The 533,846-nt window shown below is 40.5% G+C and overlaps 4 protein-coding genes and 1 long non-coding RNA gene across 13 annotated transcripts; 3 read left to right on the top strand and 2 right to left on the bottom strand.

The window, feature by feature from the left end:
- Positions 1–7,596: 7,596 nt before the first annotated feature.
- DNAJC15 (DnaJ heat shock protein family (Hsp40) member C15) lies at positions 7,597–33,704 on the top strand. Its single transcript, XM_056328577.1, has 6 exons — positions 7,597–7,759; positions 15,993–16,044; positions 18,474–18,547; positions 25,560–25,636; positions 30,276–30,346; positions 33,488–33,704. Exons 1-6 carry the CDS (start codon positions 7,658–7,660, stop codon positions 33,556–33,558), a joined length of 447 nt encoding a protein of 148 aa, XP_056184552.1. The 5' UTR covers positions 7,597–7,657; the 3' UTR covers positions 33,559–33,704.
- LOC130144611 (uncharacterized) lies at positions 7,771–10,295 on the top strand. The gene is made up of 2 exons (XR_008820195.1): positions 7,771–9,728; positions 9,967–10,295. It is a non-coding gene; the product is annotated as an uncharacterized LOC130144611 (long non-coding RNA).
- Positions 33,705–73,194: 39,490 nt separating the features above from the next.
- On the bottom strand, positions 73,195–442,962 carry ENOX1 (ecto-NOX disulfide-thiol exchanger 1). Of its 4 annotated transcripts, XM_056329606.1 has the most exons (18): positions 442,679–442,962; positions 367,429–367,502; positions 329,004–329,081; positions 226,785–226,895; positions 211,287–211,421; positions 210,311–210,448; positions 176,429–176,602; positions 174,494–174,700; positions 167,611–167,844; positions 155,539–155,751; positions 140,055–140,161; positions 136,669–136,786; positions 117,916–118,100; positions 102,162–102,269; positions 97,377–97,433; positions 80,128–80,230; positions 77,068–77,153; positions 73,195–74,149 (listed from the first exon to the last, which is right to left on the bottom strand). In XM_056329606.1, exons 5-18 carry the CDS (start codon positions 211,294–211,296, stop codon positions 74,018–74,020), a joined length of 1,872 nt encoding a protein of 623 aa, XP_056185581.1. In that variant the 5' UTR covers positions 211,297–211,421; positions 226,785–226,895; positions 329,004–329,081; positions 367,429–367,502; positions 442,679–442,962; the 3' UTR covers positions 73,195–74,017. The 4 variants fall into 4 exon arrangements, with proteins under 4 accessions (XP_056185581.1, XP_056185582.1, XP_056185579.1 ...); XM_056329607.1 differs by lacking the exon at positions 226,785–226,895 and having other exon boundaries at positions 211,274–211,421; XM_056329604.1 differs by lacking the exon at positions 226,785–226,895.
- Positions 442,963–464,551: 21,589 nt separating this feature from the next.
- CCDC122 (coiled-coil domain containing 122) lies at positions 464,552–474,307 on the bottom strand. Its single transcript, XM_056329290.1, has 4 exons — positions 474,182–474,307; positions 471,462–471,860; positions 470,175–470,291; positions 464,552–465,673 (listed from the first exon to the last, which is right to left on the bottom strand). The coding sequence occupies exons 1-4, from the start codon at positions 474,293–474,295 to the stop codon at positions 465,509–465,511; spliced, it is 795 nt and encodes a 264-aa protein (XP_056185265.1). The 5' UTR covers positions 474,296–474,307; the 3' UTR covers positions 464,552–465,508.
- A 984-nt stretch (positions 474,308–475,291) lies between these two features.
- LACC1 (laccase domain containing 1) lies at positions 475,292–488,030 on the top strand. Of its 6 annotated transcripts, none has more exons than XM_056328250.1 (6): positions 475,295–475,528; positions 480,572–481,188; positions 482,451–482,632; positions 482,985–483,150; positions 485,390–485,615; positions 486,052–488,030. In XM_056328250.1, the coding sequence occupies exons 2-6, from the start codon at positions 480,624–480,626 to the stop codon at positions 486,224–486,226; spliced, it is 1,314 nt and encodes a 437-aa protein (XP_056184225.1). In that variant the 5' UTR covers positions 475,295–475,528; positions 480,572–480,623; the 3' UTR covers positions 486,227–488,030. The 6 variants fall into 6 exon arrangements, with proteins under 6 accessions (XP_056184230.1, XP_056184225.1, XP_056184229.1 ...); XM_056328254.1 differs by lacking the exon at positions 475,295–475,528 and adding an exon at positions 476,244–476,377; XM_056328252.1 differs by lacking the exon at positions 475,295–475,528 and adding an exon at positions 476,248–476,401.
- The last annotated feature ends 45,816 nt before the right edge of the window (positions 488,031–533,846 follow it).

Here is a 533,846-nt window from a genome sequence, read left to right as displayed (position 1 = left end):
TTTCTTGTTTAAGGGTGTTTCAGGTTGGTCTGGGCAAAGGGTGTCTCCTCTGCCAGTTGTCTTCAGGAATTGCTGAAAGAGCAAAGGGCATTACAGCCTTGGACTGGATGTGGGCATTTATTCTTTACTTCTGCTCTGTGGGGAACACAGACATTTTGTCCTGGATAGTGATTGCACTCTTACCAGAAATCAAATGCATGGCACTTGACAATCTGAGTCATCCCCTAAGTTGTCCAAAAAGGTGTTCAAGTAGGCCAGAAGGCAAGAGGTTTGCTGTCCTCCTTCATGTGAGCTGCCAGGCACAGCTAAATGCAGGCCCTGAGGAACAGCTCTTAAGCCAGGTTCCCCCTCCCCTCCTCTTCGCAAATGTATGTGTGTGTATATATATATATATATATATAAATATATATAATGTACAAGGTGTTGGCAAATTAAGCATCAAGCTTAGTCCTTTATGTAGGACTGCAGGATAAATACATCAGGCGCAGAGAGACCAGAAGCAGTTCAAACTGATAGCAAAGTCATGTCTGAAGACTGCAAAGATTTGTGGGATAACAGATGTGCCTACAGACAACCTATTTGGTAAAAATCCAGCTTCAACATCTGGATTCTTCTTAACCCATGCAGATTTATGTATTAATAACACAAATTTAATGACAAAAAATTGATCATAATTAAAGTGGCCGCTGCTGCTCTATCTTCAATCCCATATTGTTATGTCAAATTCAGATCTAGTATCCGTTGCCTCTTGAAATGTAGAAAGTTATGGCTGCAAATAGTAACTGTACAATCTAAATAGTTTACATCTATATTGCTCAAAAATAGGGATGTAAAATGAACCCAAGCACCAGAAGCTCAATCGCTTACATCACTTCAATGCTTTTTTATTTCTTAGCTCTGTTGTAGACAACCCAAACTACCCTTCTCCAGGAAAACATCCAGGCCTGGCTCTGAGGATGTTTCATGCCAGACATGACCCCCTAGAAAATCAGTATGAACGTGACTGCACCAGATTTAGCTTCCTCCACCTTAAACATCCCTCCAACACCGTCCCAGCAATCTCTGCATCTCAAATGCATCCAATGTACCTCTGTGCCATACTCTACAGTATGTCACTCATCAGCCCTTCAGTTTCATGCTACTAAAACACAACTTTTCATGGGCTGCCACCCATCCCTCATACTGCTTCAGACACATCGAGCTGAAATATCCCCCCAAATAATAATTTTCAGGATCACAGCAATACCACCTAGGGCTCTCAGGACACTTGGAGTTTAAGTGCTGTGTAGTAAGAACATGCATATTGCCTCTACTACACCTCTCCTAGCCAAGTCGAGGCTGGTCTTAAGCAACACATACATAAGCAATCTGTGCTAGCTGGATTTATGACAAAGGATCAGCCTCTGGCCCTGTTTTGTTTACTGTTGTAGATGCTAAATAGATGCTAAAGTATCTGTGCTTCCAAAGTATCAGAATGCCAATGTATTCAGCCTCCTGAAACATGTAAACTCCACCCAATCTCAACCCTTCCCAAATCCTCCATAAGAATTTTAATTCAGTACTTAACATTTTTCTAGACCCACTAAATACTGACCCTCTATTGTGTCCAATGGTTTATCTTACATCCCTGACTGGGTCTGATGCCGTGGCATTGGCCCTTGGTAGCAGGCAAGTGCCCACACAGCTTCTGGGTCCCTCCCTCCCCAGCAGTGGAACAGGGAAGAGAACAGGAGGAGTGAGAAAATTCATCTGTCAAAATAAAGCTTTTTTGTCTGTAAAGCTCTGTTGATTCCAGCTGCTAACAACATTTTTTTATTATTATTTTGTGGGAAATAGATAGATAGAAAATTATCTTTCTTTTGCTTTGAGAAAATCCTTCAGTGGAGATGTGAAATACTAAGAGTCATCATATTCCCTCCCTCATCTACATTTTGCATGAAAACACGTGTTCTTCTGTAGAGGAACATTCTATATTGAACCTTTATTTCCAACTCAGCAGCACCATGAACTATACCAAAATGAGAGATACCAGAGATCCTTTCTCACTATAGAGGATGCTGAGAATCCTGGTCAGCTACCTCATCCTTTGGGAATGTCCGATGGGATAAAACCTTGTTCTATGAAAGAAACAGTATTAAAAAAAAAAAGAAAAAGCAAAGTGTTTACAATGATGTAATGTACCCTACCTTTCCTTCCCAGAAAACACCTATTCCTTCTTCATTATTTCACTGTTTATGGTTTATGGATGTTAAAGTTTTGAATTTTAAAGTTTTTTTCTACAACCACAGACATTTTTCATTAAAAGCTAGGATTTTAATTTAATCCAAGGAGACTAGAAGTCTAAAGTCTGAAGAAAATCATCAAATTGCAGGAGACACTTGAGAAAGATAGCCAGGACACACTAGCTTTGCTACCGCCCACCTCTCTAGTTTTCCCAGGAGCCTGCAAATGGTATCAGAAGGCCTTGACTACTGGATAACTGCTTTTTCGTTCGCCGTCAGCTGAACTGCTTAGTCCTACAGCCGAGTGTGATGCTCAAGGGTTAACATACATAGCTTTTTCCCTGGATCTTTTGGCTAAGCAGGTAAGACACATAGCTGAATACACTGCACAGCATATACATGTCATTGATCATTGGGAATATCTCCCTACATTTTAGGGCAATGATAAGGGATGGCAAATATACCATCTATAACTAGCACTGCATATGGTGTTTCTATAGCATAATGACACATTAAAAATTGAATTTTTGAAGACACATTTTATCAAGGTTTTTCTGGCTGAGTACTCTAGTTTCCTGTACAAGTAGTTGTGAACAGAAAACCTTAAACTGAACAAGTAATGTTCAGCTTGACTTTTAAAATACTTGATCTGAAATACGCTTATGACAAGCTAAATATCTGAGCTCACTGTAGACCCAAACCAGAAAACATTAATATGAATGAAAGCTGTAGTATTACCTTTAGGTTTGTGCTCTTCACAGATAATGTTGCATTAGGAGCAAGATTACTCTTTTGTGAGGACAGTCTGTTCTGCAGCATTGGTAACAATAGTATTACAGCTCAGGGTGCTGGAGAAGAGAAATTTCTCTGCTCCCTGGAGAGGTAGCCCCAGGAGGGTGAAATGTCAACATCTGGCCAAGATTTATTCTTGTTTAGATTTAAGAATGGAGTTTGTCAGGCTCAGCAGAAAGAATGCCATTAACTTTGACAAGTGTGTGTGTGTGTCTGTGTTGGGTAATCTATTTAGGAGATGTAAAATGCTGCACAGACTTCCCATTTTATTGCAGAAAGCTGAAATTGACGGTACCTGTCAAAAACTATAATCTACTCTCTAAAAGAAAATTGACCCTTGCTTTCTCTGCAGTATCCTTCAGCACTACAGCAGGTCCACCTCTGCTTTAGCTAATATTATGCAGTGAAAAGGAAGTGGAGGCTGAAAATATAATTGACTTGATGTCCAGAACTTGCTAACTTGAGATCCTGAAAATTATCACTACACTTTAAGAGTATTTTTATGCCTGGAGAGTGCTATGCATATCTTTATTGCTACACAAATAGTATTAAATACAGGGCTATTTTAAAGGCCTGATGTTACAAACACAATCAGAACTACAAATGAATGTTTCATACCATTAAAAATGCCTGCAAAAAAATCTATTGGAAAAGGCAAAGTTAACTGGTAAACTACACAAATGCTATCAGAAACAAAGGACTCTTACACCTATTGCTCCAGCATTGTGACCAGAAGGAAAAAGTCCTTGAGAAGTCTGACAGTATTAAAATAGTATTTTGTAAAATTCCTGAATATGTATTTTTCTTAACAGTTTCTAAAGCAAAGGAGATTTACTTGTGAATAAATAATTTTAACCCTCTTATTCCTAAAGATACCTGAGCCTTTTGCCATATATACCACCTTCTCCAAGGAATAATTGTACACCTGTAATTCCTGAAGGCCATGGTTCATTTCAGTTTAGGATTTTGTATAATATACTATTCTGTGGTACCTAGTCAACCAATGGTGTCCTGCAGACAATTATTATAGTATCTAGAAAGAACATTTTTTTTGTTTAACGTTTCAGATTATGCTACTTGAAATATGTAGAAGTCCACAGCTCCTGCCTCTTTTTGCTTTTATAGTATATTACAGCAATGAAAGAAATATACAGATGCTTTTAGGAGCAATGAACTCTTCCAAACCTCTAAGCCTGGTGCAGTGGCTGGGAAGATTTATTCTTTATTCATTTGTATGCACATGACAATTCAGCAAAGCTCAAGTACTCACTCTACCAGTTTTATATGATACGCCTTATGACTTCCTTGATAACTCTCAATTACACTCTCTTCTCTGCCTGACCTCAGAAACTTTAATCTTTGGCATGAAACTTTATTCCCTGCCATTCTAACACCACTGCTCAGGTGCTACACTTACAGATACTTTGGAAACTCTCAGTGGTAAAGAGTAAATCTAAAAGCACCCCTCACACTCCCACCCCCAGCCTTGTTATCCATTTCACAAGCTTTAATCTGGTATCTGTTTCACCCGTTTCTAGATTCTCCTTCATTCCTGACAGATTCTTGCCAGCAGTGATCCTGACTGCAACATGGAATACTGCAGCACAGACTGTTTAGGAAAGTAATTTACAGGAAAAGTATGCAGACAATTAACTTAAATGGCATAACAAATCTGGACAACATTGCTACACATTAATAGTGACAATATGCTGGAACATACCAGTGTTTAGGATTAAATTAAAATAGTAATGGCCAGATTGTCTCTACCAGCACCATCCTGTGCATAGTGTAGCACACAGCTGTGCCATGCTGAGAGGAGCTTTGGGAGAGAGCTGTAACCAAAGACCCAGCTGCTTTCACTCCTCCCCTCCTTGCTTCCAAGGGAAACAACCTACAGTCTTTCATCCCTAGCAAAAGATGTATTTTCCTTGTGTTGATTATCTGGTTTGCTCTGCTTAATCTATATGCCCTCTGAGTCTCACTGTCTCAGAAACAGTAGTAGTACCATTGCTGATGATATGAGGAAGACATTTGGAGGAGTTGTTTTCCAACTCAGAGCTTGCCTAGATGTATTTGGATGGACCATAATAGTATGACCCAGTGTCTTTAAAGGCCAAATTTTGCTACCCTTACAATGACATGTTTCCTGAGTGCATTGATGGTAACTTCCTCGCAAAGGTGATCAAGGAGCTGACAAGGGGAGATGCTCTTCTGGATCTGATACTTACAAATGGGGAAGAACTTCGCTGCAGTGACTGCGAGACACTGGAATTAGGCCAAAACAGCAGAATCACAACCTTTAATGAGTGCAGATTTCCACCTATTCAAGGGTGTCAGGGATTAGCTTGGAAGGATCCCATGAGATATAGGACTGAAGAGAAGTCCAGGGCAGTTGTCTAATTTTCAAGGATCCTTACCTAAAAGCTTACGAACATTGTGACAGCAGGAAGTCAAACAAGAGTGGCAGGAAGCCTACGTGGATGAACAAGCTGCTCTTGACCAAACTCAAATATAAAAAGGAAGTATCCAAGAGGTGGGAGCAGGGGCAGGTAGCCCAGGAAGAATACAGAGCCACTGTTTGAATGTACAAGAAAGAGGATCTGGGGAAAATCAGGTTGTTCAGCCTCACCTCGATTCCAGGGAACATTGTGAAGCAAGTAATTCCTGGTGGAAAAGTTGACCATAAGCCAGCAAAACGTTTGGGACTCCTCACACTCCTGTACTTCACATGGTTTTTATATGGTACCACTTAGGCAGATTTTAAATTATGGTTGTATACCTGGATATTATAGAAATTCTTGTAAACTGCTTTGCTTTTTGCTGGTCCAGAATTACAAAGCACTGTTAAAATTCATTACTCTTGATGCTCTGCTGATTTTTGTCCACTGAGTCTTTTGAAGTTTTCCAAAGTAATTCAGCTATTAGTTTAGAGCCAACCATGTGTATTTCCTACAGTTTCCTGTCCAAACACACATGGTGGCTAAAATGAGTAACTCTCATTCACTTTACTGTCCCATTGGACTCAAAGATGTTACTTTTATGAGTAGGTACTTTTCAATACAGGTAAATGTTGCAGAAGCTGGAAAAATGGGGTATTATTTTCTGCAGTCTTTCACTTCACAGATTTGCCCGTTACCTTCTCCTAGTTGTACTTGTTTTGCTTCTTTTTATTTCCTGCCATTTCAATTTTTCCCCCAAAGCAATGTTTCTTCTGTTATGGCTAATTATCTTTTAACAAAGAACATTGTGTCATCAGGAGAGGCAGATTTTTTTAACCAAGTTGCAATAAAATGCAGAATTGAAAAAAAAAAATCTTTAAATACCAATACTTTCTGCTTACTATTTTTTAAACTGAGCCTGCTCATCAAAAAAAAGTAGTTACATGCCATTCTACATCATCTCTATGCAAATCAATGAACAAAAAATGATCAGTTGGAGGCATTTGTATTGTTATTAAAATAGGTTTTAAGATTACAAGAAGTTCAGTTCCACTGAAGGTTTAAAAAAATAACCATATATGATTGTATGTTATGTGTTCAGTAAGGAAGAAAAAAAGTTTCTTCCCAAATGGATCACCATACAACTTCCAGTGACTTCTATGATGTAGAAAGTTAAATTTATACGTCTGTCTGAGATTAATGAAATGCTATATATGGTCAACTCACCTTCATGGTTAGTAGCAGCTGTACTTCGAAAAGATACTTAAGAGCTGAATTAAAGCAGTTGCTGTTTGGTATTATAGGATTGATGAATCTCAACCACATACACAAAACCATGATATGTGCTCAGAAAGATGCCTCAGAAGAGCAACTGTCATCTGAAATAGGAGGTAAGAAGTGTAATTCTCTTTGTTGAGTCACACCGTTTAGCAATCTGCAGACGATTCAATTCCATTGCCAGTACTACCAAGTAGGAGAGAAGGAAAACCGCCGTAAGGGCAAAAGAAGAGCTGCTACACTGCTGTACTGGAACAGAATTGAGCGCTTCACATTCTGCAGTACAGGGCTAATGGTGACTGACAGCTTCTGCACGTGACGTATCACTGGAAGATTTTCAGAAGAGTGAGCTATAAACCCAAGTGTCTGCATTTTAAGGAAATGAAAATTTAAATATACGGGAACATATACAGACATCAGCTAAGGTGGAAACATACAAATAGTAAAAAGCATTTTTTGTGGTTTTGTTCATGGGGTTCTTTCCCAAACTTTTATTTATCCTTTCCTTTCTGCCTTTTCTGCCTTCTAAAAATCCTATATTCTGAAGACGGCCATGAATAATTTGTGCGTGGCTTTCTCCAAAGTGTTTTCTCTCCTCCTTATCCTATTCTTTTAATGCACGCATTACCTCACACCCCTTCATCTCACTCACACACCCACCCCTGGTTGTCCTGGGATTTAGAACGAGCTGCCACCTCCGGTCTTCCAGCGCCTCAAGACAGTCAGGAGGACAACAAATGACGGGGACACCAGCCCCCGGCTTCGGCCCAGCGCCCCACCGGTGGCCGAGCGGGGCTCCCTCGGGGCCGCCTCCCGCCCCGCCGCGGCCGTGACGCGCGACCGGCGAGGGGAGGGGCTCCGCCGTCCGCCCCGGCTGGTTTGTCTCTCCGGCCGACCCGTAGCGCCCGCCCTGCTGCCCTCTCCAGCATGGAAGGAGCGGCGGCCTCCTCCGAGGGCCTGCGCTATGCCGAGTACGCCAGAGTCCCTACGGGCGCCGGCAAGGGCCATGCCGAGCTGGACCGAGGGCTGGTGAGCGCGCCGGGGGCTGGGTGGCAGCGCATCCCGCGAGTGGCGGCCGAGGGGAGGGCAGGACAGCAGCCGGCTGTGCCCCTCCGGCCCGCGGAGCCGGGGCGGGGGCCGCTCCTCCGCCCGGGCCCGGTGCCGCCGCGGGGTGCCCGCCGCGGGTCCGGCTGGCGGTTGGGCCCTGCCGGGCCGTGAGGCCGCCACCTGCCCTGTTTGCCAGCCCGGGGCTTTCACCCCCCGGGTGCGAGCAGCGGGACAGCGGTCGGGGGACGGGGCTGTGGGGGCGGGGGTGCCCGGGGCGGGAAGGCGGGCGCCTCTCGCCTCAGGCGCGGCAGGGCCTTCACTGGCGGGGGCGAGCGGGCCCGAGCTTTGGTTCCCCTGCCGTACAGACACGATACACTTGTGATGTTTCCACGTGCTGTGCAAGCTTTGTTACGGCGGGTTTGGGCGTTAATGGTTTTGTAGAGCGCTGTTTCAGGGAAGCGGCTCTCACCTGGTGCTTTGCAATGGGAGAGAGGCCGGGTGGCTCTGGAGTGGAGCCAAGGTGCCGCCGAAGTGTCCTGGTGCTGTGCTGTGGTCTGGAGGGAAGGGCACTGGAACTTCATCCCTCTCCTTGGTTCTGGTCACTGTGACTAGTTCGTGAGACAGCGAGTTCCCTTTAGAAAAGGAGAAGTGCGACAAATACTTGGATCGCTGCTTAAAGCACTGGATGGTGAAGTTTCCATGTTTTGAGAATGGCTTTAAAGATGTATTTGCCTTACTTCATTGTGTGTGTGTTGTTATATCTACTTTTTTAAAAAAAAACATTTTTTATATCGTAATTCTTTATAAGTTATTTATTCATTGTTACTACTGTCTAGGTCTAGGACTTCCCCCCCGACCCCCAGGAGAGTTTTTCTGTGTATTTAACAGCAAGCTGTGTAATCTTTAGACACTGAGTCTTAAACTTACTATTGTCAAGTCCATGTACTCTCCCCATGGAATGCTAGCAGGGAAATTCCTAGTGAATTTTGTGGACTCTTTGGGTCATCTTACTTGTTTGGGCTAAAAATTGCACCTGGGGTTACCACGGCTTGCTCTGTTGGTAGGAGTTATTTTGTCAGATCCAGAGATTGAGGTAGGTCTTTAGAAGAGTAGAATCTGGATTGCTGCAATTGTCTGTTGAAATTTATTCTTTAGCCAGGCCTTTCAGTGGAGAATGCAGTATTTTTCAGGCATATATACATTGTAAACTGTTAGCGTACAGTTGGCAGTAGAAGCTCTTTTCACAGTTTCTCTGGATGGTGTCGTGTAGATGGATAGTGGAAGAAAGGACAGTTATTACTTCATTCCTGGCTAAGGAATTCAGAAGGAGGTTAAGCTATGTATAAGCAAATTCTAAAATTTGCCAGAGAGAAATAGCAAGATCAACCGTAGTGTTTTGCATCTGTTCCTCTGACGTCCTACAGAGCCCTTCTTGCCACAGTGGAAGGAAATAGTAGCAGAAGTCAAACAGCAGCATCCGCCTCTGGGGGCTGAAAGAGCTACCCTGAATCTACCTACCCTATCTTACCCTGAATCGTGGTTGTGAGCTGTCCAGGATGTTAGCTGAAGTCACTTGATCATGATCACTGTTACTCTGGTAGCTGGTTTACAAAAGCGTTCGCAGTTTGAAGCGATGAAAGAGCAAAAGTAGAAGTATAAAGAGTCTGTTCTCACAGATAACAGCAACAGGCCATTGTTAACACACAAGAGGGTTGATTTGAATACTTTATGGTAATGCTTCTGTTAGTGAATCTGTTGCTCAGGTACCATTTCCTATGAAAAAATAGCAGAAACTGTAGGCATAGCTTTATATACAAACCAAAAAAGTTGCTCTGAAATAAATGACACAAGAGAATTGGGTGAGTACAGAGAACAGCATCTAGCTGAAATTACTTTTAATTTGCTGTTGGAAAAAAATTCAGTCTCATAGGAAGGTAAGATTGGAAGGAAGGTAAGATTGGAAGGAAGGTAAGATTGGAAGGAAGGTAAGATTGGAAGGAAGGTAAGATTGGAAGGAAGGTAAGATTGGAAGGAAGGTAAGATTGGAAGGAAGGTAAGATTGGAAGGAAGGTAAGATTGGAAGGAAGGTAAGATTGGAAGGAAGGTAAGATTGGAAGGAAGGTAAGATTGGAAGGAAGGTAAGATTGGAAGGAAGGTAAGATTGGAAGGAAGGTAAGATTGGAAGGAAGGTATTAGATTATGAAATCAAATCTGTTGCAGATACTTCATAATATAATCCCACTTCAGAATGTATTCAGCTCCATATAATTAGGTGGTTTGCTCTGAAACAGTCTTCCAGTAAGTTGTAGCTACTTCTCTGATGAATACAAGCATTATTCTAGCTTCTATGCCAAACAATCATTTATTTCAAATCAAGAATTTTTATTTAAGGAAAAATTTAGATTCAGAAATATTTTTGTACACTTGGTTAATATACTTGTGAATCCTATTTCTTAGAGTCATACAACACTTAATTAAAAAAAAGAAACAACAAAAAACAACAAACCACCAAACAAAACCCACCACCCAACAAACCAAACCTCCTTAAAATGAAATCTTTGGTCAAGCAATTTACTCTTCTGTACTTAGTTGAATGTAAGAACACACTTCCTATTTTGCTGATCTGTGATTAAGTATGGACTAACTACAAAATGCCATCAAACCCATCAGAACAAATTACTATTTTCTCAGCTTTTTATTCTATTACACTGTATGTTTCTGAGGCAAAAGACTCTGGAGCTCTTGCTGTGTGTCTGAAAGCTAGTTGTGAGAAGATCAAAGTATTTTTCATTTGACTGAGAAGGGAGTTTTCACTAATTGTGGTAGAAGAAGCAGTGTGTAAAATCCAAATCCTATAGAAGCAGATAGGTTTTGACATTCATAATGGTGATTCCTGTAGCCTGTAGTCAGCTGTAATAGTGTTGTGCTGAAATTTTAAAATTGAAAAAATTTAAAAATTGAAATTCTACTTCTGTTTATAAGTTTAACTTTTTTGTACTTCATAGAGAGGCTGCAATGCTAAGAATTACAGAAGTAGTTATATTTTTTTGACTATGGTTAAGTTAGCAGAGCACTGTGGATTAGAAATTTGCAAAAAGAATATCTCATTCTTCCCTGTTTCTTCTGCTAAAAAAATAAGGCTACTGGCAGATCAGATATTAAAAGATTAAGCCACAGATCTCTGTATGCTAACAGTATATGAAGTAAACCTCGGAACATACTCTATGTTAATTAATATGTTTTAACCTCTTGTTTGCCAAACACTTCGGGAAGTCAGGTCTTGCAGTTGCCTTTCTAAAGTTTGTGTTTTCTTACACATGTTTCTGAAAAGAATATTTTAAGAAAAATACCAGGTTTTGCAGTTTTAGCAAAAATTCGTTTTATTTGTTTTCTGTATCTAAGAGGGTTTGTTACTGAAAACTGAACTATATAGTAAAAGTAAAATACTGAGATCAGCAGAATAACATTGGGTTAATGACTAACCTTTGGGAGCTGATTCACTGAATAAATAAAGGGAAAGGTGTTGCTTTTTAATCTTGTATTTCTTTATTTTTCCCTCTTGGAACTTAACAGAATGCTTTCATTTAAAAAATAAGTCTTAGAAATTTCTTGATGGCATTTTTCTGAGGGAGGGGGAGGTCAATTCTGTCCTAATTGAAAGTCAGTAAATATTTAAATTTTTTAGCCTTTATGAGTCTGAAATAAAATGCATTTTCAAGCAATGGGAGCTAAAAAATGGTTGTGGTGGTAGCTGTATTAGCATGCCATAAATTAACTGATCCCTTTCACAGTGATGGTGAGTTGCTCTCATTTAATATTGATAGGAAAAGAGTGCATTTAATTAAAGCTTTGAACATTATACTTTACACTTCAAAGCACCAGAATAAACCTGGATTTACTGTTCTAAATAATCAACTGAATTTAGTGAGCATGGCAAAGGACGCGGAGTCAGGCTGGACTTAAAGGGCTCATTGGTTAGTACTTGAAGCTGCCACTTATTTTATAACAGTGGCTGCGTTGGTAAAAGAACCATGCAATCGTTCTTACATTGGTTCAAATTCAGTTTTTATCATGTGTGTAGCTGGATATTTTCACACACAACAAACATTCAGGGTGGTTTGGCATGACTATCAGTTCCTTGCTACTATGTGAAAATTGACTCTAATCTGCTCATCATGCAAATAAGGTGAGTTACCATAAACCAGTATTTCTCAGTTTTTCTGGTGGTTGTACCTCACTTCAAAACATGGACAGCCTTTCATGCTTCTCTGGCTTGAACTTTCCATCACTTTTACCTTTTTTCTGACTTGTGTTCATATTCCTGTTGATGCTGTGTACTGCTCCTATTCTAGAGCTGCTGCCATGCTGCTTTTTTACCTGCCGTTTTCCAGGCAGCACTAGCTTTCTACTAACTGCTGGTGCTTTCCACTGAGAATGAAATAATGCATCCCAGTGGACATGGCTGACTCTATCAGAGGCCCGAAGGGGTCCCAGACATTCTGTTCCTAGACTACTGTGCGCACCAACACTTAAGCTATTTCTAAACTGAACTGACAGAGTCCAGGTATTATTTATTAGCCTGGTCTCAGTGCTTGGCCTTACCCGTGATGAGGTGTCTGCTGCTTAATGCCTTGTTGCAACCTGGATAACTTGTTGTAAACTGCTGACTTAAACCACCTTTTTGGTGGCAAAGCAAGTATAACTTAATTTGGACAAGTGCAAGCTAATAAATATTATTTCTTTTGCCAGTGTGATCTATTTCACACATTGTTGAGCTCTTAATTGACTGTAATCACTTAGTAAAAGATTCTTGCTGTCACTCTGAACAAGTCAAGGAAAGAGGCATGGTTTAACACCAGCTGGCAACTAAGTACTATGCAGCTGCTCACTTGCTTGCCCCCCTGCCCCAGGATGGGGACAAGAATTGGAAAAAGGTAAAACCTGTGGGTTGAGATAGAAAAAAAATCAATAATTGAAATAAATAATAGTAATAATTATAATGAAAAGGGAGATAACAAAAAGAGGAATAAAACCTAAGAAAAAACAAGTGATTCACAATGCAATTGCTCACCACATGCTGACTGATGCCCAGCCAGTTCCCGAGCAGTGATTGGCACCTCTTGGCCGGCCCCTGCCAGTTTATGTACTGAGCATGACATTCTGTGGTATGGGATACCCCTTTGGCTGGTTCGGGTCACCTGTCCTGGCCCTGCTCCCTCCCGGCTCCTTGTGCCCCTGCCCACCGGCAGAGCACGGGAACTGAAGAGCCCTTGCCTTAGGGTAAGCACTGCTCAGCAACAGCTGAAACATCCCTGTGTTATCAATGTTATTCTCACACTAAATGCAAACCACAGCACTGTACCAGCTACTAGGAAGAACAATTAACTCTATCCCAGCCAAAATCAGGACAAAAAGTCTCTTGAATATAAATCCATGGTCACAAACCACAGAACAGAGTAATAGAGAATTGCTATAGGATTATGATATTTTCAGAAATGTGTTTGTTTCTGGTTATTGTCTAAGCAAAAGAATTGGAGGAAATTTTTAGAAGATTCGAATACTGAGAACCTAGGGAAACAGATTTGTGAGAAGAAGTTAGAAGAGTTTTAGTTTTGTGAGGAGATGAACTGTATGCTTTGCTATTTTACATCTTCTACCATTTAAGGTAATGTACTTAGATTTTTTTTCATGGTCCTGCTCCTGTACTTAGATTTAAGGTAATGTACTTAGATTTTTTTTCATGGTCTAAAGATGAGGGGAAATTTTGTGGAACTGAAAGAAACAACAGACATAAACCTACTACATTATTTTTACATTCAGAAATGAATGCTAATATTGAGACTGAAGACTACGCCGAAATGAGAGTTAGGTTACTAAAATGGGATAGACAGGCAGACTTTTTAAGGCCGGAACACCCCTAGTCTTAACTTTGCAGTGCCACTTTCACTATGTTTAGTCATTTTTTTTTCTACTAGAAACCCCTAGGCAATTGCAGTATTATGTTATGCGAATAGCTAGAATAGCCCCATCACAGGTAGTTGCGAGGTAGGTACTTAAAACCATAGGATCCAGAAGCTAGGTACAGAGGAATACAGCTTTTTTCTAAATGAAGTCAGAGCATGTGCCCGGGTTCTGGCTGGGACAGAGTTAATTTTCTTCCTAGTAGCTGGTACAGTGCTGTGTTTTGGACTTAGAATGGGAATAATGTTGATAACACAGGGATGGTTCAGCTGTTGCTGAGCAGTGCTTACCCTAAGGCAAGGGCTTTTCACTTTCCTGTGCTTTGCCCATGGGCAGGGGCACAATAAGCCGGGAGGGAGCAGGGCCAGGACAGCTGACCTGAAATAGCTAAAAAGATATCCCACATCATAGAATGCCATGCTCAGTTTATAAACTGAAGAGACTGGCCAAGAGGTGCCAATCGCCACTCAGGAACTGGCTGGGCACGGTGAGCAATTGCATTGTGAATCACTTGTTTTTTCTTCAGTTTTATCTCCACCCACCCTTTCATTACAATTGTTAATAAATATGTTTTGTTTTATTTCAATGATTAAACTTTTCTTAACTCATTGTTTTTACCTTTTTTCCAATAATTCTCCCCATCCCATTGCAGGGGGATGGAGGGAGAGTCACTGAACAGCTGCGTGGCACTTAATTGCCAGCTGGGGTTAAACCAGCACAGTAGACTACCACTTTTTTCCATACTGACAGTGATCACAGCCGATTGCCTTCAAAGCTGAAGCCATAGGAGCCACTGGGCATGATGGCAGTGCCTACACCTTGTACAGCAGTGCATTTCCTGGGAAAGTTGTCAACCTGTGTTCTAAACCCTATTAGCCAGCTCTAGAAGGCTTTAAAACCAGTGTTTCCCAACTCTTCCCCTACTCACTCTGTTTAGAAGTGAGATTGGGTACAATCAAAGACAGAAGATTTTAGCCCCAGGAATCTCAGTAGCAAAGGCAACTTGGCTCCAAATCTCCAAACCCAGTTATTAGGACACTCACATTGAAATTTGGGCTTTAAGTCTTACTGTCAGGCTTGTTGGTAGAAGACTTATAAACCAGTTATTGGATAAATGCAGAAGTCAGTCATATATAGAAGTCACAGTCTGGTGATAAAAATCACTTTCACTATCATTATGTTTTGAATTCAAGCTAAACGGGCCTAATCTGACTTCTTATGTTTCCTGGGGGAAAATTCAAGGCATTATTGAACTATCATTATTGTGCTATCGCATGATAAGACAGATAGTACCACGTATGACTATTTCATTTGTTTCCAAGATTGCATGTAGGCTTTTTTGAAGTGGAACTGAAGCCCCAACACTTGCAATGATCACTACCCTTCTTGAATTCTGCAAACGTGTGAGGTCAATCTCTCCTTCAAGATCCAATATGTATCTTTCAGCAGCTTTTTGCTCAACACAGAGATACCTCTTATTGTCCTTCTTGAGGTGCCTGACTTTCTTCAGGCACTGTGTACACCTAATCTGAGGGTTCCAGTCTTTTTGGTGGGATTGCTTCCAATAAGCGCAGTTAGACTTAAAGCAGATTTTGGCTGCTGATAAACATTGTCTGAAATCTGTCAGAAATCAGCCTATTCACGAATATTTGTACTATATGATAGAGTGTAGCCAGTGATTGACACTAATGAAAAGAGGTTACTGGGCTTCATGTATTTATTGGGGCTTCCATGAGTCAATACATGAAAGATGGAAAACACTAATGTACATTTGTGGTTGTAGCATTTAAGTTAATATTCCAATACAATTTTGAAGTAATTTTATTATGAGATTTCCAGTGAAGGACTTAGCAAAATAATATTGTTTGTTTTAGTTCTTTATGTTTTTCTAATGAACTGATACTTTCTGTTATGTAATGTGTTGACTTAGTCTGCACAAATAATTTCAAGTAATCACAAATAGTTGTCTGCCTTGTATTTTTATCATGACATACTGTGAGCTGCTTTGTCAGTGTTCACTGATTTGCTAATGGGTGGTTCCAGGTTACACCTGATGCATTGGCATGGGTTAATGGGACTGAACTATAAAATCTAACATAGCCTGTGGAATACAGAACTCACTTTTATCTGTCTGGTAAATTATATATGAAATGTCTATGTCAGACATCAGAAATACTCACTGTTAAAGTAAAAGGTGCATGTATTTTAAATTAGAATTTGCATGTTATTCTGATTCCTGTTTTTCTGCTTTTAGGCCAGGACTATGATAGCAGTTGGGCTTGGTGTTGCAACTGTTGCATTTGCAGGTAAGCTAAATTACCAGCTTAGTGTGGAATTACTGCTTGTGAGCTGCAGTTTCCAAAAGGGTTAATGAAGTTTTTATGAATATAAATAGTGAAAAGTGGAAGGTCACTTGAGAGTTCTCTGGAGAATTGTGTTCAGTTACAGTTCCTGTCCCTTCAAAATCCTTGACATATTTTCCAAAATTTTTTGGGAAAAATCACAGCTATTTTTGTCGGCATCAGCTAAAAGGTTCCATCTGCTTTTTGTCTTCAAAATGTAATGTGAAAAGTTCACTTTGTTTATTTAATAACATGGAATCATAGAGTCATTTAGCTTGGAAAAGACCTTTAAGATCATCAAGTCCAACCATAAACCTGTATGCTGCCAAGTCCACCACTAAACCACGTCCCTAAACACAACATCTACATGTTTTCTAAATACCTCTAGGGATGGTGGCTCAACCACTTCCCTGGGCAGCCTGCTCCAGTGCTTGATAACGCTTTCAGTGAAGACATTTTTCCTAATATCCAGTCTAAATATCTTTTAGATAGTGAAATTTTGAGACTGTTTCCTCCAGTTTTATCACTTGTTACCTGGGAAAAGAGACCAGCAGTTTTATAGATTACTGTTCCCTAGCTACTTGTTACTACCCTGAAGCGCTGAAGAAACTGGTCTTGCACTGAAGTAGGTGGAGTACTCACAAGTTAGAAATAGTAACTTTAGAGTCCATAAGCACCTGTTCAGACTAACCTGAGTGGTCTGACAGTGATGCAGACTGAAGAATCATCAGTTGAGTCATTTGCCTATTTTTGGGAACAAGAGCAAATCTATTGCAAGGTGAGGGCTCTGTAGTACAGAAGAGTGCAACAGGATCTTGTGATGTGAAGGTGATGCTCAACAAATTCAAATACAGAAAAATGGAAGGCTGTAGTGGCTGTGGTGGTTTTATCATACTAAAGTGTTTCCACAGTACATTGTTTGTTATCTGAACTCTTTGCTTCTGGACTGTATGTTCTTCTGAAAAATAGGTTCTAGTCTGAACATCAGGGCATGGGCTTAAAATAATCTGTACTCTGGGGTACTCAGACCAGGTAACTGTGGTCTGTTCTGGTTTCGAAGTACACAAATCTATTTCCATTTTTTTCAGCATATATGTGGAAATGCATACACCAAATGCAATAGATGAACAAGTTGCAGCAAACATTAGCAGGTGTTTAGTGGGTACAATTCGGGGGGGGGGTTTGGTTAGGGGAAGGGAAGACAAGATCTTTGGTGATGTACACCCATTAAGAAGTTGGTTTATCTATGTGTTTGTATAGAAGCAGAAGAGGAGTGCTGTTAAAATTTCTGCTGGTTGAGCTGAAATATTAATGGCAGCTAGCAAAGGAGTAGTAACAGCAAGCATTAAAAAGAAGGTGAGGTAATACATTAGTACATCACAGCATGGCAACAGTGATACTCTAACTGATTTTAACGTCCATGTTAACGTAGGCACAGGTTTACATGACTAAACATATGGACACATTGCATATTTTAAGAATGAAAGCAAGATGGTGTTTGAATGAAGCAGAGCCACATTTAATAACAAGTTTTTGCATTGTGTATAATAGTACATTACATTGCTAATGAATAGTTAATCAAGCACAGTAATTGGGGAGAGGGGACTCACAGGGAAATCCTGCAGTAACATGGTGCAAATCTTGGTTCTGAAGTTGATAGACCTGCTTTGTACTTCTGAGAACACAGTCAGTAGTGTTCCTTCTAGTCTTTACTAGCTATAGATGTTCACTGCCGGTGGGGAGTTGAATGGTTCTGAATCCCAGAGGATCGTCTCTTTGTAACAAAAAATACCAGTACTTACAAAATGTGTGATTAAGCATACAACATCACAGCAAGAAATGTGTAGTACATAGATTTCTTTTTTGAAGTTGCAACCTTTGAACAGTATTTAATAAATAATGTATATGTAAAGCTAATGTTTTATACTACGCTTTTTTCTTAAAGTTCACAAGGCAGATATCTTCATTTATCATATTGAAATGCATTTGAATCTATTTCTTTTGTCAGCAAACACAGTGGATCGTTGCAGTCCATGACTAGGTTTTTAGATAAGGTATACTAAACCTCTTCCCCTCCCTTCCCCAGTAGTGCAAAGATTGAAAAATGTAAACCATAGCAAGTTTACTGTGGAACTTTGGCTGGGCAAGATCCAAAAATGGCTGTTGAGGGAACATCTTGAAAAGCAGTAAAGTGCAATGTTGCTGTACAGAATATAAATGAGACAAAAAGATTAACAAGGAAGGATTTTTATTTTTTCTTTTTTTTTACCCCAAAAAATCATGTGTAAGCTAATGAACATAAGTTGGAGACTTTTTTCTTTTTTTTTTTTTTTTTTTTTTTTTACTTTTAGTGAATGTTGGCTATCATTTCCATTAACTTCAATCTGTTTCAGGTCGTTTTGCTTTCCACCTTTGGAAGCCATTGGAGCAGGCAATTACAGAAACAGCAAAGAGGATTTCAACTTCTGTAAGTTTAGAGGTTACTTTCTACTATGTGTTTTTAGATTTCAAGTATTTAGAAAGGAGAAGTTTTATATTAAACATGGTAAGTGCCACTTAAGTTATTTTTTTTTTCTCTAGGATAGGGGTGCTCCTTACTTGTGTATGTTCTGGCGTATTATCTGGTATATTTTAAACCCCTGTGGATGAAGCTATATCAGAAGATGTTTATGAGTTTGATAAACAGTTCTGATTTTTGTGGTGGTGTTCCATGTTTCAGAACTCTTTGCTAGTAAATGTATGATAAATTGTTGAAGTGTGCTGTAAGAAAATAGCTAATTTCTAGAGATTACAAAGGAGTGACATGCAGTTTCATTTCAGGAAGCTAAAACTGAAAGAATTTAAAGTCATTTTTCTTTCAGATACAGTGTTAAAAATAAAGAAGACAAATTGATAGACTGCTAGGAAAGGTTGCCATAGAGATGGGGGAGCTTATTTTCTTGTGCATGCGAGAGTTGCCTTTTTTTTTTCTTCCCCATCTAATCTGAACTTTTAACCAAGTTTTTGTTCTTTGTTTTGCCCTACATATTTTACAAATATATTAATGAGGTAATAAATCAAGAGGTAGAGTGTTGTGAGAGGAGCATATGCGGGGAATATTCGGGAGCATTTACTTTCTGCTTCAGTGGCTACACTGTCCTCTGGTAAATAAATAAGTACGTTCCATTCCTGTTTGATTAAAGTAATTCCCAGAGAGGTATATGTCTGCTTGTGGCGGTGTATTCTTTCAGGGTTCATAGTCAGTGAATGCTTCACCACAGTGGAAGGAGCACAATTTCCCTCTTATGCCGATGGGTGAGGGTGTTGAGGGAGTAGTTGTTGCAGATTATTATTTCCTGAAAAATATATTTAAAGTAGTTGGTGTTTTTTTTTAAAAAAGTGATCATTAATATTGTTCCTGTTAATGTGAGGCTGGTTGCAGCACAGAGCCTGTCTGCAGTGTATAGACAGATCCTAGGGTCCAAATTCATTTGCCATCAGTACTTCATGTTCATGTGCTGAAACTCCAGTTTTCATCAGTGCAAGCTTCCTGGGGAGGAAAGGACTCGAAACATGGGCTGTCCTCTTGGGGATGGTCCACACTTGTTCTTAATTGTGATGTGTATCAGCCAGAAACAGGCTTCCTGGATCAGTTTTTGCTTTCTGTCACTCTATTGCATTGCTGTTGTGAGACCAACACCATTTTATTTTCCCTTTTCAAAGTAAATTTTTGAGAGATTCCCAAGCTGCCTGCCAAAACAGCAGAGGAGACTTTAGGTACTGTGAATTAAATTGCTTTCACATGATACAGATCCAGTCTGACTTCAGGCTTGCTAGAAGTAGCTAGCGATAAGGACATGTGGCTTCAGAGTAGGGAGAGCTTCAGTCTTCACCTTCCCTCCCCAGCAGTTTTACGCTAGCATTTCTCCTTCTATCCATTTGTAGACATAGGCTAGAGAATCTAAATTCAGACGTCTTCACTTAAGAAAGCAGACGGTGACTCTTTTTATCACATTGAAATACGACATGTTGCTGCACAGAGAGGTGTCTGTTCCTAGGAAACCGTACCCTTCAATACTGGTATACTGGCTGAGCCAGGGTCATTACAGGCCTATCGCATTTTTACCACAGTGACTTTCAGAGTCCTGCAGAATTCATGAACAACATAAAGAGCAACCAGGAGCTTCTGCACTTCTCGGTGTTCCTAGTCCCTGGAGCTGCATCCTCTGTTTGCCTTTGCATCCTGCCTCATAGCCCAGAATTATATGTTGATTTCTAGTAGAGTACATGTCTTCTATTATTCTATTTCTGAACTTGAAACTATGAGTTTTCAGTGTAAGACGAGTTCTGCTGAATACAATAAAAATTCTCTCTTATTTGCCATTAACTGTATGTATTTGTCAGCTTTACATTTGTGAGGGTAATGATAATGCTTTTCTTCCACGGTCATAGTCCATTTTAGGATACTTGTGTAATTCTTAGCCAAAATCAGTTGTTCTTTACTACTCTACAGCTACTACTTTCTTGGACTGTATTTTTTTCCAAGTATTTTTCTTCTCCCCTTAACAATCAGTTATTATCTATTTATAATTTTTCATTAAACAATACAGAAAATACAGGTCAAAAGATCCTCTGTAAGGGCTTATTGTCCAGACTTCTTATTTCAGTGGCTTTACATGATTTTGTTTGGAGAATTTGAAGCTGCTGAGTATTATCTGTGGATTAGCACTTTCATCACGTTTTACAGCATACCCTCCTCTAAACTTTACTGACAATTGAAATCAAGCAGTTAATACTTCTATCTTTGCTTACTGGAGGAAGAATCTCACATTAAAAGTTAGTGCCTAGGCTTACTGTTACTTTGCTGGTTTCCTATGGTATTTAGAGGTACCTAACTTTCAGAAGTTACTCTAGCTTTCTAGAATCAAACCCTGTCCCTCATCACCTCCCTTTTTGTTTTTTGGTAGGTTTTTTTGTTTGTTTGTTTGTTTTTGTTTGAGAGAGACTGTGAAGCAGCTGTCTGTTTCAAAGCTAGCTTGTTCTCTCTGTAAGCCCCCATTCTTCCTCCCCTCATTTGCAACTGATGTTGTGTGTCCTGTCCCCGTCATCCCCCTGTCCCCCAACCCCCCCTCCCCGTTTGAAGTAGAAATCACAGTTTGTGTTGGTTGTAGTCACACAATGTAATCCAGATGCCATTTATGCTTTCTTCCTGCTCACTAATAAATGATTTGGGTAAGGTCAAGTTGAGCAATTCTGAAGGGATGATTTAAAATGCTTGCTTGCTCTGTCTCGGGTATTTGACACTTCATATTTACTTACCTAAATAAATAACATGTACGGTCAACAGCTGCACTCATCTTTTAGTCACAAATAGTAAGGAAAGCAAGTAAAAGTGGTACGTTTATTCTGAATTTCTACCTCTCATTTAACTTTAACTTACGGCAGTTAAACAGGTATTCTTAAATATGACATGTAAATGCTGCTGTAATTTAGCTCTGAAATTCTGTACCATCTTTTTTCAATGGAGAAAGACATGAGAGGAAACATTGTCATTTCCCCTCTATGACAAGTCGTAATGCTAGTTTCCAGAGAAACGCTTCTTTAGTTTGAGCCTAGTTTTGTTACAGGTGACACAAATGCCAGTGACACTGTTTTGTTTCTGTGTGTAGTGACAGGAGTCTGTTGCCAGTAGAAGGTGCGTAGCACCAAGTAGTCATTTGGCTTTTCTTCCTTAGGCAGACCTTAATGCTGTTAATTATAATAATATTTCCTAAAATGTGGAATTTAAAAAAAAAAAAAAGGAAGAATTTCAATAGCGTTCATTACTTTTCTTTGTTGAATCACTGATATTGAAGGTTGGAAGTTAGAAGATACTGAAGATAGAAACAGAAAATCTAGGCAAAATGAACTGTCAAAATACTTAAATACCACAATCCTGAAAATTCTGCGTTCCAGAAGAAAATGGTGTTTTCTATAGCACTTAATTAGAGATTTTTGCACTGCATTTCCCTTATTGGATCTGATTCTGCTCAGACTCACAGTGTTCTGAATTGAGAGGTAAGGGTAGCAACCATCTCTCTTGTCCTTCATTGAAAATAGTTTCCAGAGAATAATGCAATTTGCAATCCTTTTTATTTTTTTTTTTTTTCTTAATAACTGAAGTTAAGGAAGTTGAAGTCGATCTTGGCAAATTATAGGTTATACTATAATACAGCTTCTAAATAGTTTGTTATTATAGTTTGGGGTGTTTTTTCCTTCCAGTGTTTGTTACCATTTCAGTGGAGAAGTATACTGGTGGTGGAACAACACATACAGTTTTCAGAAAAACTCACTACTTCATGTTACATGATGGATGAAAAAGTCTCAGTTACGGAGTTTTGAATCTCTTACCTGGCATTGAAACAGTGATTATGCTTTCCCTGTGCTATGCCAGGAAAAGTACCTTGAAAACGTCACGATCCAAATGGGTTGGATTTTCTTAGCTGACTGCTTTTGTGAAAATTTGCAAGAGTGAATAGACATTTGCAGAGCAAGTCTAGCCATTTTCTGTTTCCCCACACCCACGCTCCCAAATCTATGAATAGTATTTGTTCAGGAAGCAGAATTTGCTTCCGTAAGTTGCTGAACATAATAATATATAAGGATAGCATGCAAGGAAACAAAGTAAATGAAATGATAGGCTGTCCCCTCATCCCAAATAGTATAAAGAAATGGAGAGGTTATGTCAATGTCTTTTCCAGTACAGACTTCGTTTGCAATAGCCAAAGTTAATAAATAAACCAGTGTCTTTGTCTGGAACTGCTTGCTCATCGAGAAGTTTTCATAACAGAAAATATCTTCAGTATTGTTTCATTTTATTACGGCCATTGCTTAGAATTTACAACTGGGGGTGGGGAGGGGCGGGCGGGCAGGGGGAAGCTTTGATTTTGATAGCGTACAAAAGTTGTTTCATTAGGGAACTAGAAATTTGCGAAGACGTTTCATAAAACAAAGACTCAACGAATCTTCACCCTTATTCTAACCAATGGGAAAAATAGCTTTTATGTCTAATTTCCTTTAAATTCTGGTTAGGATCAAAATCTTAATTTAAGAATTGATTATTCTTGTTACATGCTTCACTTCTGAGAAGAAAATGTTTTTTCTTAATGACCAGTTCAACAAACTGCTTTTGTTTGTGTGCCAAAGGGCACATACAGAAATTTTTTTCATTCCTCTTGGAAGTGAACTGAATCAAGGCTTCCCAAGGTTAGAACAGTGTCAAGGAAGTGGGCTTTAAAAACATGAAAACGTATTTCTGAATGGAAGCCTGTAGCCATCCCTCTCTATTCTCTTATTTTAAATAGTAGATTTTATCTAAAATACCAAGAACAGAGATGAGCCATGTTAGAGATAATTCAAATATTGCTCTTCTCGACATGAACAGTGGACCAGTGTCCTCTCCTCCTGTATGAGAGTTGTATGCCAGAGTTGAAGGGCAGAGAAGAATTAACCTTTTCAGAACTCCATCTGTACCTAAGCTGCTTTGGGAGAAATTCTGGAAGACCTTTTAGAGGACATTAAAGCATACTTTTCTCTCCTGGCTGTAGTTATTGTACAGCATCGTTGCAAATTTTTGTGCAGTTTTGCCTCCTCAAGGGTGTTATCTGGTGGTCATTAAATTATTGGCATTGTTTCATTGTAGAGGACTGGAGGAGCCCTTGTGTTACATACTATTAACCCGTAATGTCAATGTGCGCTGTTACAGACCTGTTTTGTGTTACCCTGCGGCTATAGAAGGGGTTCCTCAACAGATTTTTCTTGCAGGTATGACACGTGCACAGTTGCTTCAGCTTTGATACCTGTAGTATGATTTTGTGTATGGTTTAGGGTGGGAAGAAGGAAGATAAAATCAGTTTCAGATCACAGCAGCACACTAGAAAACCTTTGCTGTGGCTGTGTGTGACTTAAGGGTAGCAATAGGTGAGGTATTTCTGACCCATACTTTTGGGTGAATGTCACTCCTAAGCTTAATTAAAGGCTTTGCTTAGATATCATAGGCAGAGCCCTTTAAATGCTTTAATGCTTTTGAAGTTACATAAGAGAGAGTTTGTGTAAACATAAGTCAGAATTCTCACTGAATATAAATAGATTCGTTTAGTGAGAAAACTATTTTATTAAGGGCTAAACACATCTTTACTTGAGGGTAAAAGGAACACTTCTAAATAATCTCAGCTCTCAGGCCAGACTTCCCTTTGATAGCAACAAAACCAGCTTATTTTTTCCCCAGGTGATAGGTTTTGCATTGAGGAACTTCAGTCTTGTTGAGTGATTTCTGTGTGGCGGTCCCCAAAGGCAGGCTGTCTTGGAGCTACATCTGCTGCCTCTGGGACTTGTGCAGCTTAGACTATTATTTGTGTAGCAATGGGCTAGTCTCTAATCCTTCTCATAGAAGCATTTACATTGAGGTCATCACTGCTAACCGTGAGTGGTGGTTCAGTAACTTTTGTTCATTTGGGTTTCTTTTAAATTTAAAATACATTTATGGTTGACAAATACACGTGCAACCCATTACCTATGAAATTAATTGTAATGATTTACTCTCATATCCACCTCCTTCTTTTTAATGTTCTTTTCCCACTTGTGTTTTTTCTCCCCTTCCTAAAACAGTGGCTAAAGTCCTTCATGCCAATGAGTTTTAAAAAACTCACTCCAGATCCTTTGTCTTCTACTTGTCATCAGTGTCTGGGAAAGGATGTAAAGGCAGAAGCTGGTTAGGATTTCCCCATATAGTCTGTTACTTTCCAGTGTTCTGCTGAGTGATTTCCTGAAAGAGAGGTTGTGGCTTGATGCTAAGCCTTTTTTTGGTGTTGTGGGGTTTGGTTTTTCTTTTTGTTTTTTTTTTGTTTGTTTCTTTTTGCTTATTTTTTAGGGTTCCTTCAAAGAACTGTTGATATAATTTTTGAAGTAACATTCCTTCATGTGAAAACACATACTGACTCAGTGTATTACACTTATCTGTCCTTATGCTTTTATAGTTGTTTCTACCTACTTTCTTTGTAGAAATATCTGGACTTCAGAGTGATTATAATTCCTTGGATGCCAGAGTATTGTGACTTTTGTCGTTTTCCATTGTGGTGGGACCAAAGCTGTTCTAAACAAGTTTCCTGCTTTCTCTTCCCTGCCCTCCCCAGCACACACACTGTACCACTCTATGCTAGTGTGTACTTCCATTGTGGACTTTTTTGCCCAAAAGCAGGATTTTAATGGTTGTAGCTATTAATATCTCTTACTAGCAATAGAAGATGGAAAAAACTACTGATAGTTATTTTTAAGTTGGTTTTTATATGTGTTAACACTCAGGATAAGTCCTTTCATATTATCTGGTTTGTAACCATTCCATACCTTCAAAATAAATTATAGATAAATGTAATGCTCTGAATGAGGTCATATAAATACGATTTAGGTCCTGGGACCTTGTAGATTAAACTAATTATTGCTTGTTTTCCCTTTCTTCTTTTTAGAGTCTTTCATTGTACTACAAAGGAGGATTTGAACAGAAAATGAGTAGGCGAGAAGCTAGTCTTATTTTAGGTGTAAGGTAGGTGTGTTGTATTAATATATTTTTGTTTGCCAAGTATTGAATGAAGATGCATGTTGTGAGAATGTGGAATATTCTTGCCAAAATAATAACTTTTAAAAAAGGACTTCTGATGACTTGTAAACCATGCTAATGTTCTGCTTAAGCTAAAAAGCAAACAAAATGCTAATAAAACATGCAACTTCTGTTTGGCTTGAAGGCATAGTAACATATTGCAGTGGAGAACTGGTGCTCTAGAAATAATCAGAATAGCACATACTGTGCTAATTAGTGTGATCACATGGCCTGGTCTCCAAAAATACCCCTTGAGATAAGTAATATTGTAGATTATATTAATAAACGAGGAAAACAAATCAATTTTGCTCATTTTTTTCATGAGTCAGTAATACTATTTTTTTCTTTCTCCCCTCTGATTTGTATGGATTTAAAAAGTTGCAGCATATTCCAAACAAAAATACTTGGAGAGACTTGTCATTTAGAGGAGGTATGGGAAATAATTTCCAAGCTGAGTATTCAATGGATTTTTTTAATAAACATTTGGATGGCCAATGGTACCACACACCTGTTTTCTGTGAAGCAGGTGGTGAGTCTGATGGCTTTCCAGACGAGAGGAGCAGATCTGACCCTAGTAGATTTCTTAGTTAAGGTTTAGATTAATTTTTAATTTTAAGGTTTAAGAGAGAGAAAAAAAAAAACAACCATAAGGAGAATGGTTTTAATTATCCCCAGAAGAAAATATTTCAGATGGTGAAAACTGGGACTCAAAATGCTGTTCAGGGTGCTATTTGTGTTTATTTTTAACATAATGGAAATTATGCAGTTTTAGTATTCATTTTAAGAAGTTGTATAATAAAACCATTACATTTATTTGAAATGCTCCATGCTTGCACACTGAAGAAGAGATTTACAGGAATGCTCTTCAGAAATACTTCCTTTGGCCTTTGAGTTTGATAATGTATTAACACTTTCACTTTATAAGAGCAAATTCAGTGATATTCCAGAGTATCATATGGCAGCTTACAAAAGCACGTATACAGTGGCGATGCCTAGCTTGGACACTGCTAATGTAAATGTCTGAAGTTTCATCACATCGTTAATCAATACACTTGTAATTTTTAATTTTAATAGCTTGAGTCTGCACTGGAACAGTGACACTGCCTGTTGTGTTTAGACTGAGTCTTGCAAACATCAAGGCTTAATCAGACTTAAGAAATGTTCTTCTTTAGGCTCAATCCTTTATAACATTTAATTGTGTAGAAGCATGGCTGATATCTTTATAGGAAATAGATTGTTTAAACACGCTTTTCTAGACCAGTTTTAACTCACTGCTTGCTGCATGACATATATATATATAAATGCCACCAAGAAGAAATAAAGAAAGAAAGATAGGTTGTGTTGTTTTTTGGGGTTTTTTTGAGTTATGGAAAATGCCAGAGTATGCACAAACTAGATCTGTCTAGGCCCTGATCTTATTATTGTAACACTTGTCCTCTGTGTCATCACTTCCAAGTCATATTAAATTCTGAGGCAAAGACTTTCTTCAGTACTTCAAATGCTGAGTATGCATGGGTAGTATACATAATAAATACAAGCCATGATAAAGGTGACCATTTAATGGTAGCTTTTACATTTCAAATATTATTCTCTAACAACCATCTTGTGAGATTGCAGGGGTTTCGGTAGAAACATGCACGTGAATTACTTGTATTTAAATGATATAAAAGGTATCCAAATCTACCAAATACTGTATTGGAAATATTGACTTATCTTAAGTTCTTGCATTAGTTCTTATGAAGCAGCACTGATTACTGAAATTCAGTGTAAACACAGCAATAATATTAATTATGTACTCTGTACAAGAAACTGTTGATGGGAGAGATGGCAGAATGAGATTACATGGGAGGTGAAAATGTTAGGAGTGTTTTACAAACATTAGACAAAATAATGTTAGCAAAATATGGCTGTCCTAAGTATAATGGTTTACAACTATCAAATTCCTACACTGAACTTCTGAGCTTAGAAAATATGTCTGAAAAGTGTGAGATAAAATTTTCTGTATTACATGATTTACTCTTTGTAACAAGATGCATACTTTTTCTTTCCACAGGAAATAGTTAATTGTTAATGTATGAAAATATATATGTGCATTAGTTAAAAAAGTTTAAATAATAATTCTTAAATGACATAAAAAAAATTAGGCTATCACATTAAAAAAATAGTACACTGTGTAAGTGTACAAACATAAACATACTTAATGTTTAATCCTAGTGGCTTTGAGTTTCTTTGTTTTTTAAAAAACTTATTTTATTTCTAAACACAGCTTATTGCACAGGTAGTCATGTGATTATAGTGTTTACATGATTTCTAGGACTATAATTACATGATCATAAGACCTTTCAAGTTGGTGCAGACCTCAGAAGGTCTTTGGTCCTACCTGCTGCTCTAAGCAGGGCCACCAGTGGGGTCAGAGCAGGTTGCTCAGGACTGTCCAGCAGGTCTTGAAAGATGCCCAAGGATGGAGAGTGCACATCCTTGCTGGGCAACCCGTATCCCTGCTGGACTCTCTTTGGAGTTGTGCAAGTATAACACCCAGTTCACACCCCCACTTTTCAATTTGTACCTGTTTTCACTCAACCTCCCACCGTGCATGACTCTGGAGAGCCTGGACCCATGTTCTTCACGGCCTCGCTGTAGGTGCTGAGGAGGCTGCTGTGAGGTCCCCAGGCAGCCCTTTGTTCTTTGGGGTGCATGAGCCCCGCTGGCTCAGCCTCCCCTCGGAGGGCGAGTGCTCCAGCCCCCCGCCACTGTGGTTGGACCTGTATTGCTGGACCTGCTGGGCTGGCCAATGTCTTTCCTGTACAGAGGTCCCACAACGGGAGGCAGCAGCTGGATGTGGATGCTCAAGCAGAGAAGAATAGCTGCTTCCGTCGACCCGGTGACTGTGCTCCCACTCACGCAGCCCAGGAGGCTGCTGCCCTTCTCTGCAGCCAGGGCACCGCTGGCTCTTGTTCTTGCTGCGCCCTGGGCCCCGTTCAGCAGAGCCATTCCGCAGCCTGTAGCGCCGCGAGGAGCTCTTCCTCCCCAGGTGCCGGGCTCTGCGCCTGTCCTTGTTGAAGTCTGTGAAGGGTGCCTGTCACCCCATTGCTGCAGCCCCTCCAGGTCCCCCTGAACGTCAGCCCTGTCCTCCACTGTATTGACTCTTCCCACCAAGGTGATAGACTTCTCAGCCAGTTGGTAGTGTTGGAAGGCAGCACAACGTTGGCGTGACTCAAGTTGTGAGGCTGTACCATTCAACATAACTGTGATTTTGACATTAAAGGTTTTTTGGTAGTGATTTAAGAATCTTTAGGGACTACTTTGTGCAATAAGCAATACCTTACAAACTAAGGAAATTTGATGTAAAACACCATTGTCGCCATTGCTTCTTGGAGCAGCACAGCATGATTTTCCATGATATGGAACTGCAACTTTTCCACAGTTAACGCTCTAGCCATCTGAGTTTCTAAATGTGGTATATCAACTTTCCTTTTTTTATTATTAAACAACTTTACAAATCAAAATATAGATGATTGATATTTTTAGCTGTCTGATAAGAAATACTTCATTTTTGTATTTGTGTAGTTCAAGGCCTTTCACCCTCAGTTTAATTCATACTTTCTGGGTTCCTTTCTGTTCCATTGAAATAGTCTTTTCGTATGCAGTTCTATGAACTATTTTTGCAACATACCCTAATTTCCCTGTGACAGAATAATAATTAGAGGTTGTTTACTTCGGGAATTTAGTTAGGCTGATACCTTGAATTCAAACTGTATCTACAAAAAGATTAATTAATTGAATCATCACTGATTAAGAAGTCACCTGGAGTGGAAAGCACGGCTTCATTTCTGCATGCTAACAAATCACGAGAAACTGAACCATTCAGACTGTCCTTTTGCATATGATAGCCGTACTGTTTTGGCATACTGCATCCATAAGTGGTTATTTGTCTGTTAAGGTGCGTATTTAATTTAGGCCAAGTACATATTTTATGTATCTGTCATTGAATGAAAAAACATTATGTAGCACTCATAAATCAGCGTGTCCCTGAATGTAATAGATTGAAGAGCTTTGCAAAAATAACAAATACAGGTTTTTTTCAGGCCCCAGCAGAAAGAAGAATTATTTATAGCAGCTATAAAAATATTTACAGTAGAACAAAATGTGATAGTATTAAATACTTGTTGTTTTGTCACTGGTCATATAAACACTTATTTTCTAGGAGGAAAAAATGTGTTTTCTGCATTTAATGGTAAGAATAACCAGCTAGAAACACCCTAGAGCTGCCGGTTTTTTTTTTCTTTTTTCTTTTTTTTTCCTAAATTGTTTTAAATGAATGGATGTATTGTGTTTAAAAAACAATAAAAAAATCAAACCCTGAAAGATATTTGTATGTTTCAAATACACAGGCCTTTTAAAAATGTCCTTCTCAGTGTGTTTCACATGCCTTTGTTATTGTTACTTCCTCAGAAATGCAGTTTATGTTTTGTCCACAAGATGGTGAAAATCTCAAGATTTAATTATTTTTGAAGCGCGTATAAACTATAATTTATAGCCTGAACACTGTGGCATTTATGGTAAACACTTTGATTTATTTTTGCAGTCCATCTGCTGACAAGGCCAAAATCAGAACAGCCCATAGAAGAATCATGATTTTGAATCATCCTGATAAAGGTAAATAATTACTATTTTTCTTAACCAGAGCTGGAAAGGAAGTGGCTTAAATGAGATCTTTTAAGTTTACTGTTTGTGTAAATAACCACACTGCGTGCAAATGTATGTTATTTATAGACCTGAGCTTCTGTGTGTCTTCTCTCAGATAAACCAGGCTTTATGAACCACAGTGCTACCCATCTTCCTTTAATATTGTTTTCTATACTTGTGCTGCTTCAGTTAAAACTATGAGCTCAGGGACCAGTCTTCCACACTTTAAAAACTCTACTACAAAATATGAAAATATTAGCTGTAACATTTTTACATTAAACTCAAATTCCTGTTTTGAACTGAGATGGACCAGTCACATGTGTGAAAGTAACTTTCTGTGGGGAAATGTTCTGTAGTCACTACATCATTGATGAATTTCAGACTTCCTGGAATTCGCTTGGAAAAAATGTAAAGCTAGGCACTGTTGCTTTACTGGCCAGGTTTTTAATGTAAATTTATCTTACAGAAAAGCTATTATTATAACTTTAACTACACTACAGCTGGTTGAAAAAGAAAGCCCATATGTTCATTGCTGTTTCTACTTTCAAATAACAGATGGTGAAGAGTTGCACTGTATTTCGGAAGTCAAAAGGGGAAATCGGAGGGTTTTTATATCTTTTTGACAGAATTACAGGGCTCCCTGCCAGCACCCCATTTTAAGAAAATGAAAAAATAACTGTGACCACTAGCCATGGGAAGTATTTGGTCGATTCTTTTCTTTGCTGTCTTAACCCTCAGTTTAATTCAAAAATTGTCCTGCTTATTCGATTGCACACTTTGTTTTTACACTTTCTATAATGTATAAGCTGCACAGACATAGAAGAGAAATTCTCTTCTGTATTTCTAATGTGTTAGGATGGCCAAAGGCCTCTTAACCGCTAGAGTACCTATTAGGTCAACATTTTTTTTATAATTAATTTCAGAGTTTGTTGTAGCAGTACTTGGAGACTTGAGCCAGAACCATGAATCTCTGTGTGGATTTTGAGTAGACCTAGAGAGGCAGCTCCCGTTGCAAAGATCATACATTTTAACGACCTGCTCTTACAGCTGTAATGCACCTGCAGCTGGGCACAGTGTATGTTTGGATGGATGTAGTGAGCCCTCCTGTGTGCTATTAAGATGGAGCATTTTCTCAGTAGGAACACCAGTTGAAGGGATTTGTGCCTCTGTGCTGCCCCTGCAGCTCTTCTGGCATGGCTATAGAAAAAAAGCTTGTGTAATGTCTTCAGCTACAGAGCAAGAGCCTGGAGTAATCTTGAACATGTGGCATCACAGAGAGACTTGTTTGCTTATGTATGTATCTTGATTTCTTCTGGCTGTGTGTAGCACAGATGTGCTTTTAAAAATAATATTCAACATTAAAATGTTATTTTAAAATAATAATTTACCAGCTAGATTTGGTAGAAGAAAGTGCAATAATTACAGATGTTAAAAGTTACAAATTATCTGAGATCCAAAATGTTGAAAAGAAAATTATTAGAAATAAAGAAGAAATATACAGGAGTTTGCATAATAACATCCCCAGTGAGCACTACTAAAATGGTTGCTTATTAACCTTTACAGTTCAGTTTTAAAGTGTTTTTATATTGATACATTGTATGTTAATTTATCATTTACTAGTTTTATGAAAGAATATTTGCTCACAGAAAAAAGAGGCAGAAATGCCTTTTTGGACTTGCCCTAATTACAAACACTTAGGCAATCATGAGATTGAATTCTCTCTCATTGGAGGGCTCCAAAATTAATATGGCACTTAAGGATGTAAATGTAGTGAAAACACTTCCAGCACATTTGAATTTACTTTAAGATCCTCCACTCTAGACATGCAGAAAATCAACACACGTTTTAAAATTACTTGGGATACATTGTTTATTGCAGTTTTTAGTCTTTACTGTCTGTTTGATGCTCTCGTCTACTCTTTGAAGGAAGCATTACTTAATGTAGTAAATCCTATTCCTGACTAAAAAGCCAGTTGGTTTAAAAACAAAGAAGAAAAACATTTTTGTTTTCCAGTAGTCAATTCTCTATCTTTCCCCTGCCCTGCCTCGCTTTCCTCCAGTGTGTCTTAGTTATCAGGGCTACATTTAAACAAAACCAAAACTTGAACAAAAGAACTCCATTACTCTTTGCAGTTGTTTTATTACACCATGAAATTACTTCATAATTTGGATTCCTACAGGTATGTTCTAAAGAAGTCTTTAAGAAAGCCTTGCCTTTTTGTTTTTATTTACATGTGTCTACAACTAGTTCTGTGTGCTTCTTCTATCATAATCCTTTCTGATGAATAGAATAGAATGAATGAAGTGATGAATGGAAAAATGATTGAACAGATGCCTTGGAAAAGGCTATTCCGTGCGCAGTACTGCTGGAAACACATTTTCCTGTAAAAAAAATATAGGTGTATTATTGTGAGTGGTAAGTTACTGATACAGACCTTGTAATGTTGGTTTTGGTGACTGTAGGCAGATGGTTGACACTCAGGGGGAGAGTAAAAAAAAAAAACAACCCAAACACAAAAAGACCGCTGAACTGTAATCAGATTGTTAGATGGAGCGTAAAGCAATGACAGTATTCAGGACTAGAAGTTAGAAGGCGTACCATGTTTAAATAGCTTTAATGTGATGGTTTCTGGCTGGTGATTCTGGCATCTAGCGTAGGAGAGGCTTGTTGTGTGTGAGTGTGCATGTGCACACACTTCCTGATTTATTTTTTTTATGTTAAATTTATATATAAAATTTTACCTTTTAGTTTTTGGGGTCAGTGGAGATAATAGATGTTAGCTTTGGATGAGTGTTCGAGAGAGCTGACCTTGCATACATTTGCAGCAGCATTTTACTGCAAGTCTGAATCACACTGATGTAAAGTGATTTCAGATTTCAGTCTTCTCTGAGACAAATTGTTCAGCATTATTCTTCAGTGACTTCAGTTTTGGTTGCATGTCTCGTGTTTCCTTATCAATTAGTTTATATCAATGCCATTTTTTAAGCAGTTATATGGAAAGGATGTATTTAGGAAGGAAAAGCTAATAAAAGTGAGTAATAAGGGGATGCTGCAAGTTATTTGGTACTTAATAGTGATGTGTAAATGGTATTCCTTTCCTCTTCTTCTCAGGTGGATCACCTTACTTAGCAACAAAAATAAATGAAGCAAAAGACTTGTTGGAATCCAGTGCCAAAAACTGAAATCCGAAGCCTTGGGTCATAGGAGATTCAGCAGATACATCGTGCAACAGCTTTCCTATCTACTTGCTCTGCACAGTTCCTAACACCGCATTGATTGTTCCTATTTATTTTCATAATTAAAAATTTAATATTATTTAAAACCAAAACTGAATCTTTTATAGTTATGTACAGTTATGCTTCTGTGAGGAGCAGGGAGTTGGACTTGATGATCCTTATGGGTCCCTTCAAGCTTGAGATACTCTATGATTCTATGTCTCAATTTTAGTGTATTTTTACTGAATTATGATCCATTACAAGTTTTAAAATGTTTTCTTACTGTCTGTGTTCTTCCTCATAAGTAGTTGCCTCTTTCATTAAACTTTTGGAGCTTTTTCAAATTAAAAAAAATAGTCCTAAATATAGGGTTTTTTTCTTCAATGATGAAGACTTCACAGAATCATAGAATGGTTTGGGTTGGAAGGGACCTTAAAGATCACTTAGTTACCAGCCCCTCTTGCCATGGACAGGGACACCTTTCAGTAGAGTGTGTTGCTCAAAGCCCTGTCCAAAACTAGTCTTGAACCCTTCCAGCAGGGATGGGGCATCCACAATTTCTATGGGCAACCTGTGCCAGTGTCTCACCATCCTCATAGTGAAGAATTTCTTCCTTATTTCTAATCTAAATCTACTAGAAAATATGTGACAATGTATTGTGTCACAGGAAATAGTCAGATCCCTTACAGCAGGTTTTCAGCATCACCTTGCACTTAAATCTGCTAGTGAAACAGTAGGGTTTATTCATGAGTGCAGTTTCAGAGCTGCAACTCAGAACAAAATGACTAACGGCACTACAGACTGCAGTTTCCATTAGCTGTATATATGGCGTTTGGAGATACAAAGGAAGAGGCTTGGGTTTGGTTAGTTCTTTTGCATATTAAAAGATGTCTGAAATTGTCAAGTAATTATTTTGACGTGGTTTTACTTCAAGTCACAGTGTATGTTTGTTCTGTAGCAGCTGGGGTGTTGCAGGGGTTTTTAATGGCAGTGGAACTGAATGGAGTTCAGGTGGATTTTATAGGCTGCAGTTGTCTAGGTCAGTCCGGTCATGTCAGGCTGGTGTAAAACTGTTGCAGCAGGGAACAGACAGGACTATACCCCTGATGACAGTTCCTTTGGTTATGGCTCTGGGTGGACTTACTTGGTTAGTTCTCAGGTAATTCTGACAGCTCTGCATTATGCTTCATATCCCAAAGTATCACGCATACCTCCTTATGTGGCACCCTAGCAACCTAGTGCTGACTTTGGGGAATACTGGAGCTGTGAATGTCTGATTTAAAAAAGCTATAATTGACAGTTAAGGGTAGGTGCCATTTGGGGTACTTGGCTGCTGCAAATTTCTACTTGTAACTTGGCTGCAGGTGAATTAACTCTCCTAAGAAGATGATGATGAGATGAGACAGTCTAGTAAGTTCAGTGCAAGACTGAAAAACCTTCTAGTATCACTGCAGGCTCGTATCACTTGAAGTGCAGCAAACAACTTGCTGAAGTGCTACCAATGTAAAATTTAGATATTCTGTTCCCGAGGTTATTTAGCCAGAGAAAAGTAGCTAAGAGCAGTTAAATAATTAAAGCATCCAACCTCATATTATCCACTAGAACATGTGTTTATCTTTACCCAGTGGTGGGTGTCCAGTTTATATGGATTTTTCCTTGAAAGGAAGAAAACACAATTATTTTTTTTTTGTCAGGTTCCTCCCACTTTGTCACAATTTCCTTTCATTAAAGAGAGAAGAAAAAAGGTTTAAGATGACCCTGGAAGAAAACACTAACTTTAGGTGACTTAGAGACTTTTCTACAGTTAGGGTGATAAGGCATCCGACACAACTTGACGGGAAGTCAAGAAAAAAGGCTGCAGGGAAGAACCTGCATGGGAATGGGCATACACTATGTGAGTACTACACTTGTGTCATTTAACTAATGCTTTAATGCAGGCAACTTTCATTAGAAGATAATGGACTTTATTCCTATGCAGTAGCCTTAATTGTGGCGTTCTTTTTAAAGGAGTAGCCACCAATTAATGCACATTTAAGGTTAGTTATTCCTTTCACTGGTATATCAGAATGTATTAGAAAAAAAAATCATAAAGGTTTTCATTTCGGGAGGAGAGAAGTGAGGTGGTGGGGTTGTTTCTAATTTTCTTAAGTGGAATCTGTAAGTGATCTGAGTCATTGTTCAAAAGCAAAATGGATGTGTATGGTAGGTAGCAAAACCCATTAATTTTGAACTGACTAGCTGTTGTTTTCATACGATGCCTTTTTTCCCCCTGAGTAAAATGAGGTATAAAGAGCTATTCTAAAGTATCAGTTGAAACAAATGCATTAAAAATATCATCTTGTTTTGTTCTTAAAAATTAACTTTCCAAGTCTTTGTAGAAGTATGGCGTTTATTGTTGTGAGATTGTGCTGTTGATAATTTTCTTCCTGATCTAATTATTTATATTTGATTATTTTTGCCAAAACACTTTTTTTCTGGCTTTCAGTTATGAGAGAGATTGTCCTTCTTAATAAAAAGAAATAAACCCAAGTTCTAGTTCTGCTTTCTCCCTCCTTTCAGAGCAGACTACTGATCGATTAACAAATTTGACAAATTAACAAATTAAAAAAATCAGGAGATTAACTGACCAGTCATATCTGGAAAATGCTGTAAAATGAGTGAAACTAATGAGCAGTGGTTGTGAAAGTATCATTATTGTATGTCTGGTGCCACAGCATCACACGTACAATAGCATTAGTATGTATCCGTGGAAACAACTGATTTTTTTCATCTGTTTACTGGCAAGGCATTGCTTTACCTACTAAATGATGTTTGGAAGGATGAAGATAGGACAGTGAAAGGAAAGACGTAGTCAAACAAATCCTGTAAATACTGCTTAATTTGTTGTCACTGATAATCAACTTTGCAGGCTAAGGGAGTATCTTTGGAGACTGCCTTGCAGAACAATACATGGTTTGGTGCTCAACTGGGCTAGGAAGAATAGGATAACTACTGGTTTTTAACAGCATATCCTGTTAATTTAATCTTAAATACATATTTAGCCTCTTGGGACTATTTTCTTCTCAGATGCAGAAGTCTTTTGTGTAAGAAAATTGCATAGTGGTTGATATATTCTGGTGCAATTTCTGGTCGTCCATAACACCAGCAACAAGCAAACTCATTTTTTTGTGTGTGTGCACTTTAATGTTCAGAAAGTGTTCTGTAACTTCTTATCTCAGGAATTCCCAGTAGTTTTCTACTTGTATGGTACCAAGCCTGGGCATCCTCTGTGGGTTCAGAAGGCAGGCAGGACAGGGTGCATTCATTTGGCATTGCTGTAGGTGATTCCCGGTTTATTTAATGAGGCACAGCTTGCTCATCTGCCTGGTTTTTGCTCTTAGTCTGTGAGAGTTTTCTTTGAAATTTCATTCTTTACCCTTGCCACAACAGATTTAGGCATAGGTCTGCAAAAAGACCCAATGGAATCTGGTTATCTGCCTGCACGAGTGCAACTTGCCAAACCTTTGCTGGCCTGGAATGGGGCTTGGGTAGAAGTGAGTCATAAATGCAAAGGTACAATTCACAAAACTTTTGCCTCATCTCCTAGGTATTTTTAAAGGTAAAAATCCCCTATGTGCTTAGATGTAAAACTATTCTTGCCAGGTCTTTGCTGGGTTTCACACCTTTCTCATCCTTAAGGCAACAGATTAGGTGCCCGATGACTTTCAGTTCCCTAAAAAGCCTGATCCAGTAGCTGTGGTTGTAGGGTGCCTCATCAGCCTTGGTGTGCAAATCCTGCTGTCTGACCTGGTACTCGAAGGAGCCTGGTGATTAAGCTGGGCTGAGGGGGTGGTGCTTAACTTCTTGCTGGAGTTGTGCTTTGCTGCGGAATGGAAGGTTTGTAAACCCTGCCAGATCCCAGGGTCAGGGTGCTGGGCTCCGGTCAGTTTAAAACTTCTGAATGGTGTCAAAACAACTTAAAGCTGTTCACCAGCAAAGGTACTGCTAACTTCCTTAGGAGCCTCACTTTCTACATTTTGGGCTTTAGGATTTTTCTTTTAATTCACACTCTTCTGTGAGCTTCTGTCTGTCCTGCCTCTTTGTTCTTGACAAGCAGCATGATAGACCAGCATTAAATTGCCAGCTACAGCTTCCAGAACTTTTCAGTTGAATGGTGATAAAATTAACGTTTTCTTTGGGTCATAAAGAGCAGGTTTTGGAATGTAGGTTGAAAAGACATATTTGTGAATGGGCATAGTCAGTGATGCCAGCACAGTCTTGGGGCTTTTGAGCGTTGTCATTTCAGCGATTGCTCTCAAACAACAGAATGTGTGTCTATGTACATGCATGTGTAAGCCTGTGTGTTTATACACATACATACTTCTTTTTAGGATCCTGTGAGGAATTTTGCAACTGTACTGGGGCTCATTTTTAAAAGAAAAGTTTTTTCTTGAGTTCTTTTTACTTGGTTTTCCAAATCAGGTTATTGAATATTTTTATCACTCTCAAATTTTCTCTTCATGGGTGTATGCAATTTCTGACATAGTCTCATTCTTTTAAAGACAAAAAAAAATATGCCAAAGCAAATTACAGGTTTTTATTTAAATTATTGTTGCATAAATAGGGAGCCAATTTAAAAAAAAAATCAAACACCACACCCCACCCAAACATCTCCAATGTATGTTCCTTATTGACTTTCTTTCTACCCAATTTCACTCTGGAATGAAAACATACAAGGTAGTTATGAGTCTTTACAAGATATAATGGCACTGTACTTCTGCCATCATCATTCTGTATTTATACAAGTTATATTTTTACAGATCCATGTTCCCAATTTTATTTTATTTTTTAGATGAGAATATAAAACTTTCTGGGAAAAAAAAAATGCTAGAGCCTTTTGGGATGTTGCCCAAATAAAATTTTCTATTTGCAAATGATTAAAATTTTAGCTACATGTGAAATATGCTTTTATATTTCATTTTCTCCTGTCTTGTAAGTTTATTCGCTTGCTTGGGACATTGAGTAGGAGGGAAGGTATTGTGATCTGATGTCTTACTGGCTGTTTGTGATCCATGAACCATGGGATGAGAAACTGTTCTCATGAATAGCTTGAATTGTCAGCCTAGATAGCAATACACCTACTTCCTTTAATACTAGGAAATCACAAAAATATACTTAGAATGAGAAGTACCATTTTGACAGTGGTAGCATCATCTGATTAAATATTCTTGAGAGATTTCAAGAGTTAGTCATGGTACACGGAATAACTGCTGTACAGCTTCATGTGACAGTAATAGACCCCTACTGTGCTATTACAGTTTCCTTATTTTTATGCTAACTTATACACAGAGAGGTTAATTAGGGTGTTGGGTTTTTTAACATAGCAGATACTGCATCTAATAAACTCTGGTTTTAAGTAGTGGCAAAATTCTTCTCCAGAATGGTTCCTCTCCAAAGTGGTTGTATGATTTGAGCATTGCATAAAGCCTGCTTCTGGATGTAGTGATTTCTCATGACTGCTGTAACTGATGTGGGGAACTTCTTACATCTGGCAGGTGAGTGAACAGTTCATGCTGCAAAGATAGTAGAGATGCTTAACATGGTGTGAATACAATTTAAGTAATATAACATAAGGAAAAAAAACAAATCAAAATTCTAGTGGACAACTCAATGCATAAAAAGTTGTCTGGATGGCTGGGATCAGAAGGTAGTGGTTGAGGGGTTATACTCTACACAAAGCTTGGTTTGTCTTGGGCCCTCTCCTGTTTGACAGTTTTGTCAGTGACCTGGAGAAAGGAGACTGAGTGCTCTCTCATCAAGTTTACAGATTAAGCAAAACTGCATGAACCAGCCACTACACTGGAGGACAGGGCTGACGTTCAGGGGGACCTGGAGGGGCTGCAGCAATGGGGTGACAGGCACCCTTCACAGACTTCAACAAGGACAGGCGCAGAGCCCGGCACCTGGGGAGGAAGAGCTCCTCGCGGCGCTACAGGCTGCGGAATGGCTCTGCTGAACGGGGCCCAGGGCGCAGCAAGAACAAGAGCCAGCGGTGCCCTGGCTGCAGAGAAGGGCAGCAGCCTCCTGGGCTGCGTGAGTGGGAGCACAGTCACCGGGTCGACAGAAGCAGCTATTCTTCTCTGCTTGAGCATCCACATCCAGCTGCTGCCTCCCGTTGTGGGACCTCTGTACAGGAAAGACATTGGCCAGCCCAGCAGGTCCAGCAATACAGGTCCAACCACAGTGGCGGGGGGCTGGAGCACTCGCCCTCCGAGGGGAGGCTGAGCCAGCGGGGCTCATGCACCCCAAAGAACAAAGGGCTGCCTGGGGACCTCACAGCAGCCTCCTCAGCACCTACAGCGAGGCCGTGAAGAGCATGGGTCCAGGCTCTCCAGAGTCATGCACGGTGGGAGGCTGAGTGAAAACAGGTACAAATTGAAAAGTGGGGGTGTGAACTGGGTGTTATACTTGCACACTCCAAAGAGAGTCCAGCAGGGATACGGGTTGCCCAGCAAGGATGTGCACTCTCCATCCTTGGGCATCTTTCAAGACCTGCTGGACAGTCCTGAGCAACCTGCTCTGACCCCACTGGTGGCCCTGCTTAGAGCAGCAGGTAGGACCAAAGACCTTCTGAGGTCCGCACCAACTTTAGTTGTCCTATGCTATGAGATGCAGTGGGGAAGACAGGTGACAGGTATAATAGCAAAATAGTCATATCTGAGAACTATCCTGCAGTAGTTTGTACGTGTGGTTTTTGTTTGCTTGCGTTTTATAATGTCTGAGGTACAGCTGAACTTGGAATCTTGGTTAAAATAGCCTTGAATGTTTGGAGAGCTACACAATACTTGGTATTTTAATTCCACTCGGAGGTGGTGTCCTGGAGCCAATGCTCCAGAGGACTCACGAGTCCAGTCTTGGTGTCACCAGTCAGGTCAGCCCTTTGTTCTTAATACCAGGTGGTGGGAAACTTTGTCTCCACTGGGCTGAGAGCAAAGACATTCTGCCTTGTGAAACTGCCAGTGACCTAAACAGGCAGAAATATTTCTTCAAATCATGAGCACCTAGTTACCAGGTTCAGCAGCCAGCCAGCCCATAATTGTGTAGTGCTTCCCTCGCTGGCATCAGTGGGAATTACTGCAGTAGGAACTGCTGTAGGGGACAAATTGATCAGCTAAGAGAGGCTTAAAGATCTGAGCACTGAGGTTACTGACAGCAGTTTGGGTTGCCCGAATTAAGTAAAGGGTACCACATTCCCAGTTAGGTTTTCTTTACTTGCAGCTAGTGAAGAAGCAGTGGGATTCCCCTTTGAGAAAAAAGCCCTTTGCAAGCTCCTATTTGTTGTTTCTCCTGATCTCTGCATTATTTAACCACCAGCCCACATCGCTCTTAACAGCACATAGGTACCATTTCAACAGGGGCCTTAAGTACCTGGGAGAGCAAGCTGGAAGCCAAGTGCTGTGCCACAAAGCAACACCTGCGACTTGCTCACATGCTCAGTTGGCATCTCCGTATGCTGATGTTACACAAATATTTCAGTCTTTGCTGAGTCAGCCTTGGTCTCTTCCACTACCCTCTTCATTAGGAATACAACCCTGCAGATGTTTCCGGGGCTCCTGCCTTCCCTTCAAGCCATCTTCGCAGTGACGGTGAAAATGGCCTCGCTAGTTCATCTTTTTCCTGGTACAGCCACTCTACCTCCAGTCTTCAATAATTCATAATCTTACTGGAGGTGCACCAAAATGATTTTAGCTAACTCAAACTTTTTTGGACTGAAGGATAATAAAAATGATTTCACACTAACTAAAGTAAGTCAGTTCATTGGTGAAAGCACTTAAATATAACTTATTAGCTATTCAGGAGGAAGGTTTCATAAAGGTACAATGCATTTATGTATTGAAGTGCAGCTCAGCTCTGGAAAAATGACTACGTAAATAAGCACTTGTCACATTTTTTTTTTTTTCTCCTTCTAAATTTGTTTTCTGCTGCTAACTGGATTGCTGTCATGATTTTAACCATGAAGTAGCTGAATCCTGGTCCTAGTGGAGTTAATAGCTAGTGACTTACACTTGTGTGTTGCCACTGATGAGGCAGTGGTGACAGGTATTTGTTCAAGACAGAAGGCACAAGTCAGTGTCACCCAGTGCACAGTCTGACCTCAGAAACTTTTTAAGTGTGGTGTTTGAGATTAAAAGATCAGGCTGGGGCCCAGTTCTGTAAGCCTAGGAAAAAACTGTTCGCTGAGAATACTGAACTGTAAAATGTCTTAAACTCTTCTGCTGGACTTAACAATGTAGGAGCCAGCATGTCCAGTGGGGGGTCCAGAATCTCTTTGGCTCCAACAGCATCTGTAGCTCATCTAATTTCCTAGTTTCTTGATGGCTGTTCAGCATAGGGGCAGTTAACACTAATAGACTTAATTCTACTGTTGTGCAGAAGCAAAACATAGTTTTGGGGAACCAGAGGTTAAGTCAAGCAAAATTACAGCTGCAATGCTTTTCACAACTTAGATGAAGAAGCAGGTGTGGATGGGTCTTTAGACTACAAATCTGACTGCAGACATCAGAATTCAAGTTACTCAAATGTTTGGCTCCTTTTATCTATTCTGGATCTGGCTGTTATCACCTTGGTGCTTGTATACAAAGAATACTTGATAGCACAATCACAAAAGCAATAAACAGCCTTACAAAGGCATAGGTCTAAGGTGACTCCTTCAAGTGGAATCTTTCTTTAAGCATGATTTCAATGTCACATATCATAATTGCATCTAATAATATTAGAGACTGACTTAACGCAACGCAATGTCAATGACAGTATAAAGGCAATCATGAACAGAGAACATAGCTTAAAAATGTTTGGGGGGATGGAATGAAGGTTTGCACTACAATGAAAACTTCTGTAGACTTTTCAAACCTTTTTCAGCAACACTCAGAGGGATTATTTTTTTCTCTTAAGCTTCTGGACATTTTGTCCCCGTTTCCATTTTGATACTGGAATCTGCCTGGAATCTCTAAATGTGATTTATTTTAGGGTTTTTTGTTGGGTTTTTTTTTTCCACTTCCTAGCACTTGTGAATCTGTCTACTGCTAAGCACTGAAGTGGCAAACATAAAGCTGGTTAGCATGTTGATTAGATTACCAGATTACCACCTGCTGAGAATCACATAGGAAAGGGGTTTCTTCTTCTCAGCAACACACGCACACCCAGGTCCTGTCATGTGTGGTTCTCGTTCCTTCCCCTTGGCCAAAAAAAAAAAAGAAAAAAAGGATATGTCTTACAAAATGTGACACTAGACTCTTTTGGCTATATCACAGTTGGAAGGCAGAATGAAAATGTCAGACCTTCCTAAACAACTAGGTGTCTCTATCAGATTTTCTGTGGTTGCAGCTTGCAGCAGCATGACCTGCTTATATCAGCTTAAAAGCAGGTAGCTACTGAAGCCCGCCCCCCCCTCCCCCAGCTTGCATGTGGTTCCCCCTTGCATTAGTGCTTGTGATGGGGCTGTAATTTCAATGAACCAAGTAACCACATGCACGGGGCACACACAGGTGCTGGAGAGGAGCTGCCTTTGGAAGTGGCACATCTTAGATCTGCTTATGCCAATCACAAACTAGCATCTACCATATTCTTAGGTCTGGCTGGTATGTAATCTCTCCCCTGCTTTGAGTCCTCCACCAGGGTGAAGGATGCTTGCCTATTTGTGCTCAGCTGAAGTGACAAAACTTGAGATAGCACCTTACAAAAGCCATGCAACCAAAGCAAATGAAGAACCTTTGCAGAGGTTAATGTTTTAATTTAATTGCAGCACAGGTGAGAACAGCATGAGGTGCGAGGCTCTGAAACACAGGAGCTTGCCTGGGCTTTTTCTATTCATTTAAACAGCTCTCCCTGCCACTTCAAAACCAAATCAAACCAAAACCAAACCCCCCAAAAAACAACCAACCCGGAGATCCAGACAGCATCAGTCAGATACCAGTCTCACTGGTTTGTAGTGAAAGCCAGGTTGCTGGAGCTGAAGCTGAGGAAAGCTTTAAAGGTGACCCTACTGGAGCCTAACAATGCCTGAATTGTCAGGATCTCCATAGATACAAATTCTCTTTTTGTTTCAGTGGGCTTTAATTCTAATAATGCTTTGAATGTCAGCAGTGATAACTATTCCTAATTAGTCCTTCCACTTCTGGGAGGAAGGAAGGAAGGAACCTGTAACATGAAATGAATTCTAAAGAGGGATGACACTCTCCTCCTAAGAAAAAGTTCTCCAAGAGCTGCAGAGGCTCGCCCCACTGGGACCTGGCTGACACTTTAGCTTAACACTTGAGAGTTCAAGTGACCCTACAGAATACGAATTAGCTTATGCTACTTCAGCATTAGCTGCTGAGCAGCCAGTGCCTGCGGAAAGTTGACCTATTTACTCAGGTTGACTTGAGGCTTAGCTGGGAAAACACCCTGGTTTTGTTGGGTTGAGAATGGAGACGGAGAGAGGACATTATTTGGTTCTGTATTGTAAAAGTCTTATTTCAAAAGCCTGTCCATGGATGACAAGGAAACAGAAAAAGCAGAGTGCTGAGGTGCCCTTGCTGCCTGGGTAAGCTCATGGTTTGGGATGTCCTCAGGTGAGGATGCTGAACTCATAAGCAAATGACTTTACAGCCCTGAAAATGAGTCTACTAATACAAGCTGATGTTACCAATAGCCCTTAATCAATATGCAAACATAGTCTTTTAAAGCCCAATTTAAAAGTTGAAACAAAAGAACTGCAAAGCTATTATTGATGCCAGTGGCTAGCCCATTTGATTCCAGACCAAAGAAGAAAAAAAACCCCATTGTGAGTGCTTACAGAAGGGTGAGTGCGTGGGGAAGTTAACACCATTAGTTTACAGTATTTTCTAAAATTCAGCAAAAAGTGTAAACATAAATGCTTTCAAATTTTTGAATGGCTCTTTCATAAAAGTACAGAGTAGAAAATGATTTCACAAAAGACACAGACACCCTTCCAATTAAATAACTCATCCATGCCTGGAAAAGTCACCCTCTGATCCATATTTTCCTCTACTGTACCCCTGCAGCAGAGGCTGGTAATGATTCTGGTTGCAAGTATCTAGTTCTACTTTAGCCAATAAAGGTAAACCGAAGAACACAAGGTTTTTTCCATCAACCTTTGTACCTACTTTTGTATCCCTGCTTGCACTTGTGAAAAAGCATTGAACAGGCCTAAACGCTCTTCATCCCCGATACCTGGTAACCTACAGTTATAGCGGTGCAGCCTGGTTGCAAGAAGGCTGCTTTGCTTTTGTTGCTTTATGAAATGCTCTCCTTTCATTTTTAGTTTTTCTGCAAGCAGCAAATTACTAATGCCTCTGATTGGCAGGCGGGATTGCCTGATCCTCATAGCTGCAGTTCTGCTACCAGTGCCCAGGGCTGGAGAGAATTTTAACAGCATGAAAGACAGGCTGAATATGACCAGGCAGTAGATTTAGGTTTGGATTTTTTTTTTCCTGAGGACTTTGTTTCCACTTCTTTCATATCATATGTTATTTCTAGGCTTGTGAAAGAGGCAAAAATAAGTGTTTGTTGTTACTTTGTTGTTTTTTTGTTTTGTTGTTTTGTTTTTTTTTTAAGAGAAATTCTCTTCTCCCTTCAAAAGGGATTGACATGGTAGAACACACTTCCAAGGGGGATGTCTCTTCAGTTTTGTTCATCAACCTGCTGGGCACCTTTGTGGAGGTTCAGAAAACTTCTTTTTCCAGTTAAGCAGCGTGGGAACAGCTGCCTACATCTGGCAATCCTAATAACCCACTACAAGTTACAGAAGCTGAAAACGACAAAAATCATCTGAGAATTAAAGCCATGTCATCTCCCATATTTCAGATCATTTGAAAGTGAATAATTAAATCCAGCAACCGTCACTCCTGACTGTATAAAAAGTGTGCATGAGCAGGTAAGCACTTTAAACAAGAAATACACTGCTGAAGTAATCCCTGCTGTAATGTCCTCAAATTCACTGGAGTTATAATAGGGAATAATTTGCTTCAAAACATTTGAAGAGTGGAGGAAAAAATGAGTTAAAGCTTTCTGACAGAAATTCCAATCGGTGTTGAAGAGGTGAATAAATACTACTAAACATTTTTTTTATTAAAAAACCCCAACCTCCTACTAGGTACTCAAAGGTTTAAATGGATGTTTTAAATCCATTTTTCTTCTCTGTGCAGTGACTTTCCTTAGTGAAAGTTTTACTAGCACAAACAGTTTGGAAAAATGAACTGTACAGTCTGGCCACAAGTGTTAAGATGAAACAAGATTTTTTATTCATAAGTGAACATTTGCATGAACTGTGCAAATGTATATATGCACTGAGACACTGGCAATAGAAGAGCTATTGTGATTAAAGTCAGCTCAAATATTCTGCAGTAACTACTTGTAGAACTATGGAGTGAAAAGAAATATTAGTGAAATAAGTAGGAGAAAGGAAATTGCAGTCTGTTTATAGATACATTTTTGAGAGCAAAAATAGAAACTAATTTGTACACTTGAATTATTCACTGCAAATCACTCACTCAATTCATAACAGTGGGCCAAATCTAAGATGAAGAACTGATATACTGTCATAAAATGTGTGCTCTTATTTGAAATGTATTCCAATCAAAATGGAAGTATTTTGAATTTTTCTAAGCATGTCAGTTATGAAGTCTGTGGCCAGTTGCCTGATGCCAAGAGAGAAACAGGAAACCTTGATGATTAAGCTATTTGTGAGTACAGTACCATAAATTATTCAGCAAAAAAGTTGCAACATCTATAAAGGCAACAAGCCTTAGTTTCTGGCCTGATGCTATGATAAAGAAAGCACAATCTTCTGCATTGTCCATCTCCTACAGATTTCTTTTTCATGACCATAACTGAAAAAACTACTGGAAATTTCTGGGATTGGGTTTTACACCAGTCTGCTGAACAATTTACACTGAAGTGAGTGGTTTCTCTAAATTCTTTTGACCTTTAAGGTGAAATAACCCTATACATAATCTTCAATGCAAATTTCTATAGCCGCTAAACAATTTTCCAATGCAGCTGGCCATTTTTGTGTCTTGAAAAACTAGTAATGATACAAACGGTTGATTATGGTTTACAATGACAATAAACCTCTCAGTATTGGCTGTTACCAAAATAAACTGCCATTCTGTTAAATGTTAAATAACAAGCCATAAACTGCTGAAAACAACCAATTTCTTGTGGATTATTGCCTGAATAAATTTTGCTAGGAAGTGCAGACCATGAAGTTGTGAGCCGCGGATCAGGCCTAATGAAATTTTACATATTTTAAAAAGCTGAAGGATCTCCAGAGTATGATGCAAATGGTAACATACATTAAACAACAAAAAATTAAATTGCCCGATACTTCATTTTTTTGCAAGACTATTGTCATATTCAGACACAAGCTATTGCTGTTTTCCATTGTTTCTTCAGGCGTTGAAAAATCCTGTCAATACCAGCCCCCTGAGCCTGCCAAGAAGGCAGAGAGGAGCCTGTTTAGGTACAAAGCATCTATATGAGAATCTGCACAGAAACAGACCGGTTAGTGTCTGCATTGGAATAATTACTATTGCTAGTCTTGAAAGCAAAAATACCGTCAAGCATTCATAGCACAGGCGCCATCTTCCCAACAGTGAGTGACACAAGACGTCTTCACCATAGCAACGAGTGTTATCTCCTAAGAATAACATTAACCTCCCTTGTTGCTAGTTTTACATCCTCGAGTATAAACAGCAGCAGTTGCAAAGCGTGTGTGCCTTGATTGTGCATTTTCATTACTTAATACGTACAGAGTGCATATTAGCTGCAGCAAGACTAAAAAAGACATCACCAAAAGAGGAAGCAATTAAAGGGCTGAAATACAACCGTTAATAATCCAGGCCTGGAAACATGATGAGGGAGAGGTGTCCTGTTCATACTCATGAAAATCAGACCTCTCCGCAGAGGAGCCTGGTGCAGAGTGCTCTTCAACAGCAGTATCCTCCCCCTGGATCCTCAGGTTGATTTTGAACATCGGAGCATGGTGGAAAAAGAGAACCAAAGGAGAAAGGGAGAGACGGTTCTTTCTGATTCTCTCCTTTCCCTGCTGCTTCCCTCCACACACACTCTTCTCAGGCGGGGCTGAAATCCAGGAAACTTGAACCAAATATTTTAGCTATTTTAAATTGCTGCATTATGCATTTTTTCAAAATGTCACCAAAGCTTTTTCGAGTAAAGCAGATGAAATTCCCCTCATAACAGCCCTGTAGGATGTGGTGATATCCTGGGAGTGCCATAAAAATGCCATTAAGAAACATTTCATTTTGGCCTCCAGTGGCTCTACACTTATCTATTTTGACTTAAACTCTTTCTTCCATCTCTGTAAGAAAGGAACATGACACAGGAGTTGCACAAAATGAACTCAGATCAGGGAAGACAGATTGTAAATCGAGACTTGCTGGAGCTAAATCATGTTCTCTCTCTCAATCTCTTATCTGATAACTTTTATCCAAAAGGGTATTGAGGAAGTTAATTGCAACTGCTAAGATGAATCTTTAGGAAATATTCTCCAAAGCCTTCTCGCCCCTGCTCCCCAAACCCAATGCTGCACTTTTTTCAAGGCTTCAGGTATGAAGTCTTGTGAATTTTAACCTCCTTATCCTTTCCTACAGAACTGTTCAAATGAAGAAGAAAACTGTAGCTTTTCATTTGCAAGATTTAGGAATCCAGAGAAACAGAGCATAAGGGGGAAAAGAGGTGACTTTCTGAATTCAAACACTCACTGTACTTGGCAAGCTGAAGGCAAAGGTAAAAAAGGATGTTTCATGTTCAGAGACTGAAGTACTATAGACAGTCTTGGATTAGAAGCAGGCTGAAATGCCTATTGTAAACTTCTAATTACCTTGCATGGCATGGCTTCTAGATACACTGTCTTCCAAAGATAGTGTAGTTGTGAGTACATGTTAAGACAGCTTTAGCCACATAAAGAACAGGTATCCAGAAAGACTGTGGGAGACCTAGTTACCCTCTGGAAATAGATACCATAAAACTCTTGGTGGCAAAATATTGCCACTTACCCTTTGCCAGTAAGTATTTTAATGTTCTCAGGTCATCAAACTAACAACAGAGCCTGTTGTTACTTAAATGAAAGAGCACAGGCATCAGCTGACATGCAAATATTTGAAGGAAGACAAAAATGTAATCAATTGTTGGGAAAGATCAGGTTATATCATGCTCAAAAGGAGGGCTTTTCCCTCCCAGATAAGACAGGTGGGTAGGAAGGACATTATAGTCCATGCAATGTATTGAAAATTCCATGAGGCTACTGCTGGTTTAAATGTGAGCAAATGACCGTACCTACAATGTAGACACGTTGAACAACATTGAGACAATCCAAGCTTGGATCCTAGAATAAATAGAATGATAAAATGGTTTGGGTTGGAAAGGAACTTAAAGATCATCTAGTTCCAACCTCCCCACCATGGGCAGGGACACCTTCCACTACACCAGAATCCTCTGCTCCACTACTGCTCTGCAGCAGGTGCAAGAAAGCCAGCACGTGGTGGGTTTCCAGCACTAAAGGTCTCTAGTGCTGGAGATGCTGTGTCCAGGTGTGACCAGAATCACACATGCTCTGGCAGAGCTTCGCAGGCTAGCACCAGCTGCTCAGTGGGAAGAGCAGTAGATAGCCTCTACCTTCCCCTTTAACCCCCCATGATTGACCTTGTACCTGCTGTTATGCTGCCCCCTCTGCAAGTGATTTGAGACAGCCTCTCTGCTCTTTCCTCTGTGAGGGAAGTGAAAATCCTCCAGAAAATCCAGCTACAGGGCTGTAAGCTCCTGGCCAGGCTCTGAGTCAGGTGTTTTGCAATACCAAGGGTCTTCACAATGCCTAGTGGATTGGGTGCTGCACAAAACATTTTGGCAGGTGTGGGTGTCTTCCAAAACAAAATGGGAAGTGTCCCCTTGGTCTTTTTATGTTTAGCTCATGGGGACTCAATCCCAGCTTTTGCATGTCTTTGAGGTGTCCTCTAGATTATGTCCCATGTCAAGGAAAGAGGAAATTTTGAGTTTTGTTGTCTCTTCCGTAGACTATTTGCTTTAAACACAGCAATGATCCTTGAAACAAGAACAGGAAGTTCATCTTTCACCACCTGAGGAAAGAGCTACCTCCCTTGTTTGCATTTACTATCTGCACAACACACTGGTATCTCTCTGCTTTGCACGGACCTGCTGGGAAGCCCTGTTTGACCCAGCATGTGTGATAGGGGTTCTCCATGGAGGTTGCAGTTCTGCTACACATAGTGCACATCTATGAAGTGTTTGATTGTGGTGATGCACAAAGAATTTTGTGAAATTAGTTTTGGATAACGAGCAACAGCAAACCCTAACAATATGCACTGGAGTGGCTGGTGTGCATGCAATGAGGCAGGCTAAATGTAGTTCATTGAAAGCAAGGGGTCCCATCTGCTACGACACCAATGCAAGCACAAACACTTCTAACATCTTGCACACTTAAAATCAAGTAAATAACCATCTTGCTGACAGCTTCAGCAGGCTCATCAAAACTGATTGAATACAGGATCTGAATTTATGTGTTATCTGCTTCAATATCCAAGTGATTATATATTTTAATGCATCAGATAAATTGATGAGAGTCTGGATACTGAGCCAGCGGGTGCATAAGGATCTTGATTGCTCAGGAATACCTTACAGTTATGGACATATGGGGAAAGACAGACATTCCTAAAATGTTTCTGTTATGTGACACAAAGAGAGTAGAAAAAATATTCAAAAGTACTACTGGGTTCAGTGATCTAGTTTTCCCCACCATCTTGACACTGTGCAGTTAGGGACAGCAGTTGCACAGGCAAGCATCTGAACTGGCATGAAGCATGAGGGCTGTGAGTCTGTTCAAACACATCACACCTATGGAGAGATGTGTTAATTGTTTACATGAGGAAGCACATCCATGGCATCCACTGATACCAAGTGGAGCTCTGTAAAAGTCATAATTTCTTCCTAGGTGCCACTGTAGTTTGTATATTCACCTCTGGTGGCCAACTCTAGTTGTATCTGGCATAGCTGCTGATGAGGCATTAAGCAAAGTATTATTTTCACAGCACTGCTGGCATTCACAGTACTTTTGGGCAAGAGCATGTAATTGTTTATAAGCCAAGATGGCTAGTCCACAAAACCAGCAACAAGTTGGGAGGGTGTGTAAAAAGTAAGCAGTGTAAAGAGGAAAAAAAATTTTTTTTTTTTTGAAGACTTTTTCTAAAGGAGGAAGAAGATTATCTTGCCTTTATTACAAAGGATTTTCCTTTTGGTGTTTTCCTTTTTGCTGAGCATGGCAGAGTAGCGATTCATCATGAAATCTAGCAAAAGCAGCGTGCTGTGATGAGAGATACATGTCATACTTTGTTTGCTCAGTGTCTCAAGAGCTGTTCTAAGACCAAGTTTACAAGTCCTTAAACAAATGGAGACTCCTTTTGTTTTGAAAACATGGCACATTAAAATGTGCCAACAAAAAGCATAGGCCAGGGTATGTGTGCTTCTACCGCACATTAGCATTTTTACTGGCCAGGCGATGTTTTTTCCTTTAGGGCTCACCACTTTATATTGATATACAAGGATGCTCTGTTCTGTCCCAGTGCCATGCCCTGCAGCTTGTCCAGTTCTAACTTAATCTTCTTATGCCCTGTCTGAGGTAGGTGGGATCCCTTGGAAACTTGCACATCCACCTAAGACTTCTGAATGCATAAACACAGAGGCTGGCAGGGCAGTTGTCCCACCAAACTGAGCCAGGGGTCCTGCCTACCCAGTCCCCAGTAATGGTACAGGTGTATCCCACAGCCACATGCCAGACATGTGGCCTTCCAGCAGGGTCCCAGTAAGCAAAGGGAAGCCAAACTATATCCTTTTTCTTTTCCCATCCATTTGCTCTGTCTACAGCTGTTCTCATTACCTTTATAAACACCCTGTTCCAGTGCTCTGCTGGGTTTCAGAGTGTGGCTACGAAAGTGGTCTGACACATCCTGTGGCACCCAGGAGAGGAGCATAAATGTATCCTCAGGACCATTCCCAAATTATCCTCATTTTGTGAAGCTGTCAGAAACCACAGTAACGGCCTTGATGTGGAAAGGGAGTTTTGAATGGCAGTTGCTGACGCTTAATTTATTTCTCCTCCACTTGGTCTCATGACTGGCTCCTCCTTCCCTCTCCCACTCACTCTGTGCACTGTCGTTCTGCAACAGCTTTCCTTACATTTCACTGTACGCAGCCTCATAATTTTTACCACTGTGAAATGCTTTGGCATATAGGCAGTGAGGAAAAATCTGTGTAACAAGCCTCATGCCTTAGAAATATTTTGTGTGTTCCTCTACAGAGGATAGAAAGTGTAAAAACACAGGGGAAAGTACTCTGTGAAAAAGATGTATTGCTATGTCACATGAACACTGTTTGAGAGTTACAGATTCCTGCACAAAACATAAGACATCATAAACAAATCTCCTGCTATCAACCTATATCAGAAACCAGAGCTCAGCTGCCATGAGGGTTGAGGCTTGGTAGAAAAGGGACAGGGAGGAGAGAGAGAGAGAGAGAGAGAAAGAGAGGAGCCCTCAGACACTTCCAAGCAGATTGCATCCTGCCTTTCTCATTCACACGCTCAGAGAGCGTGAGACCCAGGTATCCCTGCAGCCCCTGAACCCACACTTGAATGAAGCAGCAAGCTGTGATGGAGATGCTCCTGCTTGGCCCTTTCCCAGGTTTTGCTTGGAAAAAGCAGACAAAGCTGGTGCTGAAGCAAGGTGAGATGGTACTTTTGCTGTGTTCCCTCCACCAACTACATGGCCTCCCTGATGGGGATGCCACCGTGGCCACCCTGAAGTGGGGAAGGAGGACTATCTCCTACCTCCCCTCCTGCTGTGACAAGATACCCACCTTTCTCTGCACCATACCTGCCCAAATAGCACTTTCCTCAGAAAAAAGGTGCTGTGGGCAATGGAAGTAGCTGTGGGTTGCCTTTGAAGTGTCCTGAAGCTTAGCTGGTGCATGTGCATGTCTTGCTCACCCATCAAGTGATGGGAAGGGAAGTCAAAATAGCTCAGTTGGAAACAACTGCCAAGGATAGAAAATTCTTACAATTGAACATGCCTTTTGGGAAGCAGGAGGGCAGTGCAATTTTGATGAGAAAGGCCGCTTTCATTTTGGGGTTAATCATGCAGGGTTCTGAACTCCTTCAGTCCTCATTCATGTTGATGGGAACTGACTGTCCTCAGGCTACCTGGCAGGCATGGTCGCTAGGTCAGTTCTCATTCCCCTCTTCCCCACAGTCTGTCACTTCACTTCCTAAAGATTGTCTTATTTGATGTCATCCATAGCACAGGGAATTAATGAGGTTTTCTTTCAGAGTCTTCCCATTTATCCCCAGAAAATCAGAGGAACCGATATTTCCCTCCGCTAGAAAATAAACCTCTAGGTAGATGAAGGAAAAGAGCACGTTGGATGCTTGTACTGTCCCTTTCCCAGAGTGGGGAGGGGTTTGTTCCTGCTCTAGGTCTCTGGAAGTTATGCTGAAAAGAAAGAGCAACTGTTTGGTGTCTGGCTGCCCTTGTGGGCTTGGGTTCTTTCTTGTTTCAAAGCATTGCTAGCCCTCAGGGAGCACCTCTGAGCAGCAACCATGCTGTTCCTCAAGAAATGGATGCAAGGCACACTTAATGCCAATGACATCTTAATCACATAGTCTTTGAAAAGGGAAAAGGCCAAGACAAGTACTTCTATTAGCTTGAGAGTGATAGTATTTGATAAATAGGGCCTGCATGCATCTAGTTAAGATGCTCATATGCTGAGCTGTGCAATTCACAAAATGTAAATGGAGTGCTTATCAGATGGATTATTTTCCAAAAGCACAGGCAAAATTACAGTAATTACTTTTCCACCTGCTACATTATCTGTATTCCCAAGAAACTTTATAACTTCATACAGAAAATAAATAAATATTTACTTAAAAGATTGGAACAGCTGAGTAAAGGTTCCCTTCACTTCCCACAAAATCAGCGTTTTTCATGAACAAAGAGCTGTTCTTGGCAGCACAAGCTTTTCACCGGGGGTGGGGGGTGGGAAAACAGGTACTGTTGGTAGAAACTTTTTTCCAAGAGGATCACTTAATCACTTCTTTTCAGGATGCTATAGTTTCCCTAAATACCCACTTCTTTGACATGCCTTTAGGTAAGACATGCCCTACTATTCTTCCTTCAGCAACTGAGTGCTTAGACACAGGTTCTTAGATAAAACAGCCAAGGTTATTGCCTGGGAATAATCAATATGAAGAACATGCCATTTTAATGCAACATAAAGATTCATCTGCTTTGTCAAACCACAGCACTTTTTCTCCCAATCACGTACAATGCCTTTGTTTATTCTTTCTGAATCACAAAATATAAATCTGAAGTACAGGCTTTAAAGCTAAAAAAAAAAAATCATCTGCCAGGGCTTGTTCAGCTCATCAAACTGTAGATCATGGTGTAATTCTAACACCAACTGGTTCTACGGCATCTCAGAGCTCCACAGACAAGTAGTAAGCCAGCCTTGTAACACTCCCCCATCCATCCCAAATGTAAGCATTTTAATCTGTTTTAGTTGCTGTTTTATCATCACATATGAAAACCAAAAAATGTCTCTGTCAATTGTGTTCTTCATTACTCTAGCATTATAGTGCCCACAGTCTTTAATGTGTTTATCCTCAAAATTCCCCCATGTGGTAGGAAGTGCTGTTCTATTGTAACTGAGAAACTGAAGTGCAGAAAAGTTAGAAGACTTTGCACATTGCCACCTGGGAATGTCATAAGGGGTCAAGAGCTCAAGCCATGAATTCACTCAGGACCTTCTCACTTCCTTTCAAGCTTGCATTTAAGGAAAATTGTTCACAGCACCTCTCTTCTCTGACCTGGAAATAATGCAGTGTCCTCACGGGGCATATCTGGATCTAAGGCAACCTGGCTGGCTGTGCACTGAAACAGCCTCAGAGCAATCACACTGTTCACCATGAGCTGTGAGGATGGGAACGAGCAGCTGGGTGGTGCTACACACTTTAGCAAAAAGCCCAGAAGGACATCCATTCCCTTAGTGCTAGCACCAGGATCTGAGGCTACATCTTCTGATCTCAGCTTCTTCCCGCAAAATGCAAGCGCGCAGTACACGAGTTAACGTGTGCGTGCTTGGTAGCTGGGCAGAGACCTTATAATGGGAGGGGCTATGTCACCCCCCAGACATCCATTTGAGCTTAAGCAAGCAACACAAGTTCAACCTCATCCAGTTCAGTCCATGCCCTAAGTCCACGGAGGTATCAAGAAAAACATTGCTGTCCAGTAATGACATGCACTAGGTGCAAATAGTTGAAGACAGCTCAAAAGATATCAAGTAGCTAATTGAACATCGTAACTGCACCACTACACAAACTCCTTGAAAGAGCAGCAAAGGGTGAAAATTGCTGATGGCAATTTCCACAGTGGAGTAATTTTGCTCCAAGGCAAAGAGAGTGGTGAAGGAGAGAGAGAATATATATGTATGTCAGTGTAGGAGAGGGTGAATTCGTACAAGAGGGAGTGCATTAGAGTATGAGTGAGTGTGGAGGAGGGTTAGAAGCGAGTTTCTCAGAATTAGGGCAAATTCTGCATTTATAGTAGATCTTGCAGAGAAGCTACATGTGTGCATATGCATACACATGGTCATCGCGGGGTCCTTTGTGTTTAAGACTCTTGTTTGGATATATATTTCCAGTTCTTGCAAGTGTAGGAAAAAAAGCCTTGAAGGTAGGATTGAAGGCCAGCTGTAGATGCAAAACCCAGAGGGTGTAGCAGAATTCAATATATATGTCACAAGATTCATTCTTTTTTCAGAGTGGAAAGATGGAGAGGGGAGATGGCAAGGGGGGACTGTTGCTATAATTGCCTGCTGGTAAAAGGCTGGTGCATAGGCAATATTTTTCAAGAGGAAGCGTAGCGTGGATGGACAACCCACCTCCATCACTGGGCAGACAAAGACACGTAGAGGGTCCTGTGTCACTAAAACTAAGAAGCAGGAATTAAATTGGCACAGATTCCTCATTCCTCCCTCTTTCACCATACCAGTGCATTCAGATAAGCGAAAAAAAAAAAAGATGCTGTTTGCTATAACTCAGGGTCATGGGGTGTACACAGGAGCACACTACTTCTACGAAATCAAAGGTTGAACCAGTGAGAAACTATGTTCCATGGCAATTTAGTAGAAAATATCTCTTTGAGATGTGCAGTGCAGTAAATCCAAGGCCTTTGTGCACACTGCATCTCTCCAAAATATATGCCAGGCAAACAGAGTCAGATGTTTAGGCTTTGGTTCCTACTCATTGCTGGTTTCCCTGGTAATCCACTCTAGCAGTATTCCATCTTTGAGACTCCTAAACACAATTTTTTGGGCTCATTTCCAGTCACTTATGTTTCCAGCGGGAACAGTCTATTTCTTACTTCTCCCACTTAGGCACAGCAATTTATACTTCTGATTCACGCTGTGGAGGACAGAGAGGAAGATTTTATAGTGGTAATGCCAATTGTCCCCTATCCCACAGTAACTTTAAAGTGCTTGGCAAAACCTCAGGAGGGGTGGAAATGTGTGACAGGAAAATAAAGTGTTCATGTAAGTATCAGAATTGCACTTTACATTTCCCATAACCCCCAAAAAATCATGTTTACAAAGCCAAAGTCTCTTCTAATTAAGAAAACACCTCACAAGGCAAGGATTTCACCTTTAAAGATGTTTCCTTTACCCCTGTTTCTGAAAGTATCAAAGAGCGAAGCAAATATATTCCCAGCGGTCATTGATTGTAAGACATCATTGATCTCTTGGTCAGTAGCTAAAACACTTTACCATGACTGTATTAACCTATGGATGAATCTAACTGTACATTAAGTTGCCTGTCTTTCCTTTACCCTTGCAGTGGTTCAGTGCAGCATTGGCTAAGGATGAAAAACATTTATTAGGGCAGTTTGTGTGGAACAGATTTATTCCTCAAATTGTCCACAGTTTGAAACTCCTAGCACCAGTAGTCCCTACAGCCAGTGTTATGATCATGTAAAGGATTAAGGAAACCCATCTTTCCCTGAGTCTGTCCTTTTCTATTACTTCTATAAGGGAAATGGAATACAATCCTGAGATTTGGGCTGGCTGCTTGCTGACCTTACAGGGCACAGCCAAATTATTGGAGATGAATGTTTCTCTCAAGATGCTGTTTTCTATTATGGTCTTCTTTAGGAGTGGAAGCCATCTGGGATTGACTGTTCAAATGGAACTTGATTTCTAAAAGCTTTACAGCTTTACTATGTGCATGTGGCAATAATTACTTGAAATGTAAAGGCTGTGTGGATTGTGTTTTACCAAATGATTTAGATATTTGTGATGGGTTTCCACCTGTTCAAGTTTTGATTGCCAATTCACTCTATGCAGAAAAAAGTAGAGAAGGATCAACATTGTGTAACTGAGGTAAACACCTCTTGAGCTCTCAAAAGCTGCTTAACTGGTTCCCATTATTGAAATGTCCTCTTGACTGTGGACTATCACAAACTCCACATATGAATTTTTAAATTGGTTCAAAGCATTAGGCCACAAGCTGTCAGCATCTTTGGAATAATTTAATGGTAATGAAGTTAAAGATAGCATTCAAAATAACCCCTCTAAAATGCCAAATCATTAACACACTCTTGCATAAATCCCACTTCCAAATGAAAGCTTTTACAAGATTCCAAGAAGTTTTGCATGTTAGAGCCCAAGTATGTTCATGCACAACTGTGAGTGATACTGCATAAGACAGAGAAGCGATTGAGAAGTCATCAAGGCCCATAGGCCAGAAACTATAAAGTTCCAATTTGAGTTAAGATGGATAACAAATATCATAATACACCCATATGAATTCATCATCAACAGCTTACCTCTTATGGTGCCTGGTTATGGGTTGCAGGTTCTCCCACTTGTCTCAGCTATGCTAGACACCAGCTGTAGTCAGAGTCCAACTCAGTTGTCCTCACACAGGGCACCAATTGTCACAGCACAAACAAACCAGTAGGCTGCAACAAGGCTTTTACCATCAGTCAGATTCTATTGTCCATCCTAGTTCTCCTTCCTCCAAAGACCAAACCACACTAAACCCCCACCCCCTCCTATAATCATCAGGGCTTTTTAACTACTTAGTGGAACGAGCTACAGCTGCACATCACCCATGTCAATCCACCCACTGCCTCTGAGGCAAGGCCACAGCTGCATGTTATCAATGCTAATCAACCCACTGCCTTCATTCCTCTATACTACAAGAACCTCAAAACGCTTTTTGCATATGGATGATATTGGTATTTTTATAGACTGGAGAATTAAATGGGAATTCTAGGTCTCAATTTTCATGTTGGGTCTAGTGGGCAGATACAATCCACATTAGCCTAAGCTAAATCCCACACCAATGGACTTGTAGGTGTCTGCAATGATAATGACTAAGCTACTATCGTGTTCCTGGTGAGTGGGGTCGGGTGAGCTACTCATCTGGCTGCATACAGGAGTGTGTACCTCTCCCTAAAGCAGACATCTACACCTGGGTAGCTGAATAGCCCTGCAGACTCTCTCAGCCTAGGTTAGTGACTCGCTTTTCCATTGCCTGTAACGGGACTATAGGCACTCTGCTCACACACCAACCTGTACCTTTGGAAATGTAAACTAGGGCTCATCCTTCGCAGAACCTACATGTTTTTGAGCTAGGTAAGCAGAGGCTTCAGTTGTGTCTCTGTGACTGGCTCCTTATAGACACAGATGGGTTTGGACATCACCTGAAAGACGTTGCAGTGCAAGGAATGCTGTGCCATGCAGTCCCCATGGCCTGACTGCTCCTGTGCAAGGCAGCACTGGGCATTAAGGTTCAGGTCCCAAGATCCCTTTCCAAGGAGGAAGAAAGATGCCAACCTGCAAGCCTCTAGTCTTTGTTTCAAGGCTGCTGAGCCGCTCTGTGTTTATTTACCAGTTTGGTTTAGGCAGAACAAGCTGCTCGATGCACATAAGTGCACTGGGCTGCTGGGGAGTCCGTAGACTAGCTCCAGCTCAGTCCTTCAGAGGAGAGCAGACCTGAAAACTCTATTCTGTGTCCTCACACACCTTCAGCGGAAGGTGTCCTTGCCCATGGCAGAGGGGTTGGAACTAGGTGATCTTTAAGGTCCGTTCCAATCCAAACCATTCTATGATTCTATGACTTCAGAGAGCACCATGCCATGAAGATATTTCTGAATTGCTCTTTGACCCTGGGAAGAGCTTCGTGAATTTCTTCCATGGTTCTCTCAGCCCACTCTTTCGATTTTCCTCACTGAACTCAGATACTGTCTTCTATACTGAGGGCAGTGGAGAAGGATACCATCTTCACTGGAGACTAAAGTCTGACTCTCATATGTGGATATATTGAATCCTTACAGAGCTATTTGTTTTACAATTGATTGTGTATTGGTATTCTGAGAAAGGAAACATTCAGTTTATCTTGCACTTTGGGACTAGTTCAAACAAATGTATTGATAATGGTAATGTTGTGATCAGCCTACTTAGGAGGCAGTAAACTGGCACTGGAGTTAACGCAACCAGCTCTGTAATAATTTTTTACATTGACCTACCATGTCTAGTTACATCCAGACCGGCCATTAAAATCACATTCATTGATCAGACTTCTGTTACCTGGGAAGACACTGCTGATGTTGGGTGGTAAACCTTATCTTCACAGGGACGAGTCATTGCTGGTGCACATGTTCTGATGTAGAAAGCAGAATAACCTTTGGCTGAGATGACCAAGTGGAGCAGAAGCTTCTGAAAGTGACTGAAGCCTCTCTGCAGTTGATACATGAGTGGTAAGATTCCCCTCCGGACCACGTCTGTTAATCTATTAATTCTCAGACTGCTGGATGAAGGTGTGATCATCACCCGCTCCTTCCAGCAGCACATCATCAGCAAGTCTCTCTTCAATGCAACAATATCACAGCTGTAAGATCATCATCCTACTGAGGACAAGAGGGCTGTACTTGGGGTCTCTGCTTTTACCAAGAAAAGCTGTACTCTACCAAGCTGTAAAAGGCTGCCCCGGAGCATGAATTTGACACCAGTTCAATGACCAGTCATTATAGCAGATCTGGATAGGTCAACCAGTTTTGAAGTCTTTTCCTCCTTCAGTATAAGTAGGGAATATCAAATTAAACTGCCTGTTCAAAACCAAACTTCTTCACAATAAACAGTCTAGTTGTGTAACACCTTGCTACATGGCACAGCAAATGCCAAAAGTTTGTGTTAGTTCCCCAAAGAAATGGAATAAATTAACAGAAGAAAAAAATCATTAAGGGATAATAAACACGTAAGCATCAGCTCTGGAGGCCCCTACTTGGTATGGGTCTTGGTATGATTAAGATCTGGTCTAACCCATTATGTCTGCTTTTAGAATTCACCCTGCTTCCCATTTTGAGAACAATATTGTCCATAAACAACGCTACATTTTGGCCTTGCAAGATTTTACAGTATACACTTTTTCCAGTTTCCAATGTACAGGAAACAGAAACAAGGGAACAGTGAAGAGTAGCGTTTGCCTGGCTCCCGCACTACAAATCTGTCACTGCAAGGCACAGGCAAAGCAGATGCCAGACTCAGAATTACAGCTGTGCCTGATGCACCAGCACTGCAGCCTGAGGATTAGAGGTGCAGATGTGTGTGTTGATCCTAATGCTGTACTCTTTTTCTGGGAGGACACAGGAGTAGAAAACTGCGACAACTGGAATTATAAAAAGCCTCACTAGTCTGGGTTCAAATTCCTGTTTAACAAACTACATTGTTCTCTTAGGGTTTCTTCATATTTCCTGACCTCCTCCTGGCAAAAAAACCCAACTGTTGGCTGGCATTGAATTTTCATGTGTAAATTTATTTATTTTTTTGTATGTCCAAAAAACCAGCTGCTGACTGGCATTGAATTTTCATGTGTAATTTTTTTTTTTTTTTTTTTTGTATGTCCAGGATCATCTTTGTATATCTGTGGCATTTTATCTTGGGACATGAAAGCTGCCTATGCCCCTTTGGCATCAGCAGTGTTAGCATGTCCACGACTGGTCACTTGACAGCTTCCTCTGCTTACCTTACAGCAATCCCCTTCTTCTGTCAATACTTGGGACAGGTCAACAACTTTGAAAAAAACACTAGATTAAATCTAAGGAATGGGAGGGAGTTTACATGATTTGAGCTAGCACAGCACTGTATAGGTTCATTAAACATCTATTTTTAGAAACTATTTTCTTTTAAGATGCATTTATGATGTGTATCTATATGGCTTTTCCCCCTAAGTGTCTGGGTTTAGAAGCAGTATGAAAAGTCATTTCATGTTTAAAATACCATCACATTCTCCTGGCTGGTGATAAATATGGGATTTGACACTAGGGAAATGCTCTTCTATTAACCTGATCAGTGTTTTTGTTTGTTTGGTTTTTAATTTGTCCCTTTAGAAAAATTCTTGTAACCCCTTGGACATATTTTTTTTTCTTTTCCTCCTCAGAGATCCTGAGATGATATTGAGTTACTTGGGAAATTAGATTTGTCAGCTTTATTTCTGGTTGCTGTCTACATTAATTTTATAATTAAAACCCAAAGATGTGTGTCTAATATGTATGAATCTACAAAAAGCAGAAAGAAGAAGTATGCTTAGGCCCATACAAAAGAAGTAGTTTGACACGTGTCAATGTTACATTTCAATGCAAGAAAGGAAATATTTTTTTGGCACAGAGCTCAGAGAACATGTAGGCAAACCAAGCAAAAACTCATGAATCTGAAAATTAGTCTGTGAAATGTTTGTATTCACAGTCAGCTTTTGCTAAAACATTCAAATACAAATTATTGGATTGCAGATTTGGTATGCACTGCGGGTTTTGCTCATTTGTACATGTATTACTTACATCACATTTTGTATGTAAGGCTGGGATAGGGACGGAGAAAAAGTTTAATCAGGGAACTCCTCTCCTACCCACATCCTCTCAATTTAATTTTCTGCTGATTCTGATCATTCTACAAGTTTTAAGTAAGGGGAAATATATGTTTTCTTCTCCTCTGTTCTGTAATGTCTGGCATTATTATTCACCACATACATTATAGCGAGCTTTGTCTGCAGCATCACGACCTTTGTGTGGCTTGCCTCTTTTGGAGGTGCTGTGAGTAAATCACTGCCTGTGTGTGTTGGCAGTGGCAGCATTCTCTGCTGGTGGGTACTTTCCCACAGCTGGGCTGCTTTCGGGGGGCAGCAGCAGCAGGGTGGTGCTCTGCAGATTTAGGAGCACCCTGGGCAACAGCAATCGCAGTCCCTACCACTGAAAACCCTGCTTCAAACAGCAACATTTACCAGCTGTTCCCCTGTTTCACTAAAATCAGAAGGCTCTACAGAGGCTGACAAGCTGTGGTCTAGCATTTCCAGTGAGCCACAGATGAAGATGGGTCCATGAATTCAGCACACCTTTAATGAGGTGGCATTGCAGGATCCTGGACTGTACTGAGCACTAGATCTGTCTGAGAGCCTAAACTGGGATGAGATACAGTCACTGCCACAGACGTGCAGCAGCTCTCTGTATTTCAGATAAAGTTATAATTGGCTGGATGTTGTAACCCTTGATTTTCTAGCAGCTACCTGTGGTGAAGACCAAGTGCACTTTCCCCGTGTTTGTTCCTCCTCAGCTAACCACAGTACCACACACCTTGTCATGATGCCTGAAAAACAGTGTCCTGAGTGAAAGGTGGAACCTAGTTCTCCTTTGCCAGCATGGCTGGACTGGGAAGACAAAGTCCAGCCCTATTTACATGGGGCCTGTTAAGCAAAGGCTGGATACTGCCCCTACCTGCCAAATGCCAGATGGAGGCTTTGTAGCCGCTTCCCCAGTCTTATGGCAGAAGCCTTGAGTCACACTTGCTTTCTTGAATTTAGGTGCTGTAGTAGTGTCGGTGCCTGAAGTGCAATTCATGGTCTCAGTCAGGCACTATGGTTCAGGTTTCTTGTTTCTCGCACTCGAATAAAAATTTAAGTAACTGGTAGCTTTTGGTCCATCAGAACAAAATGACTCTGAGTGGACAACCTTTCATCTTTCAAGGCTAATTCATATTATGTATTTATATAAATCTTTATGGGTTCTCAGTTGCAATTGCTCATTCTTTACTTCTCTGTAAATTGGACGTGTTGTCATTTACATGTTGATTTGCCATATGTATGAGATTGTCATTACATGTATTTTATTATGTGGTTTGGTAGACATTTTTCTTTTGCGATTCTCCTCTACCCATATGACTTCCAGGAAAATAAAGGGAAATTAAATAAAGAACAGATTAAAAGATGCGATGTGCTGAGGAGATAAAAAGCTGTGGTCGCTATAGCCCACTTGAACGGTCTTGAGACCTCGCACAGACACATACAGAAACCCACACCAATCTGTAGACAAGATGAGAAGGGATTAAGGCTGGATTAAGAAGGCCTCCTTTGAAGCCCATGAAGAATGTCCTACCCATCTACATCTACTTCAAGGCCTGAATTTCTGATGTTTCTTTATGTCACACAGAATGCAAGTGAGAAACTCAGATTTTTAATTCAGAGGACTATGGTTATCAATCATGGCTACACGAAGGCATGCTGCAAAGACATCTGAGGACTAGCTGAAAACCCAGCAGTGGCCTTAAGAGTGCTGAGTGGTGACGTGTGTACCGGCAGCTAGGGGATCCATCTGGCAGGCATCCTTGGAACACGCTGGATGGATAAAACTGTGCACAAAGTGATGGAAACTGGGGCAGTGGGACATCTTGCTTATCCAAGAGTTCATCAGATAAAGTGCTCACCTGGACAAAGAAAAATGTGGCTCTGCTTTCTGACCTATAGCATGAAGTGGTGAATGCCTCCAGCCACAGGATATTCTGTGAAGTTAGTGGAATGGCTAACATTTCTCATGTCTTTAGCTGTATGTCCACATGCTAGTGAAAATCCTGGTACTGATGGCTTTTAAAAGCAAATTCTTGGTAGGAAACATGCAGTGTCTGGCTGCGTTTTGGAGTGTTGCTGAGTAGCTTTGGTGTAGGTTTCAGTCACAGATTCCCTTGCTCGAGTATGTTTGGTGACAGCTATCAGACACTCAGCAGCAGAGAAGGCAAAGGGGCCGCGGCTTAGCCCAAGTCTGTGAATCGTCATGTACTACATCTGTGATTAGCAAGAACTTTTTAGTAGTGAGTTATACTTCCATGACACGGCACAAAGCGTGATCTCTGAACATGTCGCTGGAAGAGCCTTGGTACGCATGCATAGCTTCAAACTTGTCCATCTCCTGCTTAGCTGCAAAACTAAAACTTTGTGTATCAAGAGTTATTTTTTTTGTTACTCAGCTCTTGATGTGTGCTGTTTAGATGAACTCTTGTGGGATTTTGTGTTGATTTTTTTTTTTTCCCAGCCTAAACATTCTCATTTGGTTTACTTCTCAATGCATCAAATAAAGAGAGTTAATGAAAATCGTACTTGAGATTAGTTACACAGAAGAACAATAACACTGATCTTGGGATTACCCGCAAGAGACCTTCTGTAACCTTCCCAAAGCTCTGAATTACTTGCATGACTGAAACCCTGGCATAGCTTTTGCTTTCCTCTGAACGTTGCTGCATGCTTGGATTGGAGCACCTGGGACAGGTATGAGCCAAAGGGGTCTGGGAGCTGAAACCTTATTCTGGTTATTTCTGGAAACCTTTATGCATCTCCATCTCCATTGGAAATCAGTGAATAAAGTTATTTCAAGTGTTTTTAGCAAATTTAGGAAGGTGTCCAGGTTCCTTTTTCAATTAGGAACCAACGACTCTTCCTGCAGATAATTCATAGTTTTCTGTTGAAAATAAAGCTTGTGAACTGCCTGAAACAAAGCTTGAACTACTTCAAAATAAACTTTTCAGAAGAAGAAACCATGTAGAAAGAAGTCCAAAAGAAGACAGCCCAGATGGTACCCTATCTCTTAACCTGGGAGCAGTAAGTGGAGTGTGTTGAGCTGGACAGAGGCTGTACAAACACAGCTGTGATGTCTCCTGTGGCCAAACTAGCCAGTTCACTGCTAGAGTCAGTATCTCTGCGCAGTACTGTGACAGTCACATCACTAGTTAGCCTTTGATTAGGGCTCTTCACCCAGATCCATCTGGTCTACCCTCCATTGTCTTTCTCAAGGCTGTCTATGACAGAAATCTCATCATTCTTGAAAGACAAACAAAAAATTTGAAGTCTGAATCCAGAACATGTCCAGGTTTCTTGCTGGTTGCATGACCAATATACGTCACTGAACTTCTGACCATCTAGCCATGTTTTACTGCTGGAAATAAAAAACTCTGCACTGCAGAAAAGCAACAGTTCAGTGTTGCATAAACAACTGCCCTATTCCATTTCACCCGGGCATGCACCTCCATGCTTTTTTTTGGAAGTATGAACTGCATGGAGCACAAAAATCAAAGAAAAGCTGTAAATCCCATGCTTTTCGTGCACTTGACTGTAAACCTTTGAAACAATAAGGATTTCAGCCTCCACACTGAAATCTCTTCAAAGAGGAAGAACAGTGAAGTGCTCATAAAAGATAATACTATTTTTTCATTGCTGCTCCATTTCCCCGTACTAACCTTTGTTTTAAGAGCATCTCATGGCTATAAACTACAGAGGGTTTTCTTTAGATTTAAAAATCATCTCAAAGTAGTCTCTGTGAACATTGCATGAGCTCTTTTTCTGTCTTTCTAGTAGGATGAACCTCTTTGCCAGATACGTACTTCGAAATCTTCTTGCTCTTTGTGAAGGCTGAGGGGGAAGAATGGGGTCACCAGCGCGGACTTCTTCATTTGTACTTCAAGAAAGGCTGCCTTTGCCTCCTCAGTCATTGGTAGGACAGTAGGATATGCATTTTATAGATCGGAGATTCAAATCCAGCCCTGTAACTAAAGCTCTCTTCACTAGCAGAATTACTGTGGCCTCAAATCAGGGTCAAATGTACATTCTGCAGGTGTCTTCTTCCTCTGCAGTTTGCATGGATGAGGCAAGGGCATCATGGGGATGGAAATGGAATGGCAGGTGATTCTGTTACACCTCTGCTGGGACAAAATTAGATGCCTTCTCTGTCCTGCCCCGTGGACAAATAAAACACCTGTTTCCAGAGCTGTCAATCAGGAACCTCTCAGGGTAAGAAATGTATTTTAGAAAACTGCTGTTGAGCCACCATCTGGCTTCCGTCTCTGACGATATGTTTTATTGTACAAAATGGGCTTCCAGTATCACCCTGCAAAGCAGCTCCTGCCTTGCAATTCTTTATGAGACAAATCAGCCTTGGGCTGGTGGCGTGATGTTTATCCATGGCTCTTCATCTTCTGAAGACAAAAGTATAGATTCTGCCCTGATGAGACTTCAGATTTGTGTCTCCATCTAACCAAGTGATGAGTTCCACCAAGGTGAGAGCCAGTCAGAGCAGAGGGGTAGAAATGACATCCTGAAATGAGTTTTGACTGCCTGGGAAGTATTTGCTTTCCTTGAGTAATATATGTCCTCGCTAGCCTTCAAGGACAAGAAATATTTTTTGCTAACATCACCATTCTTTATCAACCAGTAAACTGTAGAGCTAGAGATGCAAATTTTTCTTGCAGAGGGGCTCCTCTGCCATTGGAAGTTAGTATATTTGAGTAGCTTATTTCTGGGATAGTCAACTGCAGAGTGGTTTTGGAAGGTTCCTCTTTAGAGAGTCTCAGACACAACACCCACCCAAGCTGACTCTATAGGCAGAACCAGCTAATGTAACTCACAAACTCTCATGCATTCAATACCACCATACTTTATAATGAATTTTTTGCTATGAAATCTTATCTCTTCTTCTTCCTTGTTCCCCCTCTTAATTTATAACAGGCTTCTGAAGTGTCTTGGGATTTGTGCATTTTTCTGATGGAACACCAGGTTCTAACAAAATCCCTCCAGTCTCTATTTTTAATCCTATTTTATGGTCTTCTGTTGCTCCATTCCCATTCCTCTCTCAAGTGTACCATGTCTCCCCTCTGTGAAATGCAAGTTAGCTTTTAGTGTCAGCAACCAGATCTGCAGAGTGTACAAGTTTTCCAGCCTCCTCCCTAGACACAAACAGGCTAATCAGCTGTATTTGGTAAGGAGCAGTGATGAAAACAGAAATGCACCAGAGGGCTAATTTTTAAATATAACACCTCTCATATAGGAACTGTCTTTTGGGGCAGGCTTAAAAAAAAAAAAAAAAAAAAAGAGAGAAAATTTACCTAGTTAAGTGTATAATACTATTATACAGAGCTATTTCAGAGCAACTGCTTGAGAATGAATCTCTTTCTGGCCTTGGAGTCCTGGAGTAGCCCTTTAAATTCATCACCTATCTTCTTCCAAATTAACTGGTCTTTCCAGACAAGCCCTTGGCTAACTTATACCAAAGCTCTAAGACAGACAAACCAGTGTCAATGCCAGTGCCCAAGGGCCTAACTCAGCCAGCTTTTCACATTAAAGGCATTACGCCTTGTGTGCATCAGACTTTTAAAATGTATCAGCTAATATGTGCTAATGACGCGCATTTAAACCCTAGTCTAGACAAAGCCTGTGCGATTGCCCTCGAAATGCTTGACGCTATCAGCTAACATCCTGACAGCGGATCTGATTGTGCCATTTTAATCATACAAGGCTATAAACATCATAGAATTATCCAGACTTTCCCTGTAGCAATGAACAAACTCTGAAGGCCATGCATGGGACCTAAGCCCCAGATACCCTCTTGGGGTGAGACCTTTGCCCTTTCGCAAACAAGCTTATCAGCAGGAATGGAAAAGCCAGGCTTTAGCATACAGAAAGGCATCTCTGCAGAGGAATCTGTTACACCGGAAGGATGACGAAAAAAACAATTTACTTGGACTACTGCTTTAACATTTGTGATTAGCTAATAGTCTGATAGAAATAGGAGGCAAAGAGCTGAATCGGAGCAGAGATGTAACTTCATGTTGTTCGTGGACAGTGTTGATCAGACTAATTCACATATCAGCTTTTCTCCACACATTTTTAAACAGGTGTTGAAAAATTGGAAAGGATGTTAAAAAAAGGGATGCAATGATTTGAGGAAGAGAAGATAAATGCTTTATAGTGAAACACTTAAAAGCTCAATCTGTTTAGTTTATGAGAAAAAATACTAAGAAGTAAATAGACTACAATATATAAATATCTTCATGGTGAGAAAATATGCATTACTAAAGGATTATTTAATCTTGCAGAGAAAAGCAAAACTGGCTAGAAGAAGCCAGAAAAAATCAACTTAGGAAGTAAGGACACAATTTTGGCAATGCTAATCTCTTCTAAGAAACTATCAAACAAAAAAAAAATCTTTTCCATCACTTGATCACTTTGATTACAGCTGGATGCTTTTATAGGAGGTGTATTTTCATCTACCATATGCTACTGGGATCACTACATAATTAACTGTGACATGGCTAAGGTACGAGCAGTCCAAGTGGATGATATTTTTTTTCCCTTCAATATTATGTATATAAAAGCACATAAATTGGCAAGAAGTACTTACCAGCCAGACATATGAGCCAATGGTTCTAATATGGATGTGGTAGGATTGCAGAAGTGCTCTCTGCTAGGTCTAAAGGAAGACATATGTTTTTCCTTTTGCTGCCCCCCAACTATCCCTGTTGAGAGGGAGCATGACATTGGAGTCAGTCCATTAAGTCTGAACAGGCTGAAATGTTTAACACCCAGTGTTGAGGCAAAACACTTAATCAAAGGTACTCCCAAGTGTACCCATTTGATTTTGTTTACAAATTAGGATTTCCATGTATTCGATGTAATGGGTTTATGTAGTCAGAGGATCTGTACCTTGTAAACTTAATTTCCTGATTGGGCTGCTTTTTCAGTTGACTTACTTGTTTTTGAAACATTTCATTTTAACTCAGTAATAGTCATCCTTTGTGGTCCTAGCAGTCACAATGCATGTGCGCTCAGAGAGTCTGGAAGAAGGAATGGCTTCCTTTCAGGTTCTGTCCTGCTTTATGGGCACTTAATGCCAATAAATATAGGAAGATTTCTTTTTTCCTGAGCATCTCATCAGTTGCTTCCAGAGGAGATTGACTGCAGAACAGAATCAGAAAGAATTTGCTGCTGTTTCTAGGAAAAAGTTAGGGGAACAGAGCTGCAGATCTTATGAGGGTAACCAGAGTGACAAGCTGAGGGACAACTTGTACCCTTTTATGGGAAGAAGATGATGAAAGTCTCACTTCAAATGCTAAACTCTGAGATGCATTTGTAAAGTGGACATCATTCCTGTATCAGACCTGGCTACTACTGGTACTGGAGGCATAAAAAGAATGTATCTCCCAAACCGGCCGTTCCTTTCCCTCTTCCTCTCCCCAGACCTCATTCCCCAAATCAAATTACATTAGCACAGAACATTTTTGCCATACTAACACCGATTGTCAAAGCCACTCTGATTTTAAATAAAACAATGCTTGCAAGACCAGATTTTTGACTCAAACAAACCATCCTGAATGCTCTTAAGACAAATTTTCTAGCTTTAGGTTCCACAGCATTTACTGTACATGATGCGTAGCTAAATGTAGCGTAGCTCAATGTAGGATTTTCTCTAAATCTCAGTATAGCTGTTCCTTAAGTGAATGTGATGGTCTGGCAGTTGTGAACATGAAGTTTTGCTTGAAACATGCACACTTCAATAAACAATTAGACTCCACTATGTGCAATAGCATGAGGAGATACTAGAAATTTCCTTTTCAGTAATGGGGATAATGCAGTCTTCATCAAACATTGCTATCTCTTGTGGGTATAAAATGCAGTTTAACAGAGAGGTTACACTCGTCTCCCTTGAATGTACAGGGCGAAATGCACATTTGGCCAGGAGGTTTTGCACAGTATATCTCTTAAGCCTTCGAGTGGCAATCAAATACAGTGCAGTAAGAGGCTGGGCCCTCTGAAGTGATGAAAGTCAACTCTGCCACCATTCCAAGACAATTCAAAGCCAAAAATGATCTAAACAGCTCTCCTGGGAGAACAGGAGTTCAGGCCAACTGAGCTTACAGCTCTCTGCACAGTGCCTTCAGCACATTTGGGCAGTTAGAAACCAAATCTCCTGCTCCACTAGTTCCTATTTCAGAAGAGGGGACCCTGCTATGACTTTCTGCCATAACTTGCAGTTGTATGCCAGGCTGTTGCACAGTTTTACCTCTTGAGCTTGTGGTTAGCCTGATGATGTGGTGTCTCTTTGGGCCTTTCCTTCCCTTGTTTTCTTTCCAGCTACCTTTGTGAGCATCCTGCTGACTGTAAATGCCTTTGAGTCTTTGCCAAACATGCATCCTTCTTCTACCTAACTCAACTGGAGAAACTTGCTGCAGGTCTTCCACTGCCTCATTTCACTAAGTACCACTTGGCCGCCTCAACATCTTCCTTGTTCTGGGGGAGAGTGTTGTGGTTTAACCCCAGCTGGTAACTAAGCCCCACACAGCTGCTCGCTCACTGCCCCTGCCATGGGATGGGGGAGAGAATCAGAAGAGTAAAAGTAAGAAAACTCCTGGTTGAGATAAAGACAGTTTAACAGGTAAAGCAAAAGCCGTGCACACAAGCAAAGCAAGACAAGGAACTTATTCACCACTTCCCATCGGCAGGCAGGTGCTCAGCCAGCCCCAGGACAACAGGGCTCCAGCACGCAATGGTTACTGGGGAAGACAAACGCCATCACTCCAAACATCCCCCCCTTCCTTCTTCTTCCCCCAGCTTTACGTGCTGAGCATGACGACATACAGTATGGAATATCGCTTTGGTCAGTTGGGGCCAGCTGTCCCAGCTGTGTCCCCTCCCAGCTCCTTGTGTTCTCACCACCTGTCCCCCTGCCCCCCACCGTCTCCTCACTGATGGGTGGGTGAGAGGCAGCAAAGGCCTTGGCTCTGTGTAAGCTCAGCAGTAACAAAACCGCCCCTGTATTATCAACACTGTTTCCAGCGCAAATCCAAAACATAGCCCCATACTAGCTACTGTGAAGAAAATTAACTGTCTCCCAGCCAAAACCAGCAGAGAGCACACCGACTTCTGCTGCAACTTACCAAGCCTCTGTTCCCAACACCAGGATAAAGTGACACAGAGAAAGGCTAGCCGCCTTTTCCACCTGACTGACTTCTTTTTTTATCATAGCTAACTGGCATCACCTCATGCCATTTTCACAGTTACTTTGCTGCAATGCCCAGCAGTACTAAGAAGTGCGCCGTCACCCACAGCCACGGCTCCACGGGTTTACAGCTGTGCTCCACTGACACACTTCCATATGGAGTACATCCTTCTGGGACATGATGGCATCAGATTGATGGACACTACTGCTCAGGCAAGGTGGCTAAAGGGTGCTTTGCCAAAATTTAGTGTTGGCTTGCAGGCCATCACTGTCTTCACCATATATCTGTAACATATCTGCAAGAGGTATAATACATAGACTATTGACCTTTTCAGTTGGAAAGGACCTACAACGATCATCTAGTCCAACTGCCTGGACCCTTCAGGGCTGACCAAACATTAAAACATTATTAAGGGCATTTTCCAAATGCCTCTTAAGCACTGACAGGCTTGGGGCATTGACCACCTCTCTAAGAAGCCTGTTCTAGTGTTTGACCACCCTCTCGGTAAAAGAAATGCTTCCTACTGGTCAGTCTAGATGTCTTTCAGAGATGGCTTCCTTGATATTCATCCCAATGTATCACTTCAGGACGCCCAGCTGGATCCCCCAAGGGTCAGGTCATCATAAGGACATTTCAGGAGCTAAGTGATGGAGCTGAGCATTTTAATCCCATTTCCCCCAAAGCTACTGAGCACACAATGTTAAAGCCAGTTCTGGGGTCCAACTTGATCCTCATGAGGATCCCCTTGAGTTTCAAGATCTCAGCTGATACATTGTGATATTGCATGATGTCTACATGCAATTTATACTTAAAGTTGAGATCTTCCATGGTGGTATCTGAAGGCCAGTGAAGAAAGTTCCCTTTTAGCTGGTACTACACAAGGACTAAAAAGTCACTTTCCTAAAGCACTTATGGTCTAGATAGACATGAAAAAGCCAGGAAGGAAAAAAAAAAGCCCCAAACAGAAAAGAAACCACACACACAGCAAATATGTTTATTAGGTGACAAGGTCCTGTCAGTTTTAAGATGTTTTGTGGCTATCTGGGATTGGAGCTGTTTTGTGGGAGAGGAGATGAGCTAAAGAGAAAAAAAAGTAGGACACAAGAGAAAAGGCAGGACAGAATATAATGAATAAGTATGGCATGAAGAAAGCTGAGGGGAAAGTTTTCTCACATCTCTTTTCCCCAGCATAAGCGCCATCCATACACTTTTACGTTACAATACTTAAATAAGAGTTGTCAGACCTATCACGTTTTTGCCTGAATAAATAAATCTGTATGATCGCAAGAGAAGGAAGAGTTGTTATTTGGATTAAATTAGTTAATTGTTGTTAACATAACTGGCATATAATTACTAGTTTCACCTGAGGAACTTAACACAGGTTCTGTGGCAACCATAATAAAGATGTACGTTCTTTAGAAAATTTTTTGTGCGTACTGGCTGAAAGCATAATTTTCTCCCATAATAGACCTGCTAAGCCTCTTTCTTTTTCCCTTTTGTAGACAATTAACATTTCATTTAATATTTCTGTATTACAGGTAGGTGCCAGAAAAGAAATAGGTCCTAAAGCAGTAATCACTAACAGCCATGCAGGAGAGTTCGTTCACGACTAATTGCATTTGACACTAATTGCAGTTCATTGAAGAACCTGAGTGAAACATCACTCTGACATCTATCTGGATACTCCCTGCGTCTGTTGCAATTTGCCATATTTCCTGCTGCTGGTGCCCCACTTTATAGGGCTAGCTCTCCTGCAGCTGGCTCCTCTGCCTGCACAGAGGTGTGACTTTCAGGGGGCGGCTGTTTCATATCCAGCACCATGCCAAATAATGTACTGATGCTGTTCTTTAAAGCAGAGCTCTGAGAGGAGTGATTCCTTCCATACTCACCTGCCTGGGTTGATACACACACTTCTTCAGCTTTCGCTGGCTCTTACAGGTGTGCTGAAATGCTGTGTATTTGACATTAAATCCTAAAGGACAGTTTACACTGATGTCCCTACTTAAGGGACACCGACAAGAGTGAGTTATTCCTTTCCTTGGCTGACCAAAGGCCAGAAGCATTAGCTGGGAGTTAGGAGTAACTAATTGGATGCACCGTGACTACCCAACAACACTGACAATGAGAAATTTGAAGGTGTTTGTTTTTAACCTGGCTGCTTGTCTGAAAAAACAAATGAAATCTGTTCAGCTAAACAAAGGTCCATGCTGGTACTTTCTCTACCAATATTTTTAGTTTTTTCAATCTTAGCTAATATTGCAAGCTCTTTTCTTGATTCCTAATTAATTTAACCAAGTTATCTGCAAGTAATAGTTTAGACAGGAGAAAGATAAGTGCCAGGAGACTCTTGCTGGATTGATAAAAATTCAAAAACATCAGAAGAAAAACTTGTACAAACAATATGGTAGAAGTCATATTTATTGATAAAAATTAATATATCTGCTATAAAATTTGTAACAGTAATGCAACTGAATATTTATTTTGATGCATAAACCTGAATGTTACATACCAAATACAATACAGTAACACTGGTTTCCTCCTTATTTACATGTTTATGAAAATCGATATGCAATCCATGTTAAAAGAACTTGTAATGGAGAATAGTTACATTAGAAAAATAATATTCTTGATAAAGCATTCTTGAGGACTCCAATCACATTTTCAGGCCTCTTTCAATAAGGCAAAAATCCCTGGTACAGCATATAACTTAATTTACAAAATACAATAACTTCAGACACATCTTCAAGTTTTCTTTTGGTATGCTTTTCCTCACTGTAAAATTACTCAATTTTCTTACTAAACAGAAAGAACTTTCAATAACAAAACTTAATGAGTTCTACTACATATTACATATACATCGCTGTAGCTTAGCGACCATAACCAGGCAATCATTCTCCTTAAATGTTTGCTCAATGAGCTTTTCTTAGATGTAGGACATGTAGTATTTTGAAATCATTATGACTGTGGTATCTCTCTTCAGTTTTCATAGGAAACAGATCTGTCACATTTTGAAACTCTTTTTTAAAAATTGTATTTTATTTTAGGAACTGGTGCACAACTACATTTCCACTCACAAGAGAACTTCACAAATGTAACTAAAATTAGGCTTGGATAACTTTGAAAACATACTACTATGTGCCCAAACCCAAATCTCTTACTTTAATACTTTATAACCCTGCCATGCTGTAGGAATTATTCTGCATAGCTTCATTACTAGTCACAGTCAGATAGTTTTAATTCCTTCAAAGGCACAAAACTTCCACCTCTTCTCCAGTGTTGCTCCTACACCAGTGAATTCTTGTTTAAACATGCGTGGCAGTCTCATCAAAAGCATTTCTATCTCATTTGCAGAGATCTGAGAAAAAAAAAAAAAGAAGGGAAAATTACAGTGAGAAAGCTGCCCTGTAGATTGGAAAGAGGAAATACGGAGAACATAAATAAGGGGCCAGGAGAAATCCAGGCCAGATGAAAACAACCAACCATTATTATTTTATTTTTTTTAACCTTAGCCTGACATGAATTTCCAGACTCCAAAGCAAGTGCAGATTCCTTGCCAGAATGATTCTGCTGTTGGAAGTGGCATCCTGTTGTAAAAGAAGGACAACTACTTTGTCGGGGCTGCTGCCACACAGCTTGGTACAACATCCATCTAAGAACTACACTTGTGGGGAAACATCTGGTGAGGATGAAGCAAACGGGACCTTATTCTTTCCTCTTATCCCATGAGCTCTTGAATCCTCCTTCTACCTCCATCACTTTTTCTCTTGCAAAAAAGCTAACACAGGGACCTTATTTCTAATCAGCTCACTTCTGTTACTTAGGGCTGACTATCCATGGAGCCATCTTCTCCCAGTTTGGCCCTGTTCAGCAGCCCCAGATAACTCAGCAATAAAGTTTAATAATAAACTCAGCATTGCTCAATGTATTTTCATGGTTTTTAAACCTTAATGACTGGTCACCTTCCTAATGGGAAATATCCTCTTATTGTAGAAAACACTTTCACGAAGGCAACCCTTCTGGTATAATCCGTAGGGAAGTCAAGAAATGAACAGTCACAGAAAATAAAACATTTTTCTGTAGTGATGGTCATGAAGGGAAGAGTAAAGAAATCTATGGGTGCTGCCTTTTATCCACAGGTATCTCCATGGTTTGATAGGCTTCTCTGGCAATGACGTATTTCTGCTTATTCATATTAGTAGGAACCTTCCATGGTGAAAAAATTTCTTTTAAAAATAGTATATATAAACATAAAATATGTTAATTGTACCTCATTCCACCCAAGAGAGGCAAGAAAATTTCTATCAGCTCTTATTTTCCTGAAGAGGTTAGTGTGGCAGAAAGATTAAATGATTTGTTAAAGGTGGTGCCGAAAAATCAGTGTTAGAGGCAGTCTGAAGCCCCAGAGTAATCAGATCCATTTTTTACACACTCTGATGGCAGTAACGGATAGCTGGTTACCTTTGGGTAATGTATCTGAGCTCTATACTGAGCCCTCAGCCCACACGGGTATGCTGACCTTATCATTCCTGTTCAGGTGAGGAATGACAGGCTAACCATGGAAAGTAATTGAAATTCATCTCTGAGATTGCATCTCTGGATTGTGCTATTAAAAAGTAATTTGTTGCTACAAGCAGTTACTTCCAAAATAAACCACTGAGGTCAAATTTTGCAGCTCGCATTTATTATGCAGCAGGTAGGTCCAGTGGTAGCTGCAGGGGCTGGTATGTTGGCACCTTGGAGAGATGGAGACAATGCCCCTTCCATGAAGGCTGTGTTTGCAAGGTTTGATCCTGGCAGCCTCACAGACGCCAACACTTTACTCCTGTGAGTAGAAATCCAAGGACAGAGCCCACAGACAAGCACAAGAAGGGACCGCAGCAGTAACGCAGGAGAAAGTTGAAGTGCTTGGCGGGCAGAAGCAATGAGCAGCAGGGCTGGAGCCCGGGGAGCCAGTATTTTAAATGGTCGGCATTGTTACTCAAGAGATACATAGCTGGAGGGGTTAGCGAGGGAAAAGGCAGAAACTTAGCCATATACTGTGTGTTAAGGAAGGACTGGAAAGATGACTGGGAAGACTGAGCAGACTGGGTGCTGCAGGAAATGGGGATGATGAAGAGAGGTGTACATGTGGCAAAGGCAGGGATCAGAGAAGCAGAAGAGGAATGGTTGCAGATGTGAAACTCTGAATCTAGCAGAACTTGATAAAATTAGATTATTTACTTTTTTTAAAATTGAAATTCATGAGTTTCTCACCTCTTTCTACCATCTTCATTCCTTACTCCCTTTCCATTGTGCGTAGCAGTGGACTGGAAAGCACTAGCAAATCTGAGCTGCCATGGCATGAAAATAGTGCCTAAGAACTTCATCATCCTTCCTCACTTATCCATGCAACCTGTCCTATCTGTAGGGGGCTTCTAGCTCAGGATTTCCTCTGCTTTTAGCTGTATATTTTTTCACAGAAACAGAGGAAGGATCCTCCAGAGGCATAAAGCAGCCCATCAAAGCAGCTGGAAGGTGATCTTGGCTATGGGTGGCATGGGTGGCATGGCTGGATGGTGGCTATTTCACAACTGAGCTTCTCACCTTTGACTGGCTTAACATTCAGTGGAGAGGAATAGGCCCTTTTGGGACTTGATTTCATCTCATCCTACGGTAGATTCTTAAAAGTGAGTCAAAGAATCTTATCCTACAGGGACATATTGACTAAGGACTGCATGAATGACTCATTAAAAAAAACATTTGTAGTATGTTTGCCTCACTTTTGTGTTGGCCACACCTCTGAATTTAATAGGATCAGCCAATTCCTTTATGACAACCTCTCTGCTTCCATGTGGAGACAAAGGGTATGCTTCACGGTCCATTCATGTGTTCATGAAAGTTCATGTTCAGTGTGACCCGTGACTAACAAGTTTTAGATGAATAAGGAATCATTTCCTAAAACTCTGCACAATTTGATGGCCACGGCTACACCTGCTTCTTGTTCTGCTTTCTTTTTCCTCAGCTATATCTCAGGATCATGTATTACAAAATCAGCCAGTAGTCTTTGCTATTTAAAGCTCTGCTCTTCTTTGCCACAAAAAATAGCTAAGCAGCACGAGGCAAAGACCTCAACATAAGCACGTGTACTGCAATTTGCGAATGAATAAAGACTGCAAACCCCCAAGCCCCATATCCCATTATCTTTCTAATGGAAACGCATGAAAAGTTTAACCTGCAGTAAAGAATAATACAATATTTCTATAGAGAAAACAGATTTTGATTAAATTTTTTTACCCTAGAGTCCAACTGCTGCATATAAGACCAAAGATATTCTATATTGGCTCCAAAAGGGTGGACGTGAAGAAATGTGGATATGATACCTGTATTAAAAACAAATGCACACAAAGTATTGAAATTACCTCGGACAATATATCATTAAAACAAGCAAAATAATTCTGAATAGTCTGCTCTTGCAGGTTTTTCAGTATAAATTATGATTCTTATTTTTCTTTACACAACCCAATAAACATAGAAAATGGCACATTTTTAATACAGTCATAATAACATGGTAAACACAATAGCTCATCTTCAGGAATGACAGCAGTTAGCAAGTAAGTGACCAAGATAATATACTGATGAATAAAGGAATTTCTAAACAAAGACTTGCTGGAAGCATTTCCACTACCAATTTTATGCTTGATTTACCAATATAAAATTGTGGATATCGTAATAGTAAAATTATTGCTTTTTTCCCCTTCACTGGATGCTCTGTTGTGAAAACGCTTCATATAATTGTGTCAGAAACCTCACTCCCTCAAATTTTTCTAGTAATTACACTGATGCTGGTTATGAAAACTGTTTAATCTGTATTACCCCTAAGTGCTGCTGAAGAAAACACAAATCCTTTATGACATATTTACTTATTTACTTTCTCTTAAAAGAGAGCCAGTTCTGTCTATCTTCATTGTTATTTACAGGATTGTTGTAAAAGGTATGGGAATAAAAGTGGCTTGGGAGAAGGCAGGATCTAAGTCTAGAGATTTTTTTCTGCAGTGAAATTCAAGTGACAGTATAGTAATGATGACCAGAGAAAACAAGATTTGGTGCATCAGAATCAAAAAAAAAAAAAAAAAAAAAAAGCACTATCCAATTTATCCTCTTCTAAATAAACAGTGAAAATACAAAATGGCATGTGTATTACTTAATGTTTGGGGAGACTTGAAGTGTAAGAATCAGAGCAAATATTTTCAACTCTGTTTGGATGGGTTTCTTAGCTGAACCACCCTAGGGGAAGTTTCTTACATTTAAAGCATAAACACCAGGATTAAAAATGCTTACAAATGACAAAAATGGGTCACTGTATCTTGTGTACTGCAGGCCATTCTTGATGCTGAATGAATTAGGATAATCTTGGATTTCATTTTTCCCCAAATACTGCCCATGGTTGAAAATGATAAGTACAATTTAACTCATTTTAGTCTTGCTTTGCAAAGAACACCTTTTTTCTTCCCTCATTTTTCCAATAACACTTACAAACTTCTGATCTTGCAAAGGGAGGGGTGTGCATTTAATTTTATACTATGCTGAGTCCTAGCAGCAGTTGCCTTCTTTGTGCTGTGTGTGACCATAAGTACACACACAAGAGCTCTTGAAGCAAAAACCAAGACCATCACACTTGGGCGGGTTGACTGGAAATCCAGTTTGTATTCAAATCAAGTTTTCCCAGTGGCATTGCGTTTGTTATGTGTGTTCCCAAGGCTTTTCAATTCAGGATGTTCAAAGCTAGCTCTTTCATATGATGTAAATAAAAGCCATTTGGAAATATTTTGTAGTTATTGACTGGACTTCCATAATAACTTTTTTGTAATTTTTTTTTCTTTTATGCTCCTTTTCTCTAAGACAATATTGAATTTTGTAAAATATAGACAAACCTAGTGAATGGATGGAGGCAAGGCTCGTTTTTCCCTTGCCTCACCTGAACAGGCCTCAGAGGAAAAGATAACATGAAATCCATCTTCTTGAGCAATCTTTTGCCTTTGAATTGTAACAATAAGACAATTCTAGGGGTATCATGACCAGTAATATCTGGGCTGAGATTAGACTGTTTATCTGAGTGTGCCACTGGACATCTGATCGATAAGATGCACTTTGGGACACCGCCACCACTAGTTACAGTCAAATAATGAGTGACCTAGAAAAAGAAGTTTGTTCTGTTCTTAAAATCCCATCCTTGCTACCCTTCTCACGGAAGTTATCTTTGAAAAGGTCCACTGTAATTAAAAGTTCCAAATTTTATTATAATAAGCCAAATCAAATTTCATACATTTCTGTACATCCCGTTGTTCCACTCTCACCAGTCACAGGAAGTTTGTGTACTAAGCCCTTTAAACATTTAAATACATTCTTCACTTTTAAATTACCTTTTTGGTCTGAACTGTCTGAATCCATGTCCCAGCAATAAACCAGCAACTTCCCTGGTGCTTAGCAGATGCAAATGAGTTGCATTTAAACAAATTAAGGTAGTTTTGGAACTGTCACCTACCAGGACACCGCTGATTTTGTGAAAAGACCAAACGAAAGAAATGAAACCTGGTCTTTTAGGTCAGCATTCCTGTGAATGGCAACCATGCCATAGGGAGCACTTTGGACATTTAGGCTCCATGAAAATCTGCCCCACTGAAACCAAATGCAAAACGTGCACAGATATAAATGGGGCATGTTCCCTCCAAGGGTTGCGTGGGTACAGGCAGCGTTCCTGTGTGGCTAAATGCTAGGTACCAGTTAGCTGGCCCACTGTCTAGAAGTTTTAGCTTTTAGGCACTCTTTCGAGTTTATTGTAAAGATTTTATTCTAGGTAAAGGATATGACAGTCCTTGTGGTATTCTTCATAAATATTCATATTGCTAATTCCCTCACCTAATGTAAAAAGCATAAATCTGTCTTGCTTAATACATTCAGTATACATATTTTTTACTTGGTAGTTTGCAAATATTATTTCCATCCCCTTCTCCTTCAACATTTTGTCTAATAATCAGATAACAAGTTATACAATTCTAGCCTGCTATATCTTGATGTAAATAAAGTCTTCATACATTCAGATTGCAAGTCTACATGCAGATCCTGCAATTTTATTCATACCTGAAATCCTTTCATTAAACTCTAGAGAATTTTTCAGAAAGGAAAAGTTCACTTGTATTTTAGATTTTCTCTTACTAAAAGCCATTATGAATACAGATGAAAAATAAAAAATATCTTTTACTTTTATTAACACAAAGATGCGTGTAAATACATATGCAAACCAAAAAACTGTTAAAAGACATGTGTTCTCAAAAATCTTCTTTGGGGTTATCTTACCTATTAATAGTGCCTCTTTCTCTGACTTTAAACCTGGGCTTCGTTTCTCTGAATTTTTCTCTCTGTCTTGGTTGACCAATGCTACTGTCAATACATTGATTTCCTATACAGTTAAAAAAAAAACAACAAAACACAGGTGGTCATGTAGATTTCATTTACTTCAATTAAAGCTGTCTGCTTTCTTTCAACTCTATAAAAAGATCATTACTTTGATTCACATCTAAAGACAAGACAATTATAAATAATTGATTTGTTTGCAGAGTATTAAGACACTTTTTGAAGTACCTTTAAGCCAAGAGCTGCCAAGAAGAGAAATTTTGCTTGTGGAGCAAGTAATAACTTTGTTGCTAGTGCTTCTTCATGATAACAGCTTGAAAGACCTGCCATAAAGCGTGGGGATGGTCAGAAAACTCACATTTTCTAGCTATTAAAGCTGTAAACAAAGACCGCCTCTAGGGAACATGGATGGAAACATTCAGGTACAGCTATAAGAGTAAATTCAACAGTCACTAGCAATGTTTCTAGCTACTAGAGCACAATCACCTGCCCTGCTATACTCTTCGACCAGTGCCTGGCATGGTGTTGGCTTCTGTCCCAAACAATTCCTAGGCACATTTTGGGGGTCAGCACATTTCAGGGACCATTCCTAACAGGTGGTTTGCATAAAGCTACATTGATTTGAGGACTGAAAGACAACCAGCCTTAAGGGCAAAACAAATCAAGGCTCCTGCTTTGAGCGCCTTTTTCTGCAGCCAGGTGGCCTGAACCATCCAAATCTCAGCCAAGCGATTACACGTTAGATGCTCTGTCAGAAGTACCCAGACAGTTACGTGACACAGATTGCTGTTCTCCTGGGTATATGCAAAGTAAACAAATTACCTCTATTTCAGAGGCATGTAAGTGGCCTCAAAGTGCATTGCACAATATTCAAGCATATACACCGGCTGTTTCCATGGAGCAACTGATATACAGTAACGCATTCCTTGGTGAGACAGTGACTCATGCTGCTGCATCTGCTCTGTGAATGCAGTTCCATGCAAAACCTTGGAGGCAGAGAGCATGGAGCTGGAGATACGGTGGTGTGAGGTGGGACTGGGCAGGAATAGTGCTCTTGTCCTGGCAGGGAGAGTCAAGGTAAGCAGCTGGAGGTTGCATGGGTCTGGGAAGCCTTAAATGCAAGGAAATTTGCACTATTTGGTGTAATGATGTGGGCCATATAGAACATGCACTCGGGGTGGTGCCTTATTCCAAAATTCTTGGCAAGAGTTTTTTGCCAATAAGAGAGACACTGGGCTTGGGTCGCTCTAGGGCATTTGTGAAGGTGTGAATAATCCATGCTAAAAAAAGGCAAAACCTCCAAAATATGTAAAATGTGCCTCTATAGATGACTAAAGGCTTCTGTGAGATTGGTAAAAACAGTGACGCACTTTCTCATTCTCAATTAAAAAAAAACACTCCAACACCCCCCCCCCCCCCAAAACCACACTCCCCACCCAGTGATGTACACTGTGTTCCTTATAGACTGGCTCCAAGGAGCAGCTACCCAATATGCAGTGCCTCGTGGCTCAGATGTATCAATGGTTCAAATGTTCCCTTGCGTTGTGAAGAGGAACAAGTTGCCATGTGTCAGCTAAGAAACTGTATGTGCATTTGAGTGGCATACATGCACATGCGTATCCTTAGACTCCAGCAAGAAGGGGCTCTGTCAGACCTTGGCCCACAGTGAAGATGCACGGAGTCACCTGTGGTTTGCTGCAGTTGTAGTGGCCAACTGAGGCATGTCTCCTGGCCAGAGACTGATGTGTAGTTGTGTACGTGCAAGCTAGTCAGCCTTTGCTGCCTTTTTAGTCAGTAGAAATGAAATAACTTTTTAGTCATGTATTTTAGTTATTTATTTTATATTGAAATGAATCGGACCTTAGAGGTGCCTATTTTATATTCGTCATTGGCTGCAAAGGGAAACTTCTAGCCACAGATTTAGACAGCTACAGGTAGGAGGGAGTCTGCAGTTTGAGTTGCAGTGATCCCCTCTTAAAATAATGGTGTGCCTGGGCACTCTGGCAGCTACATCACTTTGACACTAACACTCCTGCAGTGTTGTCATGCACAGGGCACATTATAGCAGCAGGAGTATGCTCTAAGTTGTCCAGTAGTGTTGATTCCCCTCTTGATAGAGCCAAAGGCTAATGCGAATACTCATCTACTTCTGGCCATGGTATCCAAGAACAGTGAAAGCAAATCCAGGCAAGAAACAGAAATAAATGAAGTGTTAACATGCATTTCTCCATAAGGGCAGTCATGACAAGGGGGTTACAGATCAGAAGAACAGAGCTGGATGCCAGATTTCATGATACTGCAGCACTGCAGTAGAAGAGCAGAGCAGCATATGCCACCAAAGCTTGTACAGGTTAAGATGTAACTTTTTACTCCATCAGAGACAGAAAAGCAGTCTAAAAATAACAATTCCTGAGAGGGGAAAGAGAGAGCAGAGAGATGTGTATTTGATATAACAGGCCCCAAATACAACACACTAGCAGTTTCAGATGGGATTAGAAGTTTTGTCAAGCAGTGATGCAGAGAAAGAAACTATATTCCCACTGGGAGCAATGAACAGATGGATTCTCATTTAATGCCTAGATTTGAGCCTGTGCAGAACATTTTGTATGATTTATAGGACAGTGTAAATGGATGCTAAAGGAAGTCACATCAAGTCTTTCTTAACTACGTGTTGGTACAGAGGATAAAAGAGTAAACCATTGGTTATGGGGGAGCCTAAGGAAACTAAGTGTGTCAAAGATATCTACTCAACAAGTGACTGGCTTTAGAAGGTTGCAAGTTCTTGGAGGTTTGGAAAGGAGAGGTTTCTGCCATCCAAAACTATCTTGACTCACAGAAGATGATAAATTAGATGAATCTGATGTATTCAGCTGCCAAAATAAGCTTGCACAGGCCATGAGGAAAACCAGGGTGTGCAGGCTCACATAAAAGACTCAGTAGCAACGTTGCCAGGAATTAATAGTGATTTAAGAGAAATGGGCATAATTGTGTCTAACAAATGAGTGTGAAATTCACCCAGAAACCAGGCTAATTACAGTGTAAGTCAAAAAGTATCTGACTACACACTGCAGATACAAATTGGTACCTATGAAACCTCTACAACAAATCCTCACACAATTAATTTGCACATTTTTAGAGGCACTACTTATGCCAACCCACAGAAATAAGACTTATAAGAGTACAAAGGTGAATTAAGCAATAAATAGTTGGAAACAGTTAGGTCACCTTTCTGACGTGAGAAAAAGCTACTGAACACCAGATGCCTGAGGAAAATTATTTAATATCTACTACATTACAGTAGTTCCTTTCTTTCTTGGAGACCATCCTTTATTTGGCAAATTGTATTTTCTGAGGCCCTAAGCAGTCTCCTTCAGCAGGTTTTGTTCTAAAAGGAATATTTTCCTACCATCTGTCAGTTACTGTATTAAAGGGCAAGAACACAGCTGAGCATGTGCAAATCAGTACTTACTAGAATTGAAATGACCTTGTGAGAACTAAATACAGTATGTAGAAGGCTTAATCCAGGTTAAATCACACCTGGTGATCATTAGGGACCTGGGCCTATTCATTATTCACAAATTATGTCAGGTATCAGAGAACATGGAGACCCAATTTGATGATGACAGCTCCAGAGCTGCTCAGCATGAATGCAGCCATTCTGTGTGATGCTCTCACCATTGTCAGCTTGGACCTTTTCCTGCAAATGACACTTTCATCCATCAGCAGATGATGAAAAGACATGAATTCCCCTTGTGGGCTTGACAAACTCAATGATTCTGCAGGTACCCCTTGGGACTAGCATTTTGATTTGGGGCTCCCTGCTTTTGAACCAGGGAGGGAAAGACAGAGGGAAAGTCTTTCTGGAAACTTTCAGGAGAACTTCCTGGATAAAACAGAGAATGACAAATAACAATTTTCTCACATGGACTATTCATTTCCACAGGCAGACCTCTGACACCACCACTGACATGGAGCTGATGGCTGTGGAGAGTTGTACATGGCAGGTTTTGCACATGGATGTATACCTTAGCCATGTCCTGGCTGTAAGGTGGGACAGAAGCTGGGTTTGTGTCATTCTCTCATGTACCCTGGCTTCTTCTGGAAGCAAATGCAGAGGCATGGGCAAGTGGATTGCTCCAGAAGATGCCTGGTCTCACTGTCCACCATGGCTCACCACAAAGCAGCTGAGTCCCACATGTAGATGCAACAAATTAAGAGTGTGACTCCTCCGAGAGCTGTAGTTGCCAGAGAAAGACATGGAAGTCCTGAAGAGTAGACGAGATGGGGTGACTTTCTACAGAGGGTGGTTGCAGGTACTGTAACAATGAAAGGCTAGCTCTACACTCCAGGGGACTAGTGGATCAGAAAGCCCCAGATGTTTAGGCTGGATGACTTGAGTCTTTCAGCTCGTCACTGGTTTCTTCCCCCACCATGGGAAAGTACAGTATTAAATAAAAAGTACTCAATCCAGACATCACTAATCCTCTATAGGCCAGTCTTGCATCAGTGCAAAAAAGGCAGATAGAATAGAAAATGTCTCCTCTTTCCTGGGGCTTCTCTCTTTAGCAAAAATGGTTCTGTTTAGCCTAAAAGGTTCTGTGATCCTGAAAACATATGCTAGCCAGCTTCCCTAAATATGGAGGGACTGAGGACTTGTCATTACCCATAAATGCTGACCAAATGCTGAGCAGGGCTTGAAGAGTAGCTGCCCTACCTGGAAACTACTCCTGCCAGAGTGCAGTTCCACATTACCCGTTGTTCAGGACTGCTTCAAAGGCAGAATATGGGATTTAATGAATGTGACATTGAAGACACCTGGCATGTGATCAGGATGCAAATGACAAATATCCAAAGAGCTGAAATACTCCCTCTGCTATCTGGGTAATCCAAACATTTGATAATCACCTTTAAATCTAGGGGGAATGATGACTGCTTGCATATTGTCTACAAAGGCCTCATTCCCTTTGTTGTAGTATACAGGATTCTGCAGAATTGTGTGGTGAGGGGGTAAAAATAATATTTCACCTTCTGAAAGGTCTAGTAAAGAAAAAAAAATATCCTACCAGCCTCTGGAAGAGTTTGCAGGATATGTTGGCATTTGTGCTATATGTACAAAGCCAATTGTATGAGGTATTAAAACAGTAGCAGAAGGAAAGACTAGATGTTGGCCACAGCAGGCATACGACAGAGCAAATGCTGAATGTTGCTAGATGTAAGGGATACACCACACTTTCTCATCAGCCAAGGGATTCAAAAAAGAAAATGAGTAGGAGGAAAAAACCCTATATATCTGAAACATAATAAAAAGTCTTGCAGGCTGTTAACAGCAGGGCAGAGAGATGCTGTAAGATTGAAAAGAAGAGGTAATGTTATGATTTTGATAGAGGAAAGAACCATGCACATGTGATACCAAATCTGCAGTCCTTAAGCTCTTGAAAGGCACACATGTACCCGTTCTGAGTCCACAGAACTGAGCTTAGACTTCAGACGTGCCTGCCCAAATGCTTATTGACGGCCAGGCGGGTTTGACAGTTCTGCTGCAAACACCGGTAGAAACTGGCCTGCAACATGAAGACTGCATATTTTTAATTTATTTTCATTTACCTGGAGATCTTTTAAGTCTAGTATAGTTGTGCTTGTTTTGCTGGTCTTTAAATGTACTTCAGGCCCACATCTGAAACTTGAATCTTGCTTTTTTAACCTGAATGAAGCCTAATTCAATTTCCAATCAAGTGAACAGAAGCCTTGCAATAGTTTCAATGTACATCAAGTCAGGCACCTTAAATCTATGGGGACATGCAAGACTGAGGTACAGGGCAAGTTCTGACAGTTTAAAAATGTTGTCAGTTGAGAATGGGCTACTGTCCTTGTCTATGTTCTTATCCATGGTGAATAGAAAATTATTCAGTCCAAGCTGAGCTAAACTACAATGAAAGAACTTATTCAAATTTAACTTAAATCAAATTTCCTTGCAAATGTGGCAATTTATGAGTACACTCACAGACAGTGACCATGACTCAGATGATTATAGAATCACAAAATCACATAGGCAACCTTGGGATGTTTCTGGTCCATTCTCCTGCTCAAAGCAAGATCAGCTGCAGGATCAGAGTGTATGGATGGGCAACAAGGGGTAATGGTCCAATGCCTGGATAAGCCTCATCAGTTCCTCTGCAACATCCCAGTTCTGGCCTTCGTCAAACAATGTGGGAGGTGTCATCACCAGATGGGTACTTCCATTCCCTGCAGAAGGGATTTTCCAACCACTGTCATTTGCTGCTTTCTCCTGATAATTGTAATTAAAGTCTTACCTCCCGAAGCACAAAGCAGGACAGAGGCACCATCACAGATGGAGAAAGCCCAACAACCTAATCAGAGAAAAGACAGCCCCCTGATCCAGCTTCTGCCAGGGCTGTCACAGGAGACTGTCAGTCCCAGGGACTGAGCATGGCACCAATTAAGACCAGTCAACGGACATGTTCTCCAGATCATCTAACAGACTGAAGGGGAGCATTGCCTACAGGGACATGGGACTTGTTATGGGATACAGAGGAAGAGCATCTTGGTTTTGTACAAGACAGTTTAGTGTCCTTAGTGGGGGAACAAAAGGCAGGAAAAGGGACGGACCATGGTGGTTTGGGAAGGGATAAAAGGGACTGGTCACATGTAAACAGGTTGCTGGTCAGTACACCTGTCTCACCATGCATTATATTCATTAAACTAAATTTCTAATTCTTTTCCTGGGTGACTCTCTATTCTGTGTGGTGTGCATGCATGTGTGTGAGGGGGTCTGGGTGCAGCAGCTGGAGTGGGCCCAAAGGTCAGAGGGCTGTGTGTCTGGGGTGCCGCAGTCAGAGAGACCAGAGTGTGTGCGTATGCTGCTCAGTCATCACTGGTGAGCATCCAGCCAGACTAGCCACTGAGTAGGTTAATAAGCTTGGGAGCTACCTTTTGAAATGACCATAGGTCTGGGATGGGTCCAGGAGAGACCAGAGAGACTGCACATGACCTACTGGAGGGACCGGGGGCTCCAAGCCAGCCACTGGGAATGCTGTGGGGTATGGGGAATGACTAAAAGACCTGTTTGTGTGTGTGTGTGTGTATATACGAGGCAGGGGCCAGTTATGAGACAGACTGAGCGTCAAAGGCCAGTTACTGGAGGGATTCACACTGTACACATGTGTAAGTCTGCATATGTATTTTCCACCAATGGACCTTTATCCTGATCAGCCAGAAAGGGGAGCAAGATGAGGCCATCAGTACCTTTTGTTTATAAATGCTGAGTTTGCGGCAGGATTCAGTAACTCCCAAGAGCAGCAATGCTTCATTTGGGCCAAATGGCTCTAATTCTTCCTTTAATGGATCTTGTTCCTTTTCATGGGCTGCTACAGCACTGTGCTGTGCTGTCATGTGTGGAAATCTGGTTGAGTGTCTGAACTCTGAAAGTAACTCAGAATTCTCCAGGAACATCGTGTGTGTTACAAGCTCTTCTTTCAGCATGCCCTCTTACAGTGACTGTTTCTGACTCTCTGCTGACTACTCCTCTAAAAATACTCTAATGACTAGAAAATTGCTCATAATCTTTGATTAATAGAATTATTTTGTTGCTGCAAATGAATTGATCTTGCTAGCAAATTAACTACTTCCTAGAAATATCATATTTTACATGGCCCTGGTCAGTGTTGTGTCATGTATAATAAGAATAAGCCAAGAAACGAGGCATCCAACCACCTGACCAAAACCAGAGCTCTCACAAGCAGCCTATGCTACTTCTACAGTTAGCACCAGGTCAACAATTCAGTAAAAAAACCCTTGGCTGGTGGTGGTTTTTTCCAGGGTCTCAGAGGATCCTTCTCCTTCTACCATCTACCTAGTGATGCAGGACATATTTGCCATATGCTACACTGCTCTTAAATGTGGCTGGTCTATCATTAGAAATTATACAGACCAGGTGTCACCTTTCCATTCAGGTCAAGCCTAAACTTGATAACTTATTTTGTGCTATGCAAGAAACTAGTGTTTGTTTTGCCAGCCACAGGTCATTGTATTTACTTCGAAAGCATACTAATACAGAAATTTACTTCTAAAGTACACTAATATATAATGTACCATGACTGTAAATTTAAGAGTGCACCGATTAACAAATAAACAGTTGACAGCTGGCTTAAAACAATTATCTGGCTTTAAAATTATAGAAACAACGAAGAAAAATTAGAACAGCGAATATAAGATCTTGCAAACGAAGCACTTCAAACACACCTCTATGGATCTAAGATTTGTTTGTCTGATTTATCCTACATGATAGAACTGTTTCCAAGAGTGAAGATTAATTGTATTATGGTGCTCTTGACAACCTATTTTTCCAATCCATTTGCCAGAGAGATGCTTTTAACTTTTTCATTACAAAGCTTTTACTATTATAACTTTCACCTGCTGAGTTTAGGCAACTAGCAATAATATGAAAATGCTTTTCTCATTGTCACTATCTCTTTATGTTGTTCTCATTGTATTTGAGCACATCTATTTTATGGGAAGGTACATATGCAAAATACAGATGACTAATATGAAAGTTACTTCATGCTTATTTATAAAAGTATGATCAGGTTGCTTCATTTTCTAAAGCTGGATTTATGTGTAGGTTCCTGATGACTTACCACAGATGTTTAATGTGATGTGAAGGTGGTTGTTTTGCAAGGGAAAAGGTAATTGTCATTTTGCATCCTTTGTGTTAGGGAGCTGCAGCACACCAATGGTTGGCTGAACGAAAGCATTGCCTGCCCAGCAGCTCTGCTGAAGTCATTGTAGGAGGGGATACTTCATGCGTACTTGAGACTGAGAACTTATGAAAGCGCCTTCAAATGGTCTTTAACACAAATATTGCTCTAGCAATCTCCCCGAGAATGATGCACTTCTAAAAAAAAAGTTAGGAAAAAACCCACAGCTCATTTTCTTTCGGGGATGTGTAGAATTGTTTTGAAAATGCCTTTGTTAAAATAAAAGTAAGCAATTGGAGGGGTAAAGCCCAACCGTAAATGTTTTATGAGAGTGAATGGTTTTCAGCAAGGATTTGTATTTGAAAGTTATTAATTTTAGGTATCTGAAAACTGAGGGCAACCCCCATATTCACAGGAATCTCCACATCTGGAAACATGAAAAGTACTTGAAACAAACATTTTGGAGCTGTCATTCCTTGCGGGTAGATCTTGATTAAGATGATGAACATTCCCCAAGGAGGACTTTGGGGTGTTGGCTGACAAGAAGCTCAACATGACCCAGCAATGTACAACCCAGAAAGCCAACCATATCCTGGGCTGCATCAAAAGAAGCACGGCCAGCAGGTGGAAGGAGGCAATTCTCCCCCTCTGCTCTCATGAGACCCCGCCTGGAGTACTGTATTCAGCTCTGGGACCCCCAACATAAGAAGGACATGGACCTGTTGGAGCAAGTCCAGAGGAGGGCCACAAAGATGATCAGAGGGCTGGAGCACCTGTGCTGTGAAGACAGGCTGAGAGAGTTGGGGTTGTTCAGCCCAGAGAAGAGAAGGCTCTGGGGACACCTTATAGCAGCCTGCCAGTGCCTGAAGGGGGCCTACAGGGAAGCTGGGGAGGGGCTCTTACAAGGGCATGTAGCGATAGGGCAAGGGGGAACGGCTTTGAACTGAAAGAGGGTGGATTGAGATTAGGCATTAGGAAGAAATTCTTTCCTATGAGGGTGGTGAGACACTGGCAGAGGTTGCCCAGAGAAGCTGTGGATGCCCCATCCCTGGCAGTGTTCAAGGCCAGGCTGGATGGGGCTTTGAGCAACCTGGTGTGGTGGAAGGTGTCCCCGCCCATGGCAGGGGTGTGGGACTAGATGATCTTTAAGGTCCCTTCCAACCCAAACCATTCTATGATTCTATGGTCCTTTGAAGATCCTGGGTTTACTGAAGTTCCTTTTTCACTTCTGTCACTTTTTCCTCTCTGTTCCTTGAAGGACTTTAGCAAGTTGGAGGGAGTGTGAATGTGGTGTACAACCCCCAGGACTGCAGTAGCAGGCGTATGGCTGAAGCAGAGGTGGTCCGTCATCCTTCAGGTGGTTGCGGGGGAGCCTGAGTGCTCTGACAAGCCAATCTGCCTTGTACACTGTGTGGGTTAAGCACACAGCTGCATATGTATAAGGCTGAATGTTACTCCTCACTAGAAATGACGGGATGACTTCTGTATACGTGTGCAGTATAAATACTGAGGGAAAATGCTTTGGGATGAAAGGCTGCACATAATGATCAGATATTATTAAAATGTCAGGTAGCTCCGGGCATTGAAGAACTGTCTCCCTGTGGAGCTCATATGAAATTTAAAGTAAAAAAACTTTTGTGATTTGCTGAGTGGGTGGCTGAATGGGTTTTATCATTGTGTCTCAGAGTTCTCTCTTCTTCTCCCTCAGATGACAGGAATTCAGTCCAATCAAAAGCCAAGTTATGATGCCACTCTGACACTTTTAATTAGGAACAAGGGAAGTGATGTGATTTCTTGCTGCACGTTAACAAAGGGGTTATTGCTACAGCCCAGATCTGCTTCAGGTAGCACACTCTGTGTCAGAATATACTTCTGTCTGCTGTAGTCATTTGCTCCCCGTAGGGTTAGATCGTGGCTGAAACTGCAGAGACTGTGATTCAGCCAGCAGAGAGATCTGCACTGTGCTAATGAAACTCTATTGCTGTCCTTTAACATGCTGAACCAGGGCTGGGGCGGCAAAGGGGGGAGCTTAGGGGGACTTGATCTATCAGTGTGTAAGAACTTCTGAAGGCTGAGCAGGCTTTTTGATAACATGGTCCTAAACAGCCAGTTAAACTCCTGTTATTTTTCAGGCCTTGCGGTATTGAATTCATGAGGTGGTCATTCCTCATGCCTGCCGCGGTAAGTAGGAAAGCTGCTGATCTGCGAACAGTCATAGCTGCTTGAATTTATCATACTCCACATGCCTTAAATTGAAGGAAATGAGAAGGAATGAGTGATGGAAGGACTACAAATAAATGCCTGGAATAGAAAAGGCAGGGAGCAAAGAGAGGCACAGCCACTCCTCACCCCCTAGTCCTGGCCCCACCAGGACAGAAGAACCAGACAGCAAACGGGTCCTTGTAATCCCTGGGGTCTTTACATCCTGCTCTGATCAGGTTACAGGGTCCTTGCACCTTCTTCTAATGATGTAACACACCCATAACGAGAAACCAAACCCCACACCTCTCTCTCCTCAAGGGGTTATCCTCACCCCTGCACCCCTGCTTGCCCTCTCTAGACTGCATTTCTTAAAGGAATTAGTTGACCTAATACGGTCTTGCAAAGGGGAGCAGTTACAACAGAGGGGCTGGAGAATGCACGTAGCCCACACTCTTTTTGCAAAATGCAGCTTTGGACCTTCTCAGGTGGAGGACAGAAGCAAACCCCAACTTCTGTCATCCTCTGTGGAGGATGTCACCCCAGAGCTCTCGGGTATGGAAAAACTGCCAGCATGCTCCCCCCACCCTCGGTTGTCATCACCTCATTTTTTGCAGCACCTACTCACTCCCATGTGCTCCAGAAATGCCTGCTGCAAGGCCAGAGGACCTCAGCAAAGCCAAGAAAGCTACTAAGTGACACATGGAAGTTTGCTGAGGCTGAGGTTCGCAGCTTACAAACCTGGGAAGCTCAGACAGAAAAGACACACTCATTTCCTGACATGTGCAAGCCCTGCACTGGGGTGTTCTGGCCTGTAACTTTAGGACCAAATTGCTCTTACATTATCCATGTTGAGCACATTTTTTATCACAAGCCTGTGCTGTTCTGGGAAAGGCAAGCCTTTTGAAGAGTGGGCTAGCTGAAGTCTTTTGAAGAGTGGGCAGAAATGGCTGTTGCACTATCAAGAAAGTGAAGCAAAACCATCAGCAGTCGCTTGGGATCTTCATCAATAAGGGTGACCAACTTTTCTCCTGTAGTCTCAAACCACTGGGATGATGATTTGAGCAGGCATTGCACTCTTCTAGCTCCCTCTCCTCTGCTTGTGTCCAGGGGTCCTTTTCATCTCACCTGGTTTGATGTGAGGCAGTCAGCATGGTAGTGCCCCATCTTATGGCAGGTGTGTACTAACACATACGCTGACATGGGATGTTCACTGCAGGTACCCTTGGGTGCTTCCGTTAAAGGTTTGTGTAGTGAAGTGCAATAATTTAACTCTGATGAGTCTGATGGAATTACAGACTTCTGCAAAAATTGAAGTGGGTTAGCTTCTTAAATCCTTGCCCAGCTTGTTGCAAAAATAAGCCTCATTTAAGAGCTGTCTTTACTTCTCTTTGGTAAAGATCATCAGTGATTAACCAGAGTATGTGAAAAGAGAAAACTAGGGTGCAGTTACAAATAATGTCACTTTCAGTGCAGCATAAAGTGAGCAATTTAGTAAAATGGTGGAAATATTTCACCCTGGATATACTCCTCCTTAGAGTCAGGCATCATCTGGTAACTGCTTGAAAAGCAGATACAGAGAGGGAAAATTAAGGGAAGATTCAACATCAAATGTAAGATGTTTGGTTGAACTTGAGAAATGCTCTGATAACAGCTTCAAGCATTCAAATGGAAAAATGCATCCCTTCTCAATATTATTGATTTCATGTCTGAAGAAAAAACCCACAGAATATTGTGTCCAAGCTGCTGGAGATGCTAACTAGAGGCATGAAGTCAAAGTCATTACTTTGTTCTACGAATAAAACTCAAGCAGAACAAAAAGCTGGTAAAAAACCTTGTGGTGAAATCAGCTTCACCCTCTGAAATATATTTATTTTATTAAGCCTTGGCAATAATGAAGTAACCTTAAAAGTCATCTGGTGAAATCCTTTTTTTTTTTTACCTGATGGTAATTTAATTATTGACTTAAACAGAGTCAGGACTTTACCATGCAATTGCAATCTGGGCATTCAAAATGCCTCTGTGACCATGACCCATCTCTTACTGTGGTCTGACCTTGGAGGACTGATACTCTTGTCTACCATTTTATGGTACTTTTACAAAGGGTAGGAGTTATTCACAGGAGCTATCTAAGGAAGACAGATACCTGTCAAGGGAGAGCACCAAACTCCTAAAAGATCACTAAGTACTTCTAATATGAGGCTTGTGTAAAAATAATCTCCCTTTCTCCATTAGCAATAGAGGGATACCATGGATGTCAACCTTCCCACCCTCAAAACAGTGATAGAATCACCAGGGCTATACCCTGTCTCTGTATGCAGTGCCCTATGTATATTGAACTCAGCAGTGAGAAAAAGGAAATCTTTGATCAAAACAGGGAATTAACCTGTATACAAGAGGCTCCACAGAATGTTGCTGAACCTATAAAAACAGTGAAAGACTAAATTGCCTTTATAGAGTTAGCTGCAAAACATGTGATTAGTATTTTCAGTTTGCAAAATTTCTCTACTCGAGCACACCTCCCAAGCAAGATTTTTTTTTTTTCATGTTGGGACTAATCAGGTCCCAAGAGTCCAGGAACATCCTGGAAGAGGATTATATCTGAAATTATAATTGCCCATTGGCCATTAGTTTTTTCTTCAGTTAAGAAGATGTGAATTAAAGATCATTATATGCAGCAATGAAAAGGAAATTAAAAGGGGGGCAGATTAGAAGCAAGAAGCAATCTTTTCCTGATCACAGGGCTGAAGGAAATGAACACTCATTGACAGCACCTCTGGCAGTCCTGGGTGTCGGAGTCTCTCTTAACACCAGGCCAGGATCTCGGGCTCTGTGTACCGCTTGAGCCTGACACTTGGCCTTTCCTGACATAGAGTATTGCTGGGAAATGTCAACAGCCATAACAAATATTACTACATGTACCTGGCAAATCACTCATGAAACACCCTTAGGACTGTTTACAGAGCCTTGCAAGATGGTTTTGCTTTCTGGAAATAACAGATGTACTGGCAATACACTAAAATTTCATGTTTTCCCCTCCCCCCCAGATTTGTGTGTGAACTGCCATGGCAGAGAGGGCAACACTGCAATTGCTCCAGCCTCTTAGTTAACTGTGTTCAATTCTCCTGCAAAAAAACAAGAGGGGAAAAAAAAAAAAAAAAAGAAGATTCATCCATTTATAGGTTGGGTGCATTTCAGGAGGGATGTTTTTCTTTTTCCAATGGTGTTCAGATCTTTATTTCCCTTTCAGGATGGTCTCACATAATGGAAATGTTGAAGACACACCACAACAGGTCTAAGTATATATTTTTATCTGTATGCTTTTGCTAGGAAAAAAACATTTCCAGGTTTTAGTTTAAGGAACAATATTTTCTAAGGTAAAATACGATGCAGAGCAGTGCCATCAAAAGAAAGCCTGAGGACTGCAGAAAATAATCTTTTTAAGGTTACAGTATGGGCTTTCTTGATGTGTATGCAGTGTGCCTAAAGTTCCTACTGTCCTTTCTAGGAGCCTGATTTTCTGCAGAGTATGTAATCTAAATATGCCATAGTGTGAAGATTAGATTGTGTGTTCAGTGTATAGACATACGTTGCCATTTTTCCTTACCAACACCTCCCACTGTTGCTCGGCATGTAGAGGTATTTCACTTGCTGAATTCAGCCTGCCAACTGTAACAAATATGTCCTAATCCCATTATATGCATCACAGTTCACTAACAGCCACGTAGGAGCCACCAAGCCTTTTTCTCTTTGATCAGCTCAGATTTGCACACTGGCCAAGGGCAAGAACCATGAAGTCTGCTGAGAATAGATGTGGAGAGACAACCTGCAAGGCACACTACCTGAGCACTACATATTTGATATAAATGACAATTGTTCAACTACCATTTTACAAAGTTCATTACTGTAGCAAATGCTTCAACATCAGTTGTTTCCCTCTGTTTCTCTATTTCTCATTGCCCTGCACTCAGCACTGGTGAGGCCGCACCTCGAATCCTGTGTTCAGTTTTGGGCCCCTCACTGCAAGAAAGACATTGAGGTGTTGGAGCGTGTCCAGAGAAGAGCAACGGAGCTGGTGAGGGGTCTGGAGCACAAGTCTGGTGAGGAGCGGCTGAGGGAACTGGGGGTGTTTGGCCTGGAAAAAATGAGGTTCAGGGGAGACCTTATTGCTCTCTACAGCTGCCTGAAAGGAGGGTGTAGCAAGATGGGTGTCAATCTTTTCTCCCAGATAACAAATGACAAGGACAAGTGGAAATGGCCTCAAGTTGTGCCAGGAACATTTATATTGGATGTTGGGAAAAATTTCTTCACTGAAAGGGTTATCAAGCACTGGAACAGGCTGCCCAGGGAAGTGACTGAGTCACCATCCCTGGAAGAATTTAAAAGACATGTAGATATGGCACTTACAGACATGATTTAGTGGTGGACTTGGCAGTGTTAGGTTAGTGGTTGGACTCTATGATCTTAAAAGTCCTTTCTAACCTAAATGATTCTATGATCCTATGATTTCCATTTCTGCTGCTGTGCTTTCTCTGACTTCATGGTGGCATAATTTTTGGATTACACAGCTGCAACTGTTACTTAATAACTGTAGCTGTCTGGTCTCCCTTTTCACCATTATTTTAGGTACTGACTTCTTTTCTTAGGAGGGTAACATTGCTATGAGGTCATCATGGGAAGAGCTTATAGAAACGTGGGACAGAAAATGGAGTTTCTATCCTATGGAAAATTCAGGCATTTCAACAATTCCTACAACTACAAACTGGAACAAAATATTAAATTTTGAAAAATCTACCATTAACCAAAGATACTGAAATATTTTGGTTTAGATATCTGGGAATGATGTACCAAAACACTCTCTTTATGCAATTATAAAGTTTCATTTTAATGCTATTTCAACTTCTATATTATAGGCCTTCTGTTTTATCCAGTTATATATGAGCCTCGTACATATGAGTATATATATGAATATATGAGTATATATACAAGTGGAAGCTGTTAGGTAATTTTCCTTTAAAACATTTCAATCCTTTAAAACATTGTTTTATCCACATTTTTGGAGATGAAGCAAGTTCCTTTAGAAAGTATCTAAGTCTTACATTTCTAAATTCCTTTAGGAAACCTGCAACCAGCTGTTGTACAATGACAAGGTTTTAGGTAGCAAATGTGAGCATTTCAAGATCATTGGTGGATTAATGTCTTTATTTTGGTTTGCAAACAGAATCTTTCAAAGGGGCAATGAGACACTGTGCAGACAGACTGCAATTGCAGATTGGTTGGAGCTATCAGACAGTATTGAATGTCTCCTGTCCAAATGCTGAGAGCTATGAGGCTTTATCGACTTCACTGCGGAAACAGACCACAATGAATGAGATTCAGGAAAGGATTAAAAAAGAGAGGACAACATTTCCTTATCACAAAGCAGCCCACAGAATTTGAGCATTCCATTCAGGTTTAAAATAAAACTGTTTTCCTGGCTGTGCCATTGGACAACACATTGACTAAAATAGATGTTAAAATATATTAGTGTTCAGACTGCTGCTAGTTCTCTTGGCTAGGAGGAAGATACCGTATATAATCAATTTTAATTTTCATATGTTTATGACAAAGCACAAAGCTCGACAGTTTGGATGACAAACATTTCAGGAAAGTTTTCCTTTTTTCTCTTTCCCCTTATCCAAATTGCTGTTGTGACTGCAATTATTAAGGGAAGAACAGAAGCATGTTTTTGGCAGCAGGTTTTAAAAACACATGACCTTAACAAGTCCTTTAACGACTTTGGACAAAATAATCATCCAGTGAATTAATTTAGTCGTCTTGTGCAAATTAACTGTTTCCAAATTATACACGGATATGAATCACTTCACTCAGAACTGAAATCTGGCCAGACTTGCTCAGCTGCAAAGTGGCAGCCACAGAGACAAACAGTGTAACTTTGTAGCTTGAGTAATCCTGGACAGGACACTAAGGCAAAGCATTTCTCTTGTCGTTTCCATGGTATCTTTAACACCCACATACAGCAAGTAGGACATTGGCTGTTAAAGTCTCATCCAAATAAATCCTACAAAGTAAATTGCATGGAACCCAATTTATCTACCTCGAAATGAAGTTTGCTGGGATTTGAACCTATGGCTTCCAGAAAAACAGGCACTTCAAACCTGATGTGCAAATCGTTCATCCATTCTATCAGCTTCAAGACATAAATAGTAAATTGAGACTATACGCATGCATATATATATATATATATATATAAATCTATGCATAGATAGCTGTACCTACATTTGCTTGAGATTCATCATGTTCATTGATTTCTGCTAATTCCTTGGCACTTTTTAACTGCAAAGAGTGAACAAAAAACAAAACAGAACAAAGCAAGCACTTTACTTGAGTATTTCACACTGTTATCTTTGATTTATTTGAAGGAGCATTTTATAAAGCTTGCAATGAGAAAACCAGATGGAGCATATAATTCTAATGAGTTTTTGCTCAAACCATTTTGAAACCAACATACTTAAGGCTTGATAGGTTGGGGGTAAAAAAAAAAGAAAATAATAAGACTGGGTCATTATTTTTTAAATAATAAGATTAGAAAGTAGTTTCAAGGCATAAAAAGTACACAGAATTGGCTCTTAAGAATAATAAACGATTTCATTTCCCATTCTTGTCGCTATTCATTTAAACTTTACAATATTTGCAAGTTGCCACTAGCTAAATAGTGTTTTGCTAATGATTACTTTTGAATGATATATTTTTAGATGTTTAAAATGCCAAAGTGCTACTGTATGTTTCCTTCCTGAGGAAGCATCTAAGTAACTGACATGGCTCCTGGGTATGATGGAAAAGAAGTTGAGAAGAACAGTTCTTTTATTTAACCAGTGGCACGAAGAACCGAGACACTGCCAATTCCAAATATATGATCTGAACCAAAACTTCTTTTTTCCTCCTGAATTAGCTTTTGGGGGGAAATCCAGGATTACACTGGGGGTTGTAAAAATCACTCCCAAGAGATCTAAGTAATGTCCTACCTCATGTCTCCAGCCACAGTGAAATACACAGTCATTCATCCTGTGACTGAGCAAACAGAGAGGAGGAGACACCGCAGCTCTCCTGTGCCTATAAGCCATAGAGGTTTGTACACTTAGACGAAGTCCTCAGAACCATTTGCTCTTTAGGCAAAATCTCTGAAAAGTCATACTTTTATTCCAACTTAATTCAGAGTAGATATCTGGGGGTGGGTAGCAGGGTGGGGGAAGATGGGGAACAATAAGCAGAACTTTCCTCTGCATTCCTTGTTTTTTGCCAAAGAAGCTGGTGTTGATGTAACTGTTGATGATACAACTGTGATCCTGAATGACAACAGTCCAAAAATCCAGGTGAAATTGAACACTATTATGTTTCAATTAGGTGTCTGACCCAGAAGCATTGGTGGACTACCACCACAGGTACCTTCATCATCTTTTTGCCATGGGGCAGCAATGACTGAACTGTGTATGACTCAGTTCCTGGCTTCTCACAGTTTCCAATCTGACAATTAAGGTAAGCAGGACATGGTCTCTGCATACCTTATTATGCAAGGCTGTAAAATGCACCGGTTTAGGAACTGCTGTTCAAGCCACTAAACCAGTCCTGATGGAGAGGGAAGGGGCTAGCAATCCTTGATAAAGTATTACAAAGGATAGCTGGGGACTGCAAACTCATCAGGTCTCCTGGTTCAATTCACTGATATTCATCTTTCAATACCCTTGAAAACTCTGCAATTTATACTGACAGCAGGGTGATGCATTTCCAATGAATGCTACATGTTTTCCCCACACTGGAAAAAATAACCATCTTGTGAAACCACCTCACTGTGAGGATGGCTGGTAGGAACAAGCAGAGATGGCTGCTTCCAGTCAAGCACCAGAATTAGGTATTTCTGTATCACAGTGTGACTGAAAGAGCCATTTCCCGATTCTGCCAATTCTTCATTATAGAAATTCACCTCACACGAGCAGCCCTGTTGAGTTCAGCTGAATTACTCATCTGAATATGAGGTCAGAAGAACATGGTCGGGTATGTAAAATTGTTCTGCATGCTGATGCCACATTCTGAGCACTTGAGGAGTGCTGTTCATTACTTACTTTTTGCCTTTCCTTTTCCAGGTTGATAAAGTGCCATCACCCCTTGGTGACTGCCAGCTCCTTGGGCAATGCTCCGCATGCGTTCTGCTGGTGACACACTACTCCTCCATGAACCACATGTGCATTTGACCGGGGAAGTGGGCTCAGTCTCTAGCCTCCATTGGTCTGGCAGGCTTTCATCCTACCATGGTTTCCCGCTATCATCGCCCTGTCACTGCTCCACCAGTTAATCTAATGCAGACAGGATGCTTGAGCATCTCCATCTTTTGTATCGCATGCCATGCTCTGAACAGGATGCCAGAGCTCAAGCAAGAAGGTGCTAGCATCCACATCTACACTAGGACCACTGCAACAGGAAGCGGAGGTGGACCAGTGGAGATAATGGGGGAAAACTTATGGATAGAAAATGTGCAGCTGCATTACCACAGGTTAAAGGGGTAAAGTCCCTTTTTTTCCAGTATCATTTTTTTCTAAATTAAAGTTTAAATTATATTCTTCTCTCACATCCTAAATACTGAAGTGTTGGAATAGAAACCTCAGAAAAAACATACAATATTGGATAAACAGGACTTGCCTTACCCTCTAGGCCAGCTCCATTGCAGGTTGGTGGTGAGTGTGATGTTACCAGCAGAGAGTATGCTGAGGGAAAACACTGAACTAGTGCCATTAAAAACTAAGGGCCTGCTTGAAAGGAAAGGAGAAGGGCTGAGGAGTCAGAAGTCTCTGATAAGTCTAATGTCACTGTGGGGTAGTTCTGACCCAAACCAGTGGGTGTGAATCTGTCTGATAACCAGAGCTGGCAGGCGTGGGCCAGATCTGATCCAGAAGCCTTTTGGCTACAGTAATGCAATATGGTGCACAAGCAAAGAGGACATCTCCCAGCATGACGTCCCCACCTGGTAGCGGCTGGGTTGGTGCAACTGGATCAGTATAAGATGTGCTGAGCCAGCAGACATGCTCTGACACAGCTGCACCTCTGTGTGAACATGCCCGTGGTGAGGCAATGTGGGATCCCTCTGCCAGCTTGAGATGAAAAGGTAGACTTTAGCTAGCATGTCACAAAATCACGTCATACAGTCAAGGTGGTAGCCCAGTGCTATTTATTTTTGAAATAAATGTTCATATTTACTTGACTCGGCCGGATGATTTTCAATACCCATTGTGGATAAAACACGCAGATGAACTGTGATACTTCTAAAAGAAAGCTGTGAGCTTTGGCAAGTAGAGGTCATTAGTGCTAGGGCTTCTGCTGTTCTGGAAAGTTTTGGAACTGGCTCAGGGTTGTTGGAGAAGCATGCTTGCTGTGTAGCACTCCTTAGGAATTCTGGCTACTTACAGTCTTGGCCTTAGGCATGTTTCAGAGCTAATTCTCAAGAGAAATGCAGATCTATCCTGCCTTTCTTCCAGCTACTGTTTTGTCTGTCTGCCTAGCAGGAGCGCACATTTGATTCGCAATTAGTAGGAGTCTACAGAGATTCAAAAGTCTGCCCTGGTGGTCCCTGCTGGGGCCTAGTATTGTCAGATCTTCCTGTATGTTTTTGCAGCATTTGATTGCTACCAAGATGTAAAATAACTTCATGCAATTTCATTTTTTCTAAGTATTTTATAACGCTATACTTTGAATGCCATGTAAAAATGGAAATGAGATACAATTAACTCAAGAGATTGGGTGAATTCTGTGTTTATAAAGATTCTGTCATTACCAAATTCATTCTTCCTCATGGCATTTTGTGTAATAGTCTTGCATCAGCTCTCATTTAGAAGGTTATCTCTCTAACCATAAGTGCTAAAAACATGTATCTGAACATAAAATATTCATTTTTTTCCAGAATTTACATTATTAGTTTCTAGAATATATTTGTCACTAGATATATTCAAAGAGAAATATTTCAAAGGGGAACAATGTCACAGCTTTCATGATGAGAATTAAAAAAAATCTGAAATAAGCATAATTTATTTTTCCCAATATGTACATTAAATGTATAAATCTGTCTGCAGACATATTTAGACATACATGCTGAAAAATCCTGAACATAAGGATCATCAGCATTTTGAATCTCTGCCATCTAAGCAATTCAGATCCCACAGTCTTTAAACTGCATATACCTAACAAAGTCACCAAATATTTTAGCTCAGAGTTTATATAGAAGGGATTCAAATAAGGTCTCAAAGCAGAGACTGTGCAGTACAGGTGGGGATTGTGATTTCAGTAAATCCAATCCACATGGTCTATACAAGACAAAATATATTTGTGCACACTATGCTTGCACACAATGACCGGCTTCATCTCCAAATTTACAGATTTATCACTAGATTTTCTTTTTGCTGTGTAACTATCCATCTTACCATACTTCTAAAACAATACTATCAAATACACTTCTCAGTGTCACAGAACACCTTAGTATCAAAGAAGGTGTGATAATCAGATTTATAGAGGTTCGCTTCTCACTGCTTGAATATGTGCATTTGTTACTATTTTTTTAGTGCCATAATGATAAAGTTTTTTCTTTACTCATATTTGCATGAATAACAGAGGACATGCCAAGCTCTTTTTTTCTTTTTTCCCCCAATTCTAGTCTCAAAAGAAAGACCTGTTTTATTTCAGGGATATTTAACTCTCACAACATTTTTTTAATTCAGAGCAAAAACACTCATTACTGATATCTATGAAGAACAATGTAAGAGGAAAAGTTACTCAAGACATGAAATTCAGTATTGGATACTATAAAATAAGGGTCCTTTTTCACTGTTCTCTCAAACTCTGTGTTAGCCTCAGCTGCATTCACAAACACTAATCAAAGCGGACACACAGGCTATTTAGGTTATTTATTGCTCACAGCATATTCTGTGGTCAGACTTCTATGGATTTTGGAGGTGAAGCCATGAGTCTTCCATCCCCTTAGCATGCCTAAGCCAGCATTCTTCTGCCACCAGAAACACTCACCTGTTCCTGCAGGACTTTAAGCATTGCTTGTGTATGTGTTTGCTCTTCCTTGGCTTGTTCCAGTTCGGATTTTTTGTTATTTAATTCTTCCTGTATGCTCAGCAATTGCTGCACAAACAAAAGAAGTTTCTGGTTAGCATCATTTGGATCCAAAGTGGTTTTAAATCCTCAGTTTGATAAATCCTCATTTCAGACAATGCTTTGCAGTCTGCTCCCACATTTATTACTGTTGCATATTCTGCTGTGTCTAAATGGACCAGAGGCAAATTATTTTCATCTGCATCTCCTTCTGCAGCAGTGCTCCACAAGTAATGCATCTGTTAATGTGTGTTAAGCTATTTCTTGCATTAAAGCAGAAATTCCTGGTACAGTATATCACCCACAGCGTGACTGTCACATTCATCTGAACCAAAATCTTATTTGTAGAAGTATATGCGGCGGTTTTAATAATACTAGGGTAAACACCATGGTACATAAATAATGTAAAAGCACAGCCCTTTAATATAATTAGACACTGGCCCACAGCCATTTTCATTCTATGCAAAGCAATATTCTAGAAAACTTTCACACTGAGTTGCCAAGAAGACAAAACCTTTCCTTTTTTTCCCTTGCTGTGGTATTTTATTAGATCAGGAAAACTGACACCTTACAACCAATATATCAGCCAGGAAGACTGCCAATCTGAACTGTCAAAACAAAAAGCTATGACCAAAGCCTATTTTTATGAAGACAATTCTGGGATGTAGGGGCATCTTTAAAAGCCCATGTCCCCTGGTCTTGGCTAGCTTTAGGTTATGCATAGATATATTGTGACTGTCAAGAGCAGGTCAGTAGACAATTCTGAAATAATTACATATTTTTGTATTGATGTGATGAATGATAGACATGCAGAACAGCAAGAGGAGATAAACATGAGATTAAACAGGAGTTTATGGTGCTTTCCCTTAATGATCAAGAAAGGAAAATATATTTTACTGGGGCAACATACCGCTTGTAAGCACACTCCTTTTTAAGGACTGCTTGAATGAGGAACTGCTTTACTAACTTGCGTTATTGATCTAACCATGTATCTAAGCATCTACAGCTCAGTTTATGCTTGTGCTTAGGACTGGTAACTCTGACTCAAACAGATGTTGCCGGTGTTCAGCATCTTGGTAAATTACAGATAGCAAAGCTAGAAATAGTCTCTGGCTTTGTTCCACTGCACTGGAAGTCCCAGGCATCAAAGGACTTGCTGCCAGTATTGTTTTCAGAGCTGCTTGGAAACAGATGACATTTCAGGCACTGATGGAGTTATTGGTAGTGTATTTCTGTTGTAAGGGAACACCAGTATGATGGATTAATTCAGCCACTGAAGTAAAAATACACATGGGTATATGTCTGATTATATCTCACACACTCTACAGTCCAGCTGGGTTAGTTTTTTGATGGATCTTGCCACCTGCACTGCTCCCTGGGAGCCTTCAAGAGACATTCAGGTATGTGTATTCACTCTACCATAGCACAAGAGCATATAAAATCTCAAGATTTTACATGAAATAAGAAGGTCTGTTCCACTGAGACTCTTGCCCAACCAACTGTTGTGTGGGAAGCTCTACTTTGGTATTTCTTGACCAGGGATGGATTGCTACCTCAGGTCTGTGTTCATCTTGCCTGTCGGGTATTACTCCCTACATTTTCAGAGATACACTGAATTTGTGTATACTGTTATATTTCACACACTGATACCCATGCAGATCCTTAGCACAGTTAGAGATTTCCAGACATTTCATAACTTTTTAGCCCAGAAGGGACCATTTGGTTACTTCACATAACCTCCTGTTACTACAGACCATTAAGCTTCACCCATGATAGCTCTAGCTGACGCCTGTAACTTAGAAAGAAGGAACTCCAATCCTTGGAAGAGAAGCAGAGCATACAAGACACCAGAAAGATAGCATAAGCCCTTTCAAGGGTCACTAGCTGAGACACCTGAAGTTTGGTAAGCAGATGTGTCACCTAATGAGGGCTTGTGAAATGTCCTCTCCTTCCCAGCTGCAACCTGTTTGACCTTACACACCTGAACATGGCAAGGGTTGTTAAGAGAAAGGAGCTTTTGCCTGCCATCTCAAAGTCTTTTCTGAGCGTTATGTCTCACCACTGTGCCCAGCCTATGATGATTCAAAGGGAGGAGCCAAAACGAAGAGAATGATCTTCATACACAGACAGGAATGCATCTAGCTGATTATGTATTGGGGGAGGAAAGCTCTTCTTTTTGTCTCCAGGCAATCAGCTGAAACCTTGAAGCATGGGACTTAATTATCTTCATTATCTCAGTGCAGTTTTACAAGTACTTGGGAGTCTGAGGGGGATCTCACAAGAGATCTTGTTTGCTCCACAGCCTCTTAAAGGAACTGCATAGCCATGCATATCCAAGGAGAACATCACCACCAGACTGCACCTTCACCCTGGTTCAGAGATTTTACTCCAGCTTCTGGGAGAAACCATACAGCACATTCTTCTGGACAATATAAACTCCCATCTGGGAGATCTCAAGTCAGTTTTCAGTCCTTCCCTGCCCCTGGAAAGCTTTTTCACTCCCAATGACTGTTACACATGGGAAACCAAGTTTCACATCTGGGTTGAACTTGTTACATTTCTGCCAGAACTGAAAACTCCTTCCCCATCCCACCCACCCACTCCCCACGGCTCCACCATGGCCAAGTTTTACATACTGCAGATCAGCTTATAAACTTACACTATTTTATTTTCAGATCTCCCACTGTGATCCCCCAATGTGATTTAGTCTAATTGTATCCCTCTTCCTTTGATCTCAACTTTTCCTGTTTTTTGTTTGAGGCATTTTTTCCAAAACTGACCGAGCATGGGAGCAAGTGGTGTGGAAGACACCCTCTGAGAGCACTAAAGATGTTCCCTGCTCTTCATCTTTGTACTTGGCTCTGGACCAGCCAGGAACAGGAATCCCAGGAAAATTTCCAACATGCTCAAGTTTCTCTGGGTTAAGAGTGAGCATTCTGGTTGCGATATGAGCTGCAAAGCACTTGATATGAGATAAAACCTTCCAGCAGTCTTAATGGTTAAACCGTCAACTACTGTAAGCTTACTGTGTGTGCATAGGCTCCTATTTTCAAAGAGAGCAAATGGGTCTTATTTTCATGGGGAAAACAGTATTTGTAACTAAGGTACTGTATTCCCAGTCACACATAAGGTTTTTCATTCACAGAACTCAGAACTGGGACCTTTCCATCCAACCACAAAGATGTCATAATTGTTTAAACCATGTAGCCATTCCCTGGGGGTTTAACCTTTTTTTTTTTTTTTTTTTTTACTCCCTCAAATTTATCTCTAAAAGCTGCAGAATCTTCTAATTTTGCATGGGTCAGGTTCTGAGATCTTTGTCCTGAGTGACTGATGCCACCACCAAGAAGTTGTAACAAGGAGTCATACCTGCCAAAGACTGTATTTTTCCTCTCTAGTCTCAATTTGGAAAATGAAGAAATAGATTTGACTGAAAAAAATATCAACCTAAGACAGATGAACAGCCTGAAAATTTCAGCAGAAACACGTGATGTTTGGCAAGGTTAGATGCAAATGGGAAGAGGATCTTATACTGGCAGGAATGAGGCAAGTTTCGTAACTGGGACTGCTGACATGCCTACATATAAACAGACAGTCTCTCCATAAAGATTGTAATGAATGATACCAAGATTACAGTATTTAATTTTTCAGAATTATTTTGTTTTTCTCACAAATGTGTTTATTAAAAATTGATCCTATAGATATTCTGCCCTTCAGATTGCTTGCAAGTACACACCATAATCAATTAAAATAAAACATGGTTCTTCTTGGTTTTGACATTTGTACTCTTGATACTATTCCACCCACTTTGCCACCTCACCCAACTTTCCCCCCTGTGCCCACCTACCCATGCAGCATTTGCTGCCCTGCTTTCCACCTGTTATATCCTGCTGGCTGGTCTCACAGCTAATGCCAGCACAGATATCAATGTCCCTTCCTTCAATCTTGTCTCACCTCTCTGGCCATTTCCTTTAAGCCCTGATGTCCCCAGCTTTGTGGCACAGCCATGGCATTCAGCCAGCAGTTCCCCAGTTTCCCCTGGCAAAGGAATGACTTCTCGGTTTCACAGCCAGGAAGTACCTGGCTCATTCTTCTGTTGTCTTCCAACAGTCTTTGAGGGTCCCCTGCAAGTTATGCAAGAGTCTTTTCCCTGAGCCAAAACGCCAGGGTCGGGAAGCAGAAAAGCATCTCATGGTGCTTCTCACAGCTCTGAGGATCCTGGAGAGAGACATCTGTACAGCCTAGAACTCCACCAGCACCACTCCAGATGCTCGGCTGGTCTACGTGCAACCAAAACATGGTTGCCAGGCTGACCCTAAGAGATGAAGCTGTGTAGTAGGTCCAGATCAGACTGGTAGGTATCACTGATATCCTCTTACTGGCATTTCAAGAGAGGAGAAAGGAAAGGAGAAAGAATTAACCTACAGGTTGTGTCTGTCCAGAGATCAATCAGTGCATTTTAGACAAAAAAAGCCCCAAGACATTGCTTGTTGCCAGTGCCAGCTCTGCAGTTGCTCTGTATAGAAATGGTAAATACCACACTCCAGTGTTAAGCTTCCTTCATCCATGAGGACCAAATCCTCCCTGCGTAAGCGGGTAGCTAATTTCTTCATAATGGGGGAAGGGTGTGTGTGTTTTATTTTGTTTTTTCACACATTCCCACCTCCAATGATAAATCTCTGTCAGAGACAGTTCAGTACTACCCATATTGCGTAGAACTCAAAAGCGCAGACAGAAAATTACCATCTTAAACCAATCTTCACAGCTTCTGAAACATTAAATATAGATGGCATTATTGAAGCCATCTGAATTACTCAGACTGTGTACAATGCAGTGCCAGTGTGGCCAAGAATGCTAACAACCAAACAACATACAGTGCCTCGAAATATAGGAGAAGCCCTAAAGGGAAAGTAATAGCTTGCTGTTGTGTACCAGTGTGCAGCCATCAAATACGCCTTCTCTTTCCTCTCCTCCTCCCTGCCCACAGTTCTTCATTGCTCCCCAAAAGGCAGTGTTACATGTGTACATTTAAATATAAATTAGGACATATCTAGAAGTGTGGTCATACACCGAGCCTAGCAGGACAGAGAAGGGTCTCAGAAGGAAAGCATGGTTTCCAGCATGAAACCATCAGCTTAGCATGCCAAGAAAAGAGAGGCAGATCAGAAGAGACCACAGGGCCTGAGGCTGTACTTAAGATACTGTAAGTCTGACAGAATAATGAAAAAGGAAAACCAGCATTTGCCACAAATTTAGCAGTTATACTGCTGAATGGTCCTGCCCCTGCTATTTTGGTTACAGTTTTGTCTACAGCTGCTTGAAATGAAATATGATAAGGTTACAAAGACCTTAAAAGAAAGGGAAGTAGAGCAGACAAAGGAACATCTCTGAGGTGGGAGCGCTGACTTTGATCATGGGTTGTGCAGGCAGTTTCAGCAAACCCAGCCTGTTCTGCCCCGGGAAGGAGGCACAGACTCTCAATCCTGTATCTGGAGTAGCTGCAGAGTGTCCAGAAAAGATCTGTGGCAAACTATTCTGAAATATTAGTCAAAGAGGGATGGTCTCACACAGTTGAATGCCAACTCAGTTGAATGGCCAACTTATACACCTAGTGAAGTTAGACAGACTAAATTCTCCTATCCATACAACGTTTGGGGGCAGCATATTACTCTCCACTTACTATCTATATGGAATGTATCCCTATACAGGAAGAACGGGGGCATCTGGTGCACTAGGCACCTGAAATGAAGGCAAAACTTACATGCCTCAAGTAGGCAGGATGTATCCCAACCAAGGCTAATTTTTTTCAGTCCCAATGAAATCAAGGCTTGCACACTAAACAGGAACCCCAGGAAGTAGTTCTCACATGTAAAAGTGCAGGTCTTTCCCCTAAACTACGCTAGAATCCAAGATCTGAAAAGTATGAAATCACAGGCATTGAAAGGACTGCAGGGTTCACCTAAAACTTAAAACATTCACTTATGCTAGCAATTCCTAAGGTTTTATTATCTTCTTTTTCCTTATGTAAAACTTGCTGTGTCTTTTCTAACTTTATTTTACAGACAGAAAAAGAAGTTAGTTTGCCAAATGGAAAAGGACAAAAATCAGCAAGGAAAGTGTTCCAAAATTCTTAGAAGCTGTTCACAAATACAGAGGGGAAGGATGTTAAATATTTCTTCTCATAATCTTCCTTCGGTAGAAGGAAAAGAATGAATCAAAATGAAATCTCAGGTACACAGGCAATGGCAAAATAAAAATACAAATCCCTCTCCCAGTACGTCCATGGACAGTCTGGAAGAGTGTTTTTCTCTTTTTGTAAAACAGACAAGATTTCATATCACAAATGGCCAGCACATGGCAGGCTTGAATAATGAGAAAGTGACTTCCCAGCTGAGCAAATATGCATTAGTAACAAGACACTGATGAGGCCAGACAAATCACCAAGGAAACAGGAGAATATGAAAGACAAGTCAAAGAAGCTTTAGAAATGAGCCCTCAAGGAAATTAGCCATGTTGCAGCAGTAGGGGCAATACACATGCCATCGTAATGTGTGACAAGGCATTAATAAAATAGAGTATGATTGTGGATTTTTTTAAGGGAGTAAAAAGAAATGCAGTGTAATAGCACAATGTTTCTCAACCCTCCCACCTCTCAGGGACTGCCTGTGTCATTGGGACTACATGGATGGATGGATCACGAGGTTTTCAATCCAGCCCTGACCCCCCAGCCCTGGGCTGGTGAAGAGCTGCACATGGATCAACAGCCCAGCTCCTGCTTGTTGGGCACCCACCTGCAAAGTGGGGTTTCCTGGCTCGCTGGCCAGAGGCAAAGACCATGCTGAACATGTTAGCTCCACAGGTTAACCACCTTCGAGGGGGCCAGGGAGTTGGACACACACATGATGAGTGAGTGCATATAATGGCACTACTGACGAACTCTGCCCAGCTGCTTCCTCAGGGAGATGTTTACTATGCTCGCCTCCCCTGCTATTAGATTGACTGCATAGGTCCTACAGCTTTGCTCAGACTAGGAGCAGGCAGGACTGAACCCGAGAAATATGCCAAATGAGAAAACAGACAGGTGGATACAGACACAGTGGAAGGGAGGTTACAGAGAAGATGGAGTCAGGCTTTTCCTGGATAAGGGCTGAAGGTGAATAGACTCATATTCAACAAGGAACATTTCTATTACATATAAGGAAAATAATCCACCATGAGGTTGGCCAATCACTTGAATAAGGCCTTAGAGAAGCTGTGGACTCTCCACCCACGGACGTACTGAGAACATAGCTGGACAATGTCCTGAGCAAAATTGAGACAACTCCAGAGCTGCCCCTGCTTTGAGCAGAGGGTCGGTGTACGTGACCTCCAGGCATACCTTCTGACTTATGTTATTCTGTGATTCTGAATAATACCTAATAGATATCAGATAATGAGCTCTCAATTTCTTTTTGTTTCTACGAGGCGTAGTAATTCAGCCACATTAGCCACAAAAAGCAGTGTTAGGGGTTGGACAGCAGATGAAAGAACATGGGTGGCACAATGAATGACTTAAGAGCCAGTCCACAGCCTTCCTTTGCCAAGTAATTTTAAAGAATATGTCTTGCTCCTCAAGAAAGACAAGTTCTCTTTAGTCATCTATGGACTTTTGCAGCAAATGAGGAAAAGACAAGTCCTTAGGAACATTACAGAATCAATCCCTCCTCTCAGAAGTTAAATTCTCCCAATTTGCTAATAGATACTTAGCGTTAACATCAGGGATCCCTCTCTGGGATATGACTTTCACAGCAGATTGCACAAGGCCTTTGATTTTGATGGTGGCCTGTGGATGAGAGAGGTCTGAACAAAGTCTACTGCACCTCATAAATAAAGCTCCCTCCCACCTTTGCTAAATGAGATGATGGGCATATTGCATAGCCCTTGACTTTACTGGCAATAGGTGAATAGACAAGTGGGCTTACAATTTGCTCTGATCCTGATCAAAGAAAGAGAGCTGATCCCAGATAAGTGTCATGTTCCCTCTGCCTTCATATCTGTCCTTCAAGGCAACCAGTCTGCACCCACTATGATGCACAGTTGTCCTGGTTTCAGCGGGGATAGAATTAATTTTCTTCTTAGTAGCTTGCTACTACTTTGGATTTAGTATGAGAATAACATTGATAACACACTGTGTTTTAGTTGTTGCTGAGCAGTGCTTACCCTAAGGCAAGGGCTTTTCAGTTTCCCCTGCTCTGCCAGCGAGCACGTGCACAAGAAGCTTGAAGGGAACACAGCCAGGACAGCTGACCCAAGCTAGCCATAGGGATATCCTATAGAATGTCATGTTCAGTATATAAACTGGGAAGGTTGGCCGGGGGCTGCCGATTGCAGCCTGGGCATCGGTCAGTGATGCCACATCTTACCACTAGAACAGCTATCAAGAATAGGTGTTTAGAGCATCTGTGGGGTCTTATTTACACTTCCCATAATATTGTTGAAGTGGTGGTGGCAGAAGTGGGAAATTAAGCAGTATTTTCAACAAGGAAAGGTCATTAAACACAGAGAAGAACCCATTTGGCCTGTCTGAGATCTGGTAAATAATTAGCACTTAATTGCCAGCTACTCTTTTTTTTTAATATAATCTGAAAGAGTAAGTATTTGCTGGAAGTTTGAACATGGACAGTGCTGTACAGGGCCCTGAAAAGCACAAGGGAACAAATTTAATACTTATGGGAACATTTCTCTCTGTCATGGGAGCAGACATATTTCTTAACCAGTTTCCAAATATCAACCGTAAGGGTGAGACAAGAGTAGACAGGCCTTGAAGTGAACATCTGGATATTAGTTGTAGTCCCTCGCACTTATCTTGTACCTGCTCCCTATAAAAATATCAGTGTTGATCAATATTGCCATTACTACTCCAGTGCCGCTTTTACAGGAAAATAGAATGATCTAACTGGAATTCATACCGCAAGAGCAGTAATAAAAATCATTTCCAACTTAATTATTCTGGTCTGTTTATTCAGCATGTAAAACACAAATACAAGGGATAATGTTTTCTTGTCCCTTTTATTTACTCTTCTCTTTAATACTGCATTTGGAGAAGAATCAGTTTATAGTTGTGTGTAAGTACATTGGGTGGGTTATATCCTGAATAGATGTTTGGTGACCAAAAGGTATGTGGATAAAAAAAGACTATAAATCCTTTGCATTTAGGCTGTATTAATAAATACAGACATAATATGCTCCATCTATTCAACAATGATGTTAATATCAGTGCTAAACTGCTACTAGAAGCTGTATATTTAAAGGTAAATAGTTGTTATAATGGTCATGGGTCTCACATGGCACCAGATCTGGCAATTTTTAGCCAACAGCATATGTGTCTGACTTCTGACACTTGAGAAAGTTTGTATGTGAGAGAAAGGAATGGCTGTGACAGTTAACAACATCTGTGAAGGATCTGGGAGCTGCAGACCTAAATGCCAGCTGAGGTTTATTGGAATGTAATAGGTGGTAGTTTGGTTAGAAGAGTCATATGGAAAAAGTCTCACAATGCTTTATCCTACTAGCTGTTGAAACTTCCCAACAGAAACACGCTTTTCCTCCCTGTTCCCACTGAAAGTGAGTGGACTATGGGAATAGTCAGTTCTTCCATTACTTGTATGAGAAAACTACTTTTTGTACAGGATAGAAGAGGAAAGACCTGAGCAATGCCATCTTTGCCTGTAGGAAAAAAAAAAAAAATAATCTGCTAGCTCAGTAGGGACATCAGAAAATGGACTAGCTCTGCTCCAGTAGCTGGGAATGGCAGAAATCCAATTCCTTTTCAAGGCAGCACAGCGAGGCCAACACTAGCTACCTCTGGCTTTTCTACTCAGACTGACTACTAAATATCAAAGGTATATGATCTATATTAAAAAGCCTTGTGCCATCTCACTTAGACAAAAGGGTCCTAATCCAGCTCCTAGTGACCGTGGAAGCTGTGTGCAATCCACAGTCCTCATCACCAAATATGTACCCTGGCCATCCTCCCTCGAGGGAGCAAAGTGTAAGGAGGGAGGTGTGATGCACTCGAGCAGCTCTTCTCACCCTCCAAGTGACAACAGTGAGGCATATCACAGACCAAACTGTCCTTCCCTGGAGGAACACTGAAAGCCTGAAATCACTGCTAGTCATCTGGCATTTATCAGAGCCCTTTAAAAAAGGGTGTATAGGTCTCAGATGCATGTGCTCTTTATTTTAAATGCTTAATGATTAGTAAACTGCAAAAGCTAGTCCTCAGTATGTAGGAAATGTTAGGAGCAATGTGGCCTTTGCAGTAAGACCTTGAGTTGCATATTGAACAGCAAGGACAGGAAGGTATTGAACAGGTGATGATTAACCATGTACTCTGTCTGCAGCATCAAACAGGGCAGGGTCTGTGAGGTATACGGAGCAAAATACACAGTTCTGGCAATTCCTGGCTTCTGAGTGCTCAGGTTCACAATCTGCATTGCTGTTCAAGTGAAACTGATTTTTTTGGGGGAAAAAAGAAGACAAGACAAAAGAGGACTTTATTGATGCTACATCAGAGTGACACCCCAGGCGGGTCATCAGCAGGGCCAGAATATGTTCAGTCCCCTTCTGAGATGTCTTGAGCTAACAGAGTCGGTGGCACCTGCAGCAGTGTATCAGACACTATGTCAGCCCTACACCTACCATCCACAAATGTTCCTATTGTTCTTGCTTTCTACCCTGAGGATTAATTTAGGAGAGGTACCCCCATGCATCCCCTGCTCATGCAATAACCCCATGGCTAGGCTTTAATGCATCACTGCTAACGAAGGGGAGCGAGTGCTGTCGCTGTGTGTTAGGAGTATGAACCTGAGCTCAGCTAATGAATCAGGCCCCTTAGGGGATGAGGGCAATGAGGTGCCTCTTAAATGTCCCAGATACACCTCAGCATGTGCGATAGCAGAACTGTAAGCACTTATGTACATTTCATGGAGAAAACGTAGGTGGAAGCATGATTTAAATGGGGATTTCAGGATGATACCCTAGCCTGCAGGAGCTTAAATTCAGCCGATCAGGGAGTTGTGAGAGGAAAGAACATTATCATACATTTACATGATGCAATGGAGCACTGTGCAGAATTACCAGTCTATTGGCAAATGAACTTGTTCAGGAATCAGTACAGCTATGCAAGCATGGCCCCATACCTTGGCCAATTAAGCCTGATGAAAAGGTGGAACTAACTTGTTCAATTAGAGGGCCATGCTAAAGGAGGTGTGCTCTGTAGACTTAGGACTAGCTTGAGGCTTAAAACATTGCACTGATGGCTGTGCTATAGAGGTGGTTCATGAACAACCCCAGATGACCAGTAAAAATCCCAAATTTAGTTGGATATATGCTAATGAGTGCCATCTCCTACATGGCAAGCTGACATTTTTCAAAGGCTTGTTAACAATATCAGTTTCAGACAGATTTTATAAAGGATATGGAAACCACATCATTAATTCAATAGAGACTCACTGTCAAATTCTGAGTCCTTGTTTCAAAGCATAAAGATGGAAAGTGCAGTTCCTCAAGAATTGTCTTTGGTGGACAACAAAGAAGAAAAGCATAGTTTTCATGCTTTGTTCTTGGAATGATTAAAACATGAGATTTTTTTCAAACGGATTCTGTTTGCACCTCCACATAGAGTATGCTAACCCAAATGGTTAACATTTGGAGATATTAGATACCCACTAAAAACTGAGTCTTATAATGGTAAGCATTAAGCAACACTACCAAGTGATATTTTCTGCATTACCAAAGTCATGTATCTGGTAAAACATTTCAGACCGAGAGACCAGATTTAAAAAATTCTTACAGCTGTGCTGTGAAGTACTGTAAAAATTGTTATAACTAAAACATCCTTCCTTGTGATCACAGACTTTGTTAGAGAATACCAAACACTGCTGGAAAACCAGAGCCATTCAAAAAGTGATCTGCTTGGTATGTGTGTTCTCATATAGAAATAAATTGAAGGCAATACCACCTATGCAGCAGTGACAAGTTAATTCAGTTTCCATCTCAAAATCAGGTAAAGTGTATCTCATTTGTTACCATGGATACAAGACATTATTTCCATTTGTTTGAAATCTCACAGTGGGTATGAAATGAAATGTGACACAGTTTTATGGAGAAAGTTCACTAAACCTCCCATAAGTTCAATGTCATTAGACTAAAGGGTTTTCTTTCTTAAACATAAGGAATAAGCAGGTTGCTACTACTGCCCATAAGGTATACTTCATAGGGAAACATCTGTGTGATTTTGCTCATGCTACTTTGGTTCAGTAGGAATGATGGAAGAGAAAATAAATATTCATCAGTCCTGAAAATGTGGAAAAGAATCCTGAAAAATATCCAGATGATAGAAATGCATTAAAAATACACTGATGTTTTGTTATTTGTTATTCTTTGGCCCAAATATGTTTAGCAAAAAATGTCTTGATTCTGAAAATGCATCCACTTTTTCTCAGATAGATCTGCTTTTCAGGCTGCAGCTCAAATCACTTGTTCTCTAGTTTTCAAAGTTGGAAGAAGAAGACGTGTATGAAAAAGCGGGGGAGAATGGAGAAGAAAGAAGGAGGAGGAATACATTTTTTAAATTTTGACGTATATGCAGGGTTCAGGAATTCAATGGCACTCAGTTTACCTTGTCTGAAATGAATTTTAATATATACAAAAGAATAAAAGGGAATACAGGTCTTCTTGTTAAATTATTACTACTGAGGTCCTGGCTATATGTCTAATATTTCATACGGAGACTGATTTCCACAGATGCTGAGCACCTGCTATACTGATGGATTTCAGCTAAGGTTGTCATCTCTCAACATTTACAAAACCAAGCTGAGATAAAACAGAGTCTACCTAAATCAAAGGTTTATTTCTAAATATTCATGCATGAACGGCATGAAAAGCACAAAGGTTATGGGATGTCATGACTATGGCTATATCATTGAAGCCATAGTCCAGCTGCTTAACGGACTGATAATTTCCCACCAAATATTCTGAATTCCACCTCCTGTGCTTCTGTATTGCTGCCCTCCTCAGCATATTGTCAGACTGGATTATCCGCAGTGTCTTCTCCAGCTCCTTTGGCCATCTCTAATTATATCCCACTGGGGGTTAGTAGGTCTGACCCTGAGATGGCAAACTAGAAAAATTCAGAACCTCACAGCAAAATTGTCATGAACATAGAAACTCTCCGAGGAATAGGGACTACAGTGTCCATTGCTAGCTGAACAGAGAGATGAGTAAGCTGCTCTCTGTTATTGACTTGCATTATTAACATTTACTTGAAGTTCAATAGAAATCTATTTATATTCTACAGACTTGATTATCCTTCATCCAGACCCCAGGTAGGAAATTATACTAATGCAAAATGAGCGTTAGGGCTCTAACATTTTGATTTAATAGTATTTTGTGCCCACTTTTCACTAATTTTAATGGAGAATTAGCATCAGGCTGAAATTTAGCACAATATTTATATATGCAGTTAAATTTAATGAAGCCAGTGATATTTAAGTATCCATTTTTATAAGGATAAGATCAAGAATAGACCTCAAGCATATCTAAAGTATACTGAATCCTCAAGTATTTCTAACTAATGACTTGCTCCTAAGTTCAGGAAAGGTTTTATTGCTGAATTATCAATCTTATTTTATCAAGACTTGTTTTCTATTTTCCAAAAAATTTGTTCAGAATTATTCCACTATACCATAAATCACCCTGATTTTGTAAAACTATGCAGGCTTAAAGGGGTTTATGTACATATAAACACATGTGGAGGCTTGTCTTGTGCTCTGTTATTTGGTGTTAGGCAGGATTTGCAGACTTGTTAGGTTCAATGGGTACCAATTCCTAACCCAAGCAGGAAACTAGTATGTAATGAATGTCTCCTGTTTTTTGTTATAAGAAAGCAGCTTAGTACAATCTTGAAATGGATACAACTTGTTCCCTTCTGGAATCCAATAACAGGGAGTGATCGAGGAGCATACATTGTTTCAGGGCACAGGCAAAGGAGGCAAAGTTAACCCCTGCAGTGACATCTTGAGAAGCTCCGTTTTAGATGGGAGCCCAACCCAATGTCATGGTGAGCCACTGCCCTTGTGCTCTGTCATGTATTAGCTGAATATAAGTGTCTGTGCAGGAAAGATGTTATACACATGCAAGTTGAATGAGGGGTGCTTATGTCAGATGAAGCAGTGGGAGCAGCCTGGATGTGCTTGCCAAGACTTGTCCAGCACAATGTCAGGAGCACATTAACAAATAAAGAGAGAATGCTTATGATAAACTGACTGCCTCTGCAGAGACATATTGCAGTTTCTTGCTGACTGGTGTCAGACAAAAAGCTTTGTTACTGCACTAAACCACTTTAAAAAATGGCTGAATGAAAAGGTTACATCCATGGGTCAGAATAAATGATAGAAGCTCAGGAGACAGCATTGATGTTGCTGTCTACTTGCAAGTTAGCAGGAGGGCAGTCTAGACAAGTTGGAGATGTCTCAGTCATCCTCAAACAAGAGCAGAAAAAAGACAAAGCTGAGAAGCAGAGATGCATCTAAAGGTGCAGATGACTACAAGTGAAGACGCCACAGAATACCGAACCATAGAAACATAGAATCATTTAGGCTAGAAAAGATTATTGAGATCATCAAGTCCAACCATTAACCCAGGACTGCCAAGTCCATCACTAAACCATGTCCCTAAGCACTGCATCTACATGCTTTTTAAATAACTCCAGGAATGGTGATTCCAACACCTCCCTGAGCAGCCTGTTCCAACGCTTGACCCCTCTCCCAGTGAAAAAATTGTTCGTAATACCCAATCTAAACCTCACCTGGTGCAACTTGAGGCTGTTTCCTCTTGTCCCGTCACTTCTTACCTGGGAGAAGAGACCGACCCCCACCTGCCTACAGCCTCCTTTCAAGTAGTTGTAGAGAGTCCCCCCCTTGAGCCTCCTCCTCTCCAGGCTGAACAGCCCCAGTTCCCTCAGCCGCTCCTCACCAGACTTGTGCTCCAGACCCTTCGCCAGCTCCATTACCCATCTCTGGACACGCTCCAGCACCTCAATGTCCCTCTTGAAGTGAGTGGGCCAAAACTGAACAAAGCATTCAAGGTGCAGCCTCACCGGTGCTGAGAACAGGGGGACAATCACTGCCCTTGTCCTGCTGGCCACACTGTTCCTGATACAAGCCAGGATGCTACTGGCCCTTCTGGCCACACTGCTGGCTTACATTCAGCCAGCTGTTGACCCTCACCCCCAGGTCCTTTTCCAACTGGCAGCTTTCCAGCCACTCTGCCCCAAGCCTGTAGTGTTGTATATTGTCTATGCTACACTGGACAAACTTTCTTGAACTTTTGTGCAGTTAGGGCCAACTGGATTAACTGAGGAAAGCAACAGAGGATGTACCGAAATAATTTGCTCCTAACTAGAACATGCATAGGAATTTTCTTGAGTGATCAGTGGGTTTAGGTTTTATGAATGCCTAAAATGAACATCCCTAAATATATCCCAAATGCCTCCTCCCCTTTCGCCCATCTAAAATCTGTAAGATTTTGACTCTGAAAAGAAATCAGGAACTTCATGACTAATAGTCTTGAGTACAGTACAGCCCCATGGTACCACTTCTCTAAAAAAGACCTGGTTTTTCTTCCTTAGCAATACCTGCTGCATGCCTTGCATTGTCTGCTGTAGGAATTGCAGCTGCTGGTCCTTTGTAAGGCTTTCTTCTGTTCGAAAGAGCTGTCCTTTCTCCTGTTTCAGAAGCTCCACTTCATTCCTATAAGCATCCAGCTGCCATCGAAGACTATCGTTCTCTTCCTTTAGCGCATACGCTTGGACAGCTAGAGCTAAGAGAAAATGAAAATGTGAAGAAATCAGTAAAATGGATTGTTTCCTTACAAATAATGCAGAGGACATTGTCAGGGGAGATGACAATACAGCTGAAAGCCAGTGAGACATTTCGGAGCTGAGACAAGAGCCAGCAGAGCTGAAAATGATTAGGTTCTGGCAAAGACTATTGCTGGGAAGTTATTTCCTGGGATGGAAGGAGCCATAAAGCGACCCTGGGTAATTCAAACGCTACTTGCAATCTGGCTGCTAAATTTAGGTTTATATTTTAGGAAGATCCTGGCATGCAGTCCAAAGGCAAAGCAACAACCAACTTTACAACATTTTTCCCAGTGATGTTATAGGAACTGATACAGACGTTTAGTATTTATACTAGTGCAGTGGCCAGATCTTCCAATCGGATCTGTTCTAAGGAATTTTGACTATGTAAAGTTGCTGGATTTAGTCCCATGAGAGAGGAAACACAGAAATTCCTCTCCAATCTCACTATGAACTAGTATGTAGCAATGGTTATGAGGAACCATTTAGACAGGAAAATGATGTAATAGAGTAAAATTATGTAAAATGCAAATGCTCAAAAAAAGTGTTGGCACTACAAGAACATTACTACATTAAAGGCATTGAAAGACACTTAAGTCATTTCCTTAGGAAGCTCCATTTGGCCCCTTTTCAATTTAGAATGGCATTTTTATTACCATAACTGATAGCAGGTGTTTGTGAAGAAATCGATTAGTATGCAGGGATGGAAATTACATTTGCCAAATGACTTGCACAGTCTGCAATATAAGCTAAAATTTGTGTAGCAAAAGGCAGAAGGCTATAAAGCATGTACTAGGAACATTATTTAAATAAATTATCCAAACATAAATACATATAGGGAAGTGTGGCATTCATTAATTTAGGGATGTGCTTATTATTCTATAGGAGAACCTACTCCTGGTAGTATTTATACTTGGCAGTAGCAGTGGTCATATGGCATAGCAAACTGCCATACTATACTGTTTTCCTTCTTGGAACCTGGTAACACAACAACATTACAGAGCAGCTGTAATTAAAAAACAACAATCTACCATAGCCAATTCTATCAACATTTGGTAACTGAAGCACATAACTGATTTACATTCCTGATTAAATGATTTCAGGCTTGGTATCACAGCATTCTTTCTTGCCCACCTACAATAGCAATATGGTTAAACTCCAAATTATAGGAAATCGTATATTAACTCCATTTAAAGTTAGGCCTCCCTTGACTAGACCTTCCACAGAAAAAGAGTCCCCTGTTCTCCATGATAACATGATTCAACACAGTTGTGAAATTATATCAGCACTTAGATAGAATGTCACAATATTTCATCACCAATAAAAATGTTTTGTCTTTGGTAGGACAAATTCACCTTTTTTTCTCAGATAATTGTAACTAGTTTTAAAATAGTACAAATGCATTATCTAAAAAAAAGTTAGCTGCTACACAAATACAGACACGGATTGGTTATTGCGCTTAATTTGGATATTATACAGAATCTCTCTGGAAGATTTAGCAACAGTTACAGTATTGTTACATCAAATTAAACTGTTCTGAAAAGCATGTAATCATCCTTCCATGACAAAATTTACCCTCAAGGAGTTGCAATGATGAGTCCAATGGGCAAATAAGAGGATGAAATCTTTTTTTTTTTTTCTTTGGTAAGAGCCAACAAGCTATAATAAAAAAAGAAAGAAAAGAAAAAAAAAAAAGAAAAAAAGAGGCCAAGCAAATAAAAACTTCAGTCTAACAAATACTCAAGTCAAAATTAAATAGTTTTGGTTGGGTAGGGCTTCTAAAGATCATCTAGTCTAAACCCCCTGCCATGGGCAGGTACATCTTTCACCAGATCAGGTTGCTCAAAGCCGCATCCAACCTGGCCTTGAACACTTCCAATGATGGGGCATCCACAACTTCTCTGGCCATCCTGTGCCAGTGTCTCGCCACTCTCATCATAAAAAAGTCTTCCTTATGTTGACTCTAAAGCTACCCTCTTTCAGTTTAAAACTATTGCCCCTTGTCCTGTCACTACAGGCCTTGGTAAAAAGTCTCTGTGCTATTTGTATGCTCTTACTCCTACCAGTTAGACTCTCCCACAGTATAATTATTATTATTATTTTTTAATGTAATACTCAATTCTAGCTAGAAACTGCCTATCCTTCTGCTCTCTGAGAGCATGGAAGGAAACCATCATGGGCATACTCCAGTTTTACGTTACTTGCTTGGGAGCAGTAATTAATCTCCTGTCTATCACCTAACCCAGCTCTTAAAAAGCTTTTGAGAGCTACTGCATAAGTGGAGGGTGTAAGGCTGATGTACTTGTTAATGACCATCCCCACTGAAATGTGGATTAGGACCCAGATACAGCTGAGGTTCAGGCTGCCCTACCTGGAAAGGCTGCTGTTGTGTATTTTCCAGGTCACACTACAGCCTGCTTGGAGAACACATTCTCCTTTTTGTCTTTCTGGGTGAGTTCAGGCTGTTGAGTGGGCTGGGGACAGCATGAGAAGTCTGCTACAGGGCAGCAAATTAGGGGAAATGGAAAGGGCTATAACATATTGTAAAAGTAAGTAACCTGTAGGCGATGAACCTATTAGGGTTTAAATAATAACTCATCCAAATGGAACACATCACACTATATATAGGCAGAGAGGGTAACTGCCCATTTTTCCAATAGAAATGGAATATAGCTCTTTTACTGCTAAAAAAGTTAGAGTTGCACCTCTGAATGACATTATTTTAAAATTATATTTGGTATACCATATTAAAACCTGCATGACAGTGATTACATTGCACTACTACCAAAAAGTCCCATCCAAGGACAGGTGCCCCGTTCTTCCAGATTGCAGACACTAGAAGACAAAGGCTATGTTTGGAAGGGGTTACAACCTATTTTAAGACAAAATAGAAATATCCCAAACCTAAAATGAGAGAATAAGAATACAGCAGAGATAAGTTTGTGATATTAGGCAGCATTCTCAGAAGTGTACAATTTCTTATCAACACTGTTATACACTCTGGTGATCCTCCTAGCCATTCATAGTAAGCAATTAAAGCCAGAGTCCAAGGTAGAAATATGTCCTTAAATAAGGAGGATGCAACACATATAGCACTACTGTAACAGAATATTAAATTGTCACAAGCTTTTAAATTAATTCATTATAGATAAGAGTCCACAAATGATATGACATTAAATACATGTTCTTCCATTGTTATTTAATTTAAAGCTACAAACAGGCGTTTCCTAATGTGCAGACAGATGGGTTAGCAGAAAAGGAGAGTAAGTCAAAACCAGAAATGTGGTGGATGCCAGGGGCTCCAGCTCATTCACACTGGGTAACCGTTTTAAACAAAATCGGAAATATCCTTTGTTGTTGACTTAACATTACTATAATTTTGATATATTTTTATGCTTTAGTGTACTAAAAATAATTCTGGATTCAGACCAATGTATCTTTTTATTCCAAACAAAATATCTATTCTATATAAACTAATTATAATTTATTTTGAAATTAAATTTCATTTATAATAAATATATATAATAATATGTAATTTATTACATATTATTTAAAGAAAGGCACTTCATTGAATACTAAACTAAAATCAGTTTAGAATTTGGGGGAAAAGGGAATCTATTTTAAAAAGTAACTAATTTCCAAATTTTTGCAGAAATTTTTGCTATGACTTCACTGGCAAAGCTGGTGAATGTAGTTTTAGTTGAAAAATAAAAGTTTATTCAGCTCATCTCAATGCTACTTCTCAAGCCATTTTAAGTTTGGTAGTTATACGCACCTACAAAATCCCTCTCCAAGACATGCTAAAAAGCATTTTAGCATGAAAAGACAACAAATGCTGAAAGCATTTACAGAAGAGCTACATACAAGGAAGCTATATCAAAAGAAAACTGACAGGAATCCCGAATAGCTGCCCATGCTGCAAGCAGAAGGAAATATTCCTACCTAAACAAACACAGCTGGAAACCAGCTCAATATATGCTTTACAGAATTTTCACTGAGGGATGCAAAACGATACCTGCCAGTCTCAGAAAAGCAGCAGGAGGAAGATTAGACATATGTTAGTGGGGGAAACCTCCACATTGATATTTTGAGGACATCTAAGAGGTTACTTGATTTCCTTGTGCTGAGGCAGAAGTGTTATATACAGTTTGGCAACAGCCTCAGTAGCAAGATAAGACTCCGCGTAGCGGACCCAGGCTAGACCCAAATCAAAAAGACACTTTTTTAAAAACAAGAAGTGACTGGCTGATCAGAAATCCACTGAAGTCTAAGGACATACTCATTGACTCATGTCTCAGAAGAGACAAATTATTAACTTTAATTTTCTAGGGCATCTATCTCGGAGAGTTAGGAGCGTGCTTTCTTTATGAGTAGTACTGATCTGTACCTTTTACTTTTAGCTGGTACTCTGTGACTACATTTGTGTCATGGCACTCCGTGACTACATCACCTAATACATCATAATGTCCACTGGAGACAATGTACAGGAAGTCTTCACAGGTGTATAGGGTAACAGTAGTATTTTGTGACTCACATCATGTCATAGTGGCCAGGAAATAGAGTGAGCAACCCACCTCTCTCAATGTATCTATTTATTGAGGAAATTAGGGAGAATTCAGAATTTTCTACAGCTTCTACTAATGCCACCCGCACTACGTATTTCTCATTAGATGATGTCCTAATAACATTACAATTAACATTAGCGGTAGACCACTAATTTGCATACTGGGGACACTCTTAAGTTGAATTGCATAGGCAGTAGGTTATCTCGAGTCTCAGACAATCTTAAATTAAGATCTGAAAAACAAATGAGCAAACGCTAACAATAATAACAGAAACCCTCTGTAAATTCAAGAGCACAGACTTCCCTTAGATCCTCCCAGCAGAACTTTTCTAAAGATTTTTTTCTACAGATTATTCTATACTTCTACATAAATATATCATAATCCTGTAAACTTCCGTGCTTATCTATCTTCAGACTTTTGGTTTAACCTCTTCAGCAGAATTTCTCAGGTTTTTGGAACTTAGCAAATGTATTGATACAGTGATGTGGATGAAAACAGATGAAGAGCATATTTTCCCAAACCTTTCTGCGATCTGAGTTCTACTAATGTCATTAACCTAATTTCCTGACTTCAAAATAAGGTTTTAAATTATATAATGCTTCTTTTGTTAACAGCAACAAAAGCATCAAGACCTGTCAAAATGATGGCTTTTATGGTAATTTTTCGCATCACTCCCGTTGCAGAGCATTTACTATGTCAAAAGAAACCCCACCATCCTGCAAGACACAGCTATTTCTTCAAAGACTTTTCAGCTTGAGGGACTGAACAAATGTGAGAGGACAGAAATAAGGACACAAAGTCCACAGCTACAAATAAAAACAATAAAAGTTATCCCTGGCCTCTAGCTAGCTTTCTTGTTTTTCAAATAGGTAAACTATGAAGCAGGACAACTAGGGGAAAATCAGCAAGGAAAAATGTTTCTGGAGGATCTGGGAGGGCATAAGCTATGTCTTGATGCTGCAGAAAATGGGGTAAGTTACACAATAATGGCATTCCTCATTCATAACAAGATGGTCTTAGCAGAAGTATAGCATGGATGGTTTTAGAAGATGGTATGTGTTATCTGGAGAAAGGGCTCAAGTGAGGGCCAAAGAAAAGTCTTCAAACTCCCAGAAGTCAAACATGAGGTCACAAGGTTTGGGCATGAATTTTAACAGAATAAAGGCAGAGGACAGCTTCTGGGAAGAGCTAGGTGGAAAAAAAGAAAATTTTGGACCCGAGTTCAATATGTGAAGGAAGAGAAAAGGAAGCATGGTAGGACTCCTGGTGGTGGCATGAGAAAGGCGGTGGCATTTTTAACAGTTACTGAATGTAAGGAGGAAGAGTTCAAAAGTGAGTAATGGGTCCAGTTTCATGTTGAATGTGAAACTGTGAGAAGATACACTGGTGTGTGCATGCTGGCATGTGTCAGGAAAGGGTGGTGCGGAGATTGGGTCTGTATTGAAGGAAAAAACTTTCAGAGACTAGATGGGACCACCGGAGCCTCATGCATTTTTACCGCGTAAGGCTCCACTTAGGGCTCCAGCCCACAGGAGATTAAATTTTATGCTACAGTCTGAGGATCCCATCATGGTCACTCAGTGGCAGGAGGTGTGTGAGGTGATGAAAGAGAGTGACCCACACCTTGAGGTGGGTGGGGAGGTTGGGTTTGCAGGAGGTCTGTGAGGTGATGGGAAGGAAGGCACAGCCCTTATTGCAGATGGAAAGCTGGATGGCCTTTGAGGTGGGAGCACAGACTGAGCAACTGGAGAAGTGTTAACCTATGTCTCCACCTTGAACTGTCAAAGCTGACCCTCTCTGTGTTTTCCACTAGTTGTCAGCTCCTGGCAGAATGAGTTGAGGCTGTTATTATCTGTAACTGCCTGGGTACAGATCCACTTGATTCACACCTTGCTTTTGTAAACTCTGCCATAAGAACTGAGCTCCAAGAACAAGTTTTAGTTACACATGCTCTGTGTGCATTCAAAGGCACTGGGCAAAGCAACTTTTTGATGGTATCTGCAAGAAGCTTTCTGGAAGAGCAAGACTAAGGTAAGACCTAGGTCGCTTTGAGGTATCTTCTCAGCCCACTTAACAACAATGTCAGGCTCCTGAATCCTCCAATATCTAAAGTGGTTTTGATCCATTGCCTCGAGTTTCTAGAGGACACTTTCTTTTCTGTATGGACAGCTACTAGATCGGCTGATCACCATCACAAATAGTGCTCGGATGTTAGCAGATAAAGCAACATTATTCTTATACTGCATTCTTTAATAAATGCCTCTTCCATTGCTCTCCCATGTTTCCACAAGAACAGGCTATGTCACTTGGCTTTTCTTTAAAAAATGCTTTGGTTAAAGCTTTGAAAGTAGCTAGCTAACTAGCCTGAGTGAACTCTGAAAACAGAATTAGAATGGTATGAAAGTAAATAATTTGGAGCAATTACAAGCTAACCTAGCCACAAACAGATTTTTCTTTCCCCCTTCAGATATAACGTAACCAAACTGAAGCAATTTCCACATTTTTTTCGAATGTTAGGCACACTTCGTTTGAGTGTCTCAGTATCTGCAAATCTAAACTCTAAGGGCACTAATCATCCTATATGAGAAGGGGTTATTGTCATTAATGTTAGTGGGAGTTAGGGCCTGCACACTGGGAGAGAGATTTACTCTTTTACAAAACTCGCTTTATTCAGGTGCAGTTGCTTGAAAGTCCTTTCCTCACCATGCAGCCTATGTTCAATGCAGAGAAGCTCATTATACAAGTTACATTCATGATGATACCAGATGTTCAAATTGAATACTCATGAGGATTATTTTCAGACTTCTTATTCACATAAAACTTGGTGGTGAACAATTAGTAAAAGGAAGGAAGCTGCCAAAAACGAAAAAAAAGAAAAAGAAAGAAAAAAGACAACTCGTAACATCATTTAACTGCAATTTTATCTATCCCGTCCAGTACAGACAAATGTAACATTTATGAAACCAAAGGATTTCTCTGAAGAGATTTTTTCTCAGTTTACAAAACTTCTTCCTGCTTAGCAGACTTCAGCAATGGCACAGTTCTTTCTAGGTTTACTACACATGCGGCTCACCAGTAATTTATGAAGGCTTATTATTTCTTGTGTAATGAAGCATATCTCTTTGCAAATAGCAGAGATTGTAGGGAAAGAGAGGGCAGATTACAGTGCAGCTGGGCCTAATAACAAAAAGTAGCACACAAATGCTGGCTTTGCGATGGACGAATGCCCCAGAGAGCCGTGCTGCCAACTCCTGTGGTGTTATGATGAGTCTCACGATATCTGACATTTTATTTAAAGCCCTGGGGAGATCATTAACTGAAAACCTCAGCTTTAAGTTTCTGGACTAGTGGCTTCCAAACTTTCTAGACTGTGGATCAGTACCGGCTCTCTGTATTTCACCATGCTCTCACAAACTCTGACTTTTAATTAAAAATGCTAACAAGGCAATTTAATCTCACTGACTTTTCCAGTCCTAGCAATAAGATGCGGATTACTTACTACAGTCTTACAAGTGATCATTACCTCAGGAGCTCAGTTTGGGTTCACTGATCTAGACCTCATGGCTGCAGAAAACCCACTTGAACAATGAACCAGCTTTCTCTAAAAGGTTCAAAAGGCAGAAAGCTAATCTCCCACTTTAAGCCAACCTTTCCACCCCTGTCTTTGTACCTTCCTCTTTTACCTCTGTCCTGGTTCTGTTCAGTTCACTTCTTCCTTCAGCTTCCAATGCATGAGTCCATCTCTTTGCTGATTTGCAATTCCCACTTGTCTGACATTTCCAGATGTTTCTCTCTTCCCTCACCCATACTTGTTTTGCAGTACACAATTCAGTCCCCACTTACCCAGTTCTGTCCCAGGTAAATTGCAGCATTAAGTGTTTTGGACTTTTCCTACAAAGATGTCACATCACATTACTGAAATGCATATTTGGAATTTGGAAGAGACCACCTTGTTACAATATCAAAGCCTGTCACATTTTAGGTCTATTTTACTTGACAGCATCTCTTTGGAGAACAGGAATCTACATAGCTCATAAATGATATTTTGACAGTTGCTAGTTAATCTGCCCCACTGAGATCAGTTTCTCCAGGTCACCTCTTTAAAGCAAAGGGCCCTTTTTTCCTCTCCTTTTTGGGTTGCATTTCTTCTACAGCCACCCATGATATGTACCAAGCCCAACCGAACTGGCAAATGCATAAGGGGCAACAGGAGAGGGAAGAGTTGGCTCTGCACAGACAACTGCGATGAGTGGACTGTTAGTTGGGTTGGTTGTTGTCTTGCCTTTCTTGCTTGGTTCTCCTCTTAACTAGGGGCATAAGAAGCAAGCCACCATAAGAAAACACAGGGGTATAATTCCCATCAAAAATAGTAGCAGTTCTCAAATATTTTCAAAATTCAGTATAAATCACTCCTTCTCACTGCTTATTACAGTATTTGGTTTGTGATTAGGTGAATTTTTCAGATACCTTATGTTTACCAATAAGTGCTGTCTCAATTAAATATAATTAATCAAGTACTGAATCTCTTTTAGAGGTTCTTCTTTTCTTCCTAATTGAGACACAGAACTGTTACAACACTTACAGAGACTGCTTTAAAGATGCCAGCAAAGAAGACTTTTTTCTCTAATCAATGATATTTTAAAAATGGCTGTATTCCTGTAACACTAAAAAAGAACGGAGGAGATTTTAGTCTTGAGGGTGAAGGAGTATGTTCACTCCAGTAAGAAAAGCGCTGGTTACTGGGGAGATGCCAAGTGGCATTGATGACCCTCTCCCACATCTGTAATAGAAAAACTGCTTGTATTAATGGTGCAGACATCTGAACATGCATAGCCCAAGAGATGCTGATGGATGCTCAGTGTTTCATGTATGTTAGGTTAATCTTATATATATTTCAAAAATGGATTGCATGTAGTTGTGTACATGTGATAAATTACGTAGGATATTCAAATGTTGTATATAGGTAAACCTCTGTGTAGGTGGGTTACTGATGGTTACTTCTTAGAAGTCAAAGTAATTGCTGTATTTTTATTCACACTTAAACAATAAAGACTGGTATTTGCAAGACACATGGCTGCATTGCTGCTGTTGGCATTTGAACTAGGAATTGCATTCAGGCCCAGCACCACTGTGACAACTTGGAAAAAAATAATCTGTAAGTTTTACAAAGATGAAGAAACTGTCATTGCTACTTGAAAACAAGCTTGACAGTTTGCACGTGAATCCCTCAATTTGTCACATTCATTAAGGAAGAAAGGGCTGATCTGTGTGTTTTAAGTGACTGTGGTGGTTTGATTTGTCCTGATTTATATGAGGCAATTTTTTTTCATAAACATAAAGTGCTTTCTATAAATGTGAGGATAAACCACTTCTGTACAAAATTCTATTGCACCTTAAATTGCAGGAGAGAATTTCTCTGGCTATCTCTGACCTTGTATTGGATTGGAGGGCTGAACTAATTTTTCTTTTGAAATTGTGCGTAATACTGAAATACTTGTTCAGTTATTTTGGCCTTAGAAAAAAATAACCTTAAATATGGGAATATGTTTCTACCCCTTTAGAAGGCATAAGCAAATGATCAGATAAAACTTGTAATTTCTTGACTCTCACATTCAGAGACAGCATTTCTTGAGCCATTTATCCCTTATGTGAATGGAAGGGTGTCCAGAAGAGCTGTATCTGCAAGCCAAAACCCTCTTTTCTCCCCTCTATCCTGCCTCCAGCACACTTAGTATCTACAAATAGTGGCCACTGTGCTTCTCCATGATTTAACATGTTTAGTAGGTTTTTTCTCAGCTAGAAAAATAAAATGTGTTGCAAACTTGTAGATGACAGGGTTCTACAGAGCTTCCAGTCCTTTCAGAAACAGACATTTTTTTTGAAATTTGCAAAAAGTGTGTAGCTTTGAAGAAGTAACTGTAAAATACTCCTTGTACAGACTTTTTGCGTAAGCCACTGCTTAGGACTTTATATCTGTGGGTGTTGAGTAGAAGGTGAGTGCAAATACTCTGAGCAGCAGAAAATAGCTTGTGGGATCAAGGTCTAACAGCACAGGCATCTCAAAACCTATCAACAAAACATGATGAGGCAGATGACTATCTGATAATAGAACAACATGGGGAGAGCTATTGCTTTTTATCATGTTCTTCCTTGACTGTTAAAAGTGCTCACTTGTCTCCAGAGCTCAGACAAATTTAAGAGGGAAGACAGTCTCTATCTGACACGTGACAAAGAAGCAATGAAGAAACTGGTGTGGTGGACCAGCAACCACCCAAATCTCTTCAGAGAGATCCCTGGTTGACGTGTGAGGTGGGCATTTGGCAGTTGTAGAAGCAGTTCAGCAATCAGTGCATAAAAGTGCTTTGAAGAAATGCTTGGCACAGCTCTTGCACCTGGTGAAACTTGCAATGCATCAAATATGTGGAGGGCTGAATAAATAAACAAAAAAGTTGCAAATTATTTTGCCCATTGAAAGGCAAAAAAAAAAAAAAAAAAAGAGCCAATTAGAATTCCTAATTAAAACAAAACCAACAAACCAAACCAAACCAAACCACCTTTCCTTTAACACAGAAAAACAAATTTACGTCCTTTATAGTTCTGTATGCTGGTGTTCAAGGAGTCACATACTGGAATTAGTGGAGAAGTGGAATAAAATGGTATGGTCTTGGTATGATATCTAGTTCTTCAGTCCCTCATTTCATACCCTAGAGGACTGTTCTTTGTTTTCTCTTCTCTCTGCCATGAATCTAAAAGATTCTAAAAGAAGATCACTCACCTCCAAGCCGCTTTGAATCCACTTGGCTTTCAACTTTATGAACCAAATCATACAATATATTGCTATACTACGGGTATGTGTCGTTAGAAAGAAGCTTATAATCTTTACATGGTCTTTAAGCCAAAACCAAAGAGTAGGACATTATGAAATTCCTCAGAATGCACAATTGAAGCTACAGCCTAATTATTTTCCTTTGTCACCCCTTCTTTTTCTGATTGATGGTTGTATTATTATTATCCTCAGAATCTAGGATTCATTCACCAAAGTAAACCAGCATCACTAACTAGCAGTAGTTTTGAGAGCTTCTGTGGTCATCCAGCTTCAATGATGAGCTCTGTTGGGCCTGTTTTTAACTCCTGGCAGGCAACCTCAACACAGACTGCCAGACAGCTGGACACACAAGGAATAAGAAGCTGCATGCTTTGAAAAGAAAGCTTTAAATGCTTTGGAAACTTCAGCCAGCCTTCCATGTCTCATGACATAAGGATGCTCCTCAAACCTGCAATTATGAGTTTAGAAGCTTGTACTGGCATTGTAAAAGACTCCACTTTCTGATCATTATCTCCTCTGACACCTTGGTAATGGCTGATGTTTCTTGGATTTAACCATGAATAAGCAGGTACCTCAATCTCCACCTCAAGCAGTATCTGCAAGCTTCTCTAAGATGCTGGGGTGAAAAGGGTTTCTAAAAACAACAGGGCATGAAGGGCAGCATAATTAAGAAAACCTAAACCCAAGAGCTTAGTTTAAACAATAATAGAAATGATCTTTCATTGGAGATCCGAAATAGGGTTTAGGCTGAAGCCACTCTTGAAGGAATCCGTTCTTCATGCTCTGCTCAGAATCAACTGTCTTCACTGTAATAAATAGGGCTCATTCTCTTGAAGGCTAAATATAAGAATAAGAGCACAAAGGCTTTATATTGGAGAGGGCACTATAAGGAAGGTCACTTTACAGAAAGCATGAAGTGTCATTTGGAGAAGAATGCTAATACCAGCTATATCAGATTGTGAGGAAGCTGAAAACAGCATATGTTCTAATATTGTCTTTTATTGATTTTGCTGCCAACATCCCACTTCAACAATGTTACAGCTGCACTTCAGGATTCTTAATGGAGGGGGATGGAGAAAATCAATATACAGAGCTTGCCTCTGCTCCCATAGAAGTCAATGCGAATTTCATTATTAACTGCAATGAGCACAGGACAGAGTTCAGACTGTTTTGTCACTTTGTTTGGTTTTTCTTTCCCTTTTTATTTAACCTCCTAAGGGGCAATGTGTAGTGCTATCCTGTGTTTTAGAAAAGTCCCATTTAAATAGGCTGATTCCCCATCAAACTGCAAGTTTACACATTCAGAAATGATGCCTTGCTTTATGAAACCTAATGAAAAATTATAGCCTGTATCCTAAACTGGGAAAGTTATAATAAAAGATATAGGATTCGAAATAAATTCTAATAACAAAATCATTTCATTCTTAAAAATATTTTCATTCAGATATAAAGCAAATAAAAACAGTTTAGCTTTCACTGACTTGTAAAATATCACTTTCAATGTGTATTGTTCACTCTATTACAAATAGAGGAGATGCACCCAAACTTCTTTTCACTAGTATTTTAATGCTATTTACACAAAACGCCATATGCTAAAATTATCTCCAAAAATTATAAGCATCATCTTCATTCCAACAACATGCTGTTAATTTTGTTCTAGCATGAACGCAAAACATATTTTAACATGCTGTCAGAATGAGATACTAAGAATGTCAATAAAATGACACTAAAATAAATGTAAATTTAGATTGCTGTCACAAGTGGCTGCTTGGTTTTGTGAAGATGTTAGGTTGCTATAGCATTTTCCATAGCAACTTTGCATCTTATTACATAAATAATCCCTCAGTGTCCTTAAAGCTTACTAAAAACAGGATTAAATCTATTCTCATATGTAATGATCCTGCATAAAACCTTATCAGTATGAAATACCCAGAAAACGTGATAAAATGTAATCTAGATAATAGTATTTCTGGCAGTTGAAAAGCATCAAAGCACAACAGACTTGTTCTGTAGTAAACGGGACATCCTCCTAAACCCCATATTAGGAAAATTACTTTGAAGTGTTTGTTTCCTCTGAAAATTGAGAGTTTAGTTAACCCCTTCACTGCCATGTCCACAGGACAAGCACAGACCTTCATCCCAAAGCCGATGTGTGCGTATGATCCAGAGGAATTGGCCCAGTACCTGGGACCGGACTTTATTCCTCAGGGAAGACAGGCCTGACAGCTACCTTCAGCCTGATTCATCAAGGCATTTCTGCTAAATTCAGCTGCACGAGAATCACAATTAGAGCCAAACGGACTTAAACCCAGTGGCATAAAATTAGGCCCCTGCCTACATGCTTCCTGAATATCAGCCTATTTTTGTAAAACCTATGGGGAAAATGGAATGCATTTTAAGGCACAAAATTGGATTCTGCCTGATGATAACAGTTCTGAACTGGCACGCTGTGAAAGACACTAGAGCAGACTTTTCCCTGCATAGAGGGAGTAAACATCTTGTGCTGCTTTCTAGTGATCATCTCTGATGGTCCCAGGGAGCAAAGCTGATTGTCTGTTGTGTCCGGAGCATTTCCATTCAAAGGGAGGTTACTCCACTGGCAGAGCTCAAAAGGGTTGTTCAGCTGTCTTCTCTGGCCCGAGAGAGGATCATGTCAGTGTGGTGACAATTCAGAGCTTCAGTTTTTAAATACATTTTTTTTCATGAGATTGCTTATAAAACCTGGTTAGTAGCTTCTATTAACAGGGTTTATTTTCCTCTTCATGTGCCTTTATATGTTCATTACTGCAGGGGTGATTATGACACCAGCTGCTGACGGTTTTGAAATGGTATTGATTTATTTGAGGAAAAAAGCAACGCTAGCCCATTAATTTCTAAAGTAAACACATTTTGTTATTTTACATTATCTTTATCAACAAGTGTTTAAAAGGAAAATGGGCAAATTATGGGCTTGTTAAATACCAGTATCACTTTCACAAAATGTGATGCGAAAAAGCTATGGGATGGAGAAGTAATGCAGAAAAATAAATCAGACTTTTGTTTAAAACAAAATCTCCTATAAACCCCGTAAGTTTAGACTTACAAGAAAGGAAAGGAGAAATACCTGATCTCTGGAATCAGGAGGAAGAAGATCTGACATGACATCTTCTGTGACCCTATTCCAGTTGGAAGAAAAGGAAGAGCAAAGCTCAGCTCCACACAGCTGGGGCTCAGCAATTTCTATTCAAAGTTTCAATAAGCTATATAAAGCTTTCCTACCAGTTTAATCCAGCTATAAAACACAGTTTTCATTCCACGTATGCATCTCTGCATTCACACAAGCCTTAGAGAAAGCAAAAAGAGGATTGAATTGCAGAGAAAAGATGAATAAGCATCACACAGATCACTTCAGTGTTTTTTCAGGCTTTCCTTGAAGACTTGCCAGGCTTGCAACTTTCAAGATAGACTTATGAACAATATCACAAAGCCTGTTTTATGCTGTGTGCATCAGGGTGAAATTTTCAAATACTGACTTTCACAAGGACTTACGCTCTTCTGTGAGATGGACTGCCCACTATTCAGCCTGTCTTCTATGGCAAGTGACTTAGCTGATGCTGCAAAGAAGACAGATCAGTTCAGGAAAGCACCCAGGCTACTGTTCCAGACAGAAAGAGCTTGGATGTTTAAGTTTGGCACCTACTTTAGGTGTGTTTGAAAATCCTGGGTAGAGGATGTCTCTCTTGACTCGCAAAAGCAGTGCCGATCTTAACGTGTTCAAATCAGGCTTGCACTACATAACTTGCAAGTTATGATTTGCATGCAGTCCCTGAGATGTCATTAAGTTACTTCATCACAGGTAACACAATGGTGGTGAAATGCTCCAGGGGCCCAGTAAGGGGGCTACTGCAAGTCTGTTGAGCTGGGAAGAGCCCTACAGCAAGGCGCTTATCATCTACGTGGACAGAACAGGCAGTGGCTGAATGAAAGGAAGCACTGTTGCCTCCATTTGACAGTAGGGAACGGAGATAACACAAATTCATTGATTAATCCAGGCAGGGGGTATGTAGCAGAGCTGGGATTTGGCCCAGAGCTCTGGGATCCCAGTCAAAAGCCTTAATCACACGCCCATCCTTCCTGCACCCCTCTGCAAGCATTGTGCATTTCTTTCTTCTCCATGGTGCCAGCTGCAGACTTCCTGAAGTTGGAGTTGCTAGAATTAATGGCACGTCACTGAGAACTGCAAAAGGAAGAGATTAACCCACCTCCCCTTAAAGTAAAATTACAGGTGCCTTCTAGGCATAAACCAAACTTCAGCTCTTTTCTGCAACATTCAGCTTCACTTCACTAATTCTTAAAATTACTTTGGAGGCTTTTACATGTAGATCCTTACTCCCAGTGCCAGCAGGTGGGAGATGAAGCATCCATAAATCCTGATCATTCTGAAGATTTTCGTATATCCTCTAGACTCCAGTGCTGTATCTTTCTTTTTCCCTTGAGCTAATGCTTCAGTAGCTGCGCCTTGACTTTCAAATGTATTAACTGAGTTGCCAATCATCATTATTATTTTTTTCTTAGCAATCTCCCAGCTTTACTTCAGCAATCCTCCTGTCCCTTTCAAACTCCAAAATCCAAATTGCAGAAAAATCACTGTTTAAAGGCTGAATTTTGAAAATAAAATAAAATAAAATAAATATTAAATTCTAAAGAAATAGCTGGTCCCACAGGTGAGATTCACTGAGTCTTAGGTCAGCTTTTGCAGCTTTCCCTGTAATACAAATGACTTTTAGTCTGTGAAACCAGGAGGATTTCCTGTAAACTAGGCATGTATGATAGTTCAGGCAACTTATTGGATTCCCTGGGGGGCTCTTCAGGGGGTGCTTGCAGCAGTTTGAGACACTCTCCATTAGAACAAGCAGGTAGTGATGCATTCCTTTTCCTTGAAGATTCAGCTTGCACACTATAGCGTAGGGTGCTAAGTAAGCCTGGGGAGAATGACCTCTGAAACAACGGGAGAAGCAGAAGGTCTTTGCACAGGAGGCAGTGCTCCAGTCCTGCAACATGGATTAGAGGGTGGAAGACAGATTCAGGAGACCGGAGGTCATAATATCTTTGTGTTATTCAAGCCTTGCCGTTCCCATGGTTAAGCATTTAGACGAATATTTTAAGAAAAGGGGTTAAAAATAAAGAAAATGTCAATGGTTTTTTGCTGTGCAGAATTGTTTCTTTGTGATAAAAGATTCTTTAAAAGACATTCTTTGTAGAACAGAGGTTACTGTGAATACAAATAGCCACTCCAGTGAGATAAAGAGGTGGTTCTGGAATGACATACTCAAAAAGAAAGAAAAAAAAGAAAAAAAAAAAGGCATCTAACACAAATAGTAATTTTTAAAAAATGCTAAAAGAAGGAAGAATCACTACTCTGTACATAAAAATGAAAAAATCAATGTCCTTCTCTCACTTTCTTTTCATTTACCAAAGTTTTATACACAAGAATTTTGTTGGTTTACCTCCAAATTCCCTCTGTTGTCAATGACAGAAGGATCAAATGCGTTTGCTTTAGTTGAGAGTGTAAAGTTGGAAGAAGAAAGCTATAAAACTAATTTTAGAACTGGATGACTCTATGTATGCAGCAGGCTGGATCAGCTCCACTAAGATCAAGAGGATGATGAAAGTTACAATGGAAAATGATGGACAAGTACTCAAATGGATCCATACTGTTAAATTCTGATTTAGTATGCAACAGTTTTGGGTTTGCTACTGTTATCACTGAGGGGACTCAGATGCCCGCATTATAACAATACGAAAAACCTGAAGTTGTTCAGGGTGGAACACTACAGAAATCTCAGATATCAAAACTTTTGTTAGAAATTTCCCTTTTTATGGAAGAAAAACCCCCATGCTTTCCAATTTGTGATGTTACAAAAACAATCGCTGGCATAGCTCTGCCCTAAGCATGCATACGTTAAACCTAGCTGAATTGATAAGTATGACAGTTCAAAACATCATTACTCCTCATCTGGCGTGCAGGCTGTGGGTATTTCTGGCTCTGCTTTCCTGTTGTTAATTCTAATGACTTCCCTCCATAAGAGGGGACACAGTCAAGCAAAATGATGAGACATTCATGAAAATCTCTTGATTGCTAGCAGTGCTTTGTCTGCAGCGACCCACTGTCTCAGCTCCAAGCATTCTGCTAATTGTGTTGAAATTCCAAACCCACACAACTGGCCAAGTGAAAATTAGGAGTGTCCTTTACAGCTTTTATTATTGCATTTTTCTTCCAGGAAAAATATTAAATCTCCCCTTGAAAGAGATGTAGTAAAAATTTCTTTGCTAGAATGACACTCCTTCCTTTGGTCTTTACTTCTGGAGTCACTTGACCTCACACAGCATCTTGTCACAGAAGGAGCCAAATTTGCTTTCTGAAGATGAGTGTCTAAACAAGCAAACCTTTGTAAGCTACTCACAACTTTATTAGCCAATGTCAAGAAATCAAGCAAAGCATCCATCCAGATCACGTTACCAGTCAATAATTTAGGCAGCTTCTGAGCCACCTCTTGGTGTCCACCCTGGACAGCACAGTATTTGTAGAAGGCTGAAAATGTTGCATTTCTTTACTTAGTTTACATGCACCCTTGTTCTTTCATGACAGCCATCTAACGAGTATCCAATTAAAGCAGTATGCAGTACCACACTGTGAAATATGTACCCTTGAAAGTTAATTCCACAAAGCACACATTTAAAATGGCATGGCGTATTTTTTAGAGAGCTTATACATTATTATGTTTTTGTTGAAAAGAAAGGTAAGGCTTAAAGAATACTGACCAACACGTAACTCCAAACAGTCTCATAATAAGACATTTTTATGAACATGGAATTAGATACTGTCATACAAGACTGCAGACAGCATGCTAAAGAAACGTACTGCTTCCAGTCAAGGGCAGAACTGGAGAATTTTCATCGTTACAGGACATAGTAGGTGACAGACACCTCCTAGAAACAGCTTGCATCATTCAAGTAACTAACTTATGACGGTTTAAAATAAGATACTGTCTTATATAATCAGCTATTAATATGTCACTTCTCACATGTAAGTTTTTGTTTACTTTTTAAAAAACCCCAGTTGTATAGGCTTGACATTATAGAAGGATTTGGCTTTACCTGAATCATCTACTCTCAGCTTTTTACTGGGATTGTCACCACTGTCATCATCAGACATTTCCATCTCCTCTTCCCGGCGGATTCCCATGAGCTGTTCACTGTGAGCATTTCGGAGCTCCTAAAACCCAAAATGACCTTTTGTCAGTATTAGCTTCCATAAAGTCATTATGTATTATTTAGTATCTGTTTTTAATACCGCTCTGATTTTAATTATGCATCATTTATCATTGTAATCATATTTATTTGTATATGAATATTTATAACATCAGTACCACAGGGAATTCTTCCTGTGAAAGAATTGAGTTTATCAAAGATAACACTCAGGGAAAACAAGACAGAAAGTGAGTCTTCATGTTAAGTGATGTTTAGTTCTGCTAAACATAGGAGAATGCTTTAACAGCAAGGACAGTACTTAAATCTGTGTATAAAGCAGACTGATAAAAAAATTATTAGACCGCTTAAGGTAGAGATGATTCTTGCTTCTCTCTGCCACCTGGGGTAGGATTCATCTGGCCAAGCGTAGGTGTCTCCATTAAACAAAGTCATATTAACTGCATCCTAGAAGTGCCTAGTTCTCTCTGCTGATGATAAAGGGAGCCAAGAGCAGCCAGTGCAGATGGAGTGCTCTATATTTTATGTGTCCGCTGCTGGCCAAAGGCATCTCACCCTCTCTCCCTATGCCCAAATCACCTCGGATTTAAAAGACCCAGCCCCATAATGCTGTCCCAAAAATCTCTGCATCTTGATCTAAAAGGAGTGCCAGAGTGGACAGCCCGGTTGCTGCAAGGGCAGGCAGAGAGCCCACACATGTCTCTAGGTAAATGATCAGCAGGCACACAGGCTCTGTAGGAGTCTAGACGGTCTTTGTTCTGGGTAGAAAAGCTGGCGCAGATGTAGCTGCTGGCTTTTTAATGGCAGCACCGGGAAGATTGAGAGGACTCTATTTTGCCCTAATAATCCTGTCAGGTGTAACACGGGGATGCTGCACTGTGATTAGTGCAGGCCTTGTCAGTTCGCAGACAGCTAATTTTTCTGCCAACAAAGAGCTTAATTCCCAAAGAGGTGGTTTGAAATCTTTGAAACAAGGAAGAGTCGTGTGGAAGGAGGAGACAGCATTGAGGAGTCGGACCGCTGCTCGGTGCAATTAACATCGGCTGTCAGAGAGGGACTGTGTGAAAAGAGGGAAGGCGTTTCCCTCGAGCTGTACCCTTGGTTCATTGGCAGATCTCAGATATTCTGGTTAAATGTGTATGTGTCCATTAATCTAAGCAAAGGCAAGGGGGCTAATTAGTAGGCATTTTACAGGAGAATAATTTCAAATTAAAAAAAAAAAGTTATTAAAAAGGTAAATTGCTGACCAGCATCTCATGTAAACAGAGGCACCTCCAGAAGAAATTAGCAAGCCGTTCCTTAATTCCTTACTGGAAAAGGCCACCTGCACTTTTTCTTGGGGAAGCATATTGCATACATAGCAGACATCCGCTTACATTTACTCCCTCTTTAGGGGATAGATGTCCTTGATGCATCAATGTCTACATTATCAGCAAAGTCAATAATCTTCCATGGAGAATGTCTATGTGTATGAGTGTTTGTTTTGGGTTTGGGTTTCTAGCAAAGCTTTCCTAAATTCAGAAAAAAATGGAAGGTGGCCAGGTAATTAAACAAGTTAGCAAATAATGTCATGGTTAGAAAATATGATTTAAAGCAAATATGCCATTTGCTAACATTTCCATCATATTTCACATCTGGAAAACAGGCATTTCTAAAATATATTTTTTCAGTGAGAGTCTTCACATATTTATGAATTGTTTTAGTTGTCCTCTTAGGAAAACAAAGGGAATAATATTTGAAACATTTCTGGAAAGTCCAACTCTTACACATTTCAGTTTATTAAAGATTTAGAAGCCAGCAAATGAATGACACACAACATCCCTGTACAGAAAGTTAGTTTAAGAAGGGATGGTCTCAATATAATTGAAATAATCTACTAGCAAGTCATGTTTTCATACTTCTCTAAATGATAAGACAAACATCAATTCCCAACTCCCAACTTTCAATTGAACAAAGTCTTTACCCACTACTCATATGAAATATTTGTGAACAAAATGCAAAATACAGTTTGTACCAATAAATTATGCTAACATTTTATTTTAAGTGTCCCATTATTGTGAAGTCATTTGGTATTCACCATTATAGCACTGATAATAAAGAATTCATTTGGTATTCATGTGGATGTTACATTTAGTGCCATTGGTATTCAACTGTAATTTAGCATTAGTTAATGGGCACTTAAAATGTTACGCAAATGATTTATATCACAGCACTTCAGTGTTTCTCAAACTAAGTGTACAACACTTATTTTACAAGTGTACTACAAAATAATTAAATAAGTGCACCTTACCTTCTAAAGTTTTTACTCTGAGACAGAGAAAAATCATTTAGAGGACTGTGATAGTAACAATCAACATACTGTACTACATGAAGGTAAACCAAGTGTATGTTAAGTTGCTCATATTAAAAAAAAAAAAAGGAAGAAGAAAGAAAGAAAACAAAGACAGCGGTACTTACTTTTTAAAATACAGGCTCATAGCGTATATACTGAATTAAAAACGAAAGCTGGATGACCAAAACACAGGATGAGGTCTAGCGCTTCCTTTGCCGCCACCGGCAGCAAGGGGAAGTTAGAATCCCATCTCCTCTGTTCATGCCTATGACAGTCACGCATGCGTGGTTCCAAATTGCTAACTCTGTATGGTAGTATGATTACATTTATGCTGGTTTCTTTGCAAGCATAATAATTAGAATCAATACAAGTGATGTGTCTACTTTTTGAAAGATCAACATAAAACGAATGGGAAGGAGTATGTCATAATTCTGGGCTTAATATGCTTAGGTCATTACTTAGGAAAGAAATTCTCTTATTTTTAGGCAAAGTCATCTTATAATGATCATGTGATGGCACAAAGAGAAAAAATATCTGTGCTACAGAATACTTCTTTTAAAAACAGATCACGATGACTCCTAAAAAGATATTTTTCAGAAATATTTCTTAATTCTATCCTTAGTTGAAAATACCGTTCCTAATTTCACTACTTCAGTTCATTATTTTAGGTAGTAAACATAATCCTCCAATGATTTCCCAAATTTTGCATGAAAAATAAAACCACATTGCTCTCTGTCTTAGTGTTATTTAATGACTATTATCATAATGAGAGCAATGGGAGCAATTCATACTGTAGAGGAGAGTATATAATGGCCAGTTGATTAACAGCTAAAACAGTAGCCGTAAATACTGCTGAATACACTATGTCCAGCTACAATCACACTCGTTCTGTGTCAATCCAGCTGTGAGATGATGGATAGAAAGTAATAATAAAATCACCAACCTCAGAATGCTTTCGCCAAATGTCTATGTTCTTTCGCTGGGCTTTCGAGAAATGGTCCCAAGCTTTTTGTCTGGTAGAAGCGTTGAAAACGGCGACAATCTGCTCAACTTTGGTGAACAAGGAAGTCAAACAAGACAAGCAATTTATGTTGTGATCACTATATAGAAGCAAAGCAAAGACACTAGGAGTCTATGGATGATGTCATTACTGAAACAACATCATCAATATCCATCCAATGATGTGTCTTTTGTACTTACATTTTACCAATGTTGGAGATGTCTCCCTTCAAGTCTGTCTCCATAACTTTAGTCTACACAACTTATAACTATGTACCAAAAACCATGCATGCAGCTGCTTCCCCGTGATGTCTGCTACAACCCTCTGCACAGCCATGTGCCTTTGTAGGTGTGTGACTACAGAAATGACACTTGAGGCATAAACCTGACACGTTCCCCTGTGGCAGCTGCATACAGATGAGCAGGCTGTACAAATGTAAGCGTGAAAGACAAGCAGGCTCTCCTTTGAAGGGTGACTATCTGATAGTGAGAATTTGTCAGTAGACGGGAAGGGCTAAACCACACATTAATGCTGCATTCTGTAGCTGCAGCTGCTGTTTCTCTTTTATTTATTATAAATGGGCTCACCTGTGGTAGATCATTCTGTCCTGTGTCCACAGCCTATGTATGTTTATGTACATGAACAGTCACATTTTTTTGCATATAAGATGAAGAAGAGATGTGAAATGGGCTTCCCTCATTCAACTCTAATGAATTTGTCCCGAAGCCAGACGTCAATATTTAGGTCAATTATCTAGGACAATTAAGATCTTACGTTTTTAGCTACTTGTTCATCCTAATTCAGAACCTCTTCTCCCAACACTCTTTTCTTTCTCTTTGCATCAGTTACAAGCAACGCTGTCCTTCCACAACAGTGACCTGCCTAAAAATTATTTGACCAAGATTTAAATTGCCTTGATCCCAGCACAGTTAACTGAAGGACCACCAGGAAATACAAATTTTCTACAAATGACCTGGGCTGTGCTCCTGAGCGTGCACATGTGCTGACCTATGAAGTCAAACTGAAAAATGCCTCAACTCTTGGACAAGGTTCTTGACTATTTATCTCTTTAGATTCCTGGGCTGAAACAATGTCTACTGTTTTGTAACGCTGCAGCTTGAAGCACCTCCTTCCCCTCTCATAGAGAAATGGTGGCAGGAATGCCGTAATGCCCTCTGATCGGGGCTCTCATCGAGCTGATCAACAGCTGCTCTTCTTCTCCCTTCAAGTCACAGATGCAGAGGATCTTATACATAACAACCCATATTTTGTAAAACAATGAGCTCACCTAGTAAGTCAGTTACGTATCTTTCCCCTCTAGATCTGAAAGTTAACCTCACTCACTTGAATAGAAGCACGTTTCTTCCATCCTCTTTTATTACCTATTTTACAGGCTGCTTTCAGATTGAGGAAGCTTACAACATTTTGAATCACAGATGGAAGTTTGTCTTTGTAATCAGGGCTGGTTAATTAACTCCTAAAGCCATAGAAAATAAATTTAGTCTTTTAGAATTAATACTTCTATGTAGTTTATACTAAAGAAGGTGCCTCAAAACTACTGGCATGATCAGAACCATTTGTGATCAAGTTTTAATAGCAGATGTGATAACTTCAGCCTATGAGAACTTGCTTGGAGTGAAAGGTGGATGTATCAAGGAAGTTATGCGGTATATATTCAATTAATTTGAAAAGAATGAAAATGCTAAAGCAATCTATTATTGTGTGTATAGAAACTAAGGCTAGAATTTAATTACTATCATGTTGATGACCCAGGTGCTCAGAAAATTTTGCATAATTAACAATCTGGTTTTAGTTTGCAAGTGGAAATTCAAGTAGAAAAGATTCACAAAAATATGAGGAAGGCTGGTTTGCCATTTTCCACTAATAGGTATTAATAACATCATATGAATTTTTAAAAACATTTGAACTTTAAAGTGTTCAATTTCCATTCTGTGAACAGATGCTAAGATTTATCAAAAGTCATTATATGATTATTTCAGAAACTCTCCGCAATGGAAACACAAGCTAGGAAGATGTCAAATAGTTTTTCTTGCATAAGTGTAGTAGACAAAGTGAGCAGAGAATGGTTCTCCTTCACTTTCAGGAATTAAAAAAAAACTAAAGGAAGTAGGATACTTGGAGTACTAGATGCTAAAAATCAAGGCATTTAAAGAAAGTTTATCCAATAGGCAGCTAGGGATAATTTAAAAAGGCAAATGTAGAGGAGAATAGTAAATTAGTACATATCAAAGACCAACATTTCGCTACCTTGTTCAAAGAAAGTGTCAACACACATGCAACTATTTCAAAAAGCACCAGCAATATAGGCTATGAAGTGTTGCAAACACCCACAGGTAACACCCAACATAAAAGGTCTCCAAGCATTGCATCAGAGATAAAAAGCAGCCAAGGCCATGGTTTGACAGTATAGGAAAGTGGCTTCACATCTTTTTGTACTCCATGATAATCCTGCGTTTATGTGCTATGAGATGGCAATCCAATGTAAAGCCATTCTGCCAGTTCACAGTTTTTCAGTTTCCAGTTTCTTTGCTGGTTAATTCATGTTGCATAAGGATTAATTTGTTCTCCCACAGACACCCTGGAAGCCTAAAACTGGAAGAACTCCTGTGCTCTGTGTAATTGGAAGACAAGACATAATGTACCCATCCCTGATCAGGATCAGATTTGTATTTGTAAATGATCCAGCAGCACACAACCCATAAGGATGGTAGATTCATCCCTAAGAGGAAGCCAGGAAAGTTTATATTAGCTGAGAAACTCTACAGTGCATTCATTTTTCCTCCACATCTAGGTAAGATTTGGCCAAAGAGAGGGCCCAGATTTTGGGCTGTTATCTGCAGAATCGGAGCGAAACCATTGCTCCTGGTTTTGTTGCTGACCATGGTTTTCAGACTATTTCCTGACCTCTAGAAAAAAAATTATAAAATGAAATAACAGTTCATGTCTATCTCCGTAAGGCACCTTTAACTCTAGAATGCACTGTACTGTCAACGATGACTGGTAAGTAGAATTATTAAGTAACATGAAATATTCATTGTCAAACATCTGTTGTTAAGTTCTATGCTATATCAAATTTTCATTGACCATATGCAAAGATGTTTCCTTACTAAATTAGGGCTTAAAAAACTGTATTGTTCTAGAAGGGTCCATACTACATCATTGTTTTTCCTATCAGCATAACTTACCGGATGTAAAAAATTGCATCTTTCCCAATGACTTATTCTATAGCTGGTAATTTATGTGGTGTGTTTCAAAATATTATTATCTAATTGTTTTTCTGCTGAGTTATAAATAACTAAAAAGACCCAAACAAGTAAGCCTAGACTGATATGCAAGTGTCAGTGTTTAACAAATGTGGTGTAACTACAATAGCCTTTATCAGAGGTGCCAGCTCATAGTAAGCATATTAAAAGAAAGTTTAAACCTCAGTTTCTGTTGCCATCAAGTTATTTGTTATCAAATATAAATGTAAATTTATTTACATTTGTTATTGTTATCAAGTATAAATGTAAAAACAACCAGAAAAACTAGGAACAACAACAAAAATCCCTTAAACAACACCTGTAGAAGTTTTATACAAAATTGGATTAAAGGGAAAACTAGAATATCTCCAGGGGAAGACAATATATGATACGGGATATTTGAAAATGATACTACCAGAAAAGAACATAAATAAATGAGAACCAACGCATAACCTCATCTGTAGATTAAGAGGTTGAGAGAACACTTTTACCTTCCATTACATTTATCTAGCAGGCTATTTTAAATACATGATTGAGTGAAGGCTGAAATTTCTCCTTGGGTTCAGGAGACAAGAAGTATTCTATTTTCCTTTGCTTATTACATTTTCAGCTGTCATGAATATGTGATTATTTTTCATTTCTTGTATGCAAAAATAAAGAACACCAGCAACCAAATGCTTTATAATGCATAATAATAATAATAGTAGTAGTAGTAGTAGTAGTAGTAGTAGTAGTAAAAAAAAAAACAAAAAAAGAAACTGCAACACGTGTTAAAAACAAAAGTCTTTGCTGCCAGATAAAATAATCAAGTTTCATGTAGAATTTCTCTCCAAACTACACCAATTAGGGATACAGGATGAAAAGGGCTTTGCACTAAATTACTATAAGTGCAAGAGTAGAATATATGGCAATTTAGCTCAGAAAATTCTGTAAGAGTGCGACAATTGACATACAGGGTAAAAGAAAAATTCCACCCATAAAATTACGGTGTAAAGGAAACTGTTACAGTAAATGTATAACATGCTTTTCAAATATAGATTCACAGCACAGGGAGGATATAGAGTTGGCGTGGTTTGGGTCAGTAGCCTTGTCGCTGAATTCTGACTAAGCTGGAGTCTGCCAATCGATTTGGCTCCAAGCCCAGCAAACCAAGGAATTACAGTAGTCAAGGCTAGATGCTGTAAGTGGATGAATTAGAGTCCCCAGGTCAGTTTTGGATAGGAAAGAGAATGTTTTTGGCAACAGTTCTGAAAGGCATTTGGCAATGTACTGAACAGAAATTACCATTAAGTCCAAGGCTAAAATTGCATGTAGGCAAATGACATGTGACATCAATAAGAGAAACGGTAGACAGATTGCAAAGTAATGAAATAAACATATTTTTTAAATTAATCTCAGCCAAACCTCAGTCTTTTGGTTATGATACTGTTTACTTTCAGAAAAGATTTTTCCTTTCAAACATTTACAGCTAAAAGCCTTCAGCCTCTCTGTTTTACCCAATTCACATGTCACAGAGGGAGAAACCTCTGCAATTGCCATTGACTGGCAGGGGAGGAAAACATAAAAGCTGGAAATATCACTCTGGAGAAGACTTCAGATAATGCAAAGGATGGGTCCTAAAGTATAGCATACCATCAGCTGGATACATAAGCAAAATCCATTATAGATTTGTATAATGAAGACAGCCTATCTACCACAAAGAAATGGCATCTTTGTTTTGGTTTTGATTTTGTGGGGGTTTTCCGTTTCTTTTTTCTTTTTAAATAAAAAAAAAAACAACCAACCAAAAAAAAACCCCAAACAACCCCAAAATGCCCCCCCAAAAATATCTATGCGTATTAAAAAAAAAAAAAAGGTGCAATTCAATCAGATAAGAGAAAGCTACTGTTTGGTCTTCTTGCTGTCTGGGTGGCCGTAGGTTCCTTAAGACATAGTCTTAAGACATAGCATGATAAAGCATAAAACCACAGGACTTCTCTATTATATCCCAAAATTTTGAACACACCGAAAGCATGGTGCCTCCAGTGATTTACCTCCCAAATCGTTTTGCTGTGTGGGAAGTCGGATTGCAAGGCTGCCATTCCTCAACTCATCCTACTGCCAACAACCACATCTGTACTAGTGATCAAAACCAGCCAGGGACCATTCTTGTTCCTTGAAGTCAAATGGCACAATATGCTGAGTGTCCCTGCAGCAGCAACTGTTCTCTCTCCCCAAAAAGATGCTTTTCAGTAAACTACTTGGTCTGCACCGAACTCTCAACTGTGTGGGAAAATGTTAGCTGGCCCAGAGCAACAACCTTCTTACTGTGGAACAGTATGGACAAGCCTGCCCTAGCTCAGCTTAATTTAATCCTATAGGCAGAGTCAGTGGGGTCATCTTTTACTAGCAGTCTCACCTTTTCTGCTCTAGTCCTGACACAGAGGTCCCAGTGTTGCACAGAACCATTACAAGGCTTACCAGAGGAAGAAGGATGTTTTCCTCTTCCGTCTACCCTGCCTCACCTACCTGAATACTGGAAAGAATGAGAAACAAGTCTAAGTGTCATCCCCCTAAATTGCACTATATTATTTCTACATTTCCCTTTGACTAGGCCTACAGTGTTTGAGACCAGGAGGAGGTGTGCCTGGAGTGACGGTTGATCCCTCTTTCTCTTCCATCTGACTAAGACTGGTCTTAGTCAATATACTTGCAGGAGTTATTAAGAGGATGAGTGGATGTCAGTGGTCTACACTTGAGTGACGGAGGAAGAAATATTTTTTAATAATACAATAAGCAGATTCTTCTACATAGATAAAGGACAAAATAAAAAATAATTATACCACAGCACAAATTATAATCCCTGGTCTTGTAAAATCATCAAACCTCAGTGTCAGCAGCTGTTTTCCTTTCTTCTCAATGCTAAGAAAGCCAGTGAGGAAGAGTGAAAGAAGGAGCATTATGGGGATACTGAAAACATCCCATTTTCAGAATTTATATTGAAACCTGCAAAGTAACTTGCCTGAGGTACGTATATCAACAATTAATAGTTCTAGAAATGGAAGAACACTCCTTGTTAAACTCTGAAATAAAAATATACACTCTGATTAAAGAGAGCCCAGTTTGCTCTGCAAGGTATTGCTAGAAGATCTGTCTACAAAATAAGCTTTGAAAATCTTTTAGGTTGTGAACGTGGTTTAATTTACAACAAAGAAACTGACAGCTTGGTGTAACAGCAAGTGCTGGCATCATGCCATGTGATAAATCACTTGGACTCAACAAGACCGCTTCACCTCCATGTCATTTCTCAATGAACAGGAACCTGACATCAGGCCAGCACAACACAGCAGGGCAGGTAAAAATGTACAGTACTTGCTTCTTTAATGCCACCATCTTATATTACAGAACAGATTTTACGGACTTTGCTTGACATCCAGAAAACAAAACAAACAAACAAACAAACCCCCCCACACACAACCACACCCCACTAACTCAAAGGAAGATTTAGTGAATGCTACTTTCTTCATCAGCTTGACAAGATTATAAGACGTCCCCAACACACTGCTCTTGTTCTCGTCATTATTTATGGTTAGGCAGACCTTTTTTTCAGATTTAAAAATAGCAAATGTAGGAACAACTATTTTTGGCAAGCCTGTCCAAAAAAAGAACCCCAAGGGAACTCTGAGATGAAGGAACACAAATGTGACTGAACTCTAGCAGGGCCCAGTAAGTGAAGTTGTAATAATTGTCAAAGTAATAATTGTCCAGGGATCTTTCAGATTAGAATGTTCCTAAGAGTGCTGTGGGGTTTTTTTGGCACAATATGGTTTCTTTTGTTGAAGAAAAGGAACAGAGAGGTGGATGAGGAGGCTTCAAAAGCCATAGCCTCTGCTGGCAATCAAAACAAAAAATCATCTCACACACATTATGTAGGGACATTTACTTCTCCATTTGTTGCCATATCTTATGCTCCCTTGCCTGCCATGTCTTGTCATCTTTTTTTCTTTGTTTACTGCATTCGGTCTCATTTTCCTTCTGTATTTTTGTTCCCTTGTTCACTGTGTGTCCTTCTTTCCCCCCCGCATAATCTACCCCTTTCCAGAACTCTTTTCCTACCCCATAACATCTCTATCATCACAAACTACACCATTTGGGACAAATCCAGTGATCTGACATGAAGCGAAACTAATGCCTATTGTAGGGAGTAAGTATTTCAACCAGACATGGTTATATAGGATTATTCATATTCATATTTATGAAGTTTATTCATTCACTTCTAAGAAGCCTGAAAGGTTTTAGAAGTGCAGGCCACACGATATGCACAGCCAACTCAGAAAATCTTTTTGGTGAAACCTCCATCTTTCCTTCCTTTCTCCAATGTCTTACTCTCATCCCTTGTTGTTCATTTCCACACAAAATTTACAGTCCAGTTTTGCAAAGTAACAGGCCCCTACCTCCATCTCTACTCAGCAAGGGAGCTCAAAACCACACACAGATTTCCACACAATTCAAGCACATACTTCTTGGCTTCAAACCTTGCCTTATCATCTAGGAGATCCTGCAGGATCCAGGAACATGGCATAAGTTGTCAAAATGGGGCCTTAGACTGAAACCTTTCAGGAGGCAGTGCACTTATTTTGCTATAAAACATCATGCATATTTAATGGCCTACTTTAAAAAAAAAAAAAAGGCTTAAAAATAACAGAAGAGCTTCTGTTGAAATTCTGGCCACGCTTAAATCAATACCAAGATTCCTATTGACTTTAGGTGGAGTGAAGGCTACACAATGAAAGCAATGAAGAAATTCAAAGAAAATGAAACACAAAGGAATAAGCGATCTGAAACACTACGGGTTGCAACCACAAAGGCTTATACTGCCATAAAGTGGGGAAGAATTATAGAATGCAAGGTAAAATAGAAATGGAGTCTTTCATCTCTGTTCTCTGGTGTTGCTGCAGCATCCTGGATAGAAATGCTTTTGAGAACATGTGTACATGAGACGGAAAATGGGAGGACAAGTAAAGAATAGAGATACCCAGCTGAGCTTTACTGGACAAATTATCCGTACAGAAGCAAGCAAAGAGCACAACTAAATAAGCTAATCAAAAGGGACTGGATGGATTGTAGAGGTTATTTTGGTTTTGGCTTCTTGTTGTGTTTTTGGTTTTTTGTTGGTTTTTTTTTTTAGAAATACATCAAGGTAGAAAATAATAGTCGCAACTAATGACATGAATGATTAATGTTTTTATTTGTATTATAGTGGCATTCTATGACACCAACTGAGATCTGAGCTGCACTGTAAAAAACACATTATATGACTCAATCTCTTTCACAAAGAGCTTAATGATGACCTAAAAATTGCACATAAAGTAAGCTCATATTTTTGAATTAGTAACTGGCAAATGAAAGAAAGACTCTAAGACTGGACAATTAAAGAGAAGGAAAATCCTTTTAAAAGTTATTAATGCAGAGCAATTGAAAAAATACTTGGAAAGCATGAATGCGTATAAAAAGTCTGACTGCTAAAAGAATTTTAACCAGCATGCTTTCAATATGTGTAATGAAACTGGCTTCATTTTTAGTACTAAGAGAATATACTAAAAAGTGGAAGGATTACTGGGAGAAAGGGCTGCAGTATGGAATTTAAAGCAAATGAGATAAGATGGTGATTTTAGTAATCACTACCATATCAATATAAATTCTACCTTTTCTAAAGTAAAAGAGCAACTTTTGAAGTGAATTTGTAATGAGGAAAAAAAACCCTGATCCAAATCTTTTTTGAAGAAAGCTCAAAAAGGATTTTTAAGATTTCTTCTTCCTTTTTTATATTAAAAATTCAGATTCTATCTGTGAAGGTGCTGATAATGTTAAAACAGATTAAATCACATCCAGAGAGATCAGAGAATGAAAATGAACAAACCTGGAGAGGAGAATTTTATTCAGTCTGTTGAGAATGCATTTGCCTTCAGAATTATTTAACCTCAATTTTTTTTTTTTTTTGGGGGGGGGGGGGGGGGAAGAAATTTTATAGTAGATACCTACCAGCTATTGGATAAAAAGTCAGTGTGCTCTCATACACCACCGAAGTCCTTCAATAGGAAGGGAGGAAAAACTCATGGTGACAATCCTGATCTTCCCAAGGAGGGGGACATGACACAGTCTTCTCTCCAAATCTTTGATTCTTTTTAATGAACAGCCCTACTGAATCATCACAAAGTTGCATCTAGCCTCATATCCTGTGTCATGAATAAAAGACCTAAGATGCTTAGCAACAAGCTGAGCAGGTAAACTGTGTGATGTCATAAATCCATGTTTCTTCAGTTCCAGGGCTTTTTGAAAGATGAGTATCTCTTTGCTTTTGCTTCCATGTACACCTTCACATGCAATGCAAGAGCATACAGAAGCAAACAAGCTTACTGGCAGCAGAAAGAAGTGGCAGGCACCCTGTACATTGATGTGTGGAGTGAAAATTAATTTATCTCCACAACAAGATGAGTAGAATATCCACATGATAGCTGGAACTGGACTACGCAGTTCAGATCTTGAGATCATTTTCAAAAAATCAAAGCAGGCAATGGCAGGTAGAGTTGTCTTAAAATTCTGGTTGATGGTGCCTAATACTCCAGCTGCTCTGGTTGCCTCCCCGCTTCCCTCCTCACCCATATCAGCATAATGCTGCAGTACAACTGCATGGGAGCTGTTAGACTCAGAGCACCATAGCCTACCACTCTGATCACAGCTCCTTGCAAAGCTGGGATACCTCTCACATATAGATGGCTTTTCTTCTGCCACCACCATGATTTTTGTGGCAAAGGTATCCCAGTGACAAAATGAAAATTGCAGTGCTATTGCTGACCCTCTCAAAAGTCAGCTTATTGTCCAGGCAAAGTAGGAACTCGCTCAGATGCTGTCTCTTTCCTTCTTTGCAAGAATTAATAATGCCACTTTTATTCACAGATATGAATCCTTGTATTTCAAAACTTTGTAAGTGGCCAAAAACTATAAAGTTTTGGTCCCTGACCATAATTAGAACTTCACCAAGATTTTCTTTTTAGTTAGTGGAAGAATCTATTTTACAATTTACAAATACTCTAGCATTACTACTGAGGATTGCATCCTGACACTTATCAATTGTGTTAAACTTTGTAATAATTTTGCTTTTACTGCTTATTATGATAGCATGTTATTTAGTAGCTGAAATGAAAAAAAAAACCAAAAACCCCAAAACAACCAACTACCAATATATGTAGCTTGTCCGCAAGGTCCCCTAGAAATATCAAAATGGCTTACTGGTGTATACTGGCCCTTAATACTGAGTGCTGGGGATTGCTACACTGGTTTGCCCCTGGCTTACCTAAGGCCAACAGTAGGGTTGTCACTTAGCTGTTGTGAATGAAATTCAGGATGGCAACCTTTAAATGTGTCTAAGTGATTTAAAGAGTCTATGTTCTGTTTTCAAACATCTTGAGAGTCAATGAGCTAATTAGTGCTTGCCAAGGTAGGGTGAGAACCTGCAGCACATTTCTTCTCCCTAACGCCAGCTAATTCACAAAGGGATTCCAGGGTCACTGGGAACTGGCTTCCCTTTCCAGCAATGTCCTCATGTCCACCAGGAATAAAGGACACATCTGTGATTAGTACACTGGACTAAAGGACTCTGTAGGTTTACATTCCAGCTTGCCTTGTAGGATGAACCATCTGTCTATCCATACCTTCAGACCTGCATTTTGACACTCAGGCCTTTTACACAAGTTCTAAGACCCTGGTGATTACCTGTAATCAACTGTGGTGAGTTAGAAGCTCAGGTATCCTACAAAGCACAGGGGAAGTGCTTCACTCTTGGGAATACATATAAAAGGCACTGTCTTAACTAGCTGCTAGATTGTGCATATGCATCCCCTGGATGGGGATGTGCCATAGATGCAGCTGTTCTCTCTGTTCAGTGCAGCGCTACAGGAGGCTGGGAGACATTTCACTCCAGCTGGCATCGTTCTGGATCAGGTGCCTAAAAGCCATCTATCAGACACTCTAAGGAAGGTCAATATCACCTTCGAGAGCACTGGACCTCACCATTTAGAGCACTCTTGGAAAGAAGGAGGCTTAAGTTCAGCTCCTTCACTGGCATTCAGGGTATTTAAACATACCTTTCCAAAAGATCATCCTGATCACTAGGCATTGAAAATCTCTGAAGTTCAAGGAGAGGATGAAAGTGAAGACCAGCACATGACAAGGAAGTAATCTGGCCAGGGGGTTCCACAATAAAAACCACCCTCCCACTGCTCCCCCACAGGTGTGCAAGAGACTGGACCCTGATGGGGACCTGGTGCCTAAGTCCCTTGAAGAGTCATCAATTAGTAAAATTGACAGAAATGACCAAATAAGTGAGTGTCATAAGCTGCTTGGTACCTAGCCGTGGCGCACTTCTGTTCATTACACTGTGTAACTATCTACTTGCATGTTGGAACACTTCCACCACCTTGTGTGTCTGACTCTCGAGACATCAAATTAATTTCTCAGTATGGGATTTTGGACCTGCATTCACTTATAGGTACTTTTGAAAATGTTGTCATGGGAGACTGCCAGAAATGGTCTGAACCCTCAATAAGAGGTAGACAAAGTTCACAGTGCGTGGAGGAGAAAGTCAGAGGAGACAATTACAGCTTTGGTGTAGTCTAAAAAAACAGCCCAATGTGGATGTCTCAAGGGCTTCCACTTTTCTTAAACATGAAGACCAATGTCTACAAGCCTTAGGCTGAAAAGGTGGATTGGGAGGAAATGAAAGAGAGATGTATGAAAAACAGGGAGCAGCGTCATGTGCAACTCTGCTGTGGAAGCAAAATGAAAGAATTTAGAAATCGAACCAGAAAGACAGAAATATTCAAAATCCTGGAAAACAATCCACATTTTAATCACAGATTCAAATCTAGAAACCCCAAGTAATTTAATAATAAAAAAAAAAAGAGGTGGCCATTTTTCTCTCTTTATCCCTTAAATAACTAAAGTAGCACCATAACAAGGCGAAGACTCCCTGTAGAACTTAAATCAGGGGCTGTAAATCGGTGGTGTGACAGCAGTAATATACTTTATTTCACAGATTATCCTGGCACAAGTATCTTGGTCAGGTAATTAATTCACATGCTGAACACTTGACCCAAATTTTTAAGCGTAATCCATTTGGTAATCTTCTAAATACCTCCAGGCAGAAATTTGTAGCAGGGATTTCAATACCTGTACTTCTTTAGTAGTTGGGCCATAAGCTGAAATGTTCTGGCCACACTAATCCTCATTAATAAGAAAGCATTTCGTACTGAGACTCCTATAGACAGTGTGTGTGTTCCAGGTGAGTGCACTTGAAGGCCATTTTCTTAACATATTTCTTCTTCACTCCCCGTAACATTCACTGCTACAATGATAGCATTTCTATCTAACTTCAAGTTCTTCCCTTATGCTACGTCCTTCTGTATCAAGACTACACACAGTAAGTGGGATTACTCTGCTCTGAACAAGGCTTGTAAAAAGTGGGGCAATTGGTTCTGAGCTAGGCCCCCTGTGAATCCTCTAGGACAGCAGAGAAAATACGGCATCTCCAAGGGATGATTCATCTCACTGGAAGAGCACTATGAGGTCGGTCTGATGACTCATTCCCCAGAGATGCCCGTTTTACTCTCCAGACAACAAAGCAAGCACAGAATGGTCAGCTTAGAGTTGGACATCTGATCTAGTTTGTGACAGAGGAATGGCACATGCTATTTTAAAAAATACTGCAATATTTATGTCAAATGGCCACACAGCTGTAGCATTACACTAGACTTTTGGACCCTTAAGGCAGAACAGCAGAAGTGGTTTTTTTGCTACTCTGCAGAATTTAATAGACCACACACACCTATTTTAAACATCTAGTACTTTCAAATTCTTCTTCATAAAGCAAGTGACATATTGCAGCTGATTACACAAGGCTGTGGGAAAACAATGGAAAAGATGCATGAAAAACATTCCTCAGATGAATTCAAATACAGGAAAATTCTTGAAAAAGGGAAGCTCATTTCACAGTCTCCCTATGTAGCAATCTTAGGCATATAACATGTAAAGCAAAAACATCATCCATCTGTTTGTAACAAGTTTGCAGAGAATTTTAATAAGACACATTAATGCTAATAATGGCCAATGTTTATGATGTTTATAAAATAACCAATGTGAAGCATCTGGAAAGCTTGTAAAATTTGTTCTTATAAAATCCACAGAGTGTAACACCTTTCCCTGAACCTGTTTTTTTGCTGACCTTGTCCTCCTAGGCCAGATCTGTCAGAAACTCTTTTCTTCCAGGCACTGCTGTGACTGTGACACTCTGAAACTCATGATTTGAAGCCAGACCTATTTCTGGTTTTGTAAGTTCAGCATTCAGCACATTACAGGAACAAACCAGATATAGCCAAAACTGCAAGTTTCCACCTGAAACTACAGGGATCTCTATTTCCAAGTGACAGATGTTCTACAACAGTTGGTGACAAATGGGCTAATTTAGACTGATTTAACTAAAGTTCAGCCTGCTGACAATGGGGGATTTTTTTTAATGCAGCTGAAGAAGGCATTTCCAAACGCTAGGGCTGGCTGTTGCACACAAAACTACAGAGCCCTGGTGTGAACTGAACAGCACGGCCATGCATGGTGCCTGCGTCTCTGCTCCTCACACTGCCTTTTAGATGGTGACATGGAAGGCGATATTGCCTAGCAAATTAGCAAGGGAATTAACTGGTCTTTAAAATTTACTCAGGGAACATATGTCCTCAGAAATCAAATGCCTTTGGCCCAGAATCAATCTTCCTAAATTCGGGCATCTATGTTTTTAAATTAGAAGTACATGTGCCCTGGGGTAAATTAGTTTTCTGGGATACAGAGCTCTCCATCATGGACGCAGGAAGCTTCCAGGGGCTGCTCTCCTAACCCAGGCAAGTCCATCCAAGCTTATGCCTTCAGCCCTAACTTCTGAAGGACAACCACTGAGGGACGAGAAAAATATTGCAGAAAAGCCTTTAGGGCTTATTTTTTACTGTAAAGATTAGGGGTGTGATTCAGAAATTACAGTGTAACAGCTGCATTCTTGACTTCATTCTCCTCCATTTGGTCAGTTTTATTGCTTTTTGTTTTTAAATTGCATATAAGAGCTGACTTCGGGCTCCACCCTTCTGAGTATCATAAAGCCTTTTGCTTGAGCAGCCATGAGTAGACATGTTAAAACCCAGCAGCAATGAAATTAGTTTTCTCTATCTTCTCTTCTCTTCTCTTTTCTTCTCTTCCTCTTCTCTTCTCTCTTCTCTCTTTTCTTTCTTCTCTTCTCTTCTCTCTTCTCTTCCTCTTCTCTTCTCTCTTCTCTTCCTCTTCTCTTCTCTCTTCTCTCTTTTCTCTCTTCTCTTCTCCTCTCCTCTCCTCTTCTCTTCTCTTTTCTCTTCTCCTTCTCCTTCTTCTCCTTCTCTCCTCTTCCCTCTCCTCTCCTCCCTTCTCTTTCAAGAACACTTCTAGGCAAGTATCCCAATTATTGTTTTATGAGGAAACCTCATTAAGGTAACTTCATTGATTATATTTCTGTACTAAGGAAATAGTTGCCAGCCCTAAATATTTAAAGGCAGTTTAACTGCCAAATTAATACTGCCATTGTATCAGCCAAGAGATCCCAATGCCAGCAGTAGTACAGCTTATTCTTCTACTGTGGGGGTGGCCTGTATGCTGATCTCTAGAAGTTGCTGAATCCTACTTCCTTTTACCTAAACCCAGGCTAAAAATATAACCTAATTGTCCTCTATTCTGTCATTGGCCTAGTTAACTACCTGCAACACACAGGCTATATATCACTTCCCTCCACAAAAACATGATCTTTGCTCAGAGCAGGGAGGCTTCTGTCTGGTCCGTTCCCAAAGCGTTATGTCTACGCAACAGTAGACGTTATGCATAGAGCACATCTTCATCTATTAATAAAAAAAAAAAACTACTGAAACTTTGCTCACCTTGAGAAATAAGCTCTTAGGAATGGTCCTTGCTTCTCCAAATTGCCATAGAGTATGGAATAGGATATGAAGTAGAATATGACTGCATTGCAACTACTTACCCCCAACAAACAAACAAAATGATAAAAAAACCACTACCACCACCACCACCATTACTACAACACTGGACAAAAAGGAGTTACTTACATTGAGTGAGGATCCCTGTTAAGGCATTTTTGAAACTCTCCTTGGCTTGCTCCATTTCTTGCTCATGAGCAGCCTTTTCATTCATGAGCCGGCGGACGTGGCTGTTGGCTGACTGCACCATCGAATAAAACTGGTTTGCAGAGCGACGATTCACCTCACCTCGCTCAATCCAGGTAAGCAGCACTGTGATGGCCTCTGAAAACTTGCTATCATCTAGAACAATCAAAGCACAGGTTTTAATTGCAGGCATAAATATCCTGCCAAGAACACATTTTCTGCTCCATGTCACATTAAAATCACCATAAATCCTGCTTGCAGTATATCATTTTGGGCAACTTTTGGGTCCTTTGTTCTATCAGATGTAGGAAGCCAGTACTGCCACCTGAAGCTTCATAAATTTTCAAGACTTGTCTTCTGCTTATTTTAATAGCTTTTGCACAACAAAAAGCACCCTCCTTCCCACCCCTTTCCTGTGACCTGACTCCTTGCTTTCACAATGTCTCCCTTAAGCCATTCAGTGATAGTAATGACCTTAGAGCAGGAGGGAGGAGACCTCCCTATTACTGGACCCACTGAGGAAATGAAATGTGTCTGTGTTAATCTGCTTAGCCAAAAGCTCAGTCTTGGACCTTTGGCTCAGCTGTACTTTTGTCAACAGATTTCACTAACATCACATTCTTAATTAATGAACAATGACGAGGCTGAACAATTCCTCCTCAAAGCACTGATTAATTACAAGGAACTGCTTTGAACAGTTGTGTTCCAGTGTTGATGCATCTGTATTTGTTTTGTATCATTTGTCTGTGGTTTTAGTTGTTTGGGTTTTTTTAAAGGATTCCATACGAATCCAGGCAAACACCTGGATTACAGCTTTATGTTTACCATTCAGGTAACTAAAGTTATATTTCTCTGCAGAAAGATTGCCAGAACTGGTGGCTACATTTTGTGCACTCCCTCCCCAAGTAATCTTCTTTCCTCTGACAGTGCTCTCAGCTTCCACAGAAGACTCTTAATGCAGCATCCATTACACTTCTGGCTTCACCAGGATTAAGAGGATACATTCCTTTTTAAATCCTGTGTAGGCTGAACTGCAAGAAAATGCTTTTACAATCAAGTGTCTTCCTGTGGAACCGTTTTTGTGGAATTCTATCTCATTTTTTCCTCCAAGATTTCATTTTATAAAACTTCCATTTCCCAACAAATAATTTTAAACATCTCATCTAGTCCTTGGTAGTTAGTTTACATATATATCTAGATGGTAGGTATACCTTTCTGTAGGACAAGGTACAGAGTTATGGTGGGGAGAAGTAGTACAGTTATAAACAAAAGACATTTAAAGTGAAAACTGGAAAATACTAAACCCAACCAACTTTGTTACAGGATACAGAAATATGGGATGTAGTTCGTCAGACTTTGCTTTCCATGTCCAAAGAATAATGAACTACTAATTCTTCAGTGATGATTTGGGCTTTTATTCTGAATAAGTCTGTAATCACTTCCCTAAAAGGTGAGGAGCCTAAAGTACAGAGAGGACTAGTAATACACTCTGAGCCTGCAGCCTGCAATGAATAGATTTTACATTGCCTGATCTTTAGCATCTTGTTAACTGAAACATGCTTTCAGCTGCAGCAATAGGATTTGCTCTCCACAGCTGGATAGGCATGTTCACCCAAGATCCCTGAAAAAATTTGAAAAATAAGAGCATCATAACACCCTCCCTTTTTATGATGATGTATCTGTTGTGACTTTACATTAGCACGTGATTCATATTCATCATTTATTAAATGTCTCTGGGGAGGAAGAGTCAGACAGACGTGTTTTCTTTCCATATTGTCTCCTTGGATTAGACTCCACTTTCAAGCTTTACTGGTTACATATGCAGCAGGTACATATTAAGTGGCTCTGATGAGTGAGTTTGGCTGAATATGGGCCTCAGAAAAGCCAAATGTAAACAAGACTTGTGCAAAGCCACTTCATTGCAAGAAGACACTAAGATACGTCTCTCCAAAAGGCTTGAGCAAAATCTCCAGCCTGCTGAAATGCATGGGAGCTGGATGTCATGGATCCCAGTACAGCCAAAAACACATCCCTGGAACATAATGTTTGTTATAATTACAGTAGTCAATAAGAATAACCTGTAATGGCTTCTGGCAATGTTAGCATGCAATTTCCAGCAGCCTGTGCAGTCAGGTCACCCTGCAGATGGCACTAGCCTGTTAACACCAAGGATGCAGCTGATTGTGAGTAGAGAGTAACTACAGCTGAATGTGTTCCCCTTTTTTCCTTGTAGACATCATTATCTATATCATCACACACAATTCATCACCCAACACTGAAGTACCATTTAGAGTAAATTATCCCATTCAATCTAGGTCAAGACATGAACAGCAAAGTTGGGAGAAATGATATACAGAAGCACCTCTGAAGAGGGACACCATGACCTGTGAAGAAACAGTGTGCAGAACTGCGCAAAAATGTTTCATGGAGCTGCACGAGTAAAAACAAATTGCACAGAAACATTCTCACTTTTCTTTTCTTTTAATCTCTCCCCAATACATGTCTGTGTGTTGTTTTGTTATAGACTCTATATGACATTAGAACACCCCTCCCTTTGTTTTGTTATCAGGCACAGTTGGTGTCTGTAAGGGATGTTCATAAACATGCCACCCTTCTGCCACATAGATTCAACCCATTTAAAAGGACATGCTGAAAATCTGTTTTCAACACACTATACTTGCAGGGAGCTGCAGAGGTCTGTGGGCCTGTTATAGTTAATTCATGGTTCTGTACGAGCAGAAAAAAATCCTTTCATTGGTAAACATCAGCATCTTCATTGATTACATAATTAGAAGATGCATTAAGGAAAGCTAGAGGGCAATATATGCACAACAGGAGCACATTAGTTAATAAAATCTTTTCTCTACAGTTTTTAAAATTTCCTTATTTCACCTTCATTTCTAACTTTTATATTCTTGCGTTGACTGTTCAGTGGCTGGCATAAGGTAACTCACCGTGAATTAATTTTCTTCATCCAGAGTGCAGTGACTTTTTCTGAGCAACCAGAGGTTCACTTAGAAAATCAGATTTTTATACCAGATTGTTGATGTATTTTTTATTTAGTAGATAAATAGTGGAAGAAATGCAGCAATGGAATCTAATTTAAAGAGAGCATGAACTACCTTATGATTGCAGCCATTCATTAAAAAAAATAAACCAAAACTCCTAATTCTGCCCAAAATTATACCCTTGCGGTAGAATGCATGTAAATATATGCTGTTCAAAAACATACTCTCAAAATAAATTCCTTTATATAAGACATGCTCCCATATGTAATTGTTCTTTTAAAATGAGGAAGCAGCAAATTATTTCTCACACTTAACACTTCTTTTCTTCTCCAAGTTACAGCATATTTTAAGCAAATAAGGTAGGATTCATCTCCTTTATGTCAACATCTGATTAGGAACCCCAGGGTCCTAGTACAGCCAAAGAAAAGAGATGGACAATTGTCAGATGTGCTGTATTATCTGCCTATTTGAGGGTGAGGTAAACTGTGTCCCAGAAGTGCCTGCTTCTCTCAACTGGCTGTAAAGGGAGACGGGGGTGATCTGCTCATATATAGACATCTCTGCCACAGACATCTACATTTGGTCAGAGTAATCCCAACTGTTCCACAAGTGCACCAGTTACGGAACAGCTACCCAGCATTTGTATACCTGTGTTGGGTTTTCAGTTAATACCACACGCTGTGATGCATGCTATGCTGTTTGAATATTACCCACGTATTGAGGATGGCTTGCTAGGTGTCTGTTGATAGAGATTTCCAGGTGCTGCTAGACTTAATCACAGGCCTCTAGAGATAAGATATTTCAAATTCCTCTTATATCAAATGAAGATATTTGGCACTTAAATCCTAGCTCACAACTTAGATGAAATGAAATCTAAGAAAAGAAAATGCATCCCTAGAGCTGCCTGGGAAACTGTCAACAGGGATATTTCCAGGAGGGAAAAAAAATAATTAATTGTTGACAAACGTTTTGCATTTTCCCTGCTTATAATTTGACCACCTCTAAGCAACCCCAACTGAAATAAAACCTTTAATATAAAAAGCTATGACAAGAACTGCTATAAAATGGTATACTGGGAAAAAGTGCTGGAAACAGAGATTTTACTTCCAGTTTATGGAGTCTCCCTGGTGTAACACAGGGCAGAATTCAGCTCAGAGTAATCTGAAATGTTGCGACTATTTACCTCTCATTGTAAACACCTCCATAAGGTGCTTTCACGATTTGGGTGACAGTATCTAAGGTCTCAGCCATTAGGAAGGAGGTAGACTAATCCATGACTCTGAAGCCAGGCATTCAAACACTCTTACTATCATTTTTACATTTATAGATATAGTCCAGATATAGCTAACTTTATATTTCTCTATTTCAAAAGTGACACTGTATACTGGACTTCTAGCTCGGACAAGATCACACATTGGGTTACAGTTGCTTCTAACTTTGTTGGTATCTTCCCAACCCTCGGCTTTCTCAAATATTTGAAAAGTATCTGAGATAATTCACACAACACTTGGTGCCTTTCTAAATCACAGCAATCCTTCTACGTTGTCCAATAGGCCATGGTGCTGTCCACAGTCAGCACATCCCGTATCTTGTCACTAATCGTGCTCACTTAATGCAATCTCCTAGGCTTGCAAGGAGGCGCTGAAAAGACAGAGCTGTTGTTCTTTATCCTAATGGCTACACCTCTGCGTATGTTTTGGGTGGCATTAATGATCTCATTTTTCTTCCTTCTGTAAGATGGGAAGGGGTAGGTGTGCACTTATGCTAAGCTCTGCCCTGACCAGGAGAAATTTAGTTAACTAACACCCCTTGAAGCTGTTCTTGTGAGCACTGAGAATGACTGTGCTGCAGGGCATGTGGAGAGGGGACAAGAGTCCTGGGACATGTCCCATCTATTTGTCTCTGACTGACAGCCTGTTCTCTGTCAGCTGTAGCTGTGCCATAGGAAGATGTGTTCCCTGCCTCATCCCCACCTGCTCAGCACCACTCCTTTGCACACGGTTACACTGCCCTCAGGTCTGCCTGGAGCTGCTCCGCTGATCACACTCCAGTTCCAGTTTGTCAAACTGGGCCCTGTTCAGCTATTACAGGAAAGTGATAGAGGCCAGTTCAGGATGCAGACTCCTTCACTCCATGTAACTGCAGCCAGGGGAGGATGTTTGACCAAGATTACTTTTAATCTGACTTCTGATTTGATAATTTATTAGACTATAACTAAAATTTCTAAACTGCAAAGGCTGAATTCAATACAAAAAATAATAAACCACAGCAGGTGACTGCTGTGGGTGAATCAGGTCAGGGAAAAGGTTTACTAACCTCTCTCATCAGCAGGTTCAGCCCAGCTCCCCTGTGCATCAGGAACAATTTGCTTCTCAGCACATGCCAATTTTGGTGCCACGATGACAACCTATTTTTCTCTTGGCTTAAGAGCTTCTCCTGCACAGAGTGCCTGCCACTGACCTAGAAACACAACTCTTCAGTCTACTACCCCTGCCTTCTTTCTTCCCTGCTCAAATACTTTATATAATTGTGCCATGCAACACACATCTGGTACTTTTGGGATTAATAACATTTTTAACCCAATGGCACTGCATAATAAGTGAGAATCAAGGGATACAAATTTTTACTGCCAAAGGCTTCTTTTAAAGAATGATTAATTCTTACTATTTCTTAAATAGCCTTAACTATGCTATAACCAAGAAACTTTTCCAGTTATGTAATAAATGACTAGCTGAAACTAGGTTTGACAAAAATATGCATATACATTTACGAAAAGATATTTTAAAAGGTACTTTCTTCCCCCTGTTTCATCAAACTCTTTCTTCCAAATTAAATCACACAAGATTCTTCCAGAGGTGGGTGTTTCACGTGAGATACAAAAATCCATTATCTTATCCTGCTGATGCCATTATTTCCAATAAAAAGTAATTATGAGGGTATTGAGTTTCCTCCCTATTTCTCAAAATCACACCACAAACTTTCAGATCGGTGAGCTGCAATTTCCCAGTTCATAGTAATTAACTTGAGTCATTTTGCAGGGCGGTACATTTAATCAAGTGGGTTTATATTAAAACCTTAAAATCTGCATTGATACAATACGGATTAGGCGAGGGAGGACACTTTTAGCAATACACTTAACAGCGAACATACTTCTTGCCAGCTTTCAGAGAGAGGTGCCCAGGGAATTGGGTTACCAGGCTGCTGATAGCTGAACCCACCTTACACTCTTCTGCCAGCAGACAAAACTGCCCTCGCACCGTGCCTGCTCACAGCCCCTGTGCAAGGTTCTTGGTGCCAGATGTATTGTGTCACAGCAGATGTCAGCAGCATATGGGAGAAGGAAGGAGAAAATGATAATCTAAAAACAGGAAGGGTGAGCGAACAGATTTGACGCTGAAGCACTGAAACATGTCTGTTGTAGTGCTCTGTCCTGATATACTACTAATAAAAAAAGATTGTGCTAAAAAAAGGTCTGGAGTCTTTCAGCAGCAATTAAACCTGGCATTCATTGGATTTGTTCAGAGGATCACAGCTTTGCCTCCCCTTCTGACGTAGCCCTGCACTGAATTCGATCCCGTCTGCCTAAGACTTGCCTCTCTGGATAACTGCACCACTTCTGCAGCGCTCCACAAATCTGGCTCTCAAGTGCAGACTGATAATGAAAGCAGCGTGGGTTTCTTCTCAGTGAAATATCCTATTTCCCAAGCAATTAAATGTTGTTTATATTTCAAACGACGTGCAAGGGTTGAGATTGTCAGGCTTGATGTTACCTGAATCTTGCACAAGATATATCCCCCGTTAGTTCATTCTACTGTAACTGCCATCTATTTATTTAAATTTCCAATCTGTTCTCTCTTCAGGGGATAATACAGTGCCTGGCAAAGAAACAGCTTCTCAATTTTTCAAATTATATTTTTTAAAATGTAAAACCATGTGAATAACTTTCCTGTGCTCATAGAGAAACACTGTATTTAAAAGGGAGGTAAATTCCAGGGTATTGTATATAACGTGCACATATTTACGTCTCTTTTGCTCAAAATATTTAAAAAACAGATACTCAGATATAAAGAGATGTCTTTGTTAGATGGTGGAACTATTTAGCTACCTGCAGCAGATAAGACAGATGTAATATTTTAAAGGTGCTTATTTGCAAGAAGTGATTTCTGAAGATGATACCATTAGATACAGATATGCTTGAATTAAGAAAACCATAATAGTCAAAATTCTGCTTTGAAACGCAGATGTCATAAACACACAGATTAAAATGTTTTGTTCCAATGCATCTGACAGAGCAGCGTTTCACTTAAGGATAAAAGGTTCAGCCTATCTCCAGTTGTATGATTGGGGCACCACATTACTCAACCATTCACAAAGCACCCAGGAAAACAGATGTCAGCGTATGCAAATTTGATCCTAAATATCTACCAACACATCCTACTGTGCAGTAATGAAACATTTAATTTGATGCTGAGGGATTAAAATCTCAAAGACACACACCAAACAAAATACTGCAATGAACCAGAAGACAAGAAGGTCACATTTTTGTGATATAATAGCAGAAGACACAATATTCTGCTGGTTTTGTCAGAACAAGAACTCAGGGTCTCAAAGACCATTTCAGGAGGTAATTCACATTTACACTTCACTGTAAAAGACCTTGGTTTCCCAGAATTCACACCTTTGAATTTATTGAGATATTTCCTCAAGGAAAGACAGTTTTTACCTAAGGCAGAAGGATGTCAGAAAGAAGGCCAGAAGTTTCACTAACCTGAATTGTGCTTAGCTGTTATCTTACTCCATGGCAATCAGACATGGTTTGGGGAAACTATTTGCAGTGTCATGACAAATTTTGGAATATTTGGATCAAATAGTAGATTTGGAGTACCTTTTGAAAAAGTGAGATTTTACTTTACCATTTTACCACTTCACTGTTTTTTATTTTGATTTTTCCCTTCAAATATACTTTAGTAGTTTGGAAAGTCAGGGAAAAAGAAACCAAAAACACCACCAAAAAAACCCAAACAAAAATAACTTGTCATGCAAAATTAAATAGCAGTTTTATTTCCCAACCAGCTTGCAAATCTCAAATCTTGTGGTACAAACCTAAAACTGATCAGCATAGCCCTGGTATGAGAAGGAGCTCATGTCCTTCTCCACATTACCCATTTAGTTTGAATGCTGAAGCTCAGCATTCAGTCTGATAATCCAGGCTCCGGTCTCTTCTGTCTTCTATGTGCTGGACTCATGAAGAGTGGGACTGTCTCATGGGAGTGTGTGGGAGTGCATGGAAGAAATTTAAATTAAATATTTTGTGACATCACCTTTCCAATGCAGGAAACCTCATGTTTTATGAACTATCACCTTCCTGGCTTCTCTTTGTTTTGGCTCTGGCTGTGACCACAAGCAAATTATCAATGCAGAGCAGCTCAAAAAATGCTTAATCAATGAGAGTTAGTAGTTTTAGAGCTACAGGCTCAAATCCATGAGATGTAGCCCAAAGATACTGGCAATGTGTCACTGCCACATAGTGAAAAGTGGCTATAACAAAGCACAAAGGGAGAGGAACAACATCACAGGCACTTAAGAGTGAATACACTCTTAGCTAACGACATGAAAGGTGCAGGAAAACAAATATCCACACTGCCAACAAGGAAAAAGTTATGAAAGATTTCATTTGCAGGACCCTGAAGACCTTAATGGAGAAAAAAATAAGGAAAAAGGAAAAAAGAAAAAGAAAAAGGAAAAGGAAAAGGAAAAGATATATACCCATAAAACAGCACTCTCTGCCACAGTCTAAAATGGAAAGTGGTGAAAAATTGCACTGGTCCACAGTTTGATGGGTTTCCCTTATTTCTGCATAAATCAAGTGTTCAAACCAAGTTCTTTGCAGATATGAAGGGATTTGGATAGTCCACAGAGAGCAGGGAATGGAGAGCAAGCCATAAACTCTCATGCTTTTGCAGGTATTCAAGGCCTCATATGCAGTGAGAGCTAGCCCTGGTCACCAGGCAGTGCATTTTGAGAAACCAGTTCTTTTTCTCTATGAAGCTCCATACCAGTAAAGAATATCTGGATGAAATTTCATAATGAACTTTTGTTTCCAACTGGCATAAAAGATCCTCTACACTCTCTCACCCACTCTCCTCTATGGCAGTCAACTTCAGCACAGGAGAGGAATAGGAATATGCTGACAACACTGATACAAGTGTCTCCAGCCAAAACTGGTACACAAAACCAATGATTTCTTTAAGTCTTACGCTGCCATTTGCAGAAAATGAAAAAAGATATTGTCACCTCTGTTCTAGACTCAATAAATATCTAGACCACAACAGGGGACTGGCTGATGAGCCTAGTTCATCTCTGCTCACCGGTAGGATTCTGTGCTGTCAGGAATTTCCAAGGTTATTTTAACAACAAAAGTTGCTTGGATACAGACCAAGTTGTCTACATTTGTGATTGCGAAGCAGTACCTTGGGATGACAGATGTTTAGCTATTTTGGCTTGCTTTTCAGCCAGTGTTGCTCAGTGAACTTCTGGAGGCACTGCAGGAGCTGAAACCTGCATGTTGGGCACCTGCAGCTCTGTCTCATGAGCTGGCAACAGAGCTCAGGAGTCTTTTGAAGTGGGCATCATGGGGAAGTCATGGCTTTCCTTAAGAAAACAACTGCAAAGCATCTGCTCAAAACCTAATCTTTTGAGGTAAATCCTGCCAAAAGCAGATATATTTTGATCCTTCTTTTCTTCAGGATGAATTGTCCAGGCTTTTGCAGCAGTGCAAATCTGGTGATATCCAGGGACCTGAGATTTTAACCCCAGGTTTCACGTGTGTGTGTGTGTGTGTGTACATACCTATATTTCCCGTTAGCCTCACATTTAAAGTCCACATTTAAATTGTGAATGTATGATGACGTGCACTGCCCTTTGCTAGAGTTAAAGAAGTTTCTTTAGTGTTGCTTTACTTCTGTTTTCAGGATATTGCAAAGGGCTTATGGTGAATCCATGTTGCCCAAGGGAGGCCATAACGTTCTGCCCCACTGCCTTACAGTGGCTATGAAGCCATGGGAAATGTAAAGCAGAACAGTAGAATGACTGAATCCTACCTCTGCTTTCCACAGTACCTAGTATAGGAGACAACTCAAGACCAGTGAGAAAAGAGGGGACATCTTTGCATTCTCCACCCCCAACTGTCTATGGAGATCCAGGGCTGGTGCCATTAACCTTGCTACAAGGCAACTGCTAATTAGTGAAGTAGCAAAATTGCAGTATGTTCTTTTGCTGGATTTAAATTATTTTTCAACAAATAAAGAAATAAACTTACCATATTTGTTTCTTAACTTATTATATTTACTTCTGTATGTTTCTGAAACTTTCTCTTTATTTCCAGAGAAATAGTCACATACATGGCGTTTGACTGTATTGTGCTCAAAATATTTCTGTATTAAAATTGTGCATATATGCCAAGCTCTGGTCAAATGTCCCTCAAAAGAACCAAAGATCTAAAACTTGGAATTAGTTTTAATTAAGTATGGAAACTTCACAGAATGAAAAGAAAACCCCTTCTAAATATAGACATCTTCAACATCCTGCAAAAACTCGCATTCGGTTGCCCCAAGGAATGGTTAGCCATACAGAAGAAAGTGTCCAGATTTCTTGCATTTTCTGACTTAGTTCAGGAAACCTCTAGGCCTTACTACATAAAGAAAAACTTCCCTATGAAAGATTAACTCCTAAAATATTCAACTGAAAACAGATTCTGGGAACAGATGGATCTAAATCTCTGTATTGTACTGTATTTTATAACCTCTAGAGGAGCTGGCCTAGAAGCTAGGTAGGAATTAAAAATTTTTATATTTGGGCCTCTTTCCTCCTTTTCTCCTGGTCTATCGATCCATCTGGGTTATTTTACTAATCTCCCAGTTATTTAATGAATTATTTACCAGAGGAGTGCATGTGATGAGAGTATAAGTCAGCCAAACTAATAACAGACCAAAGTAACAGTGACAACTAAGAGCAACCAATGCAGTACTCGAAGAGACAGTAGGGTGCATCTCTGCTCCATGCTCCAAGGATGCAACACTGTGCTGTCCTTCGGCTTCCCAAACATGTTTCATAGTTAAAACAGAGGCCAGTGTGCTGACAGCTAGATAGCATAAGTCTAATCTGGATAATTCTGAAACAGTGGCAAGAATCAGTTTCTTGTGACCTGGCACAGAGTAAAGTAATGTGCTTGGCCACCACATGGGGAAAGAATGCCAAATACAACTGCTAAACACTTAATGAAAACAAATACAACTCTAAGGGGTATGAGGAGTTGAGTTTGCTTGATCTTTTTTTAATTTCTTTACCATGGATAGTTTTATTTCTTTGCTTGTTATTTTCTATGTAAACTATTACAGACAGGAATCCTCAAGTTGCACCCTTGAAAAATACTAACTTAGTAAGTGTACCTAGAAAATAACAAAAACAAGCAAGCAAACATCTACCAAAACAAGGTGCTATCTTGCACAAGTAATTCTAACCCTAAAGAGGGAATGACAGAATGGATGGTGTGTGTCAGAGATAAGTTGTACAGCCGCATCTGTGGGGCATGTTAAAATGCAGCTCACAAAGGCAATTTAAATACCAGGCATTGGGACAGTTACATGTACTGTAGTAACGTATCGGTCAAGGAATAAACACATTTTAAGAATCAGGCCTTTAATATGACGGATGCTTTTAACAAGTTGTCTTATTATGAAAGTATTTCCAAGGCAGATGACGGCAGCAACTGAACAGAGAAAACACCCCCACTGTAGTATCCTGAAGGTTGTGTTTTAGCTGTTAAAACGCAGGTAGATGGACAGATGTTATGCAGGTGAGTATCATTAACATTGGCATAGGAATGGGGGATAGCTAACAGGGCAAGTTAATGAAATACACCAGAGAGAAACCAGCCTCCCTGCTCTGACTTCTGGGTGGCTCCCGCTTTTAAGAAATAATACAATGAAAAGTATTAAATGCTGCTTACCTTTCAATTTCTCAGCCAGCAAAGCAGCTTCATGTTCAGAATAATGCATTATTGCTGGAGGAGAAGGAGGGCGCAGTCTGTCTTCTTCCATTTTGCGTCTGTGGCGTTCTTCTCTGGCCAACATTCTTTGTTTGCATTCCCATTCATAAAAGTCATCTCTTGCCTGAGCGAAATCAACATGAAGGCGACCTGAATCCTTTTTGTCTGTGCTAGATCCTAATCTCATGCGGTAACCTGAAATCAACAAGCAGAACTAACTGTTGCAGGACTTCTTTGCCTATTTTTTTTTCCCCTCAAGTGCAGCTATGTAAAAATATACATTAACAGATTCCCACATATCTATGCAGAATCTATTGATCATTGTGCTTTCACAGGAAGATAAACATTCATCCATTCATTTTTCCTTGCAATTTTCTGCATTGTCTATCCACACAGTAGATGACCTTAAAAGTTGACTCAAAGGTACAGAATGTACAGTCCTGTTTGGAAGTCTCTCAAAATATGTAATTTTTCTACTTGACACTCCCAGCCTTTATAAGAGCAAAGGCCAGGTAAACAAAAACACAACTACTAAAAATGGATCTGTTTTGGTCTGAATGTTGAGTCCTTTCTCTGATCCTGTTGAGATCATGCACTGTTTAGTGCTTTTCTCCAGCCTGCCAAAGGAATGGGAAAGGCTGAATTTTATAAAAATCACAACTACAGATGAATGAGAAAATTGTGCTACGTAGATTCCGGTGCCACAAAGACGTTGGTGTCATAACTACATTGATGCTGGATCTCAGATTTTGAGGCTACACAATTGCAAACACTACTTCCCAATTGCCCACTGGAAATACTCTGGCAGCAAATATAAACCACCTACAAATGAATTGAATTCAGCGTTCTTTAAAGTAACTTTGAAAGTGTGGATGGATTTATTAGACATTTGCAAGGCACCTTCAGAACAAATAATGAAACCTGTTGTGCCTCATCGTTAGTGATGTTCTTCATATTCATTATTTGATCAATGTATCATATGCTAAAGCTAGCAGACTGCAAAGGCTCTTAAGTCAAGGGCTGCACAACAGTACAACAGGGTCCTGCTCTGAAATAAAACCCTTGACTGCTGTCAGAGGACAAACAAATCATGCCAATGCTATGAAAGGAGCTTTTTGTGACTGTACTGTGGAAAAACATATGCCGGGTACCTATCTTTTTTCAAGTTACACTTCCAAGGCAGAAAGATAGCCACAGAGCAGTTTCTCTAACTGTTAAAATGCCAAATCAGAGAAAGTCTATGAAAACGCTACGTAGAAAGCTGCAAACAGCCTTCAGATGCAGGTAAAAATAATCAGTCTGCACAGGGATAGCTCTGACTTCTCTGTGTCAAGCCGCTGCAGTAGCCTCAGAAGCAAAGCAGTCCAGCAGAGACTTCTCAAATCACAGGATGCTGCAGAGATGAGCTCTGTGCTGAGCTGGCACATAGGAAGCTCTTAAGAAACACACACTACTACTACTACAACTGCAACTGAAAAACTCCAGGGACAGGAAATTCCTGATCAAAATGGCAGGAAAAATGGTGTTTGCTGCTTTGGAACAGCAATCCAAGAGAACCTACTGTTCAGTCTCATGTTTTGCCTGTGGTTGAGGAGTTTCAGCACCTTACCACCACAGATAAAACTCAGTTTTGAACTCCAAGGACAGCAAAGCTAAAACTTATGTAGTAGATTAGCTTTGCAAAAATGCCTATCTAGGCATACTCTGCTTGTTTTACCACTGACAAACCAGCCTCCTGTACTACAGCACATATGAGATAATAGCTTCAAAACCATTAGATATCCATATATGTAGTGATCCTTCGGAAAAAAAAAACCAACAACCCAACAAAAAAACCAACAATCTGGGTGCCTTTTGATTTGATATTTTCCTTTCAAACATCTTGTGGAGTTCATTTAAGCAGTCTGTCAGTGGGGAAAAAGTATGACTGGTTTTCCAGCAAGGAGCCCAAACTCAGATTAAATACTCGAGCTAAGTGTTTCAGAGGTCCTTCACAGCCAGAAGGCATCAAAAACTGCCATGGAACCTACCAAATCTGGTCTCCAAGGTTCACAAGCTTGGAATGAAGTACAACTGAATATTGCAAGAGAGGCAAAGGAAGGGATTGCTTGTTATTTTAAAAAGCCCCTTTATTTTGCTCTGCTTTCTCTTGGTCAGAGAAGTAAACACTACTTTTTCCCCCAGAAGGCTTTGTGGTCATATATGTAGCTTTAGTCACAAGGTGCTGAGTTAAAGATACACCATATTCAGTGAGTCATAATAGAAGAAGAGTGCGAGCGACCTTTCAGAGCTGGGCCCTGTACTAATGAGGGGCTAATTATGTGGTTTTATCCACAGAGGTGTAGGCATGAAGAGGTCAGCCAAAAGGGGTCAGTGGTGCAGCTACCCTGATAACTGTGACAAATGTTACGCCCCCCTGTTCAACACTCCAACACTCCAGCTGCATTCCTCACACAGTGATTGTTTTGTGCCAAAATGGCATTATCAGCAATGTGAAAGGACACTGCCAAGGTGCCAGGTCTCGTGTGCCTAAAATTAGACCTCCCAGCCAGGCTGTATTTTCCAGGAAGACACAGTCTCTCTTCTTCTTCCCTCATCTTTTGCCTCTGTTGGCAGAAACGCCTGGGCATGGACAGAGCAAGAAACACGGTGCTGCAGGACACAAGACTGTTGTGGACCTCAAAGCCCCACTTAATCTGCATAAAGGACTGTGCATCTGCAGGTTGTGTGTGCACCAGCAAATTTGAGTTTTATTAAAGTAGCCTTCACTTTTTAAGTAAATGGGGATAATGGGGGGAAAAAAAAACCAAAACACCACTGAGCAGTGTAAATTGCAGTTCGAAACCCAGTACTGTGTGTAGCACTGGACAAATGGTTCCCTTTAGATAACCAGTTTAAGTGCCTCCAAATTAATAGATCTTTGAAACTGCCCAAGAATCACAGTGAAAAAATCTGACCTTGTTAAACTCTGAAGACTGGAGGTAGTCAGCCAGCCAGCTGGTTTCCACCAGCCCAGAAACTTAGAATAACCTGGGTCGGAAGGGACCCTTAATATCACCTAGTCCAATACCCTCTCAGAGCAGGGTCAACTTCAAAGTCAGATCAGATGCTCCAGGCTTGGCATCTTTTCCTTACCAAAAATAGCAAATGCCCATGGCTTCTTGCACCGTCCTAAAACAGGCTTTGCGGACACTATGGGACCAATGGCCTGGTCAGTGAAGAACAGACTTCTTAATGGGTTGGCAGCCAGCAAGATGCTGTGTAGCAAGGGGTGCAGAGCTGGCAGGTCCTGTTTTGCATGAGATGCCAGGCACCCACCTAGGTTGGCAGCTTTGAGCTGTGGGGCTGCTGTGGGGCTTGTTCTTTTCTAATACCATGCCTCCTTATTGAAGTTTGAGGGTATCTGAATGTACAAGAGAACCACTGCCACTGCCTCCCCTTCATGCACGGGCAATGAATTGCCCTCACAGACCCTGTTCCCCATCTCTTTGCTCAGGACTGCAGCTAGCACTAACTGTAGGCCTGGTTTGTCATTTTTAATTTCAGTTTTGCATACAATGGCAGAGGAAAAGACTTTGGGAACTTGTCCAGATCCTCACTTTAAAGGAGCAGCAACAGGAAAAATTAGTGAGGGTGCTAAATAAAAATTAAACACATTATTTCCATATCACAGGTCTAGTCAAAACTCCGTGGCTTGACTTATCTTTGAGTGCTGCTATATTGGGGACAGGCCAATAACTGCTCTCTAACTAAGGATCTAGATCAGAGTGTTGATGGTGATCAGTGAGAACACAAAATAAGTACACTGTACTAAATGGAAACCCACAGAGGAAAAGATCAGCACAGGAAAAACACATACACAGGCTTTTGGGGTATAAACAGGTCTGTCTCAAGCCATTTGTTTGCCCTATATTTTCAAGCCCAGAGCCTTCAATATTTGCAGGAGTTACTGAATTGTCAGCCACAAGAGTAAAGTACATATAGTTTGGAGACAGAGCTGTCTCATGGGCCGGTATGTCGATTTTAGAAAGCCTTTTCCTCAGGAGATCAAAATGTAACTTTCAGGGCTAAATGAAAACAACCCTTTCCCAAGTCAGTTCTTTTGTCATAGCCTTCTACCCATCTCCCAGTCTCCTCTTCATACACATTTACTTGGGAATAGGAAAGAAAAAAATCAATGATTAAACTACTTGACGGATTTTGTAATCACTTGCACTATTCTGATGATAAGCATGGGATAAATACAAAGTTTGATGAGATTAGATGGGGTAGACAGATAAAACTGATTAGGCAGACAAAATTATCATTATATTACCGATATCAAAGGCATGACTTTCCCCTAACATAACACCCATACTATAATAACCACACATTCCATTTGTACAACTCTTTTGTCTCTTACAGGGAAAAGAAAACACCTTAACAATACACTTTATCCCCACCATTTCAGAATACATTATGCTTGAGAATGGAATAAAGACTAGTTAAAACCCCCAGTATTTCGGTACAAATCCAACATGCCCCTGCCCACTGCCAGACCTCCCTGCTCTGAGGTGGGAGGGGACAGTTGGTGCTCTCTGTATCATCTGCAGAGTTCAGCACCAGTGGTAAAGAAAAAAAAAAACAAAACCCAAACAAACCGAAAAACTTGGCTGCAGCATGTCTGCGCTTTTCTTCCTCCTCTCTATCAGCTCCATCATTTTTTTCCCTGATCTGGTCAGTAAAAGAAAAGATCTGGATGAAAAGACAGATGGGGAGGGAGGCTGCAGAGCAGACAGTAAGAGGAAGTGTACACAGCAGTGCGACTGTGACAAAAGGAAATGGAAGAAGCAAGGATGGGTCAGCAACCTGGAAACAAAATGGCGGAAAATTTAAGATGAGGAAGGGAATCTGCTACCTCCATCTCTGTTTGTTTCCCTTATTCTGAATGCACACTAGCGCATTATGAACGAGGACACATGGCATCGCAGGGAATTTCCAACCTCTAATCAGCAAATCTGGTTCTCCAGAATTTAAGGCATATAAAATTAAAATAAAACTTCACTTGGGGTGAAGCAAAGGGTGCAGTCAACTGCTGAGAAGTAGGAAACTGAGCTAGAGGGACACTGGCTCTGGCCCAGGGTGGCAGCCTGTATGTTTCTGAGCTTTTCTTTGCTCTTTTTCTTGCCACTGTTTTGTTTATCAGATACAGTAATACCAGCTCCTACTGAATCAGGGGTGCCCCTCTGATCTGTTACTTGTGAAGATGGGGCGCCCCACACAGAAGTTGGAAGCTGGGAAATGTGTCACTGCTTCTTTTAACTGTGATGCCGGTGATCTGTCCCAATGAACTACAGCTTTACAGAAGTAATGTGGATAAACAAATCAACAGGAAGGATGAAAACTGGGAAGAAAGGATGAGGAGGGAAGAAGAAATGAAGTTAAAAAAAAAAAAAGAAGAAAAAAAGAGGGTAGAAAGAAGATCTGGAAGGAATATGAAAATTCAGCAATATTTCAAAGAAATCTTTTGATAGACCTCATAAAACTCATAAGTTTCTGTAGCTCTTCAAAGAGGTATTTAAAGCAAGCAGCCAAGTTAGACACCTCCCCCCCCCCCAAACACAAAAACCTTTGTGAAACAAAGGAGCTAAGTTTTTCCTGACTGCATATTTCAAAATTTCTGATGTTTTCTTTCCTTTTTCTCATTTTAAAATGCAGTTGATGGTGATTTGAGAGATCACTTTTCCAGCTGTGCGAGCTTCCTATGGATACCTACAGGACATTCAGGTTATGTTGTTACTGCTAAACAGAAAATGGCCAGGATGGGAGCTCAAACAAGGTATCCCTAATTGTTAGCTGCCTCCCAGGCTCCATTTTGGCTGGTCCCAGTGGGTCCCTCTGAGGTCACCCTACACAGGGTGGGCAGCTGTAAGCCAGTCTGTGTCAGCTCGTCTTAGCAAAGGAGCAGCCCCTGGCCCCTGTTTATTTAAGAATACCTTGCAGGTGGGTGAAAGTGTTGCACTAACTTTTGGGGCAAAACAACACTTGTGGTTCACCCCAGAACGAGAGATGAACCAGCCTGTGGATCCAAATACTTACAGAGGATGGGATCCAGCTCAGAAAGGTGAAGAAGGGCTCAGTTAGGAAGCAAATCCTCATATTAAGGAGCCTATAGCCTTAAGAGGGCACTGACAGTCACTGAAGCCCGATATGTGAAAGCAGAACTGGTTTTCATCTTTTTTCTTCTTTCCTTTTTTCTTTTTCTCTGTGAGTTAGAGGGGTTGTTTTTTTTCTTTCTGTTCCTTTGTTGGAAAATAAAAGAGATTCCGAAATTTTACACCTGACTTTCTGTGTCACTTGTCCTGGGAGGCAGCAGACGTAGCCTACAGATGGGGCTCAGAATCTAACCCTTGCAGTAGCTGAATACATGCATGCATAAAGGCAGACTTTATTCAGATTGTGCTGCAAATCTATAAAAATATGCCAATGAAATTGCCAGCCTATCAAAGAAATTGGCACTGGAAAACAGCAGCATTCCTGGCCTAGTGCCCTCCTCTTACCACAACCTGTGAGCAAAACTATATAAACCTGTGTAAATCGAAAATAAGATTGTTCTGTAGTGAATTTCAGGATCTGTTGTATTGTTGTGGGATGACAGGAAATTGCTCCTGGGTAAGCAACGTACAAAACCATGCACAAGTGTTGGCAGACACAGAGAAATACAGAATTGCCCCTTGCCACCCCAAGCTACAGCCACTGAGCTCAAGAAAGACTTGCTGAGATAAAAGCTAAGAAAATAAGAAAACATTAGCATCACAAAATACAAATGAGAAGCAAGGAAAATCCATTAAAGAATGTGAAGTACCAGAAAGGTAAATGGCTTTATCAACCATGAACTCCTCTGCAAAACGAATGTGACAAAAATTCTTCTTGCTTTTCCGAATTGCTGTTATATCTCCACACTGCTCAAAGACTTCCTGAATAATTTCCTCCGTTGCGTTTTCTGGTAATCCTCCAACAAACACTGTTTTGCACCCAGGAGGTCTCTCTCTTGTTGAAGGTGGTGGGAGATCTAAGTCAAAACAGAAATCACATTGGAATACAAAATTTGTCTTTTTATCCATTGGCTCTATTCATTCCCCTAATCAGTTCAGGGCAGGAACAGTTATTTGACATAGCATGGAGGTGGGAGAGAAGAAGCAAAATAATTGAATATTGCAGAGATTGTCCAAAATTGCTTACTTTAATCTAAACCTTTTCAAGTTTTAGGTGGCATTTCAGAGATTAATTCCTGCCAGTATGCGTTATTCTCCAGGACAGACAGTAAGGTCTAAAAGGATCTTTGTTTTCCCTGCACAGTCACACAAAAATAGAAAATATTCTGCTTCAAAGCATGAGAGCTTCTGCAGCTGATTCGACCCCAAGCACAAATCTCAGGCACTGAGATTCAAAGCCTGAACTTCACCATCTCTGGCTTGTACCCATCACTCGCCAAGTGTGTGGGCCCTCTGCAAGCAAGCCCATGCTGTGGACAGCCTGGGCTTTTGGGCTGGATGTCTTTCCCTGGTCTTAGCATAATTTCATTTCTGTCTCAGAGTACAGGAGCACAGCAAACAGAAAAACAAAGTGGGAAACACGACGAAGTGACAGCATGATGAAAATGCTCTGCTGGTTATCTGTTTTGTCTTGTTGCCAGATAATGGAGTGGACGCCAGCACACAGGAAGGATAACCTCGCTGTTTACAAGTGCTCATGAGGTGGAGTGGCTAGAAATTTTATTTTTATATATAGATACAGAGAATATATACACAGTTAAATCAGAAAACTATTAAATTTTTGAAGGCTGTATAAAAAATATACTCTGTCATTACGTTTCGCATTGTTTATATGTAGTTTACTAGAGCATTCCTCTAAAAGGAATTCTCTAAGAAGGAACATGATTGATATGACTTAGGTTTTTGGCCCTTCAACACAGTAAATGGGGTTTAAACATTAAAGTATACATATATATGCATATACACACATAAAGCCAGTTTGATTAAATCATGATCTAAGTACACTGCAAATCCAGAGCACCAGACTATTTGCTTAATTTTCTCTTTTGTCTTCACAGTGATAGTGAAAGCTGCTGGTCTGATGGCTCTGAAACTAAACTTCTGGGGCTAACATACACAAAATCAGGCTTTGTGCCTGAGCTGGTGGCTCAGTGGGAAGAGTTTTCCATTTGCACAAAGTCCCAGGAAGGGGCAGAAGGAAGCCTGGTCTCTGCTCTCGAAGAGAAGGAACTAATCTGCCATGCTGCCCCCCAAAAAAATGGCAGGAGAAGAGCTGTAGCCCCACTTTCCTTGCATCTCCTTTGGGGAGGGACCAGACCTAGTCAGTGTTTGGGTGCAAGGCACTGTGTTCAGGGACACAAGCCCTGACTGGCTCCAACTCCACTGGCTCATGTGGGCACCTGAGGCAGAGCATGGAGATAATCAGCACTGTATAATCATTATATTTTGTGACATTCAGATCTAGGAAAGACAGATTTCTACTATGAGAAGTGTAGATCTTCAGGCTCTAGTAGCTTTAAGTAATTATTTTCCTTTTTTGTACAAACTATGTAGGTTTTTTTAATGACCTTACAGAGATGAATAAATATGGTCTGATACCATACCATGCTTTGCACAAAGAGTAGATCTTCGAAGGAAACACCATGCCTGCCTACAGTCTATTTAAAAACATAATTTTTGTTAGATAAAAAGTATTTTGTGCAATATATTAAGGAAAATAACATTCTTTCATCAGATCCACTTACTTGGGTTTGGAGGGAAGAGCGTGCAGCTTTTGCAATGAATTATTTCTTTGACTACAGGCACATCTGTTGGTGGTGGTGGCGGCACTAACCCCATGCCTGGTATCATTGGGTTAATAGGAGTGATTCCAGTCATCATGCTAAGGCTTGGATCAAAGCCTGGTACACAGATTGAATCTGTAAATGTATAACATAAAATCCTGGCTTATAAATCTTGAAACTATTTGTTACTATTTTCTTGCACAGACAATTTCGCTTTAGGCTTTTTTTTTTTTTTTTCCCCCAAGCATCACTGTTAAAAGAAAAGAGAAGGGAAAAGGAAAAATGGGAAAGGGAAAAGGTAGAGCAACAGAGAGGAGAGAAGAGAGAGAGGGAGCAGGAGGTGCATTTTCAGTGAAAAAAACCTCCAAAACAACCAACTATGCATAAAGAAGGGAATGTTACATAATTTCAAATATTAATATGACTGAGTAAAACAGAGCACATTAAACTGTAAAACCATGCACAATGCATATCTCTTATTATCTGGAATGCAATTTTCTGTTTCATAATGCCACTGTGGTGTTTACGTTGCCTTCTGATCAGCGTACAAAGAATATATTTTAACACGGATATGTCCTCTCCATCTAATTGTCAGACAGATTTATCACAACATAGCCTTCTCACATAAGTGACCTTGATTTATGACCAGCACAGAGAAAGATCCATTTCTGGCTGCTTTATAGAAGCACAGTTAGCCAAGACTTCTAACCATTTTACCCTGGAATATAAAGTTTCAGCTGCACAGAACAGGTTTTTTTTGAACTTTGGAATTGATTCCTTCTTGTCCTGTTATTTAATCAGATTAGTAGATTCTCTTCAACACATGTATTATTAAAATATACCACCACAGCCCCATAAAGTAAAATGCATATTTGGCAACCATTACTCTTTTTCCTTCCTGATCTCTTTGCCAAGACTTCCATACATATTATTTAAAGTTGAAAGATTTACTGGGGAGTACCAGTGCTGTAACACCAAGAACTGTAATAAGCAGATGTTTCAGATGAACTGAGTGCCAACTTCTGAAATTTGCTTTCGTTAAAAACAAGGCTTTGGGTTTCTTGAGGCATAATGAATAAAATATTTTGAGAGACCGATCTCTTTGTTGGCATAACACTGCTGCTATTTGGCATCATCAATTATTTAAAAGAAGAGAGTTACTTTGGTGTTCTACAGGTTTTCTGATGAGTTTTCTGGCTAGCAACTGGAAAGTATTTAATGATACTTGTAAACACGGGGTTTGGTAGCTTGGGAGCTTGTTTATTTTGAAGAAGCAGAGAGGGAAACAACTCCTCCTCCAGGATTTTATACATATATATATATGAAATTTGAGCTGCATTTGCTACAGGGCAGCATGATGAATCGAATGTGACCAGAGGCCTGTTTCTTCATCTTAGGTCTACTGTGGAGAAGCTATGTGGCCTTGGGTCATTCCTCTGACCTTTTTGGCATCTTAATTTCTGCATCTGCAAAATAAGTAAAATAATACTCACACACTGGTGAGGATTAGCTCACAGTTTTATAGCACTATGCAGGTGTAAAGCACTCTGTGGGGGCTGAAAATTAGCATTATTATTCCTGTGAAACATACATAATCATCTTCTTCAGGACAGACAACTGAGGACTGAGAACCTCTACTCCAGTGGCGCTCTTATCTATCTTGGTCTCATGCTCCATGCTCTCCATGCACTGTAAGCCTTCAGCATTTTCAGACAATTCTGTACAACAAGCCTAGCAAGGATTTGCTTTAGGCTTGTTGAAGGCTAGTATTAATGGAAACTCATGATATTACACTACCTTTTTTTAATAAGTGGTCTTATAAAAAAGGATTTGCTCTGGGTGAGATGCTTTTTTTCCCATATTGATGTATATGCATTGCTTTTCAAATTAAGCTTTGAAACTCGGAGCCTGTCATTTATTCCACAGGATACAGTGGTGGCTGTATTAAATATTCATAGTTAGTGGATGCTGGGAGATAAAGTCAGAGGTGAAAGGGCAACATGCAATTCAAAGAAATCCTTAGGCTATGCTAATTTGCTTGATCTCATTTTTAGAAGTCAGACTTCTGACAGCCACAGCAGGCCACCTTGTGCAGCACTCTCCTGCTGCAGGTGGAAGTCCATCACTACTACTTGCTGCTAAAGCGGCCCACAGAGCTCCACAGCACGCAAAGCAGAGTACCACAATAGCACTCAACACACTGTATCATGACAGTCCTCTCCTGCTACCAGGGAAAACTGGTGCTGGAAAGATGCCAAGAGAGGCATCTCATCCATCCCTCTAGACAAATGTAGGGTCAGTTACAGTCCTAGCTAGATACAAAATTTCCTATTAAATCCAATATCTGTAGTAGACCCACAGCATTCAGAGGCTGGAGCAGATGGAGATGTACAAGATGTACAGAAGGCCAAGTTCTCCCTGTCCCGTATGTATCTTTCAGGCCCTGTGTGACAGCCAAGGAAAAACATCATCTGGTGACTGCTAACACAAGTTGTATTTAACCATTGCTGCTCTCTCTTTAAGACAACTACTAGATACATTTCAGCTTCTCTACAGCAGTAGCCAACTGAAAAAAATAGCAAACTCTGCCCAAATCACAGATGCATGCTCTCACCCAGTCCAGTTTTCTGAATATTCCTTTGGCAGTGGTGCAGATACAGAGAAAAAGAAAACTAAGGGACACAACAAGGAAACTCATGTCCACTAACACTGCAAACATGGACTTGAAAGGGAGCTGGGAGGAACAGCTTTTAGGTTGCATGTCAGTCAAAGCCGGTTTGTGATTTAAGTGGAAGAAAATTATTTGCCACTCATTCCTGCCACATCCAGGGAAATGAACTTTTTAAGTAACTTTGCTTGTGTTAAATAAGTACATGGCTTTGTCATCAGTTTCTTTTACAACTAGAATCAATCTACAAGAGCACAAGCAGAGTGTTGGGGGCCAACACTCAGCAAATGTCCTTCTATGTGTGCTCTGACTCTGCCTCCAGAAGGTGACTGTGCTGAGGTATATTGAAGAGGACTCAGTCAATAATTCTTGAAATCTAATTCTACATCTTGCAGGCACTAATCCAAATCCTGCTAACATCAAGAGCAAGACTACTGAAGGCATAAACAGCTTTTAATCAGGACCAGGTTTACTTTCGCTGTCCTCTTGAATACGTTGCTTTCATTTCACAACATGTTGAATTGAGAATGAAATGCTTTCATACATCACAAGAGCCTTGAGAGGATGCATAGGTGCCATTTGTAGAGCATCCTGGAAATGAAAATAATCTCTGAATACTAAAAACTATTACTATGTATTGCAGTGATGGAAAATTCATCTGGGTTTCTGAACAGCTAAGATCTTGTTCAGACCTCCGAAGAGATTGGTGGCACTTGCGTCTACATAGAAGTTGATGCATGCCACCTGCATATCGCTGACAAACCAGGAAAAGAACCTACAGATGGGATGTCCAAAGGAAATACTGGTCTGGAGTCTGAGGTGCAGAGAAAAGGGAACTGATAAAGTCACTGGAAAGGAAAGTCAATAAATTTGCCACATCTGTGATAGGATCCAGAAAAATCCCAAGTTTAACTATATTGATGCTACCGAGTGCTGCAATAATAGAAGTTGGATATATAGCTCTTGTCTAGGGACAGGGGACGATCATCTATCAGCACCACCACTGCAGTCTGCTCCATGTCCTGGCATAATGCCTATTGGAACAGGACCAGGGCACCAGAATTAGAGCTGAAGACAACTCCTATTGAACTTACTGGTAAGTTTGTTGGTCTTCAGAATCAAAGGTACTGATAGAGTTATGAAGAATTACAACAAATGGGAATCAACCCTGCCGATGTATGTTTTTTTGGTAGGTCCATTTGGATACATGATTATTAAGATATTGTAGACATGAATATGCCACACTAAGCACAGAGAAACATTAAATTTATATACTATACATCTGAAGAATTAAACAAGTAATATTTTCTGCTTTCAGTGATCATAGTGTTATTTTTAAAGGGATCTATACATATACTTCTGCAGCTAGGTAAGGGTTTATGACCTTTTGGAACTGTAAAAAACAACCTGGCAGAAGAGAGAAAGTTAACATTTGAAAAATGTTAAGAAATATTTATTAAATGAAATCACGGAAGGCGATCAGAGATGATAAATCACTTTAAGAATGGAAAAGCACATGTTATTCGAGTTAGAGTCCCTGTGGATACTGTCCATAAGGCTTGAATAATCACAGATTAGTGCAAGCAAGTAAAAACACTGAATGTCAATATTTTCAAGTCCATCTTCTGCCTAAATTTGGCAAAATGAGTTAATTCCTGTTTCATCTAATGAAAAAAAATGGCATGGTGGAGATAAATGAAAACCTCTTCTGAAGAACAAATATCTGGAACTGGCAGTCAGAGAGGCAAGAATAAAAAATTTCTTGAAGACTTGGCATAGTTTTTAACGCTCCTTTTTCTTTCAAGTAGAATATAGGAAGAACAGAACATTTCACATGAAATCTCTGAGTCTGGAAAAAATAGGAGAACAATAAAATCCCTTTAAGGATAACTATATTCCAACACAGCATGCAGTGTAAAACAATTGCTTTTAGTCTCCATTTTGGGAGGGCAGAAGCAACTTTGTCATCCATAAAAATAGCCATACAATTTTGGAGAAGCATCCTCCTTTTCTTCTTTGCCAATGGTTACTGTCTGAAAAACACCTTCTGTTTTCGCCACTTTATTGCTCTGCCTAAGTAACATGGACGCATACTCCTGCCAGCTGTGCTTTTGGGGTATGTAATCCATCACCAATACTAAGTTACCATCACGTTTCCACCAGCCCTCACCACAGAGAGAGGTATCTGCTCAATATGACTTTTTAAGGGTATAATCCCCTATATGATTGTCAGTATTAGGCCTTGGATGTGTAATTTGTTTTGCCTGCAGTTGCCAATTGCTTCTGTGGTCTTTCATGACAGCTGTCAAGCTGTATTTCTGTTTGGATGCGTAAGAACACCCATGTGTGCAAACATGGATTTGTTTGTGTGCCCCTACTCCCACGCATGGAAGGTTTCCACCATGGACATTGTCAGCCATGCGGCTCAGACCTGCTGGCTGAACACAAAAAGAAATGGTGAGTGGTGAAAACAATGATCTGAGCACAAAATAACTGACCAAAATAAAAAAGATATAAAGGGTCTGTGGATAACTGGCTAGCTGAAAAGGGTCACATAGACATAGTCCAGCTGGCTGGACAAAAATGCACATCGCTCTCAGCTTATCTGAAGTAAAGCAAAATACACTGTCTTTGGCTGTCCTTGTTACACAATAACAGGAAGATTTTGGTGGGAAAAGAATGTTGCAGGTGGGAACAGAAAACTACAGAAGAGAAACTAGGGGTGGGCTTGGTATTTAGGCAACTAACCAATAATGAGCTTAACTTTTGTAATATGTATGAGCTAATTATAACAAGGCATAAAAGGTGACTGTAAGGGACAATAAACGAAGTCTGCTGATCACTCATATTGAGTGACTGTGTCTTCCCTCCGTCGCGACAAGGGTCTCCATGGCCTGGGAGTGATAATTTGACACCTAAGAAAAAAAGTTTATTTTTTGCTACGGTTGAAACAAACAAAAAAAAAAGATCTGGTTCCAGGAGTGGAGTTACCTGCCAACATGCACTGAAAGGATTAGGACAGTCCAGGCAGCAACTGGTAATAAATGTAGTAAGATGCTCGTTAAACTTTGGTTTCTGGGGATTAAAAAAGAAAAAGCTTCTGAAGACTAGAGATTTGATTGTCTACTTGAGAAACACCATTGATGAGTGTTTTGAGAGTGATCACAGAGTTGATTTCTAAAAGTTGGGATTTAAGTTTTCCTGAAAAAGGGCAAATCTAATAGAGCATCTGCTTCCCTTAAAATAAATACATATATACATATGTATGTATGATATGTGTATATGTATTACTTTGAGTAGCAAAGAAAGAGTAGCTTTTTTTTTTGTCTGAAATGAAGAAAGTACCTTATTAGAATAAAAAAAAAGCTTGTTATTCTAAAATGTTATTGGTTTTTTATCTAAAATTCTCCCACAGAACTCTACAGTCTGCTGGTGTATTTACGCTCATGTCAGTGTCCATTTTTTTTCTGTATCAGCAATTAAGAATTAATATTCAGCTGCAAGATAGGCAGGTAAAGAGCAAACAATTTTTAGCTTGTATACATTGAGTGCTTACATACTGCCAGTGGTGGAGATCACAACTGAACAATCCTTTCTAGCAGGCACCTATTCCACATTACTTGATTTATACCTTTTCACTAAATCCTACTGTGCACCTACTTATATTTTGAAAGCAATGGAACCTGTTTATATCCCTGGCTTTCACGGTGTGCTGGTATTAGGGTAGTAACAGAGTGGGGAAATGTGCTTCCTTTGCTTTGCTAAAACAAGGTATTTGGCAGTTCCAGGCATACCTTCTAGTTTGCATCCTGAGAAACTGTGAATGCCTTATTCACCTTATTCACAAGATTACAGATTTTATTTCTGCTTTTATATTTTGTCATCTGTTTGTCATGTGATCTTTGTCTCTGCAGAGCACAAATATGGAAACTCTGACTGTGGCCCCTTTTAAAATCCTCAGAAGGTAACTGCAAGGGCAGAGATGTCTTTGTAGGTGCTCATCTAGCCCCAAAATTTTGAAGAACTAAATATCAAAGACATGGGCAGATGCACTTATTTAAGCACTGCCCAAATCCAGTTGATGAAGCACCATGTGGGCATAGGACCCCTGCAGGAACAGGAGTAAGGCACGTAGCATCAACAGGCATGTGCGTGTGTGTGCATGCATGCATCTGTATATTTGGAGGAGTGGAAAGAGGGGATTGAAGAAGGGGCAGTAAATCACCTCCTTGACCTCTGGCTTTCTCAGTTGGCCAGGGGATCCATCTTGACACCATTCAGCAAGAGCTATATTCTGTGAAACAGAGCCTGGCCTGTAGCAAAAACAAGTCTCTAGGGGAATTTTGACAAAATGAGGAATGAAGGGGAATCCAGACGAGTGTTTCTTGTTAATGATCAACCAAGTAATGATTTATATGAACTCTACAGTGTCTGCCAGACCCACACCATAAACAAAGCCCTTGTAGCATCATCAAACCACTTGCCACTTGAAAATTACTTCTATAAGACACACATCACTGACAAAGCTTTAGGACTGTGTTATTGTACTCTTGCTTTTTTGACGAAAGCGCTGTGTCTGCATAGAGGAATAGTTTACAACAGACAATCCCAGAACTTTAGATGCTGTTCCTCAGAGCTGGCTATGCTGTAGCTAAAAATGTGAAACGCCTTTTGATTCCTGCCCATAAAATCACAGAACAAATACATTTGGAACTATATTTGGAGCAATATACATGAAAGACTAAATTGAAGAAAACCACCTTCTCTTTTTATAAGCAAATCATGGGGTGAATCACACTTATTTCATCCTTTATTGCCACAGCACTTGGCACAACAGGACCTCAGTCTTGTTTAGAGCTTCTAATGCAATGCAAATAATAGGAGAGAAGAGCAAACAATAATAATACAACAGTGTTACCACAATAGATGCCACTCTCTTCCTAAAATGCAACTTCAATGCTGTTGTGCAAAGAAATCTGCAGTGTCGCTGTAATGTTATTTCTCTTACTCTTTTTGCTTATGGATAGCCATCAGTGACATCTTGACCTCAAAGGGATCTCAGACACTACCTGCTCACCACAATGACTCTATTTAGTTGCCCCTTAGAACAGCTCTGCAAAGGACTACCTGACAGGCAAGCCTGAGAATGAGCTGAAAAAGTCGGGACTTGATGCTGAGGGAGTCTGATGATGGTTTGTCAGTTTTTCACAGCTGACAGCTGCCTGTGTAAAAAGTTAAATCAGAAAAAATCGACTAATCTTAGTCTCCATTCACAATCATCTGCTCTTCCATGTGTAAAACCCATTGTGATTTTAGTGGAAACTTCTGGAGGTGAAAATTGAAGAGTGAAAAAGTAGAAAAATAGGAAAGAAAGAAAAAGGTAAAGCAAAAAATCAAAATAAATGCAGGGAAGGAGGTGAAGGAGAGGGAAAGATGAACAGACAACAGTATTGTCTGGAACTTCTGTGTCACAGAAAGGTCAGGGTTGGAAGGAACCTCTGGAGATCCCTTTAGTCCAACCCCCTGCTAAAGCAGGTTCACCTAGAGCAGGTTGCACAGAGTTGCATCTGGGCAGCTTGAATGTCTCCAGAGAAGGAGACTCCACAACCTCTTTGGGCAGCTGTTCCAGTGCTTTGTCACCCTCAGAGTAAAGAAGCTTTTCCTCATATTCAGATGGAACTTTCCATGTTGCAGTTTGTGCCGATGTCCTGTCGCTGAGCACCACTGAAAAGAGCCTGGCCCCATCCACTTGACACCCTTAAGGTATTTGTAGTTGTTGACAAGATCCCCTCTCAGACTTCCCTTCTCCAGGCTAAACAGAGGAGCCCTCTCAGCCTTTCCCCATAAGGGAGATGCTCCAGTACCCTCATCATGTAGCCCTCAGCTGCACCCTCTCCAGTAGTTCCCTGTGTCTCTGGAACTGGGGAGCCCAGAACTGGACACAGCACTCCAGATGCAGCCTGACTAGGGCAGAGGGGGAAGATTACCTCCCTTGACCTGCTGGCCATGTTCCTCCTAATGCACCCCAGGATCCCACTGGCCTTCTTGTCCACAAGGGCACACTGCTGGCTCACGGGCAACTTGCTGTTCACCAGAACTGCCAGGTCCTTCTCTGCAGATCAACCCCTAGTCTGTGCTGATGCATGGGGCTACTCCTGCCTAGATGCAGAACCTTATAGTTGCCTTTGTTGAACAACATTAGGTTCCTCTCTCAACTCCAGCCTGTTCAAGCTGAATGGCAGCACAGCCTTCAGGTGTATCAGCGACTCCTCCCAGTTGCATATCATCATCAAAGTTGCTTGAGGGTACGCTCTGTCCCTTCATCCAGGTCATTACATCCATTGGGTCCATGCTCTAACCACAGGCTGTTTTGACCAATGCCAGAATTTTGAAGGATTCATGAGTTTATAGCACCCCATGATGTCGAGAGTGCTGACCTTCCCAAAGTCGCTGCTGCTTAAGAACTACTCCACACAGTAGGAACAATGGGTTTCTCCCATCTCCTTATGAATAAAATACTTCTTCATGTGGGGTCAGTCACCAATTCTTTGTGAAGAAAATAATGAAACTGCAAATTCAGCACACTGCCACTTGATCCCCAGTAAATAGCTCCAAAGCCAGTTTGTAAAAATATGGGACCAGCCAATAAGCAAGATAATGTATGTACATATGTAATAACTTGCTTATGCAATTTAAAATGTGCACCCCTGTTATTTCCTGACTTTCAAGTCTCTGTGCACTTACTACGTGCTGCTTGGGACCGTCCTCTCCAGTTTTGCACTTCTTCACTCCATTTCTCCGGTTTTGCACTCATCACGGGGGGCTATTCAGTAAGGCTAGTCTTAGCCAAATGAAGTAGCCTCTCCAAGCTCCCTCTGTTGGAAGCTGTTCAATGTTTGCCTAATGAACTTTGTCCTAAAGTAAAACATCACTATGTTCCTTGAAAAAGAGATCACCTTTCACCTCAAAACTCTAGAAGATAAGAAAAGAAATAAATAAAACATGATTATACCGCCTAGGAATTGTTAATGCATTTTTCTTTGCTTGCTGTCTAGGAGGAGTGTGGTATTCCAGAAATCTGAGAGGCATTTTCATGGGCATAAAAAGTTAAATCACAAGGTCATTGGAAGACATAAGCACCTAAGATGTAAATGAATACTGTAAAGAAGCTGGAGAAATAGGAAAAATTTCAATTCCCAAGCTAGACTAATACTAAAATATAACCCTTGTAACAGATGAAACATAAAAAGCCTCCAATGTGTAAAAGATTTAAAATACCATCTTCTGGATATTAATGTGACCTCAGAGAAAATGGGAGAAAAAAAAGTGAAATTCAGACATTCCATTGGACATTTACCAAATGAAATCAAAAGGGACTCATTTTTCTCATGAATCATGGAAAAATTTCTGGCTATTAAACTGGAGTTACCGTGTGGATAGTTGAATCTGTGGAATGCATATAAACACTCTCCTTGCCTTTCCAGGGTTACAGGAGTAACAACAACCTTGCCAAAACTGGAACGAAGCTGTACAGTCCAGAAAAGCGTATCACCTGCATGGGTAAGTTCTTGCAAAAACACAGTAAAAACTGGGCTCTGTCAGACTGAAGGATCCTTCTGGCCCTCTAGGCCAGAAACCTGCCTCTAACAGCAAATCCCTAATTTGGTTTAGTACCGAACAGGACAATCCTACAGCAAAACCGTAAAATGATATCCCAATCTCCAGCACCCTGCACCTCAGGGGCTTCCTAAACCAGAGGAAGTTCTGTGTCTCCTTCAGGTTTATTTTTTGATGAAAAAACCAAGGAGCTTCATTGCATAGGATATATTTCTTTTGGTGTCATTACTGGAGATGGCAGAAAGCTGTCTGGTGAAATCAGCTGGAAAATCCCAAGTAATGATATTTCAAACTTTTAACCAAGTTATTCTATGTGCATGCTTCTCCTTTAAAAGTGTGAGCAAACATGCATAACAGAGGCTTAAACTCTAGTGTTAAATGATTGTTCCTAGGACTATTTGCCTAGTTTTTTCACATTAAATCATTTAAATAGTAGGGTCCAAATTCCTAAAACCATTGTACCTTTAACCCACAGAGTACTGGAAGGATGGTAAGTATACCAGATATAGTAAAGATTTGCTGTCTATAAATGAATGCAGCAAGAAATCTTGGTATTTTGTATTATCCTCTACTAGAACTGTTTGACCTCGATACAGTTTATGGCAGTAACTTGTAAGACAACATTTGAATGCTCTGTGCATAGGCAGAATACCTGTTGAATTTGAATTTGATTAACTAACTGTTGAGTAAGTAATAAAGTGGTACTTGGTGAATTAATAAATTTTATTGGTTAAGAATTAACCAGGAATCCTATCTTGAGAAATACTATGCTACATAAAACGTGATCTGAAAAAAAGCCAGAGTTGATAGCAGCAAGTAATGCTCCTGAGTGTCTATAAAAAGAGCTGTCTTAATTAAACTCCAATGCACTATGACTATTTTTGTTAGATTTTGGCTTTAAAAGCCATCTAGCACCTCAGCAAATGGAAAACATTTCTATGTGCTTAGCTCTTACTGCAAATACAGACTGTTAGTTATTACAGCTCTTCAGGACCACGAGAAACCCACTAAGCTGCTTTACAGAAGCAAGTGTCCTTGCTAACAGCAGGCTCGGTCCACAGGCAGCATATTTCCACGTAAAACAGAAACATTTGTGATTTCACAGGGGTCTCGGCCAGGTACGGCCTGAGGACTGGGTAGCCATGAGGGGAGGAAAAGAGTGCGCTGTGGTGATGAGAGAGCTTGCACAGAGACATAGATGACAAGGGATGTAAAATCCGACACAATGAGCAACTTAAGTTTTTTTGCATTGAGGAGTATGAGATGAAAGTTGTATAAATCAAGAGAACAGGAAGAACCATCTAAAGTACAATTTCTTCTACATTCAAATGAGGAAGAATGGCAAAAAAGACCATAGAATTGTGACACAGTGCTCAGGCAACTGTTTCTTCTCCAGCTTTGGGCAACTTGCAGCACCCTTGGCTGTGGACTATCTGCAACACCCTCAGGTTTTAGCTAGACACCTACCAGAAGGGAGGGTAATAAAGTGTGCTAGACAAAAATAGAGCACGTTGCTTATGAAACAGAAGATTTTTTTTATCCTTTCCATCCTTACACCTGTGATTTGACCTGTGTTCTTCACAAACAAATAGAAAAGATTATACAAATAAGCTTGTGAATGTAATAATGTGCTTTAACTGAAAGTATTTAGATTGATAATTTTTGAAACATCTCTTCATTAACTAAGGCTTCCTTTGACCACCTCTCCCCTTCTCAGAGTTCACAGGGTTTGAAAATTTCCTGGTGCATTCACTGCAATTCAAGATAACAGTTCAACTTCCCTTTCCATCTATGAATCTGACAGGTTGGTTTTAGATCTTGATGGTACAAGCACAAGCGTCCTCTCGGCTCTAAGTGCCTATTTTAGGCAGCCAGGCACAATAGTCAAATGGCTGGCAATGGTGGTAACTGGAGTACTCTTCATGGCTGGTAGAGAAATCCAAAATGGGATACCCCTAACTTCATAACAAAACAATTCCCCTTCTTCAACACATAATTTGAGTACAGTAATTATTCTATTGACCAATTTAGAAGAGGCTTGACATTAAAACAGTGTCAGAAGACTGTGTGTCATGCTAAGGTAAATAAGGGTAGTCCATATGTCTGAAAGCTGTTATTTCAGCCTTTCAGCAGACTTAGACATGTCTGCATCCTTTGACATCTGGGTCACAACCGTAAAGTTTTCCAGCACAAGTACAATAATTATAACATTATAACTAGCTTTTTCAGCTCATCTCCATTCCTTTTGCATCTCCCACAGAGCAGAAAACCCTTCTCTCCACCATCTGGGCACATCTCTAGTACAAGGAAGGTCAGCAGCAGCTAGAGATGCCAAAGTAGCCAGCTGCTCTGCAGGCCTCCCTCCCCAGGGCCTCAGTACCAGAGCCATTATCAATGGAACGGTGCAGACTAATAAACCTTGATTTTGGCAAATAGCTCAGGGGCAGCCAGCTGGGATGGGTTAAATCATCCTGAGGTTCTTTTAAGTTACTCTGGGACCTGTGCAGGGCAGTGCATAGAACTGGGTTAATGCTTTTGGCCCCCAGTGACTCCTTTTACCTCTCCTGTCTCTCACAGCAAGGGGAAATGCATGCCTCAACTAATAATAAACCAGCACTGAGCATGCAGAGAACACTGTGCCAAATATCAAACAGCTGGGGCTCTCTGGCCAGCCATTAGCTAGCCCAATCACAGCATCGCCTGAAGTCTTCAAGAAAAGAGGTGAAAATAAGATGGGTAAAAAAGAAACTTCCAAATCAACCAGAAAAAAAAAAAATAATCTTAGAACATTTGCATAAAGCTCTTGTGTGTTGTCAAGGAATTTATTATGACATAGCTTTCATTTCCTAACAAACACAAACCTCTCATCACGTTCCTCTCCAAAAAAAAAAAAAAAAAAAAAAAAAAAAAAAAGGACCAAAGGTGAGAAACGCTTACAGTAGAAAGATGAACACTTGCATTTCTGTACCTCCAAAATAGTTTACAATACACTCATTGCTCTTGGCTGTCTTTCAGCACGGTTAAAAAAAAAGGTTATTTTTTTCCTTACAAAGCAGCAATCTTGGTGACATTCTTACAATGACATATTTCATTATCCAGTTTAACAGGGAAAAGATCTTGTTTGAAAAGAAATCAGGAGTCTTTATAAATGTACAGCATACTTCAAGAAGCAGAGTGAGAAACAGTGCACAAAATTAGTTCAACTTGTATCCTGATTAAGGAAGAATTCAGGCTTTGCATCTCTTGTGCGTAACACATTTTAATTTAGATTATATTAGTGGTTGTGTGCAAAACTTGTAACTTAAAATTCTTGTTGCTGGAAAATTTCATCTGTAATTTCTGGCAGCCTGAACCAAAGGTTCATCTGCTAATATTTCAGAGCAATGAACTAAAGGCATAGCAATTTCACACACACTCACACACAGAACCAACCTCACCATTCAGAAATGAAATTAGCCTTTTTGGTATTTACAATTTATTATCAGAACACTCTACATGCGACTCACTTTGACAATGCTTTTAAGAAAGATGCAGGTTTATAAACACCAAGAACAGAAGAGACATTCATTATTTCAAGAAGTACCCATTTTTTTGCACATTTAAGATAAAGCCAAATGATGCCAGACAGTTTGTTTCAAACGATAATGATGCTTTATTCCATTTTTAGGGAAAATGCATTTCTTTGCAACAGTTATGGGCTAGAAAGTGTTATCCATATTAAGATGCTTCTTTTGCCTCAGCATGTACATTTCTACAGATAGGGTTCTGCCAGTAGTTTTTAATAAACCATTTTTTTTCAGAGGTTTGTACATCAACTATAAAAATATGTTCCAATATGAAAATTGCCAGTGTTGGTTCTCAGTTCAAAGATACATGACAGTATTGTTCTTAATATATTTTTAGCATCTTTTTCCAATATGTAAAAGAAACTCCAACCCAAACTTCCTTCACAGGCTTTGTTAAGCACTTTTTTTAAATGTTGTCAAACTACAGTCTCTAGTACTAGAGCAATATAACATCCAAAACTTGTAGCATGCAAATGTATTGGAGAAAAAGGTGTAGCCATATTTGACATTTGATATACAATAGATGCACCATAATTGAGCAATGCTCAATAAGTAGTGTGTAATTATTTAAGCTTGCAAAAAGTCTTTGATAAGGTCCTTCCCAAGAGCTGTCAAAGAAATTGCACAGGCATAAAGTGAGAGGCAAGGTCTTGTCATGACTGATACAGATCAGAAGCTGGCCAAAGAGATAGGAAAACCAAGAATAGGATCAAACAAGCACTTTCTATCTGAGATGAGCAGTGTGATTGGAGGTAGCATGTCAATAATTGTATTGAAAAGAGAGGGACAAAAACCCACAAAAGGCATAAAATTGATTGCCTGGAAAAAAAAAATAATAATCAAAAGGCATTTTAGAGGAACCAAACACAAGGAAGGCAGATGGGCACAAGGATGTCAGTGCTAACAAATCCCAAATGAGGCTCTTTGCAGAGGATGGGCTCAATGGCTCATGCAGTAAAGATCTGGCAGTGTGGCACTGCATCGAAGGGGCCAGGGAAGCCAATTAAAGGTTAGCCTGAAAAAGGGACAAGAGGAAAAAGTATGGGAAAAATACTGCAAGCCTCTTAGAAAAGCCAGACTGTCACCTGACACCTGACACACCACACTGAATTAGTCACCCCACTCTCCCCAAGAAATATAAAAGCACAGCAAATATAGGACAACGAGTACCATCAGGAACATTATAAAGTAGCTCATAGGAACCACTGCTGAAAAAGCCTTGGATTGCTCACTGGGGAGAAGAGGCAGCTGTGTAGGAGCATTACAAAGCTCATGTATTTTACAGAAAGGGGTAGGTGGACAGGTTCTGTGGATTCTGCTCCATGATACAAACTGGGAAGCATTTAGTGAAATAAAGAGATTGTAAATGAAGAACAGGTAGGTGGAAACACTTCTTAGCTGCAACAAGAAATTACTCCCATGGAACTCCATGTTATGTAAAACTTAACTGAAAAAAGACTTTATCAGAATTAAAATACAAATAAAGAAATACAGACAAAACCACACAGAGAAATGCATCACAGACCTTAGACATCAGAAGTGTTCAAAATGATAAAACAGGAGGCAGGGCTGCTAAGTTCATCTATTATTAAAATCATTTGACACTTCTTATTACAACACCCTGTTGTCAGTTGCTTTTAGTTTTGCCAATAATTAATAGTTTGAACTGAAATTTTACCCATTGAATACCTGCCTGAGGCTGAAATACTCTGGAAAATTTTTGTCCGAACAACTGCTGCAGAAGTAGAGCCAGAGAAAAGGACCTTTTTTAATTATTATTTTATTTTTTTAAAAAATGGTGTTCTGTCTTGGCAGTTGTAGCCCCTCCAGACTTTGGAGGGAGGATATGGCAAAAATTTCAGAGGTGAAAAGTTTTCATGCTGTAGCAATAATATTTGCCATTCTCTTTAAACTCTACCTGAAAATTGTGGCAAATAATGCCTTTGAATAAAATGATAGTCACTCATATTCTGAAAAATTGATCTATTTTTGGCTTTAACAGCTGAAATCAAAAAGGATTACACCTTCCATGAATGTGCTGGATTATGTTTGTGCTCCCACGCAGCAACCAAGGAAGGAGTTAAAGCAGAAAGATCTCAGCTATTGTCAACATTTGAAATTATTTGTGCCAGCTTTTTATAACTTGAAACCTAAAGTTGCCTTATACTTCTGTCCTCTTTTTGCCTTCAGTCTGCAAAGTTTCCAGCTTAGCCAGCAAGGATGAATCTAACCTTGTGACACTTGCTGAGATCAGAGTGGTTAAATCAGAACATTGTCTGAGCAGCCTGATTCTCCTAAAAGACTGTCAGGTCTGGAGCAGCTAATTGGGTCTTGCCCAGTATGTTCTGCCTGTGATTTTTCCAGCAACTGAACATGGAAAGCAACAGAGCCAGCACGCAGTTTTTTCCCAAGTTTTGTTATTCTTGTATCTCTCCTCATTTATGTGGGAAAACATCTTTCATGCTGATCCTAGAAGAGGTTTGCAAAGTTCTGGAATTTTGGCTTTTTTTGCTTGCTGGGCATTTCACTTGAAAAATCTCCGCTCTGCAGGAGTCTTGAAGGGAAACAAACTTTTCAGACTATAATCTGCAGTAGGATACATCATGACCAGGATGTATCTAGTCTACTCTGAACCAGCTGCCAGCTCAGCACCCAACACCATTTTCACCAGGGAGGCAGAAAACAGCTTTTCAACCAGTCAGTGAGGACCGGGCAGCTGATGACAGCTTCTTGCGGGTACCCCTGCCAGAGAGAGAGGCCAAAGAGAGAGCAGGTCAGAGCTGACCATATCGCCTACCCACCCTTGTCTTCCTTTCTGTCAGGAGCAGCTCACAGCTTAGCTCGCCGTGTTGCTCTACGATAGGCACAGGAAAAGGCATTTCAGGGGCTGCTGGTGGGAAAGGAGAGAAGGGACTGTGACTGGTGATGACATCAGTTTGTTTGGCATGGGGTGGCTTAAAATCTGGATGTGGCCCATGCAGCTCGGCTGGCTGAATGCACTAGAGTCAGTAGATTTGGGTGTGTGGTTTTTTTTTTTTTTTTTTCTCCTTTTCTTTGTTTTTTTCCTCCCACACCAGCTGAACCGTTTAGCTCTTCGGGTGATGTTCTCAGCTGTACTACAGCTGTATTCAGGGGAGCTTAGAGAACAGGCTTTTAGAACCTGGGACTGCTAGTGACCGCTTTGTCCTTCAATTTGTGCTGAAGTGGCCTCCGGACAGTTTTGAGTTTTGTGGGGCTGGGGTACTTAACAAAGGCTGCTAATGGGCCGTTTGCCCTGCCAGCTCTGCTCTGTGTAATGCCAGCTTTCAACCACCTTTGCCATGCCAGCGAATTTTCAGCCTTTCACATTTAAGGCAGCTTTATAGCTTCTTTGCGCTGATGAAGTGGGACAGAAGGACCAGGTTAGGAAAGGTCCTTTCTAAGTCTAGCATATGCACTTTAAACCCAACTGATAAATTTACTGTTCAGAGAAGTTTCTGACTGGCTCCTTTGGTCTCCAGGTTCCAGCACTGAGAGGATTTATGTTTCACACCACACACTGATATTTAAATCAAGAGTGTACTCATCCGAGCTTCACAGTAAAGTATACTACTTCAGATAGAATTATGGCCAGCATCTTTATGTTTTGTTGTCACTTAAGCATTAAAGAGCTCCATGCCACCTTGTATAATTCTCACAACAGTCAGGTTTCTCAGATTAAATGCCAGTCTCACATTATGAAACAGGTTGTGTTCCTGAGAACTAAATCACAAACTAACTATGGTCATAGGCCAGGAATTCATGTGTATTATTTTTGCACTCACCTTTTCCAACATTTCCAGACTATAGGTTTTATGTTACCATGAAGAGCCACAGTCATGGTACCCCTCAAACATGAATTGACGTCATTCTGAATCACAGATGAGATATAGCCCATCCATCAAAAGAACACCCAATGTGGCAGAAGTAATGCAAAACTTTTCCCACTTTATCTGCCACTTTATAAATCTGGCGGCACTTGTCTGAATCTTCTTCCCTAGGGCTTGTTAAATTTCAGCAAAATTCTCCTTCATGTTGTGAACTGAATATGAAAAAGCAAAGCAACCAAACTGACACTCAGCAAAGCTAAAATGCATAGTAACACTGATTTTAGAAGATGAGCAAACCACAGATTATTAGCATGATTTTCTAAGAAAAGGGGGGATGGGGGGTGGAGAGGTGGGGAGGAAAAAAACCCCTCTCTTCAGGAGAGAAAGAATCTCATATATCTTGAAAAGGAAGAAGAGGGATAAAAGACAGATGACTGATACAAGCAAAGATAAAAATGTAAAACACCCAGCAACTCCTTCTTTGACATTCCCCTTTGAAGGCAGTCTACTGCAGAGCAGAATATTCTAAAATAAATATTTTGGACTGCACTTCGCATCCAGTTTCACCAGTGTGACTCCACTGCTACTAGCAGGGCTGTGCCAGGGTCCCAGGTGGCAAGGATGAAAACAGAAACTCATTATGGAATGAGAAATGTAAGAATGCTTTGGCGGAGAGCACATTCCCTGCAGAGTGCCACACAAGTAAAAAGAACATTTAAATAATACTGGCCCTTGATCCCCTCAAAAGCTGAGAGCACATTTGTTCAGCTTGAATTCCAAAAACCCAACCATGGTTTGTAAAATGTGCTTGATCCTTCTGTAAGACCCTTTGGCATTTTCTTTCAGAGAAAAGATCTCCAGATGTGATTTTTACAGTTCAACTTAAGTAAATGTATGTGTTTAGCTAAACAGGCTTACATGCAACAGCCACCTAAGAGAACAATGATGAAATGCTTGACTTGATTTACGGACCAACTGTCAAACCACTGTTTATGAACATCTGGCTGGGAAGTTGATTTGAAAAGTTTTTCTGTCAGTAAATATCAGCATAGTAAACTCTTCCACTTACAGGCAGCTCTAAATTGTAAATGTAATTAGTGGAGAAATGGCATCAGAGTGTATGTCTAAAGTCACATTCAGCGTATCCATGCACACAAAACACGCATTTTACAGCACTGCTAAAGTGTAATGTGTAATCATTCACAGCTTCTTAATTAACAAAATACAAGAAATACTGGATTTGGAACCAAAAAGTTGCTTTCTCTACAAGCTGCGTGAGCTAGTACAAAGCTGTCTCTCATGACAGTTCTTCAAAGTAACTTCGTCCTCCTCTCTGACAACTTCTCAGCGACCACGATGGCCCGGATTTGGTAGCCCAGCTTTCTCCCACACCCCCATACCTCTTCCCTCTAGCTCTGTCACATAGGCCTAGCAGGAGTTCCTAGGAGAGAGGAACCTCACCTGTCCTCTGCCCACCTCCATCTGTTTGTTAGCACAGTTTCTGCAGTTTCCCGTGAACACAGCAGTTTGCAATGGCCTAAATGCCACAGCAACATTCCTAATTCAAAGGCTGATACTATCTAAAATCTACAAAGCAAGGCTGATCCCAGGAAAATAAATTTTTTCTCTGCTTCTTCCCCTGTTTTGCAACATGACAACTCTGAGATGACACAGTCCAGGAACCTTTCTGTAATTCTATTCTAGTTCTGAAGCAAAAGCCTACTTTCATCCCGGGTCTAATTTGATATCAGGGAATGATGAGGTTTTTTGTGAGGAGATTCTTTGTTCACTGAGAAACAAAGCAGTAGCTGTATTGTAGAAATTCCCTTTCAGCTGAAATGAAGATAAGGCCAACTCAGGACCTCACTATAGATTCAGAGGGATTCACATTACCCACACCAAAACATCTAAACACAGAATCTCAGATAGGAGCCTTTTCACCTCCTCACATGGCCCATGGGAAAGTTGGAAGATTGTGTAGAGTCATTTAGCCCACCCACAGTAATCTCTGCCTTCCCCGAAGGAGATTCCTGTCTCTTTCCAGAAGCTATGACAGAAACCTGCCATCATCACAATACTTTCTTTGGCACTCCTCTTGCCCATCCAGTAACAAGGAGGCAGAACCTCGTACCTACTTCCTTGCTATAATGAAACTGCTGGGAAATTACTGGGGTATCTCATTAAATCAGCAACAAGAAGGAATTAAATTTTGAACTTGGCCTTGGTGGAAAACTTCCTGTGAACCAGATAAGCGACTTAGAGCACTCTTATTTTGGTTGAGTCACATTAGAAAAAAACTGTTATATTCTTGAGTGACTATGCATACAAGCAAATGCCAAGACTGTTTACTGACAAGGATGGGATGTTCAGACATGCTTAAGTCGTTGAAAAGTTTCATCACATGAAAACTACAAAAAAAGCCATTGACTAGAACACTGTTGCAAAAGGGACAAGATGAAAAATGTGTCAGATTGAAAGGGGATGGTAGTCCCTTTTCAGTGAGGCAAAAGGGATTGAGGAGATAGCACAGGAAGAGAAGCTGGAGCTTTTTTTAAGACATTGTGGTTATAAATGATAAGAAAAGTAAGTATGGAAGCAGCATATTTGTTTCAATTTCTTAAGTATTTGACATTTCCATAGGAGAGATTAATGACTAAAAGGCATGGAACAAGAATAAAGAAATAAAAGAAAGTCTTCTGTGTATAAAAACTAGTTAAATTGTTGTTTTGCCCTTAGAAGAAGACTAACCCTCTTACACAAGAGATCTTTTCCTTACAGCCATAAATCGACCATTATCCTATGGGTGTGGATTTGGAGGACTGCTTTAAGAATAATGTCACACATTTGTAACAGTATTGCTGTAGCTGTGATGGTCTAAAGTCATAAACAAGACAAGGTTTACGGGCCAATATAGTCAGAAAAAAAAAAAGGGGAAGCCCATATTCAGGTCTGAGACAGAAGCAGCGAACTTCCAAGCTAAATACAAGTAGGGAGCATATCCTTTGAGTTTAGACACATTAAGTAGGTAGATAAAAAAAGCTGGTTGGCACCTGTAACAGAGAAGGGAATATTAAAAGAGAAGTGATGACACAGTGGTTATTCTGTAAAGGAATGGATAGGTAAGCCTGTTGCAGATGAAAAGATTAATAAAGGGAGGAAAATCATAATGTGCTACAAAATGGCTAGTTCCTTTGAATTCAACTTTTTTACTGTCTGCTATAATTAAAGTTTTAGTCCCCTGGTTGCCTCAGACCATTGGAAGGCTGGTGCATATTTTTCCAGCTACATGAGTTGGTCCAAGAAAGCAATATAACTCTTACCCACAAATCCCGCCTCATGCAGGATGCGCGCGGGTGTGCAGCCTGCTCCTAGAAAAGTGCAGCACTTGTTTCCTTGCTCTGTGAGCAGATGCACACTGGAGGAGCCTGCTGTGACCCTGCCTCTTCTCCTCCCCTTTGCATCTGCCAAGGTTGATTTGATACTGGCATGCAGGCTCTGAGGTCAGGGCAGCACAGGCTGCAAGTGGGCCTGGGGATTAAATGAGGGGGTTAATGATATGTGATGGAAAAGACTTTGTTGTTTGTTTGTTTGTTTTCTGGGTTTTCTAATCTAAAAGACAGATGAAGCCTGGTCTTTTACAGTCAGATACATTTTTCTTTATTTTACTAACACAAAGGAAAGAAATTTACAATCTCTTTTTCCTGCTGGCTCTGCAGTGGAAGAGGGAAATTGGGTCCTATTCTGGTCCATATTATTGATGGAGGGGCTCTCTCTGCCTAACCCTGGGATCACTCTCCCCTCTATGTTCATCTCTGGAACTCCAGGGGGGACAATCAAGGCTCCAATCACAATATTTGTCCAGCAACATTTTACTACTGGATTTTACTGATGCCAGAGCAAAACCAGGTTTGTTAGCCTTTAAATTCCCAAATGAGTTTGCAGAGCGGGCAGTACTTGCAAACCTGTAAAGTCTATTTATATGCAGCCATCAAGTAACACGGACTTTCCTGATACTTTCAATCTGTAACATAACCATAAAAGAAGAGTATGACAAGTTGTCATCTTTTGATCATAAAAGCATGGTGAGTAATAAAAAAAGTTCTCTGGAGGACTTCTTTAGTTCATGCTTACTATATACATATGTGGATGAGGCATTAAATACAGTATCTCAAGCCTACAGATGAAACAAATCTTGGGAGCACAACAAATAACAGGTCATGTAACCGAGTCTAGTGAGATGTGGCTCTCATGCAACGTGGCCCACAGAGGCCAGATGTCATTCTGCATCAGAAAATGTGAAATAATTGAGGTAGGATAAGGCAAACCTGGGAAATGTGTGAAACCCAAACTGTTTTTGAATTCTAACAAGAAAAAACTGAGGAAATATCACTAGATCCACAACCTGAAGCCTGTTAGCAGTAAGATGTGAGAATTACAGTATACAGGAACAGTGGCTAGAATATGCAGATGTGTAATAATGTTTCTGTTACACAGTCTTTAGAATCTCTGTTACTACTTGAGGTAGCTGAGACATTAATGCCCATTAGTAGGTATCTGTTGCATTACAGAGATAGCATTCAAATCTACACTGACGCTTTGTTGATGGAAAACTAGAGATCAGCCCAAAGAGAAGATGGGGAGGTAGGAACACAACCATCTGTTAAAGGAGCTGCAGTAAAAAAGCCCTCCACTGAGAACTCAGGGCCTCAAATCCCTGGATGAATAGTTGGAAGGATGGTTAGCTCTCATGTCCCCGATGAGCTCAACTGCTGAGGTAAAAAACTGGAAGAGAGGCAGTTCCTAAGGGACATCAAATGGTGTACATGAGTCATTAGCTAACATCATTCTGTTTTCTTAGTACTGCACCTTTACATTTCTAAGGCATGCACATGTGTAAAGACCAGGGCCACCCCATCAGGGTGGTGCTGAAGTGGTTTATTACAGGCGAATACATGCTGGGATCCTTCACGGAGATGAAGCCCACCGCTATAAACTTCCATTCATATATAATAGCCCCCTTGCCTTCAAGAGGACAGTCTTTGTCACGATGATTACATGCAAGACCATTTCTGCAGTACTGGATGGTTTGGGCTTGTTTTATCTTAATTCCAGCTTGAATTCTGCTCAGACAACAAAAACCAACAGAAATGCAGGCCATTTGCTCTTTTTGAAGGGAAAGTGTAGGACACGTGTTCCAAACCACATTTAGATTTTAAAGCTCAGAATTAACACCTTGAATTGCAGCCAGAAAATTTCTGTCTTGAGGCTGAAAGTCCTTAGTTTTGGGAGTCGATAAATCAGTCATGACAAGCCTGAACTGGCTATGGTTTATTATAAAATCAAGCTTGATTATCTACTTGAGGTAATCAGACAGACCAGAACAAAAGGATCCAAAGTTAAAAGGCAACGTATGTAGGAAGAAGCGGAAGAGATATTTTACTTTACAGATGCTTGTGAATAGCAAGAATGAACTAGTAATTGTACTTGCAATTTTTTCATATACTGAATTCTGGCTAATAATGTAAAGGGACCCCACAATATTTATAAGCAGCAGTTTATTAAATCAGCTACTCTTGAAGCTGCTCAGCTGCACATTCCCATTCCCTGCTACCTTCACACAGGACTGAAATCCAGATGCAGCATCCGAGCTCTCTCCTTTCACAACCCATGACCCTTCTCTAAGTCCCTAGGGGGTTACAAAAGTATTAAAAGCACAGTGAAGAGAAAACAGGATGCTATGATATTTATTACATTAAGAGACATCAGCACTGTATTTGGATATAATCACACTTAATATCAGGGAATTAAAAGAAAATAAAATCTGCTCACTTTTTCCTATCCTCTTGATTTTGATGGGCTTATTGCTATTTTTAAGGACTATTTATTTATGGTGCTGGCTATTCTAGTGTATAAAGCAAGGACTATTTATTTATGGTGCTGGCTATTCTATTGTATAAAGTTGTAGGACACTCTGCAATGTCTCAAAAAATTCATCTACAAAGCATGCTTGAAGTGACAAAATTGTTATCAAAAGTCTCCAGAAAAGATGGTTTCAATGATTATTCCTGGAAAGGGCTCAGTCATGCAAGCCTGAGCATAGATCAACTCCCAAAACAGGAGGTTTCTAACAGAAGGGTTAAATAGATTTGACAGATGCAGCTCAAAATACGGTCAAACTTCAATAGTGCAGTTGGTTATAATACTCCATGTTTATTTCTCGTTAAATGAACCATTTGGAATACAATTCTATCATAAAGAAGAAGAAGAGTTGGAGAAGCATATAGCTTGCCCTCTTCATCCACTGCAGTCCGGACATGTTTCTTCTGAAACACAGCTTTTGCTGCCAGATCTTTACAAAAAAGGTGACGATAAGCACATCTGCACCTTCTCTCACAGTGCTGTCTGCTTTAAATGCTAGCAAAGCTCTTTCACTTCCCTTTTCCCAATCCTTCTCTAAAAGTCACCGCAGCATAGTCAAAGAGAAGAGCATGTAGGAATTGTCTGCCAGTTTCTAATGTGCACAATAGAGTTTGCCTGTTTCTCAATGCCTGACTCAGAATATCAGATAAAAAGAGTTAAACTGCTTTTTCACTTACCACCATATTATTGCTGTGCCAAGATACATACAAAAAAAGCTACACAATAGGCAGGCAGCTCAGTAATCACTGCTGCTTTTCATGCCAATCAGTATTATCCCATTGTTTCCATGTGGTCCCTTACCTACCTGGATTATCTAAGTGAAAGAACACAGACCATGTGCAATTTGGGCCAGGATTGACTCTTAAACGTTCAAGCAGTGTTTAACTTACTGGAGCTCTCTATCTCTATGCTTTTCCTGAATAGAAATAACAAATAATTACTATATAATTTAGACATTGTGGTCAGGAGGAGGAGATTATTTATAAAGAACAATCAGCTAAGGTCAAAAGAACAATTATTTAAGGAAAAAAAAATCCGAATAGAAAACGTACACATACAGGAAATGCAGATAAAGTTGTCCTTGTTACACAAACAGACCTATTAAATTTCTGAAGCTGCAGTAACAGGATATCTTTAATATTTGGGCAGAACACAATCTAAATACATGCTGCAGAGTATTAGAGCATATTGTATGTATTAAGTTTAATTATGTTTCACCTCCACATCCACTAACAGAACTACTCCAGCAACCAGCTGCTTCCCATTAGAGAGACATTACTCAGAGCTGGTGATGTCACGCACACCATTTGTCACCACCAGAGCATGGGAAGGTGCAGTAAATCCACTGTTTATCTGACCAAAGTCAGCATTAGCAAAGTATTATGTTACAAACTCCCTTGCATGCCCACAGATTAGGCTCGCTGAAGCCCAACTTTCTTCTTCAATGTGGACCATCAAAAGACATTTTTCCACACTGATCACTTCTGGTGATGTTTCACAGACAGACTCCTGCAGTGAACTGGATGTTCATCTTTATGCACTTCGTGAGACCTAATTCTCATGCAACAAGCAAGGGGCATTTGAAGGACAGGTGGCAGAAAGGAAACTATGCTTACGCCCTTCATCCCCAGGTAAAATATAGAAAGCAAGCTTCTTTTGCTTGCTCTCCAGGGACCAAGTTCTAAGCAGCCACCAACCTAGCCCAGGCAGGCAAAGAGAGAGCCTGACTAGGGAAGAACAAAAGATTTTATAGCCCTTGATATGGTGAGCTGACTGGGGATTCATCCATATTCAAGTCTCCCCCTCCCAAGGAAGTCTTGCTCTGCAACTCCCCCAGGCAGTGCCATCTGTGCCATCCTGATCACTGCATTCTCCTGAGAGCGCTCTGCACCGACCAGTTAACAGTCCTCTTGGGACTACTGTGCTCATTGCTTGCAGGCCATCTACACAACCTGTAAACAGCTTTGGCTTAAGGGCTTCAGGTAGCATTGCCTTCACCTTGCCACCTAGACACCGTAACTGTACTCAGCAGGTCACCTCCAAACAGTCTGCCATTAACAAGCCTTTTTTCCCCCATGAAAATACATAACCTGGTATTCATACCTTGTCTTGGATTAGTTAAAAAGGTCAGTTCGCTCTTTCTGTTGATTTCTATCCACAATAACTCAATTTTCCCATCAGCAAACTGTATACCACACAGGGGTTACCCACGTCAGCCAAGGAACTCCTAGATGGGGAGTGATGTGTGAAGTGAAAGTGCTGCAGATAAACTGTGCTCCAGCAGAAGTGAACAGTCAGTAGCAAATGATTCCCAACACCCTCTTGGCTTTACACACCCTTTATGCAGTGGGATGCTCATAACTACTCACAGGCTTCCTTGTCTAAAATAAACAAACACATGGAAAATAGTGGGAATGGAGGCTTTCCAAAATGAGATAAAAGATGGGAAAAACTTTTGCAAAAATAAAACATTTCTTTATGTTATTGTATTATAGCTTCAAATAAAAACATGCCGAACAGATTTTGGTGGTATAAATACCAGCAGCCAGGAATGGGGGAAAAAAATCCCCAACAACAAAAATTCTCCAAACCCAAGCATCCAAACAATATGGCTCGCATCATAAAATTTATTCTGGTATTTTGAGACAGTTAAGAAGAGTTATGCCAAATAGTAATCAGTCTGTTTTCCTAAACTGTTAACTGGTCATATGGACAAAAGTATAATGACAGAGAGAGATATACCATATTCCTGAAAAACCCTTTACTCCACATACAACACAAGCTTTGCATTTAGTAAGTCCCTGTATGTGCCCCTGCTCACCTCTGAGTCTTGTTTACATGGGACATTCAGTCCCTCATACCATGTTAAAAAGCACTATTTACCTTTAAGCACCAACCAGATTTTAATCATTATCTTCATCCTTGGCCTCAATTAAGGTCTAATATAGAGGAGGCACTTGAATGACCTAAGAGGCACACTTAACCCTGAATAGTCTGTCAAAGGTACTTAAGAGTTTCTGCCACATTTCCTCTGGCCTTCAAATCTCTCTCTCCTTTTCTGTTGTAAACTGACTGTGTTTGTTCCTAGCACTTTAATGTCCCCTGGTGTGAAGTCTCCTTGAGTAACACTCACATGATAGAAAGTGTGATTAACTCTGCAGGTGCTTTTCAGGTCAACGAAAAAAACCTACTTGTTACACTAATATGTAATACTTCTTTAGAGATTTTCCCAGTGGCTCTGCATATTGGAATTCCCACAGTACCTATTCTCTTTCACTCTTGCTATTCTTCTGTGTCTCAATAATAAAAATACATAGTTTTATCTGGGTACAAGCTTGACTCTAAATCTTTAGAGTAAGTTTCACACCTCTTTAATTATTCGGATTGGTTATTCAGATAATTTAAATAGTAAATCTTTTCCTCTTGACTAAAATGCAATGGTTCTGTAGTGAAGACTATAAAAACAAAGTAGGAAGGAACCAGAATAAAATCAGGGAAGTTATATGATTTTCTTCAGAGCATGCCTTACTGCGTTTCTCTTGCTTCATAGACTGGCTTGTTAACAAAACACAACACATAAAACAGGTTGGGAAGCCATCAAAGCTGAAAAGATGCCTCCTGAAGATATCTTGTAAACTCAAGGGGTTTGCAAAACCTATGGAAAACTCTGCAGATTTTATTAAGACTTTTTATATCTTCTTCTACTGCCAGATGTCAAACCAGAGCAGTGTTCAGAACAAAGGTAAACACACTGTACACTGCCGTGCCACCAGGCTTGCTGAGCTCTTCCAGCACCTACTTGTGGTCCGCAGCTTAACGGGGCAGGGGAACAAGAGTGTCTGGAGTGCTTTCACCTGCTGCCTGTGCACTTTGGATCTTACATCTGGAGCATGCTAAACTTTAATCCAAAATTATAGATGCTCAAGCATTTTTTCCTGAAAACTGACTATCTTCAGGTCATAATACAAGTAGCTCACTTTAAAACTTCTGTGGATAGACTCTGTAATCAATTAACAGGAGCTCAGTATTAATTACAGAAAAGGAAGCCGTGTTTTGTTAGGCATGTCTTGGATGATTCGAGTGATCTGCTCATTGGCACACTGGTTCAGTAGCTAAGCAATGAAGTGTAAATAAAGGAAGCTTTAATAGGTAACGGGATAGCATGGGTAAAATGAAATGAGACTGCCAGATGGCTATCAGTGGCTCCAAGCCTCCAGTAATGGAGAGGCCACAGAAGAAGTATACACACAAGAGTTGGCAGAGCCTTCTAGCCAGCAGACTTTTTAGTCTTCAGCACTACTTAATGTACAACATACAAATATACCTTGATTTCCTACGTCATTTGATTTTTCTTCATTAATGTTACAAAAATAGTGCACAACCAGAACAATGAGGGATGTGTTTACAATTTAGCCAGCATATGATGACCTGCAGTCAACAATAATTCATAAAGCATGCTTCATCTGCTTTATGGTAGAAGGACACTGAAGCTTAAAGGACTTTCCATAGCCAAGGCAGACTGGTGCAGGAATGCTTAATACTGAGCCCACCCCTAATTTTTCTCAAATAACCCTTAGATCTTCTACTGTGCATAGGAATTGGTGACCTCTTGAGATACCCCAGTGAGCAGGAGAAGGAAAAGCCATCATGCTAGTGTTCTCCCCGATATGCCCATCACATGGAAAAATGCTTGACACTAATTGGAATCTGAGTACAGTGATTGCCTTTTGTTACAATCTTCATTCTGAAGGAAGAAATAATCTGAATATTATGTCTCCAAAGACTTGGAGGTCTTGAGCTAATAAAATTGAGGGAGGGATATTTATCCTCATGTCTTGGGATTTAGGAGTTTCTAGAACAAAATTGCCCATATCCTTCTGTTACCATAAAATAGGTCTGGGGTTGCAGTTTCGGGATTGCAACCACTTATTGTCACAGGTGCTGCTTCCAAAAGTGAAGTTTTGCTAGCGCTATGACTTGATTTGGAAGTATAACCTTTAGTCTGGGGAACTCTGTTCTATATATTAATGATCAAGAGGAGAGCCCATCGGAGGAGAAGCACTTCAGTGGTGATTCGCCTTGTTCATCTCTCCCTGTGAAGTGTGTGATACTCAACACTGTCAAAAGCACAATCAAGAGCAAGGTGACCTGATTGGAACTGACAGCTCCTATGTTCCACAGAAGCCAGGTCAAAAGACAAGTGTGTGGGGAAAGCAAAGACAAATGGAAAACCAGAAAGGTTGATGTAAATGTCTAATATTTCACAACCTCCAGTGTCAAAAAAAACATGCCTGAGGCCATAATTTTTTTTTCTATACCTTTTGGTAAGCAACATGTTAGACTTCAAAGTGTCCTAGTCTGATTTCACTAGGATTTTGTACAAGTGGTCAAAATCTAACCTCAGCAAAAGCAAGACTGGGAGGCCACTGAAAATTTTAATATCTTCAGGCTCTAAGGCAAGTTGGCCAGACTCACATGGAAAAGTGTGCCTTAATAATTATACTGTAAATAAGTAGAAGGCACCAGTTTTCAGGCAAACCTTTGACTTCTAGGCAGATCTATAAATTTTGTCTTGGATATCTGCCCTTGTTGTTTGCTCTTTTTTTCTAGAAAAGCGCAAATATGCAGCATAGGACATGAGCTTAACTAAGTCCAAAAGAATTGCCACATAAGGACTACTCTTCATGTTAATTTGTAACAGGGAACTTTTTTGACATATACAATTTTTAACTAACAAATATTTAGGTCATCTAAGTCATCCTGGAGGAAAGCGTCTCAAAATTGCTTCATGTTTTTCAGGACAACAGTTCATTAGTGAAAGGAGAAACAAACCGAACCAGAGAAGTAAATAATTTTCCTGTCAGGATGTCTTTAGAAAACAGGTGACCTGATGCCATTTGCTGAAACAAATAAAAGCACAAGAACACCAAATTCAGCAATGCCAAAATTGCCCTTAAAAAGTACCAAAGCAAAAGCAAAATAAAACATTCTGCTAGTCCTAAGATGTAAGAAAATAGCAGACTTGAATGTACTAGAAAGATGTACTTGAATCAGAGCTGTTGAATGCACAAAGAGGATTCAGATCTCAAAAAGGTGGAGTACTAACTATCCTTCCCCTCTCACTTAACCATTTTTCTCAAAGTCTCAAAGTGTAGAAAACAACAATTTTAAGGCCTGGATAATTCAAAAGCAGATTAGCAGATTTTCTCCAACCTTTCCAATTTTTTTTCCCTCTAGGCTGAGATCAACCATGAGAAATTCAGGCCAAAAGGCAATTTTTTAGAAAAAAATATAAACTGCTGAAAGGGGATGTTTAGAATGGAAATGATTTTCAGTCACATCAATCTTTCACACTTTAACTAATGCATTATTAAACTACAGTTTATTGCGTGATTTATATATATATATATAATGTATATATGCATATAATAGCGTACATGTAATGAAGTAGCAAATATTACGGAAAAAGGTAAGCTTTCTAACACTTAAGTGTAAGCAAAATGTATGTAGAAATAGCAGAGATATTATACAACTATTAACAAGAATCCATCTTACAAATGAAAGGCTCTGACATTTGCCCAGATCAAAAATCCAATTTTACAGCACTGAGAGATAAGGAATTAAATAGAGTGCAGATATCATCTAAACTGGTATTAAAAGGTTAGCAGTGCTTAAAATTGTTACCAAGACCAGACAGCCTACATCCCAGGCTGTGAGAAGAGTATTGGCCAGATGTTGTGGAAGCTTTACTTGTCATTTTAACAAATTCTCAGGCTAGGCAAGAGCTCCACAGATTGCAAAGTGGGGAGCATAACTCTGTTACAAGGCAGGCATCCCAGCATGTTACACAGCAGCAAAGTTAACAACAGCTGGGAAAAAACCCCATCAAAAACCTTTAAAAAGACTTAGTAGATCCGTAACTATGGGAAAAAACACCCTGCAATTTAGGAATTACAAACCAGTTAGTCTGGAGAAGGAAAGGCTGTGGATGGAAAAATCCTTTGGAAACTGAAAGATCAGAGAACTAAGAGATATGTCAGGATATAGATGAGTACCATACACCACATTTCAGACTATGGCAGGTTATATAAAGGCATCCAGGAAAGACCACACTCTCTCCAAGATTAATCTAAACTACTTACTTCTTTGCAACCTATCATCAAGGCAGGAAATAAAGAAATGAATTTAATTAACTATTTATTTAATAAATTAAAATTATTTTAAAAAATATTTAAAGACAGACAAAAAGTTAGCACTGCGACACGGGTGTGTCATTTTAATCTCCAAGAAATGTCACAAATGACAGCAGTAAAACCAATATCTGACTACTGACAAAGATGAGTTCATTACTAGGATTAATAGGAAAAAAAAATGTGAAAAGGCAGAAAGGGCTAAGGACTAGTTAGGTATTTGGTTGAAGATGGTGAGATGGTGATGCAAACTCTCATTGAATGCAGATACAGTAAATAGATTATAGTAAATAAGTTTATAAGACTTTTCACGGTAAATTGTGGTTTTGCCATTATGGATTTGCCATGAAGAAAATGTGTCAAAAATTTATGAATCATAAGGAAATACAATGAAGTGCAAAAGCACCTATTTACCTTGAAAATACAGGAAAGTCTTAAAAAACAGGAAAGCAAAGAAGTTATTCTGCACCCATAGAGAAATCAGGCAGCACTTCAGTAATTAATATTTATTACTTATGGCACCTTTCATACATTGAAAATGCTGAACAAATACGAACTGACTTGTACAACACTCCTGCAATACGTGATACACATAATTTTAGAAATTGCAGGAGGGAACTGGCAGTGAAATTAAAGTCCTGGAGACCTCCTCTTGTGGGGAAAAGCATTGGACATAAGATGAGGCTGCCATGTAGAGATTGCAGAGCATACCAGAGGACACAATTTACACTGAAACTGGAAAGACAGAGGAAAAGAGGAAGACAAAAAGGTGGGCAAACCTCTGCAGGATTTGCAACTGAGATGCTTATAAAGGAAATTAGCAGAAGCTGATTTTGACATGTGGCTATTTTCAGGTTTGGAGGTAATCGCATTCAAGTTGAGCGCAACACATGCAGGCAAAGCCCCACTAGAAAATGGAAAAAGCTGTTTCCCCACCAGCTTGTAGAATCATAAAATGTCCTGAGTTGGAAGAGACCCACAATGATCATTGAGTCCAACTCCTGACTCCACACAGGACAATCTAAAAGTTAAATCATATATTGAAGAACATTGTCCAAATGCTTCTCGAACAACAACAGACATTCCCTGAGGAACTTGTTCCAGTACTTGACCACCCTCACAGTGAAGAACCTTTACTTAATAATCAATCTGAACATCCCCTGACACAGCTTTAAGTCATTCCCTTGTATCCTATCACTGGACAAGAGGAGGAAGAGATCAGCACCGCCCTCTCCACTCACCCTCATGAGGAAGCTGTAGAGAGCAATGAGGTCTCCCCTCAGCCTCTTTTCCCAGCTGAACAAACCTAGTATCCTCAGCTGCTCCTCTTAAGTCTTGCCCTCTAGTCCTTTCACCATCTTTGTGCCTCCTCTTGGACATGTTCTAATATTTTTACATCCTTCTTACCATACACAGCACTCAAGGTGAGGCTGCACCAATGCTGAGTAAAGTGGGACAATCACTTCTTTTGACCAGTTAGCTACACTGTGCTTAAAATACCCCAGGATGGCCCTTCTGGCCACCAGGGCACACTGTTCACTCATATTGAGCTTCTCATCAACCAAAAACCCCAGATGCCTTTCTGCAGGGCTGCACTCCAGCCTCTTGTCCCCCAACCCACACATACATTCTGGATTACACTGTCTCAGCTGCAGAATCTGGCATTTGTCCTGGTTAAACATATGGTTGGTGACTGCCCAGCGTTCTGATCTGTGCAGATCTCTGTATTAGGTCTCTCTAAACTCAAGGGAAACAGCTCCTGCTGATTTAACATCATCATCAAACATACTATGGATTCAATTCCTGTGTACAGGTCATTGATAAAAACATTGAAGAGAACTGGCTCCCGAGAAGCAGATGGCTTTGCTTGTTTCTTTTAATCATGAGCGTGGGGTTAAAGCCAGAGACCAAGAATCAGTTCACAGACTCCACCAGCTAAACTCTCTGCTTGAGATGGATTCTTTATAAATCAGCTTTCTTGCAGCTTAGTTTACCTGCCTGTAAAACAGGTAATTTAGAGCCAGGCTGTGAACTGGCACAGCTCCACTCAGTTCCCAGTGTCTGAAGGGGACATATTTGGCCAAAATTAAGAGTCACACATCCCTGGTGAGGCAGAGTGATTTACACCATGACCTGGATCACTACATCCATGTCTACATGGATAGGCACAGAGATGACAGGATGTTGCTCTGATCCAGATGTCGCACAGCTTTTCTTAAGCTGAAGTGGCAATGAGGTTTCCAGATGGGATCTGTCATATGCCTGGCATGAGGCTTATGTCTATAGGGCACCCACCCATATAAAAATTATTTTTCTCTACCTTACAGGAGCAGTGAAGTTTTATTAATCCAAACTAATCAGGCTTTTACTCTTAACAATGAAGTCTGATATAAGTAGGCTTATCTGTGAAATCTGTTGCTGGCTTCAAAATACTATTTTTGCTCTTGTTAGAATAAGTGATCCTCTGCAACACTCTCCCAAACTATGCTTGGGAAGTTAAATGACAAAACACAACAAGAACAAACTCTTGAAATTCAATTTATGGAGTCAGGCAGAAAGTAAAGAAGCACCTGATAGGAAAACTTCACTTCACTAATATCAGCTGAGCATATAAATCGAATGGGCTTCATGATTTTCTGCCCAATTAACACAATTTCAAGAACTTTCTACAGTCAAGAGTTCTCAGCCCAGGGTATTCCTTGGCAGAACCTCAAGACATCCTGCTTGAACAGAGAAATAGAAACAAATGTTTCTCTTATGTGACCTGCCTCCTGGTCTTGACCCAACATAAGGATCTATGGTGTAGTTGTTTAATTTCCCCAAAGAGTTTTGGCTTTTCCACAAAGTTAAAAAATAATATGGATTATATACCTACTACAAGATGAGACTAACACACAGTATGCAATATTAATCATAGCTGAGGTTTTCAGAATATAAAAATACAATATTCTCAGAAATAGTTTCATATATTTTTAAAAGGACCCAAAGAATTCATGGACAGTACAAGAGATCTCTTTAAAAAAGAAAAATCTTACCTGTCACAAGCTGTTGTCCAGCTAGTCCTACTGGAACCATCCCCAGGTTATTCATAGCTGTAGCCCAAGCAGTCGGATCAGTGACTGACATGTTAAGTTGTGTTGTATCTATAGCTATACTTCCCAAACCATCAGCTGCTACAAGAAAAGAAACATGCTGTAAGTAGAAAAGTCAATGGGCCAGTATTTTTAACCAAAACCTCCAGTGAAAATGAAATATCACAACCACTGCTTATTTTGGTTTTGTTTTGTTTCTTAACTATGATTCACTGATAATGGTGCTTGGTATTGTACAGCAAAACCAAAAGGCATAAAATGAAACAAGAGTAATTCAGGCTAGTTGTATGGAAAACTTTTTCACCATGATGACAGAAAAGCCACTGCTCTGCAGTCACTGCCATTGGCAGCTTTCAAGACTCAACTTGATAAAGCCCCGAGTAACCTATGAGTGACCCTATGGCTGGCTTTGCTTTGAGCAGGATGTTGGATTGGAGACCTTCTGAGACCACTCCCAACCTGAATAAATCTCCTTGCCATCCTTTAATATAATTTAATTATATATAATCTGTCATAATATATATAAACTTGTCATAAAGCTGTAAGAATCAAACACACCCCAAGGAAAGACCTGTTTTCCATAAGGTGCAATTTTTTGTGGTAAAAGATTTAAGAATACATTAACCCCTAACTAAAAAAAAGGTCAAAGCAAATAGATTCACTATGGGAAATACCAAGTTTTGTTTAAAAAACAAAAGAGAATTATCATGAATATGGTCAAAATAGACTGAGCCCAGGCATAGATTCTCCTGGGTTGGGGAAGGAAGAGTGGGTCAGATAGCTAGAGAGCGGTACCTTTCTGATACTAAACCAAACACAAGGTGTGATCACACATTTTATCTTCCCTCCTCCCCAGTCACAGCTGAAATCAGTTTTTTCCAACTATTTTCTTATGACCTTGCAGACCTGAGATATTTACCGGCAGCCATTGCTTTTCCCCAGTTCCTTTTGCTCCTGTTAGATTTCTTCAGCTAGGAATAATTAACTACTGTATTAGTAGCATCTTGAGATGGGATATCACTGAACGCAGGGCCCACACACAGCTCATTAGGCTCTGGAAGAGAAAAGACGACATCAGGTATCAAGTGCTGCAGTCAGAACATAACTGCGAAACAGCAGACCGCTTTGGGAATTCACTCAGAGCTTCTTCCCACTCCCCCTGCACCACCAGCCCCAGCCTCCTTGCACACATTTAGTGGCTGCGGTAGAGGTGTTTCAGTGACCACCCATCCTTGCCTGCTGAACAAACAGTGCCACGTATGAACCTGCCAGACCACTGAAAAGCCCTTCACAAATTAGGTCTTATCAGTAGTTACACAGCTTCCTTGGCATGAAGGTATCAGCTGCAAGAACATATTAAGGGATTAATATGATTTTTTTAAAAAAACTGTTAACAATTAACTGATGTTGCAAGTTTCAAGGAGTCTCCTGTTCTGAGATGAACAGGGGAAAAAAATAGTCTGCAATGTCATCTGCAATGACTTACAGCCTACAGAGAGATGGAAAAGTAAGAAAACATAACAAAGCCAAGGATGGTGTCTGCCTCAACTAATATTGTATCTTTGGCTCACAAAGCTCAGTTAGCTTCATGCAAAAGTGGACTATCTGTCTTTAGCTAAACCACATTGCTTTCATCAGGTATCTGTCAGACCATGAATTTTACATAAGGGTAACTACTTGCTGTTGTTATTGTTGTTCGTAAAGCTCACTGCAGCACTGCATCGTTGGTCGGAAAGGAGACTGAATGAGCAAACAGGTAAGAGGTGTAAGCAAAGGCTGTGAGCTCCCAACACTCACAGCAGAGGGAGAAAACACGAGGGTCAGGGTGATCACAGATATGTGCCCATGTTAATCTTTGTGCATTAGTTACAAAGGACTGTGGATGAAAGGGGGCTGCATTATTTTTTGGCTGGCCAGTAGCCTAAGGGGTCTGACCTACAGTGTTTGGTACTAGCAGCCAACAACTGACCAAGTGCTTACAAGTGTTCAGGGAGGTCATTAATGCTGTGCAGGTGCATCCTGATGACTTGTTCAGCCCTAAGATGTTTGTGCGGTCTTTAAAAAAGTACTTGACAGTCCTTAATTAAGAGGTTTCAAACATGCAAACCCTAAGAATTCATCTTTAGGAAAGACACAACTGATGTGATTACACCATATTTTAGCTTAGTACCTCCTACAGATATTTTTTTTTTCATGTGATTTGCATAAACTACAAGCTAGAAAGTTTTATAGTTCCCTGACACTGTACAGATAACTTCATAGGAACACGACCACATCAATAGCTGTAAAAGTGAAGAAAGAGTCAGGATCAGACAATTCTGTACATTTTTTAGTATCCTGTAATTTTCAAATAACCAGTACACTAGGTTAAAAAGCATTTTGTTCATATCTTCAGTGAGTCTATTTAAAAGTTAGTATTTATCAACTCTTAATATTTGAATTTGCAATTCCAATTCTTATTTGATCTCCACTTTTCATTATACATAACATAAAATAATTTTATGATAAAATTAGCTTTTAGATAACATCTATAAACACCAAGCAAACACTGAATGAAAGTCCTCTGCAGGGAATGTGACTAACAGAAGGCAAGCCACCTGAGATTTATGTCAAGTTTTTAAAAACTGGGTGTCTCCTGTTCAGCTCCTTAAACTTGTACTTAGCTCTTTTCTACTCAGGCTATAAACTTCTGACCACAAGCATCTATTTCAAGGTTAGAGCTGGCTGAATTATTCCTTGTCAATAAGTTATTTCTCACACAGTACAGCTACCCTTGCTCTTTATGAATCACTCCCAGATCAATCCTGATTTACAAATATATGCTGAACAGCCCAGATGAGAGTGGTTCATTTCTTTCCATGACTGGCAGCCTTGTTGTCTTGATGTAGGAAGGTGCATCTGAAAACCAATAGCGATGAAATGCCTCTTCCTACCTTGCTGTGTGTCAGTTACTTGTCCTATAATGCATCACCCTGACTACTGGGGAGGAAGAAGGTGCTGCTCCATGGTTTTGGGGCAAAGACATCTCAGACAGGTATGGATTATTGGGATAATGGGTAGAAAATGGGTATCAGACTCTCTCTGCCACCCCTTCTCCCTCTGTTTGTATTGCCTTGTGAAGTGTGTGCTGGGTGACATAATGAGGTCTGCTGCCAGACTCTGCAGCCCCTAAACCACATTACAGTTGTACCAGCTCTGCCAGAAGTGGGAACTGGTCCATAAAAAAATCCGACACTGGGCTAGATAAATGCACCTCAGCTTACCGGGAATTAATAGGTGACATTTTTGGTGTTTGCCTTCTACCAGGTTGTCTACATATTTCAAATTTTGGTATGCTTTCATGAATTAGCCGCAAGTATTTGTTGAAGTCCTCACCAAGGAGGAAAAATATACCACCATGAATATGAAATAAAGCAGAATCAGTGGGTTAATTGGTGAAACTCCTGTTGTACTATGCCACCAGCTCTGCCCAATGTGCCATGAAAGTCTTTGCTCAAAACATACTCTCATAGCCCACGCTGGACCTGGGAAGCTTTGTTTTCTCTCTGGCCATTAAGTCTACTGTCTTTTCAGCAGGACCTGTATGCAATGCAGGCTGAACCAGGGGAAAAATGACAAAAAAGCATGTGAGCAGCCTAAAGTGGAATTAGTTCTATCTAACCAAGAACTGCTTCAGGATATTTTGTCAGTGGAAGAGAGCTGAATAACAAGCATAAATGCACTATGAACAGTGAATAATTTGCAGCAAGCTGTAGGCAGAACTAATGCTACATCCTGAAGGACACAGCCTGTAGAAACTAGCTCTCTTAAAGAGAAAAATACTAATTGTGAACATCTCTTCTACTGACAACTCAAGAGTTACATTAATACAGAGCAATATAATATGGCTAAAATAATCTCACAGGCATTTCGCACCTGATTTAGCCTCAAACATTAGCTTTTGTTTAAAAACTTGAAAATTCGGATAGGGAAGGTTTCATTAATGCTTCAAGTAAAATCAGCTTTGGGCAAATTTCAGCATTTCTTTGTACAGCTCAGACACTGCACTATTATATCTTTCATGACAATGGAAACAAAACAAGCCAGGGAAACAAATAAACCCACTCACTAGATCATATGAAAAGTAAAGCGCTGTGTTTGATGAGAAATATATCTACTAGCAAAGATTCTTGCTTTCTTAAAAATAAAAGGAGTCACTGTGATAATGGTTAAACAGGCAAGAAAGTGTAGCCTTATGTAGGGATCCTGTGTAGCTTGAGCAGACATTAATCAACACCGTTACACTGACATCACACCTTTAGAAAGCATTCCTGATTTATAAGTCATTAGTACTTCTCCAGGCATTAATGACCTGGAGATATATGTAAAAGAAATCTATGTTTATAAACACTTGTGCATGGGAGTAGCTTTACTCCAGGGAAGTAACTTCAGAAGCAAATAAAGCCGTAATTCTGATTTACAGGAGAAAATGTGTGAAGTCTTCTGGGTGCTGCTGTTCCTTGAGGTTTGGGAAAGGCAGGGATGTAAATACAAACTTCCTTATTTGAGAGCTTTTGATTAACAAAATTTTAATGCCAAACACTTTGTAAAGTGATTCCATGTTACACTTTTCGTGGTCTCTCTTTTTGCAGACACAATGCAAGTACCAGTCCTTGGATGGTGGGTTGTGAGAGACATTTAGACTTTCCTCAGACAGGTTGTCAGGAAGATAAAGCACCTTCAAGCCTATACCAATGAGCAGTTCTCAGTCATAGCAGTCATAGCAGATTGTACTTAGTACGCATATTTTATACCAGGCAATTAAATGCAGTTACCCAAATGAATACAGAAGTCAGTTATATATTGTGCATCAATTATCACAGGCAATGAATGCCACGAGACAAAGAAATTAACACAACATAAAACTAATTCAATAACACAGCAGATTGCTAAGTTAAAATCCTACCCTTTAGATATCCATAACACCACAGACAATGAATTACGACACAGTGTAAAGCTGATTAAATGCACCACTGTAACGAGGCTCTGTGGAGTGCCTGGGTCAGCGACCAGCCCCGGGACGCAAGGAGGAGGTTCTCTGCCTAACTCTGACACTGATCTGCTGGGTGACCTTAAGTAATTTCACTTCTTTGTCTAATTTTAGTGACCACTAAATCTGTCAAGGAAAAGACTGATGCCATCAACCCTTTGAAATCTGGGATGATGAGTCTCAAAGACATTAAATGTTATTGGTTCCAGTTCTTGAGACAATGCAGATGGGAAGGAGTGATGTAGTACCTTATGAACTGTTATATCTAGGCAAGTTTTCCAGTTCTTAAAATAATGGCATGTGCGAAGTGTTTGTTACTCTTCACTGTGATTCATGGGATAGAGGTCATTAGGTTGGTCACACTCCACCTGACCTGCCAAAATACAAGTCATTTACCAGGCTAGCTCCAGCTGTCTTCTAAAATATATTAAGCACTTTGTACTGGTTCTTCCCAGTGTTTCTATTTCTCCAGCACAGACAGAACGGACACCCAGTAAAGAAGGAAGACAAAGAAAAGAAAGTGTCCCTGCCTATGGCATGGGGGTTAGAACTAGATCATCTTTAGGTCCCTGCCAACCCAAACCATTCTATGATTCTATGATTTCCTGTCAGTCACTACCTTTTTCTTCCTGACCACCTTAGGATGAAGAAGAAAGCTGGCAGTAGCAACAATGAACATGTTAATTTTGTGCCATAGCCATCCTACCTGGAGTACATGAAAAAAACGAACATCTCCAATATGACTCTGAAGATGGTTTTTATTAATAATATTGCACGCACAATGTTTCTAGAAGAGGCATTGTCTCATATCTTTGCATGGTTAGTTTTAAGTTAACACCGAGAAAAATCTCACCTAAATTCTGAAATTCAAAAGGAACTGAAGGAAAACATTTCTTGCAACAATTCACAAAAGGACATTTACTAATTAAATTAAAAAAAATAATAAATGATGTACCAGAGCATTTTTGGAAAAGTTTCTTATTTTCTGGGATAGGACCCTAATGCAGGCTTCTAATGTTTGCTCCAGCCCCCTGCAGTTCTACTGAAAAGAGGCCAGAAACTTTCCAGGGTCTCCAGAGTGTCACCCTGTTTACCTGGTTTTGTCTGTCACATCACCCTCTTACAGGAGGCTTTTGAAAGCAAAGACTGATTCTGCAGGAACTGGTACTTCCTTAAGAAAAGAGCTTCATTAGGCCCAAGCCAGTGAAGATAAGCAGGGTCCTACCCTTACAGCCTAATTGGGAGCTCTGGTTATGTGTCCACTTACACAATTCTTCTGATATTTTGTTTTATGAAATGAATAGTAACACCTTTGTTCATTGTCCATTATGCCATTAAAAAGCTACACTGTCATCTTATTAACTCATAAAACATATGCTGTGATATTAAGAGATTTCTCTTTGCACTATATACACAGGAATATGTAGGTTTTTGCATAGTTACGAAGGATCCTTTCCACCGATTTTCACTGAAAAGCACTTAATGAGCAAATCATGGCCATATTGATAGGACTAAGACAACTTAGAGAAAAATCACAATATATTTACAGTTTCCCTCTAAATTTAACAAAGCAAATTTGCACAAAACACATTTTCTGGAAGAACTATTCATTTGAGATGCTACATTGCTTAAATCGTCTGCCTGAACACTTCTTGAAGATAACACATGGTACACACAAAGACCAGATTTCCCTTGGAAAGCAGAACACTGGAAGACTTCAACAGCAGAAAAAGAAAAAAAAAAAAAAAAAAAAACAACAACAAAATAAAGGTCTCCAAGATAAACAGGTGTTCTCTTGTGATGCTCCTTGAAAGGTCACCCAGTAATATTTCATGCTAAATCCCAAACTTCACTGGCATCTCAGAGCAAAGTCTTAACAGGTTACAAATGTGCTTTTTCTTTTGTGTATATTTTAGCAGCTGCAGTCTGAATATGCTGAAGTCTATAAATAACAGAATCTGGAGGCACATTAAGCAAAGCATTATAGAAGTCCAGCTTGGTTATTGAAAAAGCATATGCAGTTCCAAAATCATCTGGAAGGGGAAAAAAAGCACAACTTTGCAGGCTAGCAATGCAGTGCAGCCTTGTTAAAAGCAGGTCTGATTATTCCTTGAACACAAAATGCTGTTGTGAATTGATGATTGCATCTCCGCTTTTCACTCTGCCAAGACAGCTTGCAATTGTGAATCACTTGCTTCCCATTTAAGAGGACAGTGGCTTACTGACTATATTAGGCCAATCCTTCCCTTAAAATCCTGCATTTTAAGAATTTATATTTAACAACAACAACAAAAATATACTGAAATCTTTTAATTACTTACAACAGTATTTTAATAGCAAAGACTTGAATCACACTGTTTTCTACAAAAGGCCGCTGACTGCTTTAGAAACATGACATCCCACAGCACTATATTGCAGATAACAGAGAAAGCACCCAAAGCAGGTCTTGAGCAAACACACTTCAGCAGCTTCACTGGAAGGCTGAATACTGAAATGAGAGGTGCTGAAATGCCTCCTTGATACCATAGAGTACCTGGACCAGTCATTATAACTGGGTTATACATGCTGTTTCTTATCTATCTGGGCTTGAGGGAATGCCAATATAAACACATCACAGTTACCAAATACTTTCTCCCACTCTATCATACAATGCCCTTACCTCATGTTTACTAGAGCTACTTCAAAGAGCTGTAACATAAAGGGTTGTTTGGATGTTGGCTGTTGTTTTTTTAAAAGAAACAAGTGAAGAAAAAGCAACAAAACCTGAAAACAATGAAAGACTAAAGCAAGCTGGGACACACTTATAGAAAAAGCATGTTAGCTTCCTGGCTAACCTAAAGTGAAATCACTCCCATTCCACCTCCTGAAAAAGTGAACAGCTTGATGGGTAAGCCCTGTCTGTGGCAGAGCCCCAGGCGTGGCATCACACAGTCCACCAGAGGCAGGGGAGCCTCATTATTGAATTTCCAAATGAATACAGGCTGCTTTCTTCTAGCCCCTGAAGACCAGGAGACAGTTGAGTTTCACGTGGCAACATTATGTATGGAAAATCTATTTTAAGTAACTTTTTAGAGGTTTCTAAAATGCATTCATTATCATTTTTCTTCTCCTTCGAAGACTGTATAATTGAACTCCTGGAGTTAAAGCAGCCTGTCTTCTCAGGCAGAGATTCACAGGGAAAAAAAAAAATCCTTGTCAATCAAACTATTTTAATATTTTTAAAATACACTTTTATCATTGGACCAAATCGTGACAAGAGGTGACATCCAAGTGTCCTTGGTTAAGTGCCTGGGTGATCTGCAGAGCACTTTTTTGCAGAGCACTGAAGTGATCTAAAGTCATATTGATCAAAATTTTATGGAAGAACATCAACTATTCTTTCAGTGATGGCTGCTAAGTGAAACTCTGGAAAAAAGGTTTAGGCTTGTTTTGTTTGTTTTAATTCAAGCTTTCTGGTGATAAATTCTGCTTAAGAGAAAAACTCACTATCTCTCCTATCAACTTACATCTGTCTGCACTCCAAAAGCTGCCATCCCCTCTTAGCACATCACACTCAGGAACTTTTCTCCAGCTACAAGCTCTAAATTGGTAGTGTACTCCCTGATCTCATTTACCTTGTATTCCTTCCATTCCTCTTAGTATATCTCCTGTTCTTCTCGATTTACCTCACAACACTCTTTCTTGCTTTTCTTTGTATTTTTTTTAATTTCCATCCACTGACTCCACACTTCCCCTTACAATGGAGGCAATGAAACACACCTTGGATGTACACATCTCACTTCTTGGGCTGGAAGTCTATTCTGCAGTTTTGGATATGGACATCTGCTTTGTCAGACACCCATGGGATGAGCTGGGCTGAGCAAATTGTGCCTTGGGAGCCCAACCACGACTCAGCTACCTGCATGCTATATAAATCCCACAAGACACTCAGTCCCAAGGGACTCGGCTCCCACTCCTGTCTTTTGCCTGCCTGATAACTCCAGCACAGTGAACCTCAGGAGAACAGAAATCATGAGTCAGTCTGCAATAACTCATAAGAATGTCCCCAAATACAGATACATATGGATATTTAGAGAGATGGTTTGCTTTCTGGTTTTTTTCCTGCCTATCCCCAGTGAATATACCAACATATGACTATTAGTGTTTGACAACGGGAGCTGCCCACTCAAACACATTTCCTACAACTGTGATGCTCTACATCTGCCTGTTCTCTGGAAAGAGAATTCATCCTGGACCTTTTCTTCTTACTTCCAAATGAATCTCTTCTCAGCCCCATTTCTTTACCAGATGCATAACCCCATTGCTCCTTGCAGCTCCTATTTTAAAGATCAGTGAAGACCACCCACCCCCCTCAGCTACCACAGTCCCCTATCCTTGCCCAGGCTGCTACTGGCTTCCTTTATCCTTCATGCAGTGCTTGGGGGCAGCATCTTATTTTGATTAGGAAGTGAGGACAGCCACAGGGAGCTTCCTTCTGTCCTTTCCCTTCTCCTGGGTTGTTTGCTGTGGGTAAATGAGGGGGACAAAGAAGATTTCCCACCTCCCAGAGGACAAAACAGAGCTTACAGGCTCTCTGTTCTCCCTCATACCCATTAGATTTCAGCAGAGGTTGAATTAAGTTGCTAAGCTGAGCCAGGAATTTTGTCTGTTTTCTGAACAGTTGTGTATGGGATTACCAAAAAGTTACTGCAGGACTGCAGGTTTAGGAACATCACATACTCTGTGGCTGTGGTCTTCTTCAAGGACACTTGGACACCTTCTTTCTCTTCCATTGAGGACAAAGTAATCCCATATTTAACACAAACTCAGATTAGGAGAATAGTAGTTACTGCGTATCAGCTATGATCAGGCAACAAAGATTACTTCCAGGCTTCTCCCTTCTAACTAGCTGTCAGGAGGTCAGGGCAGAAGCAGCTTGAGCTGCAGATCATGGTGAATATAATGATGCTAAAAGCCCTCCCCCCTCCCTCCAGGTGGTCCCACTGTACCTTTACCCAGCCAACAACCCTTCCGCTCCCCTTTCCCTGTAATGCTTTCTTGTATGTGCATTTGTTTTCTCCAATTTCAATTATAATTCTTCAGGGCAGGAAATCATGTGGATTTTCCCTCAGGCAGGGCTAAAACCAAGAGACCCGGCACTCTGTGCTGTAATTGGACTGATGCTGGCTTTAGCCAAGAGCTCCCCCAGGCAGGGATGTCAGCGAGTCAGTGATGCAAGGCCACGCTACTGCCAGGTTTCTGCATAGCACCTCGTGTAGCCAGGCTTTTGTCCCCTTTGAGACTTTTAAGATGCTACTGCGATGTAAAATTAGGAAACTGATCATGATAGCACCCCCCTCCCTCCTCATGCAGGCCCTCTGCCCCTTTCACGTAGTTAATAATCCTTTCACCCACCATTTTCCAAAGTGTTGTAGATTTGTTTGTCTTGTCTTATTTGAATTATAAGCTCTTCAGGGCAGAGAATTTGCCTTTATCTATTTTAGTAAAGTACAATGTAAATTTACTGCACTATATAAATATTTTCTAATAACAAGGGCAATAACAAGAATACTGTATTTACTTTACTGCAATACAGTATTTCCAGGCTTCAAGATACAATCAGAAACAACCCAAAGTCAACAATAAGACCAAAAGATTTGCAGAACCTTTGGCTGTGAAGCAGAAGCCATGAAGTCACTGTGTGAAACTCTGGTAAATTAGTTACTTATATTCATACATAGCAGTTGTTACTGCAGCAAAAATCCTTGCAAATTGGCCCTCTGGAAAATATAAAGCAGAATGTAACCAGTGTAAACCAGCAGAGCACTGCTTCACATGTGTATTATAAGGGTCACAAATGGCCTTCTAGTTACTTTTTAAACAAATGCAATGTTAATACTTTCACTGCACCATTATGAATAAAGCATTTGGCCTGTAGCTATGAATATGGTAACTGATGGGTTTTGACTTGTTTATATCATCATCCAGGAAACTTCTCTACCATGCTCTCCTGGGACTAAATCTTGACTTTGCCCCTTGAATGTGCAGAGGACATAGCCCATGTAGAGGGCACTGGGGTGCAGCAGCTTTTTTCAGCTTCCCCTGATGTAGCTCAATGGCCACCAGTCGATACCCTCCCTACAGTAGCACAGAGCTCTTCTGGCACACAGGAAGGAGAACAAGGCACCAGGGTCAGTGTCCATGCCTTTCTGGCACCACCCCTGCTCATGTTGTTAATGGTTTCTTTGCTCTTTTAAGGTCCAAAGTAAGAAATTAATCAAAGTAATCATGATGATGCAATGGATTAAAATCATGGGAGTATGAACTGGTCTTGTTTATCCAGGTGATACTACAGGAGGTGCAATGCAGACGCTGTAGAGAAAAAAGCCCTGTCCTTTGAATTTACAGTCTGAATAGAAAATGTTTTGTGAGACTGGTGTATTTCTGTCTAAAATATATGGTTTAATTTAGGAGGGCCCAGGTGACACTAGTGGCGTGTGATATATAAGTGGTAGGTTAATGACCTCTATGTACCTTCTTGCCTGAAGCTGAGAGCAACAGCAAGTGGAGCAGTTTGAATGAATCTCATTTATTATTCTTTTAATTGCCTGCTAATATTTCTTTCAGTAGGAAAGACTAATAGACCCCTTCTTTCTCCAAATGCCTTCCAAACTATCCAAAACTGCAGTTCAGCCAAAACAAATAAGGGGTCTTCAGTTCTCTAGAAATGGAAGAGCAACTGGATGGGGATCCAGGAGATAGTCATTCTTAATATAGCTCTGCAACAGACCTTGGGCAAGTAATTTAAACTGCCTATATGCCTTGATCCCCTACTCATGAAATGGTGTGATACTTTCTTTATCCCACACTTTATTAATCTTTCCTAGTCAGACTGTTCTTTTTTTATGGGGTATGTCCAGCACCACAGGACCATAACATGGACCTGCAGATAAGGCAGGATTGCATTAGGTCAAGGAATATTGTTTTTCCTAGTAAAAATCAAAACCCAAGCAGAAGAGAACAACAACAGCAGCGAGACAATGATCATAATTTCTTATGGAATCACTGTCTATCTGAACGTGGAGAAAAAAGCAAGTTTCCTTTAAAAGGACTTGCAATGAAATTCGCACTCTGTCAGGTGTAAATTACAGCCTGTATCTCATCTTGTTCTATCTACATCTCCTTTCTTAGTCATGCATAGCAGCAGCGTACAAAAATATTTCCTGCATGTGATCAAGCAAGTATGGGCACATAAGATACAAACAAAATATGAGACTTATATAAAAAAAAATGTTTACTGGTATCCTAAAAGAAAACTAAAAGTTTGTAATCATGCCATTTCTCAATCAGATAACTCATTTACTTGGGAATGCAATTGTGCTTGGGAACACAATTCAAATCCATGAAATATGTTCTTTAGAAAGTTACAGGGAACTGAGGTAGCTAAACATAAAAGAAAAAAATAAACCAAACCAAACCAACCAAACAAAAAAAAAAAACCAAAACAAAGCACCAACAAAAAACAGGAACATCATTATATTGTGCAATCACAGCTATAGTAGATCACTTAAATTGAGTCCTGATCATAATAGAGCTGTTCAGTGGAACAGCATGGGAGATATGCTTTTCATCTTCTTTTTCCTTGGTGTTTTACACAAGACCTTCTCAGTTTTACATGAGACCTTCTCATTACATATGCTTCATGACATCTAACAGATTACTCCAGGCAAATATCCATACACCATACTAAATGCTGCAGAAACCCAGTTTCATCTATGCTCATCTTTGCAACAGTGAGCTCCTCGCCAAGTCCCATGGGTTGGTGACACTGCAAATTGCACCACTAGCACACAGTGAAGCACCACCAAGTTCAGGAGGAGTCACCAGATGGAGTTGTAGCACATTTTTGTGTCAGTCCACATTCCAGGGTACAAACAAGACTTCAACCTTGGTAGAAATTCAATCTCATTAATCTTCTTTAGGACAACTGTGGCTAGGGGCTAAGGAAGCAGTGCATCCAGTTTAATTACATGGCCAGAAATGCCTGAGCTAGGAAATTCTGTCTTTTAGGTTGGCCATTTCCTTTCATTCAGGAATAGTTTTAAAAATCTTAATTGTTAAGCTATCTATACAAAGACTATGCCTAAGCCTTACTACTGATTAAACCTCCAAACGCTTATCAGTTGGTAAAGACTTTATATATGCCACAGCTCAGAGGAGAAGCAATAATTTCCTAGATGATAATCAACCCCCTTCGTTGGGCACTCAAGTTACAAATTTGCTTATTCAAATAGTGCACAAATCAAACAGCTTTGTATGGTTCTCAGTGAAAGAAAAGAGATACCATGCCTGCTATGAATGGCTACAGATCCTCTGAAGAACCCGCAGACAAGATACCAGATTTCCCAGCACAGTTTTACCACTTTTCAGGATAAGGCAATCAAGCTTTGGCCCTTAGCTTCCTAGTAAGCAACACCTGGGCCAGTATATTCAGCTTAACTGAGATCCAAGCACGTTTCTAAAAGCGCTTTAAAGGTGGAAAGATCCCTGCTTCATCTCATCTCAGTGGTACTAAGATTCACATATGCAGATCCATGACTGAGAATGGCCTGGCCTCTGTTAGCATTAATTGAAGCATATTAAGAGACTTGGCAGAAAAAAAAATATCCAAATTTGAAATGTCAAGAGACAGATCCATCAAGTTTCACACCCTGTTGTTATAATATACCTTAATTACAGTTAATTAGGAGATATTGTTCCTGATGGAAGAGCATCTGACACAGTTTTTGTGGGTGATTAAACATAGAATAGAATCTGATGCATTTGTTGAATGTGGGATCTGTTTATTATGACTCTACAAGTCTATCTAGAGTATCATTCCTATTACATAGCAAAACGAAAGAAAGTCACAGGCCAAAAATATTTCCCTCGCCTCATGATGCTTTAATATTCTCTGCTGTCTTCTTAAATTTTCTGCTGTTGGCCCCTTAGGACTCTAGAACCTGATCCAGCTGCCACTGAAGTTAATCAGAGACTTCTCAGTTGGTTCAGCTGAGCCACATCAGATCCCAAATGAACAGCAGATAGAGGAAAAGGCTGAGGGAAAACAAGTGTTACAGGATTGACCTCTGGAAAAACAATGCAGTTGGACACAATGTCAATGAGGCCTTCAATACCGTTTGTGAAAGAGTAATCTTTGATTTATTTAAGGAGTGCTATTAGCTGGAATCCTTTCCTCAAAATACAAAAAGTGAAAACCTAGACATGAGCTCAGCTTCTGCTGCTGTCAATAAGGCTTGCTCACACTCATTGATCTAAAGCTGTATATGACCCTGAGAATTGTTTTGCTGGGCTGCCTGAGATCATCGTTCATGCCTAGAACAGAAATGGCAGGATTGGTTTTATCACTGAAAAGTAAAGCGTGCATGTCTTCTGCCTGAAAGGTAACAAAATTAATATCTGTTAAGTAATTTTTTTCTGCAGTGGAAAAAAAAAAAAAGGGCAGCATTATTGGCTAGATTACTTCTATTAGAAAGTCTTGTTTTTCACAGACTCTATGCACACTGGTTTCCTAAACACTCATTTACTCTGAACTGCAACAATTGTGATAAATCATCTTTAGTGCAACTACATGCTTTCGGCAAAGATTTTTTATTTTTATTTATTTATTTTTAAAAGCAAACCCACTCTTTTAATATATTTTTCCATTTCTAGTGATGGATTTTATCTTTGGTATGTGATCCAGCTATTTAACTACCTCTCACCACTTCTCCCATGAATTGTTTATACAGCAACTTGGCAGCATAATTTGCATATCACAGGAAAGATCCCATTACATGTTCCCAGAGGTGCGGTTTCGCCAGCTTTATCACTTTCTGCCACCTATGCATATCCCTGAAACAGAGTGTCTGGTTAATCCAGAAAGGCACTTCTTGGCTGCCAATAGTAATTAAACATTAATGGTGCAGTTACAAAATTTTCAGTCACTCAAAACTTATCTCCCCATTGTCTTTGATAAATATAATACCTAAAAAAGATATTTATCTTTTCATGCAAAGTTTTCTGCTGCAGGAAGATCACAGAGCATTACCTTTACCGTGTTCTTTTCAGCTGTTGCAGACTTGACCTAAAATAGTTAGACATGGAACAAATGCACAAAGAAAGAAAAGCTGAAAAGAAGGGAAATGAGCTTAGAAACAGAGTAACTCAATATACCACAGAAAAGCTGGAGAAGACTGTGGGCTGGACACAGCATTTGCTCTTCACACTCTTATTAGGTGACTGAAGAGAACAATGGCTCTAACTACAGGTTTCTTGGTGATTAAAAGCCCATGTTTGGGTGTATTCCAGATTATTCTTCACCCATTGTATGAAACATAAAGAAATGACAGCAGCATAACTTTTGCTGAGAGGAACACTTACTCCAAGAGCACTCTAACCACACCAAAGCATACAACTGCTGGGGATCAGGGGACAGAAATTAAAGGGAAGCTGGATCCACACCACAGTCAAACACCAATGAATTTCCTTGCACAAAGCATTGCTGCCTTTAGATGTTTTCCCAATAAGCAGACAAACAGTCCTGTGCCTTCAAATAGTCATCCAACATACATTTCAGGGGAACAAACATTGCAGGTACTAAATCTTGCTACCTTTGATTGTTCCTGCGCAAACCTGCCTTGCAGTGAAAGACTACACCCCTGAAATTTCAGAAATGCAAACTCAGTTTGGGTGAAATTTGGAGTCTGAGATCTAGAGTAGACTTCCTAACAAAAACAGCCTTCTCAGAAAGTACCCCCAGCAACCGCAGCAGCACCCCTCAGTTGCACACAGTGAAATAGCTGCCCTAGCACCTTTCTCTCTAGCAATGACAAACCCACAAAATCCCTAACGCTGCAGAAGGCTAGAAGGGAGAGAATGTGTTGATTCACTGACAGAACTAAGGGGCTATTGAATCAGCAGCCTTTGAGTCACAAAGCCAACCTCAGTGAACAGTGATTGAAACTTGTTATATCTTCCCATAGCTCAAGAGCACGTTATATAGCACATTAGCCAGCAGCCACAGTGACAGAGCAAAAGGCAAATTAAGCACAGCTGTCCCCTCAAGTCCAGGGATAGCCTGGTGGGCATGAAGGAAAATCTGAGCTGTTCCTGCCTGTTTAAGAGCATTTAGTTTTTGAGCCTGTCAGCATGATTCCTTTTTGAACGCATTGTGTTTACTGACATGCCACCCTGACATTTTGGTTTAGTAGTACAAAAAAAAATCCCAAATCAAACTAAGAGGTAAGGTTATAAAATCAAATGTGATGTTTCCTGCATGTTAAAAGAAGTATTGCTTCCACAGAGACCTGGAAGCTTGAACTGCTGCAGCGCTGTGCCTGTACACGAAAACCAAAAAATGGAACTGACCTGGGTTTCATGGTTCTAGCGTGCCGTGGCAGAGATCCTGGCACTACTTCCAAATTCAACGCTCAGATAAACACAGTCGTAGTTTCTTGAAGTGGATGCTTTTAATGCAATCTGAAAAGGGTGAGAGAAAGGGCATATTCCTGAAGCCTATATTTCTTAGGTAGAAATAATTCTGCCTGGAGAAGCTCGGCTCGTGACTTTTTGCTATTAAGACTGTACAGGAGAGAGGGAGCGTCTTTGAGTTCACATACTTAATGCTCAGTGGTGTGTCTACAGGGTGGCAGGAAATAAACAGCAGCGAGGAGGGGTTAACCAGAGACCTGCTGGCTAAAATCTATGCGCCTGGAAACAGAAGGGAGAAGGCTCCAAGGTCAGATATAATTTAACTGTTTCTAAAAGGGGGATCAGCCACAAAGCTACCAGGCACAAAGATGCCCATCACAACATGTTCCCACTTTCCATCACCCCCCTAAATCTAGACAAGCAGCAGTGTGCATGTCATGTCAGTCTTTCTGAACTGATCTAGAATATCTTCCTAGTCTGCAAATCAAGCACCACTGCAAAGCACCTGTACAGTAGAACGAGAACAAGAGGAGAGAAAGATAAGCCACCTACGCATGGATCTCCATCAGAATACCTAAAACTCCTCAATTGCACCTCAACATGTATCCTCCATCGTATTTCCTAAGACAGCTGTGCGCCTTTTGGAGAAATGCCACCATCCTGTCATAACTGCATTAAGGGAACATCCACGCAGAAGGTCAGATGCAAGTAAAACTGTCTCTGAGTCAGATCTGGGATGGCAGAAAATCCCTTTACTTGGAGCCTGTCGACCAAAATTTCACCACTGCTCCAATAGATTTCCCCTTTCTTCACAACTGACGCAGCAGGCAGGAAAGAGAAGCGTTTGCTGAAGCCATCAGCAGTGGATGCAGACATTGGTCTCAAGTCGGGCATTGAGCACAGCGTAAGTCAGAAAGTCCACACATGGGGAGGGCTTGAGAGAAGGAGGGAGAGCACCTGTCTATTATGCTTGGAAATGGGCAGAGGAAGAATGGGCAAAGCTATGCTTTAGAAGAGCTTGTTCAGCTGCAAGATGTAAAGGATACAGCAGACATTTTCCAGAAGATCTGTCACAAGCACTGACACTGGCAGAAATCAGATACGGTTGAAGACAATTTGCTAACAGTCTTCTCACTAATTTTTCTCAGAGAAAGACCTGGGGTACTGTCCCCCTTCCAAAAAAGCCTCAAACTCTGTAACAGAATTACTGGACAACAGTATTGAGGAAACACCCGTTGTAATGGTGAAACATACTGTAAAGCATAATGTAGTACTGTGGTTGCATACATTTTTTGCGTACAGAGTATTTATAGATGCTAACCCAGGCATTTTCATATCTCTAGGTATTTACTCTATGCTTGCAAAATGAAATGGCATTTTTCATCCCATCTTGACTGGAAGAGAGAATACATTTAGGTTATAAATTGTTTAGAATTACTTGTTAATGCTATCAGGTTTTCTGTATCTGCTTGTAGGAGGGACAGAAGGGAGATGGATAATGCTTTACACATAAAATCATAGAGGAGAAAACCAGAAAGCAAGCTTTGTTTTCAACATGTTTAAACTGTTCAAAATGACAGGAATCGGTTGCCTTGGAAGCAGATCTGCAGCTGAATGAAACCTTTCACCTGTCCAACATATGAAATATTTATTATCTGAGGGTGACTAGAGATTAAATAAAGCCAGACATACAAGCAGAAAGCAGACTCCGGCTCATCACCTCCATGAATTTCACAGGTCCTGTGGTAGCCAGATTAGATTTTGCCAGAGAGAGAGGAAAGTGAGCTCAATTGCAGTATTGAGTCTAAGGAGAAATAAAACAAGAGGAAAGCAATGCCTTAACTTTATATTCAATTTAACCAGGTTACTGAAGCACAATCCTGATGCTCCTCCTAGACTGTGTTTAGTAAGGCTGGAAAACGTTGTAATTTCCAATTAGAGAGAAGAACCCACTCTCTCTTTAGATAATTACTTTTCCTATAGATTATTCTTGACCACTTTTTTCCCCATAAAAATTGCCTGGTGCTTTTGTCTTGTAGAAGTTGTGGTTTGTTCCCGCTCCCCCCCCCCCCCCCCCCCCCCTTTTGTGTGGGTTGGAATTAATTTATAATAGGGCTGAAACTTGGCAGAGATCCAGACACAATGATCTGAAAAATGTTCATACTAAAATTCAGTGATGGGATTCCGTGTTTATTTTACCTCAGAGCCTCCCTGAGAATTCGGTCCTGCAAAAAGGAGCATAGTTGATGCGCAAGTGGGTATGTAATCCAGTTTGCTTTATTTTTCAGGAAAAAGACTTTAGACATTTCTGTTGCTGCAGACACAACCCCCAGTATGAACAAAAGCCATACCCATTATTTAAGAAAGTGATATTTTTGCATAGCTGCTTTCAGCAGTGAATCATGCTTTGAAAGAACCTTGACGTTTTTGCCTTTTATTACATTTATTTTTTTCTCGAAAAATTTGGATTTCCAAGGCCTTTGGCATCCTTGCTATTGCTAAACAGCTTTAACGCTTGCATTCAATAGGTGTTGAAATTAGCTAATTAAGCTAAGAGGTAAAAATAAAGACTAAAGTCCATTGTCACCACATCCTAAATTGTACCACAATATAGTATTTCTGCTAAGTCTGTGTGTGTGTGTGTGTGTGTGTGAAGCGACTGAAAAGTTGTAGAGAGTTAACACACAACACCAAAATATGATCGCTCCTTTCAGTTCATGCCACTTCCTTATCACACTCTACTTGGCAATTGCATGAAGATTTTAGCAGTAAATACTGGATCAGATAACATCATTTCGAGTCAGGATTGCAGGCTTTTGAGTGCTGCACAGAACTGGTCCTGCCCTAACAATTAAGATGGAAGTGAGGTATGAACAAGATGGGAAGGTGAGGAGGGGAGGAAGAAGAGAGCAAGAAAAGAAGCAATACTGTATCTGAACAATGCCATTGTACAAACTGCACCACCACGGTCCAAAACCCATGCATACAGTCCTGGAAAATGGGGATTCCTGGCTTCACAGTGGCAGGTAACATTTATCTCTAGTCTCTTTCACAACACAACAGACCTTAAAATATTAACCAGTCCTCTGTTCCAGTTATGCTGTTCTGGCACTAGTCCTTAATAAAGTGTGTTTCTGATCCTAGGCAGAAGCATTTCCCCATCCCCAGCACATAACACTTACTTATACGCTCAGGATAGCAGGGTTTTTCTAGACTCTGCCTTCATTTTTATTGCTTCTGTGCAAACTACTTCTTCCATGTCTGTTACAGTCCCTTCACCATCTCACAGAGGGCTGTGCTTATGCTTTGCCAAGTTTGCCAGAGAGAGGTTGCTAGGCTCCAAGTGTACCAAAAAGTGCAGAACGTGCCTTCTTTCCTTCCTTTCCATATGCCTGGAATACCCCCCTCCTTTCCCACCGTGGTACATCAAGTACCTTCCCTTTCTTTCAGAAAGCTGAGAATCCATCTGTTCGGCAAAGCGCTCCATCTGCAACAACAGCGAGTCCAGTGATGTGCTGCCAATATTTCAACAAAGGGCTCCTCTAAACCCATTCCCCTGTGTCGGTAACACAGCCCACGTCCCCAGGGCGGGGATGCTCGCAGACAGGAGGCGTGTGGGACTGGCAGACTCTATTAATTTGGTTTTCCCGTTTCAACAAAATGCTTTCCCATATCCAAGGAAAGAGGCAGCAGCATTTGGCAAACACATTTCTGTTACGTGCCTTCTACCAGAAATGTTCATACTTTGGTCTTGAGGAGAAAAGGGGGAAAAAAAGCACCACTTCGTTGAGAGAGTTGCAGTGTGTGGACCTGGAAAAAGTACAAGGGATGAAGATGGTAGGGAGGGATTTGAATCCCTTTCAGGGACTGCTGAGGACTGTATCTGTGTCAGGCAAATTAGGGAAAGGGCACCAGATACAGGGAAGGAAATTGTGCCATATTTTCCTTTCAGCATGATGCTAGCAAAAGGCTGAGCTTTGCAAACATGACTGGTATGTCTGAGGACAGGGGTGAGGGAAGAGGGTTCAACAGTTAAGGCAGGCAGTTTTTCAGAAGGCAAGTGTACAGCACTTTTGCCATTCATGCTTCTGTATCAGGCCTGCATACATATAATACAGTGTATAAATACATATATGTATATATGCATGTGTATATAAATGTATGTGTATTAGTTGCTTTTAAAAACTTTGGCTACTGCATTTGCTTCATATGTTACCCCGTCTCAGGCATTTTAGAAGTCCAGACTTGATAGCTATCCGTATGTGATTTATACAGGAGTTGATACATTGCCGGCCAAGATGCTTTTACTGCATGTACTTTGGATCACCCACTTTTTCTGTCGCTGTTTATAAGTTGCACAGCATAGGTTTATGACAAGTTGCAATCACATATAAGTGGCCAGCTGTTAAATTACATTAAACTCCCAAAGTTTTCAAAGGTGACAGTGTAATTAATTTGCTATTTTTTAAATCTGTAATTTCTTAAATCCTTTGAGGGTTGCCTAAAAAATCAGAAGAACTCTCTGCACTGGAACACATAACCTACACCAACTCTCCTATCTTGATGTGCTTTTTAAATTGTATGTAAGCGAAATAACAAAAACCTTGGACTCGACAATTCAGTATATCCTTCAGCAGATGAGTTTTGCTGGTTTTGAAGAATTTAGAACACAAGTCAGTGGTTGCCATCATGTAGTTTAGCTTGATAACATTAATCTATAATACACGCACAAATTATCACACTAAATAATCTGTATGTACATGTCAGGAAGCAATTTAAAGAAACGTTTTTTGGTTTTGTCTATTTTGGCTGCCACATAGACAGCAGTGTCGAGTCTCTTACCTAAAGATGCAGGCAGCACTAAAGCATCTGTCCTATAACAAGTTCTTTCACAGACAAATACTGATCCTTATCTAGCAAAACACAGCAGCACATTTTGGAGCTCACCCATCTATAGCAAACCACTTCAAAAATGCTTATGTTTAAAGTATTTGTTGAATAGGCAGACATTAAGCCAGTGCTCAGTTGGTCTGTTGAACTGGGGTCTGTCTTAGGCTTCCACAAGGAGATCTTCAGTGCTCAGGGGTGCCCTGCACAGCCACCAAGATGGATCCAGCACCTCAGGTCCTCTACAAAGTCGGTCTAAGGAAGTTTCTATATGAAAGATAACAAAAGGCAAGTACAGGCCAAATCTGAACATTGCTGGGAACTTTCCCACCAAGCCAGGCATGACAAAAGCTTTTGAAATGGAGGGCTGATATGGCCCAGGAGGACTGCAGCACTGCTGACCTAAGGCACAAACATACACAGTTCAGGAATCCTACTGGCTGAACTGGTAATGCAGGACAGCATGCGTGGGACAAAAAGATGATTATTTCCCTTTTGTAGACAATAAAATGAAGTGCAGACAAGAGAAGACCCGCTAAAGGAAAGCTATGACAGGGCTTTGAAATTAATCCAGATCTGCTGAATTCTAGTATGATTCTCCAACCATCAGACCAGCATTGCTCCCGACTTTAAAATATGCATTCAAAGCATAATTAAAGTAATTTATATGCCCATCATGTTAGCCAGGCAAGGAATTAAAAACACTTTGCAAGTAATTGTCCAAGTTATTTGTCACAATGGAGATGAGCTGAAACAGTGAAGGTGGTGCAGGGTGCTCATCACTCACAAGAGCATTTTCCTCTTCCAAATAGCTGTAAGTTAATTGCCTTCTCATTTTTCTCTATCTTCTTCAAAATCTCTTAAAATCCCAGTAACACATCCATCCCAGTTTCACTTAGTTTTGATCTTGGCAAAGTATCTTATCAGTCTTCTCCCTACAGTGTGCTCCTAAAGCGATTGAATGGCTTGGAAAGCCAGTTCGTTTTCCCAGGCTGTAATCTGTACAGGTCTTACCTGATTAAAAGCATGTGAACAAGAACGCAACATCCCATACAAAAAGCTCACCTTGCTTTTCAGAAAGAAAAGCTTCTGCCCTTCCTAATGTATGAACAGCAGAAACACAAAGCTACCAGCCTTGACTTGAAAACAGAGGGGTTGTGTTGGGCCGTAAGTGGTCTAGTATGTTTGTGACAGGGATGGCTTACACCATGCCATGACTTTGAAACATTCTGTATTTTCAGTCTTGTGAGGAGATATCCATCATATAAGCAAAGTTGGAAACTTAGAGAAACCAGCTCAGTTGTGTTTTTTCTAGCATTCCCATTTCAAGTCTCCTCTTCTAGCTGTGCCTGTTGTTGTGCCACTTTTTGGCCTCAGTGCACCATGTCTTCACTAATCTCTTCTCTCTTTAGATGCCGCAACCCTCTGCTGGAATGAAACCCAGTGATCTAGTCATGAGATTCTGCTGGGCCACTACTGCGACATCTCCCTTTGCAAACATTGCTTGCAAAGAGGAGAGCAGATGCCATCCAAATGCATGAGTGGAAGTATCTTGTACTAAAATTCTGCAGTGATCATGCTAGTCTGATCCTTTAAGCCGACCACAAACCTGCAAACTGAGAACATAAGTGATGCTGATAGGAGCAAGTCAGTAAGACAAGAAATATCCCAGCGTGAGCTCTGCCAACTAAAGAGTATCAAACTTCTCTCCTCCCTTCCTCTCTCTGAGAAAAGACCTATTTCCCAGAGGATGGATCTGTTTCCAAAAGCACATATTAGCACTGAAGCTAGACGCCAACACTGCATGCAATTAAAGTGCTGGCTGCAGCACAATTTCATCTCCAACACACACCTGAAGGACCCATCCTCCTTTTCTATAGTCTTTGAATGTCCCATCACTCCAATGCTGTATCTTTCAGTCAAGCCTACATAAACTGTTTCCTAAAAAACACAGGCACGTATGTGCACATATGCACATAACTAACAGACCAACCAACCAACTACCCAGGAAGCTAACACTGTATATTTGTAGTCTTCAGCTTGTTCAGTACCCTATTTCAAATTATCTTTCTTCAAATATTTTCTTCACATTCCGTCAAACTTTCTTACTACTTCAATGCTGTGTACAGCTGCTTCTTCATGAGTCATTTTTGTTGCTCAGTTAACTATCACATTAATCAGGTAAATGTGTCTCCCTAGTATATCTAACAATTGCTTATTAAATCAGGTCTCCAATACTGTTGAAAAATAATTAAAAACCTGTTTCCAATAAACAAGCTATAAAGGCATTAAGGACAAAATAGTGTGTAGGAAATGTATTGGAAACACAGGGACAGAAAATTCTGACCAGGCATAGGCTGAACAGAATTAGCTGAATACCAAATTAATTGCTGGTAGTTCAGGCAAATAGTAAAAAGAAAGTTATAAATACTCACTTCAAATTAACAATGAATTTATTATGGCTGAACACAAGCTCCTTTTTTGTTGCTTCCTACAAATAGTCATGCAAAGCAAATTCGAAGCTTGTACACTCCATGATTTGCTTCCAGAATAGGAGGTGTAATTGATATGGGATTTACACAGCTTGACAAAGCAAGGGAAGCCAGGCTCCCAAAATCCTTTGGAGCCAGCACACAAAGGTAATTAAACAAACCAGTGAAGGAACTAGCTCCCTGCACCTTCTTTAGTTAGCACCATGCACAAGGATACCTAATTATAGTTTGTCAGCAGTTGAGGTGATGAGAGAAATCTGCCATCAGGCAATTCAAACAAGTATAAACTAGAGATAATAACACTTTCATTGGAAGAACAAGAGACTGAATTTGTCCAGTAAATTATTCACTTTGCTTTAATTGCTACACACAGAGTGAAATGACACAGTGATCTCAGTGACCAGATAAAATATGTCACCTTCTCCCCACCCAGTGAACCATGCAGCACTGAACAGATGAGTTGCCTTACCCTGCCTACATTAGAAGAGAACAACTGGAAAAGGTTTAAAATTCAGTTTGTAAATTGAGCGATTTTAAATCAGCTCCAAGTCAATTACCCCATCTCCAAGTCAGTCACTGACAGTAGAGGCAACTTAGCAATAATAAGTATTTATATATTTTGTAATTCTTCTATATGTGTTTAGTTAGGATAGTGGTAGTTAATCTACAGTTCCGCTTAATTGAATATTGTTAAAATTATACTTTAAGCATCATCTCGTATCTTGCTAGCACAATTGCAATCTATAGCTCTCCATCTCACATCAATCACTAATTTGCTGTCTGCCAGTGTAATTTCACGCTATATAGCATTCATCTTTAACAAGTCAAGGTGTGCCAAGTGCTCCTAGCACCACAGTGACCACTCACCCTGGTGAAACTGTGGCCCCAGAATGAAGAAGCAGTGGCTGCTTTCCTCCTGAAAGCAATGGGGTTGGACCCCAGAAGGAATCCCATGGCATGTGACAGAAGCCATATAAATATATTCTATACATATATTCTTGGAAGGGTATTCCTAAAGCATGAGCAGAAAAAAGGGGGAAAAGCCCACACTCACTATAGCTGAACCCCCCCCTTCCTCTAGAAGGCATATGTTCCTTGTAAAATAGTGGAAAGAAAAGGGAAAGGAGAACAGCCTAGACAAGGAAGCTGTGGACAGAATTGAAGTATTTATCTTGAATTTGTATCTGAGTGCTCTTCATGCATTACAGTAAGGCTTAGCCCTGCATTACAACTTAATTGTCACTCTGGGCAGCATCAATTTCCAAGCCACAGTGAGTGTTAAATTAGACCTTTTTTCCTAAGTATTGTTTTATGTCTGCACTTCACATGTAAAGATTCTCCTTGCTGACTTCTGGATAATCCTAGCCTCTTTGGAAGGCATGCATATATGTAAGCATTATTTAAACAAACCTAGCATATGCTTGTATGTAAGCATGTGATTGCATCTCTTCTGAAGTTTGCTATTCAATAATATGGGGGGAAACCTTTCAAAGGGGACCTAAATCCATTGCTTTTGGAAATCCCTTATGTCCTAAAGATGAATAAGAGCCAAATGTCATCTGTCATAACCTGCAAGACCTTCAGAATATTTTAATTCTGTGCAATGGTTATTTAGAAATTAAAGCATATAGGTACTTAGAATATTAGACGCTTCTAAACAATAATTAATGTCACCTATTTCTGCTCAAAAAGCAGGTAGAGGAAAAAGTATTGAAAATGAAATGATTTAAAGCAGTCCTTGTTCAAGAGTAAACTATGTGTGTAAAACATCAACATTTTTATCATGAAAATGATTCAGAAAAGCTTCATGGAAGAAGACAAATTGTTCCAATCTCTCCAAAATTACAGTCTTGGCTGCTCACAGTTAAACTATACAAAACATTTCGTTTTGTGAAGCCAAAGCTTTATTCCTCAAAAGCTTTATTCAGTAGCCAAGAAAGTCAATGCTCAGAAAGAAAGCAAGAGTGAAACTTAACCAATCTGGTCACAATTATTCAATCATCTTTTATAAGCTTAGAATTATCTGTATATGGTACTGATAAACAGACCTTGCTGGCTAAGTAAATAATACTGATGAAATCCATTTGGCCTTTACTGTACATGTTTCTCGTAAGGACCATCAGTTTTCACAAGATTTTTTCCTTCTGCCCAGGAAAGCGGAACTGTGCAAGACCTGTCTTAAATGAAAAAAATCACTAGTTATAAAAACAGATGTTTCAATAATAACCACAGGATGATGTGGTAGGCAGAAATAACCATGTCCAGTATTTATGTTAAACTACTCTGGTTCTGTGCTAGTTTCTACTCTGTTTTTCAGAGAAGGACACAAACATTTATTCAGATGCAACTAGCCTTAGAACAAAATGTAGAATTCCTTTGCAGTTTAAACTTTTTGACCATTATTCACTTCCCAGGTTGTTTTATATCTAAAAGCAGTATTACTGGAGTGTCTCTCCTGACTGCAATCCAGCTGAATCTACAGAATTTAGGAAGTTTCAGCATTTTCTCTCCCTTGATGAGACATGTTTGTCCTATTTCCAGACTTTTACTACAAGAACATATCTATTGATGTCCATTGTGCTGATTTTGGCTGCAATAGAGCTACTTCATAGTAGCTCATATGGTGTTAGGGTTTTGATTTGTAACCAAAACTATGTTGATAACATACAGATGTTTTAGTTATTGCTGAGTAGAGCTTGCACAGAATCAAGACGTTTTCTGTTTCTCACGCTGCCCTGCCAATGAGTAGGCTGTGGGTGCATAAGGAGTTGGGAGAGGAACACACCCAGGACAGCTGACCCCAACTGACCAAAGGAATATCCTACATCATATAGTGCCATGCTTAGCAACAAAAGCTTGGGGGAAGAAGAAGGAAGGAGGGACACTTATTTGTAACAGTATTTGTCTTCCCAGGTCATCATTATGCGTGATGAAGCCCTGCTTTCCTGGAGATGGCTGAACACCTGCCTGATGATGGGAAGTAATGAAAAGAATCATAGAATCATCTAGGCTGGAACAGATTTTTAAGAAAATCAAATCCAACCATTAACTCAGCACTGCCAAGTCCACCACTAAACCATGTCCCTAAGCACCACGTCTACATGTCTTTTAAATACCTCCAGGGCTGGTGACCTGGGCAGCCTGTTCCAATGCTTGACAATCCTTGCAGTGAATGAATTTTTCCTAACTAAAATCTAAATTACCTAAATCTAATCTCCAATCTGAACCTCCCCTGGCCCAACTTGAGGCCGTTTCCTCTTGCCCTGTCACTTGTTACCTGGGAGAACAGACCGACCCCCACCTGCCTACACCCCCCTGTCAGGCAGCTGTAGAGAGCGATAAGGTCTCCCTGAGCCTCCTCCTCTCCAGGCTGAACACCCCCAGTTCCCTCAGCCGCTCCTCACCAGACTTGTGCTCCAGACCCTTCACCAGCTCCACTGCCCGTCTCTGGACACGCTCCAGCACCTCAGTGTCCCCCTCGCAGTGAGGGGCCCAACACTGAACACAGGATTCGAGGTGCGGCCTCACCAGTGCCCGGTACAGGGGGACGGTCACTGCCCTGGTCCTGCTGTTTCTGATACCAGCCAGGATGCTGCTGGCCTTCTTGGCTACCTGGGCACACTGCTGGCTCACGTTCAGTTGGCTGTTGACCAATACCCTCGGGTCCTTTTCCACCAGGCAGCTTCCCAGCCATTCTTCCCCAAGCCTGTAGCATTGCCTGGGTTTGTTGTGACCCAAGTATGACCCAATTCCTTGCTTTGCTTGCATATGTAGCTTTTGCTTTATCTATTAAACTGTCTTTATCTCAGCCCAGAATTTTCTGGCTTTTACTCTCCTGATTCTGTCGCCCATCCTACTGCAGGGTAGTGGGTGAGTAGTGGTGTGGGGCTTAGCTGCCAGCCCAAGTTAAAACACAACATCTGTATAAAACCTGGTGTCTGTATTCCATGCATACATATTCATATTCCACCATTTTCTGTAACATGCTATAAAACATATTGCGTACTGGCTAAGAGATCATCCTTCCATGGTGTAAGAAATTCTGACGTGCAAGGATTGTTTAACCAGCCTAAACTGGGCCAAATTTATTGGCCATAATATTAAACGTTTTGTTGAACTGCAAAGAGAATTTCAGTTCGTAAGATATTTCATGTTGAACTTGTTTAAAAAGTTTGTAAATTCTCTAGCTTAAAATTTAAAATAATATTTCAAACAGAAATATATAACTTGTTAATTTGCAAAACCACATCTGGGATACTTCATTGGAAAATTGCTTAAGACATAGTTATATTTCAGACAGCAGCAGTTTAATTGTCAGGTTTTGACTGACAATTAAAAAAACCCCAGGTTTTAGAAATTGTAACTTTAATAAATTGCCAAAGAAAATCTTCTTTGGCAAAGGTACTGCAAAAGCACATTGTACAGAAGATATACTTCCACTAAGATGCAGATTAATAGAATAAGCAAGAAGAGATGTTTATATTTATATGGAAAAGTAGATCTATCTGTGGCAATAATAACATTTATTAGACTTGAGCTTATTTTCAGCATGACTGCAGGCATGTTTTAATATTCCAAACAACCACAGAATGCTTTTATTTGCTTTGTTCATTAAAAAAAAAAAAAAAGACAGAAGAAAACACCACAAATGTGTATTATTCATGGATACAGATATCTCAGCTCATAAAAGCAGTGAGCTCTCAGCACATATTTTCTACCTAGTATTATAAACCAAATGTATGAAATGCATGGTTCCAGAGAAAAGTACATGATTTTGCAGTTCACTGAATCCTTTCTTTAACAACCTTTCCGTTTCTCATTTGTGTAAGCAAATGAGAGAAAACCCAGTAGTTTCTGAAAACACACAGAACATTTCAACTTTATTTAAGAGTCAGATGAAAACAGCAAACTAGAGAAAAAGAACAGCATTTATATTAGCACAGAGCCACAGGCTCGAGGGCACCTTTGGCAGTCGTTTGGTGCAATCCCTTGCTCTAAGAGAGGCTAACTTACATCTGGTTGCTCAAGACTGTCAGGTTTTATTACCTCCAAGAATGGACAGTTCACAGCCTCTCTGTGCAACCTGCTCCAACACTTGACTACATTACTATGACTTTTTATTTTCCTAATATCCAGCTGGGATTTCCCATGTTGCAACTTGTGTCCATTCCCTCTCCCATAATCTTCCCTTAACAAGAAACATCTGGTTTCATCTTCCTTATATCCCCATTAGAAAGCTGAAGATGCATTTAGATCCTGAAGATAACATTTAGATCTTTCCTCAAAATTCCTTTCCTACGGCCAAACAGACTCAGTTGTCTTAGTTTCATCTTGTATATCGTGTTCCATCAACACTCAAGAAATCTCTGCAGTGTTCATTATAAAGCCAAAACATACAGGTGATCTCCAAATACTAGCCAAGCCAGCTGACAGATTATTATCTATTTCAAAGGGCTTTTGATCAAGTCCTTGTTCTATATGTGCATTTGAATGAACAATAAGAAAAGCAGGAGGAGGAGAAAGATCAATTATATCACAGAGCTGTTTAGTTTGGGTATCTCTGTTTTCTGTTTAAAAGATTTTTCATCAAAATTCATAACTGGAACTTAAGTGTCTTAATTCTTATTATATCAGATGTTATACACTGATGATTTCAGAAATTAGTATCAATGTCCTGATAGATAATTTGGTTTAAAATGAAACGGTACATTACACCTATCTGTTCTACAGAAGGAGTGGAAATCTTTAGATTTAATTTGCTGAGTCGCTTGTTCTTTCCTGGGTACTGCACCCAGTGACCAAGGTACACTGTGTACAATAGCTGGTAAGTGGCAGAGAACACATTGGCGCATTGCTAGCAAAACACTGATTGCTGAATTCTTATTAAACTTCAAATGTTTATTATGTCTTAACTTTCAGCTTTCAGCACTGGAATTCATCTATACCTCTGTGTGCCTTTATTCTTTGGACATTTCATGATTTCCCTTGAGAATATATGGAAAAAGAAGTTGTTTATACACACATCAGATCCAGAAATTGATTCACTTTCTCAACAGAAGCATGAACTAATAGGACACTGAAATTTTGAATCACATATTCTGTGGCTTTAAGGCAAGCTGATAAAGTCGTAAAAGGAAGCTCCCTAGAGACACTGAAACCCAGCAAAGCATATTAGAGCATATTTTCTGAATAATTTCTTATTTTTTGTCCAATACAATATATATTTTGAGTCAAACTTAGAATAATGTGATCAGTTCTGTCATCATCACATAGTGATTTGACTGCATTTTAAAAAGTCAGCCATCAGAAAGGGGATTTGCAAGCATTTCTTCAAAAACAACACAAAGCCTTCCACCACCAAGCAGACTCCATGATTCATTGTTCCCATTCCCTTGAAGCAAGAAGTGCACTTACTAGCTATTAGACATGAAGTGGCTCTAAGTCATTAGTATTTCACTTTTTCAAGGACCTTTTTTTCTTTTTCCCAGCCAGCAACATTTGCTGTGTGACAGACATCTGCAAGAAATGCGAACATATACAAAAATCCAGCTTTCTGACAACTCATGCTAAATTACTAACTTGAAGTTTCAATTTAAGGTTGCTGCTGAATGCAGCAAAGACAAAGCACAAATAAAGGCAAACCTCTGTCCTAGAGATCATATTAGACACAAGTAAAACATGCTACTGTCAAAGCAGCTTTTACTAATTATTTCTTGAATTTGCTGCAACTTCTGCAATAATGTGATGGAGTGAAAATTTTACTAATAGAAGGATTTGAAGGTCTCCTGTAAAAAGGAGTAGGTTCTTCTGTAATTTTGATACGTTTAGATACAATGAAGGATAAAAAGTGGATTTATTTGAATTTTAGGAAATAGAGCGTCTGGCACTTGAAACATGGAAATTAAAATGGAAAAGGTGCACTTCGCTTTCTAGCACTCTTCCTGGATTATGTGGACAAGAAGATCTCATAAACATCCAGATCAAACAGGAGATAAGACCTTGAAAGTAAGGAAGTAAAATCTTAATGTGGTTTCTCAGGAAGAGAGCTTCCAGTCAAAGAGAAAGGTCTCAGAAGGCTGAGAAATGTAATTGCAGTACTTGCATCTTTGGTAGGCTTGTAATGAAGCATATCCTTAGCTTGTAATATGTTGTAATGAACATATCCTTAGGCCTTTAGAAGCTCTTAAGACCTTTTTTAGTTAAGGCCCCAAGAACTTAAACTTTTTTTGAAACAACTGGCTTTACAGGAAAGCTCACCAGGGAACACAAAACCCTCCATCCTTTGTGTAGACAGAGCTTGTAATCTGACACACTAAGAGCATGCCAAGGTAAGTCAGAGCAGGAGTAGGCTCAGAAAGATTACTTACCAGAGGGAGAATGCGAACCAGAACCATGGCACTGGATGACATAAGACAAAACGGCAAGAAGAAATAAATTTGTGAGTTAAAAATGCAGAGATTAGAGCAGAGGCTCTCCAAACAAATGAGTTCACCCATGCCAGAGGTATGGAGGGAGGATCCTATGTCCTGTGGGAGTTCAGCTGAAAGATGGAGTGGGAGGAGGAGAAATCTCAAATGAGATGTAAGAATGATAAGAGAGGGAGGACACAACCATAAAAGCAAAGGGAGGAGAAAGGGTCAATGAGACTGGAGTAAAATTAAAGTGAGGTGCTCCTGAATGTTGTTACAGTTATTATACAAATTACATACTTTATTCACCACTTACAGAGCTGCTTCAAGAACTACATTATTGAAATCAATATAAAACTGCTGAGATGCTCCATAAACATAAGCTTGGGTAACATACCTGCCCTGCAACGTTTACCATCAAAGTGACTTTAGCAAATCTCATCCATTCAGCCATAAATAGCAACTGCCCAAAACTCTGCCACATCGCTAGTATTTCCAAATTTCAGCTATATTTACACTCCCACAGTTAGCAGCTGACAAGTCATATATGAGGGAAATTGCCTCCGTCTAAAAAAAGAGCTGCTGTCAGAGCTGCTCCGTTCCACATGGAAATAATTCACAGGAGTTATCACGAAAGAACAGCTATACTCAGAAGAGTTACCACAACAGACATTTTTACTCAACCCCTATTCCAGTACTTTTGCACAACTCTTGTTCAGCTACTGAGTTAAGTACTAGAGATAAATTTTCTTTCTTTTATTTTTGTAAAACTCCTCACAACTCCATGAGGCTAGCAGAAAAAAGAAGACTGAAGGAACCAGAATAGAGTCAGTGGGTCTACCATGAACTAAACTCCTGAGAACCTGGCAGTGTCATCAAGGTAGAGTTCAGACACAGGCAGGTAGGCATTGCCCAGGGATGGCCCCTCCCTTCTTTATCAGTGCCTGATAAATGTTGTCAATGCCGGAAAAGATGGGGATGGGCCACTCTAACCTGGGTAGTCTCAGCCTATGCCTTAGCACTGCAAAGCTGGTGGAGAAGGGTAGGTGTCTCTTGCATTTCAGTAGCCACCATCTGCGCACTCGACTCTGGCAGCAACTGCAGCTCCTCCTCTAGGAGGCCTTTCTATTTATTTTTTCTAAATCCTTTCTCCTCTTCCTCCTTGGGAAGACCAACAAGGTGAGGAGGCATCATTGGAGATGAATGGGGAGGACCGGTTGCCTTTTATGAGCCAGAGTGAAAATAAGATGCTGAGTGGTGACAAGACAGCTCTATGAGTTCCAGGAGATGTGAGCCCAGAGACTAATACCCTAAAGAGAGGAGGATGCAGAGGGAGAGGGATTTTCCAGGGGGAAAAGAGAAGAAAAGCCTCAAGCACCCACTAATAGCCTGCTACAGCCTCCTGTACTTATCCCCCAGCCCCACTGCCTCAGAGCTCCTCGCTCCTTTTCCCCGGCTGCTCTTACCTGCCTTGCCCCATCCATTCTCCTTCTCCAACCACAGCTGACCTCTCGTCTGTCCAGAGCACCTCCTGGAGTCCAGCTATTGACCCAAACCCCTCTCCCTTCTCTGCACTGTGAGCCCACCCTACTACCCCAGAAAACATGCCAGAAAAGCTTGCACTGGTCCCCCATGATGCTGGACATTTGAATGGCACACTCATCCATCCCTCTGGTGGGCAGCACACCTCTTCAGCTGGGCCAGGAGGCAGAGAAAAGGCAATGTGTCCTCCACGTTCAGTTTACAAGCCTTTGCCTTGACATGGCACTGGGCATGCGAATAATAAAATATGGTCATACCACCTGAAATATTGTCACCACTTTATGTTTACACTTTTTTTCAATGTAAATCCTGAATGGAAATCTTTATTATTTTGCTTTGATGGTAATTTAAGTAACTGCTTTATTCCCTAATCTAAGGAAAGGGAATACCATAAATGTCACAGTAATTTTAGCTAGTTTCAAAAACATTTGTAAAGATTTTAATATCATCTACTATATGTGAGAAGTATGGCCCTAGGTAAATGAATCCATAAAGAACAGGTTTTATTATAAGGTAATATTAACCTTGGTGAAATAGTCAGTATACCTGAATCACCTCTGGTTTTGTTAATGGAGACACTTCTTCCAGATAAACCTAAGATAAAAAGATGATATGACTGAAGACACTGTATGAATTTGGGACAGTTACATAGTTTTGGATCCACTGAAAACATTACAATAAAATGAAATGTAATACTTCTTTACATGCCAAATACTCTGTCTGGTTTTGTTTGGTTCACATAACAACCCAAAATTCAAATACCCATTATTCTCAAAGCAGCACCTCACAATTCCAGACAGTAAGCATGCTTAACTGATGTTTTACATATATATATGTACATAACCACACCAGCTTTTGGACTGAGCTGTGCAACAAGTTATCGCAGCTGTAAAACAGGCTGGATAAACTTGAAAACATGTTCAGAAATCCTGCTTTGCTTAACAGCATGCCCAGTAATGCTCTCAGCTCTAACACGATGCCAAACATCACAGAATCTGCAAAATTCCCACCCTGCCACCACCACTCAGCCAGAGGAGTTCTTGTCAGGACATCACACCAAAACTCTGCTAGGAGGACCTATCTTCTGTACATTTATTAAACTGACTGCAAATCTAACACCTGCGTAGCCTCCATCTGACTATAGCAATAAAGTACGGTGGTTTTTTTCCCTCTTCTAAGTTTTCAGACTCAGGACCATCACTCAAGGGGTTTGAGGACTCCCAGTTCATCTGTTTGTTATATAGGCAGTCAGGGTGGGGGAAAAGATAGAAGACAAATTTATTTATTTATTTATTTATTTATTTATTCTAGGCTGGCACCCCTCCTTCTGCAAAGCATCCAGTGCTTGCCTTGGCTCACTCTCACAGGTTTCCTAAGCAGTGACAGAATGATATGGACATAATCCTTGGCATTTTTTCACTTCAGTCCAAAATGTTCTCAACAGCAACAGTGAATATTGTCCAACATAATCAGACATTGAGTAATGTGAACCTAAAATAAGACAGAGGGACCAAATGATAATAGCCAAGGTTCCCCTTCACAAACGAAGCCAGCCCATGAACTGAACCAGATGTACAAAATGCTCTCACAACCAGCATCACACATTAAATCCACACCCTCCTACCTCAGAGCTCTCATAGGCTTTATCTGTTGTGCATTCAGCAATCTCTCCCCAAATGTTTAGCTTTGTCGTTCATTTCTTCTTCAACTGACAGCTAGTAATGAGAGCAAGCATGCCCACAGTTTGTGGACAGGACTGGCTTTCAGCTGTCAGGAGGGAGAGCACTTCTTTGTTTTAATCTATTTGGCGCTCTAAAATATGTGTTCTCTGGCTGTCTTGTTCTGACCACATTCTACTCCCAGCCAAGAAGTAAGCCAAGAAAAACCCTTTGCAGGCTGCAATTAAAAAACAAACCACACAGTATTGTTAGTACCTGGATAAACAGCCATTAATTATTTAAGTGTGCATGCCAGTCCCAGTCTGTCTGGCTCTGAAAGGGGAGCTAGGGCACGTATTCTGGGCAGTGCTCTAAATGGGAGGTGTTTAGTAATTTTACAGAAGAGTGATGCATGCAAAAGCCTTAAATGTCAATATTGAAGGCTACACCAAAGTCTTTGTCAGGCTTTGAACACATGCAGATCTGTGTTATAGCAAGGAAGCTTGATTGGATTATTTTGGAGGGTAATAAATAAATGATGCACATTGCTGTACAGGTCACCTACCATTGAAAAGATGCATCATCACAGTACAGTTTTAGCCAAGATAGTTCTCCTCATTGCAATGCGAGCATGTTGACAAAACTGAGATAAAGCCTGTTGAAATACATTTGGTTGCATGTGGAAACTAGGAATGAGCCATATACCCAAGCTCATACACGACAATCAGAAGAGCAGTGGTGAGACAGGAGATGTTCACATCCCTTAAGCCAGTGCTTCAACTTCCATAGCACATGTGCTTGCCTTTTTTTCAGAGGCCAGGCACAGGCATGGAGCTACTGTCTTGGTCCTGTTAAGGACGACCATCCTTTACAGAGCAGCACAGGAAAAAAAACCAACAAACCAAACAGAAGAAGTCAACAAGTGTCTGCTTTTGAAACCTTTATCACATGTTTTGGGGTGTCGCTTCTGCCTGCCCCCACCCCACTACTTTTGCAACAGGGATTGCTGCACCTAGTGAATTTGTATGGCTACACTACAAGTGAACTCTGTTTTCTGTAAATTAGAAAACAGCAAGCAAGCAAATAGCTGCATGGGGTTATTATTCTGTACCTTTATCCATTTCTTTGCCTTTATTATCTCCACAACATCTCTGTTGGAATTTCTTGATACTCATTTTAAGTCTAGCAAGTATCATAAAGTAGCTGAGACAACTTGCCTCTTTCACTTAGACATTACGTCAGCATGCCCTCTTCAGAAAGAATAAAATATTTATTATGATTAATACAAAAGGCATTACAGACAGAGCATTTCAGGAACATCAGAACAGATTAAAATTTAAAATAAGAACATACCTAATAGCTTTCTCTACTTTGGGATCTGGAAGGCTGTATTGCGGGTCTTTTACCATCTTAGAAATGACATTAAAAGATGTTCTTACACAAATTGCATTTAGGCCTAGTGCAAAACCCCAGTGAAAAGCACACTAAGTTCAGATCATTGTCTTTTTCAACTCACCGTGGGCAGGAAAAGTTGATGTCATGTTTCATATCAGCAAGCACCACTTGGGTAACCCGGAGCCTTGCTGTTATTGATGATAATGAGAAGCAAAAGCCCTTTGGGAACGATCAGCCACCATTTTAGTCCTGCTTGATCAACACCAGCTGAGGTGGGTGTAGGTCAGCTGCAGTGTGGGGCAGAGCCATAAGCAGCCTCGCTGGGACCCTGGCTTGCCGCATTTGGGCTCAGGCCCTTCCTTCGCTCCCGTCGGCATTACGCACTGCGGCCATGACGGGCCTGGCCCTGCGTCCTGCCGGTGCCAGCCCAGCCCGAGGCACCACGGGGCTGCAGCCTCGCTGGGGAGGACACTGCCCTGCCGGCCTCGCTGCCCTCCTGCTCCCCTGGCCCTGCAGAGCAGCCCGGGCATGGGGGCATGTGGAGACATTGAGCACAAGTCCTACAAGGAGCGGCTGAGGGAACTGGGGCTGTTCGGCCTGGAGACGAGGAGGCTCAGGGTAGATGCATGGAATACAGACACCAGGTTTTATACAGATGTTGTGTTTTAACTTGGGCTGGCAGCTAAGCCCCACACCACTACTCACCCACTACCCTGCAGTAGGATGGGCGACAGAATCAGGAGAGTAAAAGCCAGAAAATTCTGGGCTGAGATAAAGACAGTTTAATAGATAAAGCAAAAGCTACATATGCAAGCAAAGCAAGGAATTGGGTCATACTTGGGTCACAACAAACCCAGGCAATGCTACAGGCTTGGGGAAGAATGGCTGGGAAGCTGCCTGGTGGAAAAGGACCCGAGGGTATTGGTCAACAGCCAACTGAACATGAGCCAGCAGTGTGCCCAGGTAGCCAAGAAGGCCAGCAGCATCCTGGCTGGTATCAGAAACAGCAGGACCAGGGCAGTGACCGTCCCCCTGTACCGGGCACTGGTGAGGCCGCACCTCGAATCCTGTGTTCAGTGTTGGGCCCCTCACTGCGAGGGGGACACTGAGGTGCTGGAGCGTGTCCAGAGACGGGCAGCGGAGCTGGTGAAGGGTCTGGAGCACAAGTCTGGTGAGGAGCGGCTGAGGGAACTGGGGCTGTTCGGCCTGGAGAGGAGGAGGCTCAGGGAGACCTTATCGCTCTCTACAGCTGCCTGACAGGGGGGTGTAGGCAGGTGGGGGTCGGTCTGTTCTCCCAGGTAACAAGTGACAGGGCAAGAGGAAACGGCCTCAAGTTGGGCCAGGGGAGGTTTAGACTGGATATTAGGAAAAATTCATTCACTGCAAGGATTGTCAAGCATTGGAACAGGCTGCCCAGGGAGGCGGTAGAGTCACCATCCCTGGATGTGTTTGAAAAACATGTAAATGTGCTGCTTAGGGACATGGTTTAGTGGTGGACTTGGCAGTGCTGGGTTAATGGTTGGACTTGATTGATTTAAAGGTTCTTCCTAACCTGAATGATTCTATGATTCTATCCCATTGTTCCCATATTACCCCATATACCTGTAATGTCTTAGAAAGGCTAACTTCTTTTTTTCCCTTGGTAAAGGCCAGCACTTTATCAGCCTAACACTCTCTGGAAGGCTGGACTGAAAAATACCAAATGTATCTCTCTCTTCAATTAAATGTTTTTACACACTGACCACAATCCAGTGAAATCTTTGACTTCCCTGGGCTGACTGAGCACTAAAGCCAGGCTGCAGCCATGGCCCTGGGGGTGGAGAAGTGTTTGCTGGACAGAAACAGCCGAGCCTTCCCACAGCTCGTCCTGGCACAGCCAAAGGAGCGAGACAGAGCCTGGGTCATTTTGGAAGTACAGCTGTGCAAGATAAACAGGGTGATAGCTGTTCCAGACCACAAATACACTGAGGAAAATGCTGACGAGGGATTCCTGAAGTATCTGTTTATACCGTGTAGAAGAGAAATCTGAATTAACACGGAGGACTCCAATTTCAATAACATATGCTGCAGGCTTTATGCTGTCTTGAAATAAATAAATAAATAACTAAAAAATCTACATAAGGACTTTTTTGAACTCAGTAAGAATTGCATTTAGCTTGTGGGAATTTTATATTATACCTAATCTTAAAAGATAACACAAAATTTACCACAGAGCCAAGAATTAGCAATTGCTTCTTTATGAATGACACCATTTGCTCATTATGTTTCTTATTCATAAACAGAATAACATGAAAACAAACATACCTGGTGCCTTAAAAGGATTCATTTTGTAATCCTGAGAACAACTATGAGCAAATTCAGCTGGGAGAAACAGTTTATTTGGGAAAAAGATGAAAGCTGGGACCTGTGAAAGAAAATTTTACCAGAGACTAAAAAAACATTAACAATGAGAAAAAAAGGCATATTTCCCTGAATTGTCACACTGGCTTACTCAAGTAAAAATAGCTATAAAAAAATGTCAGGGAACATAGGGAAACGTGTTGCAATTAATATTTATTAGATTATTAGGGGAAAACGATAGAAGAAAGAGGGGGAAAAATCAATATTATGCAAACTAAAGGACAGTAACAACTTTCAAAGCATGGCAAGCAGAAAAGGAGTCTCAGGAATTACATTGGTCCTTTTCTGGACAGGAATGATAGAAATGCCAATAAAGATGCAGGAAAGTTAACATGCTCAGTAAGTAGATCAGTCATGCCTTTGTGAGTAAGAAGAAGGTTCTCTGAAGTTTACCCTTCCACACCAAATATGTCTCTCTGCAAAATGCACCTTTTATTCTAGTTTTGTACTGGTGCATTTGGATTTTGAAGTGTTTTGATGGTGTTTCCCTTTTTATTGTCCCACAGAGTCTTTCCTTAGATTCAGCTTTTCTTCTCTGGGTTACCACTTATAAAAGTAAACCTGAAATAACTCTACAAAGAAGTCATGTTGGTGGTATTCTTTGGAGATGCCAGAAATCCCTCCACCATTGACCTCGACCCACCCCTGCCATGATACATGGGTGCAGTTTACTTAGGATCTTTGACGTTTTAATTCATGCTCAGCTATAATAAATACTTTCTTTGCTGTCAGTAGCTTGGAAGCATATTAAACAGCAGCTGTATCAGCACTTTTGTATAAAAAGCTGGCTTAGGACGTTTTGCACCACCAACATTGATTTTCAATTAATCTTAGACTACCAGAGAAATTATAGAGCAGTGGAAGTAAGCTAAAACTATGTCAGTTTTTGTAAAAGGTAAACAGGATGACCGAGGTTTGCACAGGCCTATCAGTCCTTCATCAATCCCCAACAAAAAACCAGAGTGCTTGCTATCAGACTTCATGCTATAAAGCTATTGTTAATCTTGCCCAAACAAGCCTCACTGATAACAGGGATTTCCTGAAAAGGACCACAGAAAAATCCTAATGGATTTGATAGAAGCAAAAAGCATCCTCGAACTTGGATCAGTTTGGAAAAAAGGGAGAAAGCAACCATCAGACATTTAAAAATAATTTAAAAGAACACAACATAGTCTTATCCTTACCAATTGCTTTGTGTTTCTGTCCCCCTCAACATTACAGTGCCCTTTTAATTTAGTTTTAAGTAGACTACAACAGTAAGTTTAAATGAAAAATTACATAGCAAAAAAATCCTATTGGATGTATTAGGGCATCTTCTAGAATACTATGTTTATATTTTGAAAACATTTTTATATACACTGGATCCTCTGTACACCTTTGGTTTGACTTTTTTTTTCCCAGACCAACAAGTAAAATTCTAAAAATGCATGGAACAAAACATGCTGGTTTTTATTCAACCTTAATTCTTCATGAAGTCCAGAGCTTTTAGGTATGTGTGTGGGGAAGGACATTTTGCATGTTTTCTCTCAGATTGCTTTTATGTATTTGTTGTGCATATTTCATATTCATCTAAGAAGCTACAAAATTATCGAAGTAATGAAGGCAAACAAAAATGGCAAGCTTTCAAAAGTATGTTTTAAGGGAATATTTGGGCGTATAATCTCAGGTTTTTTGTGAGGTTTTTCTAGGAAGAGGTGAAACCGTTGCAAGAAAGGAAGCTTCATAACAACAAATACTTTATGGGGTGAAACTCACAGTTATAACAAGGTTTTGCAACATATCTTTATTACAATAGACCATAACACAGTTAATTAACATATGAGTTATCTTTTGGCTTCCTATGTTTTAGTAGTCCTGGCTGAAATCATCTGGCTCCTATTTATCAGTTATTCAATACAGTGAGTCTTGACATGTTCAAAGGCTGTGTTTAGGAAGCGTTATTTGCCTGTAAGAGTCACAGACTGCTAAGCAGATTTACAACCTTGTACGTAAGTTACATTCGCTAATCTTTGCTCAAGAGTAAGTTGAGTCTGATGCGACAGCTAAGCAGCTTTCCGTATTGTATTGCGTTATGCTTCATTGCTCATAGTGGTATTTTTTTCTGCTAAATGATCAATCTCAATTTAGGTATTGGGGGGAAAAGAAAGACTAGAGGACAAAAAGAAGGCAGCCCTAGTCTTCACTCAGTCCTCTGTAAAGCACAATTTCCTGACCCACTGACAGTTTCTTTGTTGAACTGGGCTGCAGAGAAGTTCAAGAGCCTTGCACAAGAAAGACTTGAACAGGGAGTCATTAACCATGTACTTTACAGAAAAATTACTCTTGCGGGTAATAGTGCAATACGTTTAGAATTCACACACTTCAAAGCATCTAGGAGACTGCCCCAAAACCGGGAAAGTCACTGAAAATTTAATTATTTATAATCATTTTACCTTCTTTCTTTGATTGTTCTTCAAAACTTTTCTCTTACAGAAAGGGAATACAAAGCATCAAATTCTACTTTCCTGTCACTACGTATGTATGATTTGTAGAAACAGGAAGAATTTTCAGCATTGACTAGTCTACAAATTGAATTACAGTCAGCCTGTCTGGTGAAGAAGCTCAGACTGCTACTCTTAGCAAGGTATAAAAAAAACCTGAAAAAGTGCTAGTTTATCGTTTTTAAAAGAATCCTGCTCCTTACAGAAGAAAAGAAACTAAATAACCTCCTTACCCATAGCCACTCAAGCAAAAGGTAGAGAATATAGAAGAAGGCTTCACATCTGGGGCAAACCTGAGCTCTCTTAGGCCAGTGAAGATGCAGTTCTCAAAGCAGAAAGTCCTCCCCAGTAACACCCTGTCTCCAGGCATTAGCTGTGCAGATCCAGGACCAGCTAGTACAAGCGCAATTTGGTTGTTCTGGAGTCTGTGCTAGCACAAAGGGAAGGAGTGGCTATTTCTAAATTAGATACAGCACCACATTTTCAGATCACCGTGTATCACATTCAGCCTTGGATTACACCTGGAAGACCGTGCAGAGCATGGGAAGTTGATGCACCACATTCCCTCCACATGATACTACTCAAACACTTAGCCTTGCCTGCTCTAAGTGTATCAGTCCCACCTCTGTCTGATGTGAAAAAGAGACATGCCATTCCTCCAACATTCGCTGATCGGCTATTCTGAGCAAACACCAAGAGGAAAAGTCTTAGTAACACCAGTACTACGGGACAAATCCCGAAGCCATCATATCAGAACTTTTTATAGCAATACCGTTTTTTTGCAATTATACATCACTGAAAATTTACTCTGCACAGTACGACCACCATGCATTCATTTGCATATGTACATGCATCCTAACAGTTGGTGGTGGACCTGCCAAAGTCCTGTCCCACCAGCTAGCATGTGACATGCTGTGAAGACAGACCTTGAAATCAGAGCTGCTGTGCAGCTCGGCTTGCTGATAGCTGATCTATATGAGATAGCATGACAAAATGTGAACAGTAGTGCTTGACATCCCACATGTTATCACATGCCAGGAATGTTTGGAGGGTGGAACAGAATGACATAAAAAGAAATTATGTGGAGCGTACTTTCCTTCCACACTAGGCAAGTGACATTGTTTTGGCAGCTCAGTCTGACACAGTAAGTACAGTATCCTATGTATTTTCTAATTTGAAGAGATACACTAATCTGATGGAGAAAAGTAACGACTTCCTTTTATTTTGCTTGGAATTGCATATATTTAAATGCAGAGTACAGATAATTTAGGTATCGTTGACTATAAATAATCTCATAGACTAAACCCCAGACCATCACACTTAATGTAGAAAACTTCATTCCCTCCACCTGAATTTTCTCAGCAGACTTAAAATAAACATGTATTAAAGCAAGAATATGTATAATTATGCTTTTTCATAAAAGCAACAATTGCTAAACACAGAGCTTTTTCTAAACCAACAATTGATAACACTTTGCAGTCTCTCAGAGAAAGAAGTGGCTAAAGCACAGACATTGCAAAGTCTCATTTGCCATTCCAGGGCATAAGCCCTGGAATATGGCTTATGCACAGAAAAAGCTTTGCTTCCCTCTCTATTAAAGAGCCTACCTACTAACAATTAGACCACAGAAAAGAGTGGAGGGGAAACAGGAAAGAGTCTTCTTTTTCCCTTGGGGGCGGGGGGGGGGGGGGGGGGGGGGGGAGAAGTTTTGCTTTCCTTGGCAGAATTAAAATCTTTATTTTTTTCTCCTACATTTCTCAGGTTTTAATTTTTTGGGGTTTGTTTTGGCTCCCCCCACCCCACCCCCTTCTTTTCCAGCTCCAGCCTCAGTCCAAGAAAAATCTAGAGTTCCACCCAAATGGCTATCTCCCTATTTAAACATACTCAGGACTGCTTTTCTCACAACTTTCTGTTTCATGTATACCTCTCTCCATTTTCCCTATTCCCCTTTGCACCTTGTAGGAATCAAAGTCTTCAACATGGAGAATATCACAAGGGCTTCTTCTCAGCTGACATTGTCAATATATAGACCATGTGCTACCTCTGACTGGCCTATGTTTGCATTCCCTTGCTTTTTCTCATCAGAAACAACAGCCATTTACCCCCTTGCCACACACCTGCCTTTTTGCCTACGCATTCTTACGTCCAAACACCACACTAACTACATTGCAATAGATGAGCTGTGTACGCACTAACTCAGGAAATCATTTGGTAAAATTAACATTTAGAAGCAGGGACCAGTACTTATTTCACACATTATTAACTTATATTACAATTCAAATAAGCTTACAGCTGGCAAAAAAAGTCTCTTCTGTAAAGTGATCTCAAACATAATAGGCTTAATCAGAGATGAATTAAATTAGTCAGTCATGCATACTACAGCATATTAGCACTGAGTAGTTATTAAATACATTTTCTGTTATCAGTTGTGCAGGCAATATTGTAGCAAACAAAGTGCATGAGAAACCAGTAAATAAACTTTATGTTTGGGAGGCTACATGCCTGACATTTCCTGGGTTTTATCAAATTGTTACATGATCTTTACTACTATAACTGGCACTAGGTTAAGTCCCCATAAATGATTCAACTTCACTCCCAGGCAATTAGCCAAAAGCAGAGCAGACAGAACTAATGAATACCTAGACAGCAGATGTTCAGCGTGGTTTTGTGTTTTGGAGGGGATTTCTTCCATGGCAATTTTCAGAAAGGAAAAAGCATCATTGATGAGTCATAGCTGGTACACAATCGATAAAGAGGAGAGAGGCAACATTTCTATTTGTTATAGAATTAATCTTTGTGTTTAGGACTTCTCAAAATGTATTTGCTCCTTTGCTTTCACTACTACAGTTTGAAAAGGTCTTGTAATTGTGTGCAAATATTGAAAAGCATTGCTCTTGCCTTGCTGCTATCATAACTTCCTTTTCTATCAGTGTTATAGCAGCCAGCAGCATCACCTTCATCTCCAGCTAAAAATTTGCGTGAAAAAGAATACAACACAAAATCACTCACACACTCTTTACAAGAGGAATAGTTACTTTTGTGATAGGATCCTAAAACCACACCTTGTTCTTTCATCCATCTTTCAGAAAGCTATCAGTAAAGTACCTGGAAACATCATAACTTGCTAAGCCTGACCCAGAAGACTTGGGAGCACATCTGACATTCTCTTACACTCTGCACATTTAAAACTCAATGTAAGGTGACAAGAACATTAAGCTGCCCACAGAGCAAAATGTGAAACTAATCAGTATCTGTTCTGAGCCACAGGTACAATAATTGGAAAATTAAAGTGCCTGTGAACTGCTAGGGCTGGCTGCATCAAAAAGCAACAACTTGAAATGATTAATGAAGACAAATGTATGCAACTATTTCTATTGACAACAACTTCAGACAATCGCAGACTAAAAGAATAACACTATAGTTCTCATCTATTTTTTCTAAAGCTCGCCTATTCCAAGAATCTCCTGTTAGGAAACCTGTAAGCACTCACTGGTTAAAGAGAGTTTTAACTGGAAGCTCCTTTAACTCAGAGATGTGGAAAACACGGGTCTTTTGCTGCACATACTGTAACCATCACTTGTCAGCTGTGTATGGAGGACATCAGTCACGACAGAGTCATTTGACATCAGGCCCTTCACCTGCAAATGCAAAGGTGACCTGCAAAAGTAAAATGACTCAACTAATATGTGATGGCAGCACTCAACAGACCTCTTAAGAAAGTCATTCTTGGCAATATTGTTTCAAAATGTACCTTTCTTCTTTAGTGCTCCCACCACATCCATCAGTGACATGGCCCGTCCACTCACTCGAACAGGCTGTCCTAATGTGTACCATCATTGACGGGGCTACTACAGCAGCTACTGCAGTGGTTCTGGATCACAGAAGGCGTGTGTGGGGGTGTATCCGTTTCTTAGGCATGACAGAAGGAATGGGACTAAATAAACTCTCTTAAAAAGTAAATGGTAGCTACACTCACACACACCCACCAATGTGAATTTTTCAGGGTTCCCCCCTCCCCTTTAAAGTACTGATAAAAAAATACTAATTCTTTGAATCCTCTGGGACATCAGAATTGAGTCCCAAGCAGAAAAGATTAAACAACATCTCTTTTTAAAGGGAACTTATTGAATCTTATTGAAAGAGTCCTGATTCACAAGGCAAGCAGGATTTTCACAGTATCTCTTAGGTCAAAGCATGTCACATGCTTGGGAGTCACACTGAAAAGAAAATCAGCACCACAGGCAATGAGTATCAGTCGGGTGTGGAAAAGAAGAAAGGTTTCACCACCTTGAAGGCAATCTAAAATACAAATGACCAGTCCTGTAATCAGAGCATGTTGTGGCTATGGGATTATACATATATTCCAAAGCTAGGAAATACAACTAACTGCTGTGCCTTTATTGGGCACGAATCTGTGCAATTGTACTACCCATGGACCTGTATCCACATCTACATTCTCTCCCCACACACTTTCCTCAGCCATTTCTTAGCAAGGTTGTGCTCAATCTGTTTCAGCCAAGTTTCCTCAGGCAAGGCTTTTAACAAAAGCAGTAAGTGGTTTGCAGCAGACAAGCAGAATTTCCTCACGTTTGTTTATTTCTATTTCCATTAAAAGTGGTGTTTTGGATGAAAACATACTTGTGATGATGCAGCTGTCCGAAGGCAGGATGTTCTCATGCATTAAATTCTCTGTCCTTTTCAGTTACCCCCAATGGAAAAAAACACAAAGGATTATTAAAAAATTATACACATATTTAAAATACAGTTGGGAAAAATAGACTGTGACAAAAAGTCTCTGTGCAGATACAGGTCTACATTATAATTCTGGCCAGTAAAAATAGCAGAGACAGGAAGTGTAATTTAACATTTAAAATATAGGAAATTTGGTTTTATTCTCTACTTTACAAGAATTTCTTGCATGATCCTGGACAATCTGAGGTAAAACAGACAAAACTCCTTGTGATTTTTGATACCATTACATACGAGGCAAAAGCTTGAGTCACTGTGAGAAACTCTACAGGATTTCCAAGGATGCTGAGAAAAGCGTTTAGAAGCATTTGGCAGACTGAAAACTGGCTGAACGTCTGGGCCTAGAGGGCTGTGATCAGTGACACAAAGCCTAGCTGGAGGCTCGTCACTTGTTGTGAAGCCCAGGAGTGGATTCTGGGGCCAGTAGTGTTCATCATCTTCAACAATGACCTGGATGATGGGGCAAGGTGCACCCTCAGCAGATCTGCAGAGGATACAAAACTGGGAGGAGTGGCTGGTACACCAGAGGGTTGGGCTGCCATCCAAAGCAACCTGGACAGGCTGGAGAAATGGGACAACAGGAACCTCACACAGTTCAACTGAAGATGTAGAGTCCTGCCTCTGGGAAGGAATAACCCCAAGCACCAATGCATGCTGAATCACAAATGGCTGGAAAGCAGCTTTGCAGAAAAGCACCTGGGGGACCTGCGGGACAGGTTGACTGTCAACTAGTAATGCCCCCTTGCAGCAAAGGCTAAGAGCCTCCCAGACTGCATTCAATAGAGGGGTCCCAGCAGGTCGAGGGAAGTGATTCTTCCCACCTGCTTAGCACTAGTGAGGCACATCTGGAGTGCTGGGATCACCAGTACAAGATGGATACGGACATACTGGAGGGAGTCCAGCAAAAGGTCATAAAGATGAGGAAGGGACTGGGTCATCTTTGATATGAGAAGGAGCTGAGAGAGCAGAGACTGTTCAGCCTGGAGAAAAAATGACCTAGGAGATCTTACTGATATGTATAAATACCTGATGGGGGCAGATAAAGAAGACTGAACCAGACTCTTCTCAGTAGTGCCCCATGACAGGACAAAACAAAAGACAAGCTGAAATACAGAAAATTCCATATAAACAAAGTTTTTTTTAGTGTGAGCACTGTCAAACACTGGTACAGGTTGCCCAGAGAGGATGTGGCATCTCCACCTTTGGATATATGCAAAATTCAAGGGGACATGGTCCTGGGCAACATGCTGTAGCTGACCCTGTTCTGAGCAAGGGGTTGTATGAGGTGATTTCTAGACACGCTGGGCAGCCTTACCCTTTCTGTGAGGATCTGCAGGCAGCAAAGATTTATGGAAAGGAGGTCCATGTGATTCCAGGTTGAAGTATTGATAATGGAGGTATTCTCACTTAGAAAACTTGAGTATCACAGAACCACAGAATCATTTAGGTTGAAAAAGACCTTTAAGAACACCAAGTCCAACCATTAACGCAGCACCACCAAGTCCACCACTAAACCATCTCCCTGAGTGTTGCAGCACTCTCAAAACTATCAGGCTGCAACAAGGCTTTTACCATCTCATACCAGGTTACTTCAGCAAGTAATTCCCACGCCTTGCCCCAGCACGGCCACAAATCCCCCACAAAGTTTCAACAGTTCATCTACTGTTCATGCTGTTTCTTCATCCTCTTCAGGCCTGTCCACCCTGCTTCTTGCCTCTGCTGCATCCCTTTCCTCATCTCTCCTCCATCCACGGTGCTGTCTCTTCTACCTCTTCCCCGTCACTTAGAGCTATTATACCCCTTAGAGCTATTTAACTACTTCACAGGAACCAGCCACAGCTGCACCTTATCCACATCAGCCAACCCACCGCCCCTGAAGCCAGCCCACAGCTGTATGTTATCAATGTTCATTAATCCAGCTTCATTCCTCTACAATTCCTCTACACCTAAGCACCACGTCTACACATCTTTTAAATACCTCCAGGGATGGTGACTCCACCATCTCCCTGGGTAGCCTGTTCCAATGCTTGACAATTGTTTTAGTGAAGAAATTTTTCCCAATATCCAATCTAAACCTCCCCTAGTACAACTTGAGGCTATTTTCTCTTGTCCTGTCGCTTGGGAGAAGAGACTGACGTTCACCTTGTCCTTGTCACCACCTTGTCGTGCTGGCCACGCTGTTTCTGATACAAGCCAGGATGCTATTGGCCTTCTTGGCCGCCTGGGCACACTGCTGGCTCATGTTTAGCTGGCTGTTGACCATCACCGCTAGGTCCTTTTCCACCAGGCAGTTTTCCAGCCACTCTGCCCCAAGCCTGTAGCACTGCCTGGGGTTGTTGCTGCAGGACCCAGCACTTCTCCTTGTGGAACCTCACACAACTGGCCTTGGCCCATCAGTCCAGCCTGTCCAGATCCCTCTGTAGGGTCTTCCTGCTCTCAAGGAGATCAACATTCCCTTGCCCAACATTATTGTCATCTCTAAACTTACTGAGGGTTCACTCAATCCCCTCATCCAGATCATTGATAAAGAGATTAAACAGAACTGGCCCCAGCACTGAGCCCTGGGGAACATCACTTGTGACTGGCCACCAGCTGGATTCAACTCCATTCACCACCACTCTTTGAGCTTGGCCACCCAGCCAGTTTTTTAACCAGTATACAACACATCCATCAAAGCCATGAGCAGCCAGTTTCTCCAGGAGAACTGGGGGAAACTCTATCAAAGGCTTTATTAGGGTTCAGGTAGACAACATCCACAGCTTTTCCCTCATCCACTAAGTGGGTCACATTGTTATAGAAGGTCAGGTTCATCAAGCAGGAACTGTCTTTTAAACCCATGCTGGCTGGGCCTGATTACCTGGTGGTCCTATCCATTGAATGGTTTGTGTAGGAAGGGAACTTAAAGATCATCTCGTTCCAACCCCCTGCTGTGGGCAGGGACACCTTCTACTAGACCAGGTTCCTCAAAGCCACATCCAACCTGGCCTTGAACACTTCCAGGAATGGGGCATCCACAACTTCTCTAAGCAACCTGTTCCAGTGTCTCGCCAAGCTCGCAGTAAAGAACTTCTTCCTAATGCCTAATCTAAATCTACTGGTTTTTAGTTTGAAACCATTACCCTTTGTCCTATCACTAGAGGCTCTGCTAAAAGGTCTGTCCCCATCTTTCTTATAACCCCTCTGTAGGCATTGGAAGGTTGCTATAAGGTCTCCCCAGCACCTTCTCTCCTCCAGGTTGAACAACCCCAACTCTCTCAACCTGTCTTCACAGATGAGGTGCTCCAGCCCTCTGATCATCTTTGTGGCCCTCTTCTGGACTTGCTCCAACAGGTCCATGTCCTTCTTATGTAGGGGCTCCAGAGCTGAACACAGCACTCCAGGGGAGGTCTCATGAGAGAGTAGTAGAGGGGGAGAATCACCTCCTTCAACCTGCTGGCCACGCTTCTGTTGATACAGCCCCGGATACAGTTGGCCTTCTGAGCTGCAAGCACACATTGTTGGGCCACATTGAGCTTTTAATTCACCAGCACCCCCAAGTCCTTCTCCTCATGGCTGCTCTCAATCCATTATCTTCCCAGCCTGTACTGATACTGGGGGGTGCCCTGACCCAGGTGCAGGACCTTGCACTTGGCCTTGTTGAATTCTATGAGTTTCACACAGGCTTACTGCTCAAGCCTGTGAAGATCCCCCTGGATGGTAATCCCTTCCCTGCCCAGTGTGTCAACGACACCACTCAGCTTGGTGTCATCAGCAAATTTGCTGAGGGTGTGCTCAATCCCACTGCCCATGTTGCCAATGATGTTAAACAGCACTGGTCCCACTCAGTACAGCCCCTTGAGGAATGGCACTCATCACCAGTCTCCACTTGGACATGGAGCTGTTGACTGCAACAATTTGAGTGCGACCATCCAGCCAATTCCTCATCGACCAAGTGGTACACCCATCAAACCCACATCTTTCCAGTTTAGAGACAAGGATGTTGTGGAGGAATACATGATGCATGATGGCACTCAGGATGATCTGCTCCATAATATTCCACAGCACTGGGATCAGACTGACAGGCCTTTAGATCCCCAGATCCTCCTTCCAGCCCTTCTTGTAGATGGGCGTCACATATGCTAACTTCCAGTCAACAGGGACCTCCGCAGTTAGCCAGGGCTGTTGATAAACGATTGAAAGTAGCTCAGTGAGCACTTTTGCCAGCTCCCTCAGTACCCTTGGGTTGGTCCCATCTGGCCCCTTGTGCCTGTCTGTGGTGTAGCTGGTCACTGTTTCCCCTTGCATTACGGGGGCTTCATCCTGCTCCCTGTCCCTATCTGCCAGCTCAGGAGGCTGGGTACTCCAAGAACAACTGATCTCACTATTAAAGACTGAGGCAAAGGTAGCATTAAGTACCTCAGCCTGTTACTCATCCTTTGTTACCATGTTTCCCCTCTCATCCAACAAAGGATGGAGATTCTCCTTAGCCTTCCTTTTGTGGCTAATGCATTTATAGAAACATCCCCACCAGGCTACAAGAGATGACAAAGTTCTTACTTATATACATCCTCTCCCCACCCTTGGCTGCTGTCTTTACCTTAGCTTACACCTTTTCTTTGCAGAGAACTAAAAATAGCAAAGGGTGTCCCAACCTTTGGGAGATAATGGTCCTCTAGTCCACAAGAGGTGTGAAAGAAGCTCCATCCCCTCTTGTTTCCTGAGCAGCCTTGGGGTAGTTGAAGAGGGATTATAGCACTTTTTCTTTACACGACAGTAAAAAAGCCTATCTTCCTCTTTCACCCTGATGGCCTGGGAGCAGGGAAACTAGTGATTTTGATTGCTTAAGTGGTCCTGAATCTCTTCTGACTGGGAATATGAAAGGGAGGCCAACAAAGCTTTCACCTCTGTCCAGTAGAAAGTGAAAGCAGTAAGCAGAGAGGAGTGAGCAGGTATCTCCCTCATGCATTTTGTGCAGACATTTACACAACGTAATATATATGTTAAAAGCAAAAAACAAGATTGAGACAGTTGGGGAAAGGAGAAAACTATGTGACAGCAGAGGGGTAAAAACCAAAAGTGAGGACATAGTGAAGGTAGGCATGGAGGAAGAACATGAAAAGAAGGTAAAGTGTGCACTCTGGCATCTCTTCTACTTAAAGAAAAAACATAAAGTCACGAAAGACTGGCTGGCTTTTAACACACTCTTTCTAGAGCATTCACATCCAAAAAAGTTAGGTATTCTGAGATGCAATTTCACAGGGTCTATCAAATGCACCAGATTCACAACATCATGATATAAAAAGTTTAAACTACAGTTTGTTCCTTTTCAAAGCTCTGTAAAAAAGGGCTCTTTACAAGTACGCAGACACAACCTCCCAGCCATCATTGCCACATGGCTTCCATTAAGTTTCATATGAATAAAAACTAACCATAAAAAAGGAAAACCTGGTCCCTCAAAATTCATCCTGAAGCTCACCTGCCATCATCACTACAGCTCTAGCGTTCTACTCAGGATTGAATAACAAGCAATAGATGGCTACTCCTCTTCCATTATTCTGCTGCACTCCCTCTGCTCTCTTCCCACCCTTAGTCATAGGATAAGACTTACAGGGAGAGATTCTGCTCCCACATATATTGCAAACCCTATAGCCTGAATTCCATTATTCAGTTTGATTCCTGTCGCGTCTCTCCATCCATCCATACTGAAACATAAATTTCTTAACATCCACTCCTAAATGTAACTCTCTCACTATTCATAAGCATATTACTGACTTCATTTTGCACATTTTGTTTCTCCTGTCCTAGCTAAAACCTCTTTTAAAGACTATCTTCACTTCTCACTCCCCAAATTTTTTCTTTACCCTTGAGCAGCATTTCTTGTTATTAGCTATGATACATTTTTTCAAAATCACCTGAAATACTCCTCAAAATCTCACGTTCCACATTTCCTATTTTATGTCTGACATGCCCTACTCTTAGATTCAAGAATTATAGAGTACCCCAGGGTTCAGATAAGAAGCATTCACTGGAATACTGTATGAACACTGCAGGATAAAAAATCCACTATATAAACAGGGCCTGGACAGTTCATCAAAACTGTAACAATCACACATTTTCTTAGCATAAGAAGTAAGTAAACTGCCCTATGCATACAGGTTTTATCATCTGCTTCCAATGACTCTATCTTATTTTCACTATCAATAAAAAATATGGATTTGGGGAGGCATAAAGTGAGTTTAATGAAGAATTTTTAAAACTCTCATAAAATGATGGATCTTCTAAGCAAATACATTGATTTTGAATGCAGTGAAATAGCGAACATCACTACAATGCCCATGAACGTGCAGGCAGGCAAAGGTAATGCCAGAATTTCCCCTAATAATCCCTCTTTTTCACTGGTTTCAGAATTTGGCCCTCAGAATCTGACTGTAGACTACATTTGGCAAAGAATGCTTCAGCCTGGGAGTATTTTCTTGCTACAAATACATTTTCAAAACAAATTAAATCTGGGTCATTTTTATGTGGTTAACAGCGCAAAGGACATCTTCTATGCTTGTTAGTGGTCTTAAAACAAAGGGCTTTGATTTTTAAAAATATGGAAATTGGCAAGTGATAAAACGATAGAACTGTGCAGTCAAATCACTTGGGATATTCTGAAGGCAAACTTGGTTAAAAACCAAGAGTTTGACTTAGCCACCTTCTATTTTTTTTTAAGCAATATTTACAGTTCTTTTTATATGTGAGGCTTTCTGAAGTTATCCCTGTTCTCCAAAAGAAATTTACAGCATGTTTTAGCACACTTTTTAGCATACAGCCCTTTAACAATGCAGAGGTTGTAAAGGTGCACTGGAGTGATGACACCGGAGAAAAATGACCCTCGACATCTCAGCCCATTGCTTTGCTAATCTGCATTGACGAACTCAGTTTCAACACATTTTTAGTACATCTTAATGTCTATATTTAGGCTCACCCCTGCTGTTCAGCAGTGGCTTCACATGAATTCTCATATTAAATGCAAAAAAATGGTGAGAGGATTAATCCTCACCTAAGTAATGAGACTAGGATCTGAAAAGGAAATGGACATTTCTCAACCTGCATCTTTATTAGTATCAAAGGACTGACACACAAAATCAGACCCCTATTTAAACTTCTGCAAACAAAATCAGGCTACTGATATTTTTTTTCCTGCACTTCAGCACATCTGCATAGATGACAATTATTTAAATGTAATAAACAACTTTGTTGCTATTGCAGGAAAGGAAAGGGAATCCAGTTTCCTCTCCCATTGTTGCACTCCTCCTATTCCCTCAGTAAGAATAGAAAGCCTGAATTTACTGCAGACACTGAAGTGGAGTGGATGTGACTCTACATAAACAGGGAAAGGACCTCTTGTAAGATATGCCATTTTACCGGTTGGCATGTAAAACACAAATAGATATCCAAACTTCCAGCTCCTGCATACGAAATGTAAGTCGATTCTATATATTACTGCTATTAACTGTCCTTTTTTCCTGCCTGGCTCTGTAGCAGAGGTAGCAGAAGGGGACATGTGCCTATTCCCCATTTACGCAATACCCAGCCTACTCATAATGTCACAAACCCACTTCCTCTGTTGGTACAAGCTAAAATGCCAACCTCTGTGTTGAGGCTAATCAGGTATAAGCACATGATCCCTCTTCTGCTACTATTCACTTAGAGCAGTGACATCAGAGAATTATTATTGAATTACCAAGCAACGATTCAATATTGCAAGGTCTTAAACTGCTGCAAATCAGACCTACCAGCGCTCATCTGTCTGCAAGGCCTGAACTCTGGAGCCATTTGTAAAGATGGCTTTTAAGAAAGTATAGTAATTCTGCTGTGATGGAGACAGCCTTCAGCTATCGAAAGAGTATCCAGGTGCAGCTCTGTTTGCATTTAAGTAGATGGACAGGCACATGCCAAGCTGGTTGTCATCCAAAGGAAAATGTGGTACCTTTAGAGAGGGTTCTAGCAGCTTGGAGGACCCACAACCACCACCAGACACCTGCACTCCTTAAGATCTATCTATCTGTTTGACTCTGTAGAGGAGGTGTTGGATGGGATGGAGGGATGGAGGGATGGAGGGATGGCCAGAGGAGAGTTCTGTGAGATTCTGGGACAGGTCTGATGACTAGATGGACAGAGGCAAGGAAGACACCTTGCACAAAACGTATTTACAGTCCCAAGTGAATTCTCTGGTGACTGGTAGTGAAATATTTAGTTGATGCCTTTAAGAGTAAGAACTGTACAGAACAGTACAGAAACAAGGCACCTGAGTACTTTGGAAGAGCTTGTGGTCACACCCTTTGAAAAAGCCACGCTTTCAAGAGAATGGCTGTAGCTGACTGCTCTTCAGTGTCACATGAAGGATTAATCTTTCTGGTGAGGTTGGACTGGATTAGGTGGTTTGTTCAGGGTTGGCAGGAGTGTTTTTGCAACCAGTGCCTAGGCTGGAATAAATTGCAGCATAGCTATACTGAGATGACTTGAAATGCCTGGATACTTGGAGCTCCGACGGCCTTTTGAGGCTTGTGTTATCACAAAAATTACTTCACTAACACTTTTTCCAAGCATTAGGAGAAACAGCTTTGAGGATAGATATTTCTTAATGTATGTAAAATAACAGCATTTAAATGTCACATTTTATCTCTAGCTGTATTGAGCTCATTTAAGAATGTGTTATTTTGTTATGAAAAGTACAAACACATGAGGAAATGCATGCAATGCATGGACTTAAAGAGGTTTACATCTGAGCAGTCATACAGGGACTCTTCAGAGCCTTCTGAGGCTACAATTATTTCTACAGTTACTCTGTTTTTTAAAACAATTAATTCATACTTACATAGTTCTTGTACTAGTAATGTGTGATTTGATGCAGGATAGTCACAGATGCATTAATTAGTGGGAATAATTAATCTAAATTTGTAGAATAAAAAGTTAGTAGCGCGATCTTCAAAGGGATGCCCATTACTTGCTGCTTCCATAAACTTCAGTGTTGAGATGTGGAAGTTAAACACCTGCAGAAGGCAGGGAATAGTGCTTTAGGCAATTAGTTTCAGTGTTCATATATCCATATGAACTGCAAAATGAGAATAGACAACTAAAAATATCTTAATACGGCACAGTGCCAAAAACAATGAGACAGAAACATTTTTCTGGTGAGATTACTTTACAGTCATTTAAAAGGAATAGTTTAAAAAGTAGAAAGAAATTAATGATTGCAGGCAAGTTATGTTCCAAATGTGCTTTTCCTTAGCAAGCTGTCATTGTATACAGAGGTGAAATATATACCTGCAAGTAAAGAAAATGCATGCCCATATTTTAAAATATTATGTTTATGTTTTATTATGTCCTATTTTTCAAATGCTGTTAAAATTATCTAGCATAAAACTAATATTTATTCCTCTATTATGAGTACCAAGCTACACTGCAAAACCAGGACTTACAGCTACACAAACACATATTATTTCATGAACACAGGGAGAAATATGTCTTCTCAATACTTGTTGGGAATGCAGTCCAAGTGTGTGGTCATCAAGCTTTAAATTACAGACTAACACGAGGATGTATGTAAAGCATTTAATCTTCTGTTATTATTATTTCTTAAACTATTTGTCGGTAGCATTTTTTTTTCACTTCTGATGTTCTGCCACTTGTGGAGATGCACTGGTTGGTGCTCAGTTATTTTTTAAAGTAAATAAATAAGCAAATAAATAAAAAGAAAACTCCCTCCAGAAGTGGTGATTTGTTAGGGAAAGATAGAATATACCCAAGAGAACCAGACTGCAGAACATTCGCGTTCTCCATAATGAATCTCCAGATCCTAGGCAATCGCAATTACAGTACCCTTCCACAGCAGGAACTCCCGTTGTTACTGATACCTTTTATAGTTCATGTCATGTAGAGAGACTCCCAGAAGGTTTGATATTGTAAGAGCAAAGCAGGCTGGATTGAAAATGGAGGCAGGTTGAAAAGCCTGACATTTCTGCCTGCCTCCCCTTAGAAACAACTTCCAATACATCAAGATATGAAGAGCATGGGGAAAGCAATTTATGACAATGGGCTGGTTAAACTGATCAAAACAATCCCATTTGAAAATATGGGTTGTATTCTTGCCCCTTGAATTACAATGAAAGAAACATATACATTAAATATTTTACTTAAACCACTCTAGTGACACTCATATTTAGGACTGAATAATGCTGTAGAATCGTAATTGTAATTTAGAACTTCACCAGCCATGAAGGCTGAGGTTTTCCATGTAAGGTGTCTGCCTCGGGCTATTCTCCCTCGCCTATTCTCCCCTGTCACCCTGCTCCCAGCAGGGCAAAAATTAAAATCAACTTGTGATAGTTCATCTAAACAATTGGGTTGTTTCTGAGAACAAGGTTGACAGAGGTATTTTTTTCTGTGCATTTGCTTTTGCTAAAGTGTTCCACTGTCTCCAGAAAATCATGCATATTGAGCAGGGTCAAGTAAGGCTGTGTTTGCTGTGTAGTGAGAGTCTATTCAAATTTGTCTGCATTGAGCTGGGGTCTGAGAGATGTTCTTTTCCTGTCCTTGGCAGTGAATTCATACATATTCCTATATACAGACTTTTGGTAGCACCAAATTCTCCACAGATGATGTCTGCACTCAAGTGTGCCCTAGTCCATGAAGCTCCAATCCTCCAACTCTATCTTCACATATTAAACTGACCTTCTTCAGGACTGCTCCTGTTGATTGTGGGCACCACCTCTAAGACCACAAAGAATCACATTCTTTGTGCCCACCCTTTTCCCTGCACTGATGTTCAGTTACTATAGCAGAAAAGAAAGTTCTAGATAGGATTTATGTGCCCTACCTTTTGCTTCCTAAAAAAGGAGATAGAGTTGAAATAGACTCTTTAGAGTCAATGGGATAAAGAAGTTCTTCTTGAGGGCTATCTGATTTTAGACGCACAATTTAGATCTATCTGATCTTAGCTGTGTGTTTGATGCCTGGAAAGGCTTATTTCTCTTCAGAGAATACAGAAGAAGGTTTGAGAGACTAGCTTAAATGTCAATGTCTGTTTCAGGTGACTCAAATAGGGTAGATTAAACGCACTCATCCTGATTGTCTGCAAAGAAGTAAACAGAGGATGGAGGAGAGACCAAGATGAATACAAGATGTAAGAAAAGGTCAAGTGCACAAAGGACAAAAAAATAAGGGGGGGGGGGGGGGGGAGGGATGAGGAGTGGGGAGGAAATGTCTGAGTGGCAGAATAATGACCAGCTTGGAAGGTAAAAAAACCCGAATTAGTCTGTAAGTAATGTTTACATGTCTCTCTTCAGAGCCTGGAATTGATCCTAGAAAGCATGAGTTCTCACATTCACCTGTTTTTACAAAATATTTCTGAATTCACTAGGAAAACGACTGTCTCAGTCCTCCTTTAATGTCTGGTGTCCACAGAGGGCAGACAGATTATTATTACCACCACTTGCTCCACTAACTCAAATGGAAGAGCTATGAAATGCGAGTCCAGACATTTCAACCTATGGTTAGCCTGTGAGCAATAGTACGTAAAATATCTCATCTTACTTTGTATTTTAAAAGAAGATACACTAAAGGTATCTTAAGTCAATCCCTTAATAAGTAGGCAATACCCCAATGTAGGCATTTTTTGTTAGATCCCCTATAATTATGATACAGACTGTGGTGGGTTAAGCCTGGCTGGATGTCAGGTGTCAAGCCACTCTATCACTCCCCTCCTCAGCAGAACAGGGTGGGGAGAAAATAAGATGGAAAAAAACCCAACTTGTGGGTCAAGATAAAAGCAAAAGTTGCACATGTGGAAGCAAAGGAAAACAAAATGTTGTTCTCTACTTCCCATCAGCAGGTGATGTTCAGCCGCTTCCCGGGAAGCAGAGCTTCTGTATGTGTAGCAGTTGCTCCAGAAGACAAGCGCTGAAAATAATGAATGCCCTCTCTTCCTTCTTTTCTCCCTAAGCTTTTCTATCTGAGCAGATGCCATATGGTATGGAATATCCCACTGGTCACTTTGGGTCAGTTGTCCTGGCTGTGTCCCCTCCCAAGATCTTGCCCACCCCCAGCCTACTGGGGAGAGGTGGTGAGGAAGGTTGGGGAGACAGCCGTGATGCTGTGCAAGGACCGCTCAGCAGCAGTTAAAACACTGGTGTGTTATCACCAGCTTTCTAGCTACCAATACGAGCACGGCACTGAGGGCTGCTGTGGGGCTCAGCCAGACCCAATACACAGGTTATGCATGGGGATTATACATTAATGTCTGCTGCATTCAGCAACTCAGTATAGGTTATGTTTATTAACTAGGTGTAGGCTGCAAAGAGAATAAGAAATTATTTCCTATAGGACTCACAGCTAGTTAGTTCCAGTAGACCAAAGGTATTTTGGGAATTAGAGGTGGAACTATAACAAAAAGACCATATGTAAAGGCAGTGGGATTTCAGTAGGGAGAGCCAGTTTCTGCATTTGGCAATTATAAGTTATCTGTGGGGTGTTGGATGAGCTACAAAAATCAGACAATTTTGAGTTGGGGATAACATGGCAGGAGCACAGCTGCAGATTGAAATCATTGTGTTTGGAAATATAAAATGCTATGAAAATGTCCTGTACTCTAAAATATCAAAAATACCCCAGAAAAATCAATATCCTAGCCTAGACATCAAAAATAGGTCAATGTATTTGGTAAAGCTCAACTGGGATAGAAATGCACTGGGAATTTCAGTGTTTCAGCGCTCCCATTAACCTCAGGGACTGTTAATTTCCAGATGACTGAAACTGGTTTAACCTCTCTTAACCACGCCTCTATTTCCCATCTGCAAAAGTCACATAAAAATCTTGCCTTTATTCCACATTTTTTCTGCTGTGTCTGATCTGACTGGTTTTTTTTTTAAAGCAGGAACTTTGTATCTGAGCAGAACTTCATGCGTCTCCTATAGCTTAATATGTTTTGCTAATCAGTATCTGTGAGACAGTGTGGGTCATCTTGCTGAACACTGGACATTTGTAAAGCAGATATTTACATTTGAGGTAGTTGTCTGAGGCTCTTTTTACAGGCACAAGAGAAAAATAAGTGGGTTTTGGCAGTCAATTCATCTGACCTATTTTAGACGTTCCCATTTCTCTCTTCTAGCTATGCCAAGAACTTCAGGCAAGTACTGCCATTGTAGATACCTGCATGGGAGACAACCAAATGTGGGCAAAATGAAACCCACCTCTCAGTCACCCTTTCAAACTGAGGCCATAATCACAAAAATTAAACGGGTTTACACAGAAGTAAATTTGTCTCAGGATTCTTAACATTTTCATACACCTTACAATTTTCTCCTCCTTTTTCCATGTTGCCCTTATCTTAAGACAGATTTAGGATATTGAACATGCACAGATAAGCCTCCATGACTACCTACTTTGACAGATACACAGATAAGAATGTACTGTTAAAGTGATTTAGCAAGGTTGAGGTATTTAGGAAGAGCTTTAAAGGTGCTTCGAAAGTGGTTTAGTACCACAAAGGCACCATTAAAGCATTTATAGTTTTTTCTGCTTCTTAGAAGTGGGGCCTAGGGTGACAAAGAAAGAAAGGAAACAAGGAAGAAGGAGAGGGGATATAAATATAAAATCTCAGCATTAACTCAATGCCAAAAATAAGAAATGAAGCATGGGAGTATGCCTAGGAAATTTCCAGTGTAATTATTATTAATACACATCTATAAATACTATAATTATAACTTTTCTACTGTAATTTACTTTTTCTCATTTTTCTCTGGAACATTATCCCATAAACTTTCTGCTATTTTCTGTATACCATGAAGAAGTATGTGTAACCTACAGAATGAAATGTTGAGAAATACTTTTTCTCCCCAGCTTCCTAATTGAGTGATTGGATTGTCACCACACCTGCTGTATTAGTAAAGCTCAGGGCTCTTGAAATGCTTTTAAGATGTATTTAAAGAAACAATATCTTTTCAGTGTGCAGGGGCAATTAAGCTGTCTTACACACACACAAAAAAACCCCAAACCCAAGACCAAAAAAACAAAACAGGACTGTATATTACTAAAAAAACCAAGCTTGAAAGTGAGATACAGCTTTGCAGATAGATTTTATTTTCTTTTTTTAAGGACCAAGCTGTTCCGATTTTGAAGATTCTCTGTTTTATTAAACATCCAAGAACACACAAATTCTAAATATTCTCAGTATTTCACTTTATCCCCTAAATGAAAAAGGTCTCTTGCTTCTTTCCTCAGTCAGCATCATCTGCTGAGAGAGCTTACAGGTGGGCCACTTAAGGCCAGACCTCTGAAGCAGTTTTTCATACACCATTTAGTGCAATGTACTTTTTACTGAGCCTTATCATTTCTAACAGAGAACACTGAAATGAGACATTCCTTTGTTTCTGCTGAACAGCACCCTCATGGCTTCTCCTGCTGCATGATCTCTGCAAATAGCTGCTGTAAAGGATGTCCTGAAAAATTTATATGGCTTAGCCACAACATGAATACGCTTAGAGGGTGCCGGTATCGCCAACAGAAATTTTATTTCATATATTTATTATATTTTTTTAAGTTCTCTTCATGGCCGAATTGCTTGCCCAGACAAGAAATGAAAGAAGTCTAGCAAACTGGAGCTACTCTAAATTTTCTGATATATTATCTTTCTTTTTTGTCCACAGCCAATCTGCTGCTCAGCTGCAGAAGATGAATCAGGTACTAAACACAACTACATGCCCAGAAACTGCTTGGGAACACTGAGGGTCTTTATTTTCTAAAGACACTCCCATCAGATTGTAGAACGTACCTTTTGCCAATTTGATATTTTTTTTTTTAATCCTGATAGAAGTATGCAACTTGTATGCACTTAGGAACTGCTCTTACTTCTGTGCAAGACACGGGGCATTTGAAGCAGTAAAGTCAAGTAATTGATATTCTGTTACATGTATATAAATTATTGTTACAAATTTTCAGATGTCAAATTTCTAATCTAACCAATGTCACTATCTTAACTACAAAAGTCTCCATGAAAATCTGTAAAATCTTTTGTAATAAATGCTGAAATCCTTCAAAAACTTGAAAATGTTAGTGCCTGGGGTGAGAAATAAATCTGAGTAACATAAGGCTTCATTGTGATAATTTATGGCTATCCAAACATGATGCACCTACATAAAAGATGCTCGTAAGGGAAAAGGGAGGATCTTCCATTACCCTTGAACACATTTAACTACAGTCACTACTTCTGTGATGTGACTGTATGGTCATGATTTTCATTTTTGTGTGAGACTAGTCTAACTAATCGCAGGTGATGCAAAAGTCAACTTCTATTTTTATAGGTTACCAGGAGTTGTATACTGAGGCATATGTAGGGAACATAACAGGTACACTTAGAATTTATTTCTTTCACCATGAAAGTAGGGCAAAATTCTGCATTTTATTTGATGATTGGAGTTATTATTTTTTTTTTCTATAACATTGCAGAAAAAAGGTACAGACACAGTCCATAAAAGTTTTATGAATACTCTTATTTACACTGTGCTTAAAAAGAAATAACATCTGTGACTGCTTTATAGTTTCTTTGTTTGCAGATTAAATTTATCTGGTTTACAGGTTCCTTCTGAAAAACATCTGAAACACAAAATTTATCACAGTATCATGTTCAGTATTTGCCCTTTTGCTAATACGTACGTAGTCAGGCTACAACAATTGAAGAGGATCCCAGTTCTTCAAAGCAGTAATGGAAAAGCAGGGAGGAAAGATTTAAAATGTGATAAAATTAATTTTCATAACAAAGCTGACAGTGGAAGATACTTGTGCAGTGGCTGTGGTTCCTAAAGAAATACTGTGTGAGTAACTCCTCTGTGGCTGTGCTGGAGGTGTCAGTACAAAGCCTGGGATAAGCACTGACAACTGCAGCAGCATCCTTTGTGTTTCTAAACTGGTGGTGCACAAGGCTGGACTAACCAAGCCATCCACAAAAAACTCTAATGTCATCCAGCTCCAGTGCTGTGCAGGATTGGACTAAGAGACCAATAGAAGACGTATGTGTCCAGCATGGGTCAAAGAACCGCACCTGTTCAGCAAATAAGCCAGTCTTCTGTATGTCTGTGCATGTATACACATGCATATACAGAGACACATACTAGAGCTTCTAACTTCCCAGCAGTAAATCCTTGCTAAAAACACGACTTAAATGTTGTTGGCATTGCAGTTGGGCCCCACTTCACATGGAACAACTTCACTACTTCAATAAATTTGTTACCAAGAGGCACATTTCTGGGAGAAACTACTTAAGCACCCTGAAACCTTATCAAACTTTCACCTTGATGCTGGGATCTTACCAGCCAGCTGACAGCACACTTTGAATCACGAAGAAAGACACTTTCTGTTATGTTTTCCAGTTGCAATATTTACCCATGCATTAAGAAAGGTATGGGACACATTGCAAAACATCCGGGTGCCTGGAAAGCCTAAGAACAAGAAGCACTGACACATGACGACACATGTACTTTCATGAAAGACTTGACATTTGGAGTAAAAGGGCAACAGAGCCTGGGAAAGGGATAAACATAAAATGGCACAGCTCATCTTTGCATTTAGATGAGCAGTCAAATCCAATGCTCTGAAGCCATAAGGGACAGATGACAACATGAGGTCTGCTGCCCTGTAAAAAAGATGGTGAGACTTTTGCCCTTGATGAGGTTGTTTCTGTAAGAGAGCAGGTATATATACACCCCCAAAAACCTGAAGGCTGCACTGAGATGAGCGAGAGGTGTTTCAGTCACTCACTTGCTTATCACTGAACAATCTGGAAGGCAAAAAATGGCCAGTTGTACTTCTTTAGGCATTTCAGTGGAGTAAAGCCGAGATGATCTGTGCATTGCAATGGATGTCACTCAGGCCTGGGGCTGTGCTGCTGCATTCCAGGATGCCCACAGGGATGTTCTAGCTACAAAGTGACCCTGGCCATAAGGGACATGAACCCTATTCTCAGTACTCTGACAATTTTTCAATGGGTTTTGACAGGGAGTCCCAATTAGTAAAGTCATATTTCATCGTTGAGGGTGGTTCAATATCCTCACTTGCAGTTTCCAATACAACTGTTTTTTTTCCTGCCAATGGGCTTCAGTTACAGAAGTCTCTATTTTTTATACTGATCTTTCTTTGTCTTGAGAAACACCTTTATTCGTCCCCATTAACACAGGCTGGGTTAAAAATCTTTTATGATTCTGTTATTAATGGTAACATGTACTATGTTTTTGTTAGGACAACATCCCAGGACAATCCAGGACTTCATGTAGCTGCACCCTGAAACTGGACTCCTCTCTGCCTGCCCCTAGAAGTCTTCAGTTGCCTGGGATGGATGTGATGGAGTCCAGCCTTACCAGGAGAGGAAGAAGAATCATGAACATGTGCTGGACGCTTTTGTTTTGTTCTCTTATCTGACAGCACAAAAACATTTTTTACATAGTATCAATCACCTTGTGTGGACTTCAACTGAACACCTCAATTCAGCAGCTTAGGAAATACCACAAAAACCTTCCTCACATTCCCGTTTCTCATGGATAGGGTGCTTCATATTCAGCATGCCAAGTTCTGTTGTTGTTCAACTCCCAGATAAGTACAAGGCAATGGGACTAGTAAGAATTCTAAAATTATGCTTAATTTAGTGGATGATCCCCGTGTGTTGCTTTCAGACATACTTAGTGTATGATTGTCCATTAAACACATTCCAGATCACACACATGTTCAAGGCTGAGCTCAAAAGCTTTGGAACAAGGTGGGGGTTGCTTGGCCTCCATGTCTCTGTAACAGAGTCAGAAACCATGACACATTTCTGAGTTCCTTGATTCTGCACTTTTTGACCAGGAAATGTGGAAATCCTGCTATAGATCATGGCACTATAGTCACAAACCATGACAGAACTTATGTTCTCAGTCAGACTGAGGATGGCTGCTTCTAAAGATGATCAAACCCCATGTGTTCCAGGTGAAATATTTCCAGTTCATCAAACTGGCATTTTCTAGATGGGTTGAAAAATTTCTGGCTAGTTCTGATATAAATAGTAATTGTGTGAGTCCTATTTGCCTGCGTGTGTCCTTCACTCTGCCTTGGTTGTGCAGTGGCCAGTGCATTGGAACAGACCACGGAGGATGATTTTGGCTTTGTAAACAGAATGTGCAGAACCTCTCTACTGACAGGTAAAAAGGAATAGAGAGCTCATGTTTAGTAATGTTGACTGCTGTGCTAACACAAATAAAATACAAGGGGGGGAAAACCCTTTATTTTTGTTGTTAGCGTTTGAAGATAGCATACTGAATATGCTCTGGGATTAGATCTCCTGCGTCAAATAGCGCTGTATTTACCAACACTTTTCAGAGAAGAATGGCTTTTTAAGTGATGCTTAGCAACACACATCCTCCTTTCTATTCTGTCTATTAGTTTTAACATTTTTCATGTTTACCTTTCATTTTGAGTGCAAAATACACAGGAGAAGACTTTCATTCATAGTCTGAATGCCAGCATGTTCAGATGTATGGCACTAGGCACAGGAAGCCCTTCTGCAACTCTGACATTGTGTTCAAAGACTGTCTGGACCAAAACTCAAAGCCTTCCAGCGCCACAACTGATGTCAGTCACCTTTATATGGATGTGCTATTAGTTTTTCAGTGCTATTAGTTAGCTTACGCTTTGTCCAGAAACAGATGGCTGTTGGACTGCAGGATGGACAACCCACTTCCAAAGACCAGGATGAACCACAGCCTATGAGATGCTATGCAGCCACATATCCCACAGAAGCAGAGACAGCTGTGCTGATCAAAGTCTCTTAGGACTGAATTTGTACTCACCAGACCTCAGAAACATAACAAGGAACATGAGGCTTAATCTTGCAAAAAGTTAATCACATTCAGCTAATACACTTGTACCTAGAAATGGAGAGAGCTCTGCAGCTCAAAAACTAGGGACAGAATAAAATAGATTTGGGCCATTAGTAAGTAACACAGCAGCGAGCCATTGCTTCTTATTCTGGAGCTCTTCTATGGAGCATGAGTGGCCAAAATTCTCATCACACCCTACTTTGACCTACAACTATTCTGATTTAAATGTAGGTACTGAATATTTATTTTTGTATCAGATACTAGATGCATAATGGAAAGGAATCAGAGAAGCAGAAGAAAAGAAAGCCTTTTCCTGTGTTCAGAGGCAAGTCTGCATGCATATTGGCAGAGAAGACCAAGGATCTGAGCAGTAAAAACAAAATTCTTCCTGCATTGATGTTTAAAATATTTTCATTTTTATCCTTTACCATATAACTGGACTTGTATTATTACAAACCAAGCTTATTAGGACTGTCATTTGAGTCTTCTGTGTGTTTTAATACAATTCTCTACCAGATAAAACTAAAAAAATCAACTACTTTGATCAGGATTAAACCATGAAATCAGAGTACACACATAATATTTAACCTAAATAAAGAATTCATGGGAAACAGAATCTTGCTATGATATTATTTATTGGAAAGGTATACAGGAAGAAAAAAATCCATACGTGCTTCTCAGGAAAGCATAATTTCCCAATGGATACTGCTCTATTTGACTTGAATCTAAACTAACACTGTAGATTGTAATAGCACTTGGCAAGCTGCAGACACATCATTTTTTAACTCAGGCTTACGTTTGAATTACCTGGAACTCAAATTTCCAATGTGACCTTTTCAGGACTTTGTTTAGGAACAAAAAGAGTTCTCACTAGAGAGAGAAAATACCTTTTAGAGAACAAGATATATTGTTGAAGGTGGAGGCTAAAATAGCATGGTGCTGCTGCTAGTCTAGAATTAGAGAAAACAATGGCTATGTATGTAAGCTTTGTTATCTTCAACTGACAAAAGGGAATATAAATTTTTTACATTTAAAACCAAATTTCTGATCTTTTGTACTGTGCTTTCAAGTACATATTTATTACCCGTATGCCTGAAGCTTATAAAATGCAGCAAACTGGGTTTTTTTCTGCCTACAATAATGGGCACACTAAAGATGTGCATGCCAAACAGAATGCTTTTATTTGTGTGTTCAATTCTGCAAGAAGTTTTGAACCAAAGAACTGAAACAATGAGAGCCAAAGCATTTCTCATCTCTCAAAACAGACACTGGAGTCCTTAATGACCTTCTAAAATTCCAGCATATTAAGATCTCGGGTCACTAGGTTTTTTATTATTATTATTTTTCCTTTGCCCTAAGTTTATTTACAGGATAAGTGCAGAAAATCTGACTTGCAAAGTGCAATAGCCTGTTCTGCTGTGTAACCACATCTATACTGGAGCTATAGACCATTCTTGTTACTCATTTCCTTTATCCTCTGCTAAGCTGCATAGACTGGCTTTTAAACTGACTCTTCACTGCCAAGTTTAGAAATATACAACAGGAAATTTCAACCGAATATTTACATAGAAAAAAGTGGAACGCATAGGAGAGCCAAACACAGCTTTGAGTCTTTTTGTAGTGTGCTCAAAAGCCACAAGTGGGGAAAAAAGCCAAAATAGATATGGTATCTAACTGTTACATATTTACTTAATGCAAAGATCATTTATTGAGGAAGAAGAAGATGAAGAGTTCAAATATTTACTACAGATTATAGTATTATTTATTATAGATGGAGTTTAGCACTGATTTCAGGGAAGAAGACTGCTATGTCAGATAAAGATCAGTTTATGCTATTTGAACTGGTCATGCCCTTGATTTTCCCTAAAGGCACATTTCAAAATACACCACAGAATTAAACAGCTTTTCCTCTGAGCTAGTCCTTTCCCTTTTGTTCTTCCTCTGCTCGTTTTCCTTCTGGATGCAATGCCTGAGTGGTGCACCATTCAACATGTGTCATTCTGATCCATATGACAAAAGACAGGTTACTGCCATACCTGTACCAGCATGCAAAAAAGGCAGAAAAAATAACTATGTTCAGATTCATCACCACCACCACCACCTATAACGCTGAAAACTGCTCTGCATAGAGATGGAGCAAGTAGGAACTGCAACAGTAGGAGACACCTCTCATCTCTGGCACCTGATGGACTCCAGTCAGAAATCCATGCACGGAATACAACCACCATCCCCAGAAAGAAGCTGAATGATCCTCGAGGCTTTGAAAATACATTTTTCCAGTCTACAAAGGCTGTGTCTGGGAAGGGGAAATTGCAGTAGGTGTGCTATTTGCAATACCAGGTACATTAAATGGAAAAATTTGGAAAATGAAGGAATGCTACCGGCATGTGCTCAGAGTGGCTACAGGAATTGATGAACATGCCAATTAGTAGTGGATGCCTACAAAACATTACTTTTGTCCTATTTAATGGATCTAATTTATATGAAGTGTATTCAAAACATCACTTAAGGTTATTACCACATCTCTGAAATAATTTCATTCAACTGAATAACTGAAACGCTTTATGCACCTTTTATTAATGCATAAACATGATTAACTTGCACTTTACCCATCTGAAATATTAAAATGTTAAAAGGCGCATGAAAACAGAAAATTACTGGGCATTTCCTGGTTGTTGCTGAGTGAGATAGGCGGGTAGAATGAACCATGACCAACCTGTGACCCTTCCCTTCAATACTAATGCCTCTAATGAAATCTAATGTCAATCAGAAACCCTCATCAAAATGGCCTGATGATTTGCCATCAGTCCCTTAGAACAACATGACAATCTGAAAATTGAATACGAAAGAAGTGTTTTGTCAAAGATGGTCCCAGCAAAGTGACCGGCTTTATTATTTATATCCAACTTATACGGCTAATGCTGCATCTGCTTTTGGTTGACTACATTCAGATTAAATTTAGATCTAACATGGGGTATATACAGCTATACAGTCAACTCCAGATGAGAGTCCATGCAGCGTTGTTAGAAATACATTATTTTTCCAAAGATGCAGTGTAAATGTTATAATGCTTTAATACAACAGAAACATCTCTTTCCCTTCCCAGTAATATTTTCAAACACTGTGGTATTATGAATTACACTAACCCTCTCCAGGCCAGAACAGAGTGCTTGAAGAACGAGCAGTATCAACTCAAGAATTCTGCTCCAGATCATTAAAAGAAAGAAAAAGCTGATTTTTTCTGAATAGCTTAACTAGGTAAGGAAAGAGAAACGATAAGCTGGAGACAGGGAAAAATTTGGGGAAGGAAAAAAATTATTTCAAACCATTTGGAAAAAAAAAAAAAAAAGAAAGAAAGAGTAAAGTACATTTTATATTGGTATTGATAGGGCTGTGATAAGGCGAAAAGCAGGTCTGCACTGTCCCATCTGGAGGGTCTGGGATTACACTGTTTCTGTTTCTGTAGGCTTTTAACTGCCCCCCTGTCTGATCGCAGGTAAATGCTCTTTGATTTACTGCTGTTTCAATTCTTACATACTTTTCAGTACGTGATACATTCACAACTATAAACACACTGCTCATCAGCATATCATGTGGATTTGTTATTTGGCCACATAAATTCTTTTTTAATATGAACATAGATATGTTTAAACAACGTACGCTGCTCCATGGCAATGGAACTGTTCAGATAGGACACACTCCTTTCAAGTTGATAAAAGGAGAAACTTTAGATTCGACCTGATCACAGAAAACATCAGCTGCTGTGCCAACAGCATGCAGGGGCTTAAGATGGGAAAGAAAGGAAAGGTGCTAACATCTAAGAAACCTTATGAACTCATTTAGATACTTTTATATCTCCAAAATCTTTATTTCAAAACTGATGTTTGACCAACCTGCTGGTTCTTGGGCTTTCTCTGCTCTAATGCTTTGGGCAGTGCCAGACCAAGAGTCATTCTAGGCTCATTTCTGCAGAAAACAAGCATTAACTGCTTTCAGGTTGAATAACATTCCCACAGACTTGCCTTCTTAAAAGAATAAGAAAAACATGGGTACTTAATCTCAGGGGAGTGTCTAGTGAATAGCACTTGTGTTTTAACAACTGCTGCCTCAGGAGGGACCGACTGTGGGCTCCTGAATGCTAACGGTGAGAAGTAACCACCAGTCTGCAAATGGATTTTGAAGTGCAGTTGCCTCTAGACTGCTCCTGGGCATCCATGCTGGGAACTGCAAAAGCAATGGACAAATGCCTCAAAGGCTATGCTTGAACACCCTGTGGTGAACTGAGAAGGGAGAACAGCAGACACAAAGACTTAGTTTCCCTGATCTCAGTTAGAGCTACCCCTCATGCAAGCAGACAAGGTCTTTCTCAACGATACTCCTAGAATGGTGGTTACTTGAAGCAGTCAGAGACCCAGCGGAGTCCTGTCTCAACTACTCAACAAGCACAGAGAATAGCAGGTGCCTAACCCTGTTTGTACAGCAAGAGAGATGCAGGGGGAGGATGCCTCCTGCCCACTACAGCACGGCTGCGGTCCCCTTGCAGCATACATCCTCTGAATTCTGTCCAAGCATTGCAGCATTGTCTTTGCAGCACAGACTTCGGTTTACAAGTCATCTTCTGGAATTCAATTTGCAGAATAGCTGGCTGTTTGGCACCCTCCGCACCAGATGTTATCTTGTAAACTAAATGCACAAATGCTTATTCCATTCTCACAATAAAAGAATAATCAGGGTTAGCATTTAATTCTGTGATTTGAAGTTAATAATATTTAAGATTTATAAATATGTAACAGAAGAATGTTAATTCCGTAACTCCACTAAAAAAAAAAAAAAAAAAAAAAAAGCATGTAGCTCAGGAATGAAGCAAAATGTGTCATAAATATGCCTAACAATAAGGATTTAATTTATTAGCAGTTTTGGCAGAACAACTGCAAAGAAGATTGTGGCTGTGAAGCATGTTAGTTATTTGACAAAGGAGAGGCTGTTACTCAATATAACAACAATATTAGGTTTATTTTCTTCTAAATATTCAAAAAACATCTGCCTGAAAGATTCTCCAGATTAGCTTGACTGTCTCTAATCCTAAAGGTGGACTTCACATAATTAGTTAAAACAGTTTAACAGACCAGAAATCAAGAAGTGCTGCATCACAGAACCTGTTACATTTATGAAGCCTGTTATGGTTTTGCTGTAATCAGAAGTTTCACGGAAGGAGGAGTTTTCAGACCCTTGTTTGATAGAAGGATGACTAGGGCACATTATTTTCCTTTTTTAACTCCTCCACCATGGCTACTTCTATCCTAAGCGTGATAGATGGAAAAAACTTTACATCAAAACAGCAAAAGGTTAAATTAATTGTAAATCATTGCACAACATCAATTTATGTATTTATCCTACTCTGCGTATCTACAGTTGAAGTGCCTGGAGATTTTTGGTTGAGCAGACTGAAGTAATGAAAACAATTTCCTAAAATAAAATATAAGCATTGTCAAGAGTTCTTAAATGGAAGTCCAGCAAGATTAGTTTCCGTCTCAAAAAGAGCAGAAAATTGGTTTCTTCAGATCCCCAATCAAATGCGCCAATAAGTGAAATTTTGCCTATTGAAATGGAAAAACAGTGTACTGAGAAATGTGATAATCCTGCAAGTTAAAAAGGTTTTATATCATAATCACTGCTGTCACCACAAGGTTCATGAGACAATTCATATTAACTACACCAGCTTGTTCATCACTCCTGAACATTGTATTTGTTCAAGACCAGTCCCTGGGGTTTTTTTCCCACTAAATCAAATGTTGAAGACCAGTTATTGATTATGCCAATTTTCAAGGATATACCATTTTCTCAAACTCATGTACTTGCCTTCCTTACTTTTGCCAACTTTTCTTTCATTGAAAAAGACTTATATAAAGCAGATACTGAAATATTCATCCCAAGTATTCAAAATCACAGAACAACTACAGAAAACAGCCAAGATATTTTTTTTTATTATTTTTTAAGAAAGACCCCAAGTATCAGCCACAGTAGTAGGAGACTGCTGGCAAGGAATGGCACATACATGAAGACCTAGAAGGAAAATGCCTCCCTACTCAGTGATGTCGATCTAATATCTTGACCCCAAAACTGTATATTTGACATTAAAAAAAAAGTAGATATTTTTTAACACTCCCTTTCCTACTGCAAAGAAACACATTTTCCCTAACATGTTTAGGGGAAGGCAACATTCATTTCCCTGCGTACCTTGTAGTCTCAGCTGCTTCAAAGGCTTGTGGGGACCACTGATGTCTAGCACAAACCATAACAACCTTCACGCTGTTCTAATGAGCCAGAAGATGAATGCTGCCATGCAACAGAACATGGGAATGAAACTCACACTTTTCTACCAAATATTCTCTGCTTCACTGTGCTCGATGGCTGAAGCTGAGGATCACATCCAACCTGCTGAAGACATCTCCCAGAAATTCACAACTGAAAGTCTTCTGCCATTTGTTTTCATAATTGAATTAAAATTGTATGGTCTGGTTGGCAGAGAACTAGAAATACATGAACATAAAATAATTCCCAGATGACAGGCCAACAGACAAATAGGGTGTAAAAGGAACATTCAGAAGAGCAGGAAAAGCAATATATACTTTGTTCATCTACACACACTGTGGAGGAATTTCAGGAAGATCTCATGGTGGAAATCTTCAAACAACACACTTAAAAGGATCTGTCCCCAAATGGCATGCTAGTAAAAGGTATCATGGAGCAAAGAGACAGAAAGATCAGTAACTGGAAGGTGGTATTTGACCACAAGTGAATAAGGCAATGAAAGATAAAGTGGCACCACTATTAAGACTTCACTAAAGTCCACTCTGGTACCAGAGGACTGAACTCTGCAAAATGTAAGGTCATTTTTTTTAAATGATTTGACAAGGGATCTTGGGAACTATATAGCCAAAAGAGACAAATTAGTAAAGACTACAAAAAATCATTGATTTAGTGGCCACATGGATAAAAATGAACCGACTCAACACAGTTTCTGTCAAGATGAAATCATACCTCACCATCACATTGGCAGTCTTTGAAGGAACTAGTGTGTATATGGATAAAGAAAATTTGGCTAATATAGTCAGCAATTCAGCAAAATGACTCATCCAAAGGGTCTCAAAAAATCCAGACACCTATAGGGGAAGATTTAAGTCCTCAAAATGATGCAAGATTGATTTAAAGAAAGGAAGGTACATATCAATTTTCACAATTAAGAGAGTCACCAATGATACTAGGAGGGTAGCGGGGTCATGATCCCAGATATTAAACATACTTAGTGAAGTTGAAAGGCAGGAACCACTAAGGCAACAAAGCTTGTAGATGACACTAATTTGCTCTGGCTAGTAAAGATGAGGGCAACAGGTGAAGTACTGCGATAGGACTTGAAGCCATGTCAAAACTAGGGAGAAATGAGGATGAACAGGAGCAGATCTGTACAGTGAAACAGTGCCTGCTGAAGACCACACATGATCCACATTTCAGGATTGTTTTGTGTTTGGGGTTTTTTTTTTAATTTAATTTGGACTCATTCCAGTCTGCTCCCATGGATTGAATGTCTGGGGACAGGATACTCAAGTTGAACTTCTGGAGCTTAACTTTTGGTTTAATTACATCTGAAAGGAGCCAAGTCCGTTGGTTCTCAGATCGTTGTCAGTGTGTACAAATGCACAGTAAGTGGAGATGACCAGGAGATTTGCTTCAAAAGCACTCTCCTGTTCCTATGCTGCCAATACAGGTGCCTTCTATGAGGCTCAGGAGCCAAGTAATAAAATAGCAGGTAAAAATGAAGACAGATAAATTTAGAGTGCTGGACAAGCAGAAAAAAACCCCAAAATTATGACTTTGTACGGAGTGATGAAGTCTGGGTAGATTATTATCAGGTACAAATGAGATCTCAGAGTCAGACAATCACTGCCCTATGAGCAGCTGAGCTCAGTGCTCATGAAAGTAAATCAAATTACTAGGAAAGGAAAAGAAAACAAGCAGAACTATCATTCTCTTCCTGTAAAAATTCAGTCTTACCTCCTGGTTTCTCCACCCTAAAAAGACATGGTAAAATTGAATAGATGAATAGGAGGGTGGCAAGTACACTCAGAAGCATGGAGGAGCTTCCAGGTGAAAGTAACTATGCAGAGAGGGGCTTTTCAGCCTGGGAAAGAGATGGCTGAGGATGGGATGTGACAGACATTTGCAGTATCATTAGAGGAATGAAAAGGGTGGAAAGTAACAGCTAACTGTTCAGTCTCTCTGAAGATACAGAGAACAACTGGGGCATATCGCATGAAACTAGCATTTGGTGGATTCAGCACCAGCAAAAAAATGCGGTTCTTCATACAGCACATCCTTAAATTGTGCACAAGTCCTTGCCACAGGAAGCTGTAACTGCCAGAAGTTCACGTGTGCTGAAAAGCTGACTGGACCAATTCACAGGAATGATAACCTGTCAAGGGCTATCACCTGTGGCTCAGCTAGTCTTTGAGCAATGAGGTGTGGCAATACAAAACGTTTTTTGAAAATAACCATACCTGCCTGCCCTCTTCTTGTACTTCTTCCTAGGCATTAATTTCAGAGCTGAACCAAGTATTGGATTAGAGTGACTTTTGATCTGACCCAGTGCGGCTGTTCCTGCATTTGTATTAGCCTTTCAGTCACTAGTCAGTAAGACTAGTCCACTAAATAAAAAATCAGAAGTTGACTCCGAACAGAAAAAAAAGAGGTGAGTCAACAGAAATTTGATTTCTTTTTATTTACTCTGGAACATGGTATTGGAGACTTAGATTTATAACCCAAATTTGTGCTAGGAAAAGAGTTTACACATCACAGTCCTACCTGAGAATGATGGAAAACTGTAAATATCACAGAAAATACATTTCTGGAAGCCTAAAGTTGTCTTTCAGCATTCACATTTGTAATTTTTCAATGTATTTGTTCTTTCCCAATGAAATTTTCTAGCAACTGATCATGCTTTTAGTATGCTAAGATCAATATGATTAAAATTTTATATATATGATGGAAAAAGAAATATGTCAGTAAAGTGTGTCAGTTATTAATGACAAACTCTAAATTATGGTAGGCTGAACATTCTCAGCAGGCTGGAGGATTTGATTGTAGTGTTTTGAGTCTGTCTAACAGAATTGCACATTTTGCCTTTTGGACAACATTTATTATACCTCAGAGAGAAAAACCAAATACTTTTACAAAAACAATCATTTAACAGTAGTTACTTCTATTTTTTTTCTTTCTTCTTCTTTTTTTTTTTTTTTCTTTCATTGCAAATACTTCCCTGTTTTGGGTCTTCCTCTATTCCTTTCTCCTAGCATATGTGAATTTGGGAATAGTATGCAAAAGTCCTGGTTTTCCTCCACCCCTTGAAACCCACATGTTAATTACCCTAATCTAAAATTATCCAGTTTTGTAATGGGCTCATTTACAGCTTCAAAAAAAAAAAAAAAAATGAGGGATGAGTTATTATAAAAAACATTTGGTCCTTGTATTTTGCGAACTGTGATTTTTTTCATATTTATAATGGAGTCCAAAAGACTGCATGAGTTGGCTGGGTGTCACTAATGATAATAACTATTGCTCCCAGCTGTTTTTTCCTTAAATACAGGACACAGCTGAAATAAGATCTGCATCTGCCACCATTTGGCTTCCCTACTTTTGAGGGGGAATCATATACGTCCCGATTAACTGTGAACATGATTACTTTATTCAACAAGTCCCATACACAAACCAGCAAAACATAATTATAAAATGATGACGGCATCTAGATGAAAATTGTTATTTCAAGTAAACGGGGTCCTCCAGGGTTTTTTCCCCCACTTTTTTTTACCATTACTACTAACAAAAATTCTGATTTGGTAGAGTTGCTATGAACAAGCAGCTAATAAGGCAGCTGTCTATGGCTTCAGCTGCTCTATGTAAACTAAGCTATTATTTTGGAAGCAATGACATAACTCACAAGGAAAAGGTGATTAATTCATCACATAAACTAGGACACTTCAGAGTATGAGTATAAATGTGCAGTATTCATTTGATCCAATTATCATTCTGGGTATTGCTACAGCAGAGACTTTCAAAGTTTTTTAAAATCTGGAATTTAATGCTTTACAGGGAAAAAAAGAAAAAAGAGAAAAAAAAGAAGAAAAAAAAGAGGAAAAGATGGAAAAAAACAAATCAGATGTGGTTAGATTACAGAAAGTAACTATGTAGTAGCATTATGGGTGCCACACAACACTATGTCTCAGCAGCTTTGTCAGCTGTGGAATATACATATACCATCAAGCAAGTGACATTAACAACTAGAGCTTAGATCTTCCTCGACCACAAGCATGGAAAAGACCAAGCCATGCCCTGCATTAGACTCAGCCTTCCTAGTTCCTAAGGCCAGGTTTTACACCTACCTCGGGGATACCACAGTCCCTCACTCAGCCAATACGCTGTCCTGACTGGAGTCCTGGAATACTACTGGGTTATAAATTCTGCTGTGGCAGACATTTTGGGTGCCAAAAATGTCTTGTCCCACAGTGAAGTCCCTTCCTTACTCCTTGATGCATTCCTTGGGCACCACCTGTGCAGGGGAAGGCATGCCCCCTGCACATTATAGCTTGCATAAGAAAATAACCATGATTTTACCTTCAGCATCCTTCCTACCATTGACTGGGTGAAAAGAAATGGTTTGGGTCCAAACAAATGCTTGCAGTGAGACTGTGTCAATGATCTAATTGCTTGGCACCCTAAAGCAAGAGCTGAGACATAGTAATGGTTCTATTCTTAGCCTACAGGTGCAAGTATCTCACTGCTCTCTGGCCAAGAAGCAGCTGGTCAGTTAAAATGGTGAGGGCAGTCATCATGGCATCAAAGGTTTAAATGGTAGTAAATTAAACACAGGTTAGTTTAGAAGCTATGATCACATGCAAGCAGGTTGCAATCGAGAGTTTGGAAATCTAGACTGACAAAGCCTCAGGAACATGCCATGCTGTACATACAGCACGTGTATCGATGCAGATACAATGACCGCTGCATGTTAAGTGCTTAGAGATTTGCTGCAGCCCTCACATTATACGATGGGTACACCTTATACAGAAGGGTTACTCTTCATTGCCATGACTTGATGTACTCTTCACTGAGACAGACTTACATCCTAAACTTTGTCACAACCCAATGTACTCCAGCAAACTGGAAATCCTACGTCATCCAGGCTCCTTTACTACTTTTCTAGGAGACATTTCCAAGGGGCCCCTGAAGAAGGTAAACTAGAAGTCTGAATTGATCACTTTGCTACTTTGGAACAGCAAATTCTGTATTTATTTCGAGGTTGGAAATGATATCTCTGCCACAATCAAAAGCAGAGTATGAAAAATGAAAGAACTCTTTAAACACTGACATTGCCCCAGCTTTTACTAAGCACCCAGTTGCAGAGGATTCATTGTTAACACATATGCAGTTCTTAAATATACTTGCTATTTAAATTTCAAAAAAACCAGATTTGGAGTTTTGTTCACATCAAAAGAATTATAACAAAGAAACAGGAGACTGAATTTATGATTAAGAAAAGCAGACACATTCATTTTCTTTTCCCAAGCAAAGCACCATAAGAAAATCACACTATGGCTGCTGAAGTTATTCAGTGATGAAGAGTTTAGATTAGCATGCAAACAAGAAAATGTTTGACTACATAAAAGATAACCTGAGTACCAGCACTATATTTTATGCAGAAACTAGTTATAAAACTGCTGCATAAATGATCCCCATAGGGATAATTTAAGGAAAATAATCTGGAATATTTACGTACCTGACAAACATTCAAGACTCTGGGAGACTTTTCTGCTGTTTATATGCCCATTGTCTAAGCCTACAATGCTTGGCCGAGATATCCAAGGTCAGGCTGACCACAGCAGCCAGCCTTGGCACTGGCAGCAGCCTGGCTATGTGAGAAGGGCTAATCAGCCCAGGTGGAATATCACACTAGAACAGCCTTTCAGTGCCATGGCTAGTGTGTTCACACAGCTCAGGTGTTAGTTACTGCAGTCTGCCATACAGACACATCCTAGGGTGCTAAAGCTAGCTGGACAGTTGGCCTTCAGACTGTGTATATTAACATTCCATCTGAGCAATGGTCTATAAGCCCATTGCAAAATGTTCACCACCCAAAGGATGCATCCCCCTTGCCTTCACATTTTGTGTCCTGCATCTCTTCAAAATCTCCAACCTTATCAGCACCCCTCCTTCCCCTCTTATTGCACATCTCCCTGCTGAAATACCGTATCCTACCTTGTTCTTGCATCCTCAGTCTGGAACTCCTTCCACACAGCGCAACACACAGCAGTGATGGAAGCATCACACATACCAGACCACCATACATTGATCCTGTGCCTATTTATTCTATTTTCTTACCTTGTAGTGCTGGCAAGACACTTCTCTTGCATTTTGGGCAGCAGTACAAACACTGGATAATCAGCAAAAGAGACACATTGCAAGAGCTTATGAGCCACATGCATTTTGCAAGCTGGAGTCTGGCCATCATCATCATAAAATGAAAATGGACCAGGTGTAGAAAACAGGCTGCAAAAATCAGTTTGGAGAGAGGTTTGGGTTTTTTTTCCTGAAGGGAGATTAGAGGAGCTTGGATTGTTTAGTCTAGCAAAATGAAGAGGAACAGCTAAGGGGAAAGGTAAAGAAGGATATGTTTGCTCTCTATTAAATATTAATTAATACTTTATTAACTATTAATAAAGAGCTATTCAAGATAAAAGGTAATGGTGTCACAAAACAAATGAATGAAGGTTGTTCATGAATATATTTAGACTGGAAGTGCAAATAAAATTTCTAGCCATTAACTGGGTTTGCAATCAGCCTTCCAATGGGAAAAGTGAAAGGAAAAGGCCTCAAACACTTCTAAAGTGAAGCCTGTATGACAAGACTGTGTCCCTGAACTCTATGCACCAAGAGGTGGTTCAAGCCTTATATATCAAATCTGTTCTTCTTTCATCTCCCGCTAAGGGATGATGCTAAGCCCTAGTTTTTAACATCCTTTCCTAAACGCTGTGCAATGACAAAGTCCGAGCAATTCCTTTTCTATATACCGGGAGAAAAAAAAGTAGTCTCAGAGGATTTTGATAACTGATATTTATGTTTTATATGATTAAGTCCACTTTCAGTATGCGCTGGAATGAGACCTCTATGTGGTCACCTGACCTGCTGTCAGTTGTTTCTGGCACTTCACAGATACCACCCTGGCCTGACTTTGAACTAGTAGACTCTGAAGCTTATTTTCAGTCTCTGCAACTGCACAGTTCTCCTACGAACCACCTCAAATACACGGATCCATCACTAGAAGCATAAAAAGAAATACATGATTACAATGGCAGTGGAGGATGCTCCAAATGAAGTTTTCAAGAAGAAATTCTTTAAATCTCAACTGTAGTACCACTCTGACAACCTTGCCTATTGAAGGATATTGTGGTCAGTGCTCTGTCATAAACACACTATTGACATCTATAATACAGAGCTGACATTTAATGTTTACACAATAACATATACATCACAAAAAGTTGTTTCCTGATACAAGTCCTCCAGCATGAAGTGAGGATTTATTCTGAATGTTGGGTCAAATGCATCGGGACATATCAACATGTCAAAATATGCAGGGTTTACTTCTGCTTTGCTCTGTCGGAATAGTATTTAATTTCTGTGTGCGGAGTAAGAGAGAGTAGAGAAGTCAAAGACAATTGGAATAGAAGAGGGAAGTACACCAGAAAGATCAAAAAAGAGATCAAAAAGAAAAGTCAAGTTTTCACCAATAAATTTAAAGAAGAGTGCTAAGAAAATAAATGTGGGTACAGACGCACGGGAAATGGACTATGATAGTTTAAGGAATGTAGGGAATTTTTAAAGACTGAATCTTGGGCTTAATCCCATTTAGAAAAAATATTTCTGTCTAATAGCAGTTTCATAAACCTCTTAGAAGTTTTAGTACTTACCCAGTGAGAAAAGAATCCACAGAATGAGCCAATATGTGGCATTTATGTGACAGTGTTATCAAAAGGCTCACATACTCAGGGATAGCCTTGCAATTGCAGCTACTCATCCCCAGCACAGGGTTCTTTCAAAACAGGGTTGAGGTGCACCATTTTGCAGTCAAGAATAGTTTGCCCACATCCTCCCTCCCCGTCAGTTGCATTTGCTTTTTGGTTCAGTAAGTGACTACAAACCACACATATTACTACTGAAATTCCACAAACAAATACCAGCTTCCCAGGCTAGCCATGCTGGTCCCTTGCTCTTCAGCTGTTATGACTTAAATTCAGTTCAGTTATCCCGCTTTCAAGGCAGTCAAATAGCCAAAAGAAATTCCACATTTTTCCCCATTAAAATAGGTTCTTCCATATTTTCTTTGCTCTACCAGCATATAAAAGTAGTTATACACGGACATCAGCTAAGGTTAGCAAGTTAGTAGTCTTGTCTGTGGAAGCAGAACTGTCCATCTCCTGGTACTGTGCCTGTTGTCCAGCAATTTCAACAGCTGTAACTGGAAATTTTATGGGATAATGAATGAACACTAGCTAAGAAAAACAAATTGAAAAAAAAAAAGAAAAACAAAACCCCACAATGCTAGAAAATGCAAAAACTATTCCAGTTTCACAATGTTCAAGGTTTTTGGGTTTTTTTTTTCTATTTACACTTATTCTGTGTATAGGTCCTATAGGAGTATTAGTCATTATAAATAAGGAAAAACTAACCCCTACTTCTAAACCAGCATTTCTGTACTGGGATTTCTGACCAAAAAAGTTCACAGGTATACAAAATGAATGCAGCAAGTTGCTAAACCCTGCCTACAAACCTGTTCCCAAGAGAAACCACAGATGTGTGTTGAGATGGGCAGATTCAGCAGGCAGGACAGAAATCCAGTGGTCTGCAGAGCCTCCATATATTCTATAATATGACTGTAGAGTGAAGTGTGTTAGACTAAATGTCTTAACCCTTTCAATGCTTGCCTCTGTTGAAGTCTGATTTCTTGCTACAAAGAACAGGGTTAGGAAGGATTTTTCACCTTGTGAAGAAAACGGATACGATGACAACAGCTCTGCTCCACTAGAAGAGGATGTGCAGCTGATTGCTGGAACCACCAATTGATTTTATTTGTTTGTTTTAATTATCCTCCTTCAGATGACTGATTGTGATTTAATGTCAAGGTACTCAGAAATTGATGCAATGATCATGTCCCAACTTCACATATAGTTATAAGCACTGGGAGCAAATTGAAAAGTTAAAGAGAAAATGGGAAAAGAAAGAGCAGGTGCAATGAGATAAACAGAGCAGGTGCTGATCCTCAGAGGAGCTGAGCACCTCGCCATACCCCGTGTGACAAACTGGTAGCAGACGCAGCTCACCAGATCATCATCAACCCCAAAAGGAAAAGCACAATTTAGTCACCTGCCATATATTTCCGAAAGCCTATAGAATGAACATTGCTCTCCCTTATTTACAAACCATAGGTTTAACTGCAATACTGTATCCTGAAGAGTTTCCAGTCAGGAACAAATGTAATTGTAAACTGGCTACTTTTTGTTTTTAAATGACTAAAATAGCAAAGTAATCTCAGGAAGTCCTCTGGAAAATGGGATTTATAATGAAAAATGTTTGCTGACCCACAGAAAAATAAGGGTACAGTTTGCGTTCCCATTCATCTTTTATGGTGCTTGACAAATTGACACACAATTGTTAATTATGGGCACTGAGCACTACATGATTATGCACAAAATATTCAGCTGATTGGAGCATAAGTCCAATAGCATTTGCAGGAAATTAAGTAGCATTCTTACAGATACTGAAGCCTATGAATTTTGAATCATGACATAATTAAATTTCTGAAGCAGATATTCGAAATGTTCTTCATTTTTCAGTTAGTATTTAACCATATCGCAACCTGAAAGCATTCTCTGGAGAAATGGTTTGAACACAGACTTTAACAGCCACCGTATGATGCAGTTCTGCAGATTACAAAAAATTATTCAAAAGAGTCCAATTTTTGACATTTATTTGTGCAAGGTATTTTCTGAATTTTTCTCTAAAATAGAGAAAAGAGAAAAGTCAGTATTCATTTTGGTGTCAAAAAAATATGAGAACACCTTAATACATTTGGGATTTAACTGCTGTAACAAAACAGCAGCCAGAATTGGAGATGGCCACACAATGATCATTTTTTCTCTTACTAAAACCTGCGGGAATGTGTCCCTGACCTCCTCTTCCTCACCAGAGCTGTGCTGGACTTGTGTCCTTTCCCTGGACAGGTCCAGGCCCTGTGCTGGCACCATCTGCCCCAGGCAGGATAAGAATGGAGAGGGTCACCTACAGGCATGATGCTCAGTGCGGGGGGGGAGCTCATTGGCACTGTGTTTTCCATCTCCACCTCCTCTTCAGTGCTGCTCTATGTGTCAGGAGCTGCACAGTTTAAAAGCAACATAGCTTAAGATCCATTATACACACAAAGACATAAAAGAGAAATAAATAAATCACATGTTGAGGACAAGCTTCAGAAGACAAATACCATGGTATCGTTGAGAGAGGGCAACAGGTGAAGTGTGTTAAAAAAGGAAAACAGTGATTGAACCCAAAGATGCATCAAAAAAATAAAATTTCTATTGTTACCTTAAAGGAAAAGTGTCTTCTGAAATGAAAATCCAAAATGGAAATATTTTTTTTTTTTAAATAAAAGTATAAACTTGTCAGAGATTTATTTCCTCCACATGACATTTCATTACTGTCAAGTAATAGGAATATACACTGTATTTTCATGTGCTAATAGTAAACTAAACATACTATGAATCTACGTGATTTTCTCTGCTCTGGAAGGCCCCAGTTGTTCCTTCAGCTTTGGCAAGCCAGTCTGAATACATCAATTCAAAGGGTGAGCCAGACATTACAGGGCAGAAAAAAAGGTGCCCCAGAAAGTCTATGCCTCAGAAAGTCACTTGAAATTCACAATTTTTCTAGTTCCTTACTCAGAAACATGGATAACTGCATCTGCCCATTCCAGAAGGCTGTTGCAGAAACTTGTCAGTGGTCACCAACCCCTGTAGGTCTAAGGAGTACAAATGAGGATTGCTGTTCCTCCAGAAATGTGCACACCTGCTTTTTTGTCTGGTGTTGCTCAGCTCTGAGAAGTAACTAACTCTGCTAACAAAACAATTCCAAAGAGAACAAATATTGATAAGCTACTCAATGGAGTCAAGGGCCTTATATTCAGTGCACTAGACATTTCCAGTTCAGGCTGAAGATACAATTTCACAGTATTAAGATAAACTCTTGCACAGACACAAATATTTTAATATTCAACTATAAATAATGCTCCTTGTGGGTCCTGAACTTACTCTGCCTTGAGACAGCTGCAAAGAATCTTCACCAGGTTCCCTCTGCACCAAGCACTGCCTACACTACTGAGCAGCTGTGGCTCCAATGGCTTGATCTTGCTGAAGCACGGAGATTGTCAGTGTACACTGAGAGATGCCAGGAGATGGTGAGCTTGTTGGAATGACTGGAAATCCTCCAAAATAGACCACACAGGCAAAAAGGTACGTCCACTCTATACTTACACCCTCCCATGGAGGCTTCATGCCCATCACAACACTGATAAAGTATTTCACTACTCCGAATCATGTTCTCAGGTGCTTGGCACCCACACACATGGGTTTTCAAAAGAGCTCAGTTCCTTCCTCACTGCATTTTCCAAATGAAAGTAGCATCTCTCAACTCAGCAGAGCTCCCCACAGCTCCTCATCAATATTTATAGAGAGGATTTCTGGATAGCTTAACCTTCTCTGCTGCATCCTTTTGAAGACCCTGGGTGTGCGCTTGGGGCTTGGGCTGGAATTCAAACCTTTTTGAAAAATGCCTCCTGCTGTGACCTCCGGGCCTATTTGAAAACAGGCAGGTAATCAGATATCTCTCGTCAAAGCCAGTGAAAGCAATGCCATCTATTTCAGTGGAGGTAAGATATGGAAAGCAATGAGTGTTTGGGATGGAAAAAAAAAATAATCCTATTTTAAAGAGTTTGGGGTTGGTAGATAACTGTAGGATTATAACAGCTACCTGCAACCACTTTTGACATAGTGTAAAGCACTGGCTATATTATAGTCTACATTGATTAGTATGTGTAGCATCCTATTAATAGGACAAGCAGATAGTTAATGTTTAGGAGGAGAACATGAGAAGGAGAATGTGCAAAATGGACACAAGCTCGGAGAGGAAGGGGGAAGGAAGAAGATCCTCCATGTCTCAGGGGAGCTTGGCAGGGAAAGGGGAGAAAAATGAAGGAAAGAGAGCGGACACATGAAAAGTGGGTGAAGACACATAACTAAAGATCAGAACATGGGTTTTGATCAATAGTTCAGAAAAATTGTATAGTCTAATGGGCTTTGGGTTTGTTTTTTGGGTTTTTTTTCCTTTCTTCCCTGCTCTATTTGAGAACCTTGAATTACTGAAATAAATAGACTTGTAAAAACACTTGTTCAGCCTGCAGCCAGATTAAATCACTGTATGGTTCACCCATCCAGGGCGACAAAGGCAAGTGTTAATGAGAGGTTCCCAAAATACTATGTCAGCTTCTGAGCACAGGTTCAGAGGGAATCGGGCTCAAGAACGACACAGACACCGTGCATGAACAGCTGCCCAGTGGGCGCTTCCACTCTGTCGTGCATCAAGAAGAATTAAATTCTGGTAACATTTAATCCATTGAATTTGCTTTGTTGGAGTCAGATTTTTTAATCTTCAGATATTTTTAAATGCATGTACACAGCTGAAGGAATTCTCAGCATGAAATACAAATATTTATAAACAAAAGTCATGCTGTCTCCACGACTCAGTTCATTTTTTCACTGCAATTTTTACAAACTGTGAGAAACATTTCATCTATTTGTAGCAAACTCAGAGTCTTTTTTTTTTTTTTTCTGTAGCCAGTTCAACATAGCTTCATTTTCTGTCATCCTACAGGGCTGGATTAAATAAAAATTCATCATTCCTCCACCTGCTGCAAGAGTAAAGAAAAAAACCTCAAAAAATTCATCAATCCTCAGCCCATTTCCAATGACAGGGTTCTGTGATCCCTGTGCAATATGAGTGATCTCTTGATTTGGAGCTTGCAGACCCCTTCTTTCCCCAGCTAACAGCTTTTCAGTGCTAGCCTGCACCGCAGACCCTCAGGGTCTGAAGCCAAGAAGAAGACTCCTTTTTAGCTAAGCACCCCCTGGTCAGTCATGGAGACACAAGAGAAATAATTGCTCCATGTGCAGAGGAAATCTCAGCAAATTGAAAGCGAAATAGGCGAAGCACAGGGTAACAAAAGAAAGATCTTTACAGAAGATAATTTCACTTTTGTCTCCAACCTACTGGGTAAAGTATCTCTCAATAAGTTTGTTTTTACATTTGAGTCTGTTTCCCCCTAAGGTTAACTATGTCCTTCCCACATGAGGCACTACCTTAGCACCTCACATATTTATTTCCTCCTGTTGCTGCTGAGACTGTCTCAAATGAACATCTATCACTGTGGGATCCGTGTGCTCTTTGGTCCATCATGGGAAACAGCATTTATGAAAGACACTGTGGCTTTCTACCATGAAAATGTCTACAGCACTACATACAGTAGAATTATGACTTCTATAAAGAAAGGGGGGAAAAAATAACCCAGACAGGATATGAGGAACATCTATTTATATGAACACCCTTAAGATCTGGATGGAGTCTGAGCATGAGAACCCACAATATAGAGCAGACAAAAGGACAGGCACTTAGAGCGCAGATGAAGAAATGAGACCTGAAAGATGACATTTTAAAATAAATTGTTTCCTCCTAGATCTGAATTAAACCCATCTGATCACTTTAAGTTAATATAGCAACGTCGTGTAAAAACGATTCATCCTTTAATTGCCATAATATTAGCATTTACAAAAAACCCCAAATGACTGATAAATCAGATTTTGTGTACATCCTGAACAAGCCAATTAGTACAGAGACTATCTCCTGCAATCTCTCTCTAGCCAATTGCTTCCCATCATTTTTTTCATAAAAATCGTCTGTACTCATGGTTCTTAATGAAGCAGGTAACTAGTTTTGCATTTCAGTAATTTGGTTCCTTCATCTAGAAAAGTTTACACATTTCAGTTCACCCAATCTTTTGCTGATTTACTTCCATGCACATCAAAATATAAATTTTACTAAACCACATTTATTGCTAGGAAAATAGGCACTTAATATGCACATGGCATTTAGACATGAGTGAAAAGTATAAGACTGTTTACAGACAGTATCAATAAAACCCTTTTGTTTTTTACTTCAAAACTGCTGTAAAGGACGATCATTATACTTGCGATCATATCTTCTAAGATGGCTAAATCGCTAATAAAAATTGTCAGAAAAAACATCTTTCTCTATACATTTAACTGAAAGCAGAGAAATAAACTTATTTTGACTGGTTTGCTGATTTTTTTCCAGTGTGCTTCCCATTCTCCAAATTTTTAAAAAAATATTTCTGTGGCTGGAATTCTAAAACGATTCTGCAGAAACTTACAGAGAACTGATTTTGATTTTTGCACATTAATTTATCCCAGAGATCACTTAAATCCTATTCAGCTAGGAGACTGAAACCAGTACCACATTTAAAAGAGCAAAACCAATATGCTTTGAATATCTGGTTGTATAAGTGCTTAAAGTTCATAAGAAATTCAGCAGTCACATTTGTTTATTTATGTTTTTGTGTGTCAAATTCTGAAAAACAAACAGCACTGCTGAAATTGCGATCTGTTCACAGATAAATGACAAAGAAGAAATGGGGCCAACCTAATAAATTATTTGTTCACTGCATATAATTCACCCTCTTCTGCCGTGTCCTCAAGCAAATATCCCATTGCTTTCAGTCCACAGAACAGCTGTTGAACCGCCTCCTAGCTGTTTGCAGGAAGTTTGTTTGAATAAGGAGCAAGAATTAAGGACAAATTTCAAAACAAGAGGGAAAAAAAGTAACTACTCTGCTCTTTAAAGAATCCTGGACTTATTTTAATAAACTACAATAAATCACTTTTTCTTTGCATGGTGAATCTTCAATTTATGAAGTGCCCCATTTAGCATTATTATGAAAATAGACTTCATGGCTTTTAATTGGTTTCCTTATCAGTCCCAGAAAAACAGTTTTTAATAAACTAGGAATGGACTAACTCATTCTGCTGATTTCAAATCCATGCTTTGCAGAGTAGTACTCAGATATAATGTGGCTTCTTTCAGCTTAGGCAGGAATGAAGAAAGACAGAAGAGAGGGAAAATCAATGGGGGAGGAGGGGAAGAGACACTGAAAGAAAAGGATTCTTACCAAAAATACAAACTGCTTGCAAAGGGGACAAAACTGTATCACCTTCTTCATCCAGAGCAATGTCTCAGGGACATTTGGGATTGTGGTTGGATTCCTATAGGATGCAAGACCACAAACAGAGCTGGGGGTTTGTGGGCAGCTCCTCAGCTTTGATGGGGCACGTGGAGAAACACAGGTGAAACCTGACTGAGGAGGATCAGCAGAGGCAGGAGAGATGTTAGGGTTAGCTCAATCCCTGACATCATGTGCCTTGCACCAGCAGGACTGATACCTCTGCCCTGGGACGTGCTGGAGAGGGAACTGCAACCATTCATCTAGGCATGGGCGATTTCGGGTAGGGATGGCACTTTGCTCCTTGCAATTGTGTCACATTCACCTCTTCCTCCTGTCCCATCCACGCTCTGCCATGTCAGTGAGGAGGCAAATGCAGCTCTTCACTGGTTTTCCTTCCCAGCTGTGAGTCATTTCTGGAGACCAGAAGCTCTTTACTCACTACACTAGGTCGTGTACCTTCAATCAGACACCTGCTTTCAGCTTTTTGGGGAAAACCAGTCAGTAAAACCACAAGGATCCAGGTTTTGCTAAGTCTTACCTTGTGTTATTCAAGCCTGTCAGCAGGATCCGTGTCTGCATTCACATTCAGGCTCTATACAATCAGCTGTATAATGGCCAATTCCTGCTTTGAAAGTCTCACTGATTGATATATTATCTGTGCCCAAGCCGACAGGATTTGGTTTGGGAGAGGAGACGGTAGTGGGGAGCAGAGCTTGCTGAATGTAAGTTTTAAAAGCCACTACAAGAACCAGAGCACAGCAACATGGCCCTGGCTCCAAGCGTGCAGCAAGCAGATCCTGGATGGATCTGGCATGTAGGAACTGCAATTCTGTAAACCTGGACCCTTATGGTACCCCCTGTATTGCTCAGGTATGATGATAAACGGCTTTTTCTGTAGCAATTATCCCTGACCTTTTTATTCATTCAAAAAATCACATCAAAATATAATAGATTTCTAAATACACAGGAAGTGTCCCACTCTGTCATCCTATTCCCTTGCACTGCAGGGTTTTACCGTGTCTACCTGGGATGGGATGGCCCATGTTAACACAGTTCAGGGCCCTTGTTAACTTAGTTACAGCTTTACCTATTTATTTCAACTCTGTTTTGAAAGCATGGAGAACAGGCTCCAGCCTTTGCTTGGCAAGACATTAAACCAGTTGAAGATCTAGATATTTAGGAAATCTGTGATGCTTCTACCTATTCCAGTAGATAAAAGCCCATGGTTATCATTAATGAGAAGTTTCTGGGCTGTATACTCTTCAATATAATTTATCATATTTTTCTGGGTCATGAGCATGGACTCAAAAGACAGGGACTCTGCAAAATGACAGTTTTCTAAGTTTTGCAGGGTTTTTTGTTTGGTTCAGTTTAAGTTATACTTGGCTTTTAATGTTTATATTTGTTTCCTTCAGCTTGGAAAACGACCCTCAGTTAGGGACATACTATCACCTTTATTCAGAGTGTCTGCACTGGGTTCTTTTCTTTTTTTAAGAGAGTTCAATTCCTCTGAGAAGTCACCTTTCTACCCTCACGGTGGATCCCAAAAGAGATGGACAGAGGAGGAAGATGTGTGGAAAATTATTTGTTTTTCTCAGAAGAGACCTACATCAGATTCTTGCTCCATTTCTGGCTTCTTTACATATGCATGTGTGTATTTTTACACATGCTTCTTTACACATGCATGAGGGTAATGCAATAGAGATCAGATACCTTTAAGAGGGACTACGCTGCAGCAAGGCATTGAGGAGATTCCCACAGCGCTGATGTTTGAGGTACAGTGGGATGGACCCACCATGCCAAGTCCTGCTGGGACTCCAGCTAGCAGAGGACAGTCTATGTACTGGTGTAATTTAAAAGATACTTTCAGGCTCAGTTCCAGCAGACACCAATTCCCCCAGACGAACTCAAAACTGAGACAGCACAACAGTTCCCAAACTGTGCTTTATCTAAGAGCTTTACCCACTCTTTCCATTCTTTCTTGTTAACAAAATATGAAACCCAACCAAAATATCAAAAGCAGTACAACAAATAGACATTTTACCAAGAATAGCATAGCAAATAAATAACATAATCCAGTCATCAAAATGTGTGCATGTGTAGGCCAACCATATACACTTGTTTCTGTTAGCTTGCTAAATGAAATAACATAGGACAAGTCTAGCAGAATGAAATTTAATTTTTCCCCGACATGTAAAGCTGCCAGAGTTTAAGACAAATAATCCCACTTGCTGATATCTGACTCTTGCATTTGGAGTGATACATAGCAAAGAATTTATCTGACTTCATCCTGTATTTGGTTTGGGTTTCCTTTTTTTCTTTTTTTTTTTTCTTTAAGACTTAGGGCAAAACCAAATGCTGCTGAGTCTTAGCTTTAAGAAATGAAAGTGTCAAGGTTGTGAGTGAAGTCCACATCTATTGCCAAAGTTTCAGAACTGTAGGGCAGAAGAGAAATGTACAAAAGAAATGTAGAAACAATATCCTGTAAGCAGAAACACCGAACACCTTCCTGTTAAAACAGTACCCCCAAAAAGAGATGGGGTCTCTTTGCTTTTAAAGCAGAAAGGCCTGCATTGGCTACATGTGAATTTCATTAGAATCCATTTATGTTATCAGCTGAAATTGCATCAACTCTGTGGAATGCATAGCACAGGAACTAGAAATGGCTTTAATTGTGTGTTTCTTATAGAACAGACACTCTAGTAAGTATTAATAAGAAAAATTATTTGGTGGCCTCTATATCTAGTTTTCAGTGACATACAGTTGTACCACAGAAACAGATCATGGCTAAAGAAATGAACAGCCAAGGTATCTGGTTATCATCTCGTATTAGAGGTAATTTCCCTGCACAAGATTTTAACATGTTGCTGAGCAGTAATGCAAAATAGGTACCAAATCACCCACACTGGCCTAAAGCATACAGCCTGATGAACTATCCATCACCAAGATTTCTCTGCTTCAGTAAAAAGCTCCTTGTCAGCACCATGACAAGAGGGAAACTGGTTCATCCAAGGCACTAGCCTTAAAACCAGATGACATGTGTGATCCCACCCACCACTGCAGACATCCTCTCCCTAAGTCACCAACAAACGTTACCGGTGTCACAGCAGATTAATTCAAGTTTAAATGTCACAGGCAACATTTCTCAGGCTGCTGCCTCAGTGTGCTCCCACTGATTTTTTTTCTACTTGCTCACTTTGAAAGGTATTAAAGCACAAGCTTTATTACAGCTCCCTAGAAACTGTACTTAAAGTACCAAGGTTAATTCAAAGTTTTCAAGGTTAATTCAAAGTTTTCAGACTTCTTTGAAAAATAATCCACAGCAGATGGATTACAAAGAATTTCTAAATGGTGATTTCTCCCTATGAGTAATCCACCGTCTTACTCATTTGTCTAGTTTCTACCTTTACAAAAATCCTCATGTTTAGCAGGTGTGCCACATACGTGCCAAGGAATGTAAAATAATTCCTATGCCAGTATAAGCAAAAACAAATATTAACCCCATGGCCATATGTATAATCTGCTGTTGCAAGGCAGCACTTGTTCCTTAACAGACGCAGCTTTTCCCTGTTAGAGGAGGATCATGATTTCAGCTGGCATGGTGGGTACAGCTCAGCCCTGCGCACCATGAAGCCAAATGACTTACAGTCATTTGCAGAACTCCTGCTTCCAATGTGAGTAGGCTTGTGCCTCCCCCCAAAGCACTGTGCTGCTCATATGAAAATGCAACAACTGGGCCTCAGGAAAGGGCATGTAACAAATTTTAATGAGATAAGTGATTTGGAAAGAAGACTTGGAGCTATATTACAGCTACTGGGAAATACTGACTATATTATACTGTACTGCTGCTCCCCTGCTTCCCAGTCTAATGTCCTACAGGACTGTGATCCGTTTTTCCACCTTTGGCAGTAATCTTGGTTGATTTTATTGTTTGCCTTGGAGAGAGGAGGTGGTTTGGGTTTTGCTTTTTAATTTCCTGTGCACAGTTCTTCAACTGGCCAAATTCCGTCTTCTTCCAGGATTTGAAAACATCCTTAATTTTCCAGTTTTCTTCAGTATTTACCAGTGCCATGTTTGTGACTTCAGTATCAAGAGGAGGAATGGCAATGTGCAAGAAACAATGAGATCTGAGAAGCTGCCAAGCCTTAGGAATTGAAAACTCCAACTATTCATGTGCACATCGGCCAAAGAGCCCAAAGGAGGAAGAAAAAAAAGAAAAAAAAAAAAAAAAAGAAAAAAGAATGGAACAATTTCTTAGAGCTTTAGAAGCTCCACCACCCCCACCCCCCCCCCCCCCCACCCCGACCACCACCCCCAAAGAGATGTGGAGCACAGAAGGAAAAGCAGCAGTGAAATTGAGCATCTGAACTTGTAAAAGCCCATTGGAGTGCGGCTAGCCCACATCAAAGCCCATGTTACCACATCTTCACCATTTCTGGTTGCTGGGCTGTCCGGAGTGAACCTTCTGCAAGCTGATCCCATGAACTGCAGTCAGGGCCTCACCTGCTCTGTGGACGTGCCCAGGATTTGGCAGATTTCTTCCAATTAACATCTCTGAGATGCACCTCTCACTCCCAGCCACACTGTTAAATTCTTATCTAGGATCTCATCACCTCATGTCTCAATTACTGCAACATCCTTTTCCTGGCCACTGACAAACTCAGTCGTGCCCTGATGGTGTATTGATCCGTGATGCTGCTGCAGAGATCATCCCCTAGCCTCACATTTGGCTTGCTTTTTGTTCATCTTCCTAGCTGCTTTTCCCTGTCATTTCAAACAATCAACTGCCCTTCACTTTCAAGGACTCTTCGACCTTATTGCTCATTTTATTCAGCATCAAAAGGTCAACTCGCACACCCGAGCAGTCCATAGTGCCTGCTTCCACTCATAACTTGCCAACTTTGCAATTAGGTGTTTTTGTTGTGTGTCTTGAGACTCTTGGCCACATTTGTGAGAAAGTCTTTGCAAACCTGTAATACTACTTTGTTGCAATCTCTCTACAGAAGTACCTTCTGGTCAAAAAAAAAGCCCACTGCAGGTGGGCTCAAGTGACTGTCTGAGACATCCTCTGTTAAGGCTAATTTTACAAGAAAGGAGATGCCATAACATCAGAAACTTCTCGAAACAACACATGAAGTCTCTTCCCAAAGCAACCAGGAACAGGTTGACGTATGCTGGCTCACAACATTTAGCCTCAAAATGGAGAACTTTGTGAGCTCTTTCAGATGGTTACCACCTTTTCATTCTCTGTTCGCACAGCATCTACCAGCACCTTTTCCTTGCCTGTGACTGACATCCTACAATAATGCAGCAGGCAAGTTCCAACAGGTCTCTGATGAGCTGTCATACAAGAAGCTAATAGAGAAACTAACCAGCCATGGATGAGTGAAGCATAATGTCATAGATTAAAAATAGGCAGGAGACTGGGGGAAAAAAAAAAAAAAAAAAGGAATAACCTTAAATTGCTAACTTCTATCTTGAAGGGGGCGGGGGAGAGGGGAGAGGGGGGGGAAGTCCCAATCAGTTCTTTTGAGATCTCGTCTTGTCTCATGACATTCCATAAAAATACGACAGAATAGGAAAACATGTGTGGTGAGTACTGCAAGATAATGAACATTGTGGATAATTTATATTTATCATCTGAGAGGTTTGTAAGAAACTTTAGAGAGACCTAAACTAAGGTAACATAATAAAAGAAATATCAAAGCTGGTAAATTCCAAGCAATACATACTGGAGGACACAGTGTGCACCAGCATACATTACGCGGTTCGGTATTAACTAGGTCAGCTCTCAGAGCAAGGGAAGTGGTTGTTTCCCTCTACCAAGCCCTCATGAGGCCACATCTGGGATAATGTGTCCAGCTTTGAGCCTCCCAGTACAAGAACGATATTGGCAAACTGGAGTGAGTCCAGTGGAAACCAACTATGACAGTAGGAGGTGGAGCACATGGCACATGAGAAGAGGCTGAAGGAGACAGGTTAGAGCAAGGGTGAAGCCAGACCCTCCTTGGAGTCCACAGTGAAAGGACAGAAGTTGTACCAATCACAAATTGTATCCAAGGGAAATTCCAGCTGGACACACAAAAAATTTTCTCTCTGATGAGAGTTACGCAGCACTGGCACAACAGCTCAGAAGGGCTGCAAAATCACCATCCTTGGAGAGTTTCAGATTTCAATGGGACATTACCCTGAGGGATCTGAACTAATTTAGAGGCTGGCTCTGCTTTGGTTGTTGAGGCATTGGACTATATCCTCAAGAAGTCCCTTCCTACATCAATTACTCTGAGTCTTTGAGCTCTCCATTCCAGTCTGGACAGGTCAATGTAAGTCTACACTATACAGAATTAAGATGAAAAGATTAAAAAATGCTTTAGATAGGTAAGTCTGAAGTGTCCGACTATGTGTCTAGTGTATCTGACCATGTGCAGTTCTGGGCTGCCCAGTGCAAAAGAGACATGGACATTCTGGAGTGAGTCCACAGAAGGGCCACAAAGATGATGAAGGGACTGGAGAATCTAGCTTGTGAGGAGAAGCTGAGAGAGCTGTGACTTTTCAGCCTGAGAAGACTAGGCTCAGGGGGATCTTATCCACATGTATAAATATCTGAGGCAGGTAAAGAAAACAGTGTCAGACTCTTCTCAGTGGCACCCAGGTACATGACAAGAGTCAAAGAGCACAGACTAAAATACAGGAAATTCTATCTGAAAAAAAAAACCAACCACCAAACTTTTTACTCTGTGGGTGGTCGAACACTGGCACAGGCTGCCCAGAGAGGTTATGGAGTCTCCATCTTTAGAGATGTTCAAAACCTGACTGGATGCAGCCCTGCTTTGAGTAGTGGGGCTGGACTAGATGATCTCCAGAGGTGTTTCCAGCCTTCACCTTTCTGTGATTATGTGATTTTGTGACTCTATATATTTGAGAATAAGACTGTGAAGATTATATGGTTACAACAGGTTTTGAAACAGGAATATAGAGAACCTCATTCTTCCAGGGTTTACGATGAAATCTAATGGGGAATTTCTTAGATCCTTTCCGACTTGCTCAACCCTTTTTCTTGGCCACTTTTACAGTCAGTACAGAACTCAAGGACACCTAAATTACTTCTCAGTTCCTGTGATTCTACAAAAATCCTTTCCTTTTCCCCTCTCCACATAGTTGTGTGAGGTTCAAGCTGGGTAGGCAGACATCTGGGACCCAGAGAGATTCCCACCAGCAGGATTCCCAAAGATGTGGACAACATAATAACAGAGAATGTTTCATGGCCCATTCGAGAGTCATGCAGCTTTTTGTCTCCCCCCTCTCTGTCACAGCAAATGCTCACATGGAAAAACAGCATTCAAAGACGTTCAAATAAATATATAGTTGCAAATTCAAGGTCAGAACAGTGTTCTCAGCCATCTCTCCATCCTCTCCCATGAAGTTCTTCATGCACCGAGAAAGAACACAGCAAGATTACACATGCCTGAGTTAGTAGATTATGATAGGAAATGCTGTCTTATCTTCTGCTTTACAGCAACACACATTACAAATTGTCTGGCAGCTATTCACTCATTCACTCTCTGTAAATAACTATTCAGTAAAATCTGATGGAACTGTGCAAGTCACCAAAGTCTCACTGGGATTTTCCGCTCACAACTGCCAGGCTGGAACATCAGTGAGTCTCAAGGGCAAATTGTATGCAGCTGGGGGGAGGCTGGTGGGTCCTCCTATGGGTCTGCTGTGTTTTGATCGGTAACATTTGTCTGCTTGCTTGGTGCATGTTCTTTTGTTATTACTAAGTCTCCCCTTGGGTGACTGGTGCATCTGTGTTTCTGACATAAAAACCAGCTCTGCATCTCCTAGACCACTGTGTGCTAAAAGAAGAGGTCAGGACTGCATGGAGGGAGGGATGTGTGGCTCCTCTCATAAAACCTTAGCTCCACTCCAGACCTGCGAGAGCTCCTTGCCCGTTCGCTGGGAATGCTGACCTACCCGAGCCTGCAAAAGAAACCTCTGCCTTTTTGCTGGCTTTCAAACAGAGAAGTCATTTGCCCCAAAGACAAGAACCTGCACCAGTCTCTGGTGTATTCAGTTCTATTAGAGAATGTGTTAATTATGGTAATAACACAACTAATACAGCTTAGAGAAGTGAGTCTCAAATGGTACTTATAAGTTCCTGCTTTTCCTTTGTATGCTGCCTAAACAGACAATTGATTAGAAATCAGCAGAAATTTAGGTATATATGTATTTAATTTTTGTTAAGTAGGCACTTACATTCCATGTGTCTGCACTGTTTTGCACAGATCCATTTTCTCTACCTGGAAAAGTGGATAAGGTAGTCTGACATCTGCATTTTTCTGTGTTTCTATAAGCTTTTCAGATTGTGTCATAATGACATATATTTTCTAATTATGAAACCAAAATTTGGGAAAAGACCTCTTACGGTAGAAAAACGACTGGATGTCCAAAGTTGTCTGTCACTTTTTCAAACAACAATAAAGTTGTTACCTCTTTCTTAAATCACTGTTCTGTGCTGCTGACCCGCAGGTGATATCTACTGCCTTTTCTGCCCGCAAACCTCAACTTCAAGAAACAATTTTTTGTCAAGTTTTTTCTCACTTTTCCACTCTCATCTGCTTTTCTACGTAGCCAGAGGAAGAGGCAGAATACAGTTATTTTAGTTACAGCAGTGAGAAAGCAATTATGTCTGTGGTCACTGCCCACAAACACAAAGCCTCACTGCAGTAGACAAACAGGACTAAGAATATATCTCATCCTGGAAAATTAAGCATTGCCATCATGATCTCTTACACTTCCCTGTCTGAGGCAGGGACTTGGAAAGCATGCACTTGACACAATGTTTCTTTGTGGTTGAAAGGGTAAGAACTGACAAGAAACTACAGGAGTTTAGAATTAATGTCCATGCAGTGCAAGGGTGCGAAGAGATGCAAAGAATGAGAAAAAGAGCAATTCAGACTCTCAGGAAAGGATAACTCCCCCAGCAGAACAATGTATTTTTTAACCACTGACATCCATTGACCTCCTTCTCTTTAGCCCATAAATCTTGCCAGCTACCCTGACCCACTGAGACCTTTGATGGAAATACAGTAATTTAATTCAGACGTAATCCATTCTTTAATGATAGAGCATGCAGGGAAAGCTTACATGGGCTTGCCTGTACATGTAATTAGTAGATCAGAAGAATAAAACAATTAATTTCTCTCTGACCAGTTTGAGGAGATAAATGTTTATTTAATCCAAATTAAAATGTTCCTTTTTATTATTATTTTGTTCCTTCTTCTAGCCCAAACACTGGCATATGATTACAGCTGGGCAAGAAGCAGTATTCGTATCCCACAAAAGCCTGCTTATTAGAAGAGAACCAAAGGAATCTGCAGTGGGGTGAAATTACTGATTTCAAATGTTGAAGATTTTTGTGAAGAAGTTTTTGTTGAAGTCTGCAACCTGCCAGTTACCATTGCATATCTCAGGTGAATGGTGTTTACTCAAGTACATATTAGCTGGAGTTCTCAGGACAGGCATTTACTCACACATTGTGACCAGAAATTCCACCCTGGATTAGACAGATCTTTCTTTCCACAATGGAAATTTCATGGCAGCTGCAATATTTTTCCATCTTTTTTTCCTTTACTCTGAGGAAAACATCTGTTTCTAACAAATTGAGAGGTGAATAAAGCTCCCATCTGGCCAAAAGACCGGACAGCTGTGATTATGTCAGGCGGTATGAGACTATCCCCCTCACTGGATGGTGCTGAACAGGGATGCAGGTGGAGCCAAAGTCCTCCTGGAACCCAGTAAATACATGTCAAAACTGATGGCAAGAAGAATTTTCTCTGATGAGAAACTCATTCCTCACACCAACAAGCTCTAAAAGTCACCTCTAAATGTTAAAAGATAAAACAATGTTGATGGGAGTTACAGTTTCTTCACCTCGCATGAATCTTGAATTTGTTCTTCTTCCAAGAAAAAGAAAAGAGGGGAAAAAAACACCCATATCAGAAATTAAAGCATTATGTTGGGAATCTGTGCCATACATTCCACAGGGTTGGAACTAGCATGAATGGCAGGGAAGGAACTAGAGCAATGATGATTTTCAAGGCAGGACACATAAAAAATAGCACAAAGTACATCCGAACACTAAAAAGCTTAGCCGATGCTGCACACAGAAAGCCCCACTGCAAGAGAAACACAAAGAAAGATCTTCTGGCCATTTTGGGCAGCAGTTGACAGGTAAGATTTCCTGTAAAAGGGATGACAACGTTGACCTTTAGAAAATTATCACCAGATAGCAGAGAAAAGCGTTCCTCTGTTTATCCTTGGGGGACTAGGACCTGCACACAGACAGGATGCCAAAACAAGACAAAAACCTTTTGGTATTTTCAAGTGTGCTGGGGTGCCACATCTACCCTGAGATGATCAGCTTCGAAATAAAGCTCTAGGAACACAGAAATAACATCCTTGTGAAATGTCCTGATTATTATACAAACACCAGTACTCTGGGCAGAACTCTGACTACAGGAAGGGCTCCATTAATTCCTGTTAATGGAGTTGCCTCTCTCCAAAGGTGATTTTCAGGCAGGCTGAAAAATTAAAAGGGAGATTTGTCCTCTGACACCAGGAACCTTTGCTTCCTGCACACAGAGAAACCAGGAGAGAAGTGTCCTTAAATTACAAGTTGCAGCAACCTCTTTTAACAATAGGCAGGCAAGCACATGGATTTCAGGAGAAATTATATTAATTACTCATAGAGAGTCTACTTTACAGATGAATTAATTATCTCCTGATATGCTATCTGTAGCTTTAGCAAACCTCATGGCCGTTAAAACAGACTGAAAACAAAGTCAGCCAAGCATCCGCCATCAGCAGAGAATGGTGAAGTCCCAACTCAGAAAGGGCTGGCACAAATATGGCTACCTGACTAATGAAAGGAAAGAAAAAAAAGTATGCTTCTTAGAAGCATACTCATTTATCTGTTTTGCCCCTTTTCTTTGTACGTATCTTCTGAAGAGTAAGAACTCCTTTTTCTTTTTTACTCCTTTTGATGAGAGGTTTGTCTAAACCTGCCCTTTACAGAAGCATGGCAGAAACTACTTGCTATGTGCACTGCTACCAGTGACCCCTTGTGGAAGCAGATTATCTTCTCCTGGTTCATAAATCTACCTGTCAACCCTACCTAGAGAGCAGGGAACTCATCAGTATGGATTACTGAAACCACTTCCTCCAGAAATAAAGCTACAGCAAGATAGATTAAAAAATAAAACAAAGATCCCCCCTGGGATGTGACAATTCCTTAACCCCGGCCTCAGAAAAAAATACAACCTTGAAATGGAGAAAAGTGATCTGTAAAACCAGATGCTGGGAAAAACAGAAAAATGGCATAGGAGCTTCAGCAACAATGCTTGATCCAATCTGGTTCAGAGCAGAGGTTTACTTTATGGCTCATATTTATTACGGCCAACAATGCTGAAACTGTACATTTCAAGGTTGCATCTGTATTTCAATTTACAAATCCCTATGGTTAAGAGATTTAAAATTCCACCATAAAATCTTGGTCAAGGACACTTTTCTTCTTTTAATATAATAATGAAATATTTTGCATATGACATTGGTGCCTTACAAGTGGATTCAAAATAAGAACCTCAGAAAGAAGAAAAAAACCCCAACAAACTACACAGGAGTGGTTTCCAATGTCATCTACAAATTAAAAACTGCTTGCCCAAATGTTTTTTATTAAAAAATAACTTTGATCCATGATATGGTATGGTGACTGGCAACAGAGGTTATTTATGTCAGGTTAGAAGCATCTTGAATTTAGCACTTTTTTTTTTTCTTCTTTTTTTTTGGTTCCTGCACAGTAAATTTTTCACATTACAACTCATAGCACATAGCTCTGCAGTCCTCTAACGGAGAAATTATCTAGTCCTGCTTGGCTAGAATTATCTAGTCCTGCTTGGCTAGAAGGACAATGGCCAATTAAAGAGCCAACTCTTCGGGAAGGACAAAAGATTTATGAAGACAAAGGCTCGGTCTTTGGTCCAAGTCCAGGCATCAAGGCTGGTCCAGGTATGTGGTCTGGGCATGCCTGTCCACCTAAAGCAGGCAAGCAGAGAAGCTCTGCTCGTACCTGACTTTTCAAGTCACTAGGAAGATTCCAGTCTCCCTCTGTGCTCAAGTTGACATTTCCCCAGCAGTACATGTCCAAAGCTATATAAAAAAGACATCTTTAGCGTATTAATTAACCAAGAATGGTTGAATATATAGCTCCAAGGCTGTACATGCTAAGTCAGCACAAGTCCACTGCCTTCCATAGGCTGGTTAACTCACCTGAGTCAGCGTTACAGCCTGTAACATTACAGAAAATCTTGAATTTCCTGACCTTTTCAGTTGGTGTGATAATGTTAATATAAACTTAAAGGAACTGTCATTTCTCTTTCTGAAAACCCTCTTTCTCCTTGGATTGCAGGATGCTGAATCACAGAGAAAAGAAGGCAGATTTCTCAATTGCCTGTAAGAAAATGACACCTGAGGCAAGCCTGATGTATGCAGGGACATCTTCTATTATATCCAAGGGGAAGTATATGACTCCGAGGACTGATAAATTACAAGTTTAGCTTAATAGAACTAAAACATTGCTTTTACCTGTACTCTTCTTCTTAAATTAAAAGGTTTGGAAAGGGTTTCACTTTTAAATACATATTAGTAGAATTTAGATTGTTTTTAACATTTTCACTGCCATTGTCCATGACTCCTGAGGTGCTCCCTAACAGCCATAAATTCATGCCTGGGTTCAGTCTGTTTGGTGGACAGTAATTGTTTTACCTCATTTTACAGAACTGGAGTACACCAGGTGTTAAACCACTTACAAGGGGACACATGTCAAAACAATGAACTGAAAAATGCAACCAACTGCTGCTGAGCTCCACTAACCCCTGTTTACATGTTAGCAGCATCTCTGCAAAAACCCTGAACACATATACTCCTGAATGACAGTATTAAATGACCAGTGATCAAACGGAGAGCAGGGAAATAAATAAACCTCATTAGGGAAAGTTAGGGTGAGAATCAGGTGTGCATCAGCTGTGGTGGTACCAACACAAAAATGTTCTTGCCCCACAGTAGAGAAAACACAAATCATTTTGCTGTTTCACTGAGAAATCAGCTTCCCCAAACTGCTTTCGTTTATTGGGGGGTGATGTTTTGCACAGATTATATCTTGGCCTGTAGACATGTGTTTGCTGAAATACATTCACCAATGGCAGCTGTTTGCCACTAGGTTGTTTCTTTTTGAAAACATAAATTTAATTGAAACAACTCAGTTAGTATAACTTTGTCACCTTTGTTTAATCTCATTTTTAAGCAGTTGACCTTAAATTCAGATCAACCCCAAAACAAAAGGCCTCTGGCAGAGATGTTTGTGCCGTTTCACACAAAAGAAGGAACATATAAGCCAACAATGGCAAAACAGAGCTTAACAGGATGTCCTTGCTTTGAAAATTTCATCCCTAATGTGCACTGATGCACTTTTATCTATAGGCATCTTTTTTAAGGAAACGAATCTTTAAAAGCCTTCCTCTTAAAAGCAGCCTGACAAGATCATCGGAAAAGCCCGTGAATATAAAGATACCTTATGAGCAGAGGTTGAAAGACAGAGCCTCTATATATTACAAGCTTGGCCTATAAGCACAGAAGCACACATCTGATTTATGTTAACTCCTGTGCTACCACTAGCCAAATAACATGACCAGGTAAGTGAGGAGATTGACACCCACACACCAGCACATCTCAAGCCCAGAATTTCTCTCACAGGGGCCACCCATAGGCAGCATTATTAGCATCTAGCTGTATTTTGCGCTAATGTGAACCTGGCATCTCGTGAATGGAGGCACACCACCACGTGAGCATGGCTATCAGAATCAGTTCCACATGGGAACGCTGAGCACCCTAACTGAGATCCATGCTACCAGGGGTTACAGCCAGTGAGCAATGCATTAAGGCCAGCACTGCCAGCCCCGTGGGCCAAATGTACTGCATCCTGCCTAAAAGCCTTCATGGCTGCCTGAGTCCATTTAAAATAAAAAAGTAAGGATAACAACCACTTCCTCCTTTACAAGGGAAGCCAACTAATCTCTCCAGGTCAGTTCCGAAGGACAGAGAACACTCTCGTTTTACCCGAATGTGAGCAGCACCTCCAGACTTCCCCATGGTTCTCTCCCCGTTACTTACAGCATATAAAAAGGGCAATTTAACTGAAGGAGTTTATATTTGGAGCTTTTTTCAGCACTGTTTCCAGAAAATAGCAGATGTTGGTTAATGATCTTTAGGCATTAGATCATAAACCATACTCATTTCAAACACTGCAATTGGAGCAATTATTTGTATATCATTAAGCAACATCCTCAGAGGAAGCTCAGTGTATTTCCTTATTGTATCATTTAAATATTCCTTATTGTTTTGTTTAAATACAAAAATATCAGATAACCTTTTATTTTCTATTTTTAAATTTACAGGCTCTTGGCAAGGTTCTTACCTCCCCTTCATTCCCTCTTCTCAGCAAAGCAATATATAAGCACAGTGTCATTACAAAGTGCAACATTTCTTCAGCTTCACAACACACAGACATAAAGCAGATGACATTTGTCCACACTGAGACACTGGATGAGCATTAAAACTGAAGCTTATGAGTTTCCTTCCTCACAGAGTTACACAGCATGCTGTTCCCCACAAGAGGAATGATCTATTTTAAACTCCAGAAATATAATCAGATTGTTTATTTGAAAGCAAAGACAGATGGGTTTGAGTTAGGGTATGCCTGGGTTTACCTGTATTTAATAATAAAGCAATTGTATGTATTTTCAAATGCATAGAATATGCATATAAGTATATGCAATATATAGATACATGGAGACCGTCTATCTGTATATGCCCATCTATGAACAGATACCTATAATTGCTTACATATATAATAGTATCTGTTAAATAATACAACATATATTACCACATAGACATATATAAAGTAAGATTCTACCTCATAACATGAGCTAAGGTTCAGTTTTATGTAAATATCTACTGAAAATATTAGCTAGGCTTCTGATTCACTAGAACCACAATTAAAAAAAATAATTGCATAATATATGCTGAGAAATGCCTAGATACATGACAGATAAATTAGTTCAATTTGAACACACGTAGTGTACGAAATAAATTAATTCAATAAACATTGTGGCTTTCATCCAGCCAAAGCATATGTGAGTCCCAGTGAGTTCAGTTGTAATAACTAAAATTATTCAGGGGCAAAAGCATTTGCCGATCAAGGCCATATACGCGATTTGGTTGCTACATTATGTTAATTTTGGATCTACTATTTCACCATAAAATCTGACAAGGCAGTCATTTATGAGACCCAGAGAAGTGAATTATAGAGATTCCTCTACATACATAACAAGATCAATTATTAATTAACATTCAGAGACAAAGATATGTTGCTGCAGAGAAATTACTGAAGGGCATCTATTGACAATGCTGGCCATGGGGTGGGATCCTTTCTGGCTGCTGCGAGTGGGCCGCTGTGGTTTTAACCACAACACCCCAGGAACAGCCATGCCCTGTGTACAACCTGTCCATCTGCAGTTACTGCAAAGGGGACCCTCCCTGCCCCTTGTCCCCACACCACTGTTACAGCAAGTCGCTCTAGCTGGAACAAGGCAAACCCATGCATCACATTGGCCAGTTTAGAGGAAGATATTATCTCATCCCCTGACTGCTACTGTAATTCAGGTAGAGAATTACCTTTCTGCCGATCAGATCCTGCGCTGATGTAGTTAGCAGAACTCTGCTGGCATTAATGGAGCTGTGCAGATTTACATCCGTGAGAGCCCCATCTCCTGTACTCAAATCAGATCCAGACCAGCAGTAACCCAGCACATTGGACACGTAGGGTAGACCTCAGCTAACTTGTATAATCTAAAAAATAGGGATTGAATTTGAGCATGCTATCTAGGCTTTCTCAGCAGCATCTTTTCTTGTTTTGGGGCTTAGAGGGGGCAATTCATCCCACGTACCACATCGTCATCGGTTCATCTCATTGAACTGTGGACACCTCCCTCTGAGCTAGTTAGTCCCAGCTCCCTTCACTGTTAACAGAGGGAAACGCTTTTAAGGTGCAATGAATCTGTTTTATTTTGCATGTCTATTTAAAACTGAGATGATTCCTGTCCTAGAAATGCCTGCTTGTCTCCACTGACTATGCAGGATGACTAGCTCACATATGGGTGACAAAAGTCATCTCACCTCTGCGACGGCTTCATTAGCAATGGTGCTTTACACTGAGCAAAATAACAGAGAAGTACCAAATGTTAACTAAAACCAATTTTTGAACAGACTAATACTTGCATAATTAGAGATACAGATCTCAAGGCAAGGCAACATTAATACTCTCCTGCATGGTGCTTCCTGGCCAGAATTTTGGGGATATGTGATTGCACAGGAGCAAGGGACATTTCTGAACAGCAGCAAAACTTGCTCTGTTTCCTGTCTTCAACAGTCTTTGGTGGGGGAAATTTTTCAAAGGACTAAAAACCCCCCAATTTCTAATAATCATCCCCCTACAGGTAAAGTCTTTCTGACCCCCTAAATAGCCAGAAATCAGCTCCAACTGTGAAGCATAAAAATTAACATACCTCTACCTCTACTAATGTGTTTTCACTAACTGGTGTAACTCTGGAACACAAATCTATGGATGCCCCAACTGTATCTGAATCTAGACAGTCAAGATACTGACCAAACAATACTATGAAGCAATGAGTCCTCCAGTCTTATGAAGAAGAATTTCCTTTAAATTAGCATTAAGTAAATGCCTCTGGCTTACCATACCCCAATTTGAGCCTTTATGCATGAATTACAGGAAGGAAAATGAAGACAGGATAAAACAGAGGAAACTGTTTTCCATAATGCTGTGTCCACAACCTTAAGCGGCCTGTTGGAGACACTGGTGACCTATTCTGCAGGTGATCAGGTCATGTCCATCTCCATTTGGCTTCATTTTGGTGAACAAAACTGTGTCCCTTAAAAGCCTTGTGCTGCATTTTCCATGCAGCTGTCCCTTATCCCCTTTCAGTGTTTGTGGCTACCACAGGAATAATGCACTTTCCAAGGTGGAGAACAGAAACTAAAAAAGGAATCAGCTCCAGACTGGTTACAAAATTGAAGGTTACAAAAACACCACCACCTTGCAGGCATTAACATTAGTAAGCTTTCTCAAGAAAGAGGAGGTTAGGATACACGGAGAACACAGTGGAAAATACCAATGAAATGTAAGTATAAATGACATCAATAAATCACAAGCCCAGCACATAACTCCACACAGCAATTCCCAGAAAGACAGTCCTAATCGATAATATATACATAACTCCTCTGAATTTGCTAATTTGTTTTTGAACAGTATGGAACCACTCCCTAATTTCAAAGTGCTGTCCAATAACTCTTTGTACTATGTAAAGTGCACATTTGGACATGTTGACTTCTCTAATTAGTCTATAAATACTTGACTTTTACCCACTACTTTGGTAAGTGTGATAATTGCTGGGGAAAGGCCAAAGCATTTATGGTCAATCAGATGATGAGAAAAGGAATATGGCCCTTTCAGTGAGTAAAATGTAAGGCATTCTGTGGCAAGGCAGAAGCTATTAGCAGGATCAATATTTCTCCTAGTACCTTAATAAATCATTATATCAAAGAACAGTTGCAGGATGAAGAAAACCTCATTCTACCAACAAGGATGCTTCCAAATCAGCAAATAAAACATCATTTAAATTACAAAGACCTAATTGGTGTACAAAGGCAAACGGCAAGCACAGAATACAGCCCTCTGATGCTAGGCATGTAAGCGTTTTGATTCATTAGTGAAGGAAGAAAAGCAGAAAGACAAAGAAACAGCTATGCTAAGAGCTCCACATGCATAACTTGCAAATTGGTGAATATGCATGAACCCACCACGCTGTAGCTGACTGATGAGACCATGTTTGGTGTAGATATCATAGGTGGCAGAAACAGAAGAGAACTTGGAAAACAGGATGGCCTTTGGTATCTTTACTATTGTACTGAAAATAATCCCCTTGCTATTATTTGCACTGAGGCTTTTTCCTCCTTTTCTTAGCTAGCTAAGAAATGGAAATAGCTAAGACATGTAAACTTGAGTGAGGGAAGGGAAGAAGTATTCTAATGGTTACTTTCAAGCAAGGGAAGTTCTTCTCTCAGCATACACTGCACATCACTGCTTACCCGATACAGCTATCATCACATGTAACCATACAGCTTTTTTGGCCACACAACCAAGAAAGAAACTTTAAGTTGAGGTAATTGGAGTTCTGTCCGAGTAAGGGTTGAAGGACCACAATCATGTACATATCCCACACAGTAGGTGACACTCCTAGTATACCTATATGGCTGTGAGAAGAAGATAAAGCATGCCAAACTACTTCGTATGGTGTTGCAAACCTACACGTTGCTATGGAGCACGCTAGTGCACAGCTTGTGAGCAGCCACCAGTACTTTTTTTGGAAATACCAACTCCCAGCGCTTTTGTTTTCTAGAGTTACCTTTCAATGTAACAGAGGAATGAGGAAACCTAGTGGGGAAAGAGTCACTGGAGTAATAACCACATGTGTGCCCACCAGGGGAAAAATGTAATACACTGTTGTAACCAGTATTCAGGTTTATTCTTTTGTTTGAATAGTCTCGATTTAGCTCTTTACTGGAGAGTTATTATAGAAAAGCAAATGCTTCCCAGTTGTTTAGTCACTACTTTTGAGCCCTGTCACAGCCTTGGAAGCTTGTTTCTAATTTATTCAGAAGCAACAATTATTGACTTTGTGAAGGAAAGTCAATTGTTGAAGGGGTTTCGTTGTGGAAGTCAAAGTGGGTACTCTTTGGTTCTCCAGTTCATATTTCATACACTTCTAATTCCATATAGCTGACACTTTGGAAGGTCAACTGTCATATGGCTGGAAACCTGACATCCCAAGAAAGTAAACAGTGCCTGAAGAGGAGGGGAAAAGGAGCATCCTGTTGCTATGTGATAGCTCCTCTCCCCGCTCTGACCCAGCAGAGATCTCACCCATCTGTCAAAATTCTGTGGAAAGACAGAGTTTTGGCTATATGGCAACTGACCTTTCGGGGTGCTGGCCATATGCATTTCCACCATGTGTCTGGATCTTTGAATTAAATGCATACATAAATATGAACAATTCCCAAATGTTTCATGCTCTGAACTCTCTCTATAGGTGTATTTGTTTTCTCAAACTGTAATTTATTCAAAAAGTAAAGTGGATCAGTCTCTCTGTAATTTACGCCTCAAATCAGTTTGTTGTTTGATTCTTCTGTTGGGAAAACTTATCAATCCTGCTTTAGAGAGCATAATATGCCAATTTTAGTAGTAAGGAAACTGCTGTAGTTTATATACTTAACTACCTGTAGGCCTCCCAAGGGTTCTTCCTCTCTTCCCGGGGAGATTATGTATTCTTCACCTCGTCTCACGCCCAGTAACACATATCAGCATTAAATCTCTCCTAGGATCCCAGGACTATTTAAAAAAGCACTTGGAAATACCCTTTTTGCCTGCATCCCAAAGTATTACTTTTTGTTTGGTATGTATCGGCTTGGTAGACTGTAAACCACTGGAGGCAGGGACTACTCCTATTTGTTTACGTCCTTAGTGGCCTAAAGGCATTATCAGCTTCGTTCATCAAATTACCTGCAGCAAAGGGGATCACTGTGAGCACGACACAAACTTTAGCGATCATGTCCAGTGGGATCACAGGGCAAAGGCAGCCAATGGAGTCCATGCGCCCTTTCAATTCTGCTATCACAAACCTCTTTTTTTCCAGTGCAGTAAAAAGACACACTAACTCTTCAAACAAATAACCAACAGCTATTGGGATGGTAGTAAATGGATTCAGAAAAGATTCAGGATTTTCTTATTCTAGTCAGCCTGAACAATTAATTAACAGCCTCCTTGTTTGTCATTAATTTTGTTGCCATAGTAGCCTCTATAAACGGTGTCTAACAAACAAGAAAGATTTATCTTTCTCACTCTAAATCGATCAGAAAAAGAATGATCTCACATTCATTTTTGTTTCATAATGACAGGTAAGGCACAGTGAATCATTACAACAGGGTATTCTGAGAAGGATAAGGTGTCAGTTATCTTAAAAAGCAATCTTAAAAAGCAGACCCAGAGATAAAAAGCGAAGTGCCACTTCTACGCAAACAGAAATACTGGCTCCAAAAGGAATATTAAAAAATTACAACAGTTTATAAATAATAAATGGAAAAAACTTTCTAGATTTTTTTAACTCAAATTATGCATATTTTTCTTGGATATAAATAGTTCCATGTACTATTTTTTGCTCCAAATTCATAGTTGGTGAGAGACCAAGGAGGAAAAACATTGTAAGAGAATTTCTTAAAGAACAGAGTTAAAATAAATTAGTTGAAACAGAGAAATTTTTCTTCTGCTGTAGGTTTCTTGGCTTGTACAGACAACAGGAGCCCACAAGGGAGAAGGGATGGGGAGGTACACGTCTGCAACTAAATGCAGAGTAAGTTCTGGCCATCATCATGTGCTAGGGGTTTGGACATGTTTAGAGAACTACAGGCTGCAACCTGCAAATTGGATCAATATGTTTCTTGCCTGATAAATTCCAGGAGGGAGATAACAGGTCCATTATTGGAAAAGAGTGTTGTTGTCTTTCTTCTAGAGGACAAGGTGACAGATTCTCTTAAAGCAGTAACTGCTCTTTGCTTCTTCACAAAATCATGCTTTAAAAACAAGAGTCATTTCAAACTTCGTCCAATCTATAACCTTTCTCAGTTGGAGTGGGGAGTAGGGAAGAGTTGGAGCGTGGCAATGCAGCCAAAGTATTCAGACTTCCTTGATTAAGAAGCTAGTAATAATCCCAGGTACAAAATGCTCTAGTTACATGGGTCAACTCTTTCCACCAAGGAAAATAAAACAAACATGAAGGCAATGGGACTTCTGTTCCTCATTATATTAGTCATTTCCTACAGCCAAACTCAAATGACCTGGGATACTTTCTTGTACTATTGATACCCAAAATAATTGTCTCAGCTACAGACCATAGCACAGTGAAATCTTACTGAGATCAAACTGTTTTGTTCTTTACCTCACCTCTTGAAAGACCTAAAGGGCAAATTTTTTGGCCACCTCCCATAATGCCCAAGGAATATGAACACCAAAGTGCTGAGGAGATCATGCAGCCCTGAAAACTGCTGCCACAAATTCCAAATGACATCAAGAACATGCAAAAATCCTGATGTTTTAGTAACCATGTTTCCAATAGTTGACCCATCCACTTCTTTTATTGTTCAATTTCACGTTAATAGGGCAGTTTCTCTCCTGGGATAGGGTCCTATAAGCTACCAAACTGTGGAGAGGATAAGGGGACTAGGGAGCAGGGATTTGCCTCTGTAGTAACAGCACCGCAGTGAGTGATATAAAGCCTAGATGCTGGTGAGTAGACCAGGGCTTTGATCCTGACCCATTCTCCCTTCCACCACATCCTTTCAGCTGCCTCAGTTCAAGCATTTGCCTGGCCATGCCCAAACCCACACTAGGGTCATTAAAAAAAAAAATAAATTAAATTTGGCTCTTTTAACATCAATTATTTCTCAGACCCAAATTTAGAAAGAATCTGCTGAGCCACTAAGCTCAGCTGAAGGGACGGTAACATCTGGTGCTGAGTGTGGAAATGAGAGCTTGAAGGCAGAATGCTCTGAGATCAGATCTGTATAATATAGTATCAAAATAATATAAAAATGCAGCTAAAAGCAAAGAGCAGGTATGACTTTCATTCTCTCTGGTCATTTTTAACTGAACTTCTGCCTGTCCATCTATTACACCCTTACTGGCAGAGCTGGGGCAGTAACAAATTTGAACCCACTTTCAAGTCAGCATAAAAGCTGGAGAGAAGTCACAAGAGGTAATTTCATTACCAGAAGTTTAATGAAAAACAGCAGCCGGACAGCAAAGCAGCACACCAGTTGCTTCCTATGCAGAAGGCGGCTGACAAAGCAGCCAGCATAAACTCTGCCTGGGAAAAGCAGACGGGCTGGTGTGGGCAAACACAAATCCGGATGGCAGGGATGTGCCTCCACAGCCCAGGCTGCCCCTTGTCTGCAAGGACATGAGGGGAAGCCAGGAAACTGAGGTGGGAGTTTTAGGGGACAAGGGGACATTAATCTGTTAAAAGAGACCTCTCCACTCAATTTGTTTCCAGGGATCTGTTGTGCTATAAGTGCTGGGCAAAATCTACCACAGCACGCTCCTGCACAGTCCGGGTGTTTACACGAGCCTGCTGGGCTCAGGCTAAGCAAGTTCAGGATTGTTCTGCTCAGGGTCAGAGGCAACTGGAAGCAACGTAAACTTACTAGGAGTGCTGAGGCCCAGTTAACTGCACTGAGTCATGGCAATTTATTAGTTTGTACTCAATATCATGCTGACTGTGCTACACAGCTTTGGCTGGCTTGGAAAACGGACAAAGGGAACTCCCATCTACCAGTAGAGAGATGTGTAAACCCTTATCTGTAGGTCTGGGGACTCTCACTGAGCACCTGAATCCTGGTGAACTGAAGTATATACCAAGCATTTCAAACTTTCGGGGAAATTTCACAGAAAGGAGTACAGAAGGAGAATTAAGGGAGTGAGGAATGGACTCTGGAGCAAGGCCATAAGCTGCTGAGTTACAGCTTTCTACTGGAAGTGCCAGGCAAAAGATCCATACCTTGAGCATATGGCTGGGGCTGCAGGGCTGTGATTACAGAGCAGAATCCAAGTTTGATTTAGGCTTCATAGTTGTAAGCACATCATGCATTCAGTGGTGAGACTGCCAGCAGTCCAGTGAATGCTCAGCACGTGCAGTGAAATGTCTTCGAAGAAGGAAGCAAAAGGCTGTCGTAAAGGACACCCACGCAGACTTGTGTTTTTTTATTACAACTTAAAGACCTTAAAATAGCATGTTGCATTTGGCTATCAAACACTGACTTTTTTTCTGAAAGCCTGTCCTATGGCACTGCAAGCTGCCTGCTGGGTGTATGGCTCTTGACAAACTTTCCAACAGAAATCTCAACTCATTTGAACCTAAAGACGGAGCTACAGAGGTGGAAAAATCAAAGATGCATTAATGGATGAAGGATTGTGGTACTGACCATTATGAAATCTGGAGGCAAAGGTCTCTAGCATTAAAGAGGACTGCTCCTGGAAGGACTATAGAAAGATCAGAGACTCAAAATGCCCCACATCCAAGAACAAGAGGACAACCAGCTCTCTCTGTATGTCTGCACTTCTCTGGGACCAGATAGTACATTTGATCAATCTCATTCATTTGTTACTGACGGGAGAACCTGACAGTAACTGGTCTGCAGAACTTTGCCCAGGGTTTCGGAGACATTGCTGAAGAGGTCACACACCCAAAAAAAACCCGAACAAACAAAACACCAAACCAAACAAGGATAAACCAAACAGCAAAAAAGAAGGCATTTTCAACAATGGTATTAGAGCTCATTGCAGAAGATGCTATGCCTTTAACCTGTTACTCTGTAATCATCTCATTTCCCTTCTCCCCTTGTTTCTTTGCCACTTCAAAACAGTAAAAAGGCTATGTGAAGAGAGAAGAATAAAACATGAGAACACTCGGGATGTTTTCATGGAGTGAAAGAACCACAGAAGATTGTGATTAGATACATAAATGAATTGGTGGCCTTCAAACATTAAAAGAACAGCATTATGAAGAAATTAAATCTCTAAGCGAAACACATGATGTCACTCAATTTTATGAACAAGGTGCCAGTTTTCAGATTCAGCCCTCTCCTGGATTTAACACATGACCTTTGCTTTCAAGATCCTTGGTCCCTCTGAAACATTTTTCTTTATTCTCTTTGGTGCTGGTACCTTGTTATTAATTGGATCAAGTCAGGTTTCCACAGAGACTATAAGAATAGGGACATCTGCGTGTTACCTGTCAAGTACTGCCTTAACTGTCTTCAATTGCTCTTGTAAATCTAGTCCCTCTGTGGAGTCCCATATTATAAAAATTGTACACCGACTTTCAAAGCCCTTCCTCTAGTCTGTGTAACGCTGCAACGTACTTTTGGTAGGGGGATGTTAAAGTGGAAAACCTTCCTAAGAAAACCACTAAGTGCAATAGTAATAATACCACTATCAGCAATAGTGAAAAGAAAGAGTTGGGTTGCTGCTCAATGGGAAGAAAAGCTGTTTGAGGGATCAGCTGTGGTCAGAAAGCCACAACAGCTAACACTTAAGACAAAGGACTAGAAACTCTGGTCATAATAGGAAAAACTTGAGAGAACTGAGATATGTTAAAATTTTTCACATTGGCTGGGCCCTTTGAATTTCACCCTAGAATATGCAGAAAAATGACTGAGGGAATCTCATTGCTGCTAGCAATTACCTTTGAAAGGTGAGGTCAGAAACAGTCAATTCAGCAAACACTCAGTAGGAAATAACCAAATAGGTTTAGTCTTCCTAAGAAGGACCTGAGGTTATCCACTGGATAACAAGCTTCATCCGAGTCACTGTCACATATGTACAAATGTCAGACTGAAAATGTAAAGGACAATGTTATCTACAAGACACATGAGGGAATTCTCCTTTGTTACTTCACTTTGGAAAGACCTCAACCATAACCTTAAGTGCAGTGTTTGATGCCACATTTTAAGGAGGATATGACTGATCGGCAGTGAGTACTCTACAAAATATAACAAAAAACTGGAGGAATAATGTGAAGAAGACAAGAGTTAGGGAGAAAATGAAAAAGACCCTAAAAATGTTAAAGATGGTTGCAACAAAAAAGGCAATAACTCATTCATGTTCATTGCAGGTAGGACAGAAGTAACTTGCAGGTTAAGAAAAGAAAAAAAAAAAAAAAAAAAGCAATTTTCTAATGGTAAGGAAAATCAGGCTTTGGAATTAATTGCCCAGAGAATCTCCATCAGTAGAGGCCCTAAGAAACTGGTCATCCATAGCTCTGATGGGAAGAGTTTCAATAGATCTGATACAGCTGCAGGGCCCTCAAGCTACTTGCTAATTTTCAATGCCTCTAGGAAAAAAAACCACCTGTGTCTAGTTAGCTGGAGAATAGTATTTTGAGTTCTAGGATATTTTGGGCAATAGTATGTATTACCTTTTCCTTGGTTAATTTTTAATAGTGTTCTGAAAGCTCAAAATTAAAGAGTGGCTTTACCCAAGATATTCTTTCATCTTTCTACTTTCACTTTTGCTGTTTGAGCAAACTGCCCGGTCCAACTTTCCTCTAATACTTCACAGAAAACTCTTGAACACAATATTTAGCAGGCTCCCTCCCCGCTTCCGCCCCCTTCCCCCCCCACAAATACGAGATCGATGACATTAAGAAGGAACACATTATTTCCTGAATGCTTGCCTAGTCATTATTGAATCATTTCTTCTATAGAGTCAAAGAAATCATAGAATTGTAAAATCATTTAAATTGGAAAAGACCATTAAGATCATCAAGCCCAACCGTTAACCTAACACTGCGAAGTCCACACAATAAACCATGTCTCTGAGCACCACGTCTAATACCTCCAGGGATGGTGACTCCTGATCAGCTTGTTCCAACGCTTGACAACCCTTTCAGGGAAATTTTTTTTTTCCTAATACCCAATCTAAACCTCCCCTGGCACAATTTGGGGTCGTTTCCTCTTGACCTATCACTTGTTACTTGGGAAAAGAGTCCGACATAGTTTCCTTTAAGTTGTGCTTTTTGTTTTTTCACTTGTGACACATCATAATAACTTTCTATTTTCCCTTTTGTGAAACAATAATTGACCCTAGAAATCTGTCATTCTGCAGCAGTATATTTTAGGACTCTCAATCCCAAAGTGTTATGTGTGCTACACTTCAGCCTAGAAAGAAGGCTGAAAGTTTATTAAAATCATGGCTTTGCCTTACTATTATTTATGACATTGATTGAAATTTGCTTGGGTTTGGGTTCTGAAGATGAACAAAGGTAGTTTCTGACATAAACTTGTGTCAGAGAGTTTTTAAAGGCAGGCAACAAGAAGCTGCGTAATCATCACATGCAGCTTCCAATGGTGATTGCATTGCAAATACATTCACTGCAGGATCAAACTCACTATCATTCAGAAATAGTGTGGCCAGCAGATGTAAGGAAGTGACTGTCCCCCAGTACTCACCACTGGTGAGGCTGCACCTCTACAGAGGGATCTGGACAGGCTGGACCAATGGGCCATGGCCAGTTGTGTGAGGTTCAAACAGGAAAAGTGCTGGGTCCTGCACTTGGGTCACAGCAACCCCAGGCAGTGCTACAGGCCTGGGGAAGAGCCACTGGGAGGCTGCCTGGTGGGAAAGGACCTGGGGTGCTGGTTGATGGGCAGCTGAACATGAGCCAGCAGTGTGCCCAGGTGGCCAGGAGGGCCAGTAGCATCCTGGCCTGTATCAGAAACAGTGTGGCCAGCAGGTGGGGGTCAGTCTCTTCTCCCAGATAACAAGTGACAGGACAAGAGGAAACAGCCTCAAGTTGTGCCAGAGGAGGTTTAGATTGGAGATTAGGAAAAAATTTCTTCACTGAAATGATTGTCAAGCATTGGAACAGGCTGCCCAGGGAAGTGGTGGAGTCACCATCCCTGGACGTATTTAAAAGACGTGTAGACGTGGTGCTTAAGACATGGTATAGTGGTGGACATGGTAGTGTTAGGTTAACGGTTGGGCTTGATGATCTCAATAGTCTTTTCTAACCTAAATGATTCTATGGTTCTTTCACATGTACAAAATAAAATTAAAAAGAAATCCTTTAATATTTACTATTTGAACTGGTAGCCTTTCTGCAGCCTTTAGCTAAAAAGCAGGAATGAAAGAACATAAACCTGACAACATTGTGCTGGGCTGTGGTGACGAAAATAATTTTTTGGTAACTGTTCATTTTGCTTGGCGCTTGGCCATCTGAACACTCCTTGCTTTTTTAAGTAACAAGCTCTGCAAGTTTCACTGCAGTTTCTGGATACGTGGACAGTAGCAGTGACAGTAGATTTCTCCTCTCAACTGGAGAAGATGTTTTAAGTGCCTTTCAGAAGTGAAATCAATTCATATCTTTCTGTCTATGGCAACAGACTCTCACTGGAGCTGTAGCTCATGACTTTTATCTTGTTGTGACACCTGCTTTGGTCAAGAGGATTACTGATTACTCCTCCTGGAAGGTGCCAATACTGATGATGTTCAGTTGAGCAGCTGTCCCCATTCTTGTATTATTATTATTCATTATGTAAGATTGATTCTTCTGAGGGTCTTAGTGATAGAAAACTTAGCAGTTCTTTGCTGCCTTCCTTTTAAAGGGACCTGAATGGACAATTATTGTTTCTGAAATGTGCTACAACCACCATTGTCACCTCATCTGTTGTTCAGATATCTCTGTGCAGCCAGAATGTGTGCAATGAAAAGGTGCAAGATGTGTCATTATCCATATGCTGACAGCTATCAGTTGCATACTTATTGTCTCTCCAACAACACCATTCATTACCTAGTATCATACTGACAACAGTTTAAAGGCTAGAAGAGAGAAGACACTATCAGTGATTCCACCCAGACAAAACTGAGATACGATATGGATTGCAGTCATTTTAATTGAGGTATATCTCCATAATTAATTATTGAGCTTCTAAATTCTGGGCTTATTTTACATAATTTTTATCCATCTGAAAGTCATATTGACTATATTCAGCTTCTTAATGCTTGCACTTAAGTCAAACAGTCAACAGTACATGGAGGGATGCAGGTACAAGGGAAGAAGATGCAAAAAAAGTTATTGGAATGCGACCTATAGGATCTGCAAATGCTTATTCTGAAAAATGGGTAAATGAATGAAATCGACTACAATGTAAAGTCATTTTTGCTTCTAATATTTGGCAGATTACCATAATGAAAGTTAGGTCAAACTGTCCTCTATCTTCACTGTAAGACACCAAATGACTTTCTGTGGAGCAAATAAAGCATAACTTGGATTTTAGAAATAACCTGGTGAAGGGTCTGGAGCACAAGTCTTACGAGGAATGGCGGAGGGGATGGAGGTTGTTTAGTCTGGAGAAAAGGAGGCTCAGGGTGGGTCTTATTGCTCTCGACAGCTACCTGAAAGGAGGCTGTAGACAGGTGGGGGTCCATCTCTTCCCCCAGATAACAAACAATAGGAAACAGCCTCAAGTTGGGCCAGGGGAGGTTTAAATTGGATATCAGGAAAAACTTCTTAACTGAAAGGGTGGTCAAACATTGGAACAGGCTGCCCAGGGAGGTGGCAGAATTACCATCCCTGGAGGTGTTTAAAAAATGTATAGATGCAGTGCTTAGCGACATGGTTTAGTGATGGACTTGGCAGTCCTGGGTGAACAGTTGGATTTGATGATCTTAAAGGTTCTTTCCAACCTAAATGATTCTATAATTCTATAATCCCTAAGTGTTGTGTACCTCTGGAAAAGACTCCACCAGGCAGCACTGAAATCTTCCTCACTGGAAGATTAGATAAACATCTCTCACAGATTTTCTAAACATCTTTGCTCTTGTTGGTAATGCAGGAAAATAAGCCAAATTATCTTTGGCGTTCCTAAGGTGTTCCTGACTGCTGACACTAAAGATCTCACATTTCTGTTTATGTAGTGCCCCAGAAGTGAAGATCAGGAAAGATCATTATCTAACTGTCACTTTGAAACAGAAGATGATGGGCACAAGAGTGAGGCTAGTAAAGAGCCTTAGTCCTGATCTGAGTCTATGGACACCTTGCATAGCTTGCAGGAGTCTCTCAGCCATTTTCCCATTCTTCTGGGGAGCAGCTATGATTAAACCACGGGGAAGTATTTAAGAATGTTTCTGGGCTGTTCCTCCAGCCCACTTGCCACCATTCCTAAAAGTTTCTTGGAAAGAACTCACAACATAAAAGCCAATGGAAGGCAAATCTGCTGTCTGGGTTGGTTGGTTTGTTTTCCCTGCATCCATATTTATTTCAGTCTCTTGCAGAACACCTGCTCTGGCTGCAGCTCTTACTCAAGTGAGCAAACTGTAATTTTATTTTTTCTAATAATCACTTGCTTCTTGCCTTGCTGTGTGCAATAAAAAAAAAACAAAGCCAGATAGTCACAGACCCTCTGAACCATCATTCAAAAATAAAAAATAGATACATGTGTTTATACTAGCTGCCACATACAACCCACAATTTTGACACAATAGTCTTTACAAACTCACAGTCTTCTTTTAATTTCTGTTCTACTGAAATGCAACTGACCCTCCATGGCAGCTTTGTGAGATTTACTTCCCTCACCCTCCCATTTTATTCTGCCATATTTACTTTGAGCATCTAGTTTACAGATTTTTTCCAGCTACCAGGCTATTTGGTTTCCATCTGTTCAATAACTCAAGTATATGCATCAAATGCACACATGGCACATTCCCAGCTAGTAACATCCCCTTTCCTTTCTGCCTTTTTGTTGGCAGGTAGTTTGCATATAAGCTGCAGAAAGAGAACATGCTCCTCCACCGTTCTGGTTTGTACATCAGCTCCCCTCGCCTCCTCTTTTCAAACCTCCACACATGGTGTGAGGGCAGCCACTTCATCACCCTCGCAGCCTCTGGCAGGACAGCTGAGCTGTGAGCAAAGCCTGGTGACATGGAGGCTTTGGCTGCTGGCAGCAGGGCTTTAAGGCAGGTATATGTATCTAATACAGTGGCTTCAAGGCTCTCCAAGTCCACGTGCAGCACCGGTATGGAGATCAAAGGTATGGTTTCCATGTTTACATGCTTGCATGGAAAAGTGCCCTCCTTAGGCTCTACCCTTCCTTTCTCACTCTCCCCCTCCATGACTTTTGACAGATCAGTATTTTGCCAGTTGTGTTTTCATTACTGAAGAAGCAGCAAGACAATGGAGTAGCACTCCTTCCACCAACCCACCGCCCCCCCCCAGCAGAAGCCAACCCCAGCTGACCTGTGCCCAGAAGGCTGTAACAGGACAGAGCAGGGGAGCCCAGCCCCAGGAGATAGGAAGGGAGCTTCCCATCCCATGCAGCAGCCATGAACTATTTTCATTGGTTTTCGTTCTCTCGCTTCCCCCTAAAACAAAGATACTTGTTTCACTGTAGGGGTGCCAAGGGTAAAGGTTTGAGGACACCCCAAAAGGTGTTTGGAGAGATACAGCCTTTAATGACCCAAATAGAAAAAAAATAAGAAACTCTAGTAATAAATGAATAAAACTCAAAAAAAAAGCAAGAGCAAGCAACAAGCATGTCAGGGAAAAGGAAGCTTCTCTGGAGAATGGGCAAGAGATTGTAGGCAGGAAATAAAGGAGAGATTAAGAAAACAGGAACTGTGCAAGAGAAGGAGATACTATGAGGAGAAAAAAATACATGAAATTTGCAGTGAAAGACATGGGATAAATGGAAAAAGCTGACCTGGATTAAACTAATTATGTGGCTAGATCAGTATCCTGTTTTCCTCCAATGTCAATACCAGTTGCTACAGAGAAGTGGTATAAGAGATACCTACACAGCTGCAGAAGAAGCTTCACCCAAACCCCAAGCTGAGGATTGGTGAGTTCAGCCTTCAGTCAGGCAACGCTGTGTAATTGCTTTATTACTGTGTAATATAAAAAATATATCTGTGATGGCATCCTTATTGATGTAAATATCTATTTCTTGCAAAGGTTCAATGCAATACCTTTTGATAATACCTCGGGGCAATACTTTCCAAGGTGAAATTACATCTTCTATTTCCTTTTCAGTAGAAATGTCTTGGCTTTTAATTTAATTGGTTTTCCCTTGCTTCTGCATTATAATGAAGGTGCAGCACAGCCATACCCAAACTACTTTATGCCGCTTGGTATACATCTATCTAATATGTACATATAAAAATTAATATTATATTTATCCTCATTTTAAATGGCACAATACTAATTTTTATGAATATCACAAAGCCATTATTCTTCAGGAATCAGACTTGTAAACAAGGAAACTTTTAAAATGTTATAGGCAAATGACTTGCCTAAGCCTTCTTTGTATAGCAGCTGTTGACTGCAGTTGTATCAAATTCATTAGAACACCAGCTCAACCACACTTTGCTTCAGCAAATTTAGCAGTAGCTCTTGGAAGTCTTTGGTGAGCCATGATTCAAACGCTTACAGGCAGGTCTGGAATGAAAGATTTTATAAAGCTTCTGCTGCTAGTAAAGGATTTACAACCCAAACGTTGCAACATGTGCAACAAGTTTTCCGGGTTTTCCCATTATCCTAAATGTCTTTCACAGTTTGCACTTCTTTCTCCCCCTCCCCACCCCCCAAGAAAACCCACAAATTTTACCCTAAGGGATATCATCATTAAAGAAAGAAACAGTGCAGTCAAAGCTTTAGCATGACACAGATCATTCAACAGTTGTGCAATTATTCTGAAAAGCTACTTATTATTGAACACAGAGCTTTCACTGAACATAGGCCCGAGGCATCAAGATCAGATCTGTATCTGCAGTATCTCAACCAGTCTGATCTAGGGCTTTTGCTCATTACAGAAGCTGTAGCCTTGTGTGAGGTTTACATCTAGTTTCAAAGAGCTTCTAAAGCATTTTGGAGCTGGGTTGGCTTTAAAAGGCATTACCAAACCATAATAATTTCCAAGAACAAATTAGAAGTTGTATCAAATACCTCTCATCCCCTAAATCCACCTGGTTTTGTTTTTGTTTAAGGTTTACAAACCACTTTCCCTGCAGAATTCCTATAGACTAATGGAATAGTAAGTGACTACAGAAATAACAAGAAAAGCAGTAATACCCAAAGTGCTTTCAGGTAAACCAAGCAAATGAAAGAACATATTCCAAACATGAACATTTTTGACAATTGTTATTCAGGGCTTGATACAACTCCCACAGACCCTAAGTGTGATCCAGTAGCAAGATATGATGACCTAGATGGAAAAGTTGATTCCCACTGGTTTTTCTGAGCAGATTTCTATAAAAATGCTGTTCAGTACTACTTTTGAAAGCAGTAAGAAATCAAATTTTTCTCTGTTATATAGCTGCATAGAAAAACATATTGAAATGCAGGGGAGTGTTTTCTACTCTCTAAATCATTGTGATCATAGGCCACAGTGCTTATAACACTATCGTTCTAGCTGACAAGGACAAAACATTAGCTACAGGTTCCTCACTGCTCCTGGCCATGCTGACACTACAGGAGTCAAGCCATTATTATTCTGCTCTTTATAGTCTCTTAAATATCAACTTTTTTTTTTTTTAATTTTCTTAAACTTTCCATGAACCTGAGCTCCTCCTGACCTGAAAGCCCCAGTAATTCTGCTGACCCTTTGCTAAGTGTGTTTCTCGAAACATCCACAGTTACAGCTGTGGGACAGCCACTCACATATTAGCAACCTGGGTGGAAGCAATCGATTGCAGGGCCTTTTAGGAAAATACAGTTTCAACACATACTGAAAGACATAGTGGTGAGGTGAAAATGACTTACAGGACCAATTTCTTTCTGCAGTTCAACTGTATAAACTGCAATAACTCACTTCAAAGGAAAGATGAATGGGTTACTCTGCATTTTTACAACAGTAACAGAATACAGTTATGTCCTAAACACTTTGCAAGAAACAAAAATAATTTTCCACAACACTTGCTGTAAAATAAAATTATATTTTAATTTGGTTTGCATGTGTTCAAGACAGAAAAAAAAAAAACAAACCCAACTCAGCACAGAAGTCTACATGCTGAAATAGTCAGAATGCAGAAGAGTTTACAGACCTGTACGAAGGTAGGTAACTTCTCAGCAGCCCCATCATGGGATTTCCAAAGGAACGTTACAAATTTTCATGGCCAATCCTGCAAGAAGTGGAAAGAATAGTTAAAACTAGAGAGTTTCTAAAGGAAAAGCAAATAAGATCAGTTGTCTCCTTGGATACACAATGCAGAAAGTCAGTGTAGAATTGGTTCAGAGGATGTTAAACATTTTAACTATGGAAGCAGGAAGATCATAACAATTATTTCAATATAACAAAGTCCAAGTTACATAAAATACAAAATGGTAATCTGTTTTTAAAGACATGTTATTGAAAACAGCCCTGATAAAAATGCAATGAATATGTGGGACTGAAATGGCAAAAAAAGAAAAAAGAGAGAAAATACTGCACCGATTTATATTCCCTTTGAACTGTCTGTAATACAGACCTTAAAGTGCATTTTCAAACATACAGCCTATCAAAGAAAGAGGCATTTATTTCTAGCCGTGGCACTTCTAGACTTTTGGTAAATGAAACCAGAAGTAGTCTAGTGAAAATGTGCTGTGTGACAAAGCATGTACTGATGGGTTCTGCCCCACATCAGTAAACAATTGTTTTTTCCTTAACCGAAGGAAAGAATTTCAGCAGTAAACAAATGTATCATGTCTTGCATGAATTCTTCAACAGAGTCAAAGCAAACCTGTCTTCTCACGCCTCCTGCATGTGCTATTCCAAGTCAAAATACAAGTTATATTCCCCGAGATCTCTCAGTTGCTATGTTTTTGATTATGACAACCATGATACACAAGGGATGATGATACACAAGACACTAAAGCTTTCTGCTCTAATCCCCCTGGAATCTACACCCGTTGTTGTAAGGATAATTATCTGGGTATCCCCGAGGCCAATTTTTACAGTTTTCATACAAAAATCACCTCTTGCATAAGACATGAAATTTAAAATCATCCCCTTCACAGATATCATTGAGTCACTCCATTACCTCTGGGACAGATATAAATTATGCATTCTTTGATTCTCTTTAAAATTTTAGATGCACGAAGGGACAGAGAAGCATCTAAATGGTACTAAAAATATAAGGCGTTCAAGAAAGAAACAATAACTTGCACGGTATTAACTGCTACAGTGCTCCGAAGGCTCCCTGCCTGGTCAAGAAAAGCACATAAAGCACTGAAACATAACAGCAGGCTTGCATGCTAATGGCTGCTAGTGACAAGGACTCATTGAATGTCACTGCTTCACATACTGCGTACTGTTCATTTTTCTTATCTATGTGACCTCTCCTTTGAAATGACTGATGAAACTCCCATGAATTAGCATCTCCACTTCTGGGTATTTGCCACCAAGAAGGCATTCAGTAACAGCTCTATTAAAATACAAAAATAAAGGGGAGAAAAGTCATAATTTTAACAAAAAATAGTCACTACATCTGTTAAAGGATACTCGGCGTGTACTGCAAAAGGACTGCTTCTCTGATGCCTCCTCATTAGGTTAGTTTTTACCTTGATGCCCTTTAAGAGTACTGGCTTGTCACAATACATGCATTCACATTTCAGACTTGGTTAACATTTTCATAATTGGTGTGAATAAAAAGAAATAGCTGTTACTGCAAGAAAAAAAGAAATGTCTCTGTTCTGATGCCCTGCTGCTATGATGACCTATTTCACACTAGCATCTGTTCTCTTCTGATGAACCACTCCAGATGTAAGCTGGCAAAACAGCACTGCAAGTATGTTACCCAGACGTCCACTGAGTGCTGCAGATGTTTTCTTCCATGCTTCACATTTAATGTGTGTCTGATTAATTTTTTCTTTATTATTTCAACTACTTGGCCTGCAGAATTTCCTATGAAGTTTATAGAATCCGGGATCCAATCTGCAACCATAAAGAGCACCTCCCTTTGTGTGAGTGGGTTCATTAGTCTGGAATAACAAGCCAAAAGAGCCTTGGTTGGAATTGCCAAAAGAAATGCAAACTTCAGTAATCTATTATGCCTTAATATTATTTGCCTGATATGCTCATTCCAATTTCAAATTTACAGATGTTTGTAATATTCAGATGCATCAGTCTGACCAAAAATACTATGCCCATTCTCTGCCTCAAGCCCTTGACCTGAATGAGGTTATTGACAGGGATATGAATGACTTGAGAAGAAAACGAAACACAAAAGTAGTTTTATCGTGAAGTACAATATTTCTTCTGTCACTTAACCATATTTTTTTCCCCTCTCAAAATTACAGGGTAGACTGCAAATCTTCAAGGCTAGCAGCCACCACGACAGCCTAAGTGCCATTTAAAAGAATAATAATTTATGAGATGCCTTGGTAGAATAGCAAAGGTCACAGAGAAGACTCCCCAGGGAGGAGAGGATGACAAAGGTTACAAAGATGACTAAAGACCCGCCTACAGGAAGGGATTTTCATGGAAGGAAGATGTTTTGTTGTAACAGCTTCATCCTACCTAAAACACAGTCACCTCCTCCAAATGAACAGTTCAACTTTAAGTTAGCTATAAGGCATTGCTAACAAAATACACTTCTGAAATTTGTGGCTTAGTGGCTTGGCCACACACCTAGGGCCCACTGAGGTGGAAGACGGAAGACGCTGTGGGTCTGTCCCACAGGGCACAAGGGGATGGATGCCTAGCAACTGATTTGATCCCACCTGGAGGATCAAACTTGAAAACCTCCAGATCCAGAGTCTTTGCAAACCAGTCCCCAAATAGATGCCACTTTAGGGGCAGCCAGTACCATTTGAAGACCTGTGACAGACCGCCACAGACTGGTTAGGATCTCTTAGAAGCAATGTGAAGAGTTGTTATATGAGGAGCCTAAGACACACGGTTGACACATTGCTCCCAGGCAGTTATACATTTGCACACAAGCCACCACGCTACACAGCAGGTTGGGCTGCTTTTTCTTGCCACAGGTACAGTATTCCCCTCCTTCAGCTGCTGCAAGTATAGGGAAAAAACAAACAAACAAAAAAAAACCCCAAGGATGAAGACAAGCAGGAACAACTCTTCTTGGCACAGCTCCACTCTCCGCAGCAGCATCTCTAGGCTCATAAAATACGCATTAACTGGTGGGAGAAGCTAGCGCTGCAAACCTGGGGGTAACCGGCGGTGTCTGCAGAACATCAGAGTGATAAAGGAAACCTTAACCTCAAGCCGGCAATGCAATACAAGACAACTCTTATCTCTTCAGAAACGTGTGGTCATAACCATTTTGAAAACTGACCGTTTCCAACTGCTCCTGATTGCTTGTAGGAAGTTTCTGCAGCCAGATCGATGCCTGACACTTGTGGAGGAGGTCTGCATGGCCCTGAAGGGTACAGATGTAGTATGTGCCAGTCAAGAGGAGGTTTTTGATACTATAAGTATAAAGGATTATTCTTAATTGCTATAGGACAACTGCTAGAGCCCATCTTCCCAGTAACTGATATTTGTGCCAGGTCTCCCAGTTCATAAAGAGGTACCTGAGGGCTGGGTAACCGTTCAGGTAGATTTATCCCAGGTGGTATTTGGGGACTCTCGTCTATTTTCTATACTAAAACAGGGGAATTTGTTGAAGGGGACTAATGCCACGGACATTCATAGTATCTGTGTTCCCTTGCTCTGGCAGTCCCTGGACTCTCACCATAGCTGACAAAGCCTTTAGCTGGCTATTCAGCTCACAGAGCATTTTTACAGTCCCATCACTGCACGCTGATGACAGTGGAGTGTTGCCTTCAGGAGAGCAAAGGGCAGAAGGCAAGCGGAAGGCAGGGTGCCGCCAAGCAAGCCTCCCATTGTAACAGTATCTTTTATCTTACACATCACCTGTAGGAGGAAGAGGATGGCACAGTAACATTGCAAACACAACAAATAATCCAGGTGATGCCCACTCTCGAGTGACAAAACCACCAGGCACGCTGCCAGGGAGCCCTCCTGAACCTGGCCAAGAAAGGGAACCGGCATTTCCGATGTGCGCTTTGCCTAATGCTTAGAGCTGCTTACTCCAGCGTGGCAGCTCCCTTTCAGTGCCAAGCCTTGGCGAGCTGTATATGTGGGCCTTTACACTCTCCCACATCAGTTTTGTGTGCTCTGTTTTCCTTTATTAATTTTAAACAGAATGGGAGGGAAGTAAATTCACCGTTGGGGATATGTCAGTGTTTGCTCAACATGCTCTATATACCTTTATTAATTTTGTATTGAATGGTGGATGAGATTTCACTCTGGGGGGAAATCAGGGATAGCAAAAGGTCTTTCCCACCACAGGGCAGCAGTGGGGAAGGGGAGGTTATTTCTCTGTGGGTTTGTTTTGAGTGATTTGCGTGCTTTCATGGGTTTCTAAAGCTGAGGAACTTGTGCTTTCATGAACAGGCAGTTTCCGTGCCATGACCTACTGGTCTAAGAGATTGATTATCTTAATGTAGCATTTGTTATGCAAGTCTTACAGCTTACAGTACATTTTAAAAGCAGCAGATGATGCCTGTGTGATAAGCAGCAGACGAGCTATGCTGTGCAAGAATAGTACGTAAAAAGGGAAATTTAAAAGCTTTGAAAATTAAGACCTATTTCCAAATAAGACTTATTTTTTAACAGTACAAATGCATAAAAAACCACATGAACTACAAAAGGGTGGTTGTTTGACACAGGTTCTCAAGGTTTAACTCTTGGCTCATTGCAAAATTGCTTCAATCAGCGTGACCAGCTTGGCAGCCTGTCTTTTCCACCCCTGCGATTCCCGGCCCCCCAACAAGCCAGCACTTGGCTTGGAGTATGCAGGGACACTTGATGCCTTGGACCGCTGTTCCCTTAGGCTTGACGGAGATTAAAAGTAGATAGCAAAGAGCTATCTATGAGAGTTGCTCACTTGTAGGTAGCTCTCTGCTATCTGCTTTTAATTCACATAGCAAAGTTACACTCTATGATAGCATGTCCCTTTGTTTCCAGACTCTTGGTCCTAGTATATCTTTATTCACCAGTATCATGATAGTGAAGGGAATATCCCTTTACTGTCCTATTTACTTTTTTGGAAAAAATTTCCAGAGGAGAAAAAAAAACAAACAATCAAACAAAAAACTTTTCTCTCTTAATTTCCAGAAATTCCTAGGTCACAACTTGTTCATACTCAGCTTTGCCAGATGCTGGGAAATAGTAAACAGTGGTGTCCTGATGACTCTGGACTTTTCATGTATGATAGCCAAAAGGCAAGAAAACTACAGGTGCTCTTTATTGATCAGTTTTTCATTGCAGAAAGTACGTAACTTTTTCACTTGGAATACTGCAATGCCAGGTACAGAGCCTGTTTCCATTTTTGGAAATCTCTGCACATGGCAGGTCCCTTTTCCTCTTCTCCTACTGACTTTCCAAGCACAAAATCTGGTAATTTGTAGCTTCTCTCCAGCTCCTCCAGCGTGCAGAGGATGGAAGCTAGCCTTTTGTTTACTACACAGAGCAATCCAGACTGTATGGCTGACTTCTTTGTGACTCTTTGGTCCAGGAACCTGTTGTGGGTAGGGTGTCATGGGGCAAAGGTATCAGTGAACAGCAATTTGGGAACAATTTGCTGTACAAGGAAGGGAAGTGAATATTCATACGGGCAGTCCAATGCTTTTGTTTGCCTTTCCCCAGGCAGCTGTGACATGGAGAACATCTGACCTGACAGCAAAAGATCTGTTTTACTGATCAGAGGATGCCACAGTAAGATTTGTACTCATAAATAAAGACTTCTTAGGATATATGCTGCTGAACAGTGCCTTACTGAGATCACTGCTCGTAACAAACTTGAAATGGTGAACAGAATTAGTTATTTGTTTGAGCAAAACATGTTATAGACTTGAAAACTGAATTATGGACTATCTGGCTCTCACTGCACACGTTTATGGTACAAGTTATTCTTTTCCTAAGCTGGTGCAGCTGGCTCATGAACTCCTTGCGTGACTAATGGCAGGGGCAGAAAGCTTCTGCACTGAGAAGCACGGTTCCCGTTTTGAGCATCAGAAAGAGCGGAACTGCTTCAATTGAAAAATGAGCAAGGGAAACAGGAAAGAAAGGGGCTAGGGAACTGCAGCTGGCTGTCATGGGCTCTGTAGGTCAGTGCTTTTGCACTTGCTGAATACAGCTGGATTTTGGACAAGCAGGAGGGAATGAGGAAGGGCAGGATCTGGAAACTGGCTCACATCCATCCAAGATGATAACATGCAACCTAGGGAAAAAGTACTACGTACCAGGTACATGTCACAGCACACAATGCTAACAGCCTTTAATAAGGGCTAATGCAATGATACTCCCCAGCCTCTTTGCTGTGCTGCCTAGGTGTTGCTAAAGACTGAAGGCAGGCAGGAAGGCAGAGGGGCAGGGAGCAAAGGACTAGGCAGCCCTGCTTAGCTGTGAGCTCCTTGTTCAGGATCTTGCTTACTGCCCTGATGTAGGGGGACAGGAGTCAACCAGCACTCTACATCATTTGTCTGTTCTCTGTGTCCTGGACAAACCACAGGTCAGTAGTTGTATTCTGTGCCCAGTTCCTCTCCAATTCCTCCAAAAATAGAAAAGAAAAATCGAAGATGAACTGGCTAGAGTTCAGGGGGTTGTCCTTCACCTTCCTGCAAACCATCTTGCTCTCCTCTCCTCCAGTGCACTGTTTATGAAACTCTGGAGGGGAATTTTATTTAGCCATTGCCCCTCTTCACCCTGGAGAAGAGGAGGCTCAGGGCAGTATTCCAGTACTTAAAGGGTGGCTACAATGAGGATGGAGGCTCTCTCTTCATGAGGAGCCACATGGAAAAGACAAAGGGCAACAGGTACGAGTTGCACCAGTAGAGGTTTCATCTTGATATAAGGAATATTTTTTTTTTTTGCAGTGAGAACAATCAACCACTGTAACAACCTCCCCAAGGATGTGATAGAGTCCCCATCAATGGAGGTTTTCAAGATGCAATTGGACACTGTGCTAGATAATCACATCTAGGCTTCCTTTCCCACAAAAGGTTGGACAGATGTTCTTTTGAGGTCTCTTCCAACCTGGGCTGTTCTATGATTCTGTGATTCGATATCCCCTCCCCCACCCACCCTTCCCACCCCCCAAATCCTATTTCTCTGGAGACTGATTCCCAGAGTTGCCCACCTAGACCTCCAAACCTACCCATATAATCTACTGTCTCCCTCTGAGGATAAGGTTGTCATAGAATTATTTAAACCAGAAAGGACACTTGGGGGTCATCTGGTCCAACACGCAGGTTGCTCAGGGTCTTGTCCAGTCAAGTTTTGAGTATCTTTGAGGATGGAGATTCCACAACCTCTCTGGGCAATTCATGTCAGTGTTTGATCCCACCCATGGTGAATTTTTTTCCCTTAAATATGTAAAATCAGAATTTCATATGTTCCAAATTGCATCTGTTGCTTCTTCTTCTTCTTTCACCATGTACTCAGTGGAAAGAGTCTGGCTCTGACTCATCTATTGCCTCCCAGTAGGTAGTCATAGACAGCAGTAAGATCCCCCAATGACCTTCTCTTCATCTGAACAGTCCCAGATCCCTCCACATAGAATCACAGAATCATTTAGGTTAGAAAAGACCTTGAAGATTATTAGGTCCAGCCGTTAACCTAACACTGCCAAGTCCACCACTAAACCATGTCCCTAAGCACCACATCTACATGTCTTTTAAATACCTCCAGGGATGGTGACTCCACCACTTCCCTGGGCAGCCTGTTCCACTGCTTGATGATCCCTTCAGAAAAGAAAATTTTCCTAATATCCAATCTAAACCTCTCCTGGCACAACTTGAAGACATTTCTTCTTGTCCTATCACCTCTACATGGGAGAAGAAACTAACACCCACCTCACTACAGCCTCCTTTCAGGTAGTTGCAGAGAGTGATAAGGTCTCCCCTGACCCTCCTTACTTCATCCTTATCTGGTAGAGATACCAGGAAGGAAGTGCACATGCACATGGCAGGAAAAACTGTGATGTATCTATCACCTTTGTGAGTAACTCCCTCAGCAAAGAGCCATTTCAGTATTAAGACCATGAAGTCTGCCTGAGACACAGTAGCAGCAGTAAGTCTAGAGAAAACAACAGCCTGAAGGAGAATGCTTTTATCAGGACCAACAAACACTGGCTCTACTAACAAAAAAGCCACTTTGCATTATCATATGGGTTTTTTACAGTGCCAACAGCAGCACAAATTGAGTCCATACCCAGAGCTGATCATAAAGAGCATTGGAAAGCAAAACTTGGGTTTCTTCTTACTTTGTTACTATAGGAAAAGAATGAGAATGAAGGAGGCTGTTATATCAAGAATAGTGCTCAAAGCACTGAAGCAGCTGGCAGAAGTTCCTGATCAGTACAATGATTTGGGAAATCTACACATGAAATACAAATTCTAGTTAATATTTAAGATATTGTTCAGATGAGTAACTATCTGTCATAGATACTTTTTGTGCCAACATGGATTTACTATGTGGACAAGGTTTTCAACAAGTCCCTTCTAGATCAGAAACATCATCTACTTCTTCAATCTTCCTGGAATGAAGGCATTAAAATGTCAGAAGTTAGTAAGTTATACAAACTTACTTTCTTTTTTGCTTTTTCTTTTTTATTTTGCTTTATCTTTGCTGTCTTTTTCAAAAAGCTTATTCTGATTTCTTTTGATACTAGCTTCTTCTAGAGATTTACTTACAATAAAGTCTTGTCCTTGACCCAGCAAAATTTATGCACTGGTGGTTATCAGATGATCAGTTTTATGTAGAGGGAAGTGGTCTTTTGGACTGAACTACCTTCTTTATAGACAAGGTTCATGACTTTAAACACAGTTGCAAAATGTTTCTAGCACGTGTAGAAACACTTGCCATGTTTGTACTTACTTAAAATAACCAGATGGGACTGGATCCACAAAGCAATTCTTGTGGTTGGAAGAGGTTAACGGCACAACTAAGGTTGAAAACTGCTGTCTTAAACTATTTAGAGAAGAGCAAAGCCACGATCTGGAAATATATTCCTTTTTGGACTACAGACTAGAGGAATGAGCAGTGCTTGTGGCTGTTCCCAAAGGCTATTTCTTACTACATAAACTGTTGGGAAGGAGATTTGCTGGAGCTTCTTGCTGTCCTCCACTTTCACTCCCAGTCATTGTGTGTCATATAATTAAGCTTGGAGGAGATACATGTGTGTCTTGCCATGCCAACATTCACATACAATATGTTCTGCTTGAGATGAGAGGAGGCTTTCTAGCTATCTATCAGCAAGAATCAGTGAGGACACCTGAGGGATTGTGCAACTCCACGCCATTGCAGTAACAAGTAGGCAGATGCCCTTGACAGAAGGAAGGGTCATTATTTTTCTGAACAGTTTCCTATCCGTATCACCAGACTGTTCACTTCCAGTTTAGTAAGCAGCTTTTTAGGCAGAAATCAGCCTGGCAGAGACTCTAAACAACAAAGGTGTAATTAGGATCTGTTAGATTTGTGATGTGCCATCTTTGCCATGTTACCACTGATTTTGGAGTCCGCAGCTACTGGTAAAAAGCTTTCAGTAAAGAAAAACTTGTGAATGAAATAAAACTAACACCCTCACCCCTGCCCCACCCCTACCCAAGGAAAAAAAAAAAAACCAAAAAAACCCCCCAACAAACAACAAACGAACCAATCAGTAATCCTATATTAGGGGGTATCTTCCAAGGGAAAAATCTTGATGGCACCCTTTCAAGTCTCTATAGCCTTGCATGTGGGAAGTTTCTGCAAAACCAGCCTGCATCCACTGAACACTGAAGGGCTGCAAGAATTCTGTATCGGAATAAATTCTTAAAGGACTTGTTCTTGCACAAACACTAAAATTGCAAAGTGTCTGCACTCATACAACTATAGCCATGTAAATTAAGGCCATGTTTTAAACAGAACAGATTCCTCCTGGGCCTGCAAGTGACTTGTATGTGCCTTTGTAATGTGCCCATCACATGTAATGTGCATATCACAAGAGCTGCACAGGCAGCTCTTACACTGAAGACTCTGTAAGTACAAACAGAGGTCACCTCTGGAAAAGATGGAGGCAGGGCCTCCAGCTGCCAAGTCCTAAGAGCCATACTTTCAAAGAACAGCAGCCATTTGTGCAGCCGAACTTCTGTGTTTCCAAGTACACATGCATATTAAAAATCACAGAAAAAAGAAATTAGTGAGGGAAGAAATGTCTCATAAAGCATTTCCAAAACCAGGGGTGGTCTGCATGTACGGCAGCCTATTTTGCACCCTACAAACACAAGTGGGGCTTTCCTCTGAAATACAAGCTTCTACTTTTGTACATGCTCTCCAGTTACACAGAAATATTTCAGTTTAGGGTTTTAAGCTTTTGAACACAGAACCTATTAAAAAATCAGAAAGGGATTTCCATAGGGTGCAAAGGGGTCACAGAGAAAGCCATAGCCCATTTTGAGAATTAGTTCAACAAAAGAAAACCTTACATACACTTAACTACAAGTTTGCCAAGACAAATATCCAGATTTCAGCAAAGGTCATTTCAGGTAAAGGTTTGAAATTCTTTAGATATCCAGGTGTATATATATGCAACAGGAATTAGAACAGAAAGAAAATCTATTTTGTTTTGTTTGCCTGGAATCTGCCACCTTTAAAGTCAACTTGTTAAAAACACTAGTTTCCATCTAGCAACAGCACCACAGCATGTATATAGCGCTTTAAGTGCAGAAGAGGATGTGAAGTCCCTCAGAAAACCCACGCTATTCTGTTTAGGACAGATTTTGATGATGTTTCCTACAACTTTCTAAGTGATGGCTGGGTCAGCAAGCTCTGGCACAAAATAGCAGGCAGTTGGGTGTGGACTAGACAGCATGTGGACAGGAGTCAGGCTAAGGACAGCAAGTGAGCCAGAACAATTGTTTCTGCACTGGAAATGCGGCTCTGATTTCTAAAGCATCTGCAGCATACAACCCTCAAGGAAAAAAAGATAATAAAAACCCTGAAACACTTGATTTTAAAATACAATCTTTAAATTTACATTGTAAGAGGATTTATGACTAAGATAGGAAGAAAAAAAAAGCTTCTAAATTATTACTTGCAATTTTGAGGAGGATATCACAGAGGCTGTTTAAAGGTCCAGTCCTGGCAGCCCACATGCATGTAAATTGTTCTGTACAGCTCAGTAGCACCCACTTTCATGAACAAGGATATGTGGCTAGAGACAGACTTGCAGGTTTAAACTGATTGCTTTATTTGTGGCATAAATTTCCTCCAATTAGTCAGAGAGCTGAACATTTCCTGCTTCCAATAAAACCCAAGAACATATACCAGTTAATAGATATTTGTAAAGCAGCTTTAAAAACTCTTATGAAAAAATGATTTTAAAAATCCTTTTCCCCACTGAACAACTCAGAGAAGTTGTCCCTGACAAAGGCCTGTAAGAGGCCAAAACAATGGTTATTTGTTCTCTTTTGCTCTTTACAAATGAAGCAAAATACAGTTAATACATTATGCATGTCCTCAAGCATATTTTTATTTAGCCTGTTTTGGTTTATTGTGCCTTGGGAAATTTCACTTTGGTTTTTTGTGCTTGGGAACTTTGATTTGATTTTGTTTTTCTGGTTAATAATAAAACTGAAATATTAGCGCAGGACATCAAGCAATCTACAGTGTGTGAAACTTGTTTAAGCTTCAATGAAACGGCCTCTCAACATCTCTTTTCCATTCCCTTATCTTATCAGTCGCCAAACCACTCTCAACAAGCTGGCCTGTCACTGGAGCAGTGCGGGCCAGTTGCTATTAGTCATTTCATTTCCCGTTAAGATGATCTGTTGTTTCACCCACAGGAACAAGATATCGACTTTCCCAGTAACATGCTATAGAGTCTCAGTACTGTACCATTTAGGTACAGAAACTATTCTGTGCCTTATACTTCTAGAATTACCATTAAGGTAGTGCTTAAAACAGATAAGCACATTAAACAAGTAAACGACAATCCTCTGTCGTGAGGAATTTACTGCTATTGCAGAAGTGAAAGAGTAAGAGTGAACAGCAAAGCCTAAGGGAGAAAGAAGGGGAAGAGAGGACAATTGTCATGAGATTAGACAGTTAATTACAGTTGCTACATTCACATCTCAACACTACTTTTATTATTTCATTTTGGGATGGGGCATATCTTTTGGCATTCAGCAGCAATTTGTGTTCCCCTGGAAACACACAGGAAAAGGTGGCGAGTAAGAATTTATCAAGGGATGTCAGACCAAAGAGGTGGGAAGGGCAGTGGCTGAAGGGTTTTGATGGGGCTGAAAGCGAAGTTCAGACTAAGTAACCACCACAGTGAGGCAGAAGGTGGAAACAGACGTTAGAAAGGAAGACTTGCAAGGGCAGGAGTACAGGAGCGAGCAGTCACACAGCGGGGCTGAGGGGTAGGTAGGCTTTTGCCCTATTTCCCCATTTGTCTCTATGCTGCTGTACCGCGCTGGCTGGAGGGCAGCATCCATATACCACCGATACAATAAATTGGTATTCTTGGGATGATAGTTTCCCCCTTCCTCTTTTCCTAAGGGGATGTCCTCAGTCACTCACTAACTGTCCCAAAAGACTTCCAACCTAGGCAAAGAAGGAAATATGCCTACATGGAAAGCCTCCTGGAGGGTCACCTTTTATTATTCTGAAAGATGCACAGAAATTGTCAGTCTGTTTGTATACGTCCAGGCAACAATGTACAAATGTGCTGCTCTACTTTTTATACAGCCACAAGACAATCTGGACGGAACCAGTCCTGTTCCAATTCTTCAAAGGCTTTAAGCCTGGAGGTCCTGTGCAGCATAACAAGTTATTCTGAAACTCTCAGTGGAGAGACTGTCCCAGTCCTTCAGAAGATGGTGGAAGACTGTTTCAGGATGTCATCCTCCTCTGTCCTCTTGTCTGAGCACCAAATCAATGGAGCTTCTCTATTGTGAACAGCACCCAGGGATGGAAATGATCTCTCACAGACCAAGAAATTTGTGATCTCTCCTATATGTGACCCACTTACAACCAAACGCTCCTCCTTCCTACCACTGATTATCTTTTTTTCTGGTGGTGATTTTGGTTTGTTTCATTTGCTAGGGGTTGTATGTTTGTATGTATGTATGTATTTCCCCTGGGCCTGGTGGGACCCTGAAAAGGTGCTAATTAATTGCTGAAGAGAAGCTCCTCAGATGCAAGCTGAAGGGTCTGTCTGGCTGCCCAGGTGAGGAAGAAAGGAAAGGCTTCAGGGTCTTACAATTAAACTGTCTAGTCCTGCCACTTCCTATCTTCCCCCTCTCCCTGCACTCTTCTCATCTGTACTTAATTGTACAGGCATACTCTCACCATGAGGAATCCTCCGGACACAGCTAACGTATCTGGGAATCACACTCTGGTATGCTTGAACTGAGCAGGAACTTTCCTGGCTCACAGCCTGGGAATGAGCTGACAAGGGCTGGGAAACCCTCAGTGGCAATTCCCACTGGTATCTTGGTATCTCTCCTCTAATAAAGCTTCCCAGGGTACCTCATATAGCTCCTACAGCATGCACAGACAATTTAAGAGGCAATTGCTAAAGATGGACTGAAATGCAAGCCTCTGAACTGCCTTTTTGGTGACATTACTTGTTCTTGGGCCTGATAATTCTCAACAGCATGGATCACAAATGCTGACAGCTGAGATCAGGCTGGTGAACCCAGGTCTGAAACTGGCAGAATTGTTCAAGTTAACCTCAGGCTGCCCACCACTATGCAGATGTTCAAGTGGGGACTGCAAGTGTCTGTCAGGCATAGAGCAACAGCAAAAAGGAAAAAAATAATAATATTGGGAGCCCCTAGTAGAAAAATGCACCTTTTGGTGACCCTGAAAAAAAGTGCCTTTTGGCCACTTTAGTCCTAAACCTTGCTGGTGAAATAAGCTTTTTGAGACTAAAAGGTATAAGCTGTCTGACAACGTTGTGAAGACGCCAGTTATCAGGGCTTGGCTGGCAACCTGGGGCAGCATTTTCAAACTACTGCTACTGCAGCAGTCACTGCTGCAACAAAGCATGGGACAACACTGCTAATAGCTGGGCTGCTAAGAGCTGATTTTGTGCTTTTTCTGCTACTCCTTTTGCATTAAAGGGAGTTTTTAAAAGAAAAAAATTAAAAAGGTGTAGTCAGTATTAGACTTCTCACTTGGCCAAAAACCTATGTCCTCCCTTAGATAAGAGAGAGTTTCTCACTTGCCCCAGCTTCACCTGTTACTTAAAAAGAAGTCCATCAGGGAAACAACCATCCTTTTTCCTTTTCCACTGAATCCAGCATTTGCCACCTGGATGGATTCCTTTTCCCCTTTGCTGCTAACTGGAATTTATTCTCGTTGATCCTCCTATACAGACTTTTGGTAGTCTAACTCCACCACGCTCACAGGAGGCTTTCCCCAGTTAAGGAGGCATGACATCTATCAACCACCTCAACGTCTGATATATAGCCTCAGCATAAGCCCTCCTAACTCCAAATGAGCTGCCATGGTCACAGGGTACAGCGTCATACGGGCTTAACTTGGGCCCTGTAAATTGCTCATTTGCATCAGTGTACCACAGCATCTGACAGCATTGCTCTCCTCTTAACAACTCTAATGAGCTTGGGAATGGCAGCACTGGAGTGGCACACCCTGCCACGGAGACACTATTTCAGGCTGCAAAAGAACTGGTGCAGTTGCAACTCCTCTTTACTCTGCTGCTATACTTGGGATGTACGAGCCTAAAGGTGAGCTCAGAATTACCTGCTCTGGCTCTGCCATTCCAGTTCCTCCCTTATACCTCAATGTGTAGCCTCTTGCCTTTGTGGAATAAAACCTAATTCAGCTTTTCCAAGCTATTTTACCAGGGGAAAAGAAAACCCTGTTAAAAAGTGATATTCCATAAAACATTACTGTGTGTTACACTTTCCTCAGCTTTAACTTCATACACTTGGCACTTATCACCATCCTCTTTTCATACAAGTAACACAGTCATCACATGCTGATGTTAAGCACATGTAATACCCTCTTCCTTCCTGTTTTCTTTTCTCTCTGGAGTCCATACATTAGAAAAGGGATTTTCTAAATAGTGTTAAGAAAAGCTTCCAACTATTTCTGTTTGCTGTCCTTTATCACTGTGCTGGGGTTGCACCTAGCTGATACAAAGGTTCAGTTTTTCCAGCTGGGAATCAGACCAAGACACAGCAGTGGAAGCAGCAGTCAGATCCCATCGGCAAGGCATGAGTTTTCAAAGCTGTTACGAGTATGAACTCATTTAAGAATCACTTAACAATAATTTAAATTAATTTCAAAAAAAGAGTAAGAAAGCTTACCTTACTAACAGCTTTAGGGTCTGCACTATATCTGATCTCTCAGACTGGATCCCAGATGGGCAGAGCACCAAATTGCTATTTGAGTTTTAATTATTCTTGTTATTATATTCAAGATATGTCTGCAGACAAATTATGAAGCTCCTTATGAGTGGCCAGGAAGTAGGCACACATAAAGACCATCAAAATGCCTGGTCATACCTTGCGCTGTGGTAAAGCACAGTCACCAAACTGTCCCATGCAGATGTACCATAATTACAAAGGCTGCAGACAAACAAAGCATGGGAGAAGCCTTTTCCCAGCTAACTTTCACACATCATGCTCCCTATCAGAGATACTTCTGGGTTTCTGAGCTCTGTGTTTGTTTGCATCACTTTTCAGATACTTACAGAGGTTCTCAAGATGGCCAGCTATGGCCTTGGGTGAAGATGACTATTGAGCTGATGACAGGGACTGGCTGGAGCCTTAGTACTATTCTACTTCACCCATACACAGTGAGCTAAGCACAGAACGACTGCCCTGCAGATGGCATACAAGATGAAATGCTGGTTCCTGGTATTCCTCCATTCCCTGATCTTCATTCCACACTCACAACCACACCATCGAGACCGTTCATGCACCAGGCTGGGAGTCCCAGCTAGCTCCAGGATGCATCAGGGCCAGCAAAAGCAGTCACCCCTCAAGGAAAGAAACAGCAGCTTGAGCTGTCGGTCTCAGGCAGCGGCAAGCAAATCAGAAGACAGGCACCCACATCAAATTCTGACTGGTACATTGGAGGTATTTCAGTTGCCTTGTCCATATTATTAATTCATGCCCTCTTCACGCATCATTGCCTTACTTAGAGTCACATAGAACCTAAACATATATTAAAAAGACTATCACTACATAAACAGCTCATTAAAATGGATTTTAAATGGAGCCTATAAAACTAAAATAAGGGCATTCTACCCTTGGTTTAGATTTGTTTAGAATTAGAGATTTATGCTTGACTGGAGAAAACAAACGAGGGACAGTTCTATCATTTCAGCCTTACAGATGTGCCTACCCAACTGTGTATCCTGTAACAACTTAAAAGGCAGATCCAATGTGATTCCTCTGTAGGCAAACACTAATCTCCTTACCTTCACAGACAACTGAAATAAACGGAAGTTGAATATTTGGTAGTTTAGCTAGATTATTCCATACAGACTCTATTTTCTCTAATTCCACAAAATAGATCCCTTTAAGGATATGCTTATGCACTCAGCAGTTGTCCTGCGCTTCATCTGCCCATTATCTGAGCTGCAAAGTATGAGACACAGGCAGCTCTATTCTACAAAAAAGACCATTGCAATACCTTGCTGTAAGATTGTGTCCATACTGAGAAAGCCTGCCTTGAATAAACCCGTTTTTGTAACACAGTGGGCATATGCATTACCCAAAAAACTCTGAAACTGTGTTTCAGCTTCAGTGCAACTGAAGTGACCTGGCTTTTACAGCAGTATTCACTTCAAAATGCATAGATGTAGAAGCATTTTGAAGTGTTCAGGATATCACAGTAAGACAAGAGACTGACCTGTTCCTCTAGGATTGCAAATGAAGGACTTAATTTTGTGACAGTATTTTTAAATATATTTGTAACTAGACTTACAGATCCTAATTAACAGATAAGTGACCTTGCCAAAATAAAGGTAGATCACTTAATGCAGGAGGTTCAATACTACGTTTAATGCTTTGGAAAGAAATCTTCGCTTCTATCTGGCAGCCTAGGTCAACATCTGCCTATTCATCTTTTTAGAACACACACCCCAATTCAAAGCATCATATTATATTATTACGGGACTGGCTATCAGAAGGTATGTGGCAACAATAAAAGCTCAAGAGTATATACTGCTCAATATGCTTGAGATCCAGCACTTCCCAGCTTAATATATTATTACAGGGAACGTCTAATTTCCAAGGGACATGAAGTGTTCAAACCCAAGTGGAAGGGAAAATGAACCAGTTTGAACAATGAGATTTTGAATAGCAGTTTTAAATAGCAGGTTTTCAATTCTAATCTATACTATTTAATGCACAATATCCATGATTCTGAAACAAACTCACACATTCTGCTTTTCACTTTCTTACTCATTATCCCATTTTGGAAAGGATGCATTACAAGAATCTTTTCTACAGTGTTTTAAGAAATAAACCATTTTCAGACATTTTAATGGTGCCACAATAAAAGCCAAATTTCACAGCATCTGTCATATGATTAATCACCATTTGATTCCTCCTGATTTTTTTTAAACCTTCTTTTCCACTGAGACCCTTTTTAAACCACAGTCCTTCCCATTCAAGGGTGAGACACCAAACATATCAAGAGAAGAAGTAGGAGTTTCCCAGCTCTGTAGCACTGGTGTGAATCACAAGGGGAATTTTATGCCTCCCTGCAAACAGACACCATGGCAGAAGAAGCGGACACACCCTCAGCAGATGGGTCTTCAAATGTCTTCATGCTGACAAAACATGTTTCCAAGAAATTTTATGTCCAGAATGACCCACTTGCATTTCACATACAACTGATGCAGCACCCCAGGAAAGGCCATTCATCTTTTCCGTTAACTGTTGCTAGCTTTGCAGAATTGGAAAAGGACCTCAGCAGTGATCTACCAATTCAGTGCAGAAATTCCTCAAACATTGCTACTGTAAAAAGGGATGTATTCACACGTGTGTACTGCTTTCACTCTGAACTAAACATGGCAGACAACAGAGTAATATCTGTTACCATAGTCAGGGCTATCATTAGGAAACACATTACCCTGAACATCACAAGCCTTTTTTTTTTTCAAATGATGCCTTTTGGATTTGTGTTTTTCCATGGGAGAACTAAACAAAACTACTCTCAGTTAAAGACTCTCTCAGAAATCTGCCACAAGTCTCCTCAACTCCTGTAGTACCTGAATGCCACAGAACTAACGCTGCTGCTGGTAAAAAGGGGAGTGATCCCATCAGTGTCTGTGGCGTGCCATCCATCCACAGCTGGTGAGAAGCTGGCATGCGGTGGAGATGCCAAACAACTGTGTTGCCATTCACTTCCTTGGTCTGTCATGTCCACCCTCCAACTTCAGGACAGGAATTCATCCAGTTTTGAAGGCGGTTGGTGTGTATAGTATTGACTTAGTGCACCTTGAAAAGGCAACAATCATGATATATGTGATAAGTGTACTATAATGTCTACCTTGACGGCCCACAAACTTGATCCACTGTAGCTGCTGTCTTCAGAAGAGCTGAGACCTCATAATGCAGCTCAAATGTAAAAATTTCATTAGGTTCTTTCAGTTAGTAAAACAGCACCACAAAAATTAGACTGCTTCTGGCTGCCTGGGGATATTTTAACAAAATGGAAAATAATAGCCTTCAATGCACATGTGATTGACGTGTGTTTTCTCTGTTGATAACAGCCTATGTTTCCTGCCATTCTTGCAGAGCTTCAGAAGATTTGTACCACTCATCCTGCCTAAACTCCTTTTGAAGAAAAATACTAGTCAGGTTGCAGGAGTTAAAAAAAATCAACTTTAGAATAAATCAGTCTACAACTTTAGCCTCTGTGCGTGCCAAACCACATACTTGGTAGTATGATGTTAAGTATACTGAGTTAATTAGAAGCTTGTGCTTTTTCTTCACAGTTTCTATTAAGGGAAAATTCCCATTCTACCAGATACAGGTAACTACTGGGGGAGGACACACACACACACAAAACAAAAAAACACTCGTAAGAACTGTAGTAAAAGTTATTAAAGAATTACGTTCTCACTTGGTACAAAACCCCTAAATATCCAGAAAATTGTGATCAACTTCTCCTTCATGTAATACATCTGCTGTATAATCTGCTGGCTAGGTCTTTGATGTTCCGAAGAACACCAGCAACTGTCATAATTAAATCCTCTCTAGTTATTCAGATGCATAGCTCAACTAGTATTTCACACAATACCGTCAGTATGAAAGCCCACTGATTCTTTGACCTGCTAGTATAATTGGATTTAAATTATTACTTTTGAAGGGAATTACAGCTTGAAGTTTGGTATATTGTGGGGGTTTCCACCCTTCTCTTCAGTCAGCAAACAGCCCCAAGGAACATTTGTTTTTTGTGACAAAGCCATGTCCACATTATAATCCTGCACAGTAATCTCTTATGATGTCAGAAGTGCTGCTTTACGTCTGGGGAATAATTTGTCTGGATAAACAGAAACCATAAAGCAATATGGAGAAACATTTCACCAAGGACAAATGCTTTCTTGTGGATTTTTTTAGACTAGTAGTAATTACTTCCGTGTTCTTTTTCTTCCATGGCCCCAAAAGAGGAGTTTTAAATGATGATATTAAGTTGATGCATTCATGCTTATACGAAGGAAGTCAGAAGCCACTGTTTCACATCTGCTGGTTTTCATTTTGTGGTTTCCAATCCCAGGGCTTCTCACTGACTGCAGAGCACCCAGCCCCTCCTGCTTTCTCTTCCCTTCCTCTCTACCAAAAAAAGGGAAAAAGCCAAATGACATATTAAAATATATTTAACTTCCACTACTTTGCAAATACTCCTTAACATTTTGAAAGCTCTTTAAAAATTTCAAAATTTTGTGCCTTTATTTCTTTTTTCCAATAAGCCCCTTGAAGTCAATACACTGAAACATACAGTTATGTTTTAAACAATCCTCTGTTATTGTTGGTAAATATTTAAACAGCATCTTTTGTCAGATTCTCTGCCAATGTGAACTGCCTTGCTCCTTCCCATGGGGTTTAGAGCCTCAAAAGTGCACTCACCCACAAATGCTGGGGAAGAAAAGGAAGTTAATAAAATTGATAAGTTAAAAAGTAAACATGCAAAATCAACATCACTTATGCTATAGCTAGCACCCTTCAGCATGACTCACATTAATCCAATATGGACCGTACGCAGTACTTTCAGATGAAGAAGTTACAGCATCTTGCAGTCCTAACAACTTTTATAGCATGTCCTTGAAGTGTCCTGTTCCTTTCATCACTGCTGAGAAAATATCACAATCCCTTTACATTTTCTACCCATAATGATAGGGTGAGCAGTGCTGAGAAAAAATATGCAGTCACAATAACAGAGGAAAAAACCAGGATTCATGGGCATAGAAAGTAAATCACTAGGAAAGCCTGTCTTGTCCTCCTTTCTATTTTGCTTATAGGTCAGGCAATCTTAATGAAGCCTCCTCCACATGAGCTTTATTGTTTGCTCTTATACAGAGCACAGTTTATTTCAAACTCCTTAGTTATTTTTAAAAGCTATACTGAAAGTCCTGCATGGGTTATACTGGGTGTCTGCTGAAGAACTGCTACAATTACAAGGATCAAAGCAAGAGGACAGCACCATGCTCTGCTCTGTGATTTACCTGCCAGTATCAGGTAAAGTTGCTGGCAGAAAACTATGAATGATGATTACTCCCTTCTGAGTAATCCATGTCAGACAGGGAAAGGTGCTGCTATCTAACTGCCTAACTTCCCTCTAACTTTCAGCATACAAATGAAGGTTGTTAGCTGCCCGCAATGTTATCTGTTCACCTGAATAAAGGTGATAAATACTCCCTGCTATATTTTCATACACAAATTTGAAGCTGGATTGAAGTCAGGTCAAGAACCTGCTTCAGCAAGTCATCCTTGCTACATATTTAGTTGGGACCCTTATCTGGTAGGGGAAGCAGAGGAGAAAAAGCCTTTGGGCAGCGGGGAGGAAAGAGGGGAAAAAGAGAACAAAGGTGCATATGTAGCATGGAGACATTACTGTGCTACCTTAATCTGTCTTTCCTGGCTGGTAATGGTTGTTAAAACAAAGTAAACACAGATACCAGTGTGTCAGCATCCAAAATACATTCCTAGGACCCCCCGGAACAGCCAAGCTGAAGTTTTGCCATTGCATCTTTATTGCTACCTGGAGCTCTGCAAACCAGCTAGACATAATTGCTAGCTTGGAGAAAGCTGCCTTTAAGCACAGGGCAGACTTACACAGCGCCTGCCAGGGGCTTTACCACATTTCTTCTGGCCTTCTTCTCTGGCTCTTGGCAGACTTGTCCCACCTACTCTCCCCACTTTGCTCCATGCGATGGTTTTCTACTATTTCCCTCGGGTTTTTTTCCCCTTTGAGTGATCTATCTCTCTCTGTTCTTCTGCTACTCTTCACTCACATAATGGTGATGAAGACGAAACAACTGCTGCATCTGAACATCACTTACCAACTCATTCTCTCCTTCACTCTTATTGACAAGGCTAAAGCCCAGTCCCATCCCCTTCCCATCACCTCAAATGCTTGTTCTTCTCCTTTTAGATAAAAAAGTTCTCCCAGACACAGTCTCAAATTCCTGAGATACTATTGTACTGTCTGGGGAACCCACCTACAGCCATATACAAACAGACCAGAGCAGCAAAGAAATGCGGGTTATTGAAATACAAATCACTAACACTGATCAGTCAGCAACTTTTCCAGACCACAATAGAGATAATTCAGAGCTCCCAAAAATAAGAGGTCAGTACACAAATGTGGCCAAGAAGCAAATTTTGGTCAAATCCTATCCTGAAACAGGCATACTCATTCCCCACTGAGTCACAGTGTCTAGATGAAAAATAACTCGTTTTAACCTTGTTTAATACTCTGAACAGGGGTAATCTAATAACAACCAGTAAGTTATTTTTGCCTTATGTACAAAGCAAATGAGCAGTGGGGATTCTCTGCTGGAAACCCCATCTTTGTTCGATATCTTCTCGACAGATGTCGAACCTCCTGGCCTCATGCAAGGTGTGTAACAGAAATAGTTTATATGAACCCAGAAGATCTATGAAGTGAATGGACTCAGTAAATTCCCTAACAGCTAAAGCTGAATTGCTTAACTATATTGATTTTATGCAGACCTGCAGTGGTGAAATTCCTATATAAGTTCCTCAATGCTATTTTTTCTTTTATATCTTCTCCTCTTTATGGAGTCACCCATCAAAGATGGGCAGACACAGTCCATTCAATTTTTACTTTACTTTTTTTCTGAAAAAAATTTATTTATTATAACAAAAAAAACCCACTTCTGAATTTATCTGGCTGTTTTGGAAAGTAGATGTGGAACTAAAAGAACAACATGCCTTTCTATAGTATCTTCAGACATGCTTCTGAGGAACTGAGTTTCCCTGTATCTGTTCAATCCCTCTCCATCCTGACCACCAGAAAGAAGCTCAAAACAATGTGTTCTTCCTCCCATCCACACAATCTACTTTCATTCCTACAAAGCTACTGAAAAAAATAATCATTTCACATATTTCTCTTTTAGACCAGAAACCATGCAAAATCTTTTTAGGACATGCAAAATACAGAAGGGATCTGATAGAAACAGATGCCAGAACACTAATAACAGACCTAGTTATGGTGGCAGCTTCTCTGACACCGTCAGTCATTGTGGTAGTTCTCCAGGATTCTGTTATAAAGCCCACTGACATTTACAACCATTTAAAAATACCTATTTCTTGATTAATAGAATATTTTCTATATAAACCCTGCAACATTTCCAACAGCAATAGCCAAGAAACACATCTGTTTTCTTTGAACCTGTAAAAATCAGATGCCTTAAGGTAAATAGTTGTACCTCTGGTTCTTTGGGGTTTTGGGGTGGTTTTTTCTCAAATCTTCCTGTAACCTTGAGATTGAATTAGTATCTGCTTCGCACGTCCCTGGAGCTACCTTTCAAGTAAACACTCAGTGACAGCTCTTGCCAAGCCTCTCCAGACTTAAGGACACACCAAGTATTTCTGGCCTTCTTCAGAAGGGAAAGATGTGGGTGACACACCCAGAATCACTGAGGGCTTGCATCATTGCTCTGAGCACATTTCCATCACCCCTGGAAAAGCTGAGTTTGTTTGTTGCTATTTATCTGTCAAGGCCCTGCCTGTTCCATTCTTGGCAAAAGGAGTTTTACAGCACACAGGCTTTTGCAGACAGGATTCTTCTTGTTAAAACTTTCTTTCAATTATATTTCATTTGAGAGTTTTAGCCTTTTTCTAAACTCCTGCCATCAGCAGGGACCGTGCTTTAACAGTCAGCTACTATTCACTTTGCAAAACAATGTTTCCAGCAGCATAATCTTTGCCCAGAGCCCTACAGGCTCAACCTCTGGCACTTATCTACTCCTTGTTGAGATCTGCAGCAATGCAGTGTGTCTTTCCAGTACATTACTTCAGATTACAATGGACAGAATACAAGTCGTTTCAAGTTTTGCAAAGATTTTAGCACAATTTTTCCATTTGATTTTTTTAATTCTCCATATGCACATTTAAGAAATTTCAGTTCTAAGGTAGGGTGGGTCTAAGAAACCCTAGAAACCCAGCTTGCTTTCTGTAATTGCCTGCAGGCAGCGGGAATGGGTGCCAATTGCATTTGGAAGTATTGTTACAGGCAGAAATAGGTTCAGAGAGAATGAGGCCCGCATCCAGTCAAAGCAAAGGGCTCTCAGGAGAGAGCATGGTATTTTTCCACCCTCAGAAAGACTTCAGCTCTCTGGTGTCCTTGCTGTGTAACACTACTCCTGCCATTTCTGACAGCTCCAGGGTTCCTTTCACACCCTGTCCCACCCTCTTCCTCAGCTGTGGGTAAGGGACTTCAGTTCAATTCACTTGTGCTCTCTTCCTTAAAAGTATCATTAAAGAACCTACGTGGGAGAAGCCCTATTTAAATCCATCTACGTTCAACAATGGCAATAAAAAATGATTGCATGGTTAAGCTCATAGAAAGCCAAGCACAAGACCTAGGCCAGTATTCTTTTAATAAAATAATTGCTATTCAGGCGAGACTTTCTGTGCAACAATTATTTCTTTTTTAAAGGCAAAAAAATACTTGAATGAACACAAGCACTTGAATGACTTTATTTAATGCCGATCATAGTATTATATTATAAATATATTGGAATATTTCTTTAGTTTTGTATATTTTCTTTTCTAATCATACCACTAGAAAAAATAATACCACACTCCAGGATAAAAGAAAAACACTGTTATTGGAAAGAAGCTTCTTCTTTAGCTTGCCAAGCAGCTATCAGCCTTCCAAGCAGCAGAAACTGCATACAGTAGGGTTGCTATACAACATAATCAGTGGGACTTGGAGAATTGCTTTGCCCTTTCCAGACATATAATGATTGTTCTGAAGCAACCGTGTTTTGTGTGAGGAAGATTTGAAGGGAAGCAGGTGGACACTGATGACAGTAAACATCATGCGGCTGTTCGGGTTCAGGTAGGAGGAGGGCAACAGCCTGATGGCAGAGTATTTTGTTTCCATTCATGACTATCTTGAACAAGGACTCACAGGGAGAAAAGACAGTTCTGCTGTGATACGTGTTCAGTCCACTGAAACTCTAGTCTCCAAACATTTTTACCTTTTTAAAACACAGCAATAACTATCTGGCCAGACTGACTTCTTGTTTTGCCCTGATGATTTCAACGCAATAAAATTTCACACAGAGTGGTGCCACATGTGAAGGGTCACCAAAGACTTTAGTAAGAACTCGGTGTTAAAATTCAAGCACTACAGAGATAATAAGGGGGGGGGGGGAGGGGGAAGGAAATTAGAGGTTACTTACTTGTCACTAACAGGCTTGGGTTACTTTGAGTATAAAGAAATCCATCATACCATCTAGACACGACAGTGTCTGTGCTTCATCAAAATATTTGTAAACAGCAGACTCTTTCATCAACAGAATGGATCAAATTCTACTCACCATAAGATAATTTCAGAAAGATTTTCCGGAAAGAGGATGCTCTCAGACTCCACAAATACAACTTGCCTGCTCTGCACACATTTCAGGTTACCCAGTCTAAACACTATCAATAAAATCAAAGTTATATACACAAACATACATATCTCTCCTTTGGAAAGAAAGAATTGCAGCAGCCCCTCTTTGTTAACTGAAAGGGTGTTTACTGGCAAAATCCTACTAATTCTAACTCCCACCACCAACAGCCTGCCCTCACCAAAGGGAAGGACTGCAGGCTTTGGATAAATATAAATAATTCACAAAGTCAACCACACCATCGGCAGGAGGTGAGCTGTGTGCTCTCCTCTTCCACCAACACGTCAATGTGGTTCTTTTGTTTAATGAACTTCTGCCTGCTGTCATCTTTCTGGGGATTGTGCCCATTTGTGCAGACCACCAAGATAGAATAGCACAAATGCATCCAGCAAAGTGCCCTTAACAGGGACTTGCTTGCCAAAAGAGAACAGCCTCTCTTCTAGTTAGAGTTAGGAGAAAGCATTTGTGCTTAAATGGGAAAACATATTAATAGCTTCCCTGTTTCTTCCCCTCTGCAGGCTAATGTACTCCAGAAAACAGATATTTTTTGCAAAAGAGTAGGAATATATCTGGAAGAGCTATTTGTTAAACTACTGGCTACACACAGATAATACCATCCTGGGGACAATTTTTTCCTGCTACTTTTAATGTGAAGTAGCATTTTCAAAATCATTTTGTCAGACAGCTCTTCCACACGGGAAAGGCTTGAATTCTGATGGCCCTGAAGTAACAGTAATATTGCCTTTGCTGTACAGCCAGCTCTGCAAGATACTAAATGTCATTGACTTTCATTATTTAAAAGTGCACCTTTCCTGGTAGCATTTGCACTAAAAAACAAACCCTTTAGGAATGCGGAGGACCCAGCTGCAATCCAGAAATAATAAGAGTAATGACGTTAATAATAATTCTAACAAAGAGTAGTTTATCGAGCTTAGCAGAATTTTACCTTACAGAAGAAGATGCCCCACATCTCAGCTTATGTAGCACAGTAGCTACATTTCAGTCCTGAAGCGGTCAAGTAGTTGGACTAGAAGACCGTTGCAGGTACCTTCCAAGTAAACTATCCTATTCTAGTACATAAGCAAGCATCATTATCAGTGCTCCCATCTAAGAGAGATGGAAACCAGAATGCAGGCCAATGCCATCATTGCTCTGTGAAAAGTAAGAGGATGAGCCGCTGGCAGAGCAAGGAACAAATGTCCAAACATTTGAACTCTGGGCTTTAGTCAGTAGATCAGTGTGCCTCCAAGACCAAAACAGAAGACTCCTAATGTTTTGAGTGGGAGTGAGGAAAGACAGACTCGGCTGTAATTCATATCAGAAGGCAGTATAAAAGGAAGAGTGGTGACAGAAATAATGTGCAAAATTGCCCCAACGAAATCTTGGCCTATCAAAAGAAAACTTAGCAGGTAGGAATCTCCGGACACACTGGGTTGGCCTCATCAGATAAAGTACCACTGTCCACATCAAATCCAGTCAGGTCACGCTCCTTTCATACTCATCAGATAGAAATTGGCACATGTTGGTGTTAAGTGCTTGATCAAGTGCACATGTTCGTTCATCCCTGACCAGGAAATTCTCCTCCTAAAGCTCTGTGACCAACTTCATTTCCTTCCCAAGTAGATGTCTACAGTCTTTCAGTGGGCAGCCAATATGGACCAGCTAAAATTTAGATGAAGATACAGACCTCAAGAGTCCACTAGGATATACAGCATCTCTTATTTGAAGGCCAGTGTTGGTATTTTGTAAATAACAATAATTCTATCAACTCATGCATGGTAAAGATTGGGAAATGAGGAAAGAGGTCCCAATTACTTTTTCTTACATATTAAAATATGCTAATACAGCTAACTTATGGCATGTTTCCTTTTAGCTTTTTGATCTGTTTTGTTACTCTTCTGCGTTTGTATGCTCCCATTGTTCATTGAATAAGGATCATTTATTCAGGGAGAAGAAGGAGGGGGAGAGTGATGAACCTACATTAAAATGGCAAACACGAGCCCAGAATACTTCATGTTAAGCATAGAGAGAAATTTGTTTTCTGATGAGAAAAAAAAACAGACCCTTGAACTTAAAAGTCAATGACAGGAAAAAAAACCTCACATGAACATATGATTTATAGTAGTAAAAGAAAGTTATTCAGGAGTCAATAATTTTTCAAAAGGATTAACAAAGCATATGCAGCATTACCCATAATGAGATAGGATAAGTATGGAAAGCTCAATTTGCATGCTATTTAGATTCAACAGATAGTTAAACTGTTGATATCTAAAGTGCTGTTGTTGTGACAGTAAAGGTAGAGGTCCTGCACATCCTCTGAAAATTAATATAGTTCAGAGAAAATGGTAAAAATTGCAATTCCTTTGGTATCTAGAGGGATTTAAACTATACAAGAAGGACGGTCCTTTAGATGGCTAAATTTCCTTTTTATCATCAGGTCGTGGGGGTTGGCTAAAAAAGGCATCAAGGTAACTTTTTTTAATTCAGATCTATCTACCTCTGGGATGCAACCAGGAATTTAATGCCAAATGGAAAACAGTAGGTAAGCTGAAAGCTGAAGTAATTTATCACTGCTATCTTTTCAACAGATAAGCATTTCTTTGTTTGAACAAATACACACGACAGTATATAAAAACAAAAAAGTTTTGAACACAGGGCTTCTGCATAATGAAATTTCAGAAAATATTCAGTATAAAAGTTCTGGTGCACAAAGAAGATTATTAATTTTCCTTCCACATGACAAATAGATAAATACCTTTATGTTAAACACAATTTTAAGTACCATACACTATTCAGGTTTGTATTTTTCAATGCTTCAGAAAGCAAGAAGAGATGTATTGAAATTATTAATTTTTCAGCATATAAAGTTTAAAAAACCCAAACAATTCAATTGAAAACCAGTTCAGATGATAAATAATAACAATTATTTTTCCTTAGACTGCCACTTACAAACCCCATGTTGAATCTGGAAAAAAAAGTATTTCTTCCCATCTCATACATCATTACCAGTCATAATGATTCCTCAGATCCTCCTGCTGCAACCTCACTGTCTTGTATTTGTGCTGTCAGCATCAGCCATATCACCGATCTATGTTTCCTTTTCAGTCACCTCAGTGACTGATCGATTGGAATTTAGTGTATGGCTCTTTGGATGGTGCATGCCCCATTCTAATTGCTTTGGCTCAGCAAGGTAAACAAGAATAAAGAGCTATATAGTCCTTTCTCTTCCTGCATGTATATGAAGGAACAATACAATTAAAAATGACATACAACATTCAGCTACCATGAATAAAAAGAAGTAGAAAAAAAGGTGGTTGCATTTGAACCTATCGGACAAAATGTACAAGATTCCAATACATAGTCAGATCGTTTTTAAAAGCTGATAAACACAATTGGAATCTGGAAACATCAGTATTGGAGAAAATCATTTATTATGTGGATTTTCTCTTGTTTTCTCTTCTCTGTGATTAATTAAAGGGAGCCAAGTTATCGATTGTGTTTTGACACTAGTGTCAGATGTGACTGCTGATACACTGATCCAACAGTCTATCAAAATGGAGAAAAAAAAAAAGCTCTACATAGAACTAGAGTTTATAGCAAATCAAAACCACTGTATCAAATGTTTACATAAACCTAACAAGTATGCAGAAAGACAGAAAAGCCATTGCCCAATCAACCAACTGCCTCCCACAGCTGGTGGATATTGGAAGCAAAAGAAATGATGGGTTCTCTTAAGAGTAAAGGCAAGCACAGACATTAAGGAATAAGATCTTGAAGAAAAGAACCGGAGAAGAATGCAAGTCAACAGAAAGGAACCTAGGTGTTCTTCATTGTGCTGTTGAATCTTCAAGGAAGAGAAAGAACTTACAAAGGAACAAAGAAAAGGCCTTTCAAAGAATGAATTTTACAATGGAAAGGAAACTCCAGAGAAGACTGGGAGCTAAATGTGGAAGCCAGATACAAATCAAGCTAAATCAGTGAGAGGACAGAGAAGCTGCAGAAATGCAGTGTCCCCCCTGTTTTATTTCCATATTCACAAAAGCTATGTAGAAAGTCACTTTGCTTTAAAAAACTAAATGTCTGGTTCAGGCTAGCTGCCCTTGCACATCTCACATGGTGCTAACTTCTCTTTTGGCCTGGGCCTCCAAAATTACTTAGCACTGGTATCCAAACTTTACAGCAGATCACTGAAGAAGACCATTCTTCTCACAGTCCTTTTAAGACTTCTTGACAAGAGAACATAGAATCATAGAATGGTTTGAGTTGGAAGGGACCTCAAAGATCATGTAATTGCAACCCGCCATGGGCAGGGACATCTTCTACTAGACCTGATGGCTCAAAGCCCCATCCAACCTGGCCATGCACGCTTCCATGGATGAGGCAATCACACTTCACACCTCCTCTGGGCAACATGTGCCAATGGTCTCACCACCCTCATAGTGAGGAAACATCTTTCCTGCATGCTTAAACTCTTACAAGGATTCAAAATTAAGCTTTTAGCCTATGTCCTCCAGAAAAGGCAGGATTCAATAAACTCAACCTATGGGCTGGCAAGTTTGTCATATGCTTCTTGAGATGCTCACTACTTAAAGTGTGGTGAAGTGTACATTCTTCCACAGATGACAATCCCTTGCTCCTCCAGAAAAGATGGTGAGAAGACAGGTTTTGGCCTGACATGACACAGTTCTGCACACCTGACCAGGCAAAGCCTGGCATAATCCCAAACCAGCCTGAAAAGAGGTAAGAACAGTGCCATATAGAAACCTTCACCAAAAAGCAATCTGGGAATGACAGGTACATGGATGTATCTATATCTAGGTCATATCCATACTGGAAGCAAGAAGTTCTCAACACTTTTTTCCCTTTCAGATTTTCAAAAGGATGATGTAAAGACAAATGTTGAATAGGAGGCAAGTAGAACTGCAAAAAAGACGATGATGTGGCATAATGAGGTTGCAAACCAGACAATACTATATCTGCAGTGTAAGAAAGTTATATAACCGTTTTCTGAGTTTCCTGCATCAACTTAGAAAGATACCTCATTTCTACCAAGAGAACATATTGCAGCAAGCCCCCTTGCTGATTTAGGATAGTAGCGTTTACCTTTCCTTATAAGCCATCAGAAAGACAGTTGTATATTGTGTACATACAGTGGGGACATGGATTAATTTCAAACCTATCACACAATCTGATGAGATTTCCCTTGAGATCTCCTAACACTCTACAGCACTGTGAGCCATTATTTCCATACTTATTGGAAATAACGTCTGAGCCCAGGCAAGTCACAATATTCCCACTGAGAGTTGTCATGACGGGAGTAGAATTAATTCTTATTGTGCTTGTACGCATAGAGGGTCTTTTTGGCTTTATTAGCATGTACCCCAAATAGTATTTAAATCCATGATGATACAGTATCATGTGGGGCCTCCTAAATTTGGACGTATATTCCTGACTACATATACTGAATGCAAATCAGATTTCACCTGCATTCACATAAGTCTGATGCAACTGTCATCTTCAGCGGTCAAGCTCCTGACTCATGCCAGTATGGAATTGGAACTGGATCTGTGACATAACTGAAGTACTCAAGATCCTTTCAAGATGCAATTTATTAAGGAGATAGACCTTAATCGCAATGAGCTGTGATGCTAGTTTTCATAGTTTAAAGGATGAGCAAGAAGCTTTATTTTTTTAATTGCAGTTAAATTCATTCACTCTTATTATGGAGTTAGTTATCTATTTTAAGCATTCTCCAGGTGGTTGCTGTTACCAGATGTGGACAGATCCCTTTGTGCTTCACTATGAAACTAGCCATGCTAGCATCTTTGGATGTGCTGAAGACTCAGCTATATTAAAATAGTTTTTAGATTTCCAAAACATTCTCCTGAAAACTTTTACCAATTATTTCTGGTTTATTTCCAAAAGCAAACTTTCTCAATTTTTAGTTGTTCTGTTCCTCTTACCTGATTCATACATGTATGCTTGTAACACTCCTATCTGTCACTATGGAAACAACTGTTCAGTCACTATAGCTGATGTCACTGAATGGATCAAGTAAATTATTTAAAAAAAAAAACCCACAAAAAAACAAACAACAAAACTTCTAAACAAATCCAGTAACAATTTGGAGCAACCCAGAAAGAAATTCAATTGAAAGGGATGACTTAATTTCAGTTTTCAAAATTGCAGGGGTTTTTTTAACTTTTTATGTTTCTCTGTGGGCAGCAGCCACTGAATGAAATCCAGTAAAATGGGTTCTATCAAGCCCATCTCCTACCCAGCACCATATCTCATAATGTGACTGCTGCAGCTTCAAACCCAGCTCTGGCAAAACTTTTCATGGGAACCTGAGGCACAGCAGTCTTCTCCCTTTTGGGCATGCTGAGACCTGACTTGTACACTTACATAGCCACTTAACCATTCTAGCCAAAAAGCCTGAACATGCAGCTGTCTGCAACCAGCCTGCCATTGCCCAGCAGCTTTAAATATTACAGATATATATGTGCGTGTGTGTGTGTACCTATCTCCATTTCCCCAACAGAAATAACCGTAGGCCAGAAATCTTTTCAGTTGTCATGCCCTACCCATGTCAATGCTACAGTGATGTCTGTTTTATGGATCAATGTTGATTTTCATCTGGGATTCTGTAAAGCTTTGGGAAAAAAAAACCTTGGAAATGGAAAGAGAGATACCATTTCATAATCCAGAGCAGCCTTTTGGAGATTTTCCCATAAATCAAGTACAAATGCAGGATAACCATATTATTATTTAAATAATATACTTCTGTATTTAGCAGGAAAGTAGATAAACCCATTTAGGATTTTGGCTAACTTACAAATTTTTTACATATTTCTTCTAGCTACTGGTAGCACACAATTAAAAATGCCATTCCAAGGTGATTCTAACTTTAGAAATAATAATAAATCATATTTACAGTACTATCTTAATGTCTTAAATCTTTATAATTTTGTCACATTTTGCATGAAAAGATATCCTCAACTTTATTTCTTAAATAACATCATTGATGCTGCCTTAGAAGCAGTCAGTTTTATCACTATTACATGTGAAATCTCTGGGGGATTAAACTTTAGGAGATACACTCACAAAAAAAGCAGCACCTCTTTTATACCCTTACTAATTAAATGCAATTAATTCACTAGCACCCTGGAGCTGCAGGTATTAAAAAATAATAAAATCCCCAAATACTTCTGCTTTGCATGTGATAAATGCTACAATCACTCTTACTTTTTAGCAAAAATAAAGAAGAAATAATATTAGGTCAAAGTGAAGTTCATCGCAGCAGGTCGATGGAGATTGTCAGAATTCATTAGCATCTGTGTGACTGGTAAATTATTGAGTTAATTTTAGGTTGAGTGACATATTTAGAAAACTACAAATCACCTTATTTTGTGAATTTAATCAACCTTTGCTCTTCCCTGGATAGTTCAGCATACATCTGCAATATTAAGTTGCAACTGACTTTTCACTCTTGTAGCCCTCACAAATACCAGCACTTTGCAAATTTTCAAACCATCAGCTGCATTAAATGCCGGTCTCCAGCAAGGAGTTCAACAGAAATAAAGCATTATAATTACAGAGAAAACAAAAATTTAAAAACAAACAAACAAACAATCTGAAAAGGAGGCTTTCTTTAACTGAAGTTTTAGCCAGTTTTATGCTGAAATCTCAATTTGCTTTGTGTCTAAGAATAAAAATGTTAAAGTTCATAAGATAACAATGCAGAAAGGAAACTTCTCTTTGGAAACTTAAAAAGAAAAAAGTTGCTGTTTGAAAAATTTAGTCAATCTACCAATCCTTCTTTGTGACACTCTGTTAGCCCAATTAAATCCCACTGCAAAACCAAAAATTGCACTGTATGTGGATATTCCAGCTGTGGCTTCTGAAAAACACTATTTTCAAAGTCAGGAAAAATCTTTTTCAAAGCTTATCATTATCTGGAAATAAGTCACAACTCCTAGCTAACTTGAGCTATTCATTTATTTCTCATTGAATATCTTCTGAACACTTAGCACAAAGTTTCTCTTCATTTCCAAAAGACATTTTATTAGCACTAGATTTGATATCGAACGTGACAATATTTAGGTAACACAGTGGGCTTTTCTAAGTAAAATTTAAACTGTGAAGATATGCATTTGCAAAAAGGGCAATTACTTGTATTTTGAATATGCAAACAAGTTGCTTTTGGATTACTGGCAGCTACAGCTTGGGCTCTGACACTTAGCTCTTATTAATAGGCAAAGCAATTAATGTAATTATAAATATGGAAAAGAAAAAATATCAACACTATTTACACTAGTTAGTTACTAGGAGGTAAAATACTTTGTCAGCTGTAATACAATACAAATTGCTGCAAAGCGTTTAATACAATTATAACATGCATATATTCAAAGCACTACAGTTTATATTCTAGGTCTGTCCTCTTGGGATCAATTTATGATACTCTATGCTGGGTATCTTGTCTTGACAAAATAATGATACTTCATTCCTGTGTTGCTACATTTGGCTACCACACACTCCATGTACGGGTAGGATTACAGATCCAGTCATTGCACAGTGAATAGCAATGCACATCGCCACGATGCACAGGGATGGGAGGGAGAAGGTGTGATTGGCATCTGTACAGAAAGCACCACATGAGTGTGCACCTGCCTCTCCAGTTTGGAAATGTTTTCCTCGAGCAAACACAGTAAAGAAGCATAACAATCAACAGCAAATTGTATCTACTTCTTCACTGTTGGCATTGGTTACTTGAATGTTCATATTAAAAAACCCACTCGGACATTTACCATCCTCACCCCATGCACACATGGCGTGTAGTGACAGGCAGCAACTCTGCAATGGAGGTTCAGGAGGTGTACAGAAAGTAATCTTGCAGGTGACAGCCAACTAGGGAAGTACTGTAAGGTGGAAAAACCACAGTCGTATCATAAGGGGACTGACGAATTCTTAAATACTCAAAGCCATTAAGCCATTTAAGCAGAAGACTGCCTTTGTTTTCCTTTGTTTTCTTGCATTTGGAATTAAATTTGTGTTCAGAATTACTGGTGTTACAAACTAACCAATCTTAAAAACAACTGTTTCAAAGTTCCTTATCAGTGCTTTAATTTCTGACAGTTGCGCAACACATTACTGATATCCTCAATTAATAACACCATGTGTTACTTGGGAATGTATGGTACATTTAGCAGCATGACTCATCCACAACTGCTCCAGTGAGTCAGAAGACACTGCTCCCAGGTTCCCAGGTACCAAAGTGTACCTTGTAGTCACCTATTGTAAACACGTTTGCTAGCACTGCAAAAGGAGACAAACGGTCACAACACCAAGCCAATTCAGAAAAGGGAAATAGTTTTAACGCAAAACTTCTTTGCATAACTTTGATAAATAGGAGGGACACACAGCAAAGATGCACAATACTAAATACGGTGCGGTGCCTGTATGGTAAAGCAAATTAAAAATGAACAGGGAACTGCTAAAACCTGACACCTTGTCTAACCAAACCAAATTGCTACTGCCCAGTAGACACTGGCTGATGCACACTCCTGCTTTATTTCCCATTTGCTCCATGGGGCTGCTCCAAAGTTCACCCAGAGCAAAACAGTCTTTTTTGGATAAAGCCTCAAGTAAGAACAAGAACAGACGAAGCATCTGTACGTAACTTCTGGCTCAGGGCTGGCTGTGAGGGCTCTTAAAACCCCAGCTTTTTGCTGGAGCAGCCTCAAGGCTGCTCCAACTCTCTTCCCTGCAGGCCATGGCCCCAAGGAGCAAACACAGTGATTAGAGCCCACTGTTTCAACCATGTTCCCCTCTCCTCTGAACAGAACTGCCTTGCTCAAGTACTCCAGCAAGGAGCTGTTTGAGGAAACAGCCATTCAAACCCAGCACCATCTGCTGCCATGTACAACCTTTCTGGTTGTAATGGGAGAAAAACAGCCACCTTGCGCCTCCGGAGGGGTCTTGTGAGCCACAGATACCTGTAAGGCCACCAGCCACCTTCCTGCCTGCTATGTCAGGCCATGCAATACCTTGGGTGACCCAGCTGCAGGGGATGGTCAGGGGACTCTCCCGCCGGTGGGTGACTGCTGCCTGCTGTTAATGGACAGCAGTGCCCGTGAAGCCGGTGAAGCAGTGCCGAAGGGCTCCGTGCCCTGTGCAGCAACTTTGCCCTATGGACAGAGAAGGCACAACCCTTCCAGCTGAACTTCCCGGCTTCTGTCTGCTTCTCACAATTTAACGTTACTTTCTGTGTTTAATGTTTCAGATTTGCATGTAGTTTAAAATAATTAAGTTGGACCATGCCAGTTATTTCTCCGAGGTTTCAGAACACAAACTTTGTATTTCTTCGGCTGTCTGGCATAGGCTGCCACAGATGGAAGACAGATATCTGTCCGCCAATGTTTAAAGAGGACCAGATCTTTTTTCTTAAAAAAATTTCCTGTTTAGCGGTGGCAGTCATACAATCAGCCAGCCCAACTCGTCCCTCCCTAACAAGTGTATACATGAATGAACAAGGGAGACCATTGCCTGTGCAGGACACGCGCACACACACAGGGGTCTGAGGTGCACGGGGACTGCCTTGATGGTCAGTTTTGAAAAGAAAGGGGACAACTTTTTCTAAGCTGGATTGGAAAGCTCTGAAACTAACATACCCTTCTGCCAAAAGGGATTCATTTACTGAAAGGGAAGGAAAACAAGGTTGCCCAGTAGCTATTCCAGCTAAGGTCAGCCAGCAAGATTTGCTATTTCTGAGTCCTTCCAACCCAAACATCTGAGGGAAGTTGTTCAGTTGGTGCATGCTCTTACTAAATCAGCTGTGCTTTGCTCCCAGCTGATGGCTGCCAATTTAGACTGACCTCAAATCCTCCAGCTTCCTCCCCCCAGAGTTACAGTCATTCTCTGCTATTTCACCTGATCTTTAACAAAAGTTTCCACACCTTCCGGGCTCGTCACAACAACTCTTCAAGCATAAGCCAAAGCCAAACTGACAGAACAGATTTCATTTTTCTCTCAGAGACACACATATGCCACAAAGACTGCAGTTCATCACCTACACTTTACAAACATTGCTGAGCACACTCAAGTAGGATAGCGCTTTTGCAAGCATGGCAGTGCTGCTGCTTCTTTTTCTTTGCCCTTTTTCTTTTCTTTTAAAGTAAAAAGTTGCTTAAGTCTGTTTGAGGTTAAGTTCACAATTTATGCTCAGCGAGCTGTCTTGTGCTGTGTCCAAAACCAGCACAGAACCACTGTCACTTTTTCCTGGAATCCTGTCCACAGACTGGGGATTGGGGCTTCCTCTTCTGCTCTGGCATCCTTTGAGCCTGAATACTTCAGGGCTTGAAGATTTCTTCCTTACGCAGAAGGGTGGTGCTACTGGGTGGCGCCTGCATAACTGTGTGCATGCAGGGAGAAGTTTCCAGGAGCAATGGAAAGTAAGCTATGCCATAAAAATTTTACAGTGCTTACTCCTTTCTTCCTTTCTACATGACATGTTGGGAAAAATTTGGGGACAAAATGAATGCTGCCGACTTACAGGCATTGGGCAGTGTCTTGAGGAAAACAAGGAAAAGTGCTACCCCACAGACAAGGGCAAGGGTGGCAGGTGGGGAGAGGACAGACGGCTGGTTCGCTCCCACACGGGGACTAGCAGTTGCAGGTGAACCAAGGCCATGTGCCCTACTAATAGCAGCAGCTTCCTGCTCAAAATAAGAAGCAGGTTCACACATTAATTCTCCAGTTGTGTTCAGACATAAGCTGCAACACAGATGTTTGCAGGGCACAAAGGGGGCACCCAACAGAGCTGGCTGCAAAAAAAAAAAAAAGTACAGGAATGACAGCGAGTTGCCTTTTACAGCAAGATCTCTAGAGAGGCAGTAAAAGGGAAGCTTATTCTGCTATGATTTTTTTTCCTGAAGCTCCTCCTTGTGTAAGATCCCACTGCTGCCAATCTCCAGAGACTGCAAATGAATTAGAAAGAGGAGGAGAAAGCAAAAAGCATGGATAAGCAAAATAAAGGAGCAAAGCAGAAAACAAAGCACAACAACTGAGACTAAAAAAAATGCATCACAAAGAGGGAAAAGATGAAAAGAAGTAAAGACACATCAATAGATATGAGAACTATTAACGAAATGTAATCATCAGAAACACTGCTGAGATCTTTTGCACGCACTCTGAAAGCACCATTAGACAGAGGATCTTCTGACAGGGCTGGACATAGGTCTGAAAATCCAGGAGACCCAGCAGTAGGACCATCATACATTAAGTGATCTAGGCAGCTACCTGACCCCATACATAAAATGGAGACAATGGTTCTTCAGCTTTTGCCAAACAGCTTGGGACCTATAGGTGAAGCACACTATGAAAATATTTTGCATTCTGATTCTTACAGAACAAGCTACTTACTGCAAAAAAACGTTTTTGTGAAAGGGTCCTCTACACCAAAAAGTGGTCCTGGATTTTACTCATAAGAAGAATTCAACTTCTCCCCTATTATAAATCTCTTCAAAGTTTCTCATACAGAGCAAGGTAAGTTCAATTGTTACATTCATGTATTAAAGAAACCTTTTCCTCCTCAGAGCCCAAGCTCAAAAAATTGTCTAGATCTATAAACTCTTTAGAAAGAATAAAACCTTTTAAATCTTCTCTTGTTTCTTCTCCATTGCTAGGAGCTCAACAGAGTTTCAAGCACCATCAAGTATGACCTGACTTGTAAAAAAGAAATCACCTAAAAATTACTTCATTATATGCAGGAATGTATTTCTGAAATTGCCTGAATACTTTCTGTAAATGTTCCAACTGAGATACTAGCTTCACTGAAATACTTGAGAAAATTTCCAGGAACTTCAATATACCCAAGATTTTGACTTTTATGGCCATTTTTTTCCCAGTAGTCACATTCGTACTTTTACTACATTTAGCAGTTGCAAAGAAATCCAAGGAAACACAAACTAAAAACCAGTTAAAGCACAGCCTCAAGTATGGGTGGATCAAAAGTAGAGCTACTTCTTCCAGCTCACTGATTTTACCTTCAAAACTTCTCACTTGCTTGTGAAGATTCACCTTTTCATTCAGTCTGAAGGTAAATTTGTCAGTTTGGCTACAAATTTCTCTCCGAGTAATTGAGCATCATACCCTTCCCAATTTCTGCCATACAAATTCAACATGGACTATTGAAAATTCAGCCTGCAAAGATCATCACACTGTTCCATTCATGGCAGCTGAGATTTATCAAGGGCTTTAAGAAGTTCAGCATTAGTCTGTCAACAAATCTCACACACACTCCAAATCATCTAACACAAAACATACATATATCCATTGCACATACCTATTTATTGCAGATGTTCTCCAAGTCTCAAGAAGCATATAACCAAGAATTGCTTCAAGTTCACAATCCAAGATCTGAAAAACAGGTAATACGTATTTTTAATGTCACTAAAAGTATATGTATTAAGCATATAAAAGAAAAAAAATATTGTGTAAAATTACTCTTCAGAGTTTATGAGCTAGTCCTTCTGAAGTTGTGAATCACCTGAGAAATGTTGTGGGTGATAACAATGATGTTATGATAATTTATATGGTATGAAATTTAAGATACATGATATTGCATAGATTCTCGGACAACTTCTACATACAAGATCAAAAACAGTAGAAAATTCTGAGAACACATCTAATTTTCAAATAGCAGTTTTGCTACAACTATTTGTAATGAAAGAACAAAACCAACATACTGAATATGCAAAACTGCTAGTGGCGTATCAGAAAATACAAATTATTTAGGAAACCACAAGCATCCCTATGTACATTTAAGCAATATTCTGCCTTTAGTTCACAGCAAGACAGTGGCATGAATAGGAAAACCACATGAAAAATCAAGGATATCATTATGGGCATTACCTCTTTATTGTCTAGAAACGCTGAACATGCGCAGTTCTGCTACAAGTATGAAATTCTAGACATACACAAATGCTTAAAAAAAGGTAACACCTAATCACAATCAGTCCCAGAATCTCTAAATTTTGCTGATGATTCTCACACAGTGACCCTGAATGTAATGCATTTCATAAGTCTAACATGCTTCGGAAAGTAGAAAAGGGGAGGAGGATGCATTGGGAGAAAGAAACAGGCTTGGCAGACTGAGTACAGACACAAAGTTGGGGGGGGGGGGGGGGGGGAGAGGAAAAAATTGTTCATGTCCAAATGCACTTGGTCCGATCTTTGTTCCGGACAATGACTTCTGAGATGACCACATCAGCTTCACCATCATGAGTACATGCTATATTGAGTATTTCTGAGTCACCACTAGCATCTTTGAAATCTGCAGCAGGAAACACCATTTCACAGGGTGCAGCCACACAGCCACAGCTCTTAAAAAAAAGTAATAATTAAGATTCCACACTAGAAAAAGTTTTGCCTCTTTCCTTTCCCAATAATTTTGCCTCAGCTTTTGCCTGCAGCTGCACTACTAGTATGCACCACATGATTCCCAGTGTAGGCAAAGTTAATCACCCCAGCAGAGTTAAGACAAATCGGTCATAGAACAGCCTATATCCACTATGCATCAGTGGTGACCTGGCTGGGAGCACCTATGTGCTCCAGCTGAAGAGCAGGCATTTTCTTCTCCCAAGGCTCAGCCGACCAAAGGACTCCTAGACTCCCTCTGTTCCCTTCTGTGAGCTGGTAATTTTCAAGCAGAGAGACAAAATGTAAATATCAGCATGGATAATTATGTCACTGCTCATTTTTTGCAAGATAACCAGACAGAAAGATAAGGCTCACTCTGAGAAACAGAAGCAGTAGAAATTTTTATCTAGCAACTGCATGAAAGATTATATCAATTCTTACAAAAGCAACAGTTTGTTGATTTGTAACTGTTGCCGACTTTCATGTGTAAAAACAACAACTACAGAAATTCCTCACTGGTCTTCTCTACGTATTTTCAGGGAATCTCTACAAAAACGACAACTTCTAGGATTATTTATGCTATGCACTATGTTGCCATTCCTGCTGTTGATATCAACCACAGACAAGCCAGACTCAGAAGCTCAGATTCCATCACAGAGGCGCGAGTAACACCACTACATCTCTGCCCGTTACATCTCCTACTCAATTCTGCAAAAGAGATTTCCACAATAAGGTGTAGAGAAATCACAAAGAGAATGCCATTAAAGTTAATGTGAAAATCAGCCAAATATCATCTCTAAAAGGAGTAGGAGTTATTTACTAGGTAATATCAATAAAAATCTGCAAGATCTGAGGGCGGCCATAGTTTACCCTTTTTTTTACATAGTTACACGCTCCATTTTTCCTCCACGTCCTTCTTCATCAGTTAGCCTTGTAACACCTTTTCCACATGGAATCATAAGCTCATAGAACACCTTGAGTTGGAAGGGGCCCATAAGGGTTATCAAGTCCAACTCCCTTGCTCCTCGCAGGACTACCTAAAAGCAAACCATAAGACTAAGAGTGTCATCCAGATGCTCCTTGAACTCTGACAGGCTTGGTGCTGTGACCACTTCCCTGGGGAGCCTGTTCCAGCGATCAACCACCTCTCAGTGAAGAACCTTTTCCTAACGTCCAATCTGAACGTTCCCTGATGGAGCTTCATTCCATTTACTTGTGACCTGTCACTGGTCACCAGAGAGAGAGATCAGCACCTCCATCTCTGCTGCCCCTCTTGAGGCATTCCCTAGGCTACGCTTTCCCCTCTGACTTATCCCTCTTATCTCTTATCTGCTTCTATGGCTGCCCGTTTTCTCTTCACTTGCAAGGCCTCTACCATTGACTACGAACACTCATGTTACCACACCTTGACAGGAGTCACCACCCATCAGTTGAAGCACATTAACCACCTAAATGAACGCTGTTCCCTGGCTGTAACATCAGTCAAATGACCTTCACAACAGGTTGTATATTCCAGGAACTGAACTGTCAGGTCCAGCGAAACTTGTGTCATAAAGGTAACCTTCAAAACACTAACCGGGTGTAAAGTTCTACTAATGTGATAACGCATGAAATGATATCGCTCAAAGACATGTCTCAAGGGATTGTTGACCTGAGAAATTCTTATGACATATTTATAGAGAAACATTATGAATTACTGCATGGCTGAGATAGTTCTGCAACAGAAAGTTTGCAGCCAAAGATAAGACCAATTGTATGTAAGTATGAGCACACGATTTGCTGCACATAACATTAGCAGTGTTTATTTTAGAAATGACCACCCATCAGATGGTTCCAAAAAAACTCACAGAGTTGCTAAAAGATACCAGGGAAAGTTTTTATTTGTAATACACTTTCTCTCTTTAATAACACCAGCTGTCGCCTTCACAAACGCATCATGCCCTTCACAGTTATCCCATATTCTGCAAACACCGAAAAAAACCCCAAACCCTCCCACAGTTATTAACATCTGCTTCATTTGCTGATTCTGACAAACTGAAGGACAAAGGCATGATTTAACAGATTGCTCCGCGTAAGGAAACAATGCAGTTCACGAAGGATTCATCAAATGCCCCTGTCAGAAAGCTTTACAAAGCACAGCTTAATGAACGTATGCAAATTGCTATAATATATAAAATGTCTGATACCACTTCAACAAGTAATGTGCTTATGAAATCTATGGAGAATGGTAAGACAGATCAATCCAATTTGTCTTCGAAATAAAGTGATTTGGTTTCCTCCAGATAATTTCAATCTCTTTTTTTTTAATGCCTTGTGGCATGACAGAAATGTATTACGTACAATGAACCACTGCTTTAGACCCTAGATGATGTAATTATTCAATAGAAAAAGCATTCAGCAAGAGACAAACTGGAAGCACACTGGTACACTTCAATATTTTCCTTCAATGTTTTGACACACTGGCATTTAAAAAAAAATTTGTTGTTTCCAAGCCTTGCTGCATTTAAACAGCCCCATTTTTTTTTTTTTTCTTGCCATTGCTTGATGGGAGGTTGAAGCCTGGGTGTTAAGTCAGGCTGATATTTACAGCATGAGGAACTGCTCAGATATGACAGCACATCAGAAAACAACATACATCCAGGATGATCACTGCTATTGCTGTTTTCAACATTATTGATCTAGAGATCTGATCGTTTTCTTTTCATCAAGATAGGGAAAGAATGGCTTATGAGCTAAAATGATTTTCGATGAAAAAAACGAACATTTTCTAGAGCTTTTTTTCCCTCTGACAACTTAAAGTTCTTTTCACCAACTTACTTTAAAGAAAATCATAAAAACACATTTTCAGTGTTTTTCTAAGAAGCTGAAATGCACAATCAGCCTTTATGAATTTATGGAAAAACAAATAGAACTCTTTTTTTCTTGGGAAAAAAAACCCAACCAACAAAAAAAAACCAAGGAAAAGAACACGGCATACTAAGTACATCAGAAACTAGAAGGTACAGAGTTTCTGGATCTTGCCTTTACTAGGCTGGGCAGGTGTGAAAGAGAGAGGACTGTGATGTACCATCATTATCTCCCTTTCAAGACCTTTTTTCCCCTGAAAACATCTGCCAGAGGAGCCTAGGCACCGCTAGTGATGCCTTGTGTCTGAGATGGATTATATCACTGCTTCTGCGCTCTGTTTTTCAGTAGAGGTGCTACTCATCCTTTGAAATAAAGTCCTCAGACCATCATGTGTACCAACATAAAACTGATACTTGATAGTTCATAATTTTCGACAACCTTCTTATACCTTCAGGACCCCCAGTAATCCACAGGCTATGGATACAGAAATTGGCTGGCCTCTTCACCTTCCCTTCAGCCACATTCCTCTGGAGCCTGTAATGGATAAGGTCCAGGGTGCAGTTTGCCAGTTCTTTTACATGCTCCTTATTAGTTCTACAACTCTCCAGCTGGAGGTGTCCATCCCATTCTACAGAATCCAAGTTTTCATAGCAAATCAAAGGAACTCTCATGCTGGGACCACAAAACGGGAAAAAAAATCACAATACTCTCTAACTCTTTCTTGGGTGGTTCATTATGTTATGCTAAGAGAAGAATCCCTGATGTAATAGTCTAACAGACAAACAGTTTCAACTCTTTATATCATCCATTATAAGTTTCATGTGACTACACAAGTAATTGCTGTTATTGTCAAAACTAGGTGCAAGTTTTGCTCAGTGTCTTAAGGCAAAATGACTAGAGTTGGGCAGCACTTAGTGCAGGGTTCTCAAATCTCTGCATCACGGGACTGCAGTTTCTGCACTTAGAATCAACTAAACTGTAAAATAAAGCGTCCAGGTTGAAATACCATGTCAGAAATGTACTATGACCTCATTTTAAAGGCATTAACTTGTAAAACCCCTTCCATTCTGTTACACTGAATATTCAAGATGTGCCAGGTACTGTGGAAAACATTTTTATTTCTCCACAAATAAATATACATTAGAAAGAGTGTTTATAACATTTTTCTAGAATAGGATTTATATCACTGACAATTAAGGGGTGATATTTTTAACACTGTATTACTTTTAGATGCCAGTTAACAGTATTTAACAAAGCAGGCTGTCCTCATTTTTACTTTTTTTTTTTTTTAATTCAGATTTGCAAGATGGTGGGTCCTCTGGCTTTGCATTCAGTCAAAGACTGAAATCTGGCAATAAATGAACATGATAAGCCTGCCTTTATTATACCTCATTTCTCAAAGTAACTCTTTCAGGTTCCATCATTACCATCCCTAGTTTAAAATTGCTCTTTATAACATAAAGCTCCAAGTACAGAAAAATGTCTCCTCTTTTGACTGTACATTGAGGACAACAGATTCACAGCTGATGTAGTTAATAAAGGCAAATTAAGGAAGCTTCATCTTACACCTCCTGTCTTATCTCCTGAACCTGTATGAAATTATACTATTTATCGTAAGTAAAATAAAACATTCTAACTTTTCCATGAAATAGGGAGGAAATTATTATTATTGGGAGTCAATATTCTTACAGCTCCCTTAAGATGCAACATCTAATAGATTTCAGGGGGGGGGAAAAAGAGCCTTTTGTACCGATTTCAGTTACAGTCTAATAAAACACCTTCAAAAAAGATATTAACTTGCACACCATCATTGACAAAATTACAGTCACACTGTGTGCAATGGAGTGAGCTACATGATAATGCAATAAAACATTTTTTTTAACCTCTTACTTTGGGGTTTTTTGCATCAGGGACATCAGTGTTTGAGTCGAGGCACACCGCTTTAACAAAATAGGTGGGAAGCACAGCCAGTCCACCCAGTTCCACATCCTTACCTGCTACCAGATTCCTGCCACCCATTGCAGCGAGGGTATTCACCCATTGCTGTTACAAAGTACTTGTACTGGACAGCAGTGTGATCAATAACAGCAAATGGTTCTGGGACAGTGAAGCAGATGAGAAAGTGAAATCCTTTCTTTGATTAGCTTCTTGGCTAGCTAGCACAAACCTATGATCCTTGTTGAAAAAAGAAAAACTAGGTTTATAAGAATGTAGAACTTTTTCTACTCAAAGAAAGCTAATTTCTAATGGCTGAAAATGCTGTCTTCCCTGACCTGTGGGAAAATGCAAGAAAGGGCTCACTGCTCTAAAGTCTGTCTCCAAAGTAGCATCCAAGGTGCAAAGACTCTCAACCTGAAATATTTCTGTGAAAGTACAAAGTATTGAGCAACTTTACTGTGGCAGGCACTTCTAAAGGGAAAAGGTCCTCATTTGCCCTGACACAAGCAGAAGCAGCACACAACACAGCCACTGCTTTTGGTTTGACAATGTGGAATCTAAGCTACTTTGCCACATCTCTACAAGGGTCTGAGATATGCAGAAATGTGCTGCCACCATTACAGTCTACAGGTTGGAACAGAAACTCCATAAGGAAATACATACTTTTTTTTTTTTCCTCCTCTTTTTTAAAAGAAAGGCAGAAGCACTAAGCTGCACTATTTCATACCAGTGAAAGACTAGGTAAGTAGCTGAACACAATAGATGCAATAAATCTCCAACCCTTCCTTTTCTTAACTACAGTCACAACTGTTGGGAAAACCCTGCTCAAATAATCATAAGGTATGTAAAAAGGGGTTCCAGTAAGTTGAATATAGATCATTATTTTTTCACAAGTAAGACCTATGAGGACAACATGGGTAAGTTCAGCATGCCCGTGACATTCAGTTGTCCTGGAAGGTCCTTAAATAACATTTAGCACCACGATATCTGAAGATTATGACATCTCATTCCTGCATAAAAGGAGGAATCACTCAGAACTAGCTACCAGTAACATCCAGTCTCAGAAATCGCAGGTGAGTCAAAAATATCCATAGAAGAAACAAGAGGACCATCATGTCCTCCTTGAAATGGACACCTATCGTAATGGGGGCCAGCTGCAATTGACAGCTGTTTGCTCACATTATTTTTATCATTACAAAAAAGAAAGGTGAACACCCCCTCTTGTCTCAGAAGCAAATATGGAAGCTGGAGCTGTGAAGTGGAGAAGGATCAAACAACTTGAGAGGAGTCTAGGAAGCCTTTCTAAGCAGTCAGTCATGCCTCCTGAAAGGGGAGAATAGGCACCAAGATGTCATCCTCTAAAAAGTCAGAAATAATGAGGAATAGCTTATCAAGATATGGATTATTAGCAGACAGGATAGCGGCAGAATTAGTTCACCACATTGATGATAAAACAGTATTAGGAAAGCAGAGCAATTTTAAGGAAAGGTAGCTAAAATACCTGTCCAACACACTACTACAAGTCCTTCTCATCTCCAGTATCGTGATGCTTCAAAGTTAACTGTCCCAACAGACAACCCTGTACTCTGTCTGCTAGTGTCAAGATGAAGCATTGTATGCTATGGTAGGGCTGTAGTCTCCGAGGATTACATGTCTGTATGAATAATGAGGGTAGCTGCATTTTGTTCCAGTTACTGTGAATTAGGAGCAGAACCCCGTTGCCTGGCAAGCTTTCAGCACAGGCTTCTGGGTACAGTGCTTAGGCTGTCATATTGAAAGAATATGCTACTCAGAGGGATGAACTGGGTCTTGTCTAGTTTCCTTACCTTGCTTTGTCCAGGAGGACCCACCAGACAATAACTGTTCCACAGACACACACTCACATCACACAATCCCTTCCTAACACGAACAATGAAAGACCAACGTCCCAAATGTTTTTTTGGGAAGGCAGATGACAACCCCACTTCAAAGGTCTGGAAACAGCAAGGAGCTTCTTACACTGACCTCAGACTGAAACCCTCTGGCATCTGTTAGCAAACAGCAGAATCTACCAACTGCTGGATTAAACATAAAAGAGGTGATAGTGCAAACACATGAGCAGTGGCCAGTCTCCTTTCTAACCCCTTTGGTAGCACTGTGACTTCATATTGCATCATGCTTAATTTTTTATTTTTTTTTTATCTCTGTAAATGCTTCTATGCATTCTCACAAAAACTTCCCTAAATTTACTGAATTCTGCCTTCAAGTGATTTCGGTTTTCTACTCAACTACTGCACTTGGAGTTTATTCCAGAACTTCACCTCTTAGGATGTTTGAAAGATTTCTTTTAATTTTCAGTCTAAATTCATTCAGGATTAATTAATAAACATATTATCTTGTGCTGATATTATCCTTCAGTTTTAACAGATCTTCTCCCTCCCTGGTGTTTGCCCTCCAAAGGTATTTAGAACAAAGTTTTTTCCTGGATATTATACACAAATTATAGGGAACGGAGGCTTAGCATATTTTGTCAAAAAGTCTGACAGAAGATAACCATCCACTGGGAAAACATATTTAACTTATTTTTTTTACTAATGAACAAAAGGCAGATACTGATTTCTTTTCCTAGTTACTGCAGTACAAGCCAGGAATGATCATACTATAACCTATGGCTAGTCAAGAGGCAAGAATTGCATCTGAGCAGGCGTCTGCCTAGGGCTGCAGTAAGGGCTGTGAGCACTAAGTTGTCAGCGGAGAACAAATACCTGATGGAGGAGTGGAGAGCAGTAGGCACCTGCCATGCAAAAGCCATCATTTTAGAGGCCTTGGAAAGTGAAAGGCATTGACCATAGACTTTCTCCAGCCCAGAGAGACTTGAAAACCAACATATCTGGCATCTAGACCCCCAACTCCCTAGGTAAATGCTGCACCTGCTCCAGTTCAGATTGGACGCTAGGAAAAGGTTCTTCCCTGAGAGTGTGGTCAGTCACTGGCACCAAGCCTGTCAGAGTTCAAGGAGCATCTGGATGATGGTCTTAGTTATATGGTTTCGTTTTAGGCAGTCTTGCGAGGAGCAGGGAGCTGGACTCAATGTTTCTCCTGGCTTCCTTACAACTTGAGATATTCTGTGATTCTACGTCTATGTAAAAGGCAGTGTTATCCACCCCCCTGTTTTTCAATGTAACCATCACACTTTTGCATTGAATTCAGTGCCACTCAGATGTGTTAGGAATAGTCTCAGGACTCACAACACATCAAGCCTCTCCGAGCGCCAAAGCACCCCACTTCTGTCTCCCAGCTGTGGTGGCATTGCCATGGAAAGAACCAAGACTTTAAACTCACTTCTTGAACCATGATGCCTGAACATCCAGAGACCCTATATTTAAATACCCAAGGAAGTCTGAGGTCCAGGACAGCAAGAGTGATTGATCTAAATCAGGTGGCCATCCAGCACGGCTATTCTGTATTGATCTCCAAGATTTCAGCACCTAGGGGGGGATTTGTCTCACTAACTGCAGATGTCAATATACGAGCTTATCACCTTGGGCTACCCTTAATTGAGAGAGAGAAATAGGTGCCTCTAGGGCTCAATTCCTCTCATCCTAATGTGGATATCTAAAATAGCTTAGATGAATTGCACCCAACTATAGGGTCCAATGATCATAAAAGCAATCTAGGGAGAGTAGCTTTGATGTAGGCACTTATGCTGTAGATAACTCAAGGTAGTTGACACAAATCTTACTGCTGAAGTCTGCCTCAGGAGAGCTGGCATTCAGACAGATCTCAAGCCACAAATAGGGGTTCAAAGGATGGGGTTTCAACGACACCATAATCTTATCTGTAAGTCTTTATTCACCCCAACCTTTTCTTGTTGAAGTTTAAAGAGAAGAATTTGAGATTTGGCTCGATAATAGCAGCAATAATAGTCATCATTAATCTAGGAAGACTGATTTATGAGAAAATATTAAAATAACTAAATATGTATAGCTTGACTAAAGCCACTATTGAAAGAGAAAGATGATAATTATCTACAAGCTCTGGAAGGATACACACACTAAGGATTTTTTTAATAGGGATTTTCAGGAAACTATAGCTAAGAGTAATGTGCTTATACTGACTGAGCAAAGTAAAATTTAGGTTGACAGGGAAAAAATTCCTAATAGTGAAATGTATTCTCTTGTGGAATAATCGTCCAAAGGAAATTGGCTGAAATTCAATCACATCGAAAGCCAACTGGACAAAGATCCGCAGAGAACAATCCTGCATTAGCTGCAAGATGGACTAGATGACCCAACAGCACTTTTTCATTTTTAAATTCCTATCGTTCTACTGTATAAAATAATCCAATAAGCCAAAGGGAAAAGGGAAATACGCTTTGCAACAACTGTACAGCTGTCTCTTCTTTGAGGTCTGCATGCTGCAAGCAGTGCATCTTGCACTGATTGCACCAAGGGAGGAAACATCTGTATGTGGTCAGAGTACTGTGTTAGTTTGGTGTTGCAAAGTCATGTGCCTGATGTCCCCTTCTCCCCCTTGCTCCACTCCTTAATAATAAAATAACATTACCACAAGAATCGACTCTGTGTTGTAAATGTATCAATCATGATTTTTGCTGCACCAGCTACTCATAATTGGTTAAGCCTTCTTGATCTCAGATGGCAATTGGTGTTAAACAAAACACAGGAAATAAATAGCCTGTAGGCACATACTTCCACTGAAATAATCTTGCTACATGTTGATCTACAAGGAATAGGATAACAACGTTTTCCTAAAGTTATGGTACTCATATTTAAAGCTCTGCAACTCTCTAGTTTTGAAGAGGCTTTGACATTTTATAGCTAAACTATCTTGCTGAGAGTCTGTGTTAATATCCTGTCTGTTTTCTGTTACACTTTAAGCTGCAAATAACAGAAGTCTTCTTAAGGAACAACCATTCAATTTAATTGTGGATATGGCTCCCCTTTCCAGAGAGTATTAGATTGTCTTAACAATATATATTTGTTGGGTTTTTTTCCTGAAGAAAGTGCTTTCAAGTGTAACACTAGCTTTCTACAACTCATTGCAACTCCACTCTTCCCATAGCAGTTGCATTCTGTAATGCTGGAGAGGTCTGAGATTACAGAGAATGTATTCAGGATGTATAGCAGGGGACAACTTTTCTAGAAAAGATTTTAAAAGATCATCATCTGAAGAGTAGATCTGCATGCCAAAGAGGTTTTTGGGGGGTTTTTGTTTTGTTTTTTAGGGGGGGTGGGGGGGGGTGGGGGGGGGGGTGGGGGGGGGCAGCGCAGGGGGAGGGTTGCTTGAAGTGCTAAATTAAACATACAACAGCCGAGACAGGATTTCTGGTTTTCGAAAGAAGGAATGCTGATGGAATTCTATGTCTGCAGAACAAAACAGTGATCAACAGCTCACAGCTTACACCACTGATTCTGAATTATTCACATAATTTCTCCTTGATTCCTTCCTCTTCTGCAATGAACTTTCCAAATTAGAATCCAGAGTACTATTTTCCTACCTTCTGTCCTTTGTCAAAGAAGTTAAGGGAAAGCAAATATTAGAATTTTACCACACACAATCCTTCTAAATGCTTATACATTTGAGATTTTTCCTTCTCTCTTAAGATAATATGAGACATAAAACATGACTTACACTTTAACCGATGCAGCTGCTAATTCCAACTCACAGTGACAGAGTTAAGGCAATAAAATGGCAGCTGCATCCCTGCAGTCTACCTGCACCTGAAACCAAGGTTGCCTTAGTAGAAGCAACCCACTGCTTTTAATTGGTATGAATGTATGCTGAGAGAAAAACTGGTTTCCACATCACAGTTCAAAGGGGTTGGACAAAAAGCAGCCTGAGATGCCATAAAAGGTGAAAGATAATCAGCAGAAAGGTGCTGGGGACTAAGAGGCAGATCTATGGACAGGGGTGCAGGTACACAACAGGGAAAGCAGGCAGGGGTAGGAAAAGGAGTAGATGGGGAAAGGGCCCATATGAAGCAGCATTTTATCAACTCCAAAATAACCATGAGGCAGAAGACACCATCTACCAGAAAGCCCTAAAGATATGAGGAGGTCCTTTTATGCTGCAATATTCTGGGCAACCTGGGCAAAGCTCTGTACACAAACCCAGCAACAAAGTCTCTACTTCTGCCCTTGGGTTCTTTTCCACTTGATGCCTAAGCAAAGAAAAGGCAAAACTCAAATACTAAGACCAGGGTATGATGAGACAGAGGAACAGAAAAGCTGATTAAAGCATTTTCCAAGCCTCACACAGACAGGCAGATCAAGGAAGAAGCAGAAGGAATATTTTTTAATTACTTGTAGGAAATCATCACCAGGAAATTGGTTGTATTATACTTAACTCAGAAGGCTATTTCTAATGATGTTACTGCAACCAAAAGCTAACCTTGCTGTAATTTTTCACCAATGTATAATGTTGAAAGAATTAAGAAAAAAACTGAAAAAATATTCTATTTCTGTTTTAATTAAATGGGTGAGAATCAACCATTGAAAACTAATCACATGGAAGGACTACATAAAGCTCAGTTTGAGAGATGGCTTCTTCCAGCAGTTAGCAGAACTGTCAACATAGTGAAGATGCTATGACATGAAAATAGATTCACAGCTTTACAGCGGAGTAACTAGATTTCTTTGTCCAGTTTTGCTTTGCTCTATTAGAAGATGTGTGGCTAGACAGCAGCCATGAAGGCTACATAATTTCCTACTGCAGGTTTCTGCACTTACAAAGAAATATCTGGAGAGAGGGATGATTTATCGATGGAGTATGTTCAACATAGGGAGTTCCTTGAGGATGGGCAGGAAAGGGAGAGAGATGGCCAGTCCTGCACAGATCAGTGGGAAGCAAACTCATAGCAAGGCTCTGTAAGTGGCAGAAAGAAAGGGGCTTTGTTCATGGACATCTTCCAAAGAAGATTTCTTGGCATCTGTGGTTAAATTTGAGAGCTGCAGCCTGGAAAGAATGACCAAAGGAAAAGACTATCCCAGGGAGACCATCTGCAGGGGAGAAGACCTGTTTTCAGGTCCCTTTATTTCAGGCTGTCCTTCATAGCAGGTCACAGTTTTCTCTATTAAGAGTAATTTGGCTCTAGTTTAGTATTATGCATTGTAACACTCAGCATCAGGTACCAGAAGTTTTTAGGGTCACTGATTCAATGTGCTCAATTTTAGGAAACCAAAACTGCCTGATATAAAGTCCTGCCACAAACTCACATTACTGTTGAAAAGATAATGGAAAATTGAAAGAAACTGCAAAAAAATAATACATTTTTATACAACTGAAATGAATAAATTGAAAGCCAGGAAAAGCATTTTGGGGCTTGGGATTTTGTACATTAGCATTAGTCTTACTTCAGCAAGGACTCCAGGGAATGAGGTGGTGAAACAGAAAGGAAGAAGCAGGACAGTGATAAGAAGCATGGAGCTGTTGTCCTTGGTTTAGGGTAAGCAAAAGGAAACCATCTCAGTTGGAGAATGCAGAGAAGGCTCTGAATTAAAGGTGCACTTTTCAACATCAAATTATTTGCGACCTACTCTCAACGCAGAGTGAGAGAAGTCATGGGAAATTAAAATGCATGAAGATTGGGGACAAAAGCTTTCCTTGTTCTTAAAATCTTCTAATTTGGGGATCTGAGTCTAAAATTTTAAGCTTAGATAGCTATCAATGGCCCCTTTCTGGTTTTGCTTTGAGACGCACATTTTAAGCTACTATCCTGAGAACTCTTGGAAGGTTTTGTTTGGATGGTTTTGTGTTTGGGGATAAGGGGGACAAAAGTGAGTACAAGGGGATAATCATCTTAAAAGTATTCATATATTTCTGCAGGGTATCACAAGATTTTCTAGGGACTAAGGTTTTTCAGACCTAGCAGGTGACATGCTCAGATCTTTACCAAGCTGAAATGCTCCTGGGCTGCCCCTCCACTGCATAACATTACGCTCAGCAAATGTAACAATTACAGGGCTTTTTAAAACTTAGCAACACTTACAAAAAGATATCAAAATTTGCTTGGCATCCTGAGTTAGAAGAAAAAGAGACTAATTCATTACAAATGAGATTCTTAAATGTACTGTAACTACACAAAAATATCCAGCAAGTTTACGTGCATTAATGTTGCCACAATGTTGAAGTGTCTGTGAGTGCAATTGCATTACTCAATTAAGCCTCAAATTGTCAAATGTATTCATGCAGTGCAGGCATATCATATTTTGAAATGATCCCAGCCAGTTAGATAATACTCCCTTTCTGCACATGAAGTCATTCGACTTTCGAGAAAGAAAAAAAAAAAAAAATCAATCCTTCCAGTTTTCCTTTAGATCCCAGGTGGGTTGGATTTTTTAGCTTAAGCCTGCCTAAAACACAAAAATAGGAGTTTAAAGGCACATACCTCAGAACTTCACCAAGAGCAAAGGCCTAGGTTCTTTAACCACCATCCCCACTGCAGTCTTAAAATACCATATTATGGTCCCACTGCATTAGATTCTTCTACAAGTTCAGGTAAAGGGAAACCAGTTGTCCACAAACTGTGAACTTTCTAACTAATCAACTAATGTAACTAATCAAGACTAATAAATATGGAAGACTAAAGAGTCTCATCTTTTACTTAAGAAAGAAAGGCACACTCCGGTAAGCCAGCTTTTGAAGGATTTACATCCCAAGCATAGGATCATGAGATCTGCTGGCTACAGAGTGTTTTCACATGACTAAAAGAGGTCTTCCTGCTACTAATAAAACCAGTTTAAATTTTAATGGGGCTGTTCTGAAGAAGAATAATTAACATATGGTTGCCTTCCCTTATATTAGAGAAAAACCTAATAGTGACTAAATCATTATCTTCTGTATAAATTCAGCTGTCTTGGTCATGGTGAGTTGTGTGGCTGACTCATCTCAGAGACATGCATCACATAATGAGAATGAACACAAATCATTTGCAAGGTCAAGGATTAGATTTTACCTAAGACAGAGGACACAGGACCATATTATGAGGGACTACCTAGAAAGCAGCGGCTAGCCAACCATTACCTCTTTGAAATGCAGAAAATCCCTGACAGCTGGTTAATTGATAATACTGTATCACACTGCAATCTCTATGCTGTCAGCTTGATTGCTAGGCTTCAAGTGAGGGCATGTAATCTTGGCTTTTCACGGTCCCTGAGCTGAAGGTGTCATTCTGAATGCGTGGCTTACAAGCCCCAGATCCTTGCAGAGTTAAATTAATGTAAGAAATTTCTATCTGCTACAAAAGGGGCTCAAAGTAATCTCAAGCTGTGCAACAGCGTAGAGGACTTCTTGGGATGATGTGTCCACCAATTACGTCCACCAACACAGCACTAGTAGATGTCAAAGAGAAGTCAGGACACTGAATCTAACCAACAAGCTTTTGTCAGGACCTGCTAGATGTTGTTTAGGGATTTTAGCTGAAATAAAAAAAATAGGGAAATTATTAATTGCATTGAGTCTGGCAGGTGGGTTGTTATCCCAGCAGACACTCGGCAGACTGTGGGTTTGACTTAGTCACAAAAGGCTGTGGAGAAACTGGACCAGATTAAAAAAGTCTGCAAAACACATGCCTCTACTTGGAATCATCTTTACTAACACAGACATTCAAGCAGTCTTATTAGAGCAAGAACTAAAATAAACAGAACAATCACAGCTATCAGAGTACCACCAATTAATCATGAGGTTCTTTGTATTTTGAGAAAAAGAGAGGCATCTAAACCACCATCCACCTCTTGTCTAGGTACTCCTGTATATTCAGTGAAGCAAAAGGAGGAGCTTATGGCAACTGGATACCTAAGATGGCCAGTGAAGGACGTACAGGTGGATGGAGTAAATCCCAGCTGTTGCTGTATCACATTTCCATACAGTGTAGGGAGAGACAGGTAATGTCAAAATGCAATGCAAAATATAGCTGGTCTGAACCGCTCTTGGAAGCTGTCCTCTCAGCTGCATGGGGAGAAGAGGCACCTAATTAACATCTGTAGGATCAGCTCTGGATTCATCTCACCTTCCATCTTGGCACAGCAGACTCTCTATACAAATTTAGCATACCAAAGGATTAATCTACCCATCATTTAACTCAGATGTCCATAAAATGATTGCTGGGGTTCAGAGTGGCGCGGTAGACAAACTCCTGCTTCCATCAATCAGCTTTTCATTAACATCATTCATCCTGTCCTCTCTATTTTGAATAAAATCTGCTTTCTTTCTTTACCATGCAAATACCTCTTACATAATAAATACCACAACACAATAAATCCCTTGGTGTCCCTTTTTCCTTGTAGGGAAACTGTCTCTGCACTGCTTTATGCTGAAAAAGATTTTTCAGACCTTGGCACACCTATTAACTATAATATTTCCTTCCTGTGTAAGCGCATCCAAAGACTGTCTTTGTCATTTTCTCCCTGGTAAGGAAAGGTATTGCCATCAGAGATCTTCAGCTCTACCCGTTGGGCAGTGAATATCTGCACAGATGAAGGGTCCTGCTAGGATTGTCCTAGTTAGGACAAACCAAACTTAGACCATCCTCCAAAACAAACAAGGCATGAACGGTGGGCTGATTTGTTTGTTTTTGTTTCTTTGCTGTCCTGTTGGGCTCTCCAAAGGATTTTCAGATATAATTTATGGAAATTTTAAAAAGATTAGAAATTCAGGTTAACCCTACTAGAGGCTTTTAGCCACAGAAACAGCATATAAAAAGAAAATAACCTTGAACTTTTTTCTTCTAAAGTTCTGCCACCTCCAGATCCTCTCCTCCTAGAAAATGAGTGAAGTTCAGAAAAAAAATCCAAGTTCAGACCCATCTTTGATTTTCATTCATCCATTCTCAAACAATTTGTCTGTACACTGAAGAAGGAAACACTAAAAATCTCTGTATGCATGTGAATGCAACCATCTGTAAGCAAAAGGACATTATCTGAGTGTAACAAAGAAAAGGCAACAGGAGGATCTGCTCCTGTAGTAATTACTGTCTGCTGTAACAGCATAATTTTGAGTTGTCAAAACCTGAGACCTCAAATAACCCCTTCCATGTTTTATTCAAGGCTTTCTGTCCTGGTTTCAGTTGGCATAGAGATAGTTTTCTTCCTAGTAGCTGGTAGAGTGCTGTGTTTTGGATTTAGTAAGAGCATGGTGTTGATAGAACTACTGGTGGATTTAGTTGTTGTTAATTAGCTTTTATACTAAGTCAAAGACTTCAGCTTCCCAGGCCCTGCCAGCAAGAGGGCTGTAGGGGCACAAGTAGCTGGGAGGGGACACAGCCAGGACAGCTGGCCCCAACTGGCCAAAGAGCTATTCCATATGACCATATGTCATCCTCAGTACATAAACTGAGGGGAGGCGGCCAGAGGGGGTGGATTGATGCACAAGGACTGGCTGGGTATCGATCAGCGGGTGGTGAGCAACTATATTGTGCATCACTTCTTTTTTTCATTTGGTTGGGATTTTTTTCTTGAGTTTTATTTCTCTTTCTCTTTGTTTTCTCCCTTCTCCATACAGTTATTGGTATTACTATCATTATAAATTGTTAGTAGCATTAGTGTTAATTTTACTTTATTTCAGGTAGTAAACTGTTTTTATCTCAAGGTTTTTACCTTTTTTCCAACTCTCTTCCCCATCCCACTGTGGCAGGGCAGGGGTATGAGCAAGCGGCTGCATGGTACTTAGTTGCTGGCTGGGGTTAAACCACAACCCTTCCCTGTGTCAAACTACTACTACTCTTCTAAATTTTCTCCATAATTTCTGCTTCCTCAACAGCCTTATTACCGACTTTCAGGGAAATACTCTATGCCAGAGAGCCACATTTTCATATGCATCTCCAAGACAGTTCCTTATCCTGCATTATTACCTCCTCTACTGCAAAAATGCCGTTTCTTCTGGGAAGAATTTGATTTCCTTACTTATCAACACCTTCCTCTGCACACCAATGTGTTTCCTCTCACCCTCCTTCAGTCACATAGTGCAAAAATCCTAGAAAAGGTGGAAGTGTTGTATGTGTTAATAAAAGGCTGATTAGAAATTGACTGCTAATGACATAGATGCTGCCTCCCATATTGCTGTGGGATTTTTTACCAACTATCAAGCCAGAACACGTGTGCACAGGTAGCAAATATACCATGGAGAGGCACTTGTGCACCTCGCTATTAGCCTGAAACAGATTTTCCAGCATCTGAGCAGTGACCCGTTAATAGCTTACATAATGAAAAACAGCACTGAAATGAGTCTGTGTGCTCGGCAAACTCTGATCATTAACCATGAGAAAGTGCTTCAAGTGGATCAAGGGAGAAACACATACCCCAGAGAACATTAAACAGAGAAGTCTTATTAGTAACAAGTAAACAGGTGCAACATCCCTCTAGAAATGGTGGGATGGACCCTCTCATTTCCCTTTGGTGGAAAGGAGACTAGGTCCCACCTTTCACAACAGAATACAAGATGGACTCTTGACATCCCTTCCCAGGTATCTACTTGCCAAAAGGGAACTCCATAAGAAATAAGTACGAAAAGAAAGCATATGGCTCATACAACTGCAGACTCACCACAGTGCAAACATAGCAGGAGCAGGCAGGGATTAAAAGCAATCCATATACAGATCCATACTGTACATGTGATAAGGAAAGACTAAGGCCCTTTGGGAGGTACTCCAATGGTCTGCAAGCCCACTGGGCTTCACTAGGTGGTGGCTGTGGTGCTTTTCTGTAGGAAGCTGGACCCTGACAAACAAACTTCAGAAAAGTCTACACCAGGGCTGCATCTTGAGCAGTTTCTCCATTAGCGATGACAACTCATGGCCAACACATGCACATGAGGTGGTAGTTCGCTATTGCAATGGTGCCCTTGTACCAACTTGAAATATTCAGAGACACACTTACACCACAGTTTTGGAAAGCCTGGTCTAAATATTTTGACCATTTCAATGAGACATTTCAATGAGATATTTCAAGGACTTTTTTTTTTTTTAATTGATCTTTAAAAAGGGTGAGGAAACAAGACAAAAATTTAGGTTTCCATTGACCCAAACCAGTATTTGTTATGTTTTACATGAAAATGAAAATCAATGTAGAGTTCACGTGAATGGAAAATATTGTTTTTAAAAAAAAAAAAAATCATGGCTTAACAACTTTGGGGTTTTTTAAAAGTTAATTGCTTGCACTCCAGGATAAAGGATCAAGCACATGTGAAGCAGTTTAAATCCTTTTGTTCTATGTGAAACAGTTTAAATCCTAGGCTTGCCAGAGACACAGTCTCCAGGATATACCAAAGCTGCCTGAAGAACTCACGTTTCATACTTTCAGCAGTCTTCTACTTCCGTTCACAGTTCTCAGCTCTAGGCTTTATCCTAGAGATATGACGTGTATGTAGCAGTTCCCCATATTTCATTTTTATGAAATTGGAGTGACTCCTTTGATGCAAAATATGTAATTTCTTCTCACAAAAGGCTGATACGAGGGCCATTTGACAGGACAGGATGTTGCACTAATGTTTGAGATGCCTATCTCTGCAAGCAAGTCTGATGCTATACACAATGCTCACTTGGCTTCATTTCCTTATCTATTTTATGTGCATGAACAGCTGGAGATGGACGTATAGAGGCTTTAACCTTCTGCGGCACATCTAAAAAAATACACAACCAAAATCTATGCAGCTGTGAATGCCAGAAAGCCATCTGTATACAAGTTAATTGCTTTTGGTTTGAATAGTTTCCATTTTTATCCTACCATCTACATTTGCACCTATTCAGTGGTTCAATTTGGACGCAGCAGGGGAACATGAGCCATGTTCCAACCCAGCTCTTCCATCTTCCAGGCCTGCTTCACTGCAAGCCTTCCCTCAAAATCATTACCTCCTTTGAGCATTTTTTTTTCTCTATTTGTCTCAAGAAACCAACCGAGACAACCTAAGGAATGCTATTTTCACCAACACTTCTGTGGAGTGAATTACCGGGCTGAGTGGATGACAGGAGCAAAGCATGGGTTTATTTTCTGGTTTCCCAACCTCACTTACTTTCCAGTGACAAACTCGAGCTGTCCAGAAGCAGCAAATTCAGTCCTGAGCAGAAGGAACAGCAATGTCAGCCTATGAAGCACCTTTAACGGCTTTCAGAAACAACCAGCTGTTCCTTTTGGTCATTAAATCTGTAGATACACATACGTATGCACGTATAATAAATCAAGAATGCAAGTCATACTCCGAAAAAATCTCCAACATCTACTTAAAATATTGCTACTAATTACAGATGTGATTCAGACCAGTGATGTATTTCTAATTAGCAAAAATAATCAGTCCTGTTTTCCTTGGAGGAAACAAGTGTGGCCTAACTAGGGAAAATAAAACTAAAGTTAACACTAAACACTTCTGCTTTGTACCCTCTAAACAGTTTTTGTTAGTTCTGGCAGATCCTTTTTAATGACCCTATGAAAGCATCAATATTATCTAAGCAAATCCACTATTTTCTTCAAGTATCACTATCTGTAGATTGCATCTCAGAATGCAGCTTCCATCAGAGATTGCATGCAAAGATGGAACTTGTTTTATAGGCAGGCTTAAGCTTGTGATATTTACCAAAACTAAAATAAGCACATAGAAATGCTACTAAAGAAATATGCACGGCAACTTTTCTATATTCACAGAAAGCGTCATTGAAAAAAACAGAGCCGTGTCATCCCACTCTGTCCCTTCATAAATATATAGAATAAGTCTTTTAAACATTGCTTGCTAGCTGTAGGAACAATAACAACAAAAACCCTGCAGTGAGTCACTGTGGTCTTCTAGGAATAATTAAACTAAAATACTATTTATCGTCACCTTTCCCATTTATTTTACAGTTACTGGTCAAAACTACAGTGTCACCCCACAGACACACATAATCAACTTCATTTTCCATTCTAATCAAGAAATGGAGCTGTTAATGTCAAGAAACATTAAAAAGAAGCTACTCTACTGAACTTGCTCTGTCTAACTACCTGGTGTTACGTTTTGCAATAAAAACCCTCTCTGCCTGCCTGCAGCCAAAGGAGTGCAGGGGATCAATGGTGGGGGGGACCTAAATCATTCCCAGGCCCACTCCGCGCCAAGCCCATCACTGGAGCCATCCCATCTGCAGCACACAGGGAGCCTGGAGGCACCCTAGCAGCTTGGGGAGTCCCAGTAACCCCTGGGAGATACAAGCATAGACCCAGACCCACCAGGGGAGCCTAAGCATTGGGGACCAGGGGGTACACCCATCACCAGAAGTCCATGGGAGAGGCTCTCTGGGTCACCCCATGGCCTGACAGGAGTCACAGCCTGCAGGCATGGGGCACGCTGTGGGGTGCAGGGGAAGGGCATTTTGGGATTGTATAAGACCTCAGTGTCTGTGGGAGGAACCAAATGTAGGTTGAAGGAGTAATGGAGGTGATTTAGGGAGGAACAAACATGGCAAAGCAGAGGGACAAGGGGATAAAAGAGGCCAGTTGCATGTGAACAGGCAGCTAGTCACTGCGCTTATCTGGCCATGCCCTATTCTGATCCACGCAGTCTGTCCCGTCTCCTCATTAAACACCATTTCTTCCTCTTCCCCTGGGCAAGGGGCTCTCACCAGCATGCAGGGGCTGGGGGGTCTAAGCACAGCAGCTGCAGAGGGACCAGGGTCGCAGAGCAGCTTGCGCCCAGGGTACCAGCACCCAGACCAACCAAGGGCACGTGCATCGCCATGTGAGGGCTCGCAAACAGCAAGCTGGTGAACTCACCTGGGAGCCCTCGCTGTGTCCCCGCAGGCAATGCCACCAGAGGAGATGGCCATCACAGGGAGCAGGGGATTCACAGCCAGCTGCCGGAGAGATAGGAGGGTCTATGCATGGACTGGGGAGACCTGTCTGTGTCTGGGAGTGAGGCACCAGGGGATCTAGGACCAGCTACTGGATGAACAGCATGTGGCAGGCCAGCTGCTGAGGAGTCTATGTGTGCACGTGTGTCCATGTCTGTGTGTCAGGGAGTTTGTACCAGCAGCTGGACTGGAGCAGAGGCTTTGGTGGCTCATATGTCCAGGTGCCAGCACCAGCGGAGACCAGATATCTGAGGCCAAATGCTGGGGACAGTGGCTATCTAAGCCCAGCTGCTGGAGGGATCCCTACTGTACGTACTTATATATTATATACTCACCACTAATAGGTCTTAATCCTGAGCAGCCAGCGAGGGGAGCAGGCTGTGGTCATTGCTGCTGTTCACGTTTGCATGGGTACTGAATGTGTCTGCTGATCTTTGTGGCTGGCCACCTATATGACGTATATACACGTTGCATATGTGTATGTCTGTGTTTGCACTTACTAGCGTACTACTGTAGGAATACAGCCCTGCCTTGCTGCAGTTTGAATTGGGGGACATGGAGCTCTGGCAGCCTCATCTCAACTGCATTCAGCTTCCCCATAGCTTTTGGAAGCTCCCAAGAAAGGTGTTATCCATCATGGACAAACTAACATTTATCTGGAAATAAAGGGGTGTGATAGAACTGACAGTTCTCCAACTGCCCTGGTCGTGATCCTCTCACAGTAGCTGTGGCATAGACAGACAGCTCAGACTGAAAGACTTTCATGGCAGTCTCTGAAGGATCTTTTGTTTAGAAAAAGCCAAATCATTATTTTTTTATTTTGGTCAGAAAGGACGTTAATTACATAGCATCTGCTTTTGCGGTCTTGTATCATTTACCTTGTCTACACACCACAGCACATTCTGCTCATCAGCACCAAAAAGGAAAGTAAAAGAAAAGTTTCAGATCAAACCACTGCACCGCAGCACCAGCTTGTACTTTACTTTTCTCAGTTAAAAATAAGTTTTGGGATATACAGATACATAAGGAAATATGCTCTCCTATGTAAGAATACTGGAAAATTTTAACATAATTTATGTCTTATGCCATCTCTCCTGCCTCTTGTCTGTATTAACAGGGAACTTTAAGAGCCACAGGTCAACAGGGTCTAATACTTAGGGACAACTCAGACAGATAACCTGATCTGCCTCACAACAGCCTTATACTTCAACTGCTTCAACGGAGCTACCTGTAATTTGTACCAAAAGAGGATCAGGTCCCTGGTTTCCAGCAACAATATGTCCCACAGCGCCAAGACAACGTTAGAAAGTGTCATATAGCACTTACATTTGAGGCATTCAAAGTCCTTTCACTAAGTAAACAATAAATGACCAGAGAAGCTGTTAGCTTCATGCTCAGCATTTCCACTATAGAGAAGAAACACCTTTTTTTGGAATGAGGACAGTACCTGACACATGACCCTCCAGGACAGGAGGGGAGATATTCTCACACCAAGGAATACAACAGCATTGGTTGAATAAGGAGAGTCTTACAAAGACATCATGAATTAGCAGAAAACTACTTTGGAAAGATAAGATATTAAACAATTTCTGTGGGGAATAAGAACACTGGAGATTATTTACTTTGCTTTAATTACTTTGGCATACTGCTAGATTAGTTTTTGTACGCTACTAGACTTTCACGCCATCATTTTACAAATGCAAAGCAGCGAGTTCATGTTCTGAATATTTAAAGTTCACCGTATCCACACTATCTTGTCCTATGCTAGAGTTTTTGCCACTCAATTCACAAATAAGGTGGTTACTGCCTCACTTTTAAAATTATTATTATTACAGTGATACAAGCAGCAACCTTAATTTCTAGGTATGTCTTTCTGGCTTGCCTTGCATCTATCTACATGTGTTTTAACAAGAAACCACTGTTAACATATACAATATTAAAACAAGGATAATCATCAAGTCTCACTGATGCTTTCAATCTAGATCACATAAGGTCATCCTCCACTGTCCTGGAACACTTTACTTTGAAGGAAAACTGATAATAAGCCAATTTCCAGAGGGTTATAACTTATAAAAACACAATGTAACATTTGAAAGAAGTTTCCCTGAAGGCTTTATGAAGTGTTTAATAGGCTTTATAGTTATAGACCATATTACTGCACAACACTAATAAAATAGCAGTTTTAGACTCTCCATTAAATACAGCACAAAGAAACCTGTGATAAAAAAAATAAAACACACACTTGTCCCACTGTTTTGATACTAATGAGATTTATGGGAGCCTGAGCAAAAGATTTAATTGGCTGAAATAAAGATCCCACCTTCTCCTTGACTCTTTCCTATTAAACTATTCTAAGAATGAATTTACAAGAAATCAAAAATTTTCCTGCCTTGAAAAAAGCTGTCTGTACCTACAGTAATGGCAAACAATACCATTTTAATACATCTAAACTAGCAACAGTCTATTCAAGAAACAAAGCTCTGTAAACAAAAGGATTTTGATCTGAAGTTTCCTCAAACTAATTTGACACATTTTATTTCACATCAGGAGTTTTGGCCGTGAGTACTGTTAAAGAGCTCTGGACTTCTTTGCAGCATCAACAGAGCAGGGATTTTTCTTTTGATTCCCTGTTTGTGCAGTAAGGCCCACTTATTACAGCTCTTCCACAGACATGAAAACCCTCAAAATAATGAATATTATGATAACAGTGAAATAAATACTGACCCAACAATAAATACCCATGCATTCATAAACAATTTCAATTGTAGTGTACCCCACAGATGCCTGAAGGATTACTCCACACAACATGACAACAGAGTTAATTTAAAGCCAACCGGGAGAAATTAAAAGGCTCAGGTTAATTAGTGCTATACAGCTGGGCTGGAGGCATGAAAAACAGAGCAACTGAGAAGAGTCTGGAGATAAGCAACCCTAGTTTCAGCTTCTCTCCTCACTACTCCTCATCTGCTCTCAGGCAGGGCACCATGACAGGGCTCTTCAGGAAGCAAAGAGGCCACTTCAGAAGTCCCTCTCTTCTGATAGCTTGACTCTTTGCTCCACTCGTCATGGTACTTCCCATGCCCGATTCCCAACGTGCCTGCCTTTCAAGGCACAAAGTGAAGAAGTGGGCCTCACCAAGCAAGCTGCTGAATCTTTCGCTGCAACTGCTATCAAAGGGAGGGAGAACGTAAAACTGGGTAAAACTAGTAAAACTAGGCAGCATGAGAAAAGTTGCAATTTGTAAACAAGATGTTGAGGAAGATGGCTTACTGTCAAGAGAAAGGAAAACAGCAAAGGTAGGCAAAGGCTCTGGGAGATGGGCATTTATGGGGTGGTTCTTAAAATGTGTTTTGCAGCATTTGGTGACAGAAATATGAAACAAACTTTTTTTTAATGGGCTACAGCAAGTAAAATAGGAAAGAATGAACTCCAAAAAATAGTCATATACATAGTTTTTAATGTGTTCCTAAATATTTGAGTATCAGGACTTTGAAAATAATAGTTACAGTTAATATGTTGTTACATATTACATAAAAAAAAATGTTGTAAACATGCAAATATTTGTTTGACTGGCTATGTAGGGAACAGATCCCTTACCAGAGACATATTTAAATTCTGATGTAAAAGGATCCAAAATCTTCACATTGAAAGGATTAACATTTGGATACCATGACAGGTTATACTCTCCAGCAAAATTTAATAACTCAGGAGTGGATTAGAAATACTCTTTTTTTTTTTTTTTAATGAGAGCTAGAAGACAAAGGGTATCCAGCACACAAAGTTCCTTCCAAGTACAGAAAAAAAAAAAAAAAAATATCTGTAAATGAGCAGGTCTTCCTGAAGAAATTAGCAGATCAGATACAAAGATACTTTCTTGCTTAGAGAGTGGGTAACTCAGTTACCAGTCAGGCATCTCTGAAATGGCTGTGATCCATGAAGGGGACCAAACCCCGGCTGACCTAGTACCTGGTCAAGTGACTATGCATATGTATACATATAGGGCATCCCACAGTTTGGATACAATCTACCACTTAATATCTCCTGGGAAGTACGTGTATTCTGGACCTCACTTGGTCAGGAGCTCAGAGAAAAAACAGGTAAGTCAAAGACCAAGGAAAACTTAAGGGGAATATCCTTTCCCAGGAAGTGAGAAAGAAAAAAAGGAAAAGGTCTCTGATGCTGGCTGTCTGCTAAGATCACGGAACTGCAAGTTTGTGTGTTAAATCAGAGGGTTTTATATTTGAGTAATAAACTCTGTGCTAAAACCAAATATTTGCAGCAGGTTAAAGGACAGCATCAGTTATTGTCTTCTCTGACAAGCCATTAGTTTGCAAGGCCTTACAGAAGGCAGCCTAAAGAAGGAACCTAAAAGTTCTGGGTACCTGCAACTTCATCACTTAGAAACCAATAGTATCTATGTTTAAGGTGAAATTTAATGTCTCTATTATCTTTAATTTAAATTTGAAAACCTGAGTGCCAAAAGGGCATAGTTTAGTCAGTAGATTCTCCAGATTTCTTGAATATGCACCTTAGCCAGCAGCCTCCTCACCTTTCTAGCAGAGCTGCATGATGCTCTAGTGGGATGGTCTCCTGCCGACCATCAGGTTTGGTGGCAGAGGCAGAATTCAGTCTTTCTATTGACAACAAATGATCCAGAGTTGCATAAGAGTTGCCAAGAACAGCACAGTAATTTCTTATTGCTAATCCCAAAAGTAGCACTGACTTTGATTAGCTCTCAGAGGAATCTAGCTAAAGATCGTGTCCTCTAAGCTGAACAGAAGAAATCATCAACAGGTGATGCTGTACTTTTGGTGAGATAAAATTTCAAGGACAGAGCTATTTTCCGTCTCATGTCATGCTGTTGTAGATACATAGATGGATATAACACATTACTGTAGATGTCTATTTGATATTATTTTCATGTTTATTGAAAAAAAAGATTAGAAATTTCTGTAGCATTAATTATGAAGTTCTATGTATAGTAATCTAGAAAAACTTCAAAAACATACAGTAACATACATGCTCTACAAAAAACCAAACACACACAACTGTGACCTATAATTCTCAACCAAACTATTTCAAAAAGGTCTATCCCTCAAAGTACATATATGTTACATTTCAGGATTTCTTGTGCACTTTTTAAAATAAAATAAAATTTTGAAGTTGTGTTGTATTATACTTTTGCCTTGGAAACAAATGAATTTCTGGAGAAAAATACATACAAGATGAGGCTGAGGAACTCATTTTTTTCCAGCCTTATGAAGAGAATGCTAAGGAGACATTTTATTACCTTCTATAGCTACCTGACAGGAGGTATTCACCAAGATGCACAGTGATAACACAAAAGGTAACACACACAATTTACAATAAGGGACATTCTCACTAAATATAAGGGGAACGGGGAAAGGGACACAAGAGTGGTCATACAGTAGAATGTGTATCCACAGAAGCTGGGATATCATCCATCCTTGGAGATGCTTAAAATCCAGCTAGACAATGCTCTGAGCCACTTGATCTAGCTGGTCCTACTTTGAGCAAAGGTTGGACCACATGGCCTCCAGAGATCCATTCCAGCCTGAAATAGTTCTGATTCTATGATACTGTGAGCAGAAAAAAGCTGTTTAAAGAGCCTGGTCTTTTGTAATATCTCTTTTTATCACTGCAAAAACATTAACATAAAAATACAGCAGTTTGCTGCTAATATCCTTCTGCATCTAATATAATAGAAACGCACCTCTACTGTATAAATCACAAATGACAGAACATTAGGTCTTTAAATAACATAATGAACACCAGAGATCATGAAGAGAAGTCATCCTTCAGGCTGTTATTAATAGGAATCAAAACCACAGTGTGCATCCTCCCACTAATTCCATTTGATTAGACATATCATAAGCATATGCAGGCCCTATGAGCCATGGAAAGGCCCCCACTTTCCACATCTCTTCGTAGAACTGGTGAACTAAGCAGTTCCCAGAGAAAAATTACACAATTTCACAACTTGAGACTCCCAGCTGATGGCCAACACCCAAGACTGAGTTGGGGCCTTTGAAACCAAAAAGTGGTGTGTTACAAATGAGCTAAAAGGGCAGGAGTTTATACATATAAGAAAGGGGATAAAAGTGGTTTAAAATTATTTGGGCATCAGGTCCAGAAAATAACATGAAATAAATATTTGCCCATAGCATACAATTTCACTTGTGCTTTATCCAGCTTTCAAGAAACATCCTCAACTTAAAGAAACCTGGCCTATACAAACGGCCTGAATGCTGCTAGGTCTGGCTCTGGTCCCACCTTGCCATCATGGAGGTCCATGCTCAAGGACCTAGTCCCCTCTTTAGATGGTAACATCAGAGAAGTAACTCCAGCTGTTCTAAATGTCAGCTTTGTTAACTATTTCACTGCTGTTCACAATAGCTACTGTGGTATTTCCCATATGTTTGCTGACAAGCCAAAAGTCATAGTTGCCAAAATCACAAGGTTCAAACCTTCCCAGTGCAGTGGAATCTCTTTAGCATAACACCCTTTTCTCCTAAGATCAAGCAAACAAAGTCTGGCACCATGACCTCATCAGAACAATGTAAAATCAATTTATTCAACTGGAAAATAAATACTCAGAGATCAAGTATCCTAGCTGTAACATCACATCTTATATTTATGAAACCCTGGTACCATAAGATTCTAAAACAAGATGCAATTCTCAGTCTGCCACATCAAAGCGTGGCTGATTTCTAAACCCTTGATGAGGAAACCAGTTTGAGCACAAGGAGCTTGGGTTAAGAGTTACAGGGCTCTTATTTGCACTGTCACAAATGCTGACTGAAATTATATGTGCTGAAATGGAACTCAAAGATCAAAGAGGTAAGTTTTACAGTGAAATCTGAAAGACAGCATTCCAGTCCTGTGCAATACTCAAAGTGGCTGTCTTTGACTCAAAGTCTCATCTCCAACACAAACAGGCTCCAGCTTAGGAGCACTAAAGAGCAGAAACACAGGGGGTGATGCCAACTTACTGTTACAATGACCACTGTCAGTGCCACCACTGCAGCAACAGTGAAAGAACTTGCTAGATCTATAAACAAAAATAAACTTAATTCTTCCTATTTCTGATGTGACATTTTCCCATTTTAGATTTTGAAGATGCTAAGGAATTTTGGCTTCTTTAGCAAGTGGGCAGCGCTGTGTAAGCAAAGGGATGGGAGTGGAGCTTACCTCATGAAAGAGAGGAAAGCATCTTTACACACTAATTTATTTAATAACTTAAAAATGCTTTAAGTCAGGATTGGTGTGGGGCAGCGAGAAATAACAAAATCCTGTGGGGATGTATGAAGAGGAATGACATTGAGAAGTGTCTAAAAGCTACTTGAAATAAACTAATTAAGAAGAACATAAAGAAAGAACAGTGAATGAGTCTAGTGAAGTTCTATGTGCCCACAGTATAGTATTGGAAAGTAACTGGAGAAGCCAGATATCTAACTGAGCTATTATTTAATTGGAGTAACAGAGGCTTGGATAACCCATGTTTCTAAAATATGAATATAAAGAGGTATCATTCTTTCAAAAGGACTGGCAGCGGGAAATGGGTGCTGCATTGTGCATCAAGAAGATACACAACTGATGTAGTGCCAAGCCATAAGGAAATTCAGATCTTGGGGAAACTTCCATGTACTGATTACAAAGTTAGAGATGAAAAAAACCAGGAACACTCCCAAGGTGGGGATCTATTGCAAACCATCAAGCCAGGGAAATTAGGGAGAAAAGGTTTTGAAACAACTGGCAGAATCATCCAGAGTACAGGACTGGAATAACATGTATTTTAACTACTCCCACATCTGGGAGTAGTTGAGAAAGAAATACATCAGGAAATTTTGTTCAGCAAAATTCAGAATAAACTGAACTCAGCCTTTGATATAGAAGGTAAAGAAAGCAGCTAGTAGAGGGAAGAGGGGAACAGGATGGCTCTTCTAACGCCCCTGTAAAGTAACAGAGTTCATAATCCTGAGGATGCAAAACCACAAAACAGCAAAGCATTTTTCAACAGCAGGCTTAAATAAATTATTAAAGTACTAACATGGGTGCTGTCTAGTTGAAGAAACATTCAGAACACAATCACTGCAATCACAAAGGAGCAGCGTATTGCACAGAGTTGTGTTCCAGGTCCAATGCCATTCAATATTTCTATCAATGGCTTCAACAATGAGATAGAAGGTATCTATGAAATTCACAGATGATACGAAGAGACTGCAAGTATCTTCAAAGGCAGGATTAGAACTGAAAATTATATGGATAAATTGGAAAGATAGACTGGGATTCAGGTCCAGATCATAAACAAATTATTTTAACAGTTAATGGAGAACAAGTCAGTACATTCATTGGTGTTTGGGGACTTTAATGAGACTCTTCATCTGACCCTCAGTAAGACCATGTCCAATTGGCCAGGCTTCATTGACTAGATTGGGAATTTAGTGACCCACCCAACATATGATGTACATTTAGGCACCTACATTCAGATGTTTATAACCTGAAGCTGGATCCAATCTACAGTTTGAGAGCAGCATAGGAGTGAATTAGTAGGAACACATGCAAGATACTTGGGTACCTTGGTAATCAACTGTATAAAAATGAACTGTATAAATGCAGGAGGAGGAACCACTTTTTCAGGTGCATTTCTGTAGGAAAGGATCTCAAGTAAAGAATGCCTATCATACTGTGGCATAAATATAAAACCCCATAAACAGAATTATGGCATTATAGGCAGTGAGATATGTGAAGTAATCCTCTCTAAACAGAATTGTCTTACATTTAGTTTGGGACATCACGCCCCAAGAAAGACACAGAACATCTACAGAGTCAGATTTCTAGCAAACTAGCCTCTGAGGAAACATGGAAGTGAGAATTGTTCAGTGTTTGAAAAAGGACACCAAGAAGGAACCCTGTAAGTTGCTACATACCAAAGTGGCGGCTGAAAATAGGAGACATTCATGAAAGACAGGGTGATCAGTAATGAGTTCAAACTGCAGCAAGGAAGATTTTTACTTTCTAGAAGTAAGCACAGGGAACACTGGAATAGAAGGTTTTTAAGAACAAACCAATGATCTGCCAGAATATAACTGATCTTGGCTTGGAATATCAGGATAGCCTAGGAGACCTCTAGATATCTTCCATCAGTGCTCTCACAGGTTAACAAAATTCAGAGGTACTTACCCCTGGGTCTGATGTGCAATCATGTGTGCCAATGACATTCACTAATTCCCAGGGCCAGTTCACAGAGGAACATCTGTCAGATTGATTTTTTTTTTTTTTTCCCCCAGCAATTTGTAAGGGTTAGAACTCCTGGCAGACATGCAGTGGTTGCCACATCTCCACACAGTATGTCCTCTTTGTGTCCCAACACAGACATCCAGAACCATTAGTAACAGCAAAGGAGATGAGTGGAGCTCCACTATACCTTCTCACAAAGGTAGAGAAGAAATGAGATGAATACTGGTCAAAACCATACACATGTGGCCGGTCCTTTTGTCTGACTCATGAGTAACTCTGAAGGGAGACCATAACAATTCAACAGTGAGATTCTGGACCAAATACCTTGCTGCTGCAGTGCACTTCCTTCACTAAAGCTACTGTGACTAAGTAATTTAGCTCCCCTTATTTCAAGGCAGACATTGTTATTAATTCAGTGGTAATGGTTACCTCTCAGGTATCTTTTATTAGAGGGCCGCACAAGAAAGACTGAAATACTAAATGGAACTCAAACATTGCACCAATGTTCATTATACTTCACTTTACCATGATTTTTACAGTTCAGTATCTTGGTCTACTGCAGTCAGGTAATGCATGTGAGAAGTGAGAAAACCCTCACGGAGTTCTCCCAATAACCACACCTTATTGATCAAAAACATCTGTCAAAAGGGGAAGTTTGACTGAGTGTTTTCACGATTACTAATACACTTAAAAAAAAGAAAAAATATTGGCAAATTCTCTTTTTTGTGGTATAAACTGTATGTACTTCAAATTTTACTGCAGGTGTCCACACTATGCTTGCATGGGCAATGAAATATTCATAACGAATCCAGGATGATTAGCCAGAGTTGCTATATTTGCCAAATACCTGCCCTGAAGTAAAACTATAGAACAAACTCACCTATTTAATAGCAGAGAATGCAAATGTCACCATAAAAATCTTACCTATTCCTAAAACCAAGGGCAATGCTGGAACATGAAATAAAAGCTTTAATAATGTTTTAAAAAGATGTCATATTTTACACAGACTGCTTCTGAGGAAACCATCCTAACAAATCTTATCTGGTTTTCATAAATCCTCATTAGATGCAGTTTCAAAGATGTTTGGGGAAAAAAATCAGTTAAATTTTCACACAACAAAGACAAATGAGCACATGCTGAAAGATCTAGATCAGACAGCGTTGAGATAACTGAACTTGTTCTCACCCCAACTGTTTATAAAAATGCAGGACCTAATCATTTACTCTCTTTTTTTCTGTACAAGAAAAAGCTTTAAAGGGTCTTCAGAATTTACATTTTTGACTGCCAAACAGGGTCTTCTTTGTTGACTTTATTTATTTTAAACTATCCACCACACTTCAAATGCTCCAGGATATTCCTGCTAAAGTTAAGTGGCTGAAATTTATAGGGCTCCATATAAAGACATTGAAATGCCTCATTAACTCTTTTTCCTCCTCAGGACTGTTCTCTCCAACAGCTATGCATATCTATCTATATATAGTTGAGACTTTATTTTCAGTTTTCTTAAAATTAATTCAGTTCATTAACTTCTGAATATCTCACACAAGCACCTGCAAGCCACACGAGTCCCTGCTTAGCCAGTACGATGAAACTCATGCACAGGACACAGCAGAAGGCCACTGTGCTCAGGTGAATTTTACTGCCTTACCATAACTGTAAGGTCTGGCTGTGAAAATGTAAACTAACATTTCAATCTCAATCAACTATCTAATGTAGTTTCTTCTTCCTTCCCCAGTCCCATGTTTCCAGACAGAAGACATTGGATGTTCTCAGATGAAGGTCCTAATAAAACAAAGAGTCCTGAGAATTAAGATGAGGAGATGGACTTCATATGATAAAGAGAGGAAGAATATCTTTGCCAACAGGCTTGCTACCATACGGAGAAAGCTTTTGGCTAGGTTCATGAGGGCATGGTATCTAAATACAGAAGTGAGGAAGCAGTGCTGATAAAGGGGATCTACATGTTGGAGGAGGCCGTGTAACAGGGCATTCAGACTTCTCAAAAAGCTGTATGCCACTGCACAGAGCCTGAGCAATAAACAGGGAGAACTGGAAGTCTGTGCATGAGAGAAGAGCTGTGGCATGACCAGAATCGCAGATCTGGGGTTGCATACATGACCAGGGTATGGTCACAGATGCAGGATGTTTGAGAAAGAAAAGCAGACAAAAAGAAGAGGGAACTGCGTTTTCTGCAAAAATGTTCCTTGACTGCACAATGCTGCAGTGTATGAAACCTTCTCATCAATGTACATCAATGAAAGAAAGCCTGGCTGACCTTAAGTACTGTTAGTAATAGTCCTGGTTTGAGCAGGAAATTTGACTACAAACCTCCAGAGGTCCCCTATAGCTAGCATTCCTATGAAGCTATGGGAAAACAGTCTGGATTTTAAGCTATCTTCTCTTTTTAGTTTGAGTTGGGGGTTGTGTGGGGGGGGGTTTGGTTTTTCGGTGGGGTTTTTTTGGCTCTTTGTTTCCTTATTTTTACATATTGCCCAACCTCTGAATGTAGGGTTGAATCACTTTGGCTGTACTGCAGGTGAGTTTAGTCAATGGAGCGAAGGAAAAACGGGATGTTAAGCCACCTGGAGATTTCTCCTTGTCCAACCCTGAGGTTAGTCTAGTCAGACAGACGGGAAAGGTCTGGCAGAAAACCAGAAAAGCCAGCTTTAGCCCACTGATGGTCCCCTGCAGATTGCAAGTTTTCAGCTCTCCTTTCAGACCATATTCAAAGGGCCCTTTCATACTCTTCTGCAGTACTGACCAGGGTCCGGCCCTTAACAGCATTCACTAATAATTCAGAATCCCTGGCAGAAAAAAAATGCAAAATACATTCATAAAGCAAATATGTACAATAAAATAAATATCTCTGCATAACCCTTCTGACCCAAAGACTCCAGTTGTTCAACCCTTATTAAAGATTATACTACATTCACTAGTATACTATTAAAGCAGAACTTACAAAACCAAGTAAAAGAATAGCTGCATAAACAATGAGGAATCTTATATTCTTTATCAGAGATGTGTGGGGGTTTTATTCACTAACTCAAAAAAGTTACCTTATCTTCCACAAATTACTAAGATTTGACATAAATTCTGCTTTGGGTTTGGGATTGTTATTTTTCTGACATTTTATGCTTTTATTCTTATTTATTGTCAAAACATTCTTTAAAAAGTATCATTGGAAACATCACTTAGGATTTGCTCAACATGCTGAGCTGCCATTTTACAAATTAGAGTACTGAATAGAATTTACTCCCTTAGTCTAGTCATAATCAAGTCTGGAACTACAACAAATGGCTAATATTATGCCCCAAGTTACTATTCCATGTATTTGTTTGCATAAGTCACTTGGGACCTTCTACACACACACACAAAATCTCTTAGATTTAAGTCTTGCACAGCAAAGAAATTCTCTAAGTGACTGGAACAATAATTAGTTTGTTTTTTAAAATAAATTCTGCCCCAAACATTTTTAATATACATTGTCAGTTCTTCTGCAGTCTTCATTTCAACAGCTTTGTGCCAGTTTACATAAATGACAATCTAGATCCTATAAATCACTGAAATCTAAGAAAATAAAGTTAATTCTAATGTACTCCTTGTCTTCCTAAATATGGCTGAAATCCCAGGGGAGGTTGTGCTCTCTTCCCTATTCTTTGAAGTTTGTATCAGAAATTATTGTGCAAGAGAGGAAAGAACAAGTGCTCATGACCTCTAAAAAAAATTAACATATTTACTTAGCTACCAACATAATTTACGCAAAAGTTCTGATCTATGGTTATTCACAGCACAGGGTGATCTGGAGAGAATTTTATTTTTTTGATTCTCATCACTGTCTTCAAAAAGTTTATTCTCATCTAAAATATGGCACCCCAGTAAGTTTGTAATCTTCTGATACAGCCGTCATGTTTCCCTAAAATACATACTACTCCAAATCAGGTTTCAGCAGTCTCTTAAAAGTTGCCCCAATCCAAATGTTTTTGGCCATAAAAATCAGCCATCTTTGAAAATTATCTCCAAATATACTATATCCTAGGCTCCTGTACTGAGGATACATGATAAAATATATGTGAAACCTTCATGGATATTTTATCTTGAAAGTCCTTCTTAATCCAACAAATATCAAATTTCAAGTGGCCTCCTCCTTCTCCGCCACCTTCCTGTGGGGAACTCAAAGCAGCTCTGTCCATAACCTCCTTCCATCTATGCCTTATCTCTGCACAACATCAGCAAACAGAAATTCCCAGTAGATGATCCATAAATCTATCATATCTGCTTTTTGCCTGCTTTCTACTGTCCCCATCAAACCCTCTTCCTCCAATGCTAACAGCCTCCTTGTAGTCCTTCTCTCTCGTCCTCCCCCATGAGATGTCTTGTTTAAGACCAGAATGAGTTAAATAAAGCAGGTAACGCCCTCCCCTATCTCAGCTCTCCATATCCTCCTCTAATCGCTCTGGACAGTATCACTGTCTTGCCTGTCATGCAAACCACAGCATGGATGACATTTTCAACTCAGTCTCTCAAATCCCAGTTACATGTCAGTTCAGTGGATTCGTTCTACATAACCTCTCTATTATATAGCTTTTCCTATCCATTCACACAGCTCGTGTTCCTGGCCAAAGCTTTCATCAGATCCATCATTACAGGCATCCTCTTCTCTATGTTTGACACACATAGTCTTGCCTGTTACAAAGGTTGTTTTCATTTGTCATTCACTTTAACCACACTGCTCCTCTTTGCCTTTGTCATATGCAATATGATTTTTTTCTCACATTTAAGGCTTTTTATTTCTCCCCTTACACCTAATGTATTTTCTCACTTTCTGTGGTGATGTCAGCTCTTCCAATAACACCAGCTTCTACTGTCTACTAGCTAAGCATTTCCAGGTACAGTCCACTAAAATATGCTTTGTCAAGATTCCTCCAAAATACTTTTTTTCCTCAACATGCTGAACACTTACTTATTATGCTGGTCAGTACTGTCTCATTATTGCCCTGTACTCCTCCAATCTGTCCATAGCCATCTGTTACCTCTTATCTCATACTCCTTTGGTTGCTTTCTTAAATGGCCTACATACATCTCTATATTGTGTCCACACGAAGAGGGGGCCCTCATTCACAATTCAAGTTTCTAGATACTAAAGCCAGTAAAGACTATTGGTAGTCTATGCAATTTCATACATAGGCATAAGGAAATGAGGATTACTATGTTTGAGACACCGAGAATCAACCAGATGATAATGGTGTCAAAAGGCAAGACTGTTTTTGTTGATGCTCTTCTCAAAGTCAACCAAATAGTCTTCTGCGAAAAGAAACGCAACCCTGAAATTCAGACCAGAGCAAGGAAGGTACATAATAGCTACACTGTACATGACATATATACATGATATATACCCACAAATATAGATATGTTTTTGTGGCTACATATACTTAAACACACACAGAAAAACAAACCCTAATTGATTTAAAGTATACTCTTGCTTTACATTTCAGCGCGTATCTTTTAAAGATGGATTTTCCAGCCTCAGAAAGTGCAAAATCATCTCTGCATTTAGTATCATTTCAGGTAAGCTCAATTCCAGGTGAAGGATAGACCAGCAGTGATTCACCACTTATGAATCAGCAGAAACTGTAGGGGAGGCAAGAGAAATTTATACCACAATTTCATACACAACTAATTTTAAAACATTCTTAACCAGAATAAGTCTCATTAATTGCCAACTTGGCAGCTCTTTCTTAAGGCAAGTAGTTTAATGACTGGTCAAGGACCTTGCAAGAGTTACCAGACCTGATTTTCATCTGCTTGCAAATGACGAGCAGACAATATGAACTTTAACTTCACCTTACTATCTCAGTTTTAACAATCCTGTCTTACACCTGTGTATGTATGTAGGTCTTCTTGCCTCACTGTCAGGCTGCACTCAACCTGTCACCGTCTGAGCCCAGGTCACTAAGCAAAGAACGACATACACTACCAACTTAAAATTACATGTAACTGCACAAGGGCATGCATGCATAGTAAAGGACAGAATACACTTAATTGGCTGTATAAAACAGTTTGAATTTAACACTTTGCTTCATGAAGTGGATTCTCCCACTGCAAGGTACTAGGAAGCCTTCCCATTTCCCCTTGTTAGTTCCTTCTATACCACTATTCTACATATAAAAGAAAGGGGAAGAAAGCAGCAACATGGCAAGTGTCTAAGGGAAATGCAAACAGTCTGGAACAATGAAGGAATTAAAAGAGTGAGAATAGGAACAAAATGCTGGCAGGTTTGTGTTCTCCCTGGAGAACATCCAGCACAGAGCAAAAGTATTTTGAAATACTAGGCTAAATCCTGCACTAAAAGCCTTTAATGTTGTAGAGGTTACAGGTCACTTTCTGCTATGGTGTGCACTGCATGCCCACACTTCACACATGTACACCCAAACGAACTACTATGAAATATTCAAAACACTGCTCCAAAAATACGTAACCACCACATGTAAGTGCCTCTGGTCAGACACATGCATCCTCTGCATTTACAGACCTACTCAAACATGCAGGTAGTTGTTTCACTTCCCTGTGTTTTATTGGAATCCCAAGAGAATGCCAGAAGGCAAACGGCTTTCAGGCATAAAGTGTTTCTTTTTGTTAAATCATTCTCATTGTGTTAAGCACTGGTTTTTGGTATAAAGTACATCAGCCACATTTATAAACAGAAAACAGAGATCATCTATAGGTATTCTCAAAATTGGCTGATGATATCAAAGTAGCAAGGTACAGACACAGGAAGAATAATTCAAAACAAATTGAACTTCAGTATTCAATTACTTTGCCAGTCTCCAAAAGTCATTTAGCAAAGTGCTCTGCTCCACCAAGTATATATCTAGATATGAAGTAGTTAAACATATTGGAAAGCATGACATTTAAGATTATTGTCTGCTAAAAAGATGACCTTTATGAAAGTTACACAACAGAAGGTAGAGTTACTGAACATAAAAAAAAAATATTTTTTACCGTACAATAGCAGTGTAATTAATAGCACACATTACCAGCCTTTACAAGAGAAGCAAATAGTTGAATTTACACCATTCACTTTAATATGCTGTTTTCTTTAAAGAAGAATCAGAAACGGAGACAAACTGCATTTAACAGGAAACGTTTCTGCTATTGAAAATAAGAGGGAAATAAAGCATGCCAAAAAGTTGCTTTTTTAAAAAAATTAATCACAGAGTCAGAGAAAAATCTACATTCAATTATTAATAGTTCAACACAAATCCACAACAGCATGCAACCAGGCAAATGAAAGGTAATGACAAATACTGCATCTAACACTCTGTCCTTAACTAACCTTATTATGCCTAAGGACTATAGCATGCGTGATATGTAAGATCACACATTTTCTTGGACACTAACGTAATCACCAACCACAAAATGAAATTAATAGTTAATTATAAGACCCAATTTTCAACTTTAACTCCTTCTTGGCTTTTCTGAGTTTAGCCAAAGCTGCAATGCTGGTTATAACCTTTTCTTGGCTACATTTTTTTGAGAACAGAATAAAAGAAAAGAGAAAAACAACACTGTGCACATGAAAAAAAGAAAAAGTGCTTGTTGTAAACAACTGTGGGTTTAGGGACTTTTAATAAATACTGAGCATATTCACAATAGATAGACATACAGAAAAGAGAATGACATGCAAAGATGGACAGATTTTGGAGTATATTTTTGGAGGACATGCAAATCTACTCGGTAAACATCTGGAACTCAACAATTTAGCTTTGGAACCCACACAGCTCCTTACTCTAAGCACAGGACTGTTTCTGCAGAGGGTACCATTTGCTACTAAAAGGGACAGAAAGCCTACCAGTGAGGACTGAGGAAATCCCCATACTAAGCAGGAAGAAACATTTGTGGCAGGAGACTGGAACTGCCTGTTCTCTTGCCCCCATGCCTGCCAGCTGAACTACAGAAGCATCAGTTTGCTCTGTTCAAGGTCTTCGATAAACCCACATCGCCGAGGCATCATGAAAATAGCCAGTTGCTGGCTGCACAAGTGTGTAAAGTGCAACTTCATGTGAAGTTCATTCAGGCCCAAAGATTGCATGTTTTTAAAATGGCCTAAAATCTCTAGTAGGACCTTATTGAATATACTTGAGGTAGTTTACAGCCTGAGGTACATCAGTGAGAGTGTCTAGAAGCAGCAACACACCTACATGTTTGCTGCACTGAGCTCCAAGTCATACACAGCCCATAAATAAAAGAAGAAATGTGACCTTATTAATCTTTTGAATTCTCACAAAAGCAGGTTTGAGCTTTGGGCTTCCCAGAAAACCAACAAAAAATATTTAACTATCCAAATCCACTGTTTATGCAGATACATTTCCTCCCGACACTTCATTACAAAGACCCTAGCAAGGGCATGAGGTAACTTTTGTACAGTACTACATCAACAAGCCTCAAGAGAGTCATACTCAGGTGGCCAGAAGTGACAATGGGGGGACAAGGACACACATGTCCTGGGCTTGTCTACAGGAAAGTTCTGCTGGGCTTGCTCTTCCCTCATCCATTCTCATGCTCTAGCTGTAGTAAAACAAACATTTCTAAATAACTAGATCCACTTACCTGGCTTTCACCAGCTTCCCAGTGAATTTACCACTACGAACCACATTGGTCAAACTAGATAATTCCCCAGATTCTTTAACATTTAATGGGCAACTTTTTCTTTCTCTTTGTTGATCATAGCAGCGTTTTCAAACCTACACCAACTAATGTGGAGAAAATACTATGTTCACTTCCACCAGCAGTCACTAACACCACATTTGCAAAGAGTCACAGAGCTGTGGCAGAAGCCACAAGGTTTCTTAGCTCCTCTAGGCAGAGGAGCCCAAGAAGAGGGCAAGATGAATTTTCCCTGGCACAGCCTCTTTCAGGGAACTGCTGCTTCCAGGTTGAGGAAACCTAAGCTGACCACTGAGAAACAACAGAGTTTGCATTTTACTTCTCTCTTGGCAGCTGTATGTTGAGGCAAAAAAATAATTTGGAAGGCTGGGAGGTGAATGATGGAGATGAGCAACACATTGCAGAATAACTGCTTCTAAATATCTGTGTGGATCTTACCTCAAAACTGGTGGGAGGGAGAAAATTTTCTTTCAGTAGGGAAAAATGTATTCCTGTAAAAGCTTTCTACTCTTCCCTGGCAGTCATGCCTGCTAAGTAGCTACTCAGCCTGGTGCTGGAACTGTTCTCCCAAAGAAATGGCTTGCAGTAAAGAAAATGTCACTGCCACCAGTCATAAAACTGCCAAACATTTCAAGTTCTTACAGAATTGGTGTGGAGAGGACAAGGAAAGGTTTCTGATTCTCCCAAGATCACTGATGTGCTGTGAGACAGTTCTTGTGACCAGCACCATGAATCACTCTTCATAAACAGAAGTTTCTCAACAGCACGCTTACCACATTGGGTTCTCTTATATTCACACAGGCTGGACACATCCCATGAATGCTATGATATATTTTTCTTCTTTTTCTCTCAAAAAAATCCTCTCAACTGTTATCCTTTTATCAGGACAGCTATACATACAACCCTTCACTTTTAGAATACTTGATTTAGCCTTCCAAATTTTAGTAGAACCATTGACTAGGTTTTTAGATACAAGGAAAAAAAAGTTCTGGATTCTGCTTTATATTCACATCTACCTCAGGCAGCCACAGAATGAGATATGAGCAAGTCTGCAAAGCAGAGAAGGAAATGGTGCAGCCTTATAAAATTAGCAGCTGTTGACCCATAACTAATTTGCAATAGCAGTATTTTTCAATCTCATTAATGAGGTAGGATACAGAAATTCAAGGTACTGCACAAAAAATGTTAAATACAGCAAAGGCAGCTTCCCAAGCAAATTATCAGGGCCCCATTATGGATGCCCTGTCTAGAAACTTTGCAACAGACTGAAAGAACAGAAATGAAAACTTTTGTTACGAAGCCTGGTAGATTTTCATTACTTCCTGTGTACATCCCTTCAGCAGTAACTTACAACAGAGCATTTTATTATAAGTTGATGGGTCATTTTTTGACACGATGGCACTTTAGTAAAAAATAACTCACTGAAGAAACAGCATGAGTAATAAAGCCACTTACCACACAAATATGTGCAGATTTTTCCTGTAGTAACTAACCACATCACAGAACAGTTCAAACTTTATTCCACGTATATACAGTGTCACATTTTAAAATGTTGCTCATGACTGTGCTCTTGTACAAGTATCTATAAGTGTAGGATTTTTGAATGCTGTCTTTTTCTTTGGGTGGAGAACAGTAATGTCAGGAGCCATCATTATTAATTGCAGAGGTTTAAATCTTTGAATTTACAATCTTTACTAGCTCTAGGCATCAAATGTTGAAAGTATTACACATCTGCTGAAAACCTTGAACAGTCACTTCTTACAAAAGAACTTCTTATAAAAATTGCTTTGTGGAGACTGCAGGACATACTATTGCTGGATGGCACTCGCATACTTACCACTAGTACTGTCCTCTGCACAACTCCACAAGCTGCTTCTTTGATGCCTCTTTGGTACTGTTCCTGCTATTCTGTCTCTGCAAGGACAGCTTCTCTGTCCTTTTGCTTCTTATGAAAGGATTTCTTTCCTTTCTATACTGGGTCTGGCTGGGATGGAGTTAACTCCTCCCATAGCAGCCCTCACGGTGCTGTGCTTTGCACTTAAGACTAGGAGGGTGGCAGTAACGCACCCATGTGTTGGCTGCTGCTGAGCAGCACCCACACAGCACCAAAGCTGTGTCTCCAACATCCCACACAAGGGCCAGTAGGCTGGGGGTGGGCAAGAGGTTGGGAGGGGACACCACCAGGACAGCTGACCCTAGCTTTCCAAAGGGAGATGTCATATCATATGATGTTGTGCTCAGCAATAACAATTAAGAGAAAGGAGAAGGAGCAGGATTGTTCATTATTAAGGCATTTGTCTTCCGAAACAGCTGCTATGTGTACTGGGGTTCTGCTTCCCCTGAAGTGACTAGACATCACCTGCTAATGGGAAGTAGAGAATACATCGTTTTGCTTTGCTTCCACGTGCAGCCTTTGCTTTTCCTTATTGGACTGCCTTTATCTCAACCCACAATTTGTTCATCTTATTTTCTCCCCTCCTCAGCAGGACAGGGGGGAGTGAGAGAGCAGCTGGGTGGGTGGCTGGGCACCACAACTTTCTTTTCCTCCGCATTTACAGAGGAGTTTATAGGCCAGGAAGGTTCCTCCTGTAATGGCACCAAGAAACCACTAAACATTTAATTGTTGGAGCTTCTCCACTTCTCCCAGCTATGTGTTACACAACTTCCAGTTGATAACATCCTCTCTCCTGTATGCTCTGGATGTTATGTTCAAAGACTGAGGAAGAGGGCAAACAGCTGCTGTACTGATGCCAGTCTTCATGGCAGCACTGATAAAGCACTACTTTTCTAAACAGCTCTGGAAGACTCATAACTTTGCTCTCCATGTTGCATAAACTTCAAGATCATCCTACGACATGGCCTTTCTTTGCAGTCCATTCTAATCTTAGGTTGTTAGTGACAGACAGGTAGGCTAATATCTTGCATATTTTTATGGCAGTCCATGCTCCCAAGACATAAGGAAATTTGTTCAAAGAATTTACCAAACAGACCCAATAGGTATCTACTGATTTACTTCCTCAGAGATCATGAAAATATCAACGGCTGAATACGGTTGCTGAGAGAAAGCTCCTGCACCTTGCAACATTCGTGCTGGATTGATGTCAGGAGTGTAATTACTGCTTGTTAATAATATCCCTTATTATCGCAGTGTATTTTCTTAAAAACATCTAATTCTGGAAAACATCCCCCATAAAATATTAAATCAGATGATCAAGTCTGCTTTTTCCCCTTACTTGACGATTCAAAATTTTGTTTAACACAATTTTGAATATAATCACGCTCTTTCAAAGAAAAAAAAATAAAAGACAACTGTGCCACCACTAGACTGACCCTGTCTGAAATAGGAGGGACAGATTTCTCAGCAGGGAGAGGATGCAAAGCAAGTTTAAAAGAGGAAGTTGCAATGGGTCTTCCATAGAGAGGATCTGAAATTTGCAAGGAAACAGTTGTCACTGCTGAAATTGCCTGGCACAGATGTGTCACTTGGAGAATACAGAGGGTAGGAAAAGAAAAACGGCCCCAGAATAGCAACAAAATCGTGTTTCTCTCATGCCGTTGGGTATTTTAAAACAAAATTTTGTAGTCCTCTCTATGCAGTCTGTATTGGGTCTGGCTGAGCCCCACAGCAGCCCTCAGTGCCGTGCTCGTATTGGTAGCTAGAAAGCTGGTGATAACACACCAGTGTTTTAACTGCTGCTGAGCGGTCCTTGCACAGCATCACGGCTGTCTCCCCAACCTTCTTCACCACCTCTCCCCAGTAGGTTGGGGGTGGGCAAGATCTTGGGAGGGGACACAGCCAGGACAACTGACCCAAAGTGACCAGTGGGATATTCCATACCATATGGCATCTGCTCAGATAGAAAAGCTTAGGGAGAAAAGAAGGAAGAGAGGGCATTCATTATTTTCAGCGCTTGTCTTCTGGAGCAACTGCTACACATACAGAAGCTCTGCTTCCCGGGAAGCGGCTGAACATCACCTGCTGATGGGAAGTAGAGAACAACATTTTGTTTTCCTTTGCTTCCACTTGTGTGACTTTTGCTATTCATTAAACTGCCTTTATCTTGACCCACAAATTGTTTTTTCCATCTTATTTTCTCCCCACCCTGTTCTGCTGAGGTGGGGAGTGACAGAGTGGCTTGGTGGGCACCTGACATCCAGCCAAGGTCAACCCACCACACAGTTGTACTGCATTATCATGTATAAAGGCTTTACTTACAGAAGTGTCCTTTACTGTGCTGCTGTATTGTGGTGTTCCTGCTGGGTATCAGGATCTCTCTGTTCCCCAAAGTCAAGCCAAAGGAAATCTTGGCTTTTCTATGACACAAAGATCTCATCCTCTGTTTGATGATGCTTTGGGACCACTGCATCTTTAGTGTTTTCATAGTGCTAACAACGTACTGATCTTTACTAAAGCTGCCTTAGAAGAACTTTTAAGTTCTTGTCAGCTCCCCAAACAAGATAAGTTCTTGGATTTCTAGTAAAGAATACAAAGCCTCTGCTCTGCTCAGTGTGCCTAATATGATGCTAACAGAGCACCATTTTCAGTTCTCCAGTGAAAGATAATTTTTTGCAAGAAATAGATCTTCCCCCTGCATGAACATGGAATTCCTGGGTGGAAGTAATGTAGAAAAGGAAAAAACCTTGATAAACTGTTTTCCCATTGTGAGATAAGCCAGTCAAAACCAACAAAAATATACCAAATTCCACCACAATATGTAGAAAATTTGCAGACATTACTTGGGGCTCTTTGTATATCCTGGGCAATGCACAGTAGTCTGCTTTATTTTATTTTCTTTCTCTTCATCATGTTCTTACGCACACACTTCATGATTGGATATTTTTATTCCCTGTGGTCTATTAAGTCTTCATCTTGATTTTCAGTGTTCCTACTTTGTTTCTTCTCCTTTCTTCCTGAACAACCCAACTTGTCTTTTTAATGTCTTTACTTCCAGAAACACCAGAGACCCTACTAAAAGGAGCTCCAACCTATTTGTAAAAAGGAAGCAATATCACTAGCAATTCTCTGTTAAAATTAATAAAGCCTTTCTATAGACAAAAGAAGATGGGGGTGGGGAATCACGATTTCAGAATAAAATTTTCAGTAATTAGTAAGAAAGTTTAATGGGCAATAATATAATTTAATAGTTACCAGATAGCTATTAAAATACAGTATTATATATTAAAACCTCTTACTAGGTAGCGCAATTTACTAACCAATAAGCAGCTGATAGCTACAGATGAACCATTAAATTTAAGCAGCAAGATTTTGTTGTTCTGCTGCTGCCGTCAGCTATGGGTAGAATGGGCATTGGCTGTAAAAGGGACCACACGCAGCATCTTTCAAACTGTCAGTTTCATGCTGCTGGGAGAACTTGCCTCCTTCCAACTTTTTTCCTATTAGTTCAGTTATAAGCAAAATACACCCCTGCTTTACTAAGCAACACTCTGGAAGTAACGAATTTCAGAGACAAGTCAGCATCTGTGCACTTATTGCTTAGAAACTCCTATTCATTCCTTTAACTTTGAAAAGAGACTCATCAAGTTTAGCAGAATTGCCTCTGTGCTTAAAATATCTGTACATGTGTTTATAGATCTAAACCGTGGCGTACTTTCAGGATAATCAAAACTGATGCACAGCAAATCTTTTCTACATTTACTTAACATTCTGACTTCCCAGAAAAAGTGCTAAGTCAAATGATAAAGCCCAAACTGCAACAAGAACAAATTCACCACTACAAAGTGATACAAATAATTAAAATAAAACAGTTCAGTTAAGGATCTATGAAACACAAAAATACATGAGGAAAGAATCATCCTAGAAACAAAGTTATTTCAATTACAGCTTATTTTGACCCCTTTATGATGCATATACATCATAAATGAAAAAAGAACTTGTACAATGCCAGCTAACAAAAGTTATATCAATGGATTTTTTATGATCCTTAAGTGACCAAAACCACGTCTATAACACAGCAGTTTCTGTTAATTTAGAAGAAAGAATACTATTATTTTAATGAAATGTATTATATATATTATTATGCAGCTAATTAGAGAATCTTTCAAAATATAAAGTGAGTGCCAAATAATCTTCTACTAAACAATAAACACCTATGTAAGTATACCCTGCACAAAAACCCGAAAGCCCCCCTTTGAGGTCCATTTCCTATTTTCTCGTATTCAAAAGTTTTTGTTCTGGGCTGAATCCAAGATGGTAAGAGCTGTCAACAGGCATATTTTAACCAAGTTTGCAGCACTTTAAATGAGATCCCATGCCTCATGGTGCATGTCCAAGCATAGAGATATGAATTTGAACAACTCACCTGTAAACAGTGGTTAGAAATATCTTTTCTTCATTACTACCTGGCAGAATTTCATCTGCCTCACCCAAACACAGACCTGACCGCAGCGATCCAACCCACTGTCACTTCCTTAATGTTTCCTACTTACAGCTGAAAATGTTTTACAGATTGTAAAACATGCAGCCGTATGTCTCAGAAGTGGCTAGTGGATATGGAGAAAAAAATATATCTATTATATATTTTTATATTTTAAAAAAAATCACCTTTGTGCTGCATGCTGTAAAATTCTTCTGTAACTAGTAGAGAATTAGGGTCCGACTATGCTATAAGAAATTGTCTTCACACAGCACTAAACCCAGTGCCGATCACAATGATAAAACAGCTTAAACCACCTAACTTCAAGCTGTTGAGCTGAGACACTCCTACAGAAGACAGCCAGAAAACGCGAGTACAGAATTCCCTTCTTTAAGAAGAACAAGATCCTATTTGCCATAACAGAAGCCATAATCTCCGAAGTTGAAAAGTTTACTTCCTTCTGCAACTGATCTCTCAGTGAGAAAACATGATCGGTGCATGATGGCTTCTGCATAGGGCACAGACAGCATGGCCCTAAAGGGGAACCTTGTGTACATGCCATCTAGGCTAACATGCTGAAGACATATGTCTAGACAGACCTCATCTGTTATGAATGCACGTGAGGAAGGTGCACTCTGAACTCCAGTCATAAATCACAAGTAAAGCTACACTATTCTGTGTAAAGCCCCTCAAATTTAAGCCAGCAGAGAAAACAAATCTAGAGCTTGCTTCTAACCACAGACATAAATGTGTTCATGCCGCCGGCCCAAATCAGTAACTGGCAGTCAATAGCCTACAACAGCTGAAGTTTCTTTATTTTTTCTTAAGTGGTTTTCAAAGATAGTCATGGGCAAGCCACTGCAACAAGCCAGACTGCACCAAACAGAAGTATGTACAATGACAGTAAGATCCATCTTCACAAGAAACACTTGTGATCATAAAAAACCCCTATGGAAATGGGCCATGAGGACTCCAAAGAGCACCCACAAAATGAACACCCTCTGGCTGAACAGCAAGCAAAGTTGGAAAGCGGAGGGGAGGGGAGGGGCGAGACGAGAGAGAAAGAAACTTCCTCTCTGTCTGCCAAGCCCTCTACTTGTTTTAACAAATGAGCCATTAGCATCTCCAAATTATCTGGCCCAAGCTACAGCCAGCTCCCTTTCATCCAAGCCCAGGCACCAGCCAAACATTAGGAAATTACCAGCTGGGTCCAGCGTGAAGGCAGCGTGCCTGCATATCATCAGCACCACGGCATCAATGAATCCCAAGCCTCACTCTCCTTCACCACCTTTGTCCATACATTAAATGCACATGGCCATGGAAAGGAACCCACTTGCCTGAACCACTCACTACAAAGTCTGAAGGTAAATTATTACCCATTGGGATTTCTTTGAAGGAACTGGAGACCAGAAAGAATAAGAGATTCCTAACTGTAACTCTAGGTACCCTTGCAAGAATTGTACAAGCACACACTGAAGGAAAGATCTGCATTACCCCTTAAATTAGTATGAACATTAGTGATGCCTTTTCTAAAAGAAGTCCACAAAACAGGTGAGAACAGTTTCTATAGCCGCACTGCACATAGGTGTGAATTTGATTAACAGCATAAAGAAATGAAACTTTCCAAATGCTGACAAATATCTCACTGTCACTTCTTAATCTCTTTGTCCCAGAAAGTAGAGGGACAGGACAATTAATTCTAGTGGCACATTAGTTTACCTGTTTGAGTAAGTGATGGTAATAACCAACAAGGCATGTAATTATTTTTTCCAAAGACCAAAAACCTGAATATGAAAGTCAATCTTTTTGTGCTTCTTAAGCTGCTTCTCACTTAGACAGGCTCTTAGACATCTAGATAAGACCTCATAGACATTAAATCTAGTGACTTCCTACATTCCAAGAAAGTAAGAAAAAAAATGGACATATTCATACACAGTGCAGTATTCAAACTAAGAACCTCAGATTTTCTAAGTTACAAGGCAGTCGACATTACTTAGCTGTAAAGTGGCATACCTGTTATGACACTACAGAATACACAGGACCCCAGGGCAAAAGAAGCCCTCACATTAAAAATGATCAGATTAGCATAATAAGAGGAGAAAGCAAAGCTGCGGGAACATTTGGGGAGCTTTTAATTTTTTTTCTCTTTACAGCATTTCAACTCCTCCAGCCAAAAAACACACATCATAGTTTAGTTCTCAGAAGTGCCCTCAGCCGAAAAGTAAGTTATTATAATATGGGGAATGATACTGGGACCTAAGTTAAGCTTTAATATCCTCCATGACATATAATAGATGGGGGCTCAGAACAGACTAAAACAAGCGCACATTTAAGTTTTCAAACCTAATAAAGACACTCAAATTACAGTGAGCTAGCAAGAATACCTCTAATACATACTTCTTTTACTGCCATTGTAGAACTAAGAATGTATGATGTTAGTTTTCACTCATAACTCTGTTGTAGAAAAGGCCCCATACAAAACCCGGTCCCCCTTGCACCCACTCAGCTCTCCCTGTTGCTGAACTGACATGGAAATGCAGCATGTCAGCATCCTGGGATACTCATCACAGCCAGGCACCATCTTGCCATCTATGAATGATCAAAAAATTACAAGCCCCAGCCACTGAAAAACAGTAGCTTCTTTACAGAGAAATGTACAGGAGGGGAAAACAGGAAAAAGCTATCAGATTCATTTTAGTTTGGAACAGAGCTTAATATTTCATTTCTTAATATGGACTCTTACAGAGATTTTCCAGTTCTGCTTCTTAACAATGCACCAGAACTGCTGTGCAGGACTAGACCAACACCACACTGCCAGAAGTCAAACAACAAAGGAAAATGCACAGATGAAGCAGTTCCAGAATAATCTGTCTACTTGGAGTCAAGAGAAAACTCCTTTTAGATGTTACAGCCTCAGGCACAGTCCGAGCTTGATCCTGGTGGCTCTCTAATCTCTGGGTATCCCTGTTCCCCAGCCCATCATTCCTGGGTCCTGGACCTCACCTGTATGAGCTACACCTAAGCACAGGGCAGGCTGACAGCATCAGCCCCATGCTGCCTCTTTCAGATTTCTACGCTTCTCCCAGACCACTGGAAAAGATGAGCCTGATTTCCTGAAAGGTCCTGCTCTGCTTTTGACTAGGACATCAGAAACTTCTATCAGATATAAAGTATGTGGTGGAAAAAGTGCTCGGTCAGCTCCGGTTGTGTGAAAATGGCCTTCAAAGTCATTCCTAAGTATCAGTGTAAGATATATCCCAGAGGCAATTTTCTGCACTTTAAGATAGTTGAACCTGTACCTACCTCCTAGCTGCCTACATTCATCAGAGTCCTGGAGCAGCAGTGTTTGTTTCCCGACCAATTTATTTTTCCTTATGATTTCCTCTAATGAACTCTAGATTACTCAGGAATAACCTGGAGTTGACTTAACAGCTGCTAATAAATTCTAAGCAGGCCAGACATTAGAGGAACTAGCTAGCTACAGAGTCTGACATTGTGGACACAACCTACTTAGAGTCTGTCTCAGGGAGGTCTCCAAGAGATGCTGGGCCCTCCAAATGTTACTAACTTGTAGTTAAACAATCTCCAGTTCCCATACCTGATATTACTTAGGAGGAACAGAAAGACAGCAAGAAGCATGGAAGGCATGTGCTCTGATCACACACCAATAGCATTACGCTCAGCGAAACTTCACACACTAAAGTAATGCTTATTTCATTTTATGCAGTGATTATATGAATTAATTTTTAATCATATATGAGTACTGCCCAGTACATTTACAGTTAATGAATAATGTTCTTCAATAAAATATTAGTAGTTAAATGATCAGAAGAGTAATTTACTTAACTTATAATAAAGTTGCTAATGAGCTTCTTTTAAAAAAATCCAACTAGCTGAATATGAAATATATGAACAGTACTTATCCCTCCATAGAGTTACCCCCAAACTCTTAACTATACACCCAGCAAAGGTACACCTTTTTTTCGTGTAATCTCACCTAAAGCACACCTTGAAGTGTACTCAAAAGGTAAATCACTGTTGTAGTCAGAGTCCAACTCAGTTTGCTTCACACGAGGCACCAACTGTTGCAGCACAAACCAGCAGGCTGCAACAAAGCCTTTACCATCAGTCAGATTCTACTGTCCACAGTCAGACCACACTGCCCCTACTCCATCCAACCCCCTCTCCCACAATCCTCAGGGCTATTTAACTACTTAGCAAGGAGCTACAGACAGCTGCACATCATCCACCTCAATCAAGCCACTGCCTTCGAGGCAAGGCCACAGCTGCATGTTATCAATGCTAATCAACCCACCGCCTTCATTCCTCTACAAGTCACCTCTCTAGACTGAAATGAATCAGCGATATGTCTTTCCTTACTCTTCCTCAAAATGAAGTCAATCATTTCTTCCATTGGACCTAAAGCACCTGAACATGAGCATATGATTTCTCAGCCTGTAAAGTCACCCTTCAAAGTTAACCTAGCAATTTTACAGGGAAGTAGTCACTTCACTGCTCAGGTCTCAGCTGTCTTCTCTGCCCTGTAACTTCAAAGATTGTCAGAAAGAATGAATTAGTTACAGACACTCCCTTTTCTTTCTTGCTTCTATTTGCATTCCTTTTGTCAACACACCTGAAGGTTGACCATTAGCTATCTCAGTTGAATGGGTATTCCACCTATTGGTGAAGAAAGGCTGGAGAGAAGATGCTGTTCACTCCCACAGTATTAAAGAGAAATTCCACTTAACAGTTGATCCCAGCTGAAGAACCTGAATTGAACATGTAACCATACCAGACTCTTTGTCTAGTCAGTGTGGAGAAATAAGTATCTTTAGAAGACATCAGCCGCACTAAGACCAAAATATATACCTACAGATACAGACCTGTAAAAGTATCTGCCTCTCTTCATTCAAAGGAGAGTTGGATGGCATATGTTTCTAGAATAGATGGCCTTGTTAAACACTTCAAAAGTTACCTGGAATGAATTCAGGCTTACTCATTCCCAAGATTCAAACTACCTCCTCATTTACTCAGTGACAAAGACATCAAGAGTATCTAGGACACACAACAGTTCTGGTCATGTAGTTTATGAGACTGACACATATAACAGTTTAACAACAGCAACAACAATAACAAAAAAACACACAAACAAACAACCAAAATCCACCAAGAAAAATATGAAGGCTGTGATGACATCCTCACACACAAAGACTCTCAGTAAATACATTGAGTATTTACTCAGTAAATAGCCTATTTTGCTACCTCCTCTAGCTCTATGAAATGGTAGTCTAGATTTTCATGCCCTGTTGGCTCCACTGCCCACTGCAGATATACAAGCAGATATGATTGATGGGCTTTACACTATGGAAGCCCTACTTGCTGGCAAATGCACATTTGAGAAAGGATTCCAGATCTCTGAGCCACAGCAAGAACTAACAGTGCCTGTAGACCATTTACATTTAGCATGTGACAAACACAACCATCCTTCTATCTGGTTCTTGATTAGAAGAATAGCTTTGGTTTACCCATGAAGGAAGTATTTATTCTAATTCTTGGTGGAGCGAGTATTCAGGATTAGGCAATGTTTAGGAGGGATTCCAAGGGAAACTTCCATGGAGGATAAATGAGCTAGTGAGTGCTGGGAATTTTTCAAGAACACTCTCCTGGAAAAGCAAAAACAGTTCATCCCCCTTCAAAGGTAAGGGAAGTAGGCAGAGCAAGAGACCCCCTTGGCTTAACTGCAAGCTTCTGAGTCTACTCAAAACCAAAAGACAAGCATACTAGAGATGGAAAAGTGGACAAACACCTGCTGAGAACAAGGGCATTGCTAGGGCATGCAGAGACACAGTTAGAAAAGTAAAAGCTCAGCTTGAATTGAAATTGGCCAAGATGTCAAAAACTACAAGGGTTCTTCATGTATGCAAACAGCAAGCAGAAACAGAAGGGAAATACTGGCCCACCGTTAAAACAGGAGAGGTGAATTAGTCACCAATAATGATGAAAAGGCAGAGGTTCTCAGCTTTCTTCACCTCTGTCTTTACAAGCACTGTTGGGCCCCAGGCCTTGGGAACAAAAATGCGGGTTGATGCAAACACAGACCCACCAGTGAAGGAAGAGTTGGTTTGTACATTATTTATTACAGGGTTTTGGCACCTACAAATGAATGGGCCTTGACAATATCCACCTGAGGGTAGGTGTTAAGAAATCTGGCTGACATTGTGAGGCTGCTCTCCATAATCTTTGAGAAGTCATGGACATTGGGGGACTTCCCAGAAGACTGGAAGAAGGCTAATGTCACCATCATCTACAAGAAGGGCTTAAAGGAGGATCCAGAAAATTATAGGCTCATCAGTTGTACTTCAGTCCCTGGGAAAGTTATGGAATGAATCCTCCTGGAGGCTATCACAAGTCAAATGAAGCACATGATTGGGAAACCCCAGCATGGATTCATCAAGAGCAAATGGTGTTTGACAAACCTGATTGACTTCTACAACAAAGTAATGGGCTTGGCTGATGTGGGGCACATGGTGGGCATTGCCTACCTGGATTTCTCCAAGGCTTTCAATATGGTTTTCCACAGCCTCCTCCTAGGAGTCTAGACAAGTGGTGTATGTGGTGGGTGGGGAACTGGCTGACTGGCTGCACCCAGAGGGTGGTGGTAAATAGCTCCTTTTCAAACTGGCAGCCTGTCACAAGTGGGGTCCCCCAGGGATCAATACTGGGCTAAATGCTGTGTAATATCTTCATAAGTGACATGGATGATGGGGTCAAGCGTACCCTAATGAAGTCTGCCAATGATATGAAACTGAGGGTTGAAGTAGACACTTAAGAAGGGAGAGCCACCTTCCAGGAAGACCTGCGTAGGCTGGAGGTGTGGACTAACAAGAACCTTATGAAATTCAACAAGGACAAATGTAAAATCTTGCACCTAGGATAATATAACCCAGGAGTGCAGCACAGGCTGGGATCTACCCAGCTGAGAAGCAGCTCCGTGGAAAGGGACCTGGGAGTCCTAATGCACAAGCAGCTCGATATGAGTAAACAGTGTTCTGCTGCAGCAAAGAAAACCAACAGGATGCTGGGTTGCATCAACAAGGCCATCACCAGCAGAGATAAAGTAGTCATTATCCCACTCTACTCAGTGCTCATCAGGCCACACCTGGAATACTGTGTTCTGTTTTGGTCCCCAATATAAAATAAAAAAAGATGTGGATAGGCTGCAGAGGGTCCACAGAAGGGCCACAAAAATGATCAAAGGACTGGGAAGCCTGCCATAAGAGCAAAGGCTGAGAGAACTGGGTTTGTTCAGCGTTGAAAAAAGAAGGGTTAGGGGAGAAATTATCACCACGTTGCAGTATTTAAAGGGTGGCTACACAGAAGATGGAGACTCCCTTTTTACAAGGAGTCACATGGAATAGACAAGGGGTAAGGGGTACAAGTTACTCGTGGGGAGATTCCAACTGGGCACAAAAGGAACATTTTTCACAATGAGAACAATCAGCCACTGGAATAATCTCCCCAGTAGTGGACTCCCCCAGCATCAGACACTTTTAAGATATGTCTGGGCAGGGTACTGGCCCATCTTGTCTAGACCATGCTTTCACCATGAAAGGTTGGACTTCCAACCTGCTATTCTATGATCCTATTATTAATATGAGCATAGATTCTCAATCTGTATCATTCAAGACAGAATTTGCAGTAAAATTCCCTACCTCTTTCTAAGGGAATTTATCTGAATTGGACAGCATATTTTCACACATTTTCAAAAAGCTCAGGCAGAGTTTCCCAGACAGACATTCAGTAATTCAGGTCCCAGTGCATTCAGCCAGCGTGTGCCTAAGCAGCCTAAGAGTTCTTGCTCTTTACCTGACCCACGTGGTACAAGTTTTTTGGATAACCCTCCCAATCCTTTATCTCTTCAAAGAAATGTGACTCAGGCACGCAAAGATAGTAAAGACCTCATGCTAGCTAAATCATAATCTTTCTCAATCCTATGTTCTTATAGACATTCAGGATTTATAGTTCAAAGCTAACACAATCAGTTTTACCTTACCTAGACTTGTATTTCTCTGCTTCCCTTTCCTAAGGTATGTTTACACTTAAACCAGAAAACTATCAGGAATATGAAATCGCAGGCAAAACAGCAGGAGTGATCTAGCAATTAGACCACCAGAACTTCTTCTCTGTATGGAAAAAGAATCCATCTAACTCATCATTCAGTAGTTTTGGTCTAACCTTGAAATCAAACACAATCAGAGCCTGTCCTTCCTTCAGTTCTTCCTAAATTCCCACAGATTAAGAGACCAAATTCCATTTTCAAATTTCCTGCATACTATCCCAATGGCATTATACAGAAGTACAATGACATACAAAATTAAGCCAAATAAGCTATTCTTCATAAGGGATTTTTTTTATCTTTTGCTCTAAACTAGCCTAGATTTCCTGTCAGATGCCACAGTAAGATCTACACTTCTTTCTAGGAAGAAATTTCCCTGCACTGAGGCACAATAATCCTCCATGATATGTATATGACATACAAGTTTGAGCAGCCAAACAAATGAGATTGGAGATCAAATCTTGGAATGATACTCATCACAATACAGCAACAGTCTGAAGACACAAACTATGCATTTTTTTTCTTCCCCTTGGATGTGTTTTTCTAAGAGCTTGCAAAAAGGAACACCAACATTTTTGATGCAAAGAACATTGAGGATCAAACACCTCAAAACTGACAATAAAAATTTTAAATAGAAAAAAAGAAGTACTTAACTGCACACAGAGGAGAATACTTGGACTGCAACGTTCTTATGCATGCTACTGAGCTTTCCTTGGCCTTCATCAAATAAAAGGACCTCTTGTCCCTAACCAGGACCAGGGGGAACAGAGGGGCAGAAGTGGAGGTTTTGAGGCAGAAATTAAAGACCTGGAGTTGGGAAAAACATCATGAAAAAGGAATTTCCCTCTTCTTTCTTTCCTTCACTTACAAGATACTGAAAATTGCTTTTGCACAAACATTTATTTTCTACCATGCACTCTTTTTGTTGTCACTTTTAAGTCCCCTAGACACAAATCTATGGAAAATGAATACTCAAGATATATTTGAACAAATCCTTTCCAAAACAATAAACAGCAATTATTAACGACCTTTCCTGAGAGAAGGATCATAACAGACATCCACTGGGATAATTCTCCCATTCACATCATTTAAGGGAACAATACCACATACAGCACATAGAAGTGAAGTTTCACTACACATCTCTTTTCTGTCAGTGTAATGACAACCCAGAGGAGTGTGTTGATCCTGCGAATGTTCTTCTCTATTTCTGAAATGGAAACTAAAACGCAGAAAAAGGAAGAACATTTACCAACAGTAACTCCAACACAACCACATTTGTAGCTTAAAAAAGTTTCTGTGGCGTAAACATCAAACAAGGTTTCATAAACTAATAGCAAAGCTAAACAGAGTTCCACTATCCCCAGACCGGCTTCTTTGCAAGAAAAATGCTAGATATTCTAGAAGCTATATTCTGTATTCTGTCAGACTGTGTTCTGACTTGCACCCAAAAATGGCAGAAGGAACTTCATCACACAAAATTAAGTACTAGCCATCTTGAAAACTACAAATCTGTCCTGGTTAGATATGTGGTGTCAATGTTTTAGAACCTTTTATTTGTGAATATTTGCTGTGACCCTCAGACCGGCTGAGGGCTCCTCAAAGACCAACCACACCGGACCAATCATCTGCTAGGAGCACAGGTTTGGTTTAAAGCAGCTTCACAGCTATTCTGAATTTGTTCACTCATCTGATGGTCCACCTACTGCAGAGAAGTTCTTGCTACATCTTTTCTCCTCATCCCCAGTCCTGACTTAGTTCTTCTTGTTCCAGAAGAGAATCAAAGCACATCTAAAGCTCCCTATGATGGAGCTGGTCAGTTAATCTACTTCAGGTCCTTCTACACTGCTCTTGGGCCAGGCTTTAGTTTAGGCAGGTTGAGTACATCATGTATTATTTTGTGTATGAATAGTAATGTTTGTTAGAGGCCCCAATACAAGATTAATGTTAGATTTTTAAAAATTGATGGAACTATTTCAAATACAGGAAAAGGTTTGATGGCATCCACTGGACAAAAAACAGATATAGTTGCAGTCATTCCTTTGCCAGAAAACTGTAGATCAAAATAAAACTGAAATTCTTGCCTGAAGAATGGAAGAAAGTGCACACACACACAAACCCTGCCTTTTCTATTCCTTCCCCCTGAGCTCTCATTGCTGCTAAGTGCCTAACAAGCATTTGTAGGTTTGTCCCTAGCAAAGTCTCTCAGAATTGGTAAGGCAGCACACATGCCTTTGCGCAGAAAGGCCAGAGACCAAGAAATAAACTTTTATAATTTCTCTTCTCAGGTATAAATGGAGGCAGATATGATGACAAATACATGTTTCAGAAAGCTGAATGTGTTGTTTTGGCAGAACACTATGGGATGCCAAACATTTCCCTTTCCACCTCAGATTACATAAAAATACCAATACTCAAGATTTCCCACATAAAAGGCCTGTTTCATTTCTAAAAGTCTGATTTTTTTATTCTTTGTGTGGTTGTGTATTTTTTGATCTTACCTGTTTCCTCCCAGTGTTCTGTTTATGCTGGGATACACTGGGGCTTGGGGGGAGGAACCAGAGGGGTTGGCCTTAGAGGTATGGTGAAAAGATCATCTCTCTGAAAAATCCCTGGCAGGGGATTGAAGCAAAGGAGGGTAAAATTTGTTCCATGGGAGAGTGCAAATGGGACTTTAACACGGATTGGACTCATGTCTGGTAGTCAAATGACATATGGCAAAAGCCAGACCACTGCATTAGTTAATTTGCATTTTTGACTCCTTGCTTATGCACTTATATAGTAACAACCACTCCCACCTCATACCATGAAATAAGGACATATTACCATAATTTATTACCATAATTTCCAATCAGGGGAAGCAAGATGCGAGTTCTCACTAAGCCAAATCAAGCCTTTTTTTTTTTTTTTTTTTTTTTTTTTTTTGTTCCCCAAGGAACACACTGAAAAGCCTTTCATGTCAGGATAAATAATGGCAAGCCTTTCATTAGCTGGAAGTTCTTACCAAGTACATGCAGAGATGGTGGATTCATAGCACACTTGGATATGGACATCCCCATTTGGGGAGTACCTGCATGACAAATACAGACACTGCACACATCAGGATCCTGTTGCCACAAAGCAAACAAAAATTTACATATGTGCTTTAAAATTTGAGCTGTCATTATTAGAAGCAAATGTGTTAGGTGCAGTTATGTTTTGAAAACTGTTTTTATACAGTTAAATGATGAGAGTTAGGGGGTTCATATCCATCTTGCAGAGTTTTTCAAGTCGTGTTCTATTACCTCCTGATATATCAAAACAAAAAACCCCAGCCATCTCCCCAAGAAAGATGCATTTATAGATTTCCAGAAACACCTAGGTGTTTCTGGAAACATGTGAACTGATGTTAAGGTAGAAAGCAAGCTTCCAAGCCAAAAGTACAAATAATTTCTACTGCTGTTCAAACCAAAGCAAGACAATGCTTGCATAAATCTTCCTACTATGCTTATCACTTTGCTTCAGTTACATGCATCCTGGCCTTAACATTATTGAGATTTAGAATTAATGACCCACTGAGATTTATAGGGTCAATTACACCTTTCAGCATTACCACTTTGGGGGCCTCTACAGCCTTAAAGAGACATTACAAGGTCGCTTGAAAAACTCTCATTAAGTTCGACAGACTTCAGATGAGGAATTCACTTGGCAATGTCCCTAGTAAGCAAGAAGTCCCCAAATTAATATTGCCCAGTTGCAGTAACTGAGGTGACAGAAATAATCTTTGCTTGCAGCCAGCACTGCACACAGACTGCTCAATGCAGACAATTCTATAGTTCTTGTGTTTCCTTTACCCCTTTTCACAGGCGTGGCTTTCTTTGAGCAACCCAAAGTGCTGAGAGTGATGTAAGCCACTAACAATAACCACATATGTTGCACAACAGAATAAAGTTTTGAAATTAAGGAAAAGCGTATCACTTCTTGAAATAAATAGACTTATAGGCAAACAGATATGATCAAAAAAATTCAGAACTCAAAACTTTTCTTCACCTAAGGATTTTTAATGAAGGAAAACAAATGACTAAGTAGATTGCTAGTCAGACTTCTGCCTGGCATGAATTAAGCCACTGAAGTATACAATTTATAATAGAAACACCAACACACACCTTTAACTACAGCATCACGGCCAAATGCCACCATAATTAGGCTAGAAATGCTGTGCTTTTAGTCATGAATAGGATGTGCTCAGCCTTATTTTCTATATAGGATTATGCCATCCAAGCACAGGCACCAACACTTATTGAGAAATTCATTGAAAGATAACAACTGATTTAAAAGTGGTTCATGTAAGTTTAGTTAAGGAGCAACTTCAGAGATTATTTTCAATTACTGAGATAAAATCATGGCTTTTCTCAGGAGAAAAAAAAAAGTTTTTATATATATATACACTACATAGAACATATGAAAGCTTTAAGAATAGTCTGATTTCACAAACAGTATGAACCTTCTACTAATACTCCCTAACTCTGCTTTTCCCTCCCTCAAGTAATTTTCCCAATTATTTTCAACATTTTCTTCGATCAATTAATAAAAAGCAGGTTTTCTGCTGCACGTAGCAGGTTACCGAATTCCCTGTTACATTGAACGTGTTTACCCTGCTCTCAAGAATACTAACTGATAGTTTTATTTTCTTTCATCAGATCTGCAGGGCTCTGGCCAAGCATCAACAACTTCTGCACCAAACTCCTCGTTGATTTGAGAGAGCATGAGGGTGACAGGATGTAAGCACTAGTTCCAGTCCTTCTAAATTTGCATGAGGATCTGCAGGTAATAAACCAGAAAGCCTCTGTTAATCTGCATTTAAAAAACAGCTTTACAAGCTTGTCTTGAAACGTTGCAGGTCTGGAAAAAAGCACCATCTTCAGCTCCTCCAAATTCACTGTCAAACAGGTTAGCATCTTTATTTAATAAGTAACACATGGCATCCTTATCTGATGCAGATGGGATACATCTACACTGTCTACTTTAGATGTGTAACTTTCCTATGACCTAACCTTGTAATTGTAGGGTTCCCGCACACTCAGCAGATACTCAGACACCTGAAGCAGGCAATTCAGAGCTCAAGGGGCTGCACTACGCATTCTGTGTAAGCTCCTAATTCCAGCACTTCTGTTACATGCCCAGAGCGAGTCTGTGCAGTCCCTCCACACATTTCAGCACAGTACCACATCATGCACACTGTATGTAGGAAGCTGAGCCACTTTGCTACTTCAGCCTTCAACTCCACGAGTAAGAAAAAGAAATCTGCATAAGCAATATGCCTCTTTGGGCAACAGAAAGCCTCAGAAATTGAAGGGTGGGATACACAAAGAAATAAAGAAATGAGATTTATTTTCTCCAGCACAGAAACTTGGAGACATGTCATGAACATACATTAGCCTTCTTAAGGTAACTATTCAAGATACTGACATAGTTTACAGCGCAATCTCATCGCTCTCCCATCAGACCACCATTGGACTCATGCATGGCAGACCTGCAGCTCCACAGCAGTCTAACCCTTCTAATACATTCCATTTATCTTCCAAGGTACATTTAAAAAAAAATAATGCAATAATTTATATTCCAAATAGTAGAGTCACTAACAAGACACAGATCTTTTGGAGGTAAAAGAGGAAAGCGTATATGGAAGAACGTTTAAGGCCTTACTAGACTGGGGGAAAAAGCCTACCTTTGCAGAGAAAGTACTGCCATCCGTATGACTTTAAAGACAAAACCAAGGCTTTCTAGTCATAAGCCACCACAAAATTATTGGCTGATCACCTGCTGTCTTGCATGAACATCAAGCTGTTTCTCCAGCAAGATTTGTTCACTTACATTGCCCAAATGAATGTTTCTCTTAAAATAAAAAAAAAAAAAAAAAAAATAGCCCATTGAAAATAACTCCCTAATCTGCCATCCTTTCAATAGAACTGAAGTGCTCTTCACACACATAGTACACAAGCATCTTGAATTAGCAGGGCACTATTTTTAAATACATGAAGGATAAGATACGAAATTAGTTTCATGGGGAATGAGAACCTTAGAGATTATTTACTTTCCCTTAATTACTTTGACTCACCACTTATTTAGCTTTCCAATACTACTACTTATTTCACACTCAAATTTTGATACTGAAGACATATGAGCATGGCTTTTGAACATTTAAGATTATGGACCTTAATGATATATAACCACATTTCTAGAATTCACTTACTCACATAAAAAATAATTAAAGATACCATACGGTACAAATATTCCTTTCTTTGGAACAACTGTCTCCAAGTAAGGATCCCTATATAAAAGCAAGCACCTTTTTTTGAGCAAAAACATGAAAATTCTGACAACTGCACAAAACTATTACACTAGCCGCAGGCAGCCTCTTACAATACTACTGATCTTATATAATGTAAGGAGCAAAACAAAGATTATTATTCAAAAATTATTTTTGAAAGCAAGGAACTCAGGTAACTGGACAGCCTACCCAAGTCCCAAGCTGAAGAGAAGAAATTAAGTGTGGCCATAGAGCACTGCTGAGCTACATCCACTACCCAACCTGACTTCATATGACACTGGCACATTTCTGTTACTTGCACAGGATACGAAAAAAAAAGATAAGTTAGAGTAGATGAAATGCTATTCCAGAAAAAAGAGCACTTAGAGCAAATTTAAAATATAAAATTAACATAAAATAGTAATTAAAAAAAATAAGGTCTACAATCTTATTCCTGTAGAAAAAAACTAATTAGGATCTTTAAGACAGAGGCTTAGAATATAAAAAAGTGGGGAAACCAAACAGAAAGGATGAAGGGAGAAAAGAAAAGGAAAGTAATAAAGGCAACTGCATTAAACAGAAAATAGCAAGTCTGAAATATAAAATAAATGAAGGTCACAGTAAAAAGACATGGGACAGAGACACAAAGAGAAGGAGAAAGGAGAGTTATAAAAATGGAAGGAGAGAAGGGAAGACAAAAAGGGCTAGGGAGACAGACATACAGAAGGGATCACTTAAAATTAAAAACAAAACAAAACCAATAACAAAGAACAACCAAATAAGCAAAATACCCAAACAAACAAACAAACCTACCAACAACCACAGCTCTACATTCCTCTCCAAAAATTACTCTAGAAACCAGAGCTGGAACAAAAGTGAATTTCTTTCCATTGGCTAACAAAGCTTCATTCAATACTGACAGCTCAGGGTTCAGTCCTGTCTCTCTCAAGCAGTGGGACTTCTTGCCAGAACTTCTCAGCTCCCATGGGATTAAGGCTGAGCTGAAGCAATGCCTGAATGATTTTCCGCACTTGAACACCTGAGACACTGCATACCATAACATCAGCTCTGGATTTTTTAGGATGATTGGTCTTTATTAGGCAAGAGAATTAAGAAGTCAAAAATTGTGATGGTACTACACAGCAGCACATAGTACTGCCACCATGTATATGAAATCACAAGTTCTCTTATTAAGCTGAGTTATCAAACCACTTACTAGACTGTAAGGTACTAAAAATTATTCTATCAGCTGCCAATGACTAATCTATCAGAAAAAAATTATGGGCTGTTAGAGCAATTAGCAAAGGAATCATCATGAAATAAAGTGGATTTTCTGAAGCCTTTCCTGAAAAAGATGGTAAGAATAAAGCTTTGGGTTCCACTTTCCACCAGTAAATATTGCACCATTCCAACAAAACAACCATTGCAGTTGAGACGAAGAAGGAGCAGAGACCCTGAGAAGGATTTCTCAAATTGCTTATTAGAATATAATGAATATTAACAATAGACAGAACAAATTCTCTTGAGAATTGAGCATCACTGGGTTTTGGATCCCTTCTAGGCTGTTAAGGTTGCTAGGGAATACCACAGTTAATGCTGTATCTCCATACTGAAGAAGGGGGAAGGGTCTGAAAAACTGGATCTTAAGCATGGAGTTTTCTTTGTGCTTTGGAGAGAAAAAATCTGATGTTCTTGTAAAGCTTAAATAAGACACTTTCAAACTTAACAATACATTATCAAAGATAATGTTTAAAGAGGCATTGTGAGGAAGAACTTCTCTTACTGTGGTCAGGAGCAATACACCAGACTTGCCATTATACACACTCTTAGGGCAAGAAGCGGTCTACAAACCATAGCAGCTTTCTTTTGCTTTAACAGATAAAACCAACAAGTTTATTTTGTTTTAAAGAGATTATATGTCCATTTTTCATAGACCATTTAGAAAGGACATTGCTTTGGGCCTCCCAATGACAAATACACTGAGGCACCAGTAAGAGACAACACACTTTGTACTCCTTGACATGGATGAAAGAATTCAATTCAACTTTTATTTTTTCTGTCTGGAAAAAGAAATGGCTCAGAAAAATATTTTTTGGCCCTATTTCCCAATAACAAATCATTTATGATTTTCTGTCTCCATCTTCATCTGTTTCTCCTCCCTTTTCTTCACTAACTTTGGGTGACACTGGTCAAAGTGACCAAAACTGACAGAGGGCAGAGTCCCTTCATTTTCATGAAAATAAGTAGCTGAATAAAGGAGAAAAATAATAAACATCCTATGGTTTGAATGGTAGGTACTCAGCCTTGCATCAGAAAATCCACAGAGCAACCACCACCAAAAGAGAACCTGCAGAAAACAAGGTGAGGTTGGCTCCACACTCACACCACCATCATTTACCTGGTTATCCTCCCCATCCCTTAATATTCAAAACATCCCAACAAGGGAACTCTTAGTTACTGCAAGTATATAGCAAATACAGACACACTTTCATTGGCAACTGCTGTGACAGTTGATCTTCACACCACAGTATTATCTTAATAAACTGTCTCTCAGCCCCAGGGTCTTTGTTCTCATACAAGTGACCTACAGTTGGTCACCCTGGATCTTATACAAAGTATGAATAGCATAGAGGTTATATGAGTTAATTGCATAGTGACTGCAAAAATAGCGTGCTTGCTTCCTTTCAGCAATGTGGTCCTTCTCTACTGAAAACAACTGGAGTTACACTGTAATTCAAGTTGATGATACAACTGTATATCTGGGTAACTCTACCATTAGTTAATGTTACCACCACATGAGCTTGTCTATATGGTATTTGACAATGAAATTCAAGTTAAACAGCCTCCTCCAGAATACAATATTGAATTAATTAGGTAACTTGCTACATATTTAGAAAATGAAGATTAATATGCCTTTTATAATCATATCAAAATCCTACGGAATAAGAACCAGACCAAAACTTGTTATTGTTGTGTAACTCATGAATATCTCTTGAATTACTCAAAATGTAAATCACTGGAGATCAGAATCTGACCCAATACATCTTAAAAGAACATCTGACTCGTTACTCATGTAAAAAGGATGCAATCTCCATCAACACACCATGCACAGGATCCAATTTGTTTCCTGGGAGAGTTCAAAGTTCTCTGTCAAAAGAACTTAGATTCTGTTACTCCTACCATATTACGTTATTTGTATTGGTCTACATGCTACTTTTGCTACTGGTTATGGAATGAACATCTGGAGAAAAGCAGAAACTGGTGTCTAATGCACACTCAGCCTTTTCCCCATGCGCTTCCCAGAACTCGGGCAACTTTCTTCCTCTGCAGACAGCCACTGGAAATACTGTAAAAAGTCCATAAAGCTTTTACTAGCTAAAACAAATGACAGACTACCGAATTCACTTTGTAACATGATTATTCCTCCAACATGGTCCAAAACTGACAGCATGCAACTCTAAATAAAATACACAAAAATGTCGGAGCTGAGTCACAAGTCTCTAAACAGTTTAGTCTGCCATTTTTTTTTTTAGTCTATTTTTAGTTGTGCTTTAACAACTTGGAATATGTCTACACAAGCTTTTTGAAGACAGATTAGTTTTCTCTCTACCTATGCTTTACGACACTTTTGCACCAGCCAGGCCTGAACCTCAAGTTGTGTTAGCAAGGGATTATGGATGAAAAAGTGAATTTATCAAAAATGTTTCAAGCCTAACAGTGCAGCATGACAAAATGCTCCACATTGAGCTGGGCAGGGAAGAAAATATTTTCAAGCCTGAAATATCCATGTTCAACTGCCAGTGTCCCTTATAACTTGACTGCTACATATTCCACTGTTCTGACACAAACAGGGCTAACAGACTTATCTTCTGGATTTCAGTTTAAGTTATGAAACCACACTCCTTCTGACTGTTCCACTTCCTTTTATCCCACTCACTCTAAGGCTTGGTGAGAATCACAGACAAACAGAGCTGGAAACAACTATGCAACGAGATCAGTTAAATCCTTTAAAGACAACACAGTTCTATCTACCCTGTTCTTGAATACTTCAACTAGTAAAGGCCCTACAATGTTCACACAGTCCATTCTGGGACCCCTCTGCATCCCTACCAGTACAATAATTTTACTAAACTTGTTATTTCTTGCAACCTGTTCAGCCTATTACTTTTACTCTACTCACTGTGGACATTGCAGACTTTTTTAACTCTTATGTCAGACTTCTTCCTCTTCTCCACCTTCATTCAAAGCATTAATATTGTCATTCGGTTTCCACAGCTGCTGAGACCTCCTTCAATACTTTCCTCAAATATTTGGTGTTATTTATTCGCAAGATAGGGGAAGAAAGTTTCCACTGGAACTGCAGTGTCATCAGGCTGTAGCTGGTCAAAATCCTTCTGAAACCATCATTACTTGCCTTCCTAAGATTGTCAATTCTCTGGGGAGTACATTGCTTCATAAAAAAATTTTACTAAAGACACATTCAATTTCAGTTTCAATAAAAGTGCATTATTCAGGACCACAGAGTAGAGGCAAAAATAAAGACAAGATCTTCCTCAGAGGATGCCCAAGAGTAACTGAAGGAAGAGAGCATAAATACTCTTTTTTTCCAGCCAACTCCTAATTACACAGATGGTTCTTTCTCACAGAGATGAACTCAGCATCAGGACAAACCTACTTCAGAAGTTCTCATTTCAATTTGTTTCTGCTACTACTACTACGCTTGCTCCTCAGGCATTTACAGAACACCTCCTTGTCACACAGTCATCCCATGGCATCCCTTAGTGACATGGCTGATGTTACAGAGGTCTGCATTTTTCCTTGAATGGATGCTTATAACCACTCTCTGAACACTTCTGATATTCACTGAACCACTCTGCATTTATAGAACTACTGTTTTATTTCAGGTTTGAGGGTTTAGTTTTGCATCTCCCTTTTCCTTCATCCATTTAACAGTGAACTAGTGAATTTAAATGTCTTTGAAAGAGCAGTACACACAGGCTTACATCTCATCCTATATTTTGTGTTATGCTGACAGCAGTGTTAGCACAAAAGGAAGTTTCTCATCAAGTTTGAAGTCTTCATTTTCCTAGTGTTTAAGATAGGAGCAGCTATTGTTCTATGCCCTCCCGGATAACAATGACAAACCGATTCCTCTAGAATGAAATGACGTTGAAGAGCCACTGAAACAACTAGAACAGTGACTTCAGTGATCATCACAACTATATTTCAATGATGACAGGGTTGTCAAAGCATCTCATCTTTAAGATTATCAAATTCAATCTTCTGCTTTCAGTTCAATATTCAGTTTCATCTCACTGCCTGTCTGACATTGAGGAACCAAAATAAATGGATTTTCTGCATGATTTCAAGATGACCACTAGTCTTTTCTGTCTAGCTACTTGTGCAACATTTATACTTTAGGTATAGAAGAATTGTTTGATTACAGTGGGTTGACTGACTCACTTCACACTAGTCCCCTTATTCTTGGGCAAGATGAGCCTGAAAATTATTACTTTTATCATTTCTATTTTATTTGTAGTATATAGCACCAAACAGAATCAACTTTGTTGTTATGGAAAAGGTAAACTAGGTGCGAGACTGGCACACTTGCCCTACACAAAGCTTCCCTGTCAGATTTGCTGCCTACTTGCAGATTTGAACAAACGAAGCCTGCTCTGACCATGCACTTCTCCATTCTCTTCCTTCTCATCACTATCCACAGAGAACGGATTACATTAAGCAGCTACACCATTCTTTCATTACCAGAGAGCCGTCTTTCCCTTTTTCCCCAGCAACTTTATGCAGTTACGTAATCTCCCTTAACATCTTCCAAGAAACTTAAAAAGAAATCCAATTTTTCAGCCTTTCTCTTTTACTTAAAACACCTTAATAGTTTCCTTCCCAGGCTGAAATGACAGCTGCCTTCTATTTTGCAAAGAAAACAATATAAACTACACGTTAGGTATGTTCTGCAAAATGATACAGAAGTTAAACAAACGCATCATGAAAAACAAAACCACAAACCCCAGCTAATGACATATGCACTGCACCTGGTTTCACATGTTTTTCTGTGACAGTATTAACCCAGGGGTCCTCAAACCTTTTAACCAGGGGGGTGGCGCACAGATGAAGTGGCAGGCAGTCATCTGCGGCCAACCGCCGGGGGGGGTGGGGTGTCTGTAAATACCGGGGGCCAGATTGAGGACCCGGGGGGGCTGTATCTGGCATGCAGGCCATAGTTTGAGGACCCCTGTATTAACCTTACAGAACTGGCAAGAAACTGGGTAGCTAAGTACACTGGCAACAGTACACTGAGGCTTTGACCTGTAGCATATCAGCTAAAGTTTAGTCCAGCTCCCTCTAGGAAATGAAAACACATGCTTTCCCACAGGCTGTTGATGAAATAAAATGGTAATGGTTATGTGGTTCATACAAAATGGCAGATTACATTGCAGAAGAAGAGTCACCAGCATAAAGAGTATTTTCTCTTACTGTTAAGATCTGAATAAGCTTGAACCAAAAAGCTGGCCAAGGGTGCCTTCACTTGCTAAAATGAAATTAACCTAAGCAATGTTCATTTTAGGCCAGCTAATGGAAAAGCAACATAAAGATGCTAACTCAAACATACTTTCCAGGACCTTTAAGTCTTCAGCTTTCACATGTAACAGCCTGCCACCAACATCTCTGTTTATGCTCTGTGTGAAGACGGTGGAAGCCAGATGTGGGGGTGCTGAAAAGGCATGAGGAAGCATGGATAGACCACCCATTTACAGCTAGTAAATCTGCACAGAGTGTTTTTTACATCCAGGTGCCCATCATCCTTATCTGCCAGCAGAGGACCATAAACACACACTTTTTTTGATGCATCTATAACCATACCTCCCTGGGCTGTGATCTCAGCAGATTTCACTGCTAAGCAAGGGTCACACCTCCAAGGAAAACTCTCAATAAACTAAGTGGATCACTTATTCAGTAAATGCAACTCTTTCTTCTGAGTCAGTGTTGAAGTAATGCCAACATCCATCATAAGTCATCAGAAGAGATTAATTCATGGATCTGTGCCACCAAAAAACAGGCTTGTACCACTGCAGAATGAGAGGGAACTGCTTCACTTGGTAAAAAATAGCAAGCTCTTACTCTATATGCAGAGGAGCCACTCAGTTAGGATATAACAGTTTGACAGAACATCGGACCAGCAAAATATTAGGAAACAATCTGCTACTTTTAGATGAAACAAACTTACTTGTCATCGCTGAAATACCTCCCCTAAGGGCACAAGTACCACTGCCCGCTCCAAGAGCATGCCTTCATTCTGTTTATTGCATTCCACCTTCCTAGATTCACCCCACGCCTTTATCAGCTACTTTATTTCATTTCTTCTTTGTTTCCCTAACAAAATGCTTCCTAACAGGAATGGGTATGCGTAAACAGAGTTGGACAAAATACTGTTAAACCTTCACTATTCTACCCTAGGCAGAGCTGTTATGTCCTAAAGCATGTTTACACTGTGTGTGGTGCGCAGACTCCTTTGAAATCTACATAAAGCTAATGTGTCATACCAAAATAGTTGTATGTTATCCACTCCAGCCATGGAGGAACTGCTCGTCATCATGTATCAATGAGATCTAGTATACCAAATCCCACATCCTAAATGCTAATACTGTTAGAAGTACCTGTACAAAAACGCTTTAAAGCCTCATTTAACTCTAAAAATACAGATCTATTTACATAAACAAACCATAATTAAGATTGTTGTTGACCTCGTTTCTCCCTGCAAAGGCGACAGAATAATAATCTTACATTTACACACCATCTTTCAGTCTAAAGAATTCCATCCAAGTCTGATCTTAGACATACAGAAGAGCATTATTAACATACACAAATAATCCTAAGTAAACCAATCTACCCAATTTCATTACCAGCAACTACCAAGCTTGATCCACTCAGTCATATGGGTTCTTTTCATCTACCTTACCCACCCATCTATGAACTATCCACCCATAAAAAAAACCTGTCCATCTAAAATCAGCAATGCATTGGCAACAACTTCAGTCACAATCCTTATGTTATGCCTAAAAGAACCCCAGCTTCCTCCAGCTTCTCAGACCCCCTTCACCAACACTATCAACCAGCCCCCAGAGACAAACACCAGCAAGGCTGAACCTGGTTTAGCGGTCGGAGGATTTGGCTTTAAGTAGTTATCTGGGGTGTATTGGGAGTCTGCTGTTTTTTCACAAACAGACCAACATTTCCTGTTTTATTCTCCACACAGAAGACTTAAACCCAACTTCCACAAGTTCAAAACACCCTTTTCTTGCACCATCAAGTACTTAAACCAAAGGTCAGTCTCACCAGCCAGCTCTGCCCCAGATTAGCTTTCCCTTGTATGTGGTACTCCTGCAAAATCACTGTTTTAATCATTATCACACAAGAAAGGGTTATTCTGAATCACTTGTTTTTACCTTATGGTTACCCAAAATAGGCCTTGTTTAAACAGTTGGCTGTCAGGTATCCAATAAAGCATGGCAGAGGGAAATCCATCTCCTCCCCTGTAATTGGCATGGCTGTTGGAAAACATTCCCTGATGATATCAGTCTGCATGGTTTTTTTCTGAATACTTGCTTCGAGTAAAATGAATTGCAAGAAATCGGTGCAACAACATTATTCCAGGCAAGGCTTCCTCAAGAAAACTGCCATTACACATTGAACCTGCATCTTCCCAGTCTAAAGCAATGCACCCTGGGGAAGATCATCTATATGTCTCTCTTTCTCTCTCAGCCTCTTCCAGAAAACCCGCCACTGATGGCAATATTCATCAGGACTTGCACTGCACACAGACTAGCCAGATCACAGGAGACAGCTGTTAATGAGATCAGGGCATCATGATGGGGGGATAGGAAGGAAGCAGTAGTACCTGCTATCCATCATTGCTACCTGATGGCAGTAAGCTTTTTTAGATGATTAAACAAAACGCTGCAGAAACTGTCAACAAACAAGAAGCTGTCACCTCTGTGCCCTCTACACCACCCCAGGATGCTCATTGTTTTCAAAAGGGAAAATAAATGAATTAATAAACCAGAGCTGTTTACTGAACAGCTACTAAAAACTAATACTGTAGCTGATCTTTTCACATCCACCACCCCAACACTGACACAACCTGAACCCATATGATGACCCTGTTCGAGTCATGCCTTTATAAAAGCATAAACCCTAGCTGTCTTGGCACTGGAAACCACCTGGCCAAAGTACCAGCATTACTGTTTGAGAAAAATCAAGTCAAGCCCAGTATCTGACCTAGTTTCTCTTGTAACCTTCATCTGAAACTAGAATGAAACAGACATGGAAAAGGGCTGTTAGATACTGTACTCCATCTCCTTAAAAATACAGAACTGCATCCTCCAGTACATTTGCTAGGGACCTGCCTACCCTTATTTTAAATATCTGAAGGAAGAAGGGCTCTCACTACACCTGGTCTAATATAGGCTCCAATAGATATTTTTGTCATTTTTTCCCAGAATTCATCTTAAACTTTTATTTCCTCAATCTCTCCATTTAGTCCTAGGCAGTCTCTCACATAATGCACCAAAAAAAACCCAGATTCCTTTGACTAAAATACATTTCAAATATCTACATGTAGTTAAACTATCTCCCCATACTCACTGCCAGCCTAGAATTACATCTGTTTTTGAATACTTACCTTCAAGATAGTTCCTCCAGACCCCCAAGTATTTTGTTGCTGCTCTTTAAGCTTCAGTCAAATTGGCAATACCTTCCTGTTGATATGATATTCAGAGTTTTCAGATGTGTTCATGGCAGATTCTTATAAAAAGGGAATCCCACTTCTTTGTTCACGGACACAGTACCATGCTGTTCTATAATCAAGTCATGAGGCAGACTTATGTATTACTTCCTGCTGGGTCTTAATTTTAGATCCCTTACAGCATTGCTATTACCCGTCAGTAAGTTGGACACCCCTTGCCCTGCAAACTTGCCTTTTCCTCAAATCTGTTCCCTTCACTCTGCCATCCTGTAGGAATTCTCCTGAAGTTCTGGCTACACCAAAACAAAGACATCGGTTTCAAAGGTTATAGGTTTTGCTGAAGGCCCCTATTCAACAAAGTGTTGAATTACATGCCTAACTTTAACCACATGCTTAAATCCAGTTGATCGCAGCAAGCAGAGATGAGCTTAAGCATACATTTAGAAAAAAAAAAAAAAAAGTTAGGCATGCAAGTCAGTGCTTTGCTGAACCAAATCCTCAGTTTCTGTAATCACTTGGGTGGTTTATTTTCCATATTTGGCAAGAATTGACATCCCAATGCTTTTATGTTATGGGATTTAAAAATGAACCTTCAAAAGAGTCTAAAACTGTCATCATCCTTTTGTTCCTTCCGTAAAATAAGAAAAGGAAATAAATACCTAAGTAAATATGCAACAGTACAGTAAGCATTAAGCCTATAGGATTTAAACACACAGTAAGTAACTCTATATTGTTGTTGCTGCAGTACCCTCTTCAAAAAAAAAAAAGTCGCTGTGAAAAATTTGGAAAAGCATGTGTATCTCAGTAAGATATCCAGCACGTTCACCAGCAGCTCATTAGCCACAATTGTCATTGCGTAGTTAAACGGAGAGAACAAAGCTGTCCATTGCTTAATTACTACCTACCAAATGCCTTTAAATGCAATGGATTTAACTCACTGTTCCACTAAAGATGGATTTTTAGGGGGTAGAAGGAGCAAGAAGGTATTAGTCTTTGGTTTTGGTCACGGGCTGGCTATTTCCACTAGTCGCCAACCCACATGACAATGGATGTAAGATTTTACATTCACCACCAGCAACAAACACAGTTGGCATAATGGAATTTTGTGGAGCCTATTTAAAATCATTTCCAAATGTCTTCCATTGTTTACACGCAGAATACTTCACGACCTTTCTCTTCGTTTGTACTTTTTGTTTTCTTTGCTTTCTCTCATTCTGACGCCTGGTAAACACAGGCAGAGGCTAAGTGGGGACTGCAATCAGGCAGCCATACCAAGCTTAATCTGTGGACTACCTAATTGTAACATTAAAGGTTTGGGAGGAGCACCATCTGAGAAAGAAACAGAGAAGAAAAATTGGAAAATGATTACTTCCTCTCAATCCATAAAGCCTTCCAAAATTCAATTAACATGTTCTAGACTAAACCATCCACACATGCTATGGCCCTAAAATGCATTATTTCAAATATAGAGAAGAAAGTAGCTGCTCATTTTTATTTTTCAGAATTATAATATTATCTGACCATTCCACTTCCATCTTTTGTTATTGAAGTAGTATCTGTTGTAACACTTTTGTACCTCAGTACTTGAGATGAACCAGAAAAGTATCTATAGGCAATATAAATAAATTGTACATGACTGCATATTGGATTTGTTAAATAATGCTGTGAACTCCAAAGTCACTCAGAGAATGCTGTTCCCACACCTACCACAAATACTGTTTTTAATAATGCATACATGATTGAGTTCGCTGTCCTCCCCACAACAAATTTTTCTTGTGACTATAGTTTCCCAAGTGGAAATAATACCTTCACTTTCACAGATTCACTGATGCAACCAATAGGAAAAGTACAATTGTTGGGGTTTTTTTATAGTGTGACTGCTGTAAATACCACTAGATAGCGAAGACTTGCAGGTAAAACTCTGTGAACAACTTTTTGCCACTCTCTCCTGTAAAGGAAGGAAAGGTGCAAAGAAACAAAAGCTTAGAAACTCCTCTGCTACACTGTACGTACCCATCTATGCCTACTCACCTCCTTTCCCTACTGCAGTTTAGCATCTCCAGCAGCCTTCGAAGCATGAACACTTGCTGGAAAGCTGAAACCCGGCAGGCAGTAAGCACCGATACCGGGTCAGATCCACAGCTTGCACTAATGGATTTTTTCAGATAGATGGCAGTGCACAAAGTGCATCCGAGATTGGTCCAGGGTTGAGATGCCATTTCAATGCTCAGGCACTTTAACGAAGGGAATTACTGCATTATCAAAAGCACTTTTAGAAAGCTCATGACTTAGGACCTGATCCTGTGCACCGTGATAGTTCTAGCTCTTTTGAAGGGGTGAACCGGGTGCCCAGAACGTAAACATGGCAAAGCAGCATTTAGGATTTTACTTCCCATTCCTGCGAGTGGCAAAGGATTTTTCTTTCAATACATTGTAACAAATCAGTTTTAAAACACAAAGCTAAAGGATGGAAAACAAGACAAAGTCCAAAAAGATACTTCATACTGGATACAGGACATGAAAAATCTGATTTTCAAGAGTCTGTAATGGCACAGATTCAGAAATAGTCCAGCAATAAGAACAGGGTATTTCCAATCACCCTTACTGGCAAAAATTCTACAGTTACTACTTAATTTTGTGCCCTTTGCGTTCTAACAGACACTGTTATTAAGCTAAGAGAGCAGAGTGAAATTATAACCATTTAACTGCATCTACCCCAGCAAATCCCTTTCTCACAAAAGGAAAACATTAACAAAGCAGCTGAAACAAATAGGGGTAAATCTCACTGCACAATTACCAGCTCTGTACCTTACTACTTGGGGGTTTTGACATATAGCTATCATGAAGTGGAAGCATCCACCATCGCTTTGTTTTCTGTTTGCAGTAGGGGGTTGCTAGGAAACAAAATACTATTGTCTGATTTCATGATCTATTGCCTGGTTTGCCTGGCAATAGAGTCTTCTAAATCTATTATTGGATTATTTGATATTTTACAGAGAGATTAAGACTAATGTTGAAAAACATGCACACAGAGAAACAGTAAAAAATGCCTCAAAATTCAGGGGAAAGGATGTATATGGTCCAGGTCGAGGAAGACAAACTATCCTGAGAAAAGATGAACTTAAGCAGTCTGGTGATATTTATATACGCACACACACGTGTATCGGCATTCCTCGACTGTGTCTGCAGTTTTGCCGACTTGTCAAAGACTCTCTTGATTCTGAGGATACAAAACGTTCTCTTACTACTCGAGAGCTACTGTACATAGCAAGTTCTGTAAATACCACATGCTGCAGAAAGCCTGGTGCGGGCGAGCACACACGCCAGAGTCGTTTTTGTTCTTGGAATTCAGCTCAGGGTTGTTTCAGTGCCTTGATTTCTTTATGTAATCATTTTTTTGCACATTTGGACAGATAGAAGAGTTGGACACAATTCCCTACTCTCCTCCTCCCTCCCTCCCTCGGTCATAACATATTTAAATAACTAAATAAATAAATAAATAGGTAGATAAATAAATAAAGGCATCAGGAAAAGAGATCTAAAATTGAAAACCACAATAGCAAAATTCACATATTTTTTTACAGTGGCACGTCTTTGTAAAGTGATAGATTAAAAGATTATTAAAACCAGACAAACATGGGTGCCTATCAAGGAATCCCCACAACACAACAGGAGACCTCAACAAAAAACCAATCATACTTAAAAGCTGAGAGACAGATGAAGAGAGTTCGGCACAAAGCCACAGAGAAAAAGGTTTTAAATAAAACCTGCAGAGTAGTTATTGTTCTTTTATGTATATCTACAATTTCACACCATGTACAACATGCACTATTTCAAAGTCCTTTCAACTTATTAATGTCTATGCATTTTATCATTCCATTTTAAATCTGAGGAAAAAAATGAACGAGGTACATTGCAAAAGACATCAAAGCTTTTGACACACTACTGCAGAACTTCCAGTGAATAATAATAAAAAAAAGAAGTATTAATACACAACATAGAAAATACATGATTAATGGGAAGGATCTGAGAGCTTTTCTTTCCTGCCCATGGATAGATTCATTCAGCCCCTAACCTGCCTTTCAGAAACCAGGAATCCTCACCAAAAGCACATTTAGAATTAAAGAAGAGAAGAGTAAAATCTAAGAGAGCTTTTCCCAACCCAGACAACAACAAGGTACTTCAGCGATTAAATCAAAGCAACGAGAGATGGACACGACCCACAACCAATCCCACACCTCGCCAGGGCAGGACACGGCTATTCCCTCAGCTGGTAACCCACTACAATAACATTGCTGGGTACCAAACGGTGCCCAGCGGCTCCCGCGTCCCTCACTGGTCGCACACCGAGATCCTGTCACCTACAGTTTCGCTGAAACCTGTTTTTAAGCAGTCACTCAAGGAACGGAGAGAAAAGAGGAGGAGAGGGGTGGGATAGTCACCTCTCGAGCTGTCACCAAAAACTGTTCTTGCAAACTGCAGGGGAGCTGCGGGGGACCTCGCAGCGGCAGCTACCTAAGTCTCGGGGGGAGAGCAGCGCTCGCGAATGGGAAGGACCCGGGGGTCCGACCGCGGCTGCCCTGGGTGCGCTGCCCGCCCGCCCACGCCTGTGCCCCGGTAGGCGGCTGCCCGGCGCGGAGGGGCTCTCCTCGGCGGGGGCAGCGCTGGCGCGGGAGCCCCCCATCCTCCCCGCCGCTGCAGCGGCAACTGCAATTAAAAAAAAAAAAAAAAAAAAAAAAAAAAAAAAAAAAAGGGGTGGGGGTGGTGTCAAAATAAATAAATAAATAGCCCGCTAGCAGAAATGCCAAACCCTGAGCATACAAACCCCCAACAACAACAAAAACCAGGCGCCCAGGAAAGCAAACTTTCTGACTCACCGGGGAGCCAGTGCCCGGGGGGGGCGGCGGGCAGAGGCGGGGGCGGCGCACGGCCCCGCGGCGCCGGGGGAGCAGAGCCGGAGCCGGGCGAGGCGGGCGCCGCCGGCGGGGCTGGGGCAGCGCGTCTCGCTCTGCTCCCACCGCCCTCCCCTCCCTCCCGGCCCGCCGAGTTCCTCCGCAGCGCCTCTCCGGCCTCCCCCGCCGGGAGCCGCCCGGGGCGGGCTGCCGCCGCGGGACCGCCGTACCTACCGGCTGCCGGTGCGCGGCCGCGGAGCAGCGGGAGCCGCCGCCGCCCCCCTTCGGTGGCTGCCGGGTCCGGCGGTGCTGCAGCAGGCGGAGGACGCCCCGCGGCGGCGGGGAGCGCGGGGCCGGCGGCGCGGGATGCCGGAGAGGCGGCGGCCGCCGATGTACAGGCAGCGCGGTGCCTCCGTCTGTGTGTCTGTGCGTGTGCGTGTGTGTGTGCCGGGGAGGGATGCTGCAAGGGACCGAGGGAAAATTCTCCCCTCCTAGCAAAGCCGCCGACAAATGGCAAGGCAGGTGTGCAGGGAAGGCACAGCTCCCGGAGGACGGGGAGGAGGAAGAGGAGGAAGGGGGAGAGGGGCGGTGAGGAGGGCGGGGAGCGCGCAGCCCGGCGGCGGGAGCTGCCGCGGGGCGTCACGGCGTCCCGGGGGCAGCGGCCCCGCCGAGGAGGTCCCGGCTGCGGCCTCCGGGGCGGGTGCTGCGGCCGCCAGGAGCGGGGTGAAGCGGCCGCCAGGAGCGGGGTGCAGCCCCGCCGCCGCAGCTGCCGGCGGGGAGCGCTCCCTGCTCCGCTTGCGGGTGGCAGTCGGCGGCGGGCAGCGGGGAGGGGGCCCTGCAGAGCGGCCGGGGCGGGAGCGGGGGACGCCCTTGGGGCCGGGAGCGCCCCAGACACCCCCGGCAGCGCTGCCGCAAGCTTTCCCCGAGGCCCCCCCGCAAACACACCCGGGCGCTGTTCACAGCGTTCTGTGCAGCTTTGGGAGCTACACCCGTCCGATGGGACCAGAGCTTTCTCTGGAAAGCCAGCCGTAAGAAGTAGTTGCATGTCTTCTCTACAGAGGCTACCCGTTCACCGTGGCTTGAAACCAGCACACCTCAGGGGAAACCCTTGCTACAGGGTCTGGGGGTTTTTAGCTTATTCATCTCCCTGGCAGGACACAACCCTCAGATGTGGCAAGAGCACCTGACCACACCTTTCATCTGCACAGCCATGGGGCCGGTGTCCAAGGACAGTTCTTCCCAGGACTAGGCGCTGGGCCCAGGGGGGCTGGTGGCAACAAGTGCTTCCCCAAAGCCAAGCGCTGCTCCTAGAGATGCCACTGAACCCCTTGCCTGAGCGAGAGCTAACAAAGGCTTTTGTGGCTGCATCCCGGCTCCCGTGGCAGCAGCTTGCTGAACTCTTCCCACTGTTTGAATGGGAAAAGCCTGTTCCTCTCCTGGCCTGAATTACCATGCAGGGCTGCTGTGAGCGGTCCCTTTCCTCTGTGGAGATGGTTGTGATTTAGTGCTGGAGGAAGCCTTTGTATGCCCATTTATAATACGTTTCGGCACACTTCTAGGTGATGATTAGTTGGCAAGTGAAAAGTGGCTGCGGCTGAAAGGTGGAAACTAACATCAGATATTAAATATTGCACACGGCAGGTATGATTTCTAGTCGTAGGAAGAAAATCTGATAGAAAAATCTCCTGCCCCTCTTTTTTTCACAGTACTTCATTCACCAAAGCGGTACTGAATTACATCCACAGGTATTGGGCTAATTATATATGCTCACCAGCCCATCGGTTTAGGTTTACCAGCAAGCACACTTATGCAACAGAAGCGATTTCCACACCACTGGGCTCATCTGATTTAAACAATACTGGCTTGTGTTGCCTCTGTGTGTAGGGGTTTTTTCCCTTGGCTGGCAGGGTTGGTGTCACAGCTTCCGTATGAGAAGTGACACAAATTATACTGAGCAACACAGGGACACACGTGGAGGACGTAACACAGAAATTAATGCACTGGTTTAGGTAAGTGTTAACGACCTCCGCTGAGAAGCAGGACCCACTCTTGACCCATCCATGCAGATGTGGATTACTTATTTCCTGACTGGTTCTTGCTGTGCTTTTTAGTGGCCATACAGATAGCAGAATAAAGGAAAACTTGCTGGAGGCATTTCTCTTAAATGTAGCCCTGATGAAAGTAAGACATAATTATAACTTGGGCATCCACATCTTTTCAGTCTTTCAAAGTCCAGGCCCGAAGCACATTCATTCCTAAGAAAGTACCTTTTAAAAAGTATGCAGAAAACTTGTGGTGAGGTTCATGCACAACTCATGCTTCACCTGTAGTGTAAATTAGCTTGTGAAATCAAGGACTAGTTAAAAAAATCCCATAAACTCCAGTGAATGTATTTCTCAAGTTTGTTGCCTTTATCCGTGTTAAATTTGTTGCTTCATCTCTTTAAGCTAACACTGAATACAATTGTACTTAGAAACACACACACACACATGCGTACTACAACACACCACAGTTTAAACACACTGCTCTTGACTGTTGCATAACCATTGGTTGATATAAAACAGAGGTGAAAGAAAGTATCTCTGCCAGCATGGGGCTCGTTTAATGTAACTGACTGAACTGTGAATACACTTGGTAAGGTTATTTCACTATGGCAATTTAGGGTTGTCCCCTCCTCCCCTGGACAAGTGCGTGCATACGAACACGTGCACAAATCTGCAGAAGAAGGTGTTACCTTCGTTGCATGATTTTCACTAACACTTTCAGAATTTATTTGCTATTTGTAGGTCGGTACAGCTCCTGGTTCCAGCCAAGACCTCACTTTGTTATGTTCTGAATAGCTCTTGGGAAGTTGCTGGCTTGACCCTGAAGACTTTACAGTCTAATTTTTTAATAACTGAAGGATTATTTTTTTTAATTTAAAAAAGGACTCATTTTAGCTGTCGCATAAGCATGCATTATATCCCAAGGCTTCAATCAGAGCTGCACAGACATATCTGAGAGCACAATTAGGCCCTCTGGACCCTTTAAAGCTTCAAAAATAGTCAGTGTAATTCCTTATTCTGTGGATTCCTGCAAGCTTTACAGAGTATTTTTGAAAGCTGTAAATTCCTATTTATCCACTAAGAGGCTCACAGGCAATCTTCCCCTAATGGAAATAGAACCATAAAGCCAAAACATTAATATACACAATATGATACATTACACAGGGCTAGACTCGTTGGAGCCAACGAGAGGGCACAGCAGCCCTGCCACTACAGAGCCAGAGCCAAGAAGGTTTGCTCCACTTACTCAGCTTCCTGCACACGGGTTTCACTATCTGATTTATATTAGCACTGTACAGTTCTCTCTCTAAAAAAAAAAACCACACAAAAACCATCTGAACCTTTGAATCCCTCATCTGTACTGGCTGGCAGCCGGTGCTGGCGAATCAGAGGGCACAGTTTGGTCTAAATACGAGACAGCTATTCTTCAATACTGTGCTGTTAATATGCAAATCTCAGTCCTCTGTCAACTGTAATCTCCTGCCTCTGATTGGCTTCAGTGATGAAAAAAATTCAGGTTATTCATTAGCAGGCAAAATATGCTCTTCAGGTTCCTCCTTAAGAAGAAGCATTATAAAGCCTGGAGAACATACGTGCTAAAGACAAACAACAACAAAGCAAGCAAAAAAAAAAGCCAAGAAAATGTGATTATAAATGTGATAAAAGGGGAAATTGTGCATTTAAAAATCCTCCTGATACCCTTTCTTCTTCCTGGCTTTCTCCTGGGAGTTTTGCCAGTGACTGCAGATGGGCCATTTTTGTTCATTTCTCTTTCAACCTTTGCCTTCTACATACAATAGTGTGCTCAAGCTCACAGCAGAAAACTTGAGTTTGTACTGAGAATGTCATGTCTGTACTGGAAGACATGCATGGTCTGTCTCCATGGGTCAGCTTTACTGGCCTGCAAACAGAATGCCAGGAAGAAACATATCAATATTTATGGATAAATATCCTGATATCAAAAAGGTGGATGGAGCAATTGAGCAAGAAGCAATCTGTAGTTCAACTCTTTAAAAGCCATTGCAAAAAACCACCACCAATATCAGCATCAATATTGGTGTGCTCTTCACAGAAGGCCAGATTTGGCTAACAACTGAACTTAGCAGGATGTTTTCTGCATGACATGAGCCAATGGGAACGCTCATGCCAACTCAAGTGTTGAGACAAACATTTCATTTTTCATCAGAGTCCAACATGTCATACAAGAGTAAATTGTGTTCTCCATTACATGGTATAAAAATTAAATACTTCTGTCAACTCTGGCAGTGTTAAATTCTGAGGAATCTTCACAGAGCTGGGTTGGGCTTGAGGATCTCCAAAGCAGATGTGCAGCCACACTGTTTTCTCTCTTTGGCTTTATTTTGTAAATTTTCCTTCATTCTTGCAGTTCACCTTTCCTGAAACATAGCACCTGACAAGCTGCATTGTCTTCACTCCTGTACTGATGCAGCCAGCTCTCCTGCTTCCTTCTCTGAAGTGCCAGATGAGATCAAGCTGGTAATTTCTTAGATCTATGTATCCAGGCTGAAATCATGGTTCCAGTGAAATCAGTATTAATTTTATTATTAGTTTTGTCACAACTGTGATTTTGCTTCTTGGGATTGGCAGCAGTGTTTTTGGAGGACTGGACATAGGCTGTAATTTCCAGATAAGATGAAGGCAGCCAAGTACTGTTAGTGTACAGTGAGTGACCCTTCTCTTTCCTCAGCCTTTCTGCTCAGGGGGACCTAGATTAGTTTGGGTGGGTGGACAACCCCTCTAAAAAGAAGTAGAGGTCTCAGAAGTAAGGTAATCTTGCCTGTGTTTCCTACAAAGCATGTAAGGCAGCTCCGTGTACAAATTGCTAAACAAAGGGTGAAGCACCTGTGAGGAACCTGCAGGAAGAGTGTGATAGGGTTACCTGACTGCAAGTCCTTGGACACCTTGGAAGGATGGAGGGCTGAGCTCAGAGGGCACTTCACACAGGGCTTTTGATTAACTTGACACAAAATGAGAAGATGTAAAAAAGATAGCTATGTCTCAGAGCTGTTTTCCTTTTCTGTCTCATGCATTTCAGATACAAAGATAATGGGAACAGCACAAACAGAAATGCAGGCAGATATCTGAAACTAAAGGTTAGAAGGAAAAGATTTTGACAAGAACCACATAGGCTTCCCACAGCAAAAGTCAAACACTGACCTCCACACAAATTAATACCACTTCAGCTACTATAAAGGAACTTTAATATTTCAGTTTCAGCAAAAAGCCTGAAAAACACATTATGCAATCCATTTATTCTGTTGTGTTTTTTACCTCAAGTGAGATGGCCATCTCTTTCAAATATACATAAGGATTATTGTTTAATAAATAATAATAAAGCTAGGTAGCAATTAACTCTTAAATGTCTTCTCCCTGGTCTGCTCTAGAGAAAAAAAGAAAAAATGTCCACATGCTTCAGCAGCCAGAGCGCCAAGTATATCCAACCAGATAATTGACACAACCATTGAGCCAGCACAGTGTTAACTCTGTTTTAAGCTTCTTCAGATCATCTAGCTTTAGAAACCATGTAACTTAATTGGATTGCTACAGACCTGACAGCTCCCTGTGTACTATGTGCTAACGGATTGCATCATTACTGTATGATTGGATACATAAGCTAATGCTGTCACTCTCGAGAACTGTCATCAGCCCTGAAGCTCATCTTTCATCTTCCAATCAACATCAGAAAATGAGACTGCTTTTCCCCCCCTAAATCTGAGAAATAAAATTTGGGAGAATTTAAAACCATCATGTTTCGGAAGTGGAAGACTTGGGCCAGACCTCGCATCTTTGGTCACACAGGTAATTCTCCTTCATGCAGCCAGTTCCACTGAAACTCCGGCTTTTTTTCAGACTCATCAAAATACTCTACTTAGATGAGGAAAAGACTGCTGAATGAGATCTTTATAATCCCAAAGGAGAAAATATAAAGACAGTTTACAAGGCAACACTATGTATGCTCAGTAAACACAGATAGATGGTATGGGTAATACAAGCTAAACACCAGACTGACAAATTCTAAAATGCAGTTGCAGTTTCCACCTTAATGAAGCAAAAGCTAACAATATTTGTAAGCTGGGTATGTCCCCAAGGCACGAGTGACAGGCAGGTGCCAAATCATCATCAAAAGTCTGTGAGAATTATACCTCTCTGCCATATGAGTCAGCACACACCTCCCTGGCTTCAGAGATCTTTTGAAAGAGAGGATTGGTGTTTTGGCCTTTATGCTGTCTTTTTGCTGCTGATCCTGAACGCCCACTACACTTTATCACTGTTCTGCTAATGCATAACACAAGTTTCATTTTTATTTAGAAGTCACCCAAAGCTAGCAGAAAACCTTGTTCTTAACTCTTACGTGGGCAATCCAGATATTATTGCCCCATTTTGGCACGGAGGGAGGCACACTGAAAGCACAGTTGCTCAATCTTTCTCATGTTAAAGTCAATAAATGCTGACTTAATCTGATACTGATTGTTTTGTAGAAAAATGTCTGTTTTTCCAGCAACACAACTGGCAACTGGCAATTTTCAAAACAGTTAAAAGTAAAAATCCTGGAAGAACCTATTCCAGTAGGTTAGTTCCAATTTTTTTTCTTTTTTTGGGGGGTGGATGTGTGTCTATTATTTTAAACCAATAATGACAGCTATACAGAAAATGAGGTAAAAAATTACCATTTCAAGCCACTCTTCTCTAAAGGCACTATCACTATTTTTTTCCAGCAACTGCCCCTCTTCTTTTTGCCTTAGGGGATGAGTAGTCCTTGTGCAAACCTATCAGATAGATAGGCTGTTAAAGGATTATTTTTCCCAAGCTGTACCATTCTATAAGTCAAAGACTCAGCCTGACCTACCTTGCTTGTGAAGATCTTCCTGACTAAGACTACAAAATCCTTCCACTGTTCTTTGTCATAACCACATCACTATGTAAAATTTTCACAAACCATTAACTGTCTATACAGTCCATGCATACTTGCCATGCATACTTTCACCAAGTAATCCTTCATTCAACCAACTGTCACCCCCGACATTGCACTTTGATGTTGTAAATAGTCCAGAATTTTACTAGGAGGAAAGATGCTGATTTTGTTTCCTTAGTTCAGCAAAGACTAAAATGCAGCCACATCTGGGGTGGCTCTTCAGCAATACACAGCAGTGCTATATAATATGATGATCAGGAATGGAAAATAAAGACTAATGTATTCAGCTGAAACAGCAACTGAAATTTCCATAGGCAGAATATAATTACCTGAGCTGGCATTCTGCCAGGACACTGGGGTTAACATTATTACTCCTACAATACTCCTATTTATGGGCAATAGGGAAAAAAAAGTAACAACAGGATTTTTTAATTGAACCAGTGTGAACCCAACTACAGTAGGTTGCAGTCCAATTAAAATTGACAGCCCAGTGAAGCAGATACACATAACACACAGATAAATATAGAAAATCCAAGTTGTTCTCTTTCTCTTTGTCTTCTCTTGGTGTTGGTTTTTTTTTTCTGCTGGATAGTTCATTTCATTTTCTAAATCTTTTGATGCCAGGAAAGTATCATTGACTGGAAACACTTACTAGCTTTTTGCAGACAGTTTTCATAACTTAAAATAAAGATGGAAAAATATATCCTGTTAAAATGTTTCAGCATTGCATTTCTTTCCTTTTCTACAGCACACCGTATTAAAATTACATTGGCTGTGCAGCAGGAGATTAGGAAGAGCAACTGCTTTTAACCTTTAGCAGTAAATGATGCTGAAGTCACTAAATCTGTCTTTGAATCACACACAATATGCACTACCAATAGGAAACTAGTAGCTAACCTACAAGCAAGCAGTCTGATCCCCTACCAAAAATGATGCAGAGGCTAAATCCTGAAAGGCAAAACGACTGTCTTTTCTCTCTCTTTTTTTTCTTTTGGGAAAAATGCTTGAAATGGCATAAAATATATTACACTGTTTACTCCTGCTTCTGTAGTCTTCGTTCACATGTGTAGCACATGAGTAAAACACGTAGAACCATGCAAGCACCCACTGAGGTCAACAGGATTTCTGGGGAATTAATATTCCCCATCTGACAGAGGTGTTGCAAGGCACACTTCATTAGTGTTCTGAAGCACTCCGAGAGCCCTAGATAACAGCTGCTATATGTTGTAAGGAAATAGTACTAATCATTATTACAGAAGAGCTAAGCCATGTTTGTAGTTGACCATTGCCTGAATCTTTTCTGAAGTTATTGGGTTTGGAGATATGCCTCAAAGCAAATCTGTTATTTAATAGAATGAAGAAAGTAAAGCAGCAACAGGGTGTGTTTTAAGAGCAAAACAGAAGAAAGCTCCCCTGGGTTGTATCCTACTGACCTCTAGTTCCATTATTGTTTCTAAAATGTTTTTCCATTTCAGGCATTGCCACTGAATCCTTCCCAGGAAGCCCTGGGAAAGGATATAAAGTGAGGTCTCTACTAAGCTTGTAAGTAACATCTCTAAAAATGGAGAGCTGATTTATTTTTTCCTGACACCAGGTTTAAGGGGGAAAAACCCTCCAGGCTTTGGTTATGAATCTTCTATACGATAATAAATGGTGCCATCTACTGGCTTTCTTTTGCTCTTGATCAGTGTCAGGGTTTGATTGTACAGTATAGCTACTGCAAGTAGCATTAGAACACCAAAGAAATCAAGCCAACATGACTGTAGCTAGCATACTTCCTGACAACGGATCTTGGAATGATTTACAGAGGTTTCTGTAAAGCAAACAAGCCTAAAATGAAATATGAGTAATAGGAGAAAGAAAAATAGCAAGATGCAAGCAAGGGAGAAAAGGCAGTGTTCCAGCAGACATGAAACTGGATGAAGGGTCGATGCTGAAGACAGATACAGCTAAGCTGAACCAGATGCAGTCATCCCATAGGACAAATCAGTGACAAGACTCCTTGGAGAGCTTCTCTGATCCCTCCCAGTTAATTCTCTGTTAGAAAAATTATAGCCAATCATGCTGGGTTTTCCCTTCCACCCACTCCAGTTTCTTCTATTAAACAAAGAAGAAAATGTAAACAGCCCTGACTAAAGAAATATACAGATAAACAGAAAATTTATGGGTCAGTTTCTTTCTCAGAGCTCAATATTTTTCCTGATTTACACCAGGAGCAAGATTTGACTCTCTGACTTATGCCTCAGAAAACTACATGAACTGTGCCATGTTCTACTCTTAGGTACACTAAGCAATCTTGGCACCTTTTCTGGGGCCAAACTGGACTCACTCAGTAAAGGAACTGCTACAGAATATTTTGTTGCTGTTGTTTCTTTTAATGTATCTGGATAATTTGCTTGAGGAAGCAAAATCAGCTGTAGAGCTGTTTTAGTCTGATTTCCTAAGAGAAAGGGACAGTGCAATCACAGCATCTAGCAAAGGGAAAGTCTCAAAAATACACAATTTTTTCAACTGCTTCACAAAAAAGCAGAGTAACTGTTAGTGCTCCTTTGGAGGAAAAAAGCACGAATGGAAGCTCTTATTAGACAACAGACAACCCCATCAGATGGAAATCCATAGGAGGGTGCTCTCCTTCATTTTGGCTTCTCATAAAGTATGTGTTTGCCATGATAGTCTTCACCTGGTAAGAAACAGATAAGCAGGACAGGATGGAAATGCAGGGTATCAGGGCTTTTTTCACTACAGATGGCACCTGCATCTTAGCAAGTCACATCTTCTTGGGCTCCAGCTTCATCTCCTATCAATGAAGGTCATGTTCATCTGTGCCTCATGGAGTGCTTTTAGACTTTAAAAAGCACAAGAGATCATGGAAACAAATGTAGATTTCTCCATGCCTGAATCAGAAGGGCAAAGAGAGTCTGCAGCTCTCATAGCAGAGTCTCATCTCCACGCCTGAACCCCAAGTTAAGATTTTATATAGCCCTCAGGAGTCTGAGTTTTGGCAGCAACCCCACACTGAGGAATTTCAGGCAATAGAACTCCATTTGGAGTTGTGCTGGAAAGGACAGGGAACACTGGAGTTGCTCTGGAAAGCCTTTCATGCAGCCCTTAAAGTGAGAGGCTTCTGGAAAGTAAAATCACACAACACAGGTTGAGAACCCTATTGCCACATGTGTAATCAGGACTTTCCAATGGGAGTAGCTGAGGGCTTATGACAATACAGTGGTATACATTTTGTGACTGGCACGCAGACCCAATCTAACAGACTCTGTTTTCACATCAATGTGTGCAAACATTTTCTTCTCACTTCATGTAGTTTACCCAGAAGTTAATGGCGTGATACCACAAACCTTAAGTCCTACAGATTTGGCATCCTGCTAGATACAGGATCAGATTTGTAGCAGGCTTTCATTAGTCTCCATTTACATTTTCCATCAGCCTCAGATTTTAACCTAATGAAGAAGATATTCAGCACATTGCTTCCTTCCACCAGGCAGGGCAGTTTCTGTTCCAGTAAGGGTGTGAAAAGGTAGGAGCTCTCTTTTTGGCACCAACTCTAACCTTCTGTCTTAAATGAACCCCAACTAGTTTGTAGTGATCTCTTGAACAGCATTAAGTTTTAAGAGTCTAGCTCCTGTAAGAAAGGTGCTGACAGTATTTTCATTCTCCAGCTCCTATAAGAAGTTCTCTAAACACCATGTAGCTTTGGAGAAATTGGCTACTGCTGCTGTGCAGGAAACCCATAGCTTCCAGTTCAATTCTTGGCTCCAGGAACAGGCAGGGAGCAAGCATGAGTCTAGGCAGCAGATGGGGACATTGCTAATTGGTCTGTTTTGATGCTGGGCCATTCGCTGACAGACAGCTCACGCTTCCCTCTTAGCAGTGATTTGCCATGTCAAAGAGCTACAGATATGGGAATGATAACAAAGAAAGTGCAAACAGCAATCACTTCAGGACAGACTCAAATGTGCTAACCAAATTTGCTGCAAAACATTATGAGGCAGCTTGCACTTGGCAGACTCTTTGCAGACCAAAAGATGTGATTTGTCCTTCTGACAGCATCAAGTGGCAATGATGTTATGTGAATGCTGTCATTTCTAATGCATTTTTGCTGTTTTCTTAAAAAGCCTGGTGATCATTATACAAGAAGGAAAGCAGAATGGACTACCATATGTGCAAAAAAATATGCTGGGTGAAAACTAGCATGAGAGCAGTGTTTAATAAACAAGAGATCAGAATTCAGTAAGGGTTGTGAGTGCAACAGAAGTTTTATCACAAAAGCAGGATTCACAGCCAGAAGCAGGAATAAAAACCTGCAGTTGCAACTGGAAGATAATTCAGGAGCATTCTGGAAGCAGTGGAAAAGTTTGGGAGCTGTTCCACCGAATTGTTCCAGTTTAAAGAAAGGCAGCAGATTACAATCTTCATACTGTGTAAAACTTCAACTTTCACATTTTCTTCTCCAGAGATTACTGGCTACAAATCTTAGCGTTTTTGCAGTAACAATTTTGGGTTTGTCTCTGTAATGTCCCTGCCATATTTTACATGCTCTGGGACAGTAAATGACTGTGATTACATTGCTTTGGGGAGGAATGATATCAGAGATTCTGTCTGCCTTTCACTTTTCAGCACAGTTGCTAAGTTCCTTGTGTTTTTTAAGGATTTTTTCTGGTTTTCATTAAAATGAAACAAAATTAAACTACTACACTCATTGCAGATCAGCCATTTACAATGCAGTACAACAAATAAAAAGTTTTTTGAATGGAAGGGATATAAAATGTCTTATCAAACCACCAGTGCCTAAAAAGAAGGAATTTTACTGCCCATGTGGATCTGTTTAACTATGTTGTATTGAAAAATGTCACCATCTAGAGGGCCTAGTTCTTTTCTTTCATTGTTTATAGAGCTGTGTATTTCTAAATATAGGAAACTGTAATGGGAAATGTTGGCAGAACCATCAGTGGTGTATCTCAGGTATACAAACGGTAATTTGAAATTTAAAAGCAACTATTTTGTCTTGACTTTTCTGAATGTCACCACCTCTCTACCAGTCAAATACAGGAAGAAAGACAGTTTGCTGCAGTATTTTCAACAGTAAATGACCAGAAGTTACCTAAAATAAGTGGCAAAGATAGGCTAAGTGAAATCGTGTCCTCATTTAAACCAGACACCTAGATTTTATGTGGCTAAAAGTAAGCAAGCTACATCTATGCTGTACTTTAGCTGAAAGATCCTGAAGTCCCGCTGAAGCTAATTGTGTTGATTCCTTCTGTAGCACATGGAAAAAGAGAGTCCTGTCCACAGTGATTCATGCTACCTATAACAGGCATCAATTTTAGCATGCGCACTGGATGTGCTTCTCAGTCCAAGAAGCCCACATGTATAGTGTATATTAGCTAATGCTTAAATGGCCAAATATTAGACAAGACAAATTCCAACACAGCCAAATGGAACATCTCAAGTGAAGGATATCACTGCAGGGCAATTCTGCTTTCCTAGAGCAATTAATTTCACCAAAACACTTACTTGAGGAGACGATGAATCACCTTCTTAAGGTACATACCTCTCTTCCACATAGGAAATCTAGCGTATGCATTTACATGCCTGGTATGACTAAAGTTAGGCAAGAATAACCACACACAGATTCAACAAACTTTGCTTCAAGTGGTCTTCTGCCTTGCTTGTCCATTCCACTATTAAAAGTCTCTTTGCCGTGCTGGAGAGGGGGCTGATCAGTTAACATAACATGTGTGTGCAGGCTGTTGAGGGAAGTGTTTTGCAGATAAATTACTTGGAATTCCAGCACTGAAGAACTGCACTAGTGTATCTACTAAGGAACATCATTCCTGGTTGGAGTTTATTAGGTACATCTGCAAAAGTAAGAGAATTAATGGCTGTGAGACAGACCATTCACTTTCATGACTGCTAAATCCCCACTGAAAAGGTACTTTCACTTGGCTATTGATTCAAACTAACTGCCTTGTTAAACAAACATGTCCTGCACTCTGCCCTAAAGCCGATTGTCATATATGAATGAGGAAAACCTAAAGTGGACATGTATTTCACACTGGTAATTTGGACTCAATAGCCTAAATTTCCCTTTTGTTATCTCAAACAAGTATGCCTCATTTTCCATTCAGAGGAGAAAAAAATCTCAATGAATGCATTTCCAATCAAACATTTCATCAGAATTCTCTGCTTTTGTATTGCACATTTCTAAACTTCTAATTTTAGTAGCATGTGTTCTATTAACAGATCTTCTCTTTCTCATTTATATTTGACCTTTTATACATCATTAATTAATGTTGTTAGCATCACAACACGTCAGCTCTTCTTGTGTTCCATTGCTTCTAAAACCAATGTTGCATTGCTGTTTTTCTTTTCAGCTGCTCTTTTCTGCTTTTATGACAGCTTTTGCATTGTTTCCCAATGTACATTATTTTCCACATTTATGTATAAAAAGCAAACATAATTATATGAAATTGTATCAGAAAATTAAAGCATTTGGGAAATACACTAATGAAAGTTCAACACTCCCTTTGTATGAGAAAATTAGCACTCTTGAAGGTCTAATAAGCATGGTTAAGAATGCCTCTGTTGCCAATAACCTAAAAAGCAGTCAAAATCCCCTGTGCAATCAGCTAGTAATATAATGTAACACTGAGGGGGAAAAAAAGGTATGTACTGAGAAAAAAAGCCCAAACATCGCAAAGCCATTCAAATGGAAGGAAAGCCACCTGCAGCTGCCTGGGCAATATGAAGGCAAAATTAGTTAGATTAAGTTTTAAAAGTGACAACTAAACTACCTATAGGTGTAACTGCCAATGTATGGTTCCTTTTTCAACTCCAGGCTTATTGAAGTGAGTGGTGTTAGACTAGACAAAAGCAGCAGTAAACCAGCCACTGATCTATTGGATCCTACTTTTCAATACAGAACCAAAAAGGCTTTGAAATTCATAAGTACTACATTTCTGAAAATGGAATAAGCATGCTCTGTAGCTTCTTTTCAGGTATAAAAGCAGTCAAAACAACCAAAACATTGTGACTGCTACTGTAAAAACTGAAGTGGTGATATCGTAATGAGTTACTTTTGATTTCATACTTTGATCCCTCTTTGAGTAGTGAGGTGTTTCTTTGTGTTTTGTGAGTGATAATTGCTGCAGTGCTATGTTAAATCATTGATATACTGGTTTTCTTGAGCAGCAGGATGAATATTTGAATAATTGCAAGGAAGTTCATTAAAATGAGTATAGCTATAGAAATGAGATTTTCCAGTAATTCGGTGAGGGGTTGTGTACAGTTCTGCAAACAATCTGTTGAGAAACATTCTTTTCCTATCTAGAGGATCAAATCTTTCACAGATTCTCTCAGAAAGACCAGGAAATGACAACTGAAAGGGGCTCTTTCTTCTCCACATGCTACCATGAGAATCCTTAATGCTGGTATTCAGGATTCCAGTTCAGCCATAGAATGGATAACTCACCAAAACTCAAATTCTGTGTGTAAAAACTGATCTCAAGTGTGTTAGAGGTGTTGGAACTACCATACACCACTGAAGACCCTGCAGAGTAACACAGAAAAAGTCAATGTCAATGAGAAAACTCTCTTCCACTTTGGACTTTCAAGCCATTTCTTTTCTAGCACAGAAGACAGCAAAATGCTGGGTCCCATGATGGTTAGATACACTTGAGCCAGTAGGTCACACAGTGAAGGCGTAGCTGCAGTGTTGAACTGCAACAGGATCCAGGTGCTACCTCTCCAGCTACCATACTTACGGCCTTAAAAAATGTAAGCAGCTACTGCATCCTGTGAGAAAGCACTGGAGGTGCCATGAGGAAGAGACATTCCATGGAAAACTGAGCATCAAACAAATCTCATAGTTTAGTTCAAAGAACGAGTTTAAAAAACAGTAACCTTCGGAGATCCTTCTGATACTCCAGAGTCAACATTAGGATCAGTACTTTAGAACTTTTGCACAGGTCTCTGTCACAGGAGTTAATGGGCACTGACAGTAACATAGACTGTGACTCCCCAGTGGCTGGAGGAAGATGAGGTTATGTGCTGACTGTGGAGGATTTTTCAGACTTAAGAACCTTATGTTCCACTATGGACTCTGCAGTATAAAATTAACACAGGCTTATGTACCACTCTTCTTCCTTCCTGAGTTTCTTTTACTTCCACTCATTGCAGCCTGTGTCTGTCTCCCATTCGTATTCCCCTGCTATCCTTCGCTAAGTTTATTACCTACATTTCCAACTTCATCCTAATTTTCAGTGGATGGCTCAGCATTTTTCTGGTCATTAGGTACTAATTTTAAAAGTCTAGGTTACAAAAAAGAGCCTGGAAATTCTCACTGATGCAAATATTATTGTCAACTGGTGACATAGTTCACATGACTGGAACGCTAAAGATCTTTATAGATAAAATTTGTTTAGGGGAAGAGGTGAAAGTAGTGAATGATGATGTAGTGACAGTACTACAAAGACACTGCTAGCTGGTCTGTATATCCCAATAATTCAGAAACTAATTGTCAGTGTGCTAAAACACAAAGACAAGAAGAGGATACAGAAAGTGGGAAGGAGGAGGAGTCTTTATAGACCATGAAACCGTACCAGAATTACTTCTTACAACTTGTCTGCAGTGAGAGGCAGACTACAGGGGAGCAATTGTCTTGCCATGGGAGAATTCAATTTCAGAAATGTAGCATGGAGGTCACACAACTTATTAGAGTTTCTAAAATTATTCCTTGTGATCCTTTAACACAGAAAGTATTACTGCTCTCAGCACAGGGTAACTCAATTATGGTCTCACTGCAATGGATAGAGCTGTATTAATTCCTGGCCTGGAGTTGGTGAGGGATAACTGGAGATGATAGATGGGACTTATGTCATGTAATTTTAATCATCTACCACGAGTTTAGATTGCCTGCCCTGGACTCCTGCAGGCAACAGAGGGAAATAGGCATTGCTAGAAGGCAATTCATTCCATCTATTTTAAAGCCCCAGGACGTTTCATTTCACATCATGTTAGCTATCTAAAAGGTAGATCCCATCCAGATCCCCTCCACAATCAATGCAAAGTGATGGCACCACCAGAATGTGAATTACTAAATTCCAAACAGGTACCCAAGCCAGGCACGGTGAACCCCCTGCATAGTAGTTGATGCTACGAAATGGCTAATTTCTCATGGATGATGAAAACTGTGAGTGAAGTTGGCTGGGAAGAAGCAGATAGAAAAAAGCAAACGAAAAATGAGAGTTCCATGACAGAAGCTAAAAAGATGTTTAAAAAGCAAAGCGTACCCCACCAAGGAAGAGGAAATCTTCAGCGAAAAGCCTACTCTGGTTCACTGGCAGGTGAAAATACCTGTTAGAACCAGCCTCCCACTGCTCCCCAGTGTAACATATGGAAAACATGACACAATGCAATATATAAATGAGAAACTTACAGCCCATGAAATCAATAGGGAAGGCTAGAGAAATACAAAGGAAAATATGTGGCCAGCAATAAAACAATAATGGGGGGAAAAAATAATCAGGCATTTCCTAATAACGCTGTTGTGGCTGTGATGGCTTAAGGATATAGGGCTTGGATACGTCTTACCTAACATTAGACATCAGAATAGTTATTTACATCTGAGCTAGTGTTCCTTCACTCCTTTTACAGTCAATTGAGCAAAACAAGACTTTTTAGGGCACAATTTCTGTCATCTTAACGCAACTATATAAAACAGTTCAGATGAAACATCTCCTAGAAGTGGGGTTTTTTTCCTCCATGTCTGTAAAGGAAGAACCAATAGATCTAACTGGGGAAAAACTTGAGATACACCCAAGCTCTCCACTGCCAAAATGCTTGCTTGTTTTTCCAGATGCAGCAGTTAGCCTAACACAAATGCATTAGTAATTAAAGAAGTCTTAGCAACAGTATGAACTCATAATTTGAGAGATGGCAATAATTTTAGTAGAGATGCATGAAGGGTAGATAGCGTATTTGTACTGCAGTTGTTTGCAGTTGCAAGAGTTAGAATACTCAGCATCTCCTTTTCATCCTGCCTCTTTAGAAATAAACTAGCATTTAGTATTCACCATGTTCTGTAGAAATATTAACTAGTCTTATGATAAGTATTGATCTTCATATCGAAACAAGTATGAAAGGTGCCTTTACCATGTAAAAAGGTATTTCACCACTAGAGGGAACTATTAGACTTTATTGTCAGTGGGGGAAAAAAACTGCATTTCAAACTGTCGGTGTTGGTTCCACCGCAGGAGTCTTCATTACTTTGTTGAAAACACTGCAAGTGATATATTAGGTTAACGAACATAATGTGCAGATGATAGAAAAACATTGAAGCTTATGTGGCATTTAGTCAATGAGTATTGAATATATGGTATACAACATTCAGAATGAAATGAGAGACTAAGAAGCTTGCTACTCTTGGAAAGATTTAGAGAGAATTTTACTGAATTATGTAAAATTAGACTATGTTAAATTAAAAAGCTGCTGCAAAATGTAGAAACACTCATGTAATTTTCTGACAGGAGAAATCTCCATTCAATACAGAGCACTGTCCTCTGCTCATTATTGTAGCAACTATTTTCAAGCAGATTTATATTTAGTGACATGATAAAGCTGTCTCCTCTGTCTGCTTTCATCCAAATAGGGAATGTGCAGTACAATTATCTTTATATTTGGGAGTAGGGAGGGTAGAGATTTTGTTTGTTTATCTTGCTTTGTCCTTTGTAGTTTGTGGTTTATTTTTTTCTTTGTTTTGTTAGGTCACTACATGTTGCTTCCTCTAAATGCTTTTAAAAGCCAAATGAAAGAATTGAGTGTGGTACTTTAAGCAGGCTGTGAATTTTTTTGCTTCATCCATCTTTCTGAGGTAGTTCATTGCAACGTCCTAACCTTGCCCCTGAAGAAGTGTTTGCCTCTTGCAAAGTACACTGCTAAAAGAAAAGTATTTCAGTACTGCTTGGAATTCCTAAAGAAGTCACTGCATCGACATGACTCAGAGATACATGCTGCAGCTGCATTTTAACAAAGGATCTAATAATCACTTTGATAATGTTATAGTCATGCATTTCAGAAAACTAGGTTAGAGTTCTGAAAGTCTGGGGGGGCGGTTCACCCTCAGAAGCATGACATACCATCGATGCAGTGTGGCCACAATTTCTTCTTTCTCTGAAGCTTCATGTAGGAACCATAGTAGAATGGGATGCATTGCTTACTGTCACACATACACACAATTCTCTGCAAGAGACTCTCCTGAGAGCCAAAGCAAACTGCAACAGTGGCAAAGCAGCTCAACACTGATGTTTGTTCCCAATCCACCTTCCCTCTTCTGTTGTGTACCACTTGAATCCCCAACGAGAACAAAGATCTTAGCAGGTAAGGTTGTATTGTCTGACACATTTCCTCTGCTTCAGCATCTGAGGTTATTGGATCACATGAAAGGGTTTCATGTGGGGTGTCAGCTTAAAGGACGGGGAGATCCTTCCCTTTACCACACATCAGTACCTTTGCTGCATCGCATGATGTGATCCAATGGCTGCATCATCCCCCCGTGGAGTGTGGAGTTCACCCAACAGGAAAAATACATTTACACTATATTGTTGGAACAAATCCAGTTTCCTGTGCTTCAAACTTTTTCTAAGCAGTGCATAGAACTCATTAGTTGGTTAGTTTGTTTGTTTCTCTTGCTTTGCCCTTTGTAGTTTGTGGTTGTTGCTAAGTTTTTCCACACTTATTTATTTATATGTCCATGGCTGCTTTTAGCTTTGAGAGTGGGTAGTCACTTATCTTCCTGTTGCCTGCAGAGCGCCAAAGCCAGAAGTTCTTCCTTCCCTTAGTCCCACACCCATCCTCAGAAATGACTGATAGGGGTTTGGCAGCACGCTTCTCCACCGGAAGCTGGGAAAGCCTCGTGTATTAAGAATGCAGAGAGCATTCACTGAGTTATTCCCCAGAATTCATAAATCATTCTGCTACTGTCTGTGCCTGCTTGCTAAGAGAAAAAAAAAAAACCAACCCTGAGATCAACCTACTACTGTTCAACATATTACCAAGAAAAAAACAGCCTCAGTAAGTTGCCAGGATTTGTTCGAAGTAGGCAATTTTATGAAAAGCTACATAAATTTGTTTTTCCATATGTTGTACAGGATGCTGATAGTTTAGAGAAGGCAGTAATGTATATTTCCTTGTTTCAGTTGAGTTTTTGCCCAGATGAGGTTTTCTCCCGATTAACTGAAATTCACTAGTAAAATACTAATTTTTATTTTCTTTTAATTATTATCTGTTAAATACTGAATGTTAAATTTGAAATTATGCACCTGGGAAAATATGTAAGTACTGTATGATACAAAGTTCTGTTCATCAGAAGTGTGCAAAATATATTTGATCCTGTAAAATGTGGTGTTTAGCACATGAAACAACTGACTACAGATTTCAGGTGTACCCACTCACTCAGTACCTAAACTTCCATAAGTTCTGTGGGGACTGAAGACAACCAAAGCTTCAAAGATTAGCTTTGATCTAATCCAATCAACTTAAGTGTCAAGGCAGTTGAGTTAAACACATAAATAGTATATTTATGTGGCATGAGACATTATAATTGTGGCATTTAGCTAGGACAGTGATGCCAGATGACAATAACACTCAGAGTCTGGATCTTAAAACAAACCATTTCAGAGAAGGAACAGACTTTTTGCAGCATGGTGGACTTCATACTAAACAACATTTGTATTAGAGTTCATACTCTATATAGTCAGTAAAGCATAAGTTAAATAGATTAAGGACTAGCTAACACATTTCCACAGATAATTTTTAAAGAAACTCCAACATATGAAGGGGGTATTCATAGTAAAATTCCACAGGTGTCGGTATTATGACCAACACTAGTATTTTTCTTTTTTATGGAATTTAAGATAAATTTAGTTCTAGCATAATTTCTTAATTAAATGAGAGCACAACAGTTATACATAGCACAGGCATATACTAAATACTTGAATCTGAATTATAGCTACATTTTGTGGCAGGAAAGCTGAGAAACTCAGGTGTACTTTGATTTCCAAAGCTCCCACTATTCATATGGGGATACAGCTAAACCATGCAACAGTTGCTTTCTGGCCTGCACAGCTGAATTTATTCTTGTGAAAACCAGGATGTGAATTGGAGAGAACCACAACCGGTCAGGGCTCTTTTTGATATGGAGTTCAGCTATTACCACATGTAGGGGAATGTAGTTACCAGAGGACTTGAGACACAATTGAGATAAGCTTAGTCCATTTAAATATGTATATTGAAAAAGCAAGTTTTACACTGAGGAAAAAAGAGAAATACAACTTTGATAGCTGAGATGCCTTGAAGGGGTCAAGGGCCCCAGTGGGCAAGAACATAAGCTCTCTTGCAAAGTACAGGGCAAAAAGGAGTATTAGACAACTTAGGCCTTGGATGATAGGAAGGCCTCTGTGTAGCAAAAGGGAACATCTCCTCTGCATGTTATATAGCACTAACAGGAGTATTACGTACAGCTCCTGTATTCATCCTCATTAAAATATATTAAACCATTTCAAAACATGTACAAAGGACCATAAAAGTAATATGAGATACTACAGTTTACTGAGATTTATGAAAAGGAACAATGAAAATACAGGCCCAAGGTATTTACTCGGTATGAGTGATTCATGCTGTACATGCATTAATACATAGAAACTGCCCCAATATCCAGAGAAGTAATAATGAACATCTTCATTGGTCAAAAAGAAAACTAAAAGTGTGATATTTTTGTTACATGAGAAGGTTTGGATTGTATGCTAGAGCTGTTTTCAACTGGTAATAAAGTGCAAGGTTTAACTGTGATCCTATTACTTTGACACTTACTACTATATTTAATTTGCTTGAAGTGCTTTTTGTACCTGATACCGTATCTTGATGCAATGGTTGTTCTGGTTCAGAAATAATTAAAAACTAAATGTGAAAACAACACAATATCAGTGGTTAAAGGCACATTTAAGGACATGCAGTCTTAATACCCTGCAAATTTTGGATATTGTACCAATTTTTGGGGGATACATTAAGCTAAAGCTCTTGGTCAGATCTGGAAGTCAGTAACTTTGGAAGGCTGAATCTATTTAATTCAGAAAGAAGACAGAGCATACATATTTTTATGGAAAGAAACTACCTGATATAAAGTACACTTATTTCACCATATGACTGAATAAACTGAAATTAGATATTATGCAAAGCAGAAGAACAGGTAATCACTAAAACTACTAGTAACACAGTAAACTCCAAGTCTGGAACCCTTTCTAGAGACAATACACATACAACAAATGTAAGATGTTTTGCTGTGTGTAGGGTTAAACAGTTGTAATGTTACAGTAATGTACTACACACTCGATAAGACTCAATGTTACTGCTTTCTGGACTCATGTCCAGCAATGAATGTGTGAGTCACATCAGAACAAAGCAGTTAAGATTAGGCATTAGATTTAAGATGTCCTTCTTTGCCTTCTTTTAGAATAAATTAGGTTAGTAAAGTTTTAACCCAGCAATTTGTATTAATATATTATATATATATTATATATATGTATATAATATATTATTGTATTAATATATGTAATAAACCCGGCAAAAAAAATTATTTGTATCACATTACTTTTCCTATAGCATAGGATACTGAGGTTGTACTTTCTACATTATTGCTTTAATGCAAGTAGTCTGGTTGACAACATTGCAAGGGAAAAAGACAAAGCCAAACAAACTTGAATCTAACAACATTGAGAGAGCCTTCATGAGTCAGCATATTTCTTAAAATAACTTTATATTAAGTGAAATAACATATTAAGGGAAAAGTAAATATACATGAATATATGAATGTTCTAACACAAGTAATAATAGTATTGCATTTTAAACTTTTGCTTTCCTAAGCTAACAATATGTAGGCAGTTTAACATTTTCCACAATAAATACTCATTTTGTTTAAATCTTCATTTTATATTCAGGAGTAAAGATAAATATAAATTATTCAAGACAGCACCTTACATAAAAAGCTACTACCATAGAACAGATAAATGTTATAGGTTATGTCCAGTCAGAATTATTACCTTAAGTGTAAGATTAGAGAAAGTACTGTAAATTCCTCAAATGCCAAGCACATAATAAAAAGAAGGCAAAGAAAAATGTCTACTCTTCACTACTATTTTAACAAGAATTTTTAATAGGCCATCATTTATATTAAGAATCATCTTACTGAGCATTAAGCACATAGATGTTAGATGGCCAGTACCAGCTAGTTAAGATCCTCTACACAGTAAGTTCCTCTAAAACCAATCATCTGTAATGCATTTGTATTTCTGGAGAGTGAGTTGTTCCATTTTAAAAGCTGTCCAGATGTAGTACTCGCTTTACCTACTCATTCCTCTTTGCTAAGATATATTAGACCAGCTGAAGTCAGATTATTTGAAGCCCAGTTCTGAGTGAACTAGTTCCTAAGCATTTTATAGCTGGACTGCCTATGTCTTCCTTGTCCCCCATGCTAGGACATACTGGTGGATATATAGGCAAACAGGCTGCAACATCATCTATATGAACTTCCCACACATCAAAATACAGGCTATCAGAGCTTTCAGAGTTCCTTAGTGGGTTGCAATAATAACAGATGTGGATAAAAGATCTGGAGTTTTGGTATCTCAAGCATGCAAACATACACTGATACTAATTTCTCTGTAGGAAAAACAATGTAGATCTCAATCTTCAGAGATCTAATCAAATAAAAAGGAACTCCTTAAACCGTATTTGGTTGACTTCAAATGACTTTTTAGATAAAATCTGGCACATACTTTGAAAACACCTGGGACTGTTAATACGTTTCTTCCCAAACAGCCTCTGGCCACAGTTTAAAAAAGCAAAAGTTATTCCAAAGCATTACAGATCAAGCACAGCCTAGTTCAGGCCACAGAATGAGAGGGAGAAAAACTTTAAAAAGAAAAGAAATCACTGAGCCCTGGCCCAGCTATTGGGCTATTTACTAAAAGAGTTCCTCTGTCTGCAAAAGATTACCTACATTGTAGCTTTGTTAGGTTAGTTTTACATGCTACTTTGTAACTCCAGTACTCCAAGACACTTCCTTAGCTCTGCTGCCTTCTTCTCCAACTGCTGAATGTTCCAGTGCCATTGTCTTTTATTTGAACGGAGTTTGTTTAGTTGGCAATGCAAACGTTTTAGAATAGCATCATATCTTTTATTCTGTACCTATTAAATCAGAATAAAATTCACTTCAAAATTTCTTTCAAGTAATTTACAGAGGTGTGTTCAGCTCACCTAACTCTAAGTGTAGATTCTGACATTTAACCAAGTCATTCCACATTTACTTTATAGCTACTAAAGAGTCACAGACAACTCGGAAGCCATTCATCTGACTTATGTCAGATATCTGCTTTAGGACAATAAGAATTATGCCACTTTCTCACCAAGGGAAGAAAAGCTCCATCCCACTAAGAGCTTAAGTGAGGAGTTCGGTGTGGGTATCTGCTCTGTAGATGTCTACCATTTAACAAAGTAAAGCCCAACCAAAAAGTCAGCATCTCACAGCTGTGACAACACTTTGCACATGGAAGATTTCAGGCCCCAGAGTGAGAGGTTAGAACGGAAGGAATTTTCATTCTTTGACAAGTGTGTTTGGATATATGTTAGAGTATAAATGAGGTAACATAGATGGCTGGAGTAGCATCTTCACTGTTGCACTGTATTTACAAAGGTATTATTTTCTTTAAAAGGCCATTTATGGCAATGTGGTACTGTACCAATTTTCCCCTCATCACTGCCTTATGTGGAGACAAATGGCTGCTGCACACAACCCTCTGAAGATTTGCATTCTGAAGTGCAAAAGCATGAAACATTCATTATAATAAAAATGGAAATAACAGGTATTCACTTAATGAAAATTTGGGCTTACTTACCCTAGTTTGAATGGCACATGAGTGGTAGTGTGTAATTATTCTTTTGTCTGCTTATTGAAATGTTATTACACTGTATTTAACATACACATGATGGTATGTATACAGGTGCATCAGAACTACAGCATTGCCAGTGACTTCCTACAAGTCTCACTGTCTAAATTTAATGTATAACTAAGTAACTTCATCACAAATGTTTTATAAATTACACTGCCTTCTTTTACTAATGGTAGGTTGTCTTTCTTCATGTTGCCTGTCTCTCCATTGTAATCCTTCACAACTTTTTAACAGATGCTGTCAGATTCACTCATGAGAATTGAGTGCTTGCGGGACCCAAACACCACTAGGACTGTGTTGTACGACAGTGAAACATCTATGATCAATATTATCTGGGGTTTTTTTAGAAATGTGTCTCTAGCATCACTATTGGGAACTGTCTGGCACATCTGTTGAGGCAGGGAGCACTAATATGTTTACTGGACCGAGGGGAGAGAGAATATTGCTCTTTTTACTGAGCCTTGTGTACATAAAAGTTAACCATTAGAAAAAATTGTCTGGGCACTCGTGGAATCTCCACTGCTGGGCTCCCTCAAGGACATGATAGACAAGCATCTGCCAAGAATAATATAGCTGCATGTTGATATAGGGGAGAGAGTGCAGCAAGGGAATAGACAGTCTTTTGAGCTTTCTTTTTCTTATTATTTTTACATATCAACATATTTTCCATTATTTGTGGATGTCTTTGGTTAGTCTTTATGACGGAAGCCTTGTCCCTGCACAGGTAACCACCCTGATTTATTGTTGCCATCCCTGTCCAAGGCTGTGAACAGGCTCTGCTCTTCAAGAGACAGGGGGTAGGGCTGGTGCTCAGGAAACAGAATGTAAAAGGTCCACAAGTTGCCTTAAAAGTCCATCAGTACCCTGACCGATGAGAAGCATCCTAGTTAGGAATTAATTATAGTTTATTAATTATCAATGTCAGATTGCTGACTTCCCTTGGAAAAAAAAGAAAGCTTAGGCACAAATTCCCTTGCAGAAAGAAATTTCATCAATAATTTTTAACTTTCCAAAATTCAGCTGCTTTAGAAAGGCATCCCAAATTACATTCCTGCACAATATGCCTAGTTGGGGAAACCTTTGTGGGAAACCAGAAATAATACTGAGGTGAAAAGGGAGCACCGGGGCTGTAAGAGTCAGTCTATTCTGTTTGAGTGCCCACTTAGCCATTAACAAGCCTTTAACAGGAATTCTGTAGGCATTTAAGTATAGGGCTGTATAGGGGCCGACTTATGACATATGCTTAAAATCATTGCTGAATCAAGGCTCCAGAAGTCCTATGCAACAGCACTCTCATTAATCAGACATGAGGACTCACTTGTATCTGGAGGCTCAGAAACATGGGAGCTCACATACTCTTTGCAAATTTATGAATCATAGATTCACAGAACAGTTTGGGTTGGAAAGGACCTTCAAAAATCATCTAGCCCAACCCCCTGCCATAGGCAGGGACATCTTTCACTTGATCAGGCTGCTCAGAGCCTCATCCAGCCTGACCCTGACCATTTCCAACGATGACAACTTCTCTGGGCAAACTGTTTAATTCTTTCACCACCCTCCTTGTAAAAAAAAAAAAAAAAAAAATCTCCCTTATGTCCAACCTAGATCTACCCTCTTTCAACTGTTTAAAACATTGCCCCTTATCCTGTCACTACAGGCCCTGGTAAAAAGTCTTTATCTTTCTTACAAGCCCCCTTTATATAGTCAGATGTTACAATAAGGTCTCTCTGGTGCCTTATCTCCTCCAGGCTGAACAACCTCAACTTTCTCAGCCTGTCTTCACAGGAGAGGTGCTCCACGCCTCTGACCATTTTCGTGGCCTTCCTCTGGACCTGCTCTAACAGCTCCATGTCTGTCTTGTACTGCGGACCCCAGTACTCCAGGCAGAGTCTCATGAGAGCAGTGTAGAAGGGGAGAACCACCTCCATCAACCTGCTGGTCACACTGCTTTTTATGCAGCCCAAGATACGGTTAGCCTTCTGGCCTGCAAGCACGTGTTGCTGGCTCATGTCCAATCTTTCATCTACTAATACCCTCAAGTCCTTCTAGGCAGGGCGGCTCTCAATCAATTCATCACCCAGCCTGTACTGATATCGGGGATTGCCCCAACCCAGATGCAGGACCTTCCACTTGACTTTGTTGAATTTCATGAGATTATGAGGAGGCCAGTTACTTTTGGCTCATGCAGTGCTAGAAGCTGAGAATCCAGGCAATATGTAAAAGTCGTATCACAAGTGCTGAAATCTTGAGGTGGGGACAGTCTGCAGGTTGAGACACCTAGCTTTAGTGGTGCACGTGTGATCTAAATGTCTACATTCTTGGTTTGATCAATAGAAATCTAGCCAATGCATACTACAAAGTCTAGAAAGACCAGATTATGCAGCTCACCCTACTGTAAACACCTACATATGACCGACTGAGCTGATCTCTAGAGTACTTCAACTGCACTAACCACACCTCCAGTGATTATAATGAGAACTCGTCTGACTCATGTGTAGTCACCCATATTTAAACAACCACACGTAGATGTCGGCAGTCTGTAGCTGAATCCCACCACTGCAGTTCAATGAGCTTCACCCATGTGCTTGGCTTGAATATTCTTTCCTGAGTTGTGCTGAGGACTGCTGGATATTAGTGTCTGCCTGTCCATTGCCAGTTTTTATACTAAAAATTGGACTGTTTTCCAGAGAGCTCTTAATAGAAAATAACCTGAAAGATTCCATTTGTAAACCTGCTTCCTTCTGAGACAAAAAGATCATATAATCCAAACAAATGAAGAACAGATTAACCTTCACTATTTAATTAAACTTATTTTGATAACAGAACTTAACAGTATTTTTAGGCTGCCTAATTTCACTTTGCATTTAGAGAACTTTCTTAGGAGAATGTTGCCTTGATAAAAAAATATTTTCTCAGACACTGAATAGCACAGACCTAGTCTAAAGTGGCTGTGTTTTACTTTTCAGTTTAAAAATACTCTGCTGTTCCCTATTACATGAAAAATTATTTTTTCAACCTATATTTTACAATGGGCAATAGAGCTAACATTAGATCAGTTAATCTTTATATTTCAGGCTTTGCTCATTAAATTTTGTGGCATTTGTTTGAACTAACAAGATAAATGATTTGAAACTTCCAAACTAAAAACTATCTAGACATATAATTTCAGTAAGGAACAAAATATAAAATATAATTCAATTATTTAAAAAGAGAAGGTTTTAACTATTTATCAGAATTTTATCTTGGCAGCTAATTAGGAGCCACTGTGTTATCCCTAATTTAATACCAGCTCAAATTAGGGAGATTCATGGGAAATCCATTTTCTTGGTGCAACTGATTCTCCCATCGATAAGTTATCAGGAACCACGAGACAAGTCATGAATAATCAATTCAGCAGTGAAATTTAAAGTATTCCCAAGGTACTACAGAAATAAAACCCCATGCATTTGGCTTTACAACCATTCAGTGACCTCCTTCTATTCAGGGCATCATTCCAAAAGTTCACAGCAGAAATCCTTCTTAAAACATTTAAATGTCCTTAACTTCAATTTTTCTCATGATAGCAGTTAAGTTCTGAATTTTAGAAAGACTACCAGTATCAAGAATTTCAGATAGCATGGTTACTGTACATACTTGAATAATGTATGGCCAGCAACAGTGTATAAAGTACTTCAAAACTCATTTGCACTATCTACATTCTGTCAGAAGAACTGTAATTCTATTTTATTCAAATGACTCACCTCAATTTCTTTTCTAAGCTTAGCATGCGTTTTTTTCTCTTCTTCCAGAAAGTCCATTTTTTTATTAATGAATTCTTTCAGTGTTGTGATTTCCCTTTTTAAAAGGGTAATTTCTTCCTGCAGATGTAAGTCAAGATACAATCTCCTTAAAAAGTTGCTCAGTACCTCTATTAAACTCATTAAAAATATTGTATTTTAACAGTCTCACTTCATTAATAGAGATGACATAAAGATCTATAATAAACGTCTTCATGTTAAAATAATTAATAATAACTACATTAACAAAAATTTTAAAATAGTACTTAATATAAGTAACTAAAATAACATCACATGGCTTTAGATACTTAAGAAGATAATACTTTCAATCTGAAATAAGTAAACAACTACAATAATACAGAAATTTGAGCCCATTTTGGCGGTCTTAATTTTAAATTTTAAAATTTTAAAATGTAATGTATTGCAAAACCAAAGAATAATTAATGTATTTTTGGAGACAGATTATTCTTTCTCATAAGGAAATACAATGTTAATGAGTCTTTATTAATCAGTATTTAAAGACTTACTTGTACAACCAAATTTTCATCAATTTCCATGACTAGAGTAACACCAGATTTTCAATTTTTAATAACACAAGTTGCATCACAGTTGAAATCTGTGACCCCATTTCAAATTCATACTTGTGTTTGCTTGTATATTAGTAGCATTTTGTGGTAAAAAATCCCTACATAGTTGTTTTTGAGAAGTATGGCAAGTAGGGTCAAGAGAAAACATAAGTGTTAGATTAGAATACCAAAATAAATATATTTTACCCCTCTCCTCCTTTATATCACCATCTCATCAAATCTACCTCCCGTTGGCAAACAGCTCAACTGTATTTGTTACCTGACAGCAAAGTTAAAAAATAATACCATGCTCTTACATGAAAAATGTAACATGTCTCTGTTCCACAGAATTCTGAAAAGTGTCCATGTAAGTTTATTCAACAACCCAAAGAAGCCCAGTTTGCCAATTATATAAATTAATTTACAGCTCTGAAATTTTTTTCATAGCCGAGTTAAACTGATCACATAGAACGAACCTGACTTTTACAATAATATACAGATAACAATGGCTGATGATTTTTTTACCACATACTGAAGCCAAAATTTCTTCAATTAATGTAGCATTATAGATGATCTATATTCCCCACAGTCAGTCCCGCATGAACCGTAAACATATTAGACAAACCAATCAACTATGGCAGAATTATTTGACATAAAAGGAAAATAATCAGAAGAAATATAATACCTGTACTTGTTTTATAACAGATCCTTCTGGATTCTGGAGATCTCGTATTAACTCCTCTTTCTTTGTCTTTAATTCTTGAACAACAGCTTTCTTTTTAGCAAGCTCAATCATAATTGGCATTTTACTTTCCATCTCCCAAAAGAGATGTTTATGAGCCTTTATTTTTTCCCGATACACATTATTTCTTGCAGATGTCACCTCAAACTCTTCTTGTACTGTTTCTGCATCGCACTTGAGCTTAACATTTTCAGAATATAGGGCTCTGACTTCAGCCTCCAGATTTTCACAGTGATATTTAGTCACTTCTATGGCATCATCTTGCAGATATATTTCCCTTTCTGTTGTCTTTGTTTCTGACAGAATGGAATCCATTTCTTTCTCTAGTTCCTGAAACTTTGCCTGTAAAATATTTCAGTGTTCACTTAATAACATTTTTGAGAGGATACTAGGTATCTAGTTAAACAATGTAATTTACATTTATTCAACAGTCTTCTTTGTCACTTGTTTAATGTGGCTTGAATGGAAGGTAGAGTTCTATTTTCTAAAATCACCACTTTAGAGGCACAATGCAAGAATCTTAGACTTTTCCTTTTTGACTGAATCTAAAATATGAAGTAAGTATCATTGAAATTACTTTTAAATCATTGCATTTGCAAGACACACAGGATGCAAGAACCCCAGTCCTAATGTTTGTTTAGAGCTGAAATCTGGTTAAGTCCTAATCAGACTAAAAATAACTAATGATACCACAAATCACTTAAAAACCCACATAAACACATAGATGGGTGTCTGGGGTGGAGATTCTCCTGAAATTTTTAATTCCCTGCTTTGTCACAGTAGTATTTGAGAGCTGGATTAATCCCAGCTGTTTTTAACCCCCTAAGAAATATACATCTAGTTCTAAAAAGGCCTCTACATACTCTCACTGATGAGAAGTTAACAACACGATACTTCGACCCATCAAGAAATCACAGCAACATATATTCATTTATGTTGGAAAAGATCTTTAAGATCATAGAGTCCAACTGTAAACCTAACACTGCCAAGTCCATCACCAAACCATGTCCCTAAGTGCTATGTCTACACATATATCTAAGCCAGGAGGGCTGAACTGCTGCCTCAGAAATGTTTGCTCTCTGATGACTACCAAGGGAGCCTAGATAACTAATACAGGGTTAACTTCTGACTTGTAGGTGATGTAAGCTAGCTATAATGAATCCCACCCAAAGTAAGAGCCAACAGTAATGCACTGAAAGAATTAGCATCATGATTTATGTCACCTATTATCTTTTCTCTAATGGAAGCACTATGAGTTCTGTGAAATCTCTTATTCAATGTCTTGAACAGATTAGGACATTATTAACTGTTAAGAACAAGAAGTTTCTGCATAACTTTTAATTTGGAAATCTTGGGCTACGGTTTTAGTAGGGTAAGTATCACTGCCAGCCACCATTTACTGAGAACAGGAAAGCAAAAGATCTTAATGGCAAAGATCCTCCCAATTTGGAAAGGAAATTATTGTTTTCCATGTCTTCTGTGACATGCACACATGGAAATAGACATAAAGATGAAAAAACAGTTCTGCATTCTGAATTTATGTTCCTAATTATTTAACATTGCTGTTCTGCTAACACTAATGTTTGTATGGAATTTCCTAGAGTTTGGGCTTTTTGGAAAGAAAAAGGAAAAGGTATGGAAGGGGAAGAAAATAAATGAGCTAACTTAATTACCTAGGCCTCTAAAGTTCTTCAGGTTTTTTTGAAAACAGACACCCTTGTTTAAATTCTTTGATCACAAATAAATTGTTGCAGCTACGTCATACTATATTATGGGATGGTATATTATTAGGAGAAAGCTTCTTGCAAAGTGTGGCTAGTCAATTGACAGTCCTAAGCAATAAAAGTTTTCATTGCTCCTTCAGAGAAGTTATTTTTGTGCAAAATTTCAAACCAATTATTTTAGCTGTAGAGCTATTCACAGATGTTATAAATGGAACTCTACTACTTCCATCAACATTCTTCCATGCTCAAAAATGCCTGAATGCTATTGTGTCTTTCCTCAGACTAAAATATGTCTCTCAATAGAAATCTGATCTCAAAGGTTAAAAAATAATTGTAAGCTTAATAAATCCTGTGAGAGATTAGCACAGAAATTATAACAGTATTCACAAAAATCACATGTATCCAGTGTTCTATGAAAAATTACTAAATAAAACCAGTATTTAATGACTATTTAGGATACCCACCTCAAACACATAGAAAAAAGTATTTTGTATCAAAAAGATATTAAGAAAAAATTATAAAGTCTGGTAAAAATCTGCCAAAAATGGATGCTTTTAAAATCATTTTTTCCATTCTTTTCTTAGGAAATCACCATTAAAAAAAATCAAAAAGCTCTAACTTTGTATTGTGGTTTTGTTTTGTGGGTTTTGCTCAATTTTTTCTGGGGTTTGTTTTGGTTTTCCAAACAAAAAATAAAACATCTGCTGAAACCTGCTCTAAGGAAGTCTTAGTTGTGTTGCAACCTTGCTAATAACAATACACACACAGAGTTTTGGCTAAGCCTAAATGGCACCCACAGGAACAGAATTATCTGCTTTACACTTAAATGCAAACACCCAGAAAAAATGAAGCACCATCAGCTTCTCTTGCTCATAGGAATACTTCCTCATCTAATGAAAAAATTAAATTAATTAAACTATACTAAACAGGGTTTATTACCTGCAGTTGGAAAAGAACTGTTTTGCTATTTTCTATCTCTGATGCTTGTGAATGCTGCTTCTCTACAAGTTGTTTTACAACTTCAATTAGTGATGGAGAATTTGGCTTAGCCATTTTAGGTAAAAGGGCAGAACTGTAAGGACATAAAAAAGAAGTTAATTGTTTTATCTTCATTCTATTTATCTCCTAACTATTAATGAAAGAGAACAATATTAAGGGCTTTCCTTTGGGATTCCTAATCAATACATCACTTCATTTGGTTCATTTTTTAGTAACAATGACTGGTTACTAACGGGTGGACGCTCAAAACTAATGACTGAGAATTAGAACCCTTTATTGCAGAATTTTATAAACTAAAGTATTTGAACGTTCTAGCTTCTCTGCAGGGCACATCCTCAGTTTGTGAATACAGTCATAGCTCTTAAAAGCACTTCAAGAACATCTGAAATGCATGAGAGCTAAATATAGCCTGAATACTTAAATTATTCCAGTTACCATACTGCAACTGCCTAGTATATTAACTATTCAACTCTCCTTAATGTAAGATAAACTACAGACTGAGAAAACTGCCACATGTAAGTCACAAACTAGTATCATTATAAAGACATACCCCTGCCTGAGATCAGAAAACATTTCGTACTATTTTTGTATCACTTTGGATAATTAATAAAATCTGTATTGTTATATAAAAGCTCTGTATCTGAAGTGACACAGAACTCTCAAGTAAACACGACTCTGGCACAAGTGCATCTGCAGGCCCGGTATATTAAACGGCACTCAGAGGACCCACAAACCGTGCCTCAAGTTTCGTAGTCCTGACTAGGAAACCACATCTATAATTTTATTTTTGGGGCTGTTTCAACGGTTGTACTGGCACCCGGCATTTCTCCCCTCTATGCCGCTCAAGCACTCCACGCACCCCCACACACCAAGCAACCCTGTCCCTGCGGCACTGAAACGCATTCAGAGCAGAACCAGGCGCCCTGGGACGCGGCGACCACCTCTCGCCCCGACGCCGGCGACGAGCGGCGCCGACCCCCCTCACGCAGCCGACCCCCCTCAGGGGGGCTGCAACGGCCGCCCCGTCCCCGCCCCTTCCCGCCTAAACCGTGGCGCGCGCGGCGCCCGCCACCCGTCAGGGAGCGTCGGCCAAGGGCCGGCTCCGCGGCGCGGTGTACGGGCCTTAGGGAGCGTCGGAGAACTTCAGCCGGGGCAATGGAGCGGCGGAGGCGGCGGGAGGGGAGCGTGGCCGTTAGCGGCGGGCAAGGGGCACAGGGAGCCGGGAGAGGGCCGGCAGGCCTGTCCCTGGCAGGAGACAGAGGAAAACCGGAGGGAACAGCGACGTAGGTGGGTGCTTCGTGGTGGGGCCCGTTGTGGTAGCGCAGCCTGGCTCGCCCAGGGGCTAAGGCAATTTTCTGAGCCTTTTTTCGCTTCTGAATTCCCCGAGTTATCTAATTCATTGGATTAAACTGCATTTCCTGTCATAATTCGTGAAGTGTTTGATGTACACTGCAGAGAATGTAAGTTTTGCTGGGCACCATTGGGTTACGAGGAAGAAGAAATGTCGCCTGGTTTCTACTGGACACAGTGCCCTGCCCATTCCAGTTCCACGGCTGTGGCCCTGTCTCCTGCCCCTCCTGCCCAGTCCTGTTCCTCTGAAGTCTAGGTTAGGGAATTTTAATTCTAAATCCCCACAATTTTTTATAATTCAGTGGCCCATATCTTCATAAAATCGGTTTATTTCATCCTTTTTTTGAAATGGCTGAAGCTGAATGTAATACTACAGCCAGAGACATCAATTTGTTGTTTGTCAGTGTTTTGTATCCTGGATATTTTCAGACCCTTTCCTTAGCCTTTCTCAGCACTCTGTACCAAAAATAACCCCAGTAATTCCTTTTTTCTCTCTTTGGTTGAACGAAAGGAAATGGTTGTGTTGGTCTCTCTCCATCGAGTCTGTCCCCCGTCGTGTCCCCCCCCCCCCGGTTAATTTTTAATGATCTAGTTCAGCACGTTTGCCAGGGAGTGGAAAGGCCCAGAGATAACTGATTTCTGCAGACTTCATAAAAACAGGTGTCTGGGCAGGGAAGGACGCGATAGCCACATCAGTTCCCTCTGGGAAGGAGAGCCAGGAGGACTGCGCTCTCATCCCTCTGCCCAGCGTGTGCTGGAAGGACGAGCAGAAGGGGGACTCCCGAGGTGTGTTCTGGAGCTGGCAGAAATGTAGGTTACTGCAGTTGCAGGGAAGGTAGGAACAGAAGGCAAAGGACAGCAATTCGCAAGAAATCAGATGTTATTAATTCCTCTGTACATGAAAAAAATATTTATTTTCATTATTTTAATATTTAAAACTTTTGTTCTTGTCCTTTTTTTCAGTTGTCATATACTGATTGGTCATGACTACTTTTAGCACAGCTGAGAAAACGTATTTATTATTATTTGTTTCTTGGACAAAGCCTAATATAAATCCTTCATTCCCCCATTTGCCTTTTGACCTTTGCATTGTCCTGGCAAAACATTCAAACTTTTTTACAGAGCTCTGTGAAATTTCTGACTGCTCTGAGGAGAAATTACCATCTTGATTTTGGGCTTGTGGCCCTGAAGAGTGGCCGCTCATAACCTCTCTATCTGGGGGCCTTCTGAATATACTTTTGCTTGACTGACTGCCAAATTCTTGACTGGGACTTGCAGTTCCAGCTCAGAAAAAGAAACTTACTCAGTCTGCACAAGTTTTTCTTTAAGGTCTTTGTGTTCTTGTTCCGTTTTGCCATGCTGTACGTTTCTGAATCCGAGATTGTGCAAAGCTGATGCATTAGAACATGATTATAGCTGCAAGGTTACAAGGCAGAGTTAATGCTGCTTCCGGGTTTAACGCTAACCAGGCACTTAATCATGTTGGTGCCTTTCAATACAGTTTGTTATTTCCTGTGTATGCTGACAGCAACAAAGGAGGGTCTCATCATTAAGAAGAAATACAGGTTCCCACTATAATCTTACCTAGAATAGGAATTTCCATCATGTACATACAAATCAGCTGCAAGACTGACAGTGAGAAGTGAGATATATAAAGCTGGTAATGTGTGCTTATATCAGATGGTATCTTTCAAGAGTTTTAGAAGGATTGTCTACCTGTGTAAGTAAATTCCTGTGTTTTAAACTTTGAGTTTGTTTATAAAAACTGCATGTACTTCAGTATTTTCATTGTAAGTGCTGATTTCTGTTTCTTCAACCTCGCCTAAATACCCCTGAGTTAAGAGAGGCAGAGTGTTTTATTTTAATGCAGTTTAAGAGGCGTTTATATTTTTTTCCCCCATTTTTTTGTCTTTGCTGTTGGAATTTTATTACAAATTGGCTCTTGTTCCTGTTCATACGGGCTGCTTTAGTGACCTGTTTTCTTTCTCTGTGCATGTGTCTCTGGCAGATGTTAAATATTTCTTGCCTTTTTAATTTTCCCAAAATGATGTCTGTTCTCTGAGTTTCTGTAAGAAGATAAGGTGACCATTGGGATTCAAAGGTGCAGGAAATTGCCAGTGATCTTGCCTTGACCAAGAATGAGCTTTCAGAATTAGATTTCTGGGGGTTTTGAAAGTTGCTTTTTGGATCTTTTTTCTACCCTGAGCTGCCTCTTCTCTGCAGCCCAGTTTACTTTCCTTCATTGTTTCTTTTCTGTATTCACTATGCTTTTCTCCTTTTTGCTTTTGTTACCTCCTCACCGCTCCTCCCTTCTCATTATCTATCATTTTCTTTTATTTTCTTTCTCATTATATCAATGCAAGAGAATCTTTTTACCCTCCAAATGTTTGTACTGACAAAGTTTCAGAGGGTGAATGAAACAGCTAATGGGTGGCCTTGGCTTCAAGTTTGTGCAAGTATGTGTCTTGCAGTGTGTACTGAAATGAGCAACTCCTTAATAAATGCAGTTAATCTCTTCTGATCTAGTTATGTGCAGTGACACTTCCCATGAAATGCTGGGACTGTAGAGCATATTACTTAAAACCTGAATAACCATGAATGCGTTTCTCATAAGCTAGAACATTGCTGTGCTTGGTGAGGCTGTATTTTGAGAAGGGTTTTGTTAGGAGACTTGGAAAGCAGTCAAACAATTTTATTATGACTGTAAGCAAATTTAATTGTGACACTACTGGCCTCAGTAGGACTCTGTGATGCAAAACTGGAAGGATATGAGAGTCAATCAGCCCCATTACTTCTTTATGTACATCCCAATAATTGCCCCTGTGGACTTTTTGCAATACACACACAACTTAGTATCAATGAAGGCAATTACCTCTCTCTCTGCACTTTGCTTCCACCTTTTCTTTGGTGGTATTTTTCTGGGGAAATACAAGGAGTTAAATGAACTCTACTTACCTTCCACTATTGGCATATCTGAAGTGGAGCAGTAATCTGTTTTTCCACTACACCCCTTTGTTGTACTCTTTGCTGGGGCTATTAGCTATACCTAGACTGGGATCGTGTCGTATTCTTAGAGGCTTCCCACGGAGAGAGTCAGGGTAGGGAAGGAAATACCCTGATTTCCCATGTCATGGTCTTTGACATGACGCTGTTTTGACACTGTTTTCTTAGCAAGCTGTTTTGTCTAAAATCTATTATCAGCTGTGTGTAAATAATACTCTGAGCAAAATCAAGAGTCATAAATTCCATGGCAGATGTTTTATCTGCTGTTACATTTTGATACTTTCAATTCACCTGTTTTGATAGTCACTAATTAATCTTCGTAAGCATTCAACTTGCAGAAAGGTAAACATCATTTTCAGTCAGGATTATTTTTCTTCCAGTCTGGGGGAAAGAACAATGAAAAAAACACAGAATGTTTTCTGTAAAACCTCCTCTGAATATACAATCCATTAAAACCAGAAGGGTCTTTGACTTCTTGTTTGAGTGTGGAAACTCAGGGAATCCATTGTCAACCACAAAATGCCAAGGACACCAAGTCCACCATAGTGGTAGGCTTCAAGTACACACACAAGCAGTATTTTTGCAGGATAATGAAGTGCTGTGAAGCCAGAGCATGCATGTAGTTACAGGAGAATGAGGACTTGGAGCAGGAAAATAGTGCCAGGCATTATCTGGTACCGTTAGCTCTAGTAGCAGAGCATTCATTTCAAAGACTTAGAAGATTCTCAAGTCCCTTGTTCCTGCAAAGTTATTAAATTTCCTGTAAATGAATTAATATAGATGCACAATTTGTTACTGTGCAAAAAAATGGTGGTATTAAAGAATACTCTAAATAATTAGGGGTGTTACAACTGGTCATAAAGCTGCATGCATGCTTCCTGAATCAAGCACGGTGCTTAGTCGTGAAATCTAAATAGCCGTCTGTTCAAGGTTCCCAAAGCAGAGGCATGTAGTCTTTTGTTCCAGACCTCTGGAGGCTTGCACTGGAAACGAAAAAATTATCAGAGACAGAGAAAAGAAAATAAGAAACTTCTGAGAGGATATGTAAAATAGGCTCTCATAGGAACAGAGAGGAAGAGATGGATAGACAAGTTTCTACAAGTAGGCCTAGCTGGGTTTGGATCAAGAAAGTTCAGAAAAAGAAGAAAAAACCCCACCAAAACTGGACGTATACCATGGGTCTACAAGACAAGCTGTGAACTATAGAATGATTTTTGATAACTTAACATGTCTTGATTTCAGAGCATAGTGAAAAAGCTGAGGCAAGAAGTTGTGCACAGCATTATATTATTTTTTTCATTTAGTTCTGTGTAGATCTCGTGTTACTAGGTGAAGTTCCAGTAGCCTGTGCTGAGTTCCTATGCATGTTGAAAAGAAGAACTATACGGATCATGTGCCTTTCCACACAGAAGTTAGAAATTTGCAAGTAAATAGTTTTGGTAATGCAAAACAGAGAAGTGAAAAAAAGTTGTGTGGAAGCCTGTGGGAGTGATGTCATTGCGCTCACAGCCCAGCACCCCTGCTGCCAGGAGAGGTAGCAGACATGAGCTCCACCTCAGTGATAAGTGTAAAATCCCTCTGAAAAAAAGAAACTCTTCAAGTTCCAGGAAACCGAGGGACCTCTGTATTTGGTTCCCCTCATGGGAGCTGGAGGAGGGCCCAACAGTCAGAGGTCAAGAAGATCCATTAGGCTAATGTAGGTTGATTGATTCAGTAAATCTAATATTATGTACTAACCTTTTATCATCCCTGACCTGGGAAAAACCTGAGGTAGGCAGGGTGGTAGGGAAATACCCAAGTACTTAAATACATAATTCTCATTTCCGCTACTTCTCTTTTGATGCAGTAAAAAGATCCTAAGACCATAACTACTGCTATGCCACCTTCTCTACACAGTATCACTGAGTGCGTTGCCTTAATTACATAATTCTGTGGTTGGACTAATGATGCTGTCTTGCCTTTTTGTTTGTTTTTCAGGTTTTGTTACTGAATACTTGGTGGTTGTAGGAATCTCTAAATATCCTTGAATATGGTGGAAGCAGTATTGATAGATCTGTTCAGCCTACCAGCCAACTTGCAGAACATCCAAGGATTACTGCGTAACATGCTGGAAACTATTGATAAATGCTCTTCCATCCCAGCTCCATTTGTTTACATCATGTGTTACCAGAATCAGGGGAGTGACAAGGACAGTGAACAAGAGTCCTTGCTTCCACCTCTGAGAGATTTTCAGAATCTGAAGAAAAAACTAGAGGTGGTATGTGCTCTGACTGCAGCTGGTGCTTTATACACCATCAAACAAAGACTGGATGAAAAAGACCTAAGTGTCATTAAAGTTATTCTCCCTCCCTTAAGAAAAGACTTAATGAAAGTATATATAGACCATCTCTTTACAGCAGTCTACCAGTTTGAATTTGAGGATTTACAGGTGGCATCTGATTGTGAAAACCTACAGATATCTGAACCTCAGAGTGAAGGGCAAAGGCTTCCTACGCAGGACGTGGCACTTATCCAAAGAGAGATTCAGATGTACTTAGAAAGCCTGCCGAGCCTGAAAGGGGAGCTCACCATCCTCAGATCTTTCCTGATCCCAGGTAAAGAGAATCCCAGCTAATAGATTTTACAGAGACTGTTCCCAAGCATACCTGTTCAAGGGAATTGCAAAAAAGGTAAGGTTTGGAAATGTCTTCAGGCAGCAGATAATTCTCTATGATGTTGTAATAGTGTGTCATGTCTGTAAGATGGGGAAGCGACAATAGAGAGACAGCAAAAGACTGGCAAGTGTGTACCAGGTCTAGGGCATGACCAGAGGAAAGAGAGGCCCAGGGTTAGCGAGAGCATTAGTGCAGACAGTAAAATCCCTTCCCCTCTGTGTGGGAATTGCACACTTGGAGAGTTACCATCATCTTCTCAAAGAAAGGCAGGACAGGAGTTTCTTTTGGTCTGCAGCCTTGGACGTGCCTGGTTAATCAGATTGATGTCTCACTGTCCCTGCCATGGCATGACCCAGTTTACTGCAGCATGTTTCTGAAGTGGTGTGATTATGAGGTCACATGACTCAGAGGATTCAGGGGAAAGCTGAGAGGTTTGCTACTGCAAAAATTTGGAACTGTCTTTCCCTAAAAATATGTCTGTAATGATCCAGAACGTGAAAGGACCGTAACTTACTTAAAGCAATTTTTGTCTCCATTGTCTTCGAGATTTTGACTGTGACTTTGAAAGGTTCACATTACATAGAAGAGATTTTGAATCTCCACTCTGATTATGTCACAAAGCTTGTCAGCTGTTAAGACAGCAAAAATATCAGTTGTGGGACTTTCTGTATTTAACTGTGCCACGCAGACCCCTCCACCCTGTCTCCCCCAAAACAGTGACTGCATTTGATGCATGAGGCCATGATAAATGATCCACAAAGTAAAAAAAAGATTTTTCAACAATGCTCAAAATTCTCAGTGCTTTCAGTGTACTTCAGAAGGATGTTTGAGATTCTTTGAAGTGTTGAGAACTAGTACTCATTTGGCAAAAAACCTTGGGAGGTTAGAACATTTTTTAAAAAATGTGCTCTTAATTTTTCTCAGTGAGTTACCTCTTCTCTAGGGTTTGCGCTACAACTCTGCAAAAAGTCAGGCTAAATCTTGCAGGACTCCTTCTTGCTCCAAGGTCTGCCTTGCCCTCAGGGCATTATGATTATGAGCAAGAAGGAAACTTAGAATCCTTAAATTTAAATGACACAGCAAAATATGGGTAAAGCAATACTTAACTTGATGGGCTAATTCCAGCCCTCTTCAGTATAAAGCCATGTAATATCTGGACTTGTGTTGAAAACAATTGTTGTTGTCTTTTTTTGCCTTGCCAGATGAAATTTTCCTACATGGGTTCACCACAAGGACAGGTGGGATCTCCTACATACCAACTCTAAGCTCCTGCAATCTCTTCAGTAGTTCCAAGCGAAGGGACCCACAAGTTGTTGTTAAAGAAAATCTCCGCCGGCTAGCTAGTGTTGCAGGATTTAACCCAGAGGCTTTTCACAGAGTCAAGGTATCTTAGCAAGCAATGGATTTATATAAACAGATCAGATCTTCATGTATCACTGGGTAAAACTGTAGGCATTATTCTTGCCTTTCTCAGCAAGAACTTGTAAGACCCAGGACAATTAAAATATTTATGCTGGCACTTTATCTGTGGGAATAGCCATCCAAACTATCAGCCGTTCGGCTATGGTGGCTTTCTACTGATACATCTGTATGGCATTTGAACAAAGGAGTGCCTGATTTCCATGATTCAGAAGGTGCAGAGCGTTTTCCACACCAAAGAAAAATCCTTGCATTAGTCAGAACTGGGTTTTTTTGCTTGCCATATCACCATCTGTGTTCTGTTTTTGCTTTGACAGATTGATCACGCTAATGCTGTGTGTATTATGGGAAAGACAGAGCCTGACAGCTATGATGGAATTGTTACAGATCAGAAAGGTGTTACGATAGCAGCTCCTGGTGCTGATTGCATACCCGTGCTGTTTGCTGATCCTGTCAGAAAAGTCTGCGGTGCTGCTCATTCTGGTAGGAATTTTAAATCATGGAGATCAAAATGACTAGGAGACCACTGGAAAGGGAGTTTTGGACTAAGGATTACAAATCAGTAAAGAAAGGAGCACTGAATGAGGATGAATAAATCCAAGGTCACATTACTATATAGACCCTGACCTGTTCAGTTTGTATCCTGCCAATAAAAAATTAGTCTTGAGAATAGTTTGTTTCCCAAGCTATGTATTTTTTTTATTTTATAACTTTAATAATTATTATTTATGTAGTTATACATTTATTTTGCTGATCTGGTAGCCAAAACCAAATAATTCTTTTAGCGCCCTGTCTAACTTCATATGTAAAAAACCAGCTATAAAGCCAATGCCCCCAACAATCATTTTGGATCAGAAGAAATATTTGTCTGACCCAAACCAAGTGAGAATAAAACTGAAGTAGGGATGTTTTAGCACAACCTGGGGTTATGTCTGACTTCAGAAGATGTCCTAGCTGTCAGGCTAGAACACATATCCTGTGGTGAGATTTTCCTGCTGGGGCTGTTTCACTTTATAAAAAAGTCTGTTATTTATGAGGTCAAGGAGAATGCACAGCTGTGAGTTTCTTCTCAGCTTTGATGCTAATACACCCCTCTAATATGGTAGGAAGCTTCACCTCTGCCTAGAACCTGTGAGTACCACCTAATTCATATAATTCTTCATGCATTCAGTAAATTAGCCAAAATAAACTTCAATTTCTGAGTCATAAGATGATTAAAACGTTGACTTTCCTTCAGTAAAGTGGGGTGGGGCGTGTCCATGCATGTCCCACCCTGTGCTTTACGAGCTTAGGTTAGAGAAAGTCCTAGCAATCTTAGGTTACAGAACATGAAAGCAGTAAGAATTGTGGTATGTCTGTCTGGGAGGAGAAGGGAATGTGATTTTTAATGGGGAGAAGAGATGGAGACAATTTTATCTACTCTTGAAAGTTTTACATTGTAAGTTTTCAAACCTAATTATTGCAAAATATTTAAATCTGTAGTTGCTCCTTTCTCTGCTGTCTCCTCATTTACCTAGTCCCTGACGCATCACACTGTTCCCCCAGCCCACACCGCTGCCTTTTCCAAGCATACCTCCTGGCTCTAGCCTGAACTCCTACCTTCCATCTCCCAAGTTTTGGCTTTTGTTCCCACATCACAATCCTTGCCAGGCTTCCAGTTATCTTTTCCTAAGTCATAGAATCATAGAATGGTTTGGGTCGGAGAGGACCTTAAAGATCATCTACTTCCACCCCGCTGCCACGGGCAGGGACGCCTTCCACTAGACCAGGTAGCTCAAAGACTCATCCAGCCTGGCCTTGAACACTTCCAGGGATGGAGCACCTGCAACTTCTCTGGGCAACCTGTTCCAGTGTCTTATGACTCTCACAGTAAAGAGGTTTTTTTCCTAATATCTAATGTAAATCTATCCTCTTTTAGTTTAAAACCATTACTCCTTGCCCTATCACTACAGGCCCAGTCTTTCTTATAAGCCCCCTTTAAGTATTGAAAGGCTGCAGTGAGGTCTTCCTAGAGCCTTCTCTTCTCCAGGCTGAGTCGTCCTTTCCTTCCTGCACAACCCCATCTCAGTTCATGTTTAACTTGAAAACATGTTGCTGCGTATACAAATAAAGACAACTAGGTATAAGGTCATCTCAGTCTTTTGATGTAGGAAAGCAGAGGAAAAAGTATTAGCATATCCTGTCCTTTGTTAAGACTTCCTGGGACTCAAACTGAGATAAGAGAACTCAAAGCTGGGCTTTTTTCTAGCTATTCTAAACAATGCTGAAGTGCAAAGTTTGGCTTTCTTCTGTCTATTCCAAACAATGTCTCTAGCTTAAGCCTTTTTTTTTTTTCCTAAAATAACATCAGAATAATTTTCACCATATTATAAAAATACACTTCTGACTGTAACATATTTCTGCTGTCATATTCCCATTTAAGTGTTTCAAGCACAGAGCCTGTAAGGTATGCTCTAGTTGCCCAAACCAGGACACTGAGAAAAAGGAATTCTGGAATCCTAATCTAAACTCTTCTCTCTAGTTTCCATCTCTACAAAATTGTATCAGCTAACAGAAAGTTGCTAATGTGTTGGGGGTTTTAAACAATAATTATTTATTATTAGATGTAATTATTTTTAGATGTAACTGTTTGTTGTAGTTTAATAATAGCTTATATTTTAGCTAATATCAAATTAAAGAGACGATTTATACAGTTCATTTTTCAACCTCTCATTCCTCACAGGATGGAAAGGCACATTGTTAGGAGTTTCTATGGCCACAGTAAATGCTATGGTATCTGAATACGGCTGTAATGTGAAAGATATCCTTGTGGTGCTGGGCCCATCTGTAGGACCTTGCTGCTACAAACTTCCTCACGAATCGGCAAAAGAATTTTACAGAATTGATCCAAAATGTGTGAGACTAATTGACTCTGCATGTCCTTACATTGATATTAGAAAAGCAACACGGTAAGCCTACTGAGTGAAAAAAAGACTTAATTGCACATTAGTTATCAACGATTATTTTGGTGTTGTATTATCCAGCACTGTTATGGTGAGGGTCCTCACAATCCAATTAGAAGTACTCTCTAGTACTTCGCAAATCATCAAATTATACCTTTGAATGAATGGTATCTGCTCACTTTTGCTGGGTTTCAACTATTATTTTACTGTTACACTGTTAGTTTATGGATTATAGGCAAATGTTCAAGTTAAATTTGGGTTTACTGGTTGCAGAAAAGCAATTATTGTAGTATAATACTGGAAGAAAGATAAAAGCAGACTGAAGTCCCAATCACAAATTGGCATGGTTTGTTCAGTTGGTACTTGAGGTGCTGTCTGAATGGTAGTGTCTTAAGGAATGTGAGTATGTATGAAAAATATTTTCTGTTTCTCTTTGTTTAAGGATTCTTCTTGAGAGTGGTGGGATCCTTCCTGAGAACATCCAAGATGATTCTGTCATAGACCAAAGCCAAAATATCACTTTCTGTACTGCATGCCACCCTGATAAATTCTACTCTCACTTCCGTGATGGCACTAACTTTGGGACACAGATGGGTTTCATATCAATCAAAGACTGAGATTGTATCTCTTGCTTTTAAATAGTATTTAGACAATAAGTCTTGTGCATTTCCTGGCATCCTGCTCTCCTCATAGAAGTTCTTTCCCCTTCCTTGCACAGACTTGTAACAGAGAATTCACAGATCTTGAGATTCTCCCACTTTTTCCCTTCCCTGCCATTCTGAGTCAAGAGTAAATGTCTAGGGTGTGGGGCCAATAATTCTTGTGTGAGACAGGCTGCAAAGGAAACAAGGACAACCCACACCAGTGACAAAGCCCTTCTGCAAGACTAGATGGAAGCTCCAATTTTTTCAAGCCTTGACCAAGTATTTCCCAGAAACCTCAGTTTTAAGGTGGTGAAAGTACCCCAGTCTTCATTAGCTTCTAAGTGAGACTTCTGAATGAAGTATGACATTACTGATACAGGAAGGAAAGCCTGTATTGCACATCAACTATTTGAGAACACCCAACTTTTGTAGTTTCAGCTGAAGATTAGCCTTACAGAATTATGTGCCTGGGATTGTTTTTCTTCTTTGGAGTTGTTTAAAGAGCTCCAAAACACTTACAGAACTTTTCCTATGGAAAATAACTTGAAAGTGAGAAGCACACAAGCTCCTTTGAGGCAGACCTTGAAAATATATGAACTCTTGCCATTCTCTATTTTTTGATTGTAGAAAAAGTAGGACTGTGAATCTTAATATGGTATGACATGACATGTTCATGTTTCCTTACAATTTTCTTTAAACTTTTGGTGATCTGCTGATGTCCATTGAGACAGTCCCAACAGTGGCAAGGCACTTAATAAACATCTGAAAAGGGGAGCGAATTTAGCCTCAGTTAATTTTACTGACCAATAGTTGACTTACCTGTCTTGCTCAGCACGTTCGAAGTATGCACTGTTTTGTTTTGGCTGTAAAAATTTTGCCTCTAGACATTAAAATAGACGTGATAGTTCCTGACACATAGACAGTGAGAGATTCCTAATAGAAAACTATGCTGACTGTAGCTTGCAGAGCTGCCAAGCACAAGCCTTGGGACAACTGTCCGCATGACGTAATTGCTATTTTGAATTCAACGGTCTTTACCGATTCTAGACTTTTATGTCCGCTAGAGGTCAGTGCTCGCTCACGCTGCACGCCAGTCCCTGGCTGCACCGCATCCTTTCCAAACCATGCATTTTGCAAAGCACTGTACAGCATAGTGGATACTGTTGCTTATGTAATCGTCTGCCAAGTTATTCTAGTATCTGTGCTTGAAGAGTAAACTGTTTTTCATTTTGTTGGGTTGTGATTCAGAGCTGGCCAATTTAGAACTTTCCTTGTCCTCTGGGAGAACAGACCTTCTGAAAAATTTTCTTTTACCTGTGAATAGTATTTCTCAGAGAAGAGCCTGGTTCTGAGTATGTTACCCTCTGACTGTAACCATCTACCAAAACCAATGCTTCTTCCAGCTCTCCTACTTCCTTAGAAATACTATTCCTCTTCTGGTTTAGCACTGCAGTACTTGACAATAAAAATTCTTACATTTTCAGTTACCTTTTAAAAACCTTACCATTGCTTTCATCGTTCTTGGTTTCTTTTGTAACTTCACTGTGGTGATGGTATGGCTTCAAACTGGAGGTTCAGGCTCCAACAGGGGCAGCACATACTCCTTCCTCAGTGCTGCCAAGCATGTTACTGCACAGTAACTGATGGTGTGTGTGGTATGTATCTGTATTGTGTGTGACATTCCAAATATAGGATAATATAATTATATGGACACTGACAGGCTTATTTTGCTGCACTAGGTAAAAAAAAAATGCAAATAAATAGCTACCTACCTTCACCTTTTAGTTCTGTCCCCTTACCTTGGTATGTAAGTGTGAACCACTTAGAGACACTGACATAGCAGTGAAATGAGTAAGGTGTCTTTCCTTCTGCTGTTTCTGCTGTGGGGGCAGTAGCACCACTTAGTCCTCAGTCCCTGCACCTGAAGCTCAGCCAAAGCTTGTCTGTCAGTGCCCTTCACTTAACCCTCTTCCCTTGTGGATTAAGTGCATGCTGTTAAAAGCAACTGAGTTACTTGCTTGTGCAAGGTGCTGCTTGACAGCTGAAACATCATAGGTGTCCATGTGCTTGCTGTTAGTCTGTCTCACCTCAAAGATCGTTTTAAACTAGTGCACTTGACTTTGCAGGAAGTAGAAAGACCTTGCAGCCATGCTACTTACCACAGTTCAAATGCTCATATATATAATGCTCAATATATTAAGTCATAGTAACATGATACTGATAGTAAGCCCTGGCTTGTTCATACCTGCTCAAGAATGACAGCAGAGACTTTCTGTTTAGACAAATGCCATTTACAGGTAGGATTGTGCAAGCTGGTGAGCATGTCAGAATAAGAAGAAACACCAAAGGCTTTACCTTTCAGAAGACAAATTGTTACCACAGTCATTGTTAATTATTTATTTTACACAGAATTGCCTAGATTGTAAACCTGTCAAGACAGGAGGCAGTCTTTTGTACATGGATTACTGAGAACTCCATGACCAATAAGAAGATAATAATATTCAGTCTCCAAACAGACTAGGCTCTGTATCATACAGAGTTTCTTTCAAAAGTCTTGCTACAGAGGCACTTTAATTCTGTTATTAAAAAAAAAAAACTTTAGAGGAAGGGCATGATAAAAATGAGAGAAGGCTGTTTCGCACCTCTATTTACTTTTCAGTCCTTTGCTCACTGAAGGAGCCATGCAGATCAGCCCTGATTCACCACCTCTAGGGAAGCTCTTAAAGTGCTTCATAAATTGTTCAGCTGAACCTACCTAATGATCAGATTCCATTTCTTAAGCTTGCCCATGAATTTGTAAACTGCATTTGCCCTATTATTGTTATTAAATAACACTATTAATTACGATTGTGGTATGCCCTGAGGAGAGCACAAGGCATGAACACATTGAATATTGTTTTTGATAGCTATTATTGTGCAGTTAACATTTGTTATTATTGTAGATTCTGAATATGGGCCTCTTCATTTACATTTATATGTTTGAATGGAGTGTACCAAAACATGTCTCAGAAAGGCTTTCTTCACTATTCCAGTAAAAGAGGACAGCTCCAACACTGGTTCTGGTTCCAGTGTCTGGGGAAGCAGTGTGCAACTTCAGAGGCATAGATGAAAGCCTGAGATAATTAGTGAAATGTTTATCCAAACTGAGGCATTTATTGCCACAGGTATGGCGAAGAATATTAAGGAAGTTAGATAAAAAATGCTTTTAATAAATTTGTAGAGGTTGGTTCTGTTGGTGACTGCTAGTCTCTTTCTACTGACAATCCAAGGAGACAGGATGGGGGCTAGACAGTTGCTTGGTCTTAGTTCTGCATTTGATGGCTGTATTTGTGAGCAGCTGCAGACTTGGAAGCCTTGGGCCTGGATCTTCAGCAAAACATTTGGGCACATCTTGACTCACAGAAAGTATATTATTCCTCCCAAATTACAAGCATTCAATGACAGGAAGGTGTCTCCTTTCTCCAGCAGTAACATAGTTTGCAAAGTGGTTGTCTTTGCCTCTCATCTTACTTCCCTCATGCTTATCTCTTATGCATTGCTGAATTTATGTCCACCGCTGCTCACGGTTGCCCTACAAGGTGCATGAATCCAGTGGCAGGGTGTTGGAGGAAACAGATGCCATTCCGTGCAGAGCAGCACCGGTGTTGCTTTCTTTTGTGTGCATATGCTTTTTTTTATTTTAGCAGCAGTATGACATTTTTTGTCCTCAGCACAGGATCTTTATCAGTTTCCTCCAACCCATCCCCACTTTAGGTTTCTACAAGAGCTCCTAATTTCCAGCCTACATGGTGAAGAAGTCAATTTTCCTAGATTCCCTCATTGCTGTCCTCATTTCCACTCCATGCTCAATTTGCTGCTGGGTGATGCAAAGACGGAGATGAGCTGCACTCATTTGTCCAGAGGCTCAGAGGGGGTGTACATGTGCACTCGCCTTGATGTCATGTGTGCGAGGCTTTTGTTCTCTGAGTACCAAAGTGGAACAATATAACTGGACAGTGCACTGACAGGAGCTGTAAATCCTCTATGTGACAGAGGAAATAATGTATTGACCTGCTGAGGGGTTTAACGTACCTCCGAAGACTGACAGCAAGCTCTGCCTGTAAGGCTGACTTGTTCTACTTTCCATTTCCAGCAGATGCTCTCCAGTGTTTCCAGATGAATGATTCAGATAGAAAAGTATGTGGATTTAAGAACTGTCCTAATTGGGTATAGCTTATATCCAGGATGTTACGAATTATTATCCAGTGTCACACCTTTTTATAAGACTAAGAGATTTTGTTGCTCTCCTTGCTTTAAGTATACAGTGCCTGTGGCTGTGGTGATAAAAAGCATGATTATGTATTTCCCAAAGGCACGTAGAGAAATAGGAAGCTAATTTTTTAAAGTGATCCCTCTGGTCTTTCGTTAGTAAGCATTTGACTTGCAGTAGCATCTCACATTACAAATACTGCTTGCTCCCTATATCTGTAAGCTCTTGAGGGGTGGGGGATGGGGGGGTGATGTGGGGCGGCGGGCTGTCAAATGAGGCCCACAAAAGAATTTCAGCAGTGCAGTCCCCCGAGGGCAGGGACTGAGGTCTCAGTCTTCCCACTCTGCAACTGTGGCATCATGTCCCCAGGGCAACCTGAATTCTGACAGTCATGGGAGCAAGGACACCACATGGATTTCCATTTGATTCCTGCAACAGAAAACAGATCTGAGACAAAAATCAGTATGTGACTAAACCATGGGAGTTCATTTTCACATTTGATTTTATCTAAGTGTTCATTTCCTCTCTTCTTGTGCAAATGTAATTCACAACTACTATCTACTCTCTTTGTTTTTCTGGTGGTGTCTCTTCTACATGTACCAAAGGCCTGAACATCTGAAATAAATAGGTTGCAACAAAAAAATTGGGGGAGTACCCACCATAAAACTGAGTAAGTGTTTTATAAGGGAGGTTGAAAGCAATGTTTGTATTTAAAGAGGTATAATTTCACTTTTTCTCATGTGATGCAATATCTTCAGGCAGCAATTCTTAGTTCAGGTCAGATGTTTCAGTTCAAAGTGATTTTATCAATGACAGCTATAGAAAGCCCTGCATATCTGAAGTGAATGTCTTAGCATTTCTCTTTGAGGCACTGAGCTCTATCCTAAAGGAATATTCAAGCATACACTGTTGCCAAAGGAAAGCATTGCTGTTCTACTTGGTTTTCTTTGTTTGAAAGCTGTGAGCTTGATTTTGCTGCACAAGAATGAATCACAAAAACCGCAGTTGTAGAAACCAAATTGTGACAGGTCTCCAACCCTTTTGGTTGGTTTTAATAGGTGCTTTTAGTAAGTACTTCATAAAATTAGTATTAAATAAAACAGGGTTATGCAGACAATTTTGTTCTGACTCTTTGCTTCTTTATATCATCCCCATAAAAAGCTTTCAGAACATGAAAAGTGAGGAGAGCAAGAAGCTCGTTAGAAAGGCTCTTATAGGCTTGTTGCTATATTTGATGCTTAGATCTTCCTCAGTTCCCTCAATTACCCTACAACTTTAATCGTCAAGTTTCTCAAGCACTAAAACATCCCAGCTCGCATAACTCTGTGCTAGCAATGTCAGAAACACAGATGTAGACTTGATAGTGATGTTTACATTGTAGCATTTCTTCAGCCTATCTGGTGCTGGCATAAATGATAGTGTGATAAAAACGTTATGCTGCAATGGTGAGATATTTTGAGAAAAACCTCCTAAGCAGCCCTGCATTTACTTGAGATTTTAGGGGCTGTAAATCAGTAGCAGTTTTTTGCTATTCACAAGGTTGGGAAAGTTAAAGATAACTTCACACACTCTCCTTATCTAGTACATGTCTTTATCAGAGCAACATGGTTTGGGTTTTAGAGTCTTGTCTGGTGTAGAATTATATTTCTGTAATTTCCTTTAAGAGTGGCTTCTTAAGAGACCGACTGCATATACATTGGCCAGGAAGCAAAAAATTCAGCTGACTTCTCTTCATTAGTTTATATTACAATTTAACACAAAAGTCTGCCAGAAAATGCAGGTGCCGCAAAATGGGGGAATCAGACTGCTCGAGCTAAAATGTCCTTGTAGGAGAAAGGGTAAAGATTCAGACAAAGCTAATGGTTAGTTTCAACATCTTCAGGATGACACATTTCAATCCATCTTTCAGAACAACTCCTCATTTCCTGTTTTAAATATTAAGAGCAATCTGAAATAAACCATTTAAAACTTAAGAAGTGCCATGGCAAATTAAAACAAATATTGAAATCTCAGTTCATGCTGCAAAGAGAGAGCCTGTCTTCCACAGAGCTCATCACACTATTTATGTATATCTATCTGCATGAGCCAATCCTCTTATTTCTTCAGTAAATATTTCCTTCATAGATTGTAGATTGTTATGTTCCCTTTGGTAAATGTTTAGCTAAGTTTTACATGTGATATTTAGCTCCATTAGTCTTTCCTAAGATGATCTTTAAAGCTCTTAACTCTGCCCTATTAATGTCAATTAGGTGATAATCAGTTTTCCATTTTTCACTTACATGCTCTTTTAGGAGAGTGACATTTGAACTTTGTAGAGAGACTTTTTTTTTCTGGTAGGCTTGCAAAGTTGTCCTTCTCAGCACAAAAAACACTTGAAGCAGCCTTAATTGAATAACCTTGGTCTCCCTCTATTCCTTTTTTTTTTCCAAGAGTCATAGTCTATTGCACTTCAATTAGGATTTATTTTAGGCTTCCTAGCAGGAACTCATAATCCATCACATCGTTCCAGAAGCAATCTTCATGAAGGAGGCTTAACCGAGAAAGTGAAAAATAGTTGGTATTTTTGAGGCTGACGAAGGATTTATGGTAGGAGAAAATTTTTAACTTAAGCAAAAACTTTTTAAAAATCTGATGTTGGAAAGCTGACACAAGAAAACTAAAATATGGAAATAATTTCACAGTTTTTGCAGAGGGGGGAGGGGAGTTTAACAATGTGTGAAACCGAATATTCATCCCTTGAATTATATATGCATCAGGACTGGATGTCTTTGTGTGTACTGATTTATCCCCAGTAAACTGGGCTGCAGCTGGAAGAATAGAGTGAGGCTATTTCCTCACTGTAATAAAAGGTATCAGAAAAGAGGGATACAGCAGCATTCCTTTTAGCAAGTGAGTTAAAGAGTGCTCAGGCTAATGATGAACCACTTTCTACCGAGCCAATATCTGAGGCTGAAAAAACAGCCAGTCATTCCTTGGCTCTGCAGCAGTCTTGGAGGCTGTTATAAACAAACAGAAGCAAGGAACAAAAATCTCCTTTGGGATGCAACTAGCCTGAAACAGATATCCATGGTGAGACACTGTTGGATTGAAGAGGCAGAAAAAGACAGCACCGTGACGATGAAGACATTTCTACACCTGCTCATTAAAGATTTAGTGCAAGAAGAGTTTATCCATGTGGAAACATGGCCCCCTATACCACATTGTCCAAGCAGAGACAATGCTGCCAAGTGCTGCCAAGCATCTTCCTATCTGTAGTTATTTGCTGCAGTTGCTAAAGCTGTCAAGGCTTCTTAGTGCGGTCAGGAATTTTCCCCAAACCTGGAAAGGTTGGAGTATTGAATGCTTACAGACATGTCCTAGTTCTCCTCTCTCTTCATCCCTAATTTAAACCCTTCTATAGGCATACCGTGCACTCACAAGCTTCCAATCCATGCAAGCAGGTGGAGGACCACAGTTAATTGTGGGAGGCAGATAATGACCACTGTATATATTTCCTACACGCAGGACTCTGGGACCTCACTGGGTCCAGAATAATTGCAGTGATGGACACATCTGCCCTCACCCACTGCAGCTGTATTTCTGGACTGAAAATATGGAAGAGAAGCTGCTTTTTGAAATTTCACTCAGCTTGGCTAACAGCCCAATTCTGCAGACTTGGAAGATTTTCTATCATAATATTTCTCTGAAGCTAGCTGTGAGAATAAATGGCATGTATGTTTGGCTCAAGAGCTGAGAATTTAAAATTTTTGAAGAATCTTTTCTTGTTTGTTATGGAGCAAATCCCAAATTTCTTGCTTAGAAGTCCAGGCTCCCTGCTGCTATGGGGCCCCACCTGACCATCTTGACTAAAAGGGAGAAATGCCCTCCTGTGTGAATACTTACCATAGATGTTTCTACTTTCAGCCATACTAATTACTATAGCAGAAGTATTTTCCCAGTGGACAAGACAGATTTACCTCCTGGTAAATCCTAGGAGGGCAGAGAGGACAAGGTTGCTAACTATGGTGAAACTTCTCCTTGCTATATGGCTGCCACCTAAGACCTTCAGGCAGGCTGCAATGCTGAGAAGAGGTAGATCATGAAGTGGAATGAACCAGTTACCTTGGGTTCTGCTAGAAACACATGGAATAGGTCAAAGTAGATTTTTTTGCACAGTATCTACTGTATATTTTGCTCTAGTCTGCCCAATGGGAAGTTGCCAAGCATCTTGAGCACTGCTTCTTTTGGAGCAATAGAAATTTCTGGTATCCTTGATCCTACCTAGCTCTTGGGTGGAGGATCAGACATCCTGGTACTAGCAGATCCTTCAAGATTTGGAGTGGTCAGCTGAATATCCTGTTATTACCACGCTTCTCATAAGGAAGTATTAAGGAAAAACTTCTAATCTGTGAATTTACAGTTGTTTAATTCTTCTTTGTGGGTGCCGCCACTAGTAAAGACAGTAAGATCTGAAAGGATCCTCTTCTAGATATATAAGATCTACAGACCAGGAGGCCTGTAGGGCTGTGCCAAACTTCCAGGCCCTGAAAGCACCATCCTAAAATTTCAGAGCTGTAAAACAAATACCAGATGTTCTCAAAGCTGAGGAAGGAGAGGGCGAGATTTCAAAGAGATACCCAAATAATGGCAATCCCACGGCTTTGCCTAAGGTGTGTTTGGGTGGCATCTGCAGCTGAGTTTGGGTCTGTCATAGGGCATCCCGAAAGCACAGCACCTGCAATGAAATAACCCTTTTCATGAGTCGTGGGACACAGAACTGGTTTGGGGCTGTGTTGCAAGAGCTTGTGAGCCTCATGCCTCTCCAAAGTCATAGCTGTATACATTTGGATACTGTAAATGCTCTTACACGGTTTTAGACTGGCTCTGGCTGCTGTTAGAAGACCCACCATGTGAAGTGCACACTTTTTTAATGAATAGGAATGTCGGGATACGTTTTTGTTCTAGCAAGAAGCAGGCTATAAAAAATTTCTTCTATAAGCAGTCACAATTTCCAGCCATAGGTAAGGCCTTTTGTTTCAGTAAAAATCAGTGTTGCAATAATGTAGTAATTGCATTCTGAGTTACTGTTTTCACAAATAATCTGAACAAGGTAAACCTAGCTTTGACCATTTTGTTCTCAAATTCTGTCTGAGTATGCAGTTTCTACAGACCATCTCAGGAAATTTTGGACTGTTTCCTGCTTCCTGTCTTATCCGTTGTGGGAAGCAGCATTTTTATTCTTATTTATTTACGAAGTGAGCAGAGGGAACAATTTAAAATTACTGTAGCATTTTTTCTTCTGTTTGTAGATTTCAGTTTACGTAGGTGTGTTTTTAGTTGGAGAGTATTTAAACTACTCAGCAAATGTTTTGTGGAGGTCATTGTTTGTGTTTTAAATTCACTGATCAGCTGTGATTAATCAGATTAGTCCTTTGACTGGAGGAGTGTGAATTACCTTTCCCTGTGTATAGCTGCTTGGGAACTGGAAGTGTGGTTATGGACATGAGTTCAAAATGCTCTTGATGGGAGAATTAAGTGCCAACAAAAAATGAATAAAAGCTTGTGGAAACAAGAATATAAAGACTAAAAACATTACCAAAGAGAGTATGTTTAAATATTGAAGTGAATAATCCCAGATAATTTGGAGTGTAAAATTCACTTTGTTTATAGAGAGCACAACACCTCCCATAAAAACAGGAGGAGGATGGAGTCTTGTTGGCCAAAAGCCTAATGGTGGCCTGAGGACAGGAGAAGGACAGCGCTGTGCATTGTTCCCTTACGGGTTTACAAAGACTGCAGGATGCAAAGGGCCGTTTCCTTTCTCCCTCCATGCAGAGCCTCATCTTAATGCAAGAAATGGAAGAGAGCAGTAGTAGTACACTTGATCCAAAAAGGGTTGGCAGTAAAATGTATTCTGGTCAAACTTGGAGGGCAGCATACACTCTTACAGTACCCAGGCTTGCCCAGTGCTGCCTCCTTCTATAGGAAACACAGAGACTCGGTGTGACCCCTTGGGTAGGGGGTGCAAATATGGCATGCGTTGTACTAAATGGGGAAAACCAGAACTATATTGGATCGAAGGCTAGTAGTTCATCTTGACTGCAAAGCTTTATGATTAAGTCAGCCAGGGTCTGGTCTTTAACCTGCCATACAGGCTGTATACTCTGAAGTTCTTTGGCGCATTCGTTGAAGATGGGAGTTCAGCACGTCCCGTGGGAGACCTAATTAGACTGATGGCCATGAGGACTTGCAAAAGGTGAGGAGAGGGAAAGCTGAAAAATGAAGTGTGGCTTAAAAGATTAATGCCACTTCTGAATACTATCTTCCTGAGTTTGGCTAGTAACCTATGGGAGAAAAAGAAAACTGGGACGCTTGCAAACTAAGATCCTTTTTAAACACTTTTCTGTCCTCAAAGGTTATCCAGGAGGATTCACAGACTGAGATGACTATTAGAGATGAGATTCTGATGAAAGCTTACCCTGGTTTATCAGTTATACTGTGGGACTGCTGTGCTGGAACTACATGGGAAATTGCTCCATTTAATATTGCTTCAGTTAATTTAATGAAAGTAGCTTTCTTCAGTTCCTATCACCTGCATGTCTAGGTCAATATTTAGCTTCTAATTCAATGTACTTCTTTGTCTGAGAGTAAAGTACTGTGATTGTTCCATTTTCATTTTACAGTGTCCTCAGTATTCCTATCTGTTAAGACAAATTAGACCAATTAGTCCTTCAGTGTCCCTGTACATGCCTGTTTTCACATTTTGGCCTGCAGAACTGACAGTAACAATTATTCACAGTTGAGCATTGCCAACGTTTCTGATCTTTTCTTACCAGAAACTCTAGCACATCACTCTGTTACATTTCCTTAATATTTTCAAAGTGCTTATTTTTTTTCCAGGAAGCGATAACACAGAAATCTCCCATAGCTTCTCTCTTTTTGTTTCTGTCTTTAATGATGTGCGTCACAGCCTTCATACTCCATAATCTAGGATCAATTTCTATTTTTTTTTTCAGCATATCCAGTATAAACTGAGATGGTACTGGTTTTTACTGGTGATGCTGATGGTACAATTCAAGCCACTACACTGGGAACTAGACCTAGACACTAGACCTAGACTTTGAAGGGTGCTCCATGAGCTGGACCTGGAAAAACTGTAATTTTATCAGTCTGTAGGGGGACATCTGCAAGAGGCCAAGCTCTCTCTGTACTGATTACTGTAGTTTCTTAATACAAGAAATTAATCCTGAATAAAAACAAGAATAGTGTTGTGGAAGAATATGGTGGTAAGATCAGTATATGAAAGTCTCTCGTGAGAAATATCTTGATAGAGTGCACAGAATTATTGCCAGAAAATGTGAAACATAGCAATGAAGTTGAAGGTCTCCAGTATCTCATAAGAGTTTGTTTTGTGCTTGAGAATATGCAGACAAGTCCAGGAATAAAGATTCTTGGAGTTTAAAGGAAATCATGGAACATAAGATTTCTCTGTTCTTTGAATAGAGTTGCCAACTCATTTGAATGCATATGCTTCCATCCATATTTTTATCACTTATTTACATGCATAGGCACACACTTTCAGCTATGCATCTGTGTTTAAAAATGCACACAAGAGCCATGTACAACTCCAAGCTTGTTTTTGTTAATATATATATATATATATATCAGGCCAGCCAGACAAATAGCAATAATATTTCTCCCACTTGCTCCTTCTTGGATGTCTCATTTACATATTTATGCAGCTTCAATTTTCTTTTCAAAATAAACCCCTATGAAATTATATGCCTAGGCTTACACAACACAAATCACAGAGCTCCTGAGTTTTTGATTAATTCTGTCCTCTTCCTTTTTGAAATTCTGGACTTCCCTGAATGTGAGGCTATGTCATCAATCATTTGCCTTCAGCAAAGGCACAATGGCTCCAGAATGAACTCTTAATTGTGGTCAGCATTTGTGTCACCACTGTTCATAACAAAACAAAAATTGATTGAATATCAGCTTTTTTATATTTATCTTGTAGAGCTGACTTACTGTACTATCATACTAAGTTATGTAACACTAACAAGAATAAAATAGGATGAGTTTTGCCTTGTTTTTAATTCTTTATTAATTTTCTTTAAAACAACAAGCAGATCACAAAACTGCTAGAAGAAGAAAAGAAATGGAGGTAATCAAAACAGGCTGTAACTTAAAACCTTAGTACATTCACAAGATTCATTACACAGTCACACAGCCGTGCAGTTGTGACCTACATGCTCTTTCTATCTGCTTTGTACTCAGTTATGCTGAGCTTTATATAGATTGAAAGACCTACAAGGAAAAAGTTATTTCCTGAATCGTCGCACAGCCTTTGTGCTGTGCCTCCAACATCAAAACACATGCTTGTACCAACATCAGATTATACCAAGAGGTGTAAATCCAGCTCAGCTATCAAAGGAAGGATGAACCCAAACCAGAAAATAAATTAGTGGCCTAGTGTAAATCTTCCCACTAGTGCTACATATAAAATTTCTGATGGAGAAAAAAGCTCTTCTGGGAAATCTCAGCATTTGAGCATGCAGTATTTAACTTGAAACATGTTGGGTTTTGCTGAGTTTTCACAGAATACACAAATGATCATTGCCCCATGACCAGGGAACCAAGAACAGGATTTGCTCTCGCCTCTAGAGCCCTCCTCAATGGAAGATTATAAAGAAAGGCAGAGCCAGGCTAACCCCAAGTGAAAGAATCTCATGCTGCACAGTGAAGGGACAAGGGGCAGCAGTTAGCAGTTATATCAAGGGAAATTCTGATTGCCTGGAAGTATTTTTTTTTTTTTTTTTCTTCTCAGTGAGGGAGTTGCCCAGCGAGGCAATGATATCTCCAGCCATGGATATTTCAAAGCTCAACTGGGCAAGGACCACAGCAGTTAGCCATGTACTGAGTAGGGCTCAGACTAGCCTAAATCATTCTGTGACCCCTTGACTTCAGAAAGATGAAATACTGATATTTCCAATTTATTTCATCAACCAATACCTCCTTCATAGTCAGTAGAGAGAAATTGGGTGCTACTCATTTTGATGCTAAGCTATTTAGGTTTGACAAGTTGTACCTAGAACAGCCTGTTTCTTTCCATTGGCTACAAAAGGCATCTTAGCCACCTGGTTCAGGTGTGGGCATCTACATGGCAGACAAGTGCATTTAGATAAGAAGAACAGCACCTATTTCACCTCCCAATAAGATGTTTCAGCATTGGGCATCCAGAACTGACGGGCTGCTTGGCCTCAGAGGAACTTTAGTGGGTTGTGGGAACCACTGAAGCCTTCAGCAGATGCTCAGCGAAACTGATATTCTCACATATTCTGAATATTCATTTTTTTATATCTATATCATGATAGGCCATGAAGGGCTCTGCAAAGGTCCTTTTATTGAGTGAATTAATCTAAAACTGATGTTTTAACAATTTGAGTGAGCTTGTGCATCCTCTGAGGAGTTTCCAGTTTGGTTTCAGTCTCATTCAAACAAGAATTTTAGAAGAGAGTTCTCATGCAATTCTATTTTTTGGGAAACCTGCAGTGCCCAAATGAGGGTCAAATGCTGAAAACAGGTTCATGAAGCTGTTATGTTTGTATTCAAATGAGATGATCACTATGTTAGTCCTGCCACCAGGTCTGCAAGAAAGCGAAACTGAGCATAATAAATATTTCCATTGCAATTAATTCGTGAGCCTGACATAATAGCTAATGTAGAAAGATCACCCTGATTTGTATGTGGTTGAAAAAAATTCATTATATTTTGAGAGATGGCTCCAGCGTACTGAGAAGGAGGGCAGAGTGTAAGCACCTAACAGACACCGTGCTGAACGTGCGACCTACATGTTACCTCTGAAATACCATGTAAAGGGCTTTCTTATCAAGCTGGTTGTAAGGGAAAGGTTATTTTCTGCAGCCAAGGGACACTCTGCCAAGAGGGGGCAGACTTCTTTTATTGCCTTTCCTCTGAAGGCCATTGTAACTCAGAGAAACAGAGACTTGGCATTCACCAAGACAATGACAGTAACAGGCATTTCTTGTCAGCACCTGGGAGTAAAGCCATTAAGATTCTTTTTTTCTAGGAGGTACTGGTATGTCTCCCACAACTGTACACACAGTTTTAATTAAGATGTGATGTTTACTACCATCTTCCTGAGCCAGAACAGATGTTGCACTCCAGTGAAAGGCTCTTGCAAGACGGCTGAAGAATTCAGTGACATATGGAAATTAACGGGATTTTTGTGGTCAAATTTATCTTAGCGTTGCTTGCCATGAGGTAGTCTTGATTTGTGAGTGTAGCCTTTGGGGCTCTTCTACCACATCAGTCCAATCGTATTACTGAAAGTAATGATAAAACCACGTCTGTTAAGGTGCTTAGAAACATTAGTGACTATAACTAACACCTCTGAGTGGTGAAAAAGCACCTTTACACCAATAAGTGAACTCCCTTTCTCCCAGGCAAAGAGAAGTTAACTTGCTTGAAGTGCTGGAACAAGGTGGTAGGAGCAGTGGGAATAATCTTGACCAGTATTTCAGCGTAGGTGGATGCCAAACCGTGTGCTTCCCACTGGTGGATGGGCTGAGACCTCCATGAGAGGCCAAAGCACCATGTTGTCTTGGGCTCCCTACATGGTTAGCCTGCACCAAAAAGCGTATGCCTTAGCTCAGCCTGGCAGCCTCTCCGTTGGTAGGATCAGTGCCAGCTGTGATCTAAAAGCCAGGGACGGCGGCTGCCTGACACTGGGCCCCAGCTCCCCCATCCCACCTACCAGCAGGACTCCTCAGGGTGCGTCTGCCCTGGATACATGGGTCGGGGTCTCCCAGAGCACAGGTAGCAGCAACACGCATGCACAACATACCGTGCACCCATATCTTGGGAAACCTGCCAAAATCAGGGAGAATTTGGCCTCCTCTGTGTGGACTCCTGCTGAGGCAGAAAGCATTTTATGGTATTAATAAGAATAGAGTTTGGCCCGTTGATTCTGAAGCAGACAAATGTCAAATGTGTAAAACTAAAGGAGCACTTGTTTTGAAGACAGTTCAGCTGCAAAAATGAATTGGCTTTGCTTTCCAGATCCTCCTACGAGTCCCCAGAATAGTTGGTGTGGTTTGCAGTTACACCACCCTATTTCTGAGCATGTTTTCTTCTCTTTTGTGTTGGCAGAAAGAAGTCCTTCTCTGCAACAAGAGAAACAAGAGGCTCCCTACATTTCATGTGGGTAAAATCAAAACAGGAGTATTTGCAGGTACAACTGCTTTCACAGCTACGTGCATCTCCATCACAGGATAAAGAGGGGTTTTGTAAATAGCCTGGTGTTCCTGTATTGACATTTCCTCCGCGGGCAGCGCTTCGGCTTTGTGCGGGTGCCTGGCACTTGCACACAGTTCTGCTCTGTTATGGAAAGCCAGGCATGCGTGAGCTGATTGCTGGAGACAAGCAAGGAAAGGGGGACCTCGGTGAAGACGAGTCAGTTGGGGACAGGGAACACTGTGTCTTTTGTGGAGTGGTGTTAAAAGGAAGAGGGAGGCGAGAGCGATGCTTGCACGGCATCCCCAGGGCCTTCTCTCGCTCCCCAAACGGGCGTCAGCAAAAGGCAGACCTGCCGGAGCATGGCAAAACAGTGCAGCAGGAAAATGAAAGCCTTGGGGTGAAATATAACTCCTGTGCAATTGTGGAATACGAGTCCGGGGCGTGGGGGGCTGGGGTTGGAAATCACACCGTTGCTGCTATGGAAACAAAATCCTCCCCATCACAGGGACGAGATGTGCCACAGTCTTGGGCAAGCTAACTGCTCCTCACATCACAAGCCAGACCACCCCACTCCCCACCTCTCCACTCTCTCCTTAGACCTTAACAGTTTCAAGGCCTTTTGTACAGAAATGAAGGGTTACGAAGCTGCAACAGTGTTCAACCAACCTTTCTAGCAAAATATATTCAGGTCTTTCTGCAAGAAATGCCAGAGGCTTTCTAGTTATTACCTGCCATTACAGGAATGTGCAGACTTTTTTGCTGCCCTCTGAATTAGATTGAGAGGAAAAATGGGGTTTAGAGAGATCACCTGTGCTTCATGTCTCCCTCCGGGGCTTTTTCCACTGCTGAGTTTGGATGAGAGATACTGGCTGGAGAATTCATTTTGGAGCGAGGCTTCTGGGTGCGAGTGATCTAGCGGAGGAAAACATGCTTCCTATCTGTGTTATTTCTGCTGCATCTGTGCCTGAGGAAATGAGAGCGGGGTTTTACTGGCAGAGGCAGGGGGGAGCAAGGACTGAGGAAGAGAAAGGAAAAGAAAAAGGGTGATAAGGGCTGAGCAGGCCTCTCATTAACTTGTCTTCGTGTATGCCTGTGCCGGGCTGTGGGGTATGAAAAGCAATTGCTTTCCGAGCCCTGGATATAAATATCTAGCTTTTTTTTTTTTTTTTTTCCTTTTCAGACAGCAGCTGTGTTCATTACAATGTGTGTGTTCACGACAGTTTTCTTACACCAGAGCCAGAGGCATATTGCTCAGTGGGTTACTGCAGATAGGCAAAGCTGCTAGCCATATATTTACTGCATCATCCATATAAAACCCCTGTATTTCAGAGAAACCTCTTAAACAGGCTAATCTGCAAGTATAAGTGAAGTAAAGCCCATGGCAGAAAACGGTCATAGCTGAGCTTAAGACCCCTGCTCAGAGGGAGTCCTGGTACCTGCTGGAATGAGGACAGGTGTATCTGCTGAATTCCTCAGGAGGTAAAAAGATATTCCCTATATTGGCAGCCAAAAAGCCAGGTACTGTGCCTGGGATGGGATGTTACTGGAAACTTGGAAAACACATCAGGGAGGTATGTCTACCCTATTCTTTTATAATTCCCTTTGTATCCATAATTAGCCGCTGTTGGAAAGCCTGAGTAAAGCTGTTCTGCTAGTCTGACACACTTCCTTCTGCGAGGAATAGTCCCACTGAACTAAATAGCACCAGTCATGGGTATATTATTATGAATTACCAACAAGTATTTACAGGATTTTTACTCCATTGAGGTTTACCTGGCTTCTGCATTGGTCTAGCCCTTTGGATATTAGTGGAGACAACCCATTACATCGCTGTGAATGCCAGTATCAACCCTGCTTGCTGCATCCAAAAGTTTCTGGGGGCACACTGGTGGGCCTGAAGCACATGCTACAAGGCTGCAGCATATTTTAACCATTGCTAAAAAGAAAAAAAAAAAAAAAAAAGCATCTGGAGACAGAGAGACCTGGCCGAGTCCCAAGAGAGGGGCTGGAGCTGGGAGAAAATTCGCTGCTCTAGTGATCAGCATCTTCTGCAAAGACAGGAGCAGGAAGAATGTGAAGCATTTGTCCTGTCTGCAATGTTCTGTGACAAGAGATTCACCCTCTGTTATGAGCCCATTTCAGTTACAGTAAAACTCCTGCATGCCTCACTTCAGTGATTTTCAGTGAAAGGTCAGGAGGGGGTGGGCACTGGAGCAGCTAATTCAGCAATTGCACAGTACCCTCTCTTAGATTCTTGGGGTTTTATTCTGTATTAAAAATAAGAAGCTGTTGTTTACTCCAGGATTACTGAATGACTTCTGTTCCCATGATACCTAGAGGAGGCTGACAATTATTGTCCCTGGGTTCTCCCCGGAGCTATTTTCTTTGCTGGTGGGGAGGAAATTGTTCATGTTTCATTTGCCCTACCATTGTTCCAGCTGCCAGAGCGGGACCGTTGGTCCGCCAGCCTGCATCGGTGGCAGCAGCTCCCCTTCAGACCTGCCATCTGTTAGCGTTATTCCTATTATCATCTGCGCGATGGCACTGCCTAGATGGATGTCCCCCTGTGCTAGATGCCCCTCTGGCATGTCAGGAGCGGCAAGGGGGGCACAGTGGAGACAGATAAGGGACACAAGGGGCTGGAGAGGGGGACTTGCCTGCCCCAGTCCTCTAGGCAAGCTGGGAACAGGGCCTTGCACTGCATCCTACTGTCTCTGGCCCCTCTTGGTCTCTTACTGAAATACTTCTTTAAATAGCCACTGTAAATACCAGCTGCAGCACAACATAATGGGCCGCTAGTCCCCTGGTTTACAAAACAAGGCTCCTTATAAACATCCTCATTCCCAATCCTTGTATTATCCGGCACGATAAAAAAAAAGGAGAGGAATTTTCATTTAGTTTCACCGGGTTCTTAGCCCAGTGAGATCCTCTGTAACGTGGGGTCCTCACTGCTCTGGAGGGGGTTTGTTGGTCGACTCACAGGGTACCACAATGTCCCCTCCCAGGCCTGGATTTCGGGTGCTGCAGTCTCAGCTTGGGCCCCAGCGAGCCGAGCCCCCCTTGTAGACACGACCCTCCGCCCCTCCCCCAGCCCTGACCACCCCTTGGCACCTTGTGGGAATACGCAGATACACCCTCTGCGTCCGACCGTGCCGAAACTCCCCGTGCGGAGCTACCGCCCGTCACTTCACCCCCCGCCTTTCCCGTTCCCTTTGTCCGGCGCCGGGGAGGCGGCCAGCCCCGGCCCCCCCGCGGGGCCCGCCGGGCCTGCAGTGCCCGCGCTGCGCCACCGGGCGGCGCCCTCCGCACGGCCACCTGGGCGCGCCCGCGGGCCGCGCAGCGCCGCGCCGGGCAGGTGGTCCCGCACCCCGGCTGGGGAGGGGGCGCGGCACGGGAAGGGCATTTCCCCCTCAGCTCGGCCCCAGCAGTCGGGGGGCTCCGCGCACACGTCTGGGAAACGCGAGTGTTTCCACCGCCGGTGTTTTGTGAAGGGCGGGGTGGTAAAACACGGCTGGGCTTTCCGGGGTAGCATCCACACAGCGCCGATCGCCAACGAGTTTTTCATCATTTACAGCATTTAGGCTTAGTAAGAAGTGTTTTCTTACTTGGCTTCCCCCCCCCCCCTTCCATCTAGCTTGGTTTTGATTTTGAAATGGCATTGGTGCCTCCAGATGTTCGAATGATTCAATAATAAATGCTCTCAGCACAATATTGTTCTTTTTTTTTTTTTTTTTGACATGAAACTTAGCAGCAAAAATTTTCAACTTTAAAATAATTCCGTGTTTTCTGTTTGCCATGCTATGAGCAATAGTTCTAGCAAGTGGGTATATACTGGTCAATATCTAAATCATGTCTAGTTTCACTTTCTGAAAATTATGACTTTTTAACCTGGAAATGTGGGTATCTGATGATTAACAGTTATGGTTTTAAGCTAATTTAATAAGTCTTAGGAAGGATATAAAAATAAAACCGGTAAAAAAAGAAACATTTCAAATCCTGTCAAACAGAAATGGATCTGCAATTTCCATTAGTTCAGTTCCTTCATTTTTTGACCCACGCATCATCCCAATAGTCCTCCTAGTCCTGATCTGAGCACTACTGTGGTGTGGGGCTACTTGGGGCTGTGTCAGAAGAGATACCAGTGTCCTGGCCCCCACATCATGCAGACTAGGGACCCACCTGCAGGATGCCACATCTCCTTTCCAGAGGAGACTGAGGTGACGGGAATGACTGCAGGGGTGCCCCTCCATCTCACCCTGGTCACAACGTGCGAGTCCAGCTTCGGGAACTGGGAGTCTCCCATATTTACCAGTTTCTGTGTGGCCGCTCTGTCTGCTTTGCCTGGCAGAGCCACTTCCCTCCTCCACCTTTCCCAGCCCAGAACTGCAATTTCTGTCTTCATTTCTGTGTGTTTTGGAGAAGTCAGTTAGGCATGACATTTTGCCATTTTGGAGAGCAGGCTTGCTCCTGCAGTCTAGCTCATCACTGGTGCATTTTTAAACAAAGGACTGTAAATGCTTCAAGCAAGAAGGAGGAGGGTTTGCCTGTTCTTTGGTAACAAAATGGTTTTAGTTTACATGCGTTTGAAGAAGATAGTTTTGCTTGACAGCTAGAGCTAGAAGAAGCCTGAGGAACATGTAGTTTTTGTTGCTAGATGACTTGATATACCACACCCCCACCGCCCAGTAATCGATAGCTTTAAGTCAGACACAGTGCTTGGAAGAGGGACTCTGAGCTACAGCATCTGGGGAGATCCTCAAGCCCAGCTTCCCAAAGTTATATAGGGTACCTAAATCCCACTGAAGTCAGTAGCCCTACATAATCTGTGGGGACCTTGCATGAAGGTCAACTGCAATGTTTTAATTGTTTTTACTCTCTGTTTCAGCAAGTTAAAGGTGGACTGGTCCAGGCTGACCCCAACAATCATAAGCTGGATGGACACCCCATGGGCATGTATGGGCCTCCATGGCTGCACATCCCTGCTGTATAAAATTGTACATTGTTTTCTGTCCTATGTGTCTTAAGAAAAACCCCCAACAAATAGGCTGTGGCCAGCTTTCTTCCTCTTGTCTAGACCAGAGTCAAATTTTTGTAGCTCTGCCCTTCTTCCCTCAAAGGCCCTTGCCCCAAGACTGGTGGCACAACAGACAAGGCTTTTCTAAAGAAATGCAGGCAACAGAGAGTCCTTTTGCCAGCCCCATCCTTTCATTAGCTTTGAATCCAGAGGGCTGCTCCCTGGCAGTGGTGCTGCCAAGGAGAAATAAGCTGTGTCAGCTTGGGTTTGGATGCTTTCCCTCTTGGTCCCGGGCATTTTCTTCTGCAGTCATTGTAGGGCACAGGCAAACCAGGCAGCTGCCGAGGGGAGTTGATGGCCAGACCTAGAAAATGACCCATCACTGCTTTGCCGAGGCTGCAGAGCCAAGTGGCCAGTTGCAACCAAGGCCACGGCTGTGGTGATGAGAGCTGCATTCGCCCCTGGAAGGGGAGGCAGCCTCTCCCTGCAAGGCCCCTCATGCCCCATGGAGCTCCCAGGAGCGACCACTGCTAACCCTCCCCTTTCTGTGGCAGAAGCAGACCCACTAGCTGCACTCCTTGTTTCTCACTGTTAGAAAAGCCAAATAAAAGGCAAATGAACTAACTCCTGAACAGCCTTGAGCTTGGCGTCCCAGTGGGGACATCCTCCCTGTGATACATCACGCTGCAACAGCACTATGCCTATTGACACCCCTCTCACGCCCTGGCCTCCTGGGTGGAGGATGAAGGCAAAAGAAGAAAGGTCAGAAAGATCAGATGAACAACACAGATGCAGCCCCACAACACTTCATTCAGGAAAACAGCTGCCTTTTTCCTCTGGGGTGTGAGCAATACGAAAGCAAGGACCAAAGCACCTGCATGCCATGATGCTGGTATGGAAACAGTAGCTGGCTGCAAAAGCTTTACTTGCACAGAGATCCCGGTGCAAGAGTTGGGGAGCAACAGCCAGCTGTGTTCACCTCAAGACTCCTTGCCTTCCTCATGTTCCAGCTTTCCACAGGGAAGGTGTGGACACCACTCCCACACCCGCGCACCTTGCTGGTAATGACTTATTTGCCCCTTCTGCTGTTGTATCCTGCATCTCAAGGTCTTCCTCCCAGCTGAAAAGAGAGGGCAAGGGCATGACCTAGCTGTCTGTCTGAAATTACTTGGGAGAGGGAAGGCCCTTCATGTGTACTGTGGGTTTTTAGGATTTCTTTGCATTTGTGTTTCTACCACAACTGGAGGGCTTATTTGAGGCTGGAATAGGGGCTGTGCCAGCACTTCGCAAAATGTTGGACATGTCCTGAGGATCCTCCCAGGAGGTAATGACAAGTGATACAAATTGACATGAGCATAGGCTGCATGTCTAGTAAAGCACACTAAAATGAACATCTGCTCTTTGGTGGGGGTTTTATGTAAATAAAGTAAAAATTGGTTATCTCTGCTTTCTGTCCAGTCATTGTGTCTTTGAAAGGGAAGGAAGAGCTCACTTCTAATGCTGTCACTGAAACCCAGCAGTAATAGTAGAAATGGATTTTCTGTCATCTTAAATTTTCAGGTTAGGACTTGCTATCTTCTCAAAAGCCCAATGCAAGTCATTAGGCTCACCTGGAATTGCACAATCACGGGATGATTTAGGTTGAAAGTGACCTTACCAGGTCATCTAGTCCAACCTGCTGCTCAAAGCAGAACCAGCTACATCAGGTTTCTCAGAGCTGTGTCCAGTCAAGTCCTGAGTATCTCCAAAGATGGAGAGACCACAGCTTCTGTGGGACACCTATGCCAATATTTTACTATCCTCAGAATATTTTTTTTTCTCCTGACACATAGTCAGAATGCAACATGTTGCAGCACATCTTTTTGCTGGTTTTGTGCAGCTCTGAGAAGAAAGTCTTCTCTATACCTTCCCCTTAGGTAGTTGTATTCAACCATAATAACAGTAATTTCCTCTCAACAAATCTCAGCCTTTTCTCATACGCCACATGCTGCAGCCCCGTGACCGTCTTGGTTGCCCTCTTCTGGGCTTACTCACATGTCCAAAACTGGAGACAATACTCTAGATGTGGTCTCACCAGGTTCCGAACAGAGGGTAACAGTGATCATTGACCTTCTGGCTACACTTTCGTTTACATAGCCCAGTATGTGTCCGGCCCTCTGCAGAAAGGGCACACTGTTGGCTCATACTCATCCTGCTCTCCAACAAATCATCCAAAGCCGCCTCTGCAAAGTTGCTTTCAATCCAGTTGACCCCCAGCCTATACTGGTGCTTGGAATGACTCTGTCAAAGATGCAGCACTGCATTTGCCTTTGTTGAAGTCTGTGATTCTTGTCAGCTCATTTCTCCAGCCTGCTGTTCTCCTTGCAAACAGAAACTCTGCCCTCCAGCTTATCAACTGCTCTCCCTAATTTGGTATCATTCATGAATGTGCTGAGAGTGCACTCCGTCCTGTCATTCAGGTCATTGATAAAGACATTAAACAATGCTGTCTAGCCCAGAGGGACACCATTGTTCCACGACCTGGATACCAGCTGGACTTTGTACTGGTCTTCTTATGCCTTTGAACCCAAAAGTCCAGCCAAATTTTAGCCCACCTTATTGTCCATTTATACAGTCAATATCCAACCAGTTTGGCTGTAAGGATACTATGCTAGACTGTGTCAAAAAGTCTTCCTAAAGTCAACATCTGCTGTTCTCCTGTTGGCCCCTGAACCAATCACATCATAGATAAAAACAGGGTGGCTGAGGCATGATCTGCTCTTGGTAAATCCATGCTGACCCTTCCAAATTATCCTCTTGTCCTTCGTGTGCCTGGAAATGTTCTCTGTAGCCTTTCTGGCTCATAACTTGCTGGATCCTTCTTCTTGACTTTCTTCAAGAACACATTTGTGAATTTGCCTTTTTCCGATCATCAGGAACCTCCCCTGATTGCCATGACCTCTCAAAGGTGATAAGAAATGGACTTGCAATGACATTGGTCTGCCTCTCTCAGCCCCATCCTATGAATCACATCTTGTCCTATGGACCTGTGCATGTCTGGTTGACTTAGGTACTCCTCTTTGCCAAAGGTCCTGCTGCTACAACTTTGCCACGTTTGTTAACTCCATAGACTAAACCCAGCAATGGCTGCCAACCCACAGTCATATTACCAGGCTATTAAAATCAATGGGATTCCCTCCTCTGCTTTCACATTGTTTGAACAAAACTTTGTGGGTTACAAGTTTTTTGATGTTTAATCAGGAGCAAAAGTTCAATTATAGACAGCAGTAGGGAGTGTTTGAATTTTTGCTTCCCAAAACTACTCTATGCCTGAGACTTAATTTTTTGTTAAATGATGTCCCAAGTTTTGGGTTTTTTTTTAACCCAGCAAAACCCAGAAAACCATGGGATGCAAAATACATTCAACTCCTGACTTAAGTAAGGAGCCTGTTTGTCAGCACCAGGCCTTCTATCTTGTCATTCAGAGGCTCTGTGGAAGGGTCCACAACCTTCATTATCATCTCAGCCTGAAGATCAAATAATTCTGATGCAAATATGCTGGTTTTGAATGAACGTGTGTTGATGACCGGAGAGCAGGAACAAATGGCTGCTAAAAGCAGAGGTATAACTGGGAAAAGAATTCAGTTGTGAGTTTTTAGCAAACACACACATGAGATCACTTTGAATATTCAAAAGAATGCATGTTACTTTCCATATAGTCTTGATTAAAATTATTTTATATTGCAACAAAAGCAGACCATGGACCAGTTATCTGAGTGCTGTTGAGGGACCGAGAAACCTGAATTTGATTTCTTGACCCACTGTAGTGTGAGTCACTTTGTCAAGATACTTTATCTGTGTACTTTAATAGCTTTGAGAACGTGGAATTTCATTTCTTCATTGGTAAGATTATGATGCTGTTAATAACACCACTGTGTTTTGAACTACTTGGATACTCTGCTACTGGTAATCCTATCAATATCATAATATAAATTAAATAGAAATGAAACTGCTTCACTGCAGACTGCTTTATCCAGTCTAAATGCAGCCCTTAAAGATCAATAGCTATTTTTGCTCATTTTTAATGGACAATTCCCTATTCTTTTGTTGGTTTTTTTTTTCCTTCTGCCAGTAAATACTGCCGGAAGGGTCACACCTTAGAATCAGTCTGTCCAAACAGGATTTACCCTGCCACTCCCCTGACTTTTTCCACTTTAAGAACTACTCTGACTATATCTGTGTAGAATAATACAGCTTTTTAATATATGTCAATGGAATATTATATTCATTTATATCACGGCTCAGTGTCCTGTCTGTATTTTACTATCAGGAGTATAATTCTTTGGTCTGAAAATGAATTTCCAAAATTATAGTCATGGTACTGTTGGCCACGGCTGGCTATTATGACCATTGCTTGGCTTTTGAACAGGATGGGAACTGTGCCAGAGAAGTAATTATTCCAAGTAAAGAACTCGATCCTTTAGAAGAACAATTCCTATTGTAAAACTGCATCTATGATTTCTATGCTGCTATAATCATGCAATGCAATAGCAATGGCATGGGATAGATGGAATACAGGACCAGTGGTCAGAACATCTGGCTTCTGTTCCTGGGTGTGGTGTCCCTCTCTTCAGCTCTAGCATGGGCAATCGCTGTCAGCTTGTCTCCTTGGAGGGATTTTCTTTTATTAGCTGTGAGTGATATTCTTGATGATGTGTGAAATCTGTGCTGAGGTACCTGATTAAAAAACAGCCATTTTTTTCTCTTCCTGAGGCCTGTTTGTTTCAATCTTTGCAAAACAAAATTTCTATCTTGAAGCATGGTTTGTGACCAAACAAAGTTCAAACATTGCTTGATTAGACAAAGTTGGAGAGTGATTCCTGTTACTAGAAGGGGGTTCAGAAGCCACTCCCAAACCTAAATCGCCTCCTAATATGGGGCTCCATGCTTCAGAGCGAAGCACAATATTAATAAGGTATTATAAAGTCTATTTTTTCCCCTCAGTCATTACTTCAGCATAAACAGATTGCAGTGCTTTGCATGGGGAGGAGTGTGAACTTCAGGAGCTGGTGAGCCGTCAGAGATGATAATAAGAGTTTCTGGCTGTGGGTAGAGACACACACACAAATCCCCACTGCAAACAGAGTACAGCCTGAGCTGCAAATATGAATGTCATTGCTCCGTGCTTATTTTCATTTCTAGCCAGTAAAATAATTCACTATGTCAATAGTACATGGGAGGCATGGATGCTAATTTACATTCCTTTGTAAAGGGTTTCAGATGATTATACTTCCCTCACAGCCAATCCTATGCTAATGAGAACTCTCTGATTCCAAAACACTGCCAGGATTAATGTTCGTGGACTCTGCACCAGGGTAAATGACCTGTGGCATAGCTTTAATTAAGGAAGACAGCCACATAATTAGAATAACAACAGCTTACTATCAATTTCTGCAGCAAGTCTCAGCCCCCGGGTGATACGTCATTTGTGTGCACCGCCTGCATGTGGGTGGACTACTACATGAAAGGCCCAGAAAAGAAAGCTTTGTCATTTCTAAATGGATATTACATAAACTGCACTCTTTGTGGAATCCCTGAAGCAGCAGTTGCAGCTTATTATTGCAAGAAGAAGAACAGAAACCAGTGTTGCACAACACAGACCTGAGGAGAGATTCATATGAACTGATCCCTGCTCTTTCGGCCTGCCTTTTTGAGCAGATGTAGTAAAAGATTTGGTGATGTTTCAGCCTAGGAGCTGACAGCTCTCTGGAGAGCAGACTACACATCAAAATATCTGGGTGCCTGGCCCCTCTCCTCTCCTTCATACTTTGTATGGCATGTTTTGCAGGGATGAAGCCTGCCCTGGGTATTTTAGGCTGTGTTTTCACTTGTCAACTATAAAAATTCCTGTGTGATCAGGGAGCTGGTTAGAAAAATAAGTCACCATTATCCATTAACCATTGTGCTTTCCAGATAAAGCTCTGTATGAGGGTGATTGAGTCTCAGCAGCCTGGCACTGAAGAAGGTGGGTATGGACCCATCTCTGGCAGTGACTAGCTTCCCTTTGTGTGTTTGCATGGCACCATAGTCAGATAAAGTCCTGCTTTTCAAACATAGCCACAAGGCACAGTCCATAGCCATGGACTCAAACTCTTTTACAACATAGATTCTCTAAAACTGCATTTTGGACCCTCCCCAAGCCCCAAATCTGGTTACATACAACTCCACTGTTCCTCTGACCCTCCACCCATCACCTCAGAATATGTCCATTTCACTGCCTTGACAGCCTGCCCAGCTATCCCATACAGCCACAAAGCAGAAGGAACCTTCAGGGGTCATTTAATGTTATCGCATGGCAGCATTCACAATGACGGCAGATGTCTAACTTGCTCGGAGAAAATGTTACCTGCGGTCTTCCTAGGAAGTCTATTGCAGTGTTTCACTGTCCTTGCAGTTAGAAAGTTTTTTCCTTATGTTTCAATGAAATCATCATTGCTGTAGGTTAAATCTTGTCCTATGTAACACGAATACTGGAAGGATTAATTCCTTTGTTATTTGCAGCAACCTTTCATGTGCTTGAAAACAGTCACTGTGTCCCTTCTTAGATGTTTGGTCATTCTCTTTGTTCTCCTTGATGTCTCTACAATAGATTCATATCTTTTCTAAAGTGGACTTTACTTGCTTTGGTTGCTTTTGACTTCAGCTTTAAGTTTCCCTGAATTTTAGATATTACTTTTTTTTTTGGCTCTGTCTGGGCACACAGGAGATTGTAGACCCTACAGAAATAAAAATAAAATGTTGTTATAATTATAGCATATAACAGTAACAAGGACAAAAATAATTATAGCAACATCTTAGCTGTTTAATGGCACGTCAGTGAATAAGGTGATACAGGGATAAATGAAAGCAGTCAGGCTTTTCATACGATATCCAGATGAGTTGCCTCATTGTCAGGCCTTTGAACCTTAAAAAATAACATTTCAGAGATCTGGTTGCAACATGACACATGACTGACTGATGTTCTAATTATTCCAGTGGACAACAGACTTGTTCCTACAGAACAAGTAGGTAATTATTTTTACTTATAATAAACTCTTCAGATTTCACTATTAACATCTGATCTTCAGCATTTGCACAAGCACAACACACAGACAGTGAATAATTATGTTAACACACCAGTGTTACCAGAAGCAGGGTTTTATTCTAAAGTAATACTTCATTAGTCAACGTTGTAATAAAGAACAGAGTTAAGTGCAGTAAACTCGATTATGAGTTGTGTAACTGTGATTGCTTCATACAGAAAATCAGGGAGCCTGTACTTGGTTTTCCTGACCGTCTGTGATTGGGATAGTGTTTCTGTGTGAGTAGGACGGGTCTTCACTACAGAACCAGCCCAAACTCTCAATCTCTTCTTGGTTTGTCTGTCTCATTAGTCTGTAGAAAATAAAACTTTGCTATGATATAGCAATATAGGCTGACAAAACAGTTTTTCCTAAATGATATATTATTGTGTATGAGCTGCCTACTACACTGTGTCAGGCAGTTACAGACAGACAACTTCTCCCATGCTTGCCTGGAGAGGACTCTTAGAGGGGTGGCTTCCAAACGTTTGGACCAGCAGATCGGTAGCCTTCAAGCTTTTCATTGGTCTGTGGTCCATCCAATAGGAAAATCAATAATATATACTATTTAACATCAGCAGATCAGTTATGTTCCTTATGGGCCATGTGCCATCTGCTCAGTTTGTGAGCCAGCACCCCTAACCTCTCAGGGCAAAAATCTGTGGGATGTGCCCCAGACACACATGCACAAGTACAAAAGCATTGAGGATAACAGAGAGAAAGCTGCTGGCCACAGCCATGCTCACCGCTGCATCAGGCTGTATCAGATGCTGTATCAGACCAGCCGCTCCCCTGGTTAGGCGAGAGGTAAAAATATGTGTGCACTGTTAATATGAGGGAAAAGGTAAATATGGCATTCACAAATGTTCAGTTGTTTGTGTACTTCTTACACCAGAGCAAGCTGCCCTTCCCAAAGTGAAGTTTGGGGTTTTCTTTATTGGGGTGTGTTTACCTGCACCTCTCCTCTCTTTGGGATTTCCCCTTTCATATCTGCTTCTTCCTTGCTTTAGGCCATATGCATGACTAACCTGTCCTTCCAGCTCAGATGTGTTAAACACAACTCCTCCCTGAAACCTTCTGCTCCAGTCCTCAGACCTGCCAGGTCGTGTCTGTTTTAGCATGAAGCTCCCACCTGGCTCCCTTCCTATTCACCTTTGCTTAATGCATTTAAAATGCAGAGCGGTGGGGTCCCTCCTGCCCCACAATATGCCATGTGGGTATAGCTGGTCAGGGAATCCTCTGATCTGCTGACAGCTGGGGTAGGTAAGGCAGGTCGCCCAGGCACTGTGCTGTTGTCCTGGTTGCATCTTCTTCAAAGGAGCCCTTTTAGGGTGCACGTGATCCACCGGGAGCATCTGGAGCTCCTCACCATCCTGTGACCCAGTGTGGCAGCAGGAGGAGATGGGCTGCTGTGCCATCTCAGCTTTCTGAAATTCGGATATGTGACAAGGCAGACTTTGGGGTGGGAGAGGGTGGCGGGTTGATGGACAAGTACATTCAGCCACTTAGGTAGGCAGAGGTCACTGCCCATGCAGTGCTTCTGGGCAGTGATAGTAATATGGATGGGGATTTGGGCAGAACATCCGAGTGTGGATCCCATTTATAGACACATGACCTCACCAGCAGGTTTCTTTAGTGCTAATTTGTGGTGCAGGTTAGGTGATGTTCAAGGGATTATCTAGAAATTGTTGCTTAGTGAAAGCAGCTGCCTAATAAAGTAAAAGTTATCTTTACTGGGATTGTTTCTAGGAGACTGCATTTATTGGAGAGTCATTATGGGTTTATGAACAGTTTTACCTTGTGAAGATTAGAGAACAATCACTGCAGGTGAAAGACACTAAAAGTTCAATTTGTCTCAGCCTGCGGAAATCTTTTACAACAGATCAGGTGAATGGTGGCTTGGAAATGGCCTTTCTTTCCATCGACTATAACGGGGGCTTAGTCTGACTGGCTCGCATGTGTATGCCATAAGTTAAATAAGCCAAATTCCACACTGAAAGTACAACAACCAGACCTAAATCTGGGATATGGATTCCTATGTTTCCCACTGCTGAATGAAGTGATACGATCCTTCTGTTATGGGGTATGCCCATAAATACAGATCCATTTTCCAGTACTGTCTTTTTAATATGCTCTGAATTAGAGACCCATACCCCCTTATCCCTCTACCTTCGTATTCCCCTGGGTTGTCATGGAGCGCTGTACCAGGGACATGTTCTTCCTACTCTCCAACCACATGTGAAAGCAGAAGATCCCTGCACATGACAGACACTTTCCCCAAGCAGGTGACTTGTTCAGCCCCAAGCCAACCAGCCAGAGGACCATTGTTTTGCTCAGTTACTCAGAAACTTGCTGCGGACAGGCAAAAGCAAAGGGAAATGCCATCGGGCTATTCCTTCCATACCACAGGCAGGGAAGGCACCAAGGAAAACAAGTTCATGGCACCCATTTTGGAGATACCCAATCTAAATGAAACATCCCAAATGTCAAAAAAGTCTTCCTCATTTGTACATCTTAGAGCCAGGACAATGTCTATCTGAAGATATTTGTAGTGTGTTCACTGTTGGCTTCTGTTCTCAGGTCCCCATGGAGTCCAGCTGCTCATGCCAGCGCAGGTTGATATTAAGTGTCACTGGCTCATGGTGGGAGCATTTCTCCCCGCCTTTGCCCTGGGGTGGACAAATGCCACCCCAGGCATTTCGAAGGGGAGGAGAAGACCCCTTGGGCTTTTGCACTGCTCCCATGGTCGACTCTGCTCTCTGCAAGGGGAACAAAACATTGGGCGCTGACTGACCTCCACCACAGTGAGACATCTCCATGTTTCCCAAGGCTTGACAGGACATTGTTTACTCCGAATCAGGGAAGATTTTGGTCTAAAGTAATTGCTTTATGGGAAACAGGAAAAGCAGATAAGGAATACACATTACTGAAGGAGGAGGATAAACTATGCTAGTAGAGATTGTCTTTGGCCTGATTTCATTGATTCACAGAAAGATGAATTACCTATCACGTCAGGAAGAAAATCACTCTCCCTTTCAAGAAGTTAATCTGATACCATGCTATGTGTGTATCAGGACCTGTGCTGATATTGCACTGGAAGGGAATGTTGGACTTTGTGGTTTGTGAATCAGCATTTGATGCCTGGTGCCCTGTTTAAAACGGGCACTTTTTAGGAAACATATATATGTCTATATTTTCTTCTACCCACAAATAAAAAAAAAAATGAGGGGGGAAAAAAAGGATATGACAACATCAATCCTTAGGAACACCAAAAAACTAAGTATAAGCAGCTGAAATTGATCCTTGTACCTATTCCCTAACAGTGGCTATTCTGCCATTGCACAGACACCATTTCAACCATCCAGTCCAGAGAAAAGTGGTGCAAAGAATTTCAGGTTTTTTTCTCCACAAGATAGGTGGTCTGGACTCACTTGGGCAGGAGTTTTCAGGAGCAAAAGCCCCTGTAAAGTGGCAACCAGTGTAAACCGCTTTGAGGATGTGTACTCTTGCCCTAAGATGGAGCTGGGCAAAACCCCATCTTCCTCAGCGGCTCCCTTGCTCTCAGCTGAACTGGCAGTGATATGAATAACAAGGCGGGACCAAATTTGAGATAAACTGAATGGACCTTTTTTTACATTTCTGTCATTGCCAAGATATGTGAACATCTTTTGCCTTGAACTTTATCATGCAGAACAGCGCAAAGGACTCTGAAAACAGGTAGGAACTCTGTCAAACCAGAATGATGGTTTTGCTCTCTCATCCTCTCTGAAATAAATCGGTTCACACAGAAACAGGGCAACAAAGAAGCAGTCCCACTTTCTAAAAACATTGTTTTCTCTTCTTTATCTTCCATTACTGCATTGAATAAAAAACAATTGTGCTGCCTTTCAGGATGGTAAGAGTGCTGGTGAGATTAGCCTTCTGTCTAGCACCCTCCTGGTTTTTCTCTTTCCTTGGGATGGGATATAGTGCCAAAGTCATCTCTGTTTGAAGAACAAAGGACAGAATGATAAGCAATTTATGTTATGAGTACTTTTGCAATGCTTTCTCATCCTAATTCCCGACAACCCCACATGACTCATTCTGCCTTCCTGCTGTGAGTGCTACTGGTCCTACATGTGAAATTAAATTCTGGAAAGCGTTTCACAGCAAGAGGGGTTTGCTCTTTGAATTCAAGCTCTTCTTTTTTTTTTTTTTTTTTTTTTGAGGCACACGTTTAGTTTGTGTTTAAAGGCTAACTGGTTTCACTTGCTAAACCTGCTTTTATTTATAGGCAAAGCTGCTCTTGCAGAATATGAATCATCAAAGCTCAGAGACTGAAAGGGTAGATGAGGTTACACACTCCACTCCTTTGCCAGGGCAAGCTCATACACAGCTGTCAATTCTGTGTCCGTTGTAGTAAACATTTGAAGCAATAGGATATCCAACACTTCTTTGGGAGACTTTTGGCTGAAGAAGCAAATGATGACTTTTGTCGCATCTCTCCTAGTTTTACCTTTTCAGATCCTGTAGCATCTGTACACACAAAACTTGTTATCGAACTAGCATAAATATGAAGCTCACAAGGAAGGGAAAACAAATGGCTCAACAAGCCGCAGGCACTGTGTTAGATGTAATGAAATGGCTGAAAAGGCTGGTTTTTTCTGGAATCTACACTAACCTCTTATCCACTTAGACCTCTGTCATTCTTCCATCTGCAGCATTCACTGTAACTTGTTAAAATTAAATCAGGCTTTTTGTTCCTGTGGTCTGTCCATGAGGTTTTTTCCTTCTCGTCTTAAATCCAATCTAACAAAGAACTCACTTTACTTGTACTCAGATCAAGTTCTCCTTTAGAAAAGACTGTCCATTTTTCAGTACCACTATTGTGGGCTTCAATTTACTTTTGTTGTGCTCCACTTTGGATGCATTGGATTCCTTCTCTTTCAATACAGCTGATTTAATCTCCCTCTTTTCCCTGCATCAGGTATCTGGGAGCAATTGGAATGAATTTATACTCCTTTTTGGTTTCACACTTCTGCCTCATTTTCTGATGTTGGCTACAGGGATGGAGAGTTCTGTGTTTTCTTTTCTGGAGATCTTAGCACAATGACAGCTTCAATTTTCGTGTGTGCTGTTGGTGTGATTTAGGAGTTTTGCATTTTTCCCCCATTAGCTGTCAGTGTCAATCTTTTTGCTGTGCCAGAAATGTTCCCTTCCTCCGATGACATTAACTGTAATATATGTCACAGTTTGCATATTGTTCAGAACTGTGTTACAGCTTCATTCTGACTTGCTATGAAAACTCAGTTATCGCATTTTGCTTTACAACTTCATTGAGCCAGGCTCTTATGTGTAGATATAGATTTAAATACATGGTTACATTTGGATAAAACAAATGGTCTTAAACATACCTTTAATTTACAGGTAAAGAAGCTTTGCAGAATTGAGACTATACACTGTAGTGAAAATAAATGGTTTAAAACACAAGACCATGAGACTCGTCTCTATTTTTGCTCATCCCAACGCCCTTTTACAAAGCAGGGTCACTGCAAATTAGAATTTGCAATTCTTTATTTTAGCTTGAGCATAATCAAAAGACTCAGAACAATAAAATGAACCTCAGACATCCTGAGCAATAGAGATGTACAAAGTGGCGCTGGTGAAGCAACACCAGGTGGAGTTTATTAAACTGTGAGCTCTGGAGCAATTAGGTGCTCTCGGCAGATTGGCAGGGCTGGAGGGATTTTTTTAGCTGATTTTTTTTTTCCTGTGCTGTTTATTAAATCATAAATCCACTGGCTGGGATCATAGAAACATGTACAGCTTTCACTACGTTCATTACATCTTGGTTTGCAAGGGAAGGTCACCAATGGCTCTCACACAGAGAATTGCATTGTACAGGAACATGGTTATTAAATGTACTCTCAGAGCATTTTAAAGTCATTTGCGTTAAGAAAAAACATGGCTACAGTAACTTCACTACAGAAACATATACGTGCAGTAAAGACATGCAAACATATACACAAGTCTCATAATGCCTTGTGAGAGCTAGTCTGTATCCTTCTGTTCTGTTGATGTATGAGAAATGTAACTCATATTTAAAAAAGGCTGCTGTGTCCATTTTTGGCCATGCTGGATTCCATAGCATCCTGCAGACATAGATGGATTAGTGTTTGATCTCATTCTCTTTTCTAGGTGGCACTGGCAATCTGTGCTATAAATTCATGTGGTGCCTGGAGGGTCTTTTTAATTTTATTCATTTGAGTTCCCCACTAGCAGTTCTGGTTCGAGCTACAAACCTGCAAAGCAAACCAATTCGTAACCTAGACAAACTGCAGAACTGACATCTCAGAAAAGGAGCCCAGGAGGTGGTGAACATATTCTGAAGTTCTGAAATCAAAAGAAGAGCAAAGAAAGAAAACAAGCTTAAAAAAAAAACAACAACAAAAACCCAAAACAACCAAAAAACAACCAAACCACACCCCCCCCCCAAATGTATAAATGTTTTATTTCCTTTAGTGCTATCTTAAAATGGAGCCATCCCATAGCTAAAACAAAACTGTTAGAAACAATTAGTTCCACAATGGGGTATACTCTTTATCTGCAACTGCTTAAGGTTCAAAAGACTGCCTCTGTCTTGTAACAGGTCAGGACAGAACCATGATACTCATTGGGAGATTGTGTATGTATGTACATACATACATATGTGCATGTATAAGTACATGCATGAATACACATATGTATGTGTATGAGTGAAAATGGATCTGTGTGCATGCATGAGTTTATAAGTGTACATGATTCAGGTATGTCCTGGCATGTATGCTTATATATCTAAGTCAAGTAAAATATATGTGTGTGTATGAAATCCAAAAATATAATTGCATATTTCCTCTTACTCTCCCTGTGGACAGTTGTGTGCTTATTTTCCAAGATACATCTTTAGTTAAAATGCTAAGGGTTGGCTCCTTTTCTTTTGGAAGTAGGACCAATGACTTGACGCTGGCTCTGACACCCTGTGACAAACGTGGTGGTGTATCTATGTAGGAACCACTCTGAAGGCTGGCGTGTACAGTCAAGAACAAAGATACTACTGTCCTTGGTCATGCACTTACATACCACAACTGTGTCCATTTTTGTAAAACAAAAAGTCCAGCAAATACCATCCAATCAATCCATCCAATACACCACCAGTTGATGGCAGCTCAGAACAGACATAGCTCTCTGTCCATCCTCCACCGTGCCTGTACATCTGGGTAAGCAGAACAAAAGCTACGCAACATAAACGCTGCTCCCTTCAGTGCTGTCACCCTGGGTACTTGCCCCGACCATCTTAGTCCTTCCTGGAGGACTTTCCACCCTTCCAAAGGCATGAGTGCTTATCAAAATTGCCCTTCTCTGTGTTGTGTTCCCATTCACAGAGTGAGGAGACCCAGAAAGAGGACACTCCTAGTCCCATCGTCATGCTCATTAGTCAAGATGTGTTTGCAAGGCTTACTCAGTCGTACAGGAGGGACATGGCTCAGAAGCTGGTCACATAATTACCAGGGAGTTTCAGAATATCTTTTCAAGCAAAGGTTTACATCTGAGTTTGCAGGGCTTCAGGAACTGGCGGAATTGTTCTCTGTAACACCAACTAGCTTTTTTGTCACGACACTTAGCTGTAAATACAGCAACAGCATAGATGCAACCAGGAACAACTAAAAGATTAGCAATAGCTTTACACACAGCCTCAAATTCCCTGTGCAAGTACAAGCCCTGGATACAGGAGATAACACTAGCAATATTTTTCATTTTAAACTGGCCTTGGTGGCGTGACAGAAATTCTACTGGTAGATAGTGCTGGTGTGTGATGTACTTTCTGACATGACTAGTGGGAACTGGATGCGCAACAGGGCCACACATTTTGAAGCAGTGCCATTAATCTCCCAACTGTAAGCGCCCATCTAGTATTTAATCTTTCAGCTGGAGTTGCTCTGTAAGGGTGAACTCACTCCTGGAATCATTCAGCTTGGCTCAGCTCCATTCAGATTCTGGACAAGCATCAGCATATTGCAAGGAGTGTCTGGTTGATATAATAATTCAACAAAAGAGGATTTTCTCCTGTGATAAACTGGGCTGCAGGATAAACTAAATAGTGTATATAAAAACTAGAGCCAGAGGAAAGCAAGGCTGCCAGGTGAAAGTCTCAAACTCTTGAGCATAAATCAAGTCTCAGAAAGCAAGAAGAAATAGTGGCAGAGCTCGAATCAGTAAGGAATGGTCATTATAGTAATTGTGTGGGTAAGAGATGGATGGATAGCTGCCTACTGGAACTATCTCTTCCTGCTAAGTACCCTTTCCTAACACTGTGACAAAGTCCATTAACATTAATGGAAAATTTCCAATTGACACAAGGAGCCTCTGAATAGGCTTATCACTACTATCTATGACAAGAATCAAACTTCAAGCCTGCACTAATAGTAAAGAGATAGTACAGTTGTCTACACTGATGCAAATAGGTACATGAAATCAGATGTCCCGAGGGTCTGAAGAACCATCAATTCTTCGCAACGGTTCTGTCTCCCATTAGAAATTAATTTAATTTCAACAAATATCATTTGGAGAAAGGATCCCAGGGGTCTATTTAGTCAGGTCTCATGAGTTTCCAGGGAAGATGAAACTACATGGAAGACAGAATGGTTTTGCAAGTGGTTTCTAAGACATAACCCAGAAGGTCAGCTCTGCTGAACGCTAGCAGGGCTCGGTACTGCTCTGTTCTGGATTTTGTGGCTGTGCAGCAAGCAGTTCTATTGCCATGGGACTGAGGGTGGGCAGAAGTGAGAAAGGCAGTCCCAGTTCCTTCCCAGTAAAAGTTCAGCCCATCTTTATTTTTAATTATTCCGTCAACCTTTTGCCCTTTTGATGGCCCTGCTTTCAGGAAATGAAAACGGAAGCTGCTGTCTCTTTTGAGCCAGGCCATCGGTGGCTCTCAATAAACAGTCCTTTCTACCAGTGCCAAATATCATGAGAAAGGGCTATTGTGACAGAGTAAGTCAAGGTGAGATCAGATGCTCTGGCTTAATTGCTGCTCCAGCTTGGCAAAGGCTCTCCTTACAATCACAATATTTGTTTTGAAAGCAGGACAGTAGCTAGGAGAAAGGACTTTCCAGCTCATTTTCAGGAAACAGATGGAGAACTGGACTTATACTGTAGTTCTTGACAAATTGTACGTGGTACTGCTGAACACTCGGTTCATAGGTTGCATTAGCCTTGACAGGTAGCCCTTTCCAACAGATGATAATGCAGCATTTAACATCCCTGCTCTGCTTTGCTAGATCACTTCCTCAGGAGAGGCTGAAACCCAGGAGAGCCGTCAGCAAGATTGTGATAGCCAAGGAGTTCCTGTGGTTGCCATGCGCACCACTGCACAGGCTCCCAGGGCTGCTCAACCTCCCCAAGTGGAAGTAGGCACTTCATCCTGTCATTGCAGCTAGGACCACAGAGGATCAGTAGTGCGCATCACCCCCATCCTCAGCGGGGTGGTTTCTTCCTGTGGTTATATCTCTTATCATAATAGAGGGTGGAGACACTTTTGAGATAGGTTGGAGGTTATTGTTCTTTGGGGTGAATAAGAGGTCCAGATTACATGTGAGCCCCTCTAGGCAGTATCAGTGCAAAGGGACAAGACAGCACCTGCCCCAAAGAGTTTATGGTATTGATGATGGTTAGAGGCTGAGTGGAAAAAGGCTGGTGAGCAGAGGCACAAAGATCTGCTGGGACCATGATGCTCAGTGTTGCCTTTCATTGGAAACTGGGATGGGGGAGTAGAGCGGGAGAAGGATGTGGGTGCCCGTGCCCCATCGGGAAGTGTTGCACAGCTGGGGGCACACCTGGCCTGGGAAACCAGAAGCTCTTCTAGGTCCTCCCTCTTCTACAGAAACAGCCAGAGAATAATGGAGCTGCCTCAGGGAGCTGGGACCTGACCATGGGCCACCCAACCCTTTTACTGGTGCTTCCAAGTGTTTCCCATAATTGCTACAGGGATGTGCCCTTTACAGCTTACTTGCCCCCTCTTGCCAGGTACTTAAAAATGCTCAGATCCAGAGTGGCAGTAATGTAGTATATCTTCATCCCATCATCAGGATATCTGAGAGTTTCAGCCCCTCATTTGGCACTATTTGTTGTGACAATTGAACAAAATACTACCATGTGTGTATACACACACACACACACACACACGTGTATATATAATGCTTGTCTTAATGTAACACTGAGTACAATTGAAAGAACCAAGACATGAACTCAAAGGAAAAGTTCAGAGGCTAAGGGCAGCTTTTAAGTCTTCGGAAATACTGAAATGGAAACAAAGTGGGAATTGTCAAACATGTAGGAAATAATTTCTGCTTCAAATTTATTGAAGACATTGGAATTACTCCAAAGAGGAGCTGGTCCATTAAATCACTTAAGAGTGGCTGCACGGAGTCAAATCAAAAGTCTATCAAGATAGTGTCATGTCATTGACAGTTATTGGTAGCAGATGCTGAAAAAGAACATAAGAAGGAGGGCAAGGAGAGTGGATCTAGCTAACCTCTAATAAAATCTGTATGTTGGGGACTTCTGGACCTATTCTCCACAGTGAGCTCACCTTATCCTTTCAGACCCAATGTTCACAGTCTCTTTCATTGACCTGTTTTACTTTTGGCTTTCCAAAAGTTTATGGCAGTGAATTTATGGCAGTGAAAATTTTACGACAGTGACTCTCCTCGCTGAATTATTGGCTGTGTGAAAGAGTATTCCCTTTAGTTTGCTTGAAATGTTCTGCTTGATCATTTAATTTGGTGTCCCCCCCTTCTTCCCTGCAATGAGCAATTGCACACTTTCTGGTCTGCCTGGAAAGCTGCATGATTTTAGATTTCACCTCATTCTCTTTTCCAGATTGAAGAATCCCAACCTGTTTACTTTCTCCATAAAGAGGAGCTGATCACCTTTTTGACTCCATCTGTGCCTTTTCTATAGTTCAACTGTAAGGCCGCTCAAGAATATGAGTCCTGCCGCACCCATATAAAGCACCTTGCACGTGTGTGTTGCCTTCCTCTGACCCAGCTGACATTACAGTCAGTCAGGAGGAAATTGCAAGATGCAGAATTTCTGCAGGTAGAATTTATGTAAATGGGTACAGTTTCTGCATTGCGGACTGGAAAAAAGATAATTTTGCCGTCTCTGCCCCTCCACCAGAGCTATCTATTTCTAGTTAGCACAAGCAATACAGCTGCCTGGTGACGTTGCACTGTTCAAGGCTGGGCAGGGCAGAATTAATAGCAGGAGATACTTCAATGAAAATCGAGCACCAGGAAAGGAGTGATGTGTTTGGATTTGCTTTATACCCTAAGATGCAAAGCAGGTAGGAATACTGGACCAATTCCAGCTATATTGCACAGAGGCGTCCAAAGATACCAGCATTAAAGAGCCCTTTTATTTCCTGAGCCATGCCTCAGTAGTCAGGAGAACTTGTTCAGTGGGCCTGAAGCCAAAAGGCCCAACCGCCTGACTTTGCGAAGCTGATGTTTACTGTCCCTTGTATCACAAAGCTGCTGCTTGGAGAGCAGCTGGCCGGAGGTGTCTGGAACAGTCCCAGCCACCGTTTCATAAGAAACTCTTTCTACATCTCTGCTTTCCCACAAAGGCTCATATTTTGTAATTGCTGGTGGGCAGGAGGCTGATGAAATGCATAGCTGATCTGAAAACATAAAAAAGCAACAGGCAAGATTTAAAAATTATACCAGTCATGGTTAGGCCTGTGAAGTACATGACACACAGTCATTGCACAAGGAGGAACAACAAATGCACTGCCCCCGCCACCGGCCGGTGTCCTGCCTGTGGTGCAAGGGGTGGGAGTCTGGGTGGTTAATTTACACCTCACTAAAAGCCAGATTATAAATTCATTGTCCTCTCCCTTCCTCCTCCTCTTCCACATCCTCTCCGGAATGTAGAGCTGATTTGTACCAGAATCATTTTAATTACACGCTTATTTTTAAAAAGCCTCAAACTTCATCTTCTTGTGCCTGAGACCTAAGGTTGTCTGAAACAGAATCCCCCTTTGAATCAGAAATGGGCTGAAATGCAGTGAAATGCAGTAGTGTCGACTCTGACACCCTGGGAACTGTGAACTCTGCCTCTCTTCTGGTGGTCCCTTTCAGTTTGTGGGGAGGAGGTCAGGAGTGAAACCAAATGAGCCAACACCTTGCTGGTTCCCGGTCCCCATGGAGAAATGTGGGATTTGGCTTTCCCATGCTCTCAGCCTGGCAGACAAACACCCTCCCCAAAAAAACCCTGAAAAGCAATGAAAGCTGGTGAGTCAGTAATTACTCACCCCATCAACATTTAGCTACATGCATGCTGCCTCTTTGTGCCACCTTCTTTGCCCCTAGGTCATGGATCAGGGAACTTAATGGAGGGTTACAGACCTACTGTGTGTCTCTTTCACCTCCGCTGATTGTAGCCATCATCATATGGGCTCTATAGCCCACCTGCATGGATCTGCCTGGGGATGGATGCCATGGCTGCCCCTTCTGACCACAACATGTGTGGATGCAGTGCCTAGGGACATGGTTTAGTGGTGGCCTTGGCTTGGGTTAACCTGGGTTAACGGTTGGACTTGATGATCTGAAAGGTCTTTTCCAATCTAAATGATTCTAAATGATTCTATGAATCTGTGTTGGTAATGTTGCTGGGGGAGGACTAGTGCTCCAGCATTTCATCATGATCAAAAGGAAAGAAGATTACAAAGGTGATTTCAAAAGTTGTGTTGTGACTGAAAGGCTGTGTCCTTTCCCTCTGACTCTCCTCTGATGTTCACAGCCCATGCCAGGGGAAAAAAAAAAAAAAAAGAAAAAGGTATTGCTTAGACTCTGAGTCCCAGCTGTACCAAGGCCAGCTTATCCCAGTTTGCAGAGGATGCCTCATTTTGCTATGATCTGAACACCAAAAATCTCCAAATACTCAAGCACCATAGATTGCCTAATACATTCCTTGGAGACCTAACGGGAAACAGGTCCCATTTGGTTTTTGACACATTAGGGTTATGCAGATAAGAGACAGAGATGTTGGATTTTCTGGCTCGCTTTCTTCATCATGAAAGGTGCAGAAGACACAGCAGCCCATGCCATCACAGGGTGGAGGTATTTATATGGAGCACACTCGGCTTGGGAGGTAGGTCTGAGCTGCTTGTGAGCCACCCTCACCTGCTGACCATCTTCTAGCAGATGAGAAACGGCCTTTTGCACAAGCAAGACCAGGGTCCCATTTTGCTAGAAGGATTTTGTCAAAACTTCCCAAATATGAGGAGAATCATCAAATGAGGAAAACATAATGTTTTAGAAGAACTCCAGCCTCTCAGGGCTACCGCAGCTGCCTGAATGTTGTTGTGCATTGTAATGGCGAGACAGTTGTCAACAGGGTTGCTCCTCAGAGACAAACAGAGGCAGCAGTGTTTATTTCGGCTGTTACAGGGCCAGCCTGTGTATATGATTCATGACAAATGAGCTTATCTACTGGGAACTTCCTTGAGTACCTAAAAATTCGTTCCAGTTTTTATGTTCACTGGTAATGATAAGCGTAAAGGGAAACTGAGTGCACTGTTTTTATTCCTGCCTGAGTACTTGTGTTTTCCACATAAAGAGACATGAAGATGCTGCTTTGCAACCTCCTCTCCTCCTGGGGACAGGAGGAGGATATAGTTGCTTTTAATTGAGTAAACCATTGTCAGGGCACAGTCCACAAGTCTCCAGCTACCCTGGCAAGTGGCCAGACAAACAAGATTGCTCCATTTTGAGCCTCAAGTGTCATTGAAGTGTGACATATTAGCAAGAATAGCCTTGGATGGAAAACATACCTCAACCTGTGACTCAGCAAGCTGTGAAGCAGAAGTCTCTCGCTCTGTCTTCTTATTTTTACAGTCTGGGAGAATCTCTGTTTCTAATAGCATGAACCTCATCTCAGCAGTGAAATTGCTCTCTGAGCAACCTTCCTAATTACATCACATGCAGCCCTCTGCTCCGTTTCACTGATAATCACCCAAGCACCTTGTGGCTAACAAGCATATGCAGCTTTCGCTTCTGCGGCAAGCACCATTAGAAAAGTATTAACGTACTTTAGCTTTCTGTAATGTCATGAGGAGTTTTATTGTTCTTTGTATAAAGTTGACCATGGACGTCTGCTTTTCTTTTGCATTTTATTCCAGCTCACCCATCTGTTCTCTGTGGTGGAATAAAGGAGGTAGGTTGGCATCTGGTTAGCCAGCATTTCACAGACCAGCACTGGCTCATCTCCTGTTTCAGGATTCTTGCTCCTGCACACAACCTTTAGATGTGTTCAATGCTACACGATGCTACATTACATTGCATTATATTACATTACATTATTCTATTCTATTCTATTCTGTTCTATTCTATTCTATTCTATTCTATTCTATTCTATTCTATTCTATTCTATTCTGTTCTATTCTATTCTATTCTGATTTTAATTTTCTTGTCCTCGTCTGGATGCCAGGTCAGATGACATGTACTTCAGACCCTGTAAATCAAATAAATCAGATGTCTGTAAATCAGATATTCCATAAATGTGTTCACCATGGCAAAAAGCCTCCTCTTCTTTCCCACCTCCTGACTAAGGCGTCATCTGGAGTGCCCTGTGCCACCGTGGGGATGCAGGCAGAGTCCCTTCCAGCTGGTGTGCTGCTGATTCAGTGGTACTTACAGGAGCTGCACCACCCATTGCCAACTGTTCTGTGAATTAGATATGCAGGAATTGCCATGCCAGAACAGGCCGCTGGTCCATCTAGTGGCTAATGTAAGATTTTTTAGAGAAAGACATAAAAGGCTTATAATGAATCCAATTAGTCAAGGTTATACCAGTGGGGGATATTTCTCCCTGACCTCAGCTGGTTATCAGATTATGTACCCTGAAGCATGAGGGTTGATAGCCTTTGTCATTTCAGTGTATCTGGAGTAGCTGCAGATGCTCTGTTTATTTATATTTATGTTTAGGAACAAATTCAACTCATATACACGAGCTTGCAACTTCTCTAGTTTCAGTGGTGTCAAACTGGCAGTGAGTCAGATAAATCTATTGATTAAATACATGTTTTTGAACATGGAAGAATAATGTTAAGCTTTTGATTTTTTTTTTCTCCACACCAGAAAATAGATCTGTTCCTACAGAAGAGCATTGCTTACACTGCAATATTCTTAAACAGATTTTTTCAACATGGGCACAGCAATTTAAAAAAGAAAAAAATCAACAAAACCAAACAGCTGGCGTTTATTGAGGCAGACTTTTCACAGGAGCAAGATCAATCTTAGGAAAGTAAACCTCAAGTGCCTACTGTAATATTGATATGTACCTCAGACTTCAGTGTTTTTTAATGCATTTTTAATGAAGAAACACTTTATAGAAACACAGTGTGCCACTTCAAAATATTGCTGTGATATTTTCTGTTGAATTCACCTGGCTCTAAAAAGTAACGCAATAGCAGTGAAGGTAGGTATAAATTGCCCCCCACATCCCAGTGTTTATTACAAATGTGACTTCCATTTGTGAGAAGGGAGCGTATACGTGAGTGTGTGTGTTTGCTTGTGCATTTATAGGTCTGGCATCAACCTGGTCGGCTGTTCACAGTGAAAGGTTGCTGAGACCTGTATGCAAGGACCAGTTTCTGTGATGAATTTAACCAGTCCTCTTCACGGTATTCCAGGTGGCTCACTGCCTCTGTGTGTGAACAGAATTCATCCTGCAGATTTCTCCTGGGTTTTGCTGTGAATATTACTTTGAGTATTCACTGATTTACATACAAATCAAGTCCTGTACTGATCACCTAAACCACATGCTGTTATGTCTACTCCCTGATGGGGATGCAGCCAAGTCATCTAGGGGCTTTCAGCTGGTTTTGGAGAATATCCATTTGTAAAAGGTGTGCATAGTATGCTTTTTACATTACTGACATATTCATTTTTAAAAGGTAGAAAGGCAACAGGAGAGGTGCTGTATGAATCAGAAGATGAAGTGTTTGCTGTAGAAACTACCTCTCATGCAATTAATAGTGAAACATTTGTTAATATCTGGTGAACACCTGCATATACTATTACTAAGAATAACATTTAATTCCAGTTTCTCCAGGAGAAACATTGCAGAACCATGCCTCTTTCCTATGATGTGGTACATTTGAAATAAAACAAGAGCCTGGTGCTTGGAAGAATTCCTAAAGCTTCCCCAATTCATCAGTTGTCCTTCTTCAATGCCTCTGAGATCATTCCCTGATATGTCATTGTGTCGCAATGCTTTTCTGCAGCTGTCCCCCCCACGTTCACACAGGGTTTAAGTGTCATATTTCTTCTAATGCCCCTTGCAGGGTTTCAGATGGTCATTTACACCCGTGCCAAGGGATTGCACAGGGTGGATATTTGCATCACCTGCCATTAGCACATAGGAACACAGTGTCCTCAGAATCCCCTTCCCTGCTGGAGGACGAGAGGCTATTCCAGAGACTAGCCCAGAGGCCAGACCTGTCCACAGGTGCATGGGATGGCATGTCCTGATTAGATCCACCCTCCGTTCTCACTGGGAGCTTGTTCACAGCAGACCGTTGCTACCATTTGGTTTGAGTTGCCTTTCTGTGGAAACTTGGGTGACAGAAAAGTTCAGAGTTTGGTGAGCACCTGGACTAGGGCATGTCTGGAGTGTGCCTCCAGATGAGGAATGTGGACGTGTGCCCAGGTAGAGTGATATAGATACAACTGTACAGTATCTAAGTTAAGCTCCTCTTCTGAACTACCACCTGGAGGAAAGTCTCTCCTTCTGCACTACAAATTAAACCTAAAAGCTGGAGACAAGCAATAACAACCCTCTATAACCTAACCACAAGGAGAAGTAGGGCATTTAGACTTGCTGGAGGCTCAGACACACTTTCCACTGGTGTCGTGCTGGGATAATAATCAACGTCTGGGATGCTCTTCCAGCCTATGACTCAACCACGCTGAATCATCCTACTCTAAAAATTGGGTGAACAATGAAAATGTGGATTGAAAATCAAAGATGATGCAGGATGGTGCCTACCTCCTTCTCACAAACATTCATCTTCACATGCTTTCTGAATATTTCAAAGTGTTTTGGTATGTATTTTCCTGAAATGTTTTTTTTCAGCTCTGGCAGTTAATGAAAACTCATCAAATGCGGTATTATATTGACACTTAGATGCATGCCATCTCTATTACTTGTTCTTCTCTATTCATTTTCATGAACATAAAAGTTGAGGAGTTGAACCTTGGTTTTTGATTAATATACTGCTTGTTCCTAGCACAAGGATTTCTGTAGAGGATGAACTGCAGCAAATGAATCCTGAGCAGAGTGCCAGTGAACCTACTGGAGTGACCCCAGACACGAATTTGTCCCCCCATATCTACTTGGACTTTTTGCCTATTTACAAAGGATTTGGCTGAAAAATCCCTTGGCTTAAGCATGTCTAAAGTTCAGTTTATTTTTACTGACTTGGGTCCTGCAGGACTCCTAAGGATCGCAGGCACCAGACAGCTGTGTTTAGCCTTGTCTCTTACAGTAACGTCAAGGAAACCTATCATAACTGGCAAGCCTTCTAAAAACATGAGTGCTCATGGATTACAAAAGGAGAAAACAGTCAGATTAAAATAAACTGTTACCAGACAAAAAGACATCCACCCTTTCCCCCCATAACTTCTTAAAAAACCAGGGAATTTGCTTTGATCAGACTTTAAGGTGAGACCAGATCTCCTGGAAGTTATCTTCAAGCTAACAAAATAGTGATAAGGAATGGAGGAAATGGAGCCAAGATATGGCATGTTTGTTAAAAGACAAAAATGTGGCCATTGTGACAATCTCTTCCAAGATCTCCCAGAAAGGACATTACAGAAAAAGCCTAGCTGAGCCCTGAACAGGATTTCCATTCTTGCACAGTTGGTCTGTTTGTGTGGCTTAGGCATTACATGGAAATATTCTCTGGAGGAGACACAGAGAGACTTGAAAATTCAGCCATCTCTAGTTTCTGGGACAGTCAAAGTATAGAGTGCAAGTGAAAAAAAAAATTTAAACCAAAAAACCTCCAAACCCCAAACCAAATTAAACAAAAAAGCCCCACCCAACAAAAAAACATCCAAACCCCTCAATATTGGTCTCTGTTGGGGAGCTGAGCCACTAAGGGATTTCAAAGCCAACACATGCTCTTGCCCAAACTTCTGGAAACTCTAGAAGAATGAGTTTCCCAAGGGAACATTTCATGCTATGGATAAAAGGCTATTAAAAAAAATAGAAGTTGCAGAGAATTTGGCCCACCTGGTCAATGCTACACTAGTGTGAATCACTTTACCAGGTCAGGCTGGACAACCTGCTCAGCTGGAGCTAGCCTGCTGTAAACCCAGCTTCACTAGCCAGTTGACAGAGGGTTTGTGCGAAGCAGCTGGAAGACCCCTGTGAAAATGAGCCTTTAATTTTCATGGAGCAGTTCCAGGTTTAAAATGGAGTGAGTGAGATAAGAATTTGCAGTGAGAGAGTGTGGCTCCATCAGCCTGAAGCCAGTGGGAGGGATGGGGAGTCTCCCTGCCATGGGAGGAGCAGCCAGGTCTGTCACCAAAACGGGAGGCGCCTGAGAGTGAGCAACCCCATCCTCAAAAAGGCGTCTGAGAGAGGTGGGATGAATGATCCTTGTGGAGTCCTTCCCTCTTTCCACTGACTGCAAGAGAAGCACAAGCAATGTTTTTGACTCTTTTCTCAGCCTTTACACCCTTAAAAATCTGAGTCTGGTGGAACAACTCAAGGAAAATGGCTTATTGCCCCTGCAGGTGCCAAGGCTGAGGTGCAGATATGCAGAGGACTCCCTGTGTTATCAGTCAGGTCTCCTCCACCCAGCTATATTTAGAGGGAAGAAGCCCAACAGCACAAACAGGATTTGCGCATGCGGTTATCTTGTTTGTCTAGATTTTGAGTAGCAGCAAATTGCTTGACAGGGCATTCAGAGGAAGGTGAAAACAAACAGCCTTCCATCTGGAGTTTCTCTGATAGTACAATTTTTTCAAACTGAGAACCCAGCATGACCTGAAGTCACATGGAAAAAGGGTCAGAAGTGGTCATGGCTCTGAAAGAAATCGGGGGCTTGCAAGCTGCTTGTCAGCAAGGACTTCTGCTTAGCACATGATTTCCACAGTGCAGTTTTGTCCTGGCTGTATAAGATACAATGCTTAGATAAGAACTACAAAATGTAGACAGTAAAAGGACTTTCTATTTAAACTTGTGGTGGTTGCGCTAAGGATAACCCAGGTCTTACCTGGTATATTCATGATAAGGGACAGAGTAAATGCAAGGGATGTGCCTTGCACGTCAGCTCAGAACATCTTGACTTTATGTACTGCTGGGTAGTGTCTAATGATGCTGTCCTGAAATCATGTAAAAAACAGGGAGTCATCCCTGCAGGTAGTTTGGTAGTTTGCCATGTGTCCTGAGTCCCAGGATCATTTTGGATGTTGTTGGTGTTCAGGGCATGACCTGGCCCTTTCAAGGCTTGTTGTTTATTGAGTCTGATGCATATCTATAATTGTGAATTAATATGCTGACTACTAGTCACTCCCATTCTTGCTTAAAAGATGCTTTTCTCAAATTCCAGACATCTTGCAGCTCCTGGATCTTAGGATAAAGAAGGGCAATTTAATGGTGCCATTTATGTACTCTTTGAACGTTACGTCAATTTTTGGCTTTGTTTCCCTTGACTTGGCAGCAGGACTGTTTTGCTTCATACCTAATTTCTTCCAAGCCCTTACCAGGCACTGAGTCTGCACTGTCAAGGAAGGCAGGAGAGGGAAGCCATGGAGAGTTGTCATAGTCCTTGGCATGGCACACCATGACTCCATCACTGCTTCAGAGCAGGAGCAGGAGCAAAAAGGCAGCATGAGCAGCATGTGCACTGTGGAAAGCAGTGAAGCAGGGCCCTCCATCCAGCCAAGCACCACAGCT

This window comes from Falco biarmicus, chromosome 2 (assembly GCF_023638135.1).
Source record: "Falco biarmicus isolate bFalBia1 chromosome 2, bFalBia1.pri, whole genome shotgun sequence".
In the NCBI taxonomy this organism is placed as follows: Eukaryota; Metazoa; Chordata; class Aves; order Falconiformes; family Falconidae; genus Falco; species Falco biarmicus.
This window is presented reverse-complemented; position numbering and strand designations above follow the sequence as displayed.

Excerpts from the sequence above, each read along its gene's own strand:
- ENOX1 (XM_056329606.1), bottom strand. Across the intron at positions 102,270-117,915 it reads CAATGCAAGGCATGCAGCAG|CAATTGCTGAGCATACAGGA; the intron begins GTATTGCTAAGG and ends TTGTTTGTGCAG. Across the intron at positions 74,150-77,067 it reads TGCAGCAGTTGGACTCTAGG|ATCTCTGCAAATGAGATAGA; the intron begins GTAAAAAAATTT and ends TTTTTTTCTCAG.
- CCDC122 (XM_056329290.1), bottom strand. The coding sequence starts at position 474,295 with ATGGCTAAGCCAAATTCTCCATCACTAATTGAAGTTGTAAAACAACTT. Across the intron at positions 471,861-474,181 it reads CAGTTCTTTTCCAACTGCAG|GCAAAGTTTCAGGAACTAGA; the intron begins GTAATAAACCCT and ends AATATTTTACAG. Across the intron at positions 465,674-470,174 it reads AGCTTAGAAAAGAAATTGAG|GTACAGAATAAAAGATATGA; the intron begins GTGAGTCATTTG and ends CTGATTTAATAG.
- LACC1 (XM_056328250.1), top strand. The coding sequence starts at position 480,624 with ATGGTGGAAGCAGTATTGATAGATCTGTTCAGCCTACCAGCCAACTTG. Across the intron at positions 481,189-482,450 it reads CAGATCTTTCCTGATCCCAG|ATGAAATTTTCCTACATGGG; the intron begins GTAAAGAGAATC and ends TTGCCTTGCCAG. Across the intron at positions 482,633-482,984 it reads AGGCTTTTCACAGAGTCAAG|ATTGATCACGCTAATGCTGT; the intron begins GTATCTTAGCAA and ends TTGCTTTGACAG.
- DNAJC15 (XM_056328577.1), top strand. The coding sequence starts at position 7,658 with ATGGAAGGAGCGGCGGCCTCCTCCGAGGGCCTGCGCTATGCCGAGTAC. Across the intron at positions 7,760-15,992 it reads CCGAGCTGGACCGAGGGCTG|GCCAGGACTATGATAGCAGT; the intron begins GTGAGCGCGCCG and ends TTCTGCTTTTAG. Across the intron at positions 25,637-30,275 it reads AGTCTTATTTTAGGTGTAAG|TCCATCTGCTGACAAGGCCA; the intron begins GTAGGTGTGTTG and ends TTATTTTTGCAG.